Here is a 471,579-nt window from a genome sequence, read left to right on the forward strand (position 1 = left end):
AACCTGTTTCAGCAATGGTTCTTGATCATTTGGATATTCTCATATAATAATAATAATAATAACCTCACACCATAGGCAAAAATCAGTTCCAGGTGGATTGTCTACTTAAAAGTGAAAAGAATAGGAGAAGATGGCAGCATAGGAGGATGCTGGGCTCACCTTGTCCTGCCGATCACTTAGATTCTACCCACACCTGCCTAAATAACCCAGAAAACCGCCAGAAGCCTAGCAGAACGGACTCTCCGGAGCCAAGTGTAGACAAGAGGCCCACAGAAGAGGGTAGGAAGGGTGGAGAGGCGGTGCACGCGATACGGACTGGCGGGAGGGAGCCAGGGCAGTGGAGGGGCAGCCCACCCAGCAAGGCAGAATCCCCGAGTCTGACTTGCAAAAGCAGAGGGGCCAGACTGCGTGAGTTCTGACAGCCAGTGAGACTTAACATCTGGAATGTTAAAACTCAACAGCTCTGCTCGGAGAGCAGGAGGGCAAGAGGACACCGGGAGGGAGAGGTGTTGAGCCCCAGAAGACAGAGCTCAGATCGGCGCGGGGAACAAAGGCACTGGCAATGCCATCTCCCCCTCCCATCCCCCAGCCGAAATCCCAAAGGGAACCAGTTCCTGTCACCTAACCTGCTTGCACCGGGCAAACGCCCAACTCTGTGCTTCTGTGGATCCATCCCTCCAACGGGACTGCCTCCCTCCTGGTGCTGCAGGGCCCCTCCCGCAGGGGACCACCTATGGCAAAGCAAGCTAAGCCTGCCCCTCCCACCCGTGTGCACCTTGCAGATCCACCCCAGCTAATAGTGAGTCCTGCCCCTGGGAGAGGGGAAGATAAGGTACACACTAGTCTGACTGTGGCCCCAGTGGTGAGCTGGGGGCAGACATCGGGTCTGACTGCTGCCCCGCCCACCAACTCAAGTTACTCCAGACAGGACAGGGGATATGCCCCAAAGTTCCTCACCACTCCAGGGACTATCCAATGAAAAAATGGAAGAATTCTCCTCAAAAGAATTTCCAGGAAGTAGCGACAGCTAATGAATTAATCAAAACCGATTTAAGCAATATAACAGAGCAAGAATTTAGAATAATAGTCATAAAATTAATTGCTTGGCTTGAAAAAAGCATAGAGGACAGCACAGAATCTATTGCTACAGAGATCAAGGAACTAAGGAACAGCCATGAGGAGCTAAAAAATGCTATAAATGAGGTGCAAAATAAAATGGCCAAAGCACGGATTGAAGAGGCAGAGGAGAGAATAGGTGAATTAGAAGATAAAATTATGGAAAAAGAGGAAGCTGAGAAAAAGAGAGATAAAAAAATCCAGGAGTAGGAGGGGAGAATTAGAGAACTCAGTGATGCAATCAAAGAGAAAAATATCTGTATCATAGGAATTCCAGAAGAAGAAGAGAGAGAGAAAGGGGCTGAGGTGTAGGTGAACAAATCATAGCAGAGAACTTCCTTGATCTGGAGAAGGAAACAGGCATTGAAATCCATAGGCACAGAGAACTCCCTTCAGATGTAACTTGAATGGATCTTCTGCATGACATACCATAGTGAAACTGGCAAAATGCAGAGATAAAGAGAAAACTCTGAAAGCAGCAAGGGATAAATAGGCTCTAACTTACAAAGGTAGATACATAAGAGTAGTGGTGGACCTATCTACTGAAACTTGGCAGGCCAGAAAGGAATGGCAGGAAATCTTCAATGTGACAAACAGAAAAATTATGCAGCCAAGAATCCTTTATCCAGCAAGTCTGTCACTCAGAATAGAAGGAGAGATAAAGGTTTTCCCAAACAAACAAAAACTGAAAGGACTTCATCACCATTAAACCAGCCCTACAAGAGATCCTAAGGGGGATTCTCTGAGTGAAATGTTGCAAGGACCACAAAGTACCAGACACATCACTACAAGCATAAAACCTACAGACATCACAATGACTCTAAACCCATATCTTTCAATAATAACACTGAATGTAAATGGACTAAATGCTCCAACCAAAAGACATGGGGTATCAGAATGGATAAAAACACAAGACCCATCTATTTGCTGTCTATAAGAGACTCATTTTAGACCTGAGGACACCTTCAGATTGAAAGTGAGGGGATGGAGAACTATCTATCATGCTCCTGGAAGTCAAAAGAAAGCTGGAGTAGCCATACTTATATCAGACAAACTAGACTTTAAATTAAAGGCTGTAACAGGAGATGAAGAAGGGCATTATATAATACTGAGACAGTCTATCCATCAGGAAGAGCTAACAGTTATAAATGTGTATGCGCTGAGTACGGGAGCCCCCAAATATATAAAACAATTACTCACAAACATACGCAACCTTATTGACAAGAATGTGGTAATTGCAGGGGACTTTAATACCCCACTTACAACAATTGATAGATCATCTAGACACAGAATTAATAAAGAAACAAGGGCCCTGAATGATACATTGGATCAGATGGACATGACAGATATATTTAGAACTCTGCATCCCAAAGCAACAGAATATACTTTCTTCTCGAGTGCACATGGAACATTCTCCAAGACAGATCACATACTGGGTCACAAAAGAGCCCTTCATAAGTATAAAAGAATTGAGATCATACCATGCATACTTTCAGACCACAATGCTATAAAGCTTGAAATCAACCACAGGAAAAAGTCTGGAAAACCTCCAAAAGCATGGAGGTTAAAGAAAGGTTAAAGAACACCCTTCTAAAGAATGAATGGGTCAACCAGGCAATTAGAGAAGAAATTAAAAAATACATGGAAACAAATGAAGATGAAAATACAACAATCCAAACGCTTTGGGATGCAGCGAAGGCAGTCCTGAGAGGAAAATACAGGCAATCAAGGCCTATCTCAAGAAACAAGAAAAATCCCAAATACAAAATGTAACAGCACACCTAAAGGAAATAGAAGCAGAGCAGCAAAGACACCCCAAACCCAGCAGAAGAAGAGATATAATAAAGATCAGAGCAGAAATAAACAATATAGAATCTAAAAAAACGGTAGAGCAGATCAATGAAACCAAGAGTTGGTTTTTTGAAAAAACAAACAAAATTGATAAACCTCTACCCAGGCTTCTCAAAAAGAAAAGGGAGATGACCCAAATAGATAAAATCATGAATGAAAATGGAATTATTACAACCAATCCCTCAGAGATACAAGCAATTATCAGGGAATACTATGAAAAATTATATCCCAACAAACTGGACAACCTGGAAGAAATGGACAAATTCCTAAACACCCACATGCTTCCAAAACTCAGGAGGAAATAGAAAGCTTGAACAGACCCATAACCAGCGAAGAAATTGAATCGGTTATCAAAAAATCTCCCAACAAATAAGAGTCCAGGACCAGATGGCTTCCCTGGGGAATTCTACCAGACATTTAAAGCAGAGATGATCCCATCCTTCTCAAGCTATTCCAAAAAATAGAAAGGGAAGGAAAACTTCCAGACTCATTCTATGAAGCCAGTATTACTTTGATTCCTAAACCAGACAGAGACCCAGTAAAAAAAGAGAACTACAGGCCAATATCCCTGATGAATATGGATGCAAAAATTCTCAACAAGACACTAGCAAATCGAATTCAACAGCATATAAAAAGAATTATTCACCATGATCAAGTGGGATTCATTCCTGAGCTGCAGGGCTGGTTCAATATTCACAAATCAATCACTGTGATACATCACATTAATAAAAGAAAAGATAAGAACCACATGATCCTGTCAATTGATGCAGAAAAAGCATTTGACAAAATTCAGCATCCTTTCTTAATAAAAACGCTCGAGAAAGTTGGGGTAGAAGGAAAATACTTAAACATCATAAAAGCCACTTATGAAAAGCCCACAGCTAATATCATCCTCAATGGGAAAAAACTGAGAGCTCTCCGCCTGAGATCAGGAACACGAAAGGGATGTCCACTCTCACTGCTGTTGTTTAACATAGTGTTGGAAGTGCTAGCATCAGCAATCAGACAACAAAAGGAAATCAAAGGCATCAAAATTGGCAAAGATGAAGTTAAGCTTTCACTTTTTGCAGATGACATGATATTATACATGGAAAATCCGATAGACTCCACCAGAAGTCTGCTAGAACTGATACATGAATTTAGCAAAGTTGCAGGATACAAAATCAATGTACAGAAATCAGTTGCATTCTTTTTTTTTTCAATATATGAAATTTATTGTCAAATTGGTTTCCATACAACACCCAGTGCTCATCCCAAAAGGTGCCCTCCTCAATACCCATCACCCACCCTCCCCTCCCTCCCACCCCCCATCAACCCTCAGTGTGTTCTCAGTTTTTAACAGTCTCCTATGCTTAGTTGCATTCTTATACACTAATAATGAAGCAACAGAAAGACAAATAAAGAAACTGATCCCATTCACAATTGCACCAAGAAGCATAAAATACCTAGGGATAAATCTAACCAAAGATGTACAAGATCTGTATGCTGAAAACTATAGAAAGCTTATGAAGGTAATTGAAGAAGATATAAAGAAATGGAAAGACATTCCCTGCTCATGGATTGGAAGAATAAATATTGTCAAAATGTCAATACTACCCAAAGCTATCTACACTTCAATGCAGTCCCAATCAAAATTGCACCAGCATTCTTCTTGAAGCTAGAACAAGCAGTCCTAAAATTCATATGGAACCACAAAAGGCCCCAAATAACCAAAGTAATTTTGAAGAAGACCAAAGTAATTTTGAAGAAGACCAAAGCAGGAGGCATCACAATCCCAGACTTTAGCCTCTGCTATAAAGCTGTCATCATCAAGACAGCATGGTATTGGCACAAAAACAGACACATAGACCAATGGAATAGAATAGAAACCCCAGAACTAGACCCACAAACGTATGGCCAACTCATCTTTGACAAAGCAGGAAAGAATATCCAATGGAAAAAAGACAGTCTCTTTAACAAATGGTGCTGGGAGAACTGGACAGCAACATGCAGAAGGTTGAAACTAGACCTCTTTCTCACATCATACACAAAAATAAACTCAAAATGGATAAAGGACCTGAATGTGAGACAGGAAACCATCAAAACCCTAGAGGAGAAAGCAGGAAAAGACCTCTCTGACCTCAGTCGTAGCAATTTCTTACTTGACACATCCCTAAAGGCAAGGGAATTAAAAGCAAAAATGAACTACTGGGACCTCATGAAGATAAAAAGCTTCTGCACAGTAAAGGAAACAACCAACGAAACTAAAAGGCAACCAACGGAATGGGAAAAGATATTTGCAAATGACATATTGGACAAAGGGCTAGTATCCAAAATCTATAAAGAGCTCACCAAACTCCACACCCAAAAAACAAATAACCTGGTGAAGAAATGGGCAGAAAACATGAATAGACACTTCTCTAAAGAAGACATCCGGATGGCCAACAGGCACATGAAAAGATGTTCAACGTCGCTCCTCATCAGGGAAATACAAATCAAAACCACACTCAGATATCACCTCACGCCAGTCAGAGTGGCCAAAATGAACAAATCAGGAGACTATAGATGCTGGAGAGGATGTGGAGAAAGGGAACCCTCTTGCACTGTTGGTGGGAATGCAAACTGGGGCAGCCACTCTGGAAAACAGTGTGGAGGTTCCTCAAAAATCTAAAAATAGACCTACCCTATGACCCAGCAATAGCACTGCTAGGAATTTACCCAAGGGATACAGGAGTACTGATGCATAGGGGCACTTGTACCCCAATGTTTATAGCAGCACTCTCAACAATAGCCAAATTATGGAAAGAGCCTAAATGTCCATCAACTGATGAATGGATAAAGAAATTGTGGTTTATATACACAATGGAATACTACGTGGCAATGAGAAAGAATGAAATATAGCCCTTTGTAGCAACGTGGATGGAACTGGAGAGTGTTATGGTAAGTGAAATAAGTCACACAGAGAAAGACAGATACCATATGTTTTCACTCATATGTGATCCTGAGAAATTTAACAGAAGACCATGGGGGAGGGGAAGGAAAAAAAAAAAGAGAGGGAGAGAGCCAAACCATAAGAGAGTCTTAAACACTGAGAATAAACTGAGGGTTGATGGGGGATGGGAGGGAGGGGAGGGTGAGTGATGGGCATTGAGGAGGGCACCTGTTGGGATGAGCATTGGATGTTGTATGGAAACCAATTTGATAATAAATTTCATATTAAAAAAATAAAATAAAGTATATTTTAAAAAATCCTACAAATCAATTAGGAGACAGATAATCCAATTAAAAATGGACACAAAAAGTAAACAGCCACATTACAAGAGGATTTCCAAGTAAACAACAAACAAACGGTAAATTATGCACCATCATCAGTCATAAAGGAAATGCAACTTAACACCACAATGAGATACTATGCCACATATCCACGAGTATGGCTACATTTATAAAAACTGACACGTACTGCTGGTGGGAGAATAAATTGGGATCAACATTTAGGAAAACCATATGGCAGCATCTCCTGGAGCTGAACATCGGCATACTCTATGACGCAGCAGTTCATTTCCTAGATATATACTCAACACAACCGCATGCATGTGTTCATTAGAAGACATGCACAAGGATGTTTAAAGTAGACACAAGCTGAGAACAACTCAGAAGTCCATCAACAGCAGAATGAATAAAGAATACACTGTGGTCTACTTATGCAAGAGAATACCACACAGTAACAAGAATGAACACATTTAACACACACACAGAAGAATCTCATAAGCAAATTGTTGTGTGAAAGAAGTCAGCCAGAAGAAAGCACATACTATATGACTCCATTCTATAAAGTTCAAAAACAGACACAACTAATCTATGCGGTTAGAAGTTACAATAGTGGTTACCCTCAGAGAGCAAAAGAAGGCATGAGGGAGATTTCCGGGTACTATAATGTTCTGTTCTTTTTTTTTAATGTTTATTTATTTTTGAGACAGAGAGAGACAGAGCGTGAACGGGGGAGGGTCAGAAAGAGAGGGAGACACAGAATCTGAAGCAGGCTCCAGGCTCTGAGCTGTCAGCACAGAGCCCGACGCGGGGCTCGAACTCACGGACCATGAGATCATGACCTGAGCCAAAGTTGGACGCTCAACCGACTGAGCCACCCAGGCGCTCCTATAATGTTCTGTTCTTAATAGATGTTTTTCACTTTGTAAAAATCATCAATAAGTACATGTATGGCCTATATACTTTTCCTTAACTTTGTTATATCTCACAATAAAGTTATTAAATTTATACAAACGATAAAATAATTCAGGATTTGCAGGGGCAGGATTTGGAGCTAGGATGGCTCAAAACTAATCCCAGAGAGTCCTGAGAAGGCAGTCTACAAAGTCATGAAGATGGTTGTGATCGTGGTGGTGCGTATAGGGGCTGAGGGCATCCATCATCTAAACAATGTAAGAGTCTTCCAGGCTAAGAGGCCAGGCAAATAAAGCAGAAGAAAAAAATCCAATAAATTCCAGTATCAACAATAATTTCATCTTATGCTGTGTGTATGGATGTCATGTGATTGTTGTAGCTGATTTTCCTGTCTTCTAAACAAACAGGTATAAATGACTAATAAGGCTGAGTAGGTTAACTTTCCCGGGAAGGTTGCAACTTTATTTCCTGTTTGACTTTCATCAATGAATTTTACGTCTAGTTGTAGAACTCAAGCATCTGAGAAGCAGGTGTGGGAAGCATTTTGAGGACGGTATAGTGCCCAGGACACTGGAAATTATACCATGTAGCCATCACCTATGTGAAAAAGAGTTTGGAGGATTCCGAAGAATCATTACGGGGTCTTAGAGCAGAACAGAATCTTTAAGACGACCAAAGTTGTCTTTAAACACGTAAATGGCTTTTGTATGGAATGACCAGAGGATCTGGCATGGCAGGTGAGGATGTAATGAGAGAGATTTCAACTCACAGGAAGAAAGAACAAGGGGCTCTGCTAGGACCTATTGAGTTCCCTGGATGATTTCAAGCATGGTCTAGACAAACATCGGTGGGGATGCTGTGGTGGGCATTCAAGCACTGCATGTGTGATTGGCTATTATCATCTTAGAACAGTTGCTTCCAAGTGGGGGCAATTTTGCCCCTCAGGAGTTTCAGCAATGTCTGAAGATATTTTTGGTGGTTATAACTTGGGGTGGCAGGGGCTCCTGGCATCTAGTGGGTAGGGGCCAGGATGCTGCTACACAAATTGCAAGGCACAAGACAGCCCCCATGCAGAACAAAGAATTATCTGACTTAAAATGTAAAGGGTGCTGAGGCTGAGACAGGAGGGAAAGGTACGATTTACTTGATAATATCTAGAATTTGTTTTGCCACACAAAGCTACACTTCGGATCAATAAGCACTAAATTTTTTGTATGTGTCACAGCTCTCAGGGAAGCCAGTTATGTGAAATTATCCCATGTTGAGCCACAAATGCATGATAGATACTCAAGGGGGTCTTTGGTTACTGTTAACTTGCTTTTGTTGCCTTCAATTTCAAGTATTATTTAACATCTTAGGTGTCACAAAGGTTTTCCTTATTATAAATACCCATTGTGCTGTGAAGATCCAATGCTGTCTGCACACTAGAACGAAATATGTTGCTGAGTTCTATACAATATGTTCTAAGTTCATTTAAGTAAGTGTGTAACATAGTCAACAGGCACATATCAACCCAGGTTTACATTGTGAAATAAAAATAACCAAGCCATCAACCTTGTCTATGAACAATACCTCAATAGTCAGAAAAAGCAGGTCTCCTTGTAATAGGCAGAAGAAGCCATTATTCTATGACATAAGGATGTTGCTTCCATAGGATATGATCTGGATATGTAAAAACAAAGTGTATTCTTTCTTATTAGAGTTAAAATAGTCTCTAATTATGCACAGTTTGATATCAATGACATAAACGCAATTAGGGTGCAATCAAGTAAAATGGCATTGTTGGCAGGTTCCACTTATCATTCCTAAATTACCATACCGGCAAAAGTCAAGCATTTATTAGTGCTGCCGCCAAGCCAATCAAATAGTCTATTCACCCGGTCCCCTTTGGTGTTTCTCAAAGGTGTTTCTCACACCTGGGGAGCATGATTAATTCACGGTGCTATTTTTCAGTTTGCCCTCCCCCAAGAACTGCCCCCTCAGGACTGGGGTTTATCTTTCTAAAGTTTAATAGGACCCAAATTCACTTTTGTTGAGCCCCAGTCTTTATTAACTTCTTTACTAATCCAAATTTTCAATTTCTTGCATATTCTTCACTTATCAGGCTGACTGGGAAATGATACCATTGTGAAAATGCCATTGAGTAAAATGTTCAGACAATGGTCTGTTCCAATAAATTCGATTTCCCAGTTAACAGAGTAAACCAGCAATATACCTAAAAGAATTCAGTTTCTTGAAAGTCTTTCTAAAATATATTACTTACTTAGATTTAATAATTATACTAATATAGTACTTACAATGGGCCAGTCACCATGCTTTATATATATTAACTCATTTAATCTTCATTGCAACTAGGAAAAAGCCAGTATTTTTCTCCTCACTTTACTGAGAAAATGATTAACTTATGATTGATTATTGAATAATACTTGAATAATTGATTTACAAAGGGGAATAAATGCTAAGTTCAAGAGGAGAACCCAGAACTCTGGCCCCACTCATTTAGCCCCTATGGTATGTGTATGGCCAGGGTAGAGTTTATATTTATGTGCAATAGCTCCTTCATGATCTGGTATCTTATATCAGGTCGAGAGTACCATGATGAACATGAATTCTCAATGAGGAACATGTAAATAAAGTAAATGTGAGAAATCGGGTAAAGAGTGGGTGCTGGGGAAGGAGAGAAAGTGGTTAAGAACCTGAGCTCAGTTAATATGGGGGCTTTAAAACTGCTGCAATTTTCCCTCTGATAATAATATCAATACATATTGAGAGAAATAGAAAAGTATACAAAGGAAACAAAAAATATATCAGTTATTCCATTAGTACATTTTAAAGAATGTTTTACCAGTCTTTTTCTGTATCTTACAGGTGTATTAAAAAAATTAAAGGCAGTTTATAACAGAGTTGTTACGTGGATTCTCAAATAGAGACAGACCTCTAAACCTCCTATCTCCAGGCTGCAGCTTCCTCATCTGCAAAATGGGCACAAGATTAGAACTTACACCCACTAAAGCACAAGGACATCTTTGATGTATAATGCTAAGTATGATCATCTCCACAAAAGTTAGATATTGCTATATTATCAGCTATAATAGCATTTTTATTTGCCTTCCTACTCAAGTCTAGACTGTGTTTCCCACTTTTCTTAACTATTCTTCAAAAACAGTTTGTAATGGTGCATTTGAGACTAACTTTGTTTCATTTTGCAGTCTTCTAATTGTTTTCTTTAGGATAAAATTCCACAAGTGAAATGGCTGTTTCCAAGGATAGAAACAGGAGTACTTTGAGACTTTTATTGCCTACTTCCAGATTATGGAAAGTAGGAAAGATTATGGAAATCCTGCCAATTTTTCTACATCTTTCCATATTTGCAAATTGATATCCTGAAAGAGCATGCCATTTACACTGTCATCTGGGGTATGAGAATATGTAGATCTGCGGGATTAAAGTATTAGGATTATTTCTAGTATTTGCCATCTTAATTAGTTAAAAATGGTGACATCTTGATTAGACTGATTTTATTTTAATGAGACTGGATTCTTTATATGTATGTTGCCCATTTGTATTCCTTTTGTGAATTCCCCATTCATGTCCTTTGCATCTCCAGGGCTTCGGTGTCTTAATGTTTCAGAAGGATGCTTTCACTTTTCACTTACTGATCATGTGTTCAACAAATATTTATTATTGGCACCTTCTCTAGCCCAGTTTTAAAACTTTTGTTACCCAGCCTATGAATATTTTGTTTTAATTTGCTTTTCATATTTTGTATGTAATAATTATGATATACAGATATTTTTAATTCTTAGGTAACTAAATCTATCAATGCTCTCCTCTGGTTTCTGACTTTGGCTTTAAAAGGCTTTACTTAGGGCTGTATTACATACTCATTTATATCTTTATAATCTTTTATGGTAAGTTATGAAGTAGGAATCTAATGCAATCATTTTTCTTTCTAAATAGCCAGTAATTTAGTACATTTTCTCTATAAGCTTTTTTTAATGCCTGAATATGTATAGATTTTTTAAATATCCTTGAAAGTCAAAATACTTTCCAGCATATGTCTAGGTGTTTATCTTGTTTAATTTTACCAGAATTTATTGACCCCTTTTAATCTGAAGACACTTAGTATTTGATTTGTTCAACTCCAGAAAATTTCCTAACCTCTTTATTTCCTGATTACTTCTTTTTCTACATCCACTCTGTTCTCTTTTTCTAGAATTTCTATCATAGGTATATTAGATCTCCTTAACTCAGTCCTTCATTACTTATCTTTTAAATTTTTTTCATATTGTTTTTCATTTCCTTATTCCTTGCCTCTGAAACTTGGATGAATTCCAGGAGTTTTCACTTACTTCATTGACTGAATGTTCTGCAACAGCAAATCTCTTCATTTAGGTTTTTCTTCTATACTCTCTTTTCTGAACTCCCATTGTTCTTCATGACCTCCTTGCTTATTTCTTTTTTTACAGCTTATTTGTTTATTTATTTATTCTCAGTAATCTCTACACCCAATGTGAGGCTCAAACTTACCATCCAGAGATCAAGAATCACATGCTCCACCTAGTGAGCCAGGCATCCCCCACCCCAATCTTGCTTATTTCTATAGACTTGACAAGTTCCACTCTACCATGTTAAAATCACAGATTAAAAACTTGAAAACATCCCCTCTATTTTGAACAGTAACTACAGTTCATAAGAAGACATCAGCTCTAGTTCTTTAGCACAGCCCCCTCTTTTTAAACAGCAATATCTTTTCAAACAACTAATGGATTTTGCCTGTTTGCTTATCCTTAATGTGGCATCTGCTCTTGTTCAACTCTGGGAATTGAGATGGATTTTGTCAAAGATTATTTGGATGTCTATCCAAATCTTTCAGATCCAGATAAAAAGTGAAGTGAGAGTTTTGGATTTAATGTAATTTTCCATTCAGAGCATAAACACTGAACAGCCTGGGTCACTAAGGCCAGAGGTGGTCACGGCAGGAAGACTGTGTTTGTTGGGCAGCCAGAAATTAGCTGCAACGATGCCTCGATTTCTTTGTTTGGCATGGTCATCTTCTTGAGGAGCCGGATGAGGCTCTGTGTCTGGGACAGACGTCTGTGTTTAGTACAGGCCAGGAACAAAACCAGACCTGGCCCCACTGAGTGTGACATGCCACACTCAGGGACATGCCCTTATCTCACTGCCCTGTGCCAGCCCATCACACCACAAACCCTCCTAAATGAGGGATTGGGAGGAAGAGCTACCAAGAACTCTCCCCCCTTGACTTCCCAGTCTGCAAGTGGAGAGCCCTGATTCAAATTAGTCTATCCTTCACTTGAGAGTCACTGACAAACTGTCTGGTAAACTGCAGCCACCCTTTCATACTTTCCACTATGAGTTTCTAATATTTCTTTTTGAATATTTTTTACTCAATTAAGTGGAAATCTAGGGAAGTGGCAAACTTCTTGTATGGGCTCCATTAGCTTCTTATCCAGGAATGCCTTGATTCCATTCCAGCCTGCGCTTAGGGAAGTGTTAATGGGAATGGGGAGAAAGCCACATCAATTTTCTCTAAGAACAGAGGGGAAAGTCCCTTCTTTACTTATGGAAACTAATCACAGAATTTTTCTACTTTTAGTATGGAGATCTTCACAAGCTGTTTTTTCTTTCTTTCTCTTTTCTTAATTGAGAGAAATAATGCAGAGAAAATCAGATGAAGGATGGGGCGCCTGGGTGGCGCAGTCGGTTGGGCATCCGACTTCAGCTCAGGTCACAATCTCACGTCTGTGAGTTCGAGCCCCGCGTCGGGCTCTGGGCTGATGGCTCAGAGCCTGGAGCCTGCTTCCGATTCTGTGTCTCCCTCTCTCTCTGCCCCTCCCCCATTCATGCTCTGTCTCTCTCTGTCTCAAAAATAAATAAACGTTAAAAAAAAAAAATCAGATTAAGGGTGTAGTGGGAATTTCATGGACCTTTCTAATTTACTTGCCAGAGACTGAAAAGTAGTCCATTCTTTCAGCTTCAGCAAGTAGAATATATTTCGTCTGGCAGAGAGAAAAGGTTACCACCAGGTACTGAAAATACACAAATCCTCTGATTTTTGACCCAATGATAGAATTCAGGCTGAATTTTTTTACAAATTATGAAAGTGGTCCAAGTATAAAATTATCAAAGAAATGAGAAGGATTAAGGCGCCACATACACAAATGTATTTGGCATTTTTTAAAATTAAAACTTGTAAGAAGACAATTACTTGCTTTCTTGGTTGCGCCTTTTCAGGTTTAACTGTTTTAATAAAAAATTGTGTGGGCTAAATAAAAAAGGAAAACTCACGATTGTGTTCTGAATCTCTCAAGCAAAGCCTGTACTTTGGAATTCATACCAGGGAACCAGAGGAAATTCTCAGTAGAGTGCCAGCAGTAGATGTGGCCATAGAGTCATAGTGGGAAGGAGGCATGGTGGGTGGGTCCTCTGGAACAGAAGGATGGTGTCATGGCTCTCACTCAGACTTCCCTTTGACTTTGCTATCACCCACTCAGGGGATTCTGCATCCTCCCCTCCAACTCCCTTATCAACTCTCAGCTCATGACGTAATAGCTCTGGATTGGTAGGGACAGTGAAGAGAAGGTTTTCAAATGAGTCTTGATAAGCAAACTGTTTTAGTTAGTTCACTATCTGCTCTTCTGGGAATAAGTATTTCTTGAAGCAAGCAGCTAAGTTTTTTAGGGCTGGTCCCAGTATTGTTTAACAAAGGGACTCCTTTCCTTGAGTCCTGCCCCCCTCCAACCCACCACACAGCCAGTAGCCAAAGTACTCCTTTCAGAGAACAAATCTATTCATATTACTCTCCCGTTTCGTTTTTGTTTTTTGTTTTACTACTCTCATAAATGGAGAAGTGGGAAATCCAGACTCTAAAATGTCTCATATTCAAGTGTTTTATGAATTGGCTCCAACCTCATCACTCCTAGGGGGACTTTCGTGTGCCCTACTGATACATGCTAACTACTCTGCTCCTTCACAGTGTTACTTCTTTCCTCTGTCACAGACCCAGCATGCCCCCAGGTGGGTCATGCTGGGATTTAACCCAGTTATCAGCCTGGTAGCCAGCAGAGGAAGTGGGTATCTTGAGGGAAGCACTTGCAGCCATACTGGAGGGGACTCCAACAGTGTCCCCCTGCATGAGGAAGCACCAACTCCCAATAGGGAGATGTGCTGCCCTGCAGCTCTGAGATTTCAGGGGAGATCAGAGTGCCAAATAACTCAGGAATATCCACCCAGATGTCCTTAGTCCTGATCCTTTTTTCAGAGCCCCAGGTTTTCCTAGACAGGGGAAGTTGATTTAACAGATCTGCTGTGGCTGGTGATCTCCATGTTTTTAAGGATCTGGATTATAATCATCAAGCCTTCCAACTATCTGCCCTTCAGCTGAGCTGCTTTCACTGAAAGAGCTTAGAGCCTGCTACATAGGAGGTACCAATTATAAATAAATGCATAAGTGAATGGCATGGAACAAGCAGTGATTTGGAAAATGATGGAGGTCATTAAAACACTTAGTTTTTGGACCTAGAGGGTATTACACACTAAGTGAAATAAATCAGACAGAGAAGCACAAACACTATGTGATTGCACTTATATGTAGAATCTAAGAAACAAAACAAATGAATAAACACACTGAAAGCAGAAACAGGGGTGCCTGACTGGCTCAGTTGGAGGAGCATGCAACTGTAGATCTTGAGGTTATGAATTCGAGCCGCACGTTGGGTGTAGAGATTACTAGAAATAACTAAATAGCTAAGTAACTAAATAACTAAATAACTAAATAAATAAATAAACAAACTAACTAACTAAAAACAAAACAGAAACAGACCCATAAATACAGAGAACAAATATGGTTGCCAAAGGGGAGGGACTGAGCAAAATGGGTAGAGTGGGAGATACAAGCTTGCAGTTATAGAATGAGTACTGTATGGAGATAAAATGTACAGCATAGAGAATATAGTCAATGGTATTGTAATAAAGTTGTATGGTGACAGATGGTAGCTACATCTGTGGTGAGCACAGCATAACGTATAGAGTTGTCAAAACACTATGTTGTGCACCTAAAACTGATAAAACATTGTGTCAACTGTACTTCAATTAAATAAAAAAACAACTTAGTTTTGTAGCATTTCTAAATAAGGCAGAGAATGTAGATGAGAAAATCAGGATCAATGTTTCCAGAAAAGATTCTTTTGCCTTTTATTTTCTCTTGTTATCTGATAAATCATAACCATAGGTTATTAAACAGAATATATTTCTTATATTGTTTCTTTTATCTTTTACTAAATAAGAAACTGCGAATAGGATGTATAGATTATTATGTTAAAATTATTTTACAGAAAATAATGGGGAAATTCAAGGTTACATTGGTTGGGACTAATTATAAATTGCTTTCTTTATATAATGAGCAGAAAGTTGAATATGCCCAAATTTAAATTTGTCATTTATTAGAAATCAAAACCTTGATATATTTTAAAGATACTTTAGTAAGAAAATTGGAATAGCAGAATAAATCAACAGGGAAGCATAGTTTGGGGTTATGGAAAACAATAGGAAGGAGTGACATTTAATATGCTTATAATGATATTTGAGTACAACATCTTGTTTGGTAAATGAGCTACCATTTCACCCTCAGAGTGTTAGCCTTTAGAAATGTGCCAGGCATCACTGTCACAAAGTAAATCAGAACCAAACACTTGAACAAATCTCAAAATCTGAAACTAAGACATTGCATAAAAACCCTTCCGAACCAGAACAGCTAAAAGTAAAAAGGACAAGTGAAAAACACCTCAAGTGAAGAAAAATGACCCTGAAAAACCTCTTAAATGTTCTACATAATCAGATTATTTGCAAATAATAAGATCTTCACCTCTTCATTTCTGATACTAAAAGCAAAGGTAATAAATACACCTCCATACCTTTCTAATTTTGCTACAATTTCCTATTATCTATGCCCTTGAAATTACATCTGCCGTGCCGCTATGGTGGAAATGCTACATAATGTTGTGGTAGTGCACATCTCTACCCAGCTCTGAGTTTAGTAACACTAGTAGCTTGAAATCGGCCACAGTGGGAGAATGTGCACTACAGAAATTGGCAAACACTAAAAATCAGGCTTTTTCTTTGTTCAGAGATCTGGTTGTTAAACATTTACCAGAACACCCTGGCAACACCCTTCCTGGCCCTAAAAATTTGAGAAAGGTCCCAGTCCTCCCTGACCAGGGACTGAAATACTAAATATTTTAGAATCCACACCAGCTGACAGGTGGTCTGAGTTCCAACTAGCAGAGTTTGATGTGCCCTCTTCCATGATTCCTAGAGCCAAGCACTGCCCGGTGCCATTACTGTAAGAGTAAAAATTGTGATCCAGCAATTCCACTTCTGGGTATTTATCTGAAGGAAATGAAAATTACTATCTTGAGAAGGCATCTGCACCCACATGTTCACTGCAGAATTATTTACAATGGTCAAGACACAGAAACAACCTACATTCCATCAACAGATGAATGGATAAAGAAAATGTGATATCACACTCGGAATGCAATGGAATATCATTTAACCATAAAAAAGGAACTTGGGGCACCTGGGTGGCTCAGTCGGTTAAGCGTCCAACTTCAACTCAGGTCATGATCTCATGATTCATGGGTTCAAGCCCTGCATTGGGCTCTGTGGTAACAGCTCAGAGCCTGGAGCCTGCTCTGGATTCAGTGTCTCCTTCTCTTTCTGCCCCTCACCAACTCTCACACTCAAAAATAAATAAACATTTAAAAATATTTTTTAAAAAAAGAAGAACTCCTGTAATTTGCAACAACATAGATAGACCCTCAGGGCATTATGCTAAATGAAATAAATCAGACAGAGAAATACAAATACTGTATGATATCACTTATATGTAGAATCTTAATTTAAAAAAAAAAAAAGCTGAGGACACCTGGGTGACTCAGTCACTCAAACGACCAACTCTTGATTTCGGCCCAGGTCATGATCTCATGGTTCATGAGACTGAGGGAGACCTGTGCTTGGGATTCTCTCTCTCCTTCTCTTTCTGTCCCTCCCCTACTCGTGCATGCACACGCTCTCTCTCTCAAAAGAAATAAACTTAAAAAAAAAAAAGCCGAACTCACAGATATAGAGACAGATTGGTCATTGCCAGAGATGGGGGTGGAGTTGCGGGTGGACAAAATGAGTGAACGTGGTCAAAATGTACAAACTGTCAGTTATAAAATAAATAAGTTCTGGGAATGTAATGTACAGCGTGGAGACTGTCGTTAATAATACTGTATTGTACATTTGAAAGTTGCCAAGAGATAAGATCTTAAAAGTTCTTATCACAAGAAAAAAAAAGGCAACTGTATGTGGTGATGGTTGTTAACTACACGTATTGTGGTGATCATTTTGTAATATATACATATATCAAATCATTATATTGTATACCAGAAACTAAAACAATGTTATATGTCAATTATATCGCAGTTAAAAAAAAAAAAGAGTGGTAATTTTGTTCTGATCATAAGAACCAACTTGGCTCCTCATCCCATACCTGTTATCATTAGGTCTTCTTTTTTTGTGTCTACTCAGAGACTACAATATCATCGTGGTGCACGACAAGAGGCAGAAAGATGGAAAAAGATGTCTTTCATCTCGGGATGGTTAGTCATCTATGAAAGGGCAGAGAAAGGATGAGAACAGGATGCTTCAACCACTGTTACATCCTCTTCAGCAGTAATTGCTGGGGCCGAGTTTTACCTGAAAACACCCAAAGGTAACACCACAGCGAGAACTTTCTCCTTGTGAAGTCCAATTTAGCCTACGTGAAAAACATCCTGATGTCTTTATTTAAGATTGCTTATTTTGTCTGTTTATTTTACAACCTGCCAAACAATAACCATGGCCTTATCAGGCTAAAGAACGCGCAGCTCTTTCCTGATCTGTGCTTTATGTATTTGTCATAATAAAATTCCCCACACTAAATAACAATGTTTGTTTGAAAGCTGCCTTGCCATCCATCTAGGTCTTAGATAAATAACATGATGCTCACAGAGTTTCTCTCTAAACACAAGCTACTTCCAAAATAAAACTGATATTTTATTAATATATTTCAGTTCTTCCCACCAGCAAGATAAATCCTCAGCCTAATGTTAAATTAACATTGGTTAAGAGTTTTGGAGGGATGGTTCAGGCTGAGGAGGGCGGTCAGAGGAACATAAATTGCACTAAATTCCTTGTCAAGCAGACAAGAGTCTAAAATTAATAATTTATTCTAACTCTTATTTTATTTTATTTTATTTTATTTTATTTTATTTTATTTTATTTTATTTTATTTTACAATGTTTATTTATTTTTGAGAGGCAGAGAAAGAAAAAGAGTGTGTACAAGCTGGGGAAGGGCAGAAAGAGAGAAGGAGACACGGAATCCAAAGCAGGCTCCAAGCTCTGAGCTGTCAACACAGAGCCCAACGCGGGGCTCAAACCCACGACTCTGAGATCATGACCTGTGCTGAAGTCAGACACTTAAGTGACTGAGCGGCCCAGGGGCCCCTCTAATTGTAATTTTGGATGTGTTAATTAGGTTCTTTCAGGTAGCATGAGGAGGGAAATGATTATGTTGACTCAAATATTGAGAATTGATTTGTGATGTAGGAGGACCAAAGTATACACACAAGTTCCACAAGAGATGCAAGTAATTACAGATAATGCAGACCCTGCTCTTAAAAGAAGTTATGAATGGCCCAGATGTATTCCAAAGAGAGTTGTTGGTTTTTCTTCTGAAGACATCAGAGAAACTTTTGGAACATAAGTGCCCTCATGTATGAAGAGACAAGACACAGACTGACAGATATTGGGATTCTAATTATCTAAGCATTTATCACTTGATATCATTCAAGTGATAAATAAGAACCCTAGAGACACAACAAAAGTGAATCACATTCCTTAGTTATACATACTCAGTCAAGAAATTGTTATTTCTGGTTAAACAATTTTAGATTGATGAGAATTCATCCAATAGTAGACTTTTTCTTAAAAAAAAAGGAATCAGCACATTTGATATTCACAGAAACATAATTGACTATAGAATTGTATACTAGACTAAATGGAACTTCAGAGCTTATACAATTTTCTACTTTATCATTATTGAACAACAAGATGATTACATTACTAAAATAGATTGTCTATTTTCACATTAACACTAGTATCATATGCAATGGCGAAAGATTAAAGACCTTCCTCTTAAAATTGGAAGGAAGAGAAGCCAGTGGATCCTACAATTCAAAACCAATTTTGATACTAGGTTCCCAGAGACAGCACCCAGACTCAGTCCCACAAGACTGCCCTCACTTGATATGCCAATGGCAAGTCCAGGCTATTGTCTGGACAAACTGGCTATAGTAGGATATTCAAATGATTCCCTCCTTGGGTTCAAATAGTTGGCTCTCAGAGAAATATTTTACTCAGTTGATTACCATTTATTATAAAAGGAGACAACTCAGCAACAGACAGATGGAAGAGTTTCATAGAGCAAAGTAGAGAGAAATGGCCCAGAGTTTCCTTGCCCTCCCCCCGCTCACAAGTCTCTGAAATCTCCACAGTGTTCACCAACCTGGAAGCTCTCCAAACCCCATCCTTGTGGGTTTTTACAGATGCCTCATTACATAGGTGCTTGATTAAATCTTTGGTCATTGGTGATTGAACTCAAATTCCAGGCCCTCTCTTCTCCCAGAAGATAGGGCAGGGGGACAATTGAAACTTAAAAAAAATTTTTTTAATGTTTATTTATTTTTGAGAGAGAGAGAAAAAACATGAGTGGGTTAGGGGCAGAGAGAGAGGGAGATACAGAATCCAAAGCAGGCTCCAGGCTGTCAGCACATAGCCCAACGCTGAGCTTGAATACACAGACCTTGAGATCATGATCTGAGCTGAAGTCAGATGCTCAACCGACTGAGCCACCCAGGTATCCCTGCAACGGACCCTTTTAACCTCTAATCACACAGTTGGTTCCTCTGGCAACCAGCCCCCATCCTTAGCTGCTTTCTAAAAGTCACCACATTAACATAAACCCAGGTGTGGTGGAAGGGGGCTTCTTATGAATATCAAGACACCCATTTGCCCTTCAAGGCTCGGAAGTGATTTCAGAAACCGAAGACAAGAGACCAAATATTATGAAAAAAGATGTTCCCATTGCTCTTATCACTGAGGAAATTTCAAGGGTTTTGGGAAGCTGTGAGCCAGGAACCAGAGGGCTAAGACCAAATACTATGAGAAATACATATTTGGTCACTGAATGGCCAAGCTACTTACACAAGTTATTTTATTTTTTAATGTGGCCTTATGAGAAGGGTATGGTCTTTTGGATTTAGATAGATCTGAATTGAAAACTTGGATTCAAATTTTTTAATTCAAAACTACACTTAGTAGCAAAATACAGTTCAGCTAATAGCTAATATATAAAACATCATCTAGCTGATAAAAACCTTTCAAGATATCTCACTCAAGAATTCTTTCACAATGTGTATACATACCAAATTATCACATTATATGCTTTAAAAAAATTTTTTTAGTGTTTATTTATTGAGAGAAACAGAGAGAGAGAGAGAGAGAGAGAGAGAGCATGAGTGGGGGAAGGGCAGAGAGAGAGGGAGACACAGAAACTGAAGCAGGTTCCAGGCTCTGAGCTGTCAGCACAGAACCTGAAGCGGGGCTCGAACCCATGAACTCACATTGTACACTTTAAATATATTCCAATTTTATTTGTCAGTTATACCTCAGTACAGCTGAATAAAAAGTAAACTTTAAAAGTTTACTACTTTTTTTTTAAAGTTATCCTACTATAGCCAGAAAAGTTAAAATAGATAGATAGATAGATAGATAGATGTATATCTATCTATATCTATATCTATATCTATATCTATATCTATATCTATATCTATATCTACATCTATATCCCAGGAGAAGAATCGGCTACTGTTAAATAATAATTTCTGTTGAAATTTCCTGGGTCACCTTGCATAGCTAGAACTCTAGCTAGTGACCCCATCAAAACTGAATACCAATCTGTATGCTAGCATGGGACTTAATAATTAAATTCTGACCCATGTTAGGTAGTCATAGTTACAAATTGGTCACTTTATTCTTGGAGATGAAAAGGGATGGTCCGCTCAAAAAGCTGGTTTCATGTCATTGGTTAGAAAAGAAGAAGAGGCTACAGTTTCAAAGCTTGTCTTTAAAAGCCTGATAAAAACATACATATTTTGTGGTTGTTAAAATGAGTACTTTGCAGAAAGTATCCTCTTTTTTATTCTATTTTTGCACGTGTATAACACGTGTTGAAAGAAAACTTGCCTCAGAGATAAAGAGAATGATCACACCACATGGAGCTGACAGGACTTGAATATATATTTTCATTCAGAGCATCTAACTCAGTAAATCATTCTGCACAGAAAGAAATACTTAATAATCATCTGTTGGTCCACTTCTAACATCTTGCTTTACCTACTAAACCCCTGAATAAAAAATCTGCAGCCAATAGAGAAGCAGCAAACATTTTCCTCAGAGTATTTTAGGGCAGGGCTTGCTTTCTGTTCACTGATATGTTTATTGAATACCTACTGTGTGTTAAACTCTGTGTTAGGAACTGGGGATAGAGCTGGAAGACTTTTATGGCCTCTCTCCTTAAAAATTTAAAATGTTCCAGAAAAACAGACCTTGAAACAATCATTATAATGGTGATGAGGGCTACACAGAAGTACAGAGTTCTACTGGAGTGTTACAATAAAGGATAACCTATTCCAGAGGCTCCAATCCAAGAAAGGAAGTTTAAATTGAGTCTTGACGATAACCAGGAGTGAACAGGCTCTGTGAGCATAGAACACCCATGCAGAAGGAAATATCAAAGAGAGGAGAAAGCAGTGCAAGCTAAGTTTCCGCTTTGCTCATTTTCAGATTTCCTGGGCAGTTTGATCTAAACTTACTGTATTTCAACTGATTTATGGAACATCCTGGACTTGATTTCCATCTAAACTCACAGCATCTACTAAATCAATACTAGTCAAATCATGGTCCACTTCCTAGCAGCAACAGCTTATAGGAAATGCACGTTCTTGGTCCACCCCTGTACTGGTTTCCTAGGGTAACTATAACAATTTACCATAAACTAAACGACTTAAATCAACAAAAATCTATTCTCTCACAGTTCTGGGAGCCAGAAGCTAGAAATCAAGGTGTCAGTAGGACTGTGGTTCCTTGGAAGTCTCTAGGGAAGGAAGAATCATTCTTTGCCTCTTCCAGCTTCTAACAGACCCAGGTGTTCCTTAGCTTATGGCTACAAAACTCCAATTTCTGCCTTCACATGGCTATCTCCCCTGTGTGTCTTTTCTTCTTCAGTATATCTTATAAGGATACTTGTTATTGGATTTAGGGCCTAACCCAGTAATCAAGGGTAATCTTATCCGGAGATCCTTAATTATACCTGAAAAGACCCTTTTTCCAAATAAGGTCTCATTCACAGTTTCCAGGAGATAGAATGTGACCATATCTATATCTATGTGAATGGAGGCCACCATTCAATCAACTATACCACCCATTAAATCAAAATCCCTGGGTATGGAGATTTTGTTAAACCGGAGATCTGTGATTGAACAAATTTTTCAGGTGATTCTTGAGAGAATGAGAAATGAGAATCTCATTTCTCATGAAACCAGAGAGAATGAACAATGAGAAAGTTTGAGAATCACTGGACCAACTCCTTCCCTGCTCAGCTGGAGTCTATTATTAGCTTCTCCTAGTCAACTCTTTGTTACTGCTGGTCTCAAAAAAATATCTTTACAGAAACTGTGAAATGTTCATACTACATTATTAAATGATGACATATTTAAATAGTTACTTTTGAAAGAACCAAAGAATTAACCTTTTCATTTTCTCATAAATAAAAGAACATTTTGTTATGGCTTGATGACAATGTCATATATTAAGGCAGACCATTTTGTACATAGGGCAATCTTTATGTACCAAAGTATATGGAAATCAAATGATGAGAACTACTAAGAAAAACAGAATTAAACTTCATCATTTACTACGTCAAGGACATTAAATTTTTGAACATTAGAAACATAAAATTTTCTGCTTTTAGAAAACCATTACCTATCATTCCCGGCAGTAATAATAAAAATAGTAAAAACTACAAATGTGAGGTTTTACTTTTTATTTATTTATTTTTTTAAAAAGAGAGAGAGCATGAGTAGGGGAGAGGGGCAGAGGGAGAAAGATAAAGAGAGAGAATCTTAAGCAGGTTCTACACCCTGCACAGAGCCCAACACGGGCTCGATCCTATGACCCTGGAATCATGACCCAAGCCAAAATCAAGAGTCGGACACTCAATCGACTGTGCCATCCAGGTGCCCCCAAATGTGAGATTTTAAGGGTTTTTTTGTTTAAAAAGAAAAAAATGAAAAGAATGAAAGTATATTATGTCCTAATCCAAGTATCCATAGAGATTTTGCTCTTATTCCAAGGTCAGGTCTATTACCCATTTTAAAGATGAGCCAGGTTTAAAGGTTAATTGTATTCTAAAAACCTACAGTAGTCTTGAACTGTCAAATGAAAATCTTTCTAAAATTTCTTCATCTTTACAAGCTCTTAAAGATCCTTAAAGCATTAGTTTTGGCTTTTCAATGTAGTTAAATTTTATTTACATTTTTCACAAAGAAATACTTAGCTTGCATATGATAGATAGATAGATAGATAGATAGATAAATTCAAAACAATCAGATAAGACTGAAAACTCTAGTTGAAGTATTTTGCAAACATTCAGAAACACACACTAGAAAAAGACACACACAGAGTTTCACACAAATGTACACACTGTTGGAAAACACAACCAGTAGTCTATAAAAATATACTTTTATAGCTCAGGATTTGTTTGTCTTTGCAGACCATGAATTTCGGTTCCCTTTCTATTATAAATGTAAGTGTGCATGTGAGTATAAGTGTGTTCTGTTTCCTTCACTCTAATGAAAAACTGCACTCCTGAAACTTACCATTTATAACCACCTACTCTTCCATTCACCCCACTACCCTATGGGTAGAACCTGCTTTAATACTCCCAGCTACCTCCCTAGAGCTCCACCCCAATTTATTCATTCAACAACTATTCATTTGGCATTTATTGTGTGCCAGACACTATGGATACATAAGTGAATAAGGAAGAAGTTCTGCCCACATAGAACGTTCTTTCATGCTGGGGGTGGGGAGCTGTGGAGGGGAGATGTCATGGGGGATAAGAATGAAGGAGAGCACTGGAGATCAAGAATATGATACCGTGTGATCATATTTCAGACATTATGTGCCAAAAGTATTAAAACCTCACAACAACCCTCTGAAGTTGAATATTATCATATGTCTTCCAATGAGGAAAATCAGATTCAGTAGAATAAAATACTTTGCCCCAAAATACAAAACTGGTATTTGATGAAGCCAGGATTCAAACCAGGGTTGCTTGTTACAGATGATCTACTCTTGACTACATCATCCAGACTGCCCCATATGAGATTGAAACTTCAATACATTCCTCAGCTTTCTCCACCCTCATACCCTCAAACCCTGATATCTTAACATGAACCAGGCTGAGCCACACAGGTACAAATTAAATGGAGTGTAGAAAATTTGTTTCTCAAGTCTGCCTAATGGGAGGCAACTTAAAACAAGTAGTGCCCAAATTTTCTAAGTCCAGCAGAGATTATTCCTTCCACCAATTCCAACTTGTAGTCAAATCACTATGAGCTTAAATCTTAGTGAACTGAATGTTCTAGCTTCCATGACTGTCTCTAGGGTAGTATCTGAGTGTTAGGAAAGTATATGGGAGCATTTCCTCATTGGTAAGCTGTATGTCACTTCTCTGAGGTCATGTCTCTGCTGGTGTCTACTGGGAATGTAACTTGTCTTTCCTCTTGGTTCAAGGTATTCAATGCTTCCTCAAGTAGAGCTTTTGACCACCAGCTCCTCCTCTGTTCTCTGGTGCTGACAGTTGTCTGGGTTCAGCTGCACTCCTTTTCATCCCTGGCAGGAAGTACAAGCAGCATTCTTTTGGTGAAGGTCCTTTCAACAATGCTAGATGACCTCCTCGCAAGTAACTTATCAGCTCTCTCTCTTAGCTAACCTATGTGTCCCCATGCTAGGACCCCAGCAATAACTGGATCTCAGAATCCATGGGCAAAATGTTTTTGAAATTGATTGATTGATTGATTGATTGGTGGGAGGTGTCTCTGGCCCAGTCTTTTCCATCTATACCATTCTGCCATTTTGCTAAGCTAGCATGCAGCAGGGAGTTTCTCTTGGAGGCTCACAGTTGTTCCAGATTTTGCCTGAGATTTTCCTCTCTTGGATCCTGAGATGAAAGGTAGATCTGAGAGGGTGGAGACACATACATGGATGGGGTACAAAGAGTAAAGTCACTACACTTGCTTCTAATTTCCTTTGTCTTCTCTCCAAACTCTTTCCTTTCCTCTAGCTTGGATGTCATTTACTAAGTTTAAAGATTGGGGGTAGAAATATAAACATGTTATTTCAGTTCCTCAAATCAATTTCTAGTCTCTCCTATCCCGTATCCAATTCAAACTTAGAATCAAAGACTAAGTCAAATTTGTTCTGGCTGTGAATTATTCCTACATCAACAGGAGCTTTCTGCCCACTGGAAAGATGGGCAGCTATAGAGGTGAACTGGACATAGTGCAGTAATTAAGGATTTGAAATACTATCCCATACTACTAACAACAGCTATTTAACAGAATTATAACTTTTAACTATTTCATCATTCTAGTCAGTGTACATAGGTAGACAAAACTATAAAAAGCGAAGTTATGTGCTAGGTATCTGCATAGACTCCATATTTTCTTAAATAACAACATAGATGTTGGATTAACAGCAAGAGGTAGACCAGTAACAGAAGCCAAGAGAACACTCATATAGTGATTTTGATACACCGTTAAAGAAAACCAGATTGGTGGTGTTTGAAAGCATTTAGAATCTTTCAGAGTTGAACTGGGGATTTTCATGATTCTTTTTAAATATCTATCCTCACCTCTAAAAAAGCAATAAGAAAAGAGATACAAAAAAAAAGTGGAGGGAATGACACTGTAATTGTCAGATAATTATTTGAATGCCTCGCTTTGTTCAAAAACAAATAATGATCTTAACAAAGGTGGTGACTTTAACAGAGTTTAAAAGGCAAATAATTTGAAATAAAAAACACAGGGGTGTTTAATATGTGGAGTTGCTTAGAAAGTGGTTTAAATGCAGATTAGCTGGATCAGTGTTTCCCTAGCAGAGAAGCAATTACATTTAAGAAAATTTTTAAAGGTGGTTACTAAGCAACTATATTCAGCCTACATGCATTGTTCATCATCTCTGGTAAATTATAGAAAATGACAGCCTGTCATTATGGAACAGAGACGTACAAAATTAGGGCATTGTTATTCTACGTTCCTCCTACAGGAGAAAGATCAATTATATCTTTGGCAAGATGATTAGGTCAAATAATTACAATAAGGATTAAATGTTAGTGTGTCATGGTGAAAATGTGTAAAAAGCCCAGGGATTTTTCAAAGAATGACCCCTGTCAGCAGGTACAACCCTACTTTGACCTAACTTCACATCATATCTTTTCTGTCACAGCAAGAAGAGCTCAAACACTCTACTTTATTGGGAGAATTTTAAGTGAATCTTTGGTAGAACAGCTCTATAAGAAAGAGACATATATTAGTATTATTCACAACTTAGAATTATTTATTCTTTCTAATAAATTAATGATATGCTTGGAGTTAGTGCTGTTTTGATAGTGGTACCTTAGTGACTACCTAACTATTCCTTTAGATGAGAAGATGGATGTAGCAGATGAAATCCAAATGACCCTATTTAACAGTACCAGGAAAACCCTCCATTTCGTGGGTAACAAAATTATTTCTTTTAAAAGAGTATGTCACTGAATTTACTAAACATATGACCAATATACCAGATAAGGTTAAGTGTTCTAGAATTTCAGGGAAAACTGTTGAATGAATGTATTTGGAAGTTTTGTTCATTCTCTAGTTACAAAAACAATTCCTATGGTTGGATAAAACCAGATCTCTAAGTTTCCCATTTCCATTTCAAAATGCATTATAAAACAACACATCTTTAGAAATAATAACGTCTTTCCTTTGGACCATTTCCCATATATCTTCTTAGCAGATAATGATCAAGTTCAGGGAGCAATAATGAACACAGAGTGGCTGTTTCTTACCACTCAGCAACAACCATTTTAAACAGTTATTTCTCTCTAACAGTAGCTCTCACTATCACATCAGTAAACATTATGAGGAAGGAAGAAACTTGCTTCCCAGCCCCATTCATTTCACCACATCTTATTGCCATGGAGGACACTGTTATTGACTGTTACCTAGAAAACTGAATGAGAAAGCGAAGACCAATGTCAAAACTAAAGAATGAACAGAAACTGCTGGGCAGGAAGCCATTCCAGAGCCCCTCCCTGCCTTGTCATGGTCCCTCTCCAGGACTACAGGAATCTTCTTTTTATTCCTTTTTTCCTTCTCTCTTCATTGTCTCTACTTAATAGATGTTCTCTTTTCTCCTAGTTTCTGCTTCTTCATAACCTTGGTTTACCCATGGCCTTGTCCATACAGCATGGTATTCCTTCATCTCTATTTCTCACTTCTAACTAGGTAATTCCTTTGCATCACTTAGTTACATTTTGGATAAAGGGAAAATAATTAACCCAGTTTATCATTTTGAGCCAGATAATGTTACAGACCACTACCTAGCCTATGAAATGGAGTATCCAAAATTCTTGGACACTCTGCCTACCCAGAGATGGAGGTCTAGGCCTTCTCCCATTCAATGTGAGTTATGTGAACACAGTAGAAACAACACTATCCCAGGTCCAGGACCTGGCCTTAAGAAACTAGCAGCTTATTTTTCTTATTTTATTTGAAGGGAAGGAAAAATAAGATAAAAACAGAGAGGGAGGTAAACCATAAAAGACTCTTTTTAAAAATGTTTTAATGTTTATTTATTTTTGAGAGAGAGAGAGCGGGGGAGAGGCAGAGAGAGAGTGAGACACAGAATCCAAAGCAGGCTCCAGGCTCTGAACTGTCAGCACAGAGACTGACTGGGGGCTTGAACTCAAGAACCGCAAGATCATGACCTGAGTTGAAGTCAGACACTTAACCAAATGAGCCACCCAGGTGCCTCATGAGAGACTCATAAATACAGAGAACAAACTAAGGGTTGCTAGAGGGGTGTTGGGTGGGGAGATGAGCTAAATAGAGGATGGGCATTAGGAGGGCACTTGTTGGATGAGCAATGGTTGTTACATGTAAGTGATAAATCACTAAATTCTACCCTTGAAACCACTATTACACTATATGTTAACTAACTTGGATTTAAATAAAATTAAAGGAAAGAAAGAAAGAGAAAGAAAGAAAGAAAGAAAGAAAGAAAGAAAGAAGAAAAGAAAGTAGCAGCTTGCTCTTGGAATCCAGCCATGACGCTGTGAAGAAGTTCCAGGCCACATAGGAGGCCAGGTAGGTATTGTGGCTGACAACTCCAGCTGAGGTCCTAGTCAACAGCCAGCATCAACCACCAGGCATATGTGAGTAAAGCTGCCACCACATGATACCAGTCCCCAGCCATTGAAACAATCCCAGCTTTTGAAGTCATTTTGGTTGATGCATCAGATATCATGGAACAGTGACAAGCCATTTTTACTGTGCCCAGTCTGAATTCTTGATCCACAGCACCTATGAGCACAATAAAATGCTTGCTTTGTACCAATGAGTTTGGGGATAGTTTGTTATGTAGCAATAGATAATTTGGAAAGATTTGATACTGTAAATCAATTATCTATGGCGGTGTCAGTTAATAATACATGTTAGTGGCCTAAAGTAACAACAATCATTTTCATTTATCTCCTGTTTCTAGGGGTCAAGAATTTGAGAGCCTTCAGCTGGAGGGTTATAGCTCAGGCACTTCTGTGCAGTTGCAATCAGAGGAAGGCTGGAGCTAGTAGACCAGCAGGGCTAAATCTACTGGGAATTGGCCAGGCTCCTCTGCTAGTTCTGAACTTTCAAGGGCTCCCTGTGTGGTCTCTCCAGGGGGCTAGTTTGGGCTTCATGTCAGCATGGTAGCCTTGCAGTGATAAAATTCTTTCATGTTAGTTCAAGGCTCCAGTGTGACTATTCCAGTGAACCAGGTAAAAAATATATTGCCTTTTTGACCTAACTTTCTAAGTCACACAGCATCATTTCCACCATACTCTCATTAACTGGCCACTAAGTTCAGCTTAGATGCAAAGAGTAGTGTGTGTGTTGGGGCAGGGGGGTGATTTGGGCTTTGTCTTTCAAAAAGAGTGTAAAATAATTTGCCTCTTAAACCACCATAGTTTAGTTCTGGATCAAAACTTATTTATATTTTAAGGAGCTATGCCCAGGGTTGGTGGGATCATAGGTGCATCCACAGCCACTCTTTTGTTAGGGGCTACAGTCAGGGATGTCTCCCTACACCCCTACACTGGCTGACTCAGACTACTACACCCTTTCCTTCCTGGACCCAGGATCCTTCTTCTTCTTTATGCCCTATGCTTTGCATTCTGTTGATCCCATCTCTTGGACATTTCTTGAAGTTCCCTTCACTGGCATTTAATACTCTTTATACCAAATTTACAAGGAAGAGAAAATATCCTTCTTCCCACATATTCAGTTCTAGAGATGCCATTTCCAACATGGTCTAACTGACATGTTTACAAGTACAAATATGCTAATCTTCTGATAATAGGACAGCAATCCAAAGTCATGACCAGTTATAACATCCGGAAAAACTGTCAAAGAATTGCTTTAAAAGCTACTTGCTTGCCTGGGTGCCTGGTGGCTCAGTCATTAAGCATCTGATTTCGGCTCAGGTCATAATCGTACAGTATGTGACTCAGAGCCCCATATCAGGTGAGCACAAGCCCCATTTCAGATGAGTCCCACTTCTCTCTTTCCCTCTTTCCCTCTCACTCACCTGCACCCTCTCTCTCTCTCAAAAAAAAAAAAAAAAAAAAAAAAAAGCTACTTGCTGGTCTCAAAGTCCAGAGTTGTCAGTGATATATAGCCTTTTTCTAGTCTGTTCTCCTTTTGTCCTGCTCCCATCCAGATGTTATTTCTTTTCTTTTTTAAATTTTTTTTAACATTTTTTATTTATTTTTGACAGACAAGGAAAGATGGAGCACAAGTGGGGTAGGGGCAGAGAGAGAGGAAGACACAGAATCTGAAGCAGCATCCAGGCTTTGAACTGTCAGCACAGAGCCCTTTGTGGGGCTCAAACCCATGAGCCATGAGATCATGACCTGAGCGGAAGTTGACACTTAACCGACTGAGCCACCCAGACACCCTCAGATGTTATTTCTTACCCTTTCATTGACAAACTGACCAATGGTAAACATTAAAGCATTCTAACTACAATGAAGGAAAAGTAAGTAATATTTATGATAACAATTTATATTTGAATAGAAGCAAAATAAAGAACCATTTGTTAATCCTGAAATTCTAGATTTATATATTCATGATCAAGTAATATTTATAAATTTTTATATTCTGCATTTTCCTTTTAGTATTGTAAACTTTTTGTTATTACCATAACCTCATAAGTCATGCATTCCCTTCTTATATTCTATGACAAAAATTAGTCACATGAAGAAAAAAACTAAAGCAATAACTTAAGGAATTCACTATTTCTATTTTTCCTCATTACCTTACTATTAATAACAAACATTTTACTTTTAAGTTGAATTAGCTAATAAACTAATTTGCATAATTATAACTGTTAACGATTTCTTTTTATATCAAGGGTTTTTTCCCCTTAATTTAAACACAATACACATAAATTCATGGGTAAACTTGGTGGATTGAATATAATTGGGTTTTTTTTTCACTGTTACCTCCTGAATTCCAACTAAAATGAGAGGAAAAGGAGTTAAAAACTAGATACACTCCCACAAACCAGGAGCTAATTATAGCATATGAGAGATGTCAACAACTTCTGGAAAGTGAAAACAATAAATGAGAAGTAGCCTAATTGACCAGAGAATGATGAAACCTGAATCTGTAATTGGAAATCCAATAAGAAGTAAGCTAATTATGTGCCAAAAACTTGATAAGTTATAGAACTGTGGGAATCCGCAAGAATTAGATAAACCAGGTATCACTGAGTCCACAGTTCAGGTTCAGCCAAAAGCAAGATAATTTTTTGAAAATCTCTATAAGGAGTCAATAGGACACCTTTGCCCAAAGTACTCCACCAGTCCCTTCAGACAAGGCAGGAAGATGACTAGAAGACCAGAAATCAGATCAGAAAAGTGATCAAGAGACTCTGGCCTGAGCAACACCAGTCATAACTGAATGTAGAGATGGGGTGATTTATTGGAAAAGATAACAATACAAACTAAACCCTAATCCACACAGTTGCCAGTCCTATATCACCCAAGACAGGAAGGGGGAGGTTCCTCTCTGAAGAAACTGGCCTAAGAAGAAAAACCTATAAATATTGATATTTAAGGCTCCTCTTAGAAGATGGCCTAGATTCCGAACCAAATCATACAACTTAAGAGTATTCAATTCAATAAGCACCTAGAACTTCCATTTAACAACATAGAATTTCTATTAAGTACTTTAAGACCTCATTCTTAAATATGAATGGGCCATCATTAATTACCAGATATCTGAGGAAAACCCAAACATGAAACACAGAGACCAATAAAATGGGTCACAAACAAAAGGAACTCTGGTGAAAGAGAAAAAGCAGAGAGAAAAAACAAATAAAATAAAGAAATATCTTGTAAATAAAATATCAGTCAGATAACTGAAAACACAACATCCATAAAATAAGAAGTCTATAAAAGAAAAAAGGAAAAAAATCAAAGCAAAAACTTGCTTAATTAAAAAAATTAAAAACTTCATATCAAAGTACACAATTAACAAAGTGAAAAGAAGTGGGAGAAAATCATTGCAAATCATGTATCTGGTAAAGGATTAATATCCAGAGTATATAAAGAATTCCTTAAAATTCAACAGAGGGGCGCCTGGGTGGCTCAGTCGGTTAAGCATCTGACTTGGGCTCAGGTCATGATCTCCTGGTTCATGGGTTCAAGCTCTGCGTCCTGCTCTGTGATGACAGCTCAGAGCCCAGAGCCTGCTTCAGATTCTGTGTCTCTCCCTCTCTCTGCACCTCCACTGCTCATGTTCTGTCTCTGTCTCTGTCTCTCTCTCGAAAATAAATAAACATTTAAAAAAAAATTTTTTAATTCAACAACAGAAAACAAATAACTTGATATAAAAATAGGAAAAGGTCTTCTTTATCCAAAGAAGATACACAAAAAGATGCTCAATATCACTAATCATTGGGGAAATGTGAATCAACATCATAAGGAGATATCACCTCACATCCATTATGATGGCTTCTATAAAAAACAATAATAACAACAATAGAAAGTAACAAGTGTTGGTAAGGATGTGGAGAAATTAAGCTCTGGGTACACAGTTGGTATGAATATAAAATGATATAGCCACTATGAAAAACAGTATGGTGTTTCCTCAAAAAACTAAAGAAAGAAATACCATATAAGCCAGCAATTCCACTTCTAGATATATATTCAAAAGAATTGAAAGCAGGGTCCCAAGGAGCTATATGTGTACCCTTGTTCATAGTGGTATTATTTACAATAGCCAAAAAGTGAAAGCAACCAAATGAATATTGACAGGTGAATATCCAAAATATGATACATGCATACAATGGAATATTATTTAACCTTAAAAAGGAAGGAACATACTACATACTACTGATACATACTACAACATGGATGAACCCTGAGGACATTATGCTGAGACAAATACACAATTTCACTTACACGAGGTATCGACAATAGTCAAACCCACAGAAACAGAAAGTAGAATGATGGTTGACAGTGGCTGGAGAGAGAGGAAATTGGGAAGTTTTCAGGTTTGAAAAAGGTCTGGAAATGGTTGTACAACAATGTAAACACACTTAATACCACTGAACTTTATACTTAAAAGTAAGATGATAAATTTTATGTTATGTGTATTTAATTGCAAATTTAAAAAATTAATGGAAATGTAATCATAATGCATTATGTGGCTCAGCTATGGACAATGTGTACATACATATTCACAATAATGTAGCATCCACTATTTATTTAGACAAAAATCGTGATATATTTTCAAGATAGAAGTTTAGAGTAAGGGAGGATGGAAGTAGTTCAAGAAAACAAAATTTCAAAGATTATCAACAGATAATGTCTAAAATTGAACAATCAGTAGAGTAGGGGCAACCTGGGTGGCTCAGTCAGTTGAGCATCTGACTTCGGCTCAGGTCACGATCTCACAGCGTATGTTCGAGCCCCTCGTCGGGTTCTGTGCTGACAGCTCAGAGCCTGGAGCCTGATTCACATCCTGTGTCTCCCTCTCTCTCTCCCCCTAACCCACTTGCATTCTGTCTCTGTCTCTCTCAAAAATAAATAAACATTAAAAAAATTTTTTTAAATAAAAAAAAAAAGAAAAATCCGTAGGGTAGCATAAACATATTATTCAGAAATAAAAGACTAACCCCACGCTGGTCTTAGGGTGTTTGCTCTCAGCTTTACATTTAATCCTTCACCTGCTCTGTTCTATCTAATAAGGGAGGTATCTAATCTCTGCAGTCTGCATTCTTGAAGCTGCGATGTCTGTTGGAGACAGCTGATTTGTCCAATGGGTGGCACTGTCAAGAAACCAAATGGCAAGGGGAAGCGAAATTGTTTTTTCCCTCCTTGTGCACCACAGGTGCCACCTCAAGCGATGTCTGGGTTTCTTCAGTGGTTCCAGCTCCTACCAGATAAACCCTTTGAGGTTCTAGGTGCTGCTTAGGTAATATAACTACCGGGACAAGGAGAACTTCCTCCCTTCCTCTCCCAGCCAAGCCTTCTTCATGTTGCAAATCTTTTGTTGCTCACCATTCCCTATTTGGCTTCTCAGCTTTTCTATTACTAGTTCCTGTTTAAAGAGAGTTTTGTTTCTACCTATCATGCAGCTGGAAAGTTATCATTCCCACCCCATGTACAAGAGAAAAATGAATGAAGTACAAATTCATAATTTTTCTTTAACCCATCAGAGGACTGAGATCAGAGGGCAGTCAAGTAAACAGAAAGCCAAGGAAAGACAGGAGTCTCCAAGAAGCTGGAAGCACTAGCTCGCCTGTGACAGAATATAGGAGAAAAAGGCACTGAGGACCATACAAGTGGGCAAGAAGAATTCAACTATAATTCTTAACAAGTTGCTAAACACCCTATGTGGACTAGTGTAGCTATCACAGAACCCCCGGGGAGCTTCAGAAACAAGGGGAGCTCATGCCCACTTGCAGTTCTTCTCCATAGACCTCTAAAGGTGCTCATGAGAAAGATCTGGGTAGACTGGGAAAGGCATGAAGCCTACCTAGACTCTTCTCTGCTGTGGAACAAAAACCTTAAGTTACTGGGGGGAAAGCTATAAACCCTGTCATCCACAGTAGAAAGTGATAAGCAAAGGATGGACACTGTAAACTTGAAAACAACCTCTAAAAATAAATAAACTAAATAAAGCTAATAAGTCAATAGTAAAAATAAATGAAATCTTAAAAAATACTCAATTGACCCCAAAAAAGAGGAAAAAAGAAACAATGAAGAGAAATATGAAAAACAGGTGACAAAATAGTAGTTTTTAATTCAACCATACCAATAATCACACTAAACATAAATAATCTGAACATTCTAATTAAAAAAAAAGATTATCAGAGTGGATTAAAAGAAATCCACAAATAAGTCAAAAGCAAGGTATAGAATAAGATATACCACACAAACAATAACCATTAGGAACCTGGAGCGGCTATACTAATATGAAACAAAATAGAATTCAGAACAAGAAATATTACTAGAGATAAGGAAGCAAATTTCATAAAGATAAAGGGATCAATTCATCAAGATGACATAATAATCCTAGATTTGTATTTGATATTACCATTTATAAGAAATAATTATTTGGACATTCAGATGACCAAAATATATTTTTCATACATTTTTGGTCTTAGTCTATGGTTCCTGGCTCACAACTCCCAAAACCTTGGAATTTCCTGAGTGTTAAGAGCAATGGAAGGATCTTTTGTTATATTTGGTCTCTTGCCCTCAATTCCTGAAATCACTTCAGAGCCATAAAGGTGAAATGGGTGTCTTATCATTCATAACAAGCCCTTTTCCACCACAACTGGGTTTATGTTAATGAGGTGACGTTTGGAAAGCTGGCTGCCAGGGAACCAATCATGAATAGAAGGTTGGAAATTTCAATCCCTGATTTCCAGGTATGGGAGAAGGGTTGCTGGTTCAATCAGTCACCAATGACCAATTATTTAATCAGTCATGACTATGTAATGAAGCCTCCATTAAAAGATGTCTTGAGATATCTTCAGGCAAAAAAGTGGTTTTATTAAAGTATGGGGACAGGACATGTGAGCAGAAAGAGCTGCACTGGGGTTGTGAGGAGTGACTGATTGTAAACCTGGGAGCTGTGGGGGGGGGGGGGAGGGTGGGGGGGAGGTGGGTGGTAAAGGCAAAGGGGAAGCTCCCAAAAGGACTTTCACATTTTGAAGAAGACTGACAAGATACTGGAGGCTTTGCTATTGTTAGGCTATTGATAAGATTGCCTTTGTCTTGTAAATCACTAAGACATTTGTAAACTGACTTACACTCCTGTCCTGCATAACTGTGGTCTTTATTAGTTAACTATTTGTTTCTTCCTTCTCTTAGCTTTAGGGCAGCCAGGAATGCCTGGGGAATGTCACACCTATCCTACCCAAGGGGGGAAAGGGGTTTGTGGGGTATTAGCTTGCCTTATGCTCCTTCATCTATAGTACCAGGCCCCAAACTCCATGGGAACAGAAGCTTCTTTGTTTGGGACCTCACTCTATGTACATCTTTACTGGTTGTTGATTTGTATCCTTTAATACCCTTTGTAATAAACTGGTAATCTAGTAAGTAAACAGGTTTCCTGAGTTCTGTGAGCCACACTCGCAAGTTAATCAAACCCAAGGAGGGAGTTAAAAGAACCTCTGATTTATAATGTAAGGAAGTAATATAATTTTCCCTCTACCCTTCTTGAATCTTGACTGAGACCTCCCCCCAATAATAAAAGATAGATTTACAAGAAAAAAGCAAACAGAAGTTTAACAACATATATGCTTCCTATATATACATAGGAGATAGCAGAAAACCAAGTAACTTCGGAAATGGCTCAAAGCATCACCTTAAATACCATCTTAAGCTAAAAACAAAAGAAAGTTGTTGGAGGTTAGGGGCTGGGGGGGGGAAGGCCAGTAATGGGAGGCTACCAGGAAAAGCACAGTAAACATGGGTATGGTTGTTAGCCAACTTAAGTCATGGCCTTCTCCATTGATAAAAGTTTTAGAAATTCAGTCATCCTCTTCCTTGTACAAAGAAGGAAACATCCTTACATATGGTGATATCCTTATAAACGTAAATTTCTCTTACAAAAGGGTAACTTGACTCAGTTTTCAGAGCTCCTGTGTCTGTTTCTTAAAAAGAACCAGTCCAAAATAATCCTTGTGCCAAAGAAACATATTTCAGGGTGGTAAATTCTGTTTCCCTTCAATAGCCAGTTAGTCAGAAGCACAGTTAACAACTCAGACCTGCAATTGGCATCCTGAATTGAAGGGGGTCATTGGAACCTCCAATCTGTAGCTGATTAGTCAGAAGCACAGGTAACAGCCTGGACTTATAATTGGGAGTTGTGGGGGGCGGGGGGGAGGTGTTAATTTTGTGAAACTGAATCCTTAATCTGTAATCTGATGCTATTTCCAGGTAGACAGTATGAGAATTGAGTTGAATTATAGTACACCCAGCTATTGTAGTCTAGAGAATTGTTGGATGTGGGCGGGGGTGGGGGGGTGGGGGGGGGCGGGGAATCAACTACTACACACATTGGAAATTGGGTCCCAGAAAAGTTATTTAGTGTTTGTACCCTGTAAGAGAGATTCAAAATGCCTGAAGAAAAGGCTGAAAAAACTGAAAGGAAAAAGAGACAAATACACAAATACAAAAAGTGGAGAATTCAATGGTTTTCTTTCAGTAATTGATAAAGCAAGTATACAAAATAATCAGTATAGATGAAGACCTGAAAAACACAACCACCTAACTTGACCTAACCTGTAAATATAGAATACACTACCCAGAAAAAGAATAAACATTCTTTTCAAACACATTCAGTCCACTAAAACAGACCATTTTCTGGGCCCTAATTTAAAAAGATTGAAATCATATAGAGTATTTCTCTGGCACAGGTAATTACATTAAATTAATATTTAATAATTAATATTAAAGCAATAACAGAAAAATATAGGGAAGATTCCTAAATATTTGGAAATAAAACAACATACTTCTTAATAACACATAGGTCAAAGGAGGAGTCACAAAGAAAATTAGATAATATTTCAAACCAAATGGTAATATAATATATCAAAACCTGTGGGATAAGGTTAAAGCAGAGCTTAGAGGGAAATTTATAGCTTAAAGTGCTTATATTAGAGAAGACCTAAATGTAAAAGAAAAAATTATAAAACTTCTAGAAGAAAAACATAGAAGAAAATCTTTACACTCTTGATACAAGCAGAAATCTTTAAGTAGGACATAAAAATCATGAAGCACAAAAAAAAAACGGACTTTTATCAAAATAAAAACTTCTGTTTTTCTAAAGACACCATTAAGAAAACGAAATGACAAACCAGGACTGGAAGAAAATATTTGCAATACATATATGATCATTAATTTTACGTGTCACATCAATAGGGCTAAGGGATGCTGGGATACCTAATAAAACATTCTTTCTGGGTATGTCTGTGAGGCTTTCTCCAGAAAATATTAGCATATGAAATAGTGAACTCTGTAAAGTAGATGACCCATCCCCAAAGTGGATGGGCACCATTCAATCCTTTTAGATCCCAAATAAAACAAAAGACAAAGGAAGAATTAATCTGCTTTCTCTCTGTTTGAGTTGAGACCTCCATCTTCTCTTGGAAACAGTGCTCCTGGTTTTCAGGACTTCAGACTCAGATAGTGACTTAAACCATCAGTCCCAATCCTTACCCCTTTCAGATGTGGATTTATACTACCAGCTTTCCTGGTTCTCAAACTTGCATACTGGAGATCCAGGGACTTCTTGACTTCCAAACTAATCCTGTAATAAATCTCCTGTTATATACGTTCTATTGGTTCTGTTTTTCTGGAGAACCCTAATACAATGCACAGCTGACAAAGCATTTGTATCCAGGATACATAAAGAACTCTTAAACTCAATTACAAGAAGACAAACAACACAAGTAAAAATTGGCAGATAAGCACATGGAAAACATATGTCTCAACATCATTAGTCATAAAGGAAATGTAAACTAAAACTACATTGAGATTGACTATACTCCCACTAGAATAGTTAAAATTAAAGATAATGACAATACCAAATATTGGAGAGAATGTAAAGCAACTAAAATTTCATTCATTGCTGGTAGGAATGCAAAATCATACGCTTCAGAAAACAATATGACAGTTTCCTATGAGGTTAAACCTACCTTCCTGTAAGACCCAGAAATTCCACTCCTAGGTATTTACTCAATACTTCATCCACACAAATCATTGTACATGAATGTACACAGAAGCTCCATTCATACTAGCTGAAAACTGGAAACAATCTAAATGTCAATAGGTAAATGGATAAACAAGTCAATCTACTCCTGCCCCAGAGACACTGTGTTGTAAAACTATATATTCTAATACTTTGCCCAGCAAATCTTCACTCCTTACTACCTTTCCAGAATTTTTTTGGTGAATTCTCACGTTTTTTTTCCAAATTAACTATAGAATATTCTTTTCAAGTCCCCACCCCTTAAACTCCTGTAAGTCTTAATTTAAGTAAAATAAATTTTGTCCAAGATTGAATCTACCTAGCCCAGAATAAGGTACCGTCTTCATGTATTCAGGTGCACCTCAGGAAATGGAATCATTCCTACTGGTGACCGGCTAACCGAAACCAAAACCTCACTCCCAATATCTCACCTGGGACCCTTTCACTTTTCTCCTAACAGACTTGTATTCCAGAATTTGTAGCTGTGGAGATTAAGGGATTTGCTGCAATCACCACAGATCATCTCGTATTCAGTGCCAGTTCTTCACAGACATGGTCAGAATTAGAAAGCAGGATGTCTATTACCTTAATTTAATTCAGCTTAACTTAATTCAGTAATCATATATTGTGCACCTGCTATGTGTTAGACAACGTGCTAATTTCTGTGAGGAGTCAAAGATCAACAAGTCACGGGCCCTATTGTCTAGGATCTTTCTCTCTATGATGGTGGCAACCACAAACAGCTTCATGGAAGGCAAAATGTCCTAAAGATGCAGAGGGGCTGGGTAGGCACAGGGGAGAAACTTCCTATTTAGGTAAGGAAAAAGGTATCACAATAAAGTTCAAAACTTTAACATTCTCTATAAAAACAGTGATTGAACTTTTTGTATCATCTTTCTAAAAAACCCTGAGGCCTGGAAACTTGGTGAACTTGATGCTTGGGTGACTGAGTCCAATTTGCTTCATTGCTCTTCCAACTGCAAGGTTTAGAACATCCTGAGCTTGTATTTTATTTCACAAATCATATTCCTCACATTACCTGCTTAGGTGGTAATTCTTTTTTAGATAAAAATAGAACTTGCAAAAGAAATTTAACAGAGAAATTAACACAGGAACGAAAGGTGGGGCAATTCTCCATTCAACATTTTTTATTGTTAATTATAAATTTCCTGCATAATTTCAGTTCCTAAGGAAACTTAAATTTTGTTCTAATTATAAGAGACAAGTGGTGTGTATCAGAAGCAGCTGCTCCAGAGAGAATTTTTGCTAACAGTCATTTCCAAATTACATACCCACAAATGCACTCAGCTTTGTTTCTTTGCCTTTCAACCGTGATATGTGTGGGTTTGTAATTTCTTCACATACAACATAAAGAAAAAAATCAGTTAATCTCTCAAGATTTTATCATGCACATTCACTTCATTTTCTCAATTCTATGAGCACTGTGCAGGATAACCCAGCTAAAATCACTTTTTAAAAAATAGGGATGGAAAGAAGGAGGGAGGGAGGGAAAAGAGGGACAGAGGATTTGAGGGAAGGAGAGAAGGAAAGGAAAAGATGGGAGAAAGGAAACAGGAAAAGGATTAAAAAGATGAATGGGAAAAAGTTCAGAGAGAGGGCAGGCTGCTTCTGGAAGAGGACAGAATGAAGAGAAAAATATGACTCCCTGCGTGGTCTATGCATTAGAATAACACATATTGACCTAATAGTGAAGCATAACCTAAAATTATTGCCCTGCAATCATTTCTAAGATCCTATCCCCTACTAACTGAAGCTGTGGACAAATTATTTTCTAAGTCTTTGATTGCCCATCAATAAAAGGGAGTTAATAACAGTATCTGCCACAAAAAGTTGACATCAGAGAAAGGAAAATAAGAACTGTAATGTGATACCATATCACACCCATCAGATAAGCAAAAATATTCATCTCCAATAACAAGTGTTGAGGAGGTCAGGAAATAAAATTCTCATGCACAGTTGATGGGAATATAAAGTGAAAAGCAACTTAACAATTGAAAAAGTTAGGAATGCATATACATCAACTCAGCTATTCCTCTCCTAGGTATGTCCCTTAGAAAAACTCTTGTACATGTGACCAAAGAGACACACACAAGAATGTTTACCACTGTATTATTTGTAATTGAATGGAAAAATTCAAATGTCCTTCAACATAAAAATGAAAAAAATTCATAAATTATAGCATATTCGTATAGTAGTGAAAGGAATGATTTCGAGTCATATGTGTCAATATAGATGACTCTTCTATACATACAGTAAGAAAAAAGAATCATTTCAGACTTCAGAATGTTGAGGCAGAATCATAACGGAACTAAAAGAGTAATGGATTTCACCCAGAAAGCCTGAACTTGAAGCTGGATACAATAATTAATGTGTTCTTGGTTGTATATAAGACAGATTTTCTTATATCTATGTGAGGTTTTTAAAAATCTGAATACATTAATCCATTTCCACAGCTCCTCTGAGGGAAATACTGGGCTCTGTTGTCTCTGGCCTGAGAGAGGGGACACAGGGGTATGGAAAGAATCTTCTACTCTGGGCTCGAACTAGCACATTCTTTCTCAAAGCATCTAAAACATTAAACACATTTTGTCACCATAAGGATTAATTTTCACCCTCAAACCCACATGCTAAATCCATAGCATAACTCTGATGTTATTTTACACCAAAAAATATCATAGCCTTATTATGATGAGAATACTTGACCCTTCTTATTACAAGAGAAGGCATCCTACATTAACTGATGATAAATTTTGTCATGCCCAAATTGCCTCTAATTACATGATTTCCCTCTGAACTGGGAAGTAGATTTGTTTAATTTGCCCCACTGCACATGTTAATGGCAATCTGACTGGCCATGACTTTTTGTTGGGCCATTATAAATGTCAAATTTGGTAAAACAGTAAAGACACTCCTGGAAAGCTCCCATGTAAATGGAACGTTCACATTTTTATCATGAGTTATCATTTAAGAAATCATTTGAATAGGCTGACATCTCACCTCCAGTATTTTCGAATTTGCCAGTGAAGAGCTGGTGTTCTCTGCCATTTTATATGACATCCTAAGTGTCCTATTTCCCTGTCGCCAAGTAGATCTCTATACCTTCAGTTGAATGATTCCACAATTATAATCTTCCTGCCCATTGCATGATTGTTTGCCCTGACTTCCAGATCAGGGAACTTTGGCACACAGCTGCTGACTACACTGTCATCACATTTTTTGAACAACAGCGTTGTCTTGGTCAAGAGATGCTGTGGTCAAGATATAGGAAAGAATAGGCAGGCTGAGATTTTTAGAGTGCATTCAGTGCATCATTTTGGTGACAGCTGTTACTGTAAGGGTTTATCACACTGTTCAAAAAGTTCCCCTATAACCCAACTACCTTATGAGTGTATGATTTTTACACATAAAAAATACCAGTGTAATGGTGTCTGTTATATTAAATTAGAAAAGGACTCTATAATGAGAGTTTTGAAATAGTATATCACCTTTGATTCTGTGAAATGTAAATCTGATGAAGGGAAGTTAAGTCTTAGTCCTAAAAGAAGCAGGCACATTCTATCAATATGATTTCAGACCACTGATGTTGACCCTGATCATCTAGCTGAAGTAGTGTTTTTCAGGTTTCTCCACTGTAAAGTTACTCTTCTCTGCTATTCTCCCCCTCCCCTTTCCCTACTGTGCTCTTTGGAAGGAAGTCACTATGCAGAGTGAACACCAAAGAAGGAGTAAGGAGTGGGGCACCTGGGTAGCTCAGTCGTTTAAGTGTCAGATTCTTGATCTGGGCTCAAGTCAGTCTCCTTTTTCTTTGACATTGAGCCCCACCTTGGGCTCCGTGCAGACAGCCTGAAGCCTGCTCAGGATTTTCTCTCTCCCTCTCTCTGCCCCTCCCCCAACTCATGTTTGTTCTCTCTCAAAAATAAATAAACAAACAAACTTTTTGTTTTTATGTTCCCCCCTCATTTAGCACAAAGTACCTACACAAATCATTTGAAATTCTTCTGCATGGGAGATACTTAATTATTCTAGTATATATGTACAGTAGTATCAGAACTGTACCCCCATGTACATACCTTTACCAAGTAGGGTACAGTTTCTTTTGCCTTTAGTTTTACAGATTCCTTGTCTCCAAATTACTTAACCCTACTCAATTGAGTAAGATTGTTTAAAACAACTGTAATACATTTGGATTCTCTCATCACAGTCTGCATTCCATGCATGAATCCCCTGATCTCCTAGATAATTTTTTATAATTCTCATACATTAAGGTTCACTCTTTGTTCTGTAAAGCTCTTTTGGTTTAGACAAATGCATAACGTCATGCATCCACTATTCCAGTATCATACAAACTAGTTTCAGCACCTTAAAATCTCCTAAACTTCTCCTATTCATCCCTCACTCTCCCCTTGAATCCCTGGCAACCACTGATCTTGCTACTATCTATATAGTTTCGCCTTTCCAAAATGTCATACGGTTCTAATCCTACAATATATAGCCTTTTCAGATTTGCTTCTTTCATTTAGCAATATACATTTAAGTTTCCTTCATGTCTTTTTATGGCTTAATAGCTCATTTCTTTTCATCATTGAATTATATTGCATTGTATGAATATACCGCAGTTTGTTTATCCATTCACTTATCAAAGGATATCTTAGTTGCACGCAGCTTTTGTAAATCATGAATAAAGCTGTTATAAACATTTATGTGCAGGATTCTGTGTAGACATAAGTTTTCAACTCATTTGTGTAAATACCTAATAGTGATATTTCTGGGTCATATGGGTAAAACTATGTTTAGCTTTGTAAGAAACTGCCAAACTGTCTTCCAAAGTGGCTGTACTATTTTGCACTCCTACCAGCAAAAAACGAGAGTTCCTCCAATAACAAGTTTATTTCATGGCAAGAACAAGCAAGCCTTCAGCTATACAGAATTCCATTGCTATAGAAGAGCTCTGTCATGGGGATTAGGCAGATGTTCAGTTTCCATGGTTCATGCCTTATTAGAGGTGAACCATGAAATTCAATAATTGTGGAGAGACAGTACTTATGCTTGGGGGAAGAGAAAAGTATAATTCTTTTCCTTCTCTGCATAGAAAAAAAATCTGGTCATAGCAGCATGCCAACTTCTAACTTCAAAAGGCTACTGGGGAAACTAAGCAAAGAAACCCAGACTTAATCCCATATATACTGACATTTTATCAGTGAGGGAGCAGGTATAACATTTACATCACCTTTTTAAATATAAGGAATTTCAGGAACTAAAACGACTAGGCAATTATCTCTGAGAGATAAATGCAAGACAAGCAGAGGAGTGTTATAATTATGGGTCCTTTACCTGAGCCCTCCTGGGTTCAAAACCTGCCTTTGCTACATACTAGCCATGTACCACCTAACTTCATTAGGCCCTGATTTCCAGATGTTAAGTGGTAGGAACAATAACACTCTTCTCATAGGGTGTCACTGGAATCAACCAGCATACAATGACTGTCAATGCCTGGCTCCCTTGCCTGAATTCAGAACATCTCTGAAGGGTCATCCTAGCTTCTGAGCTCCAGGAAGAATCAGCAGAATTAACTACTGCAATGCATCTTATGGTAACTTTTTCCTCTGCCCAATCCTGCTTCCCTTACTCCCTTGCAAGTATTATTCTCAACAGCTCTTCCTAAGAAACTTCTTACACATAAACCTCCATCTGGAGAAATATGACCTAAGACAGCTACCATTACCATCATCACCACTATTATTATTGTTGTTTATTCCAAGGCCCCCGGTCTATGGCTGTATGTGTGATGCAGCAAAACATCCTTCAGTCCTTCATTTGAAGGATCACTTCTTCTCTGTGGACAGAGTGGGGTCCTCACACTCCCCAATGTGTTGACCCACCTGAATTGTTCAAGCTACTCTTCACTATTGGTCATCTCCTTAGCATAGCTAGTAATGGTGGAAGAGGATGGACAAGGATGAGCAAAGGGGAGGAAAGAAACTTTCAGCCAATGAAAGTTCCCCAGTGTAGCCTAGACCAAATCAATAAAATAGAAGAAAAAGTGAGTTTTGAAGGAAGTTTAATGACAAATGGCAACTTATCAGAAACAGTCCCCTTACCAGCAAAGCAGAGATGACAGAAAGTTAGTTATACAAATAGGGGTTTAATAATGAACTCCAGGGGCGCCTGGGTGGTGCAGTCGGTTAAGCGTCCGACTTCAGTCAGGTCACGATCTCGCGGTCCGTGAGTTCGAGCCCCGCGTCAGGCTCTGGGCTGATGGCTCGGAGCCTGTTTCCGATTCTGTGTCTCCCTCTCTCTCTGACCCCACCCCCCCTCCCCCCCGTTCATGCTCTGTCTCTCTCTGTCCCAAAAATAAATAAAAAACGTTGAAAAAAAATTAAAAAAAAAAAATAATGAACTCCAGAAGGGTGGGATTTTCAGAGCTGTGTTAATTTTCACACAGCCAAAAGCCCACAGAACAATCCCAGAGGATAGGATCCATGCCTTGGAATGACAGCAACCTGGAGCAGGAAATAAAATTATACCTAATGGTATTGGGATCCAACCAGACCCTATAGAAATGTATTATTTCTGTATGTTATTAAATCAGAGTTAAGTGCTTCTCTTGGTGAAAAAAGTAAGCTGCTTCCATTTAGCAATTTACTGAATATACAAATAGTTTGCATATATGAACATGTGGAACAGGTGATAATTTCTTTAAAAACCTTCAGAGATATTTCTAATATACTTCCTCATGGCCATTTTGATTTGTGCATTTCCCCCAGAATTTTGTGTGTTCACTCTTCCTGCCAACCTCAAATGTGGGTCTTTAAGAACAGTAATAAAGAGGGCCTCAACACCTATCAGTTGACCTGTCAACAAATTTTTCCTTTTAAAACTGGTATTTCAGCTTCTCCTTTCCATAGACAGCTTTTGTTACCTGAGCACTACAGTTCTCAGGATTACTCTAAACAGCTTTTTGGAATAGTAGTTAAGAGGGTACAGATAGTATGCATGGGGAAAAACTATCCAACACAATGAGTACTTTTGATGACCTCTAGGAGTAAACCACTTGCAGTAAATCAATTCCAAATTTATAAAGCATGCTCACATTTCAGATTTCCATCTCATAGCTCATTACAAAAGAAACTCATGTTTAAACTACTTATAAACAAAACAATTGCATGAAATATAAAAACAGATGAGAGATTTAGTTAAGCTAGCTCTGCTACCCTTGCATTTACCAATGCATGAAAACTGCTCCCTCTCAGCCAGACCTTATGCAGAAGGCCTACCTCATAAATTGTCATTCCTACTAATGAACAAAATCTACTTTTGCCAAGCTCAAGTCCCAAGAAGAGAGCATGGCTTAGGGCAATCAAAGATCCAAAGAGTTTGTTCACTGTGCTCCTGGGGACCTAGGAGAGGTAATGAATGTCCCATTACCTCAAATGTCAATGACGATAGTGACACAAAGATGCAAAGTTGAGTTCAAGATCATCCAGAGGCATAAGCAAGACAGTGGGCACCTTAGGTGAAAACCAAACTGTAATCTGATGTGACCTGAAGTTGAGAGGGAAGTGCTAAAGACAGAGCAGCACACAAAGAATATTTGATATCCAACATGCAAAAACTACCCAACAGAGAGAATAAATATTAAAGAATTTGTTTATAACTTTAAAAGAAAAACACCTAACAATCTTTTTTTATTTCTATAACACCTCTTTCTCTGATGAGTTCTGAACAATTAATGAGTCTTCACAGTTGGAGATTTCTCATAATTGAGATGATTTTAAAGGGGTGTTATTCATGATTCATAGAAGAGACTCTTAAGGAATATTTTTTAAAAGGAAAGAAACATTTATAAATTGAATCAGGTCATTTTGGTCTACAGCCTGGTGGAAGAAATATAGTCTTAGAGTTGTCATGAGTGTTCTCAGGCCCGGCACACCCTTAGGACTAGGATGGAAAACTTCCTGAACCATGTCTCTCATTTGGCAGTAGTCATTGGGAGCTGTGTATTGAGAGGTGTTCAGAGACCCAATACCAGCTTAGTAAATAAGAACACCACGATGGACTTCTGTCTTACATGGAGAGAGAAGCATAACAAATACTTGACAGCAAGCTTACCCTATAATGTTCTGCTAGAGAAGACTGTCCCCAAAGTGATTACTTCTCCATATTGACAACCTGCCAACTAGAGCAGATGAGTCTGTAATGGCACATTTATCTGCCTCATAGAGATTGGGCCAGAACTGTTAACATATAGCAGGGGGGCACCTGGGTGGCTCAGTTGAGCACCAGACTTGAGCTCAAGTCATGATCTAGCGGTTCATGAGTTTTGAGACTCTCGTCAGGCTCTGTGCTGACAGCTCAGAGTCTGGACCTGCTTCGGATTCTCTGTATCCCTCTCTCTTTGCCCCTCCCCCACTCACGCTCTGTCTCTCTCTCTCTCTCAAAATAAAAACAAAAACATTAAAAAAAATTAAAAATATATAGCAGAGAGGCATGGGATGACAGGTGTCCAGCTCATATCATAGCAGGATAGAGTTTTCAGTCCCCTTCTTCTGTATCATTCCTTCCCAAGTAGTTGCAAGTCTTTAAGTCATTGTTAAGCCATGAAGTTTAATCTTTATTGACAAGAGAAAGATTTGTTGGTGTTTTAGGTGCTTCTGTTGCAACAGAGGACCTGAGAGGGCTACTGACTCCAAGAGTCCACTATGGCCTGTTCAGGATAAGACCAATGGATTCACTCCCTTTAGCCCTATAACAAATCACCACAAATTGGTGGTTCAAAGCAACATACATTTATTCTCATATAGCTTATAGTTCTGGAGGTCATAAATCTGAAATCAATTTCACTGGGCTGACATCAACATGTCAGAGGGCACTCTCCCTCCAGAGGGTCTAGGGCAGAAGCTCTTCCTTGCCTTCTCCAGCTTCTAGAGCTTATGCTTTGCATTTCTTGACTCATGGGTCCTTCTTCCATCTTCAAACACAGCAGAGTAGCATCTTGCTTTAGTCTTCACAGTGCCTTCTTCTGTAGTCAAATCTCTCTCTGTGTCCCTTTTATGACACTTGTGATTACGTTTAGAGCCCACTGGATAATCTGAGAAAATCTCCCCTTCTCAAAATCCTTAACTTAATCTGCAAAGTACCTTTTGTCATATAAGGCAACATTCATGAATTCCAGAGATTAGGAGCTGGATTTCTTCTCAAGCCATTATTCAGCTACCATAGCTAAGAATACGACAACCCCAGCCTTAACCACCCTAGCAAAATAAAGCTGGGCATGTGGGGAAAGGGAGAGCATAGGAAAGAGGGAAGGGGATCAGGACAGGCAGGTAGTCAGATTGTCCTCTTTCTATAATGTAGGCCCTCTATACATAACAATGTTCACCAAGGAGGTTTGAGCCCATTTTTCTTAGACTTACATATATTTAATTTATATATATATATATGTATAAATTATAAATATAATAATATACATATATTTATATTATATGTATAATCTTATATGTATTAGTTTTTCCTAATTATAATATTAATACCTATTCATAGCAGAATTTTGAGAACTACAGAAAATTAAGATCATCTATGATACCTCCACTATAAACAGTTTGGTATATTCCCGAGCCATATGAGCCCATCTTTCCTGAATTAAGCCCTTTGAATATTTCAAGTTCAGCCCCGTCAAGAAATTCTTACTCAGAAAGTTAGAGACAGCCTTTAAATTTGCGTTTTATTGATGAAAAGACCACAATATCAAAAAGGTGAAATGCTTCATCCAGAATCACTTAGTAGAATCAACAGTAAATAGTGAAACATTGGCCTCTTCCTTTTCATCATTGTCTTCTAGTCATCATTAATGACTTCTTGGCATTCCACATCCAAGTAAACACATCTGAATTCCTAGCCAGAAACTCAATAATTCATTTGTTGTATCTGTTGATGGCACATCAATCTTTTGACCTTTTTTTTGTAAGCCATAAAGTAATATCTTCCTTTCCTTAGTCAGAAGCTACATTGCCATTATAAATCATAAACTGGAATACAAATAGATCAATTATTTAGACTGTCAAATCCCTGGAGAAAAGAGGAGCAAGGATAAGCCCAATGCAATTGTTCTGTTGTTGCTGTTGTTGAGCACACTTTTAAAAAAAATTTTTAATGTTTATTTTTGAGAGACACAGACAGAGCACGAATTGGGAGGGGTAGAGAGAGAGGAAAACATAGAATCTGAAGCAGGTTCCAGGCTCTGAGCTGTCAGAAGAGCAGGACTTGAACTCACAGACCATGAGATCAGGACCTGAGCTGAAGTCTGACGCTCAACCGACTGAGCCACCCAGGCGCCCCTCAGCACACTTTTGATGGTGAGAAAACATCAGGTGTTATTCTTCACTGTCGGTCAGTTTGAATCTCACCCACAAATAAATAAAACCAGCTTTAAGACAGTGAACATATTCATCACCTCAAAAAGTTTCCACATGTCCCTTTTTAATCTCTCTCCCACAACCAAACTGCCTACGCTACACCCTCCACACCATCAGGGAACCTCTATTTTGCTTTCTGTCACAATAGATTAATTTACATTTTTCTAAAATCTATATAAATGCAATTGTATATACTCTTTTCTGTCTGGTTTATTTCACCAAGCATTAGTAATTGGAGATTAATCCATGTTGCCCCACAATTCACTAGTTCATTTCTTTTTAATTGCTGAGTACTGTTTCATTGCATGGATAATTTGTTTATTCATTCACCTGCTGATAACCATTTAGGATGCTTCTAGCTCTCACCTATTATAAATAAAACTTCTATGAACATTTGTTTTCAAGTCCTTGTATGCAAAAATGTTTTCACTACATTTGGGTAAATATCTAGGAATGGAACGATTAGATCACATGGTGGGAATATGTTTAATTTTTTCAGAAACTGCCAAACCATTTTTCAAAGTGGTTGTTCCACGATGCAATCCCACCAGTAGTGTATGAGACTTCTAATTCCTTCATATCCCCATCAATACTTGGTATGGTCAGTCTTTTTCATTTTAGCCATTCTACAAGGTATAATACATGTTGTATCTCCTTGTGGATTTAAGTTCTCTTTCCCTAATGAGGTTGAGCATAGTTTCATGTACTTACTTGCCATCTGTTGGTCTTTGGTGAAATGTCTGTTCAAAGTTTTTGCTCATTTTAAAAATTTTAAAGTTAGTTCTCTAAGACCTAGTGTTCTTTATATGTTCTAGATACAGTTTATTTATCAGATATATGATTTGTAAAATGTTTCTTGCTATATGTGATTCACTTTTTCATTTTCTTAACAGTGTCCTTCAGAAGCAGAAGGTTTTAAGGATGAATTCCAACTTACCAATATTTTAACTTATGAATCATGTTTTGGTGTCATATCTAAGAAATCTTTGCTCAACTCAATAACACATGCTTTCTTTCAAAAGTTTTACAAAAGTTTTACATATAGGCCTATGATCTATTTTGAGTTAACTTTTTATGTGGTATAGGTATGGATTGAAGTTCACTTTTTTATATATGAATATCTAATTATTTCAGCATCTATTTTTCAAAAGGTTATAATTTCTTCACTGAATAGCCTTTGTGCCATTGTCACAAAAATCAGGTGTCAACACAAATGTGCATCTATTACTGAACTTACTATTTGGTTCCATTGATATTATTATCTGTATGTCAATATCACACTGTCTTGATTACTATAGATTCATAATGCCTTGAATATAGTATTAGCTCTCCAAATTTATTCTTGTTTCTCAGAGATCTCTGGGCTATTCTAGGGTGGTTTTTTTTTTCACATTTTCATGTAAAGTTTAATGGCATTATTAAACTCACAACTTAAATACCATAAAATCTATTCATTCTAAGTGTATAATTCTAAGGGTTTTAACATATTTACAGATTTGTGCAGCTGTCACAATTAGAATCTAATTGTAGATTTTTCTCACCTGAAATTTAAACCTCATACTCATTAGCAGTCACTCTCCAAACCCTTGCACAAACCGCCAATTTGCCCTCTCTATAGATTCTCCTATTCTAGACATTTCATATAAACAAAATCACATAAAACGTGGTCTTTTGTATCTGACTTATTTAATTTAGCATAATATTTTTTATTTATTCTATGATTATCTTGTATCAGTATTGCATTTCTTTTAACTGCCAAATAGCAGTCCATTATACAGATGTACCATCTTTTGTCTATCCATCAATTGGTGAATATGTGGGTTGAATTGTTTCACCTTTTTGGCCATTCTGAATAATGAGAATGTAAAGTGGTAAACACCCTTTGGAAAACAGTTTGACAGTTTCTTATAATGTTGAACACTTAACATATAACCCAGCAAAAGCATTCCTGGCATTTATCCTAGAAAAAAGAAGATTTATATTCACAAATAATCTGTATGTGAATGTTTATAGTAGTGTTATTTGTAATAGACAAAACCTGGAAACAAGCCAAATGTCCTACATGGAGTGGATGGATGAACAAACTGTGGTATATCCTTCTAATGGAATATTACTCAGAGAAGGAATGAACTTTTGTTACAATCAAAATTTGGATGGATCTCAAGGACATTATGTTATATGAAAAAAAGGCAATCGCGAAGGGCAACATATTCTATTATTTCATTTACATAACATTCTCAAATTGGAAAACTTATAGTGATGGAGAACAGGGGAGTAGTTGTTAAGGGGCTGAAGGTGTGTGACTCTTCAGGAGTAACACAAAGGAGTTTCTTTGTGGTGACAGGACGGTCCTGTATCCCTGTTGTGGTAATGGTTACTCAAATCTAGACATGCAATAAAATATCATAGAACTATACACCAAAAAGAAAAAAAAAAGTGCATATAAAACTGGTGAAATTCAAATATGGTCTATACCTGAGTTAATGGTATTGTACCAGCATCAATCTCCTGGTTATGATATACTATATTCATGTAAGATATTATCATTTGGGGAAGCTATTTAAAGGGAATACAGGATCTATGTTACTATTTCTGTAGCTTCTTTGGAGTCATAAACTAGTTGAAATAAAGAGCTATTTTTCCAAAGCTATAGCCTAACCTCTACTATACTTTGGATAACTTAGGGGAAAGGTCTGTCCTGCTCATGGAATCAAATAGATAAGAGATTGTGAATTCAGTACAATTTGGCTAACCCAACCACTGTGTGTGTGTGTGTGTGTGTGTGTGTGTGTGTGTGTGTGTGTGTGTGTATATATATATATATATATATATATATATATATATACATTCCTCAGACTCAATGGCAAACAAATATGACCATTTGAGAAAGCCTGGGCAAAATTACATAAGTAATCGTCTGCTAGTGCCAACTCTTCCTCATCTACCTTGATCCTGCCTGGACTGTGGACATGATCTGAGGATGAAAGCAGCCATTTTCAACCATGAGGATAAAAATCACAGGCTAAGAATGGTGGCACAAAAGGAGTCAAGGCTATATACCTCCAAATTTGTCTTGTGACAAAAATAGATCTGTATCCATTAAAGCCACTACAGCGTGGTTAAAACTGAATGTCATCTCTACAAGGAGAAAAAATGGATCTCTTCTCCTGAAGCAGTGGGGGTCAGCTGTGCTCTGCAAAGCACAAGGGCCATCAGCCAGAGAGGCACCACTGTGAAGGTGTGCCAGGGAAAACGGAGGGCAGGAGGGTGAGGAAGTAGGGCTCACCACGTAGAAGGAAGCACCTCAGGACCTCTCTGATATATCTAAGTATACCTGGGGGGGGGGGGGCGGATAAATAAAGTCAGCGGGCCTTGGGTCATCATAATCTGGGTTAGGTTTGGGTAATCTCAGGATCATCACTGGTGGAAAGGGCAGGTGAGACCAAGTAGGGACTACTCACTTCACACCAAGCTAAGTCCAGCTCAGTGGTTCATTCCAATCTAGGTAACTAAGGGAACAAGGTACTTTCTCCTGGGGGTGTGACATTAAGACCAGTCTGAGTCTGAGCTGCAGTAAATGCTCTTTAGTCCCTACTTACCATCCGTATCCTCTGAATTATTCTCCCTCTTGCCTTGAGAGGAGAGAGGCTGCTCTATTAGATCTTAGTCTTTTCTCGTCTCTTTCTACCAGCTTTGAAATTTTTATGACATTATTTCAGATTTTATCTAAGTATGGGTTTTATTTATTTGCCATGTTTAATATATGATTTCTTCATGTTTTTTGTAATATAGAGTTTTTAAATGTTTATTTATTTATTTTGAGAGAGAGAGAGAGAGAGAGTGGGGAAAGGACAGAGAGAGAGGGACAGAATCCCAAGCACAGAGCCCAATGTGGGGTTCGATCTCATGAGACCATGATCTGAGCCAAAATCAAGAGTCAGACACTTCACCAACCGAGCCACCCAGGCGCCCCTGTAACATTCTCTTATAAATGTTCCTATATTTCCTAGCAATCATGCTTGAACTCTCAATGACATCCTGGAGCAATGCTTCCTATGTCTGTCACATCTAGCATATAGGCCAGGGGTCGGCAAACTCTACCCCTCCTGCCCTCCTGTTGTGATAAGCAGTTTTATTGGTACACTGCCACACCACTGTTTACTCGTTGCCTATGGTTGCTTTTGTACTATAATGGCAGAGTTGAATAGTTCCAACAGAAGCCCAGTGGCCCCACAAAGCCTAAAATATTTTCTATTGGCCTCGTACAGAAAAAGTCTGTCAACCCCTGACATAAGCCACCATGTATTCTGAGTTAATATAAAATACCAGCATATTCCAACAACAAACTGTATTGCTCATATATACTAGCCAGTTGAGGAAAACTTAATCTACATGTTTGGTGATTGCTTTTTGCCATATTTTCTATAAAAGAACATTTGTTCTCTTACTCAGTCTGCTCAATTGCTACATAATATTGTGAATTAAGAACCTGATATTAAAATAAAGTTAACTGCTTGCAATACATGGTATTGCTTTCATGCATAAAGCCTAAGATAAATGTGAAATACCATTCGTGGATTTGCTGTAATATTCTTTTCTGAATTTTTGCTCTTAATATTGGCTTATTTTTAAAGGCACTTTTTGTTTTGGCAAGAGGAATCTTCCTAAATTATTTATATAAAATGTATTATCACTCTTTTGTTGGATCAGTGAACTAGATGACAGCTCAATTTGAGGCATTAAAAAAACCTTTAGCAGAATCATTTGTGGTTTGGGCAAAAAATAACATATTGCCTTTCAGAACAGAGATCATGGGATACTGAGTGAGAAAACTGTAAGATAATAAATAATTGTATGGCAATAAAATGCCTGCTCACTAAAATGAGATTTATTTTTAAATAAGCCAGCAATCGGGGCGCCTGGGTGGCTCAGTCGGTTAAGCGGCTGACTTCAGCTCAGGTCATGATCTCACGGTCTGTGAGTTTGAGCCCCGCGTCGGGTTCTGTGCTGACAGCTCAGAGCCTGGAGCCTGTTTCAGATTCTGTGTCTCCCTCTCTCTGACCCTCCCCCGTTCATGCTCTGTCTCCCTCTGTCTCAAAAATAAATAGATGTTAAAAAAATTAAAAAAAAAAATAAGCCAGCAATAGAAGAAAATAAAAAGGGGATCAAAATACATTTTCAATCAATTCAAAAGAAAAGTGTAGACTTTAGGAAGACTGAAAACAATGCTCCCCAAATTTAATTGCTTCCTTATCAGGAAGCAATAAGTAGAAATTGGAGCAATTTCTAAAAAGCAATTTAGAAGATATATATTATTATATATCCTGAAATCTTACTGCTCATATGTAAAAGAAACTTAAGAGAAATTTTCCAAAATTCAAGAAGAACCCGAATTATTACATGACATTACCAATGAGTAGTGAAACTAAAACTTTTCTATTTTGATCAGTTATGATAAAAGAAAGATGAAATTCTCTTTCTACTCCCTCTATAGAAAATAGTACAAAACCATTATCATGTAAAGTGCATGATCAAAGATTATACAGCATCTCCCACCAAAACAAAATAAAACAAAACAGTAGGAATTAAGTACTAGAGAGATATGTCAAGCAATTTGTGTTTTAATTAATATTTTGTTACTTTTCTCGATTTTTATGATACTTGTATATTTGTCAGCTTTTTGAATTTATAACTTATTTTGATTACCTTCTCTAATTCTAAATGAATTTTCACATCTGTACCTATTTTGCATTATTTTCTTAATGAAGGTCTAAAAATTTGATTAATCTTCAGGCCCTACAAAACCTAAACCAACCCATGAGAGCCATCCTTTGAAAATAATCTTTTTAAAATATGTAAAATAGTATTATTACTACATTAAAAGTCTACAATGGCTCTCTGGTAGAGAGCATTCTTTTAATTCTTTTAAATTCTTTCTTTAAAAAAAAATTCCTAATGCTTATTTATTTTTGATAGAGAAAATGTGAGCCAGAGAGAGGCAGAGAGAGGAGACATAGAATCCGAAGCAGGCTCCAGGTTCGGAGCTGTCAGCACAGAGTCTGATGGGAATTCAAACTCACAGACTGCGAGATCATGACCTGAGCCTAAGTCGGACACTTAACCAACTGAGCCACCCAGGAGCCCCATAGAGTGCCTTTCAAGACAGAAATCCTTGCAGTGAGAAAAATCCTGTGTTCCCAGGGGATGGCTATGCAGGAAAATAACACAACATTTTCTCAAATATTAGTCCATGCTACTGCAGTCAGTACTGGCAATACAACTATTAATATGTCTGTTTTAACATTATGTATAAATTTATTTTATTCTTCAACCATATCTTATGGTCAAAGCATTGTGCAGATCAGTGCTATTTAACAATTAAGTGCTGGTATATATCCTTGATAAACTTTTATTATTCCAATTTCCTTTGCCCCTTTCTCGTTTCTATCAGATTTACAATCTCCAACTCATGCACATTAAATAGAACAACAAACATATGCCAAGAATGTCACCAGGTAAAATGCAAAAAATAAAAAAAGCTTAAGTATTCCCCAGTGACTATTCTCACAAAAAGACAATAGCTACTTTCATTCTTGTTGGGAGGATCCTAAGCTTCAGCTCATAATTTGTGTATGAATTATGGGTGAATATTTTTAGAATTTTGGATTGAAAGTCCTTCCAAACATGACTCAGAACCCAGAAGCAATCCAAACTTAAAATGTGCATCTGGATAACCATAGTAAATAAAATTTTTAAAAAAGGCAAACTGTGAAAAAAAATCTGGAATATTTATGATATAGCACTAATCTCTTTCATATCATCGATAACAAAATTAACTCAATGTAATAACAACTCAATATAAATTTAATAATTCCTGTGTCCATCCTGTCTATACACATGATAAACTGATTAACAATGTATTGTCACCAATTCATACCACGTATTACCAATCTGATAGCCAAATCATATAATATGCCCCCAAAGAGAAAAGCTTTCCAAAAACCTTAGAACCTCATTATGGTCCATAAAGCATCAGATCACCTGGGAGCTTGCTAGAAATGCAGAATATGAGGCCCCGCCTCTGCTCTCCTCAGTCAGAATCTGAATTTTAACAAAATCCCAGCTGATTAGTATGTACCTTAAAGCTTCAGAAGCCCTGCTTAAAGTATCATCTGACAATTTCTGTTTCAGAAGCAAAATTCTTTTTCTTAAATGTTCATTTATTTTTTTGAGAGAGAGAGAGAGAGATCAGGGGAGGGGCAGTGAGAGAGTGGGACAGGGGATCCCAAGTAGGCTCTGTGCTGACAGCAGTGAGCCCAAAGTGGGGGCAAACTCACAAAATGTGAGATCATGATCTGAGTCAAAGTTGGACACTCAACCAACTGAGCTGCCCAGGTGCCCCAGAAGCAAAATTCTTATCTAACAGTGTTCAGGATCTTCTGATCTAAGTTTGTTATCTTGGAATTAATTCCCATATATAAAAGACCGTAAAAAAAACATCATATGTGAAGTTACTCTGAATAACCTACCAAATGTGAATTATCCTCCAATGTATTGGACCAAAATTTTATCTTTCTCATATTTTATTTTGATTATAAAATGACTTCATATTGCAGAAACATTCTAGATTTTTTTATGTTAGTAGAATTTTTCTTAAAGTACCAATCCCACCTACTCTAGTATAACTATCACCACTCTGAACCATTACTCACAACATCACAGTTATTGGACACAGTTGCTTCTGACCACAGAACGGAATATTAGATAAGTTTAAGGAATCTATCAGAACCGTCAGCTGTCATGCTTCACTACCTTCAAGTAAATGGTCAAGCTGAACCATAAGAATGATGCTGACATCTATGGAAGATGCTCAGGTGCAGACCACATGAGTAGATTCCCCTATAAAGAATGCCACGTTTCTCCGCACTTAAATGCCACTCCATGTTCATTGATATGAGTCGTTCCTACTAACATACTAAAAGGGTAGTTTGAGCTATACTTCCCTAGATGAAATCCTTCCATCTTGAAGACTTAAAAGATTATTTTGTATGCTATCCTGTCTTTATCAACCCTTCATTCAATTCCTTCAATAACATTTTTTCAAGTTAAAAATAAAAGACAACACATTTAGACAAAAATTAGCTTTGTTAAAGAAGAATGCTAGAGGGAGAAAAATCACATTTTGCCTACTTTGAGCCCCAGAATTTTGACATGAATACATAGGTAGGCTATATTCAGTTTAGGTATATATGACACTACACCTACACGGATCATGTAGCCTGAACTTCACAGAGGCAACAAAAACTTTATTGGAACAACTGAGCCTAAATTCTATAATTTAATGGTTTCTAAATGCTGATCCATAGAACAGTACTGGGCTGGCTCATAAGAATTATTTGGGAGGGGTGCCTGGGTGGCTCAGTCGGTTGAGCGTCCGACTTCAGCTCAGATCATGATCTCACAGTCTGTGAGTTCAAGCCCCGCATCAGGCTCTGTGCTGACAGCTCAGAGCCTGGAGCCTGCTTCAGATTCTGTGTCTCCCTCTCTCTCTGCCCCCACCCCCCAACTCATGCTCTATGTCTCAGAAATAAACATTTTTTAAAAAAATTTTTAAAAAAAGAATTATCTGGGAAACATTTTTAAAATACAGACTCTAAGGTCTTATCACCTGGATTCAGATTACTTAGATCTGGGGTGAGATCAGGAATAGGCATTTTTTTTTTCAAATTCCACCAGATGACCTTGATACGTATGTAGGGTTTGGTACATAGTCAAGAACTCAAAAGACCATTTATTGGGTTCTGAAAGCCAGTTCTCATGGCTCCACACATTAACTAATAATACATTATTTCCATACTGTTCAACAGGACATACTTCCCTTGAGATGCTAATAATAAATATCCAAATGAGCAAACAAAAATAAGGTTCTATATTCAAAAAGGTTTAAGAAACACTGGGTTTAAATAAAGTTAGAATATTTTCTTTACTTCATACAACTAACACATATTACATATTGTCAACTGGGAGGATACGGTAGGTAGCATTTCCCTAATTTATCTGCCATGGAATCCTCTTCTTGGTGTGTCCTATCTCAATGTTTCATAGAACTGGTGTTCTGTAGAGCACAGTTCAGGAAGCTATCTTAACCAGAGTGACTAGGAAGCAGTATCTAGGATACTGAATCCCATTGTCCTTGTCCCTCTTCCTTCTTTTTCCATGGTGCCATGATGTCTTCTTTCCTCAAAGTCCCTCATGTCTGGTCACAGACAGCCATCACTCTTGGTCCATGCACTTGTTCATGCATAGTCACTGAGGATTAAATCATCAACAGCGATTAGCATGAAAGGTTTTGCTTCCCTCTGGTCAGCTCTGCAGTATTAATGTGGCTATGATGGTTAGAGCTTCCTCTCTCTCTCTCTCTCTCTCTGTCTCTGTCTCTCCCTCTCCTTCCCCCCTCTGTGTCCATAGCACAGGTTCTTTCTGCATGCTGAAAGGGCAGCCAAAAGGTTTTCTCCATTTGAGCTTCTCCAATGCCTGCTTATCACCATTAAACACCCTCAGATAAACCCAGGATATTATAGCTTTTGTTCTTCTTGCCAAATATTGTATGGCTAAAACCAAAAAGTGTTACAGATGCAAGAACCTATTCTCCATCAGCAACAATCTCTGAAGTCCTGGGAAGACTGGGTGGGTGCTAGGAGGAGACCTTCGTCTTCTATTTATTTTTTTCATTTTTTTAATGTTTCATTTATGAGAGAGACAGACTGTGAATGGGGGAGGGGCAGAGAGAGAGGGAGACACAGAATCTGAAGCAGGCTCCAGGCTCTGAGCTGTCAGCACAGAGCCCGACACGGGGCTTGAACCCAAGAACCACAAGATCATGACCTGAGACGAAGTCAGATGCTTAACCAACTGAGCCACCCAGGTGCCCCGAGGAGACCTTTTTCAATAGATAGTATCTTTCACATAATAGGGATTAGTCAATGACCAGGTCAAATAAATGTTCACATGGATTTTATAAGCTTCAAATATCACAATTCTAGTTCTTTCCTAATTCTCTCCCCTTCCTATCACCATGGCAATCCATAAAACAAGAGAGAAATCAAGAGAGGTTTTTTAAAAACACATAGTGTGGGGGCACCTGGGTGGCTCAGTCGGTTAAGCGGCCGACTTCGGCTCAGGTCATGATCTCACGGTCCGTGGGTTCGAGCCCCGCATCGGGCTCTGTGCTGACAGCTCAGAGCCTGGAGCCCGTTTCAGATTCTGTGTCTCCCTCTCTCTCTGACCCTCCCCTGCTCATGCTCTGTCTCTCTCTGTCTCAAAAATAAATAAACGTTAAAAAAAAAACTTAAAAAAAAAACACATAGTGTGTGCAAGGTAATGTAGGCATTTATATATGTATGCATGTATTTTTAGTTTTTGTTTAGTTTTGTTTCCTTGTGAGCCCCTTCACTCATTTCTCTAATCAGTGGTATTTTAATATTAAGCCTTCATATGATTGGTATTAGTGCTCTACATGACTGACTTATAATTACATATCTCCAAAAGAGACTACAGAGCTAGGCCTAATATCAAGTTCTGTGAAGTCTGGGTCATGCAAGAGTGCAAACTGACCCATGTGGCATCACCATTGTGATCATACTCAAAACTATTATTCCAAGGGTAACTTCACAGTGGAGAGTAGCAGAACCATTAACAAAATTCTTCTCAAGACAAATAGAACTGATGGTTCAGTTAGAACTACTGGGGACCAATGAATCCCTAAGGAGAAGACAGGAACTGGTCTTCTCTGGCCTTTCTGAGGGCTAAGATACTATTTCCTGTGTCTCCATACTTCTCCAAAGAGGAACTCTGCCAGATAACAGTTATCAGCTACTGGACAAGCTTTCATAGATAAATGTTTCTATATTCTGTCCCTTTGAATTCCCATTGTTTGTTATAAAATTAAAAGCGTTTAACACAGATAGCTTTTACAACAATGAAAGTCTGTTAGCTATGGGGCGCTTGGGTGGCTAAGTCAGTTAACCAACCAACTCTTGATTTCGGCTCATGTCATGATCTCACAGTTTGTGAGTTCAAGCCCCAACTCGGGCTCTGTGCTGACAGTGCCATAGCCTGCTTGGGACTCTCTGTCTCTCTCTGTCTCTGTCTCTCTCTGCCCCTCCCCTCCTCTCTCTCTCTCACAAAATAAATAAATAAACTTAAAAAAAAAAGTATGTTTGTTAAAGGCCTGCCTTTATTCCTCATTAGCTTTTTACTGTTTCCTAACCCAACACTGGAATAACCAAGAACTAATCTGTCAATTGCAGGTAGTAAACGGACTGGTGGTCACAAAGAAGGGAGATCCATGTTGTCTGCACTAGGCAAGGAAGTGATGGTAACTAGCTGTTAGGCCAGAAAACTTAGTGGCATTAATAGAATAAGTTGAGCCTTTGTCAAAGAAAATACACCCATGAATTATAAACTGGAAATCAGAGAGTGTAAGCTATGCCCCCAGTGCTATGTAGAATGACCTGCTAGACAAATTAGAAAGTGATACCACAGATTATGCTCCTCCAGATATTTGTGTGTGGTGGCCATGAGAATGGACGACTCAGATCTCCTGCTGGCAGGAATAGAGTGGACCAAAAGCCCCGGCTGCATCCCTCTGGATCCATCATCATGTCTGCACCAAGGCCATGCTTCCTCTGGACTGTTCCAAGACTTGACTGTGCATGGCAGGGGTACTGGTGCCATCCATCTTGTGGATGTGAGACTCCTGTAACAGTTGACTTGGGCTAGAGAACTCTCCACTGATAAGGCTGATACATTCTTAGAAGTGCATTGCAGTTTGAGATGCTCTGACAAATCCTCCTTCCTTCCCCCTCTCCTTCACAGGTATCAAATTTGCTTCACAGGCTGCAGCTCTCCTGCCTCCTTCTGTTCTCCCTCTCCTTTATCCTTCAGAGGCATTTTCCTCAACAAATTTCCTGCATGCGTAAGCCCATCTTGGTTGACTGTTGACCAGAGAATCCACCTGATGCAGAGAGTGTGTGTGAAATAGCCAACATGTGAATACCAACTTTAACTCTTCCAAAGTCTTTTCCTGTACATAATCTTATTTGGTTCCCAGAACTATTAGTAAGGTTTCCTTCAGATCTTTCATCAACAAAGAAATCCTTCCTTTTTAAATTAATAACAATACTCTGCAAGTATCTGTGGCCACACACAGCTATGAAGGATAAGCAGTATTGTTTATTCATCTATCCAACAAATATTGAGTCACTTCTATGCACCCAATGACAAAGATTCTTGACCAAACATGAGTCAGGTTCCTGAACCTTCTCCTACACCCCATCTGTGTACTTCCTTGTAAAATCCAGTCTTAGCAAGAATTCTGCTGAGTCAATTTAACTAGAACCTCCCACTCTTGATATCTGATCAACCTCCACCATCTCCCAGGCAGTGTCCCATCACCCTGGCCCATCTTCAGTAAGAATGCTGTTAGCTTTGGTTAGCCAAAATGTCCCTGATCCCTGATGTCTCCTCTAAGTAATTTTCCATCCCCTGACTCCCACACTATTCCTTGGCTATAAATTTCCACTTGCCTGTGGGGTATTTGAAGTTGAATCCAATCTCTCTTCCCCACTGCAAAATCCTACCCAAGTGGTCCCTACTGCATTGGTACTGAATAAAGCCTACCTTACCATCTTTAACAAGGGTTATGAATATTTTTTCTTTAACACCACTTCCGTGCTAGACTCTCTTGGGGATATAGCAGTGATTAAGTCAGCCGGTCCCTTCCCTTATGGGATTTAAATCAGTTTTAAAATCATAATTGTGATAAGAGATACACAGGAAAAGATCAAGGTGTTATGGGGATAGGGGACATTCTAGGGAACCTAACTTTGGTCATCTTTGGTAAGTTTCCCTAAGACCTATCACTGAAGCTTGGTTCAGAAGGAGGAAGTGGACATCATTTGGTTAAGGGTGGTTGAGCTAGTACTGGGGGCAGATTGGTGCCACTGAGTAGATAGGGAAGAGGGAAAAGTTCCCAAGCAAGAAGCAAGTGGGAGCATTTAGAGAACTGAATAAGGACCAGAATATGTCAGAAGTAGAGAGAAAAATGAGCGAGAAGCATCAGATAAGGCTAGAGAAGCAGACAGAATCGTTTCCCAAGCTCCCGCTTATGCATTCCTGTAAAATAATTTGGGAAACTATGTACCCAGTCACACACAACATGCTAATTCACATCTAAATCATTTTAAATTTAAACAGTTTCAAAGGATTTGATTTCTGGCATATTGTAAATATTGACATCTTAAAATAAAGGAATAATGTAATTCAAAGAAAATACCAAAGCTATTGATACCCAATACCATCCATTGGAAAAAATAGATAGATAGATAGATAGATAGGTAGATAGATAGATAAACAAGTTGATCTTCAACACTTAGAAACTTTATACCATTCTTTTTTCTCTCTGAAATCATATTTCCATTCCACCTTCCCCACAAAATATCTTCACATAAAATACCTTCATCCTTGAAATTTTTTACTGATGTCATTTCATCCTTCAAGGTAAAATTTTTCCTTCTGGATTAAGTTGTTACTACAAGTATTATTAGTATATACTTTACCAAAAGCAACATAAATGTATTGCAAATTTTAAATAAATTTTTAAAATTAGAAATGATTTTGTTAATTGAATGGATGAGGATTTTTCATTTCATTTCATGTTTTGGTGGGTAATTATTTATTGCTATAATGAGATTGGGTTTGGTACCAATTCTAATATGTTTTTTGGGAACTCTGGGAATCTTTATTCATATATATAAATAGACAGTATTGGAGCATAATTTTCTATAAAATGTCACTCAACTCTTTGAACTTCTTCCACTTTACATGCCAAAACCACACAGTAGCATATCTCCAAGTACTATTTCTGTGATCCATCAGCTGACAACTCAATTAGATCTTCTCCAATTCTGTTGAAAGCAAAGAAATGGAAATCATCCTGAATTGTGAAGAGATTTGTTACCCATCATTAGAAATACCAATTTCTCAATTTCTGGGAATATATCAAAAAAGCTCTGCCAGTGGGGTGCCTTGGTGGCTCAGTCAGTTAAACAACTGATTTCAGCTCAGGTCATGATCCCAGGGTCCTGGTATTGAGCCCCACATGGGGTTCCATGCTGAGCATGGAGACTGCTTGAGATTCTCTCTCTCTCTCCCTCTGTCCCTCTCCCCCCACTCACACTGCTTGCTCTCTCTCTCTAAAAAAAAAAAAAAAAAAAAAAAAAAAGGCTTTGCCCAAACTGATCAAATACCTATGAGTTATACCTCATACTCTTGCATTAAGAGGCATCTTCTTTAGCATAATATACTCTTACCATGTTGGGAAAACTAAGATATTGTTAATTATATTCAATAATGTTAACATACTTCCAATAAATTGAGGTAAATCTATAGCTTGTAGGTTTTTTAAAAAGGTATTAATAGAGACACCTGGGTTGGCTCAGTCAGTTAAGCATCAGATCATAAACTCATGGTTCTGTGGAATCAAGCCCCGCATAGGGCTCTGCGCTGACAGCACAGAGCCTGCTTGTGATTCTCTCTCTCTCCCTCTCTTTCTGTCCCTCCCCCACTCTCTTTCTCTTTCAAAATAAGTAAACATTAAAAAATAATAATAAAAAGGTATTAACAAAAGTATATTGAAAAAACACATCAATAACCTAATCAGCAACATTATCCCTCGTTGTCAAATCAATAACCAGACAGAATTCTGACTCCATTTTTCATTTCAAATAACCCTGCCATGTGAATTCCCATTGTAAATATTTAGACAGATAAGGCATAGAGTCCTGCCTGAGTCTGTCATCTGGATATGAGAGACACATAGACAGCATCTACTCCAGGAGCCAATATGGCTTTTGGTGTGATTCTTATTAATCTGAAAATGAATTATATTCATTGTACTATGCAAGTGTATGACATTTATTGAAAACTTGTAGAAATAGTCATTTGCAATAAAACATTTACATAATTGTTATTGACATCTGTTTATATTCAATTAGAATTGTTTAATGATTCAGCTGATGGCATAGCTACAGAATATGATCAAATAGAAAATCTTAGATCCAGTCTTTTTATGGTGGGAAAGGAAAATGGATGAGAGTCAGCTGGAGCAACCATTCTCAGCTACATGCAAAATGCTGCAGTGGATCCTTGAGGATCAAGAGCAGGATAATTTTTCGTTACCTCAATCCAATTTAATTCACTCACAAAATACAGCTGGTTTTCACAGTATGGTGTCAGTATCATGTGCAAAATAAGCCATGGTCTATGTCCTAGGAAAACTTATATTTTTACTGATGAAATAATGCATATTCTTACCCATATGACATATAAAAGCTAAAAAAAAAAAAGGTACAGAATACATTCCTTCAAAACACAAAAGGGGAAACTGTGAACTGGTGTAGTCAGAACATGTTTCAAGGATCTTGCATGGAAGGATAGCACAGATGGAAAGCCAACATTCCAGATACAGGGAAGAGTATAAGGAAAGACTCAGAGGTGATTCAAGGATCAGAAAAGAAGCCAACCAGAGTAGCATGGTGGCTTTGAACTGGGGAACAATGTAAGAAAAAACTCGGACTGTAAAGAGCCTGAAAGGAACCCATAAAGACTGAGGCTGGATTTTATAGGTAATGGAGAGGCTGTTGCACAAAGGAAAGAACACAAAATAGCTTATGGATATGGGGGAGTAAAAGAGGAGAGAGGAAAGACTACTAAGAACGTACTGCAATAAGGCAGGTATCAGGTGGTAACAGTGATGGTAGGGGTAATGGTACTAAAGGGCACTAAACTCTAACTTGACTTCTAGTCCCAGCTCTTCACTAACTGGCTTAATGCTCTTGGATAAGACACTTGCCTTTGTAGCTTTGTTTCTTCCACTCTAAGGATCCCTTGGGATTAAATAAAGCATCTCTGAAGGCAACAGCACTCCAGTAAGTACGGACCAAATAGACAGAGAACTATGACCCTCCCTTCCATTCTGGCTTCAATCAAACCAGATATAATAGCAGTAGTAGTCGTTGTCGTTGCCGTTGTAGTAGTCGTAGCAGCAGGAGTAATATGAGGGCTTCTAGGTATCATTTGCAGAGAAGTTTATGCTACTTTGAAAGTTTTCAAAAAACTGAATTACAGGAGCCTCCTTCAAATTCATAAAATTCCGAGATGCTATGGAGGAGAGCAGCTTTATGAGAGAAGAGTTAGTGGGACTTGCTAACAGCACAGAGAAGTAAAGAGTGAGGAATTTCAAAGAAGACAGAATGGCTAGAAAACATGAAACAATAATGAGCGTAGGAGCAGGAATTGGTTCTTAGGAGGAAATGTTGAGTTTTCCCTAGAGTTTGAAGGAATAAACTAGTATGAAAGTTTGTGTTTTCTCTTCATTGTTTTCTGAGCCTTTCAAAAATAGGTCTGCAACATCCCAAAAGAGAATAATTGCACTCAAACATAATTTGACATATGATATATGATACCTTTATCATTAATTAGAAATCGTATCCATAAAATCTCCAATTAAAGATAACTTTAAAAAAATTTTTTGTTAATTTTTCAAAAGGCAAAATGTTTTTGTTCAGTGATATAGGCATTTGCAGCAAACCTTTAGGGCTTAAATTATTGGCTTGAATTTTCTGTTTCCCATATGTATACCAAGCCACAAACTCAAGAGGTATTTTTCTCCTAAGGTATTTCTCTTAACATAAAAGGAATATTAATTTGATATATCATCTTTCAAAATGGTATCTTCGCCCTGGGTTGTCCATACGAGATTCTTGATGGTATATTTGAGAATGCTTTGAACGAGTGAAACTATAATCCTTCCATATGTAAAGTCAGCATGTACTTTAAATTTTCTCTCACAATTACAGTATCACATGCAACTGGGAACAAAAGCTACAGGGAACAGAGTGTAATGGATCGTGATGACTGTTTTAGAACAGCTTGAACCTCCTTATAGCCTACGAGAAGGCTATGTGAGCTGAATTCAGAAGAAGTGCTGAAAATGGCTTTTACTGCACACTGCACTGTTTCAGGGGCAAATTTGCTTTTTTTATGCCTTAGAACCATAGGACTCTCAAGTAAAAGTTCTTGTGCCAATGAAAAGAAGGCTATCCCCCATGTCCTTCCATTATGAGTATTTCTTCTTACTACAAAGCACACAGATAATCACACACGGAATGATTTCCAGACTACCAATACATTTTGTTCCAATTGCTTTTGCCACTAATGCAACCAATTGCCTCCTTCTCTCATTTTAATGTGTTATGGTTCTTGTCTCTGGTGAATGGAAGCAGCACTACCACAGCAAACCCGCTGGATTTTCACGTTTTGAGGCAAAAGACAGGTCAATGAGAGAGTTTTTAACTAATTGTCTCCATCTTCTCAATTTAACATACTTCTGTTTGAAGTAATTGTAACAAGAACAGAAATGAGGGAAGGAGAGAAATGTACCACACTTCCATTATATTCTAGCTTTTAATATCCTCAAGGAGTAATGCCTCTGTCCTATCTCCCTGGAAGAAACTCTCATCGAGTACAGGGCCACTTTTGCGGAGATTAAATTTTTCAAGCTGTGCTCAGCTTCAGCAGATTCTTAGTGAACAGAAGCCTCTCACAGCCTGGAAAATCATGTCCCTCCAGCGGGGCTGGGATGATATCCTTCCATCCCCTACTGACAGACTACAAGTAAATGTATTTGGGGAAGACTGATGACCAAGGAGACTTGCCATTTTGTAATGTTCTGCCACTGAGGTGATCTCCCCATCCCTAACCTCCGACTGGAACCAGACATGCTTCGGTGGAACCTTTCATTAGGAGAGAATGCTATTATTGATATGGCACCTTAGTTGCTTGAGAATCATGACATAGAGAAATATAGCTACCCATCAAGCAAATGAGTCCATTATGTGGTCCCTAGGAAAACCCCAGAAAACTCTCCTTGTTACTCCCATTTCTCTTCATTCAAATCCTCCCAGGCAGAACCCTCACACTCCCATTTTCTTTCCCCTGTGTTGTGACTCTCCCAACCATTTCTGATAGAAAGACTCAAGCAGACATTTACTGGTGCAGAACGAGCAGGCCAGCCCTCTCTGCAGTGCACCTCACTGCATTGGGAGTGCGCTCCCCATGACTCAGAATGAATCAGACAGAGAGTGAAAAAACAACAGACCCAAAAGGCAGCTTCAGAACTACATGGCGGCCTGTGATCTGGAGAAGGAAGGCTGCACTGCTGATCACAGTTACCCCAGAACCAGCTGTCCCGCCTGCTGCATTCTTCAAAGAACAGGAAGAACATGGTGCAGACTTGTCTTCCCAAGGAAATCAAAACATTCTCTTGTTTAAACACACTGTGGCGGAATACAACATTTCTCTCTGATCTCCCAAGCTATGTTGTATCAAAATCAGAGCTACAGGTCAAAATCTTCTTTGCATGCTCATTTTTTAACTGCCTCAATTTTCTGCCCTTTGTATGAAAACTTTATATATGCTTAAATAAAGAATATAAGATAAGTGTTTGTATTTCAAAATATTGGGTTTGGGGTTGTGCCTGCTTTCTTTTTCATTATTTCTAACTGAAATACAGGAAGCCCCTCAGTAGAACTAGCTGGCAAATTTGCTTAGATGTAGCAGCAGCCAATTTATGCTGACCTAGACCTATTCTTTCTACTTGCTACTGGAACTTTCCTTTGTCCCATCCTCCCCTCTTCCTTCCTCACGTTGTTCCCACTGCTGCCTGGACCCTCACCCACCTTCTCATTCCCACCATGCCTCATTTCATGCCTCACTTTTGACCTTACTCCACACCTACAGAGTTATGAATGTTGTAACAGGAGGACAAGCTGTCAAGGCAAGACCAGGGAGCTCAGGGCAAGCAAAACTTCTCTGAACACTCCTTGATTTTACCACATCCCAGTGCAATCTCAGAGAGAAAAGAGAAAACCCCAACCTTTGCAGCTCCTCCTCGCCTAGCCCCTTGGACCCTTGCCTCAAAGCTGGCTGGAATAAGATGGCTTCCCACCCCCAGAGGCCCCACCCTGTGCACCCTGGCACAATGTAAACCCCTTGGAAAAGGACAGGAGTAACACCAGTTAAATTGAGATTAAGGTCTTGCCATCTGGCAGAATGAAGCCTCAAAATACAAATTTACTTCAATTAGTTTTCTCACACACCTGAGTTTATGGCCTGAGAATCATACCTGGTGCACTAGAAAGAGAAGAATGTTAAATTAAAAAAAAATTTTTTTTTAATGTTTTATTTATTTTTGAGACAGAGAGAAACAGAGCATGATCAGGAGAGGGGCAGAGAGAGAAGGAGACACAGAATCTGAAGCAGGCTCCAGGCTCTAAGCTGTCAGTACAGAGCCCGACGTGGGGCTCGAACTCACGGGCAGTGAGATCATGACCTGAGCCGAAGTCAGCCGCTCAACCGACTGAGGCACCCAGGTGCCCCAAGAATGCTTTCTTAACATAAGAGGAATTACTCTAATAGCCAACAAAATAACTTACAGCAAGAAAATAGAGGCATTCTCATTCAAAATAAAGCTCAAAACGAGAAAATATACTATCATTCTTCTGTTGAACTCAATTTGAAAAGGAAAGAAATTGGGGCACCTGGGTGGTTCAGTCAGTTTAAGCGTCCAACTTTGGCTCAGGTCATGATCTGGTGGTCTGTGAGTTCGACCCTGCATTGGGCTCTATGCTGACAGCTCAGAGCCTGGAGCCTGTGTCGGATACTGTGTCTCCCTCTCTCTCTGCCCCTTCCCCCTCATGCTCTGTCTCTCTGTCTCTCTCAAGAATAAATAAACATTAAAAAAAAAATTTTAAGGAAAGAAATTGAGAGCAAAAATAGCAATTTAACTACTGGAAATAAGGACACAAGACCATCATTACTTGTAGCCCATATGAGAATCAACTGAAAAGCTCTTACATTTTTTCTTTTTGGCAAATAATCAGATAAATTTAAATAAGATAAATAAACACTTTCAAAGTCTTGCCTACACAGCATCAATACCAAAAAGATATAATGGGAAACAAACCAAGTCTATGCAAAACAACAGTATAAACTATAAAATACCTAAGAATAAAACTAACCAAAAAGAGTGTGATTGATATGAAAAAAAATTAGAATTTTGTTGAAAGATATAAAAGATTTACATAAAAGGAGAGACATTTTACATATAAGAACGGAAACATCAAATACTACTAATGGTAATAAATGGTATCATTTATTAAAAGGCATAGAATAATGGGAGTTAGTAATTCTTAGTTATTTTAATTAACGAGCACCTACTAACATGTCAAGGACCATTCAAGGTGTTTTACATTCTGTTTTCACTTCATTTCATCTTTCCAAACTATGTGTCAAGTATCACTATTCCCATGTTACAGATAATGTATGTCATATTACAAAATATGTACTTTAGGGGCGCCTGGGTGGCTCAGTCAGTTGGGCATCTGACTTTGACTCAGGTCATGATCTCACAGCTTGTGGGTTTGAGCCCCACGTTGGGCTCTGTGCTGACAGCTCAGAGCCTGGAGCCTGCTTCGGATTCTGTGTCTCCCTCTCTTTCTCTGCCCCTCCCCCTCTCATGCTATGTCCCTCTCTCTCTCTCTCTCTCTCTCTCTCTCTCTCAAAAAATAAACATTAAAAAATTTTTTTCAAAAATATGTACTTTAACCACTTTAAAAAAATGTTAACGTTTATTTTTGAGAGGGAGAGAGAGAGAGAGAGAGAGAGAGAGAGAGCATGAGCAGGGGAGGGGCAGAGAAAGAGGGAGACACAGAATCTGAAGCAGGATCCAGGTTCTGAGCTGTCAGTACAGAGCCCGATGCGGGGCTTGAACTCACAAACTGTGAGATCATGACCTGAGCCAAAGTTGAACGCTTAACCCAGGTGCCCCTAACCATTTAATATATTATAGCTATTACAATTTAGCTTTAATGAAATGCCTACATAAATTCCCTGGAATTTTTTTAACATGATAAATTACTCTGAATTTTTTTTGAAGAAAGGTGTGAAGGAAAAGCCAAAAATTTCAAAGAGTAACGCCAAAGAAGAGTGAAGAGAGAAATTTTCAAAGAAACAGACCCTACAAGTTTTTAATATTTGGTCAAGAAAGCATCACAAACCAGTGGAAAAATCAATGGTTGTATTTTAAATGACACTAAGAATACTGACTAGTCCAGGGGGAAGAAAAAGATCCCTTGCTTCGTGTCACACATCACACTAAGTTCCACAAGTTTTAAAGAATTAATTTAAAAATACACACACATCAACATCATAAACTAGAAGAAACTATACAGGGATAGACTGAGCATAAAAGCAAAAGAAATTATAATGAAAAAGTTCAACAAATTTAACTGTATAATATAAATTTCTATACTTTATGAATAAAACATGAAAGTAAAAACACTGGGGGAAATATTTGCAATGAATATGACAAAGGGTTAATGTATTAGCATTTAAAGAAATTCTTTTGGTTGATTTTTTTTAAAGACAAAAATCTCAATAGAAATATGAGCAAAGAGTATAAATAGGCAATTTGCAAACGAATTATTCAGATTTTCTATTTCTACTTATGTTAGACACAGATGTCAGTTTGGTATATTGTGTTTACTATGAATTATATTATTTCATTTATTTTTTAATTCATGGGAATGAATTTTTACAATATTCTCTTATATTCTTTTTATGTCTATAGGATCCAAAGTGACGTCCCATTTTTAATTCCTGATATTGGTAATTTGTAGCTTCTCTCTTTTTCTTGGTCAATCTTTCTGGCACAGACCAACTTTCATTTACGTTGATCTTTTCTACTGTATGTTTGTTCTATTCCATTAATTTCTGCCTTTAACTTTATTATATCTTTCTTTTTCCTTTGTTTGGGTTTACTTTGCTGTCCTTCTTCCAACTTCCTGAGGTAGATGTTTAGATCATTGATTTTCACCTTTTCTTGTCTTCTAACATATGCATTACGGATTATAATTTCCTTCTAACCAAGGCTGCATTCCTAAACATATAAAGTAATTATAGTGATTTGCCTAAATATGAAGCTAAACTCAGTTAACTAAGTGAATTAATTTTTTAAAAGCAATGATAATGGGAAGATGGTGGCAAAGGACATAACACATTTGGTTGAAGACAAAAATGGCAAGAGTACAGACTGGCCATAAAAGAGCCATGATTTCAGGAAAACAAAATAAGAAGATAATGAGAAAATTTCTCCTAAATGTGTCTTTATTTCTCCATTAAGGAAAGTGGTCTCACAGCAGATGCTCCATCCTCTTTTACCTGAACGCATGTTCATTTCTCCCAAAGCAGTGAGGTTACCATACACAATCCTTGAGGTAGCAGGCATTAGAAGAATAGGTTGTAAAATCATTGACCAGAGTTCAATAACTGAGGAAAAGAGAGGAGCATTCCTACTGATATACTGAAAATTTTTACTGTAATTAATAAAGTACAGAGGAATAGAGAAAGACCATAATAACTGAAAGAGGTTCAAATCTACCAGTAAAACTATCTATTCGTTGGAACAGAACTCTACCAAGCCACACACACACACACACACACACACACACACACACACCACATGCACACACGCATACACACATGCACACAAGCATACACACCACAAAGTTTTCAATAAAAGGGAAACACTAAGCTTGAAACTATAATGTCAGAGTTCTCTCTACTTTCTCAAGCTGTCTGATAATAGAGTACCCCAAGGCTCCTTCCTGCCTCTGCTTCTCTTCTTGATTTATATTCCTGCCCTAGATGAGCTTATCCAGTCTCCTGGCTTTAAATTCATTTCCTGAATGTATATCTCATTCAGAATTCTCTCTCAAACTCCAGACTTGTATACATAAGTGTATAAAATAGATATCTCCAATTTAGGATATCCACAACTGAATTCATCTCCTCTAAAATCTGCTCTATATGCAGCCTTTTTCATCCCAGCTAATGGAAATGCTATCGTTTTTCTTTTCATTTAAAGTAATTTTAGGCTCAAAGAGAATTTGCAAAAATAGTATAGAGTTCCTGAGAACCCTTTCCCAGCTTGCCCCCAAAATAACATCTTACATAACCATAGTATAATTACAACAACCAGGGAATTACGATCAGTGTGATACTATTAAATACAAGTAAGTACAGACTTAGTTGTATTTCACCAGTTTTAACACGCATGCTTCTTCCTCTTTGGTACATTGTTCTGTGAGATGTTATCACATGTTTAGATTTTTGTAACCAGCAGTAGATACAATCAGTATTTACAGCTGTTCCATTACCCCAAAGAAATTCCCTCATGCTACCCATTTATAGCCATGCCCTCCTCATTCCATCCCTAACCCCTGGCAACCATGGATTCCTTCCCCTTGCTATAATTTTATCATATCAAGAATATTATATAAATGGAATCATATCGTGTGTAACCTTTTGAGATTGGCTGTCTCACTTAGCATAATAGAACACCCTTGACATCATCCCTCAAGTTGTCACATGCATTTTCCTCTTTTTCTTTTTTCTGCAAAGCAACACTCACTTATATAGAAATGCTACAGCTTGTTTACTCATTCACTTATTGAAGGACAAGATATTTGGCTTATTTGCCATTTTTATGGGAGTATCTGTTCACATCTTTTTCTCATTTTCAAACTTGTTTTCCTATTGTTAACTTTAAATTGTGTGTGTGTGTGTGTGTGTATACACATAAATATATATCCCATGGGCTATGTAATCTACAAATAATTTTCCCATACTGTCACTTTATTTTTATTCTCTAGATGGTGTCTTTCACAGAGCAAAATTTTTAATTTTGATGAAGTCCAATATATTTAAATTTTATATTACGAATCATGTCTTTGGTGTCATGAACTCTCTGCCTACCCATAGGTCATGAAGATTTTCTCCTATGTTTTCTTCTAAAAGTTTATCATTTTATACTTAGATCTATGGTAAATTTTGAGTTAATTTCCACATATGAGATACATTATCTTTACAGGTACTCAGACCAAACATTTGGAAGTTCCCTTTGACTTCTCTCTCTGACACTCCATATCAGAACCAAGTTCTGTGGATTCCCTCTTCTCGCCAGTTCCACATCTGGCCCAACCGTCTGTTATCTTTCATCAGATTACTGCACAAGTCTCTTAATTAATTTCCATTTTCTTTCCTTGTCCTGTATAGTCTATCCTCAATACAGCAATAAAAATGACCTTTTTAAAGCATAAGAGAAGTCAAGTCCCTCTTCTGCTAAAACTCCTCCAGCAGTTACTATTTCTCTACATGATCTGTTCCCTCCCTTCCTTCTCTGACCACATATCCCAAAACTTCACCATTCGATACCTCCACTCCTTTCTCATTGGCTTCCTTATGCTATTTTGACCGTGTCACGCATACTCCCGTATTTCTACGGCTGTTCCCTTGTTTGAAATGCTCCTTTATTAGCTAGCCACAAGCTTGCTTGGGATTCTCTCTCCCCTCTCTCTCTGCCCCTCCTCTGTGCTCTTTCTCTCTCAAAATAAATAAATAAACATTAAAAAAAGAAGAAGATGTGGTATGTACATACAATGGAATAATATTCAGCCATAAAAAAGAATGGAATCTTGCCATTTGCAATGACATGGATGGAGCTAAAGAATATTAAGCTAAGTGAAGCAAGTCAGCCAGAGAAAGACAAATACCATATTATTTCACTCTTTGTGGAATTTAAGAAACAAATGAGCAAAGGGCGAGGTGGGGGGGGGAAGGGAGAGAAAAAGACACCAACCAAGAAAAAGACTCTTAACTACAGGGAACAAACTGATGGTTACCAGAGGGGAGATGGGTGGGGGATGGGTGAAATAGGTAAAGGGAATTAAGGAGTGCACTCGTAATGTACACTGAGTGATATAGGATTGCTGAATCACTATATTGTACACCTGAAACCAATATATCACTGTATGTTAACTATATTGGGATTCAAATTTAAAAATAAAAAAAAACTTTATCAATATCACCTTTGCAATGAGGTCTATCCTGATCAGTCTAAAATTTCCACCTGCTACTGGACACTTCGAGCATTCCCAATCGCCCTTACCTTGCTGTACTTCCGTACATTTCCACAGCACTTATCATCTCCTAATGTATCTCCTAACTTACCTATTTATAATATCTATTGTCTGATTGTCTATCACTACCCTGCTAGAAAACATCCTCTGTGCAGACAGAGCTCCTTGTTTTGTTCACAGACACACCCCATACACTTAGAACTGCCTAGCAATAATATGCACTCAAGAAGGCTTTTTTTTTTTTAAGTGATAGAATAATAGCATTTCTTAAATCAGTGATTCTCAAAGTATGGTCTGCTATCCCTTGGCAGTTCCCAATTCCTTTCAAGGAATCCACAAGGTCAAATTATTTTCATAATAATATTAAGATGATAAGTGCATTTTCCACTGGATTGACCTTTGTGTTGATGGCACAAAAGCAATGTGGGTAAAACTGCTGGCACCTTAGCACCAATCAAAGCAGTGGCATCAAACTATTCTTTTAGTCATTGAATTCTTCACTGCCATGTGCTTGCAGTTAAAAAATAAGCCAGTGTCACATAAAGAACACCCTGATAAAGCACTAAAAATTGTTAGTTCTCAACTCCTGAGTACACTCCTTTTTAGTGTACTTTTTAACGTTTTTAACATTTATTCATTTTTGAGAGAGAGAGCGTGTGAGTGAGTGGGGGAGGGGCAGAGAAAGGGAAACACACAATCTGAAGCAGACTCCAGGCTCTGAGCTGTCAGCAGAGAGATTGACATGGGACTCGAACTCACGGACCGTGAGATCATGACCTGAGCCGAAGTCAGGCGCTCAACTGACTGAGGAACCCAGGCGCCCCTGGACTAGACACTTTTCTGATAGAACACCATGCTGTCTTAAAAAAAACACTGGCAAAATACGGTTATTCATATTTGGGTATTAATGGACATCGTCACTTCACATTCTAGTTACTTTAGGAAAAGAACACAGTAATTGTTGCCAATTACAAACTCTAACCTTTCAATATAAATTAGAATATTGGAAACTCATAACCTGCACCATGTGCATGTAAGCATCCCAATACTTAGATTTTCCTGATCTAACTTCTAATATGGTGAATGTAAAGAGATATAACCCAAATAAACAAAAGCTTTTTTAATTTTTTAATAATTTTTAAGAGTTTAAGTGGTCCTGAAAACAAATTTTGAGAAGAGATGATTTGTCTCAATCACTGTGTGACCCTCCTTGCTTTTCACAACCCTAGCTGCTTCCATGAATATGTTACATGGCAGAACTCACACAGCTCTGAACTTCTGAATGAAGAAGCCTCATAATAATTATAAATTATTCATTTTTGCTGTACAGCTATGGGTCGCTTTTTTGGTAAGTCACCTATAGCTAAGATCATTGCTTGGTGGCAATGAGAAATCTTGGTGACTAGGAGAGAACAAGGATTTGCCACAAGACTCACCATCCCATAATGAACCTTTGAGGTTTCCAAGGCCAGACATCAACTGAAATTTCATAGTTTTCCTACAAATTCTCAAAGGAATTACAAGTACTATTTGATTTACTGGATAGTGTAAATATTGCACATGAAGAAATGCTTTTTGTGTTTGGGATTCACTTCACAATATAATCCCCTAACCCTGGACATAAAGTTGGACATAGGAACTGAATTATAAAAGAATAGATATATTTACTCACCAGCTTTCACAAACTTATTGGAACTAGGTGCTAGGAGAACAAAATATTCAGGAGAAATTTTCTCTTCTGCAAGTAAACATAAATATTAGCAATTTTTTTTCCTGAGGGGTGTTGTAATCCAAGAGCCATTGAAAACTTCTGTCATAATTTCACACAAATTCTGGTTTCAAAAAACATTTTGCTAATTGATATTAAATCGTTTGTATTGTATTTTAGGAGATTTTCCATCATCAAGCTAATTTCTCAAAAATTTTTCCTGATGCATTTTCTCATTTTCATTTTCTTGCCAGTTCTGAGTGTTTTAGTCAGAACTCCTTCTATAGCAGGTGCTAGAAACCTATGTCAAACTAAACTGAAGAGGAAGAGAGAGAAGAGGAAAAGGAATTAGCTCACAGAAAAACAGAAGGCCCAGAGTTAAGATAGCTGAGAAGAAGGGGGATCCTGGGCTTTCCTCATCTCTCAAACACAGCTGTACTGAGGTCAGATTACTTGGAACCCACAGAAAATAGATCTATGGAGAGACAAGGATCTCCACAGATGGAGGGAGATAGCTTGGCAGGTGGGAAGTGCACGGATGTGAATTGGGGGAGAGAAAAATGGCCAAGCCACAGAGGGGAAGGGAATCCTTCCAGTGGAGAGACAACAGGGAGAGAAAGAGAAGAGCTGAGAAGGTGCAGCATCAAGTTAGCACAAGAGGAAAACCTCTCTGGACCACAGATTGGGGCATGAGAAGTACTGAATGTCCCAGTTATTTTTTGCAAACAGCTTCTGGAGCTCAAACTCTGAGGTTTTGGAAGTGTGTGACTTTCTCTGGAGTGGAGTTGTTGCCTATGCTCCTGGGGAGAAGAGAGCTGGCCCAGAGTGCAGAGCATGATGTAGAGATCTCCAGGGTGCACTGGTCCCCTTCCTGGAATACTTTTGGGAGAGTGCTTATTGCCTCCCCAGGGACAAAAGACGCTGCAGGTACCAGTCAAAGGCCTTTCATCACCAGGGTAGAGAGGCTCTACTCCAGAAGAGGGGAGCAGATCTGTGCCATGCAGCGTCCTTTAATACTTTGCGTTTTGAATCCCAGCTGTGTGCGCAAGATGGTTGTGGTGCAGGATAAGCTGACTGCCCTCACTATACCGTGAGGGCTGCTTGTGAATAACGGGGATTGGGATCCCCAGCCAGGACAAGAGATTGGAGTGGCGCCATTTTCCCCCCAACACCAACAAGGTGGGACTTCATAGAGCAACACAGAAACCCCCAGTGGAGGCGGGACCCACTTAGACCAATTCCCACCACTCTGTACCCAGCAACTGCTTATTTACTGAGGCAAGAATGAGTCAGTGCCAATGCAGCTGGCCTTTCTCCAGACTAGCATAGCCACTACCCACCAAGCAACCAACAGACAACTTTTTTTTCCTGCTTCTTCTTTTTTAATTTCGAAATGAGGCTCATAATTTCTGATTTGTTTTTTGCCATTTCCATATATACATATATATATATATATGCATATATACACCTATATAGATACATACATATGCATTTTATTTTCTTTTTCCTTCTTTTCTCTTTTCTTCTGCTTTTTTTATCCTTTTTCTTTTCTTTTTCTTTGGAATCGGCCTTATAGTTTTTTTGATTCTCTGTGTGTTTGCTTTTTGTTCCCTTTCCTTTTCTGTTTTTATAGGATCAGGCTTCCTCCACCCCCACTTTTTTTTTTTTCTCAGAGTTACTTCAACAAACAAATCAAAGCATACCTAGTTAAAGGTCCAAACATTCCACCACTGTAAGCAAGGGGAAGCTCTGCAGAGGACTGACAAATGGGAAAGAGCAACCAAAACGCAACAGCAGAGTGCACACAGCACACCCCAGAAATAATTCCTGGAGTCCCAGGCCCTGGACAGTGTATGACCCCTTTTTAATATAGTAGTACTCTCAGGCGCAGGACACATAACAAGCTTTTAAAACACACAAAAGACAGAAACTTAGCCAAAAAAGACATGATGGAGGAATTCTCTCCAAAGGAAAGGTCAAGAAGAAATTACAGCCAGGGATTATACCTGCTCAAAACAGATATAAGCAATATATCTGAAAAAGAATTTAGAACAACAGTCATAAGATTACTAGCTGGAATTGAAGAAAGCATAGAAGACACTAGAGAAACCCTTGTTGCAGGGATTAAAGACCTAAGAACCAGTCAGAATGAATTTAAAAATGCTACCATTGAGATGCAAAATAAACTAGATACAGTGACAATGAGGACTGAAGAAGCAGAGCAGAGAATAGGTGAAATAGAAGATAAAATCATGGAGAATAATGAAGCTGAAAAAGAGAGGGAAAGGAAGTTACTAGATCACGAAGGGAGACTTAGAGAACTAAGCGATTCCATGAAACGAAACAATACCCATATCATAGGAGTCCCAGAAGAAGAGCAAGAAAAATGGGTGGAAGGTTTATTTGAACCAATTATAGCTAAGAACTTCCCTAATCTGAGGGAGGAAACAGACATCCAAGTCCAAGAGGCACAGGGAACTCTCTTCAAAATCAACAAAAACAGGTCAACACCATGACATATCACAGTGAAACTTGCGAAATACAAAGATAAAGAGAGAATTCTGAAAGCAACTAGACCAGAGGTCCTTAACCTACAACGGTAGACACATATGGGTAGTAGCAGACCTGTCCACTGAAACTTGGCAGGCCAGAAGGGAGTGGCAGGAAATATTCAATGTGTTGAAAAGGAAAAATATGCAGCCAAGAATCCTTTATCCAGCAAGGCTGCCATTCAGAATAGAAGGAGAGCTAAGGACTTTCCCAGACAAACAAAAACTATAGGAGTTTGTGACCACTAAACCAGCCCTGCAAAAAATTTTAAGGGGGACTCTCTGAGTGGAGGGGAAAAAAAAAAAAAAAGAAGACCAAAGACTTCAAAGACTACAAAGGACCAGAAAACATCACCATAAACACCAAATCTACAACTAACACAATGGCAGTAAAGTCATATCTTTTGATAATTGCTCTGAATGTAAATAGACTAAATGCCCCAAGCAAAGGACATAGGATATCAGAATGGATTAAAAAAAAAACAACAAAAAACAAGATTCATCTATAGGCTGCCTACAAGAGACTCATTTTAGGCCTCAGGACACCTGCAGATTGAAAGTGAGGGGATGGAGAACCATCTATCATGCTAACGAAGGTCAAAAGAAAGAGAGAGTACCATACTTACATTAAACAAACTAGATTTTAAAATAAAGAGAGTAATAAGAGATAAAGAAGGGCATTATATCCTATCCACTAAGAAGATCTAACAGTTGTAAATATTTATGCACCCAACTTGAAAGAACTCAAATATACAAAGCAATTGATCACAAACATAAAGAAACTCATTGATAATAATACCATAATAGTAGGAGACTTTAGTACTCCACTTACAACAATGGACACATCATCTAAACATAAAATCAACAAGGAAACAATGGCTTTGAGTGAAACATTGGACCATATAGACTTAACAGCTATATTTAGAACACTTCATCTTAAAACAGCAGAATACACATTCTCCTCAAGTGCACATGAAACGTTCTCCAGAATAGATCACATACTGGGTCACAAATCAGCCTTCAACAGGTCAAGATCATACCATGCATATATTCAGATCACAATACTATAAAACTTGAAATCAACCACCAGAAAAAATTTGGAAAGCCTTCAAATACATGTAAGTTAAATAACATCCTACTAAAGAATGAATGGGTTAGCCAGAAAATTAAGGAAGAAATTAAAAAATACATGAAAGTAAATGAATAGAAAACACAACAGTCCAAACCCTTTGGGATGCAACAGAAAATCCCAAGAGGAAAGTACATTGCAATTCAGGCCTATCTCAAGAAGCAAGAAAGGCCCTAATACACAACCTAAACTTACTGCTAAGAGAGTGAAAAAAGGAGAAGCAAATAAAGCCTAAAACCAAGCAAAAGAAGAGAAATAATAAAGATTAGAGCAGAAATACACAATATAGAAAAAAACAGTGGAAAAGATCAATGAAACTAAAAGCTACTTTTTGAGAGAATAAAAAAAATTGACAAATACCTAACCAGACTTCTCAAAAAGACAAGAGAGAGGACCCAAATAGATAAAATCAGGAATGAAAGAGGAGAGATCACAATCAACACCACAGAAATACAATTACTAGAGAATACTATGAAAAATTATATGCCAACAAATTGGACAATCTAGAAGAAATGGACAAATTCCTAGATACTCACACACTATCAAAACTCAAACAGGAAGAAATAGAAAATTTGAACAGACCCATAACCAGCAAAGAAATTGAATCAGTTATCAAAAATCTCCCAATGAATAAGAATCCTGAGCCAATTGGCTTCCCAGGGGAATTATACCAGACACTTAAAGAACAGTTAATACCTATTCTTCTCAAATGGTTCCAAAAAACAGAAGCGGAAGGAAAGCTTCCAAACTCATTCTATGAAGCCAGCATTACCTTGATTCCAAAATCAGACAAATATCCCACCAGAAAAGAGAATTACAGGCCAATATCCTTGATGAAACTGGATGCAAAAATTCTCAACAAAACACTAGCAAATCGAATTCAACAGGACATTGAAAGAATTATTCACCATGATCAAGTGGGATTTACTCCTGGGCTGCAGAGTTGGTTCAATATTCACAAATCAGTCAATATGATACACCACATTAATAAAATAAAGGATAAGAACCATATGATCCTTTCAATATACACAGAAAAGCATTTGACAAAATACAGCATCCTTTCTTGATAAAAACCCTCAAGAAAGTAGGGATGAGAAAGAACATATCTCAACATCATAAAAGTCATATATGAAAGGCCCACAGCTGATATCATCCTCAATGGGGAAAAACTGAGAGCTATCCCCGTTAAGGTCAGTAACACAACAGAGATGTGCATTCTCACCACTGTTGTTCAACATAGTGTTGGAAGTCCTAGCTCAGAAATCAAACAACAAAACAAAATAAAACCCATCCAAATTGGCAAAGAAGTCAAACTTTCACTCTTTGCAGATGACATGATACTCAACATGGAAAACCTGAAAGACTCCACCAAAAAACTGCTAGAACTGATACGTGAATTCAGCAAAGTCATGGGATATAAAATCACTATACAGAAATCGGTTGCATTTCTATACAGCAATAATGAAGCAACAGAAAGAGAAATCAAGGAATCGATCCCACTTATAATTGCACCAAAACCCATAAAATATCTAGGAATAAACCTAACCAAAAAGGTAAAAGATCTCTATGCTGAAAACTATGGAAAGCTTATGAAAGAAATTGAAGAAGACACAAAGAGATGGAAAAACATTCCATGCTCATTGATTGGAAGAACGAATATTATTAAAATGTTGATACAACCCAAAGCAATTTACGTATTCCATGCAATCCCTAAGAAAACAACACCAGCATTCCTCACAGAGCTAGAACAAACAATCCTAAAATTTGTATGGAACCAGAAAAGACCTTGAATAACCAAAGTAATTTTGAAAAAAGAAAACCAAAGCTGAAGGCATCATAATTCCAGACTTCAAGCTGCATTACAAAGCATAATCATTGAGACAATCTGGTACTAACAGAAAAACAGACACATAGATCAATGAAATAGAATAGCAAACCCAGAAATGGACCCACAAACGTATGGCCAACTGATCTTCAACAAACCAGGAAAGAGTATCCAATGGAAAAAAGATAGTCTTTTCAGCAAATGGTGCTGGGGAAACTGAACAGCAACATGCAAAAAAATGAACCTGGATCACTTTCTCACACCATGCACAAAAATAAATTCAAAATGGATAAAAGACTTAAATGTGGGACAGGAAACCATCAAAATCCTAGAGGAGAACACAGGCAACAACCTCTTTAACCTTGCAGCAGCAAGTTTCTTATTAAGCAGTTAATAAGCAGTTTCTTATTAAACATGTCTCAGAAGGCAAGGGAAACAAAAGCAAAAATGAACTATTGGGGCATCATCAAAATAAAAAGCTTTTGCACGGCAAAGGAAACAACCAACAAAACTAAAAGGCAACTATCAGAATGGGAAAAGATATTTGCAAATGACATATCGGATAAAGGTTTAGTATCCAAAATCTATAAAGAACTTCTCAAACTCAACACTGAAAAAACAAATAATCCAGTGAAGAAATGGGCAAAAGACATGACTACGCTTTTCCAAAGAAGACATCCAGATGGTTAACAGACACATGAAAAGATGCTTAGCATCACTCATCATCAGGGAAATACAAATCAAAACCACAATGAGATATTACCTCACACCCGTCAGAATGGCTAAGATTAACAACACAAGAAACTACAGATGTTGAGGAAGATGTAGAGAAAGGGGAACCCTACTGCACTGTTGATGGGAATGTAAACTGGTGCAGCCACTCCTCAAAAAGTTAAAAACAGAACTACCCCATAACCCAGCAATTGTACTACTAGGTATTTACTCCAAGGATACAAAAGTGCTAATTTGAAGGGGCACATGCACTCCAATGTTTGCAGCAGCCCTATTGACAATAGCCAAAGTATGGAAAGAGCCCAAATGTCCATCGGCTGATGAATGAAAAAATAAGATGTGCTATATATATATATAATGGAATACTACTTAGTGATTAAAAAAATCATGAAATTTTGCCATTTACAATAACATGGATGGAGCTAGAGTGTATGATGATAAGTGAAATAATTTGCCAGAGAAATAATTTGTAAGAGATAATAAAACAATTTGTCAGAAAAAGACAAATATCATAGGATTTCACCCATATGTGGAATTTAAGAAACACAACAGATGAACATAGGGGAAGGGAAGGAAAAATAAGAGAAAAACAGACAGGGAGGCAAACCCTAAGAGACTCTTAAATATACAGAACAAACTGAGGGTGGCTGGAGGGAAAGTGGATGGAAGGATGGGCTAAATGGGCAATGGGCATTAAGGACGGCACTTGTTGGATTGAGCACTGGGTGTTATATGTTAAGTGAAGAATAACTGGGTTCTACTCCTGAAGCCAAGACTACACTGTATGTTAACTAACGTGAATTAAAATAAATAAATAAAAAAAACCCACAAGGCCCTGATGTTGAGCTCAAGAACAGCCAGATGTAGGGACTAAAGTCTCCAGAACTTTTTGTCTCCACTACTTGCCTCTACTTGGCTGCATTCTGCATGGAATCTCTACCTAAGGGAGCCAAGATACTGATTTACAACCATGCATAGTCTCATGCTGTCAGATTAGCAAATGAGGCAGAAAGAGAATTTCATTCTCCCAGCATCCATAATATCTATGTCCCCACACAACACATACATAGGCTGGCCATGACTGGATCATGTTTCCACTCTGTGTGCTCAATCAAATACTGTACTAAGATTGGCCCAGCCCTAGCCACATGCTGCCTCAGTCAGGGTTCTCCAGAGAAAGAGAACCACTAGAATATGACATATATTATGTAATATATATGTGGAGATTCACTTTGAAGAATTACTTCACATGTCTACAGAGGCTGAGAAGTCCCATGACTTACTGTCTACAAGATGGACACCCAAGAAAGCTGTTGGTGTTGTTCTAGCCTCAGCTCACAGACCTAAGAACCATGGGAGTTGATTTCTCATCCAGAAATACCCTCAGAGACATACCTAGAAGTAGTGTTTAATCTGCGCACCTCTTGGCTCAGTCAAGTAGACACATGACATCAACACATATGCCAACCCTGTAAGGGTATGTGGATGTGTGAGACCCCATTACAGACACACCCCCAGGGCCAAATGGAGGTGGAGATAAATGGATCCACACACAAAAATGATACTGGCCAATAAAAAGAACTCTCTGCTACAACATACAGAATCCCTATTTATTTGTACTCACTGCTCCCACAGCTGAGCATCTTACAAAGACAGTATAAAGTTTTCATAAATAAGCAGTGCTTGACATAATATTTTCCAGAATCATCACTCTGTAATTTTAAAACCTGTCTGATTTGAGGAAGTGGAGTAAACTGACACTAGAAAATCAATCACCTCTCAGTCATCTCACTACAGCTGACTGTTCAAGACAGAAGAAATTCAAATTGGCAGTAGTTAGATAATTATAAAAGTAGGGGGCTGAGTTAGACAATTTGCTGGGTAACTTATTCAGGAAATCAAGCAGAAAAGACAGGCAGTGTGGACCTACTTAATAGGAATTGAGTTTTTCTTCCAGAAACATTATAGATCAATGTCTCCAGATACTAGTATGGTTAAAGGAAACTCACAACTATCTTTTAGTTTTGTGAAAAGACTTCAACCTAAGATGGAACCACAGGAAGTGAAACAGAGACTCTCATGTATGTGTCTTTGGAAAAATGAAACTTGAAGAACTGAGAGACTGATTTCCCATAAATGCCTAATTTATACAAGACTGAAATGTATCTTATAAGCAATGAATATCCATCAAGAATCTCCCTGTCTTCAGGCTAGTGAGCTTACTGGCCAGACTCCTCTTTCCGTGCACACCTTGCCCCTGCAAATCCTCAAGGGACTCACCTGTAGCTTGCTACAAGTGTGTGCTTCTCAAATTGCTCAGTTTCTGGTCATTTGATATTCCCTTAGTTTACCTCTTTATTTAGGTTGCTAATTTGTTCTCAAAATGCAAGTCTACAAATCATGGGGGTCATTCTCATGTCAACGTCTCCAGCTACAGTGGACACTACTGATGCCACACCTGTAGCCCCCCAGCCCCCTCCATGGTCACTTTAGGGCAAGCAGCCTGTTAAATTAATTAAACAAGGGGGCCATGAGATTGAGGTGGCTTCAATGCTGTGGTGGCCTTCCTAAGCAAACCTAAATCTAAGTCTGTAAATGCCCGAAGGTGACAAAATGGAAACCTAAGGACAACCAATCACAAACAGCCAACTGGGCTTGAAGCTATAGCCCATAAACAGTTTCCTTACCTTGCTCCCGCCTTTTCTCTATAAAAATCTCTCCCCGGCTCCTGACTACTTGTGGATTGGCACTGCCCAATTCCTATTGATTTATGCTCAAATGAACTCTTAAACTGTCCAGTGTGTGTCAGTTTATCTTTTACCATGCCTCACGTCCATCTCAACCGAACCTGTGTCTCTTCACCTGAGGGCCCTCTTTGGTGTCAGACACATCCCTGCCCATGCCTGCTGCGCTGGGCATGGACACATGCAGGACGACGACACGTGAACACCCTTTGTGGAATGGCTGGATGCGGAGGGTGGGCTCAGTGACTGCGCAGCGCGCCCTCTGCTGTCTGCCCAGTGCACAGTCCGTGAAACTCCAGTTGCCCACAGGGGTACCTGGCTGCATCATACACTCTTTGTGCTGCCTTCACTGCCGTCTCTCAAACCCCTACCACCCGTGTTTCCTTCACCCGTCAAATGAACTAGTCTTACTTGAATCTGTGTCCCAAGACCTGCTTCTAAGGAAAGACACAAACAGAAAAAAATTTAAAAAGCTATGTCTGGGTGGGCCATCCATGCTTTTCTTACACTTTAAAAGTACACAGGACTTGGATGGCACTTGGGTTAAGCGTCCAACTTGGGCTCAGGGCGTATCTCATGGTTCGTGACTTGGAGCCCCTAATCAGGCTCTGTGCTGACAGCTCAGAGCCTGGAGCCTGCTTCAGATTCTGCGTCTCCCTCTCTCTGTCCCTCCCCCACTTGTTCTCTATCTCTCTGTCTCTTAAACATTTAAAAACATTTTTTTTAAATAAATAAAGTACACAGGACTTTCCACACTCCCAGCAGCTCTACTGAGATATAATTGACAGAGAAGAATTGTATATATTTGATGTGTACAACGTGATGATTTAATATATGTATACATTGTGAAATGATTACCACAATCAAAATGGTTATATATCCATCACCTCACATAGTTACCATGTGTGTGTGGGGGGGGGGGCAGATTGACTCTTGTAGCAAATTTCAAATATATAAAACAGTAGAATTAACTATAGTCACCATGCTGTGCATTAGATCCCCAGAACATATTAGATCCCCAGAAGCTTGTAACTGAAAGCTTGTAAAGTGCACAAACCTTAGTCCAGTCATGTGTCACGTCTCCAGCACTCACTCTTTGGCTAACTTCACTGAACAGGAAGGCCTGTGGCGTGAAAATGAGAGGAAAAGGCCTATGAACATATGCACTTGACACCTGCATGAAAGCACTGAGAGTCACCCTTGGGTCCCCTCTAAAACAACAATGTAAAAGAATATAAAATAAAGTTCGTGCAAGAATAACCAAGGTGATCTGGTTCCCTCAATCTTCCTGAGTTTCAATGAATAGATTGGAAGCCAATGAATATGGGGGAGGGGAACAGGAAGAGAGAGGAGGCACATTTAACAGATGGCCCCATCATTTACTATATGGCCCTAGACTGCTGTGCTGCTTTAGTTTCTGATCCCCTCCTTTGGTCTAAGCACTTAAATAAACCTCAAGGGCAACACCCCATAGTGAACTAACATGCATAAGTATCATCTGTAGAAGGGGTAGACTACATTATATTTGTTCTGCTTAAGATGGGAGGAAATCAAGCCATGTATTTTGAAAGAATATTATTTAATTGGTTAAAAGAAAAAAAGACAGCTCTTGAAGGTATAAGTTTTAGGTGTTCAGAAAAATTACTCTAAAAGATAATTCCCCACAAAGTCATATAAGCTATTTATATTGTGCTCCTAGATGCTTTCCCCTTCATTTCTTAATTAAATATTTTAAAGCTAAGTCATAAAGCACTTGAGTTTCACATCTAATAAGTATTCATTCAAGTGATGTGTGGCAAGCACTATACAAATGAGCAATTTAAAAACAGAAGGTATTTTACTCACAGTTGGTCATAGATATTCAGTATAAATACAAATATACAAACAAAAGCCTACAAGTATTGTACTCCTGTCACAAATAATCACAGACTTTAAAATAGCGATTTTCTTTAATAGTCCAAGCAGCTCATAAAAATTCATTGTCAGGGAGGAACCAATATGAGTCAAGAGAACAATGTGTTCTTTGTGTTTTACCTCAATTATCTTTACATAATTTCTAATTTTGTGATGAGACATTCTGGAATATTGATTGCTTTCTTAAAAATCTACTGATTGCCTTCAGTACATGCCAAAGATTCAGTCAGGTGTTTAAGAAGTATGCAGGAAAGAGAAGTTGCAGTGAATTCACTATAAATCTTAACTTGCAAATAAAATTATTTACTATGGAATGAGTAACTTTTACTTTTGGGGAACCTGACAGATACCAAAGCAGTAACACTCACAAGCCACTTCACACTTATGAAAGAGGACACTGAATGGGGCGCCTGGGTGGCTCAGTTGGTTAAGTGACCGACTTCAGCTCACGTCATGATATTGCAGTTTGTGGGTTCGAGCCCCACATCAGACTCTGTGCTGACATCTCAGAGCCTGGGGCCTGCTTCAGATTCTGTGTCCCCTTCTCTCTCTCTGCCTCTCCCCTGCTTGCACTCTCTCTCTCAAAAATAAACATTTAAAACTTTTTTAAAAAACAAGAAAGAAAGAGGATATTTGATCCAGAGTCAATATCTGTAAGTCCATGGATTCCGAGTGACTGTACCTTCTCTGAGCCCACCTTCAGATGCAGGGGTACACTGGCTAGACTGCCACAGCTGAAAAGGATCTGCCTCATGATGACAGGTCAAATTATACCAATGGCCTCCCAAAAATGTACGGTTTCTCTCTAGGGAATCTCTGATGGTCTTTCCATCAGAAGATCATCAATTTATGGATTAGTTGCCTAAGAATGTATAGGCACATAGGGTACATATATGTCCCTCAAAAACAGAGATTGGGAAGAATAGAGAGCAAGTTTACTTAATTATAAAGTTGGAGACTTGTGGCCTCTGAATTTCCACATTACTTTCATTGCTATGGCCCTATTATGCATTTTTTATGCCTTTCTTCCCATGGTGGTGGATGATTCCATCTGGCTTGTATGTATTCTGGTTCCAATGACCATTGCTTAGGATTAAGGGACTATTGCTATGATGGCTTCAACACAGGTAAAGAGCCAAAGGGTTAATTTTGCCTCAACCATCCAGAAAAGGACCAAATGTTTACCTCTTTGAAAGGTAGTTGCTGTAACTTCCCTTGGCCTTATGAATACACAGACAAAAGCCCTAAAAAAAGTCAGCAAATTAAATCCAACAATATGTAAAAACAGTTAATGTACAGCAGCAAATACAGTCTTCGGTATTTACCAAAGAGAATGAAAATATATGCCCATAAAAATGCATATAGGAATGTCAATAACAGCCCAAACTGGAAACAGCCCAAATGTCTACCCACGGTTGAATAAACACATCATTCGACATTTATATGATGGAACAGCACTTAGCAATAAAAAGGAACAAGTTATACTGATAATCACAATAATATGGATGAATTTCACAAACATTACACTGGGTAAGAGTGGCCAGGGGGAAGGTGCATATTCTATGATTCCACTTACTTGACCTTCAAGAATAAGTCAAAATTCATCTCCAATGATTTAAAAAAAATCAGACCTGTGTTTCATTGAGGTGAGGTGAGGGCTGGGGGAATGTTTAGTCCATTAGGGCTACTATAACAAAAACACAATAGACTGGTGACTTCAACAGTAAACATTTATTTTTCACACGTCTGGAGGCTGGAAGTCCAAGATCAAGGTGCCAGCAGATTCAGTATCTGGTAAGAGCCTGGTTCCTGGTTCATAAATTTGAGGATAAGTTGTAAAAATGTTATCATGTTATAACCTGCTGCTCCACTCTTGTCAATAATTATTTCTTATTCTCTCAAGGGTTCCCAAGAATAAAGAGAGATTCTGTAACTAGAAGGGAAACAGGGTTCTAACCAGACAAAAACAACAGTTTTCTATTCAGCTTTTCTAAAGACTTTGCTAAATGACTCTTTGATATCAAACTTGTTTTCTGGTATGAAATTCAAATTCCTAGTTCTGAACATTAAAATTACTCTCCCTTATTTATAGAAAGCATGCCACTTATAGATATAAATATTAAAATGATTTTATTTTTATTCATTTGCAGTTGCTTTAACTCATTTATTGGCTCTTTAATCAGGTCCAGATTACAAGTATTATATTGTATTCTTTCTTCCTTTCTTGTTTTCATTTAAAAAAAAAATCCCTAGATTCATAACACGATACAATCTGTACAAGTTATCCCAAAATGTATGTCTAAAAAACAAGGAGTATGTCCTCCCATTCCTTGTTTCTATCAGAGTTTAAGTGGCAAACAACAAAATCTACCTTGGCTGGCTTAAGTGGAAAAAGAATTAATTAAAGGCTAATAAGTAGTTCACAGAAGCTGAGAGGGCTTGAGACCAGGCTTGGATGTTGAGCAGCAGGAACAATGTCCAATGCTCTGCAGGAGCCACTATAGCTCAAACACCCCTGCTGTCACTGGTTGGCCCCTCCACTGGTCGCTTGCATGGACGCCGCCCAGCTCATGCTGCGTGATGCTCAGGAGTGGATGCCAGAAACTCTGGCAGCAACGCCCCTAAAGAGCCCAACACGTTTGTCGCTGTGCTTGCCAAATAACAAAATCTGCACGCCTCCTTTCTCCCCTTGCTCACTTCCCAATCAAAGTCACATGCAAGTGCATCTGATTGATGGAATCCAGGCCTCACACCTGTACCCTTGCTGCAAGGGAATCTGGGAAAGCCAGTTTTCAGCTTCAACCTGGAGAAGGGGGGGGGACTCATAAGACAGGATGTTTTGCAAACACTGGAAGAGTGTTCAAAGGGTGCTGGGCAATCAGAAGTGCCCACAATGACAAATGTCCACGAAAAGCCCTAAAGGATAGATTTCTCTCTATTAGTAAGTGCTTTCCCTATCTTACAGTTCCAATAAGTACTCAGCAACTGAAATGTGGACGTGATGATACAAGTACCACACAGTGTGCTACTTCATAGAGGAGTATGGTACTGATACCAGAATAATGCAAGTGTCCCTTGTTTCACCATATGTCAAATTCAGTGGGACTTCACTGAAATCCCAACTTTGAGGCAATAATGATATTTATATGCATGGAAATGAAATTGCACAAATCATTCACTTGCTCCCAAATTCAACCATTTTGTAACTCCCAAAATACTGTACATTGAGAATCAGATTAACCTCTTAATTGATAGGTAAGATGTTCTGACCATTTGAATTCCAAATAATAATTGTGACTTTTGTAGCTAGTCTCATCTTTACAAAAGAGTACAACAACATGAACTTTAACATGATCACTACTAGGGGTGCCTGGCTGGCTCAGTCTGTTAAGTGTCTGACTCTTGGTCTCAGCTCAGGTCATGATCTCACAGTTTGTGAGTTTGAGCCCCGAATCATGCTCTTCACTGACAGTGGGGAGCCTGCTGGGGGTGGGGGGTGGAATCTCTCTCTCTCTCTTTCTCTCTGTCCCTCCCTCCCACTCACTCTCTTTGTCTCTCTCTCTCTCTCTCTCTCAAAATAAATAAATAAACTTAAAAAAATTTTTTAATATGATCACTTCTAGTCCTTTATATAAATGCAAAGATCAACTCTTGTCTGCCCAGATACGTATCTATTTCTGTGTTTGTGTTGACAGCAGAAATAATAAAACTATTTTTTACTTTTCCCTGTTAGCAGGAGTAATATAAATCATTCCAGTCTTGGGATGCCTGATTAAGCTACAGAAAATTAAGTTCATTTATCCTTTTTGTGCTAAACTATTTTCCAAATGTTTTCTTTGCAGAATCACTGCGTTGTTTTTCCTCGCTAACCTGCCTTGATGGCCATGCAGACGTGTGTCACACTGCCCCCTGGTGTGGCTGAAACAAACTTCCTTCCATTCTGTAGAAGCTACCAGAGCCGGGAATGCACACAGACCCTGTATTGCTGAGTCATGCCGCAGGCTGAGCTTTGTTCTGGAGGGATTTTGTAGGCCTTCGAAAGTGAGCAAAGAGGTTTGGATCATCAGCAGACACAAATTATTGTATAAAGGACTGGGAAAACCAGAAATACTTAACATTTTTAATTCAGCAAATGTTTATTTAGGGCCCGCTGCATATAGGTCTGTGCTTGGTCCCACAGGTGACACTGAAAGGAAAAAGGCACAATCCCTGTCCCAGAGGACCTAGCCATATGCAGCATACACATAGCACAATACAATGTGAGTTAAGCATATACAGTGTATGAGGTGAGAAGAGATCACAAGAAATAATATTAAAACAAAAAACAAAACCAGGCTTCTTAGGAGGAAGACTATTTGAGATAGGCCTTGAATAAGATTTGGGATTTTATGGGCAGCAGTGGGGAACTGAGGAGGAAGGGGAAAAATACATGCCAAAAAGAATAAAATAATAAATTAAAGACTCTAATTTCAAAAAGAGTCTTACTTTATTTTTATCTTATTATTTTTCATCAGCAAATTTACAAGAGAAAGTTTACAGTTTCCACAGTCACCTATGAGTAGAATTTTATTATTAGAAGGGTAAAAGATACTTAATTAGCAATACAATTAAATTTATTTTCCTTGAAAAATAATTTCTAAAGATAGTGTCAGAGAGCAATGGTTCCATTAAGTTTCTTCAAATCCCTTTTGTCTCAAAAACAACAACAACAACAACAACAACAACAAAACACTCCCATATAGATTTTCTATAATTTTATTAAGGTAGGATTATTTATAATTTAAAATAATTTAGACTACATATTTATATTATCATGTTCATATTATATTAATATATATTATATATTCACTAGCCATAAGTGAATTAACATCTGTTCACTTTTAAAGCTCTTTTTAAAGAAATGTGAGTAATCTATGTGACTTGATTCTTAGAATTCAGCAAATCAACTACATCCTCTCATTGATTCTCATGGTAAACTTAGTGCTCTTATGCTATGCATGTGACTGTCAACATCTTCAATTGTAATTTCAATTATTTGAATTGTAGGCAATTGAGGGTTATCATGGTATTTTGTGAGCTTATTTTAAATTTAGATTTTACAAAAGAGCATGTTTTGGCATATGTTTTTCTTAGAATTCTGGGTGTTTACATACATTTGCTAAGTGTACAATGTAATAGAAAATAAACCAATGCCTTTTAAATTTTTATTAAAATGGTTTCAAATATATGCCCACTCATCTTGGGAATATAATGATCCATGTAAGTTGAATGATAACCAACACAACATTCTTTTTAAATATAAAATTGTATCAACCCATAACTTTAAAAAGGACCTTTCATTTTTTCATATTAACAGAATCGATATATATTTTACAAGGTATACGATAGAGCTTGCTTCACATAGTATCAGGATTATGTATCTTCTATATCTTAGTGGGTAAAGATGACACTCAAAATCTCCCTTTTTAAAGTCATTCCCTTCTGGTGTTTCTAGAATATAAATAACTTTTAGTTGACCCAGTTTTATATATTTGCCTTTTTCTTATTAATAAAAACTCTAAAATTCTAAAAGATAACTCTAACACTATGGAGGTAAATATATAATACAGTATTGTATTTATAATAATGGTTAATATTATATCAAAATTTCCCATATATTACCCAGGTAGAATTTATTGTAAATGTATTTCTGGTCTCCTGATTTAATTATGTAGATTTCCATAATAACTAATAGCAAAATATACGTGAAAAGGCCTAGGATGTTGCTTGATCATCAAGTACTTTTGTACTCAAGTACTCAAGTACTTTTGGAGTTGAGCTCCTCAAAATGTAAGGATATGCCCTTTCTCCCAGACTGCAAATCACTTCTGTTATTAATATGGCATTTTACTATTTTGTAGGAAGAAGCTCAGCTCAAATTTAAATTGTTTACCCAAAAGTCACCCATCTATGACTAGACGGGCTGTGAGGTACACTATCAACAGTGTAACAGTGATGTGTACTTTAGGCAGTGTAGATGTGTACTCTATCTACATCTTATGACTCATTGAATCCTCACAGGAACTTCTGGAGGGAAGTAATATTATTGTCCCATTTTGCAGTTAAGACAATTGATACACACAGAGGCTAAGTAACTTGCCCAACCTTCCATAGCTCATGAGGGGCAGAGGTGAGGTTAAAACTCAGGAAACCTGTCTTTGGGCGTCTGTGAACTTAACCACTACTCTATAATAATGAGACTCTGTTTCTAAAAAGGTCTTTTTTTTTTAAGTTTTTTTTTTTTTTTTTTTTTGAGAGAGAGAGTGTGTACAAGTGGGGGAAAGGGGGCAGATGCAGGGGTCAGACAGAAAGGGAGAGAATCCCAAGAATGCTGTCAGCATAGAGCCAGACATGGGGCTTGAATTCATGAGCCATGACATCATGACCTAAGCTGAAACCAAGAGTTGGACACTTGACTGACTGAGCCATCCAGGTGCCCCACTAGAAAGGTCTTTAAAGGAGTATTAAGGGTGGCACAAAAACAGACACTCAGAGCAATGGAACAGAATAGAGAACCCAGAAATGGACCCACAAACATATGGCCAACTAATCTTTGACAAAGCAGGAAAGAGTATCCAATGGAATAAAGACAGTCTCTTCAGCAAGTGGTGCTGGGAAAACTGGACAGCGACATGCAGAAGAATGAACCTGGACCACTTTCTTACACCATACACAAAAATAAACTCAAAATGGATGAAAGACCTAAATGTAAGACAGGAAGCCATCAAAATCCTCAAGCAGAAAGCAGGCAAAAACCTCTTTGACCTTGGCCCCAGCAACTTCTTACTCAATACGTCTCCAGATGCAAGGGAAACAAAAGCAAAAATGAACTATTGGGACCTCATCGAAATAAAAAGCTTCTGCACAGCAAAGGAAGCAATCAGCAAAACTAAAAGGCAACCGACAGAATGGGAGAAGATATTTGCAAACGACATATCAGATGAAGGGTTAGTATCCAAAATCTATAAAGAACTTATCAAACCCAACACCCAAAAAACAAATAATCCAGTGAAGAAATGGGCAAAAGACATGAATAGACGCTTCTCCAAAGAAGACATCCAGATGGCCAACCGACACATGAAAAAATGCTCAATATCACTCATCATCAGGGGAATACAAATCAAAACCACAATGAGGTATCACCTCACACCTGTCAGAATGGCTAACATTAACAACTCAGGCAACAACAGATGTTGGCAAGGATGCAGAGAAAGAGGATCCCTTTTGCGTTGTTGGTGGGAATGCAAGCTGGTGCAGTCACTCTAGAAAACAGTACACAGGTTCCTGAAAAAATTAAAAATAGAACTACCCTATGACCCAGCAACTGCACTATTAGGTATTTATCCAAGGGACACAGGTATGCTGTTTCGAAGGGGCACGTGCACCCCCATGTTTATAGCAGCACTATCAACAACAGCCAAAGTATGGAAGGAGCCCAAATGTCCATCAGCGGATGAATGGATAAAGAATATGTGGTATATCGATGGAGTATTACTCGGCAAGCAAAAAGAATGAGATGTTGTCATTTGCAACTACGTGGATGGAACTGGAGGGTATTATGCTAAGCTAAATTAGTCAGAGAAAGACAAATATCATATGACTTCACTCATATGAGGACTTTAAGACACAGAACAGATGAACACAAGGGAAAGGAAACAAAAATAATAAAAAAACAGGGAGGGGGACAAAACATAAGAGACTCTTTTTTTTTTCAATATATGAAGTTTATTGTCAAATTGGTTTCCATACAACACCCAGTGCTCATCCCAAAAGGTGCCCTCCTCAATACCCATCACCCACCCTCCCCTCCCTCCCACCCCCCATCAACCCTCAGTTTGTTCTCAGTTTTTAACAGTCTCTTATGCTTTGGCTCCATAAGAGACTCTTAAATATGGAAAACAAACAGAGGGTTACTGGAGGGGTTGTGAGAGGGGGGATGAGCTAAATGGGTAAGGGGCACTAAGGAATCTACTGAAATCATTGTTGCACCATATGCTAACTAATTTGGATGTAAATTTAAAAAAATAAATAAATAAAGGAGTATTAAGGGAGTCCAGGTACAGAAAGACTTGCCAACAACAAAGGGCCAATGTGAAAAGAGAAAAGGGATTTTGAGTGTTGCTTCTACTGCACTCTGTGTGTGACCTGAAACAAGGTTCCAGGACAAGGAACCTTAAATGAGAACAAATTTAAAAAGATGTGAATTAATTAGGGTAACGTTAAGATGCTGTACAAATAAACCTCAAACTTTTAGTAACTAAGAATAGTAGATGTATTTTTTTAGTTGCGGTAGATTATACTTAAGAGTTGAATTATTTTTAAGTGAGCAGAAAATGTTATTTTTTTGCTTATAGAACAAACAGTCCACGTTGTCCTGGTTCCTTCCATCCTATATGTGGATGTTCCCTGAGGTCTTAGAGCCAGCTGAAGGGAAAAGAAAGGAAAAAGGAGGTACATCTACTTCCTTTTTTTTTTTTTTAAGTTCATTTATTATTGAGAGACAGAGAGACACAGAGTGTGAGCAGGGGAGGGGTAGAGAGAGGGAGACACAGAATCTGAAGAAGGCTCCAGGATCTGAGCTGTCAGCACAGAGCCTGATGCAGGGCTCAAACTCACAAACTGCGAAATCATGACCTGAGCTGAAGTCGGTCGCCCAACCAACCGAGCCACCCAGGCGCCCCTAGGTACTTCTACTTCTTAAACTCCTTGGTCTGGAAATGATACATATCAACTCTGTGAAATTGTGAATGTGAAATTGTAGTGAACTAGTCCCATAAGTCCACTGAATGCAAAGGGTGCAGGTGGGGTGAGGGAGGGTGGGCTCAGAAATTTTTTTAACTGCTTGGGCAGATACTTCTTGGTACTAATACTACATTTTAGAATTCTGGTAAACAGCTGGCCATCTTTGCCAAAGGCTCTATCACTAGATTGTCTCTAGTCACTGGTAACACCAGGAGCACTACTTTGGAACCCAAGAAAAAACACATACAATAAAGGCAAAAGGATCCTTCCCACACTAGAAAAGAACCTACTGGTGCCATGAAGTCTTGATCAGATTAGGACCACTATCAGGGTCTGTATCAACAGGACAGAACATTAGCAACCTTGCCAACAACAGGTGCCTGTGTCAGTAGAAACATTAAGCATACTTGACAGAGCAGGATGGCCAGCTATAGTGCCTCTGGCAGATGACTGAGAGAGCAGAGCCACCTTTGGTGGCTGTGGGAGATGAAGGCACCTTAGGCAGGCACCAACGAAGTCTCTGGGGGTATGAGGTCCCAGCGGCAGGTGACTTGGGGAAGGAAGACATTCCTGGGTGATAGAGGAAGAAAATGGCAAGCACATCATGGTACCTGAGAAGATCCTCTTTGCGATTGTGTGTGAGCTGGCCCCTCACAATGATTTCTAAAACCAACCAAGAGGAAGTCTTTGTTGTAAGACAGGTTGTTGGTAGGGACCAAACAAAAGAAATGTTATAGAGACTTTGGCTTTATTCCAAGGCTACTGTGGGCTTGAAACTGCAATTCTGAAAAATCATCACAATTTCCTGTGTATTATCAAACCAGATTTTATTATGAATGTAGCCCTGGTCCCATGGCTTAATTATCTAGAATTTTGTAACAACTAATAGCAAACTATGTTTCCCTAGGAGAAAGGTCAACATCCGAGTTAGTACCTGGGAAGAATCCAAACTCACAGATCAGGTGGCCAAAGCTTTGGGAATGGATCCCAGGAAGCCACTTTGAGTTTTGAGGTGGGGAACAGAATTCTGCTAAAAGCTATTGGATGCGACACAAATTGGCTTTCAGGATCAGACACCCACGGCAAAGACGATGAATGAGGACCTGGTGCTACTCAGGGGAGGAGGGGAAAAGCTGAGCTTCAGGGAGTGGATCTGCGGGGGGGTGGGGGGTCGGGGTGGGGAATTATGTTGCAGGCAACTGAAAAGAACAGAGGGAAATTGGGTGAAGAGAGAAGGAGACTGCCAAGCCCCAGAACCCCAGAGGTCCCCAAGGTGGACAGCTGTCAGAACGAGTTTTCATAGTCTTTAGTCTTGAAAAGTATCTTTGGGGCTTAGGAAGAAAATGGACTTCAATCTCCAGAGCACCAGATAGGAGCTTGGAGTGTCCTGGGAAGAGCCCTAGAGATGTCTGATTGTGACAGGGTAGAGAAGGCTAAAGCTTAGAGCCAGAGTCACTGCTCACAATCAGGAGGAGGACCCGGATTGACACAGGGTGAAGTGTGGCCCCAGGACCAGAGCATCAATATCACCTGGGAACTTGCTTGCAACATAAATTCTGGGGCCCCACCCCAAGTGTCCTTAATCAGAAACCTTAAGGGTGGAGCCCAGAAACCTGTGTTTCAGTAAACCATTCAGGTTGATTTTGATGCAGGCTAGGGGGGCCCAGAAGACTCGAAGGATTGGATGAGGCAGTATATAATGGGGATTAATATTTGACTGAAGTTAGACCCCAAGTAGTAAGCAACACGATGGAGGCTATGATCTGCGCATCCCAATCTCCTTTTATCTATCTTCCAACAGATTTGGAAATGGGAGCTCCATTAAGACACAGACATAAAGTGAGACCAACGTTTCAACTCACAGGGGAAACTTGTGTGAGATCGGCAGGCACAGATGCTCACAAGGGGCTGATATCTTAGAATAATAAACAGAGATGTGTTTCACACTAACCTTGCGTATCTACTCATCTCCTGCCATCACCCCATCACTTCCCCGGGCATTCAGTACACCTCTGTGCGCACAGCATTACTCTCCTCCCATAAGCATGTTACCCTTTGTCTTTTTCATCAGCAATCAAGATATAAACACACAATAAATTTTTTCTATTCACTGTTATTTCTCCTCTTTACCAAATCCACTAATGTTGCAACAGTATTATTTTCTACTTTATTTTTATTGCTTTTATTTCAACCCCAGTATAGAATCACAACTGAGCTGACCTTGGGGTTACAACATTTTCATTTTTCTGTAGAAAAATGCATTTCCACAATACATTTACAAGTGAACTTTGGAACGTGTTCATAGATGGGAGGCAGATTGATCGGCATGACTCCTCATACACAAACTGGAACAGAAAAAAAATCTAAACAAATAGTGCTACCAAAGAGAAGAAACAAGTTCTACCACAACATTCCACATCTGCCTTCAAATGATGGATTTAGCTTCTCTGGCCTTCCCTCCACTAAAAAAAGAGGGAAGAAAAAAAGAAAGGAAAGAAGGAATGGTGGGAGGGGAGAGCAATAATTTAGAAATGCGTAAGTTCTTTTTCTCTCTGATACATGGATAAACTTTTATTTTACCTACCAAAGGGAAAAATAATATTCACTAAAAGCTTTCTAACCTATATTTCCAATTGTGAAGGTGTTTAATTTACTATCTATCTTTAAAAGGCTTCAAATAAAATATAGCTAGGAAAGTACATAAAGAATTCACATTATAAAATTCTCCACGTAATTAATGTTCATAATAATGTTAGGACTATAGCTAAAAAAAGTAATTTTCCGTTCCGTAGTTTAGTTGGAAGTACAGATAATCAGCACCAAATGTATACATTAGGTTGTAATAGGCAATTGTAAGCAAACAGTATCAAACTGTATAACTTTTTTTTTTTTAAGTTTACTTATTTTGAGAGCGAGCATGAGCAGGGGCAGGGTAGAACAAGAGGGAGAGAGAGAATCCAAAGCAGGCTCTGCGCTGACAGTGCAGAGCCCAATGCGGGGCTCAATCTCACAGACCGTGAGATCATGACCTCAGCTGAAATCGAGTCAAACACCTAACAAACTAAGCACCCAGGTGCCCCTAAACTGTATAACTTTTAAAAAATATTTTTTTAATGTTTATTTATTTTTGAGAGAGAGAGAGAGTGTGTGTGTGTGAGTGTGCGTGGGGGAAGAGCAGAGAGAAAGGGAGACACAGAATCCGAAGCAGGCTCCAGGCTCTGAGCTGTCAGCACAGAGCCGGATGCAGGGCTCAAACTCAGGAAATGCGAGATCATGACCCGAGCCAAAGTTGGATGCTTAACCAACTGAGCCACCCAGGGGCCCCTAAACTGTATAGCTAACTGTAAAGTAACTGTAAACTAATTAAAATAACTGTAAATTAACCAGAAGTTGTTACAAACTGTATAAAAATTGATATTATTTTCCCAGTTCTCCCAAAAGCTCTACAAAATCAGTGATGTACTATTCCGTGTTGTCTTTTATTTGTTGTCTGATCACATTTCCTCTAAATCCAATGAAAAACATTAGCAGGACAATAGGCTTCCATGTCTGTGGCTCCATCTCTAATCATGACTATTTTCTTAAAACGAAATTTTTCCTTTAAAAGTTTAGTAACTTTTCCTTTCCCGCCCCCCCCCACCCCAGATTGGGCTGTTGGTTGCATCTCATCAAAACCTGCACATTCACCATTAAACTAGAATTTCAGCCTATTAGCAAATACAATGGTTAATGGGATATTGAGCCTCGAAGCAACATGGTCTACAATGCTCCTAAAGCTACCATATATTAAGAAAAGCTGAACATTTCACTCTTGCGGGTGACTTACTAGCTCCTTTATGTCAGGGGCCAGGTGTGGGGGGTGCTCTACCATGAGCCTTTGCACCTGTTCCCTGGAGGGCTGGATCAGAGCTAAGCACTCTGTGAGGTCAGCCTTGAAAGGCACTGCCCCACCCACAGCTCCCCAGATCATTTCTGACACAGCATCCTCACCTCCACAGAAATCTGGCTAGCTCATCAATTGCTTCTTCTCTGATGACTGTGCCATCAACATCAAAGCATAACGCATCAGCTGAACAGAAAAGCTTCCTCAACTCTGAATGGGAGACCCTCCTTGGAAGAATTTTCCTCATTTCTCCAGATTCCTAGGAAATGACACTCTTCTCTTCCTGCTTCTTTCCTGAATAAAAATGCAGCATGAAGTTCTGACTACTAACTTCTTTATGAGAGATTTCATGAGTTTTGCAAGATCAAGAGCCCGCTCTCTGCTGCTCCTTCCTGGGCCGCCATCCCCATCTCCTGGGCGTCTGCAATTGTATCCTCCTGACTGTAGGTGGGGGAGTGGGGGGGTGCTGGCTCTGGTGGAGTTTGGAGGGGCGTGACCTGTACAGACCCACAGAGCTTTTACCGAACAATCATATGAAACCTGCTGATAAATGCGGTGGCTTCTGGTAGTTTTTGCATGTGCTTTCTTAAACTTGAATTGCATAGGTTTTTATCCCTGGGCGGAATTATCCTAATGTGCAAACCCATATCAGGCACTCTGAAGACCCAAAAATACAGCATCTGTATAGTACTCAAAACATCAGTGGGACTCAGTAACGTTGTTCTCTGAAAAACTAATTAATCTTGCCTCTCGCAGCTAGACCTAGATAGTTTTATCCAGAGAAAGAAATGCTAAGGGTAAGGAAATTTTTACATGGCTAGAGGATGCTAATGGAGAGGGTCCATGATGAGTCTTTATAATTAGGAAGAACAGAAGGCTGATGAAGTGAGGAAATGAACTCCTTCTGCCAATAAAAGGACAAATCTAACTGTGGAATCTGGGGAATCAAAATATCCTGAACAAGCTCTTACTCCACAGCAAAAACTTGTCTCTGCACAGTAATGGCATGGTGCCATACCTGTAGACTACAGTGCCCAGGATGCTCCTCACCACTGTGCGTCCTCGCTTAGTGACAGTCTTTCTCCCTCTGTTATGCCTCAGTTAAATGTGTTCTAAGAGTCCATGTTTTTGGCTCTCAGTGTGTGGAGAAACTCTACATAGACTTTGTGGTCCAGCTACAGAAGTTCTATTTGAGGACATGCACGCTGAGCCACTTGCCCAAAATCTGCCATGTTCTGTGCACACCTTCCTGCAGAAATTCACATTCCACCATCAAGTCATTTTTCTGATTTAGAAAAACCAGAACATTGTTTCCGGAAGGCTGGTGTTCATACCTCACAGGGAGAGGAGCACTCTGGAGGCTCGTGCCTCTCTCACTGCGGAGATTCAATTATTATGTCAGCCCCTTGTGACCAGGAGAAACAAAGTCCAGCCTTAGGGGCTATGGCAAAGGCAGGTACACTTGAAATGAGAAGGAGATGGGATGAAAAGGATGGGAAGACAATCTGTGAGCCTGGCAGTCTGGTGGAAAAACAGCCATGGGATGAGCCATAATGAAGCAAGTCCTTTGGGGGATCATGGCAGCCTCTTCACGGATAGAGGCCCTGGCAAGGGCTCTGACTCTGAAATCTCCCCATCTGCACCCCTATTCCTTTCCTTTCCTCTGGACTTGCCTTTCTTTCTCTCGTTCTCTCGCTCACTCTTGCTCTCTCCAGATTTGCAACTCAAGAAAAGTAAATCTATCTCTCTCTAGATGTAATTTATTCCTCCATAATATCAAAGTGATGGACTAACTTCTGGTTTCTCTTCTATGACAAAGTCATCACTGCTAAAGATTCCCAGGTTGAGGAATCTTCCCTGAAAGTCCCAGCTAAACAAGTAATAGGGTGAGGAGACAGAAGGCTCTTCAGATGAGTCAGGGATGACCTGAAAAAGAAACAGGTTTCAGATCAGTCCCCTAACCCAGGACTAGCAAAAATAACATGGTTGTCAACTCTTGCCACCAATAATAGTAATTGTTCCCAACAGGTACCAAGAGCCTTGTTAGCTTCATGCCTACTTCTTGGAAAAGCTTAAGCACCAGATCTTATGAATCCAAACCCTATGTTCATTTTCTTTGCTTTTAAAAAATTTCAAAATACTTCCACACACATTGCCTTCCAAAAACATCATATACACATCTGTACACACCCTGAAGTGATATTAGAGTGATGGCTGCAACAGATTGACCCCAAATATACAATGACTTAAAGGGAAGGAACAATTTGTGGTTTTTGGTTTTGTTTTTTTGTTTTTTGTTTTATATGTTACAGAACTGGCAAAGGAGTTCTATTCCACTTCATCATTCAACACAGTGGGGAAGAAGAAGGCTTGGAAAAAAACACACCTACAGTCTTAAATCCCAGTTCAGGGAGTGGTACATTTCACTTCCACACGTATTCTCTTGCCTCATTTAACTGCAAAGTAGACCGGGACGTGTAATCTAACTAGGCAGGCATCTCCCCAGTTTTAGGAAGGAATAGATTTTCATACGTAGATAGACAGGTTGATTTAGGTTCAGGTTCAGGTTCAGATTTAAATTTAAATTTGGTAGGTTCTATTATTTTCTCAACTTTAAAAAGATGAGGCTTAGGGGCTCCTGGGTGGTTCAGTCGGTTAAATGTCCTGCTTCAGCTCGGGTCATGATTCACAGTTTGTGGGTTCAAGCCCCCCATCAGGCTCTGTGAGGACAGCTCAGTATCTGGAGCCTGCTTTGGATTCTGTGTCTCCCTCTCTCTCTGTCCCTCCCTAACTAGCACTCTGTGTCTCTCTCTCTCTCTCTCAAAATTAAATAAACAGTAAAAAAAAATTAAAAAACAATAAATAAATATTAAATTTTTTTTAAAAGATGAGGCTTAAGCTCAGAAAAGAGAACACAGCTTCCCTAAAAGTGGTACACCTAGTACAAGGAAAATATAATAAATCCAGCCTAGATCTTCTGGGTTTAGGAGGGCTTTGAATGCCATGTACCACCAAGGAAGGTGTTTGAGGAAGAAGTTAAGCAATGCAATGTTATTTTAAGAATAATTTATCAGCAATGCGAAGGGTGGAACTTCAGAAAGAAGAAATGAAGACACAGGACTATGGAAACAATACAAGCCAAATTCAACAACTGCCTAATCTAAAACAGCGGTGATTAAAGAAGATGAAAGATTATTAGAGCAGAGGTTCAGAATTTAGAGCCTGTGGAAAGGCCTCCATATTGTCAGACTCTACTTCCCTGGCATTTCACTGAGGCCTCTCCAGTTCTCCTCCTACTTCTCAGGCCCATCCTTCTCAGTCTTGGCTGCTCCTCCACCAACGCCCAATCCCTAAACATTCTCAACCCATCTTACTCCCTGCTTCAATTTTTAAATTTTTTTTTAAGTTTATTTATTTATTTGGAGAGAGACTGAGAGTGTGTGTGTTCACACATGCACGTGAGTAGCGGAGGGGCAGACAGAGAGCGAAAGAGAGATAATCCCAAGCAGGCTCCACACTCTCAGTGCAGAACCCGATGCGGGGCTCAAACCCACACACTGTGAGATCATGACCTGAGCCTAAGTCAAGAGTCAGACACTTAACCGATCAAGCCACCCAGGTGTCTCAAGGACTGCTACAATTTGAACACCAATTCTGTTCTTATTAGCTGTGTGATCCTAGGCAAGCTACATAAACCCTCTGAGCTTCAGTTTTCATACCTGTAAAGTGAGGATGGTTGTATAGCATCTACATCACTGAGATAATCTGAGAATTTAATGAGTTAATGAGTACAGCGCCCAGAATATAGTAAGCACTACATGTGTGTTTATTAGATAAAATAAATTCTTTACTGTGCATACTCAGATCTTAGCTGAGATGTACTTTCTCAGACAGGCATTTCCTAATTTCCCCTCACTTCAAACATAAGCCACACTTTTTTATTCGCATGTGTGGGATTTTTGTTGCTGTTTGATGTCTGCTTTTTCCAACTGAACTCTAAGTTCCATGAGAGCAGGTTGTGTCTATTTTGTTCACCACTCTATTCCTAGCATGAACAGAATGTTTTGCATATGATGAATATTAGATAAATATTTACGAATGAGTAATTATGAAGGGTTAGAGATGGCAATTTCATTATCATGAGTTTGCAAGTGCTTTATTCTCTATCTCTTCCCCTCTCCCCTTCTCTAGGAATCTTGTAAGAATAAGTTTTAAATTCATAACATCCAGATTATGTTTGGCCTCTTTCTTTCTGCAGCTTCACAGAAGAATGGAGATGTCTTACCCAATTGTTTTCTATGAAAATCTACCCCTCAAAAGAGAGAAAACCAAGAAGAGCAACATGGACCCAGGTGGCAGGAGGGCAAAGGGACAGCGCAGCGGTTACAATTACAGTGTATGGGGTCACTAGGTGGCAATTCAATTCAAAAACAGATACCTGAACCACGTATGAATTCATACGCATTAGTAGGAACTTGTTGTTTATAACAGCCATGGGAAAGGGGAGTTTGGGGGGAGGGACACAAGCATAGCTTGTGCCAAAGAAGCTGCTGGCTCTTCTTCCTTCATTGTATAAGTAGAAGTCTGGCTCTGCCAACAGGTAGGTAGATGAAACCCAGCTTATGCCATTTCTATCTACAGAAGAACAAAAACAACCTTCATACCTCATCCTCCCAGTAACAAAAGGAATCTGAAAACACCCAGACCTCATTACTCGGTCTCCAAATTGGGGTGCTCCCTTTGCAACCTGGATCCTAATGCACCTTTAAACATACGTGTTGCCAATACAAATCAAAAGACTAGCATTTTTGACGTTATGTGATAGGTATTTTAGATATATTAACTCATTTAATCTCCCTACAACCCTATTATGTGGGTAGCATTATCCAAGCGGACAGTAAATAGGTGAAAGAACCAGGGTATAATTATTCTAAGGTTCATAGTCATTTCACCAGAAGGGCATGACTTGCAGTCTGACACCTTTGAAGTCATTAGTAAAACCTAGTCCAGCAGTTTCTTAAAGCGAAGCCCGCTGGCCCCTCCGTCAGAATCATTGGTGGTCTTTGTTGAAAATTCAGATTCCCTGGCTCTGCCCAACACTGAAGGAATCAAGTAGAGGGTTGTCAGGAAACTGAACTTTTAAAAAGCACCTCCAAGTGGCTCTGCTGGAGGGCACTATGGACGCAGATGATTCTTATGCATTAGGACCACACGCACAGACTTTGGGCATTATCGAAAGATGGCAACATACCGCCCTGGCTGACTTCAGCCCTGCTCAGCATCCTCTAACCAAATCCGGTCCCTGAACCGCCTCAGGATGCAGCCGCACAACGAAACTAAGCACGCGCAGTACTTACTTCCCAAGCTGGGCGGGGCTCGCTAAGACCCCGCCCCCTCGGTACCGGCCGGAATCAGGGGCCGGGCTCTCCCTAAGTAACCTAATTCCGGCTTCTCCCGGCAGCGGCCCAGAGCTCCGCCCCCGGCTCTTCGACCAATCATATGGCAGGTTGCTGAAGCTCCGGGCCAATGCACAGGGCCGTCCTTTATTCTTCTGTGCAGTTTGAAACTGTCAGGCTGCTGCCAAGGTAGCGGCGGTACCGCTGTTATTTTAGCGGCGACGCGGCGAGGAGACGCGGAGGGAGGTGTCCGGGTTTGTGAAGAGCCGCAACGGTGAGTAGCGGCGCCCCGGCGAGTTCCGCGCCCCGGGCGGAGGCAGTGGAGTGGGGTTTAAAGTGTCTTAGCTCGAGTTTCCGCCCCGGGGGCTCCTATACCACGCCCCGAGGCGTGGGCTGTGTGCTGTTCTGCGGGGCAACGAGGTACTGAAGTTTTCCTTCCAAGGCGTCCGGGAAGAGAGGGCAGGAGTGGGGGGTACTTGAAGTATAACGATTACTTTCGCCGTGGGTTCTGATCATTTAAAACGAGAAAGTAACCATGTCTAACGTGTTTTTTGTTGTTGTTTGTTTTTAAGAGTTCGATTCAAACAAGGGTGGGTAAGAAGGTGAATGAAGAGAACCTCTACCCTTTGCTTACTCACAACTGCTGTCCCCCTAGGCTGCTAGTCCCTTATGAGGGGAGGAGCTGGCGCGCCCCTTCTCCTTTCCTGCAGCTAGGATGGGTGAACAGCACAGGGACGTCACCCTGCTGCCAGCTCGCACATTAATTCCCTCTTCCTCTGTCTCTTGGGGTTGCATTTGAATTCCCGGACCCCTTTTTCCTTATCAGCCAGGTATTTACCAAGAGGTAATTTGATTTCTTTGGCTATCACGAAGCACCCAGAACTTATCTCTTGGTTTCTGGTATCTTGGGTTAGAGAGTACTGGTAATTTAGTGAACTGATTCACATCCGCCACCCATTAAAGCAAGCTTCATTTTTCTTCTTTGTTTCTGAACCTAGAAACAGTAAGAAAATGCGAGTGTGGTAGGGTTTCAAAGAAATTGTCCTACCTTGCTGGCCTCGTAGCAGCGCTGATGGCAGATTTATAGCATATTTTCCAAAAATACAGTAGTTGCTTTATGGCTGCAGTATCTCTATTCAGAAACTCTTTTTGAAGTCTGACCTTACTTTTCAGCTTACTTGTTTTTTGAATAGTCAGCACCAGCCCACCTCCGCTCCTATTATCTACGCAGTATGCAAATACAGCCTAAAAGAAGAAGTAAATGAAAACAGAAATGAACCAGGTTACCACAGTGGTGGATTTGAAGTCCCTGAAGCAGTCCTTCCTTGCTGGGGATGTGTGTGCTTATTTTATCCTCCCTAATTGGCTTAACTAAAGACAGTCATGCTGAGATTTAGTTTACTTATCATGTGTATAGCCAGTAATACTCATCGAATAAAGCTAAGTTTCCATCAACAAGTCCCAGCCTATGTTTCCATTCTAATATTGTACTTTTCTCTGTGTCGGCCCTGTCTACTTCAATTTCCTTATTTCTCATTTATTTTTCAGGCCAGTGTGACTGAGACCTGTTGCACCTTCCACTGAAATTGTTTAGGTAAATGTCAGCAACTTCCTTACTGCCATGTTCAAGAGACCCCAACTTTCGTCTTTCTTTGGCATCTGACTCTACACTCTGTTCCTCAAGTTTTTATGATGCTTTTTCCCTGATAGTTCTCCCATTCTGACTTTTCTGTTTTTTGCTCGCTCTTCTCTTCCCCTTTAAACGTTAGTGTTTCCACTTTTAACCCTCTTCTCACTACAGTAGCAGGCCTTTAACTTTATTAGAGGTATAGTCCCCTCTGAACACATATTAGAAGCTAGGGATCCTCTTACTAGAAAAATACACGTGTATTTACACTAAAAATATTGCCTATAATTTGGGTGTATGGACCTCAGAGTAAGAACTCTTTCTAACACTTGTTTTCATAGGTCATCTTACCCTCTCCCTTTTTCAGCATTTCCCATTATGCTGATGATTCCTCAAACTGTCTCTAGCCTGTACCTCCAGTGCTCATTGCTTAACTCCAGGAAGCACCATTTTCATTGTAGCCATTGTGAACGGCAATCCTTGGTGTGCAGTATAATGGATGTAGCCATATCCTGCATACATGCAGCTTCACTACAGTGCCTCATAGGTACCTCACACCCAACTCATCTGATATTGAACCCACTCTCCTTCTTCCCGACCTGCTTACCTTCCTACATTTCTTGTCTTGGTTAGTGGCACTATATTATCCATCTAATTATCCAACTCAGAAATTGGAAAGCCATCAACATTCCAAGACCAGCCTGATCATGTTATCACTTGTTTAAATATTATAATAATATATCTAGAATAAAGACTACATTTTTTTTGACATAACATAATCACGATCTTCCATGTTCTGGCTGCTTCCTACCTTGCCTGTTCCATCCTTAGCCAAGACTTGCTTTGCACCCTTTGCTTCAGTCTTAAGAACTACTTACATTCCTGGCATACATGCCCATGCCTCTGTGTCTTTGCTTCTGCTCTGATGCCTAGCATAGCCTTACATCTTTTATCTGCCTTTGTCTTTCAGGTCTCAATACCAGTTTATCTTCTCAGTTAACACGTACTCTGGCTCCTTTCCCACTTTGTCACTCTCATGATCCCACCCCATGAAAAATAGCTACTCCTGGCCTCCCTGCTTTGTACCTCTTTTGTTTTAGGGCCTACTAGCATATATACATCTGGCTGTCTCTATAGATTGTAAAGTCCATAAGGACCAGGACTTCGTCATCTTACGTTCCTCGCCACTGTTTTCCATGCAACTGGTGTTCAGATACTTTGAATAGTCCCTACTTGTCCTTTAAATAACTTACTTACTTGTTACTAAAAGTACTTTTATTTTTTGGGACAAGACTTTTGACAGGTTTTCTATGGTATATGAGAATCACTTGTTCTGTATAGGCTTGGTTTTATTAAAATAATATTCCCAAAACGTATGTTTCTTGGGCAAAGAATGTGCACAAATTGTTTATTCTCTCTTGGCTCAGTAAAATGCACAGCACGCAGGTTGCCACCCATTGTTGAAGAACAGTCATCACACTCTATTAATCTCAACATCTCCATTGTGGATTTGTCCAAGGAGCTTCCATTTCTCTTTAACCTTTCATACATTTGTGTCATCTCCTTGACTACATGAAAAACTCACTAATGTTGCGAACTGAGCCTCCTGCTATTCTTTTCTTGCCTAGTTATTTTATCTGTGGGTGCTCATTGTGTTGAATATTTAAACATACCACATGATTATTGTTTACAGGTTAGGATGTATATACATAGAAAACATGTTATGTTAGTTTAACTATCACCGGAAGAAAACTAAAGTTAGTTTCCATTGTTTGTAGTATTTGTACAGAATGTCATCAGATGAGGATAAATGCTCACTGCCAGTTATGAAGAATGACTCTGACCGAGGCAGTTCTGTCTCTTCAGATCTTCAGGTAGGAAGACATGCCTAAATTTGTTGTGACTTTTATTTTAAACAAGTGACAATATGAGGGAAAACTAGGAATACATTTTTCATGTATTCATGCCATTTACATTTATAATTATGTATATGGTGTATGATGTATATACATACTGTATATATATATTTATGTATATTAATGTATATATATTTATGTGTATATGTATATGGTGTATAATGTATATCAAATCATAATAATATGATTGACCATTGAGAATTATTTCACAGACTTTGGGACATACCTTACATTGTTTGAACCTTTCAGAAAATAATCATGAACTCTTCAAACCCTCTTTATGCAAAGGCTTCAAACAGCACAATGAGAGAAGCTGGAAATCTCAAGAAACATTTTTTTCTTGAGATTTTCTCAACTGTCTCTTCTGAATGCTGCTTTCACTTTAATGCAAATTAATACACTATCAAACCATCCACAGTTCTGGGACCTTAGATGCCCTGGTGTTCTACTCCAGGTTCTAGTCCCTGTTGCTACAACGTTCAACACATTCTGCTGCCCAGGATCTGGACAGTGACAGATAAATTAACTACAGAAGGTGTGGTTTTTACATGAACTGTTTTAAATTTCTTTTATTTGTAAAAAATTTTTTTAATGTTTATTTATTTTTGAGTGACACAGAGACAGAGCACAAGCAGGGGAAGGGCAGAGAGAGAGGGAAACATAGAATCCGAACCAGGCTCCTGGCTCTGAGCCGTCTGCACAGAGCCCGACGTGGGGCTCAAACTCAGAGACTGTGAGATCATGACCTGAGTTAAAGTTGGACACTTAACCAACTGAGCCACCCAGGCACCCCTGTTTTATTTCTAAATGTTTTGTTATCAGAAATATGGACTCTGACTTCTGGAGTAGATTTTATTTTTTATATATTTATTTATTTATTTTAATGTTTGTTTATTTCTGAGACAGAGCATGAGCGGGGGAGGGGCAGAGAGAGAGGGAGACACAGAATCCGAAGCAGGCTCCAGGCTCTGATTTGTCAGCACGGAGCCCGACGCGGGGCTCGAACTCACAAATTGTGAGATCATGACCTGAGTGAAAGTCGGTCGCTCAACCAACTGAGCCACCCAGGCACCCCAAGAGTAGATTTTAAATGAGAGATCACTGACACGGTACATCTTGAGTCTTATAGTCCTCTTAAGTATCACTTAAGAGGGGGAAAAGCTGGACATTATGTTTATGCCTAAATAGAGTTAAGTTGTTATTGACACTGTGTAATATGAGAAAAGTTTTAGGAAGATATTTTATGAAACATATATGATTCTTTAGCTGAAATTACTGATTTAGAAGTTGGAAAGCTATTGGAAAAATATCTGTGAATATTTGCTAGGATAAAAGTAGTCTGGAGTTGTGACATTGATATTTCATCCTTGTCTTCCCTTTGGATGTACTTTTACCTAGTGCTGTCTTTTAAGGTGACAGTGCTTTCCTGCACTCTTTATCCCTGCCTTTTTCAGACTTCCTTCAGGAGAGTGCTGATTAACTCATTTATACTTGTGATATTGTGATTTATAATAAGAAATATATTTTGGTCTTTATCCCGTGTTTTGCACATTTTCAGAAAACTTTGAAATTTCCTAAATGATAGTGATAAATGTGTTTGTTATGCTAATGAGGTGACTTTTGGACCCCTCTTAAGGATTGGGGCTGGTTGCTGGGAGCTGACCACATGCTTACAGATTTGGAACTTTTAGTAGTGCCACCCACCGTGAACTCCAGGAAGCGGGGAGAGGCTGCAGGTTGAGTTCGGTCACCAGTGGCCATTGATTTCATCAATCATACCTGTGTGATGAATCCTCCATAAAAACCCAATGGGAGAGGGTTCAGAGAACTTCCAGCTCGGTGAATGTGTGGAGGCTCTGGATGACTGCCATTCTAGGGAGGTGCGGAAGCTTTGCCCCCCTTCCCCATGCCTTGTGCTTTGTCTCTTCCATCTGGCTGTTTCTGAGTTCTGTCCTTCTATAATAAACTGATAATCTAATGAGTAAAACTGTGAGCTGCTCCAGCAAATTAATCAAACCTGGGGAGGGGAATCTTTGGAACCTCCTGTCTGTGTCGCTGGTTGGCCATAAGCTCAGGTGGTAACCAGGACTTACTACTGGTGTCTGAGGTTTGGTTGGGGGAGGTGAAGTCTTACAGGACTGAGCCCTTAACCTATGCAGTCTGATTACTATCTCCAGTGGATAGTGTCCAAACTGAGTTGAATTATAGGGCACTCAGCTAGTCAGTGAGAATTTCTTGTTGCTGGTGGGAAAAATCCCTACACATTGTAATTGTTGGATCCAGAACTTTTAATACAAAAATGTTAACCACCTTGTAAGATCTCAGGGTGTCATTTTGTCAGGACACAAAGCTTTACATCAAAAGAATAAATCTCTAGAGTAGAATTTGAGAGAGGGAGGAAGAAGACTCTTCCAGACCCAAAAATAATTTTGTGTTATTGGTTTACCTGCTTAGAATGTCAGCCCAACTGAGGCTCTTTTTGTTAGTAGTTCTTGATGACAGTTGAAAACCTGCCTACATTCCGTTACTGGAAACTTTTCAAAATATAAATACCAGAAAGGATGTTAAAAATGAAATAACATAAAATAACTACATACTTTTCCATCTATAGCAAATATGTAAAAGTCAACATTTAATACAAAAGCCCCTTATAAATAATTATTTCTTCTAAGGGAGTTCTCATTACTGTGTCAATTATGTGAAGGATTAATAAAGCTGTCATTGATAAATGCTGAGGGATGGGCAGCATCCGTGTGCTTACTGACTGATAACTTCCTCTAAGCACAACTTGACACTATGAGCAAATTGCCCTGGCCTTACGTGGTACATATGGATTCATCTGTATTTCAGGGTCACACCAGTCCAACTGTTGTTGGGGAGAGGGGAGCAAAATTACAAGTTTGGATTGTTACTTTAGGGTCCTTGTTTACCTTCAGACAAGTTATCTTTGACAATTAAGAAGGACAATATTACTTATTTTGATCCTTAACTAAACAATAGCCCATTTGGCCGGTCTCTGTATATATGAAACTAAAATAGGTGTTTAAATAACTGATATGTAATTTTTTCTTAAGATAAGTTAACATAATATCTACCTTGTTTACCTCCACTTTAAGTCATAGTGATTGTTGTGGGAGCTTTGAAATATATGTTGTGTTGTTCTCCTGATCCAGAACAGAGGTCAGACTAGGGGAGCTCAAAGTTAAAGCCACTGACTTCCATTTCCCCTCCCTTTTTAGGCTGGAAGCTATCATAAACTAACTCTGATTGAAGAGAGATAATTTGGTTCAATTTACTTATAGTTGCCACCAATTAAGAAGTTAATTGACCTCCATGTGATTTGGTTGAGCATCTGACTCTTGATTTCTACTGAGGTCATGATCCCAGAGTTGTGAGATTGAGATTGAGCCCTGCTTGGGATTCTCTCTCCTTCTGCTTCTCTCCCCTGTCCTGTCTCTCTCACTCCCTACAATAAAAAAAAATTTTTTTTAAGTTAATTGACCTCAAAATATAAATATAAGATACCCACTGTATTAGTTTGCTTGGGCTGTCATAACAAAATACAATAGTCTGGATGGCTTAAACAACAGAAATTTATTCATTTGTTTCAAATTTTTATTTAAATTATAGTTAACATACAGTGTAATGGTTTCGGGAGTAGAATTTAGTGATTCATCACTTAGGTATAACACCCAGTGCTCATCATAACAAGTGCCTTGCTTTTTTTTTTTTTTTCCTTAGAGAGAGAAAAAGAGAGTGTGTGCTTGGGAGAGGGGCACAGGGAGAGAAAATCTTAAGCAGGCTCCATGCTCAGGGTGGAGCCAGACTTGGGGCTCAATCTCATAACCATGAAATCATGATCTGAGCCAAAATCAAGAGTTGGACGCTCAATCAACTGAGCCACCCAGGCACCATAACAGGTGCCCTCCTTAATACCCATCACCCATTTAGCCCATCTCCCACTTACCTCCCTCCATCAACCCTCAGTTTGTTCTCTATAGTTAATAGTCTTGGGACACCTGGGACACTCAGTCGGTTAAGTATCTGACTTCGGCTCAGGTCATGATCTCACAGTTCGTGAGTTTGAGCCCTATGTCGGGCTCTGTGCTGACAGCTCAGAGTCTGGAGCCTGCTTTGGATTCTGTGTCTCCCTCTCTCTCTCTCGGTCTCTCTCAAAAATAGATAAACGTTAAAAAAAAAAAAAGTCTCTTATAGTTTGCTTCCCTCTCTTTTTTTCCCTTCCCATATGTTCCTCTGTTTTGTTTCTTAAATTCCACATATGAATGAAATCCAATGGTATTTGTCTTTCTCTGACTGACTTTGCTTAGCATAATACATTCTAGTTCCATCCACATCATTCCAAATGGCAAGATTTCATTCTTTTTCATCTCTGAATAATATTCCATTTATGCATATACCACATCTTTTTTATCCATTCATTAGTGGATGGACATTTGGGCTCTTTTCCTTAGTTTGGCTATTGTTGATAGTGCTGCTGTAAACATTGGGGTGCATGTGCCCCTTTGGATGAAAAGACAAATTTATTTTCTCATAGTTCTGAATGCTGAAACTACCAAAGCAAGGTCTGGCAGGGTCTGTTTCTGATGAGATCTCTCTTCTTGGCTTATTAGACAGCTGCCTTCTCACTGCATCCTCAGCATGGCTTTTCCTGAGTGCACGCTCATGGGGGGAGAGAGGACACTCTCTCCTCTCTTTTTATGAGGACGTAAATCAAGACAGGGCAGCGCCCCACCCTTTTGACTTAATGTCACCTTAATTACTTCTGTAGAGGCCCCATCTCCAAATATCGTTGCTCTGGGGATTAGTGTTTCAGTATATCAATTTTGGGAGGACAGACATTCATTCTGTAACAGCCACATTTTTATATGTTTTTAAAATCAAAAGCCTCGTTTGGCTATTTGGGAAGTATATTAGGGTGTTATTTTTGCTGCTTTAACAGGAACCAAATAAGAGTCGTTTAAGTGAATGGCTTGAAAGTCTGAGCTGATACAGTTTCTTGCAAGTCTGAGCTAACAGAGAGTCCTGAGGTCGTCTGAGGATCCTGTCTCTTCTCTCTTGTTGCTCTGCCAGGCCCTCAAGTGATGACCTCATTTGCATCATCAGGTGCTAGCTCAGTGCCACCTCTAACCCACGGGAAGAGCTGAGCAGGAAGCAAGCAGCTTCCTTTTTAATGACATGACCTCAAGTTGTACACATCATTTCCATCCAAATCCCACAGGCCAGGTATCTGTCTCTGCTAGGAGGGAGGCTGAGAAATGCTGGGTGGCCAGGTCTGAACTAGGTCAGATCCTGGGGTTTTAGTAATTAAAGGAATAAAGGGAAAATGGATGCCACTGGACTGGTAGCCTTCTCTCTCACAGGGAGTTGCACTTGACATTTTATATATTTTGTTAGGACTGACTCATACATTCAAATTTGTAGAAACCAGTAAATTTGTAGAAACCAGTATGGCTTCAATTTATCAAATTATTTGGGTATTTCCTTTCATTGTAATAAGTGGAAACTGATGTGATTCAGGAAGTATATTTTTAAATTTTAAGGATATTTAAATCTATTTAAAGAATTATAGTTATTTTTATCAACCTAAAAATTAAATGTATCTGTAATATTCTAAATTACTTTTTTCTGTAATAAGAGCCTCCTGCCTCAGTGATAACCATCATGTGAAATACTGACTTTTATTTTCTGTCAGGAAATGTAAGTTTAAATCTCAGACATGTGTTGTTGTTTTGTTTTGGTTTTGTTTTTAATGTTTATTATTTACTTTTTGAGAGAGAGAGAGACAGAGCATAAGTGGGGAAGGGGCAGGGAGAAAGGGAGACACAGAATCCAAAGCAGGCTCCAGGCTCTGAGCTGTCAGCACAGAGCCTGCTTCAGTTCTCAAATTCACGAACTGCAGGATCATGACCTGAGCTGAAGTCGGATGCTGAACTGACTGAGCCACCCAGGCACCCCAAAAACTAGACGTGTTTATTGTCATGAAGGGGACATCTCCAACAAAGGAGTTGACTATAGCAACATGAAGATCATTCTGATGATTGAGATTTCTTTGTCATGATTCTCTCTTTGGAGTGTCTCTGTTTCTCTTCTGCCATTAGCCTTAACATGTAAAAATCTGTATTTGCTGTAACTAACATTTACTGCATATAGGTAATCCATGTTAACTATGCATAACAAGGCTGAAACTGACACCAACTCACTTCTTTACATTTAATTACCCTAAAGACTTATAATTTTCAAACATCTACCAGCATAAACCCTTTTTTTCAAACAATTTTACTTCAAATTCCAATATAAAAAGGTTAAAGTAGAATTGCATAGATTTATGTTATAAATTCAAATCTGTGACGTTTCCATCTCACAAAGTCAGCAAAAAATGAAGCTGCCTTAAATGTACATTTGACATTGGTGGATAATAGAAGACCTAGCGTAGTTTGATAAGCCTAAGTGACCATTTTGCTTCTATATTTTATTTGGGCTATAAAATATCAAGAAAATTCTGATTCTTAACATAAGTAGTTGAGAATGATGCCTTGTTTGTTTTAATATAGTTGACACACACTGTAAACATTAGTTTCAGGTGTACAGCATAGTGATTCAACTTCTCTATGCATTATGAAAAAATGGTAGCTGTTTAAAAGCCTATCTCATCTGCAAGTAAACTGACCCAAAACATAAAAAAAGGATTGATAGAAAAGTTTTGATTCATTGTTGAATCACCAACAAAATCTGTCACTTCTTCAAACTTTTTATAATCTACAAATCACCCAAGAAGCACCCAGAAGACTCAAATTTGGAATATGTGCTAAAACCCTTTGTATTATGATAAGCATGTAACAAAGGTATGAAGTCATTTGCTACCCTGCACAGCTCATCACTCTCCTGAGGAGGTACTGGCGCCAGCAGATGTGCTTGAGTTTGAGTTTGTAATTGATGGGCCTACATGTGTTAGAGTTGTGTGTTCACCTGCACAGGTGTCATTCCTAAAACAAAAATCAAACCTGTGCAGAGCCACAACCTGACATGTTTACAGCAGCTTGACATGTACATCGATGGCAGGAACAGCTTTATTCCAACCAACAAAAAAAAAAAATTGAGAATTTATAGTTTGGGGCCAGTTAAAATTTAGCACATGTGGTATATGTGATAGTGCTTGCTCCTTTTACTACTGTTTGTAAAAGAGTTAAATAGCTTAAAAAATGAAATTTGAATAAAACAGCGTGGATCCCCTGAAACACCTTCTTGGAAACCAGCTAGAAATGCAGCGATATTGACTACCGACACAGGATACAAGGTAGTTCTGACTACAAAAGTCTGAGGGCAATTACGTCTGTTCCCTTGGAAAGCACCAAGGTACTTATTTCGGTCATCTGTGATATAACGATGGCTGGAAACTTGGGTGTGGTGGGCAGTTAAATATTCTTACTCAAAGAAAACCATAGGGAAAGAGTAAGGATTGCTGATTTTCACATACCTACTGAAGATCGTTCTTTCTTTGATTTAGACAGAATTTTTCTGAATTCACTTGAGCACATACTGTGCCACTTCACAGAGGCAGTTTCAAGCATCAGTTATCTTCATACTGAAGATGAATCCAAACAACAAGACAGTTATGACTAATGAAATGATGACAGTTCTATATTGGAACTAAACTACTTATGGGGAAAAATTAACACAAAAGAATCCTTTAGAATAATATTTAATGTTCCTGAAAACCTTCCTCCCAGTTTTTTTAATGCAAAGACATTCTCTGGGTCCATGAATATGACTCTTAGAAATTACTCTTTTTTTTTTTTTAATGTTTTTATTTATTTTTGAGAGACAGCAGGGGAGGGGCAAAGAGAGAGGGAAACAGTAGATTCACAGCAGGCTCTGTGTTGACAGCAGAGAGCCCAAGGTGGGACACAAACTCATAAACCTTGAGATCATAGACTGAGCTGAAGTCAGATGGTTAACTGAGGCATCAGGTATCCCATGAAATGACTTCTTGTAGGACTATTTGGTACATCATGACCAATCGCTTGTGAATGTCAACTAAATTCCAGTATATTTTTTTACTTCGCAGATACCATTTTTTGATATGGCTAAAGAAATAACTATCTATGTGAGGAAATTCCAATTTTGTTTTAAACTTGAGGAATATTACTGTAAGGTCTACACTTTGTGACCTGTATTTTTTATCGCTTCTCAGGTGCCTTGCAGTTGCCACTAGGTAGAACAGAACAAACAGGCTGCATTTGTGTTCTCTTTTTATCGTCAGTGTTTCTTTTTCTCTTCTAATATTTCCCTTACGCTCTTTCCATGCTATGAAAAGACACTCCAGGTTGTTGCTGCGTTGGATGGTAGCTGTCAGTAAAAAGAGCCAAAACCACTTTTCATCTCTAGACCACCCATTTGTGGAGTCTTTGGAAGCAACACCTTCAAACTAAATTTCAGAAAAGCAGAGAAATGTCTCTGTCTCTGCCCACCTGCAGGGAGGGCGTTTCTGCTTTGTAGATGTTAACTGGTCTCAGGCAACTACACTAGGTAATCTTTGTGTCACGATTGCTAAATTGGCATCTGAAGGAATCTATCTGGCTAGAAGAAATTTGGGTAGGTCTGTTTGTTGGGTTTCTGTTTTTAAGAAAGTACACCTTCCTTACTACATCGAAGTACTGTTTTGAGAACTGAAGTATAGAGTAGCTTCGACTATGCCTTTATCGTTCTTTGCCTGAATGTCCATTGTGACCGTTTATGATACATTATTTGTTTTTGGCTTCTCATAGGAAGAGTATGAAGAACTGCTTCGTTATGCTATTGTGACTCCAAACATTGAGTCAAGAGCTTCACAGCCGTGTCATTCTAAAGGAGAAGTGGTGCCAGATGTTAGGATTCCTACTGTAGTAGATGATATTCTTCATAACCAAGGTTATGTATATTTTGAAAGATATTTCTTAATTTGTTATTGAGCTTATTAATGCCATTGACTTAGAGTTCCAGAAATGTTTCTCCAGTGATTCTTCTCAATCACTCATGTGTATCACTATCATCTGGGAAGTGTTTTCCATTTTAATATGGTACTCTTGGCTCTTATGCAACAGCTGGATATTTATATGAACTTTGTTTAAACTATTACATGAAAAATAAAATGAAAGCAAAAAAAATAAAATAAAATAAAAAGAAAGCAACACTATAGCCATAGCATGCCTGTCAGTGGAGTAAATTGCATCTAATTGTTCTAGTAATTATATACCAGGATTATCTTGGAAACTAAATGGCCCAAGGCCCCAAATTATAGATGCTCCATAGGTAGCCCTCAGAACCACTTAAGTTTGTGAACCATGTCCTAGGACTTTGTTGGCAGCATTTCTGTTAACGTGGAAGACTGTTTAAATTATCACCACAGGGGCGCCTGGGTGGCTCAGTCGGTTAAGTGTCCGACTTCAGCTCAGGTCACAATCTCGCAGTCCGGGAGTTCGAGCCCCGCGTCGGGCTCTGGGCTGATGGCTCAGAGTCTGGAGCTTGCTTCCGATTCTGTGTCTCCCTCTCTCTCTGCCCCTCCCCCGTTCATGCTGTGTCTCTCTCTGTCTCAAAAATAAATAAACGTTAAAAAAAAAAAAATTAAAAAAAAAAAATTATCACCACAAAGGCGAACCCATTTTGGACTACGTCATTGACAGAATTGACAGTTAATATAAGCCAGGATGTATGTTGATAGGTGAATGGAAAGGTGGAGAAAGGAAGATAAACCTCCTTTCACCTATCCATTCCTTATTCGGTAAAGTACAGGATCCCAAACAACTTGCTGTAAAAAAGTATTCCTTCAAAGGGCACAGAAAACCCTCCAAAGATAGGCCTGGTGATGGGTAGTTATCAACAGTAGGCATAACTCTAGGGATGTCTCCTTGAAGGCACATGAAACAGCCTACTCAGAATCAACAGGCTCCTGGGGTTCCGATAAGTTACAGCCCTAGTATTTTGTTCCTGTCTCTTGGTAGACATGGACTATCCACTGCTAGACTTCAGCATACTGCACTTGATCATCAGATAGGGCCAGAACCGTAAAATGCATATATTTACTTTACCACCACAATATTTTACCCCGAAACATTTTCTGCCCAAATTTTAATTGATATTCAAGAGGCAGGGCCCCGGGGTTCATTCATTGTACACCAGTGATCTTGACCATGTCTTGATTACCCTGGGTACCTGAGCCTGTAGTTCCTGTTGAACACACCCAAAGGGCTGCATACTCTCTTACAAAATATGTAACTAGTCAATCCGTGTGTTCACCCTGTATGCCCCTCCCTTAAGGGGGTCACCAGACACTTGCTTCCTTGCTGTGCTGTTGTTCCCAGTGACACAACATTGGAGTCCTCTCCTTGCCGTGGCTCTCCAACCTTTCAAGGTCATCACTTGGGATTTAAGACCCCTGTTCTTCTCTAGCATGGAAGATAGTATTTATTTGTTTATACTCTGCCTTTTTGAAAAAGGATTTGCGATCTAAGCATACAACATGCAGTGAATTTAGATATCTCGATTCACACGAAGATTGATAAGAATATGTAAGTTCATCATCCCATTCTTTCCTCTTGGTATTGCTGTTGCTTGATGTAAGTGAGGTATGTTGAAGTTGCCAAAGTGTATATAAGCCTTCCACACAGCCATTCTTGTGAGGTTTTCCCCCATTTTATTTCCACCGTGTATTGACCAGTGGTTCCTGAGCTGCAAGTGAGGGAACCAGTGTCACTTTACCTTGATGGCAGCAGGCCCCTGGAAATATCCAATGTAAGATTGCATAGCTTCTAAGTTCTAATGTCATTCATCCACTCAGTCTCTTAGTGTGAACTGAATGCTACAGTAGGCTGAATTCTCTTCCATCTATATTTGGTGGGTAAAATTGAGCTTATTAATGATATAGTTAAGACTTTGTTCTCTCAGTTTTGTCCTTCTCTTTGTTCTTTGGCTTAGTGTTCCTCTATCCCCAGCATGTTGTATTTTGCTGTTCTAAAATCCTATGTACTGCTACCCTCTTAAATTAAGTATGTGTGATTAGGCATTTGATATAAGAGTGGTTTGGTTTAATAAAAAAATTATTTTATTTTCAGCAGGAAATAGCCCTGTAGTAAAAGAAACAAGGATGGAAGTTGGAAAAGGATGTGATTTGAATATTTCAAGTCATTCAAAGACAGATGGTATGACTTTTCCTCAGTTTGTTTTTATTAACATACAACATTTTGTGGTTTGATGAATTTTATTTGTGTAGTAAGAGGAATCATTTCAGCATATTACTCATTGGCATGATTTTAAAATGCTGCTGTTGCTGATTTATTAACTAATACTATTTAAAATAATTTCCCAAAATTCTAAAATAGTACAATTAAGACAGGTTAATGTATTACAGTGTGTGGCATCCTTTCTTAAAACTGCTAGATTAGAGGGCAGTACTTTAAAAGATTTCATGGGAGTCAGCTAATTTGGCCAATTTCAATGTTTTCATGAACCAGTGCATTCTTTCCCAACATTCAGGCATTTGTGTACCAACTTAGTGATTTTTGTCCTATCTTTATACCCCTTGTTCTGTCATTTTTTCTTTAGATATATTCATTTTTAGCTTAAACTCATTAGAAGAAAAATTTGTGTCATTACTGATTATAGAATAAAACTAATATACCCTTTATAAATAGAAATCAATGGTAAAAATGAATGCAACTAACAATTAGTAAGTTTTGATTGAAGACTGCTGGTGATGTGTTCAGCCTGAAATCTGCTTTTCCTTGGTTGAAAGGAGAGATGAGCAAGTGTTACAGAGGTTATAAAAGCACACTAGCACCAGATTGAAGTGATTAAATAATTAAAATAGAACAGTCTTCTTGCTCTGTGATATAATGTTATTTAATGTATGGGCCGTGTAAGCCACCCTACAAGAAATGCCTCTAACCTTTGGTTTGCTCACTTGTACAAAAAAGGCTTGGGTGGTATAATACTTGGGGACCTTTCAAGTTCTTCAGTTATATGATTCTCTTTTTCAAAAGGTGGATATATGTTTAAAAAATTAAAAATCAGAGGAGTGCCTGGGTGGCTTAGTCGGTTAAGTGTCCAACTTTGGCTCAGGTCATGATCTCACGGTTCATGAGTTCGAGCCCCATGTCGCACTCTGTGCTGACAGCTCAGAGCCTTGAGCCTGCTTTGGATTCTGTGTCTCCCTCTCCCTCTCTGCCCCTCCCCTGCTCACATTCTGTCTGTCTCAAAAATAAATAAATATTAAAACAATTTTTTTAAAATAAGTAAAAATGAAAAATCAGAGTCTATTGCTTTTCCTGTGGGTGCAGATATTGTTGGTGAAATCTAGTGAAAGAGAACATTCACATACTTTGTCACTCTGCTTTATTCTCTGGGTTTATTCTTCACAGTATGGAGGCGGTGTTTCATAGTTGACTAGCCTGAACCATTTACTGAATAAATTTTTTATGTAAAACATATATATTAGAGCGTGATTTTCCCTTTTGCAAAGAGTTCTTGATTTACTTTCAAGTAACAAGTTCTACAGTAGATTTATCTGTTTGACTCATCTCATTGTCCAAGGAAAAGAAGAAGGCCTTTCAGTCTTGGTTATTAGGACCCTTGTAATAAAAGTGAGATATGTGAGAAATGATAAACCGTCTCTAATTCCAGCATACATGTGTGATAAAATAGTAATCTTTTCTGTTTTGTGCTTTTGAAAGGTAGATGCCTGTTCTGGCACTGGCTTTCACCCCTACATCTATCCTCCACCCCAGCCCACTACCCTCTACCATGTATATGGGCAGAGGATGGAAATTATATACATATATGTGTATACATATATAGACGTGTATGTTTTCACCTGTGTGTTGAAGGCTAACAATGTGCCTTACAACTGAGTATCTGTTAAAACTAAACTACTCTTTGTGCTTACAGTGTTGAATTTTGCTGGTGTTAAAACCCTCACCAGTGTGTTATATAAAGTAATAATGACCTATAGACAACCACTGGGACCTTGGTCCATTACTTAACCCTTTCTTTCTCTCTCTCTCTCTCTCTCTCTCTCTCTCTCTCTCTCTCTGTCTCTCTATCTCTCTATCTCTCTCTTTTCTGAGAGAGAAAGAGAAGGGGATGGGTTGGAGAGGGGCAAAGGGAGAGAGAGAGAATCCCAAAAGGCTCCATGCTCAGTGCAGAGCCTAACATGGGACTTGATCCCACACCTCAGGATCATGACCTGAGCCAAAATCAAAAGTCAGGTGCTCAACTTATAAAGTTGACAAGAGTCATGTGCTCTCTTTCTCTCAAAATAAATAAATAAACGCTAAAAAAAAAAAGAGTAAGTAAACTGAAAGGTTATTTCTCTGCATTTTCCTCTACTTCTGAAGGTCACTGACGTCTTACCTTCCACTGGAATTTCTTACCATTTGGGTTATTCTCAATCTGGCCTGACCACAACAACTTTCCTCTATTCCAGGGTCATCACCAGTGTTGTCACCGAGGAAGCCTTCTCACCCAGTCATGGACTTTTTCAGTTCTAACCTCTTAGGTGACTCTTCCTCACCAGCATCTGTTTCTAGTCATGCAGATGCCCATGAAATTGTTGTGAGTGATTTTCTTATTTCTGATGAAAACCTTCAGAAGATGGAAAATGTACTTGATCTTTGGAGTTCAGGACTTAAGGTATTACAGTTGTTCAGTTACAGTTGTTTCATATGTAGTATAACAGTTTTGCTCTTGATTCCACTATTTCCTGTTCTTTTCTTTGAATCAAAAGATTTTGTGAAAAAAATCTTTAGTTTCCTTAGAAGATTAGTCCAGTGTTTTAAGTCTGTCCTTCTCAGTCTTTAATATCTGTACGCATCATCTGGGAATCCTGTTAAACCAGCTTGTCAGTTGGTCTTGATCAGGGCCCAAGATTATGCATTTCTAACAAGCTCCCAGGTGATGCTACTAGATCAGAAACCATGTTTTGAATTAGCAAGGTTTTCAGTAGTTGCTGAATAGCTCTGTAGGTTCTACTGAACTTCTCTGGTGTTTTTAAAGACTCAGCCTACGTGTGACAAAGATACCTATTGAATCCTTACCATCTCATAGCTGTGACGAATGAAGATGTCTCCTTTTATATGTAACACAGCATCCAGTTTTAGCAACGTATATTCATTTTGTAGCTGCTTATAGCAACCACCTTGTGTAACTGGTAAGTCTATAAAAGCTGACTATTTTAGTGGTGGTATTGGCCTCTAAATAAAATAAGGTATTACAGAAATGGCAAATTTTTTTCTATTTAAAATATAATGGAAGGGTGCCGGGTTGGCTCAGTGTTAAGCCTCTGACTCTTGGTTTTGGCTCAGGTCATGATCTTGTGTTTTGTGAGTTCAAACCCCGCATTGGGCTCTGCGCTGATAGTGTGGAGCCTGCCTTGGATTCTCTCTCTCTCTCTCTCTCTCTCTCCCTCCCTCCCTCCCTCCCTCCCTCCCTCTCTTTCGCTCTCCCTCTCTTTCGCTCTCCCTCTCTCTCTGCCCCTCCCCTGCTCGTGGTCTCTCTCTCTCTCTCAAAAGAAATAAACTTTAAAAAATATATATACATATATATAATGGAGAAAATGACAGTTTTTCTGAAACATAGTTTGAGAAAACTGAATATTCACATATATGGTGAAATTAAAGTCCTGAGGGTTTTATGGCATTTTTATTTCTCTATTATTGGGAACCATAAATTCTAGAAATAATCTTTTAGTATAGTTTTTACAATTTTCCCCCTTGGAACAGGTTTTCATATCTGTGTCATGGTGTAAGTGCTACCGCTAATCACGTAATGTGTTCTCTGTTCAGTTAAGCATATTGTTAGGCAGTTGTTTTGATAACATGATTATTTGGTATTTTTACTTATGCCATTCAGTAGGGGGAAAAGGGATCAGACTTAGCAATTTGTGGTAAGATGGCCTCTGTGAGAAATGATTTGGGGAAAGAAAGCGTCAACCCCCCTGGTTTCCGTTATCTACCTCTATCTAAATAACTTCCCAGTCCCGTGGCTGAGCCAAGGCCATACTCTGACTTTCTGCCCTCCTTGATCTATCTTAATATGGACATTAAAGTCCTTGAATAAACCACGGAAGGACCAGAAATGTTTTCAAAGGACAGCAAGGTTTCATACAAAGTGACTTAAAGTAGGAAAAAAAAATCCATTTCCTTAGTATGGTGAATGTGACCTGAGAAGAGCCACAACTGTTGAACTTGCAAACGTTTTCATTAGTGGTTTTTATAAATAGCTCTTATGTTGATTGCTTGTACCGATTAGTTTTAATGTTTCTTAATTTCAGTGTAATTTCAAGAAGCAGTACTAAACACACTGCTTAATTGCTGGCATATTTATTTTTCAGACAAACATCATATCTGAACTAAGTAAATGGAGACTTAATTTTATTGACTGGCACCGAATGGAAATGAAAAAAGAGAAAGAAAAACACGAAGCACATTTGAAACAACTGTGCAACCAGATCAACAGTTTGAAGGAGCTGCAAAAAGCCTATGAAATCTCTATTGGGAGAAAAGATGAGGTCTTCACTTTTGTATTTCTTTTTAAGTGAGATGCGGTAAAAATCTTGCTAGGCAATAAATGCCAGGAACTGATTATTTAGGTCATACAAGATACAAAGGGAAGATTGCTTCAGAAACTAAAAAAATAGATACATAGGAATAAGATATATTCTTCCTTTTAAACATGCCAGCGTCTTGTCATTTAATCTTTGTCATCAGCTTTAGTGTGCTCGAAGTTTTAGAAGTGTGTGCTGAATGTGGGAACACTAATTTCTTTTCCCCGGTCTTTTTTTCCTAACTGCTCTTAAGAGAACATTGGGGAACCAGCATTACCCACATTTTAAACCATCTTTTTAGGGGTCATTTTAAGTATCTCACATTTTATCGATGCTATGTCTTTCTTCATTGATGATGTCTTTTTCTTTTTATTGATAGACATGGAGAACACTTTTTTTAAAGCTTTTTTTTTGATCTGTGATTTTGTTTTTAATTATCTTAAGCCTTATCACATAATTTACAAATTGGTGCTGATATTTCTCCTCTACTTTAACCCTTCTAACAAGTTGGCAAAAGCACCAATCATACATATATGGTAATTCCACAGTTGTATTTTTGAATAGCTGTTTAGAAGACATTCCTGAATTATAACTTAGTAAAGAATTCACAAGCCAAATCTGCTACTATACCTTATCACACTCAATTTTAAAAGCATCTGACCTTACAGCTCATCTATAAGACATGAGAACTGTTAATATTCTTTATTTAATACTATACATAAACCACACTAAAATGCCTTTCATTAAGCCAAAGGCAACATTTTAAATGGAGGGAATTTTAATTAAATCGGCATAGTTAAGACTAAAAAGATAAAGTGGACATTGCCAGCTTATCGTCAGCCCTTGCCTTTAACAGGCTAATAAACACAACTTGAATCACAGCTGAGTCTTGCTGTTCTGATACAGCGAAGGGATTTCCTCAGTATTTAAATATATTGATATAATCAGCCATATAAATCTAAATAAGTTTAAGTTTAGAGATGTAAGTTTAAAGATGGCATTTACCATCTCTGTGAAAAGCTGAACATGTAATCAATTCCAATCATTTTTGAAAGGGGAAAACAATGACAGCACTTGCTGAACCAGAATTACTATCAAAGTTCAAAAAGCGAATCATACTCATTTAACCACAAGCTAATCTTACTTAATTTTTTTTTTTTTTACTGTTTATTTTTGAGAGAGACAGAGACATAATGAGAGTGGTTAGGGGCAGAGGGAGAGGGAGACACAGAATCCAAAGCAGGCTCCAGGCTCCGAGTTGTCAGCGCAGAGCCTGACGCAGGGCTCGAACTCACAAGCTGTGAGATCATAACCTGAGCCGAAGTCGGACGCTCAGCTGACTGAGCCACCCAGGCGCCCCACAAGCTAATCTTATTTAAATCAGGACGGTCCAAAAGAAATATTCTATCAGCCATTCATGATCTGAATTCTGGTGTATACGATTTATTTAAATACGGGACACATAAAAAAAGTCATGAGACATTTTTGTTTTGTAATAAACAAGGCAACGGCCAACTATTGTTCCTTAGTAGCTTTTTAGAGATAAGCTATCAAGTCTGCTCTTTCCCCTGCCTTCTTAATGCCAGCGAAAGTCATTTTTGTTCCAGGGATGTACTTCCTGGGATTCTCCAAATAGTCCATCAGTGTCTCCTCTCCCCAGGTGATGCCTTTGTTCTTGTTGGCATCCCTATAAGAAAATCCAGGGGCTTGACCTTTCCCCCAAATAAACCATGGCGATTTGGCCCAGTCTTGTGCTTGCCTCCCTTTTCCATGGTATGGCACTGGGTGCACTTCTGAACAAAATCTCCTTGCTCTTCTCAGTATCACCCATTTTTAAATCGCTCTTAGGTCGCACGTGAAATGAAGGTACCCACTCACAAGCCGGATGTCCAACTCTCTCTAAAGCTTATTTATTTATTTTGAGAGGGGAGGGGCGGGCAGAGAGAGAATCCCAAGCCGTCTCCATGCTGTCAGTGCGGAGCCCTGCTCTGGGTTTGAACTCATGAACTGTGAGATCATGACCTGAGCAGAAACTTAAGAGTCAGACACTTAACTGACTGAGCCACCCAAGTGCCCTGAGAATACTTTTTATTTCACTTTCCATTAGCCTCTTAAGAACGAGAGAGTAAGGTTCACGTCTGTGCTAATTCCACACAGCAGACTGTGAAGTAAATCCATGGCTCCCCCCAGGAGGATGTTAGCTTTCAGAGGCGACAGCTCAGCTCCTGGTCTGCAGATGCAGCACTGTTTTAATGAACTAGATAAAGACTGTATATTTTTTTATTTTTTATTTTATTTTTAAAAAAAAAATTTTTTTTTCAACGTTTTTTATTTATTTTTGGGACAGAGAGAGACAGAGCATGAACGGGGGAGGGGCAGAGAGAGAGGGAGACACAGAATCGGAAGCAGGCTCCAGGCTCGGAGCCATCAGCCCAGAGCCTGATGCGGGGCTCGAACTCACAGACCGCGAGATCGTGACCTGGCTGAAGTCGGACGCTTAACCGACTGCGCCACCCAGGTGCCCCTGTATATTTTTTTAAATATACATTTCTTTTGATGTTCAGGGTATGATATAAAATCAAACATTTTATATAGTTTACTTTTTTGAAACCCTAGATACTAATGTCACTCATTTTCTCTCTTGGCCTCAAAACTCTATCCTGAGGTTTTAAAATATTTGAAACTTTTTTTTTTTTTATTTCAAAGTATCACACATAAAAGAGTATACATATGTGTCCAGTTTTTGAAAATGAATAAGATGAACAGTCTGTGCCTTTTAACAGAAATGTATGCCCTTTTCCACTTTTGAAAATTATTTAAAGAAGAACCAGAATAAATGTCTCTCAATAAATATGCCTAATTTACTAAATCTCACTTTAATGTGGCCAATTTAAAATATATATTTCAATCACTCATTTCTTTATAAGAAAGAATATTATCTTAGGTTTTAAAAACATTCGTAGATTTATTTAAAAAAGAACGAGAATAGCATCACTGAAGAAGTACGTTATGGTATAACTCTTGTTTGCTTTTATGAGTTTGTTGAATCCAGAAAATCCTTAAACAGTTAGTGAGCAACTTCTAACCCAAGGTTATTAAAGGTACTTAAGGGACCAGAAAGATGTTTAAAACCTGGTCCCTACCCTCAAATGTAGTGCACAAAGCCTTTCTGTGTATGTGGCAAAATTTTCAAATGTGTAGTCATCTTTCTTGAATTAAATGTCAATGAGTATTAATTTTATATACATAAACTTTTTTTGTGATTATCAAGATACAAATAATGAAGGCTTTTCTTTCTTTCCTCTTTTGCTCTCCTTCATTCATTGATATGTAGTGCATTCAGGTGGACAAGCTTTTTGGTGTTTTTAAAGATAATAATGAGGTTAATTAGATGAATGTAGTAGTGCTCCACAGGTATTCTTTTGAGCACTTTTTGATATATGTGAAAGTCACTTTACCAATTATTGTGACATTACAATAATTGTGTTAATTGCTATTTACAGGTGATTTCTAGCTTGTCTCATGCCATAGGCAAGCAAAAGGAAAGGATAGAGCTGATGAGAACATTCTTCCACTGGCGAATTGGCCATGTTAAATCCAGACAGGATGTAAGTATAAAAACAAAACAATAACTGACAGATACTAGACTTCTGAACTCAAAAGGGTGTAGGATCACATTTTGGAGCTCCTGTTAAAGTCAAAGAAAGATTTGTTTTCTAATAAATCAAAATGAATTTACAATTTAATGTTGCCTAGATTTTAAAGGAATTTGATTTTGGTGTATTTTGGAAAAAAATACCTCATATTTTATAGACCTATTGATCTATCATCCCCTACTTCATAGTAAGGATCATAACTGACTTACAAATGCCCTTGTCACGGAACCCTTTTAACAAATTTAAATTCAGATGTGATTGTGTGGAGAAGGAATTGATAATGTCTAACATATCATATGCTTCTTATATTGTTTCTGCTTCACACATGCCTGAATGTATCCATATAGTCTCTTCATAAAGAGGCACTACTGTATTGATACATTATAAAACTGATCCTTTGTTTTGTAGACTTGACTTAGAGTGAGAATCAAAGAAAGCCATGTCTGTGTAGCTTTTTAAAAATTATCTTTAGTTTATAATTTAACTGTGATTGTCTTTATTTTAGTTAAGTAAGAGTTGAATCAGTATAGCAGAGTAAATATAAACTGAGAGCGAGTAATAAATTATTGTATCAGAAGTGGAAAAGATGAGAGGATATGTATATCCCACAAGAAGACAGTATAGAGACTCAAGAGTATAGGGGATAGATGCATTGTGTGTGTGTGTGTGTGTGTGTGTGTGTGTATTTGATGTTTATGTGAGCCATGGAATGATCTCTCTGCATTTAGTTCTGAATACTTAAAGAAAAGGCTATTATTATTGTGGAACAGGATTTCTCCTTGAAGAATAATTCCTAGTGCTTTCATTTTTTTTATGAATCCCAATAGATTGAATCTACATTATCATAGAGAAAAGAGCTATTTAATGAGTATGCCGTATTTTGAAAGTTATTTACCAACTGACATAATCAGAATATATTATGTTTAAATGTTAGTGGACATAGTGGAGGCTGCCGTCAGTTTTTTTTTTTTTTTAATATATGACATTTATTGTCAAATTGGTTTCCATACAACACCCAGTGCTCATCCCAAAAGATGCCCTCTTCAATACCCATCACCTACCCTCCCCTCCCTCCCACCCCCCATCAATCCTCAGTTTGTTCTCAGTTTTTAAGAGTCTCCTATGCTTTGGCTCTCTCCCACTCTAATCTCTTTTTTTTTTTTTTTCCTTCCCCTCCACCATGGGTTTCTGTTAAGTTTCTCAGGATCCACATAAGAGTGAACACATATGGTATCTGTCTTTCTCTGTATGGCTTATTTCACTTAGCATCACACTCTCCAGTTCCATCCACGTTGCTACAAAGGGCCATATTTCATTCTTTTTCATTGCCACGTAGTACTCCATTATGTATGTAAACCACAATTTCTTTATCCATTCGTCAGTTGATGGACATTTAGGTTCTTTCCATAATTTGGCTATTGTTGAGAGTGCTGCTATAAACATTGGGGTACAAGTGCCCCTATGCCTCAGTACTCCTGTATCCCTTGGGTAAATTCCTAGTAGTGCTACTCTGCTGGGTCATAGAGTAGGTCTATTTTTAATTTTTGAGGAACCTCCACACTTTTCCAGAGCAGCTGCACCAGTTTGCATTCCCACCAACAGTGCAAGAGGGTTCCTGTTTCTCCACATCCTCTCCAGCATCTGTAGTCTCCTGATTTGTTCATTTTGGCCACTCTGACTGGCGTGAGGTGATATCTGAGTGTGGTTTTGATTTGTATTTCCCTGATGAGGAGCGAGGTTGAGCGTCTTTTCATGTGCCTGTTGGCCATCCGGATGTCTTCTTTAGAGAAGTGTCTCTTCATGTTTTCTGCCCATTTCTTCACTGGGTTATTTGTTTTTCGGGTGTGGAGTTTGGCGAGCTCTTTATAGATTTTGGATACTAGCCCTTTGTCCGATATGTCATTTACAAATATCTTTTCCCATTCCGTTTGTTGCCTTTTAGTTTTGTTGATTGTTTCCTTGGCTGTGCAGAAGCTTTTTATCTTCATGAGGTCTCAATAATTCATTTTTGCTTTTAATTCCCTTGCCTTTGGGGATGTGTCAAGTAAGAAATTGCTGCGGCCGAGGTCAGAGAGGTCTTTCCCTGCTTTCTCCTCTAGGGTTTTGATGGTTTCGTGTCTCACATTCAGGTCCTTTATCCATTTTGAGTTTATTTTTGTGAATGGTGTAAGAAAGTGGTCTAGTTTCATTCTTCTGCATGTTGCTGTCCAGTTCTCCCAGCACCATTTGTTAAAGAGACTGTCTTTTTTCCATTGATATTCTTTCCTGCTTTGTGAAAGATTAGTCGGCCCTACTTTTGTGGGTCTAATTCTGGGGTTTCTATTCTATTCCATTGGTCTTTGTGTCTGTTTTTGTGCCAATACCATGCTGTCTTGATGATGACAGCTTTGTAGTAGAGGCTAAAGTCTGGGATTGTGATGCCTCCTGCTTGGTCTTCTTCTTCAAAGTTACTTTGGCTATTCGGGGCCTTTTGTGGTTCCATATGAATTTTAGGATTGCTTGTTCTAGCTTCGAGAAGAATGCTGGTGCAATTTTGATTGGGATTGCATTGAATGTGTAGGTAGCTTTGGGTAGTATTGACATTTTGACAATATTCATTCTTCCAGTCCATGAGCAGGGAATGTCTTTCCATTTCTTTATATCTTCTTCAATTACCTTCATAAGGTTTCTATAGTTTTCAGCATACAGATCTTTTACATCTTTGGTTAGACTTATTCCTAGGTATTTTATGCTTCTTGGTGCAATTGTGAATGGGATCAGTTTCTTTATTTGTCTTTCTGTTGCTTCATTATTAGTATATAAGAATGCACCTGATTTCTGTATATTGATTTTGTATCCTGCAACTTTGCTGAATTCATGTATCAGTTCTAGCAGACTTTTGGTGGAGTCTGTCGGATTTTCCATGTATAATATCATGTCATCTGCAAAAAGTGAAAGCTTGACTTCATCTTTGCCAATTTTGATGCCTTTGATTTCCTTTTGTTGTCTGATTGCTGATGCTGATTCCAACACTGTGTTAAACAACAGCGGTGAGAGCGGACATCCCCGTCGTGTTCCTGATCTCAGGGGGAAAGCTCTCAGTTTTTTCCCATTGAGGATGATATTAGCTATGGGCTTTTCATAAATGGCTTTTATGATGTTTAAGTATGTTCCTTCTATCTCGACTTTCTCGAGGGTTTTTACTAAGAAAGGATGCTGAATTTTGTCAAATGCTTTTTCTGCATCGATTGACAGGATCATGTGGTTCTTATCTTTTCTTTTATTAATGTGATGTATCACGTTGATTGATTTGCGAATGTTGAACCAGCCCCGCATCCCAGGAATGAATCCCACTTGATCATGGTGAATAATTCTTTTTATAAGCTGTTGAATTCGATTTACTAGTATCTTATTGAGAATTTTTGCATCCATATTCATCAGGGATATTGGCCAGTAGTTCTCTTTTTTTACTGGGTCTCTGTCTGGTTTAGGAATCAAAGTAATACTGGCTTCATAGAATGAATCTGGAAGTTTTCCTTCCCTTTCTATTTCTTGGAATAGCTTGAGAAGGATAGGTATGATCTCTGCTTTAAACGTCTGGTAGAACTCCCCTGGGAAGCCATCTGGTCCTGGACTCTTATTTGTTGGGAGATTTTTGATAACCGATTCAATTTCTTCGCTGGTTATGGGTCTGTTCAAGCTTTCTATTTCCTCCTGATTGAGTTTTGGAAGAGTGTGGGTGTTTAGGAATTTGTCCATTTCTTCCAGGTTGTCCAGTTTGTTGGCATACAATTTCTCATAGTATTCCCTGATAATTGCTTGTATTTCTGAGAGATTGGTTGTAATAATTCCATTTTCATTCATGATTTTATCTATTTGGGTCATCTCCCTTTTCTTTTTGAGAAGCCTGGCTAGAGGTTTGTCAATTTTGTTTATTTTTTCAAAAAACCAACTCTTGGTTTCGTTGATCTGCTCTACCGTTTTTTTAGATTCTATATTGTTTATTTCTGCTCTGATCTTTATTATTTCTCTTCTTCTGCTGGGTTTGGGGTGTCTTTGCTGCTCTGCTTCTATTTCCTTTAGGTGTGCTGTTAGATTTTGTATTTGGGATTTTTCTTATTTCTTGAGATAGGCCTGGATTGCCATGTATTTTCCTCTCAGGACTGCCTTCGCTGCATCCCAAAGTGTTTGGATTATTGTATTTTCACTATCGTTTGTTTCCATATATTTTCTGCCATCAGTTTTTGAGTAGCTTTTTCAATTTAAAAAAATTGAAAATTGGAACTATTTCTTCAAAAGAATTTAAATTAGTTGATACAGGAAGAATGGTATATGTTTCTATTTAGATCTGCTTGGCCCTGTGTATGATGGCAAAGGGTGTAAATTAAATTAGTCTTGCTTCAGGTGGTGGCCACCAGGCTGAAGAGAGAGCAGTGGCACCTGAAATCACAGCCACTACCCTTTCTGTCTTGCACCCACTCTCTGTTCTTCTCTTAGGCCTACATTCAGCTAAATGGTCCTACAGATTCATAACTCTAATAACGGCACATTATTCCTTTTCTTTCATTTGCGCTTTATTTATTTATTTTTTTCCTCCTAACTTGAGTAGTTGCATAAAGCATTGATACAAGGATTGGAGGTTAGGTTCTGAAACGAGGCGAGGCTGGTTTTTCCCTTTCTATGAAAGCTGTGTGACATGGGCCGGTTCCTTAACCTCTCTCAGCCTGTTCTCCTGTCTGCACATGAGAAAAATATGATTACACAGGATTAAATGATAACATGTACACTGCTTACCACTGTGTTACATTATGTTTTTTAATATCATCGCCTATATATTTACCAGCCTACCGTGTTTTTGAGGTTGTATATTACTTTCATTTAGGTCTATGAAGGCAAACTAGCTGACCAGTACTTCCAGAGAACTTTACTGAAGAAAGTCTGGAAAGGCTGGCGATCCATAGTACAGAAGCAATGGAAAGATGTGGTGGAACGAGCTTGTCAAGCAAGAGCAGAAGAAGTTTGTGTCCAGATTTCCAACGATTATGAAACCAAAGTTGCTGCGGTAAACTTTTTTGTGTATACCTTCACTTTCTTTCAGTAAAAATAAAAAGGTGGATAGCATCACTCACTATTCGTTTATAGTTAGCCAGAGTGACCCGTTTCTCCAGTTCCATTTAATGTCACGTAGGTTCAAATGAGACTCCTGGGAAAGAACAACACTATTAAGTCAGACCTACAGACTTATTTACTCTGATCTAGGAACTCGTGTTTGATCTCGTGTATGTACATTTCCCTTGGAAACATAAATCACCCATAGACCCTTACATTTCTAAGAACGCGTACTCTTAGGCTTCTTCATTTGGCCTTTTTGAGCTGAAAATAAAGACTCAAAAGAAAAATGTTTATCCTTGTGCTAATTTAAGCAAATTGTGTTCCTATAAGGTTGATACAAAGCTGTTGTATATAAACTGAAGTTATTTTCCCATTGACTTTTATTTATAAAATAAACATCGTTTCCAAGGGAAAATATTTGAGACCCAAAATGAAGTTAATCCCTAGTGAAGAATGCGGTAGGCCTCTTGAAATCACATAGTCACAGAAAAACCTTTTTTCGTCATCATAGTACTAAGTTCTTAATGTTAAAAATAAGTTTCGTTGTACCAATAATTTTCTGCAATTCAAAATAACATACAAAAAAAAAATGCAGTCCCTTCAGATTTGGTCGATGGGAAAGAGTGTTTTACCTAATGTCACTTTGCACTTTAAGTTCTCTAAATGACATTTAGAGAAAGGAAGGAAGGGAGGAAATTCTGTTAATATTGCATTTAGGTATTTTTTTCTGAAGAGGTGAGAGTTTGTGGCTCTTCATGTATTTTGGGTGTTATTCTGCATGAATGTTTTATGGTAAGAAATGACATATCTTTATAAGTAAAACACATCAGCACCCTTTGGTGGGACTGGTATGAAATTTTCCTTGTTTGAACCTCCATCTTACAGTTAGGAATGAGGTAAGATGCACCTTTTAAAATAAATTGAGATGCATAGTGGAAGAGGTGTGCGGTAAAGTGTTTTTAGTGTTTGACACAAAAGTGACTTCACAGCTCAACAAGATGGCCACACCGGCAGTGCCAGCCCCAGCCCCCGCCCCCACCCCTGCCCCAGCCCCACAGCCTCAGCGCCGCTTCTGGCTCCAACACCAGCTCCAGCCTCCTCCTCATACCCGGCAGCTGCATTGGCTAGGACCATGGGCTGGGTCAGACCCCAGCACAGACCCAGTGCGGTCACTGCCTGGTCCTGCCCTGTCAGGCCCCCACCCCAGCAGCCGTGCGGTCGGGCTCCACCTGGTCATTTGGCCTCTGTTGCGGACAGCCACAAGACACTCAGTGAAGGTGCTGCCCAAGTTATTGGGACCCTGCTGGGACCTGTTGACTAGCATTCAGTGGAAGTCACAAACTGCCTTTTAGTGCTGCACAGTGAGTCAGAAGATGAGGTGGCTGTTGACATGGCATTCACTAAGCACATGTGTGAATTACCAAGAAAGTCTCTCCAGATGAGCTCATCCTGGGCTGGTACGCCACAGGCCGTGACTTCATAAAGCATTCTGTGCCGATTCAGGAATACTACAGCCCTGAAGCTCCCAACCCCATTCACCTCAGGAATGGCTACCTATGTCGGCACTTTAATGGGTGTCCCTGGGGGGATGTCCACACCTCTGACAGTGAACTATGCATATTCTGACACTGAACACATCGCAGTTGACCAGATCACGAAGACCTGTTTTAGCCCCAACCCAGTGATCAGACTCTCAAGCAACTTGCAGCAAGTAGGAGGGGCATCGGCTGGCATCTAGGATGCCCTGAGCACAGTGTTGTGGTATGCAGAGGACGTGCTGTGTGGAAAGCCGTCAGCTGACGATACTGTGGGCCGCTTCTTAATGAATCTGGTTAACCAAGTACCCAAGATAGTTCCTGATAACTTTGAGACCATGCTCAACAGCAACATCTGCAACCTGCTAATGGTGACCTGCCTGGCCAATCTCACACAGTCACAGATTGCCGTGAGAAACCTTTAAACCTGTCAGCGGGCCCCAAGCAGCACTCCTGCCAGTCTGGGCCCCCCTAGGACTCAGAATGGAATGAAGTAGAATGGTTTCCTTATAGTCTGAGTCATACGGAGTCCGTCAACTGCTTGTGACTTTAAATAAACATAGCTTACTCTTTTGTAAAAAAAAAACAAAAAACAAAAAACACTTCACAGTATAAGGCTGATTTTTGAACAGTAAATAATATCCTTCCTTGTATCTCAAATCTTTTTCTTCTTTTTAAAAATTCCCCTTATTTAGTTATCTGGAGCTTTGGAAAATGCAAAAGCTGAGATCCAAAGAATGCAGCATGAAAAAGAGCATTTTGAAGATTCCATGAAGAAAGCTTTCATGAGGGGGGTGTGTGCATTAAATCTCGAAGCTATGACTATATTTCAAAACAAAGGCGATACAGGTTAGTATTTAAGGTTCTCTGTCTACTTTGAAAAGGATTTGAGGATATTTCAGTGATTGGTGTGGTCTGTAATACTAATTTTCTGCAAAGAATAGGCCTTGACCAGGTACTGGTATTTTTTTTAATTGTTTTTATTTTTTTAGATTTTTTAAATAAATTTTTTAAAGTTTATTTATTTTGAGAGAGAGAGAGAGAGAGAGAGAGTGAGCATGAGTGGGGTAGGGGCAGAGAGAGAGAGAGAGAGAGAGAGCATGAGTGGGGTAGGGGCAGAGAGAGAGAGAGAGAGAGAGAGAGAATCCCAAGCAGGCTCTGCACTGTCAGCGTCGAAATCACGAACTTTGACATTATGACCTGAGCCGAAATCAAGAGTCGGACACTTAACCGACTGAGCCACCCAGGTGCCCCCAGGTATGGGTAGTTTTAACTTCATGGTATCATAATCTGCCATAAAAATCACTTAGTCTTGGTTACTTATGGTATCTTAGATATGATCAAGTAAACAGTCAACTCTTAAGTGTTTAGGGTCAATGTTAAAATGATGTTTTGAATGTATAACATTATTTTAAGGCTCTTTTAACTAATAATTGCAGTACCTTTAAGTACAAAATTTGTATTTGTTGATCAAATAGCCAAATTCTTTGGACTATTTTGTTGATGAAATATTTATCTAGTCATGGTGTCCCATTTTAAATATTGCTTGTCTTTGGGGTGCCTGAGTGGCTTAGGAGGTTGAGTGTCTGACTTCAGCTCAGGTCACGATCTCATGGCTTGTGAGTTCGAGCCCCCATCGGACTTTGTGCTGACTTCTCAGAGCCTGGAGCCTGCTTTGGATTCTGTGTCTCTGTCTCTGCCCCTTCCCTGCTCATGCTCATGCTCCTGCTCTGTCTCTGTCTGTCTGTCTGTCTGTCTCTCAAAAATAAACATTAAAAAAATTTTTTTTAAATTGCTTGTCTTCAATTTAAGAGATGCCTCAACTGAAACTGAAATATAAATATAGGCCTATCTACAGAAGTCAAATAAAATAATTTTATTTTAAGAAAAGTCCATGTGTTGGCTGGAATCTGTGTGGATTGTGTCATTGTTTTTTCAGCATGGCTTAGAAAAGCAAATCACACGAATCCTTTGTCACCAATTTGCACCGAGGCCTATTTTCCTTATTGGGTTTTAGTTTTCTTCTCTGAACAAAGAAGATAATATAAATCTTCCCTACCTGTTCACAAAGGATTCTTGAGGAAATGCAGTGAAATATAATTGAAAGCTCTTTAAAAGACAAAAAATACTTTGACATGTAAGATGATAAGTAATGGCATAATTATTGTAGTCTGAAGTCAGCCTGTTTTATGTAAGTACATGAACATTTTTTGCAGCATTTCTTCACATTAAATCCTATTTGAGACTCACACTTTATGAGACAGTTTCATTTTGTAACACCATTAATATTCCAGTCCAGGGAATAACTTTTCTGTGGTTGTCATAACCTTAATTTTCAGGCATCATCAAACATTTATTATGCAAATTGTTCATGTTGTGGATGCTAGGAAGTTAAGGCAGATAACTTTTTTCTGAAGCAGTCATGGTGTGTGGCCCACATGCAGGTTCAAAACTTAGAATCCCAGAATCTCAAGGCTGACTAGTTTATCTTGCTAATATCCAAAGGAATTGATTTTTCCAGTATGGTCTTTCAATTCAGTGTCAACACTAAAAACAAACTCACCACCACCACGAGTTGTCATTATTAGTAAGTTGTATGTATTAAATTGAAGAATTTAATTACCTACTTATAACAGATCCTAGGTTTCACAAGTGACAAAGTTTATCATTAGAACTTCCTATATTCAGGGGCACCTGGGTGGCTCAGTCGGTGAAGCGTCCAACTTCAGCGCGTGTCATGATCTCGCGGTTTATGAGTTCAAGCCCCACATCAGGCTCTGTGCTGACAGCCCAGAGCCTGGAGCCCACTTCGGATTCTGTGTCTCCTTCTCTCTCTGCCCCTCCCCCACTCATGCTCTGTCTCTCTTTGTCTCTGAAAATAATAAACATTTTTAAAAAATGAAAAAAAAAATAAGAACTTCCTACATTCAATTATAAGAGACCTCTTTCTCATAACCTATGTAAGCAGGTTATGAATTGACTGCTTTTTACCACCTTTAATAAATTTACCATCTTAAATTTTAAATTCAAATACAGCTTTGTCTCCTACAGGCAAATATCCACAACAGGATTTGGAGAAAATGTATTCTGATAATTACACAACATGATTTGTTTTGCCCCTGTTGCTTTTAAATCTCCTTTTATCCACAACTAATGCCAAGTTCTGGGATCTCAACTGTTTTGAGTGGCCTGGTGCTTTGTCGATCATCACAATGGGGGATAAAATTGACAGGAATAGTGAGATACACACTAGCAATAGTGTTGGTGGAGCTCCCAAAGGCAGAAGTTCAGTGTAACCTCATGCTGGATTTGCTCTGTGATGTGTAATTTTCTGGCATTCTATTAACAGGTTTAAAAAATTTTTAATTCTCACTAGGGAAAAAAATACTTTTGGCCCCATTTCTCCCCCTAAAACAACTGTTGTTTATAATGCACTGTTCCTGAGGCATCTGGGTCGCTCAGTCAGTTGAGTATACAACTCTTGATTTCAGCTGAGGTCATGATCCCACGGGCCTGGGATCGATTCCCGCATCAGCTCCACGCTGAGCATGGAGCCTGCTTGGGATCCTTTCTCTTCCCCACTCTCTCTGCCCCTACCCCGCCCGTGTGCACCCTCTGTCTCTCAAAATAAGTAAACATTAAAGAAAATAATGCAGTATTCCTGACGTACCTATCTTGTCATAGCAAAATACTGGTTTTTTTTTTATGTCTCCCGACTCTGCTGTCCATGATCTAAGTGCATCTCATGCTGTGCAGTATCCTATATCTTAAAGGTTGGAAATTAGAAGTTTTATGAAGAAGGCAAAATATGACCGCAAAAATGACCCTTTAAAATGATACCGGCCAAATATTAAAGCAATTTTGGGAACAGTAGAAAAATCCTTTACAGATGAAAAAACTTATCCCATTTAAAGCGAGAATAATTATTAAACTTACAGCGATTGACCAAAATGGAACTGCATAAATCAGCTCACATTAACAAGTTAGTCAGCTACCTCTATTCCAGGGAATATCATTGTGAGACCTGATGTTTGTACAGGTTCCGCAGATGAGAAGTCTTCCACCCACCTAAAAAGACACAGTCTGAATTACTTACTGTCAAAAACATGTTAAAACTATGTTTTTAAAACAAAATGGTGCTTTTACACTGAGTTAGTCCCTCTCATCAGAGGATTTCAAAGGACATGTCCCTTAGAATCCTAATTAAACTTCATTAATGAGGTGCTATTACTCTGTTTTATATAAAGATAGCCTAAGAGAAGGACTTACACAGAGAAGTCTCTGGGTGGAAAGTGGACATCGAAAACCATTTAAACATAGGGGTCTAGAGGTTTAGAGTCTGAGTGGCTCATTCTGAGTGGCTCAGACGCCTGAGTGGCTAGGCATCCGACTTCAGCTCGGGTTGTGGTCTCACAGTTCGTGAGTTGGAACCCCACATCGGGCGCTTGGGTGGCTCAGTCAGTTAAACATCTGACTTTTGATTTTGGCTCATGTCATGATTTCATGGTTCGTGGGTTTAAGCCCTGTGTAGGGCTCTGTGCTGACAGTGCAGAGCCTCCTCGGGATTCTCTCTCCCTCTCTCTGTCCCTCCCTGACTCTCTCTCTCTTACAAAAAAAAAAAAAAAAAAAAAAGGCGGGGCACCTTGATGGCTCAGTCAGTTGAATGTACAGATTTAGCTCAGGTCATGATCTCATGGTTCCTGGGTTCAAGCCCCACGTCTGACTCTGTGGTGACAGCTCAGAGCCTGGAGCCTGCTTCTGATTCTGTCTCCTTCTCTCTCTCTCCCCTCCCCGGCTCAAGCTCTGTCTCTCTCTCTCTAAAACATTAAAAAACAAACAAACAAACAAAAAACACATGGGCGTCTATAATGCCCTGTGTTCACACATTCTCAATTGTCTCAGTGAATGAATTTCCAAACCCTCAACCCTGGTGTTAGATGCCACATACATACAATCTTTACTGGAAATGTTAACTAATTCTCATATTGGGGAGAAAAATATAAAATTTGAAGAAACCCTTTGCCCTAGCTTCTGGAAGCTGATGTTACTCACTCCTTTGATATAAGGGTAAGGTTCATTTTTGAGAAATCATTATGTAGAATATCAGTAAAATTAGTTAAGTGTACAAATATATTTTTAATTCATGATTTATATAAATCTCTTTGGAAGAATCAATTTTGTCTACAATGTTAAAAGTAAAAATTTTAGTGTTACTTATTGATTTATTATTTTTTGCTGAAAAATCAAATTTAAAACATTGAATTTTAGGGTACCTGGGTAGCTCTGGTTGAGCGACTGACTCTTGATTTCGGCTCAGGTCATGATCTCACAGTCTGTGAGTTTGAGCCCCACATGGGGCTCCACGCTGACCGTGCAGAGCCTGCTTGGGATTCTCTCTCTCAAAATAAATAAATAAACTTAAAAAAAAAAATACATTGATTTTGTTTGGATAGTAGCAATAAATGGAAATAAAAGGGTATAGTGTTATCAGAAAACAATTCTGAAGATCTAAATACGAGGCCATTTATCAGGACAGTTGTATGAAATAATGCAGAAGGACATAAATAATATGGTCACATATTATTATGATGGCTGTTTTGGCAATATACTTTACTCAGCTGACATCATAGCAGAGTACATATTTTTATCTTTGACATAAGAGCAAATCTTCAGCTTTCACATATTGAAGGAAATGGTCTGAAGTCTTTAGTGGTTAATGCTGACACGAAACAGTTAATAATGATAAACTGTGTTAGTTAAGCATTGTATGCAATACATGACAAATTTCTACATCTTCTTTAGAACTAAATTTTAGCTACTATGTATTTTCGTTGTTGGGGGCATAAAGGTCATCTTAACTTGTAAGAAGTTTAATGGAATTAATTTGTGATTGATAGGGACAGACTTCACAAATAAAAAAGAAGAGTATGGTCCTGGTGTTCAAGGAAAAGAACATTCTGCTCATTTGGATCCTTTGGCCCCTCCGATGCCCTCACTGATTGTGCCGCCACCATCCCCACCAGCAGCCGCCATGGGAGCAGCCTGTGCTGCCACATTTCCCTCTGCTGCTTCCATCACTTCTGCCGGGGCTGCTTCTGCTTCCTCTGCTCACCTTCCTGTTACCTCAACTCTGGGTGCTGGATCTGCAGCCACTGCTGGACCAGAAGAAATGGTTAGTACAGTTAATGCAGGTGCCCGAGTGGGAAAACAGCTGAAAACCCGACTGTATATTGGATATTTTTAACTTAGAACATGTTTTCCCATGGAGGAAAAGTCTGTATGGTATTTAGGCCAAGCCATAGAAAATATTTAATATACAAAGTGGCTAAAACAATTTATAATGAAGGGGCCCCTGGGTGGCTCAGTTAGTTGAGCATCCAACTTCGGCTCAGGTCATGATCTCACAGTTCATGAGTTTGAACCCCTCGTTGGTCTCTGTGCTGACAGCCCAGAGCCTGGAGGCTGCCTCCGATTCTGTGTCTCCCTCTCTCTCTGTCCCTCCTCCACTCGCATTCTGTCTCTCTCTTTCTCTCAAAAATAAACATTAAAAAAATTTTGTTAAACAATTTATAATGAAAATAATAGCTGAAACTTCTATTATAGTAGTGATAATTAAAAATAACTTTGTCATTTCACGTTTTTTCAAGAACTATTCAGGAAAAATAGATTTGAAAAAGAGAAGATGACAGGCTTTTTAATCTATTTTGAAGGGAACTCTCCTGGGTATTTTTCAAGGGCTTAGAAGATTACTGGCTCTTTTGTATATTTTGTATTCAGCTATACCTTTCCCTTTTCCTCGATGCATATATATCATTAACACTACTCTGTAGTTACTCCATCTTGATTGGATTAGGTTCTCATTTTTAATTCATAATTGGAATAAAGATAGGAATAATTTCTCCTAGAGTCACTTAGCTACTTTTAAGAGAAGTACATACAGTGTGGAACTACTGAATGGGGATGGAATATTTGTGTGAGAACTTGCCTGAAGGGGAATTGATCAAGCTAATTAATATAGAAGAGTTAACACAAAGTACATCAGGGTTCTGACTCCTCACCTTCTTCTTATTAAACCTGTGTTATTCAAAGAGTGATTCTCCATAGTGAGGGGAGTAGGGATACAACTGGACTTTTTTTTTTTTTTTTTTTTTTAACGTTTATTTTTGAGACAGAGACAGAGCATGAACGGGGGAGGGTCACAGAGAGAGAGAGACACAGAATCCGAAACAGGCTCCAGGCTCTGAGCTGTCAGCACAGAGCCCGACGTGGGGCTCGAACCCACGGACCGTGAGATCATGACCTGAGCCGAAGTCGGACGCTCAACCGACCGAGCCACCCAGGCGCCCCATGGACTTACTTCTATAGGGCTTTTTAAAAACACTGTGTCCTTCTTCCGTACTCTGGCTTGGCTTAGGCACAAAGGCATGTCTAGTATGATAAAGTTCCTGAGAGGATTCTGATTTGCTTGTGTCCTCCTCCTCCCTGGCCCTTACCATTTTCCTGAGAGTACAGAAGATCGCAGAATAGGTTTTATGTTGTATAGTTCCCCATCCAAAGGTGCCATTACCCTGGACAGCGCTCTGTAGGCATTCATTCAGCCAGCCAATTGGTCATCTTGAATATTCCAGCTGACTTGAATTTCTGCCTTGTGGAAGCTACTGACTGTGGGGAAAAATATGTTGAGATCTGCTATTATGTCTGCTCTTGATTCAAAGAGGTGAAAAAAATATAGCTGTTAAGAAAATTTTGAATGTGTGAGGGAGTTTTGACTTAGAAATAAGACACTAAAATTCAACTCTGACTTATGTTCAGCTGTGTTTATTTTTCATGATTACACATTTTGAAGTGTGATCCTATACAGATGATCTCATTTAAGTAAACACAGTGAGTGTCTATTTAAATTTCTGGTTTGTCATTCATGTTGCATATTCAGATAACCCACAGAGCTAGATTTTTCAAAATTCCCTTCAAATATGACTACACCATTTGTACATTTGCATTTATATATAAACCTGGATATATATGGGAAGAACTGAATGAATGAGTATGCTTACCACCTTTTTTGTTACTTTGTGAAACAGTGTGGTCACCTGAGATAATTTTGAAGTCTTTGCAACCTGAAAACACAATATAGTGTAGACAGCCCTTCCAACTACATCCTCCTTGATAAACAGATACACATTCAATTTTGTTCGCATAAATATAGCCTTTAGGGTTGGAGGAGAGGAAAATCAGAAGCAAATCAGTCTGTAAGTATACTGCTGGTTTTCTTCCTTGCTTATGTAATTATAATACTCAGATTCAGATTCCCCTCAAATGTGTCCTCTTGTTTTTGAAAAGAACCATAATAACAAAACTAGGAACAAGTATATTAGTTGGGTAACTTCTCTAATGCGAACCCATCATTGTTGGGACTGGGAAAGGAGAGACCTATGATCCAGGCCTGGTTATCTTTCTTTTCATTTTAATCACAGAGGCTTCCTATGAACATTCAAAACTTTTTCCCAATCTTCTTGGTATTTCCAGTAGCTAAAAGGAGGTGTATAACAGAGAACAAACTGCAGAGAACTGGGAAAACAGACAACTGGAAAAAGAAAGATTATCATCCTACTAAAATAACACCTTCATCTGTAAAATTCTTTCCTTTCTGCAGACATCCTCAGTATGTTAAATAAAATACCAGAATTTCCTGGTGGTAAGCACTTGTCAAGAAATAACAATTAGGCAGTTATTGCAGTTCACCAGTTTGAACAATAGGTGACCCTTTTTTCTTTTTCTGACTCACCGTTGGAATAGTTGAGGGGTTTTAGTTGGATTTTTAAACTCTTTAGTAAAGGTTCTCTCTTAACTTTCCTCTTCATCTGAATGGAAAGTGAAAGGATATCATTAGGCACTTGTCACTGCCCTCCTCATTCTATAAATGAGGAAACTGAGGTTTGGAGAGTGAGTGAGTTGCCTGTGGACACAATCAGTGACAGAATTCAGACTTTGACCGTTTGGCCACAGAGCCTTGTTTCTTAACCAACCATTGTCTCCATGTCAAATATTAAGATACAAACATTAAGTTTTAAAAATAGGTCATTTCCCTTTTCTTTCTTAATCCTTTTGATTTTGTTGCTTTTATTGATAGGGCATAAAATGCTAGCATTTCCATTTTTATAGCATTTTTTAAGTCAACTAAGCTCTTAGATAGATTTAATGAGATCCATCCTGACTGGGACCAGTAAGTTTGGTCATGGAGTCAAAAAGTCAGTTAAAAAAAGGTGTGTGTCGTGGGTGGGGGGAGACATCTGGGTGGCTCAGTCAGTTGAGCGTCTGACTTTGGCCTCAGGTCATCATGATTTAGTGGTTTGTGAATTCAGGCCCCACATTGTGCTCACTGCTGTCAGACTGTCAGCGCAGAGCCCGCTTTGGATCCTCTGTGCCCCTCCCCAGCTTGCGCTGTCCCCCAAATAAATAAATATATATATATTTTAAAGTCAGTTGGGGCGCCTGGGTGGCTCAGTCGGATAAGCATATGACTTTTGGTTTTAGCTCAGATCATGATCTCACGGTTTGTGGGTTCAAGCCCCATGTTGGGCTCTGCTGACAGTGTGAGGGGCCTTCCTGGGATTCTTTCTCTCTCTCCCTCTCTCTCTGCCCCTCCCCTACTCGTGCACACATTCTGGCTCTCAAAATAAATAAACATTAAAAAAATTATTTTAATTAAAAAGAAAAGTCATTTAAAGCAGGAAATTTTGAAAAGTTATATATACATATCTTAGGTGTTATTTTATGCTAAAACGTGTGTATTAATTTGCTAATTTTTAACATGGGACCAAACTGACTATGGGTTCCTAGACTGTAATTAAGCCATCTCTTTTATATAAGCTACATTCAGTGGATTATTTTTTATGTAATTTCCAATTTCAGTTTTTGTAAAGTAAAGCAAGAATCTATCAAAACTTGTAAGGCAATCTGATTACAGAACAAACCATTTGAAAACAAAAAGCTAAAAAATAAAACCAAAAGCTGACTTGGTAAACATGCAAGTCAGTTAAGACAATTATTAATTTAAGTAAATGCACACAAGTTTCTTTTTAAAGTCTTTATTTCCTTACTGGAGTATATGTTTTCATCTTACTGAAGATATTTTAAAACAGTTCTCAACTGGTTGGGTGAAGGTTATCAGCTGTGGGCATTCTTCCAACTACTGTAGTTTTCTCATTCCAAACGTCTCCCAGTCAAAACGTGTCCAGTTTCTTTTACATTCCTTCCGCCTCCGAGTGGGAACAGCTGTTATGGATGGGAGTGCTTACACCCTTCAAATGTGACTAGGCACAAATAAGGTTACCAGCTCAATTGTACTTCAGGTTGCAATTTTTCATAAAGTATGTTCTTACCAGCAATTAAATTTATATTTTACATTTTAAAATAGTTTTTAATATTAAGATACAGCACTTTATAGAATATATTTTATACCTTATTTTAATAAGAAATAGGATGAGGTTTCCTTAAGGTCAGAAGCATGAATTTAGTCCACAAAAACATGACTATAAATATTTTAGTATCTGAGTTTTAGTTTCTTAAATTCATAAGACCCGTAAAAGTTTAGATTAAATAGCCAAATAGTTTCTACAAGTATTATAGTGAGAAACAGTCCTCTAAATACCTCTCCCTAAATTCTATTAGCTCTTTCTCCTACTTACCTTTTAATTTCCTGACTAGTATGCTCATATCTTTATTTCCACATGCATCAATTATCCAGTATTACCTGTTGACTGATTATTATGGATGAAAGAATTGGCCTTTTTAAATACTATCCTAACCCTGTCCTTTTTCTGTATTTAAATGTAGATATTCCAAACTTTGCATTAAGTTAATATTTATGATGACTATTTAAATATAGCTAAGCTACGAATGTATACTATGCCTACATTTCCTTTCTGGTACAATTTTTTGTTCCTGGAATGTATTCCTTTGTTTTTCCCTTTGCTTGGTTTTCTGTGCAAGTGTAATTAAGTCTTTCCAAACTCTCCAAAGACTCTCCAAACCTCACTGAATGCTATTTTCCTAGAGTTCTCCCGACACATCAATATTCTACCATTTTAATTTTCCCAGAGACATTTCTCATGGAACCCACTATCATCTGTTTCAGTATACAGCCGTGACCATCTGCAGCTAGATGCAGATAATATGAAGAACTCAATGAACGATACCTCAGATGGACTATAACAGTGAGGAAAGATCACTATTTAGTAATATGGTGTGGGGAAAAATGGTTAGAGGGAAAATTAGATTAATAATTCACACTGAAATTTCAAATGTTTTAATAAGTTAAACCAAAATAAGTAAATGTTAGAAGAGTATAATGACCTCAGCTGCCTAAAGAAGGTTTGTTGATTACCTTATGGAAGAAATTAACAACAAAATTAGCTATAATTTTTTAAATTTATGTGCACTGAAAAATAAAACTGAGGGATGCCTGGGTGGCTCAGTCGGTTAAGCATCCGACTTTGGTTCAGGTCATGATCTCACAGTTTGTGGGTATGAGCCCTGCATCGGGCTCTGTGCTGACAGTTCAGAGCCTGGAGCCTGCTTGGGATTCTGTGTCTCCCTGTCTCTCTCTGCCCCTCCCCTGCTCACACTGTGTGTGTGTGTGTGTGTGTGTGTCTCAAAAATAAACATTAAAAAAAATTTTTTTAAAAGAAAAAGCTAAGTGAGATAACATTAAGTGGGTAAAATATTTATTAGATAAGTATCTGTAATTATTAGATGAGCTTAATATTCATCAGGATTAATTAAACATTTTTGAGAGAAATACCCATTCCTGGCAAGTAATTAAAGAATTTGGGTAGTTGACAAAATGAATTGCAAATATGAAACATTAATAAGGAACCACAAATTGAATCAAATACTAGGTTTCACCTCAGACTTAAAGGAGCAGCTAATATAATTAATTGATAATGAAAAACAGTGAGTACATGTGTATGTTATTCGTGTTACAAATAAGAATCTTTCTGGAGTATCATCAGCAGTAAGTAACAAAAGCTGTAAAAGCTGACATTACCTTTTGATATGATCATCCCATTTTCTGCAGAAAAAAGGAAGAACACAAAAGCATATGTGTAGTGAAAAGCGTATCTGTAATATTAATTATGCATAAGGATCAAAAGCGTTCATAAAACAGAATAATGGTTGACAAGGGTTAGGGCAGTTGAGGAAGGGAAATGGATAGGACTCTAAAAGTGTCACAGGAGGGAGACTGCTGTGGTGCTAGAATGGTTTTGTGTCTTGACTGCAGTGATAGTTACAGAAATGGAGACATGTAATAAAATGACACGGATCTCTACCAAGGCATTATACCCATGTTACCTTCCTGGCTTTGACATCATAATTATACTATATTTATGTAAGATGTAATCATTGCAGGAAATGGTGTGGAATACACAGGACCTCTCTATTACTATCTCTGCAATTTCCTATGAGTCTATAATTGTTTCAGAATAAAGAGTTTTTTTAAAGTTTACAAAAGTTTATAAAATGGTTGGTACACCAGAGTCATAAAGAGATGTTTTGGGGTGCATGGTTCTGTATCTTGCCTTTTGTCTCATTGTTTTATTTTTTCCATGTTAAAGTTGGTTAAATATACAGTTATTTTTTAAGTGCCTTTGTATTTTCTTCATCAGTTAAACAAGCAAAAAGTACTATATATTTTGCCATGATTTTGTACCACCTGGATGTTTCTTTGTTTTTTTAGTATGTGCCCAGAATTGTGACATCTGCACAACAGAAAGCTGGAAAAACAATTACAGCCCGGATCACAGGGAGATGTGATTTTGCCTCAAAAAACCGAATTAGTAGCAGCTTAGCTATAATGGGAGTTTCTCCTCCCATGAGCTCAGTTGTTGTGGAAAAGCATCATCCAGTCACAGTGGTGAGTACACATATTTGATGATCTTAATCAAAAAATCTTTTTTCCTGAGAGTTTATAGACTAATCAACACTTAAATTACGTGTTGAGAAGATCAGAATTCATGATGACTGTTACTTGTTCTACCTCTTATTATTACAGTCTTTATGTACTTAGAATCATCAAACCTGGTCTAAATCTGCCTTTCCTCTTTTAGGAAATTAATTTCAGAAACATTGTTTCTTCTCAACAGTGTAAAAATTATCAATACAAAAAATAATCCACTGTGTTGGTGGCCAAAAGAAATATATAAATGATTTCTCGTTAATTTAAAACAAGAGACAAAAACTATTTACTTACTCATTACCTCCTGTTCATGTAGCAGGTATTTGATTATAAGAAACACTTCCATTTTTATAGTCTTTAATTTTTGTTCCTTTTTTTTTTTTTTTAAGTCTTCTTCCCTTTTTCAGTACAACTGTCAGCATATTTGTAGTGTGGAAAAAAATTCAGATTGCACTAGATTCATGTAATATAAAGGAAAATGCCTAGAATTTAAACAAAAATAAACAAAAAGCCTGAATTAGTGCCTCACTTTTGCTACCTACTGCCTTTGTGATCATACACAAATCAAGTAAAATATTTGAGCCTCCACTTCCTCTTGTGTAAAGTGGGAGTGTTAAGGGTACGTAGCTCCTAAAGTTATTTTCTGGTTTCAGGATTAACTGAGACAATGTGAAAATTGAATGAGATATATAAAGGCACTTTATAAACTGTAAAACCAAAAGCGAATTTAACTTAATAAAAATTACTAGAGAAAGGTACATGGGATACATATAAATCGACAATTGTTGCAAAAAATTTAAATTTTGAGAGTTAAAAGTTCACATCCTTAAATAGGAACAATTGATTTTAAAAGAGAAAGTCACCTAACATAAATTTTCAGTGTTAGACAACACTGTCTACTTAATGTATCAAAGTTTTAGCGAAAATATATACGGAATGATGTTACATCCTTTATTTTCCAGGCAGTAGATGGCTGCCAGATGATTAAATCAAGGGAAGCTTGATCCATTAAATTTAGCCTCGGGTAGAGAATGATGGTAATGAAGTGGAAGACTGAGGCAGAGGCATTAAGTCCAAATAAGGATATGGAGGGTGGATAGGGGTCTTAGCCTTCACAGGCTGCAAAGACTCTGAAAGTCCTTAGGCGACCTCCCAATATAGTTTTGAATATATGAGGATCAGTTATCAGAAACGAAAAGAGAAAACTCATTTCTGTTTTTCTCAGCACATATGTGCATAGAGAGGGAGAGGGACTGTTCATTTGTATGGTAAAGAAGGTGTAAAGAAATCACATATATGCTTACTTTTAATTTAGGCAGCCTTTTGTTTTTGTACTGACAGGAATTCATATTCTACAGGAAAAAAAAAAAAAAAAAAAACAGAACAAGGAAATAGTCTTAAAACCCGTTTCTGAGATTTACCTCCCCAGCTGCCCTTTGCTGATTCACTATGTATAGTACTTCTCCAGTAATTGCTCATGAAGGAAACAGCCATAAACTGCTTCCATTATTACCTAAGTAGGATTATGTAATAGACCTGTGGTAGTCCTCTGTACTATTTTTCCTTTTATCCCCCAATCAAGACCTGTAACTACTAGAAACAGTTATTACTAATAAACAACTAGTCAGATTTCTGACACTTTAGCCCCACCTGCTGGATAATTGCTTGTTCCTAGTGCTACTTCATTTTCTGCCATTTTTATAGATCATGAAACCAGTGGTAAGGTGAATCTGTTTCTACATTCCCTTTTTCCCATCCTCCCCAAGGAAAAATTGTTCTTTTAACAGGGTCAGATTAGGTGGTTAGCAACTAAATTTTCATACTAGTTGGAAGAATCTCCCCCATCTGTAATGACTACCCACTTAAGTACAAAGAAACATTTATATAAAATACCTTTAAGATGGGAAATTTCTCTAGAGGAGCTCTTAGAATCTGTCATGAAGACCTTTAAGAGTTTTCACTCATTTTCTTTTTAAGTAAAAGCTGCATCATAGGGTTTTTAAAATACATAATGAATGTTTTGATCAAATGTATATAATTTTACTTCGAGGATTTTAAGATGACTTTTCTAAGTAGAAGACCCTACTAGGAATCTCCATGTACTGTTCAGTGATGTGGACCAAGAACCGGGTAACAAGTCTACTGAGAAGCTGTATCCAGTATAATATAGAAAATCCTTGTACATTTTACACATGTGTATACACGTAATGTGTACTTACATACATATTATGTACCTGTACGTATTCTATGCTTAGATGAAGTCAGTTGTGCACTGACTCTGTTACGTCAGTGCTTAGGTCCAAGATGTTTCCTTGAGTTCTGAGATAGTATGGGTATCCTCTCAATGTGTGTCTTCAGCATCTAGTTATTTCTTTGTATAGAAAGTTATCCACATTAAGGAGCACCAGGCCTCTGGAAAGAGCTCCTCTTGTATGATCATAAAGGTTTAGTCAGCTCCCAGGTGAACCGGGTTGAAATAGGAGAGATCTGCTTTACTGTGATTTGAAACAAGGACCAGACAGGATTCCTCAGAGCTTTCCCATGTTCCCTGATTGAACTCCACATGTTAACAGGTACAGGAAGGAGAACACTGCTTGGAATAAAAGGAGGGCTTGGGGCTGCCTCTTCTTCCAAACACCATAAAGTCCCTTTCTACAGTTGGCCTCTGTACACATTGTAAGATTCCACTTGAGTCCTCTTTGAGGAATGACTCCCATGGCTCCTGTGTGATCCTATGGAATACAAGCTGATCAGAGGGTATTGAGCACATCAGTGTAACTTATGGATTAAGGACCACTGTTTGGTCCTTAATTGTTTGTTTTAATGGCTGCTTCACCAGCTTATTGTATGTATCTACCGGGTGCTTAACAAATGTTTGTTTGGTTAAATTATATATAATGCAATGGTATTTAATGTGTGTCATTTTGTGGGATTGTTAAAGCAGGTTTTTACCTTTTCAGCAAACCATTCCTCAAGCTGCTGCTGCAAAATATCCCCGGACGATTCATCCTGAAAGTAGTACCTCAGCTTCTAGATCCCTCGGAACCAGGTCAACTCACACCCAGTCTCTCACAAGCATTCATTCCATAAAAGTGGTTGACTAAAATGAATATGCACATATTGAGACCTTTTAATTCATCTGGTTATACCAAGGATTAGAAGTCTCTAGTTTTTAAAATTTCATCTTCTTAGAACATCATGGATACATCCTGTTCATCTTTTCAGAACTCCAAGAGGCTTTTTCAAAGCCACACCATCCTTTGTAACTATATGTAGGATTATTTTAATGTTATTTTTTTAATTTAAACAATTAAGTAAAAATTTTTTAACTTAAAAATGACTTGATTTTTTAATAGGTTCAGCCTGTCACTGATTACATCATAAAAGTATATAAATCTTGTTTTATTAATGTTATTTACCAAAGACTAAATCATTTCTAGTGTTACCAAGTAAACTTTGAGAACTTTACTAAAAAATTGTTAAGGAGCATATGGGTGGCTCAGTCGGTTTAGTGTCTGACTTAGGTTAGGTTGTGATCTTGCAGTTCGTGAGTTCAAGCTCCATGTTCATGGGCCTGTGCTGACAGCTCGGAGCCTGGAGCCTGCTTCGGATGCTGTGTCTCCCTCTCTCTCTCCGCCCTCCCCCACTCACATTCTGTCTCTCTCTCAAAAGTAAACATAAAAATAATTTTATTTTTAAAAGTAATAGAAACTAAGGTATTTTTATTTTAAAATTAAAGAGCTAAAGACCAAGATTAATAATACTTTATCACAAAGTGTTTTTTTGTGATTTTAATGTATTAGTCTTCATTTTCTTAAGACTCTGACAATTAAAAATGGGAAATGATGAGACCTATCAATAATTTTTAATGATAAAAGGAAAGATTTTTTTTTACTAGTACAGAAAGAGAGTCATCAAAAAGAAATTTCCTATTAGAATGGTCCTATTTCTGATGGTCTTTCTTGTGTTTTGAAACTCTGCAGTGTTGAACCTTTTTTCTCTCTGAACATCCAAACATCACCCTGTGAGGGTAATAGCACTGGGCAACTCAGCAAACCTTCTAGGCCTGGGGAAAGACTTTTCACTAGCTGCCAGTGCAAAGAATCTGGGTGAAAATGATCAAGCAAAACAAGACCAGGTTCCATTGGTGTTATTGCTGGCTGACTGGGTGATCTTGGGCTGGATATTTAATTTCATGAATCTTAGGATCCCATCTGTGAAACAGTGAGATCTACCTATCACACCTCTTTCACAAAGTACTTTGGGTTACACAAAAACACGTATAAATCCTAAAGAATTGGTCCAGAGCCTCAATTTTCGTATCTTTAACAGAAGTGGATGGACTTAATTAGAAGCCTCTTTCACTCTGAACATGATCTAGCTCTATGCTCTAATGTTACTACGGGAAATAGCTTTTCTTATTGCTTTACATTGTAATAGGACATGAGAACAAATGTGAGATAGGCCAATATCCCATTTTCTAAAGGGCACAACCAGGCTTTTCTGAACTACAGAATTAAAGAATTTGAGTATTGTGTCTTAGAGTGTTAGATTGTTCTTATGTAACAGTGTCCTGAGTTCTGGCCCGGCTAGCACTGTGGCAAACAGCTCCTCGTGGGTTTCAACAAACACAAACCAACAGCACCTCATCTTTTGCTACCTGTACCATGGCCATGCTTTTCTCTGGGCTTCCCCAGGCACTCTGAGAGGATCACAAGTGACCACAGGCTCCACTTGAAGGCTACTCCTATGTGGCCCAGAATTAACACCCCATTGTGTTAACAGATCAGTTCTTTCTTTCTCCCCCGTACAAACTGTCGTGAGGTGTACTAGTCCAGCCCATCTCTCAGAAGAGAGTGCCCTGAAAGTCAGATAAGCAGTTAATGCTTGATACCAGGTGGTGGCCAGTTTGGTATTTCACCCTGGTCTGGGCTCTCCTTCCTTCCCCATCTCACTCCTCTTTTCCCTCATTGTTGCTTCCTTGGATTTCCACTCCTAAAAAAAGCAGCGACTCATAAACTTTGGTCTCAGGGTCTGCTTTCTGAGGAACCTAGATGACAACTAGGAATGGTTTTCAGTATCCAAGCCATAACCATGTGGACTAACTAAAGTGAATGTTATGAATATTGTAACTGAGAATATCATAAGCATCTTTTTAAAAAGTGTTTAAGCTCTAGAAAGTGTATATTGTCCAAAGCAGAACCAAATAGTGTTACTCTACGTTAATTAACTTAAATTTAACAGTTAAGACACTTATAGAATAAGAGTATGTATTCTCTTTGTTTACTTCTGCATAAAGAGGTTACCCAGATTTTGGAAGGGGGAGTAAGTAGCATGGTCATTGGAAACCAGCCATGTTGAAGAACAGATGGGGACAAGACTTTCCACTGAATCCCTTTTTAAAAAACTTTTTGGACTCCTGTGAACATGTTCCCTATTTTAAACATTTATAGAAGTAAGTGGGCCATTTACAATCAGGAGGAGACCAAAATGTAAAACTATCAATTCAGGATAATTGGGCTGATATTACCCATGATTTTATCTCTGGTGCCTTATGGAATTAGAGTCAGAGTTTGAGAATGGAGAGCCTTAAATTATGATGAATAGGTGCATGTAAACTGATATGAGTTGATACTTGATTTTATATTTATTTCTCTCAGATTATAAAAATAATGCATGCTTATTGCCAAAAAAAAAAAAAATTGGAAAGTACCAAAAAGTACAAAGAAAATAAAAACCACCTGTAATTACACTACCAAGAGATTTAAAAAAATACATTGGTATACATACTTCCGGTCTTTTCTAAGCACTATTATTACACATATGTGTTATTTAAAGCCAAAAGTAACTATAAATTTTCAAAGCTAGTTTCTCTCACTGAAGAGAAATAACTCACAGGGGATGATTTCAATACTGTGGGCATGAGATTAGGGATTTCACAGGCATTCAACCTTCATCTTCAATACTGTGGCAGAGAGAGACATTCCCCCATTTTATGGAGAAGGAAACTGAAGATCTGAGATCTTGGATATTTAGTATGCCCAAAGGTTCACAGTTAATAAGTAGTAAAACCAGGATTAAAACCATGTCTGTCTATTCTAAATCCCTATACCAGGATGCTATTCCTACCATCATTTTTTTTAAAAAACATGATGAACAAAAACCTAGATTATGCTATCACATATGTTGCATCATATGTCAGAAATGCAAAAATCATATACAATTTTCTTTAAGCAAAAACCAAAAAAAATTTTGACCTTTCATTTCAGTAGGTGGAAAGTACTAATACCATTTTTTCATCTGTCACCACCATCTTCATAGTTGAAAGGACAGTCAATACTGCTAGAATTTTATGGCATTAAAGAACTGAATGTAAAGGCAATGCTGAGTGGAAAACCAATTAAATACAATTTCTGTAGGCATTTACAAAACTGCACATTTCTTGGACCTCACATCAGTTTCATTTTTGAATTGACGGATCTTTTCTGTAAAAAAAAGGATAACATTCATTATTAATAGCTAACATTTATTAAGCACTTGCTATGTGCCAGGCACTATGACTCACTTAATCCCACAACAACCCTTTGACATTAGAACTTTTCTAGTTAGTAAAGGAGAACACCGGCACAGTGAGGCTATAGAACATGTTTAAGATCACACAACCTGTTCGCACTGGAGTTCAGATACAGGCCCACAGGGTCCTGCTCCTGAGCACATGCCCTGCACTGCTTCAGTGGACTGCCTCTTAGTCTCCCCCGAGAATTCTTATGGCTACTCTTTTCTAGAAACAAATAAATTTAAAGTTGAGTGAACAGTCCCAGTGCTGTGAGGATAATGTCACGGGAGGAGACATCATCCACGCATGATTCCTTTACCTACCACTGCTTGAAACTTAATATTAGCTGAGTGGTGTGATTCACGCACTCATGCTCTCAGCTTCAGGTAATACTGCATGGGTGAAAGTAATGGCAGATGTGCCTACATTTTGCTTGAATGGTTATTACATGAGAGTTTAACACCGCCTCATTATTGGTAAGTTTTGAAACCATCTTCCCTGACAATTATAGTCTTTGGGCAAGTGATTTTTAGCAATAACCTCAGTTGCCAAAGTAAAAGGCTGTCCGCTCTTTTCTTTTAACCTAGAAATAACACTTTTGAATCCACCAACTTGTAAATTTCCCCAACAGGGGCAAGATGGCATTTTGAGCAAGACAGTGCTTAGTTATGGAAATGATACTAGAATCTCCTAAGATGGTTTAGCATTCCTGCCTTCTCCCAGCTCCCCCGCACCCCACACACCTCCATACCCTGCTGCATATACACATCAACAGAAATACTCCTCCACTTCTTCAAATGCCCAGTAGGGGGTACGCTGAGAACCGCCAGGCTAAACCAGTATCAGTCAGTGCTGACTGAGTCAATCACCAGAGGAGCTGCATATTTATGAGCCACAGCTCTCCCCAAACTGAGACTGCTGCTGTTTATGGACAGTATTGTTTTGGGGGACTGTCCCCCACCATTTTAAGGGAGAAGGAGCTTCTATCTCGAAAACTCACCAGCTAGTTCTGGGAAACCTGCGCGTACCAGCTCTTCATACAGATGCTTGACTGGAGTGGCCTGTGTCATCAGGGTCCCGTGCAGCCAGATGAGCAAAGCCCTGTGGCCGTGTTCACGGAAACTTCCCTTTCCTGTGCCAAGCACATAGAGTCAGAGGCGAAACACCACGTGCCGAGGTCTCTTTTTGTTGTGATCTCCATTCTAACTGAATTTTCTGTGGTTCAACTCATTCTTCTGATGGCTGCTAGAGAAGCAGCCCAGTGGATGAAAGCCCTTCCAGTTCCCCTCGCTGGAATTCCCGTAGGGTGACCAGAGTGTGGATTCACTCTAGCACTTGTCGTGCACCTAATGTGCTTGACACAGACCAAAGGAGCAGATACGAGATTCAACAGCTGAGTCCCTGCCCAACGGTAAGGGACAACCTTCCTGAGATGTGGAGCTCTCCCACATTCAGAGAGCTGCTATGCACCCCCATTTCTCCGACTCAAAGTGCATATTTCCCCTGGGGATCCTGTTACAACGGAGAGTCTCATTCAGTCGGTCTGGGGTTAGGATCTGCATTTCTAATAAGCTCCCAGCTGCTGCCGTTGCTGTCCATTAACCATACTCGAAGCAGCAGGCGTGCGCCATCATGCCACTCCAGTGTCTGATGGAAGTGTGCGTGCCCTGGGCCAGGATTACTCACTGGGCAAATACGCACTGGATACCTAACCCCCCGAGAGATGTTAGGGAAAGAGCTGAGACCCGTGTCTCCAAGGAGGTCGCGGTTACAAACACAGGACAGGCAGGCTCCTGGTTCTAGCAGAGTGTGTGTGGGAGCAAGCAGATGCCACAAGAGGAGGGCCTGAGCTCTGGGGAGGAAGCATGCCAGAAAAATGTCAGAGAAGCAGGGAGGGCCAACTGTACGCATGAACAATGTACTCCTGGGCGAATCCTGTTCGTTTCTTCATCTTGCAATTTGCCAAACTAATTCTTAAATACCACTGTCAACATGTTGCTCCTTTGCCTAAAAGCCCACAAACTCCTTAGTGGCAGTAGCATTACCCTGGATTGTATTTGGATTGTGTATGTTGCTGTTGTCACGCCAACTAGATTATAAATCCCACCAAACATGCACCCTGGCTTACGTGAAGAGCTGATGCAGCCCTCACCTGGTCGAACTGAACACATTCTACGCACTCCGTACTGTTCCACTAAAACACGTTAAGTCCCCTCCCCTTTATCCTGCTGGCAGGTACTCTGAAGATACACTGTATTTTCAAATCATTTCTTTAGGTCAAAAAGAGATTTCGAGAAGGCAACTAAATTTTCCTAAAAACTTCAAAGAATGCTATATGCCTAATTAGTGACAAAGGAGAAATATTAATAGTAAAAAAGGAACCTTTTCAGAAACGATAATCAATATTCAACATTTTCAATGCATTATCTTCCATTTTTTACATGACAGTGTAGCCTTAGAATTAGTAATATAAAGTACCATAATTTACTTATAGGTGGTGTAAGAAGCATGTATTCAGGGGCTGTGGTTTTGCCATCTACGATCCCAGCAATCAGTAATGCAGATCGACTCCTGAGCATGGGACTTGTTCACATTTCATAATATCCATGTACAGAAAGTGCTCTGAATAGAATGTTTTGTCAAGAAAAGTATCTGCTTTCTTGTTTTTAAAGCTACTTAGCTGATTAATGCCAAACAAACTTTCTGTTTCCTAGGTTTTGGTCAAATCATTAAAAAAGCAAAGCTAATGACTCCAACTGACCTGACCTCACTAATTCTGATAGCTGGAGTCTGGCTGAATTGATTCCATGGCTTGGAATCTTCTACTCAAGGAGAGGCCTGAGTCTGTATCCCAAGTTTCCCATAGGGCAGCTCGTCTCATCCAAGGCCTCGTCGTATAAGAACTCTGTACCCCAGGGGCACCTGGGTGGCTCAGTCAGTTAAGCGTCCAACTTCGGCTCAGGTCATGATCTTGTGGCTCATGAGTTTGAGCCCCGTGTCAGCCCCTGTGCTGACAGCTCAGAGCCTGGAGCCTGCTTTGGATTCTGTCTCCCTCTCACTCTGCTCTCCCCCACACACTCTCTCTCAAAAATAAACAAACATTAAAAAAAAATTAAAAAAAAAAAAAAAAAGAAAAGAACTCTGTACCCCAGACTTGGCTTAAGGGATTCCTCCTGGAGTGGAAGCCCTAAACAGTGAGCCTTTTGTTAGGGAATGAACCTTTTACCCCAAGACAATCCCAAGGAATACTAGAAACAGGTTGGTTTCCCAGGGATAAGCCCACCATTAAATCCTTGCTTCCTTAGTGCATATTCAGTTGGGAACCTTAACTGCCTTAAAGGCTAAATAACACCTTTTCAATATGGCTCAGTAAAAGTAATTATCCTTTGCAAACTTCAGTTTACTGCAGACTGTTCATGGTTTGCAAAGTTGCAGATCTTTGTGGTCCTACGGTGAATGTCACCATTCCTGAGCCCTTGTAGTCTGCTGCTTGTTGTGAGCACCAACTACTTACTTGGAAGATCTCCCACCAGGAAGGACTGCTGTTCCTATCTCCCCTCGCAACATCTGGGTCATGCTCACCTGACCACTGCTCCTCAATGGCTCTGATCTGGTCATCTGTAAAGTTCCAGGAACGGGCAAGCTTCTGCCACTCATTGGCCTTTAGCTGATGGTAAGCCAGGTTCCAGAGGAGACTGCGAATATGCCTGGTCTCCAGACTGTGATCTTGCTTGAATGTCAAAGTAAAGCTGGTTGATGAGTCCTTGATGCTCTCACCATGCTCCTAAATTAAAGGTAACTGCATCAGATGATTTCAGACATTTTGTGCTTATTGCCTTATTTCATGGGATGCAGACAGTTTGTCAGATAGAACTGGTAAGATGGTAACCGAGACTTATGTTTTCAATATTACCTGTAACTGGATCACTTTTTGTCATCCAAGATGGAAACAAATGTCTGAAGTAAAAAGCTTGAGTACTAACACAGGAAATGTGAGGGGGTTTGCTGTGTTGTATCCCATGCTTCTATCCCAATTTGCTGACTGATACTTATTCACCCCAAAAGAAAACAGAGGGGATGTCTTGGCTTAGGAAATGTCACAACAAAGGCATCTTTGAAGGCCTTACTTTCAACGAGTATCTCTCTTTCTTCTTTTGCATGTTTGATTGTCTCATATCAAAGTTTCAATGAGGCCTGGATTGGATATACTCTCTTAACAGGGCCCCAGAGCTGGTCCCTCCATTCATCCTACTCTGGTGCGAGGAGAGTAAAGTAGAAGCCTAACTTGGGGGGCCAAAGGAGTGGAGAGCACAGGGGTCGATATCATTTTGTGTTAAGCCACCGCAGCCAGGCTTAATCCACATGTTCTCTGTCTGGTTTTCTGGGTTTTCAAAGGTTCCTTTTGTCCCTTCTACAGAACCCAACGAAAGAAACTGGAGAAAAATCTCCAAGTGAAAGCAGGTGTCATGGTTTCATAGAGCTGCACCTGTCATGCATATGCCATCAGAGCTCCAGATAATCCTCCTTCCGGAGGCTGCAGAACAGTTAAGGACATGCAGAACACACAGCCCTAGAGGTTTGGGACTTCCTATTCTCCTTGTGTACATATGGCAGCTCCTATTTTTGTCTTTCACTTAAATAAAAGTGAATCTAAATGAAAGATAATCTGAACAGCAAGACAGGAGTCAAGGCTGGGGCAGGATATCGACTAAAAGGATATGGGCACCTGGTTCTCAAAACCAGGGTGGAGCTTGTGCCTCAGCCCCCATCACAGATCAGCCTGTGCCTTTCACAGCATCTGCAGTCTCCTCTGGGAGGTCTACAAAGCCCTGGGAAGCATGCCCAAGGAGATGAGCTGGTCTTTTCTCTAGTAACTGGACCTTGTGAACAGAAGGTGGAATAGGAATGTCAAGTATGAATTACCCATAATTGCTTCAGAGATTGTAAAATGCAGGGTCCTCTCTACCCCAACCCTAGCTTTACTCTTACACTGCCTAACTCCTGGGGAATCCTGAAAAAGGAAAGGTTGAGGGTGGGGCATCCAACAAACTTGGGAGCTGAGGGCACTTCACTTTTTCCTTTACTCTTCATTCCCTCTCCTGAAACAATGAGGAATCCAACAAGATCAAAACCCAAAACATCACAAGGTAGAGGGAAGAACTTGCAAAATGCATTAACCTTTGTATCACAGCATTTTTATTTCTTTTAGAAGTACACATGCTCTGTGCATTCTGGAATTGGGCTGGGTAGTCCTTCAAGTTTCTGTAGGAAAGGGTCAGGGATTTGGAAAGCCTAGCTCTTTTTCTTTTTCTTTTTAGTTTATTTCTTTGAGAGAGAGAGCACAACGAGGGAGGAGCAGAGACACAGAGAGAGGAAGAGAGAGAATCCCAAGCAGGTTCCGCGCTGTCAGTACAGAGCCTGACGCCGGGCTTGATCCCACGAACTGTGAGATCCAGACGTGAGATGAAACCAAGAGTCAGACACTCAACCAACTGAGCCACCCAGGTGCTCCGCCACAGGTCTCTTTAAACAGTCCTTGGAAGCAATAATAGTTTGTCTGCCAAAGCATTGAACTATTTGTAGAGTATCACATGCTTAAACTGGTGGAAATTAAAATAGCATGAGCCAGATTTTAGGAAGCTCCCATCTGCCTCTGAACCACTGGATTTAATGATTTATATTAGGCCACGATTTATATTAGGCCAGTATATAAATCTGTTTAATAAAGAGAATTTAAAATAATAATAAATGGATTTGGTAAAAAAAAAAATAATAAGCATATATTTGTTTAATGAACAAAGTGAATTTAAAATAAATAATAAATACATTTGGTTAAAAAAGATTTTAAGGATACATATTAAAAAACAAGCCTTCCTCCTACTCTAGATCTTCGTCCCCAGTTGTCACCAAGGTGAACAACTCTTACATTTCAGAGGGTCTCCTTCATACATTTGTGCATTGTATATGACTCTCAAAGTTCACCTGATTCTCACATCTTAAAGATTTGTTAGGAAGAAGGGCTTATTCACTTGGTAGAAGAGTAATTTATTCTCATCTAGGAAGAAGAATCTAAAAATGCTAGCAGGCATTAAAAATAGAACTAATGAATATGTCTAATTTTAAAGAAAATGTGAAAACAATCATTTAAAAGCAAGAGAAAAGGCAAAAGTTGAGGAAGTTACTGTCACTCAAATACAGTGATGATCTAAGAAAGAATGAAGCTAAGGCAAAGAGGAAGAGAACAAAGGAGCAGGAGGAATAGAAATCAAGGGTACCTGGGTGGCTCAGCTGGTTAAGCCTCTGACTCTTGATTTCAGCTCAGGTCATGATCTCACAATTCGTGAGTTCGAGCCCCACATTGGGCACTGTGCTGAGAGTGCAGAGCCTGCTTGAGATTTCTTTCTCTTTCTCTGCCCCTTCCCCGGTCATGCTCTCCCCCTCTCAAAATAAATAAACATTTGGGGAAAAAAGAGAAAATGACTAGGAGGGGGAGAGAGATAAAACAATTCTAATGGTTACGAAAAAGTATTTTGCTTTACGGGCAAGTGAGAAAGGTTTGAGTAGAATAATGTGGCCTTTAAATGATACATATGTCATACCATCCAGATAATATATCAGGACCACTGAGCCCATTAAACAGGATTGTGAGAAGAAGAGGCAAATCAATGCATTTTGCCTTAAGGATTTAAGGAAAATTTCTCAGGATTAGCAACTAGACAGCAAATCAGGGCTGATGCTCCTCAGGGGTAAACACCTGAAGGGTAGGAGCTGAATTCTGGTACCAACCTACTGGACCAGGGCGGGGCATTCAGCCTAGCATGGTAACAACACAAAGTACAAATTGAGGGTGGTGCCTGGTAACTAATTCCTGCCTGAAGGTATAGACTCCAATCTTGGAGAGAAAGGCATTCTGTTGAGAAGCTGTGGGAGTGGCAGCTAGCAGAGGACGTAATAATGAAAGAAGGCAGAGAGAATGTCTTGGAGACAAGTGTTTTGTGTTCTCAAGATGAATAAGGTTTTTGTGACTATCACAGGATACTTGAGTGCTAGAGAGCCAGCACCAGCTTGTGTTAAAAGCTGCAGAGCGGTGAATGTCAACTTCTTTATCGCTCATTAGAATGTAGGTTTCCAGAAGTTACCACAGCCCAAGACTCTGTGGCAGAGGGCCAACCATGTGGGGCAAGCATGCTAAGTCTGTTCGAGCCGACATGGATGGGGCCACTTAGCCCTATGAGCTCTGACTACTGATGCTGGCAAAGTAAAGAGAGGGAGAGGCAGCTGTTCATTTCCTGAATGGGGCAGCACAGGCCAAAGGGACCGTTATAACTGCACTGACCAGGACCCTGCCCATGAGAGCAGAAGAAAGAATGACATTGACCCCACACTGCCCCATCAGAAGACAGGGTTGCAGAAGAGCTGGTTGTGAAGCTGGAATCCTGTTCCTTACCTCTCTCCAGGCGTAGTATCTCTCTGCTTTAATGATCATGTCCACTACAAGGCTGTGGTTGCTTCTGGAGGCCATGGCCAGGGCAGTCTTCCCTTGCTAAAATTAAAAATGAAAGTGTCAGGCAGGATGGCCTAGTATTTAAGAGCTCCAGCTTTGGAACAGGGAGGGAGGGGCTTGAGTTCAAATCCTGATCTTGCTGCCTCCCTGCAGGGTGAACTTGGGTCAGTCCTTAGCTTCTCTAGGGCTCAAAGGCTACCCCATGGTATAGTGGTGAGGGGTAAATGCGGTAGTACATATCAAGCCCTTAGGACTGTGCATGACACATGGTAACTTATTCAAGAGATGCTAGATATTGATGGTGTCAGGTGCTGTATCCACAGGGCAGGGGAAAAGATTTAGACTTAGGGACTGACCATCAACAGATGATGTTTTACACATCCTCTATCGATGAGAACCCAAACATCTCTCCGAGACCTCCAGAGGTCTCCCTGGCTCACTGTACTGGGAAGTCCTCAGCAAATAAGTAATATGAGGACTGACTCCATCTGTGGTTGAGACTTTAGTCAGTGTGCCACACCTCCTTCACCCAATAGCCTTTTCCTTTTGCTATAAAAAGAGACCTCCTGATTTTAGCGGGGCACCTGACCACCCCAAACATTTCCCAGCCTCCCTTGCACTTAGATATGTGACCTAAGTTCTGTTATATAAATGGAAGTGGCACATGCAACTTCTAGAAAGTATTTCTAAAGACAGGAAGGATGCCATTCTCTTTCTCCTTCCTCCTGACTAGAATGCTTGCATGATGGCAAGAGCCTGAACAGCCCTCTTAGACCAAGAAGTTGAAGCCATGTGTTAATGAGGGCGAAAAGTGCTGGATCTTATCAAGAATAATAGTATCCTTGGAGCGCCAAGAGTATGCACCTCTTGATTTCAGGGTCGTGAGTTTGAACCCCACGTTGGGTGTAGAAATTAAATAAATAAAACTTAAAAAAAAAAAAAGAAGAAGAGTAGCATCCATGACAAAACTACTAATTCATAGTATAGAATTCAGCCCGCAGGACTCCTATCTAGAATTTTTTTCTATTCTACGCTTCCAACCAAGGGGTTAGGGATTGGAAACTTAACCAAATGGAATATGCAATAAGGGATATTCTGGACATAATTTGGGGCATGAGTGGCCTGGGAACGCATATGGTATCTTGTCCAAATAACAAAAGGTGTCCCCTAGATTTTAGGCCATGCACAATCCACACACATCTATACATTTTCCTGAGAAAAAGATGGTGGTTTTTATTTATTTTTAAAATGGCACAGGAAAAATTTGCTTAGGAATCCTGAAGATAATCAAAACAATGGTCAGAAATAATCCCAGAAGAAGAAGTTCCAATTTTAGGAACCCATGTTTCCATGCTTAGGGATCCAGCAATTTATCCCAATAATTCTCTCACATGGCTGAGCATTTGCAACAAGTGCAACTCCCACCAACCCACATGATCCGGCTGTGAGTGGAGGTGCCGGCCACCTGAGACCCAGGTGGGCCGGAAGATTAGGACTGACGGTAATCAGTTTCTCATCAAGAGAGGACAGTAATGAAATTAGGAAGAATAGCACTTTGCAGGCAGTTAGCAAGTCTTCCATTGCATGCTGCCTAGATTCTGGCTCGTGAGACCATTTGAATCCAGATGATCAGCCTGCTGTGGGAAGGCAGCATTCTGAGAGCCAGCGTTCTCAAGTTCGCAGGAAAACCTTCCCAGGGAGTGCCCCCTGGAGTGGAAATACAGCACTCCTGCCACTGAGGGTGGGAAGCCCTCCAGGAGCTTTGTGACACCTCTGACCGAGGGAGCAGGTTTCTGGGAAAGTCCTATTTACACCAAACCCTGGCTCCTTTTTTCCATCCACACTTTCATTTACTCTTAGAGTCACTTATCCTTGGTAAATACTGTGGGAGTGAGTGGAAAATGTGGTTTTTATTAATGAAATAGGTGTTGGGTGCCAACTATGTGCCCAGAGAAAAAAGAGGAAGAGGAGAAGGGAATATGGGAAAATCAAACTGTGAGTCAAATTATAGCACTGAGGCTACTATTTCCCAGGACATCCAGTCCATAGGCACTGGGGGCAGAGCATGAATTCCCTTCCCAGTGCTATGGAATCTCCACCTACAAGACTGTCCCATAGGTGTTAAGTGTTAATGAAAAAGTGGAATACAGTATGAAAGGAAAGCATGGAAAATACGATGCGACATGTGACTACTAATGCTAAATGTTAAGGGAAGGTAATGAGCACAGGAGTGCAAGTGGGGCACTTCCACCCAAGTGACAGAGTTATGGGTGGATGCTTTTTTCTTCCTTATGCCTTTCTGTGTTTTCCAGATTGTTCACAGTGGGTTTGTGTTGCCTTTTTGTTAAGTAGGCTCACACCCAATGTGGAGCCCAAGCAGGGCTAAAACTAACGACCCCGATGAGATCAAGACCTGAGCCGAGATCAAGAGTCAGGCTTTTAACTGACTGAGCCACCCGGGTGCCCCAAGGCTTATATGACTTTTTATGATAATTTTAAAAACTGACATATACAGAAAAGCAAAATAACACATCATTTCTTCAAGTCCCACAGATGTAAAATGTGTGATTCTGCAATAGTAAGTAGGGTGAACTCAGCTAGTGCTGGGAATTAGGGATGTGCTGAGCTGATGAACAGTGTGGGTAAAGACAAGGAAGGAAAAGACAGCGAGTTGCAGAAGCAGTCACCTCTGCTCACAGCTGTGGAAAAGCACTACACAATCAAGCAGCTTTGGCTTTGAAGCCTGGCTCTGTGTCTTACTGTGTGTGTGACGTTGACATCGCTGAAATCTCTTGAAAACGGATAATTTTGTCCACCTCACAGAGGAGATGTGAGGATTGAAATAAGGTACATGTGTTGTGAGCACCTAACAGGGCTGCCACACCTCGGTCTTCCTGCGTTTACACTTTTCAGTAAGCTAGAACCTAACGCACGGATGCCCCACAACCCTCCTGTGACTGAGTCTGCTTTACTGCATCAATATACAAAGTTGTCTTTCTTTACAAACACGTCTACACAATGACCAAAAGGTAGAAGCAACCCAAATCTCCATCCACAGATGAAAGGATAAACAAAATGTGGTATGGACATACTATGGAGTATCATTCAGCCTTAAAAAGGAAGGAAATTCTGACATGTGCTACAACATGGATAAACCTTCAGTGCATTATGCTAAATGAAATAAGCCAGTGACAAAGTGACCAACGCTGTATGATTCTATTTATATGAGGTACCCAGAATAGCCAAATTCATAGAAACAGAAAATAAGAGTGGTGGTCGCCAGGGGCTGGGGAAGGACGAGGAAATGCGTAGTTGTTGTTCATAGAGTTTCAGTTTTGCAAGATGAAAAAGTTCTGGAGACTGGTTACATAATAGTGTGAATCGACTTAACACTACTGAACTGTCCACTTAAAAATAGGTAAGATGATGGGGCACCTGGGTGGCTTGGTTGGTTGAGCATCCGACTTTGGCCCAGGTCATGATCTCACAGTTTGTGGGTTTGAGCCCCGTGTCGGGCTCTGTGCTGACAGCTCAGAGCCTGGAGCCTGCTTCAGATTCTGTGTCTCCCTCTCTCTGCCTCTCCCCTACTCATACTCTGTCTCTCTCTGTCTCAAAAATAAACATTAAAAAAATTTTTTTTAATGGTTAAGATGATAAATTTTGTTGTATTTATTTTACAATTTAAAATTTTTTTTTAATTTTAAGTAAAAAAATTTTAGACATGTATGTTTATTCACTGCATCTCTGTTTATAAAAGCTAAAGCTTAGGAACAATTTAAATGCCCATCAGCTGATAACTAAACAAATTATGATATGTCCATACCACAGCTACCTAAAAAAGAATGGAGAAACTCTCCTTGTACTAATATGGAACAGCTTCTACTCTATATTTTTAAAGGAAAAAAGCTAAATGCAGGACAATATGTACAAGTATATCACCACTGTGTAAAAAGGAGAGAGGAATGTAGTAAGAGTATTATATATTTATGTTTGCTTGTTTATGCATAAAAAGAAACTGGAAAAAACAGAAATTTATGATAATAGATCCACTAGCAAGGGTAGTATGGGAACCAGACAAACGGGGTCAAGGGCGGGTGGGACACTTTTATTGTAAAACCCTTACTGATTATATTTTTAAATTTTTGGACCACCTGAATCTTTAATCTTTTCCAAAGACTAATACACAATTTTATTTTTTTATTAAAAAAATTTTTTTAATGTTTGTTTATTTTTCAGAGACAGATCATGAGCACGGGAGGGGCAGAGACAGAGGGAGACACAGAATCCAAAGCAGGCTCCAGGCTCCAAGCTGTCAGCACAGAGCGTGACACGGGGCTCAAACCCACGAACCATGAGATCATGACCTGAGCCAAAGTCAGATGCTTAACCGACTGAGCCACCCAGGCGCCCCTAATACATAATTTTAATTTAAAAAATATATGCTTTAGGGACGCCTGGATGGCTGAGTTGGTAGAGCATGCGACTCTCAATCTTGGGGTTGTAAATTCAAGACCCACATTGGGTGTAGAGATTACTTATAAAAAAAAAAAAAAAAAAACTTAAAAAAATACAGATTTTATTATTCAGAGTAAAATTTCTTACCTACATATCTCAATCACAATCAGGATGTTTTGCTGACGACCACGTTACAATGTTTGTGTAAGGTTTATCCAGTCTTTTCACAAAGGGTATGCTATGGTTGCTGTCAAGGCTTACAGCCTGCAGACAGCTCTTCACAACCACCTTGGCTGAACAGGGTGAAGTCCATGAGCTTACCTTATCAACGACCTTCAGGTCACAGCCTGCCTTCAGCAAAGTGTCCACCAGTTCCACATGGCCAAGATCAGCAGCTAGGTGCAAAGGAGTCTGCTGCCTCTGCCATGAGAAATTTCAAAAATGTAATCTAAACACATTAAGGAGGGGGAAAAAACTTGCATAATGAAAAGACAAAGGGAAAGTAGAGGTGCCCTATATAGGCATATGGGAAAATAGATTAAGATCACATTTTTAAATAGGTACAGGGGACATTCACTGTAGGATTGTTGGTAACAGTGAAAAACTGAAAGAAAGTTACATGTTTGACAAAGAGACTTGCTGGGTAAATTGAGGTATATCCACATGTCGGATTAGCAGGCAACCATTAAAAATGATTTCTGAAGCATTACTTCATTATGACAGACTAGAATAGTCAAGTTCATAGAGACAGAAAGCAGAGTGGTGGTTGCCAGGAACTTCGGGGAGGGAAGAATGGGGAGTTAGAGTCATGAGCAGAGTTTCAGTTTGGGAACATGGAAGGAGTTGTGGAACTGGGTGGTCGGGGTGGAGGCAGAGCAACGTGACTGTGCTTCAGGTCACTGAAGTGTACCTTCAACAACGGTTAAAATCGTAAATGTTACGTTATGTGTACTTAACTACAAATTAAACAGTGGTTTCCAAGATTAATTCTTAAAATGGAAAAAGTACTCATTTAACACTGACAGACTTTGGACACAACACTGTATCTAGAGAAGGAAACACATCAACAATATTAACGATAATGTCTAGATGGCAGGATTAGGGAGTTATTTTTATTGCCTTATTGATGCTTTTCTCTATCTTGTAAATTTCTTAGTTATAATGTATAAGAGAGTACAAGACTTCTAATTTCTCTCTGGGGTAATCGTTTTCTTACCAAGAGGGTAACAGTGTTTCCAAGAAATACGAAATCACAAGAAAATAACACACTTTAACCTCTCACTTCATTATGACAGACTAGAAGAGTCAAGTTCATAGAGACAGAAAGCAGAGTGGTGGCTGCCAGGAACTGAGGGGAGGGAAGAATGGGGAGTTAGAGTCATGAGCATCATGCTGATGTGCAGACAGACATTTCTAAAATATTAGTACTGAAAGGAACGTTGTTTATGGTCTAGCCCAACCCTTAAACCAGAGACAGGAAGCAACTTCCCCAGGGTCACAGAGCTGGACAATAGCATCTAGCTCAGTACTCTGCCAACCTGAGCACAGGATCAACCTGCTTGGAGCGTTAACATAATTAGTATTAGAAAGCATTTATTAAAGACTCACTTTTGGGTGGCAATCAGCCCCTCTGGGGGCTCATCCAAAACATCACACTTACACCAGCAAACTATCAAAGGTCTCTATCAACATGGAACAGAGACACAGGGTCATACCTCAAACACCAATATCATCTCAATTTGACGATACTGCTGTAAGTCTAGAGGACAGGAAATGAACCAATACGTTAACAAGAGTTCTCTTTATTGGGGGGGGGATGATAATTATAAATTTTTATCTTATTTATATTTTCTTATTGTTATACATTGAGTATATTCCCAATCTAACAGAGAATTGAAATGGTCAAGTCTAGTTCTATACCTGGCGGGCAGACTAACAAACCCTCCTTTCTAGAGTGAATCTGGCCAATTCTGGTGAAACCAAAATCACACACAAGTTCTGTGTATAGTGCAAAAATTCTGCACGTAAGCAAATATTTGGGGCATTAACATACTTGGACACCTAAGTATGTATAATAACATTCCTTCCCTCCCTACAAACATTTGGGATGGTAAAACACAGGGAGGAGCAAGGTCCCTGGAGGAAGGAAGGGATGGAAGGGTAGGTAAGTCTCTATTCCCATGTGGCACAAAGGAACTCCTAGGTTGGAGATGGAGGAGACTGGAGAGATCTGTGGCACTGCTCTGGTTCCAAAGACATGGAAACAGGGGCTCCCAGTGTGGGGGGCGGGGGGTGGTTAGGACAGGTATGTCCACCATAGGGAGGCTGCTCCCTCCCCTCAGGGTCCAGCTGAGGCTCCTCTAGGTAGAGGCAGTCAGAAAGCCAAGAGGAGTCCAGAGTTCTCACCTGTCTCCAGGGCTCCAAAAGAGCTCCTCTTCCAAGAGTTTCTCTTCCTACTTCCCACAGCTCTTGGGAGAGGCAGCTCAGCCCCGGAGGAGGCCCTGATTCAGACAGTACCCACCCCCGTTAATCTTCCAACTCAGCATTTCCACAACCAGCTAGTGATGGATTCCTTTTATGGAGCATTTGACTCTGCTCCAGTAGATTTAATTTATGGTGATCTTTTTTATTCCAAGAGGTCTCTTTTGCCTTTGGGTAAAAGACACATTTACAGTCTCTAATATAGAAACAAAGCTTCCTCCTTGTGGCAAAGGGCTACTGGCCAATTATATTTCATAATGAAGGAGTGGGCTTTGATTTAAAGAGCATCTGGCAATTTAACTCTGAGCTACTGTTTATCTACCAGAAGTGCTGGGCCTGTTAAATGTGAGCACTAACTGAACCCCGGTTGTGTGTTTGAAAAAGTATGTGTGTGCAAGTGGGAGTGGGGGTTACAGCAGAAAATGGATAAAAAGAATATGTATATTCCTCCTGGGAAATTTTTAGGGCAACTTGAACTTGCTCAAAATTACCCGTAGTCACACACTACCTTGAATCATAAGAAAACAGACTCTCTGGGTTCGGACTGCTGGCTTACCTGATTTAAGATGTCAATGTCATGCTGTGCACTTAATAAGCTCTTTACAACTGTGATATGGTTGTGGATAACAGCTAAATGAAGAGGGGACTCCTTCGGCTGCAGAAAGAAAGAAATTTTCAAATCCAAGAGGTTTTGGCTTCATCATTCACACCAAAAAGCAATTCATTTCGACAGACGTTTCCTAATAATCTCTGAGTACTGGAATTGCCTTGCACGGCGGCGGCAGGCCAATAGCGAGTGTTCAGCATCATTTCCACCCCAAGGCTGTGCAGCAAACCAGCTTACCAGCAATCAGCTCTGCCCCCTCATTCATTCCAGGACTAGACACTGAGCACCTACTATGGGAGGCTAGGGATTCAGTGGCAAACCTGGCATTCTCAGGATTCTTCCAATCCAGTGGGGCAAGAATATATTGTTGTTGTTGTTATTGTTTTAATCACAAAATAAATGCACAAATTGTGATAAATGCTTTGGACGAAAAGTAGCAAGTGGTATAAGAGCATATATGGGATGGCCAGAGGGCTGACCTTTCTGGAGATGAGAAAAAGCTTTCCTGAAGAACTGAAATTTGTGCTTTGAAAAGAAGGATAAGAAATATGAAACAGGCTTAATGCAGGACTTCTCAGAGCCTTCAAAAAGCTAAAGTATGGGGGGAATAACTACAAGGAGGAAAAAGCATGCACATTCAGCATTTCCTGAAATGATCTGATCTAGAGTTCTTTCTCCCTAGATCATTCCATGGGACTAATGACCCATTCACCCAGGGGCACCATGCTCATGTTTAGCCTTCTCCTGTATATATACAGCCCCAGTATGTTTACCAAACCTCTCCAGCATGCTCCCCTGTCCTCATTTGCAGTTAAATGAAGGTGCAGCCATCCTGTAGCCACACCTTCACCTGAAGTGTCCCAGCCCCTCTCAGCCATCTCCACAGGTGGGCTTCTTCGCCAGCCCTGCCAGGCTGTCATGTCATGATCAGCTCTAGAATCACACACTTAGCTCCTGTTGCCTCACTGACACACAGGTGCCACTGGCCCATGATGACAAGAGAGAAATGTCTCCAGGAGTAGAGAAGGTAGCCGCAAAGAAAAAAAGGTGGGGAAAAAGAGGGAAGGCGTGAGAGACAGCTCAGGGGCAGTCAGGGTGGAGGGAAGGTCCTAGGAGGTTAGAGGCAGGGAGGAGGGGGACGGGTACAGGTATAAAAAGCAGGTGCAGGCAGAAGATCCAGCAAGGCTGTGAACAATAGTAGAGCCGAGAGCCAAGACAGCCGACAGGCAACACAGGTGTGTGCGAGGGTGCATGATAAGGATAGAGCACAGTGTTACTCAAGAAAAAGAGATATTAATAATAAGCATCAGTAAGGTACATTTAACATCTTATAATGCTACTTACTGTACACTCACTTCCCCCATAGTTTATATTCTAAACTCTGGGCTAATAGTTTTGATTTACAATAATCCTAGCAGTTACATCTATTCCCCACTGTATTTATTTTTTAAACTTTTTAATGTTTGTTTGTTTGTTTGTTTATTTATTTATTTTGAGAGAGAGAAAGAGAGAGAGAGAGACAGAGACAGAGCATGAGCGAGGAATGGGCAGAGAGAGGGAGACTCAGAACCTGAAGCAGGCTCCAGGTTCCACGCTGTCAGCACACAGCCCAATCAGGGCTTGAACCCACAAACCGTGAGATCATGATCTGAGCTGAAGTCAAACTAATTGAGCCACCCAGGCTCTCCTATTCCCCACTTTATATATAAGGAACAGAGCAGTTAAATAATTCCCCAAGGCCTTGGCGGCAAGAAATGGATTTGACAGGATTTGAATCCCTGATCTGCCTGACTCCAATACTGGCACCAGGCTCCTTCCCAGGAAACCTACTATGAAAGAAACCTATGAAAAAGAGATGTACAGAGTTGACAAGAGCATCACCAGCCCACAGAGGAAGAGGAGAGAAGGGGGGCAGGTAGGACACCATGGCTGCAGAAGTCAGACTGCCATGGGGGTGAGCAAGGAAATGGAGATGATCGGGCAGGTCAGGGCAGTGTGGGAGGGAGGCTTTCCATGCAGGCCTCTTCTTCTCTGGAAGGATGTTCTTTCTTGAGGCACCAAGCATGAAAAAAGAGAAAGCATCCCTCAGGCCAGGGAAGTAGGCAGTGTCCTTCCAGCCAGGGCTACCAGCCTTGCTGGGACCCAGCCCTTCCTGAGAAATGGGAAGCATCCCTGGACAGACCCGGGGCGTTCAGAGCCAATTCCTCTAATGTTAGAGGAATTTGACCAGACATGGTCAAATCACATCCCTTCTCTCTAGTTAATATAATAAATAATAATAGTTAATATATAATAATAGTTAATATAATAAATTTGACCAGACATGGTCAAATCACGCCCCTCCTCTCTAGTTAATATAATAAATAGTAATTGCTAACCAAGATCAGAGGAAATAATATTCTCACAGGAGAAGTGAAAAACAGAGGAATGCTTCCCATCTACTGCTGGCACAGAGGGCCTTCCTCAATCCTACCAAAGCCAACTCAAACTTCAGAAAACCTCAATCAGTATAAAGGATGGACTTGCAAAAGAAAAACAAGATCACTCAGTGAAGGGGGGGAAAAAGATCATCCTCCTTCCCATTTATAGCAGTGTCCTTTTTTCCACAGACTGATAAATTTAATACAAGAATAATGGCATCTCTGGACACCTGAGAACGTTTTATTGCAGCAAGTATCAATATTTAAAGCACAAAGATTTCATTTTGTTCAGGAACTTCAAAGACTTTATAAAATTCATCCCTTGCATTTTATTTCTCAAGATTAAGACTCAGCCTCCAAAAGGAGTCAGTCTGCTTCCCCAGAAAGAATTCCTCCTTTGTGAACATCTCGTTCCCCTCCTCCCCACCCCCCAAGTATCTGCAAGGAGCATCTCTGCACACAGCCAGCCTCACAGCACCAGGATCAAAGCCCATGTTATTGAAACAGACTCACTTCCACTTTCTGGTACAGGTCAACATGCTTACTGAGAAGACAGCTCACAAGGGATGTGTGGCCGTTCTGGGTTGCTATCTGCAAAGCACTGATGTTGAGCTGCAAAACACAGGTGGAAAAGGCAGGGAAGATCCCCATTAGAATCCAGCCTGCTTTCTGATATTCATCACATGGTAATTAATTAATACAAAGAAATATACAACTATTTAAAAAAGAAAATCCAATGTGTTTTTGATTATTTTGAGGGCCTCTTTGTTATTTCTAAGTGTTTCCTATAAAAAGAGAGTCTGAGGTGACACATGCCTCAAGCAAATATGAGTTAAATCCCTGTTTCCCCTCTCTAAGTACAAAGTGGACTAGGGCTGAGTCTTCTCTCCATACACTCTGCAAACACCCTCCTTGAGCTAAAAAGGCTGACTTGGTGTTGGTCCCAGGAAATGCCTCAATACCTGCTGCAACCCTGACTGCTTACCTGCAGCTCTCCTTTCTGCCAGGTCTGGCTTCAAAGCTCGGCATGATTGCTACCCATGTGCAGTGTTCCCTCATGGCCCCTTATTCATCTCCTTCATCAATGCCTCTCCTTCCCTGGTACCAGCTGCCTCCTACCTTCCCTGTGCTCAAGTGACTTCACTTACTGTGAACACTAGATGAGAAAATTGTTCTTGATTTATCCTGCTATCCTCCAAAAAGTCTTAGTATGGTGCTTTGCAACAGTATAAGGACAATGGATAGTTGTTGATGGATTAATTTTAAGACTGCTACAAAGTATTTCTAGGCCCACCAACCAAATAAGGTTCTACAGGATGTTATGTTTTCCAAAAAGTGGCTACATAAGTAAGTACCATCTCACATGCGGGCCTGAGACTGCCCACTGCCTCATCAAGAGGTCTCCCCTTGAATCTGAGTGGACCCTATAACTGCTTGGACCAATCAGCAGAGTATGGCAGAAATGACAGTGTGCCAGACCCAGGTGCAGCCGCTACCCAGCTTGGCAGCTTCACCTCCCTGCCTATTAAAAACCAGCTGCCATGCTGTGAAGAAGAGAGACCACACGTCCATGCCATTCAAGAGCCCCAGCTGAGCTCCCAGCTGACAGATGGCACCAACTGCCAGTCATGTGAGTGAGTCAGCTCACTTAAGCTTTCAAATAACCTAAGTCCTGGCTGACATCTGACTACAACCACATAACAGACCCAAAGTAAGAATTTCTCAGTCCAAGAGCCATGAAAGATAATAAGGTGTTGTTGGTTTAAGCCATTGCACTCTGGGTTGGTTTGTTATGAAGCCAATAGATAAGATGATACTAAAAAGAACAATACACATGCTGACCAACTGGACTCTAGCTTGAGCTCCTACTATATGACCTTGAATAAGTGGCCTCTCAAGTACGGGCCTCTTTGTCTTCATCTGTAAAAAAGAACCTAACTATTAGTTTTTATCACTGCTAATAACCAATTGCCACAAACTCAGTGGCTTAAAAAATACGAATGTACTGTTACAATTCTGGAGGTCTGAAGTCTGAAATGGGTCTCACTGGGCTAAATTACAGGCCTTTCTGGAGGCCCTTGGGAAGATCCACGTCTTTGACTTTGCCAGTTTGTGGACATTGCTGCCCACATCCTGTGGCTCATGGCCTCTCTCTCCATCTTCAGGCGCACCAGCAATGGTCCGCCAAGTCTTCACCCTCTATCATTTTGGCCTCCTCATTTGCCTTCCTCTTCTACTTTAAAAGACCTGTGTGATTACATTGGGCCCAACCTGGATAAATGAGGATAATCTCATTTTAAGGTCAGCTGATTAGCAACCTTAATTCCATGTGCAACCTGAATCCCACTTTGCCTTGTAATATAACATATTCACAGGTTCCGAGGATTAGGATATGGAAAACATTGGGCGGGGGCGGGGGAGCATTATTTTGTGTACCTATCACACCATCCTACCTCTTTGTCTCAAACCATAGTAATATTGAGAGGATAAATGAGCTAGTAAATATGTACAGTAATCATAACCATCATCATATTCATTCCACAAAGAAATAATTGAGCGTTTATTATCTGCCAGGCACCATGTTGGATAGTGGGGAGATATGACGGTTAACAAGATGCCCATTATCACATTCCAGTAGAGGTGGACAATCAACTGATCTATAGATTGGCAGACTGGTAGATCAGTGAATCCGTAGATGGGAGAATAAATCCATTTACTAAATCTAGATGTTATTAGAATAATATCAGCTAATAATAAGTGCAACAAAATGAAGTAAAACAGCAGGGCTGGATGGCTACTTTCTGGTGAGTGATCAAGAAAATCCTCCCAGGTGGGGTGAAATTTGGACTGAGATCAAAATGGTAAGAAGTGCCCGAATGAAAAGATCTAAATCAGAAACAAGTTTGTGAAGAACCTGAAGCCAGAACGTAGTAGGAAGAGCTGTGGCACTCCAGCACTTTACCCCAGAGGCACTATAGGCACTGTGTATAGGGCCTACAGACTTTTTAGGAGCCAAAGAAATGTTTAAAATCTTTAGCAAAAAAATTATTGATTCCAAGATACCAAAAGAAAACCAGGAACTTGAAGTGAATAAATATTTAATTGACATATTCATACCTCATTGATTGTTAAATGTAACAGTCATAAAATATTCATTACATTTGTTAACAATTTGTAGGTTAAATTTTTTCACCTCCTCTAATTCCCAAGTACGTAGAGAGTTCTAAGAAACCAGCGTCAGTCATAAATTAGGGTAGTTTATCACAGCCAATAAGAAAGTCTTAGAAAATAATTTACAGCAAAAAAAATTAATGTGGAATGTTGGGGCATTTAAATATGTTCGATAGGATATGAGGGTGGGGTCTCCAGAAATGAGTTGTTAAGGTCTACAAAAGTCTTCACTGGACCAGAGGCATTTAGTATGACCCTGAAGAGCATCTATTGACCAAACTCTGGGCAGTATTACATCCAGCACAAATGAAGGAAGTCTCTGCTCATAGCTAAATCAATTCTCTCCAATCACCTTCTCAGAAATGACCCAGGGGCACCTGGGTGGCTTAGTTGGTTAAGCATTCAACTTCGATTCAGGTCATGATCTCACGGTTCATGAGTTTGAACCCCACATCAGGCTGTCTGCTATCCGTGTGGAGCCTGCTTCAGATCCTCTCTCTCCCCCTCTCTCTGCCCCTCCCCCATTTGTACATTCTCTGTTTCTCTCTCTCTCTCCCCCCTCCCCCCTCAAAAATAAATAAAGAGGAAGGAAGGAAGGAAGGAAGGAAGGAAGGAAGGAAGGAAGGAAGGAAGGAACAGACGGATGGATGGACAGACCTTGCTCCTGGAGGGCAAGACTAATCACTGTCAACAGGTGACGCATTTCCAAGATCAAACACAGTAATCACCTACAGATGGAAGAGCAAAATAGTCTAACTTGTCCCCATAGTAATGTGTCCATGCTGCATGCTTCCTGGTGCACACAGCTTATTCCCCCAGGGTCTTTGCTGGGTTAGGCTGTTCATCTAGGAAGTTTGCTAATGAACTCAGGGGAAAACTCAAAATGTAAAAGCTCAAAAATGGACTCAGAACAATTTCTGGGGTGCCTTGATGAGGCCAAGACTATAAGGATATGGACAATGTGGGGCCTGTAAGTCCTAGGCGAGGTCGGGGCAGGGGGTGGGAGGGAGAATGTGAGCATGTGAAAACCATTACAAAGCAAAACCTCTCTGGGGGCCAAACAAAATTAAGTACAGAAGGGAGGGAGGGTACAGAATGATGGAGTCAGCCAAAACGAATGAGCTCAAAGGACCCTGATAATGAGGGAGGCCTTCCCAGGGACTCCAGGGTGGCTGTAGATAGTAGGGGGGGTAGGCAGGGAAGCACTTGGGAATGCCTGAACAACAGCACAGCTCTCTACATTCTCAGGATTTCATGGGCCCCATGAATTATTAATGTGAGGTTCATTTACTGCATAGATAAGCCTGCAACATCAGTGGGAATCAACTCATAGTATCTTCATTTTCCATTCTCTCCCGCAATCTTGTCCATGGAAATGTAAATTTAAGACAGTGAAAATTTATGTATAAACACATATTGTTTTTCTATTAGGGTTCTATCATAAACATTTTTCAATATTGCAATATATTTAGTGGGGGAGAGATAGAGAATAAGACACAGAATCCAAAGCAGGCCCCAGGCTCTGAGCTGTCAGCACAGAGCCGGACGTGGGGCTCAAACCCGATCACTGTTGGAGCTGAAGTCGGATGCTTAACTGATTGAGCCACCCAGGTACCCCAATCATTAATATTTTTTAATAGTAACATGGTATTCCAAGAAAAAGGTGCAGCAAACTTTTATGTGGCTTTCCTACAGACTTCATTGCATATATAGGTTGTATCTAATTCTCAGCCACTGGAAGTAACTTTATTATCTATCTTAATGCATGTAGCTTTTTCCAAGGTTATTCCCTTAACAGAATTTCTCAAGCCTGGGTGAAAGGAAAGTGACAGAATGCTTTTTTCCAAAAGCATTGTACAAAAGTATACTTCCACCCGCAGAATACAAGAATATAAAACATTACTGGTTTGGGACTTAATTCTTGATTCTAGTGTTTAACTTTGTACCATTTGAAAAGGAATTGTCTCTATAGGCATACCTTCAGTGGAGGAGGTAACTTCCATCAGCAAAAAGATTATGACTCACTGAAAATGTAGAGGATAGTTATTAGCATTCTTTAGCAATAAAGTATTTTTTTTAAATTTTTTTTTTTTTTTTTTTTTTTTGAGAGACAGAGAGCAGGGGAAAGGGTAGAGAGAGAGGGAGAGAGAGAGAGGGAATCCCAACCAGGCTCCATGCAGTCAGGGCAGAGCCCGATGTGGGGCTCCATTTCATGAACCGTGAGATCATGACCTGAATCAAAATCAAGAGTCAGATGCCTAACCGACTGAGCCACCCAGGCACCCCAGCAATAAAGCAGTTTGTAATAAAGGTGTGTGCACTGTTTTGGGGGGTCATAATGCTATTGCACACTTAACAGACTATAGTGTAATGTGAACCTAACTCTTACATGAACTGGGAAACCAATAAATTCATTTCACTCACTCTATTATGATACGCAGTGGCCTGGAACCAAACCTGCAATATCTTTAAGGTGTGCCTATACACTGCTCTGCTATGGAGAGAGCTCCAACATTTATTGGCACTTAAAAAATAAACAAGGTGCAGAGCAGCAGATACATGCAGTGTGCTATCATCTATGTGGTGCCAGTACTTACACACGTGTACATTTTCCATGTAAATGCACGGAAAATTCCTGCAAGATAAGCTATGAATTACATTAATTCTAGGGAGGAGAAATTGAGATGTATAGTTGTAATATGACACTTTTCATCATGTACCCTTTGGTACTTCTGATTTTTTGTTATTTTCATTGCAATTTAAAATTATTTAGAAAAATAGAATAAGAAAGTAAAACCATCTGGAAGGCAAGGCCATCAACCTGGTTAGAATCCTCCCCACTGCCACCAACTGGTCAGATAATCCTGAATGAGTTCCTTAACTTTTCTAAATTCTAATTTCCTCACCAAAAAAAGAAGATAGGTGATAAAGGATCTTAACACCATGAATACAAAAGCATTCTGTATTTACAAGAAGGCTCTATCCTACCCTCTTCAGGCTCCAGACGGACCACGTGGGTTTCCACACAATAATATTTTTTTTTGTACTTACTGTGTATAAGCCAGGCATGTATAGTTGTTAGGGAGAAATCAAGGTACAGTGAGAATGTCTCTGTACTTGAGAACAACAACTATCTGTTCCGCTTGCCCCTGTTTTCCAAAATTAAAAATATTAATTCTACAAAGGCCTAGTGAGTGGATCAATGCAGGACCAGATTACTCAAAGAACATTTTGAGTCCCCCTCCAATGAGTGAGCGAACATGGCATGGAGCACATACCTTATTTGGAATGTTGATATCACTTCCTGCTGTCAGGAGCACTTTGCTGCATTCTTCATGACCTCCTTTAACAGCCAGAAAGAATGGTGTTTCTCCATTCTTAAAAAAAATAAATAAATAAAAGGAAAAAAGTTAAAATTAATTGCCCCTTGACATGAAATAAAATTACTTGAGGAACAGCATGCTTTCTCTATACCTTTTGTGCATTACTCTTAACGGATAGCATTTACTGAGCATCTATATGACAACTTATATTGCCAAGACTATATGCCTTGGCAGAGTTAAATGCACAACCCTGCGAGGTCAGGATTAATATCCCCATTTTACAGATAAAGAAATTAAGCCTTAGCTGAAAAGTGACAAAGCTAGACTGCAAATCCGGATGTTTGGCTCCAAAGCCTGCACCCATACGGATCCTGTTATTCTGCCTCCTTACAGGGTTTTCATCCACCATTATACTCTTAATCTTTACTATTTTATCTCCAAAACATTTATTGGACACTTACTGCCTGTTGGGCAAAGGCTTTGGGATTGAAATGACAAACACACACAAATCCTGCCCACAAGAAGGTAACAGCTTATTAAGCAAGATAATCATGGAAATATGAATTATAATGCAGTGTGAAACACACACAAACAGAAGCACATTTGTACCAAGTATAGCTTTAACGTTTAAAACTGATTTAAACTATTGTGTGTCATTTAAAAAAACAACAACACAGTAATACTCTTTCTCAGTAATTAAGTTTCCTGAAACTCATTATGATAAATGCTAGTAGGGTAAAGTGAGAGCTTAGTTTAGGCCAAAACACAGAAAAAAAGGAAAGAACTGGTATCACACAAAAGCCACTTGGATATTACCCCTTTCTCATGCAGATTCTTTCCTGAAAATTTTGGGAAAATGCAGAATCCCTTCTCACTCCCTAAACATTCCCCCCATGGGCATTATTCTGCTTAAAAATGCATTAGGATAAATTCAAATGGTTTTACTTATAGCTAATTAGATATGAACAATCATGTCAAGAGGGATGCAGGGGCATGGAACCAATGTTCCCATCCCAATGAGATGGAAAAACTATATCCAGCTTGCTTTACATGAGTGTCTGGGACAGCCATCTGTTACAGAGGAATTTCTCCTCATAATATGCCTTCTCATTTTCCTGGAAAAGAGATGCCAAATGGCAAACCACAGTGGGAAAAGCATTAGTGAAAAATGTGAAGGAAAGAATTCACACATCATTTAAAAATTTTTTTTAAATTTTTATTTGAGAGAGAGATCATGTGTGCACACACTCCAAGAGGAGCAGAGGGGAAGAGAGAGAGACAGACAGAAACAGAGAGACAGAAAAAGACAATCCCAAGCAGGCTCTGTGCTGCCAGCACTGAGCCAGATGCAGGACTCTATCCCATGAACCTGGGATCATGACCTGAGCTGAAATCAAGAATCCAATGCTCAACCGAATGAGCCACCTAGGCGCCCCAAGAATTCACATCTTTAATATATCAGGAGCCTAATAAACATTTGTATCTGTGACCCAACAATCCTCCCTTTAAGAATATACCTAAAGGAAATAGTGAGGAATTCAGACTATGGTTTTTATACAAAGAGGCTCATGACAGCCTAATTTTTAAGAAAAGAAAAAAGGATATAAATAAAATGTCCAAGACTCTTAAAAACTGAGAACAAACTTAGGGCTGATGGGGGGCGGGAGGGAGGGGAGGGTGGGTGATGGGTATTGAGGAAGGCACCTGCTGTGATAAACAATGGGTGTTGTATGGAAACCAATTTGACAATAAATTTCATATATTTAAAAAAATAAATAAAATAAAATAAAATAAAATAAAATAAAATAAAATAAAATAAAATAAAATAAAATAAAATAAAATAAAATAAAATGTCCAAGACCTAAAGAATAGTCATATGAACTCTGGACAACCAATAAGAATATATATACACAGGAACACAAAAGAAATGGAAGGAAAATATATCTGGTATCTCTAAAATAATCATTTCAGTGTGGAGAAAATACAAAACTACTATTTATTTTTATCTTAAATTTTTAAAATGTATATTTCTGGCATATATTTTATAATGTATTACTTTAATTATAAATGTGCATATGACAGATGCATGCCCATATTTCCTTACTGATAGGAGAGTTTGCTTCCAAGACTATTTAGAGACAGCCCCACTAGAGTATATTCATATGGATCACTCCAACTGGTCTGGCTACAGCTTACATTAGGAAATGCAGGCAGCCCATGACTGTATAAAGATTATGGGCCTTATTCAAAGGGCTGATATTATCACTAGACACTTCATTCTCTGCAGATGAAACCTATCATAATCTGCAATTACAGTGTGTTGGACTTTATGAGCTCTCTCTAATGTGCCCTAACTCAAAAATAGCTAAATGGTGGATAAAATCCAAGTGCACACATTCCAGTGGTAAAGTATTAAAACACAGCTGGGCAAGCATGACCAAGACTTTAAATTAAATCCTGTGGCTATAGGACTTGATCTCTATATTGATTTGTGAAGGCTAATCACACCTAAGATTTATTCTAGGTGATTCACATTTTTTTTTTCCTCACATTTCTCACACATCATTCGTAACTTGTATTTAAGAAGACCAAATTCCTGAGATCTTTAAATAAGTTAAACCAATTAAACCTGATCATTATTATGCCAGATGGTCAGAAAAGACTGAACGCACACTAAAGTAAACAAATGAAAGCTCTATTTTTGTCCATGATCCTCAAGTGAAAGCTTGGCTTGGGCGCCTGGGTGGCTCAGTCAGTTAAGTGTCTGACTCTTGATTTTGGCTCAGGTCATGATGTCATGGTTCATGGGATGGAGCTTTCAGTGCAGAGCTTGCTTGGGATTCTCTCTCTCCCTCCTCTCTCGCCCCTCCCCTGTGTGCACTCATGCTCTCTCTCTCTCTTTCTCTCTCTCTCTCAATAAATAAATCAACTTATGAAAATACAAAAAAAGAAAGCTTGGCTTAAATTCTCCCAAGAACTTGAAAAGAAAAAATGAGGATAATAATATACCACTGATACAAATGATAACCATGAGGCTGCCTGTATGGTTCATCAGTTAAGTGTCCGACTTCAGCTCAGGTCATGATCTCACGGTTCGTGAGTTTGAGCCCCACATTGTGTTCTGTGCTGGCAGCATACAGCCTGCTTGGGATTCTCTCTCTCTCTCTCTCTGTCTCTGCCCCTCCCCTGACTGTGTTCTCTCTCTCCCTCTCTATCTCTCAAAATAAACAAACTTAAAAAACAACAACAACAAATGATAACTATGACCCCATTTATTGCACCAAGATAACACCAGTGATAACAGATGCCACTTATTACATGCCTACTGTGTGCCAGGCACTACTCCAGGTGCTAATTGTGTGCCACAGCCTTCCCATTTAAACTTCACTATGGCCCTATGAGGTTATTTGACAGATGAGTAAACTGAGGCTAAGACGGGCTATGTGCTGAGCCCAAGATCACTTACCTAGAAGAGCGACGGAGCCAGGACCTGACCCACACAGTCAGAGCCCTGCTTTCAATCTCTGGGTGCCCAGATCCAGGGATGCATGGGACTAGCCTGGTGGGCTTCTCTGGTCCAAAGGGAATACAGACTTGGCCCAGGCATCACATATACGCCCTTTCATAGCCTTCCCTTTCCATTAGGTTACCCACGGTTGCTAGTTTTATGGTCAAAAGCCACCAATACTAAGTCCCATCTTGTTTTATCTGAGATCAGGATGCATCTCACAATCTTAGTCAACCAGGTAGTATATGTGATGCTGTCACTGCTTGTCATGTGTATGAAATCAGAATGGGTGTTGGCTTAAATCTCAGAAACCATATAGGGTAACCTTAAAGAAATGTTGCATTGCAAGCACCTTTGAAGGCACAGAGGACCGTATTTTGTTTGAAAAAGCCAGGACATCAAGACTGAGTAAGAATCAAGCTCAGTGTGAAGTTTACTAACCAACTTATTTATTTGTTCCTTTATATGTGTATAATAAAAAATCTAAGGTAAACATCTAAGAAACTCTTTCCATAAGTATAAACTATTCTAAAGGACAAAAAAGCTGCTTGTTTGTGTCACTGTTTAATTGGCAGCATTATTTTTTCTTAGCGTTACATAAAATAATGATACACCTCACAGTCATCGATGTCTTCAATGATTATATTACCTCTTAGAGTATTGCTCAGAGAGGTATTAAGTTTAGAATTTATCAGAACGTTAAACTATGAAGTCCAAGAGGAATCCATTCACCTGAGTTTCCAAAGAGCCAGTCCAAAAATCATTGACTCAAAGGTTTAAAGTGACCACCTAGAGCAGATCTGTCTCCCTGGCACAACTTCTCCACTTAAGCCTTATGCCCAGTTTCTATCTCCCTACCCTCCACTGAACCCCAGATAGTTTCTATCTCCCCACTGCTCCCCACCTGAATGTCTGCCCCCCTCCCAGGTGCCTCATCACAAACCCATTCAAAACCCTTGTTACTGATCTCACCCACATACTCTGCCCTGTGCTCACAGCTTAGGGGGGGCACCCCACCCTCCCAGTAGTCCAAACCAGTGAGTCAGGTATCAGAAAGTCTTCTCTCTCCCTAATTCTGGTCACAAATCCTGTGGCCTCTGCCTCCTCCTATTGCTTCATCCCATTTGCTCCTTGTAAGTGCCCTGGTGACAGGTTTTCCATAGTTCTTGCTTCAGCAATTTCCACTGTCACCTGACTGGGGTCCTCACCTCCAGCCTCTGCAGGCACCAAGCCCCCACTTCAAACCACTGGGACGGTCACAGACCTGTAACCAACACAGAGCTCATTCCTCTCTGCTGCTTAACACCCTTCAAGGTCTCCACTATCTTCAAGTCAAAGCCAAGGTCTCCTGGTGAGCACAGCCTTTCTGTATCTCTATGCCTTGGCCCTCTCAGCTCCCACCTTTTTGAATGCCTTTCTTGCCCTTAGACTTCTAGAATAAGAATACATACTCTCTCCAGAATAGAGTACATATTCAACAAATATTTTTTGAGTCAATGGGTAAATAAATGAATGGACTAACAAATGACTTGCTGGGATACTTTAGAGAAAAAAGAAGGAATCTTGTAACATCACATTTTACACTCTGTGGCACTAACATCTTTGTTTTCCTCCCATGAAAGCCATTCCTCCCACCCTTCCACTTTTGAGTCTTGTGCCCACCCCTAACGAGCACCTTCACATACCTCATTGATCTCATTTATTTCTTGCTGCTGGGTTAGCAGCACATGGACCGCAGGACTGTGACCATGCTTTGCTGCAAGGTGCAGGGCAGTATTTCCCTCCTGCAACAGAGACAAACTCACCATAGAGTCCGCTGCACTGAGCAACATGACCCTCCAATGGTCAGGCCTGTAATGAGGTTTCTGAGGGGTTTCATTTCGGTTAAAGCTGTGGTCCAGAGTGTGGGCCACATTATCCACAGTTTCAAGTGAAATTTATAATTTTTTACAGTTTCAAATGAAAAGACATAGTTGATCCAACAAGTGGGAAAACACCATCCATGCCCCTCATTCTACCTTTGCTGCTAATTTGCTAGCAAAAGGTGAAACAATAAAAGCAATTCCCATAACCTATGTGAAGATAAACTGGTGAAAAATTTCTGGGAGATAGTTTTAGCAATGTATACCAAACAATTTAATGTGTAGAACTTATGAGCCCACAATTCTATGTATACATATGAATTTCTCCTAAGAAAATAATCAAAGCTGTGAATATAGATATGGGTGTCTATCAGGGTTTCCCTCCCCAGTCAGGTAAGAAAGACTCTTCAGCAGACCTCAAGGGACAAAGAGCACTGGAATTGACAGTGGAAAAAATCCACATAACCTACTGAGTTCACAAACATTTATTGGGTGAAAACTGGCAATCTGGATGATCCACTGCCAAAGTGGGTTCATTTCATCTGGATATTCCATTATTCTGACTGTAGTAACAAGTGAACAAGTCTATTCCTGACCAAAATGCCATCACCAAATCTATATACCAGCTGTCACCCCCCCCCTTCTCTCATTCTCAGCAAAGAAATAAAAGTCCAACTCACCTTGTCTTTTTCTGAAGTATGTAGATTAAGGAAGATAAGTTTTTCTATCATTTCAATGTGGCCCCTCTCAGCTGCCCAAAGAAATGGTTTTCTTCCTTTCTGAAAATAAATCACAAACCTCCAGTGTTTATTATACATTTATTAATAAGCAAGACAACAGAGAGAGGCAGAGCACAAGCAGGGAAGAGGGAGAGAGGGAGACACAGAATCCGAAGCAGGCTCCAGGCTCTGAGCCGTCAGCACAGAGCTCGACATAAGGCTTGAACCCATGAATCATGAGACCATGACCTGAGCTGAAGTTGGACGCTTAACCAACTGAGCCACCCATCAGATGGTGCCCTATCTAACTCCAGATATTTTAAAGGAGGAAGAAAAGATAGTTGGGGGGGGGGGGGCGCGGAGAGGGGAATGGAGGCAGAAGTATTTTCTTCATTTAAAGAAAACACTCATGAGGGTGCCTGGGTAGTTCAGTCGGTTAAGTAACCTACTCTTGATTTCCACTCAGATCATGATCTCATGGTTCATGGGATCAAGTCCCATATCAGGCTCTGTGCTGACAGCACAAAGCCTGTTTGGGATTCTCTCTCTTTCCCTCTCTCTCTGCCCCTCCCCTGGTCACACGTGTTCCTTTCTCTCAAAACAAATAAATAAACTTTAAAAAAATAAAGAATACACAAATTGGCGTGTGTGTTATTAACCAAAGGCTTAGAAAAATGTCTGAAATGTGAAAAACAAGATACAAGCCTCTTTATAAGAAGGTTCCTGAATCTGAATCTGAGATTTGTTATCTGATCTGCTAATGCAGGGTAATCAAAAGATCATGGAGACTGTTAACATGAGATAACAGCACATGATTCCCCCATAACTGGGAAAAAAAGAAAAATGTTGAAATAATAAATGGCAAAACAAAATGTCCACGAGGATCAGCCCTATGGAGCTCTCCATTCACACATATATGGAAGTTGGAGAAACAAAATGGTGCCAAAAATTCACCTAATTCATTATTCTTGAGCCAGACCTGTTTGCCAGTGAGGCCTACATCCCCAAGCTTCTATGCTGGAAGGCCTGACTCTCATTGTCATTCTCATAAAGTCACTAAGGAAGGGCAAAGAGAAGGAACAGAGACTGCTTCGGCCCCCAGTCTTCTGTTAGCAAGTTAGACCCCTAATTGAAGAGAATTTAGTCTTGAGCCATGAACAAAATTTTGGAAATGATAGACCAAAAATTATTGAATCTAGGTTATTCAAATATATGCAAATGGAGACAAAAGAGAAAGGTTCATATAAAAAAATGACAAAAAGAGATGTGAGAGACATGATTATACACTACATGAAAACATTTAGTCACATACCTTTATAAATTATTCATTAATTTATTCCACAATTACTGAGCATCTATGAATATGCCAGATATTGTGCTCAGCCATAGAGTGGCCGGGATGAAAGATACACTGCCCCATCCTCAAGAAGCTCAGAGTGCAACAGGGAAAATGGACACATGAAAAGCAATGATAATGAAATATAGGAATTGAACCCTGGTGACACGCAGGAGTACTTAACTCAGCATGAATGCGTGCTTGTGGGTGGGGAGACAGGTGACAAGAAATGAAGAAGGCAGCCTTTTAAGTTCATGAATGCACTGGGATAGGAGAGAAGAGCACTGGTGATGTTTCCTGCCCGTCATCTTTTCCTCTAGAGGGCCTGTGGCCTATTTTTGTGGAGCTGTTAATTACAGGCTCCTGCCTCTTCCACAATATATCCCTTGGTCACACTGTTTGGTTCAGGTATGGTCACATGCCACGCCAGGCCAATCAGGGTCAACCGTGGGATTATTTTTCTGCGCATTCTATTTGTAGTCTAGAATCAGCAGCAGCTAAGCCATCAGCAGTCCTCCCTGTTACCTGATGAGGACAATTTGCCTAAGAATAAAGCCAGCACAGTGGAGAGCAGAGCTGGAAACGGAAAAAGAGACAAGAGCCCTGTTGACATCATTTGCGCTGCTGGATTCAGACATAACTAAAATTGCCTGTGCCTAAAGTGTCTAACTGAATGAGTCAATAAATTCCTTTTTTTTTTTTTTTCCCTTTAAGTAGTTGGAGTTGAGCTGCTGTCACCCCTCACTAGCAGGGCTTCCTTAAAGCAACTGCCCTATCTCAAAGATTTATGAGAATGACTTCAATGCCCACCAGAGGGTCTTTTTGGCTTCAATTAAAGATTTCAGAATAACGGAATTATCACTGGCCACATCTGACACCACTTTACTCTGAAGATATAGGGCACAAACCACAGCTGGCCAAGGTCAGCCGTTCCCCTTCATACCATGTCCCTACAGAGTTGTCCAGGAGCTGCTGTCTTTGGCCCCCCAGGTGATAGCTCAGTTGCAAGGTGACAGATCTACAGTGGACAGGCATTGGAGCCACCCTGTCTAGAAGGATGGTGCCCCAATGGAATAAATACCCCAAGCATAGCTTCCAGATCCCCACAAGGGATGTGCTCCATTAGTTATAAGTCATTACAGTCAGGGAAGCCCAAACCCAAAATATGGCTTCCCCCTGGTGATGATAGTGCATCTGTAGTTCCTCCAAGTCCAGATGCAATTTGCCAATTAGGGGTTATTTTTATCATAAACAACGCTAATCTTGTTTGCAGTGACACAGAGCTAGAAAGTTAACTAACGTTTAAATTCTCAGGCAGAAGGGGCGCCTGGGTGGCTCAGTAGGTTAAGCGGCTGACTTCGGCTCAGGTCATGATCTCGCGGTCCCTGAGTTTGAGCCCTGCGTCGGGCTCTGTGCCGACCGCCTGGAGCCTGTTTCAGATTTTGTGTCTCCCTCTCTCTGACCCTCCCCCATTCATGCTCTGTCTCTCTCTGTCTCAAAAATAAATAAACGTTAAAAAAAAATTTAATTCTTAGGCAGAAGCAAAAGGGGTCTTATTAGCCCTTTACCCACAGAAACCGTAAATGATACATGAGGGTGTTGTGTCCCAGAGTAGACATTTACTGCTTTTATGTCTATGTTTCTTCTAGTAACAGCAGGTTCATTTTCCTTTTGAGAACTTCCCCACTTATACAGACACCATTTATCCATTTAGTGCTGTCAACTGCCAGGTTTCACCCGCCACATGAAGTGATCACTTTAACCCACGCTGGTCACAGTGATTGGTCCAGGATTAGGCAGATGATTCAAGCAGGGCCGAAGAGAGTTGTTTCTGAGATTTATATATGCACATTTATTTTTTTCCTAAAGTTTATTTATTTTGAGAGAGTGTGTACACATGCATGCACAAGCAGGAAAGGGGCAAAGAGAGAGAGGGAATGAGAGAATTCCAAGCAGGCTTTGTGCTGTCAGCACTGAGCTTCACATGGGCCTTAAACTCACTAACTGTGAGATCATGACTTGAGCTGAAATCAAGAGTAGGATGCTTAAATGACTGAGCCATCCAGGCACCCTATATATGATCATCTAATGAGAGAAATTTTCTTTCTTATGAATAAAAATCCATAAGAATATCCCTAAGAATATCTTGAAACTGCTAGCAGCCATCTTTCCCACCTTGTGGAGAGTACCAATAATGCCAACAGAGACAATCGAGAGTTGGAGAGGGAGAAAAAAAAAAAGGGGCTGGATCCAGCCGTGCCTGAAGCCATTCAGATACACCCTCCAACTTTTTAGTTAGGAATAAATAAATTACCACTATTGCTTAATCTAGATTAAACTGGATTTTTATCACTCATCGCAGAAAGAAGTCTCACAGATACATATTTAGTAGTATGGGAACGAATACTACTAGAAGTACCAGGGGTCCGTTGAACTTTAAAAAGGCCTTACTCTTACCCTTGGCTAATACAAAGGCTTGCATTTCTGCATGGCTAAACAAAGTGACAGAGGACCCACCCACAAAGAAAGCCTAGTCTGGGAAGAAATGGGAGGTTATCAGAGTTGAAACATTTTTCTTCACCAAGAAAACAGCTATTACTTTCAACTTTGGATGCCCTTTAAAAATGTGATTATCAAGGGGAAAAAAATGTGAACGTGAAATTACACAAAATAAGGGCATTTAAAGTAATCTATATTTTAGAAATGTATCAAAAGGGAGCATAAATAAGGAAGAAGTGACAGTAAAATGAGATATAAATCTTTTCTCTCATCTTAGTTATTAGGAAAAATAAGAACTTTAAAAATACTTGTTTTTTTCCTGTTTAAATTCTGTTTCTTACCATGTCTCATTTCATTTTTTACCCATCCAATCCTTTTAAAATGATGTTCAAGTCGACCTCTATGCAGTGCAGCCTCACAGGACTCCTGCCCACTTGCAAGGCAGGGAGATTTTTCAGTCAGGGCAATGGAATAGTGGTGTCAGAGCCCCAAGCTGCAGACAAATCACAATGTCTCCCCAGCTCAGGATGCTGATTGCCTTCCTTAATTAATGAGCATAAGAAGGGGCTAGAATTCCTTTTTCCTTTATTAACACAATGTATATTTAACCTAACATGTTTTAATTCAATGCATTTAAATTATTTGCATGTGAACAAATCTAAGGGGTTAAAATTGTTAATTTGAAATTATTTTGGGGGCACCTGGGTGGCTGTCAGTTAAGCTTCCGACTTGGGCTCAGGTCATGATCTCATGGTCCATGAGTTCAAGCCCCGCGTCAGGCTCTGCACTAACAGCTCAGAGCCTGGAGCCTGCTTTGGATTTCGTGGCTCCCTCTCTCTCTCCAACCCCCACCCCCACCTTCTCATGCTCTGTCTCTCTCTTTCTCAAAAAATAAATAAACATTAAAAATTTTTTTTGAAATTATTTTTCATTTTGAAGTTTACTACCAGGATTATCAAATTTGACAAGTTACCAAATTAAACAAAGATTTCATAAACAGCCATTCAATAGGCACCTGAAGTCCAAACTGACTCTTCTTGCCCATAGAGATCTCAGAGGTGGTGCCCTGGAGAGCCTCTGAGAGGAGGCCAGGGAGGACCCAGCACAAAGTCCTCCAGTGCCTTGTGTGTAGGTCTACACCCCATGGCAACTCTCCTTATCCTGGGACCCTCACAACAGAACCCCAACATAAGGAAAACACCAGGAGATTCCCTAATAACTAGAGATTTGAGAGGGAAAAATAAGTTGCCATGAAGTAAAAACTACTGAAGGAGCAGTGTGTTAAATACGCAGTCATGGACCTAGGGTGGGTAGGATGAGCTCTCCCCTTGCACACTGGAACCCTTAAATATTGGCCTCAGGTCCATACAAGAAAATCTATCTTTTCAAATCCTCTCATGCTCATTATTCCCAACACTCCAAAATGGGACGCTTCTTTGCATTTTGACCTCTAAAGACTTCCTATATTCATTTGAACCAATGGAAGTTCCCATTAAGTATGCAGCTGAAACCAACCTTACATTGTACCACCAAACTCTTAGATTCAACAACTATGCATATACTCTAAAGCCATTCCTTTCTGTGTCCCTGCTCCACTCCAAACATTTTGAGTGCTTATTTTTGACCACTAGATGGAAGTTTACACGTAGATTCAGAACATCTACACTACTTCACCCAAAACTTCTCCTGGCTGCTCTACTCTCTCTCCCCTGGAGAGGACACATGATTTCCCAAGCTATGGACCTGAAAGAAACCTCAAAGTATTTTCCATGTCTTCCATCTCTCCCATCCCCACCCACACTCTCCTGGGCCTAGTGACACCCCTTTTATTAATAAAGACCGCCTCCCTATAAGGCTTTCCTTGTTAGCTTTTGGAGTTCCCTCTGGGCTAGAGAAAACAATCTTACTAATACTGGTCAGTAAACAGGCTCTCAATCACATTCAGCGGATAAGAAAGTAGGCAAGAGGGCCAGCTATGAGAGTGAAGCAGTTTTTTTCTATCAAATGCATTCAATGAGTTCCACAATACTTTTAAGTAAACACAGATGGAAAATCCAAAGATGAATTAATAGATCCTGAGCTCCTGATCCCAGTTCATACTGGATTTTGCCAACATTCTTGAACCCCATTCACAGATCTCAGAAAAAGAGTAGACTTTGTCTTTTGCATTGATCCACTTAGGTTTCTTTAAAACTAAAATTGGATTCAGAGATTCCTTTCTCCCAAATGAGCCAGTATTTATTTGTTCATTCCTCATATGTCTCTGAATCCATCTTAATTTTAAGATCTCTCAGTTGGGGGGGGGGCACCTAGATGGCTCAGTCAATTGAGTGTCAGACTTCAGCTCAGGTCATGATCTTGCAGCTCGTGGGTTCTGTGCTGACAGCTTAGAGCCTGGAGCCTGATATGGATTCTGTCTCCGTCTCTCTCTACCCCATCCCCACTCACACTCTTTCTCTCTCTCAAAAATAAATAAACATTTAAAATTTTTTAAAAAAGATCTCTCAGTTGGACATGTGGTTCTGCACAGTCTGCTGCCAGGGCTCCCCAGTCTTTTTCCCACCAGACAGAGGAGGAGGAAGAGGGGTGGGACAGGACAACCCCAGAGCCAGCTACAGAGACGGTGGGCAAGAGGGCTGCTGGCCAGCAGAAGTTCCAGATGTGAAGGCTCCCCACAAACCTGCTTTGGTCTTTGAGTCCCTTCAGCCTATTGATCCTCCCATACACAGCTGTCTCCTGTCAAAGCAGCTGGAGCCCACTGAAAAGGAAGACAGTCATGTGTCTCACAGATACCAAATATCTGCTGAATGGAATTGAGTGGAATTCATTCACAGGTCACATCCCTACCTAGCATCAATCAAACCAGAATGATCTAATGTCCACACTGTGACACTAGATGCTATCTATGATTATGATTTTGAGGAAATCAGACAATGCATTTTGCCCTATGATTACTGTTATAACAACTACATTTAGTGAGCACTTACCAGGTACCAGACTCTTTGCTAAGTGTTTTATAGTCATTAACTCATTTAAACATCTCAACAGTGGCTGTTCCAATACTGCTACATAAGAATGGCTTAGGGGTGGTATCTGATTAGAAAAGGGTGGTAGAATGGCTTACAGTGAAGTTCAATGGCATAGGCATTTTTTACATAAAATTGAGGAAATGTCAATACTCTACATCAAACCATAAAGGTATTGCCTCCCCAATTATCCCTTGTAGATACCGAGGCTTTCAGCAGTCAGAGAACTTGCTTAAAACCGTGTAACTAATACATGCCCAGACCACAGCCCATGTCTGTCTGCCTCCAAGCTGTAAATGTACAGATGCTCAGTCATACTCAGAGGAAGTAAAAGAAACTTACAGACTTCATTTGAAGAAATTACTGTTGTTGTTGTTGTTGTTGTTTTTAAGACTGGAGTCAGACAAGAATGTGAACGTTTTTTTACAAGAGGTGAAATGAGGTATTACTGATTAATTTATGGAGAGACTTTTATGGAGACTATTGTAGGCACAGTGAAAAAGAGGTCACATTTGAAATCAAAACTTCAATCTCACAGGGTATACTCCCTTATGAAAAAGGCCTAGAAGAAGATATTCCAGGGAAAAGACAGTTCATGACACAGGAGGAATGTCCACAGTCATCTGAGAAGAGAGACAGGACAGCATGGTGACTGAGGTCAGCGAGACCTGAATTCAAATTCTGACTCTCACTGTCCAACTCTGGGATATGGATGAGGTACTCAGCCTTTCTGAGCCTCAAATTTATCACCTTTAAAAATAAGCAAAATTCTTGGCACCAGGCTCGCTCAGTTGGTTAAGCATCTGACTTTGGCTCAGGTCATGATCTCAGAGTTTGTGAGTTCAAGCTCCACATACAGCTTTGTGCTGACAGCTCAGAGTCTTGAGCCAGTTTCAGATTCTGTGTCTCCCTCTCTCTGTCCCTGCCCCCCCCCCCCGTCTCTCTCTCCTGCAAAAATAAACAAACATTAAAAAAAAAAAAAAAAAAGCAAAATCCAGAGCACCTGGGCAGCTCAGCCAGTTAAGTGTCCGACTTCAGCTCAAGTCATCATCTCACAGTTTGTGAGTTTAAGCCCCATGTCAAGTTCTGTGCTAACAGCACGGAGGCTGGAGCCTGCTTCAGATTCTGTGTCTCCCTCTCTCTCTGCCCCTCGCCCATTTGCATTCTCTCTCAAAAATAAATAAACATTAAAAAAATTAAAAATAAGCAAAATCCTGCTGTATAGGATTATTATGGGAATTAACAGGAGAATTCATTCATTTAGCAAAGATTTGTTAAACCATATACACCAGGCCCTAAACCTCTCAATGAAATAATGTAAGTAAATAGCTTTCCTTTGTACCTAGCACACCAATAAATACTCAACAGGTGGTAGCTGTTATTATTATATATCTACACCTGAAAAGAAAAGGAATGTAGACAAGTACAGTAAAATTGCATTATATTCCATGGCTCATTACTACATACACTTGGGCCAAATACACTCCAAAAAGGCCAAGCATAATGTAGTAAAATGAAAGCATACATTCTAAATACAAAATAGGGTGGATACTGTCTACACCCAACCAGGATGAGAGAGTAAAGGGGGAAAAAAGAACTTAGCGGCTTCCTCAATACTCCTCATCCTCCCCATGTGCAGATGCCAGGGTCACCACCAACACCAACACTTCTCATCTGTTCTGCCATCTGCCAGAGTGACGGAGGAGCTGGGTACAGGGCCAGGTCTGTCTGTGCTGGCTGCTTTGGCAGCTCTAGGAGGAGTAGGAAGAAAGAGGAAGGTAGGTGGAGGTGTACACAGGACCTATCCTACCAGAGCAAACATACCTCATCGGGCTGGTTCAGGTCCTTCAAGTGCAGATCTTGAATGAGGTACTCCACAATGCGTACATTATTGTTCTGAGCTGCAAAGTGGAGGGCATTCATTCCATCCTGAAGAGAGCCAAGGTAAGGGACATAATTACACAACGATCTTAAGACTTCCCCAACCCACATTGGTACAGTGAGGACTATTTTCAGGAGTGACCCACATACCCACCTGATTCTTGGCTCTCTGGTCTGCTCCAGCTCTAACCAGCATGAGCATGATCTCAAGACTTCCAGACCAGGCTGCAAGGTGAATTACTGTCAAGCCGTGCTTCCCCAAGAAGAGAAAAGACAAGTATCACTTGGATGAGCCACAACACATTATTTCAGTCAACAAAGACCAAGTTAATACTGAAATGTTGAAAATGAAGAAATAGGGAGAAAATTTAATATTCAGTAAATGTAATATTTCAATTCTATGGGGGAGAGGAATACATTTTAAATGGTGCAAGGACAAGTGGTTCTCCATAGGGAAGAAAATAAAATCAAATCCTGTATCATATTATACACGTAAAAAAGCACACAAAAAGTACATATATTACAAGAAATTCTAGACTGTAAGACACAGTGTCTTGATCTACAAGTTACAAAAGGAAAGACTGATGATGAAGTCAATAAATAGATTTTTCAAAATGTATCTTAATAAACATAAGTGGTTACTTTCTCTAATACATGAAGCCTCTTACAAATCAACAAGAAGAAGGCAATTAAACCAATTGAAAAAGTGTACCCCCAAAAAGGTGCTCTCTTAAGGTATTAGTGGAAATGAACCACTTTGGTTTCAGCAATTTGGCAACATCTACCGAAATTTTAAATTCAACAAGGAATTCCACTACTGGGAATCTATCCCTTGAAAATGAGTTTTAGGACCTAATGTTATATAAACAAGGATATTAACTGTAACCCTTAAAAATGTGAGCAAAGGTAAATGTCCATTAATAATAGGAATGCTGAACACATTAGGGAACAGTGACACCACATCAAGCAGCCATAAAAAAATGAGTTGGAGGGGCACCGGGGTGGCTCAGTGGGTTAAGCATTTGACTCTCAATTTCAGCTCAGGTCATGATCTCAGGTTCATGAGACTGAGCCCCACATTGGGCTCTGTGTTGACAGTGTGGAGGCTGCTTGGTATTCTCTCCCTCCCTCTATCCCTCTCTCTCTCTCTCTGTCTCTCTCTCTCTCCCTCCCTCCCTCCTCTTTCTCTCAAAAATAAATAAATAAACATTTTAAAAAGGTGGGTACATAGGTAGATAGATACTCAATACGTAGATGGATATGGTTATGAGTATGAGGAAAGGTACAGATATAAACACACATACTCTGCATTGTTAAATGTAGTCACTGGAGAAGGAGTATGTACACAAAAAAGAAAAAACAGAGAAGACTGAAGTTATAAAAAGAATCCCAATATATATACCTTATTTGAAATATTTTCTCCATATAAAATAATATAGGTGCATATGTGCATGAAACAGACTATCAAAGACTTTATCAGGAAACTTTAGGGATGCTATAGGCAGTTAGACTCATATACTGAATGCGTAGGAGAAAAGTGTGAAAGGAAATAGCTAACAGTTAACATTGGCTATCTCAGTCGGATAAAGGGTTAGTATCCAAAATCTATAAAGAACTTATCAAACTCAACACCCGAAAACCAAATAATCCAGTAAGAAATCGGCAAAAGGCATGAACAGACATTTTTCCAAAGAAGACATCCAGATGGCTAAGAGACACATGAAAAGATGCTCAACATCCCTCATCATCAGGGAAATATAAATCAAAACCACAGTGAGATACCACCTCATACCTCTCAGAATGCTAAAATTAACTCAGAAACAACAGATGTTGGCGAGGATGTGGAAAAAAAGAGGAACACTTTTGCACTGCTGGTGGGAATTAAACTGGTACAGCCACTCTGGAAAACAGTATGAAGTTTCCTCAAAAAATTAAAAACAGAACTACCCTATGACCCAACAATTGTACTACTAGGTATTTATCCAAAGGATACAAAAATGCTGATTCAAAGGGCACACACATCCCAATGTTTATAGCAGCACTATCAACAATATCCAAATTATGGAAAGAGCCCAAATGTCCATCAAATGATGAATGTATAAGGAAGATGTGGTCTCTGTGCATGTCTGTGTGTATGAATGTGTATATATATACACACCATGCATGTATATCTATACACACATGCACACACACACACACACACATACACACACACACACACACACACGGAATATTACACAGCAAGCAAAAAGAATGAAATCTTGCCATGTGCAACAAAGTGGATGGAACTAGAATCTATTATGCTAAGCAAAATAAGTCAGAAAAAGAGAAATAGCCTATGATTTCACTCATATGTGGAATTTAAAAAACACAATTGTAAGCTAAGGATAAGATGCATGGCCCCGATGCTAAGAGCTCCAGGTTCAAAGTGGGTGGCATCCCCGAATCTTCGGAACAGGCACACTAGATGAATGGAGGATCTAGATGTAAACAAAGAATCCCAGGTGGAGGTGGTATTTTGGGGATAATGATAGGCATCAGCTCTCCGAGCTTCTTTTTTTTTTTAAATTTTTTTTTCAACGTTTTTAATTTATTTTTGGGACAGAGAGAGACAGAGCATGAACGGGGGAGGGGCAGAGAGAGAGGGAGACACAGAATCGGAAACAGGCTCCAGGCTCCGAGCCATCAGCCCAGAGCCCGACGCGGGGCTCGAACTCACGGACTGCGAGATCGTGACCCGGCTGAAGTCGGAAGCTTAACCGACTGCGCCATCCAGGCGCCCCTCCGAGCTTCTTATCGATGGGAAGCTCTTCCTGGGCAAATATTCCCCAGGGGAAGTTATTGACCTTCTTGCTTACGACCAGACTGGTGCTAAGGCCAGACTGTCACTGACTCTGGGCCTTTTACACTTTACAGAGCATTCTGTGCAACTGTGAGTGTAATCCATGACACATGCTCACAAACTGCCCTAGGCATGTCAGTTTCGTGTCACAAGACATAGTATTATGAACTTTTCTATGGGGAAATTTACATCTGTGAGCAGTGATTCTTTGCCTGTGAGGAATGATGACTCCACTTGGAATTTATGGCTTCAGAAGTTCCTGTTGTTGGCAGTTTGAATTCCTGACTCCTGGATTTTATGATTAGAGCTTGAAATCTCTGAGTGTTGCCTGCTTTGAAATTAAGCATGACCTCTTAGGAAAAAAAGAGCTCCTATCAAAATGTGATTCATCTCCTATAAAAAATATTTCTGACCTCTTTTTTGGTCATATAGAAAATGGATTTAGTATTAATGAATATAGAGCATTCATGTGTAGAGAAAGGCAATTGAGGAGTGAATTGTATTCAGGGCACATTTTTTGAAGAACCTCAACTAGTTATTGTACATCATTGTTCCTTGGGAAAAAGAGTGCAGAAATTAGTAAGCATTTTTTTCATACTGGAATTACAAATATTTAAATAGACTAATTCACTGGGTAGTGTGACAGGTGAAATGTAAATTTTATAAAGTACGTACATTTAAAACAAGGCTTATCAACAGTGGCACTATGACATTTTGGCCAGGTGATTTTTTGTTGTGGGAGGCTGTCTGGGATTATAGGATGTTTTGCAGTTATCTCTGGCTTCTACCCATTAAATGCCAATATCTCCCCTCAGCCACGGCAATTAAAAGTATCTCCAAACATCTCCAAGTATTTCCTGGGAACAAAATTGACAACACCCCCCCTTCAAGTTGAGAACCGCTAATTTAGAGTTACACTTCAATAATATGGGACTTCCTTTTTCATTTCTCCACACTTGTACTTTCCTAAGAAGAGAATACATTAACGTAATTTCTGGGGCAGCCAAAATAAATGCCAAAAGGCTTATGCTCTTTACAAATGGAGGTGCCCCTGCAGACCCTCATCCTTGTTTATTTACTCATATTATATACATCTAGCAAACTGGTTTCCTAGGTTACAAACACAGTTGATTACAAGATCCAAATAAGATGTGTGAGAAGAATTAGTTTTATTTATTTATTTCTTTAATTTTTTTTTTACATTGATTTATTTTTGAGAAACAGAGTGAGACAAAGTGTGAGCGGGGAAGGGGCAGAGAGAGGAGACACAGAATCTGAAGCAGGCTCCAGGCTCTGAGCAAGCGGTCAGCACAGAGCCTGATGCAGGGCTCGAACTCACAAACTGTGAGATCATGACCTGAGCCGAAGTCGGACGCTCAACCGACTGAGCCACCCAGGCACCCCATGAGAAGACTTAGTTTTAGAAGGCACTTTAACAGAGTAATAGATGATTTTTTGCCAGGGATAAAAGGAAACAGAAAAGCAGACATATTACTTATAGATAAGGAACCTGAAAGTGAGCATTAACTAGATCACAGCACTTGAAAGTACCAGAACCAGAATTGGAGGTCAGTTTCTTCTGATTTTACATATCATACTCATAACGTTTGCTCTATATTACTTGTCTAACTTGGGGCCTAGAATGCAGGTCCCAGTTTTCCTAGTTCAGCACCCTCCATTCCACCTTCCTGAGACAGCCAATTTTTAATTTAGTTTTTTAAAAAAAATTGTTAATATCTATTTATTTTTGAGAGAGAGAGAGACAGAGCATGAGTGGGGGAGGGGCAGAGAGAGGGAGACACAGAATCCAAAGCAGGCTGCAGGCTCTGAGCTGTTAGCACAGAGCTGGATGCAGGGCTCAAACCCACAAACCATGAGATCATGACCTGAGCCGAAGTTGGATGCTTAACCAACTGAGCCACCGGGATGCCCCTATTTTTTTGGTTTTAAATGGAACTTTTATTTTTATTTTTCCCCATGTATTTATTTATTTTTAATTTTTAATTTTTTAAACTTTATTTAAATCCAAGTTAGTTAACAGTCAAAAGACTGTACACCCTTCAAAGCAGGGACTGTATGTCTTGCCAATGTTTCCTGAAACAATTACCTGGGAATCGTGTTAAATCACAGATTCTGATTCAGGAGGTCAGGGGTGGGTCTGATTCTGCATTTCAAGCTCCCAGGAAATACAAGTGTTTCCGTCCCAGGACTACACTTAGGAGTAATAAGAACTTAAATGGTGTTGAATTCCCAGCAGTTGGCATTGAGACTTACCCACAGCAGGCAATGAATAAATACTGATGGGGAAGGGGTTTGATTTTTGGCTCTTTGCAAACAGGTGTTAGAGCTTAGAAGACACAGCTGCCAAATCAAACTCAGGGGTCATCACCCAAATAAAGAGACGGCCAGGTTTGACCAAACACAGCACTGCTTGAATTATAAAAGAATTTTATTGGTTATGTACTAATGCCACTGTGAATAATTAAGTTAGTTACAGAAATATTAAACTTAGTGAAACTTTCAAGGTGGACTACAGAGGTACATCAGAAATACATACACACACACTCTCACAAGGCCAAGTTACAAAAAGCTGATGTTAGCTTCCAAATGTACATTTGGAAAAGCCTCAAAGAGAATAGCTTGGTAAAACATCTCTTCAACATTTCAGGAACAAGTGACTTATACTCTGACAGAAACCAGCAGTGTATTTAATATATTAGAAACACGGCAATCCTCAGACATGCTTTTTAAAGGAAAAGATGCTGTCAACCTGGGCAGTGGATGCATAAATGTTTATTGTACAATTCTTTCCCCTTTTATAGTACATTAAAGATTTGGGGTTATGGTCCTGTGTAGAATGGAGTAAGTATACTGCTCCTGGTCTCTCTCACCAAATGTGACCAAAATCTCCAGAAAGAGTGCATGGCACAGCTATTTGAGGACTCTGGGAAGCAAATAATAGCAAGTAGATTGGGGAAGTAAACCAAAACTCAAAATATAAACAATGAGGGTTTTCGGATTTGTTTTGTTTTTGTTTTCCTTCCATACCTTCCAGGTTGAACTCAAGGCAGTGCAAGTCACAGAAACGTGTCCTGGGCACAGACACAAAGAGCTAAAAAAAAAAAAAAAACAAAAAAAAACAAAACCCTCTTTCTGGTCTATGGAGCAGAAGGGGGATCCTGCAAGAAAGAGAAAGTAGGGGAAATACTGTTTCTTTTTTCTGTTCTGGCTCTGCTGTACACAAGCCTCCTTCCCAAAGCTGGAACCCTGTGGTAGAAGAGGTAGCAGTAGCAGGGACTGGGAAAGCACCTAAAACTGACCGAGAAACTGTGGTCAGAAGAGCAGGTAGGGTGGTGACTCAAGTTGCTTGTTTTCCTCCCTTAGTTGCAGAGGCAGACCTAATTGTGGGAAGCACATAGCAGAGCTGAGAGACTACATACACCCTCAACTTTCTAGTCAGCACACCAAGAAAAGGGGGAGAGGGGCCCTGGAGCTGGGAAAAGTGGGGGTGATGATTCCAGAGAGGGGGAAGCTCAAGAAAGTGAGCCCATAAAGATGTGTGTGTGGCCGCACCCTGACCCTTACATGGACCTGACTCTAAACAGCATGCCAAAGGCCTGGAATGGTGAACTATGAGGCAGACCACTGCACAGGTCTCAGAATGGGCCCTGGATGGTACATATGCAGGAAAGGTCCAAAGTACTGAAAACTGAAGTGACACTGGCATCAAGTGATGAGGAAATGGGTCCTCCATATGCAAGAAAAAAACAAGAATCTTGACCTATTCCTCATACCTTATAATTAACTCAAAATGGACAATAGATCAATTTTGTTTTTAGTTTTTTAATTTTTATTTTTTTAAAGATTTTATTCCTAAGTCATCTCTTCACCCAGTGTGGAGCTCAAACTCACAAACCCAAGATCAAGAGTCCAATGCTCCACCAACTGAACCAGCCAGGTGCCCAAAAATGGACAACAGATCTAAATGTAAAACACACAGCTATAAAAATTTTAGAAGAAAAAATATGAGAAAATCATCATGACCTTAAGTTAGGCAAGTCATTCTTGGTGGTTTTTTAATTATAGGTAAACTGTACTTCATCAAAATTAAAAACTTTTGCTCTGTAAAAAATGTGGGAAAATATTTGTAGATCACATATCAAACAAAGGACTTGTATCCAGAATATATAAATAACTCTCAAAACTGAACAAGAAAGCAAAAAACCCAATTTAAAAAATATATTCAAAATATTTGAATAGACACATAATCAAAGAAAGTATACAAATAGTAAATAACACAAGAAAGATGCTCACTATCATTAGTCATTAAAACCACAATGTGATGCCAATACATATTTATTAGAAAGGCTAATTAAGAAGGGGCGCTTAGGTGCTCAGTCGGTTAAGCGTCTGACTCTATTTTGGCTCAGGTCTTGATCTCACGGTTCTTTAGATGGAGGCCTGCAGTGAGCTCTGTGCTGACAGTGCAGAGTCTGCTTGATATTCTCTCTCTCCCTCTCTCTCTTCCCCTTCCCTGCATGCTATCTCTCTCTCTCAAATATAAATAAATAAACATAAAAAAAGGAATTCTAACATTAAGGGGAAAAAAAAGAAAATGCCAAGTGCTGATGAGGTTGTGGAACAAATGGAATTCTGCTACAATGCTGGTGGGACTGAAAGGTACAGACACTATAAAACAGTCTGGCAGCTTCTTGTACACAGCTTACTATACGACCCAGTAACCTCACTCCCAGAGATTTATAATGGATAAATGAATACTTTTGCCTACATAAAACCTGCACACGAATGTTGCTAGCAGTTTTATTCGTTTTGTTGTTGTTGTTTGTGAAAACATTTATATTTAGATTCAGCCAGTTGGACTCAATTTAGATGATTCCAATTTTGTTGGCAACATCCAAAGCATCATAGTTAGAAGCCAGTCGAACATATGCCCTCTTCTCTCCATCAGGCCTGATCAGCGTGTTGATCTCGGCCATGACAATGTCGTACTTTCTTCATGTCCTGTTTGATCTGGTGCTTGTTGGCCTTGAATCCACAATGAACACAAGTGCGTTGTTGTCTTCTGTTTTCTTCATGGCTGACTCAGTCAGGGGGAACTTGATGGCACAACGGTCAAACTTGTTTCTCCTGGGGACAGTGTTTCAAGGATATTTGTGGGGCCTTCAGAGACGCAGTGTCTTGGGCCGTCAGAAGGTAGGTGACGTGTGGAAATTCTTTTTTGTGTGTGACTGTGGATGCCTTTCCGCATCACATTTTTTTGGTTTTCAAAGCCTTTGCTTCGGCTGCAGCTTTGGGAAGGGCAAGAGCTTCCTTCTTTGCCTTTGGTGCCATCTTCATGAAACCAATAGCAGCTTTATTTGTAATAGTCAAAAACTGATAACAACTTCTTCAATGGGTGAATGCATGAATAAACTGTGGTACATCCATACACTGGAATACTAGTCAGAATAAAAAAGGAGGAACTATTGATATATACAACATGAATGAATCACAGAAACATTTTGCTGAGTGAAAGAAGCCAGTGTCAGAATGTTATATACTACATGATATAATTTATATGACATTCTCAAAAAGGCAAAATTATAGAGATGGAGAAAACATCAGTGGTTGCCAGGGTAAGGGAGGGTTTGACTACAAAGAGGCAGCATGAGAAATTTTCTGGGTGAGGCAACTGTTCTGTATGTTGATTATGGTAGTGATTACATGAATCTATACATGCATTAAAATTCATAGAACTTTACACAAAAAAGAAAGTAACTGTATAGTCAATTTAAAAATCAAAATAAAAATTTATTGTATCAAGGTTTCAATGTCAAAATAAGAATAGACGCTTGGCAATTAGGTCTATTACCAAATAATCTTTTGCAGGCTAACTAACACTACAAAATAATCAACAATTTCCAGATCCTAACAACACGTTCCTCAAGTACCATAACCATAATCTAACTTACTACCCTCACATAATTGGAGTGCTTTCAGTGCCAATTTTTAGTAAGAGGTACTTCTTCACTGTGATTCTGTTACATATCAATCAACTTGCCTACCAATATCAGACTAATAAAATAGAGAAGGATGTGCCTCACTGGTAAAACAAACAAACTTTTATCATTATCAAGTCTAGGCCATGTCTATGCCAACAAAACCAACGAGATGATGTGACTTCATTCATTCATCTTCCAAAGATTTACCAAGCTCATACTAAACCCAGGCCCTGTGAGAATAAAAGTAAGTGAGTGCTGAGTCTACCCTCCAAGGAGTCAATCAACACAGAAAATAGAATGGCTCTATGAAAACCTTCTCAACAGTTGAAGAACCACAGAGCATTTGATTAACTAAGAACCAAGAACTATGATCCATTGGATTCTAATAACCAAGGCTATCATCTTTCTCTGCAACTGGAGATGATAAACATGATGTTGGGTATATCCAGCCCAGGTGGTTTTCCTCGTGCCATGGTAAAGTATTAAGTGAAGTTGGGAAAAGTAGGTGGAAATCCTCAGGGTGGATTTTGATATCTAGGCAGACAAATAGTTAAGCTGATTTGTGGCTAACATCATGGTCTCTGGAACCAAGTAAACCAAGTTCAAATCCTGCCTCTACACCTTCTTAGATGTTAATTCTTTGGGCAAGATATTTAACCTGTGTCTTACGCTCTTCATATGAAAACTGTGTATTATAGTAACACTTTTTCACAAGGTTGGAGGCACTAAATATCAAAGTCCTAAGATGGGTGCCTAGCATATAGTACCTATTTAATAAGCTTTGCTTATCAGAGTTCACAGAGCACAGTCAAGATTTAAAGTCTCTGAGGCTAGTTAGCTTCTGTCTTCTACATCCCAAATTATACTCTGGTCAACTTATCTTATTCTTAAAAATGCATATTACTGGCCATAAGGTCAATATGGGAAAATAAGTATGTGGAGAAACAGGAACCCTCTTGCACTGTTGGTGGGAATGCAATTTGGTGCAGCCGCTCTGGAAAGCAGTGTGGAGGTTCCTCAGAAAATTAAAAATAGACCTACCCTATGACCCAGCAATAGCACTGCTAGGAATTTATCCAAGGGATACAGGAGTACTGATGCATAGGGGCACCTGTACCCCAATGTTTATAGCGGCACTCTCAACAATAGCCAAATTATGGAAAGAGCCTAAATGTCCATCAACTGATGAATGGATAAAGAAATTGTGGTTTATATACACAATGGAATACTACGTGGCAATGAGAAAAAATGAAATATGGCCTTTTGTAGCAACATGGATGGAACTGGAGAGTGTGATGCTAAGTGAAATAAGCCATACAGAGAAAGACAGATACCATATGGTTTCACTCTTATGTGGATCCTGAGAAACATAACAGAAACCCATGGGGGAGGGGAAGGAAAAAAAAAAAAAAAAAAAAAAAAAAGAGGTTAGAGTGGGAGAGAGCCAAAGCATAAGAGACTGTTAAAAACTGAGAACAAACTGAGGGTTGATGGGGGGTGGGAGGGAGGGCAGGGTGGGTGATGGGTATTGAGGAGGGCACCTTTTGGGATGAGCACTGGGTGTTGTATGGAAACCAATTTGACAGTAAATTTCATATATTAAAAAATAAAAAAATAAAAAAAAATATGGGAAAATAAGTAAAACCTAAGTCCTACAGGTAATGGGTAAGCAATTTAGTTACCAAATACAAAGAGTACACAATGTGTATATTCTCTACAGAGATCTTTCCAAAGTGAAAACTGCATTTGGAAATATTCTGGACGTATGTGAAGACAAGATAACTGAAGTGACCAGATTTTCCCCATACACTGGTCATGCTCCAATCCATTCTACCAAAGGAAGATGAACTTACCTTATCAGCAACATCCACCCTGGCCTTGCGATTAAGCAAGAAATCCACCGAGGATAAATGATTCGCCCCCACCGCAAAATGCAGGGCTGTGCGGTTCATCTGAGGAAACGTAATTTGTGTTTTCAGTCATTTGATTGTTATTTGTCCTCTTTATGATTCCTGTTTTTCAAACAGCCATAATTTTGTATCTTATGTTTATATTTGCATTGCATAACTCATCATTGATTTTAATAGTATAATGGATTTCAATAAAAAAGTAAAACTTGTGGGGGGCCTGAGTGGCTCAGTTGGTTGAGCACTGGTTAAGGTCATGATCTCACCGTCTGTGAGTTCGAGACCCACATTGGGCTCTCTGCTGTCAGCACAGGGCCTGCCTCAGATCCTCTGTCCCCCTCTCTCTCTGTCCCTCCCCTACTCTCAAAAATAATAAACATTTTTTTTAAAAAAGCAAAAGTATTTTTCCCTGTATTCAATTATTAAAAAAATTTTTTTTAATGTTTATTTATTTTTGACAGAGAGACAGAACATGAGCAGGGGAGGGGTAGAGAGAGAGGGAGACACAGAATCCGAAGCAGGCTCCAGTCTCTGAGCTGCCAGCACAGAGCCTGACGCAGGGCTTGAACTCACATTCATGAGATCATGACCTGAGCTGAAGTCAGATGCTCAACTGACTGTGCCACCCAGTCATTGCATTGATAATGCAAAAGAAAAATTTTCCTAGGTGTTCAATCGTATATGCTCTTTCTTCTGAAATTTTTTGATCTATAAATTTTACTGAAACAAACTGCTTCAGAATAAAAGAAAGAAGAGAATGAATCAATGAATCAATGAATCAATGAAAGATGCAGACACAGAAAAAGAAAGCTATAACTATCTTTTGTTTCAAAGGAAAGCCAAGAAGGCACTCCTGGGATTTTCATAGTTGATTGTGTTTCAGACAATGGATGTTTAGCATGCATGTAAAACACAGATCTTATTTCCTATACTCTAGGCACTGTTTTTGCATCCAAAGGAGGTGCCTGCGCATGGATTTACTCCTTTGTTTCAAATAAATAATTTATTGCAAAAATTAAGTATCTGATATCCTTGGTAGCTAAGCTGATGATAAATTAAGTTTGACAAAACATGAGTTATCGTGACACTGTCTGCAATCTAGAGCTGTGTTCTAGTATGTCAAGCCAAAACAGCATCCAAGATAATTCAATAAAACCACTTACATGTATTTCTTCATCTCTATCGTCACAGATTTTAAGCAACTCTACAAACAACCATATCAACAATTTGCTATAAATGGGACTAAAAGAGATGTCATTAGAAAGTATAATACAGGGCACCTGGGTGGCTCAGTTGGTTAAGTGTCCGACTCTTGGTTTTGGCTAAAGTCATGATCTCACAGTTGGTGAGATTGAGCCCCGCGTCAGACTCTGTGCTGATAGTGCGGAGTCTGCTTGGGATTTTCTCACTCATTCTCTCTCTGCCTCTCCCCTGCTTGTGCACATGCGCAGGTATATACTCTCTCACTCTCAAAATAAATAAATAAACTTAAAAAAAAGTAATACAATTCATCAAGGGGTCATGACAATTTGCTATGCTGACTGTCAGTTAAGGTGCTCTAGGTTGTGCCCTAAATGATGCTTCATTTAGCATTAAATCTCTCTAAATACTTTAATATAAAAATATGGTTTAAAATATCATAAAGTCTTATGTGAAAAAAATTTTAATTATTATGAAAGTACATTAAAGAATCTATTCCCTGCTACTTGGAAAAATGATTATTGCTTTACTTACTCAACAATTTATGTAGATATTAGTTTCAAAGGCCCTTGCTTTTCTTTTCACTCCCTTCCCTTCTTTCCTGATTCCTTTCTTTTTTTTTTTTTTTTTTTTTTTGGTTTTTGTTTTTGTTTGGTTCCTAAAATTGTTACGCTGCAAAACTCTATTTTTCTACTCTTTCTAGGATGTCTATGGACAATAAATACTAATTACAACCATAACACATCAGACACACACATGCACACAGTATATACACAGACATATGAATTTCCACATACAAGCAAACATATACCTCTCACATACACACATGCACAACTGGTAAACATCCTTCCACTGCGTATGATGCGTGACTTCAATTCTTATGATCTCACTGCCTGGGACAGATCCAGGTTTTGTGGAACCTAAACTCTACACTCTTCAGGGAGCCGTCTTTAAAGCCAGTCAGAGAGCTGAATTGATGGCAGTTAAAGTTTCTTACTTTTTCAGATTAAAAAAAAAAAACCCATATAACCATGAAAACACATTGCCAGAGCCCTCCCCAGTACCTTGGAAGGGGTCTGTACAAGAAGGGACCCTAAAGCTTATGCTTTATTTAGCATTAAATCCACCTCTGCTATCCCCTTGAACCACTTGCACTAATTGTCCTAAGTAATTAACACAGCCCCCACTTTGATAAACCTTGCCTTGAAAAGCTGTCAGGAAATCTCTACAAAACCAAGCAGTAGGAAATCCAGTATTTCTGGCAGTGGACTTTTCTCCTAAACCCAAGTACTTGAAGAACAATTAAGAGCCAGGTTTTAGAAAAGGCTCCAGTGCCCAGCATGCAAATGCACTGTACTTCTAAAGCAATAAAATACAAAGCCAAGCTCTCCCTTAGATTTTAAATTTGCAGGACTGAACAACAAAGGGAATCTCTGGAGAGAAACCAATGATGAACTGTGTAGCAAAAGATGTTCTGCCTTTCCAGAATGTATGAGGCCAGTGATCCACAGGCTACAATCCAGGACCAAGTCCAGGCCCATAACCCTGACAACTGGCTTTACTGCCCACCCACAGATTTTGCACAGATGCACACAAAGACTCTGTATATTTCCCCTCTGATAAGATATATTAAAAGACTCAGAACCTATCCCACGGCTTGATTCCACCTTTAGCTTAAACATTCTGGAATTACCACTGAAGGAGCTAGCCCACACCTCATCCGCCACAATCATTTCAATTGTTATTATTATTTAAATTGCACTGTATAAATCCAAGCCACCCTTAGAGTAGTCACTTGTCACATCTGTGACTTGTACTCACATTGTTCACAGCATTAATGTTAACCTTCTTTTCAAACAGCTTCTCCATAAGATCCAAATTATTGCTTTTTGCAGCATTCTGAAAGCTTCTCTCATTTGGCAGTACTGAAAGCAAGCAAGCAAAGCATGACTGAAGAATTTAAGGGGGACGAAGGAAAAAAGCAAACCTCACACGCAAACCTGGTAACTTTAAATAAAAACAGCCTTCACCCTTTCACATTCTACTATTCTGGACATGAGAACTTTGTATCAATATTTTGCAAAGCTGTATTATCAAGACTCCACTTTGTGCTCACAATGCAAGTATTTTCACACCCTTAAAAATATTTCCTGGTCCCAAACAAAACATCATTCCCAAGGACCACCCTGAAGTCAGCAATGTGGTCTCTGCCTCTAGGAGGTCGGAGTGTGGCCACAGACTTTGTTTTGTTTTGTTTTGTTTTCTTTTGTTTTAATAAAATGTTTGTAAAAGATGAGACAGGCAGGAGCCCAAATGCTCCATACAAGCTTACAGAGATAAAATTGTCTGCAGAAGCCTGTGCAGATGCCAGGCCAGCAGAAAAAAATCCTTAAAATGTAGCACATCACATAAATATACACAAAGTCTAAAAGGGATGAACATGTTTCATTTATATAAAAAGAGATTCACACCTACTATAAACACTACATATCACACACATAATACACATTCAGGTGGCAGGTTTTATTAACTAGCCTAGGGAAGATTTCAGAATTTATTAAGTTTTTTTTTTTTATGCTCTCTCATTGTTTCTTTTTTTTTTTTTATGTTTATTTTTGAAAGAGAGAGATGGGGACAGAGGATCCAAAGCGGGCTCTGCGCTGATGGAAGTGAGCCCTATGTAGGGCTCAAACTTACAAACCGCAAGACTTACAAAAATTTACAAACTTACAAAAAACTTACAAACCTGAGAGGAAGTCAGAGGCTCAATCGACTGAGCCACCCAGGCACCCCAGTTTTTTTAATGTAGGGGAACTTGAGGGCTCTCAGGGGACAACCCCAATACTGGGGGATAAAGTCACAATTAATAATATGAAAAATGATATCAAGAATGAATGATAAGAAATCAGCAATAGACCATCTCTAAAAAAAAAAGAACTCTGGAGGAGGTTTTGTGGATGTGTTGCCAAGTAGTTTCATAATAATAATAACAACAACAACAACACAATTTGACAAAGACTTAAAAAAATTTTTTTTTAATATTATTTATTTTTGAGAGACAGAGACAGAGAGAAAGTGGGAGAAGGGCAGAGAGAGAGGGAGACAAAGAATCTGAAGCAGGCTCCAGGCTCCGAGCTGTCAACACAGAGCCCAATGCAGGACTCAAACCCATGAACCACAAGCTCATGATCTGAGCCGAAGTTGGATGCTCAACCAACTGAGGTACCCAGGCACCCCTGTCAAAGACTCTTTAGAGTACTACCAAATCTAATCAAAGACTAGGAGTATCTTCACGGGAGAAACACACATTCATTTTATCACCTGGATCCCCCTCTTCCTTTCTACTCTTCCTGTTGTCCCCACTCTAAGTAACTTCAACACCCACACAGATGACAAATCTGACCCTGACTCTTTCACTTACAATAATCTTTCCATCCACCTGATCTCAGTCACCCATTTTTCAGGGCCATACTCTTGACATCATCATCAGAAACCACATTACCTCTGACATCTTCAAGAAACTCATTATCTGACCACCACCTCATCCATCCACCTCACCTGCTCTACTTCTTCCAGTCCCCAAATTCTGCAACCTCATCAAGTCCTCCCATCCACTGTTCTCACCAGCTTTTCATATTATTCATCCCTTATGCCCCTACTCTGCTCTTTACTCAGTTTACATCTTCTAGTCCATCGCTGAAGTCACTTCTATACAAACACCTTTACTTCCCTTGCCACTCTCTTTTCTCATCAGACTAGCTGACAGAATCCTAATTCTGACATTAAACTCAACTGCTACCTGTTCCACCTCTGCACCTGAGCAGCTGAATAGTACTGAAGAGAAACACACCACCATGGTGCAGGAGACGTGACTAGTGCTCATCACTATCTAGTTCTCCTCTCCTTTCTGAACACATGGGTAAGTACACATCCTGGCCTGGGTGCAGTTAAGGTGAGGTCTGTCCCCTGGACTGGAAGAAGAGGGGATACTTGGGTAGGTTACTTGGGGCTGAGCAAGTTAAAAGCTTCTGTGACACCCTCCAGGTGCTCTCTTCCCATTTTATCAACCCTAAAAGCCATGTGTTTAAACGCTGCAGTGTTGTAGCTGAACTGTATTCCCTCAAAATTTATCTACTGAAGTTCTAACACCCAGTACCTCAAAATGTGACTATATAGGGTCCTTTTTTTTTTTTTAACATTTGTTTACTTATTTTGAGAGAGAGAGAGAGAGAGGATGAGCAAAGGAGTGGCAGAGAGAGAGGGAGAGAGACAGAACCCCAAGCAGGTCCTCCACTGTCAGCACAGAGCCAGATGTGGGGCTTGATCCCATGAACTGTGAGATCATGACCTGAGCTGAAACCAAGAGTTGGACGTTTACCCAACTGAGCCACCCAGGCACCCCTGGTGATAGAATCATTAAAGAGGTAATTAAAATGAGGTCACTCGGGTAGGCCCTAATCCAATATGACTGGTGTCCTTCTAACAGAGGAAATTTGGAACAGACATGACACAGGAAAGATCATAGGGAGACAGTGGGAGGAGATGGCTATCTACAAGCTGAGGAGAGAGGCCTCAGGGAAAATTAAGTCTGCTGACACCTTGATCTAGGATTTTTAGACTCAAAAACTCTGAGACAAATTGTTGTTGTTTAAGCCACCCTACCTGTGGCACTTTGTTACAGCATCCCTAGCAAACTAATACAAGGGGTCATAAGATGGCAGTGCCTCAATTAGTTTGGCACTGGGAGACAATTCTCCACAGGTCTCTTATGTTTCTCTATATCTGATAAGCAGAAGCACTGACTGTTTTTGCTCTAGACCATCTTTTCCAGAATGTGTGCACAGTGAACTACACCAGAAAAGATAGATAAAAATGCATCTCTGGAGCATGGGGCTGGATTGCTTATGGCTTGCCTTAAAAGACAGAGAGAGAGAGTAAGGCATGCTTCCTGCCCATTAGAAAAGATTTGGATTCCCTAAGTGCAGGATTCTTCTGTAACACAACCCAAGGGGCTTTGCATCTCCTTGGAGTTGGGGCTTGCAGAAATGACACAAACGCTGACACGCTGGCTACTGCTCCTACTGTGAGCACTACAATCCTCTGTGTCTGATCGGAAGTGTCTTCTGCTAACATCCATGATGCCATGGTAGGCTAACTTGTTAGCTTGCAAGTAGAGTAAAATCATGGCCTCTTCACAGTTCTTGACACATAGGTTCCTGAGAAACTAGGTAGAGCATAAACCCTTCTGTTGGACATGTTGTCTGAGCAAGAGTAGATCTTTACTATATTCAGTCACTCAGACTTAGGGGTGATTTGTTGCTGCAGGAAAATCTGGTTTATCCTGACTACATATGCTAACATACTACCCATAAATAACATACTCCTAAATTCTTACCCATTAATCTCATGTAGGATCTTATCACAGCAATCCTACTTCATTTCCCTAGGCTTCCATTTTTCAATTCCATGACTTTTTCTTTCTTTTCAAATATTTTAATCTACTAATTTGCCTACTTTAGTATCCATGATCACCAATATGCATAGAGAAAACATAAGCAATTAGATAATAATTTCCATATTTTCTCACCCCTGAGTCTACCAACCTAGCTACCTACTTTTACACCCACACTTTCTGCTTTTACTACTCTTACACTCAATGAAGCAGCCCTATGGCTACCCAAGGCCAACCGCTCCATTGGGCTCTGGATCCCACCCTTCTCATCTTTTCAATTATTTCATGTATCAATCTCACGGAAATTACCCCATTCTCCTCTGCATTCTCCAGTGGACCATTCCCCTCAACATATACAGAGCTGCTATAAAACCTCCAGTGAAAAAAACATTCTCTTCACTTCACATCCTTTCCGACTGCCACTCCATTTCTTAATCTCCCATTGCTCCCCAAATTCTTATGTGTTCTATAACCACTCTCCTCCTCCTCACCTGTTTCATCTCACCTCCATGCTAATCAGATCTCATTCCTATCACTTCACTGAATCTGTGCTTATTAGGGTCACTCGATATTGCCCAAAGCCAGTCATCACTTTCTTTGTGTGCATTAAACTCGTGACAGATTTGACCAAGGGCCATACCATCCTTTTAACATTCTTCTCCTTGCCTCTGATAGACTACCTCCTGTTTTCCAGTCTCTTTTACTGGCTCTTCCTCCTTTGCTTGATCTCTAAATGTTGGAGCACTCTGGAGTTTTTACGAAATTAAGAACATGATGGAGTAGACATTATCACTGCCATCTTCCAGATGAGGAAAATGAGACTTAGAAAAGTTAAAACACTCGCTCATGTCTTAAAGACAATAAATGATAGAACTATTCCAGGTAGTCTGAATCCAAACACCAAGCTTTCAGTCACTGCGGAGGTCCAGGGTGTCCGTATGAAACCGTATTACTGAAGTGGAGATTCAAACTGCTTACTCTATCAGATGCTTTAGCTAATGTATTCTGTCAGTTAAACCAGACTTTTCTCAACTCTGTCCTTGATCCCACATGGCCCTGACACTAGCTCCTTGCCCCTATGTATTAATCCAATGGGAGTGCAGTTCTAGTTCTGGGTCTTTTCCCTCTTGGGTACATCCCAGGGCAAATCAAGACCTTGTAGTGTCCTGAAATATGGCACACACATTCTACTCTGTCCATGAAGTCAAATACCTTGTCCCTTTTCTCCTACATCTATAAGAAAAATTAATTTTGAGGCAACTTCTAAGACCAATTTGAAGCACCATACAAGATTCTTAATCCATTAAATCAATGGTTCTTAACTCAGGCTTCACAATAAAATAAACAGGATCCCTTTAAACTTTTTTTTTTTTAACGTTTCATTTATTTTTTTTTTTAATTTTTTTTTTTTAACGTTTTATTTATTTTTGAGACAGAGAGAGACAGAGCATGAACGGGGGAGGGGCAGAGAGAGAGGGAGACACAGAATCGGAAGCAGGCTCCAGGCTCTGAGCCATCAGCCCAGAGCCCGACGCAGGGCTCGAACTCACGGACCGTGAGATCATGACCTGAGCCGAAGTCGGACGTTTAACCGACTGAGCCACCCAGGCGCCCCACGTTTCATTTATTTTTGAGAGAGAGAGACACAGAGCATGAGTGGGGCAGGGGCAGAGAGAGAGAGGGAGACAAAGAATCCAAAGCAGGCTGTCAGCACAGAGCCCGATGTGGGGATTGAACCCACAAACCATGAGATCATGACCTGAACTGAAGTTGGATGCTTAACCAACTGTGCCACCCAGGTGCCCCTAAACAGGATCCCTTAAAAAAAAAAAAAAAACCAAAAAAAAAAAACCCATGCCAGATTCTTAAACCCAAGCCAACTACATGGGAATTTCTAGGGCTCAAAATTTTTGCTGACTTGCCCACAATTTACTAATTAAGCAACCTTGTAACAATTCTGAATTTTTACATTCAAATATAAAATGGATATTATAAAACCTACCTTTAGCAGTATGAAGAAGCCAGTTTGTACAGACTAATAAACTGGCTGTATCCCTTCCCAATGAAAAAACTGTAGCTTTAAATCAGTTATGGTGAAAGTATTACACAAAGGAAAGTGGAAAATACTTCAAATCAGAACTAGTCCCCCCAGAGAGCTGGTAATTAAACATTTACCAACACACCATTGTCTACCTTCCAGCTAGTAAGTGACAGAGTTGAAAAAATGATCGATACAAATCATAAACCTACCAATTTTCAGCTTTGCTAAGTAATATTTAGAGTACTGTGCTATATATGTCTTTTTTTATTTTTTTGGAAATGGATAAGATCAAGGAAATGTTAAATGTTCAGCACCAAGCAACACATTACACAGAGCTGTATCATTCACTTAAACTTTTAGGGGTCAAAAACTCCAATGTTTGGGTAAGTATGAAGCAAGAGGGCCACAACAGGAGTAGATAATGCTGAGGTAGAAAAACAAGCCTCCTGCATTTCATTCAGGTCTGTGCTCAAATGGCACCACTTCTGAAAAATCATGTCTGACCATCCAAACCCCTTTCTCCCGTCATTCTCTGCCCCTGTGCCCTACTTCATTTTTTCTTCATATCACTTGATACTACTCGACATTAATATTACATTTGTTTACTTTCTCAGTATCTGTTTCCTTCACCAGAATACAATATCCACGAGGAAGCTGAAAGAACTCCAGTACCTAGTGCTAATAGGTGTTCAATAAATATTTGCTAGATGGGTGGATGGGAGGATTGGGAAGCCACCATCTACCTCCAGAACAATATTACCAAGAAGGGTAGTATGCTCAGTATTAACAAAACTTCCAATTTCTCATACATACATATAAACCACATATGAAAGAGGAAAACCCAAGAGAAATTAGAAAATATTTTGAACTGAATAAAAATAAAAATAAAATATATCAAAATGTGTGGGAGGCAGCTAAAGCAGTGCTAAGAGGGAAATTCATAGCATTATAAGAGGGAACTTCATAGCATTAAGTTATTAGAAAAGAAGGTTGCAAATCAGTAATGTAAATTCCTACCTTAAGAAAGTAAAAACCTAAAAGCAAAAAACACCTAAGTCAAGCAGACAGAAGAAAAATTGCAAAGGTAAGAGCAATAATCAATAAAATTGCAAAAAGATAAACAATAGAGAAAATCAATGAAAACAAAAGCTGCTTCTCTGAATACATCAATAAAATCGATACACCTCTAGCAGCACTGACCAAAAAGAGAGAAAGAGAGAGAACACACATTACCAATGTAAGGAATGAAAGAGAGCACAGCACTACCGTTCCCACACACATGAAAGGAATAAGGGAATTTTATGAACAATTCCATTCACATAAATTCAACAACTTAGATGAAATGAAATAATTTCTCAAAAATCACAAACTACCCAAATTCATTCAAGATTATATAGATAACCTGACACAAGAAGAGGAAAAACTTCCCAACTCATCTTATGAGATCAGCATTTCCTTGATTCTACAACCAAAGACATTATGAGAATAAAAAACTACAAGCCAATATCCCTCATCAACATCGATGCAAAACTCTCTGAACAAGCATTATCAAAACACATCCCGTGATACATAGAAAGTTTAACACACCACGTAAGGTTTATCCTGAGAATGTAAAATTCGTTCATTATTTGGAAATCAAACAATGTATATACAGGTAGTCTAAAGAAGAAAAAATATATGGTTAATTGATGCAGAAAAAGCATTTTAAAAAAATCATCATCCATTTATGATTAAAAACAAAAACCAAAAAACCCTCTCAGCAAACTGGGAATAGAAGGGAACTTCTTCAACCTGATAAAGAGCATTTACAAAAAACTGACAGCTAACATTCTACTTACTCATAAAAATGTCAATGCTTTCTTTACCCAGGAACAAACAGAAATGTCCAGTCTAACTCTTAAACACAGTGCTGGAAGTGTTAGCCAGGACAATAGAGCAGTAGAAGTGTATTAAAACGCATACTGATTGGCAAGAAATCGAAATGTCTCTAGTCTAGTTGCAAACAATTTTATTATCTGCATATAAAATCCAAAAGAATGTATAAAGCAGCTCTAGAACTAATAAGTGAGTTTAGCAAAGTTGTAGGATACAAGGTCAACACATAAATATCAACCACCTTTCTATATACTGGCATAAACAAATGGAAACCAAAATTTAAAAATAATACCATTTTAAAAATTATAATTAAAATGATCAAAAATCAAAATACTTAAAAGTATATAAATCCAACAAAAGTTCCAGTTTCTCTAATACCAAAAAAACACAACATACTGATGAGAAAAATTAAAGAATACCTAAATAAATGAAAAGATACATGATGTCATGAATTGGAAGATGTAATAAAGATGTCAATTATATGAAATTGACCCATAGATTTAATGCAATTCAATCAAATGCCAAAGGATATTTTGTAGCTACAGACAAGATGATTCTAAAACCTATATGGACAGGCAAAAGAACTAGAATAACCAAAACAATTTTGAAAAAGAATAACATTGGAGGAGTCACAATACTTATTATAAATCTACAATAATCAATACAGCATGGTATTGGCAGAGAAACACATAGATGGATTGAACAAAATACAGAGTCGAGAAATAAACTCTCACAAATACAGCCAGTTGATTTTTGACAAAGGTGTAAAGTCTGTGACAGCAGCGAAAGGATAATCATTTCAACAAATGGTATTTGAACAACTGGATGTCCAAAATGAAACAAAACAAAACAAATGAGCCTTGATGTTAAACTTCATTCTTTACACAAAAATTAACTCGAAATAGATCATAGAGGAAAACGTAAAACATAAAACTATAAAACTTTTAGAAGAAGACACAGGAGAAAAACTTCCTAAAATGGGGTTAGGCTATGTGGCCTCCGGAGTAATGATCACTGCTTTAAAATAACTTCTTAGTCTGTTACTAATTTTTTCGTCTATCAACCCTCCACCAAAACCAGAAGGGCTGTCATGCTCCGCTTCATACTCATCTAAAATATGTCCAGTAAGTAGTAAGCTCTTGAAAATATTTCTAGAATGAATGAATGGACAGATGGACGAACTAAATAAACATTATTAAGGAACTGGTGCTCTGTTAACAGTCTGGAAATCATTCTCAACTTTTAAAGATTCTTGAACAATGTGCCTCAGTTTATGCTATAAATTTAATCTCAAGGCACAAAAGACCCATCCCATGCTTTCAAACACCTAAGCACAGAAAGATTAAGTGATTTAAAGTCACACAATAAATCACTGCATGAGTCAGGATATAGGAGATAACAGCATATAAAACTCTTTCCGTATTTGCAATAGGGCGTAATTATTAAAAAAACAAACAAACAAAAAAAAAACACAAAAAAAACCCCAAAACCAAACACTCTTCCTTAAATTGAAAGAGCAACTCTTTCCTTCCATCCACAGTAGAGGCTTCACCTGAAATAAAACAGTCTGAGCCAAAACTTGGGTGGGCAAACTAGCCCACAGGGGCTGCGGGGACGGAGGGTGGGCGCCCAGCCCCCAGTCCTGAAACGCCCACCAGGCGCCGCCACCGCCACGTTTGCACGCCGCGTCCTGGAACTCACGGATCTCGTGTCCCGCCGCCGCCTCCTCTCGGGGCCCCTCATGCTTCGGGATCCAGGGTCGGACCACCGCGCCCCTCAGATCTTCCCGAAGGCCCTTCGCGGCCGCGGCCGCGCCTCGCAGTAGCTCTCGCGCCGCCGCCTGGCGACCCGGGCTGCTTCGGGCGGGATCCATGTGCGTCCCCGGGGGGGGGGGGGGGGGGGCGCAGCGCGCGGGCGGGAAGGCTCGGTCGGGCCGCTCTGTGGCTCTCGGTTCCGGGCGGTCTCGGGGCCGCTTGCCCCGCGTTTTCCTGCGCAGCCCAGAGCGGCCGCCTGGGCGGGTCTGCCTGCGGGTGCGGCTTGCGCCGTCTCAGCATTTGTTTCACCTGAGGTGAAGCGCTCTGCGAAGACGCCCAACTCACACTTGAGTGCTTCGTACAACTTTGAGAAACGTCGAGGCTGGATTTGTAACCAACACTTAGAACTTCAGTATTGAATCACTCCTAAATGGTCTTCCAGAATTTTCCTTGGAATAAAGTAAGTCTCTCAGTTTCTTCTCCCAAACCTTGGTATCCCATTTTAATGCAGTCGTGAGCTGTTGGACTCCCCGTCTTGGGTATTATTTCTTAGCGGTTTATAAAATTGATCAAATAGAGTAATCTATTCAGGACAACCGTGTGCCTAGCTCAAATTCTAGTAATAGTGAAGAAAAACGGAGTATTGGAGGACAACCGGGACTTCTGCCCTGAATCCACAGCACCTGAGCACAGTGGGTTCAACGGGTTACAAAATCAAACCAAACAAAACAATGGCACATCTCACATTAGCAGATTTTAGGAGTGAAAAAAACAAACCCAAAAACCTAAGTCCTCATAAAACAGAACTAGATTTGACCCCAGAACTGACCCACCTTTTTACACGCATGCGCGTGCGCAAGCTCGCGCACACGCACACACGTTTAAGAGACCATTGTCTATAAAAATGCACAAGATGATTTAAAGAGAAATGAGCTAATGAAAAAAATATAAAGAAGTGGACATTTTCAAGGGGTCTTACAAGGGTAGACAGATTTCAATAGACAAGGGTTTGGTAGAGGTTGTGTGTGTGTGCACACATATCTAAGGTATGTATATCTATGTATATGAATGTTTTAGGAGTTTGAAATCATAATAAAAAGAGATGGGTTAGAAGTAAAGCGTCAACACTATTTGCCTCTGAATTATCTTCAGTCTCACTGAGCAACAATTAGAAATTACATCACATTTGTAAGAACAGTTCAATATTATGGTTTGCTTAACAAATGGAATGTTTCCATTACTCACCATAATAGCATTTGAGTTTTTCTTGAACAACTGTTAATCCAACTGTTTTGCTCTGCATTACAAAGCAAAAGTGATTATCCCTGAATTATACAACAAAAGAACAGTTTTTGCTCCAGGGAAATAAACTCCATTGCTCTGTGAAGTTCACTAAAATCCTACCAGCACCAGGTATGTTCAAATCTATTACCACTTTTCAAAATGGAATATTACTTAAAAAAAAAAAAAAATCAGCACTAGGCACCAAGTATGGTTTTCAAAATGGAATATTTCCTCAAAAACCATTTTTTTAAGCCTAAGGTTAATAGTAATATTTGGAGCCTTCTTCCAAATACTTCCAAGCCACCCAAAAGAGGCCACACACAGTAATAAAACATTTATAATGCAAGCCAATGTCCAATAAAGGAAAAGAAATATAATTCCTTCTTTCTGGAAGGCCCATCCCTTAGAGCCCAGCTTGAGTGCAGCCACTTACATCAGCCACCACCTGTCTTCCCAGAGAAAAACAGTAAGATAGTAATAGACACCACTCTTTGGTTACATATTATTCATTTATAGGTCATCAAATGATAGTAGCACTAAGCGCCACGCCATTCACTTCACACCTAGAATTTGGAGATCAGCGAAGACAGCCTAGGATCTCTAGCAACCTGCAATCTAGTGGGACAAGACCACAGCAAAGCCATAGTGAGGAATGTTTCAGTGTCCTCATAGAGAAATGGAAGCACAAAGGAATGACTGATCAGCTTTTCCAGAGGGCAGAGCCCTCTCCTGAAAGCAGTCCCTGGACTGAGTTGAAAGATGAGTAGTTGTGAATGGTGGGAGACAGCAAAAACACATTCAGGAAGCACATTCAGGACAGAGGGAGCAAGCTTCATACCAGAGGGGAGAAATAGCTTGGTCTCTTCAGGAAACTATAAGCTGTGCAGTCGGACTTGAATGGCTTTGAATGCCAAGCCTATGTTTGGAGTGTATCATGGAGAATGATATGTAGCAGCTAGCTTGTACTGGCTTGCAGGATCAGATTGTTAAATTTTCAGGAACTTTGTGAATTGTTTTTTTATTATGATTTTGGGTCACATATGAACAAGTGTGTATAAAATATGTATGTACAGCTTAAGGAATTTCTTTAATGTTTACTTATTTGAGAGAGAGAGTGTGTGTGCAAGTGAGCAGGGGAAGGGGCAGACAGAGAGGAGAGAGAATCCCAAGCAGGCTCTATGCTGTCAGCACAGAGCCTGATGTGGGGCTCGACCCCACAAACTATGAAATCATGATCTGAGTCAAAATCAAGAGTGGGACGCTCAACCTACTGAGCCACCCAGGTGCCCCTAAAGAATATTTTTAAAGGCAACCTCCATGCAATCAACCACCCGAGAAATGGAACACTGATTGTATCCCAGCAGCTCTATGTACCATTCCCCAATCACATTTCACTATCTCCCTAGAGAAGAAACCTTTATTCTAACTTTCAGGAAAGTAACATACTTGCTTTTCTTAGTAATCTGATCTCATATGGATAAATCCTTAACACAACAGTTTTAACTATTTTGCACTGCTTACAAATGTATTCATGCTGATGGCATGCCATGACTTGCCATCTATGACTTACTTCTTTTACTCTAGATTGTTTGTGATATTCATCTACTGTTGGCTTACTGCCTTCATTTTTGCCACTGTATAGAATTGAATTGTTTGAATAGACATGAATATACAATGGTAGAATTAAATTAATATCTGGTTTATTTTCCATTTTTGGCTATTAAAGTGCTGCTAGTTTAGCAGGATTCTTACACAGAGTCATGATACCGAGGCTTTTCTTTCCAGGAGGCAACTTTCTTCATGCTGGCATTGCTCAGTTGGGTTTGTACCTGAAGAACTGAGCCCCGAACGTCACGTGGCATAGTTCTTTACATATTTTTTACTTCTTTGATTAAGTGGTTTCATGTCACAAGGTTGTGAGGGATGTTGTCATGTATGCTTATAGCCAGGTTGCATTGAGGTTGTTTTTTTATTTTCCGTAGGGAGGGGACCCTAGGAGCATTCTTGTACATACTTCCTAAGGAACATGTTCAATATTTTCCCCAAGACATTGTATCAGTTAGGGCTCTGAGCAGGAAAAACGTTTGTATTGTGAGATGAATTTAAGGACCATTTACAAAGGTGTGGGGGAACCACAAAAGATACCGCAGCACCCCAAAACTAATAAGAGCAAGGCTCTGTTGCCACTCCCAGGCTGATGGGGTGAGGGAAGGAAAGGATTATCAGAAACTGAAGAGAGCAGAGAACACAGTATAAAGAAATTGTGACTAGGGGCACCTGGGTGGCTCAGTCAGTTAAGCATCTGACTTCAGCTCAGGTCGTGATCTCAAGGTTCGTGAGTTTGTTGGGCTCTGCACACTCAGTCTCAGTGCAGAACCTGCTTTGGAACATCTGTCTCTTTGTCTCTGTCTCTCTCTCTGCCCCTCCCTCACTTATGCTCTCTCTCAAAAATAAACATTAAAACAAAAAACACAAAAAAACAGTTGTGACCTTCGGTCAAGGGACCTAACCTGCTCAAGATGATCATACCAAACTTACATGTGGGAATAAATACCCAACTTCATCTGCTTTCCTCCCTGAAATCTCCTGTAGTTGTTTCCCCGTTGCCATGGCCCCTTACTAGACAAAAACATGGTCAAGGGCCAATAATTTGGCCAGTAATTTGGAGAGCAAATGGAAGAAAACCAACAAAGGTGTTTATTTAGGAGTGCAGTTGCTAGGTTAAGTGTACACATCTTCAAATTTACTGAAGAAGGGCAAACTGTTTTCCAAAGTGATTGTTTTCAAAAGTAGAGTTTACATTGCTCCACAACATCACCACAATTTAATATCATTGGATCTTTTCATTTTTGTGAATCTGGTAGGGATGTAGTGATACTTCTTTGTGGTTTTATTTTTTATTTCCCTATTTCTAAAATGGCTGAGAATTTTTCATATTTCGTGGCCATTTGGACTTCTTTTTATGTAAAGTGACATTTAAAGTCTTTTGTCCAAATTTCTATTGGCTATCTGTCTCTTTCTTACTAATACAGAGGAGTCATTTTTACCTTCTGGATTATATATTCTGGATACTAGTTTGGGCCAGTCAAATGTGTTGCAAATATGTTCTCTCAGGTGGTTCCCTATGTTCTGACCCTCTAAGTAGATAAGATCATAAGTGGTTATTCTTTGTAGTTTTGCTGTATTTCCTAAAAATACCTCAAAGCAAAATCATAATGAGAAGTAAAATGAGATGGATACATTAAATAGAAGAGAATGTGGAGAGAATTCGGGGCGGAGAGAATTCGGGGCAAAGAGAATCAAAGACAAAGAATCAGAGGTGAGAAAAGAGTAGAAAAGTAAGAAAACCATTTTTATTGGCTAAAAGATCAATGAAACACTTCCAATTTTATTTTAAATTATTATTAAATATTACTAAATGATAACATTCAATTACATGAATCACATAGCTGAAAATAATTTCATATTTAAAGTTGAAAATACAGTAAAAATAAATCTGAGGCAAGATGGAAAAAACAAAATATGATACTATTAACTTTTCAAGACATTAAATCAGTGCTTTACTAAACTTAATTTTGTACAGAATTGAGATATATAAATCACATAAGAACTCTGAACTTGCCATAGCATAGGATAATAATTAGGCCTGAGACTGGCATAATAAATATAATAATACAATAATTTAAAGTCAGTGACCACTTTGGCCAAAAGTTGTATGAGATTCTAATTTAACCTATTCCTAAAATATTATTTCTTTATAAATTCAGATAATGAGCTATAACATGAAAAGTAGGAAAAGAGACAACAAAAATATAAGAGGCAAAAGATTCAGTTCTTTAAAGGAGTAACAGAAAATGGCTTCCATTTCATGTTTCAATTAAATAATTGTTTTTTGAAAACAATTCTATTAATAGCACAAAAGTATTTGCAGTAACTACGATGATCACTATTAAGCTATCTTCTTTCATTAATATTAACAAAAATGTGATAGAAATATAAGATGAATGAGATGCTTTAATACACATTAATCTTTTGAATTACTTCTTTCTAAAGGGTTACAATAAAAATAAAGTGAGCGTACAATTTATCCTTTTTTATAGATCTGTGTAAAGTATAAACATAACTGTTAAGAAATGAAATACCACCACTTAAAAGTCCTATACAGAAATTAACACCTTGAATCTTACACTAAATATTGTTAAAGTGAGCCACATGCTTATTCATAAAGGAATTCTAAATAAAGAAATCAAAGGGATAATCAAATTTTAAAGAATTCTTTTAACACAGAAGATAATACTGTGATATTATTTTCCTGAAGATAACGAAACCTTCATGCTTGTTCTGCCCAGCTAATATTCTTCATAGAACTTAGAATAAATTTTAATTACGAAGGCTCACAAGGTATTTGAATATCCCAGGAGGTAAACTACGAATATATGAAGTTGTAGAAGTTACCAAAATCAAATATAGCAGTCCAATGCCAACAAAGTGGTTAAGTGCTGAAATATTATTATGCTAACATAGGTTTGTGAGAACCTCTGAGAGCCCTTACAAATATATTTTTATATTTATTATAAAATGTAATTACAAAAAAAATCATTTTCTGATTCCATTCCTAATTTCTCATTTTAAAATGATCTGTAACAGGACTGATTTCTGATTGATGTATAATAGAAGTGAAATTCTCTTGGTTATCCAAAATGTGTAAAGAAGTAAACTAGTCTATATTCCAAATTCATATGAAGGAAATGTCATTTGGGAAGGAATTATTGCACTTGTCTTTCACTAAATGAATTTGTAAACTTAATGAAGAACAAGAGATTTGTTGACTATAAAGTAACAAGTTTCAAGTAAGAATAAAATGTTCAATGGTAAAATGTTCAATATTCATTTAAAAAATGTATCAAGAGTGTGTCTGGGACTGTTTGGTTTTACTTTCTTTGACGATGAGTACATTCCTGGCCTGGAATGAAAAAGAACAGCAATTAAAATGCAAGAAGATATTTTTTAACTGTTTTGCAAATCACTGATTTTTAAAATTGTACTTGATTTATAAGAGCAGATTTTAACATTCCCTAAAAATTAGACCTCAAAATATAACAATTTTATAGCCAGCTTTGTTAAAACTCAAATTAGCCATACCTTTTTGTTTTTGTTGCAGTCTTTTGTGCTTGGCCTGAGGTATCTTTAGAGGAAAGAAAAGTCAAGAAATTCCATAATGAACAACATGAAATAATTATAAAGCCGTATAAAAATCTAAAGAGGTAAAGCTGAGTGATTAAAGATAATAAAAACTTCCTTAGTACTACATAATTTATATGTAGACATACCAGAAACTAACTTTATAGCATTATTTCTTTGTAATTTACTTATTTTATCAGTATACACTTAATTTTATTTTTGAAGTTGAGTTAGACTCAGACTACCAAAAAACAACTTAAAGAGGCTTTCTGGTTGTGTGATTATAGTTAATTTACCACTGTGCCTTGGCAAAAGTTTTCTTAACGAATTTTTTTTCTTCTTTTTTTAAATTGAAGTATAATTGACACACAGTGTTCTATTAGTTTCAGGTATACAACACAGTGATTCAACAAATGATATGCTGTGCTCACCACAAATGGAGCTATCATCTGTCACCATACAGTACTATTATAGTCCCATTGACTATATTCTCTATGCTGTACCTTTTATCCCTGTGACTTATTCCTTCCACAGGAATCTCATTTTCTATGAGATCACTTAGCTCCCTGAATTTATGAGTTCGTTCTGTGCTAAATCAAGCCCCAAATGGAGTTTTCCCAAAATGTAAAATCTAATGGCTTCGGTTAATTCTAACCTATGCTAATAAGGTAAATAACATTTTCCTAAATGGCAGCATACACAAACTATCCCTTTAATTGTATATGCTTCATATTTAACAACAATCTCAATTTTAATAAAACATTCCTATATAATCAAGTCCTTTAAAATGACTACAGGGAGCGCCTGGGTGGCTCAGTCGGTTGAGCGTCCGACTTCAGCTCAGGTCATGATCTCATGGTCCGTGAGTTCGAGCCCCGCATGGGGCTCTGGGCTGAAGGCTCAGAGCCTGGAGCCTGCTTCCGATTCTGTGTCTCCCTCTCTCTCTGCCCCTTCCCCATTCATGCTCTGTCTCTCTCTGTCTCAAAAATAAATAAATGTTAAAAAATAAAATAAAATAAAATAAAATGACTACAAACTCACCAGTACTTTTGGTGCTTTCTCTGGGTTGATTAGTTAGATTATCCTTTCTCAGTTCCTGGATAATGCCTTTATTTAAGCATATATCCACATGCATATTGAACAGGTTAAGATCTGAAGTCTTTTGTTCCAGGTTACAAATAGGACAAACTAGAGCTTGGGTTATTATCACTTCGGGTAAATAAGGCTGGGGGGATTCTTGCTGACTTGACCCCATATCTTCCAGTGAAACAGGGGAGAAAGAATTCTGATAATGTTGCTCAGTATTAAACGATTTCCTTGGAAAAACAGCACATTCCTCTTTGCTGTGCTTATCACTTAAAGCACCTACACTTTCTGCTTTAGGTGGGTTACCTTTAGTCTCTACTAGCTCTGCACAATCTACTGAATTGATTCCTGAATGCTTCTGATGGGTTTCATAATCCTGCTTCTCATGGAGTGAAAAAGAATGATGTACATTTTCTTTCCTGTTAACTTCTGTAGAGGAAGCATGTGAGCATGAGAACATTTTACGGTCTTCATTAATTGAAGGTCCATCAAGACAGGCATCTACATGTTTATTAAAGGCTTCCAGACTGATGCTTCCTTGCTCCCTAAAGCAAATGGGACAGGTAAATATCTGAGACTTATTTGAATTCTCTGATGTTTCTAAATTCTCGTTCATCTTCTTTAAAACTTGGAATGAATCTGATGTCTGTAAACTTTGTGTATCCACAGCTTCACACTTAAATGTGTCTTGTTGGCTCCATTTCCTTTCTGATCGCTTTTTATCAAAGAAGCTCTTCTTTTGAGACATTTCTAGAGGTTTTAGAAACTGATCTTTGTCAGTTTTCTCTAGCATGTGCCCAGTAGCTGACAGAGCTTGGTTTCCAGCCTGTAAAAAGCCAATAATGCTCCTTTGTTGCTGTTTCTTGTCTTCTTCATTGGGAAAACTAGATAACCGTACACCTAAATTAAACCAACCACAATTAATTGCTTAACAAAGCCAATTCACTCATAATGCATAAAAATATTTTGCATAATATTGTTGTGACATATATACAAAAGGCTGTTTAGAGAAAAATAATAAGCAATACCGCATATTTTCTGAATTAAAGGATGAGTTTTCAAAACAGGTACTTTGCATGAAATTTACATTCCTTTATAAAACTGGGTGTCACTAAATAGTATCTGTTGGGAGTTCGCATGATTATATAAGTCTTTCAATTAACATCTGACATAAGTTACCATTAAAGATCAACTAACTGAGGCACCTGGGTGGCTAGTTGGTTAAACATCTGACTTCTGCTCAGGTCATGATCTCACAGTGTGGGTTCAAGCCCTGCATCAGGCTCTGTGCTGACAGCTTAGAGCCTGGAGCCTGCTTCAGATTCTGTGTCTTCCTCTCTCTGCCCCTCTCCCACTTGCACTCTGTCTCTCAAAAAATGAATAAACATTAACAAATAAAAAAAAAAAAAACAACTAATTGGAGTCAATTTCAAAAACTCTTTAGCTCTTTTTTAGGTTCACAGCAATAGTGAGCAGAAAGTGCAGTTCCTACATATCCTCTGCCCGCACCACGCACAGCCTCCTCCAACTGACATATTGCACCAGAGTGGTACATTTGTTACAAATGATGAACGTATAGTGACACAACATTAACACTCAAAGCTCATAGTTTACATTAGGTTCACTCCTGGTGTTGTACATCCTATGGATTTTGACAAGTGTTTAATGATTTGTATCCACCATTATATAATCATACACAATAGTTTCACTGCCCTGGAAGTCCTCTGTGCTAAGTCTATTTATCCCTTCCTCACCCCTAACCCTTGACATACACTGATCTTTTCACTGTCTCCACAGTTTTGTCTCTTCCAGATTTCATAAGTTTGAATCAGACAGTATTTAACCTTTCAAACTGGCTTCTTTCTTTTAATAATAATAAATGTAATATAATAATATAATTTACATTTAAGGTGCCTCCATGTCTTTTTATGTGCATTTTTATTGTTTCCAATTTTGGCAATTATGAATGATGCTGTCATTAACATCTGCTCTTTAGATTTGGGGTCTTGTTTTTAGTTTATTTATTTATTTTGAGAGAGAGCGCAAGAGAGAGAGACAGCACAGAAGGGGCAGAGGGAGGGAAAGAGAGAATCCCAAGCAGGTTCTGCACTGTCAGCGTGGAAGCCCAGGCAGGGGCTCGAATTTCGGAACCATGAGATTGTGACCTGAGCCAAAGTTGGAAGCTTAACGGACTGAGCCACCCAGGTGCCCTGGCACTTTAGCTCTTTTATTTAACAAACTTTATTCAATCAATTTCAAGTGTGTGCTGTCTTTCATACATGAAAGCATGGCTAATAATCCACTCTTAGCAGTAAAGTTGGCATTTGGAGTGATTGTCCATATACCTCCTCTCACCCAATTCTCTTTAACCTAGTGTGATATTTTCTTGTTTGCTACAAAAGTATTAATGTGTTTATCATAAGGTGGTGCCTCAGATACCAAAACAGTATTACAAAACATAGTGAGTATATGCACTAAATTCACTTTCATAAAATCTGAAAAGTTTAAAATTCTGAAACATACCTAGCCCGAAGGATTTCACTAAGTAGTAAGGAAAAGAACAACTTTATCTGGTTCTTATGGGGATTAAATTAATGAGCATTGTTCCACCTACATCAGGTTCTAAGAATTAAGAAAAATGGCAGCATAGGTACAAACTCCTCAACAGGTTTAAGAGATAAAACGAAGGAGAGACTATTTCCCAAGTTAATTTATTTGGGAAGGTCTAGCAGATTTAAGGAAAAACAAGTCATACCCATAAGTCTTAATCTCAAGGGATGTGGAAAATCAGCATCGATTTCTGTTCTTAGCAAGTCTTTAGCAATAGCAAATATTTCTTCTGCAGTAGAAACAACAGATGAAACTGTACATGCACGAGTTTTTACTTCAAAATTTACATTCTTCAGTTTAATGGTAACAGTTCTACCCTGCAACAAACAGAATACATTGTTACATATGGCTTTCTAACTTCTAGAAAAAAGTTAATTTGTAGGTTACAAAAATTTAGAAAGATCTCTTAAATACACATAATATAGAAGTATAATCAATTATTTATAAAACATGGTAATGAAATCTGCTAAAAAGAATAACTGAAATATCTAAAAATCCCATTTTAGCCAATAATTATTACTCCCCTCACACTTACTGTGTGTCTACTGTATGCTAGATACTATGCTAAACCATTTGCACATAAGAACTCCCTTTACAGTTACTGTTTAATGGGTACAGGGTTTCAGTGTGGGATAATGAAAAAACTCTGGAGATTAATAGTGGTGATGGTTGCACAATATGAATGAACTCAATATGACAGAAATGTAACTTAAAAATGGTTAAAATGATAAATTCTATGTTATGTGTATTTTATTACCCCCTGGAGGTTCTGAGTGTGGGTTGACTTATTAACTCACTTCCAAAGAATAGAGTATGAAAGGGAAAAATAGTAACTTCACAGTGGAGAAGCCTAGCAAACACTAACTTAACCAGGTGACAACGGTTAGTATCATTTATGATACCTTGTAGTTATCATATACCCTGATAGGATGTAATGAGGACAGTTCACTTCTGGTACTCTTTCTAAAAATTCATAACCTGGTCTAATCATTAGAAAAACATCACCCAAACCTGGATGGAAAGACATCTTGCAGGATACCCGGCCAATACTCCTTAAGACTGTTAAGGTCATGAAAAACAAGGAAATACTGATAAACTTTCACAGATTAGAGGAGATTGGGAGACACGACAACTAAACACAGCGTGGTTCCCTGGACTGAATCCTGGAACAGAAAGAGGACTTTAATGGAAAAAGAGTAAAATCCAAATAATGTCTGGAGGTTAGCCAATAGAAATGTGCTAATGTCAGTTTATTAGCTTCGACAAATGTACTGTAATAATATAGCTATGATAATACAGGGTATATCAGAACTCTCTATATTATCTTTGCTACTTTTCTTATAAATCTGAGATGATTCCCAAATTACAGGTTTATTAAAACAATTTTTTTTAAAAATCTTCACACTCAGGTATGATAGAAAAGGATTATACGATATATAATGTACTTATATAGATATCCCATTCTTTGTAATAACCTTTGTTGTTTTGGGGGGTTTTTTGGTAATAACTTTTGAATACCTTTGTGCTACACTTTGTAAAAACGCCACCTCTGGTTTGAGAGTTTGGAAAAATACTACATATAGATTGTTGTGAGTGAAGGTTATAAAATAGAAATTCAGGGTCTTCAAGGTTTTGTTCTCAGTATGTTAAACAATCTGGAATTCGAGAATTGAAACAAAATGCCTATTTTAGAAAATTGTTGTCTACCTGAGGAAAACATTAAAAGATGGTTGGAAAGACATTTATAATAAGTAAATACAGTTCTAGGGAAATCATTACCTTTGCTTTATTCTCTAATGCCATTATAAGTCTGATTCTGAACTTATTCAAATGTACTCCTCAAGTAGTATAAACTCTGGAATTATACTGGAGCCAGCCCACCCTCCTAAGTTGTTTCTTCATCGACTGATCTCAGTATAGGCCTCAATTATGGGTCAGAATTGAATTTGTCTCTCTTGGGGATACTCTATATTTCTCAATTTATTGAGAAACTGAATCTATCTCTATTGGGGATTACTCTTTATTTATTGGGGATACTCAATATTTCTCAATTTGTACTCAGATGCAAAATCTAACTCTTCCTTTAAGGTAGTATTTTATTATTAAAAAATGTTAAATCTAAGAACACTACATCTAAATAAAGTACCTTTAATCCTTCTTTCTGCAGATCTTGAGCAAGTTCACTGCAAAGTTCCTGGCACAAGCTATACTGTTCTTCTGCTTTACTCATTTCACTGAATGTCCTAAAAAGACAAGAATGATTTTGGTGCACAAAGTAAACTATAATTCAGGATAATTTAGGAATGAGATAGTATGTTTTAATGGCCTGTCATTAAGTTATATTTTTCTGCAGTACAAAACAAAATTTTCAGATGAACTAAGATATAATTAAGAAAAAACATCTAAGATCTACATGAATAATGGGAGATCATTTATAGTTAAACTGATTTCACCTATAGTAGTTTTTTTAAAAGGAAGTTAAAGTCTGATATATCTCAACAATAAGAGAAGGAATAAAAACTGTATGATCATTTCAGTATCTGCAGAAAAAGCATTTGACAAAGTATGACATCTACTCATGATAAAAAAAAAAAAATAACTCAACAAAGTAGGTTTTAGAGGGGTGCCTGGGTGGCTCAGTCAGTTTAGTGACCAACTTTGGCTCAGGTCATGATCTCACAGTTCGTGGGATCAAGCCCTGCGTTGGGCTCTGTGCTGACAGCTCAGAGCCTGGAGCCTGCTTCTGATTCTGTGTGTGTGTGTGTGTGTGTGTGTGTGTGTGTGTGTGTGTGTGTGTGTCTGCCTGCCCCTCCCCCATTTGCTGTCTCTTTCCCTCTCAAAAATAAATTAAACATTAAAAAAATGTTAAGTATGTTTAGAGGAAACATATCTCAACATAAAAATGCCTTATATGAAAAACCCATAGCTAACATCATATTCAATGGGGAAGAACTGAGAGCCTTTCCTCTGAGGTCAGGTACAATACAAGGATGTCCACTTTTACCACTTTTATTCAACAAAATACTAGAAGTCCTAGCCACAGCTATCAGACAACAAAAAGAAATAAAAGGCATCCAAATTGGTAAGAAGTAAATGTTTTCAGGGGCGCCTGGGTGGCGCAGTCGGTTAAGCGTCCGACTTCAGCCAGGTCACGATCTCGCGGTCCGTGAGTTCGAGCCCCGCGTCGGGCTCTGGGCTGATGGCTCAGAGCCTGGAGCCTGTTTCCGATTCTGTGTCTCCCTCTCTCTGCCCCTCCCCCGTTCATGCTCTGTCTGTCTCTCTCTGTCCCAAAAATAAATAAAAAACGTTGAAAAAAAAAATTTAAAAAAAATAAAATAAAAAATAATTAAAAAAAAAAAAAAAGAAGTAAATCTTTTCACTATTTGTAGAAGACATGATACTATATATAAAAACCTTGAAAGATTCCACTAAAGAGCTACTAGAACTAATAATGAATTCAGTAAGGTTGCAGGATACAAAATCAATGTACATAAATCCACTGCATTTCTATACACTAATTATGAAGCTATGGAAAAAGGAATTAAGAAAACAATCCCATTTACAATGTACTGAAAATAATAAATACCTAAGAATAAACTAAATCAAAGAGGTGAAAGACCTGTACTCTGAAAACTATAAAACACTGGTAAAAGAAATTGAAGACAACACAAAGAAATGGAAAGACATTCCATGTGCATGGATGGGAAGAACAAATATTGTTAAAATGTCTATACTACCCAAAGCAATCATAGATTAAATGTGATCTCTGTCAAAATACCAACAGCATTTTTCACAGAACTAGAACAATCCTAAAATTTGTATGGAGCCCCAAAAGACCCTGAACAGCCACAGCAATCTTCAAAAAGCAAAGCAAAGCTGGAGATAACACAATTCCAGATTTCAAGTTATACTACAAAGCTGTAGTAATCAAAACAGTATGGTACTGGAACAAAAACAGACACATAGATGAATGGAACAAAATAGAAATCCCAGAAATAAACTCGACAAAGGAGGCAAGACTATGCAATGGGAAAAAGACAGTCTCTTTAAGAAATTATGTTGAGAAAACTGGACAGCTACATGCAAAAGAATGAAACTGGACCACTTTGTCACAGCATACACAAAAATAAACTCAAAATGGATTAAGGACCTAAATGTGAGACCTGAAACCATAAAAATCCTAGAATAGAGATAGAGAACAAGCAGTAATTTCTCTGTCATTGGCCATAACAATATCTTTCTAGATACGTCTCCTGAGGCAAGGGAAACAAAAGCAAAAATAAACTATTGGGACAACATCAAAATAAAAAGCCTATGCACAGCAAAGGAAACAACCAACAAAAACAAAAGACAACCTACTGAATAGGAGAAGATATTTGCAAAATGACATATCTGATAAAGGGTTAGTACCCAAAACATATCAAGAACTGATACAACTAAATACCACCCCCCCCAATAATACAATTAAAAAATGGGCAGAAGCCACATTTCTCCAAAGAAGGCATCCAGATGGCCAACAGAGACACATGAAAAGATGCTCAACATCATTCATTGTCAGGGAAATACAAATCAAAACTAAATGAAATATAACCTAGGGGTGCCTGGGTGGCTCATTCGGTTGGTCATCCAATTCGACTCAGGTCATGATCTCACAGTCTATGAGTTTGAGCCCCGCATCGGGCTCTGTGCTGACAATTCAGAGCCCTGGAGCCTGCTTCGGATTCTGTGTCTCCCTCTCTCTCTGCCCCTTCCCTGTTAATGCTCTGTCTCTCTGTCTCAAAAAGAAATAAAACATTAAAAATAAATAAATAAATAAATGAGATATAACCTCATACCTGTCAGAATGGCTAAAATAAAAAACTCAAGAAACAACAAATGTTAGCAAGGGTGTGGAAAAAGGGGAACCCTCTTGCACTGTTGGTGGGAATGCAAACTGGTACAGCCACTGTGGAAACAGTATGGAGGTTCCTCAAAAATTTTAAAATAGAACTACCTATAATCTAGTAATCACACTACTGGGTATTTACCCAAAGAATTTGAAAACACTAATTTGAAGGGACATGTGCACGCTTACGTTTACTGCAGCATTATTTATAATAGCCAAATCATGGGAGCAACCCAACTGTCCATTGATAGATGAATGGATAAAGAAGATGTGGTATATATGTATGCATGTGTACACATATATATATGTATACACACACACACACACACACACACACACACACACAGCAATGGAACATTACTGAGCCATAAAAAAGAATGAAATCTTGCCATTTGCAATGATGCAAATGGATCTAGAGCATATAATGCTAAGCAAATAAGCCAGGCAGAGAAAGACAAATACCATATGATTTCACTCATATATGGAATTTAAGAAGCAAAACAAACAAAGGAGAAAAAAAGAGACAAACAAACAAAAAACCAGACTTGTAACTCTAGAGAACAAACAGATGGTTACCAGAGGGGAGGTGGTTAGGGGGATGGATGAAATAGGTGAACGGGATTAAGAGTACTTATCTTGATGAGCACTGAACAATATATGGAACTGTTGAATTACTACACTGTACACCTGAAGCTAATATAACATATTAACTACATATACTGGGATTTTTAAAAAGTTGATTACAGTCACTAACAGATTATGATAATGCCCTCAGAACTTATAACACATTATTATATACATGTACATAGACTGCTACAGAGGGTTATCTTAAGAAAGTATATATGAGAACATTATTCCAATTACTGTTCATCTACTTTTTGGAATAGAAGTATTTTCAAGTAGACTTAAGGGGGTTGTTCCTGGCACCTAGGTAGAGTTAGTCTAACAGACAACTGGAAATGGAGGGCTGGTGATATTAAATGTAGAAATTTGAATTCATCTGCACCCAAGTATTGAAAGTAGGCAAGGGATCATCTTAACATAAAAGAGGAAGATGCTAAAAAGAGACCAGGGTAATGAGTTAAAAATCCTGAGCAGAGGACTATTCAGTAAAGAATACCCAGTTCTCCTCCAACCAATATTTCCAGCTTCCCAATCATTTAAATTTCTCCAGAATATTTTATGTATAAGCAAACAAATAAACATTTTCTCTTAATTTTTTATATAAACTGTAGAATATTAGACACACTGTTCAGCATCTTTTCAATTCATCCTGGTTGAGATTTCCTTATGAATAAATAATTCCCTCATTTTTACATGGCAGCCTAATATTTTAATTTAAAGATGTAAGATCATTGAACCAATTCTCTAGATATTTAAGTTACTTTCTATCTTTTACTATCACAAAAAAACATAATGAATAATCTTGTATACATGTAAAATGACATGTGATTACATGTGTAAAATGAATTCCTAGAAAAAGAACTATGGGATCAAAGTACATGTGTATCTGTGATTTTAAGAGCCATTGCCAAAATGCTTCACCCCTGGGGTAGGCAAAATAATAGTCCCCAAAGATGTCCAAATCCTAATCTCTTGGAACCCAGTACATTACATGATAAAGGGTACATTGCAGATATGATTAAGTTAATATAGGGAGAGTATCCTAAATGGTCCAGGTGGGTCCAATGTAATCTCAAGGGTTCCCTTAAGAAGAAAGCAGGAGGGTGAGTCGGATAAAGATGAGATGCTAGGTCTGAAGATGATGAGTCAAAGAATGCAAGCAGCCTCTAGAAGCTTTTGGCAAGGAAATGGATCCTCCCCTGGATCTTTAGAAAGCATGCAACCCTGCTAATACCTTAATTTTAGGACTCCTGACCTTCAGAACTGTAAAAGAATAAATTTGTGTTCTTTTAAGCCACTAGATCTGTGGTCATTTGTTATAGGACCAGTAAGAAACCAGTACACTCCCTCCAGAGTTTATAGCTATTTTACTCCCACAGTCTTATCAATAGGGTATCTTTGCCAACCCATTGGTGAAAAGGCTTTCTCAGAGAACCTTCAATCTGTATTTCTTAAACTATAAAGATTGGGAATATTTCCAATGTTTTAACAGGCATCTGTACTTGCTTCTCTGTTGAGTAGCTCTTTCTTCATTTTTTCCTATTGGCTTGCTGGCCCTTTCTCCCACCTCACCTCCCCGACTATGTAGCTTCTTTCTTTTTTTTTTTTTTTTTTTTTTTTAAGTTTTTATTTAAATGCCAGTTAGTTAGCAAACAGTTTAATATTAGTTTCAAGTGTAAAATACAGTGATTCAACACTTCCATACATCTGATGTTCATCACAACATGTGAACTCCTTAATTCCCATCACCTATTTCACCCATACACACACCCACCTCCCTTCTGGTAACTTCAGTTTGTTCTCTATAGTTAAGAGTATTCAGGGGCACCTGGGTGGCTCAGTCAGTTAAGCGATCTACTTGGGTTCAGGTCATGATCTCATCGTTTGTGTGTTTGAGCCCTGCATCAGGCTCTGTGCTAACAGCCGCCTGCTTCTGATTCTGTGTCTCCCTCTCTCTCCACCCCTCCACCGCTCATGCTCTGTGTCTCAAAACTGAATAAAAAATTTTTAAAAAAAATTTAAATTGTTTCTTGGTTGCCCCTTTTCCCCCTATGCTTGTTTTTGTTTCTTAAATTCCACATATGAGTGAAATCATATGGTATTTGTCTTTCTTTCTCTGACTGGCTTAATTTTGCTTAGGATTATACTCTCTAGCTCCATCCATGTTGTTGCAAATAGCAAGATTTCATTCTTTTTTTGTGGCTGCATAATATTCCATTGTGTATATATACCACATCTTCTTTATCCATTCATCTGTTGATGGATCTTTCCATAAATTGTCTACTACAGATAATACTACTATGAACATCAGGGTGCATGTATCCCTCTGAATTAGTATTTTTGTATTCTTTGGTTAAATACCCAGTAGTGCAATTGCTGGATTGCTTCCAACAGTATGAGGAACTTCCATACTGTTTCCACTTCCAAACTGCATCAGTTTGCATTCCTACCAACAGTATAACAAAGTTCCCCTTTCTCCAAATCCTTGCCAACATGTGTTGTTTCTTGTGTTGCTGACTTTAGCCATTCTGACAGAGGTAGTGTGAGGTAATATCTCATTGTAATTTTGATTTGTATTTCCCTGATGATGAGTGATGTTGAGCATCTTTTCATGTGTCTGTTGGCCATCTGGATTTCCTCTTTGGAAAAATGTCTGTCCATGTGTTCTTTCCATTTTTAACAGGATTATTAATTTTTTGGGTGTTGAATTTTGTAAGTTCTTTATATATTTTGTATACTAACCCTTTATTGGATATGTCATTTGCAAATATCCTTTCCCATTCTGCTGGCCCTTTCCTAACAAATGTTAATATTAGCTAATATTAATATTCTTGGGTAGTAAGTAATATTCTCAATAACAAAAGAGAAAATGGAAGAAAAAATTCATTAAATAGGACAGTACTATCTCAATTTTGGATGCGCCCCCCCCCCCCCACCACTTCTTTTCCTTTGATTGCTTTTATGTAAATCACAGCCTAAAACAGAAATTTTTATCAAACTCATTTATTGAATATGTTGTCTTGTAAAAGTCATTCAGCTTTTCTGATAAAAAATAGTATATGTGAGGGGTGCCCAGCTGGCTCAGTTGGAAGAGTGTGGGACTCTTGATGTTGGGATCATGAATTTGAGCTCCACATTGGGTATAGAGATTACTAAAAATAAATAAGTGAACTTAAATATAATATATGTGAAAAATGAACACAACCTTGTACTAGACCAGTGGTTCTTAAACATTTCAGTGGAACGCTGGTGTTTGGAGGAGAGATAATTGAGGGACTTTTCAATGACATATTTCCCAAAACAATAAACTCCCCTCAGGATTTCATTTGACTGCCAGACAAGATTACAAACCACTTGAACTAGGTCCCCTCTAAGCTCTCTTTCATCAAGCTTACTATTTGATGCTTATGTACATTCACCAATATTTGGAAAGTTTCAGGAGTAATTTCCATGGTGCCTTCTTAAATCTCCCAAATAACTACCCAGTATAATTTTTCTTATCAACAAGGCTAAAAATTAAGATTTAGAATCCTAAAATGCTTGGTTTTCACTGAAGAGAAGCAAAACTAACACTAAAAAAATTAACTGCAGTTAAATTTTTTCCCACTGAGAGAATGGCAAGCAAAGGTAATAAAGCACTGTACTGGGATATTTACTTTAGTAGTGTCAATTACTGAAAAATGTCATTTGGTTTGCAAACAGATTTTTCTGTTTCAGTGATATTTTACTAAAAATTAAAAATCAGTTAAAAAGAACATGAATTATGAACAATTAATAATAACAAAACATTACCTCTCAACGCTCATGCTTTTCCTATCTCCATCCCTTGAAATGAAAAAAAAGAAAAAAAGTTTTCTTTGCATTCTCAAAGAAGGCTCGGTTCCATTTAGTCAACTAAGAGGATTTAATATATCAATTACCATTTAAAAATCTCAGTAATGTTTTTTGTTACAATTTATACACCGTGAGAAACTGAGTTTTTTAAATCTCAAAATAAAACTATCAACAAAGAATATAGATAAGATGCTAATATGATTATGTGTGTAAAGGATCCAGTCTATCTCTATCAAAGAGAATAAATATGAAAATAGGTTGATATTATAAATTGCTTCTGTTAAAAGCCTGAATATCAAAACCATGACTTACAGAAACCAATAGGAGTAAGAAGCATAATCATTTGCAGTTATACAATATATGTAATTAAATATCAATTACCTAGTTTTTGGCCATGTATATTAACTTCACTCTCTTATAGTTACTTATTACTCATTTTTACTATATATAAACTTCAGTTAGAATTTGGACACAGTAGTAGGATGATTGGGAATCTAATCCATCTAGTTTGGTTGGATTCTAGCTGTCCTGATAGGAGTAATTGAAACCAAAAAGCTGAAATGATATGTAGATTATTCGTTTTTCACATACTGAATGAACCTATTAGGAATAAGGCACTGTTCTAGGCATTGGGCATATAGTTATGACCAAAACAGAGCAAGTTCCTATCCTTAAGAAACATATCTTAGTGGAGGGAGACAAGTAAACAAATACAGAAGTAAATATGGAATATGTTAGCAGTTGAGAATAACTACAGATTAAAAAATAAAGCAGGATAGGGGAATAGAGAATGTACATAGAAGAGAAGGGAGGTTTGATATATTATAAATTACCTATGCGTTTCACTTCAGCATTACCTACATCTTTAAATACCACAGTTTAATATATGCTATGTTATATCAAGAACCATATTATTTTCAAGCACTATGGAAATAAAAAGAGGATAATTCTTAGATTAAAGAAGAAAGTCTTATTTCCCATTACCTTCAAATATTAGACTATGCATAGTAATGTGATTTCCTTCTCTGATCTTTCATTATATCCACTTAAGATCAAAGTCAGCTCACTATGAGCTTAAGAATGAGGAACATGGAGATACTGCACAACCTGCAATGTCTACAAGATTTAGCAGGTTTAATTATTTTATCAAACTTCTTTCATATGTCTCCTCAGTAATCTTCCTGCTTTCCTTTAGTTTAAGAATCAGAATACCAAGGAGTTATTTTGAGGGCAGGCTGACAGGATGATAACAAAATTATAAAAATAGTGCCCATTGTTAATTCCCATTCTTTTTTAAAATTCCTTCTTTTCACCCACTCCCAACCGTGTACGCTTTAGCTCTAAGATACTTCTTTTTAAGACTGAGATCAAAGAGTGGCAGGGAAAAATCCTAGGGCCTCTCCTCTAGCTGTTTCCTCTTCTCCTACATCTTTGTATGGCTGGCCACTTCAGGTCCCTGCCTCTGGGGGGGACATAATCGTTTGCAGTTATACATGTAATTAAATATCAATTACCTAGTTTTTGGCCATGTATATTAACTTTGCTCTCCTATACTTACTACTCATTTTTACTACTCAACAGAACTTCAATTAGATTATGGATCATGCCTCTGGATCATGGCTGCAACCCCCTACTCTTAAGGCCCAAGTCATTTTCCCGTCCCTTACTCTGCCTTACTTTCTTCATTTGTTTATTTGGTTACTTCCTGTTTCCCACACTATTATGTAAACTCCATGAAGGCAGGAGTTTGTCTTGTTTCCTAGTATTCTTCCCAGTGCCTAGAACAGTACCTAACAACGTAATTAGTCAGTACTGAGTGAATCTGTCAATTATTTACAAATCTGGAAAAGAAAAGAAATATAGTTGTTAGTTCAGAAAGCCTTTCAAAGAATTAAAGAGATTAAATCAAAGAGATTAAATCTCTTTGCTTAAGGGGTAAATTCTGGAATATGAGCCACTTTCCTTCCTCAGCAATCACAACACCATTGTCGTTATGTTCTAAATGAAAAATAAGACAGGTACAGAAAAGAAAGAACTCATCATGCCTCTTGTCTATCTACCCAATTGCTGTGGCCAACAGCCAAAAAGTGATTCTTTGTTCCTCTTTTCCTTTCCTCCCACCTCCAATCTTTTGACTTTAATTCAAAAATTATATTCTGGAATGAACTAGCCTAAAAAAATTTTTAAACATATTATCCTTAGAGCCTCCATGTCAATGGTTAATATTGCTATTTCAGCAAATGATAAAGAAAAAACAAAATGACTATACACATAGATACCTTGCCAGGAGTGTTGAACCTAGACCCAGGGAAATATGAAGGAAATGATGCCAAGATGTTTCAGAGAAAAGAAGAGAAAGTAATGCCCTCTGTTGGTAGAGTTCTGTACAAGTAATAATTCCAAGGGCCTTTAACATTTTCTCTGTAACTTTTCCTATCCCAGACACCTAGAAAAGAGTCAATATTTATCATTAATAAAGTTTTACATTAAGGCAAGAACAGATATTTAACCTCATTATACCTTTTATAACCAATAAAAGGTACGAATAATGTAACTATCTTCACAAGTCATGCAAGAAAACTGCTTTAATTATTTTTGGGCACATCTAAACAAGTGCTATAAGGAATTAAAATTTTTAAATTTCAGGTAATTTGAAAAAGTATTAAGAAAAGAATTCTATTATAGAAACTTAGAAAATGGAATAAACAAATTAAAAATAAACAGCAAAACTTATGAATCTTTAGTATACTATTATCTGTTGTGACCCACTAAAGCTGTTATGTTCCAAAGTTCTCTGACCCCAGAACTTTTTTTTTAATGGAACATCTACTCATACCTTGAAAACCACACTGGAAAATGCTGCTTTATAGTTACATGTTATATATTCTAAACTATTCAGTGATCATACATTATATTCTTTGAACTGCTTCTTAGCCTTTTGGCTAAGATCAAGTGTAGTACATTATATTCTTTGATTACAGCCTTTGTTCTGAGCATTGAGAGATTTTTATTTAAATCTACTCCTATACATTATGTTGAGCAAGAAAATTAAGCCCCCAGAACATCAAATAGTGTCTAGTGTAATTATTGTTTTTTAAAAAAGCATATATATGCAGAAAAATCTACAAGCTGTAAAAAATAGTAAAACACACCCTTTCTCTTACCCTGAGGGATCATTTTGCCATTTTAAAGATAATATTTTTTTTGGTTAAAACAAATTTCTAAATCTCTGAAGTCTCATACCTATTGATCTGGTGGCACCTAGACTTTAGAACTAAAATAGTATATTAAGTTATAGCTGAAAGGACTCTTCCAAGTATTCTTTTTATTTCTGTTCTTCTTAGTAGCAGTACACTTAAAAATCTTTCATCTATTACTTTCTTAAAAATTTTCAGCAAACAAGCTTCTTAAACCTCAGTTTAGGGTTTCATACAAAGATTTCTTCAAGCCCAAACTCAATCATCCATTTTACTTCTTGCTTGTTACCTATACCTCTAGAACTTTTCAGCAAAGAATGATTATTACCATCCTAAATAGTGTCTCTTCCGAGTATATTTATATGAATACATATATGTTTATTTATATAAATAAAATTTATATAAATTCTATATAAAATCTCACCTTTCTAATGGGTAAGTCCTTGATGAAATCCATCACAGCTTCTCTATTGGGGAGAATTTGGTATTGTCCATTTGGTTTATTCTTATCACTGCATACTTTTGCTAACATTGTATTTGGGGCAATGCCTTAAAAGAAGAACACCCTGATGACTCAAAGAAGTTGACATATATGATTTTAAAATATATGATGACAATACTGAAAAAAAATGGTGAGTACAAAACATCTGAAATGATGTGGAATGGTACTTTAAAAATAACATTTGATAACTTCCTATCTCCTCAGGGCTCGATATGATTTTAGGAAAAGGAAATGTAGTAGTTACTGTGACAGCAAAAATAAGGAACATTTAATCTCTCCATGGTATCTTATTTTATTTTTAAAAATTTTTAATGTTTATTTATACTTTTGGGAGAGACAGAGTGACACAGCATGAGCGGGGGAGGGGCAGAGAGCGAGGGACACACAGAATCTAAATCAGGCTCCATACTCTGAGCTGTCAGCACAGTTCAAACTCACTAACTGTGAGATCATGACCTGAGCCGGGGTCAGATGCTTAACTGACTGAACCACCCAGGCACCCCTCTCTCCATGGTATTTTAAAGTCTACGAGTAATTTATGACTTTAAGTAATATTATTAGTTTATGTACCATTTTTAGTAGCAATACAGGGCTGACTTATAGAAAAGATCCAGAATATAACTTAGGATGGATGTTCACTCTTTGAAAAGGTCTTCTGTATAGATTATCCACATAAAAAAAATCAGGGCGCCTGGGTGGCTCAGTCAGTCAAGCATACAACTTTGGCTCAGGTCATGATCTTGCAGTTTGTGGGTTTGAGCCTCACGTTAGGCTTTATGCTGACAATTCAGAGCCTGGAACAAGCTTCGGATTCTGTGTCTCCCTCTCTCTCTGCCCCTCCCCTGCTTATGCTCTGTTTCTCTCTGTCTCTTAAAAATAAGTAAATGCTGTAGAAATAAAATAAAAAATAAATTTAAAAAAATCAAATATTCTAGGTTGCATTATACTTAAAACAATGATAATAAAATACATGCATTCTTTTCATGTTATACACAAAGCAAATTAATACTTTTCAGGAAGGTGTTTTAAAATCTCTAGGAGTCTCAATGAGTAAGATAACTTAAAATACTCAGATAGAGTCATTAAGTGATTCATTTCTATTTTTATACACATCCTACTAAAATTTGTTACTTATTCTCACACTTTGGCATAGAAAGGAAAGATTAATGTAATCATAATATGGCTTTTATAAGATAATGTTAAGACACAATGATACCCTCATGGGTTACTGACAGTTGTGAAGCTCTTTTTCCCTTCACTAGCTGGCCCTAGATTGCTATGTAGCTAGTTGGGGTTTTTTCTATCTTCTACTTTGTGGTCAGCTGGGGTCTTTCCTGAACTGTAATCCTGGACAGGGCTGAAGTCTTCAAAGGGAAAACCAATAAAGCTAAACCAATTAAAATATTGAATGCTTAAAAAAAGGATAGCTACATTAGATTTATGAAAGTTTTTTCTTTGGGCTCATGGGCCTTTCTGCTGAATTCCAATTTACCTGTAGGTTCACAGTATTCTGAATAGGTAAAGTCATTAGAAACTGAAATCATAAAGGGTAAGTAAAATGTCACTATATACTTCATAACCAGAAACTACTAATATTACACTTATATTAGCCAGTCTGAAATTTTTAACTATGGGGTAGTCATCAAATCCCTTTTAAGTACCTGCACTGGCTGTCAATGTTGTTTTTTGCTCAATTCTGAAACGAATTTCCTTTACGGCTTCCTCGGCTGATGTTCCAAAAACAATCGCATTTTGGAGTATTTGAGGATTATTTTGATCTTCAGAGTTTGCTTGGAAAGGATTTCCTTGGGGGTGCAAATCAGGAGGAATGTCATTAAAGAGTAGTGGAGGGATGGATCGCTCCTGCTCACTCACTTTATTCACTTCTTCTCCGGGTTTATCTAAATTATAAACAGGAACAGTAATTATCTTCATAAATACAAAAGTACATACTTCATAAATTACGTTTCCCTACATTCTTTTTAAAGACAAAGCAAATCTAGTTTAGTTTTGTTTCTCTTTTTTTTTTTTTAGTTTTGTTTCTAAGAACCAAGATGACAAATGTTATTTATATTTTGTAACTGTTTAACAAAGAAAATACTGATTCTAAGTTTTTCTTAAAAGGAATATTATCTATTTCCATGATATACACTTTAAGAAGAAACATCCTATGTAAAACTCACTAATTTGTGTACCATACCTAAATTAACTAAAATCTAGAAATGGGCCTAGTCACATTACTTCTTTTTTTTTTTTAAAAAAAGCTTTTTTTCCCTTACTCATTAAATTAGAATTTAGGATTGAGGAAAAATGCATTAGCAATCAAGAATAATTATGCTGAGAAATAAAGTTTTTTTAGAGAGAAAAAAACCTTCCATTTTCTTCACGGAAGAAACTTTTCAGACATTAAATACTCTCAATTTCCTTCTTTCAAATGCTGATTTTAATTTTGACTTGCTTACTTATAAAGTACCACTTTTACTAAGGGCACACTTGAAATAAATAGTAATTACTGTTGGAAGTTACGCTTCTTTAAATATACAAATTCTTAAGGTCTGATCAGATTAACTCTGGTCCAAGTTTAAGGGAAAGAAGCCTTTATTATTACCAGTAGGCTATAACCTTGAAAGTAAAATAAAAATAGTAATCTAGTTATTGCCTCATTTTAGTTGCATTTTTCACAATTGGACTGTAAAATATACTCAAATTTATGCCAATATCAAAAATGTCCTCATTAAATCCATTAAATCCATTAAAGACTACTTTCAGGGCTTAATGGAAAAGAAATGCAGTTTAAATGTATTTATAAAAATTAAGATTAACAACAGAAATTTCTGATCTCTTCATAATTTTATTACATATAAATGTTTTCTATATTAAGATAAATGCAGAAGCAAAAATTAAATTTCTGGTTTCAAGACACATATAAATGCATATTACTTAAAAAACGAACAACTAGGACTTTTAAGGAAGGTTTTTTAAAGATAATACAAATAGTATGACAAACCACCAGATTAGTTTCAAATTTTAAAGCATCTAATTTGAATTAAGTTACAGAAAGATGTTTTCTAAATCTGAATTCCTAGGAAATCTGAATTCCTAGGCCATATACAAAATAAGTCTTATTTATAAACTTAACATTAGCAGTTATTTATGTGCCTCAGCTGCTTTCATTTTCCAAATTCTATTTTTAAAATGATGAACATTTCAGGCACACCTGGATGGCTCAGTAAGTAAAGCATCTGACTTTGGCTCAGGTCATGATTTCACAGTTCATGAGTTCAAGCCCCACATTGGGCTCTAAACTAATAGCGCAGACCCTGCTTGGGGCTCTCTCTCTCTCTCTCTCTCTCTCTCTCTCTCTCCTCTCTCTCTCTCTCTCTCTTTCCCTGTTCCTCTCTCTCTCTCTCTCCAAGTGGGTAAATTAACTTAAAAAAAAAACTTTAAAATAAGTAAATAAATAAATAAATAAATAAAATGTTAAACATTTCATAAGGCATTATGACTGTGGCAAAGTTGAAAGGTCCGCTTTTCCCCATCTGTATGCGTAAAAGTCAAGGTAAAGAGAGCTGCAGAAAAACGGCAAACCAGTTCATAAGCCCCTTATACAGAGTTCCTTATGCCATGTTTTGTACCTCATGAGTCCATCACAGTACTCTTAGGTGGGTCACTGATAGAACACCATAATAGGAAGCAAATCATACTGCCTTTAGGTTCATTGTTAGAACATCTGCTGAATGTTGCAGTCTCCTATTATTCCATCTGTCTAGTTCTCTATTAGGCCTGCCTCTACAACTACTGCTACAGTAGTTTCTTATTAGCTTTTTGAAAAAAAATCTTTATAATCCCATAACTGAAGTGATCTGAATACAAAACTAAGATTTCTTATAATCTGAAACACTAGGATGAAAGCATCCCATCTGGATGGCAAGTGCTAAAAGTATATGGTATTTCAGTTTCTTGTATTGCCTCACGTTCACCATCCAGATTTATATGGCAGAATAAACATAAAATAATAATTATTGAGGCACCTAGGTGGCTCAGTCGGTTAAGCATCCCACTCTTGATTTCGGCTCAGGTCATGATGTTAGGGTTCTTAAGATCAAGCTCTGTGTTGAGCTCTGCACTGACAGCATGGAGCCTACTTGGGATTCTCTGTTTCCCCCTCTCTGTCTGTCCCCCCACCCTGCACTTGTGCACACATCCATGCATGCAGTCTCTCTCTCAAAATAAATAAATATTTTTTAAAATATTAATTATTTTATTTGCACATAGACAAAGTAGTTAGCAATACTTTTCCAAAGACTGCACCTTTCAGAAAAGAGGCAAACAGCAGAAAAATGTCTTAGACTTCAGAGGAAGATGTATCAGTCACCTGCCATGGCTCCAACTTACTACTGACCACTTCCCATGGCATAATGTGAAATCAGGTATGCTGAAAAGTCCAGCGCACAGGGATTTATATATGAGGGAAAAAAGCTAAAACTATTTAAATAGTTTAAAAATGTAAAATACAAAAAAGTACATAAATAACTATATTAAAAATTCACACGCTCAAAGTGAGTTTGAATGTAGTATAATAAATGAAAAGAACGGTAGTAGAGAATGAAAACATTTACCTTAGTCTCAATGTAATTTTTTAAAATATATTGTGAAAATAATTGTTATAGGAGACCCTCATGGAGATGCTCTGATACAACCTTTGAATGGTTCCCCCACCTTCTCTTGTGAAAAGTAAGGAAATAAATTAAGATATAAAGCAAACATGACATCAGGTTTGTGCTGCTTCCCCCAAACAATAAAGTTATACTACAGAAAATCTTTTGCTCTAAGCCTCTGTGTCCAGGAATCATGCTTATCGTTTAATGTTTGTATTAAAGAGAGAGACCTATTCCTTAGAGTTCTAAATAAGATGGTGAAGGTGTGATCTGATGTCCCCATTAAACTTGCTCTAAAGATGTGACCTGTAAACAATATGAGAGAATTTTATGTCACTGAAGAAAACCCACCATTTTTATGCCATCAAAGATCCACCATTGTTGACTCACGGAAAGTTACAACAGGTTTCGCTACCGCTGTCTGTTCCCCCCCACCCCCCCAGAAGAAGTCAATGAGTTGTGCACAGGAAATACAGTTGTGGGTTGTGAACAAACTCTCTGTTTCTACCTTTTCATCCAGGTGAATTTTGCTCAGGGGTCCAGGACAGCTAAGATATCTGAAGTAATCATACCTCTGACAGAGGGCTGAAAGTAGTATGCATAATATCTACATGTTCCTTGACAGGGTTCTGGATAGGCAACAAAGAGACCTTGAAAAAACCCTTAGGGTCATGAAACTTCTATTTCATTGTATACAAAGGAATCAAAATAAGGTCTAAACCAAAGAAGAGAGTTGGGAGTCATGACTTTTGGCAAGGCTGAAAACAGTCATAATCACTGTATAACCAGATTATAGATAATTTGGAAAACAAGAGGGAAAAAACTCACCCAATGTTTTCATATGTTTCAGGTCAATTTTTAAAAACTCTATTATCTGTTAACAACTACAACAAAAGACAACCTCCTCAGATTCAATACAACCCAACATTTTCTTAATTAGATCTTGAGAAAAGAACTGCTATGAAATTACTTTGTTTAGGGATTCTGCACAGTCTTTTTTTTGTTTCTATATATATAATTTATTGTCAAATTGGCTAACATACAGTGTATACAATGTGCTCTTGGTTTTGGGGTAGATTCCCATGATTCATTGCTTACATACAACACACAGTGATCATCCCAACAAATGCCCTCCTCAATGTCCCTCACCCATTTTTCCCTTTCCCCCAAACCCCCATCAACCCTCAGTTTGTTCTCCGTATTTAAGACTCTCTTATGGTTTGCCTCCCTTCCTCTCTGTTTGTAACTACTTTTTTTCCCTTCCCTTCCCCCATTGTCTTCTGTTAAGTTTCTCAAGTTCCACATATGAGTGAAAACATATGATATCTGTCTTTCTCTGACTTATTTCACTTAGCATAATACCCTAGGAAACAATCAACAAAACTAAAAGGCAACCGACAGAATGGGAAAAGATATTTGCAAATGACATATCGAATAAAGGGTTAGTATCCAAAATCTATAAAGAACTGACCAAACGCAATACCCAAAAAACAAATAATCCAGTGAAGAAATGAGCAGAAGACATAAATAGACACTTTCCAAAGAAGACATCCAGATGGCCAAGAGACACATGAAAAGATGCTCAACATCACTCATCATAGGGGAAATACAAATCAAAACCATACTGAGATACCACCTCACACCGGTCAGAGTGGATAAAATAAACAACTCAGGAAACAACAGATGGTGGCAAGGATGTGGAGAAACGGGAACCCTCTTGTACTGTTGGTGGGAATGCAAACTAGTGCACACTCTTAAACTCAAGAAATTTAACAATCTCATTTGGTTTAAAAGTGACATTCTACAAATTTAACTTAGAAATTCCACTAGTACATTTTAAGTTTCTGATTTTTCATTTTTAATATTTTTTCATAATAAAGGTTTAACTAGTCCTACCATCTATGCATGCTAATGCATTAACTGGGTTAATTCAAAGGGCTTTTTGTTTCTTTTTTAGTTTGATCATTCTAATTAATTGCTTACCATTTTCTAGAGAGTTCCCTGTTTTGATGAAATACTTCCTTTTGTCCTCAGGCCAATTTTGTCTTTCCTGTAAGTGCTTTGTTATATTCAAGTAGGCTTCATCAAGACTCATGGCCATAAAATTGGGATCATAATCAGCAAGTATTTCCTTAACCTTCAAAAGGAACAAAATGGTTTAAATTCTGCTGCCACAGCAAAACCTGTCATAGAACAGCTGATAAGAAACATTAATATTCTTACTTTGAAATATAGCAAAAATCCTACAATCAATAGCTCATAGATTTAGGGAATAAATAATTTATTGCTAGGGCAAGTTTGTTCAAATTCTCTTTTGCATTAAAATAGATCATGAAGGCAGAAGACCATGAAACAGCTTCATTTGATACAATCTCTATTCAGCCATCTTTATCTAGATATAACAAGTGACTCAAATAAATCTCAGACATCCTTCTGCTGGCACAGAAAGAACAGTTAAGTAACATAATTTTAAATAACTGGTCAAGAGTAGAAGTGGTAACAATAGGACCCTGCTCCCTCTCACCTTTTATGATGGTTTTTGTTCATTTTATTTATTTCTTTATAATTTTTTTTAAGTTTATTTATTTTGAAAGAGACAAGAGAGAGTGAGAGGGGCAGAAAGAGAGAGGGAGAGAGAGAGAATCCTAAGCAGGCTCCATACTGTTAGTACAGAGCCCGATGTAGGGCTCAAACTCATGAACCATGAGATCATAACTTGAGGGAAGATCTAGAGTCAGACACATCCACCCAGGGGCCCCAATGGTTTCTGTTCCTTTTAGAAAGCAATAATGTTGGGGCACCTGAGTGGCTCAGTAGGTTAAGCATCTGACTCTTGACCTTGGCGCAGGTCATGACCTCAGGATTCATGAGATGAAGCCCCATGTCGGGCTCTGCACTGACAAACCAGAGACTGCTTGGGATTTTTTCTTTCTCCCTGACTCTCCCCCTCCCCCACTTGCCCTCTTGAGTGTGTGTGCTCTCTCAAAACAATTAAACATTTTAAAAAAATAAAAAGGAATAATCTTACATAAAGGTACTATGATGCTTTAGAAAGTAGTTCTATTTTAATTAATTATAATATGTACATAAAACTCCACTCAAAACATACATTAATGCATGTATCCATTCAGAAAATAAAGCTCAATTATCGTGATTTGGAACAGGAAAGAGGACAACTCTACAGTGAAAGTCTGTGACTATATTAAATTATGAGGAAAAGTCTGGAGCTGCATCTTGAGATAAAAGAAATGAAGAGATCAGAATTTCTGTATGATTCCAGAAATGACTTTTATATAAGACAGTTTTATTATGTGAAACTATGAATTTTACCACTGAAGTATTACCTGAAATTAGAGGAAGTAGTTGCCAAAATAATACATATATTTGAAAAAAGTATTTATTGAATTATGTTATACTTCCATCTAGTATTTAAAATCTGTCTGCTGTATAATGAGAACTTTTTTGAAGTTTTATAAAAAGAAAGCTTTTTAGCTTATTTTAATTATGAACAGCTGTGTCAAAGGTAATTTTAGAAAATGGCGATATAAAACTTGGCCATGCTTTACTCAGAGTACCTTAATTAGCTTTGTTCTTGTAGAAGAAACCAGTTTTATAATGTACTCAAATGGAATCTTTCTAGTGAAAATGAAACTCTGGAAAGTCTGTAGTTGGCAGCCAACTATGATTATTCTGAATGAGAAGTACTCCCTAGAGACACGGAGTACTCACTAACTTCCTTTTCATAGGATACTGCTTCAAGAACAAAAATAGACATGTTCCAGTAAAATTCAAGCACTCTGCCTTCCAGAACAGTTAAAGCTGTTCCATTCTTTTGGATAAAATAAAAATGGCTTTTCCTTAAACTTTTAAACCAAGCCACACATATTAACACCCTTATAGTCAGGGAATTTGTGCTGTAGTTCATTTACACACAAGAACTCACTCGTTATCTGCAAAAAAACTAGCTAGATCCTGCTCAAATTTGAAAGATTTCTTCAATATATGTAAGACTGCAGGAAACTAAAAATAATTTAGGTCTCATCATATCATCTGAAGTTTTAATGAGTTAAATAAAGTAGGACACAAAAAAATCCTTTCTTACAAGGTTTTTGAAGGATTTTCAAACTTACTGAAAGCCTACAATATTTACGGGTAGCATTTCTACCCTTTTACATTAGGAATACAGTAAAAGACATAAGCAGTAACCACCTGTGAACGTGCTTCCCCCTTCACCACCACCTTTTCAGAGAGAGACAAAAAGCACTTGCTGCCACAGACTGTTTTTGAAAGAATGAAAAAAAGAATTTGCTTTTTTATTTGGGGTAGAGCACCTTTTTAATTTCGGTAGGAGTCATTTCTAGAGTACATGAGGTGGAAAACAAATAAGAGGAGCAAATCTAAAGATTCTTCACATGACTAAATGGTAATAAGTGCTAGCTCAAAGTTTCTTAAGGGTTTCAATTCAGACAGTCGTCTTTAACACTGTATTGTACTATAGTAGGCTAAAAGTGTTTCATGTAGTATTCTAAAATTTTAATTTATGACTTAAGTTTTAGCACTAGCATGATAGTCCAGTTATCAAAAATAGAGAAAAATAGCAGCTTTTCCTATAAGACAGTTTAGGCAATTTTACTGAATTAAATCTTTATATTTCAAAGACCCTTTTCAAATCAAGATTATTCCGTTTTTTCTTCCATTATCAGTCTCTTGGACATTAAATGCTCATAAGCATCTTCACTAGACTATGAGGCAAGGAAAACAGTTAATCAAAATACAGGAATTTTATTATTGTTTAAAAACATTTGATAAAAAAATTTATTCGCAAAAGAGTTTGAAATTAATAACTTGAGTAGATTATATAAATTATAAATATAAGGTGATTCTAGAAAGATATATTTTGTACATTAAGAAAAAAACAGCTGAAGTTAATGTAGGTTAAAATTAAGGCAATCCAAAGTTTTCTGGGGAAATAAGAGCTTCTAAACAGAAGAAAAAAATATATGGAAAAGCAAATATCTGGGAAATAGAAGGGTGTACTCTGCATACTCAGTTCAGTTTTCTTTTTTTTTTTTTTTTTGTTAATTTTTCTAAATGTTTCTTTGTTTTTGAGACAGAGAGAGACAGAGCATGAGCAGGGGAGGGGCAGAAAGAGAGGGAGACACAGAATGTGAAGCAGGCTCCAGGCTCTGAGCTGTCAGCACAGAACCCGATGTGGGGCTTGAACTCGTCAACTGCGAGATCATGACCTGAGCTGAAGTCAGATGCTTAACCAACTGAGCCACCCAGGCTCCCCTCAGCTCGGTTTTCAATAAATAAGCTGGACAAGTGATAGAGAGGTAAGATTTAAAGGGATAAGCTAAGACCAAATTATGAGGTGCTAAGGCATCTGGACTTGATTCTGTAAGTGAAAAGAAATCAGTCAAAGTCTGTAATAGGAGTTCATCAGACTTACCTCTCTACTCACAGCTTGGTATTTGTCAAAGTTTGGGGGCACTATAGTGAGTTGTGGGCAGAGTCTTTTAGCAATAAATCCTGGCATAGCTGCACGAACACCAAACCTCCTTGCGTAGTAATTCGAGGTAGACTGAAAGAAAACAGACCACATAGGAAAAAATATACAAACCTAAATGGACACTTGATCCATACATTCATAAGAAACACATTACTGATGTGTATTTTCAAGTCAAGGACATTTCTTTTATAGGCCACTGCTTAGAATTGAGCTTTGACTTTATCCTATCATAGTATTATACCATGACCCTCTCTCTCACTGCTGTCTCCATATTTATAACATGATACCAGGAAATAAACAAGACTAATAAAAAGGTTCTCTTATATTTCCAATAACTAAACTTCACTTGCTCTTTTTTTTTTTTTTTTAAGTGCCATGAGGCTAGATGGTTTTAAGTTTATTTTTTTGGAGAAATAACACACACGAGCGAGTGCATGAGCAGGGGAGGGGCAAGGAGAGAGAGAGAGAGACAGAGAGAATTCCAAGCAGGCTCCACACTGTCGGCACAGAGCCCGATGCAGAGCTCGAAGTGGGGCTCGACGCAGGGCTCGATCTCACAAACCAAGAAATCATGACCTGAGCCAAAATCAAGAGTTGGACGCTTAACCGACTGAGCCACCAGGGGTCCCTAAACTTTACTGGTTCTAAGGCATACCTAATATAGTATACAGCAAAGTTTGGATGATGGTGGGTGATGCTACATGGAACTAATAGTTATAAAGTAATGTTATAGTACAAATAGATGTTACATGAAAGTAATAGTATAGAAAGTAATAGTATAGTATACTAGTATAGATTTGAAATTTGCTATACTTGGGGTTTGGGAAATTTTTCATTTACAACAAAAGTCAAAGGTTCTAATATATTGTCAGCCAAATTATATGTCAAAAATATAAGTGAATAAAGCTTAAAAGAACTTTGAAAATTACATTTTATTTTTTCAGGCTTGAATATCCTTTTTGGTGAAACACTTTTGGTGAAAAAATTATGAAAGTCAGAAGGAGAACATTACTTTTAAATCTTGTGGATGATGATACCACACACAGTACCATTTCCAAAAAAAATTTTATCACAAGTGACATCTTTGAAATCTCAAGTGAAAATTCAAAGGAATGTAAAACAGAATCTACCATATGAAAGGGATTACTTCAGAATAACATCAATTTGCCATTAATGGTTTTCAAATGGCATTTAATAAAAATCTTGATAGTACTCCAAACTATGCTAATCTTTGGTCAGTATTCTGGAACAGCAAATGCAGATAGCACTAGAAAAATAAATCAATATGTTAAATATAAATAAACCTAATGGAATTGATATGAAAGCTAGATCTGTAGTAGAGCTGAAACAAAATTTATAATACAACTGCCTTTAACTTTCAGGTTTGTGGTAGGTAGACTACATGTAAATCACAGCCACAGTATTTTACAGTTCCTCCTATCCAAGGGTGGGCTCCAGTGTCTCATGCCAAGTGACTAGCACTGAGACTTGCTTTGATCAAAAAGATGTGAAAGAGTGACATTATGTGAGTCTTGAAGCCTAGGCATTATGAAGTCTGCAACTTTAGCCTTTGCTTTTTTGGGAAGCCAGCAACTGTGTAAAGATCTTGGGTTAAACTGCTAAATGATGATGATGTACCATATGGACAGAGGAAAGCTCAATGGCTGGAAACCATTCCAGCCACCTTGGCTGAAGGGCCAAGCATGTTAGTGAAGCCATTTTGGATCCTCCAGCCCCTGCTAAATAGCTCTAGACAACCTCAGGTAGAGTGGAGTTATCCCCGTTGTACTCTGCTTAAATTAGAGAATCATGAACAAATAAATGGTGTCCACTAAGTACTTGGAGGGGTTTGTTATGCAGCAATAAATAACTGCCATGAGGTCTAACTATGAATCCCAACTTAGAACATTTCAAGGATCTACCCAATTCATCAAAAAAGAATTTTTTTAAATTTTTTTTAATGTTTATTTTTGAGAGAGAGAGAGAGAGAGAGAGAGAGAGAGAGCGCTAGTGGGGGAGGGGCAGAGAGAGAGAGAGGAAGACACAGAATCTGAAGTAGGCTCCAGGCTCTGAGCTGTCAGCACAGAGCCTGATGCGGGGCTCGGACTCACAGACTGTGAGATCATGACCCAAGCTGAAGTCAGACGCTTAACCGACTGAGCCACCCAGGCGCCCCAAAAAAGAATTCTAACTGTAACAGACTGGAATAATCAAACATGTGCTATCACTACCATTAATTTCTAAATATACTTTTATGAGTTTAATAGAACAATAGCAATTATACTTCAAATCTCATTAGAAGGGAAGTCTATTAGCTGAGCACACAAAAGCAGTAATCTTTGTTTAAATATGGCAAATAATCATTTTGAATTTGGAAATAATAACCCATTTTTAGGAGGACAGAATTTATAGGAAAGAAAATATTTTGCAGATCTAGCAATGGATTTAGCTTTAACATGGCTACAGTATGCGTGCGTGTATGTATATATACACACACATAGATAATTTCACATAGATTATATGTTCTTAAAAATAAATGCATTTTTTCAAATATAGGCTGATTATTTATAGGAAAAGGAGAGTAGTCTTTCAATAAACACTGTTTTGAAACTTCCATTGTTAGTTGTCTGCATACTTATGGGAGCACAGATAATGAACAAACAGATTATAGTTTTATAATAAAACAGTAACTCAGTAGGAAGCAGATTTATAGCTAAGGCATTTGAAAGAGTTAGAAACAGGGTAGAACTCTCTTTGTTTCTCTTATAGATATGTTTTTTTATACCAAAATCCATCTACTCCAGGTGTCATTTCTAATTCCCCACACAGTTTTAGCCACATATAGCAATCCTGCCCATCTTTACCTTCTATGGTTAGGGTGGCAATGAGGGAGAGCAACATGGCAATCACAAAAGTTAAGATTCTAAGCCATGGGAAAAACTAATTACAGTCCTATTTTAATGAAGTATGTTACTCTAGAACTCAGGTTGGGAAACCTTTTCTGTAAAAGTCTGGATAGTAATTACTTTAAACTTTGCAGATCATAGGGTCTCTGTTGCAGCTACTCAACTCTGCTCTTTTAGTATTATTATTTTTTAATCTGAGAGAGAGATAGAGAAAGCATGCACATACAAGCAGGCAAGAGGGGCAGAGGAAGAGAATTTTAAGCAGGCTTCATGCTCAGCATGGAGCCTGGCGTAGGATTCAATCTCACAACTGTGAGATAATGACCTGAGACGAAATTAAGAGTTGGCCACTCAACTGACTGAGACACCCAGGAGCCCCTCAACTCTGCTCTTTCAATGCAACAACAAATGAATGGCACGTGACAGAGTTCCAATAAAATTTTATTTACAAAAAAAAGGACTAGATTTGGCCTGCAAGCCACTGTGTGCAAGCCTGCTTTAGAATAACATTTCCTTTTCTTTCTTCTCCAGTTCTCTTTAACTAGAATAGTTACTTTAAAAAATACAATTTGCAACAGAAAGATACAATGTCACTCTACCATTCACCAGGTTTGTAATTTTGGGGAAGTTTTTAAACACCCCTCTGAGTTAGTTTCCTTGTCTGTCAAATGGAAATAAAAATTTCCTCAAGTGATGTTGAAAGGATTCCATAATTGAGCACATATAAAACACACAGAAAAACGCCCAGCAAACTGGTAAAGCTTACCAAAGTCTTCCCCTTCCCCCTTCATGAACCAGTAAGCTTTACTTGAATATGTTATGAAATTTCCTTTTTTGTCTTTGATCTTTACCTACTTACCAACATCATCATTGATCCTACAGCAATGGGTTTATCCTTCAGTTCTGGATTGTCCCTCATTTCTACAGCTGCATAGAAAGCATCCATGTCAATGTGCACTATAGTATTGTTCAGATCCCGGCTCTGTTCTAATTCCATTGCAAATCTGTCAACCTTAATTTTTTAAAAAGTTAACATATTTTTAGTCAACATGATATCAAAACACCATCAATCATAACATCAATCTCTCGTTTAGTAGGTATCTATCTCTGTCCATCTACCCATCCATCCTTCCACCCACCCACTGACCCACCTATCTATGTATACATTTTTTTGTTGAAGTTTCTTTTTTATTTATTTAACCTTTTTTTATTTAATTAGTCTCTACACCCAACATAAGGCTCAAACTCACAACCTCAAAGTCAAAAGTCAAAGTCATATGTTCCACCGACTGAGCCAGCCAGGTACCCCTATCTACTTACACTTTATTGTTGTTTATTAAGGCTGATAATTGCTTCTATTTTCATGAAGATAGGGAGTTGATTCTCAAATATCTTACCCTACCAAGTCTTCCATCTCTCACTCACTACAATCACATAATAGGAACTTAATAAATATTTCTTGAATGAATGAAATATTGTAAGTGCTTGTATCAAATGATTCTTCTGCTTTATAAATTTGGACATCAACTAATGGTAAATAAAAGCTTAGGTAAAATAAACAATTCTCACTGACTCATAACATTAACATTTTAAAGTAGCAACAAAGGAAATCTACAACGAAAGATTATATACTTCTTTGGCATATTACCTTTACGCTGAAGAGTACTGTATAAGTGAATGTACAAATCATAATGTAAACATTCACTCTGTAGAACTGTTTTTATAAGTCTAAAATTTGGTAACCGTTAGTCAATACAAATCAAAATTGAAAATTTAAGCTATAATTTATTCTTTCATGAAATCAATATATATGTCAAATATAATAGCCAAGAAACTTATCTTTAAAGCATTTTTATTTCTCTAGAGAGAAAGAATTGGATTGATAAGAAGAAAGGGAAATGAAAGGAGGTAAAAATAACCAAAGTATGGCAGGCAGTAAGAAAAAGGTTTATGTAACAGACAGACCCATTTCCAAGTGTTCCTTTTTTGTGGCCTCTACTATAGAGGCTGAAGAGAAAAGAAGCTAAATATGCTTCCCAGCTTTCCCCGTAGCCGAGGGTGGTGGTGTGACCATTTTGATCTATGATCACTTTGAATAAGATGGAATACATAAGGAGCAAGGAATAGTGGCTAGCAAATGGGACAAGTTTAATGAATGTAATCTCTTACTAAAGGATCAAAGGATAGCTGCACAGCAAAGGAATAAAAAACTGAGGGGAAAATAGATATAAGCAATAGGGGTAAGCTCTGGAATGAAAGCAATTTCCACCATGTGGAGATCTCTATAGCAGGTTTTCTCAAAAGTGGAAAGTTGCAGGGGTATAATTCAGTATTTCCTCCTCATTAGACTTCAACTCTGCTTCCATTCTGGATAATTTTTTTCATGGTCTTCCTTCTTAGCATTATAGTGACACTAGTTTCCCCACTAGCTGCAGACTAAGACTGCAACTTCTCTTTTAGAAATAATCCCGAGGAGCACCTGGTGGCTCAGTTGGTTAAGCGTCCGACTTCGGCTCAGGTCATGATCTCACAGTTCATGATTTCGAGGCCCACGTCGGGCTCTGTGCTGACAGCTTGGAGCCTGGAGCCTGGAGCCTGCTTCGGATTCTGCGTCTCCCTCACCCTCTGCCCCTCCCTGGCTTGCACTCTGTCTCTCTCTCTCTCTCAAAATTAGAAATATTAAAAGAAATAATCCCCTGAACCATATTTGTTTCCAGTTGGTTCCAGTGAACCTCTAGAGGGTCTGCTTCTGTTTAGGCTACAACTCACTGAGATGCTCTGTGCCTTTTTCAGGCTGTTCCTCTGTCTAGGATGATCTTCCTCATTCTGTCATAAAGCCTTGAAGGGTCAGCTCAGATACCTCTCTGTGGCTTAATTAGCTCTCTGTCCTCCATGCCACAGAATTTAATGTTCCCTTAGTTGTTTTCCTGCCCCTATGGTGCACTTACTATATTAGATACTAAATCATGAGTTCTATCAAGATAAAGACTTGATTTGCCTTTAAATTCTTTTCTTATAAGAGAGAAAGAGGTGAGACTTATAGGAGAAAATACATAAATTTTACACTGATAAATATATATATTTTTCTGGTTTAAAAAGAGGAAGTAGAATGTGCAGAAAAATTTTGCAGAAGGCTGATCTCATGCAGTGAGAAACCTAATAAGTGGAACTTTCACATGACTCCAATCTATCATCCAGATTTAAAACAACTATTTTTTCCAGTACTTCGATTTTAAATTAGAGAATAGCATCCTGACATAAAAAAAAAAAAAAAAAAAAAAAGATGTAGACAAATCATGGAGGCTAATAAAAATAAGGGGGGGTTAAAAACTACTCTATTTCAATCCAGAAAATATACCTATGATAGGAATCGACTGAGAATATGGGAGCAGCATTTGAAGTATCTTAACCCATAAATATTGGAAAGGAAAAAGATAATAAATGGAAAGCAAACCAGGTGGAAAAAAGCTTTCCTTAGCCTCATATGTTAATTTTATGACAGTTCCTTCAGCAATCTATTATCTTTTCTGTGCTTCAAGCAAAAGTACAGTTGGCAAAAGGAAACCTCCCCACTGAGTGACTCACACATTCCGCTTTCCTCTACTCTCATTACTCACCCTTGTCTAAACACTTTTCTCTCTGCAACTACCAAATGCACACCACCCTGCTTTTCTCAAATTTCTTCTAATGAAATCCTCATTCATGTTTTCCATTCTTCTATTTTCCCTTACAAATAACTTCCATGTTCTGATCTGAGCCTCTCACGTGTATGTTATCCCTTTTGCCACAGTTCAAAACTAGTGTGTGTGACCATGGTTAAGAATAAGAGCTTCTTCTGGGTCTTCAGTTACATGATGGGGGCAAGTTAACTCCCCTCATTCTTCCTTTTTTTGAAAAGTGGGACTAAACCAATCCCCAACGATTGGAAGAATTAAAAGAGCTACTCATGTAATGTACTCATCCAGGGATATGGAAAGGGCTTCATGATATTACCTATAATTTTAAAAACAGAAGTGACATTTATTGAGTATATCAAATGTGTCCTATAGCCACGGTGGCTAAGTGTACAGATTAGAATCAACACTTCTATGTTAACTCATTTAGTGATAAAAATAATTCTGAGATGGTAATTATTATTCCCATCTTGTAGATGAGGAAACTAAACTTCAGTAAGAGGAAGTAATCTGCCCTAAGTCATACAGCTGGTAAATGTTAGCACTAGACCTATGAACCAAGTTACTCTAAAGGCTGTGCTCTTTCCATTATTTTATAATGCTTCCCTAAAATGTATCTTAAAAAGTCTTTAATATTGAAATAACTTCAAACCAAACTCAAATAGTGTATTTTATATCAACATTATGCTTTATTTACTTTTTTAAAAAATCCCCTTTTTTGATTACATTCAGGAAACTGTTTCAGAAATATTGTTTTTCATTTTCCTGACTTACTACTACCCTAAATTGGTAAATAAACCCAGGTCCATAAAATCAGTTGTTAAAATGGTCAAAATGCACAGATTTGCTGTGTAGTTTCCATTTAATATAACATGGATGTTTGTCTATTCTTTTTTTTTTTTTTTTAGTTTATTTATTTATTTGAGAGAGAGAAAGAGAGAGGGAGACCGTGAACAGGACAGGGGCAGAAAGAGAAGGAGAGAGAGAGAGAATCCCAAGCAGGCTCCACAATGGCAACATGGAGCCCGATGTGGGGCTCGATCTTACAAACTGTGAGATCATGACCTGAACCAGAATCAAGAGTTGGACACTTAACCAACTGTGCCACCCAGGCACCTCAGATGTTTGTCTATCTAATTTATGAATCCATGTTATAACAAGATGTTTTGGCAGCTACAAAAATGATTGTGCCTTTAAGAAGTCTAAAGAGGGCAGGATGGAGTGGGGAACACTTAGGTTCTGAATAAATACTCCGGCAGACTATAGAGGTTAGTTACCTCAGCTTGACTAACAATAATAGTTCCTACCATCATAGCATCCATACAAAAATCTATTATTTGGAAAATTCATGACACTGGAATAGAAACACATTTCCCATAGAAAACCTCTCTTACTCTCAGATCTTCTAGATTCCTTAGGATTTCCTCAATCCCCTCCCATTTACACAATTTCTTTTAAAGGAAGCTCAACAAGTGAAACAATTTAACAATCAACATAAAACAGATTTCCTGCCACTCCCCTTTCAAAAGATGTCAGAGAGTCTCTCATGAAATAGTCAACAAAAACTGTAACAAAATCTGAAGCTCTGTTACACAATATAAAGTATTTTCTAATACTTCAGATTATTAGCATATTTAAGGATTATGAGCTTTAAAAAGAGTCATGAACAGCAAAAAGTTCTTATATTGCATGACTCATATGCATCATATCTTTAAAGCTTTATAAGAGATATTTGTATAGATGATTAAAACTTACCAAAAAAAGGTTCTGAAAATAAATTGCCTAAGGATTAATATCAATTAAAAATACTGTTATTATACACAGAATGGATTTGCTTTAACTCGATGAAACAATGCTTAAATTTATGCGAAAGAAACAATGCATGAGAAAAAAATTTATAGAATCGTAGTGAAGGAACATATTAAACATATTATTATTATTGAATAACTAAAATTGCATGGTATGATAGAGGAAAAGATTCAACTGAGTAGAAGAGAGAATCCAGAAACAAATTTAAGTACAATGAGAATTTAGTATAGGAAGAAAGAAAGGGCCTGGGTGGCTCAGTCTGTTAAGTGACCGACTTCAGATCACGTCATGATCTTGCAGTTCATGAGTTTGAGCCCTGCGTGGGGCTCTGTGCTAACAGCTTGGAGCCTGGAGCCTGCTTTGGATTCTGTGTCTCCCTCTCCCTCTGTCCCTCCCCTGCTCGCACTCTGTCTCTCAAAAATGAATAAACGTTAAAAAAAATTAAAAGGAGAAAGCACGTGAGCTGACGTAATGTGTGCAATTTCTCTTTGACTTGTTGAATAGCAAATTACTTGCCTTTGATTTTTTTTCCTCATTCTTTCTTCCTTACTGGGGTCTAGAATATAGACTGGAGGTAATCCCATTTTGTAAACCAGGTAAGGATAACACTTAGGGGATGACAGAACAACACGATGTAGAACCTGGGTCCCTAAATTACTACAGTGAGCAGAACCACCCAATCAGTAGGGACTACTTATCTATTTTTTTAAATGTTTATTTATTTATGAGAGAGAGAGACAGAGCATGAGTGGGGCAGGAGCAGAGAGAGAGGGAGACACAGAATCCAAAGCTGGGTCCAGGCTCCAAGTTGTCAGCAAGAGCCCACATGGGGCTTGAACCCATGGAACTGCAAGATCATGACCTGAGCCGAAGTTGGACGCTTAACCGACTGAGCCACCCAGGTACCCCAGGAATACTTATCTATTATGTGAGAAAGAAATAAACTCTTAACTGATCTGAACCACTGTATTTTGGGATCTTGTGCCAGCTACTTAGCCTATATACTAACAATAAAAAAGGAATTCCCATAGGAATGAAATGTTAATGGCTAATACAAGGGAAGACATTCTTTTTCTGTCATAATCAAAGAAGGCGCAAATTAAAATAACCCTGAAATAATATTTAGACACTACCAGCAAAAACTAAAGGATTGATAAAATTAATAAAATTTAATTTGAAACAAGTATGTGAGGAAACTAGCACTCTTGTGTTGAAAATGTGAAACTGTACAATCTTTGGTGAAAATAACAGGACAAGAGTACAAAGATATGTAAATAAGAACAATCATCGCAAGGTTATATATAAAAACAAAAAACTGAAACCCATGTGGGATAAGGCAAATAAATTATGGTACCTCCATACAGTAGAATGCTATGCAGCATTAAAAATGCTAATTTTGGGGGTCGCCTGGGTGGCTCAGTCAGTTAAGCGTCTGACTTCGGCTCAGATCATGATATCGCAGTTTGTGAGTTTGAGCCCCGCATAGAGCTCTGTGCTTCAGCACAGAGCCTGGAGCCTGCTTTGGATCTGTGTCTCCCTCTCTCTCTGCCCCTCCCCTGCTCGTGCTCTTTCTCTGTCCCTCAAAAAATGAATAAATGTTAAAAAAAATTTTTTTAAATGATAATTTGCGAAGGCAAAGGCAAGTGATCTTTCTTTATGAGAGGAGACCACTTATCACATAAGATAAAAAACTAGCTTGTGCTCTAGGAAAGCATATATGAAGAAAATGACACATTACAATTTGGCAAAGAAAAAAACATAAAGTTTGGCATCTCTGAACTCTATCACGAGAAGAAATGTGTGGCCTAGATCAATATGATTTTATCATCATGTTACAGCCTAAACTGCTTTGTTAAATTGAATCAGATTTTGATAGAGGATAAAAACTGTCTTTAAAAGTAAATTTTATTAAAAATTTTTTTTTAAATGTATAAAAGTAAACCTTAGGTTTACCAGCAAAACCTTGACTATTTTGAGTTTTCAATCTACTACATGATGCCCTGCAGTGTTGCTCTACTCACTCTTCTCCTGGAATAGCTTTTAAATACCAGAGGAAACTCTTTGGAGTATTTATTCCCTGAAGATACTGGAGAAGCCAAAAGCCTCCAAATTTTTAGAAGTCTGGTGTTTTATCTTAAAAATTCATGCACATTTGGCATTCTACCTTAGTTTTAGTACAACACAATTATGTTTTAAATTGCTTTAAAATTTAATTAGTGAACATGTTCCCTAAATCTGTTTTGCAAAATCAGCATTGAAGAAAACATGCCACATTTATCTTGTGGCCTTTTGTAGCTGCAAAGTATGTATATAACAAAAACAACATAAGCTTTGGATTAAATCCTAGCTCTGAAGCTAGGCAAGTTATTTACCCTAATTAAGGCTCCATTAACTCTTCTGTATAATGGAGGTGACAATGCCTAGGTATGGGGTCTTTATGTAAAAGAGTAGACCAATATTTAACAAAGTATGCATATTTGTTAAATTTTATGCTTTACAATATAATGAACATTTACATTTTACCTTGTTTTCAGTTGTGACTTGACCATGATGCATTTTAACTATCAATTACTATTCTACCAGCTTTCACTTTCTTTAGCAATTAAATTAATACCTGTAATTGTGCTTTCCTTAGCTGTTGGCTGGTAATTTGAGCTTTTTGTTGCATCATATTTTCAATTCGTTGGTTGACTTGTTTTTCTTTCTTGAGCTCATTTCCATAAAATTTGGACCCCTTTGTAAGAAAACAAAACAAAGCATAAGAAAGTGTCAGAAGGAAAGCATCGCCGTAGTATGTATAACCATGGTACCTAAGTGTATAGACTAGAATCACAATTACTGAATTCAAAACTTAGCTCACTCCTTGCTAGCTGGGTGACCCTAAAACTACTAATCTTTCTATGCCTCAATTTCCTTACCTGCAAAATGAATTTACAGTTACCTACATCATAGGCTTGTTGAGACAGTAATTATACGCTGCAAACTCTGAGATGAGTACAGATCGGCACTCAGAAAATAACAATGTGTCCTAGACAGGATCCATGGGCATATCCAAGCCCTCAGTCATTTGGGTTATCAGTTATTTCCTTCACTTTTATGTAAAAAGCATTTATAAAATTTTGGGGCACCTGGGTGGCTCAGTCGGTTAACTGAGCGTCCGACTTCGGCTCAGGTCATGATCTCATGGCTCATGAGTTCAAGCCCGACATCAGGCTCTGTGCTAACAGCTCAGAACCTGAAGCCTGCTTTGGATTCTGTGTCTCCCTCTTTCTCTGCCCCACCCCCACTTGCACTCTCTCAAAAATTTTTTAAAAAAGCTTTTACAAAATTTTAATGTTAGTCATTAAAGAAAATGTAGAAAATCACTTTTAGAAAATCACCTATCATCCCATCACTGAACATAATATCTATTCATTCATCAGGTTGATAAATTTTGTTTAATGTTAATGTGTTTATTTTGAGAGAGAGAGAGAGAGAGAGAGAGAGAGAGAGAGAGAACAAGAGCAACTGAGTAGGGGAGGGGCAAAGAGAAAGAGAAAGAGAAAGAGAAAGAGAGAGAGAGAGAGAGAGAGAGAGAGAGAGAGAGAGAGAATCCCAAGTAGGCTCTGCACAGTTAGCAAAGAGCCTGACCAGGGGCTTAATCCATGAAACCCTGAGATCATGACCTGAGCCAAAACCAAGAGTTGGCCACTTAACCAACTGAGCCACCCAGGTGCCCTAGGTTGATGGACATTTAGATTATTTTTACTTTTTGGCTTTTATGAGAAATGCTGCAATGAACATTCATATAGACATTTTTGCATGGACATATGTTTTCACTTTCCTTAGGTACCCAGGAGTGGAATCTCTGAGTCATATGGTAACTCCATTCTAAACCTTTTGAGAAACTGCCAGACTGTTTTCCAAAGTGGCTGAACCATTTTATAATCCCACCAGCAAAGTATGAGGGTTCTATTTTTCTATTTTTATATCTTTAGTGAAAAGTCTATTTATATTTTTTGCCCATTTTTAACCAGGTTGTCTTACTAACAATTTATAAAAATTCTCTTTATATTCTGGATGGAAGTCCTTTATCAGATAAGTATTTTGCAAATATTTTATATTACTATGTTGCTTATCATTTCATTTTTTAATTGTGTCTTTTGAAGTGCAGATGTTTTCAAATGTGATGAGTCTAACTTGTCAACTTTTTCTTTTACTGACTGTGCTTTTATTGTTATATCTAAGAAATGCTTGTCTAACCAAAAGTCTCAAAGACTTTCTCATATCTTCATTAAGTTTTACTGCTTTGGCTCTTACATTTAACTTGATTTTGAGTTAAATTTGTATATGGTGTGAAGTGAGGGTTTAGGTTCATCTTTTTTTTGCATGTGGATATCCAGTTGTCCCAGCATCATGTGCTGCACAGATGATCCTTCTGCCTTGGTACTTTCGTCAAAAACCAATAAAGTATAAATGCAAAGATTTACTTCTGGACTCTTAATTCTACCCCATTGTTCAATATGTCTAGCCTTATGACAGTAACACACTATCTTGATAACTGCAACTTTATAGCACATTCTTAAACAGGAAAGCCAAAGACCTTATTGTTTGTTCCTTTTCAAAATTGTTTTCACTATTTTAGGTGTTTCACATTTCCATATAAATTTTAGGGTCTGTTTATCAATTTCGGCAGGAAAAAAAGCCCCTTGAATTTGGATGAAGAATTACACTGAATCCATAGATCAGTTTGGGGAGAACTACCCTCTTAACAATGTTGAGTCTTCTCATTGTTGAACATAGGATGCTTTCATTTTTAGATCTTTACTTTCCCTCAACACACTTTTGTTATTTTCAGGGTACAACTGTTGCACTCCTTTTGAAATCTGTAAGAGTTTCTATCAATAAACATCATGTTATTTGTGAAGAGATAGTTTTATTTCTTCCTTTCCAATCTAGATGTCTTTTATTTCTTTCTATTGCCTGACTACACTGGCTAGAACTTTCAGGACTATGTTGAAGAGAAGACATGAGAGTGAACTTCCTTGCCTTGTTCCTGATTTTAGGAGAAAAGTGCATTCCTGGAATAAATCCCACTTGGTCATGGAACATAATCTTCTTTTTATAGTGCTGGATTCAGTTTGCTAACATTTTGTTGAGGGCTTTTATATTTACAATGATCTATAATATTCTGCCTGTTTGGCTATTGTATCAAGGTGATACTGGTCTTAGAGAATGAGTTGGTAAATACTACATATTTCTTCATTTTCTGGAAGAACTTGTGGAATACTGGTATTATTTCTTCTTTTTTAAATGTTTACTTATTTATTATTTTTTTTCTAATGTTTATTTATTTTTGAAAGAGAGAGAGAGAGAGAGAGAGAGAGAGAGAGAGAGAGAATGAGCGGGGGAGGGGCTGAGAGAGGGAGACACAGAATCTGTAACAGGCTCCAGGCTCTGAGCTGTCGGCACAGAGCCCAGTGCTGAGCTCGAACTCATGAACTGCGAAATCATGACCTGAGCTGAAGTCAGATGGTTAACCAACTGAGCCACACAGGTACCCCAGTATTATTTCTTCTTAAGTGTCAGATAAAATTCACCACTGAAGCCATCTTGACTTGTTTTTTGTTTTTTTTGGGGGGGAGGGGGAGGGAATAGAGATTTTTAATTATTGATTTAATTTCTTTCCTTATTAAAGGTCTATTTAGATTTTCATATTTTCTTGAGTCAGTTTTGGAAAACTTTAAATTTCTAGAAATTTATCCAATTTATTGGGGTTTGTTTTAAAATACTCCATCTTCTACCTCCAAAATTCAGTAGGGAGGGGTGAGATAGATGAAACAATATTTGCAAATAAGGTGATGTCTGATGATGCTGGGTGATGATTACCCAGGAATTCACTTTAGTATCTCATTTTCTGTATGTTTATAATTTCTGATAGGGGCATCTGGGTGGCTTAGTTGGTTGTGTGTCTGACTCTTGATTTCAGCTTAGGTCATGATCCCAGGGTCGTGGGATCAAGCCCCATCAGGCTTTGTACTGAGCATGGAGTCTGCTTAAAATTCTCTCCCTCTCTCCATCTGCCTGTCTTCCTGATTCACACTCTCTCTAAAAAAAATAAATAAATAACAACAAAAAATGTTTCTGATAAAAATTTTAAAGAAGTTGCATTTCTGTGAAGCAGTAACAATTAGAAAATTTCAATTCAAAAAAGATATTTATGATGAACTCCCCAACCCCCCACACTAGAGGAATATATATTATATAAAATATATAAATATTTTAATATATATTGGTATATAAAATATGTATAAAGTATATATTTTATATGATAGATACATATCAATCAGATGATATGTATATATAGTTCTATGTATGTATATACAGCTGACCTTTGAACATCATGGATTTGTACTGCAGTAGGCCAACTCATACATGGACTTGTTTCAATAAAAACAGTACAATACAGGGGCGCCTGGGTAGCTCAGTTGGTTAAGCATCTGACTTCAGCTCAGGTCATGGTTTCATGGTTCGTGAGTTCGAGCCCCTCACTGGGCTCTGTGCTGGCAGCTTAGGGCCTGGATGGAGCCTGCTTTGGATTCTGTGTCTCCCTCCCTTTCTGCTCCTCCCCCGCTCACGTTCTGTCTCTCAAAATAAATAAACATTAAAAAAAAATCTTAAAAAAAAAATAGTACAGTACTGTAAATATATTTTTCTCTTGCTTACAATTTGTTTAACGTTTTCTTTTCTCCATCTTACTTTATTATAAGAATACAGTATGTAATACACATAATATACAAAATTTGTGTTAATCGACTGTTTATGTTACTGGTAAGGCTTCCGGTCAATTGTAGGCTATTAGCAGTTCATTTTCGAGGAGTCAAAAGTTGTACATGGATTTTCAATTGTGTGTGGGGGGCGGGGGGCAGTGCTCCTAACCTTCGCACTGTTCAATGGTCAACTGTATATCACATAAAACTTATATGAAAGAGCAAATGCTCTTTTTAAGATATTCTTGAAAAAGAATAAAGAGCAAAAAAAGAACTTGTTCTAGCAGTTGTCTAGACTTACAATACTGGAATGCAGGTCATGTTGTAATGATATAATAACAAACAATCCAGTGGAACAGAAGAAAGCACTGCAGATCAGTAAGAAATGATGATCTAGATGAAACTATTTAATAAGTGTTACTGGGACACAGAGAAGAGAGAGGAAAGATAAAATCTGGGATGACTTAAATATTCTATTTCTTAACCTGAAAACTAGGATCATAGGTTTTAATTGTTTTTTTAAGTTTTAAGATGAAAATTTCAAAACAATCTGAGAGAATACAGATTAGTACAATAAACACTATATAAAACTATCACTGAGATTTAACAACATTTTGTCTTATTTCCTTCACTGATTTTTTTAAGTAAACTGTTTTAAAGTAAATTACAGATATAATGATATTTAGCTATTCTATACAGTGTTTTAGTATGCATTTTTAAAAATGACGTCCTTTTCCTAGGTAATTATAATAGCATTTTCAAAGCTAATAAAATTAACAATAGTTCCTTAATACAATCTAGTACCCTGTCCATATTCAAATTCCCTTAACTGTTCCAAATATATTTGTTCAAACCAAGATCCAACCAGGGTCCATATATTATGTTTGCTTACTTCATCTCAATTTTTTTACTTTTAAAATTTTATCTATATTTTATACACTTAAAAAATTATTTTTCCCTCAAGGTTTTATTTTGGATTTCTAAATCTTCCAACATTTGAAGGAATAGTACAAAGAACACCCCTATGTCCTCACCTAGATTCACCAGCTATTAATATCCTGATACATTTAGTTTCTCCCACAATTTCTAGGAATACACGATACACACACCCCCACTCCAACATATGCACTTGCACAAGCATGCATGCATACACACACACTCCTCCCCCTCTTTTTGGTTAAACCATTTAAAAGTAAGTTGCTGTAGATACCAGCATGCATTTCTTTAAAATAAGTATATTCTCTTAAATTTTACACCTTTCTGAAGGGATATTTATTTCATAATATATAAATAAAACAAAAAATATTAGAAGAAAATATTTATGACCTTGGAGAAAGCCATACGCAGTTGACTAATTCAAGTACATATGAAAAATCAAACAAGGTGGCTTTGTCAGTTAAGTGTCCAGCTTTTGCTCTTGGCTCAGGTCATAATCTCACTGTTCACTCCATGCTAACAGCACAGACCTCCTTGGTATTTTCTCCCTCCCTCTCTTTGTGTCCCTCCTGTGCTCATACATCTCTCTCTCTCTCTCTCAAAATAAATAAATTTTAAAAAAAGGCAAACAGAAAACTTCTGCACAGGATTAAGTATCATAAGCAAAATCAAAAGATATACAATAATCTAATGGAAAATTGTGCAAATGACGAGAAGAGACAGTTTGTAAAAAGGGAAAGTACAAGTCGCTTGTTAAACATGTGAAAAGATGCACCATCTCACTTTTCATAGGAGAAATGCAAATTAAGCCTACACTACATTACTATAGATAGGAAAATCCAAAAGCTTAGTAACACACTGGGCAGGCATGGTTGCACACATATTAGCAGTGAAAATTTAAATTGATACATAAACTATGTAGGGCAACTTGAGCAATTCATAAAAATTCCATATGTGGGCCACCTGGGTGGCAGAGTCAGTTAAGCATCTGACTCTTGATTTGGGCTCAGGTCATGACCTCGTGGTTAGGGAGTTCAAGCCCCGGGTTGGGGTCTGCGCTGTCAGCAGAGCTTGAGATTCTTTGTCCTTGCTCTGTTCCTCCCTCGCTTGCGCTCTTTCCAAATAAATAAACAAACATTTAAAAAAATTCCACATGAATATATCCTTTTTTGTTATCTGTATTTGGTGGAATAATTCTACTTCTACGATCTCTTATAATTTTACCTGCACATATGTAAAGTTGTGAAAGTTGTAAAGGTTATTCACTGTCATATTGTTTGTAAAAACAAAAGACTAGAAATGATGTATAGGTTCATAAATGAACATTCCGCCTGGTTCAATAAATTATATCTACACATGCAGGCATGAAAACTGAAGATCTTTATGGAAAGATCTTTATGGAAAGACCTCCAAGTTACATTACTGAAACACATGCATATAATGTGTACATGAAGCAGGAAAACTGGACGGCAAGAGGAAGAGCAACAGAACAGAAGGGAGATTATTCCATACCCACTTGTTGTAACAACAAGATACATTAAAATATTAAAAATCACAATAAAAAATATTTCCAACTTACTGATTTTCTTTTAAACAGAAAGCTAAAAAGCTACTAAATTAATGATATCAAAAGAAACAAGAAACATACCCTTGTGGCTTCCATTATAATCTTATTAATCTTCTCTTTATCTAATCCTTCCATTCCAGCTTTATTATCATTAAGTCCCATCCTAAGCAGAAGGTCATCTTTGCAGTTGTCATTCTTCTCCTTGGTGCTATGCATGGTATAAACTTAAAGGTTTTTTTATTACCTAAAAAAACATACAAAATAAACACTGCTTTTCAAAGCATTCATGGTGAGGAGGTGGACACTTAAAAGTTAAGATGATAATAAGCAAAACAAGAAAAACATTTAAGAATATAAGAATTGTTAGCCATTGAGATATTGTTATTTTTTAAATATTTATTTACTTATTTGGAGATTGAGTGTGAGTGGGGGAGGGGCAGAGAGAGAAGAGAGAGAATCCCAAGCAGGTTCTGCACTATTAGCACAGAGCCTGACTCAGGGCTCGAACTCACGAACTATGAGATCAGGACGTCAGCCGAATTAATCAAACCTCAAACAACTGAGCCACCCAGGAGCCCTGAGAAATTATTATTCAGAGTTTAAAATTACTATCCCAAGATTATTGTACTCTCAGAAGGAAAAAAATGAACATTTCCTGCAAGTTTTGTGCCAGCCACTCACTATGCTAGGCACTTTACGCTTGAATCTCACACAGTAGCCCTACCCTGAAAGGTAAATTTTATTACCCCCAAAATAAAGAGAGAAGAAATCTGAGTCTTAGAACATATCTACTGACATAAATATGCTAATAAGTGACAATATCTGTATTGAAACCCAGACTTGAGTCCAAAGTTCATGTTTTTCAGATATTATAGGAAACAAATATGAAATAACACTTCATCTACTAAACATGTTAAGTTCAGTGGCATTTATTACACTCTGTATACAGAGCTCAATTTCTTTTTTTTTTAATGTTTATTTATTTATTTTGAGAGAGTTTGAGAGAGAGAGAGGGAGCAGTGGAGGGCAAGAGAGAGAGAAGAGAAAGAATCCTAAGTAGGCTCTGTGCCATCAGCACAGAGCCCAACGTGGGGCTGAACTCACAAACCATGATATCATGACCTAAACTGAAACCAAGAGTCAGACGCCCAACTGACTGAGCCTCCCAGGCACCCCCAGAACTCTATTTCTTAAGGCAGTGAAAAAAATACAGACGAAATAATAATCTATTCACTTCTGGGAGATTAATACATTTTATAATGTTATGTCACATCTAAGATTAAGAAAAATCCTCTCAAATAATAACTCTTTTTATTTTTAAGTAAGCTCTACACCCAACATGGGCTTGAACTCATGACCCTGAGACCAAGAATCATGTGCTTTACCAGCTAGAGCCAGCCAGGCACCCCAAATAATTCTTTAATATCTTTAAATATTAATTTATAATTTACTTTCATATTTATTAGTTTTTATTTTTTTTTCATATTTATTAGTTTTTAAAAATATAATAACCATGCAACACAGATCTGCTTATTCTCATAGGAAAGATAGAAATTGGAATTCAGGAAGGTTAAGTGAATTGGCCATCATAAGTCTGCTAATAAGCAAAAGAACTGGGATGTGAATCCAAGTCTTCTTCAAGTCTAGTACAGCTGCCATAACATCACAGCTGCTTCCAATTTGGAGTGCATGTATGCTATAAAGAAATGACCAGGTAAACAGCTGTCATGAACCTATAACAAATTAGGCCAGTGATTTCTTATTTGCATGATTTAGAGAGGGTTCATTTATTCTACGCTGTTGAGGGCCTTTTCTTTTCCTTTTTTTTTTTTTTTAACTTGACATCCATCACCACACATACTTACACAATTTCTTTTCTTGTGATGAGAGCTTCTAAGATCTAATCTCTTAGCGACTTCCCAATATACAATACGATATTAACTACAGTCACCATTCTGTACATTATACCCCCATGACGTACTCATTTTATAACTGGAAATTTGTACCTTTTGACCACCTTTACCCATTTCGCCTACTCCTACCCCACCTCTAGCAACCACCAATCTGTTCTCTGCATCAATGAGTTCAGGTTGTTTTTTTGTTTGTTTTGATTCCATGTGACATAAATTCCAAGGTCTGAGAGTAGGAACCAGATATCAGTATTTTTTTTTTTTTAACGTTTATTTATTTTTGAGACAGAGAGAGACAGAGCATGAACGGGGGAGGGTCAGAGAGAGAGGGAGACACAGAATCTGAAACAGGCTCCAGGCTCTGAGCTGTCAGCACAGAGCCCGACGCGGGGCTTGAACTCACGGACCGCGAGATCATGACCTGAGCTGAAGTTGGACGCTTAACTGACTGAGCCACCCAGGCGCCCCAGATATCAGTATTTTTAAGGCATGCCAAAGTTATTCCAATGTGCCCCAAGTATGGGAACCACTGGTGCTATTGTTTCCCAGTACCCAAGAGAATATAGGCTAGTTTTCTGTTTTTATCGTTTGATTTTTCTCTTCAACTATCACATTCAACTTAATATCACCCTATATTTTGTCTCATGCTTTAGTAATAAAACTGGTGAATGTAATTCATTCATATTTTCCCAAACCACCACCACTGAAGCTTGAAGATGTTGAATGCACAAATCTTACATGTAAGCTGTCTTCTCCTTTAAAAACTGAAATGTATAAAAAGAACAGAAACATTTATGAATGCCTACTATTTCACAAAGAATATATTATTTAGCCCAAAAACTCTAGGAAGAATTGCTTTTGGTCCCTAATTGGGTCAGAAGAACTGGGTTATTATTAGCAACACTGGCACCAGGCAAAGTTGTGAGATAGGTAAAATTAGTTTTCAGCTACCTTCCTGTCTTGCTGATGCTCAATTACCAAGCCTAGTTTCATGAGGATAGTTTACTATCCTCTATATGTTAAGAAGTTCCAAGTTTATAGCTGCAGTCCAAATGCCCGTCTGGTATCCTAAATTTAACATGTCCAAAACTGATCTTCTCATCTGCCTCCATCACTCAAACCAGTTCCACTTGCATGCAGCCTTCCTCATCTCAGTTCAGGGCAACCCTCCAATCACTTCCAATTCCTCATGCAAAGAATCTTGTAGTCATACTTAACCTCACTCTTTCTCATATACCACACATCCAAATTGTTGGCAAACACTATGGACTCTGCTTTCAAAACATACTCTGAATTTAACCACTTCTCAATGCTGTCATTTCTTTCACTCCAGTCTGAACCACCATTATCTCTTGCCTGGATTAATGTAATAGCCTCTTAAATAGTATGTTTCTGCCCTCCATGCAATCAATTATCAACACAGTAGCTGAAACGATTCTTCTAAATCACAAGGTAAGTCACAATCACTCCTTTGCTGAAAACTGTACAATGGCATCCCATCTTACTCCAGAATAAAAGCAAAGTCCCAACAGAATCTGGATCCCAATTACCTGTCGACCCTCATACCTGTCTAATACTCTCCCCGTTGCTCACTACTCTCCAGCCACACTGATCTCTTTGCTATTCCTCAAATCTGGTCAATATATTCTGACCTTGAAACTTTTTGCCCTGACTATTCCCTTCCCCTTTAGGATTCTTCAGCTAGATACCCTATTAACTAAACTCTTTCAAGTCTTGCTTAAATGTTACCTTCTCAGTGAGGGGCTACCCTGACCTCCTTATTTAAATTTCAACCTGATTAGTACCTCCCACCCCTTCTTCCCAATGGCCCATGTTTTTCATAACTCTTATCATTTCCTAACATAATAAACATAAATTTACATACTTATTATGCTTTTTATCCATCTCTCCTGTGAATATGGACGCTCCAAGAGGACAGGGTACTTTGATTTTTGTTTTTGCTTTACCTGATATATCCCAAATGCATCAAACAGTGCTTGACACAGAGCAGGGGCTCAAAAAATAATCTGTGGAATGACTGAACTCAGTCATTTTTTTATATCATTTTCTCATTTTATATCATTTTATATCATTTTTATATCATTTTCTCATCCTTTTATTCACATAGCAAGGTTACATAGTTATATTAAAAGACTGTGAGAAAAACTACTTTTCTGGAGTTAGTAAGTTTATAATTTCTTTTTTAATGTTTATTTATTTGCTTCTTTATTTTGAGAAAGAGAGAGAGAGAACGTGTGAGCAGGGGAAAGGCAGAAAGAAAGAGGGAGGGAGAATCCCAAGCAAGCTCCACACTGTCAGTACAGACCCTGATGTGGGGCTCAAACTCATGAAACTGTGAGATCATGACCTGAGCTGAAATCAAGAGTCAGACACTCAGCCAGCTGAACCACCCAGGCTCCCCTTTTTCAGAGAGAGGAGGGGCAGAGAGAGAGGAAGACAGAGAATCCCAAGCAGGCTGATGCACAATCTGACACAGGGTTCAAACCCACTTACTACAAGATCATAACCTGAGCCAAAACCAAGAGTCATACACTTAACCAAGTAAGCCATGCAGTCACCCTTAAGGCACCCATAAAATTCTTGTAATTTTTCCTTATTTCAATATTAAATATGTAAGGACAGCTATATGAGTTAAACAACCTTCCATTTTATAAGCCTTATTTTCCTAAGGTATTTGATAGTTACATTAATTTATTAAAACTTTGGGGACGTGTATTACAATATAAGAATATTCTGAATTTAGGGGTGCCTAGGTAGCTCAGATGGTTAAGTGTCTGATTTCAGCTAAGGTCATGATCTCACGGTTCATGAGTTTGAGCCCCGCGCCGGGCTCTGAGATGACAGCTCAGAGCCTGCAGCCTGCTTTGGATTCTGTGTCTCCTTCTCTCTCTGCCCCTCCCCTGCTTGTACTCTCTGTCTCTTTCTGAAATAAATAAATATTAAAAAAATTTTTTAAACAATATTTTGAATTTACATGTTTGAGTTTACTTGCTATGTTCCATTAATATTCAAAAGATTCTAGTTTATATTTATTCTTTGGGAAATTAAGTTGCCTTGTTAAATTTAATTTCTGTGATTACTTTCCAGTTATATCTAAATGTACAAAAAATTATTGGAGAGAGTTAATAAAACATACTAAGTTTCAGTATATTTTAATTCCTATGAGTTCCTTTTAGCACTATCATTTATGTCTCTGTGGTGAGCCTACTTTTGTTTTTATTGCTTAGTATTTGTTATTCTCAAATTTCTAGAATCTCTCATTAGTCCTGGTTATCTCTATTCTCCCCATTAGTTCTTACTTTAGAAATCCATAAATTGAAAGAGAGAGCTAGCTCCCAGCAGAGATGATCACATGATATTCACAAGAGATGCACAAAAATTATATCACAAAGTATTTTCCATATTTTTGTGGAAGTGAAATTTAATACTAATTTAAATGGCTCTCTGGGACACGTAGGTGGCTCAGTTGCTTATGTGTTCAACTCTTGATTTCAGCTCAGGTCATGATTTTGCAGTTTGTGCGATGGAGCCCTGGGTCAGGCTCTGTGTTCACAGTGTGGAGCCTGCTTGGGATTCTCTCTCCCTCCTCTTTCTCTCTCTCTCTCTGTCCCTCCCCAGCTTGCAATCTTTCTCTCTCAAAATAAATAAGTAAACATTAAAAAAAAAAAAAAAAAAGAAATGATATGTTACATCCTACATTATAGGAAGGAAAATATTTAATAACAGAAAAAGGTGTACAAAGTATTATTTTCCTATCCTGGAAAAATTATCCTTTCACTTACCCCCTGCCACATTGTTCCAGTGTTTTCTTTTTAAAAAATTTTTTTTCTTAACGTTTATTTATTTTTGAGACAGAGAGAGACAGAGCATGAATGGGGAGGGTCAGAGAGAGGGAGACACAGAATCTGAAACAGGACCCGGGCTCTGAGCTGTCAGCACAGAGCCCAACGCGGGGTTCGAACTCACAGACTGTGAGATCATGACCCGAGCTGAAGTCGGACGCTCAACCGACTGAGCCACCCAGGCACCCCATGTTCCAGTGTTTTCTTGATATATTCTCCATATTATTTCTTGATCCATTGCTACTGATTGTTTCAGTTTCCTATAGCTCTAACTAGTCTACCGCAGGTATTTAAAACATTGTAGCAACATAATATTCTTCAAATGATATCTTAAGTAAAACCTCAGATTTTTCCTTAAATCTTTGTTCTATGGATGCTGTGCAGCTCTCCTAGAATTTCATCATATATATTCTATCACTAATGTAAAAGAATAAACAGGCAGCTTACAGAAAAGGGAAAGTTAATAGTGATCTCCGCTTTTTTGATTCAAACTACCTAGAAGCATCTGAGTGAACACTGATATGTATTGAAATTGCTATCAACTCCAAGACTGCACTAGCAGTGTTCAGATAACAATTGCTATGTTTCTTTTTATTTTATTGTAATTGTAAAAATAAACATATAACAAAATTTACCATCTTAAGCATTTTGTAAGTTTACAGTTCAGTAGTGTTAAGTACATTCACAGTGTTGTGCAAATAGTTGTTTACTACTGATGAATTTTATTTTTATTTTTTTTAAATTTTTTTTTTAACGTTTATTTATTTTTGAGAAAGAGAGAAACAGAGCATGAACGGGGGAGGGTCAGAGAGAGGGAGACACAGAATCTGAAACAGGCTCCAGGCTCTGAGCTGTCAGCACAGAGCCCGACGCGGGGCTCGAACTCACCGACCGCGAGATCATGACCTGAGCCGAAGTCGGCTGCTTAACCCACTGAGCCACCCAGGCGCCCCACTACTGATGAATTTTAAAAGGTGGTTTCCGTATGAAGCCAGGCTCTGAAAATCATTCTTATTATGTTTTCTGCCTGATCTTATATATTCCTGAAAACCGTAAACAAAAAACTAAACATCCAGAAAATACTATTCCAAGATTTGCCAAACATGAGGAAATAATATCAGCAAGAAGTTGTGATTTTGGAGTAATTAACCCAAAATGATTTAAAACACACTTTCCCCTAACCCTAATAAATCAAAAACTCCATATAACCTGACTTCTGTTAGATCATATTGTTAAAAGGACTTTCATTTTAAAACAGTAACAATCCATTTGTTAATGACTATTAACAAATGTTATAACAAATGTTATAAAAATACATTTAAACAGATAGGATATATAAAGAATATCTGATACCAAACAACAGTATCTGGAATTTATATCCAAATCAGCAAAAATAATTATTCTTAATTGATGAGATGATTTCTCATCCCTTCCCAGAGTTATATGCTGTAACTGGAGGGGAAGGAGAAATAATGATTTGTTTTTAGTGATAATTGTTTTGAAGGTTCAAATAACATTAAAAAGTAAGGTCTATGAAAGGGAGTATAGGTTAGAAAAAGTTGCAAAACATTGACATAGAATAATTTATTACACTATCATCTGTTACATATGAGTGATTTATTGTAGCTAACGAGAGCTACTAACTCTTGTTAATAAAGGGAAAAAGCAGTCCAGATTAACTGTTACCTATTTTTTTCTTAATGAGATCTAAATATACTGCTTATTTTAATGTACAGTACTTAATGAAAAGAGTTCAGTGCTGAGACATTTTGATATAGTGCAAAAAGTATATGCTTTGAAGCCAGATAGACCTGGACTGAAATGTCAACTCTAAAACTTAACTAGTTGTGTCTTCCCAGGAAATTTATATGATTTCAAAGTGTATGAATCTTGGTATCCTGTTCTGTGAAACTTACTTCCAGGGGTTGTTGATGATTAAGTGTGTGATATGTAAGGGTCCCTAGCAAAGTAAACACATACTAAGTAAGCATGCAATAAATGTGGTTTCTCTCTTCTCACTTTCATTCTTATTTATTTCTCTACAATGTGATCAATGTGGCTGCAAATACGGGCATGTAATTGATTGAGAAATCATAGAAAAAAAAAAAACAAAAAAAATGTTCATGACTAAATAAATGACAAGTGAAAAAAAAATCACACACACACACACACACACACACACACACACGCAGCCACCCGAGTTTAGGGAACTCAAAAGAACAAATGGCACCCACCGCTTGGATCTTGTGATATTTAGCGAACCAACAAGAGAATATTCTTCATGATTTTTAAGGCTTTACCACTGACATGATCCTAATATTCAAATCAAGGTACTAGGAGTTACATTTCAGTTTACTTCAAGTCAATGAAGACAATATTAAGATAAGCAAGTCTAGACACATATGAAATTTCAACATTAATGCCTAATACTTAGTATCATACTTAACTATATGAATAAACTCTCATCATATGTTTGGCATGACTGATAAAAATCACATATAGACTATCTACATATGCACAGAAATGCTTCCTATTAATGAAGGTTGACAAATAATTTTTAATGTAAAAAATTACATTAATAAACTTCTAAGAATAAATCAAGTTTCACAATAAAATTTTACTTTTTTTTACCTCTAAAAATTTTTTTATATTTATTTATTTTGGGGAGAGCACAAGCAGAGGAGAAAGATAGAGGGGGAGATAGAGGGGTAAAGAAGTTCCACAGTAAGGTCTGCACTGACAGGCTGACAGCAGTGAGTCCAAGGTGGGGCTTGAACTCATGAACCGCTGGTTCATGACTTGAGTTGAAGTTGGGCACTCAACCAAGTCACCCAGGTGCCCCTTCAGAGTAAAATTATAAATTAAATCCCAGAATATTCCCAAAATAATCTTTAGAACTCTACTTTAGAACATGCACATTTTGGGGGCGCCTGGGTGGCTCAGTCGGTTGAATGTCTCACTTCGGCTCAGGTCATGATCTCGCAGTCCATGAGTTCGAGCCCCGTGTCGGGCTCTGTGCTGACAGCTCGGAGCCTAGAGCCTGCTTTCAATTCTGTGTCTCCCTCTCTCTCTGCCCCTCCCCCACTCATGCTCTGTCTCTCTCTCTCTCTCTCTGTCAAAAATAAAAACATTTAAAAATTAAAAAAAAAAGAACATGCACATTTAAAAAAATATAAATATATGCTAAATGTTTATATAATCAGATTTTAATCCCTTAATCTAATTCCTCAATCTAAAAATTCACTTGTATTATATAACCTTCACAGGTAAGCAAGATACATCAGCCTCTGGAGGACACCATAATTTTACTTAGAAAAGGGAAATGAATTCCATGCTTTGGTTTCCTTGTGGACATTTTTTTTTTTTTTAATTTTTAATCTAGTATTTATTGGAAATGCTTTTTTCTTCCTGACCAGGCCTCAAACGTGTGGGAGTCAAAGTAGACTCTGAAATTCACTTATTGAATTAGAGATTAGAACCATATAGCCTTTACTGAAAGGCTTGAAGCTAATAATAATAGCAACCTAGTTTTGGGACTTAAAATCTGGATTCTCACTATGTGACTACCATTTTTAAAAGGTTAAAATAAAGTATTCATCACTATTAAAGTTAAGAACTTAAATTTCTGAGATTTCAAAACTTTAAACCATAATAGCTTTAGCATATTTGTAAAACCTTGTCAGTTAATATTTTTGCCAAAACCACATTCCCAATGCCAATAAGTTATTATAGTTAATTCTGATCCTCTTATTAAATCTGCCTATACTATACAGCATTATGAAAACTGGTCATATGTTGACAGTAGCTTCTAGCATATGAATTATTCATTTCTATAATGCCAAATATACTAAGAAGCAAAATTTAATCTCCAAATGAAATATACATTTTTTGATGCTACTAACTTACCTTTAAAAATACTTCATAGATGCTAGGAAAATAAAGAAAAAGGTACAACAAATAAATACCATAATATGTAATTAAATGACTCACTTCTTAACAAATAGAACACAGCAAAAGGGATGGGATATCATATACAAAAATGGGTTATAAAAAAAATGTGACTTCCATCTTGAATGCTCTCATTCTCGACCTGGATTACCCACTCTGGGGAAGTCAGCTGCTTTCTGAGGCAGCTCTGACAGGTCATGTAAGTGAGCTTGGAAGTGGAACCTTTTCCAGTTGTCTTCAGATAAGACTGCAGCCCTAGACAACAGCTTGACTGCAACCTCATGATCCAGAGACATCCAGTTAAAGCCATGTTGGGATCCTTGATCCACCAAAACTGTGAGATAATAAATTTATAGTTGACTCTCAAATTCTGTAATTATCTCATTATGGATTAGCACTGGTACATAGATCAAAGTATGAGTAACACTGCTACGAAAAAGTTTTATCTTAAAGATTAGTAATGTTTCATTTGAATAAAAGTGAATAATCTAAATATACTAATAAATGGATCAACTGAATAACTTCTATGCCAAATACCTTTTTCTCCTGGAATTTGTGCAAGAATAAGACAGTGTTTCTTTGCAGCACTTAGTACAATCAAAATATAAATTTCAAGAGGGCAAAACCTGGTATAGTGGTAGGCCACTGAGCCTGTTACTTAATAACTATATGTTGAATGAATGAATGATGGGCAGGTTAATATACAGAATATGCTAACCACTCAGTTAAGTCTTTTTAAATGCAGTAATATAAAAAGTAATATTTGGATCTTACAGTGTTTTACATGTATAATCCTATTTAAGAGATGAGGAAACTAAGGTGTAGACTCACATGTACCTTAGATAATGTCAAACAGTTAATAATTGGTAGATTTGAGACTATATTTCAGGTCTAGCATCAAAACATTCACACTTAGCCATTACATTATAAATACAAAGAAGGTAAAACAAAATTATTGAAATCTTATCAAAAAGAAGGAACACAGAGGTGCCTGGGTGGCTTAGCTGGTTATGCATCCAACTTCGGCTCAGATCATGATCTCGCGGTTCGTGAGTTCAGTCCCCATGTAGGGCTCTGTGCTGACAGCTCAGAGCCTGGAGCCTGCTTTGGCTTCTGTGTCTCCCTCTCCCTCTGCCCCTCCCCTGCTCCTCTCTCTCTCTCTCTCAAAAATAAATAAACATTCAAAAAATTAAAAAAAAAAAAAAAAAAGGAACAAGGGCGCTTGGGTGGCTCAGTCGGTTGAGCGTCCACCTCTTGATTTTGGCTCAGGTCATGATCCCAGAGTCACGGGATCAAGCCCTGGGTCAGGGTCCATGCTTAGCATGGAGCCTGCTTAAGATTCTCCCTGCCTCTGCTCCTCTCCCCTGCTCACTTTCCTTCCCTCTAAAATTGAAAAAAAAAGGGGGGGGGGGACAGGTTTTTTATAGATTTCATGGAAGTAATGTGAAAGTGGCATAAATAATAGATAAAATATCATTTATTACTGTAATAGAAAACACAATTTATGGTCTAAACTTATTTTTAAACGACATCATTATTTTGAATACTCTCTAAAAGCCTAAGAAATCTTCAAATGAAGAATATGAAACAAGGAAAATGAAATTATAAAAATATGATGTCCATTCATACTTTACTAAAATACATTTGGAGATCAACTGCAGATCTTCTTAGTGATCCAAAGTGTAATATCTTCAATAATCATGGCATCTAAAACAAAGAGTTCATTTCTACCAGGGATTGCCTTATGTAATAATTTCCGTAAAAATCAATGATCAAAAACACCCTATATTTCTACCTATGCATTGTTATGCAGAAAATAAAGGGAAAGCATTATTTATAAGAATTTTCTCTGAAAATGAGAGCTTCCTAAATCTTGTCTTTGTACAAGTCAAAGTAGCAGCAAAAGTGATTTCTCATTTTCAATATTGTTAATGGTTTCTTCCTTTTTCAAGATGTAGCCAACTTCTCTAAAGCTGGGGTGAGGGGAGGGATAAAAATAGCGTAAAATTCCATAAAGGTTGGCTACACTAGCTAAAAATACATATGAATAAATGATAACTAACACTTTCTAACAACTTAACATATGTCAAGCAGGTACTAAGGGCTTAAAAAGCATTCTCTCATTTATTTTTCTCAATTACTTACTAATTTAGGTATTATCCCAATAAAGTATATATGTTAGTAAAATACATAAGGAGACTGAACTTTAGAGAATTTATGTAATTCATCCATGACCACCAGAGGCGTCCAAGCTGAAATTCAAATCCAAGATTCTGTCTCCAGAGCCTACAATTTTAAAAATGTTTTATTTATTTTGAGAGCAAGTGAGCAGGAGAGGGGCAGAAAGGGGGGGGGGGGGAGAGAATCCCAAGAAGGCTCCTCACCATCAGTACAGAGCCTGATGCAGGGCTCAGTCTCATGTACGGTGAGATCATGACCTGAGCCAAGATTAAGAGTTGGATACTCAGCCTCAGGCGCTCCTCCAGAGCCTACATTCCTAATCAGTATGCCAGCAGACTTATTTTATCTTTATTCTTGAAAGGTATTTCCATCAGGTATAGAACTGACAAGCTTTTTTTCTTTCAGTACTTTAAAGATGTAGCTTCACAGTTTTTCAGCCTCCATTATTTGTTAAGATCATGATAGTTCAAATTGTTGTTCTTTCTATGTAATGTGCCTTTTCTGACTGCGTTCAAGTTTTTCTCCTAATTTTTGGTTTTCATCAGTTTGGCCATGATGTGTCCAGGTACATCCCTTCCTTCAAAGGACAGAGCTAGACCAGGTTCCTGTATTTTCTGTGAACACTTTCCCTTACGCCTGCTTCTTCATGTTCCCTTTTATTTTTTATTTATTTTTAAAAAACATTTATTTATTCTTGAGGGAGAGAGAAGGAGACACAGAATCCAAAGCAGAATCCAAGCTCCCGGCAGTCAGCACAGAACCCGACGCGGGGCTTGAACTCACGAGCCGTAAGATCATGACCTGAGCCGAAGTCAGACACTCAACCGACTGAGCCACCCAGGTGCCCCTTCATCTGCCGTTTTAAATATCTGAAAGATTTTCTCTGTCCCTTGATAAACAGCAGCACTGCCTTCCTCATCCTCTTCCACCCCTATACTGCATATATTTACATTTTTTTCCCTAAAATACCCCGTTAATGAGGAAGGAAAAAAATACTTTCCATGGCTTAAAAAATTCCCAACCCTTTTTTCAAGAATATCACTAACAAAATGTTTAAATTACACACCTATTTAACTTCTGTCTACAGTATCATACACTAATGTTAATCACAAAATAGTTTGGGTTCTTATTCCATAAAAAAAACTAGCAATAATCAGTAGAAAGAAACAGGGATATTTTTGGAAAAGGCCTTCATCTCTGGAATTTACTAGCATTTCTTCACACATCTTTTCACATGTCTGCTTCAGGGCAAAAGTAAATATTACTACATGGAGGGCACTGATCCTCTTGACTTCACTTTGGTTTTTGATAATTCTCTCAGATCATGATTTATAAAGTGTGGTTCTATCATTAAATGCTTGTTATGGTGGGATGCCATAATAGCCATGCTTTTCTTATGTATAAAAATTAACTATTCTCAATGGGAAAATATTATAAACTTTATAAATGATTTTATATATCAACTTTTATACTTTATACATCTATTTTTTAATGCAAAAAATTCACTGGATTGGATAAAGATAAATGAACTAATTTAACAATCTGTACTTTGATTTTTAAGATGAATGCCTCATTTGGTCAAATTATTATTATTTTGGAATTACAATGGTTAACACTTTCACTTGAGATAGGAAAAAGAAATACAAACTAGTTTGTGTTCAGTTATAATGTAAATTAAGGAACAAAGTTATATTAACCTCTAGTATACAAGGATCTGTTAGACCCAGCTTCAGTTTTTGAATTTCTTCTTTGAAATTTATTATCAGCACTGGTATTTCCTATCTTCCAAAGAAAAAGAACTTAGAAACCTTCCGAAGAACAAAATATTCATTTTTTAACACAATAAAGTTCACTTGATGCTTTTATAAACTGAAGATACATTATAGTGATCCCTTTAGAAATGGAAAATGCATTATGTTATTTTAGGGATCTTATTTTCCTGTATCTTGAGTATTTTGCTATTTCATTATCCTAGGAATTATTTAATCATTATTCACAACTTATGCTAAAAGATAAAATCATAAGAAAATGAAATAATGGAATCACCTAGAAATGACCTGGTAGTGAAATAAATCATCATTATAACAGCATACTTCAGTTTTCTAATTGTGTTGCCCACTATATTATATCTTTGAAAGAAAGCGTAAGAGAAGTACAGAGACACCATTTTTGCAAGAGGGAGCGGGAGGTAGAAACTTTCACTGATGAAAGCCTTTTTTTTTTTTTTCTAAACGTTTATTCATTTGAGAGACAGAGAGAGACAGAGCATGAATGGGGGAAGGTCAGAATGAGAGGGAGACACAGAATCCAAAACAGGCTCCAGGCTCTGAGCTGTCAGCACAGAGCCCGACGCGGGGCTCGAACTCACGGACGGCGAGATCATGACCTGAGCGGAAGTTGGTCACCCAACCGACTGAGCCACCCAGGCGCCCCTCACTGATGAAAGCTTTTAATAAAAGCTAAACATAGTTGAAAGTTCTGAATTTTACATTTTCTGCCCATACTGAGCACAATTATTAGACAAATCAAAAGATGAATGCAAAGAAACTAACAGCACTCTAGACTATGATGATGCTGAAATTGCTCATTATTTTGCTTGACTGATGCAAGCAAAATTTCAGATCATGAATTTTCAGATGACTCAAATAGATATTTTCTCAAACTTAAGAATCAATGAGTAAACAACTTTTTTAATTTTTATTTTCTTTAAATTTTTTTAGTTCTTAATCTTTGAGTTTAATTATTAATTATTGCTACAATTGATCCAACAATTAATAATACATTTCTTGCTTCTGTGTAGGTTTAACTTTTTTTTTTAATATAATTTATTGTCAAATTGGCCTACATACAGCGTGTAAAGTGTGCTCTCGTTTTTTGGGGTGATTCCCGTGGTTCATCACTTACATGCAACACCCAGTGCTCATCCCAACAAGTGCCCTTCTCAATGCCCATCATCCATTTTCCCCCTCCTCCACCTCCTCTGATCCACCCTCAGTTTGTTCTCTGTATTTAAGAGTCTCTTATGGTTTGCCTCCCTCTCTCTCTGTTTGTAACTATTTTTCCCCCTCCCTTCTCCCATGGTCTTCTGTTAAGTTTCTCAAGATCCACATATGAGTGAAACCATGGTATCTGTCCTTCTCTGACTGACTTATTTCACTCAGCATAATACCTTCCAGTTTCATCCATGTTGCTATAAATGGCATGATTTCATTACTTCTCATTGCCAAATAGTATTCCATTGTGTATATAAACCACATCTTCTTTATTCATTCATCAGTTGATGGACATTTAGGCTCTTTCCATAATTTGGCTATTTTTGAAAGTGATGCTATAAACATTGGGGTACATGTGCCCCTATGAATCAGCACTCCTGTATCCCTTGGATAAATTCCTAATAGTGCTATTGCTGGATGGTAGGGTAGTTTTATTTTTAATTTTTTGAGGAATCTTCACACTGTTTTCCAGAGCAGCTGCACCAGTTTGCAAAAAAAAAAAAAAAAAAGTATTGTTTATTTTTGAGAGCGACACACATAGTGTGAGCATGGGAGGGGCAGAGAGAGAGGGAGACACAGAATCTGAAGCAGGCTCCAGGCTCTGAGCTATCAGCACAGAGCCTGATGCGGGGCTCGAACCCATGTAACTGAGAGATCATGACCTGAGCAGAAGTTGGACACTTAACCAAGTGAGCCACCCAGGTGCCCCAGCAATGAATTTTTAAGAAAAGCAAATATGGCATTCCTATCCAGTTAGTCATCCAACGGGAAGGTCTTCATCACACAGTATTATGCAACAAGAATTTGGAATATCCCAACTTGCTAATAGGACCATGGCAGTGTTCTTTCATCCTTTATGGTATTTGTGCACTAAAAGTTATTTAACACAGTTTGTAAGTCAACAAATGACTAAGGTAGATGTGTATGCAAAGTCAGGAAGGAAATAGATGAAGGAAATAAATATAGAAATGAAAATCTTATTTGACTTGTACTTCTAAGTAGTGTTTATAAATATAAAAATGAAAATATTTTACAATTATGGAGGAAAGAATATGGATGACTTCTGTCTAAAAAGATTATGAGATGTCAGTTTTCAACAGTTATTGAAAAAGTTTCAAATGTTACTACATTTTGATATATAAGCCCACGACAAAGAACTAAACATAATGATAAGCTAGAATCAATTTAAAGATGCATATAATATCTGGAATCTTTATTTATAGGATGCATAGTTCCCAGGATTGTGTATAGACATTGATGAGCAGCTACTTGCTTTCAAAGGACATTCATTACTCATTTCAGGAAAATATAGAATAAAAATTTGTTTACTAGGTCTCAATATTTATTACAATTCCTAATAAAGTTACTGTCCACTATCCCTTGTTTGTTACTTCTCAAAATTACTCAAAAATATAAAAAAATATGATGACACCCATGACTATTTTTCCTGATATACTAAGAGTTAAAGCAATATATAATTCCTTTATCAACATTAGACAAAAGAATGATTGTAAATTAGATCACTTAAATTATTTATGGATAATTAAGACACAGACCTGCTGGGGCACCTGTGTGGCTCAGTCAGCTGAGATTCAGACTTTGGCTCAGGTCAATCTCACGGTTCACAGGATCGAGCCCTGCATCCGGCTCTTCGCTGACAACATACAGCCTGTCCACCTCCCTCTCTCTGTCGCTCCCTGGCTCTCTCTCTCAAAAATAAACAAACATTAAAAAAAAAAAAAACAAAAAACTTAAAACAGACTTGCTAGCATACCTCTTTAGTCATGATAGAAAAAAAATTGAAAAGTGCCTACATAATACACCATTGCAGCTTAAAAATGTGTGTGGATGAATTTTCTTCAAAAGAAAAATTTCAAACTAAAGAAAAACTATGCAACAAACTAGGATGTAATTGGGCTCTAATAGATACTCAAATGTTTAATCATTTCAGGATAATAGTTGTCTTTGTTTTTGGTTTTTTTTTAGTCTAAAATCAATTTTATATATATTGAAAGTATATTATAAGTCTCTGAGTTTAAAAGTCTGAGCTAGACTATTAATTACCTTGACTTTGGTCAACTTATTTAACTTCTATGAACATTAATTTCTTTATATGTAAAAGAAGAACGTGTACTTTGCAAGATTTTTGTGAATACTAGATGTAATAGATGTAAAACAATGTCTAACATTGAGTAGGTTCTTAACAAATGATACTTGTTCCTTACAAAAAGCTATGATGGAATTTGGTTCTTTAGTCTCTCATTAATTTTAACCTGTTAGTTACTTTTCTTCTCAGCCTTGTTAATTGTGGTTCCTACAGCTTCCCTTTAATCATCAACCACCTAAACTTACTTCATTCATCTTTAAATATTTAGTGAACATTATGTGATAAGCAATTTAAATCTTTACTTGCTCTTTAATAATATGGTCACTATTAAAACCAAATCAATATCTTTATACACTTAAGTATTGCCTGTATTCCTAGACAGTAAAATGCTAGAAAACAATGAATCCATGGAATATGTGGTATATATCTCTTATTTTTAAAGCATCCCAATCAGGATCATCATAGAGCAGGTCTTAATACCTTAAATGAGGATGAAGATAAGCTGTATGTTCATAAACTGTACCACCATAACAACATGTATAGTTATATAACAGTATTTTTCAGCTTACTTGACTAAGGAGAAGAGGATCTGAAATTACAGTAAAAGTGAAACAATGAAAGGGCTGGGGAGAAAAACAGGAAGCAAAACACATTTACAAAATAACTATCATGAGGATCCTACCAATATTTAAAAATACCATACTGCTTAAATAGTCTGACTTTAACAAAAGAATTTCTCAATGTAACAGGAAAAGAGGTTAAAAGTTAGAGACTCAAAAGCTTGAGGGTAAAAAACAAAATGTGTAGATGGAGAGAGTGGATATTAATAGCACTGTTCATCCATAATAGATGCATAGTGTACTTTTTAGACTAAAGGATTTTTTACTGTTATAGTGAAACCCATGAAATACCAAATACCCCTGACAAGTTTTTATCCCACAAAACCAAACAGATGTAAAATAAAGGATAAAGGAATACAATTTCAATTTTATTCAACAGTAAGAATGAATATTTCTGCTTGGAACATGCCTGGCTTGGCTCTCCTCTGTACAACAGGAAATGAGATAAAAGGGTAGCCCTACATGCCCTTTGAAATTCTGTTTCTGAAATCCCTGTCTTATTGCCAAGTATTAGAACTTTCTATGGGATATGACATATTCCTAAGTAAGTGCATGCAATGCATTAAGGTTATCAGTGAGTACACCCCCACCCTATACAGTTGTCCTTGAGTTAAAGATCAATATACAAGGGAGTCCAAGACATATTTACAAAGTCACCTTAGGGATCAGAGTAACAGAATAAGACCTAGCTGTATACGTATAATATAATAATAACTGATGTTAATAAAAGTCTTTTGACCCAAACAGAGTGTGGGTTAAGCAAGAAAAGTAAGCATTGACAGTGCCTGTGCTCTGTATCAGGGATAACTTAACTTACTGCTACTAGTCATTTAGAATCATAATTATTCCCCTTGGAGGAAAACAAAAATATGAGATTAAGATGTAGGAAGAAAACATCAAGCCTCTTATTTGAGACCAGGATACAAAGAGCAATCACAAGGCCGGAAAAAATGTGAGAGGATTAGGGGCTCTTGGGATACTGGGGCAGGAAACAAGAGTGAAGTAAAAATTAAGAGTAGGTATAACATAAGCTTCCTTTCCTTCTTCCTATGAGTCAATTAAAAGAGGATGGAAGGTTCCATTACAGATTTTTTCTCCTAGCTTCTCACTCTTTCTCACCTATTCCTTCCTCTGCTTTTCCCATCACTGCTGCCAATGACTGCTATGGTAGAGAAGTAATACAAGAGGGAAAATATTAACAGACAGTAGTAAAACACAACACATATAAACAATGGTAATGCAAGGGAAGGGGAGAAATAAGGAGAAAGAAAATAGTATCAGCATATGCAGCAAGAAGAGAGAAATTCTGCAGCTGGCTGGCTGTGAGGACCCTTCATATGGAAAGAGTGCACATAATCTGGTCAGATTAATTACAAGTTTTTTATTCAACTAGATTTTATGGTCAATTTTTGGTCTTTTTCTTTCACCAAGTGCAAAAATTTGTTCTACTATTCAAAAAATCTGGTAGATCTTGTGAAAATGTGTTAAGGAAGCATAATTCAAACTTGGGATTCATGAAGCCATGAAGGGAAGACTAACACCCACATACCACTTGTGGAAGCTTGCATAGTCCACCAGGAAGATTTCCCCTTTGTCCAGCAAGATGCCCTCTTCAAAAAATCACCCAAGCATTCTGTCCACACTGCTCCTGGGCACTTTAAATTATCTAAAGGACTGAGGTCTTCTAAACGGGCTGTACTCAGCTACCCACCCATCTCATGAACACAAATATATCTTGGTAATGATTTGCAGGTTTTCCCACTGGTTTGAAGCCCTTCCATGTAGACAAGCTACTGCTTCTTCAGTAGCTAATATCCTATTGGGAAAAAATCATCCCTATTTGGGGAACCCTACCTGAGCTCCACAGTGACTGGGAAACCCATTATGCTGGTCAAATATTACAGCAAGTCTATGCTGTTTGGCCAGTTCTACAGCATTTTCACTGCTATCATCCTCATTGTTCAGAACCAGTCACACCAACCAACTGCATCATCAAAACTCAACAGGCGAAATTTATGGAAACCCTCCAACTAACTACCGTGGCCAAAAGTAGCACTGATGGTCTTTCTAACGCTCAGATCCATTCCCTTTGGAACTCATAAGCTCTCACCCTTTGAGGTAATTACTGGATGCTCTATACCCCTAGCTTCCATCTCTTTTGACCTGCACCTAATAAAAGGAGCTATACTTAATGTTGCAAAGGCCTAATTACATCCCTCAAAAATAATCATGCTCTAGTTGAACAGTCTTTTCACATCACATTCTTGGGAGATGAAAACTTCAAACACCACACAATGCAACCTGAGGATTTCATTTCTTGGAATAGACATCTCCAAAAGGACTCTCTTCAACCACACTGAAAAGGTCCTTATCAAGTGTTATGAACCAATCCTTGTACCACTTAACTACAAGGAACTGACTCCTGAATTTATAAGTCTCATCTAAACATAGCCCAAACGCTGACTGGAATTGCCATCCACTGCTGACCTCAAATTAAAGACTTCCAGGAATATGGGGCAGCTGGGCAGTTCAGTTGGTTGAGCGTCCAACTCTGGCTTTCACCTCAGGTCAAATACCTAGGGTTTGGGGATGGAGCCCTACGGGGGGCTCCATGCTGACAGCACAGAGCCTGCTTGAGATTCTGTCTCTCTGTCCCTCTGCCCCTCTCCCCTGCTCGCTCTGTTTCTCAAAATAAACTTAAAAAAAAATTTAAAGATTTCTAGGAAATGAAACACAGGATACTGAAGCAGACAGCTTCCCCAAGATGACAGGATCGGGCCTGTATATTCTCTCCTTTCTGCTTTTTCTCATTTCATTTTCTCCTTTATCTATCCTGATGAGACGATGCCCTCATTCATATTTCCCAATCCCTCAAAAAAAGGGGAAACCTTTCTGACTGTTGGACCTGTCCATGAGACTTGCAACCCTTTAGTCTTCCTCAGAGCAAACTTTTCCTTCATCTCCGGTGTGACCACTAACTATACCCACATCCCTCTAGATATTACAGGGTCAAACTTCTACAACCAGGTTTTCCTGTGCTTTGCTTTGAGCTGTCTGCTATCCTAACTCTCAATGCAACTAATCACATGGTTCCCTGTTCTTTCTACTACTACAGGTCGACTCACTATAACAAAACAACCCCCCTCTGCACACCCTTCAAGAATAAAGTCCATAGGGGCATCTGGGTGGTTCAGTCAGTTAAGCACCTGACTTCGGCTCAGGTCATGATCTCACAGTTCGTGAGTTCGATCCTCATGTCGGGCTCTGGGCTGACAGCTCAGAGCCTGAAGCCTGCTTTGGCTTCTGTGTCTCCCTCTCTCTCTGCCCCTCCCCTGCTCTCTCTCTCTCTCTGAAATAAATAAACATTAAAAAAAAAAAAAAAAAGAATAAAGTTCACCGAAAAGGACAGTTTCTCCCTAATTGTTCCCCAACCACCACTGACCCTTGGTTCAAAGGTCCAATTGAATAATCCCAACTAACGGCATTAATTAATAATCAAACCCTAGCAACAGTCTTATGTGCGCCACCTGGTTTTATCTGTCTGTGGCAAGTGGACCACTCAACGGGCCAAAATACATAGTTGGCAGATTGGAGGCTTACTAACTAGCCCACAGACATCCACAATAAAAATGAAGCCTTCCATTGGTCCTCCTACTGGTCTTCCCCATCAAACCTTCATTGTTGCCTTACATGGGAACTCCCAGGAGGTATACATTATTCTGGATTTGCCTCCATCATAAGGGCACTTATCCCATTGGTGGCTGTTCATGCCAATGAATAAATGATTAAGAATCTCTCTCTGTAACTGGGAAAAGAGTGATGCTGGTTCCGCATTTCAAGACGATCTCCAACAGATACAACCTAATAAGATACAGACTTTAAATGGGAAATGCCTGAGAGTTCTCCCTCCTACCTCTAGTCACTCAAAAGTGGCCTCAAAGGTTTCCAATCTGCAGACATGACACCCAGAAAAGGTCCTTCCTGGCAGTGATGGACAAAAATGACTCTAATAAGGAAGAAATGGCCCAACTCTTGATCAGCAATGCTTTTAAAGAAAATTCTTTACCAAATGGGGGAAATGTGAAAATACATTAAGGAAACCTAAAGTAAAATTGGAGTTGGGAAGTCATGGAGAGAGGACTCTCACAAACTCATCACTCATCATAGCTTGCACAGTCCAGCAGGAAGACAGAAGATGGCCTTTTGCTGTCAAAAGTAAGCTGCCTTCCCCTGCAGCCAATGAGAAGCCACCACCACTTCAAACTCTCATTTGCCCCAATGAACTTTTGTAGAAAATAACCCCTCCCAACTTCCTCCTTTCCTTTATAAATGGAAGCTCTTCTCTGTTCTCTGGACTTGCCTATGGTTCCCCATGGTTTGTCACAAACTGCAATTTCTCTGCTATTCTTGAATAAACTCAATTTTGCTGGCTGAATTACTTACCTTTTTCTTTTAGAAAATTGACAGTCCTTTAAAGTTCATTCATAGACTAGTATACTTGGGTTGCTTACACTAGATACCAATGTACCTGTTATGATTTGGGTCTAACTGGAAAACTGTTAATTTGGAAGATATGCACGCCAGATGTTGATTATAGATAGGTAAAATACAATCTTTTTTTGCACCAACAGAAGAGATTAAGATACAAAGGGGAGCAACCACTTCAGCATTCCTATATTCACTTTACACACTTAGTATATCCACTTTTGTGAATACGCCTGCAAGGATATTTTACAATAATTCTGTACAATATCACAAAAGATGAAAACATGCAAATTTCTTGTAGCCCTTTACATTTCTGAATGTGTTTACTTGTGCAAATGCAAATTTCTTGTAGCCCTTTACATTTCTAGTGTTTACTTGTTCAGAAACGGACATAGAGAGGCGCCTGGGTGGCTCAGTGGGTTAAGTATCGGACTCTTGATTTTGGCTCAGGTCACGATTTCATGTTCATGGGTTCAAGCCCTGCAATGGTCTCTGTGCTGTCAGCATGGAGCCTGCTTGGGATTTTCTTCCCCCCACCACCTCCGGCCTCTCCCCCACTTGCTCTCTCAAAAAAAAAAAAGCGGGGGCGCCTGGGTGGCTCAGTCGGTCAAGTGTCCAACTTTGACTCAGGTCATGATCTCGTGGTCTGTGAGTTCGAGCCCCGCGTCAGGCTCTGTGCTGGCAGCTCAGAGCCTGGAGCTTGTTTCAGATTCTGTGTCTCCCCCTCTCTCTGACCCTCCCCCGTTCATGCTCTGTCTCTCTCTGTTTCAAAAATAAATAAACGTTAAAAAAAATTTTTTTATATAAAAAAAAAAAGGACATAGACGCATTTACTACCATACAAATGAATATCCATTTTGATAAACATGCAAATATCCATTTACAAATGTATTTAACAGCATAATAGTTGGGAATATATATAGTAATAAACAGCAACTAGTTAAACTAATGTCATTTATTAAGTTAGTATAAATATGCATCCAAAATCATGATTATTAAGGATGGCCAACTAGGATTCACACTCAGGAACTGTCTGCTTGCTCACCCTGAACTAGCATGAATCACCATAGTGGCACAAACTACATGGTTCTTGAACAGTCCTGACAGGAACATTGAGAAGCTAATATGATCAATTAGTATTCAAAACATGAAAAAAAAAAATGCATTTAAAGGAACAACCAGTTATGGTTAAATTGGAAAGGCAAAGAGACTTGAAGAGTAGCTTTATTTCTAAACTTGCATTTAGGGGACATGCTGAATGTCACAAACACAGTAACAAGTCATAAAAGATCTATCAATTTATATTATTTTATTTATTTATTTTTAAAAAGTTTATTTTGCGAGAGTGAGAGCGAGACAGAGGCAGAGAGAGGGAGAGAGGGAGGTGGGGGGAGGGAGGGGGAGGGGGAGGGAGGGAGAGGGAGAGAGAGAGAGAGAGAGAGAGAGAGAGAGAGAGAATCCCACGCAGGCTCTGAGCTGTCAGCACAGAGTCCAAAGTGGGGTTTGATCTCACCAACTGTGTGTTGTGTTCATGACCTGAGCGGCAACCAAGAGGCCAGAGGCTTAACAGCTTAACCCACGGAGCCACCCAGGTGCTACTATATTATTTTAAATGTGACAAGATTCATTACATAGCTTACATGATAACTTCCTATAAGGAGATCAGCAAATAAGGACAATCCTTTTTTCTTTAAAATTCCAAATAGCTATTGTTTTAACTAAAAAGACCTGGGGCAAGTGGCCTACAGAGATGCAGGATTAGAAAACAGGATTAAAGAAGAGAGTTTGTCATTGCCAGTCTGTCATTTACCTTCTCTTAAATAGTATTCAGCTATTAAAGTTACATGTGTACCTTTCTTACCTTGTTTTCTGTTATAATCTCCTTAAAGGAAAAGCCCCCATGCCCCTCTTTTTTAACTTTTTACTATTTTAAAATCACCCAGTCATAGTATCCTGCACATTGTATGTTTGTTAAATTAAATCATTAACTGGAAGATGGGATATAATACCTGAATTATATGGAATGAATGCCTTATATATGCTGAGCACTATTTTAGGGACTAAGGATAGAAAATAGTTATGAAAAAAAATGGATGAAAAAAAATTTTAATTCCTGTCCCCACAGAACTCACCTTCTAGTGGAACAAAATAATATATTCAGTCTAATACATCCATTTAAACATTTATCATGTGCTATGCCCTTGAATAGAAATAATATGTTTGGTGTTCAACAATGGGATTTTCATACATGTTAAATGATTTCTCAGAATGCCCCTTCTCCCACTCCTATAGTTACAAACAGACTACTACAGTGAAACAACTTCCTACTGAATAAAGTGGGAACCTCAGAGATGTAAGTGATTATGGTTACAACCACACAAAACTTAGAAATGCTAAAATATGATAAAAAGTTCAATTTCAATATAAACATATTCTATGCTCTCATGATTCTAAGTTGCATTATGAAGTAGATTTCTCAAATTCACAATCATTCCCTTAAGACTAATGTCCTTTTAAAATTCAGAGCTTAAGGGGCCTCTGGGTGGCTCAGTTGGTAGAGCAACCGATTCTTAATTTCAGCTCAGGTCATGATCCCAAGGCTGTGGGGTCCGGCTGAGCACTGAGTGTGGAGCCTGCTTGGGATTCTCTCTCTCTCTCTCTCTCTCTCTCTCTCTCTCTCTCTTCCCCACTTCCCCCCTAGCTCGCCCTCCCTCTCTCTAAAATAAAAATAAAATGAAAATAAAACCTAGAGCTTTAAAGAATCAAATATTACATCTAACCATATGTATTAGGTAATCAAAAGGGAAAACAAAACTTAATTGCTACAGTATTCAAAATTCTAAAGACATAATTTAGTAATTCAATAAAGAGGAAAATATGCTACATGGGTTTTTTTCTCTTTTGAATGACAACCTTGGGATTTTGTGTTAATTAACAGGTTGCCAAAGTATTTTCTAAAGCGTTATCTCAAGGTTTTATTCATCTGAATGGCTGTTAATAATGATTATTTGATTTTACAATGGAAAAACAATCTGTAACCTATTTACAACAGACTCAGCATCTATAAGCATCAGGCAAATGAAAAGATACCACAGGTCCTTCTCAGACAATTCCTATCATTCTGGTTTTCCCCAAAGATCCCAGTTAGTTGGCCTCTATCCTACCAGAGTTATTTCTGGCCACTGTGCCTTTTCCCCTAGACTCAAAATTTCACTCCCATCCTCAGTCCCTGAAGGGCGCAGGTACTCTAAGGTTTAGTAACGAATTTTGTTGTTGGCAATCATTAGGAAATTGACCAGACGTAAAGAACTGAAGCTACAAAATTAAAGATCTCACAATAAAAATTATCCTTATAATTTATGTAAAAACAGACCAAGATCTACTATATCTTCTTTTGGTCTTCCTAATTCTAGCCTTAGGAAAAAAAAATTTTTTTTTTTAATTTTAGAGAGAGAACGCGTGAACAGAGGAAAGGGGCGGGGGGGGGGGGGAGGGAGAGAGGGAGAGAGAGAGGGAGAGAATGAATCTTGAGTAGGCTCCACCCTCAGTACCAGCCCAACCGGGGAGGAGGGGTGGGTGGCTGGATCCCATAAGCCTGGGATCAATCAGTACCTGAGCCAAAAGCATGAGGCGGACACTCAACAGACTGAGCCACCCAGGCACCCCTTCAATTCTAGTCCTATTTTGTCTAATCTCTTATTATTCAACAAGACTACTGCATTTTGGTTTTTCTCGTAAAATTTCTACTCTACAACCTTCCCTACGTCCCAGACAGAGATAGGTCCGTAGAGATGGTTAACCTAGCTTTCAGGAAGATACTTATTTAAAACTTAAACTCCAGGCTATCATTTCACATTCTCATTTTACTTTTAAAATTCCACAAACGTCATTTATTCTTTGATATCTTCAACTTACTTTCCACAAAAAGGACACTCTGTAAATCTAATAATGCGAAGTACTTGGTCACGTTAGAAGTGACTGAAAATTCTTCCTCTCAAAGGCGGGAAACGTCAAGCGCTAAGTTTAACTTCTCAAGAGCGAGATGAAAGACCGTCAAAATTTGCAGGGGGGGGGGGGTGGGGTTGGCAGAATGAAACCTCTTTCTCACTAGAAAGGTGGCAAACCCCTGGCCCGTGGCTGAAGCAGAAGAGCCCCGTACATCCCCACCCAGGAAAGCGGCTCGATACTCCCCGGCTTCCAGGAAACCGCCATGGAAGGCAGGCCCGGCATCCTCAGCGGAGAGTTATCTCACGTCCGGGCCTGCAAGCTCAGCAGGTTCGTCATAAACACTCTAGACAGAGATAGAATCGTGGCCGAGGAGGTGGGTCACACAACTGTCAAACGAAGCCCTACCACCACTCCACCGGTCCCTAAGGATACGAGCCTTGCTGGCGCGGAACACTCACCCGTTACCTCAGGATCGTGACTACAACTCCCAGGCGACTGAACGGCCCAAGGAGCAGCGTCTTTCCCAGAATGCAACAGAACGGAGACCCCACCCCTTCTCCTTTCTCCGCTCCTCCCACTTTTCTACCCGGCGTCACTCGGGAGAACCGGAGGTAGGGTGCGGGAGGGGACCTCCAGCCCTCGGCGTGATTCGTCAGACGTTGGGAGGGGGACGGGGCGGGGAGCAGGGGGAGAATGGGAGGACGAAGGGGAGGGGAAAGGGGAGGGGAGGGTAAATAGTGGGCCAGGCAGGAAGATGGCGGCGGTAGCGGAGGTGTGAGTGGACCCGTGTCTCTGCAACTGGATTTTCTTTCCCCTTCTTTCCTTTTCCTTCTACGAGATTGGCATTGAGGGTGCTGAGTTCGGGTGGTGGCGCTGGGCGCAGCGCTGGGGTCACGGCGACGGCGGCTGCTGACGGCTGGAAGGGCAGGCTTCCTTCGCCGCTTGTCCTCCTTCCCCGGTCCGCTCGGTGTCAGGCGCGGCGGCGGCGGCGCAGCGGCCGGACTTCGTGCTTCCTCCAGCTCCCCCCGGCGCCGGAGCGGGCACTCTTCCCTTCGCCATCTCCCGACCCTTCACCCCGGCTACTGGGCGCCTCCTCCGGCGCAGCTCAGGGAGCGGGGGCCGGTCTCCCGCTCGGCTGTCGCGCCTCCATGTCGGATAACCAGAGCTGGAACTCGTCGGGCTCGGAGGAGGATCCAGAGACGGAGTCCGGGCCGCCTGTGGAGCGCTGCGGAGTCCTCAGCAAGGTGAGCAGCCCGCGCGTCCGAGGGCCTCCTGCTCAGACTTCACCTGCTGTGAGGCAAGCCGCTGAGGGGATGGGGTGGGGTTGGGCGGGAGTGGTGGACTGTCCCGGGGCGGGGGCTGCGGAATGTGCCTGGGTGCGGGGCTGAGTACTGCTGCAGGAGTGCCCGAGCCGGGGTGAGGGTGGGGGTGGGAGGGAGAAGGGGACTGTCCTGCTCTCCTACCCTGGGGCTCGGCGGCGGTGGCCAAAGACCGGAGAAAACGCGTCCCAGCCCCGAATTCAGTTTGGGAGCGGCATGCGTATCGTGACTTGGGACTCAGAGCGGCATCTGTCCTGGCCATAGGAGCCCGGGTTGGGCAACAGCAGTGTTCGAATGCCTGGGTTTGGGAGCAGTGCAGATCGGACCTCGCAAACGAGGTTAGTTCGGAGATGGAGAGCAGGGTTGGAGGATTCGCTGAACGCGGCTGTGTAGACAGTTGCCGGAGCAACTGGATATGGTGCGGAAAACTGAGGCGGTAAACTATGCCAAGTTAGATACAGTGAGAGATCTCAGGGAAGGTGACTTTTGTACTTTTCCCCTCATCCTATTCCCCAGTTCAGAAAAGAGCTGTCGACTCGGCACGTGATAGGTACAAGAACTAGTCCAAGTAACTTGGAACAAGTCAGAATAGAGGCCAACCTTTATTTAGTCCAGGAAGAACACTGTTAATAATAAAATATTATTGCAGTCAAAGGGCCAGAGTAAGGAAAACACATCTTACCTTTCCTGAAAATTTTAAATACCGTCTTTCAAAATTTTAGCAAAGCATATAGTTGTAGGACTGTAAGGCCAGTTAATTAAATTCGATCAGGCCCTTTTTGAGATGTTTGATTTTTTTCTTTTGGTAATATATGGGTGTTTGCTTGTTTATTCGTTCAAAGTTTGCTTAATAAGATACATATTGCCTTTATTACTTCCTTCTCTCTTCCTGTTAAAGTTTTAGAAATGGCCAGTCCCTCAGCAAGCTGGTCATAAGATACAAGATCATGTGCAGCCTACTGGCTATTAAGAAACCATGCTGCTTCCAGTATACATACTTTGGCTAAGCATTTGGACATTTCTGTGGACTTGTTTCATATTAGGTTTTTCTGTTGTCTTTAGAAGGCTGATGAGAAAGGCCTTAGGTAAGACAGGAGTCTGTCAGAACTAAGACTTGCCAAGTGTTAACTTTTATTTACATAGAAAAATCATGATGTGTGTTGATATTGTGATCATTGGAATTTCAGTGAAAGGCTTTCATTGAAGTGAACCTCCCTAGGGTTTCTTTACATTAAATGTATCTCGTAATTTAGGAATCTCTTGAACACATTGTGTAGTAGATACACATTTTCAGGTGGAATTTCAGAAGGAATTTGCTTCTCAATTCTGGTAGATTCATCACTTTTCCCATTAAATGAGAAGCAGACTTCCAAATTAGTACCCTAGTAGTGGTATTTTATAAAACAGGCTGAACTTTTGACCTATTTGATACCACTGTTTTGGGGGGCGGGAGTAGTGACTGGTGAAAAGAGTCCCCAATACTCTTGAGTATTCACTATATACAGAGCAGTATAGTACACATACCTTATGACAAAAAATGGAAGAGTATCTCTTTGATACTTAAATATGGACAAATGTATTTTTTTTTATCACTTCTCTGGTACGTAAATAACTTTGGTATTGCTGTATATGTAGAATTAGCAGGAATATAGTTTTTGGTATTTTTGTTAACAGCTATGAAGGAAATTTCCCTGAAATTTAGTATATGGTTGTATAAAATGATTTCTGGAAGCTTTTTAATCAGGAGTATTTTATATTGAATACATGTTTTAAAATGTAAAGTACTTCTATATTTTGATCCGTTTGTATTCACTTGGTAATTTACACAAGAGTTAGAACTCAGCAACTGTTCTTTTCCTTCAATTGAATAATGTAGGTAAGTCTCTAATTTGTATCGTTTCTTCCCTTCCAAAATTGAGTGGATTTGGAATGGACAGAGGGGATAAACTTAAATTAGGAATATACCGGCCCTGGGGCGCCTGGGTGGCTCCGTCATTTGAGCCTCCGACATCTGCTCAGGTCTGATCTCATGGTTTGTGAGTTCGAGCCCCACGTCAGGCTCTGTGCTGACAGCTCAGAGCCTGGAGCCTCTTCGAATTCTGTGTCTTTCTCTCTCTCTCTCTGCCCCCCCCCCCACTTGTGCTCTCTCTCTGTCTCTCAAAAATAAATAAATAAATGTAAAAAAAATTTTTTTTAAAGCAATATACCGGTCCTGGGGTGCCTGAGTGGTTCAGTCGGTTTAGTGTCTGACTTGGGCTTAGGTCATGATCTCATAGTCTGTGGGTTTAAGCCCCATGTCAGGCTCTGTGCTGACAGCTCAGAGCCTGGAGCCTGCTTCAGATTCTGTGTCACCCTCTCTCTCTGCTCTTCCCCCACTCATGCTCTGTCTCTCTGTGTCTCTCAAAAATAAATAAATGTTTTAAAAATTAAAAAAAAAAGATATATACCAGTCCAAAGTTTTATTTTGTATATGGTAATTTAAAATACATGGAAATACCTATGAAGCATATTTTCTGTAGAATCACTTCTTAAGCACATAGGTTCCAAAAATACTGGATAGACAATAATTCTAGGTGGTTATAACAATATCAGGGTGGATCATTGATGAGAAAAGATTCATGCCTTAGTGGGAATTGAGAGCAACTAAGCCTGGATAAAATAAATCTCATCTAACTTATTATGAATTCTCTCAATCCTTCAAGGTTTACCTTATCTTCTGTTTCCCCACATACCAAACTGTTGGCTGAAATTCTATCCACCTTTAGAGTTTATCTCAAAAACTATTTTTACCATGAAGCCTTTCTTTATTTTGCCAACCATTTCAGATCTCCTTTCCTTGGGTTCCCATAGTTATTTTATTTGTAACTTGTTCTGACTCTTACTGTAAATGATTTTTTTTTCCTCTTGAAATTGTGCTTGCTGAACTCTTGGGAACAGAAATCTTTGATTCTTCTGCTGTGTCTAGCATATTGCTTTGTCTTTGTTAGTTGGGGAAGAGTGAGGAGACGTTATGAGAAACCAAAAATCTACCTTCTAGTTGTGATAGTAGGAGCTAACATTTAGGGCCTGAAGCTTATGTAATTTAATGGGTCCTCTATAAAAAAGTATAAAATTATGATACACAATTGTTGGGGCCCATTCTGTCACTCTGGAAGAGGTCTGTTCTAGTGAACTGCACTGAAGCTTAAGCTTCATTAGCTCTGCATAACTCTGTCTCCAACTGAGAAAATACTTTGTGCCTGGCAGTATTCTAAGTCTATTCTTGTTTAATCTTGACAACTTTAAGAGGTAAAGTTTGACAAAGAAACAGTAAGCAATTTGACCACAGTCACACCGTTACCAGCCCTCTGAGGGGCGGTAAGTGGAATGAGGCAGCGTTAAGGTATGCCAGTCTAAATAATTTGTATTACAGACAATGGGGAGTTGTCCACATAAGTTTTGGAGCGAGAGGTTCATTGAGATTAATATGTGAGATAAGTAAGCCTATGTGCTTAATAAGTAAAATTATGTAAGTTATGAAATAAATTGCAGAAGATATTAGAGGTAAGGTTCTTAAGCCTTCCTAAGAGCCTAGTAACCTGATAATCATTGTATTAATTGAAAATAGAGAAGAAGAGCCAAATGTAAGGGTTTTATATGAAGGAAAGATGAATAGGAGTTGATGACAGGCTATAGACATTGACAAGGAACAATATCTGTTAAAACTGTAGTAGAGGCATTCATGATTTTTTTCAGCCATTCAAATAATAGGGAAAGGAACTAAAGCACAGAAAAGTTAAATAACTTGTCAAAACTCATCACACAACTAATAGAATCTATCTGATTTTGTATATTCTGTTCTGTCCACATAGTACAGGAGCACTGAGCCAGGTTTGAATATGAATCAGGCTGCGCAAATACCAGTGTAGCCAAGGAAATAGAAACATAAGGAGGAAAATGCACCTTATAAGAGGAGATGAATTCAATTTTACATGTAACCATCATTATTTCAACTCATTGTGTAATTTAATGGTAAGTCACAGGGAATTAGAAATAAGGAAATGGTGATTAGAGAGCTCAGAGGAGAGAATGTATTAAATTGCCAACATAGATAAGCTCTTAGGGAGGGGTTGTAATGATGAACCTTAGAAGATTTAAGAGCTGAAATGTCTCAAACATACTGAGTAGGAAATAGAAAAGTAAAGATTTCTCAATGGGTAAAGAGCCTGAGCCAATGCAATATATTTTTAACAATCCATTTTGAATTAGTTTTTGGCAGATAGTTTTGGAATTAGATAGTTTTTGGAATTGTCTTTACATACATAAAACCCCCAGAGCATTAAAATATGCAAAATCAAGAATTCCCATAGAGGTTACATTTCCGCCTTTACAAGATTATTGATTGTGATCTGTACTGTGCGTCAAGACTTTAGCAACACAGAAACCATTGGTAGGTACTAGAAACTGATAATCCAAGTATGTTTTTGAAAACTAGTTTTTTTAATACACAATATATTATTACTCTTGAATTTAAAAAGTAGATATTCAGAGAAACTTGGAAAATGAATGAACTTTTAAATATGTAGCATTGAGTTCTGTGGGGGAAACAGTAGAGTTGATACAGACGTTTAAAGATTAATGATCTTGTATTTTTACTTTGATGTGGTCATAAATATCATATATGTTTATATATTAGTAACTTACAACCAAAGTAGAATTTGGCCATGATTAGCTTCATACTTCTGTTGATTTACAAAGCTTCATGCAGTACTTGGTGTAAGAGAATGAGAGGCTATATAACCAGACTTTTCTGTTGAATATGTTAATTATGGCAGGGACAAAACAATCCAAGTCTCATGAAGTTGGTGAGGAGGGGAGGATGAAGCACACAAATGAAGAGCAGAATTTTTAACTGAAACAGTTTTATTCCTCAAATATTAAATGGAAGAGAATACAATATTTATTTGTAATTTTGTAAAAATTACTGAAAATCACATCTAGAAAATCTCAACTTTTCACTTTCTACAATTATTTTTTTAAACGTTTATTCTTTTTGAGAGACAGAGCATAAGAGGGGGAGGGGTAGAGAGAGAGAGAGAGAGAGAGAGAGAGACACACACACACACACACACACACACACAGAATCTGAAACAGGCTCTAGGTTCTGAGCTGTCAGCACAGAATATCCTGTTTTATAAAGTGCCAGTTCCAGTCTTTTGGCAATTTTTTAAAAGTTTAGTTGAGAAAGAGAGCACGTGAGTGGGGAAGGGGCAGAGAGAGAGAGAGAGAGAGAGAGAGAGAGAGAGAGAGAGAAAGAGAGAGAATCCCAAGCAGGCTCTGCAGAGAACCCAACACAGGGCTTGAACTCACGGATCGGAGATCATGACCTGAGCTGAGGTCTGACACTTAACTGACTGAGCCACCCAGGTGCCCCTATAATCATTTTGTTTATAATTAAGTTAGAGCTTTTCACATTTTGGTTTTAAATTAGATTGGTTGTTTCAGAAAGTTTGGATTTCTAAAATACTGACTTTTATATTTTGTTTTTCTTTTCCCTCACACCCCATCCCCTTACCTCTAGTGGACAAACTACATTCATGGGTGGCAGGATCGTTGGGTAGTTTTGAAAAATAATACTCTGAGTTACTACAAATCTGAAGATGAGACAGAGTACGGCTGCAGAGGATCCATCTGTCTTAGCAAGGCTGTCATCACAGTAAGTTCCTATTCTTCATTCAACAAGTATTTATTGAGCATCAGCTATACACTAGGAACTTGTTTAGGTCCTAGGGATATATCTGTGAACAAAACAAGTAAAGATCTTTGCCTCTGTGGAGCACAAAGGCTAATACTTCTTTCCATAAAGTTATTTTACAGTGTTTATTACTAGATAATACTACTTTATAAAGACGGGTACTGTATATCTAGTTGTTACAGCAAGCCCTTAAACAAGGGATGCAGAAAAAAAAACATTTGAAGACTTCATATCTGATGAGATAATGACAGTTACATGGTAGGTTATTGAAAAAGGTAAAGCAGAAAACTAAAAAAAAATGTATCTTAACATTTTAAAATTTTAACTTAAAATATGCAAATTTATATTCATTTGCCAGCTTTTTGATGTAATGCTAACACCATCTCTTCAAATGTGAAATTGAGAGAAGTACTTGTAAATATATCCATAATGCATGATTTGCAATTTCCAGTTTTGATTTCTCTAAAGTGAGATAAATGCTTAAAGATAGTTTAAGCATTTAAACTATGCTTAATAGATCCTATACTTAGGTATAGGATCTTCTGACTTTTTTATGTTTTCCTTAATATTTTACAGATGTCTCACCTTTGTCTAATTCAATACCTTTTTAAAGAATGACTCACCTTTATTGAGTCATTCTACTTAGTTTGCATTCAACTTAGTTTACATAGAAACAACCCTCTTTTTGCACTTGTATTCCATAGACTTACCTAATATTAATTAAGTTATGCAAGGATCACAAGTAAACTGGCATAAACAGGTTTGGGAACAACCAACTGATTTGTTAAACATAACTCAACCTGTGAGATCAGAAGTGCTTAAATATATTAAAAATCGCCTACAAGTTGATAGTAGTCAGTATGCCATGGCATTATTTAATAAAAGTAAAAAAAAAAGTGTTGGCTAAAAGGACTGTTAAATGGAGGTCAGTTAAGGGAACTGTTGTCTTAAAATCCAGAAATGGGTATGTTAAAACTTAATGATAGATTATACTGATACTTTCAAAGAGAATTCACATTATGATAAAATTTATATTGCTTGTAAAAATAAAAAGTATACTTTGAATCTGTGTCGATTTCTAAATCTGACTCAGGTATGTATATGTTACACATTTAAGAGAAATCTTACAGTTTTTTTCTGGTTTTTTTTGGTACATTCTGCCCCTCATATATGTTCAAAGTTTGAAAACAAACTTAGTTGAGTGTTGAGTGGGAAAAACCTATAGAGGAATTGTTTGTAAGTATTAAGAATGAAACTACTACTCTCCATTTTTAGGGACAATTTTAAAGAAATATTTTGAACATATAAAAGCTCAGTATTTATTTTGACTTGTATGTTGTACATTATGGTGTATTTTGAAGTTGTTTCTAGTTTTGTATTTTGGGGTTTTATTTCCCTTGAGATAGATTATTGTATATGCTAGAGGACAGAACAGTGGATAGAAACGTGTTTTACAATCTTGAAATGTCCTTCCTCCAGTCTTCCTATCCTTCCTTTTGTATCTTGTCAGATGCTTATTAGCTACTACACTTTGGAAATAAGCTGTTGGTTGATGTGAAAATGGGGATGAATGAAACTTTATCTTTATTGTTTACTAAATAGTAGTATTCCTAGAGTACTATGCTTGTTTCTGCAGAGTTAAATATAGTTTTGAGTTATGAACTATGGTAATAGTGCATGGCTTATTGAAGGAAAAAAATTTTTAGTAAATAATTACATTGCATCTACTCAGAAAAAAAAAAAAAAACCTGTTCTTTGTAGTTTTGTTGTTGTTTTTGTTATACCTATATTTGCCTACAGATCTTTCATTGTGGTATAGGGTCAAAGAAATGGGTGGGAAAAAATGTAGTTTTGTTGTTGTTTTTGTTATACCTATATTTGCCTACAGATCTTTCATTGTGGTATAGGGTCAAAGAAATGGGTGGGAAACAATTTGAAAGAGATGAGGAAGGAATCTAGTGGTGTTCACTAAGCTAAATAGTGGTAGGGAAGGTTAAAAAGATGAACGAGGCAGCAAATTCTGAGTGGTAGTCTTAGAGACTGTGAAACAAGTGGTAAGGAGAAACACAAGCATTTATATTCCTGAACTCCTTCAACTTTCAGTCTTTTCCTTGACTGTGGGTTCACAGGTTCACTGTTCCATATATCAAGGAAGTTATAAAATACAACTGAATTCTATGAGTTTCTGACAATGAGGTTTACAAATAGAACATGCACTTGAGTTAAATAACAAAAATGTAATACTAATTATCTCTGTTAAATAGGTAGCCTTTGCTTTTCTTAAATATGGGCTATGATATATATCACTTCACCTCTGAAGACAAAAAATAAATGGCAGTGTTGAATTTGCTCACATGGCATCTTATAAAATAGATAGTATTCATATGTGGAGAAATCTGGACTTGAATCGTGACTTTGCTGTAACCTTAACATACTACTTATTGGTGAACCTACTATCTGAGCCCACCTTTTCTGATAGAACCTAATTTATTGTTAAATTCGCTCTTATTTTAGTTTAACAATGAAGTCATTCTTAATTATTTTAATCATGTTCTTTAGCTTTGTGATAATGAATTGAGTGAAATACTTTCAAGGAACAAAATATTTCCTGGGAGAATTTGTTACTTGGAAATAATTAATGTGAAGGGATTGAAAGCAGTGGGTAAGAAGAAAAGCAATACTTTTTTCACTTTATGAAAAATGAACTATCTGTTTGTAGAGTAAATGATTATAGAAAGATAAAGTTGAATTTCAGAATTATAATAGTTTATTTATAATTTATTTGCTTAAGATCCAGTCTGTGCTACAAAACTAGCCATGGGAGGTGTTCAATATACGTTAATTGTATTTCTTCAATCAAAAACAATGTTTATGGAATATTTAAACTGTTCTTTATTTTTAAAGTTCTGTTTTTAAATAAAACACTCCTGATAAAAAGATGTAATCTGTGGCATGAAAAAGTGAATGTTTCTCTTTGCTCTTAGTCCTGCACTCAAGGAATAAAGTTACATTTCTGGTGTTTTCTTCCAATAATTTGTATGCCCATACAAGCGTTTGTATGTTTATGTCCTTCATTTTTATTTACACAAATAGTATCATACTAAATCTATTGTTCTTTACCTTATTTTCTTTTAGTATGACTTGGACGTGTTTACTACATTCTCTTGAATTGTATGGATGTACCATATCTTGTTTATATGCCTCCTCCCTTTTTTTGGACATTTAGAACATATCTGATTTTTTACTGAATGACTACTGTAGGAACAAACTTATTTTAAAATTTCTTTATAGTTACTGTCAAATGGCTCTTTCAAAAGAGTACCACTTTTCACTCTTACCAATAATGTATGAGTGTCTCTATTTCCCCATACCCTGAAGTATTGAGGAAGTTAGGTTTTGGCAAATGTTAAAATATTTGTCAATCTACTAGATAAAAATAGTACCTTAATATTTTAAATTGCATTTTCTATTTATGAGATTGAGTACTTTGTTTATAGCTCATTTATATTTCTTTTTCCTCTTCCAATCATTTATTCATCTCTTGTTCTCTTTTTCCTTATTGATTTATAGAAGCTCTTGATAACATGATAATTGGCCATTTATCATATTTGTTGCAAATATTTTCCCCAATTTGTCATTTGTTTATTCTTACCTTGTTTTATAGTCTTCTATAGCCTTACAGAAATTATAATTTTTTACATACTCTTACTGACCTTTCCTTTATGGCTTCTGCATTTAGTTATGTTTAGATAGGTATTTCCTACTTCAGAGACTATATACAATATAATATGTAATTATATTTTCATGTAAAATTTATATTTGAGTTTTATTCCTGTGGGAGTTATTTTAAGCCTAAAGAGTGATAGGGGAATTTAGCTTTTTTATTTTTCGTCAAATGACTATGTATTCTAATGCCATTAATTGAATAATTCACCTTTTCTCCACTGGATTGAAATGTCACCTTCACTATAAATTCCCATGTGTATTTGCAGTTGTTTCTACACTCTCTTCTGTTCACTTGATTTGTGTATTCCTTCTCTTTGTACCATGTTTAAAATTATAATACTAATAGTTTGTCAACCAACAATTCATGATCCTTTCATGAAGATAAAAGAAGTGGTTTGTTTGTATTTACTGAGATAAGATATTTTGGGAATTAGGTAGGTAGAGATATTTGGTATAACGGAAATAGTAATGTCTTTAGAATTGGTTTGCCTAGGGTCTGTAGTCCCAGGTCTCACCTTAGGTATTTGCCTTTGTGTACCTGAAACTTTGTAGAACTTCTTTAATTACCAAATGAATGAAATTCCTATTACTCTTAGAGGTTGGTTATACGTAAGTTTATCCACCAATTTTATGGTTTAATATTTTCAGAAGGAAAACTGAAAGATAGTGAAAATGTTTATGGTTAGATTTTTAAAAATTAAAGCCAAATAGTTCTTAGGTACGTAGGGTTGGAAGAAAGTTGAAAGATTCTGGCAGAATTAAAGAAGCCAATAGAGATGTAAAAGCAAGGGAAGGAAGTGTTCAAAATTGAAGAAAACTATAAAACTAAACAAAAAATTTTAAGTGTTAAAGAGTAATTAGATCTAAAAAGTTTTTTTTTTAATGTTTACTTATTTTGAGAGAGAGAAAGAGAATATGCATGTACCAGTGGAGGAGGGGCAGAGAGAGAGGGAGAAAGAGAATCCCAAGCAGGCTCCATGCTCCACGCAGAGCCCAGTACGGGCCTCGATCTCATGACAGCAAGATCGCAACCTGAGCCAGCATCAAGAGTCGGACGCTTAACTGACTGAGCCACCCAGACTCCCTAAAAATTTTAAAATAAGAAATTATGATACAGAATAATGTTCAGCAAATTAGATATCACCAAAGATGAGTAGTGCCATAAACAATCATTCATTGTACAAGGAACTCCAGATTAGTGAGAAATTAAGAAGTTGGCCTTTTATCAACTGTGTAATTTTGCTACATTGAACTGGTGGAAAGAGGAGGGTGTACGCAAGTATAAGCACGGGATAAAATATTAGTTGATAATTCTCATTCTAAGAACACTCACGTCTGAATTTCTAAAAGAAATTAGAATCTTAGATTATTAAGATAATAATAAGATATAAGATAATAATATAAGATAATAATAAGCTATTCAGTTCATTTGGAAATACTATCTTCTATCTTTAGATAACGAGTGTAACTCCTATAATGTAACTCAAATAATTCAAATATAATAGGAAATATTTAAAATGTTTGGTAAAAGGTTTTTGTAAGAAAAATATAAAAAAGTATATCTATTGAAATGTAGGCCCCAAAATGTCAAAATAATTTGCTCAGAATTATGTAATTACAGAATGTAATTTGTTTGCTAGGGTTACCATAACAGAGTACCACAAACTGTGTGGCTTAAACAACAGATTTATTGTTTGACAGTTCTGGAGACTAGAAGTTGGATCAAGGTGTTATCAGGGTGGGTTCCTTCTGTTGCTTTTGCTTGTTTGTTGGCTATCTGGCATTCTGTTTCTTGTAGATGCAATTCTCCCATGTTTGCTTTTATGTTCACATAGTGTTCTCTCTGTGGGCTTATTCATGTCCAAATTTCCCCTTTTTATAAGGACACCAGTCATAATGAATTAGGGGCCTAGTCTACTCCAGTGTGACATCATCCTAACTAATTACATCTCTGCTACCCTGTTTCTAAGTAAAGTTAGTTTCTAAGGTACGCAGGCCTCAGCATACATATCAAGCACACAATTCAACCCATAATACAAAATAATCTGAATTAAGACTGTAACACAAGTCTCCTGATTCCCATCTGGTGTTATTGTATCCCATGTCATGACATAGGAAAAAACGTATATGTGATGCATTTTATTTTGTGTAAGACTTGCAGGAACATGCCTGTTAAATATTGAAAAAGTAGCTCTTTAAATTTGTGACTTAGTATTAATGCCTTCTCTTAAATTTCTATAATAAATATAGTCTGTATTTTAGCCTTGAAGTTTCCATAAAGCAAGAAATATACAAAATTTTCTAGATTTCCGTGCTTAAAACAGCAAGGGGCTTGTTTTCCTAATTTTCCTGAAGGTCTTTTAAGCTTCACATACACCAGTTTTTATTTAGTATTTTTATTTACCATTATATCTTTTTATTTTTAATGTTTATTTTATTTTTGAGAGAGAGCGCAAGCTGGGGAGGGGCAGAGAGAGAGAGAGAGAGAGAGAGAGACAGATAAAGCAGGCTCCAGGCTCCGACCTGGCAGCACAGAGCCTGACATGGGGCTTGAATTCACAAACTGCGAGATCATGACCTGAGCCAAAGTCAGACGCTTAGCCAACTGAGCCACCCAGGTGCCTATTTAGCATTATATCTTAATTTCCAAAGTGCTTAACATACCGTTCATGGTCTCTGAAGTCACACCAGGGTTTACATTTGGCTCTTCTTACCACCAAAGTTACCTTTGGGTAGGTTACTGAATTGCTCTGAGTTTGACCTTCCTTACCTGATTAAAGATGAAGGGGGATAAGATCTAACTATGGGATGATTATGTGTATTAAACAAAATAACATAAAGGTGCTTGTCCAGTCTTGGCATAAAGAAGGCACCCAGATTTCTTTAAGTTTACTTTGTGAGATACTTATATTTAAAAGAAAGTCTGCAGTTTAAAAAAAAAAAAAAAAAAGGAAAAGGAGAATCTGGCAAAGCCTTTATTAAGGGAGAAAAAGATGCAGGTGACTTATTTGAGTCAAGATATGTTTCACCTCCTATTTCAACATATTCTCATGCATTTCCTATGACCACTTTTCTTCCACCTACTGGCTCTTTCTTTCTCTGTCTCTTCCTTTCTGTCTTTCTATAATACGTATATATAAACACGTTAAGTTTTTATATGCTTTCTGCATGTTCCTGATAGACTTTTTTCCCCTTGTTCTATTTATTATTGTTTTTTTAAGTCATGTCATGCCTTCTTAAAACTCAGATTTATTGAGGTATAATTTACATCCAGTAAAATTCACCCCTTTTACGTATACAGTTATAGCTTTCATCAATGTATACAGTCATGTAATCACTATTACAATCAGGATATAGACAGTTTCCATCACCTCAGAAAGTTCTCTCCTACCCCTTTGTAGTCCATAGACTCCCCATCCCCACCCTCTGGAAATCACTGCTCTTGTAGTTTGGCCTTTCCCAGAATATTATATAAATGGGATCATACAGTAAGTATAAAGCTTTTGGTGTTTGTTTTTTTTACCATAATGCTATTGAGAGTCATCCATGCTGTTGCATGTATCTCTAACTTGTTCCTTTGTATTATTGAGTACTATTCCACTATGTAGATGCACACAGTTAATTATCCATTCACCACTGAGGGATATGTGTTTGTATCCAGATTTGGACTGCTATAAGCAGGCTGCTGTAAATATTCACTATTCACTATGCAGCTGTTTGTGTAAATATTTGCTTTTATTTCTCTTGGGTAGAAAACTGAGAATGGGATTGCTGGGTCATATGGTAAGTGTATGTTTAATTCTAAAAGAAACTGCCAAACTGTTTTTCAAAGTGGCAGTACCAGTTTATATTCCTTCCGAGAATGCATGTGAATTCCAGTTGCTGAACATTTTTGCTGGCACTTATTTTTTACTTTTTGTTTTTTTATTTTAACCATTCTAGTAGCTATGTAGTGATACCTCATTGTGGTTTCAACTTGCATTTTCATAATAACTGATGTTTTACATCTTTTCATCTGCTTGTTACTTGTATCTCTTTGGTGGTATGTACATTCAGTCTTTTGTTTCTGTTTGTCTCCTTTTCAATTACTTGTTTATTTATTTATTTAGAGAGGGAGAGAGAGAATGAGTGGGGGAGGGGCAGAAAGAAAGGGAGAGAGAGAGAATCCCAAGCAGGCTCCACACTATCAGTGCAGACCCCCACGTGGGACTCAAACTCATGAACCATGAAATCATGACCTGAGCTGAAATCAAGAATGAGACAATTAACTGACTGAACTACCCAGGTGCCCTCTGTTTGTCTTCTTAATACTAAGTTTTGAAAGTTCTTTAAGTTTACCAGATACCATAACTTTTATCAGACATAGGGTTTTTTTTTTTCAGACATGTACTTGGCAAATATCTTCTCCTAGCCTAACAGACTGATTTTTGTCACTATCATCAGAAAATAAATCACATTTAAAATATATTTAAATGTAGGATGCCTGGGTGGCTCAGTCACTTCAGCATCCAATTCTTATATATTTTTTTGATGTTTATTGTTTACTTTTTAGAGAGAGAGGCAGAATGCGACCAGGCAATGGGCAGAGAGAGAGGGAGACACAGAATCTGAAATAGGTTCCAGACTCTGAGCTGTCAGCACAGAACCCAATGTGGGGCTCAAACTCATAAACCACGAGATTGTGACCTGAGCCAAAATCAGATGCTTAACTGAGTGAGCCACCCAGGTGCCCCAAGCGTCCAGCTCTTGATTTCATCTCAGGTCACGATCCCAGGATCGTGGGATTGAGCCCCACATTGAGCTCTGTGCTGAGTGTAGAGCCTGCTCAAGATTGTCTCTGTCTCCCTCTGCCCTTCTCCCCTGCTCTCCCTCTTGCTCTATTTCTAAAATAATCATATTTGAATGTATATTTTGCTGACTTTTTTTTTTAATGTTTATTTATATTTGAGAGAGAGACTGAGAGTGAACAGGAGAGGGGCAGAGAAAGAGGGAGACACAGAACTCGAATGGGTTCCAGGCTCTGCACCGTCAGCACAGAGCCTGGTATGGGACTCAAACTCACAAACCATGAGATCATGACCTGAGCCGAAGTCGGACACTTAACCAACTGAGCCACCCAGGCGCCCCTATTTTGCTGACTTTTTGCTCTGATTCCTTAGGAGCCCTTGAAGGCTATCTATTTCCCAGTATAATTTACAAAGATGCTGGCCCTATTATTAGATATTAAATACATTATTTGTACAGAGGTGATATTTCTCATTTTTTTTTTAATTTTTATTTTTTAGTTTGGGTGTACAGGGGCGCACTGTTGCTTAATTAAATTGAGAAAACTTTAGGGGTGCCTGGGTGGCTCAGTCAGTTGAGCGTCCGACTTCAGCTCAGGTCACGATCTCACGGTTCGTGAGTTCGAGCCCCGCGTCGGGCTCTGGGCTGATGGCTCAGAGCCTGGAGCCTGCTTCGGATTCTGTGTCTCCCTCTCTCTCTGCCCCTCCCCCATTCATGCTCTGTCTCTCTCTGTCTCAAAAATAAATAAACATTAAAAAAAAATTTTTTTTTTTTAATTGAGAAAGCTTTAGTTTTCAAATTACCTGCTTACACCTCATCATGTAGTGAATTCACTGGTACTGCCGTTGAGCTGCTTCTTTGGAGTGAGTACTGTGTAGGCTTGACTTTTGTTGTTTCTTCACTGAAGGAAGAAGACCATGGCTGATAAAGAATGAGATGTTCTCTTGGTCACCACATTACAGAATATATATTATCCAAAAATTATTTCTTTTAAAAATATACTTGATCACTTAAAAAAGAAAAAGTCACTTACAAATTGATCGTAAGGAACCAAGAGACCCAAGAGACTGTGATGAATTGAAGCTCATCCAGAAATTAAGGTGGTCTCTGAAATGATAATGTATTGAGAGCAAGGGACAGGGTTGGGTAATGATTTCTGAAACTTACACATAAACCCAGTTTCATGAAGTGAAGTTTTCTCCTGTTATGAAAGATGTCAAGGAGTTGCATTTGGCTTTTTAAAAATTAGGAAATTCAGGGCCTCCTGGGTGGCTCAGTTGGTTGGGTGTCCAACTTCGGCTCAGGTCATGATCTCACGGTTCGTGAGTTCGAGCCCCGCGTCAGGCTCTGTGCTGACGCTCAGAGCCTGGAGCCTGCTTCGGATTCTGTGTCTCCCTCTCTCTCTGCCCCTCCTCTGCTCATGTTCTGTCTCTCTCTGACTCAAAAATAAATAAAACATTAAAAAAAATTAAAAATTAGGAAATTCATCACCTCCACTTTATCTCCTTGCCCATAGTAAATGAATTAAAAAATATTTAACCTGAAAAGGGAGAACAGGAGAGGAGACAATAGAAGAGAGCCTTTTAGAAGCTGAAAAACTGATGGACTGCACAGTAAATTAGTAGATCCTAGAAATCCAAATCCTAAGTTATCATTTGAAAAAGCTAGGAACTAGATTTACATTCACAATAATGTAATACTTTAGCAGTACCAGATACCTCTTGAAACAAGAATTCGGAGGTGGAATTTGATTAAAAAAAAAAAATACAGAGGATACATTGATTATCAGTTTAAGAAACACTCGTATCCCCAGATTTTTCTCTCCCAACTGTGCGGTTGGGTGATTGACTTATCCCTGTACCAACCTGACAAAGAGGAGAGGTTTATTCTATAGAGAGAAAAAAATAGTGCTCTCTAGGCTGAAGAGTGGGGAAATAGGCAATAGAAACTATTGAAATCAAGGAATGATACTAAATAGAGGTGATTAAGGGAAATGTGCAAAGTGGGTGCTGAGACCTTAACTTTACCCCATTCCCCACTTGGCTACCCATACACTAGGTGACAGATATTCTCATTGAGGGCAGTAAATTGCTGGGGACTCCTAGAGAATCTGACCAGCCCAAGAGGAAAGACCTAAAGATAACATCAGAACTTCCCCAACAAAGTAGCCTAACTGGATTATCCAGCAGTGAAGCTCATCTTTGATAAACTAACCATGCATAACTTTACAGATTCCAGTCAGCTTTATAGATCCCCAACTCTTAAAAATGAACGGTTAAGATCACCAGGCATATGAAGTTTCCAGTATGAAAGAGATCAAGAGAGTAAATACAAGACTAGCCAACAAACTATTCTAATATTCCACAAAAATAAAGAAGAAAGTTTGTTTTCTCTGTATTCTCAGAGATGAGAGCATTTGGAATCATGAAACAAAAATGTACACTATAAAAAAGAAAAAGAATAAAACAGACCTATTGTAAATTATAAATATGGTAGCAGTGATTTAAAAAAATCAGAAGGGTTAGAAGATAGAATTATAAACATTTCCCAGAAAATCGAGAAGATAAAGATAGCGAATAGGAGAAAAGATAAAATTGAAGGAATGATCCAAGACTTTAACATTTGAAGAGTAGAAACTTCAGGAAGAGAGAACAGAGAAGAAAGGAAACATCAATAAAAGAATACAAGAGGGGCGCCTGGGTGGCTCAGTCATTTGAGTGTCCGACTTTGGCTCAGATCATGATCTCACAGTTCGTGAGTTCGAGTCACGCGTCGGGCTCTGTGCTGACAGCTCGGAGCCAGGAGCCTGCTTCCGATTCTGTGTCTCCCATTCTCTCTGCCCCTCCCCCGCTCATGCTCTGTCTCTCTTTCTGTCTCTCTTTCTCTCTCAAAAATAAATAAACATTAAAAAAATAAAAATAAATAAATAAAAGAATACAAGAAAAATCCATAGAAGTAAATTTACTTGGACGTGAGTTTACACATTGAACGGGTCAAAGGACGTGAGTTTACACATTGAAAGGCCAGCATAATAGATGAAAAAGGACCCATTATTAAGGACATGTCATTGTAGTGAGTCAGATCACTGGGAAGAACGAAGATCGTGGATGCTTCCAGAGGGGAAAAACAGGTCACAACAAAGGATAAGGATTCAAAATTACTGTGGACTTCTCAAAAACAACACTGATAGCTAGAATGCAATGTGCCATGCCTTCATTCTTCTGAAGAATTATTTTCAACACTGAACTCTTTATCCAGCCAGACTATTAAACAAATGCCAAAAGGGCAGATAAAAACATTTTGAAATGTCTCAAAACATTTACTTGTTGCAGCATTTAAAATGTCTTATTTTAGAGATACATGCTCACATATCTACAGATGAAATGATAAGTTTAGAATTTACTTCAAAATAACCCATCTGGAAAGGCTTGAATTGGTGGAGGGTATAGATGAAATAAGAATGGCCAGAAATGTTAATTGTTAAAGCTGAATAGTGGTGTGTGGGGTTTATTATCCTATTCTTTATTTTTGCATAGGTTTGGAAATTCTCATAATAAAAAGTAAACTTACAAATATACATACTACTACAAAGCTTTCTTTTGGAAAATGTGCTCCATGAAAACAAGGAAGTATTAAATAAAAAGGAAGATAGGACACAGAACATTGTTCTCAGAGTATGATCTCCAGGCCAGTAGCATCAAAGCCAACTGTGAACTTGACAGAAGTGCAGATTCCCAGGCCCAACCTCCGATCTAATGAATCAGGAACTCTGGCTATGAGGTTTGGTATTCTGTCTCAATGATTCTGATATATACGGAAGTTTGAGAGCCACACTTAAAAAATAGCTGTGCTCAAGTAAAGAATGGATATCTCATTTCTCTTAACAGCTTGTTCTCTGGACTTTGATATTTGATCTGACATTTTTTTTTTATTTAAAAAAAATTTTTTTTTAACGTTTATTTATTTTTGAGATAGAGAGAGACAGAGCATGAATGGGGGGGGTGGGGTCAGAGAGAGGGAGACACAGAATCCGAAACAGGCTCCAGGCTCTGAGCTGTCAGCACAGAGCCTGACGCGGGGCTCGAATTCATGGACGGCGAGATCATGACCTGAGCCGTAGTCGGCCGCCCAACCAACTGAGCCACCTAGGTGCCCCTTGATCTGACATTTAATTGAATGGAGTCATTATACATAAAGGCAGAAGAATTCCTATTAGTTGTGCTATTGGTGCTAGCAATCTGAATGGACAATGGATGTGAAAGGTTCAGACTTTGGTAAATTGTTAAGTCAGGTAATTGTCTCAGAAACGGACTAGTTATGAGTTGAACAGATGAACATCTACCATATGTCAATCTGACTGCTGGTCCAAATGGCATCTTGACATTTTCTGCTAGCATTGTTCATTGAATTTTCCATGATCTAAAATGTCTTTTTCCCTCCTCCACTATCAAAAGCCTGTTTTTTCTCTGGGCCCAACCTAAGCCACAACTTTTCAACAAACCATTGCTCATCTTTTTTACTTAACTGTAAGATTTTGTAAAAAGAAAACATGGACTCTGGTGCGCCTGGGTGGTTCAGTCAGTTAAGCGTGTGACTCGATTTCAGCTCAGGTCATGATCTCGCAGTTCATGAGATCAAGCCCCCGCGTCAGGTTCTGCACTGGATTATCCAGTAGTGAAGCTCCAGAGCCTGCTTAGGATTTCTCTCCCCACCTCTCTCTGCCCCTTCCCCATTCTCTCTCTGTCTCAAAATAAATATATAGACTTAAAAACAAAATAAAACATGGACTAAGCAACTGTTACGTGCTAAGCATTATGCTAGGTGTTTTACGTGTTACCTCCTTTAGTCATCATAATAATCTCCTTATAACCTAACTAAATATTAACATATATTTAGCCTTTTCATATACGTGCTTTTCTCTTGGTTTGTGCCTTCGATTTTTATTTCAAGAAGAATGGCAATTGACCACTTCTATTTCATAGTACAAGGATTTCTATTAGCCCATTGGTTCCCAAACGTCATTGTGCATCTAGAAGGCTTGTTGAAACAGATTCCAGTTATATTTGTAAGTTTTATGTAAAAGTGAAATTTTTTTGAAAGACATGAATATTTTCAAATTACTGAATTGTTTTTGATACTTAGAAGGCTTGGAAAGAATTAGTTTTAGAAGCCAAGTTAAGGTCATTAAGATATGCCTTGATCATAAAGTAATTATAATCAGGGGCGCCTTGGTGTCTCAGTCAGTTAGGTGTGTGACTTCAGCTCAGGTCGTGATTTCATGGTTTGTGAGTTTGAGCCCCACCTTGGGCTCTGTGCTGACAGCTCAGAGCTGGGAACTGCTTCAGATTCTGTGTCTCCCTCTCTCTCTACCCCTCCCCAGCTCACACTCTGTCTGTCTGTCTCACTCTCAAAAATAAAGATTAAAAAAAAATTTTTTTTTTTTAATTTTTTTTTTAACATTTATTTATTTTTGAGACAGAGAGAGACAGAGCATGAACGGGGGAGGGTCAGAGAGAGGGAGACACAGAATCTGAAACAGGCTCCAGGCTCTGAGCTGTCAGCACAGAGCCCGACTCGGGGCTTGAACTCATGGACCGCAAGATCGTGACCTGAGCTGAAGTCGGCCGCTTAACCGACTGAGCCACCCAGGCGCCCCTAAAAAAAAATTTTTTTTAACAAAAAAATTATTACAATCAAATAACTTCTGGCAAAGTTTTGGAACATTCCAGTAATGTTATCATTATGTAAATGCATCTTCATGGTTCTACTATCAAATTATTTGAATAAAAGTTCCTTACTGGGTGGTTTTTCCCAGTTCCTAGCACAGTACCTGTGTGAAAACCTGTCAATTGACCTATAGCAAATCTTTATATATATATTTTTTAGGTTTTTATTTATTCAGAGAGAGAGAGAGAGAGAAAGAGAGAGAGAGAGAGAGAGAGAGAGAGAGAGAGAGAATTCCAAGCAGGCTTCGCACTGTCAGCACAGAGCCCGATGCAGGGCTTGATCCCATGAACCATGAGATCATGACCTAGCCAAAAATCAGGAGTTGAATGTTAGCCCACTGAGTCACCTATGCACCCCAGTGTTTATATTTCTGATCTGGGTTTGATTTTCAGAAGTCACCAGAAATTATTCAGAATTATTAAATCAGATAATTGAAGCTAAATAAAGGTATTTGAGCCAAATTATATTTTAGAGCACAGCATAAAGAAGATATTTACTTATATTAATTTGCTTTCTAACACTTCTTCCTTTTAGTCTAAAATAGTACAGTTTTAACATAATAGAAAATGTGCTTAGATGTAGAAGTTTGCTTTTTATGATTCTTGGGACAGGTGGGTGATCCTCTTTTTAATGGCAAACCATTACCAGTAAAATTCCATTACACCAAATCTACAAGCGATTTTCAAACATCATGGGAAAAGATTACAACTTTATTTTTACTAACTTTTAGCTGAAATTTAGCATTTTCTTTATTAATGTAGTCAAAAATTACAGTACAGTACATTATCAGTATTTGTGACTTTTTCACCAACAGAAATTATAAATACTGTCCCATGGCATTATTGGCATACTGCTACTAGATAGTAATTTGTTAAAATAAAATAACACATACAGGGCGCCTGGGTGGCTCAGTCATTTAACTGCCTGACTTCAGCTCAGGTCAGATCTTGCAGTTCATGAGTTCAAGCCCTGCATCAGGCTCTGTGCTGACAGCTCAGAGCCTGGATCCTTCTTTGGATTCTTTGTCTCCTCTCTCTCTGCCCCTCCCCTGCTCACACGCTGTCTCTCTTTCAGACATTAATATTTATTAAATATTAATAAAAACTAAAACAATAACACGTATGTATATTAGTATACCTTAACTTAAATTTTTTTGTTATGTAATTGGTTTCCTTTAGAATTATATGTATTTTGCTTCATACTTTGAAAACATGTTCTCAGGATTTTGAAAGTTTCATCAGATTTGCATAGGAGTGCATGAAACTTTGCATTACACAGGGCTGCACAGAACATTTTTGTAGCATTAGAATTTTGTTTTGAGTCTGTTGATGTCTTCAAGTAATTTAAGATGAAAGAATTAATACCTAAATTTCTAATTTTTTTTAATGTTTATTTTTGAGAGAGAGAGAGGCAGTGTGTAAGCAGGGGAAGGGCAGAGAGAGAGGAAGACACAAAACTTGAAGCAGGCTCCAGGCTCTGTGCTGTCAGCACAGAGCCTGACCGCGAGATAATGACCTGAGCCAAAGTTGGACGCTTAACCGACTGAGCCACCCAGGCGCCCCAGTATCTAAATTTCTAAAGTGAAATGAAGTATTTCAGGCCCAGGGAAGAAAAGAAAATGCATTACACTATCCTTTCTCTGCTGGGCTTCAGGCTATCTTGGATTTTGAGGTTTTGCATGGTCTACCTTTTTCTTAAACTTCATTTCTTACCAGACTCCCTCCAGTCATGCTACGCTTTTAGTGTCTTATCTAAGCCTGCTCTTTCCTGCCCATAAGTATTTATATGTGCTTTTCTTGCTGTCTGGAATGTTCTTTCTTTCTTCCTTTGTCCATTCCATTACTTTCTTGGAAACCTTGGCCTACCTGATTAGATTACTTTTTTTTTTTAATTTTTTTTAATATTTATTTATTATTGAGAGACAGAGAGAGACAGAGCATGAGCATGGGAGAGGCAGAGAGAGGGGAGACACAGAATCTGAAGCAGGCTGCAGGCTCTGAGCTGTCAGCACAGAGCCCCGACGCGGGGCTGGAACCCACAAACCACAAGATCATGACCTGAGCCGAAGTCGGATGCTCAACTGACTGAGCCACCCAGGTGCCCCTGATTAGATTACTTGTAATATAGGCTTTCTCAACATAATGTACCGTTCTTATTTATGGCTTTTACAGTTGAAGTTTTACATTTCTTGTGTGATTGATTTGGTTAACGTGAGTTCTGCAAAGTTAAGAACCATGCCTGTTTATCCTCGGCATTGTATCCCCAGTGCCTTGAATAGTACTTGGTAAATCATAGATGTTCATAAATATTTCATTGGTTGGTTGGGTTACATGGATAAATAAATAAACATGAAAGGTTTAAATCATGGTTGTCCAATAAAAATATGTTAGTTACATATACAAGCCATATAAGTAATAGAAAATTTTCTAGTAGCCACATCAAAAAAGGAAAAACAAGTGAGATTGATTAATTATATTTTATTTAACTTAATATATCCAAAATATTGTCATCCTAATATACAGTCATAAGAAATTATTACTAAGATATTTTACATTTTGTTTTTTACCAAGTCTTCAAAATCCAGTGTGTATTATACACTTACAGCTCATTTTAGTTCAGACTAGCCATACATGACTAATGACTACTATATTGGACAGCACAGGTTTCAATGTCAAAGCATATTAAAAATTAAGAAATTGGGGGCTGCCTGCATCATGGTCCAGCCTTTATTTCAGGGTAAATTTTGAAAGCAGGATTTTGTTTGTTCAGAAATTCCCAAAATTGAGATATATCAAATCAGTGTGTTAAATGAAAAAAATTGAAATGAATACTTAATACTTACAGTTTGCTTACCTATATATTTTCTTTAAGATTTGCAAGTTACAAAGGGAAAATACAGTCTTGGAAAAGACATCACGCATTTGAGGGCAGTGAGATTATTCAAACTGACCTTGTCTAAGAATCTTTTGTTAGGTTCTGCTCTCTTGAAGTAACATTTTTATTAAGTGGCTTTAATTATTTTAGCATTTTTTATTGTAGGATGAGTCTGGGAAGGTTCTTCTGGCAAAATATTACTGTATTTTAATGAGTCTGATGCCACCAAATTTAAGATGCACTGTTATTTTATATGTCACATTGCCATTTTAAGTTGATACCATTTGTAAGACATCCTTATTTCAGAGACAAAATTTGTATGTGTGGCAGGGAATTTTATAATAGGTGAAATGAGGTATTTGAGTAGAAATCTCAAAGAGGAAAATGAATGTGGTAAGAGGTGACATGGTAGGAAGCAGCAGTTGTCAAGTTCCTCCATGGCTAGTTGAAGGAACTGTAAGGAGTCCTGTGTGACTGGAGGCCTGGATGGTCTGTAGACAAGGGGAAAGTAGTAGGAAAAGAAGGCAGAGAGGTATGCTCCTGATTCTATAGAGCCTTGTGGGTCCTTGTGAGGACTTCAACTTTGTATGCGAAATGAAAAGGGAAGTTATGGAAGTCTGAGCAGTGGAGTGATTTGATCCTTGTAACAAGATCACTTTTGGCTGCTTTGTTATGAATAGTTTGTAGGAGGAGGATGGAAGCAGGAAACCAGAATTAGGCAGCCCTAAGAAATTATACACATAATCCAGGTGAGATATAGCAGTGGTTTGGATCCAGCTAGTATTGTTTATTAGAAGTGAATGGATTCCAGATTTATTTTGGAGGTCCAGCTGACAAGGTTTGCAGATTTGCTGATGAATGCCTTATATGATTCAGTGAAATGAGTCGGATGATTTCAGGTCTAAGCAACTGTTGGTTACCATTTATGGAAATGTAGAAGCCTAGAGTTTGGTGAAGCAAATCACATGACCAGGTTTTGATGTGTTGAGATTCCTCTTAAATAGTCAGGAGAAGACACAAAAGAGGCAATTAAGTAAGAGTTTGGAGGTTAGGGAAAGAGGACCTGTCTGAAGTTATAAATTGTGTGTGTTTGTGGACACGTGAATGTACATGTGTCAAGTGGTATGTGTGCAAATTTATCTTTTGATCCTCATATCATTGACTGTTTCTTCAGAATTCCCTCCCCCGCCAACCCAGTATGTTTAATTTTTGATTTTAATGTTAGTGGTTTTGTAAAATGTTAGATGATATTTGCTAAACATTTGTCAAATGTGTGGCTCTTGGTTAACAGTGGGATAGAAAGAGAAAGGTTGTAAGGAAAGAGACTTTTGTATCATTTTTAACTTTTTACTTTGAAATAATTTTATATAAAAAATTGTAAGACTAGGGGCGCCTGGGTGGCTCAGTCGGTTAAGCGTCCGACTTCAGCTCAGGTCACGATCTCACGGTCCGTGAGTTCGAGCCCCGCGTCGGGCTCTGGGCTGATGGCTCAGAGCCTGGAGCCTGCTTCCAATTCTGTGTCTCCCTCTCTCTCTGCCCCTCCCCCGTTCATGCTCTGTCTCTCTCTGTCTCAAAAATAAATAAACGTTAAAAAAAAAAAAAATTGTAAGACTAATGTGATAACTCTTGTGGACACTTAGATTCACCAATATTTTAATGTTTCTTTTATCTTGTTCTCTAGACACATGTACACATGCCTTATATCTTTCCCTGAGTCATTTGAGAGTAGGTTTCATATATCACACTTCTTTTCCTCTTAATACTTCAGTGTATAATTTCCAAGAGCAAAGATATTCTCTTTGCAGGTATAACCATAATATAGCTGGCAAATTCAGGACATTTCATGTAGTAATATCTTTTTTTCTAATTTAAAGTCTGTATTCCAGTTTTGTCCATTGTTCAGCAGTATCCTTTGTAGCATATTTTTTCCCTTCAGTACAAAATCCAGTCTACAGCGTGTATTGCATTTAGTTGTCATGTTTCTTTTAGTTTCTTTTAATCTAGACCAATTAGCTCCTTAGCCTTTCTTTGTCTAGTGTAACATATTTTTGAAGACTCTGGGCAAGTTATTTTCTAGAATGTTTTTCATTTAGGACTTGATGTTTCTTTGTGATTTGATTCAGGTTATGCATCCTTGGCAAAATACACTAAAATGATGTGGTGTCCTTCTCAGGGTATATCTCACTAGAGGCACAGATATCTGTCTGCTTTTTTTTATATGTAAATGTTATGGTTAAGATTTGAAGGGTGGGGAGGTGGACGAGGGTTCTATGACTTAAAAAGAAAGTTGGAAAAAACATTGAATTAAGCTTGGTTCATTATTCGCCACTAAAAATCTTCCAACTTGATTCTCCTCATTTTGATTCTCTGCTTAAACTTTCAGATTATCATGATTTTTCTGGGTGGAATTCTTACAAGGAATGCATTTACCAGAAAATGGAAATGTCTGCTTACCATAGCATTTATTCCTCCCTGTAAATCATATGATATTTTCCTTGATACCTATGTTCATTGATAGTTTCTACATTTACATAGCACTATTTTCATTCCTTACACTGGGGACTTTCCCAAGATCATACCATCTATGTTAGATTCTGAATATAGCCAGCTGGCCTGCTTTAATGCCTCTGTCATTGGCCTGTACAAGTGATGATAATCTTATGTGGTTCACTTTGAACATTTTGTTGAATATCTTTTTCTTTTCACTTTAAAAAAACTTTAAATTTGAAATAATTGTACTTATACAGAAACTTGCAGAATGGAACCAGAGGTTTTATTTATCCTTCATCCAGTTTCCCTGCATCGTAAGATCTTACATAGCTGTAGTACAGTTCAAAACCCAGAAGTTGATATTGGTACAACCCACAGACCGTATTCACATTTTACCAGGTTTACGTGTACTCATTTGTGTGTATGTCTGTGTGCATGCATGCACATGTGTATGTAGTTGTATGCAGTTTTATCACTTGCAAAGATTCTTGTAACCACCATTACAGTAAAAATAGAGAACTGTTTCATCACCACAAAGATCCCTCATTCTACCCATTTATAGGCTCTTCTGTCTCTCTCTTCTCTCCTTCCAGCCTTCTCTCTCATTCCTAACCCCTACAACCACTCATCTTTTCGTCAGTTCTGTACTTTTATCCTTTTGAAAATTTTATATAAATGGAATCACACAGTATATTACCTTGTGAGATTGGCTTTTTTCCTCAGTATGAGTAAGATGCACCAGGCTATTGAATATGTCAATAATATGTTCCTTTTATTGCTAAGTAGTATATGTACCATAGTTTGTGTAACATGAACTAATCAAAGGACATTTGGTTTGCTTGCAATTGAGGGGCTGTTACTAATAAAGGTCTCATGAACAATTATGTGCATGATTTTGTGTGGACCTTAGTTTTCTGAATTTTGGTCTCCGCGTTCAGTATATAAATATTTGTTCAATGTCAGTCACTGTCCTAGGGCCTGAATTATACTGGTGTACCTATTAGGGACTCTTGTACACAGTCTCTAATCACATATGTTTAATCACATATGTATGTAATCACACATGCCTGAACAGTATGTTTGGGCTCACATTTTATGTGTGCTTTTGTAACCTCTTTGTATCTTCCCACATATTAAGTTGTTCACTTTCCAGACTTTGGAAATACTGTTTTTGAATGGATATCTTCTACTCCGTTAGGAAATGAACATTTGCCATTTTTGGACTGCTATTGTATCATTCAGATGTCCACTCATGGAATCAGAAATCGCTGGAGATTTTTCAGCAGAAAGTGTTTAGAAGTAAACAAAAGAAACACTTTGTGGGTAGTGCATAGGTAGTAACTGCAGGAACCAGCTTTTATTCCTTGGGTCAGAGGAACGAAGGGACGAGGTTGGGGTTATCTGAACTTAGAAGTTGGAGGGAGAGCCCTGCCGAGTTGGGAGTTGGACTTATGAAGAGAAAGGTTTGGCCACTGGTGCTGGTACCAGTATCCCAGGAGCCTTTTGGGACTGAGGCTTAAACCTCTGAGTTGAAAGGACTGCCTGGTTAGTACTTTCAGAAGCTGAGACTCAGGCATCTGGAGATGGGAACACTGTTCATCTGCTATCTCAGAAGCTTAGAGGAAATGCACTGTGACATCTAGAAGAAGGATTATACCCAGTGTAGTTGGTATTAATATCTTCGTAGTTTGAAGGGGAATGCTGTAGAGCTCCACTTCACGTATCTAGTAAGTGGCCCTTGCACAGTTGATGCTGGTACATCTGAGGTGGCCAGCTAGTTCAGGGAGTTCTAAAAGAGGCTGGAGCCCGGAACTGATTACCATTTCCAGGACTAAGGACCTTTGCTAGACAAATGTTGATGGAAACGGTATGTAACAAAAAACACAGGCTTTTTCTGCCTTCCTCCTGGCTTCCAGTCTCTGGCTAGAATGGTGCCCATACTGAACCAACAAAGAAGACTAATAGAGGGGAAATGTATTTTGCCGTATCCCAGTCCCAGTAGCATAAAATAATATAGAAGGGTGGATTTAAGAGAGCCGATATGGTTAATAAGAAGTGGCAAGCTCATTATCAAATGAGCTTTTAAAGAATTCCCTGCTATGAGTCTGAATAGGTCTTCTCAATGAATCTGCAAAAACCAGAGTCTCATTTTCCCCTCTCACCCTAGCATCCCTCCAGCCCATCAACTCCCCTTGTTACATGATTATACATATTATGTTATATATTATTACATATAATATGTTATTGTTATGTATATTATGCATTATACATTATTAATGAATTATTATGTACATTATATGTTTTATATGTTATATATTATGTATATTATGTTATTACATATTATACATATTACATGTGAATTAGGCCTAGGTAATCAGGCTGCTGATACATACCCTCCCCCACCTCTACTGCCCCTTGTCTCCCCCAGCCCTACCTTGATTGTGAAGCAGGATCTTAAAGAGAAGCAATGACAGAAAGGTTTTCTTATGATAATATTGGCAACTGCAGCATCCAGTTTCTAGGAGCAGCAGTGCCAGTAGTGGCTTCCAGGGTCCAGAAGAGGAAGCGGCCTGTCTGTACAGTTGACACCGTGGGGTGCAATCTCAGAGTTCTCTCTCTTACCTAGTCTCCCCTGGCTCCTTTCCATTTTCTGACCTCGTTTATTTATATTTCTTAGCAATATGAGCTGCCTGATACTTTCAAAAGAAACTTCTTCAGTGAGCAAGCATCAGTTTCTCTTACTTGTAATTTAGAGCAATGTTTGATGTATTTTATTTGAATCTGGTAGGCTTTATTTATTTTCTGGCTGAACAAAGATATTTTAATATTTTGCATTTGTTTGTAAAAAAAATTAGATGCTCAGCTTAGATAATTTTGTCTTTAACCTCAGTGAGCATTGGACAGGATATTTGGCAATGAGTAGAATAAGGGTGAAATCTCGATTGTGGTGGTACTAGGTGGCTAAAACTAAATAGAAAAACCAGCCAGGCACCTTCCTGACCAACAGAACCTGACAAAGGTTGTGGTACAACCAGGGCTGATGGAAAATGAGTAGGGAACCACAGAGGAGAAACCAGAGAAGGGCAACTCAAAGTTGTGTAAAAAGTCTACCCAAGTCTCTAGTTGACTCCTAAACAATGTATGTGGGAGACAGATAGAAAGTAGTCTTAAAATGTGATCTGAGTCACTGCCACCATGGGAGAGATGTGGGGGAGCTAAAGCTGCTTTCAAGAACATTTGCCATTTTTTTAACTGTAGGTACCAAGAGAAGGAATGTAGTTAGTGAGGAGATAATCCAGAAAAAAAGAGCCAGAGAAAGGGAACCCCAAATGTAAAACTCGGTCCAAATTTGTACCTGACCTTTCATTTGTGTGTGCACAGGCCAGACTGAAAGTACTCTAAACTGAGACCCTAGCTGCTGCCCATTGAACACATGACAGAATTAGCAATTTGGGTCTGAGCATGTTAATTGCCTGCTGAAACAAAAACAGAATTTTTCAGAGTAAAACAGAATCCAGGGTTCACAACCTAACATTCACAGTTTTCAGGGTCAACTCAAAATTACTCAAGATACAAAAAGCCAGGAAATTACAGCACATTCTCAAGGGAAAAGACATGAACCAAGGCCAAATTCAAGATGAGCAAGATGAATTATCTGATAGGGATTTTAAAGCAGGTTGTATGTTTGTGTGAGGTAAAAGAAAATAGGCTTGTAATGAATGAAAAGGTAGACCATTTCAGCAGAGAAAAAGAAAACATAGAACCGATGGGAATTTTAGAACCATGAAGAATGATATCTGAAATAAAAACCATTCACTGTCTGGAATTTATAGTAGAGATGACAGAAAATAATTAGGATTTTGAATATACATCAAAAGAAGTCATTTTTTTTAATGTTTATTCATTTTCGAGAGGCAGGGGAAGGACAAAGAGAGGGGAAGACACCGAGTCCAAAGCAGGCTCCAGGCTCCGAGCTATCAGTACAGAGCCTGATGTGGGGCTTAAATTCACAAGCCATGAGATCATGACCTGAGCCAAAGTCAAATGCTTAATTCACTGAGCCACTTAGGCACCCCCAAGTAGTCATTCTTAACCCAATTTTTATTTTGTTTTGTTTTGTTTTATTTTAAATGAGCAGAATTAAATGGGTTTTAGGAGTCTTCAGAGAGAAAAGAAAGTGAAAAAATATTTGAAGAAATTATAGTAAAACTTTCCAAATTTGGTGAAGAATGTAAATTTATATATTTGAGAAGCTCAACCGACAATAGGACAAATTGAAACCGGATACATCATAGTCAAACTGTTGAAAACTAAAGATAAAAAATCCTGAACTTAGCTATAGAAAAATGACACATAAATGGGGACATTCAAACTACTGTATACTTCTCCTTAGAGATCATGGAGGCTAGAAGACATCTTATAATGGATTCAGTGAAGATACTCTTCAAAAAGGAAGTGAAATAAAGATATTTTTAGATAAAGGAAAACTAAGAGAACTTGTGGGCAGACGACCTGTGCTACAAGAGATGCTAAGGGAACTTTTTCAAGCTGGAGAGAAATACACCAGAGGTAAACAGGTCTTTAGGAACTAATGAAGAACATCAGAAAAAGTGAATATGTGTTGGTAATTATAGGATTATTTTTCCCTTTTAATGCTTTTAAGATACAGAAAATCTGAATAAGCCAGATCTAAAAACCTGAACTTAATATCTCCCTACCAAGAAAACCTGTCCACATGATTTCCCTGGTATGTTGTTTAATACATCCAAAGAAATAGTTCCAATCTTATACAAACTCTTTCCTACACTTTCCTACACAGCGTAGGTGTGAAACCTAAACCTGATGAAGACATCACAAGAATATTAGAGCTCTATGGTAGACATAGATACCATATTCTTTTATAAAATACTAGCAAATCAATAGTAGAAGAATTATGTATAACTTCTCAGCCTTTTGGCTAAGATTATGTGTAGTATCTATTCTTATCAGTTTAATATTTGATACATCCTCTATCCACGGACAATATAGTAGATGGATTTTTGGAGCAGGGAGATGGAATAGGAGGTTCTTCCATCCACTCCACACATCGACCTTGTATTGCAGTTCCTCCAGGCATGTTGCACTGCCTGCACCCTCAGGACAAAAACAAAAAAGTGGATTATATATAATGAACAAACAAATGTACTTTATCTTAGGAATTAGAGGTTAATTTAATGTAGCAAATCAATCATTATAATTCACCAGTTTTTTAATTTTATTTAAAGCCAAGTTGGTTAACATATACTGTAATAATGGTTTCAGTAGAATCTAGTGATTCATCACTTACATATAACACCCACTGCTCATCCCAACAAGTGCCCTCCTTAATGCCCATCACCCATTTAGCCCACCCTCACCTAATACCCCTCCAGCAACCCTGTTTGTTCTCTGTATTTAAGAGTCTCTTGTGGTTTGCTTGCCTCTTTTTATATTACTTTTCCTTCCCTTCCCTGTGTTCATCTGTTTTGTTTCTTAAATTCTACATATGAGTGAAATCATACAATATTTATCTTTCACTGACTGTCTTGTTTTGCTTAGCATAATAAATTCTAGTTCCACCCATGTTGTTGCAAATGGCAAGATTACATTTTTTTATTCCGTTGTATAGTAAAACCTTGGATTGTGAGTAACTTGTTCTGCAAGTGTTCCACAAGAGAGGCAAACATTTTTAATAAATTTTAACTTGATAAATGAACAATGTCTTGCAATACAAGTAGTACATGACTGACATCACATGATCACATATGAGCCAGTGGTTCTTCTTTCTCTCTCTCTCCCTCTCTCTCTCCCTCTCTCTCTCTCTGTCTCTCTCTCTCTCTCTCTCTCTCTCTCGCTGTTGAATTGTGGGTGATGGTCTCCCATGCTTGGATACTCCATCTCAGGCCACGGTGTTTGACAGAAATCAGTGATTTTCCAGTACGTTGGAAGACGCCCACAAATGGCACTAGTGTAGTTTTTGTCACTTCAAAGCACCTGTGGACAGTCCTTTGCTTTTCTATACAAGACTAAGCTTAGAAATGCTTTACTTCATTTTAGTCAGGCTGCCTGCAGATATAGACCCTTTCCTCTGCTGCTTTATTGCCAATTACTCTAAATACGGTATTTGACGAGAGTATATTAATACTGTAGTGTAGTCAACATCTGTGCAAGCATATACAATGACCCCCAGGAAGAAAAAGATTCCATTGAGCCAACAAATAGCAGTGATTCTGTTAGCGATAGTGAAAGTTGTCCTCCTCTCTCTTGTCTCCCTCACACCAGCCATGAAGGTTTTCAAAGGTAAGTGCAGGTTAATTTGTCTATTTTTCTCTATATTTTGTATCATATTACAATATTGTCATCATTTTTTATGGGTATTTTGGGGTTGTAGAACGAATCATCTGAGTTTCCATTATTTCTTGTGGGGAAATTCACTTTGATATGCAAGTGCTTTGGATTACAAGCATGTTTCCTGAACAAATTATGCTCACAAACTAAGGTTTTATACCACATCTTTATCCATTCATCAGTCAGTGGACATTTGGGCTCTTTCCATAATTTGGCTTTTGTTGATAGCACTGCTATAAACATTGGGGTGCATGTGCCCCTTCGGATAATACCTGATAGTGCAAATGCTGGGTCATAGGGTAGCTCTATTTAAACATTTTTTTTGTTTTGTTTTTTCAGAGAGAGAGAAAACATGAGCAGGAAAGGGATAGAGAGAGGGGAGAGAGAATCCCAAGCAGGCTGTATGCCATCATTGTGGAACCCAGTGCAGGGCTTGATCTCACAAACCATGAGAGCATGTCCTGAGCCCAAATCCAGTTGGATGCTTAACCAACTGAGCCTCCCAGGTGCTCCTATTTTTAATTATTTGAGGAACTTCCATACTTTTTTCCAGAGTAGCTGCATCAGTTTTCATTCCCACCAGCAGTGCAAAAGTGTTCTCCTTTCTCCCTATCCTCGCCAACATCTATTGTTTCTTGAGTTGTTAATTTTAGTCATTCTGACAGGTTTGAGGTGGTATCTCATTGTTTCCTGATTTGTATTTCCCTGATGTAATTCACCATTTTAACAAACTAAAGACAAAAATTCGTAACAAATTTCAATAGATCAAAAAGGTTTTGACAAAATCCCAATATTCATTTAAATTGAAAAAAAAAATTCTTAGGGAACTAGAAGTAGAAAGGAATATCAGCCTAATGAAGCGCATCTACAAAAACACATAGTTTAACATCATGCTCAATGGTGAAATATTTTATGCTTTTCTCCTAAGATTAGGGTCAGGGCAAGAATGTATGTGGCCTTATCACTTCAGTTTTAACATTGTATTTGGTCATCCTAGTCATTTCAGTATGGCAAGAAAAAAGATCTAAAAGGGCATAAAGATCAGAAAGAAAAACTTTGCAGTAGCATCAAGGTTTTGTAGATATTTTTAGGTGTAAAATAGGTGTTATAGGTGTTGGAAGTACTAAGTGAATTTTGCAAAATCATAGAATATACAGTTAATATACAATTATGAGATCTATTATATACCATAAGCAGTGAAATTTTAAAAACAATTCCATGTACAGTAACATAACAAGACTTAGGAATCAGTCCTGCATTATGGATTGGACATGTATAATACAGGCTACGTGAGATTATTGAGAGAAATTAAAGAAGACATGAATAACTGGAGAAATGCCCATGGATTAGAAGGCTCAGTATTGTTAAGAGGTCACACCTTTCCATATTAATCTATAGAAAAATCTATGGAATTCCTGCAACCTGGTACTAAATGTTCTTGGAAATACAATGTGAAATGCAAACTACCTAGATTAGCCCAAATAGGTTTTAAAAGGGGAGTAGAGTTTGAAGACATACACTACATGATTTCAAGACTGATTATTGGGCAGCAATAATTTGGTGTTAGGAGTAAGAATAGACTTCTTTTTTTTTTTTTTTAAGGATTTTATTTTTAAGTAATCTCTACACCCAGCGCGGGGCTCAAACTTACAACCCCCAGATCAAGAGTTGCATGCTGTACTGACTAAGCCAGCCAGGTGCCCCAAGAGTAGACATATAGGTCAATGGAACAGAACAGAGGCCAGAAGTAAACCCAAGCAAGGATGAGGAGTAACTGGACTTTGATAGGCTGCTGGTGAGAATGTAAAATGATACAACTAATTTTTGGCAGTTCCTTAAATATATAGTCACTTTATAAGCCAGGCATTCCACTCTAGGTCAGGAGAAGTGAAAATGTATGTCCCTACAAAGATATGAATTTTCACAACAAATTTATTCAAAATAACCAAGAAGTGAAAGCAGTTGTCCATCAACAAGTAAATAAATAAGCAATATGAAGTTCACTAAAATTTTAGTTGACTTTGAGTTTGTTTCTATGTCTTCTCACACTCTGTCCACTGAGTTTAACCTTTCAGAGAGTCTTTCATTCTACTTGTGCCAACACCAGAGAAATCTCTTCTAAAGTATCCTGTGGTACTGTTCTAGACTTTTGGGTCTTTTCTATAATGCTGCTTCTGGAATTTTCCTTATTGTCTTCTTGGGAAGTCCCTTTGCTTCTTCTTTTCATGGATCTCAAATACTTCTTGCTTCTCTTTGTTACTCCCTCATTTTACTGATGCATATCTCCCAGGTTTGAAAGATAAATTTTTATTTATCTTCATGGTTTAGAACTTTCATACCAATTAAGTGCCTGGGTGTGAAACCCTTAAATATCATTACTATATGCCTTTTTTCTTGGACTAAATTTTCTCATGGAAGAATCTTCCTATAGACAGAAGAGGATGGAAGGAGAGAGTGTGAGTGCTAGGTTTCTGGGAGTCAAGTAGGGGAAAGATCTTTAGTATAAATACTTTCTGATTTGCTTTTTTTTTTCCCTTTCCCTACACCCCACACCCACTGCTGTGTAAGACTGTCCCTACTTCTTACACCTGTCTGATACCATCTCTCTGAGGGCTAAGGGTGGGGCTTCTAACACTGTACAGTGGTAGGTGAGTAGTCACCAATGCTTGGGATTCCAGGAATCTAGTTGTACCTTTTAATGACTCTTGGTCAGTTTTGTTTTCAGCTCCACCCTTGCCTTTACCTTTATGGCTACCTGATGCTTCCAGTTCCCTTGCTTTTCCATAATTGCATACAAACTGGCTTGATTCTTTTGCCTTCTTTTTTCTTGTAGATGTTTAATTTTCAGTTTTTTTCAAGCCTGCTGTCAGTTACCACATTCTACTTTTAAATTTTGTTGAAAACTTTTCTTTTTTTTTTTTTCTTTGTGGATTTATGCCTCTTGTTCCTATAAGGTTATTTTGGCAGATAATGGATGCTTTGGGCTGAATGTTTGTGTCCTCCCCAACCTCATGTGTTGAAGCCTTAATTCTCATTGTGATAGTAATCAGAGGTGGGGCAGGGCCTTTGGGAGATAATTGGGTTTAGATGAGGTCGTGACACCGAAGTCTACATGATGACATTGGTATCCTTATGAGGAGATGAAGAGACCAGAGAGCTCTCCTTCTTCTCCACATGAGGACACAGCTGGAAGGCAACCATCTGCAAACCAGAAAGAGGGCCCTGACAAACACCCCACCATGCTGGCACTGATCTGGACTTGTAGCCTCCAGAACTGTGAGAAATTTCTATTTAAGCTACCCACTTTATGGTTTTTGTGTTATAGAATCCCAAAGAACTAAGACAAACCAAGACAGGTATAAGTGCCATTTTACTTTTTGGTATATTTTCTGTCCTTAACAATGAATGTTGACATGGTAAAGTATGAGGTCCACCTACATTTTCCTTGATGTTTTCCTTTCTGATGTTGGCTTTCTTCTATTGCGTGCATTCTCAGTGGGGGCACAGCTTGGTTTTGGGGAGAGTGAGATAAACTCACTTGTGTTAATTGCAATTGTGTTTGAATGAAACAATTATTGATTATATGTTGGGAGGGTTGTATGTGTGTTGACACAATATATAAGCTCGATTGCTTAGACTTCAATTTATTCTCTTTTGGGGGGGTATTGCCACATTTAAAAAAAATTTTTTTTAATGTTTATTTATTTTTGAGAGAGAGAGAGAGAGAGAGTGTGTGTCTGCGGGGGAAGAGCAGAGAAGGAGACACAGAATCTGAAACAGGCTCCAGGCTCTGCGCTGTCAGTACAGAGCCTGATACAGGGCTCGAACTTGCAAACCACGAGATCATGACCTGAGCTGAAAATTTGATGGAGCCCCCAGGCACCTCTAGACTTCAATTTATTCTCTTAAACACATTCTCTTAAGAAGTTCGTAATTTTCTTTACCCTATAGATCTAGCTTCCCTCACTTTTTCGCATTTTGGGAATTCTGTGTTCACAGACTATGTATTATCTGACAATTGGTGCGTCCCTCTTTTCTGCCACCTGCCTGTCAGATTGCTGATGGTAGAACTGGCTAACTGTACATTTTCTGTCAACTACCACCTCTGTGTATAGGTATCAAGATACTGCATCTCATAGTAAGTTTTCAAATTCTTTAATTCCACCTTCTAGATTATCATTTTATTCCATTTCTCTGTAACTCTATTAAAAGCTTGACATTTTTCTGCATTTCTAAACTTTGAAAGAGGGAGACGAGATCATAATTGGTATACTTTGGCAGATTTAGGAATTTGGCAAATCTTAAACACTGACTTCAGATTTTACTAAGTCACTCATATCCAAAGGAAGGCTAGCAGTGAGTTTCTCTTTTCAGGAATATTTTAATTGTGGCATTGTACTCATTGGAAGATTGTAAGGAAGTTTTGAAGATGTCAAAGAGGGAGGAAAAGCATTTGATGGAGAAACTAGTGAATTTTGAGCTAATAGGATCTTATTTTCTAAAGCTTTAAGGATGTTAAGCCCAATACAAACTGTAAAACATTTTGAGGAATGGTAGCTGGAAATAGAATGATTGTGAAGTGAAAGTTTAAAAACTTCTGGCCTATTTAGAACAGTAGACCTAATCAGTTAAATTATTTACTTGGTTCTTCAGATAGTGTGTATTCTTCCCTTCCTCCAAGAAACTTTTTTTAGGAACTGAATTCCATTCTTAAGACTTGAATGTTTGGCATTTCATTAAATTTCTAGTAATCATTGTATTTGTGATTGTTAAGTATTGGTTTGGTTTTTTTTTTTTTATGTGTTTCTGTATTCTTAATTACTGAAGCAGGGTATGCATTGTCTTGTTTTTTCTTTTTCTTCTTTCTAGTATATTCTACCTCCCACCACAGTCTGAACTATGATGTCTAGCATATAGTGATTCAGAAAATACTTAATTTATATTCTTTAGCTAGTCAGAACCATGATTTGTTGTATTAATCTTAAAAGAGAAACTGTTTCATAATCTAAAAGACATTGTAGAGTCCAAATGTTTTTCCTAAACAAACACATAAGGTGATAAAAGATTGATACTGTTAAAGGGAGGAAAGAATAAACAAACCTTAGAAATACAATATGTAGATTCTGTTTATCAAATAAGTTAATTATTACATTAGGCAGGGAGAACTTTTTCCCCTCTATAGATAAAATTGTTCACAGGAGAAGAAATTGATTGACTCTCAATACTCTGGTAAAAGAAGAGGTGGTATATGTGATAGGGTCCTGTCATATTTGAATTCATTTACTGGACAAAAGTCAAGGATATAAAATATTCATTTTAAAGAATGTGAAAGACTGAACCAAATAATTGATATTTTTATGAGATGTTTACATTTTGATATAGACAATCTCCTCTATCTAATAGAGGTCTGATGTAATATTTATTTTATTTTTCTTTTCATTCAAAACTCTCCTGGCTGTTACTGTCAAAGATATTTAAAAAGCTAGAAGTTAATTTGAAATACTTGAGGGCAAATGTTAACATTATTTTGTCACAGAATGTGAAAATATTTTATCACATTGAATGAAATACAACTATTCATGATGAGCATTTACTTTTGAATGATAGAGGCAGGGGAAAAAGTAGTAAATATCATCCCTAAAACTTGGCCTATTTTGTGTGTGTGCTTTTGGTGGCATTCCCACTAGTTAAGCTAATTGAAAGCAGTTGATGAAAATATTAGCTCTGTTCTTTTTTTAAATATATTTACGTATCAACTCATTTATAAGAATAATGAATGACACTTAGTTTTTGGTAACTATGCTCTTGTTGTGCTCTTTATGTGAGACGTCTTCAAAAAAAGTTATTTGAGTAGAAACAAAAGAATAACAGGCATCTTGCAACAGCCAGAATGTATATGTTCGTTTTTGCTATAGGGTGTAACACTTCTAAGATATAATTAGCTTTTCGTTTTCTACTGTTTTCTCCACAGCCTCATGATTTTGATGAATGTCGATTTGATATTAGTGTAAATGATAGCGTTTGGTATCTTCGTGCTCAGGATCCAGATCACAGACAACAATGGATAGATGCCATCGAACAGCACAAGGTAGGGTCTCCAATGTTTATCCATCCATGAAGGATTAAGCAAGAGACTGGTAGTAACTCTTTTAAAAAGTTTTTAAATGTAACGTGTTATTGAAAAGTTGAACAATATTTGAGTGGTAAAGATTAAAGCAGTACAGGTGTAAATTTTTTTTAATTTTTTAATGTTTATTTTTGAGAGAGAGAGAGAGAGTGTGTGAGCAGGAGAGGGTCAGAGAGAGACGAAGACACAGAATCTGAAGCAGGCTCCAGGCTCCGAGCTGCCAGCACAGAGCCTGATGCCGGACTCGAACTCACAAACCATGAGATCATGACCTGAGCCGAAGTCAGACACTTACAGGCGTCCCTATAAATTTTTGAACTAATTTTATTTCTAACACTTGAGTTGTTCTGAAGCAATTTGCTACAACAAATATTTTTATTTATTTTTTGAAGATCTAATTGACTTTGTTAAACAATACATGAGTCGGGTAGCACCCCATCTAGCAAGTTGAGAGGCACCCCAACAAATGTGTTTAATTATTAATTAAAAAAAATATGCCTTTTTAAAAATAAAACATATTCTTGATTTTTATACTTAGGATTTGCTTCATAGTTAATGCCTCTTTTATGATCTGGATAAAAGGACTTTTGAAATAATATTGGGTATAAAACCCTAATATTTAGAAACTTACATGTTAATTTTTGCAGTCCTCTATAGCTATTTGGGTAAATTCATAGTGTAAATATTTGTACATCACTTAATTTTTGTAAATAAGAAGCCATCTAATAATAAACCTTTAGAAAGTCTATCTTATGTAAATGTATAAGCCACATTGTAATTTAAAGCTGTGAATAATAATTGGTAAGTAGACTAAGTAGATATTAATAAATCTGTAGCATTAGTGAATTCAGTATATTATGATAAAACAAGGAATAGGGAAAGGTATAAATTCATGATGCTATTTCTGAGTGTGACTTAAGAAAACTTTGTGCTTTGCATACTTGTCTGTACTTGTTTACTTGGGTTTCACAGAGTTGTAGTTGAAACACCTGTTTTGGTCACTTAACAGATGCAAAACATGCACACATACAACATGCACACACACATAAACAAGAAGAACCTGTCTGATTTGAGGTACGACAGGCATTCTTTTTGGTATGAATCATGCATTAACTTTTATTTCTTGATTATTGATTATAAATTTTTCCTGGCATGAAGAAAATTGGCTGTAATGCCCATTTCTTTCCTCTCTGTTTTAGCTTTAGTTGAAAACTGGTTTAAAATTTTGTGTGTTGGGGTGCCTGGCTGGGGCAGTCCAAAGAATCTGCTACTCTTGATCTCGAAGTTGTGAGTGTAAGCCCCAAATTACGTGTAGAAATCATTTCAAAATAAAATCTTAGGGGCACCTGGGTGGCTCAGTCAGTTGGGCATCCGACTTCTGCTGAGGTCATGATCTCACCATTTGTGAATTCGAGCCCCGTGTCAGGCTCTGTGCTGACAGCTCAGAGCCTGGAACCTGCTTCGGATTCTATGTCTCTTTCTCTCTCTCTGCCCCTCCCTGCCTCCTACTCTGTCTCTCTCTGTCTCTCTCTGTCTCTCAAAAATAAATAAATGTAAAAAAATAAAATAAAATCTTAAAATCGTGTGAATGTTGGTTATTATATTATTCAGAAAAGAGTCTAAAAATTGAAAAAATGGCTAATAGTTTTCTATTATATAAAAAAGAGGTGAGCTAAAATCCCAGAATCTGAATGCTTTGAATCCAGGCTGACCTCGATTCAAACACTACATCCTGTGCTGTGTATGACATATGTGACTTTTGGCATGATAATTTACCTCTTCTTGGTGTGTATAAGTAATACATGAGATAATATATGTAAGATTACTTACCAGAGTGGCTGATATATTTTCTCATTTATGACAGTAAAAAAGAAAGGGCTTTATAGAGTGACAACTAAATTTACTAAATTATACCTGTTGTTTTTGACTGAAGTATTCTACATTCAGTGAGAGTTGCTAAATGTGTATGCACATAAAGAGAGTAGCGTAGTTTGTGTATTTAATCAGGGCCAACCCTTTTACTAACAATTAAAGATATCATTTAGTAGAACTAATTTCTATATTTTTAACTGAGATGACTTTCAAAAGCTTAATCAGTTGATTAACTGATTAGTTGATTATAGGGATTTTTGTTTTCTGTTTTAAGCATATCTTATTTTGCTTGTTTTTCTTAGTAAAGCTGAACCTGAATTCTTTGCAGGTTCCCATTTTGTATTTTCTCCACAAGTGAAGGATGCCTAAAGCATATATTTCTTCTATCATTGATATCTTTGCATCATTGAACAATGGATAGGTTTAATCTGAGTTTTATTAGTGCAGTGTGACTTAAGCTGAGATAACAGATTTTTGGTGAACTTTAAGTTTTTAGAAAAAAGATTCAGCAGCAAGATTTCAGATACATTATGCAGACTTTTTCTTCCTGATTTCTAAAAATAGTTTATTCATAGACAAGGAGAAATCATTGTTAATTATAACTTTTATTAATAATTATTTAAGTGTAGGGGAGCCTGATGGCTCAGTCGATTAAGCATCATCCTACCCTTGATTTCAGCTCAGGTCCTGACCTCAGTCAGGGTTGTGAGATCAAGACCCTGTCTGGCTCCACACTGGGTGTGGTGCCTGCTTAAGATCCTTTCTCTCCCTCTCCCTTTGCCCCTCCCATGCTCATGCTCTTTCTCTAAAAAATAAATAAATAAATATATATATATATATATATATATAATTTTTTAATATAAAATATGTGATATATGCCAACTAAGCAACATATCAATGAAAATTTAAATTGAATATGAATTCCAAAAATAAATTGTAATAGGAGGGAAAAAATTCAAGTGGTATCTCCAAACATAACAGCAAAGTTTTTTTGGTTTCTTGTTGTTTTTTTCTGTAGACCAGAAACAGGGAGGCAGTGAGGATATATTTCCTAATTCATTCTTCACTATTACTAAAGAATATTACATATCAGAACCTAAATTTAGTAATTTTACTATTTTAGCATGCATTGTTATATTGATACTCAAAATTAATATCAAATTGTTAAAGCATGTTGATGATGATAGGAGCTACTACTTATTGAGGATCACCCGAGTATTAATGATTGCATTATGTACTCATGTGCTTTATATTCTCTCTGCTCGTCTGATAGGTGAGGGAAGTGTTGTGTTACAGTAGAGAAGATGGAGGTTTAGATTAAATTTAAGTAACTTGCATGAGACTCTACTACCTTTCAGTTCTTGGATGCTTAGGATTCAATTTTATGTTGATTCTGCTTTCGCTCAGTTCCATTGATAGACTGAGTATTTGGAAATCATTCCCATAAGCTCACCTCCTGCAGATTAGATCCGTTTATCATTTGAGTTCTACTGCCATATATATGCAAGACAAATACGAATTCATCTTTCTGCCCATGGGCTCTCAAAAAGAGCATTGTATTATTTGGTTACTGTTTGAGCAGTGGATTCTGGGGTCTGACAGATATGGGATTGAATCTTGGCACTACTGCTTATACTACATAATAACTGTGTGGCCTTGACAAGTTACTTAGTGGAGGAAAGATGACAGTATGCTGTATATATCCCCTCCCCCTCACATCACCCTCCCCACCTGCACAAAAACAAAACAAAATGATCAAGCAAGCAAAGTAGCCTAGTCATGATAAACCAAGAGTACTTCAGAATTGATAAATTCCCATCATTCCAGCTCATTCAGTTCAATTTACAGTTAATTCCTCATTTCACCACCTGCCCTTGTGAGGACACAGAACACTTGGAAGAGTGGGCCTTTTTCTCTTCTGATGTCATCAGATGGCCCTTCATTGCCTTTTCTTGCTATTGGGCCTCTGTTAGGGCTTTCCTGACAGGCTTTAGTAGTTTTTAATATCTGGAAGATATTAAAGGTTTCTGTTCCTTCCTTCCCAGGTAGCTCTTTTACTCTTTATAATAACTGTGTATCAATCCATTTCACACACGTGCACACACACACACACACACACACACACATACACACGCTCACATACACCAGAAATTCTTACAGGACTTCTTCAGCAATGTGGTGGTGATAGCTAACAGTTTTGAGGATTAATGTGTGTCAGATATGGTGATAAACATTATACACTTTATCTCATTTTACTCTCATAGTCTTGTAAGATTCTTATCCTACTTTTATAGATTAAGAAATTGAAACAAATTAAGTAACTTGTCCAAGGTCAAATTGCTAATCAGTGAAGGAGCCACAGCATTCAGGTCCAGGTCTATCTGACCTGAGCACCAGTTTTTTAGCCAACAAGCACATCTGCCATCCTATAAGTATGTATTTATGTAGAATATATTTTGTTGACTTAAATCATTGGGCTTCTTGAATCACAGTATTCCCATAGTTTTTATATGTTCTTCATATCTCTTGTGTGTATTTTAGACCATAAGCTCCCCTAAAGACTCAGATACACAACTTTATAGGAATCAACAAAGCATTGAGCACATAAATTTTCCAGTTGAAACAATTTACAGTATTGTAAAACAAATTTTGTGGGGGAAATTTGGAATTTTTGAAGTTGTTTTTCTTTCATTCTTCATGATTGATCTTAAAATAGAAATCCATTACATTCTATATTCTCTGCTACTGTTTTGTTCTCCTTGGTATTCATTTCAGAATAACTTGCTTACTAGAAGAAAAGTTTAAGAAAGATGATTCTGTGATTTAAATGCTCTCATTATATTGGAAGTTAGTTGCATAATTCGGTGTGACATTAGACAGTAGCCCCTGTGGAAGAAAGATATTCCTGAGTTCATTCTTATATTCGAAGAATCTGTTTTGGTTTAAAGTATACCAAGGGGCATATGTATACCAGACCAGTAATTTTATTTTGCAATAGTGTGGAGTATTATGCAATAGTGTGCAATATTGTGTGGAGTCCATTCATATTCTGCATTTCTTCCTAAGATTGAGACACTACTAAATAAAATGACTTTTAAAGACAAAGTTTTTTTGTAATTTTTTAATCTCTTGGCCATCTCTCATATTGTCTTGAGGTCAAGTGAGATGGTGTTCATGAAAATTATTTGAAGACTAAAAGCTATATGAAGGTAAAGATAAGGTGTTATTTTTATTTGGATTAAACATTTTTCTAATACGGATGGTCTATTATCAAAGGGCCTCTGAACATTTTCTGCATAATTAGCTTCTCAAAGAAATGTGATAAGCTGTCTGTTGATGGTATTATCTAAAAGAGTCATAGGATTATTCCTAGGATCTTCTACAATTGCAATAAATATGATTTTAACTAAACAGTTTCTTAGTATGAAATGAGTATACTGCCCCACCGTACCACCCCACACCTCAAAAAAACTAGTAGGAAGGCTCCCCTGGCACTAGCAGATTTAAGAATCATATTGAAAAAGTTATGCTTTTTGGCTCAGATAGAGTTTGTTTGTGGTAGTCATGACATTCCTTTATTTCCATAAGGGAAAACCTTAGTAGATCTGAGAAATGTTGGTGATCAGGGGCCACACAGACTTTTCCCACATTTTGGAAATTATCCAAAACATGAGGAGTCATAGGAAGATACATAGTTAAGCAGGAAGAATCCAAATGGTAATGATTATACAGATGTTCATTTTCTGTAGTGGGAATCTGCATGTAGGCAGTTCCATAATTTAATGTTTGCTGATTTATTCCTATGCTTTTGTGAAGGCCCACTAATTCACATCTGAAGTTCTGTTGAATACTTTCAGAAGAAAGGCTTATTCTTAGTCTGCGAAGTTTAGGGATTTCCGAGGAAATTAGATGGAAGACAATTTTTGAAAAGAACTTACACATTTTACTTGAAATGAGATGGAGTATGAAAAAAGTTTCTTACCAAAATATGCTCATGGTTGAGCCACCTATATGATACCCAAGACTCCCTTTGAAGATCTCTTAGAAACTGTGTTGCTATTTGGCATAATTAAATAATTTTTCATGTACGGTCTCAGGGTCAGCTTGATTTTGGTGCTTTTTCTCTATCTTTAGGAGCAGTTTCCTGCTTATTTGAAATTTTACTTTCTTTTGTCTTAAGTTTGACATACGCTTATTAGGAAACTATTTAAAAATAGCTAGATGACAGAATACACCTGTTCTTAGTACTTCTGAAATACCAAGGTCATGTAAAGTCATACTATCTCTGCCATATTTAATGAACTATAATAGTGGAAAAAGTTCTTAACAGATACTGGAGATTCTATACTTGTCTGCTTTATAAATGATTATCATATAAACCTAGCTTTGCATTTTGAATCAGATCTACTTGGCAAAGGCTTAAGAGTGCAAATGTAACTTTTTAACGACTATTTTTTGTTTTGTTTTGTTTTTATTTATTTAAGTAATCTCTACACCCAACATGGGGCTTGAACTCATGACCCCAAGGTCAAGAGTTGGACACTTTTCTGATTGAGCCAGTCACACACCCCTGGTGTATTCTGTATATAAGTAATTTCATGAGATTGGTGGATTACTAGTTCTCCATTTACCTATTTGCATCATACCATAGTGATGGAGAGAATAAGATGGAATCAAATTTTACTTTTCTCTTAACATTCAAAAGTTTTAATTTTTGAGAGAAGTGCAAATTTAGCAGCTGCTGAAGTAGTCAAAGGTCTGTCATTTTCTCGTATAAGCTGTAGAAAAACCCAAGTGGTTGGGAACACAACTGAACTACAAAGAACTAGCAGAGGAAGTTCCTTATGTCGGGGCGCCTGGATGGCTCAGTCAGTTAAGTGTTGGCTCTTGACTTTGGCTCAGGTCATGATCTCACAGTTTGTGAGTTCAAGCCCCACGTCGGTCTCTGTGCTGGCTGTGCACAAAGTCTGCTTGGGGATTCTCTCTCCCTCTCTCTGCCCTTCCCCCACTCATGAGCTCTGTTCTCTGTCAAAATGAATAAACTTAAAAAATTTTTTAAAAACAGTTCCTTATGTCTCTGGATTAAGATCAAGACTTTGGTCAGTTCCTACCAGTGAGTTAATTGCTAAATTGCTTGCAGTGATAATCCATACATGGTTAATAATTTTTTTAACACCTAAATGTAGATACTACCAGCCAGCACTTTTGAGGTTTGAGGTGAAATCAAGGAAAACAAAATACCAACCCTCTTAAATATTCTTAGTGTTCTGGAATAAAAAATAACTTAATTGCCAAGGGCTTTCAAAATAACTTTGTAAGGTTTTGTTATCTAGAATTTTTGAAAACTGAATTCACCTGAGCTGACATCGGCAGTTTGCATTTCCATATGACGGAATTCTAACTATTGATTTCTAAATATTCAGTAAAGTATATCATACAGAAAAGAGGGAATGTCATTAGCTTAGAATTTTCAGCCATGCTCTTTTAATTGTGGAAGGTGTTTATATTTTACCTAGATGGTAAAAGAGGAATCAGAGGATTTTACATCAGGGAAAAAAGAAGATATTTAGGCAGCTAATCACATTAACTGTGTAGCTAGTTGAGATCTAGCTTGACAACATTTATGTCAAAAAGACAGGGAGAGCCCTGCAAATCAGTAAGAAAAGTTTACAGTTCAATTTAACAAAAATAGTTGGGGCGCCTGGGTGGCTCAGTCAGTGAAGCATCTGACTCTTGATTTCAGCTCAGGTCCTGATCTCAACAATTCATAGATTCAACCCTGCATTGGTTTCTGTGCAGAACCTGCTTGAGCTTTTCTCTCTCTGCCCCTTCCCTGCTTGTGTTCTCTCTCTCTCTCTCTCTGTCTCTCTCTCTCTCTCTCTCTCTCTCTCTGTCTCTCTCTCTCTTTCTCTCTCAAAATAAGTAAACTTAAAAAATAATATCCAAAAGACTGGAACTGGCATTTCATAAAACAGGATATTCAAATGGATAATAAACATGTGAAAAGGTCCTCTACGCCATTAGTTATCAGGGAAATGCACATCCGTCAGGCAGGGTGACCTTAAACAACAACAATAATAATAATAAATAAATAAAAAGAAAAAAGGACTTAATACTAAGTGTTGGTGAGGATGTAGAGTAACAGGTGTAAATTGGTGCAGACACTTTGGGAGACTTTTGTAGCATCTGCTAAAGCTGAACATAGTTGTCCAGATCAGATAAATATTGAAAATTTGAAAAGATCCCATAGGTATTGACCATAGGTCCATTCATTGTAATTAAGCTTTTTAAGTTACAGGAAATAAGGTCAACTCATGTTAACCTTGAGAAATGAGAATATTGCCATGAACCAAGAAAAATTAGAATGCCCTGCCTACAAAGAAAATTGGATCTATATACTTAACTCTGAGTGCTCTTATTCACAAAACTGTTACTGTCCCATCACCTGTTCCCCACCTATAGTTAATGTAGCTTAGTTTTAGTCTGTTCTTCTCCCTCTTTCATAGTTCCTGTTTATTCATAACTTTTGTTCTCCCGTCCTACTCTTAGTTTCTTTTTGTTGGTTTGTCATGACCTTTTCCTGTTTGGCTTCTCTTTGTCTTCAGCTCCTACTCCTAACTGCCCGAATCTCTTGACATTCCTCAAAGTAAATATCTTAAATAAATCTGATTGCCTCTTCACTCTAGGTTTCTAGGAACTGGCCACTCTTGGTCCATTTATAATTAATTGCATATTTACATGTGCTTTGGGTAGGGTGGGATTGATTGGCAGTTATACACACATAATATTCTGAAACTGTAATCTGTAATTTTGTATGGCGTTTACCAAATTTGCAAGTTTTTATAATGCTTGCCGCATACTTACTACTAACAATTTACATAAATACTATTAACTTTTCAGCTTTTTCTTCTATCCTTTATTAGTCTGTAATTTGCTTTGAAAATGTTTCTTTAGATAAGAAAGATTAAAGGACTCAGTTAATATAGAGTTCAGTAACTTCTATATCATTACTGTAGAAAATATTAAAATGAGACTTTATGCTACAAAAGTTATTTTTTACAGTGTTTCAGTATTATATTTGAATTTTTATTTAATCAGGAGGGAAGATTTCTGACAGTTACCAAGACAGATTGGATTCTGTTCTTTCTGTGTTTGATGTAGAAAAGTAATAGTGGGTGGCATGGCTCACGCATATTGACATCAGTGAAAACTTCTCTGATTTTATTTGCTGAATATATTGGACATTATCTGGGAGAAAATATTTCTTAAAAAATCAAAGAACCCAAAACTGCTCTTTTCATTAAATAAATCCTTTTAGCTAATAGCCTAAAAAAGATTTGCTTATGTTGTCGTCTTTATTGTCTGGTAAATATTCTGGGTTGGTTCGGAATTGAAGGATGAAGTATGGCTTTGGGTTAGAAACAATAAGAATAGGTAGCAAAGTAAATGAATATCCTAGCTGAAAACATTTTTGTCAGTGTTTAGTCACAGAACGTCCATGTCCTTGACAGACCAGGTATGATCATTGGTAGGAATGCTTTTATCACTGTTCATTTTCTAGTCCCTTTTTCTTTTCAGAAGCATCCCTTTGGTCTGTAGAGGGATAAAGGAGTAATTATGTACTGTCATCATTTAATTCAAGTCTTTAAAAATCATTCCTGAGAATAGTTGTTGATTAGATTTTATTGTCCCACTCTGGTTTTTAAAAGTAATACTTAATCATTATAAGGAAAAAAATACAAAACTACCTTCTATGTTTACATCCCATGCCCTCACCAAAGCCTTATGGAGATAAAGTTTCTATCCTGTTTTCCTTTCCATCTAGTACAATTTTCTTCTTACAATATAGCTTTGTTAGTGTTTTAATGTACTGTAATTTTAGTATATATTTCATACTATTAGGCCTCTAGATTTTTTTGGTTTTTGCATTTAGTATTTACTGCCTTCCTACATAAAGCATTTTTCTGCAGGTTAGTTGTGTTTTTATAATAGTTTCTGAGAGGTAGAATTGCTAGGTTTAAGGATATGAGCACTTTTGATATCTGTTGTCAAAAGTGCTTTCAGAAAGGATTGCACTAATGTACATTCCATGTGTAGAATTTGTGGGTATTCATTTCACTGCAACTTTACCAGTATTATTAGTTTTTTGACCCTTTTTAAATGAGATAGATTAAAAATGTGTTCTGTGACTTTATTTTTTGTGTTTATTTTTGTAGAAGTGATACTTGATTACTATAAATACTTCAAACAATATGGACAATACTGAAAACTACAAAAAAGAAAATGAATATTTAGGCCATTTAGAAATGACCACTATTCATTCTTCAGATACTTCCTTTGCATGTACAGACTTATATTTGTACTTAAATGATAATATACTGTTTTGTTGCTTTTCCTCCACCCAGGAATAAGTTATGTGTATTTTTTCGTGTTTGATATAGATCTAGATTTCTCCCCTAATCCCTCAGAAAGGAATGCATACCTTCTTTAGAAAATTTAGGTTTGAGGCCAAAGTTTCAGAATAATAAAGAACATTCATTTGCTTACCATTGTTTTATGTGCATGTATTTCTTTCAGGATCTTTGCAGAGAATTTATGGTTCAGTTTCCTTGGCTAACTGTACTCTTACATTTCAGTAAACCTGTAAATACTTACTAAACATTGAAAATCTGCCTTTTTCTCTTACTGGGACATTTAAGGGACCTTCAAAAAGTTGTTTTGCCACTGTCATCTCTTTGCACTTAGAGAAAAAAAAATAGAATTATGACTTCTATATCCTGTGCCTGTGGAACTTCCTTCTGAAAGAAGATATGCAATGACCCTTTTTTCTAAGGCAAACTATAAAATAAGAAAGTTAAAGAGTAGTATTGATAAGTTTGTTACATCTGCTGCTAGCTTCTTTTTTTATTTATTATATTTATTCTCCCCTGTTAAGTGTTTTTGGAGTAGATATATAAAGGAATATCCTTCCTGTGTGAGGGGGGTGAAGAAGAAATATATTAGTTAACATTTATCAAGCACTTATGATATAATATAAATACTATAAAGTATTATTAAAGATTTTTTCATTGTGAAGCACACTTATTTCCTTGGCTATTAATTCAGGTTCCACTATTTCAAAACGGGTGATATCTCCTTACGACAAAGATATGCTAGAACAAAAGGCTCCGTTACAGCAATTGTGATATAACACATTTTAAATAATGGCTAGTAAATGCTTATGGATACTGATAGTAGTTTAGAGTAATTCTATTTCTCCCTCTAACATTGCCTTATAGGCAATGTATGGACTTGATCTTATGGAAATAGGAATCCAAATAGGATTTAGAACAGGAAGTAAAGAATCAGATATCTATTTTTAAAGGACTACTCTGGTTATACTAGAAAGGATTTTAAGAGGAACAAGACTTGAAAGTAGTTAGAAAGCTGGAGAATTTATCCAAATGAGTCACTCATTGACCAGAACTAGGGAATAGCAATAGGAAAATAGAAAAAGGGATACATTTGAAAGAAGTAGAAGCAAAGTCTCTGGATATTGAGGCAATATAGCATATAATAAGTAACATCATGGGCTCTTGAACCTGGAATTAAATCCTGGCTCCCATTTGTGTGACTCTGAAGACAATAAATAAAATCACCTGCAAAATGAGTATACTAATAATACCTATTTCACATAGGCTGTGGAAAGAATTAAATGAGATAATGCACTTAAAGTGTTAGCATCATGCCTGGTACAAAGTAAGTATCTTAAATATTAGCTTTTACTGTTGTTGTTACAATTTATCCAAGGTGGCTCTCTGGAATTAATATCTAAAACATCCATTTTTTAGAAAGTTACTCAACTCTCATCAGCCCTCCTCTGAAAGAAAAACAAAAAAAATCTCTCTATCCCTTGGTACTTGTTTTCTAAAACTAGAGTGGAAAAATTATTTAACAGACTTCATTTATACAGCTTCATTTGATAGCTATCTAGTTATTTCTCACCTCCATTTTAATGTCACTGAGAAAAAAAGACAGGTGGACCTCCAGATTCCCTTAAAGGAAGGAGAAAAAAATTTTTTTAAGATAAGTCTGAATTTCAGAGTGTCACAATTGTTTAGAATCATCTTTTGCATCACTGATTGTGTCAACAGCTTTTGCTACAGAGGAAGTACTTTGTACCTTACTAATTTCCCCTTTAGCTATAAGGATGTGTTATGGAATCTAAAGCCTGAAATTCTAAGTGCAAGAAAGGAAGTTCTAAAGTCAATAAGAGAGTGTTGTTACCCTCTCTTTCTATAGTACCAATATTGTATTTGGGCATTTTGGGGGATTGTAATAGGCAGTGTCTTATTTTCTTCTGTTCCTCTAACATTCTTTTTAACACTTAACTAGGGTATGTGATAAGGCCCTGGTTAACTCCTCCAGTCTGATTTCAGTACAGCCCTTTGCATGTTTAGATATTTCTGTAAACGAAAGCTCATCTCCCGTTCCAGCAGAAGAAAATGCAAAATAAATAACCAAGTTCCATAAATGACCTTCAAATCATTTACTTGATACTGATTTTTATTTTTTTGAGTTCATTTATTTATTTTTGAGGGAGAGAGAACATGAGCAGGGGAGGGAGGGAGGGAGGGAGGGAGGGAGAGAGAGAGAGAGAGAGAGAGAGAGAGAGAGAGAGAGAGAGAGAGAATCCCAAGCAGGTTCCACACTGCCAGTGCAGAGCCTGATGCAGGGCTTGAACTCACTAACCACTCACTACCCGTGAAATCATGACCTGAGCTGAAACCAAGATTCAGACGCTTAACTGACTGAGCCACCCAGGCGCCCTTGATATTGGTTTTTAAATTATGATACAAGAATGACTAGGATCTGAAAAGAAAAAGGTCTATAGGACTAATCTGAGCACATGTTCTATTTTCCAGTATTATTTGAGAAAAATATCTTGAGAGTAAGCAAATAATATTTAGTGGAGGGCTGCTAGGATTTAGGCAGCCAGAATATGTTAAAAATCCTCTGTGGTATCATTTTCTTAATATATTTTAAAATTTCTTTGATTCATGAAGTGCTACAATTCCTGGAAATCAGGGTGGGTTGAACCTCTCTTTATCTGGTACATTAAATTGATGAATTGTGTTACATCTTTCCATCTGGTTCAACAAAAAGGAATTACAGTTGGCCTTACATTTGGCCTCCATTGCATATGTACATTTTTAGCCTAAGTTTTGGTATTTAGGTTTGGCACAGAGAATTATGATCCTAGACTACTCATATCATTTTAAACATTAGAAAATTAAGCCCAAGAAGGTAGTAACTGATTGTGTAGTTGTCTAGTGGTTACAGTGATGCTAGAGCCTTGTCTTCTCTTATCCTGTGTTCTTGTTACTCTGGAGGCCACTGCTGTTTCAGGGGGGTCCATCAGTGTTTGAAAGTCTAAATGGATGAGATTTTAATATTTATGGACATGAAATTGTTCTGCCAAATTTTCTTAACTCAAATAATATGTTTATGTTGACTTAGACAAGAATAAAACTGTTTCCACTGCAACTTGAATGATATTTTAAATCACAGTCCTTTTGGTTAAATAGTGTCTTGCTTCTCGTGGTTTGCTTTAAAATAGTATTGAAGGTAGATGTGTGGATGTTTATAGCATAGCAAGCTTACTTGGTTTTACTATGGGTTTCAGAATTTTAATTTCTAGAAAATGCTCCATTGTTTTTATATTAATCTTGTATATTCTCTCCGTAATTAAAATGGCAAGAGACAGTGTTGTTGGAGTTAGGGGGAACTTTGACACTAATAACTAGATGGTTTTTTATACCATGAGGAAGTTACTTAATTTGTCTAAATTTCTTTGCTGTGTTTCTTGTTGGAGAGTGTTACTAGGAAAAAGAATGAGCTTTTCAAAAGGCAGGTGCTATTAAAATAAGGCAGCCTTTTTGCTATGATTTTTAACCACGGCCTTTGGAATCTAGATGGGATGATGAACAGATTGTACAAAATGAGAATATATAAGTTTATCTCCCACATGATTAAGCCAAACCATAAAATTTGTATCTTTGAGGGAGTTTTCTTTTCAAATCAGTTTCTAGGCATTTCTGATGTTTTATTAAATTCATAACTTTGAACTATATGATTTAATTTATTATGCTTTTAAGTTTTTTCAAAAAGTGAAAATACAGAAGGTAAAGGTACACATAAAGGAATTAGTCTAAACGTTACTATCGTACTTTGACCAGTAGTAACCTCAGTTTTCCAAGTGTACTGCTACTTGGAAAATGCTACTGATCCCATCTAGTGGCCAAAAGAGTGTGTTTTGTTTTTGTTTTGGGACTTTTGTGTGTGTGTGTGGTGTTAATAAAAAGGAATATTATAATAAAGGTGTGATCTCATTGTAGTATTTAAGCAGATATATTGAAAGGAAAATATTCCTATAGTAACTATATATGAATTCTGCATTATTAATTTTAGATAGAATTTAGTGTTTTCAAAATATTATATATTGGTGATTAGAGGTTTTAATTAAGCTCAACTTTATATTTCTTGTGGAAAAGTAAGTGACATTAAGAAAAAGCCAGCATGCCTCTGAAGTTTCCCAATCATACCAATGAGATTTTAAAAGCATGTTACAGTTTTTAAGAACATTTAACAGAATATCAGTTGTGACAATAAAGTAATTTTTCCCCCTGTTTCCATCCTTCTTCCCTCACCCCACGTCACCTTCAAATAACATACCTTATAAATTCAGGATGAGTATTGCTGCCTTTAAACTGAATATCTTGGGAAGACAAAGGAGATGCCAGGAACGTTGTCCCTTTTCAGAATAGTTTTATAACTTTTTTTTAATTTTTTTAATGTTTATTCATTTTTGAAAGACAGAAAGAGTCAGAGCACAAGCATGGGTGGGGTGGAGAAAGAGGGGGACACAGAATCTGAAATAGGCTCCAGGCTCTGAGCTGTCAGCACAGAGCCCGATGCAGGGCTCCAACTCATGTACCACGAAATCATGACCTGAGCTGAAATCGGATGCTCAACCAACTGAACCACCCAGGCGCCCCTATAACTTTTCTTTTAGAAATATTTTTAGCACTTATGACCAAATGCTTTTAAAATATTGATATCTTTGGTGATAGATTAGATGTTTTTAGAGAACTCTAAAACTAAATCAGAGCCACATCACATGAATAAGAAAGGCAGGCTTAATTATACAGTTTGAAGCTATCCCTTTTTTTTTTCTTTTCACTTTTCATGTATCTAAGAAAGAGAGAACACGAGTCGGGTAAGAGGGGCCGAGGGAGAGAGACAGAATCCCAAGCAGGCTCCCAGCTGACAGCTCAGAGCCTGACCTAAGGCTTGATCCCATGACCCTGGAATCCTGACCTGAGTCAAAATGAAGAGGTGGATGCTCAACCAACTGAGCCACCCAAGCATCCCTTGAATCTATTCTTTTAAAGTAATGATAGTGTTCTCTAATTTTTATTCTGTGATTCCCAAAGATGATTTGATCCATTTTGTGGCTGTCATAAATTACTCTAAATGTTGTGGTGTATACCATTAAGAATGTTTTATGCAATGTCAATATCATTGTACAATTACAAACATTTCCAGAATGACTAGATTTTAAACAGTGAGGATTCATTTGTGTGTGAGTGTGTGTGTATTTGTATGTATATTTGTTAAACATTTATTTATATTTAAATTTATCTTAGCGCAGTTATTAACTGAAATAGAGTGACATATGAATCTCCATTGTTTAAATTGAATAACCACACAATTGCTTAGTGTATTTCTTTTTCATTGGGATGATTTTACATAATTCGTAATGGAATTTATTTAAGTGAAACTTTATTAGAGGTAGAAGTACAGTTACACTAAACTCGCAGCCTCCACATTCATTTACTATCCATTACTTAAAATGTACAACACTATCAATATTGCTACAGTGGAGTCTCTGTTCTATCACGTCTTAGTTGTGAGGAGATATTACTTGTTTTGAAATAGTGGAACCTGAAAAAATAGACAAGAAGATAAAAGGTATGTTTTATGGTGAAGGTACTTTTAGAAAAACTTTGTTGTATTTCTATTTTGTTTCAAGATCTTAAAAGAAAAGATCTTTTAAAAATAAGCAGTTTTTACTTCCTCTAAGACCCGTTGATAAAATGCAACTGGATGGAGAGGGTAGATTTATTTAAATTTCAAATTGTTTGGTTTTGAATATTTTACAAATAAACATCCAAAATCTATTTTAATATTATAAAAATTTTTTGTAAGTCAAAAGAGGGTTTTGTATTTAAACAGGCAATTCAGATTAATTTCTCTTTACAAATGAATAACACATAGTTGTCTGAGATAAGTGACTTATGGAGTACCTTATATTTTTAGTCTTATAGAGGTTCCTTTTACTTTTAATTCTAGCCTTCTATATTTATTTATTTGTTTATAAAATGTTTATTTTATTTTTGAGAGAGAGCACAAGGGGAGGGGCAGAGAGAGGAGACTACACAGAATCCAAAGCAGGCTCCAGGCTCTGAGCTGTCAGCGCAGAGCCCAAAGTGTGAGGTCCCACAAATTGTGAGATCATGACCTGAGCCAAAGTCAGACACTTAACTGACAGAGCCACCAAGCGCCCCCAGTCTTCTGTATTGAAATTGAATGAAAAACTTTACCAAACCAATACAATTGAAGTGTAGAAACACCACCCTTAGAAAGTTAACATTATTATCAAAAGACAGGAGAAGAAGCTAGAGCCATTTTAGGTAAAGAACCTAGCTTAGGATATTATTTCAAAAGTCTTATTTTTTGTAAACTATATGATTGTTAGAATTCTCTTTTGGTAGGATTCTGTGATATTGAAACAAGCTTACCTTCTTTTATTTTATTAAGGTACAAATTACATTCTTCAAACCTCTCCTTTTTTTTTTTTTTTAACTTTTGAGAGAGCACACTGAGCTAGCTCGTGGTGTCACAACTGTGTAGATCATGACCTGAGCCGATATCAAGAGTTGAAAGCTTAATTGACTAAGCCACCCAGGTGCCTCAAAATGTATCCATTTTAAATGGACAGTTGAGTTTGGACAATTATAACCTGTACCCCCAAATTTTCTTGTGCCTTTTTGTAACCATTTCCCCCCATTCCCTGGCCTATTTTCTTTTGTCATAGATTAGTTTTATCTTCTAAAAAAAATACCAATTTTCTTGAGGTACAATTTTACATAAAGTGTATGTTTTACCCTTTCATGAATAGTTTTCCTGGCACAAAAATACATATTTTGCTTCATCACTAAAATATTGTTTTGCTTTGAGGTATGGAATTGTGTTAGGATGACATATGTAAGTAAGTCTTAGAGAAGAGCTTTGATTCCATGCAGTCTTAAGTTTATATGTAATTTCTTAGTAACTTCATAGTTAAGAACATATTGCAGTATCTTTCACAGAGTGTTTTATTAATGACCATTATTGAAGTATGATAATTTCACTTTGTGTGGCAACCAGTATATACTGGAAGCTTGAATTTTAAGAGGTTTTCACATGGATAAGTTCCTAGTCTCTTTGCCTAAGGTACTTTTCTCTTTTCCATGAGCTGTTTTACTCTTTTGATTTTGGATTCCTCTTCCTCCTTTCTCATTCTTCCTCCTTTTCCATCTTCTTCCTAGAATAATGAACTTAGGTTAAATGAAGTGATACTGAACTGGAAAATGTTTTGAACTAGTATTAGTATCATTTACATAAAGACAATAACACAAACATTTAATTTAGTAATTAAATCAGTATAAAAACTTAATGTTCTTATACCTAAAAGAATGTTTTTCAGTTAGAAGAATGTCTTGGGTAAACCAATAGGTGTATAGGAAATGTACTGGATTTTCAGGAGCTAGAGCACAGAGGATGTAAAAATGCCAGTAGAAATGGTTTCTGTAATACATCGTGCTTAATTTTAGTGATTCCTAGTCTTAATCTTGAAAATCAAGTAATCTAAAAACCTTCTAAATGTTGCTACTAGGCATGATACCAGAAATGATTAGATATTTTTTTACCTTAAGTTTTGTGACTAAGACTAAAATTATCCGTAGTACTTTTTAAAAATAACAATAGAAAGTAATCAGAAATCCAAAATAGTTGAGCAGGTTTCAGGTACTTGGAAGTATTTTTTTCAAATGTTCATTTCCTTTGTCTATATTATTATTACTGCTTTTGTTATAAGACGAGTGAAAATTGGTGCTCTGAGGAATGCCAACCCCAAGTAGTACTACAGTACGGAGTCTAACTGTACCCAAATATCCAGGAGTTCAATTAATTATCTTCCATGGTATGATTACTTAACAGACTGACTAAATTGGAAACTTTCTTTCTGTTATGAACTATTGAAGTTACTATAAAATTTTTTAAAGATACAATCTTCTTCTAGAAGTTCCAACTCCAGTCGTAATTACAAAGTGTAAAACTATTTTAATTGAGTGCCGTAATCATGCTCTAGAATGGTTGAGAATACAGAGACGCACTGCCTGGTGTAATAAGAAAGGCTTCACTGAGACAGTTGTATTTGAGCTATGTCGGGATAAGTGATTCGCCTAGAAAGAAATAGTACTGAAAGTTTTCCTATTATCATCTTTTTATCCTTGTTCTGTCCAATTTTTATTGGTAAAATGCATGTAACAATTGGTCATTTTAGCCATGTTTAAGTGTACAGTTTTGTGACAGTAAGTACATCCATCTCGAACATCACCATCCATCTCCAGAACTTTTTCCTTTTCTGCAACAAAAACTCTGCCTGTAAAATTCCAACTCCTCATTTCCCCCTTCCTCTAGTCCCTGGTAACCACTATTCTACTTTGTCTCTGAATTTGACTACTCAAGGTAGTTTTCCTGTTATTTAACCCTCCTAGCCCACTAGCCCAACATGAAGTTGTTGTTCAGTAAATTTCCCAATTAAATGGCAACTAGGAATTGAAAAGCATTACTTATGCCATTGGGTTACCTGTATTTCTTGAGTGGACTCAAATTGCTAATTATTGTTACAATCACCTTATTTATTTATGGGAAACTTTTGTTTGCTCTTAAGTGTTTTTTCCAGTTTTATTGATAGATAATTGACATGTGACATTGTATTAAAGTGTACAACGTAATGATTTGATATATATGTATTGTGAAGTGAATATTGCGATGTTTAGTTAACACCCATTACCTCACAGTTACAACTTTTTTTTCTTGTGATAATGAAGTATTTTTTATTTAACTTTTTTTTCACTTAGTTTACTTTCCTTTTTAGACCGAATCTGGATATGGATCTGAATCCAGCTTGCGTCGACATGGCTCTATGGTGTCACTGGTGTCTGGAGCAAGTGGCTATTCTGCAACATCCACCTCTTCATTCAAGGTTTGTTGTTATGCTATAGGGCAGCATAAATTGAGTACTGAGTATTGTGAAAAGAACTTGATAGGTTTTTGAAAGAAATATTCCACAATGTAACTTTTTTCATATTGTTATGGTTTTTAAGGTGCAAAATCATGATTCTTACAAATATAAAATGAGCATATCAGATTTTATTTCATTCATTAATGAGTTAAGATGTAAAAAAAATTGGCTCAAAGCAGAATGTAAAGAACAGTGAAATGATTTTGTTAATATATGCAAATATATTCTGTTCAGAGATTAGTAACCAAGTGTGTTCACTGGACAAAATTAATTTGCACCTCTGTGGACTTTACATTGCTCTCAGTTTTCTACTACTTAAAGAGTTGTAAAATAGCTCCAGTGCAACGAAATTAAATTCTATATGATCAAACAACACGCTCTCTTAAGAGTTCTGTAAATGACACTCACCATTCCTTTGAAAGGTCACCGAGTAATACGTTTGCCCAAAGTCTTTAACAATTTTTCCTCACAGTGTTTAATTTGAAAATACTAAATGTTATATTAGCACATTGTCAGAGTTAACTGTTCTCTACTTCCTTCAGGCTTATCACTGTCAAGCCACTAATTAGTCATGTTCAAGTCTATTCCTGGGAGTGTTACATTGAACTTGACAACTCTCCCTACCCCATCCCCTCAGTAATAAGATGTAGACTTTAAAAGGTGATGAAACATCATAGGAGTATATAAATTCCAGTTTTGTTAACTTGGATTACCTCGCCACTTTGTGTGTTTTGCAGAAAGGCCACAGTTTACGTGAAAAACTGGCTGAAATGGAAACCTTTAGAGATATCCTGTGTAGACAAGTTGATACTTTACAGAAGTACTTTGATGCCTGTGCTGATGCTGTCTCCAAGGATGAACTTCAAAGGGATAAAGGTTAATTAGGCTATTACCACTATTTTTACTTGGAGAATGAATGGATTTAAAGCTTCTTGATCTTAAAGGGTAATGTCTTTAAGTGATAAAGGTAATTATAGTCACTTGCTGAAAACCCCCAGTGTAACAGATTTCAGTATTATAACTTGTATACTATATTAACATATCCTGATTAATCTGATCACCCAAACCAGATGCCATTGAAGACTTTTACATGATTTTTAAACTCTTTATTCCATTAAAAAATATATCTATCATCTCGGTAGTATGGGGTATTTCACATGATCACGTCTAATAAATTTACCCTGTGGGGCACCTGGCTGGCTCAGTTGGTAGAGCATGCAACTCTTGATCTCAGGTCATGAGTTCAAGCTCCACGTTAGGCCTAGAGCTTAACTTTAAGAAAAAAAAAAAAAAAAAAAAAAAAATTACCCCCTGATGAGTCTTACAGAGAAGCATGTTTATGTTAAATCCTCTAAATCTGAAATCATTTGATCTCTGTTGATCTCTGTATTCCTCTGTCTTCCTCCTCCTCTTCTCCCTTCCTTTTTCTCTTCACTTCTCTCTCTCCCCCTCCCTTCCTCTGGCTTTTTTCTCATAGAAGAAGAAATCAATAATGGAGCTACATAGACGTTTAAAAATAATCTTTAGTGAATTTTTTTATTTAAGAGACATGATCTTAAGTTAACTCGTGTAAGTTTTTAAAGTTACTCTTTCTTTGTTACTGCTAAAGATATTACTGATGTTGTTAACATCTGCTCTTCATTTGTTCCTTTCCTTTGCTGTGAAGACAAAAATGCCTTCAGTATTCCTAAATAGCACCATGTTCATTCCCAGTATAACTAGGTTGCTTGACAAGGTTTCATTTCTTGGTCTTATTAAATGTGTTTGATCTGAGTTGATACTTTTTGTTCTCTCTATTCTTTTCCCTCCCTTCTGCCTTCTTTTGGATTGAGTATTTAGTAAATAATTTTGTTACCTCCTTTGGCTTTTTAGCTATTACTCTTCGTTATTTTAGTGGCTACTTTATGGTTCATAGTATGTACATTTAACTACCTTCAAGTAACATGCCACTTCCAAGCATAGTATAAGAACCTTACAGTTATGTATTTTAATTTCTCCCCACTACTGAGGCAAGAGTTTTCAGTGTTCTTTAACCAGTACACTGTGAATTATGAGGTTTTCCAGTCCGTGATTTGGAAACAGGCACTTTTCCCTGTACCGTGTAGGTTTTGGATACTTTTCCCTGGAATTTTTTCATACAGTTCTTTCCCTGGCCTCTATAGTTCCCTCACTTGTATGTGCTAACAGTACTCTACTGAATGTTCAAAGGGACCTTCTGCTGATCTTCAGAATTCTTTCTCTGTACGGGCCTCTCCTCTGCAGTCATCTGCCTTGTGAATTCCAGTTGCCTTTGTTTCTCTGTACTGTCAGTTCCTTCTCACCTTAGAGTCTGCCAGACTCCTGGTTTCCTCCTTACTCTAGAGCTTGGAAACTCTCCCAAGACAGTAACCTGGAGCAGTCATAGGGCTCATGTTATTTGTTCCCTGACTCTCAGGAATCATTGTCCTTTGTGGCCTAATATCCAATGTCTTGAAAACCATTGTTTCATGTAGTTTTTCCAGTTTTTTAGTTTCATTCTAGAGGGTAGCCTGTTTCTTCTATGTTGGTCAGAAGCAGAAACCCATATTCCTTATAAAGTACTTAATTTAGGTACTTAATTTTATCTAAATTAAGTAGCCTTAATGTTCTTTATATTTCATAGACTTTAAGTTTTAGGTTCTTTAACATTTGATATTTATTTCTCTAAAAAGAAAGGCCCTTCAACTTGTGTTTCTCCTTAAGAAAAATGTGTGTATATCTTTTCTTATCAAACTAAACATTACACATCATCTTTCATTTGCTTGCAAATAGCCCTTTCAACAAAAAGAGAATACATACAGAATTGATTTATTTATTTTTAAATGATCTTATCAGTAGTAGAGAACATTTCGAGGACAAAAGTGATAATGGAAGGCTTAGAAGTTGGGATACAGTGATAACCAGGTTGTATAGAATCTTTGAAAAATAATTTTAAATGCTATTCATGTTTGAATAAATAGCAACAGTGGTAGACTAATATATTAATTTGTTAGGGCTGCTATCACAAAGTACTATAGACTAGGACAGCGAGGAGCTGATGGGGCGGCAGTGCTGCCATCTGGCTCAGCAGCCCCTCTGGAGTCTGCCCAGGTGGCTTAAACAAGAGAAATGTATTTTCTCACAGTTCTGGAGGCTAGAAGTCCGAGATGAGTTGTTACCAACATTGGTTTCTTCTGAGGGCCATGAGGGAAGGATCTATTTTAGGTCTCTCTCCTGAGCTTATAGATGGGTTGTCTCTTCCCTTTGTCTTCACATCATCTTCCTTCTGTAAGTGCCTGTGTTTAAATTTCCTTCGTTTATGAGGACACTGGTCATCTTGGATTAGGGGCCACCCTAGTGACTTCATTTTAACCTGATTACCTCTGTGAACACCCCATCTCAAGATACAGTCACATTCTGAGGTACGGAAGGTTAGGACTTCTAACATATGAATGTTGCAGGGACATAATTCAACCCATAACAACTGATTTCCCTATAAATGCTATTATAAAAAATATTGATATTTTTAAGAACTCATGCTGGGTAAAGGTGAAATAAGGACATGGACCATAGTTTCCTACTTTGTAGATCAGAGTTGCTGAACTGAATCTAAGGATCTTTCATTAAATTATCAATACCTTGGGGGTGCCTGGGTGGCTCAGTTGATTAAGCATCCAGCTCTTGATTTCGGCCCAGGTCATGATGTCACAGTTTGTGAGTTCGAGCCCCACATCAGGCTCCACACTGACAGTGTGGAGTCTGCTTGGGATTCTCTCTGTCCCTCTCTCTCTGCCCTGTTCATGTTCTCTCTTATCTTTCTCTAAATAAATAGATAAAAATTATCAAAATATGACAACAGTGGATTGTAGGTAGTGGATTGCCCTAATACTTTGTCATGTAGCCTTCATGCTAGCTTTATATGTTATTAATCTACTACCTTTACTCTGTTTACCTTTCCAATGAGAATTTATTCTTTCATATATTTTCTTGTTTCTAATTAACTCACTTACTTTTCAGCCTAAAGAAGTCTCCTTAACATTTCCTGTAAGGCCAGTTTAGTGGTGACAAACTCCTTTAGCTTTTGCTTGTGTGGCAAACTCTTTCTCTCTCCTTGAATTCTGAATGATAACTTTGCCGGGTAGAGTATTCTTGGTTTGAAGTGTTTTTATGGCTTAAAGAATTTTAAGAATCACTGTGCTTTTTTAAGTGTGTCATTGAAATGATAACAGCAAATTCTCATTTATTTTAGGTGTTCAGTGTTTTTATATAAAATAATTAATCAGAATTGTTAGTTAGGCAGTCTTAGCCAGACCACCCACATTTCCACACATACTTCAGTAGGATTTAACTAACCTTTAAAGTCGTGTGTGTGTGTGTGTGTGTGTGTGTGTGTGTGTGTGTGTATGGTTTTCAAAAGTAGAAAACATTATCTCTACCCTAAACATAGTGTTTGATTTTAAAAGAAGATAGATGTATCACATCAAAGGAAAGTTTCTATTAATCTTGCTTTTATTCATTGTTAGTTTGTTGACTTGAAGTAGATTACTTAACATTTTTTCACATCTGTTGTCTCAGCTATAAAGTGAATATTATATCCAGCACATATGATTGTGAGAATTAAGTGAGAATATACATACATTAGAACTGTGCATAACAGCAAAAATTCAATAAATAATAGCTGCTGTTTTTAATGTGGTTCGTTTAGATTATTGCAGGGATAGGGAAAGCAGGAATGTGCAAGATCCAAAGATACAATTTAACATAATAGATTTGAATGTTAGTAAGGAAAACCAGTCTGATTGGGATGGGGGATTTATATTAGGACATTGGCTTTAAATCCTGTCAGACATCCCTTAAAGGTAGCTCAAGGATGGACAAGGAGTGCTTGGTTGGGAAGGAAAAGAGGAACGCCACTCTTTTAGCCAGAACAGCTCTTATTTTCATCAATTTTATATTGAGTGTTGCGCTAGAAAAATAAAGTTGAAAATCCCTGTTTGGTGGTACTAGGCTATTAGATGGTTAGAGATACAAAACCCAAAATAGATCCTAGTGAGATAAGTGAAGCACAAACCTTTCAGTAGTATTTAAGAACAGTTGATCAAAGTAGTATTGAGTCAAGGTCAGGATCTTGTTTGATGTTAAGTACTGATTTAAAAACAGCAGTATGCTGTGTTAATGAACTTCTTAGAATTGACCATATTTGCAAATGATTGACAAGAAGATGAAGATCCACACAATCTGGGAATCTGATGAATCTTGGGACTAAGATGCCTGCAGAGGCTTCAATATGAATATTGACGTCTATAGGAATGATGGACATAGAAAAGAAAAATGTTAGTCAGGTATTGATATCACTTTGCTAGGTAGAAATGAGTAGTAGGTATTAGTAGATAATAGCTTATGATTTGAAAAAGTTGTTATAGATGAGTAGCAAAATTTTTAAGTGATGAAAAAATGAAATAGCCTAATAACTAGAAAATGCCAGTACAGAACAAAAGTATTTTTCATGGTGATTATTACCATTTAGGGGAGGAATAAGAAACAGGGGTGGACTCTACATCCATTGGAGAGAGAGAGCTAAAGTAGATGAAATGTTTATTGTAGGATGAAGTTACTCCTGATGTGAAGAGATACAGACAAGAAGTAAAACATTAATTTAGAATGAAGACTTCTTACATAGAAAGGGAGTACCTAAAAAGAAAAGAAAGAAGCCATTAAAAAACGTGATAGCAGAGAATAAGGTTTATAAATTTGCATTAGGATTGGAATACATAATACAGTGAATTAAAGTATGTTAGAAAAAGGGATAGAACATAGAACAAAAAGGTATGCAGAAAGAGAACATAGGGGATTCTGTTTTTTTCTGGAACTGAGTAAGTTAAAAGGAATGTCCAGGCACAGACACATAAGGATGAATGCAAATTGATATCACACCTGTAAGTCATTTTGTTGTCATGACCTGTAAGTCATCCCCTACACATGCAGAAATAGTAAACTTAAGAACTCCCAGAGGCAAATTAAGGTATCTTTTGCATGTAACTTACTCTCTTACAGTTCTGCTCAGCCCTTGCAGGCCTCTGGTAGACTTATGAAATCACCCCAAGCTGGGTAGGAAGGGATAGGATGACTAAAGGACAAAATAATTCATATCTCAATGTTATCCCTTACACAAATGAGAATGGGTACAATTTTTCTAATGTATTTCAAGACATTGCACAGCATGTTTATTGGGCATACCTTGACAACCTTGGGCATACCTTGACAACAGAATCTAGAATATATTGACTTCATTCGAACATAAGAAAAAATTGGTTTTCTATTTCCTTTAATCCTAATATCCTGAAATATATTTTCTTTAGTGGTAGAAGATGATGAAGATGACTTTCCTACAACACGTTCCGATGGAGACTTCTTGCATAATACTAATGGCAATAAGGAAAAGTGTAAGTAGTATATTTTTTCCGGTTGGCTGGATTAAGTGTACTTTCTAAAGTTATATAATAACTAAGTATATAGCAAGAATAATTATCTAATTGAGTAGTTCTTAAAAAGCAGTGTAATTACTGGAAAGTGAAAGTTTCTTCCAGGAAAAGACATATGAGTAAAATACACATTGTGACATTAAATAATAATGGCAGCTCATGATCTAACAAAGACTCATTCTAAATTCCAGACATTGACCTGCTTATTTCAGCGGTTATAAAATCAGTTTCTAGCACTCAAAGTTTATTTCTTGGAGGGGAAGCATTATAATATAACTTGAATGTTTATTTAGAGTATATTCTCTCTGTTGAACGTACTTTTCTGTCTCCACTTAATAAACTGGTATTAAAAAGTATATAATCAGTGTTATTAAATGTAAGTTATTAAAAATAGCTCTGATTTCGCCACGTGTTTGTTTATAGACACAGGAGCAAGGTGGTTTATTTCATATACCCATTTATTTTGCTGTATTTATAATGGCTAACTTATTAGATAGAATTCTGAATTGTTCATTAGAAACCTACAATTTGCACCAACATGGATGAAGCTCGAGGGCCTAATGTAAGAGAAATAAGCCAAAGACAAATACTGCATGGTATCATTTACATGAGGAATCTTAAGCCTGAAAAAACAAAAAAACAAATCCAGAAACCTGTGATCCATAGTCAGTACTCTTCTTTTGAAATATCCTACAAAAAAGCTGGATTAGATTTGTAAAAAATTTTTTAAGTTACAAAAATAAGACATTGTGAAAAAATAAGTTAATCTAATTAAGCTTATTTTTGCTAATGTTGTGAAAGAATGTGAGGTATAATTTGTGGCCTGTTTTCAAATAATTTTCCAAACTGTCGTATGCATGGAATTAATTTTCTTTTTTGTAGATCACAGTGGAATATTCTTTTATTGATACTAAAATCTGATACTTCTGTCCCCCTACTTTTTCCTTTTTGGCTCTTCCCGTTCCTTAGTTTCATCATAGCTTTCTTCCTGCTTATGACCTGCCCTCCCCTCAGTCTTGTGAAATACTAGCTTCTTACTACAGGGTTATCTATCCTTGGGACTTGGGACTTGGGACTTGGGACTTGGGACTTGGGACTGAAATGTTGAACCTTACTGAGCCATCTAGATTTATCTTTATTAAATTAGAGGGTTATTTGGGGAAGATTATTTCAAGTTATATTTTAATTTCACAATAAATAATCTGCTGTAATGGAAAAAAGATTTTGTTTGGACATTGAGAAAATTGTTAAATTGTAAAACTCGCAAGTCCAATCTTCTAGCCCAGTCAGTTCCCCGACCTACACTCCCCAGAATAGAATAGAAATTTATTTTCTATAGAAATTGAAATGGACGGTTCTAGATTCTGGAATACCTGGCACAGCAAAAGATACGTGTATTGGCCTATCATCAATAAAGTGATTATGCAGAAATTTACAAACTGAGTATTAAAATTTAGCAACCTCATCGTTCTTTTTATCTCCAAGAACTCTGATGATCAGGCACGAAATGAAAGTCTGTGTACTGAAGCTCCCTTCTTTTACCCTGTTTCCAGAATACCCATCAACCAGATGTATATTTTCTGATACAAAAATAGAACATAACTCTAGATGCTGAATGACCACAAGGAAGGGACCTATAGAGATTTTCTACATCTACCATGAAGAAGCTGTCTCACTACCAGATCACCCTTAAATGAAGTCCACTGGGTTTAAAACCCTGCTGATGCTTACACAGCTTCTAGTAACTTACTCTTAAATGTGAACAGATAGCCAGATTTCCAGACATTTGAGGAAAGCCTCCAATCTCTTTTTCTGGAGACTTGAAACCAAGCAACAGAAGGCAAAGTTATTAGAACCATTTAGAGAAATACCCTACAAGATGTTTACATAATTTTTTAAATCATGAGTCATGTTTGAAGTACACTTGTGGAATGCACTGTTATTAAAATAATTCCTTTCAGGGTGCCTGGGTGGCTCAGTTGATTAAGTGTCCAACTTTGGCTCAGGTCATGATCTCGCGGTTCATGAGTTTGAGCCCCACGTCGGGCTCTGTGCTGACAGCTCTGAGCCTGGAGCCTGCTTCAGATTCTGTGTCTTCCTCTCTACCGGTCCCCCATTTATTTATTCATTCATTCTCTCTCTCTCTCTCTCTCTCTCTCTCTCTCTCTCTCGTATTTTAAAATAAATAAAAATTTATTCTCTCTCTCATTTTTAAATAAATTAAAAGAACATTAAAATAAAATAAGATAATTGCTTTCTTGGGGCACTGGGTGGCTTAGTCGGTTAAGCAACTGACTCTTGATTTCACCTCAGTCCAGATCTCATGGTTCATGGGTTCAAGCCCCACATTGCCACATTGGGCTCCGTGCTAACAGTGTGGAGGTTGCTTGGGATTCTCTGTCCCCCACCCTGCTCTCTCCTTCTCTCTCTGCCCCTCTCCCACTTGTATTCATGCTCTCTTCACTCTCTCCACCCCCCAAGAAAATAAATAAGTAAAAACTTTAAAAATAAACGGAATAATTCCTTCTTACTGTTGATGCAAAGTAACTCTTGTTAATTACCATAGATGGAAAGTAACTTTCTGTTAGAGTTAGAAATGAGTTAGAAGTTTTCTATATAATCTGGTAAAGTGAATAGAACATGTAGTCTTTAAATCTGGTACTGCTTGATCATAGCATGGGATTAGGGTGTCAGTCATCTCTCAAAAAAGACAGGCTCTTAGTGTTAGATGCAGCCAACATCAGAAAAGGGAGAAATGATACTTGATTCTTGGGAGTGGTCATTGTAACAAATTTTACCGTTAGAGCCATCATTAAAGCTTTGGTCTAGGGGCACCTGGGGGCTCAGTCAATTAAGGGTCCCAACTCTTGATTTTGGCCCAGATCATGATCTCACAGCCATGGGATCAAGCCCCACATCCGGCTCTGCACTGTCAGTATGGAGCCTGCTTAGGATTCTCTCTCCCTCTCTCTCTGCCTCTTCCCCACTCATGCGCATGCACGCTCTCTTTTTAAAACATAAGTAAACTTTAAAAAAGATTTGGTCAAGATTACCTATTGTGATTAGTGAATATGTTAAGATTTTTAAAAATTTAGAACTAGTATACCGACCTGATAATAAATTGTATGTATTCCAAGAATAGGATTGGGGGTGAGATGTGAAGATTAGAATAAAACTTCCACAGGTTCTAAGATGATAATAAAGACACTTAAAGGTAATTTGAATATTAGACTAGAGGAGGAATTTTTGGATATGAAAACACCTTCCTGGGGCGCTTGGGTAGCTTAGTCGGTTAAGCATCCAACTTCAACTCAGGTCATGATCTCACGGTTCTAAATCATGATGTAAAGACTGTTTCCTCAACCTTTTGTGAACAATACTTACCTCTAATGTAAGTTTTCTTGTTATGTTCTGTGCATCCTTTTCTTAGTTTATATTTCTAGAGTCAAAAGAGGAGACTTTATGATAATAGTGTCAATTCATCAAAAAGGCATAACAATTATACATGTAGTTGTATATAATAACAGAATACATGGAGCAAAAACTGAATAAATTGAAGAGGAAAAAAAAGACAATTGAATTGTAATAGTTTGAGACTTGACTCTCCAGCTCTCAATAATGGATACAACAAGTAGGAAGAACACCAAGGAAATAAAATACTTATAAAAACAAACAGACCTGGTAGACATCTATGGAACTCTCCACTTAACAATAGGAAAATATATATTCTTAACAATATCCTTAACAATAGGAGAATAGTATATGTAACATTCTTCAGGAGAGACCATAAACAAGCGTCAATTAATTTAAAAGGATTGAAGTCATACAAAGTACATCCTCTAACCACAATGGAATAAAATGAAAAATCAGTGACAGAAATTTAGGGTATTCACAAATACGTAGACATTAACACCCTCACATATAACCAGTGGATTAAAGACAAAATCAGAAAGGAAATTAGAAAATACTATGAGATGAATGAAAGCAAAAATACAATGTACCAAAACTGATGGACTGCAACTAAAGCTGTGCTTAGAGGGAAATTTATAGCTGAAACACCTTTATTATAAAAGAAGAGACTCAAAATACAATACAATCCAACTATAAATTGGTTCTTTGAAAAGATATCAAAGTTGATAAATCTGTCTTAGCAAATTTACAGTGTTATTAACTATAGTCCTCTTGCCATACATTAGACCTTTACACTTATTCATTCTGCGTAACTACAACTTTCATTCTTTTAACGGTACTTTCAAGAGCAGAAATTTTAAATTTTGATGAAGTTCATTTTATTACTTCTTTTGTGGATTATACCTTTGCTAAGTCATATCTATATAGGAGTTTTTAAAGTTGAAAGTATCATTATTTCTCTTAAGGAGTTCTCTTGGAGTGGTTTCTTATTAGTTAATGGTATAAGATATTATGCTCTCTTGCTTGCATCTTATGAGTTGTAAGAGTTTTCATTTAATTCAAAGACTAACTCTGAGTTAAAATTATAAAATATAAACATAAGAGCCATTTAACATGTGCATTGGTCTCAGACTTAATTTTGGACATTTATTTTAATTTTACATACCTTATTCAATTCTGTATGGTTTATCTTTAGGTATTTTTTAAATTTTAGGTCTCTCAAAATGTAAGGTAGTTCTTGCCATAGTTTCGTCCCACTTTAAGATGTCAGAGTATTATTGTTAAAGTATTCCTCCTACCACTTTGTTCACTGGGTGTAGTACAGCAAATAGATTTCATGAAACAACATCCAGAAAAAAAGTTATGAAAGTACATACGCTGCCACAAGCTTCTTTGCTTATAGAGTATGGATGGAAATTTTTAAATGTTGGCCATCAAGAGGAGGATTAGAATCCAAGAGCCTGCTCTGACTTACTGGGTTTTTAAACATTTTTTAGTTTTACATTTTGATGAAGACTTATTTCTTCATTACAAAGATGTTCAGTGAATAGCTTTTTTTTCCCCCAGTATTTCCACATGTAACACCAAGAGGAATTAATGGTATAGACTTTAAAGGGGAGGCGATAACTTTTAAAGCAACTACTGCTGGAATCCTTGCTACACTTTCTCACTGTATTGAACTGATGGTAAAACGTGAGGACAGCTGGCAAAAAAGACTGGATAAGGTAAGTGTTGTTTTTCTTCTTTTTAAAAAATGATCCAATTTGATTCAGCTTTATAGTAATTTCTTAGGGAAAAATCTATTGGGATTGATAGAAGTAGCAGGGGGTACTACTCTTCTGAAATTTTGTGGGCATCTTAAACTCATTTTCCTAATGAGATTCACCAGTTATGTATTTAGTTACATACAACATAAATTCTTGGTAGGATTTTAATATAAAAAATTTTGTAGTAATAGAAATGCCTTGGAATAGAAGTGATAAGCCATTTAACATTACCTAGCTTAATTGCGAAATACGTGCAGCTGTATTTAAGTTCTTAAACACCAGTTTATGAAGTTAAACACTAGCTTACTGTGTTCATAGCTGTGTATACTTCCAGGGTCATTGTGCTATTATTTAACATATATTACGTTGTTCATTGAACATTTGCCTCATATTCACCTGTTTCCACCTTTGCTTAAACTTTAGCATTCAATATTACAATATGAGTCTTTAGTTCCTAATGTCACCTTTGGTTCAGTGAATTTGTTTACTAGGAAAACTTCTATTTAGAATTCAACATCAGTAAAACAATAAAATGTTATAACCGTAACATATCTTAGAAGATTTAGTTCTAGTCTAATGCCATCATTTAAAGAAGGAACTGAGGTACAGAGACTGGTCCAGAAATGCTAAGTAGCAGTTGGAAGAATTTTACTCTATGTTATATTTCAGCTCTGAATACTAGGCCAGACAGTAGTCAAAATCTGACTTTGTGCAGAAATCTCTGTCCCCACCCCCCGCCCCGTTCTCTCCCACTCTCTCTCTCAAAAATAAATAAACATTACAGCTTTGTAGTACAGCTTGAAGGCCGGGATTGTGATGCCTCCTGCTTTGGTTTTCTTTCTCAAGATCACTTTGGCTATTCAGTGTCTTTTCTGGTTTCAGACAAATTTTAGGATTATTTGTTCTAGCTCTGTGAAGAATGCTGGTGTTATTTTGATAGGGATTGCATTGAATATGTAGATTGCTTTGGGTAGTATTGACATTTTAACAGTATTCTTCCTATCCAGGAGCATGGAATCTTTTTCCATTTTTTTGTGTCTTCTTCCATTTCTTTCATAAGCTTTCTATAGTTTTCAGTGTATAGATTTTTCACCTCTTTGGTTAGATTTATTCCTAGGTATTTTATGGTTTTTCGTGTAATTGTTAATGGGATTGATGCCTTGATTTCTCTTTCTTTTGCTTCATTGTTGATATATAGGAATGCAACCGATTTCTGTGTATTGATTTTATATCCTGAAACTTTGCTGAATTCATGGATCAGTTCTAGCAGTTTTTTGGTGGAATCTTTTGGGTTTTCTGTATAGAGTATCATGTCATCTGTGAGGAGTGAAAGTTTGACCTCCTCCTGGCCGATTTGGATGCCTTTTATTTCTTTGTGTTGTCTGATTGCAGAGGCTAAGACTTCCAATACTATGTTGAGTAACAGTGGCGAGAGTGGACATCACTGTCTCGTTCCTTACCTTAAGGGGAAAGCTCTGTTTTTCTCCATTGAGGATGATATTAGCATTGGGTCTTTTGTATATGGTTTTAATGATCTTGAGGTATGCTCCTTCTATCCCTACTTTCTTGAGGGTTTTTATCAAGAAACAATGCTGTATTTTGTCCAATGCTTTCTCTGCATCTGTTGAGAGGATCATATGGTTCTTGTCCTTTCTTTTATTGATGTAATGAATCACATTGATTATTTTGCAGATATTGAACCAGGCCTGCATCCCAGGTATAAATCCCACTTGGTTGTGGTGAATAATTTTTTTAATGTATTGTTGGAATCGGTTGGCTAATATCTTGTTGAGGATTTTTGCATCCATGTTCATCAGGAAAATTGGTCTATAGTTCTTGTAGGGTCTCTGTCTGGTTTTGGCATTAAGGTAATGCTGGCTTCATAGAAAGAGCTTGGGAGTTTTCCTTCCATTTCTATTTTTTGGAACAACTTCAAGAGAATAGGTGTTAACTCTTCCTTAAATGTTTGGTAGAATTCCCCTGGAAAGCCATATGGCCCTGGATTCTTGTTTCTTGGGAGATTTTTGATTACTAATTCAATTTCTTTACTGGTTATGTGTCTGTTCAAATTTTCTATTTCTTCCTATTTTTTTTTTTTAAACGTTTATTTATTTTTGAGACAGAGAGAGACAGAGCATGAACGGGCGAGGGGCAGAGAGAGAGGGAGACACAGAATCGGGAACAGGCTCCAGGCTCTGAGCCATCAGCCCAGAGCCTGACGCGGGGCTCGAACTCACGGACTGCGAGATCGTGACCTGAGCCGAAGTCGGACGTTTAACCGACTGAGCCACCCAGGCGCCCCTCTTCCTGTTTCAGTTTTGACAGTTTATATATTTCTAGGAATTTGTCCATTTCTTCCAGATTTCCCATTTTATTGGCATATAATTGCTCATAATATTCTCTTATTGTTTTTATTTCTGCTGTGTTGTTTGTGATCTCTCCTCTTTCATTCTTGATTTTATTTATTTGGGTCCTTTCCTTTTTCTTTTTGGATCTCAGTTACATTTTATGTGAAATGTAAGAATGTGGGTGTGATACACAGTATGTATGTGTGTGTATACCTGTCGATATAGATAGATATAAGTATGTATATAGATACGTGTATATGTGTAGTGTACATACGTGTGTATATATGCATATAAGTACATATGTATATATGTATAAGACACATTCTATAAGAAATAGAGAGTTCTTGAGTGGAGAGACTAGTTTATCAACAAATAGGTCTTTTAAGTAATTCGTATAATTGGGAAGGAAAGTACAGTGGTAATTTAATATGATTTAAGTGAAATTTCTGTTTCCTTCAAAAAGTATTTGTACGCTTCCAATGTGCTAGCTCTAAGCTAGAAATGGGGAAACAGCAATGAGCAGGAAATTGCCCCTCAAAGAGCTTAATCTATTGAGAGCAATTAAATAGGTAATAGGTGATATAATAACAGGTATTTGATAGCAGTATTGTTTATACTGTTTCTAATGTCAGTTCTATTATTTTTTCAGCTGAGTAATAGAAAATTAATATTTCGTGGTTATTTTTCTTGGTTACCTATAATAATCCCTTCTATTACAGAAGACATATACTGAATTGTTAGCTAGTCATGTCTAAGAAGACCAGAAATTATAAGATTAAACAATTTTACTTATTAACAGTATTAGTAAGAGAAAATCAATTCACTGAAGATGTTTGCTTACGTTAATAGGCTCTCATATGTAATTTCATGTGGTTTTTCATTTTCCCTTAAGTCCTTTGAATATTATTATTGTGCTGTATGTTTTTGTTGTGTTCAGTTTTTAAAATTTAGGTATAGCATAAGTATGGTAAGGTGTGCCAGTCTTAGGTGTCCTGTGTGACGATTTTTATGCATATGTATACACCTCTATAACTGCCACTCAGATTAAGATAAAGAATTTTTATAGTACCCCAGAAGGTTCCTGCATGCCTTTTCCTGGTCCATACCATACCACCATCTCAAGAGGTGACCATATACGTATACACTCTTGTGTCTGGCTGTTTTTTCCCTCAACATTGACCATGAGATTTATTTGTATTGTTACATTTAGTGGTAGTTTATTCTTTTTTATTGTTGTATTTCATTGTATGACTTCAGTTTGCTTATCAGTTTTTCCTTTGGTTTTTATATTTTAGCTATTGTGAATAAAGCTGCTATGAGCTTTCTTGTACATAGCTTTTGGAGGATATTCACTCATTTCTCTTGGGCATATACCTAGGAGTAGAATCGTTGGTTCATGGGGTATATGCTAGCTGTGGTGGGTATTGGCAAACAGTTTTCCAAAGTGGTCATGTCACTTTATACTTCTATCAGCAATAGATGAGAATTCACTTGCTCTTTACTCTTAGTAACACTTGTTATTGTCAAGTTATTGTGGGAATTTGTTTGTTTTTAAATTTTAGCCATTCTGGTGGGTCTATAGACCTGCTTTCTCTTGAGTATGCAAAAATTAGTCTTTAAGTCCAATGAACAATTAACTGATTTGTACAAGCTTTAATGCAGATAGGATATTTGGAAGTAGTTAGCTTTGTGTGTGTTCCTGTGGACTTTAATTTAGCCCTTAAGGATTTGAGGGAAGGGAATAAAGAGAATAAATGTATGTTCCTTATAAGCTTGTTAGACTTAAGTTATCAGATTTGACCAGGGCAGTACATTTCGTGTTGTAGAAAGAAGTTTGAGATTGGTAGTGCCAGGGCCAGCCCTTTTTTAAAAATAGTTATTTATTTATTTTTTTATTTTTATTTTTATTTTTATTTATTTATTTATTTTTTTTTTGAGAGAGAGAGTGCTAACAGGAGAGCTGCAGAGAGAGGAGAGAAAATCCCAAGCAGGCCCAACACTGTCAGCTCTGAGCTGGGGGAGCCCATGGCGAGGCTAGATCTCAGATCTGGATCTTAGGAAGCTGAGATCGTGACCTGAGCTGAAATCGTTACTCTCACTCTTTTGACTGAGCCACCCAGGCGCCCCAGGGCCAGCCTTTTTTTTTATGTGTTGACTTTGGGTCTTTTAACCCCGTAAGGCTATAGATTAAAGGTGAGGATCAAAGTAGAAATCTAAGCTCTTTTTCAGCTCTAAAATAGTTTTAACCAACAGTGAGAAAAGTACTAGACATTCATCTTTCTTAGAATATATTTTAGCATTCATTGATTTCGCCTATTGATTATTTTCTTCACATCCATTGCTTTCTTTCTTTAAAGCAAAATAAATACACCTTTACTGGGGGGAAACAAACACATAAATACATTGTAGGCATTTCTAGTGTTAATTTTATCTTTTTTCTTTTTTTTTTTAAGCATAGGCACTTTGACAGTTACTTAATACACCTAAATATATAGCCCACCTATAAGGTAATTCTTAGTGGTGATTTAAATGGTGGTTTGTGTGTAAAGTATATCTCAGAGAAAAGTGTTTTCTTGGACAGAACAATGCTCATTTTTCACAGGAGTGGACTGTTTCTTTTTATTACTGTTGTTGTTTAGCCAAATTATAAAATTTCACTGAAATGCAGAGAAAATTCCACTTCAGATGTAATTTTTCACTTGCTTTTTTTTTTTTTTAGGAAACTGAGAAGAGAAGAAGAATAGAAGAAGCATACAAAAATGCCATGACAGAACTTAAGAAAAAATCCCACTTTGGAGGACCAGATTATGAGGTATGAAGTTACATTTTGATTTTAGAAGGAGGAAAACATAGGCCATATCTATCATAATGTTGCAGGATTTTTTACCACAATACCCGGGGTTCATTGTCGCACTGCTTTGAAGAATGAAGACTTGGACACAAAATGAGAAGTAGGCAAAAGTTTATTAGAGTATAAGATTAGAAAAGAATAGTAGGAAAGTTCTCTTTACAGAGAAGGGACATTTGGAAGTGAATGTAAGGACCATAGAGAAGGGTCCTTGTTTTGTAAAGTTCTGGTCAGCTTTCCCTCATCCCTTCCCCCTTGTTCCTTCTCAGGTTCTACCCTTATGGGCTTGATCACTCTAGGTTCTGGGTTATTCTGTAGGTGTTGGCTCCTTTTCATTGAATTGAGTGGTCTATGGCCATACTTAGGTCTTTTGTCAAATTTCTGAGGAAAACCTGAAAGGGAGTAGGTGGGGTCTGTTACATTCTAAAGAGGAACCTTACTCCTGAGGGGGTTTGTTGTGGTCAGACACTCCCAGCATTGTTCCAAAATATGTGTTTTTCTCCACCCAGGGACCTCAGGCCCTAATCTTTTCCTCTCAACCTACTGAATCTTATCTTCTTCTATCATAATAAAAGTGATTTTTTTTTTTATTTTTATTTTTGAGAGACTGAGACAGAGTGCGAGTAAGGGAGGGGCAGAGAGAGAGACAGACACAGAATCTGAAGCAGGCTCCAGGCTCCAAACTTTCAGCACAGAGCCCAATGCGGGGCTTGAACTCACAGACTGCGAGATCATGGCCTGAGCTGCAGTCGGGTGCTTAACCGACTGAGCCACCCAGGCATCCCCAGAAATTACGTTATAATCTTAAATTCATTCCTTAAGATATACTATGTATGCAAGACACTGTACTAGGCATGGATATACAGGATCCTGCCCAAGTACCTAATGGGAAAACAGGCTAGTTAACAGGTGAGTTTGAAGCACTGTTAGCACTGAGAGGTTTTTGAGTCAGGGATGGCTTCCCAGCATCTTAGCTGAAATCTTAACAGTGAGACGGAACTAGGGGCACCTGGGTGGCTCAGTCGGTTGAGCATCCAAATTCCACTCAGGTCATGATCTCACAGCTCATGGGTTCATGCCCCACGTCAGGCTCTGTGCTGACAGTTCAGAGCCTGGAGCCTGCTTCACATTCTGTGTCTCCCTCTCTCTCTGGCCCTCCACTGCTCGTGTTCTGTCTCTCTGTCTTTCAACAATAAATAAACATTAAAAAAAAAAAAAAAGAATGAGACGGAACTGGAGGGTATTATGCTAAGTGAAATAAGTCATTCAGAGAAAGACAGATCTCATATGTTTTCACTCATATGTGGAACTTGAGAAACTTAACAGAAGACGATGGGGGAAGGGAAGGGGAAAAAATAGATACAAACAGAGAGGGAGGGAGGCAAACCATAAGAGATTCTTAAATACAGAGAACAAACTGAGGGTTGATGGGGGTGTGGGGAAGAGGGGAAAATGGGTGATGGGCACTGAGGAGAGCACTTGTTGGGATGAGCACTGGATGTTGTATGTAAACGATGAATCACGAGAATCTACCCCCAAAACCAAGAGCACACCGTACACCCTATATGTTAACCAATTTGACAGTATATTTAAAAAAAAAATGAATGAGTAGGCTGAGTAGATACTAACCAGGTGAATAGCAAGAATGTTTACTTGTAGGGGCTGAAAAGGAAAACTTAAAAAAAAAAAAAAAACAAAAGCATTTTGCCCACGGGGAAACTGAAAGACCTTATCGGAGGGTGGAGCCTATTGAGTGGAGGGAGTAGTAAGCCAGGCTTGCAAGGTCTACAGGAATCCTTATATATCCTCAGGCAATGGGTTTTAAGCAAGTGAAAGTTTTCAGATATACCATTTAGAAAAATCATTCTTGCTCCCTGCTGTGAGAGTAGTGGATTGTAGTTGACAGCCTTCGACTGGCAGCTTCCATGACTTCAGGCTCGCAGGTGAGAATTGAAGATAACCTAGATTAAGATACAGTGATAGGAACAGACACCAGCGATAAATTTACATATTTAAAAGTAGGATTAAAGAGTGTGGTGATTGAATGAAGGGAACTGGAGGTGCATAGGAATTTTGAGACATTAACCGGAGGAGGTTTTAGGTATTATTAGATACAAAGATCTAACGCTTAGGTGAGAAATGGATAGATAGGCTGTGGATTTCAGGAATCATCACATGACTGAGGCCAATGCTGTGGGGAGAGCAAGGGTAGAACCCTGAGGAACACCCACATTTAAGGGAGTCCAAAGAGGAGTCTTGGATAGAGAGGAGTTGGGAAATTAGGAATCCAAGGAGAGAGAACTCTTCCAAGATCATCATTAACATGAGAAATGCTGCTAATGGAGCAAGTAAGCTAAAGAGTGGTGTTTCCCACAGATTTAGCAATAAATAGCTATTTTCCTTGGTAAACATGATGAGTTAAAATGTTTTTTTTAAGTTGTTTTTTAAATAAAGTAAATTTTATTCCAGTTACTGTAGTTATCCCTTACATGTGCCATCAAAGGAAAGATGTACCTGTCTTATTTGCCCATTTCACTTATCAAAGTAGAATTTTTGAATGCTATAGTTCCCAATTAGTAGACTCCTGAGACTGAAGTGATTGCATAGATTGAATGAGCATTAAAATTTTTCAAGTGTAGATGTGGTTATGATCAATAGAGGTTTTAAAAGCATTAGGAAATATGTTTGAGTTCAGAGTAGATTTTGGCTATTTCGTATTTTTCTTACATCAAGCAAAGTTACACTGCTGTTACTTGAATGTCGGAAACATTTGGACTTATAAAGGGAATCCTGTAGGAGAGAGGCCTCTGGAGTGTTGTTACTATTCTTGTTGGCGATCCAGCTGGTCATTTGATGGCTGTGTTCACTTAATGATAATTCATTGAAATTTACACTTTTTGTATATTGTAGCTGAATAAAAAGTTGTGTGTGTGTGTGTGCGTGTGTTTAACGTGGTTATGAGGGAGCCTCATAGCTCTAAAAGAACTAGTGCATTAAATCGGGGCGCCTGGGTGGCTTGGTCGGTTGAGCGTCTGGCTTCGGCTCAGGTCGTGATCTCGCAGTTTGTGAGTTCGAGCCCCGCGTCAGGCTCTGTGCTGACAGCTTGGAGCCTGCTTTGGATTCTGTATCTCCTCCTCTCTCTGCCTTTCCCCTGCTCATGCTCTCTCTCTGTCTGTCCATAATAGATAAACGTTACAAAAATTTAGAAAAAACAAAACAAAAAACTAGTGCATTAAATCAAGATGTCTCATATGCCTGTGACAAGGGACAAGAGCATTACACCGTAGTTCCTCCCACCCTTTTTGCCTTGGCCCCAGGTGGTGTCACGTTGCTAGGTTAGGTACTTTCTAATGGGATAGTGATGGCCTAGGGTAATCATTCTAACTGGAAAAACTCCAGACAGACCAGCAATTATTCATGTGTCTTACTTTGGATATTTAAAAAGTTAGGGAACCTTAAACCCAGCCTACCTTTTCAGCCTCAGCTTTTCCCCTAACATGAAGCTATTGTTCCACTTACAGTCCACTCACTTGTTTCGTGTCAGCAGGAACATACTGTGCTTATTTGTTTTCTATTATTCTTTGTACATTTGATACAGCTGAGGTTCCAGTTGCATGAGAATCGGTTGGAGAACTTATTAAACATACATATTCCTGGCTTCACCCAAGATCCACTGAAAAGTAATTTCTGCGCATGGGGACTAAGAATTTTCCATTTAACAAGTTCCCAAGGCAGTTTCCTAGCTGATTGAGAACCACTGCTTTGCCATCTAACCAAGCTTTCAAGCATCAGTTCAGTTTTTCTTTCTTCATGAAATAATAGTCTTTGTTTAGGAAGATGCCCCTCAGAAAACTCCTGTCTGTGCTTGTTATCGGCTATCAATAGATCTTATGTAACTTTGTACTTACTTTTCTGTGATTTTATATGCTTTCTCTTATCAGGTATTCATTCACAAGTACTCACCTCTGCCACTGTAGCATGAAAGGAGGCATAGACAATTCCTAAATGAATGAGCATGATTATATTCCAACAAAACATTATTTTAATTCCATATTATAATTCTGACATCATGAAATGTTGCTATTTTTTCTTCTCCAGCCACTTAAAAATGAAATTCTCAGCTCAGAGGCCATGCACAAGTAGGCAGTGAACTAAATTTAACTCCAGGGCATAGTTCAGCAACACCCCTGTTCTAAACTATCACCCTAACACAGTGTTGGTCAGTATACAGTGGGTATATGAATATTGAGTACATGAATTAATTGTGACACTCATGATTTTGCACAGAGCATATGTTACTTGTCTTTTGATAATACTTTATATATTAACTGGTTTATAAATATTTGTCAAGTCACATTTCAACTTTCCTCTAGAGTTAATGCTAGGATTATGAAGGTTTTATATTGTCTTTAATCAGCTGGGTTTTTTTTTTCCTCTCATGTGTTTGAATAGGAAGGTCCAAACAGTCTGATTAATGAAGAAGAGTTCTTTGATGCTGTTGAAGCTGCTCTTGACAGACAAGATAAAATAGAAGAACAGGTATATCCGGTTTTAAAAATTCTAACACACACACACACACACACACACACACACACACACAAATTCTAACACTAGGCATTCTTGATGTGTGTTATTTCATATAAGTAAAATTTGAAAATTGTGAACCTAATAACCCAGAAAATGAACTGTCTTCACTGAGTCACAGATGTAGAAGAATCTTTACAAGTCACTTCCTTCATTGATTCATTTCTAAACAATGGAAAGGAGACCACTGATTGTTTACAGGAAGCATGAATAATTTACATGAAATTAAATGGAAATATTCCACCTGTTCCCCTTGAAGTATCCAACTTTTATTATCTTTCTATTTAGAATAAGTATATATTTAATCTGAATAAAACAGTCTCTGTGAATTTCTCTTTACCACAAAGTACTGACCATATGAATTCACAAGGAAGAAGACCAAGAATGTATTTTTTTTCTTCTAAATTACTGCCATTCCATTTTTATTATTAACTCCTTTAAAGCTTTAACTACCTTCACCTTCAATTGCTTCCTCACTTTTGACTTTGCTCAGTATTTCACTGTTATTAAATTCGCAACAGACATACCCAGCTCTTTTTGGAAAGTGAAGGAAAACATTTCTTAAATCCTTTAACTCTAGTCTCAGGATTAGTATGATCCTTTGCCTTCTTTTAGTTGTGCAGTAGTGAAGTTACCATATATTACCACTAGATGGTACTTAAGGGTGAATTTTAGTCACTCTTCACAGGGCTTTAAGCATCTTGCAAATAAATTCGTAAATGTATCAGTTGTACTACAAATTAACTTGTGTAGATAAGTTGGCTTGTCATTCTTTGTCATTGCTAGGGTAGTTATGACCGTTATGCCCATTTACTGGTTTGTCTCCCTGAGGGTAAATCACCTCCAAGAGTGACATTTTCTTTTCATGTTTATTTTTCATTATTTTTTTTCTAAATCAGTGATAAAAAGGTGTTGTTACATTAATTTATAAAGTATATCACTCATTCAAAAGAGATTATGCAGCATTCAATAAGACTGGAAACTTTCAGGTCCTAAATGAGCTCCATATTTGTACGCCTAAAGTGTAACCTGAAGGAGTATCATTGTGTTTGGCTTTACTTCATTGTGGTGTTTTTTTATTTTGATTTTATTTTAAACTAAGTTGTGCTATTTTGGGGAGAGTCGTGTGCTATTCTGGGAGAGTAGGTCGAGACAACTTCAGTCTGAGTTTTGTAAATGACTAACTATGTAGCTGTAAACTTATCATTTAAATTCTCTGGGCCTTGGTCTTCTAATACGTAAAACAAAGAGTTATACATGATGATTCAAATTCTGTCTTCTGGCTCCAAAATGCTACTCTACTGGATACTAATGCAGTGCTTGAGTTGGAGTTTAAAAGGATCGATGAACACTTTTGTAAATTTTAAAAGAAAAATATTCATGGGACTATTTAACTTCAGTCTGTTCTTGACACTGTGGTAGATACGCTACAAAATAGGTCATTAAACAGACCATGATTTTCCTTGCCTAATAGACATGTTGATATCGCAAAGATAATTATAGTGTGGTAATGCTCTAGAGTAGTAAACTTCAGTAATTCATGAAGTGAGTTCCAAAGATTCAGATCATTAGATATTGCACAGGGCTCTCCACAGCACAGCCACTACTTAGGTATTCTTCAGTGACATTTTTGAGTTTACATTGTTCTATGTTATTTGCCAATATAAGGAAAGATATTTTTAATAAAGTGGTGAATAAGAAATGAGATCTTAGTTCTGTTCAGATAGTGCTGAATAGAAATTACTGCTTGTCTTCTGCATAGTTAGAAGATGAGTACACACACAACACAGCACAGGCTCTGGTACATTATATTTAGTAAATATTGACTAAGTGAGAAGAAACTAGGCAAGCTCAGGAGGAGGAAGGAGGTTAAGTGACAGCTTAACAGGTGTGATACCTTAATGGAAAGGAGATAAGATATCCATGACCTGGTCTTTGGAACAAAACTGAAGCAAACGATGACACTGGTTCAGATGATATAGCTCTGCACATCCCTGATGAAGTAGAATGATTGGAATAATTTGGCCAGAGTTTGGATATAGAAAATTACTTTAACAGCAGTGTTAATTAAGATTCATGGTAAATAATGCCATGCTGGTATTGGAGAGTCTGACCAGGGGCAGAATCAAAGAACCCATCCCTGGTCAAAGGTGGTACCTATGGAGTCTGAAAGAAGAGACTGATTTAGAATACATGAAGTAAGTGTCGGGATTTGGCAAGGCTTGTATCTTTTGAGTATTTTTGTGATTCAAGTACTTATAAGTACTAAAGTGTTCAGTAATTAAATGTTGATAGTTCCAGGTTATATTATCCATTCTCAAGCTACAAAGTACACTTTAAAACCTTCCCACCTAACATTACATGTTTTCTTAGTCACAGAGTGAAAAGGTCAGATTACATTGGCCTACATCCATGCCATCTGGAGATGCCTTTTCTTCTGTGGGGACTCATAGGTTTGTCCAAAAGGTAAGCTAATGTCACAGCTCACTGAAATTATATATTGTATTGTTCTTCAGTGTGGATGGAACTATCTTGTTGTATAAGGTTTCACTCTTCTTGAATTTAGGTAATGAGACTTTTGGGTATTTTATGTTTTCTTCCAAACATACATTTTTGTATGTTTTTCCTCCAAAATAGTTAGAAATCATCTTCTGAATATAATGTTCTTTCTTTTTTCTTTAAGGGGAAAGGGGGGGATGGGGGTGGATAGGAGTGGCTAATCTGATAGTTAACCAGAAGCATAACTAGTTACATTAAATCACTTTTTTTCTTTGGGGTTAAGTGGTATTATGTTGTATTACTGGAAGCACTGCATTCTTTTTAGAAAGATTTTGGAGCATAAACCATAATAGGTGCATGAAGTCAGCACTTGCTGCTGAGCCTGTTTCATATGGTGCTTTGTTCTCTCTTTCTTTATCTTGTGTTTGGAAGTTGGTACTGAATGCTCTGTTGTGCCTTTGTTCTGATTACTTGGTTTTTTCTTTGTCTGTCTCTGGTAGCCCTATAGTCGCTCTTCCTCCATGTCTTCCATTGATCTCGTCAGTGCCTCTGACGATGTTCACAGATTCAGCTCCCAGGTACTGTATGAATGTATAGAGCGGACTTGAGTCTTTCCGTGCTATATTTCAGCCTGCTTTCCCAGTTCCTAGATATCTTTCTGTTAGGCCACTTGTTTGGTTTTGAATTTTAAATGGTAACAATAAGCATTTAAAAGGCCTTCCTTATCTACTAAATAGTTCCTCTATCAGGCTTGCATGTGCCCTTTGTATCCTGTACTGTGAATAGCTTGGAATTTTGCCATGGAGGAGGCACTCCTGAAAGATTTCAAATTGAATTGAAACAAGTAGGAGATACCTGGTTTTTAAATACCATGTAGTTTCTTTAGATAGGATTCAACAACTTTGATGAACATGGTTTACAGAGTATGTTATAGCATAAAAGTAGGTTTTAATAGTCTCCCTTTTAATCTCGAGTATCTCATATTTCAACAGGGAAATGTCTTTTTAAATAATATTTGTCTCATTACTATTATTATACTAAGCTCCATTGAACAGATTGTATTTTTGTTATGCAAATTACCCTTGGATATTATAAATTAATGTTCCTTTTCATATACATCATTAAGGATTTAGGAATTTAAGACTGGAAACTACATGCTTGCTGTCTCTACCCTCATAATAATGTCCAAGTATTATCAGAGGAATATTTTTTAGTATCAGCATTCGTTTTTTAAAGTTTTTTTAATCCTTGTATCTTTGCCATTGAGCTGTGTATCTTTATGGTGATTGTGTTTTATTGGATTGCATTATGTTATCTTATGTTAAGAAACTGCGCTTTCCAGTCAGAATGACCAAGTGTAAATACTGGTTAGTTGCATGATCTTGGACAATTTTTCTAACTCTTCTGTGCTTCACTTCTGTGATCTAGCTAGGACTGTGATCTGGCTAGAGCCTGGCATGTAGTAAATGCTAAATAAGTGTGAGCTTTTATTAGTTATTATATAGCTATTTATTAGCTATTGTTACTATAATAATAACAATTTCTTTGAACTAGTCAAAATTTTCTACATTATTTTTTTTTTGCTATCAGAGTACAGTTGACCCTTGAACAACGTTGAGATTGGGGCACTGACCCCCCTCGGTCAAAAATCCACATATAGGGGCGCCTGGGTGGCTCAGTCGGTTAAGCGTCCGACTTCAGCTCAGGTCACGATCTCGTGGTCCGTGAGTTCGAGCCCCGCGTCAGGCTCTGGGCTGATGGCTCGGAGCCTGGAGCCTGTTTCCGATTCTGTGTCTCCCTCTCTCTCTCTGCCCCTCCCCCGTTCATGCTCTGTCTCTCTCTGTCCCAAAAATAAATAAAAAACGTTGAAAAAAAAATTTTTTTTTTAAAAAAAATCCACATATAACTTTTGACTCCCCAAAAACTTAACTACTCACAGCCTACTGTAGTTAATCAGAAGCTTTAAGGAGAACATAAATAGCTGATTAAAATATACTTTTATGTTACATATATACTGTATTTGTTACTAAGAAAATTGTAGGGAAGAGAAAATACATTTGCAGTCCTGCACTTTATTTATTGAAACAAATTTGCATTCAAGTGGGCCTGCGCAATTCAAACCTGTGATGTTCCAGGGTCAATTGCATTCCAGTAAAAGTTTTTTAAAAGTCCTAATTTAAAACAGATTTCTTAGTTTATACATATGAATAAAATTGACATTTGTTTTTAACTCTGCAGGAAAGAGGAAAATTAAGTTTAAGACTCAAAATGTATTCTTTGACTTTTGCAGCCTTTTTCTCCTTGAACATGTTTGAGAGAGAGATGTATCAGTTCTGCTTCAGAAATCGCCTAGAACCAAACTTATTCTAATATTTCTTAATCATGTTCATCCATTTGTGCAAGCTTTTTAAAGGCATATCATATTTGCAATAAATCCGTGACAAAACTAGATAATACTGGGAGGCTTTGGTTTATTCTGCTAAGCTCCACCTTGCGTTAAAGTAATAGAGTAAGAGACTAAAGCTCATCAGTACCAGTCACCATTTTTCCTTAAAATATAGGAATACACAAGCTATGAATGAAAACATAATGAGAGCGATAAATGAGTGTTAAGCTACTGATAAGTGCCTAAGAGTTAAGGCCTCAGAATGCAGACCTCCGACCCAAGCTGTAGGGCTATAAAACAGCTGAAATTCTTCACCTACAGAAGAATATATTACTGAGACGCAGGTGCCCATGTTTTTACAAGACTTTGCCACATTGTAGCATACTTCTTTATATTTTGTGTAACTCATGTATGTAAGTTGAGAAAGATCTTCTGGTGGAATTTTTTTAATAGGTGATGCTTGTGATTATTTATAATCTTTTTTTAGCTTTTGATTATTGTACCATTTTACTTATTTATGTATTTAGAAAGAAAGAAAGAAAGAAAGAAAGAAAGAAAGAAAGAAAGAAAGAAAGAAAGAAAGAAAGAAAGCGAGCACATGCGCCCATACACAAAGAGGGTAGGGGCAGAGAGAAAAGGAGAGAAAGAATCTTAACCAGGCCCCACGCCCAGCACAGAGCCCAATGTGGGGCTTGATCTCAGGACTGTGAGATCAGGACCTGAGCAGAAATCGAGAGCTGGATGCTTAACTGACTGAGACACCCAGGTCCCCCTTATCACACCACCGTTCTATATGCCAAAAGAGGCAAAATTGAAGAATAATGACTTTGAGGTCTTCAAGTATTTATGGTCCTTGCTAAAGTATCTGTTGTCATTAGCAGATTTGGGCTCTGGACCTTAACTATGAATTTGGCTTTGCCGTGTGTGTACAAATCTAGGCTTATGACTACTTTGTTCTTGATGAAGTTATATTGATGCTCCTGATTGAGTAGAATAATTAAACATAGAACTGAGAGATGTCCTGAAAATAACTTCAAATAAAATATGTGAATCTCTTAGGAAATTAGTAGCAACACATGAGTCTATCTAATTGGCAGATTTGGAGAAAGAAGTAGCTCTTACACTGTACAGAAAGTAGAAAGAACTTGAATTTATAAGTTGATCTTTTGGATCACATTTATTTGCATATCACAGCAACTATTGATGTCACCTCAAAAATTAAAAAGCAAAAATTAAAAAAATCTTTCTCTGTTCGGAAAAAAATATATCAAAAGGTGGGCAATACATCAGGTTAATCATTAGTGGACATTATTGCAACCACGGTTCTGTATAAAGCTCTTTCCCCCCTTTATGTCCACAGCGACACTTTATTATTGTGGTAATTAATTATTTAACCCCCTCCCTGTTTATTGTACAATAATACATGTTAATTTTAGCAGAACTAGAAAATAGAGTAAATAAAATTAAAATATTAGATCACTGTTAATATTCTCATGCATATCCTTTTTCTATGTATATAGAAAATCAGTCACATATTGATTAAGTACACAGACTTTAATAATTGTCTTCCTACCAAAGTAAGTAATTCAGTGTATACTATTTTGTGACCAGTGTTTTTTTTTTTAAACATATAATTAAGCCCATCTTCTCACTGGTAAATATGGATCTTTATCTCCTTTTCTGTTGTACAGATGTGCATACTGGATTTACCTACTCATCTAATATTGAACATTGAGCCTGTTTTCAGTTTGGCTGTATTGTAAATAGTGTTACAGGAGCATCCTGTTAAATACACCATCCTTGTGTGTGTGTGTGTGTGTGTGTGTGTGTGTGTGTGTGTGTGTGTGTGTATCTTTGTACACTTATCCAGTTATTTCCTTAGGATACATTCCTAGAAGTAGAATTGTTAGGACAAAAGCCATACATGTGTCTAAGTTTTTGTTGTTTTTTTTTTTTAATTTTTATTGCCAAACTGTTCATTAAACCAAGTGGAACCAGTGACACTCCCAGGTCAATTTTCTTTTGTTATGTTGACACTGAATATTATAATTCAGTTACTTTTTGCCAGTCTGATAGACTAAAAGTTTTGTTTCTTGGCCTTTTGCATTTCTTCATTGAACTGACAATTTATATCCTTGTCCATTTTTCCTTTGCGTTAATAGTGCACTGTTAATTTGTTATTAATAAATCATTCTATCCAACAAATCCCTCTATGATTGTAACAATAAGCATAGTTGTATTCCTTCCACATGGGTAAGAGAAAGAGATTGGAGCAGTCTTTGAGCCCTTCTAGAGTCTTGTTCATTAGAGTTTTGATCATTACATCAAAGAGCAGTTTTTGTTTTGTCATCAAAAGGCAGTTTTCTTTTAAAATTTCTGTATTGATAATGTTAGAAAAATCCATTTAGTCTCCTCAAATAGCATACAGAGTGTCTCAAATGGGAAGTGAAAGAAAAGGCTAGAATTGGAGTGCCATCATCTCTTATTTAAAATGTGTTTCATCTCCATTTTTCATAGTTCATTTGCTATGAAGATATTTTGTATGTCATCTCATCATTTTCAACTCTAGGTCCAAAAAAAATCAAGGGCATGATTCCTGAAATTATACTATCTAATTAAAACTAGCGAATGCTATTAGAGCAGATGAAACCTGCTTCAATGATTTTGATCCAGTCTTTTAAAGTGATGGCAGATGCTACTAGTAATATTATTTCCTAGTAGGGGCGCCTGGGTGGCTCAGTCGGTTAAGCGGCCGACTTCGGCTCAGGTCACGATCTCGCGGTCCGTGAGTTTGAGCCCCGCATCGGGCTCTGTGCTGACAGCTCAGAGCCCGGAGCCTGTTTCAGATTCTGTGTCTCCCTCTCTCTCTGCCCCTCGCCCGTTCATGCTCTGTCTCTCTCTGTCTCAAAAATAAATAAACATTAAAAAAAAATCTTTTTTAAATATTATTTCCTAGTATATCGAATTTTGAGCCTAATAAAATGGTAAATTTTGCTTGTATTTATCCTTGTCCTCCCAACTTAATGTTTTCCAATCACTTTGGATGTGCAGTCATAACTGAAAACAGTAAACAGATCATTAGGTTAGATTGGAACTGTCAGTGTGGACACAAATGCATGAGTCACTGCCCCAGTAGTAACATTTACTACTTCATATTTCATTACAGTGAACATGAAATTCTTTATAGTGAGATTTTACCTGTATCACCTCTCTTGTTAATCTCAGTGTTGTTACCTCAAGGAAGATGCCATATGGATAAAGATTCCATGATAAAAGCTTTGCAGAGATGGTTACTACAATAGTTGGGTACTTCAATTTCTTTCATCTCCTAGAAGCACAGCACTAAATTCATCTTGTTTATTTCTTGCCCTCTTAAATCTAGGAAGTGTATAAGAACAAAAGACTGAACACTTTTCCATAGATGCAGTGGTAACTAGGATAGGAATACCATTTTTTCATCTATCTAGAAAGACAATGTTAAATGTGCTTACTGTACATTGTTTTAACTTATGTTACCAGCTGTCAATTTATATTTGTGGAATCTAGTTTTGGGGGGACCAAAACACAAAAATATCTTCTCATTATTCCAACATTTGAAGTAATTTGTCAGAATTATCGCCCAAACAAAAACACAGTTACCTGTGTACTTTCCAACAAAAGCTTACATGCTACTAATTTTTTTTTTTTAAGTAGAACTCTTTTTTAACAGAGTAAAATCCTTTCATTCTTCTTTCCTAAGTGGTCTATTTGAAGTAGGTCTTATTTCTGGGAAGAAATTTTTTTCTGCCTTTAATCTCATAATAAATATAGGTCTTCTCAACTCTTAGTGTCCCACCTACAAAGTACATATTTCATATCTAAAGATTTTTAATATCTTTGGATCTAAAAAGGGTAAGAATTTTTCCCAATCACGATGTTATACAGACAAATGAATCGATCCAGTGCTATGGTGGTTGTTTATTTATGCCTACTAATTGGAACTTTCTTTGTTCCTTTCTCTTTGGGAATTCAGTTACATTTTGTATGTCCTCATAATTTGGAATCCTGCATTAGTCCTCGTTACTGTCTCAGAGCAGATTTCACATTTTTGGAGGCACATAAATTTTTCCATGCAGCCCCTGGAGTTATGTTTTCTAATGAAACCTTTTTAAAACTATAGAATATACTATTAGTTACATTTTTTCAATTTCTTTCAAGTCTGTAGCCCAGTGCCATTCACATTGTTTGGAAGATAATATGTAAAGATATAAAATGTTAAAAAAAATTTTTTTAAGACATAAATGTTATGTTCGTGTTCATTTAGTACAAAAATAGATTATAGAACCTGAGTATAAAATCTTTATCAAAAACTTTTATGATTATTACCAATGACACTTAAAAGTCATACCTACTTTTAGTAGCAAAAATGCATTCTGAAATCGAGAAAACTTTATGTAGTAAAAGTATATGTCACTGTAACATATTGGTAACATCTTTCTGTGTAGAAAAATTATACCTTCAGAGTTAATAATTTTAGGAATTTTTGCCCCCAAATCATTAATATATTTATTTCAAAAAATAAACCTGGTTCTTGTCTGTATCCCTAATGAGCACAGTAGACTTCATGTAAAATAAGTAGTTAAACTTAGGAATAAATTAAGTGGAAGTATAATATATATATTTCCAACTCTTTTCATGCCTTCTCTAATGTACTTAACTATATAAAACAAAATTATGAGTAAAAGGTTAGAAAATGGAGCTTAGAGAAACCATCTCTGTGTAGATGGATAAAGCAGCTCCTTCAGAAACCATCTTTTTATCACTTCACTTCTATTTCAAAACATGTTTCAAACTAGGAGAGTTTGCAAGTAGCACTCACATGAAATCTTACCAATAAATGATTGTGGATTCTGGGAGTGTGAAATACTCAGTTTTATTTAAAGTTTATGTAAGATGTGGAGGAGTAACTGGTGATAGTTAAAAGCAGAGGCTTTATTTAAATTTCAGGAAAAAGACAGTAATTTAAAAGAAGACACTAAAAATTGATTATTTGTAAATGTCTGCATATGTGATTATTAGCATTTTCCCTAAAAGAATGTGAAACAATGAAATTGGAGTCAAGTAAGTAGGGGATTGGTTATTTTTCATTCATAGTAAAAGTGAAGTGAAGTTTATCAGTGAAGTAATAAAAGTTTTTTTTTTTTTTTAATCATTTTGTAGCGAAATCTTGCCATATAACGAACTGTTATCTGTGTAGTCTTAAACATAAAAGCACTGGACTAGATTGTCTCTTCGTGCCCCTTTTACCCTTAGTGTCCCATGATTTTATGTGTTAAATAATTATTTCTGTAAGGAAACGTTTTCTAGTGAAGGAAGGAACTTTTTTTTTCCAGAAAATGCTTATTTTTGCTGACTTGCTGCACATTAGGCCAATATATGTTATATGAGTGAAACATCTTTCTTCTCTGCATTTCTCCCTCCTGTCATTAACCTGGATATGATATCTGGAATGTGGACTAAACTCTTCAACACTGTATAAAATCTACTAACCTTTGTGCATTTGGTTGCTCAGCTTTCTAAAAACATCATTCTAAACTGAAATAAACTGAATACCGTTCTCTTTTAGAGATGATGACATGGCTATTCATTGGATAGGGATTGTTATGATTTTATTTTTCTTTCCAAGGTTGAAGAGATGGTGCAAAACCACATGACTTACTCATTACAGGATGTAGGTGGAGATGCTAATTGGCAGTTGGTTGTAGAAGAAGGAGAAATGAAGGTAATTCCCAGTAAAATGTTAGATTGCTAAATACAGCTGTGTGACAGTCATAGTATCATTACTGCCCAGTGATGTGAAAGAGGATAGCATTGTAAAATTCCTTTTAAACAGATTGTTACATATGATCAAAGAAATGTGCAACCCATTCTGTTTTACCTGGGCCATGGAGAAAATAAATTTGGGGTTTTAGATATGAGCAAATCATAAGTAGCTGATGGCTCTCTATTTGGATATTTCTCTTAATTTATTTTTTAATATATTAAATGATGTACCCAGATCACTTTGTTCCCCTTTTTGGTATATACTTCTAGTCCTTTCCCTCACTGCATCTTCTTTCAGTATTCGGAGATGGGTCTGCTAATCTTGTTCATATCCTTAAACACCAGAGACAGAGAATAGAGCAAGAACAAGATTTAGAGATGGATTCTAAATAGCAGCTGCATTGAATTCTGGATTACCTCGTGCCCAAGGCCATGCTAAAGATAAAGAGATGTTTAATAAGACTTTTCCAACCTGAAACTTTCATTAGGGAAGGAGGATATTGACTTTTAAAGATACTGTTACTTGTCTTTTTCTGATAATGTATTGAAGAAGAGCACAGATGAGTAGTGAAGAAAATTGGAAAAGAAAGAGTTCTCTGATTTGAAACAGCTAGATTGTTTTACACTGAGGAGAAGCATTTGAACTATGTCTAGAAATGGAAGCAAAGTTGTGACAAAGATGAGGCAAGGGTCTTTTAGACAAAAAATACGGGGCGCCTGGGTGGCTCAGTCGGTTGGGCGGCCGACTTCGGCTCAGGTCATGATCTCGTGGTCCGTGAGTTCGAGCCCCGCGTCGGGCTCTGTGCTGACAGCTCAGAGCCTGGAGCCTGTTTCAGATTCTGTGTCTCCCTCTCTCTGACCCTCCCCTGTTCATGCTCTGTCTCTCTCTGTCTCAAAAATAAAAAAAAAAAAATTTAAAAAAAATACAACACAAGCAAAATCTTGAAGGCAAACTTCTTATTCAGGAGTTTTGAATAGACTGTATTGACCAGAATTATTCTAGCAATAGAGATACAATATTAAATGTATTGGAATTTCTTTTCCTCCTGAATAGAGCACAAATTAAGAAGAAAAAAAGAAGAGACAAGCAATTGAGATAACAAAATGTTAGCTATAAATCTAATAAGCTGAGGGGTACCTGGGTGGTTCAGTCTGTTGAGTGTCCGACTTTGGCTCCGGTCATGATCTCGTGGTTTGTTGGTTTGAACCCCGTGTAGGGCTCCGTGCTGATAGCTCGGAGCCTGGAGCCTGCTTTGGATTCTGTGTGTGTCTCTCTCTGCCCCTTGGATTTGCACTCTGTCTCTCTCAAAAATAAACATTAAAAAAAAATAATCTGTTACCCCAGACTTAAGCATAATGTTTCTGACATAACTAGATAATCACAGGCCTTCCCCCAAGAGTAAGCCCCAAAAGAAAACCAGGATACATATTCTCTGTAGAGGAAGGGGTGAGCCAAGCCTACCAGTCCTTATTCTGTACTCGACATTCACTTAGGACATTCTTTCCCCCCTTGGGAGGAGAAAGTGAAGGGGTTCAGAGAAACCAGAACCTGATAGTCTAGATGAAGTCCCTCCATGCAGAACGAAGAATAGAGAATAAGTGTTCCTACAGCCCACATTAGAAAGAGAGTGATTGCATTGTGGATAGTGTGAAATAGCCCGCTCGAGAGAGTAGTCTATTGTCTGTAGCAGTAGGTTAGCCACTGTATACAAAGTAACATTTTTTTTTATTTTTTTTTTAACATTTATTTATTTTTGAGACAGAGAGAGACAGAGCATGAACAGGGGAGGGGCAGAGAGAGAGGGAGACACAGAATCTGAAACAGGCTCCAGGCCCTGAGCCGTCAGCACAGAGCCCGATGCGGGGCTCAAACTCACGGACCGTGAGATCATGACCTGAGCCGAAGTCGGACGCTCAACTGACTGAGCCACCCAGGCGCCCCTACAAAGTAACATTTTAGGAAGATTAAGCTCGTAAGGAAGAAACCAGAGACCAAGTATACCACTTGAGAGGGTCAGGTACATAGTGATGAAAGCCAGCTAAAAGAAGTAACCAATAGTAGAAAAGTCAAGCTGTTGAATAGTAGAAGAGTCAAGAATCTCCTACACGATGAGTAATGAGCTTAATAGCTATGTGAAATGTGAGGGGAGGAGTTAAAAGTCTAAACTTTCCAGTTCAGGTGACTGGAAAATAGCAGTCCCAATAACATGAATAAATGAGCATATAGGAAAAAGTAGTTTGGTGAAGGACATTTTAAAAAAGAAATGCCTAACAGTGTCTGGACCCATAAAGTACTCCATAAATTGAGAGCTAGTTCTTATAATAATATGATTATTCATTTCATGTTGATGAAATTAACTTCTTGTAAAACTTTCTGAAGTAACCTATAACTTTGAAATAATTAATTTTACTTAGCAGTTTAGGTACACAACTTCAGTATTTAAAGCAAGATAGCATAGATCTTCGTGTCATTTTAGCTTTCAGTCATTGATTCAACAAATAATTGAGAGCCTACTGTGTTTCAGATACTATTTTAGATGCTGGGTCTGAGGCATTGAACAAAACTGCTGTACATCGGTATCCTTAAGGAGGTGATGTTCTAAACCAGGCTTAGTTTAACAACTCCTGTAATTAGGTGTTCATTGCGTGTGCATGTTTTTCATAATTGAAGTTTACCTCAGATTTGTAGTTTTAAGTGTTTTTTATGTGTTGTCTGTGTTAATAATTTGAAATGTAAGATTTTCTTTTAGCAGAATATTTATATTCCATATATAGATTTTCATAAATAAAATTCTAAAAAGCAGCTAAATTTAAAAACCTGCTTTCAGGTTTGTACTTTAGGGGTTTAATTCTTATTTTTTAAACAGGTTTTTAAATATATCCTCTTTAGGTATATAGAAGGGAAGTAGAAGAAAATGGGATTGTTTTGGATCCTTTGAAAGCTACCCATGCAGTGAAAGGCGTTACAGGACACGAAGTCTGCAATTACTTCTGGAATGTTGATGTTCGCAATGACTGGGAAAGTAAGCTGCCATTATTAATATATCTTAATATAATTATTTCAAATTTAATATCAAATCCAACCTAGTTTTTTGCATCTCATATACAGTTTACAAAGTCATTGTAGAAAATACCTGGAGAATCTGACAATAGCTTGCATTTACTTTTTTTTTTAAGTTGCATCTAAATGGAGCATTTTGCTGTACAGAATGCTTCTTGCTATATTGTAGCATTTGATCCAGTATTTCAATAGTCCTCCATGATAGGTAGGTTAAAAAAAAAAAAAAAAAATAGGTTAAGTGACTTGTCAGAAGCTACAGAGGCTAGTTAGTGGAAAGACTGGGACTAAAATTAAAGGTTTCTGTTTTATCATCTGCTTTCCCAGATTGTTTTGTGTCCCTTGTAAACCCTGGATAAATCCTGCTCTGGTTTGTTGAGAGTTATTCTTGGAGTGTGTGTGTGTGTGTGTGCATGCATGTGTGCGCGTGCGCCTCTTAGTCACCAAATTTCATAAATAGAGATAGTTTTGAACATCATAAGATGTTTATCTATGACAGTTTGACATTCTTTTTTCACAAATATAACCAACTAAGCTTAGGACAGTTTCTTCAGCTTCAATAAATTAGAAATGATAGGAAAGTGTCATAGTATTAGATAGGAATTTGCATCTGAGTAATTAATACATGTGAGTAGAATTGCTTTTTTGATGTGGAAGCTAGAGATTGAGCCAAAGAAAATGAGATTTCCTTATGATCAGGTGTCATGGCCCCTGTAGCCCTAATATTAAGTCTTAACCACCTTCCATTTAGACAGCCTACATAGGGCAGAATCCTGCTCATGATACCACAATGTCCATCAGTATAAATGAGTTAATCACATTCTAGAAAGAGGCAATGTATCTTTTTGGCTACTAATATTTTCTCTTCATTTCAGCAACTATAGAAAACTTTCATGTGGTGGAAACATTAGCTGATAATGCAATCATCATTTATCAAACTCACAAGGTAAAGATCTCTTCATCCCAAAAGGATTTCATCCTAATTCAAACTGAGACATAGAAATTCTCTCAAGTAAAATTTGGCAGGAAATTAAATGCCATAAAATATCCACAGACTTTATTAACGATGCATGAATGTCACATATTTGAAAGGATATCAGCTCCTTTAAAGCAGAGCCCGAGACAACCTGAGAAATAACCCAGGAACAGTGTGTTTGATAAAGACCTCCAGTTAGTTATGTGCATTTAAAGTTTAGAAAAGAAAATACTGAAACCGAAGTAAATATTTTTCTAGCATCTAGTCTTTATAGGAGAGAAGTCATAGTTACCACCAACAAAAGAGAATCATAGGAGTGCCTGGGTGGCTCAGTTGGTTAATAAGCTTCTGAGTCTTGATTTCGGCTCAGGTCATGTTCTCACAGTTTGTGGGTTCAAGCCCCATGTCAGGCTTCACACTGGCGGCACAGAACCTGCTTGGGATTCTGTCTCTGCCCCTCCCCTGCTGATGCACACACACACTCTCTCTAAATAAATAAATCTTTCTCTCTAAATAAATGAGTAAACATTTAAAACAGTGAATCATAGTTTCCTCTGGCAACAATGTTAAGTGGAATGGAAATTATGTTATTAATGTATGTTAAGATTGATAAAGTCATGTAAGTAGATCATCTAAAAGCAAGGGAAAATTGCCATGCATAACTATTAAGAAGTTGGTCATATACCAGAGCACACAGAAACATTGTCCTAAATTGGTTCACTTTCATATTGCTTTCATTTTACATTCATTTCATTTCTTCCTGTGCTATCCTAGATATTTAAATTTGAAGAATTAGGGGCTCCTGGGTGGCTCTGTCATGTCAGTTAAGCATCCAACTTTGGTTTCAGCTCAGGTCATGATCACACAGTACATGAGATGTAGCCTCACATCAGGTTCTGTGCTAACAGTGTGGAGCCTGCTTGGGTTTCTCTCTTGCTCCCCTCTCTGTTTCTGCCCCTCCCCTGCTTATTCTCCTTCCCTCTCTTTCTTTCTCAAACTTTAAAAAAATTAAAGAATATTTCCCTTACCTGATTCTACTCTGTTCCCTGAAAATTGCCAAATAATATACTGTATAAAGGATAATGAAAGGGGTTGGGAGGATGGGCAAAATAAATGAAGGCAATTAAGAGGAACAAACTTCCAGTTATAAAAAAAGTAAGTCAGCATGGGGAATGTAGCTAATAATATTGTAATAGCGTCATGGTAACAGATGGTGACTACACGTATTGTGGTGAGCCCTGGATACCGTATAAAATTGTCAGACCAGTGTGTTGTACACCTGAGACTCATGTTCATTTTAAAGAAAGGAAAATAAAGGAATTATAATTTTGGAAAGATCCATCAAATGTGATATTGTATGTTATATAAGAAATACAATAATTCAACAGGTACTTTATTTTTCTTTACTTTAAATGACTTTTTAATTTGAGCTGAATATATGAAAATATTTTAGGTTTGTTATGTATTTCTTAAACTCAGTTTTGTCATATGAGGCATCTTCTATGTAATGAGAGTGAGCTAGGCTTGATTTTACATGGCACCTGCTCAAGAAATGTATAATAAGTACATTATATGTCAGCTTTGCTTCAATTAAAAAAGAAGTGTAACAATGAAGATTCTGCTTTAATATACAGATTTGGGGAGTCTAAGTGACACCTAAAACTTAGCAGATGTTTAAAAAATCAATTAATGGTCAATAATTTGGAATGAAGAGAAATGACCAGTAATTTAGAATCAGAGGAATCTTGTAATCTGAAGGTAATTGATCCTCGAAAACAGTCTTCTGAAAGTATTTCACTTGGTAAATCATAGATGGAGTGAAGAATTTATATAGGTTATATTAAGGTCACTTGAAAAATAAAACTAAAAACTATTAAAATAATACCTCTTAAATTTAACACAATTTAAATTACAGTTATAATTGAATAAACAGATTGTTCTAGCATAATTTTTTTAAATAAAATTCAATAATGCTCTGCAACATCTTGCCCTTTACATTTGCCTTCTTTTATAATCTGGTTTCTTAAAGAGGGCTACTTATCTCCTGGTATTTAAGTCATTCTCACTCTGTAAATTTTTATCTTCTCATCATCCTTGTGGATTTGCATTCATTCGTTCTAACATGGCCCAATTTTCCTTTATTATTGGCTTTGCTCAACACTACTTTCATCAATTTCATAAAATGGAGCATCTTTAAAAGATAACCATTTCACTTTCCAATGAAACTCAATGCTTAAGAAAGTCAGTGCACAGATTTTCTCTTATTTAAAAGTACATAGTCTCAGTTTCCAGAGACCTCATTTCCATATCATTCCAACGTGTTTTATGTTTCCTGGCATACTATAAAGTTGAAACATTCAGTCTGATTTAGTATTCTTCAAATGTGCTTATATCAAAGAAGCATTCTTCTTACACTAAAATCTTAGCTTTTAAGTCTCTCAACACTTTAAACAGAGGTTTAATACTAAAAAGCAGAACATTACCAAGGACTAGGGAAGGAATTAATTGCTTACTGAGTGTAGAGTTTCTGTTCAGGGTGATAAAAAATTTTGGACATTGTGCTGATGTATACATAATATTGTGAATGTAATGTCATTGAATTGTACACTTAAAAATGCTTTAAATGGCAAAATTTTTGTTATATATATCCACAATTTTAAAAGTATTACTTTGATGATATTCTACAAAGCAGTTAATTCACTGTTCATAATTAATCCTTTGCTGGGTATTTTCAGATGCTTTCCATTTATTTATTTTTTTTTTTAATCTTTTTTTTTTTTAACATTTTATTTATTTTTGAGACACGGAGAGACAGAGAATGAACGGGGGAGGGTCAGAGAGAGAGGGAGACACAGAATCTGAAACAGGCTCCAGGCTCTGAGCTGTCAACACAGAGCCCGATGTGGGGCTCGAACTCACGGACCGCGAGATCATGACCTGAGCTGAAGTCGGCCGCTTAACCAACTGAGCCACCCAGGCGCCCCAAGATGCTTTCCATTTAAAATTTGACAGATTTTACCTTCACCTAAGATATTTATTTTTGTTTTATTTATTTTTCTTTTACATTTGTGTCTCTGTTAGTTCCGTATTACATATGAATTTAAAAGTAATTCGGCTTTTCAAAAGACATTTACTTCTTCCACAGAGGGTGTGGCCTGCTTCTCAGCGAGATGTATTATATCTCTCTGCCATTAGAAAGATACCGGCCTTGACTGAAAATGACCCCGAAACTTGGATAGTGTGTAATTTTTCTGTGGATCACGACAGTGCTCCGGTAAGTGCACTTGTATAAATGTGTATAGTTGTATAGTATAAAGCTAAATATACAGTGTGGGACAAAAGTGACAAACACATATGATACACACTGGTACTTGATTTGATAACATTTCTTAGATTTTGTTTTATATTGGATTGGCTCCTTGGAACACTATAGCCCTTGTGTTACTTGAGGGCAGCAGTCATGGCTGTCAACATGCAGCAGGGGCTGTTTTCCTTTCCCCCTGACGTTATAACGCAGAGACAGAGCTGAATGGGTACATAAGGGAAGCTACTTTGTACAGTTCCCTCTCAAGCCATGATCAGCTACTGGCAAAACCCCTGTGGTTTCTATCTCAGTTGAGTTCCATCTACTACTGAAGAGGAGGGAAAATCATTCCTGATGTCATGCAGCTTGGCATGTGTTATTTAGTGGTGCTAATAAGATTTTGTTGGACATTTTGATGAGCTATGGTTTTGGATAACCTAATGTGCTATTAGAACAGTAGGGATTATAAAATACAAGGCATCTATTACACTAGTGTTTTGTTTTTATTTTTTGTTTTGTCAGCTAAACAATCGATGCGTCCGTGCCAAAATAAATATTGCTATGATTTGTCAAACCTTGGTAAGCCCACCAGAGGGAAACCAGGAGATCAGCAGGGACAACATTCTATGCAAGATTACGTATGTAGCTAATGGTATGTGTTTTGAGGTTTCTTTTGCTACTTTGGTAATGTAGATTTTCTTTTTTTTTTTAAGTTTATTATTTTTAGTAATTTCTACACCCAGTGTGGGGCTTGAACTCACAACCCCAAGATCAAAAGTCGCACGTTCTTCTGACTGCACCAGCCAGACACCCCTAGATTTCTTATTATGATCTCCATGCCTTTTTAGTTTTTCTCCTTTAGATTAACGATTTTTAATTTGGAGTGATGTGTACCAAAATTATCAGGAAACTTTGAAAATATCCACATCTGAATTTCATCCCAGAACTACTGTATCAGAATTTAAACTTCATCTCTAGATCACTATCACATATGCTTGGTTTAAAAATCCATCTATTATATATTTGCCTAATAGAATATATGTATGATTAGAAATAAAAGCAATAATGGTAAAGAAAATTAATAGTTCTTTTTCTTATTGTCAGGCTTTTTTGTTTTCTGAATTATTGCCTGCTTTGGATTCTTAACTACACCCATTTCCTACTTGCAGTAGTCACTGGAATCCCTCCCATCAAATCCTCAAATCTTCTTTGTACAGGGCTGTAACTGCTACTGTGTTTGAAGAGACAGTTATGTCCGAGTGAGATATTGTTTGATTATAGTAGAGTTTGACAAATTTATCTTACATAACCTGAAATGTTGCTATATTAATATTTGCATTTAATTTAGGGAGCCAAGAACCTGTTAAATAGGTAATAAATGCTCTCTTGTTTGCTATGTGTCCTTGTCTGGTGGTTAGCATTAAGGAATTAGCAGTCAGGACTTTAAGAGATGTTAACTATTCCAACACGAGAAAATTTTGAAAGCAAAGGAAGTAAATGAGTGCTTCCCATACATTTGGAGAATTGTATCTTAACGGGCTTTATTTTAATTTTCCTTTATCTTGCAGTGAACCCTGGAGGATGGGCACCAGCCTCAGTGTTAAGGGCAGTGGCAAAGCGAGAGTATCCAAAGTTTCTAAAACGCTTTACTTCTTATGTCCAAGAAAAAACTGCAGGAAAACCTATTTTGTTCTAGTATTAACAGGTACTGGAAGATATATATTACCCTTTTTTTAAAACTTTGATTAATATGACTCTGCAGATATTAAAATTTAGTTAATTGTTGAAAGTAATTTTAATGTGTTTTACAATGTTCCCAAAGTTGTAATTTTTAAAGCCTTTAAAACTTGTTTTCTTCTGCTTATATGAGGCAATGTTTGCTTATGCAAAGACATTTTAACATTATGGAGCTATAAAATTCTAGAAGTACAAATTCCCTGTATTCTTCCCTTCACAGAAAGTACTTGAGGTTCATTGTTTATTCTTCCATACTTTTGTATGTATGTAGTGAATGATGTGTATTCTTGATTATTTGTTAATAATACTTGTTTATTCTATACTTCTTGTTTTGCAGCTTGCTTTTTCTGTTTAACAATATATCTTGACTAGTACTGCATATAAAGACATGAGATATATAAAACTCATTCCATTAACAACTGTTACATGAATGTTGCAGAATTTATTAACCAGTCCCATCATAATGTTGGTTCCATATTTTGACTGTCAGATAATGCTGTGTTGAACATCTTTCCATAAAGTGCTGGAATCTTTAATTCTTTTTCAAGAAATGATATGTTAACGTGGTTCAAAAGTCAGGTGTGAAAAGATGAACAGTGAAATTTATCCCTTGCCCCTGCTCACCCAGTTTTGCCTTTCCCCCACCCCCAAACTGAAAGAGTATAACTGCTATTAGTTTGTGTATCTTTTCCAGAGAATTTTTTTTTTAATTTTTTTTTCACGTTTATTTATTTTTGAGACAGAGAGAGACAGAGCATGAACAGGGGAGGGGCAGAGAGAGAGGGAGACACAGAATCGGAAGCAGGCACCAGGCTCTGAGCTGTCACCACAGAGCCCGACGCGGGGCTCGAACTCACGGGCCACGAGATCATGACCTGAGCTATAGTCGGACACTTAACCAACTGAGCCACCCAGGCGCCCCTCCAGAGAATTTTTTATGCCTGAGCAAGCAAATACAAGTGTATGTCTCCCACACATACACCTTTTTGTTGTTGTTGAAGAAAATACATTGTTCTGCATCTTGTCTTTGTACTTACTTTACTTTGAAGGTCTTTGCATATCAGTATGGACCTTCCTCATTATATTTTTGTGGCTATACAGTATCCCATTGCATGGATATACATAATTTTCTAACCAGTCCTCCCTTGCTAGATACTCAAGTTGTTTCCAATTTTTGCTGGAATGGTGTTACAAGTATATCCACTTACAAGTTTATATGTGGGATAAATTGCTAGATATGACACTGCCAGCACTTCTGGGGGTGGGGGGTTGTGCGTTTTTATTTTAGATACTGCCCCTAAAGAAGTTGTATTAATTTATCATCTCACCAGCAATAATGTATTGGAGTGCCTATTTCCCTTTACCCTCTCACACAGTGTATGAAATAAAACTTGGATTATTCCCACCTTGATAGGAAAGAAATACTTTCTCTTTAGTTTTTATTGTCTTTCTCTTACTATGAATAGTTAGAACATTTCTTGGTCCATTTGAGAGAAATTTGTATAATTCTGTTTCTGTGAACTCTCAGTATGTGTTAACATTTAAATTTTTAATAGATATTACCAAAGTATAATTCATAAACTGCAGTATTTATGAATGTTCTCTTATTCTCACCTATGTTAGATATTAAATCATTGGCTGAGAAGTTTATATTATTGAGTAACTTAGATTATTGTATTCTTGAGTCTTTAGATTAAATTAGTATGTTCAATAGTGTTATATAATGACTCATATTTTTAACTAATTCTGGTTTCTGATGTTGTTTATAGTATGCCTCTCTTAAAAAAAAAAAAAAAGGCTAAATTTATTGTCAGATGCTAACACCAGAGTTGTTGCATTGATGTCCCAGATATTTAGCCTTTCCTAAGAAAAAGCTTACCTGAAAATGTTAAACAGATTCTGATCTTACCTGAGTGGTTAGTGTTTTGGGATATAGCTTGACCTTTGAGAGATTCTGTCTTCAAGTGCAAGTGCGTTGCATAAGTGTACTGGCTTTTGGAATATCTTATACTTTAGGATTGTTATGGCTAGATCTGGACACAAATTTGCTGATTTTATCTTTGCCCTGTTACCTCAAATTAACCAGAAACGTGATGCTGTGTCATGGCAGCAGGCCATGTCACCTGACTTAGCTGGTTGTCTCTCCCCACAGCCTTAAGATTTCTAAAGAATGCTATTTGCTCTAATCAAGACCAAGTGTGCAGCTATAATCTGCTTTCTCTCTTCATCTCTACCCCCAGCCTTGCTAAAATAAGCAGGGCAGAAAACATAACCATCTATTAAGCAAAAGAAATCAGAATGCAGTTATGTATAGAACTTGCTCTCACCTATGTTTGAAAAGAAGAATTTTCTTAAGCATTTGTAAAATACATGCTAACATTATTAACAGCATTTTGCCTCAGAACTGTTGGATTTAGGGCATTGTTTATTGACTGTGTGCATGTGTCTGTGTGTGCACACAGTACCTAGCGGGGAGGGGGTTGAAATCCATCTCAGAGGAAGGAGGTAGCATTGTTTGTGGATGTATGTGTATGTATGCAAAGACAGAACTATGAAGATTCAGTGGCCACAACTTAGCTCTGGCCTTGAGTCCAGGTTGAGCTTCTTTCTGACAAAGCACCAAATTCAAACCTTAACACCATAGTGAAAATCTTTGTTTACCTAAAGTAATATTTGTTTCATAATAAGTTTGGAAAGATGTATGTATGAAGTGGATTCTAGCATTGAAATTTTAGGAAAGCTATCCTAATTTTAGTGATGAAGAAATTATAACTTCCAATAATGTTTATGATCTTTAGTGAAATTTCATAAGGAATTAGTGAGGTCCAAAGATAGTTAAAACTCATAGTCAATTCTTGATAACTGGTATTTTATAGCATAATTTTTATTGAAGACTAAGAAGAAGGAAATGCTGGTTTTGGGCGTGTAAACCCAGAGAATTCTGGTTGATTCCCTCTTTGCTTATCTATGGTATATTTCCCTTCTTTTTTGAGTTTTCAAAACGTTCCTTCTGTTCCTTGCTGATCAGTTTCAAATATGTAAGGTTTACAATTTTAACATTTTTAACGGTGAAAATCTATAAAGAATAAATATTTAATAGAGATCTGTGTATTCCCTGAATTCACAGGGTAGGAGGAATCTGTTCTGGTAGTCTTGCCACTCTCAGTAATAATGTATTTCTTAATTGTTTACTTATTTTCTTTCCTGCAGTGACTGAAGCAAGGCTGTGTGACATTCCATGTTGGAGGAAAAAAATAAAAAACAAAATTGAATGCTCTAAGCTGGAACGTAGGATCTATAGCCTTGTCTGTGGCCCAACACCCTGGCCTTGTGTACAAAAATGAAGAAATATTGCAATAGCAAAGGTGAACATCTAACACTAGCTGTCTCCTGCTAGATCTCCTCGCTCAGCATATAACTATAAATACATGTAAAATTACATGTATATGGCTATATTTTTATTTGCTTGCTCCTAGAAGAGAAAAAAAAAAAATCAACTTTGAATCACAACTAGGAATTGATGCTTTAATTTTTGGAAACTTTTTCAGAATTTTTAATTTACTATGGTCCGGCCTAAGATCCTCATTTGTATCAGGTTTTGTGCACAAAAGAAAAGCACAAAAGTTGAATGCACATGGGGCATGTGCTTTCTGTGCACCAAATAATCTGGATGGGGTTCTTTTTTCAGGCCTATGGTTAAATCTGTGTTCAGAATTTTTTGACTTTTTTGCTTTGTATAATCATAGAATTCATTGCTGCTGATTTCTATAATGATTCATGTTACGTAAAGTGTCTCTTAATAACTGAGGGCTGTCAAATAACCTGTGATTTCACCTTTTCTATAGTCTTACTCCTATGAAGAACCTTGGTTCTGATGGAGAAAGAGTGAAAAGCTTTATTTTTTCCCCCAGGTATCTTTATATTTCTATTGTATTTTTAGTTGTGTAATGTGTGCTACAGATTTTTTTCAGTTTGTTTACAAACACAATTTGGTAATTCCTAAATTGGTTCTGTCTGCCACCAAACGGAAACAGAAATCTTGTGGGTATAAACTACTTTTTGGTACAGTGGTAAGGATAAAATGAGCTCATATTTTCTCAAAATTTGTAAGAGCATATATGGTATTTCTTGTTAAGGTAAATCAGGCTGTTGGGGTTTGACATTTGATTCAGTATTTCTGGTGTTCGTAACAGGCATGTTTGTCAGTTCTTCTAATTTGGCTCAGTTTAAAAGATATGTTGCAGGATATGCATATAAAATGTGAGCAGTGCTCCGGTTTGCCTCTTGATCAGAATTTGCAGCAGAGCAGTAAAGGATTCCATGTGATTCAAACTGAAATTCTTTCCTTACTTGCTGTAAGAGCTTAAATGTAAAATACCTTCTTTAGTTTTAGGCCTCTGTGAAAAACCTTGAAGCATGGAGTTGAGGCAAGGAATGGTACTCACTGAAGTAGAAATGACTGCCCACTTCAAAATCTTCATTGTGTTTATACACAAATTTGCTTACATATGTCAGAGGCATTTTGTAGATGCTATGCTGACTTGTTCATCTCTGTAGAAACACAGAAATCAGACCCATTTTGTAAAGCAGAAAGTCATGTCACTTGGAACATGTCCTGTATATATTTCATACATGGTAATGGAGTCTTAATGATAAATGCAAGGTGATAATTTAATGATGGGATTAGTCTGATCACTTAATATGCACAATCCTGGAAGTGAATTACTTGCATCAGATATAGTGGTATTTATTATTCTGTACAGAGAGAAAAATACATATAAAACATATGCTTATATTACATGCACGCAGATTTCATGTTCCATAAATCTTTTCTATTTTTTAATTTACCTTTCTCTAATGATGTGCATGGAATATGCCTTATACAGAAAAATGCTGTTCATAATTTGACTATGTGGAAAAGTGCCTATATGGTGGTAATGCTAGTAAGGCAAATAAGACAAATTATCATATGAGTTTACTACATCACCAGTTAACATTTTATATTGTGATGTTTAAAAAAGAAAAGTTTATACCTCAAATGTGTATTTTATTTTACAATCAGCTGTGGGGTTGGGATGGGAATATGGGAGGGTTGGGGAGGGAAGGTTTATTAACCTTAGCCGCTGATGGGAATCTTCAAAAAAAATTCTCTATGCCCACTATAAATGTTCTTCTGTTCGCCATTTTTGGTAACTATCATAAACATGGACAAGTAACTCTTTCATAACTAAATTGAATAGCTTCATTTTACAAAGGTATGGAAAACTTAACAAAGCAATGTCTAAATCTAATTATCATTAGTTGCATTTGCACTAACTGTTAGATACACTTTTGCAATTCTGTAAATGAAATGATTACACTAAAAATATTTGTATAAAAAAAAGAAGATACATTTTACCTTTAGATAACTGTACAGGTACTTCACTAGAGTTAATCCCATCCGGTCAGATTTAGAAATGAGTTGGGGAATGCGAAAAGAGTTTTAAAGAGCTCACAATTTGGAGAGGTACTAGCCATTTTAAACAATATTCAGACCCTCTAGAATTATTTCTGTATGGCTAATTCTTTAATCAGTATCTGAATATACATGATGTTTTCCCAAACACAGTAATTTCTTCTGTCTCCCAAACAAAAACAAAAAACAAAAAAAATGATCCTTTTACTACTCTTCTTTTCAACTAGTTCAACACTCTTTTGTACTGTGATAGAAATTTGGAAAATACTGGTAATGATGGGTTTTGTCCCTGACTGCCCGCTGTACAGGACAGGAGAGCACAGTGTTTCACTTGGAACTCAGGACTCCTGATTTTGAGGTGGAGGGTGATCACAGCAGCTCTTGGTTTGGGAACACCACAAAGGCTATCGAGGTAGACCGAGGAGGGGATGGCTGGGAGGGAGGTATAAGAACACAAAATAAGGAAAAGGAAGAATGGGTTTCCCGTTTGTTGAGTTTCATCGGCTAACTTGTACACCTATACAACATCAGTGTCAACTGCTATTGAGAACATTTTAGTTGGGCTGAGCTGGTTCTCTTGTGAAATTGTGCTGGTTAATTAAGCTTATCAATTGTTTGTTCAATTAAACACTTTCACCAGTATTTAGTCCGAGTTGTACAGACAATGTATTTGGATTACTGTCATTGTTCACCTACAAACTCAAAACATAATCATTTTAAAGTACCTTGGGAGTGTGTAGAGTGTAACTATTCTATAATAGCTTTATGATCCTGATGTTTTTAAAAAATAATAAAGTTGGATCTTCCATGTTACAATCACAAAATTAAAACCAGTATTTAAAAGTGGAAAAGTATTAAAATATTATGGACAAATGTACTTGCTTGCTTGTTTTCCTTAACCCCTAGATACTGCCTGCATAATTCTAAATTTTTTTTAATGTTTTTATTTATTTTTGAGACAGAGAGACAGAGTATGAGCAGGGGAGGGGCAAAGAGAGAGAGAGAGACACAGAATCCGACGCAGGTTCCAGACTCTGAGCTGTCAGCACAGAGCCTGATGAGGGGCTTGAACCCACAAACTGCAAGATCATGACCCAAGCTGAAGTCGGACACTTAACCGACTGAGCCACCTAGGCACCCTTGCCTGCATAATTCTAAATAGTTAAGAGCTTGAAATAACTCCAGTTTAATATTTTTTAAACTAGAGGTTGTAACCCAGTTAGGGATCAAGAAAGCCACGTAAATATTTTTTAACAAAATAGAACAGAATGGAATAAATCAAGTACATAGCATGTGAATATATATATATTTTTTAATACTTATTTTGAGAGAGAGAGAGAGAGAGACATAGCATGAACACAGAGGGTTAGAGAGAGGTGCTGACACAGAATCTGAAGCAAGCTCCAGGCTCTGAGCTGTCAGCACAGAACCCAGTGTGGGCTGGAATTCATGAGCTGCGAGATCGTGACCTGAGCCAAAGTCGGGCATTCAAATGACTGAGGCACCCAGGCGCCGCGTGAATATTTAAATATTTTGTGAATCTTTTTTCATATGTATATGTGTGTGTGTGTGTGTGTAGTGGATTATAGTGTGAAATGAATTTCTTACTTATGAAAGCTGATGCAAAGTTTTTTCAGATTGCTAGAAAGTAAGGCCATATATAGTTGGGTATTTCTTTTTTTTTTTTTTTAATTTTTTTTTTTTTCAACGTTTTTTATTTATTTTTGGGACAGAGAGAGACACAGGATGAGCGGGGGAGGGGCAGAGAGAGAGGGAGACACAGAATCGGAAACAGGCTCCAGGCTCTGAGCCATCAGCCCAGAGCCTGACGCGGGGCTCGAACTCACGGACTCACGGACCGCAAGATCGTGACCTGGCTGAAGTCGGACGCTTAACCGACTGCGCCACCCAGGCGCCCCAATATAGTTGGGTATTTCTAAAATGAAAGCACAGTGCCAGTCATGCACACTTAAAATTCAACTACATGTAGCGGTAATTAAATCCTGTCTCGTTTATTTAAATTACATGGACAGCTCCACCTGTTACACTTAGGGAATCTATGCTCTAGGACAACCATGAGAAGGGAAGTGTGGATTTGCAGTTCAGTCAGTGGGTTCCTCCATGGTTATATTAAAAGACACTGAGCATATTTCTCTCATGTTCAAAGATATATACCATCTAAAAAAACATGACCTCTAAAAACAGGCCAACTACTTAACCTGGTGGGGTGCTGGAGAGAAAATCTGGCTGTTGTATTGGATTTTATTTTAATGTGTTGGATTTGTTGACAGAAATAGTTTGTGGTCCTTGTGGCACACTTGTAAGAAGTTTTTCAAGAGTGACTCTAACTATATGCAGTTTTTGCCTTGGGCTTGACCTGAAATGTAACCTGCAAATAAGGCGTAGTTCTAACTATTTCAAATTGGGTTGACTTTATGGCATGTTCCAAATTTTGCCATTGTGTAAACTAGATTACAACAGGACTCATATTGTTAGTATTTGCATTATTTACCCATTGAAACAAACTTTCTGTGAGCCTTCCAGGTCTGTATACTTTGGATAGCATTCAACAAATACCGTAAAGGTAAACTTTTTGGCCTCTTAAACTCTCTTCCACAGAATTCGAGTTTAGTACTAGAACAAATGTTAACTGACTTTAAAGCTACAAAAGGAGATCCAACCAGGATTTTACCCAGGTTTTATGATTGTTGAGGTGCTGAATGATGATGTCTCTCTCATTAAGTGTCTGGAATATGAGAAACTAACTGCCTTTTATCTACCTTCTTCCAGCATTGCCGCCCCTGCTGGTTGGTGGTGGTATCGCCCCTATTTTACAGTAAGGTGTCAGGCCAGGCTGGGTTCCAGGCCTACTTGAATGATTCCAAAGTCTTTTCTTTCCATTAGATTCTGCTGATTTTTAACGCTTTAGGTATTTAATACCTATTAGTGTTTGATGGACTAGAATTGACATGCATGAAGACTAGCACTTTTGAGGCATGGGTATTAACACCACACACTTCATTATTGGCTTTACAAAAATTCCAAATACCTGTATGTCATAAAATCCTACGGGATGTACAAGTTTTATCTTAAGATTAAATTTGACCATCATTTGATGCCTTGACTGCCTTCCTGTCCTCCAGCTTAGAGGGGTAAGACAAGGAACTCTTTATCATTAAAAAAAAAAAAAAAAGCCACAAGCCCAAGGAAGTTCATTTATTGGGTTTTTTAATCCAGACAACCTCCAGCATAGCTACCACTGTTTTGTGAAACACCCATGTTTATAAAATAGCAAAACGACCCCTGAGGTAGCAAGTAAAGCAAGCTGTAGATCCCCTTCCAGTCATTTCACTCTGGTACTTTCATGTTACTCTTCCTTAGAATTGGGAAGCCAAAGTGGGAACTGGGTCCAGCAGCAGGGGGATCCATGTGCAACAGCTACATGAGGATAGTCCCCCGTCCATGCAATTTTAGCCTTGTGTACAGATAGCATTAATTCTCCACACTCAAAACAATTCCAAGAGCAAGTATTTATTGAGCACCTACTCCATGCCATGCGGTGTTACATGATCAGGGATACAACAATGAACGGAACATCTGGCCTATGTTGTTTTTGTCATAACCAAGCTTTTTAGGAATGTATATAAACTAAGAGGAAATAGGCTTTGCAATCAGGAACATTTGAATAAGGTGCATTGAATGATATACTTAGCTACCTTCAAGATATGCAAGTGTTTTGTTTTTTGATTCTTGGTTCTCAGTTGTGTTCTGAAAAAGTAAGAAATGGGTTGTTGCTGTGTTTTAACAAGTTACCAACTTCTGTCAATATTGATAGCACCAAATTGGTAAATTGTCTAATTGTTCACTTTATTTTAAAACTGCTGTTTAATTTGTGGTTTGTGAATTTTCACTTTTCATTACTAACATCCAGTAAAGTTTGTTATTTCTAAGTGAATTTTTCACCATGTTCCTGGGAATCCTGTGTTTAACATACCAGAAAGGAACGAATGGCTTAGAAGACAGAAGATGAGAAGACAGAGACGAAATTTTTGGGCTCTCACTTGAACAGTTTTGATCTTGCCAAGTCATTTCAATGTCTGCATCTGTTTTTCTTTTCTGTAAAGTAATAATCATCTACATCACAGGGTTGTTTGGGGAAGAGTGAGACAACATATTTAGAATTTCTTGAAAACTTTTAAAGCACTCTGCAAATGTTAGGGATTATTTAGTCAACCACATGCATGCTGCATATTGTCTTTTGAGTTTAAAGACAAGAAGGATGTAAACATTTTTGGGCTTTGGGCCAAACTGTAAGTTACTTGCCTTGTCTGTCTGCGGTTTTGCCTGCAGGTGTATGTCTAGTGAGGGAGAAAACTAGAGAGATAAAGCCACTTCATGGAACCCAGAAGGCTCTGTGAAGTAGTTTGATTCATTCTACCAGCACTGAAGGTCTGTTTTGAACATTATTGTTTAACACATCTAAAAAAAAACTCAATGGGGTTTGATGCCTGGTTTTGTTAGGATGTGGAATAAGTCTTGCTAATGTCATTTTTACTTGTACATAATTCTCATTACAATGCCAGAAATGGGGAGGGGAAATAATGAGTTTTTAAAACTTGAGAAATGGAAGCAATAGCATTGTGTCTCAAACTAGAGCTGCCTGGCTGTCTGTCCCGTGTTTATAAAATAGCAGCTGAATGGGAAAGAGTTCTGAGCTGGAGAATCCGTGTAGAGAGTCTCCTAAGTGATGTCTTTGCCTTTCTATTTATCATCAGTTCTCCCTCCTGCCACTATGAAATTGTACTGTAATACATAATGCCTCTTGCTTAAATGTTTTACCAGTGCTCTCTAGAACGGAGTCCACACTGCTTGACTTCAGTCTAATGTCAAAAGTTATCTTGTAAGAGTTTAGCCTTAGTCTGTCTGCCTTACCAGCCCGACTCACCTTAGTCCCTCTACAAATGAATCATCCCTGTCGGGTGGATTTACTCCATGTCTGTCACTCAGCAATCAGAAGCAAGTTACCTTCTCAGGCACTCCTCTCTCCTCCCTTCAGTCAACATTCAGAACTTACTTGAGGGTCCCAATTTCTGACCTTAATTATACCAGCCCTTCAACTCTTCCTCTTCAGTTCCATTGTGCTTTTCCCCCTTCAGAGTTGGATTATATCAGTATGACATTGTTGTATTAACTAATAAGCTAGACTCTAGCTTTTCAGCCCCACTGACATAAACCTCAGAACATAGCTCCCTCTCCACCTAAAATCAGCAGTTTCAATAGAATGTTTAAGGCAGTAAAGAGGGAAAAAATGGATAGGCTGTGAAATACAGTAAATGGAGCAGAGAGGGCAGAGGGTTTTAACTTCAATGAAAGGTGCAGATTTGAAAACCGAAGAGAGAAAGGGAGGAGAGGTTGTCCAAGAAGGATATGTTACATACAAAAGGAGAAGATCTAGCAAGAGGGACACAATTATCTTCTCTTCCCTTAGGATGTAAGCCCTTAGAAAGAGATCCCAATCTCCCAGCCAAGGATAGTAGCAGATGTGCAAGGAATTGTAAAGCACTGTCACAGCCCACATGGGTCTAGGCTGCAAAGACAAGTAGACTTAGCTGAGCAGCTGATGAAACATGACAAAATGGGAGACCATTGGCTAAGCGACCTCTGCCCAGAGCCCCTGTGGTGCCATGCATTAGGTAACTAAGCTGTTCCCTAAACTGGACAGACGTGAGATCCATACCACAGCCACTAAAAAGATACCTCATTTCCATCTTTGGATAATAGAATGAGTCTGTGTGTGTGTGTGTGTGTATATATATATATATATATATATATATATATATATATACAGCATTTCATAGAACATAGAGAGGTACTTAAGGCCTTAGAAGCCACTAATCCGGCAATCTCCTCTGACAAGGGAACCAAGGAAAAGAGATTAAGGTCTCACAGCCAATGAGTGGCAAAGCCACGGCTGGAATGGAGGTCTCTGGATTCCCAACTCAACACTGCTGTGCTCCTCCTGTTGTAAATGACTATTATTTTCTCTTTGGAGTAAGTCCTAATTATACTCATTTTGTGGGCTATTTAACAACATTGAGGACCTTTAAGATGCTGTACTAAGTTGACAAGAAAAGGCATGGTCCCTTCACTGTCTTCATTAGACTTCTGTCCAGTCTGGAGGAAAATGTGGGCAAGATTTACCATTAAAATACAAGAAAAAAAAGATCTTCAGTTTTATTTCTATACATATATATATATATTTTTTTATCATTCAAGTCTTTTATTTGACGATATACATAATTCAATATAATTTATCAAGAAATACACATTTATTGGAGATGTATGCCCAACATTTTTTTCCTGGTGGTGTTCAAGGTTTGTTTTCTACTGGCTGAAGTAGGCACTGTCCTAAACAAGTTAAAAGATGAGCATTTCCCCAAGAGCTTTCCATGTAAAATTACAATTATCCAGGCTATACCAGCAAGCCAACTTTAAGCTTTTGCTATTTACCAAGGGTTGTACAATGTGGGCGAGAGCATCCAGATGGCCAGAGGTGAATGGGCTACTCCATACACACTGACTCTATCTTGCTCTTAAGAGCAATAAAGTTTAAGAATGAGGTAGATCTCTCACAGGTTATATATACCCTAGATCAGAAAAGACTAAGGCAGGCAGTGCATTAAAACTGGATGGTTTTACTTTAAGAGCCCTTTGAGGCTAGAGCCCAAGTCCAGACAGTGAAATGGGCAGGGAGGAAGAGACTCCTCTGATCTCTTTTGTGAGCTTCAAGGGGTACGAGAGAGCTGGCAAGTGAGGTTCTTCTGTCCCATATCATTTAGGGCGATCAATACTCGATTTGCTTTATTGTGTCCGACGTTCCTAACATGCAATCCCAGATGGTTTTAGGATGGAGACTGAGACAGAATTGCTCCATTGGCCCCCACCCCCACCTCATCTACTAAGCCCTGTTGACCATTTCAAATTTCAAGTGACAGGAAAGCAAAGGAGTTCCATAATCAACATCGGCTAGATGACTACAGCCCTTCTATTGTGGATTACTTCCTTATGCTGAGAGTTTCCTCAACAAAACACACAAGGTGCTGCTCTGTGTTAGCAGCTGGCACAAGGTCCTTCTTCCTTTAAATGCTCCCTGCCATCTGGCTTCAGAATTAACCAAATGGAATGGTCTGTTGAGTCAGTTTCTTGACTCAACAGTCAAGAGTAATCCTGCTCCAGGCTTGAAATCCCCAGAAGTTAAACTACAAGAGTCAAACTTGGGGGGTTACAAGGAGGGTGAGGTGAGGCTTCAAACTTTGGGGCTACAAGGTAGGTGAGTGAGGCCAGTGAGTGGATAGTGGTAGATTTAAACCTCTTTAAAAGTAGGTTTGCCTTTTTTTTGTCCCCCCTACTCTTATGTGGGACCTTTGGGAGAGAGAGTAGGGACCAAGGGGAATAGTGAGGACAGTGAGGGGAATAGGCTGCTAAAACTACAGATGTGGAGACTTTAATGTTGGGGGATAGGTTGTCACAGGGTAGGTGGGAGGGGAGACACCAAAGCCACATAACCCATTCTAGTTGGTTGGTTGTTCTATTAACTAATTAATCTCTAGGATTAATTCTAATTAAGTCTTACTGACTGGCACTTGGTCTCTCCATAGGTGTTTTCCAACCGTGTGCTTCTGAATAAACAATATGCTAATACTCTCACGTTCACAGGAATACCAGGTACCTCATACTGAAATCCAAGACTGGTAGAGCAGCAGCAGCTGCAAGGTAACTGTCATGTTCTGGCCCCACCCCAGACCAAGGGGATCAGAAACTCCGGGGGTGGGGCCCGGCACTCTGTACGGACAAGTCCTCCAGGTGAGTGGACCTGCACACTCAAGTTGGAGAAGCACTGGATGAGAACACTCTCATGCTCTACCTCCTAAATCCAGCCGTTACCCAGGGCTCTTCTATTGGCCTTAGGGAGCAGCTGCTTGAGAACTGTTCACGTGTTCTGTGACAATCCGGTACCCATGCCTCCCACCAAACTTGCTCAGGAAGGAAAGGAAAACAAGGGGGTGGAGTGTTCCATGTACATCACAATGAAAAGGTAATCTGTTCAAACGTAATTGTAAACTAAATCATTTGCCATGCTCTCTCGACTTCCAGTGTAGAGGTTATCCATTCATTATTTTTGCTGACTGGGCAAAGTTCATTATCAATAAATTCAAGTCTTATCCGTAACAGATAGTTTTTGAAAAATATTAGTCTTCAAAACAATTCTATAATGACTTTGCCACCCTTATTTCAACCTTCTGCACACAGTGGATTTGTATTTGATGTGTTTTGCTGTTCTGTGTCCTCTTAGGATGTTCCTTTGAATTTAATTCTCTATCCTAAGATGAGGAAAAAATCCTGTCCTGCCACATGCAGCTCACTGCTCATCCATCACCCAGTAGATAAGGGCATTGAAAACTCTCCAGGGTCACCTGTCCAGCCTGCTTCACTCTGGTGGGCTTTGACCCTACAAGTGATCACATGTCATTTTCAGGAAAAAAAATTCAAACTGATTTTCTAGCATCTGGGCCTTGGTACTTAAGTGATTCGTACTCCCCTTTCACCTCCAACTATAGCAGAAGGGCAATCAACAATTCCAAGTAAATAGCAATCAGCCTTGAAAGAGGCCAACTTCAGCTTTGCTAAACTCTACTCCCCCAGTCAGCTGATACAGCTGAAATGTACAATGGCCATTTGGTTTTGGCTGCCTAATCTTTATGCCCCATTCCTCTCAACTAACCCTCACATTCCCAATATCCAAAAATGGTCCAGCTAGGAGATCAATCCGAACTAATCAAACTCTCTTAAGTATAAAGAAAGTAGTGTAATGCACATACAACACTGGCCTGCCATTAGTGCTGTAGGAATTGGAGCATATGACGAAGAATAATAAATGGTCATGGGACACCCAGTGGGAGTATTTAGGTTACCACTCTGGCCTGACTTTCAAGCTTTCAGGCCTCAGGCCAACGGTCAGTCCAAACAAAAAAAGGTTACTGCTTACATTAATCAATATTAACCTCCTTTTCATAATTTACTGGAACTGGGAAAAAAGTATAACAAAATGTATACAATTTAGTAATTATACAAAACATTCATTTAGCAAGACAATATTGGTTACAGTCACCAGAATGAAGACTCACACTTTTCACTGCCACTTCCATGAAAAGTTCGGATAAATAAGAAGTCACTGGCTGCAAGTCACAACGGAAGCAATTTAAACTTTACATACAACAGCAAAGGTCAATCTTCCACAACAGTAATGCAGACACAATCACTCAGAGGCTCTCCATGCTGCCACGGCATTACTGGAATGTTCTTCAGAATCCATCTTCTCTCTCCAAGACCAACACTTGAAACATTAGATGTAATATAAAATAAGGAGTTCTTTATTATTTATACAAAACTTGTACATTAAAAAAACGTTAAGATTCAACAACTCTGCTGACCCCCTGAGGAAGCAAAGAGCCTTTATGGGTCTATCCAAAGAGCCTTGTGTGAATGTTTTGGTCACCAACCTCCTGGCCACAGGAACAAAGTACGCTCCTCCAGGGCCATTCATGTGGCACCTTCACTGGCTCTGAAAGCTGACTTTCCCTTTCACTGGGCTTGAAAGGAAAGCCAGGGTTTCCTGGACAACATTAAACAACTCTGTTTTCTGGCCCAAGCTTAGAGTGTCTTATCAGTATACAAGTTGATTTTTATTTATTTCTTGAACACTTTCAATAAACTCCTAGCATAAGAAGTTTTATTACAACATATACAGATTTGATACAGTTCTTTACAAAAAAAACCACCTAGATTTTTCAGCTAAATAAATTGAAGTCTTTTAAGAAATTAAAGTTGGCTTAGAGAAACGGCATTTTTTTCAAGCCTGTGTTTTCCAACCTCTGAGCTCTGAGAGGTCAGACTTGTACGTTCTTGATAAAGAGAGTCCCCTTTGTCTAAGCAATATTAAGAGCTCTTGTATATTTAAAGAGTGCAAAACTCTTGTTTCTTTAAAGCCTTACGCTACAAGAAATGTTCTAGCAATCTAGACAGACATTTATATTTAGACAAGAGGCCTCTCTGAACAAACAGCCTACAGAGATGAATGCAGTGATTTGTTTTCTTGACAGAGAACTATTAGCACTGCTTAGCACATTATTCAGTAGTTTGGGAATAAGAGTAATTCTTCCCTTGAAGAAAGTAGGCCCCCTTCTGAAGAATCACAATGGCTACCCAAAAAGAAATCAAAATAGACCAGCACCAAATGAATTATTAGTTTACAAAAAATAAACTTAGCTCTTATTTAAGTTCTATAACCCAGACTCAATAAATTAATTATGAAATCAGTTTGTCAGCTACAGTATAATTTAAAACTCCATTTTCAACCAGGAGGGAGGGGAGGATGGAGAGAAGGGTCAATCTCACACTGATCACCACGAACTCCATGGATCTCATCAAAAGAAAACACTTGTTTCCATCTTGTATTCTCTTTCAGAAGTGAGCTGTAGGTTACAATCTGTGATGTTCAGAGCATGATATCCATGTTAAGATCTTTCCTTCCAGAGAGCACAGCACATAAAGCAATATACTATTTTCAGATCCGAGAAATGTGCATGGAAAGAAGGATCCCTGAAAGAGCCAAACACCAAGCAGTCACCTCACAGATCATGTCTATTCATCCTCAACATAACACCGCACTGAGCTTTTTAATTCACAGATTTTATGTTAGTCCTTTAGAACCCAATGCCTGTGTTTCAGTTCAGATCTGTCAGACTATTCAAGCAGCGTTTTTAGTGCCAGTTCCTTGGAGGTCTTGTAAATTTATCTTTGACCTATGGCAGAAAAAGACAAAGCAGGAATATATAAAATATCACGAATGCAGAATTTTAAGACTATTGTCTGTGAGTAGTAGGTTTTTTGTACTGCATTTTTAAGTACAGGAAAACATGTTAAGCAAATCTGTAAGTCTTACCTGTTGTGAATCATGTGACTTTTGACAAGATGTCCGGCTGCCAACGCTGCCATCAGTGACAATTCCCCGGCCATTACTGTACCGCACACGATCCTGGCAAGCTGCCGGGCATTTTCCCCAGGGTTGTCTTTGCATGCTCCTTGAACACCTAGCATCTGCAGCCAGGGAGAGACACAGCGGGACTCGCCCTTAAACTCATGGCAACAACTTCCTCCTCTATGAGCTAAAATAAGGGCAACTACAATGGCATCAGAATAGAACGGATTCCAGAAGTATACAATCTCCAAGATTTGACAGCCAGTACTCACAATAACATGCACCATAGTTAACATAACATCCACAGCCTGGTCTGCAGGGCACTTAATCAGAATAGATGAACATTCATTTACTCTCTTAATCTAACTTCTCATTTTACTAAGCACATGTCTCAACATGCTTGCTTCGACACAATGGGTTAGGCTGGTGAGAAGCAGAAGAATGACAAGACCAGCTAAAATACAGCTGAGTGACATGGGGTGTCAGGCAGAAACAGAGAATCCCAGCGAGTCAGAACTGGCCTGAGGTCACCAGGCTTTGGGGCTGAGGCGTCATACCTGCAAACAAGCTTGCTGAGGGAGCAGGTTGGTCCCACCGCCCACAGTTCCTATTTCTATAGACGGCATGGTGCAGCTGATATACAGATCTTCATTCGTGGGGCCGCTTGCTTCCATCAAAGTAATACAGTTTGAACTACCAACATTCTGTGCTGCATCCTGAAAAAATAAAAAGAAGTATAAAACTTCTCTCAACTTAGAACAACCCAAGACAAGAGAAGGAGAGGCTGGAGCCCTCACCTGTCCACAGGCAATGTAGATGGCGGTTACGATGTTCGCCGCATGGGCGTTGTAACCTCCAATGCTCCCGGCCATGGCAGAGCCCACCAGATTCTTATTAATGTTGACCTCAATCATAGCTTCCGTAGTCGTCTTTAATACCTAGCAAACAGAGTTGTGCACATTTTACATGTTCTCCCAGAAGACTCAGGGCATGTTACCCAGCTCTATCTTTCTGTCCTCCGGAAACCAACAGAGTTTAGATACGGCCCCACTGAGGCCTTGTCCTCAGTGAAGAGTATCAGTAAAGCTTGTTCCTGTGAATACCATACACAGGTGGGCAAGATGTGATCCCACAGTCATCTTTAACATAACACGTACATCCATATGTTAAATTTCACTTAGAATGTTAATATTCCTTTCCCAATTTTTAAACCAATTTACAAAATAAAATGATCATCCAATCACTCACTTCTCTGACAACCTTGGCTGGAATGACAGCTTCACAAACCACAGACTTCCCTCTTCCCTCTATCCAATTTATAGCAGCAGGTTTCTTGTCAGTACAATAGTTACCGCTGACTGCTAGAATCTGCATTTCAGGGAAATACTCATGAAGTTTCGAAAGTGCCTTCTCTGTGCCCTGTCAACAACACAACAAAATTAAAATGTACAAAGTTATTGATAGATCAGAGGCTTTATCTGTATCTAGTAATACTAATACTTATAAACCAATCACTACAATATTTCTAAATATAATATACTTCAAAGGAAGTGAGCATAAAATAATAGTTTCGTTAACCATCACAGTGACTAACTTCTCAGTCAGAAATAGACTCCTATGGGGGCGCCTGGGTGGCTCAGTGGATTAAGTGTCTGACTGTGGCTCAGGTCACGATCTACCGCTTGTAAGTTTGAGCCCTGCGTCAGGCTCTGTACTGACAGCTCAGAGCCTGGGGCCTGCTTCAGATTCTGTGTCTCCCTCTCTCTCGGCTCTTCCCCTGCTTACACTATGTGTGTCTCTCTCTCTCAAAAATAAATAAACATTAAAAGAAAAGAAATAAGACTCCTATGTTTCCTTCTAAGAATGAAAACAAAGTTCTTCATAGTCACGGGTAAACAGGATGTAGATGAGAAATAATGAGAATAGTAAAATTAAAAAATGAATTAAAAAATATTCAGTGAGAATATAATACTCATCATCATGTCACTGGTAGTGAGTAACTCAACCCATGATCAACAAGTAATAAATTCTCTCTTCTAGTTATTAAACTGTTACCTAAAAACCCAAGTTAGCAAGTCTGCAAAGAGAAGTCAGACATAAAAGTAAATCCTGTCGTTAAGGGAAAGTCATTGGGATTTACCTTACAAAACTGTAAACAAGACTTCCAATTTAAGTGAAATTAATTCAGTTAACGCGTATCTCAGTAGCCCAACATACTAACTGGCAATTAAAAAAACTGTTTCAACTGTGGTAAAATACATATAACATAGAAGTTACCATCTTAACTATTTTCAAGTGTACAGTTCATCAGGGTTAAGTCCATTCACACTGTCGGTACAGCCAATCTCCAGAAATCTTTTGTCTTGCAAAATTGAAACTCCAAACCCATTAAATAACTCCCCATTTCCCTTTCTCCTCAGCCCCTGGCAACTACCCTTCCCCTTTCTGTCTCTATGAATTTAATCTAGGTACTTCGCAAGTGTGAATTCGCATAGTATTTGTCTTTTTTGTTAGCCGGATTATTTAACTTAGCAAGTGAACCTCAAGGTTCATTTAGCATGTCAAAATTTCCTATTTTGTTAGGGTTTAATAATATCTCATTATATGTACACACAACATTTTATTCATCCATTCATCTGTCCATGAACACTTGGGTTGTTTCTACCTCTCCGCTACTGTGAATGCTGCTGCTATGAACAGAGGGGCACAAATAAGTCTCTGAAACCTAGTTTTCAACTCTTTTGGGTAAATACCCAGAAGTGGAATTGCTGGATCATAATTCTATTTTTAATTTTTTGAGGAACCACTATACTATTTATCGGCAACTTTCAAAACTTAAGTTTTTAGTCATTATTCCCCCCTCTTCTCTCTCTGGTTAAACTACAAAATAAATCTTGCTAACCTAATTGACTTTAACATTTTACATTTGTGAATATTTGTAAATAAAAAATAGTATCTGTAAATAAGAAAACATCAGTAGAATAAAATGTAAACCATACACAATATTCTTATAAGGAGATAAATGGACTACATACAAGAACTTGGCCTCTTAAATACAAGTCTTGAGGTCTCTAAAAGAGGTATGCTTTCAAAGTTTATAGGACAAAGCCAAGGAGCAGTAACCCCAAGAATCCTCCCACCCCTTCTGAGTAGGCCCAGAACATGCATAATACTCCATCTAAATTAAACATATCAAATACAAAAATATATCAGAGCCAATAAGTGCCCGATAAGTTACATGAATCAAGATTTAGCTTTCAATAAAAATCTTCCCATCAATGAACCCTTTGAATAAGTAGTATGTGTACACGGCACCAAATTCAAAAATACAGGAGGACATATATAGTGAGTCTACTCCCCACTCTTACCTCCCTGATACCCAGTTCCCCTCCCCTGGGGCATTCAGTCTTACAAACTCTATTATAGTCTATTAGGCTCACCTTTGAAATCATGTTCATCCCCATGGCATCACCTGACCTGGACTGGAAACGGATATAAAGGTTGCGACCAGCCATACTCATATGAAGTTTCTGTAAACGTGCAAATCTATAAACAAAAGTGAATGTTTTTTATTTTGTTAAGAAGATACAAGTTATCTTAAAAATCTACTTTAGCTGATTTTACACATAAGAGCATACTCATGGAGATTACTAATTCAACTGTTTCATTCTTTTTCTTTTCTAATGTTTATTATTTGTTTTGAGAAAGAGAGAGACAGTGCATGTGCACACGAGTCGGGGAGAGGCAGAGAGAGAGGGAGAGAGAGTCCCAAGCAGACTCCAGCTATTTGGCACAGAGCCTGACTCGGGCTCAATCTCACAAGCCATGAGATCATGACCTGAGCCAAAATCCAGAGTTGACACTTAACTGACTGAGCCACCCAGGAATCCCTAGAGATTCTTCATGAAGAACAAACTGAGGGCTGATGGAGAGAAGTGGGTGGGGGGGGTGGGCATTAAGGAGGGCACTTCTGATGAGCCTTGGGTATTATAAGTGATGAATTCTACTTCTGAAACCAGTATTACAACTATATGTTAACTTACTAACATTTAAATAAAAACTGAAACAAACAAAAAAACCAAAATAGGGGTACCTGGGTGGCTCAATCCATTAAGCGTCCAACTTCAGCTCAGGTCATGATCTCATGGCTAGTGAATTTGAGCCCCGCATCAGGCCCTGTGCTTACAGGTCAGAGTCTGGAGCCTGCTTTGGATTCTGTGTCTCCCTCTCTTTCTGCCCCTCCCCTGCTCATCCTCTGTCTCTCTCTCTCTCTCTGTCAAAAATGACTCACCCTCTGTCTCTCTCTCAAAAATGAATACACATCAAAAAACAAAACAAAAAACTAAATAAACCAAAAACCCAAAAAACAAAAACACCCTGAGTCTTATAAAACCAACACACAAACTTACTAGCTCATACTATTTTTCCCTATTTACTCTTCTGGAGGTATTCATTTGGACCAACATTCTGCCCCAAGGATAAATATTACTCATTTTGAATAAATGGACTTAAAGTTCAGATTTTGGTACGTCACTTGAAGCAGGCAGTATGTCAACAGTTATGTTTAGCGATCACAGAAGATGACACCGGCTCTGAAATAAACATAAATGCGTATACAAACCCCACACATACCTGCTAGTACTGTCAAAAGCCTCCTTTATCACTGTGAACCCTTCAGGTGTCTCCAGCCAGGCCTTCACCTCTGCGGAGTCACAAGCACGGGGGAGACGCACCACTGGGCCACGGGTCATCCCATCTGCAAGGATTCGGCTGCTGGCACCTCCACCAAGCTATGCAGAGGACGTTACGGAAGCACATGTTAATCCTGAAAACACTTCTGCTTGGCCCCAGTTCTCTTCTCATTGCCTGGCCTAGTGCATATCTTAAAACAGGCAAATACAGAAATGCCTACTTACACCTATTGCTCTGCAGCCTCTGTTAGTGCTGGCCACAAGACAACCTTCTGTTGTCGCCATCGGCACCTGGTATTCTTTTCCATCCAAGCACAGAGGTCCTGCCACCCCAACAGGGATGGGCATATATCCAATAACATTCTCACAACAAGTTCCCATCACCTAAAAGGGAAAGTCAGGTACTGAGTGAAAACTGCTATCACAAATACACAGCCCTTCTCATCCATAACTGTTTTCAAACATAACCCTTTATTTTTCAACATTTTTATCTACTCCTTGTAAGTATTTAAAAGTACAAAAGTCATTGACAATGACTATAAACAACAGGAAAAATATTTTGAATTTCTAGGACCTATAATCATAAGCAGAATACAAAATTACAGTGAAGTGATTAAACAAATGTTTTATAAAATTATGTACATACAAAAGACTAGTCAAGAAAAAGACTAGGGGCGCCTGGGTGGCTCAGTTGGTTAAGCGTCCGACTTCGGCTCAGGTCATGATCTCACGGTTTGTGAGTTCGAGCCTTGCGTCAGGCTCTGTGCTGACAGCCCAGAGCCTGGAGCCCGTTTCCAATTCTGTCTCCCTCTCTCTCTGCCCCTCCCCTGTTTGTGCTCTCTCTCCCTCTCTCAGAAATAAACATTAAAAAAAAATTAAAAAACAAAAAAAGAAAAGACTAAAAAGCTGAAGACTAAAGCTACAAGACTAAAAAGCTACAAAAGCAAACTTTCTCAAATCAAGAAAACATACCAAGGAGTAATTATAGTTCCTGTAAGGTAGATACTGGAGAGAAGAAGGCTCTGGAAGTTTTCTGGACAGTAACTGTCGGCGAATAGATACACCTCGTTCATGGGTTTCCATCAGAGTTTCCAACTTGTAAGCTGGGATATGCTTAGCATTAACTAATTGGATGATCTCAGCATCACTAAGGAATTTTGCACCTTTCTAAAGAAATGAAAAAAAAAAATGGGAAGGAGTTGTGGGAGGGGGACGACAAAAAATCTGAAGTGCACTTCGTATTCTTCATAACAAATACACCATTTAATACAAACAATGCTCAGTAGAGGAGAACCCAAAGAACTTTGGAGTTCTAAAGATGATTTGAATGGAAATAAGAATATCAAAATGAAAGCAAATTCTCTATAAAAATGTGACCCTAAACAAATGTAAAACCAAAACACCAAATTTTGCAAGGGAAGTTCATAGAAAAAAAAAACAAAAACAAAACCACAATTAAGATTCTGATGGCCACCCTCTAAGTTTTGGTAACTCTGTATACAGCAAAACAGTTCAAAAATTGGCACACATGTTAATAGGAATGAGGGAAAGTGAAAGAAAAACAAACATGATGCTACTCTCACTCATGTGCACATAAATTAGGAATGATTAAGCAGATACGGATGGAACACAAAGTCACACTAAAGCATGAATTAACTCCTACGGCCGTGTAGGCAGAATACCCCCTCAGATGTCAGAAAGGAAAACAAGCGTCTGGTGAGCATGAAGCTTATTAAAAAGCAAACCAAAAAGAAAACAAAACAAAAAACTTTTCTTCTGTCTTTGAAGCTTGTTTTTGAATGAAACCTTTTCTAGGCCCCAACACACATGAGAATAAAGTAGTGGCTCATCTCTCTGGCAAACGGTAGTAAAGGGTAAAGAGCACTGTCTCTTGAGTCAGTAAATCTTGGACTCTTGATCTCTGCTTTTCCATTTCCTAAATAATGTATTACTTTGGGAAATACGCCTCCTGGAGCCTCAGCTTTCTCTTTCTCATCTGAAAAATGGAGGTAATTCCAACTATCTCACAAAGTTGTGGGGAATAAAAAAGACCACTACCTGGCAAACCACATAACACAGTGCCCAGAACTTAAGTACTCAGTAGCGAGAACTTCCTTCCTTCCTTTCTTAAAAAAAGCAAAAAGATACAAAGCTTGAATTAACTTTATTTTCCTCACCTCTGCATTCCCAAGTATCTGTAGACATTCTTCATTAGGCCGAGGCTCGATGGGAAGTTCAATGTCAGGTTCCTGTGCCTCTAGTTCCAGTGAAGTATCAAGTAAGGAAGAGTTACCAACCACAAATGTAGCTCTGCTGGAGGTGTCAGTTTCTGCCACTAAGGGTTTTATGACCTCAACTGTTCAAGAAACCAAACGAAATCTCACAACAGTGAACATACGTTTTAAAACGAACTCAGCTTCTGAACAAATCAGTATTGGAAAAATGGAAAATAAAGAGAACAAGAAATCACCTTTTCTTTCTCTGTTTATCCTGGTCTCTTCCTCCACTGCATGGAATTTCTGGCTATTTCTGACCAGTATAGGTTCACGTCTACAACAATCATCTGGGACTTTTTTGGGGGTCACTACAGGAGACGTGATAGGGTTTTTTAATGAGAGTGTAGATTCTGTCTCAGCTTGTTCAAAGAAGATGTACTTGACAGCCAGAAGGAGAGCTAAACTAAGGGTAATAACTTGTTCAATATCCATGCTGATCATTCTAAATAAAAGAAAGGAAATTAAAAAGTTATTACTCAGAAATTAAAATGGTACAACCTAAACTTTTAGTAACATAGACTACTATGATTAATACACAACAAAGCAGGTCTCAGGTAACTTACTTAGAGAGATAAAACTGCCAGAGGGAAACACTTGGTTCAATTCTCTTGGACACACTTTCATCCAATCCTAAAGAAACCTTAGAATTTTCTGCCGTACTGTTTTGAGGCGAAGGATCAGCTATCCAGCGACTGTGCGCATGAACAAGAACCAAGCCTAGAGACTGAAATAAAATGTTATAAATTATATATCCTCTGCATATCAATGCCACTTAAACTTCTCATCCTTAGCAACTGGATAGCCAGACACCATCTTTCATGGTCTCCCCCCAGCATGAAAAGAAAGCCCTGCACTTGCTCTGGGACTAAAGTAGTGGCCTACTAAACTACTGAAAACGTTGCAAAAAAACAGGTTTGCAAAGAGAAGTAAAGCAAAGGAATTTGAAACATCTGTTTACGGGAGAAACACCAGGAGCCTCAAAGAAATGAGAGACAAGGAAAAAAAAGAAAGAGGAACATCAATGAAAGGGACAAAAAATGTAGAAAGATAACAGGAAGGAGAAAAAAAATCAAAAAGCAGAACATATGAACAGAACATATGGAACAGTGGAACTGAAAATACAGAAGGGAAAAGAAAACTATGAAATTACCATAATCATCTTAACTCTCTGAGTAACAGGATTTGGCTTATTTTCTTCTTCTTCTAAAACTCGAGCAAAATGGCTCAGCTGCCAAATCGGACGACCCTCACGGCTTTCCCGAGAAAGCTACAAAGTAAACCAGTGTTACATTAGAAGGTACTGATTCTATTTAAGTGAACAGATTTGATGAGAAACATTACTCTTCTACTAATGCCGTAAGAACAGCTCTTACCTCTAAAACCAAGGAAACGCAAGCTGGGAAGAAAGTCATGAACACAAAGTAGTTGGCAAGAACTGACATGCAGCCAAAGCAGCACATAATCTCAAGTTGACGCACCCCTGGTTAGAGAAAAATTAAATGTATAATTAGTAAAGTACCTATATTTTTGATGCTACATACATCACAGGGACCTTTCCTCTAGGTAGACAAATACAAGAAAACATTAGTATATTAAACTCTTTCCTATCTACTGGAAAAAGAAATGAGGAACTCCAAGGTGATACCAAGCATTAGAACAGGAATAACTCCCTCTTGGGAAAAGAACTTGTCTCCTCCCAGGTCTCCAACATCACAATGCCAGGCACAGTCATTGTATTTAATTTACATATGATAATCCCCTTTTATCAAAGGGTAGCAATCAGTTTTGAAATAGGGATTAACAAGGCCAGGCTACTCTGATGAGTCAACCTCCCACAGTCTGGATCCAATTCCACTCTTTGCCAGAAAAGCAATTCACCTGTGGATTTACTTTTGATTTACTTTTGATTAAAGTAAAACATACTGCCAGTTATGCCATTCCCGATTCAGTATCATAATAAATACTTTATGTGCACTAAATGAACTCTAATTTCAGTACAACCTCTATCATGGCAATTGCTGTTCTTATAATTTTGATGAATTTCACGGATCTGTTTGAAAAATTAAATAATGCAAAAAGGCAACTCAAGATACAAAATTAACAAATGTTCCATTACAAAATGTTTAAGGTATCACGTGGTATATGTCCCAAACAGAAGGTTAGCAGAATTATAGAGCCGAAAAATACCTTTGATTACCAAATCCTATTCCCTCAACTTTACAAATAAACTTGAATATAAAACATATTTCTGATGTCACTCATATGAAATATAAAAATGTTTTGAAATGTAAATAAAAAAATCATTCCCTCTTCCTATAAAACTGCTAACTAGAATAACAAAAAACTCAACAGTCTATTTTATTTTTGAATTCTAAACAGATCATATGACTAAATAATAGACCAAAAACACATATTGTATTTTTAAGTACTTTTGTTTTATTTAAAAAAATGTTTTTATTGTTTATTTATTTTAGAGGAGACAGAGTGTGAGCAGAGGAGGAGCAGAGAGATGGAGACACAGAATCCAAAGAAGGCTCCCGGCTCTGAGCTGTCAGCACAGAGCCCAACGCAGGGCCTAAACCCACAAGGTGCAAGATCATGACCTGAGCCAGAGTCGGATGTTGATCTCGTGGCTTGTGGGTTCAGGCCCCGCATCAGGCTCTGTGCTGACAGCTCAGAACCTGAAGCCCGCTTCGGGTTCTGTGTCTCCCTCTCTCTCTCTGCCTCTCCCCCACTCGCACTCTGTCTCTCTCAAAAATAAAAATAAACATTAAAAACATTTTTTTAAACAAATAAATAAAAAATATTTTTTAAAAATACTTCCTTGCTAAATGTTGAATGACAGATTAAAAAACAATAAATAATAAATTTACTCTCAGAAAGAAGAAACATGTATTTAACATACTACCAAGTGACAAGCCCTGGACTAAAAAAGTAACGACAACCAACTGCTTTCATAAAAGCTAGATAATTTACCTGTGAAGAATGAAGCCCCTTATCCAGGGCACTCAGGCACCAAGAAATAGGCTTCAACTGTCATTACTAAGGGTAGCTCCCTGAGGAAGCCATAAAGTCTAGTTTTAATGATTAGGAAATCTTCACAACAACAGCATGATATATTCACTCTGGCAAATTTCCAGGCCAGGCCAGGCCACAACTTCCATCCTGTGTTTGATATTTAACATCTAATTCTCTACTATCTAATTAAGGATTAAGAAACTGTTGAGATCAATGCTAGGTACTCGCTAAGATGTACTGCATACCATCTGATTAAATCTTGCCAACCAGCCTATTAGGTGGACCTAACTTACATCTGGCCCACTTCTGACGCTTGCACTGTCTCCTACAGGACAATAAAAACACAAAGAACCAAAAAAACAAAAAACCAACAAAAACAAAACCCACAAGGAACCAAATCACTAACTTAGTCTGGGCAGGTGCACTGGAAGGTGCCCCAGATGAGCCTTAGAATACAATCTTGGTTATTGCTTCTCGGCCTTTTGGCTAAGATGAAGCATAGAATACAATCTTGGTTAAAAACTAAGCAAAAAAATAAACACCACAAAATCAGCAAAAGGGTGGAGTACAGAAACAGAAGGTAGCAATCGTGAAAACTAAGTATCACTAACCTGCTACTAAGTTTTCACAAAAGCAGTCAGACATTAAGGTCAGATAAATCCACATATTCATTCAGTTAAAACCTTTTAAGAATAATGTCACACTTTTAAAAGTCAGAACTTAAGAATAACCAATGCAGGGATACCTGGCTGGCTCAGTCAGTTAAGTTCCGACTCTTGGATTCAGCTCAGGTCATGATCTCATGGTTCATGGGATCGAGCACCAAGTTGAGCTCTGCACTGACAACTCAGAGCCTGCTTGGGATTCTCTCTCCCTTCTCCTCTCTCTAACCCTCCGCCACTTGCATGCACACACTTTCTCTCTCTCTCTCTCTCTCTCAAAATAAACAACAAAAAAAATCTTTTTAAGAAAAAAGAATAACCAATGTAATCTCAGACGTTCTTTTTTCCCTTCATCTACAAACTTAGTTTAAAAAACATTAAAAATCTCTTACAAACCTGACATGGTTCCAACTCCAATCACAAGACATTCTACAAGGGCATCAAGGGTGAACGTGGGACCTAAAATTGCCATTCCACGAGCGATATTTTCCCGCACTTCATCCTAAAACACAGACCGTACATATCAATGAGGGTAAGATTCAAAGTAACTTTGGAAAAAGTCAGAGAGCATCCTAAGGCCTCTGTTAAAAGCGAATGTGCTATACAAAGAGTAAAATAAACAATATAATACCACTAACAGGCATTGCAGGTGCAAAGGATTAAAAAAAGTCAAATCCAGGGCCCTGCTTTCCCTTTCCACTAGGTGAGATACTTCTTGGGAGGAGTCCTTTGAGGTGGTGCGTCAATCCTGCCATCTAAATACCACATAATGAAACACTACAACATTTTATATTGGCTACAATTGACAGTTCTTAATTGCAAATTTTTTAAGACCTTAATACTATGAAACCTAAATCATACTCTCGTCAACATGTTCAAGTATTCGAGACAGTTATCAAATACATAATCAAGGTAGAATGGCAAGCTACTTTATACTCAGATACTCTGATGCAAGATTACTGAAAATGTTAGGTTCTTTACAGTGACTAATGAACACCAAGATAAAACTTTAGATGGAAAAAAATGCAAGTGGTAATGCCAAAATTTTAGAAATCAATCTACCCTCAGACTCTCTTCTATTACATCCTGTCCTATTCTCTGATAGGTTTCACCGGGGAACACTCTTACTTATCCAAAAGTCATATTACCTTAATTTCTGAAATCTTCAAATAGGAAAATGGAGATCCCAAATTCCAGAAGCTATGCAATTACAACTGAGTTATTAGGTACCCAAAAAGACCAGTCTTAAGACCTGACAATTAAAACTGTGGGCAATTCCTGAATCTTCAACTGTGAAGAAGCTATTAATCTTTCCTAATAATGTAAACAAACTGAAAAAAAGAACAATATTGACATTTGTGTCTTAAAAATAATACTTACCTGTGAGTTGGAACTGAGGGCAAACTTTGCTAGTGCACTTGCTCTGGAAAGGTCAATCAAAAGTAGGAAAAAGGGCAAAGCTTCACTGCAAAAAAATCAAGATGATCAGGTACATTCATCAGATGAAAAAATGTAGCTTAAAAATGCTTTCTAAGACAAAAAAAAATTTTTCTAAGACAAAACCCCTGTCCCATACACTGTATGATTCTTTAGTATAGGTCCTTTTTGTAGTCCATAAGGTATACCTTATACTCACTCCCCTGTGACATCCTCAAAGCTAAACATACTCAGTGCTCAAAAATATTTGTTAAAACTATTTGTAACGTTGAGAACGTTGAGGTGCCTGGGTAGCTCATTCGGTTAAGCATCCAAGTCTTGCTTTCTGCTCAGGTCATGATCTCTCAGTTTGTGGGATCAAACCCCACATCAGGCTCTGTGCTGACAGCACAAAGCCTGCTTGGGATTCTCCCTCCTTCTCTCTCTGTCTCCCCGCCCCCCATCTCTCTCAAAATAAATAAACAAACAAAATTAAAAACTATTTGTAAAGTTAAAAATGTCAATATATTTTCATAGAAACACCTTTTGATAATTTTATACCAAAATAACATCCTAAGTAAAAAATGTTTCCTTGAATTCGCATGGGGAAAAGAAGTGAAATGTATGTAATTTCTTTTACTTGGTCACTACTTGTGGGAGGATAAACTTAACAAGCTTTCTGGAGAGAAAGTTGGCAGTAACAGCACTCAAAAGCCCTAAAAATTTACACAGCCACTGTCTCACACCTAGGAATAAATTCTGAGAATAAATATGAACACAAATTTATCCACAAAGACATTCACCATAGTGTTATTAATAGAGGAAATTAAATAAACTAAGAATCGAATCATAGAGGGTTTAGTAAATGACCTACAATATATTCACATAGGGGGATACGAGAAACTCCTCAGAAATAATTTAGTTTAGCACTAAGGGCAAGCAAAGATGTTGATAAACTATCGTTAGGCATAAAGAAGTTACAAAGCAATATATACAGTGTGATCTCAGAATTTTTGTTTAAGTGTAAAAACAGGTACGAAAGGATAAATACCAAAAGGTGTTATCATTAGCTAAATGACTACATGAAAAATTTCCCCATATTTTCTATAAATTTTTGAAAATGTACATAATACTTTATAACTTGGAGAAGAAAAATTGTTAACATTGTTTCTTGGAAAAAAAGTATATTCATGCTTTAAAGACTTACTTCAAGCCTGTCAATTCTTTATCCAAGAAATGAATGACAACCGTACTGAATACGAAACTTGAGAAAATCGTGAAGAGGCCAGCAATACCTAAAATGACAAAACTCAAACTGAGAAAAAAATCATCCTTTATTATAAAAATAACATAATCCCATACAATATTCTGAAAGAAATATTATATTCTCCAGTTTATTAAGATCTCAACTATCAGAATATTTACTCCTAATAAGGAAACCACTGAATTTATGCGGCAGCACTTTAAGCAATACACAGGTTTCCATATACAGGATTTGAACAAAAATATGTATTTCTATAGCAAAACAAAAATTTGATAGCACAAAGAAGTTAAATGTATAAAATGATTACCCAAAATATATTTTGATCCAAGTTGACGTAAATTCTGGAACTGGAAGTAAATATACAGGATCGCTATGCATCGTGTTATTGTCAGAATTATGATGTCACTGCTTAAAACATCCTGTTGGAAGACACAAGAAAAAAAAATCCCAACAGTTTTACTTTTTAAAACAAGCAATGATATGTAAGAACTTTTATTTTGTATGCATCATTAGTTTATATATTTGTCACAATAATATAAATACAGGCACAATACAAGTCAAATAAAAAATATTAAATATGTATATCAAGAATTAAATACAGTTTTTCAACAATCCACTGTTTAAAGCCCATCATTTTCCTCCGTTAATCACTTTAAGCTATTATTTTCTCAAGTAAAGTCAATTACACTCATTTTATGCAGAAAAGGCATGAAGAAAGGTATTTCCAGTGTGTTTCCAAACACTGTAAGTAAATGGAAATTTGAGATAAGTTCATGAACACTAAGATAAAAATTTTACTTGGAACTTTTTTGATTATATGATCTCTTAAGAGGAAAGGCTCTTTAGAAACTGAAAGTGTAATTTAGTCAGTATCAAATTAATTTCACAAACCTCTTCAAACTTGGGACACTCATAATTCCAACCACAGATCTTATCGTTACCAGTAAACATGTTCATGGACATCATACAGATGGTCAGTGTCACCGTCCCCACTATGACTTCCCAGGGATGGGAGGCCACAAAAAGGCCATGCATTCGGAAAAGTCTTGACAACATTGTAGCTACAGAATCCTTGGATCCTGGAAGGAATATCGAGTGTGAACACTTAGTACACATTTCACTGTATTTTTAGGAAAAGAAGATTCTGCATTGTAAACTCTGCTTTTGTAGGCACACTGTCTTATACATATGAGTAATACTATTTGATAGTGTTCCTTATTAGTGCTGGAAAATAATTATAAAATTAAAATGAGGACTTTGATATTACTTTTTTACTCATAACACTTAAATATTCTTCTATTAGCAACCAACTTAAAAACAGCTATTTCTTACAATTTGTAGAATTCAAGCTTTTATGAGGAAACCAAATAAATATCTCGGGCCACAATATTATCTGAGCTAAGGAGGAGAGCAATGAGACAGAAAAAAAAAGTAAAAAACAACTGTTCACATTTGTTTTCTAATTTCCCTGACATAAAATGCGCATTAGCACCCTCTTCATTCTCCGTATTCCAATTACACAAAAGGCAAATACCAATCTACTTGTTGCCTGTCCTCGAAGGCAGAGAACCATTACAGTCTTCCATTCCATTCAAAACATGGCATACTGTTAGTGGCAAAATGATGTTTAATAAAACTTCCTACTGTTGCTGTCACCAGAAAAAGTCTTTTTCCATTTTTACAGCTAATAAAATGCTAGAACAGTAACAGAAGAAGAGGATGGCTGGCCAAAGTAGATGTCTGTAACATTCAAAAATTCCCGATAGAACATACAGGTAATTCTGATCTAACGAATACCATGACTAAACTTCCCCATGCTTGCTGGCCAACTCTGTTCATTCCGATACTGTGATTTTTAAAAAATCTGATAGTCACTGGTCTCCAATACGGGAACTTGTAAAACGTCTTAGACTAAAATTAATGCTTACAATAAAGCGTATTTCATTACCCATAAAAATCTATTTCAAATTAAGATTTTTAAAGTAAGGCTACTGGTTGACACACTAGCAAGAATTCAAAGGAATCTCATGTTTACAGTAACAGCTAAGAAAATGACTCATTTATTAAAGACAGTAAGTTAAATGGCAACAAATGAAGAAGAAAGTTAAATACGCTACCTTAAGGACTAAGGGACAGAAAATAAGAGTAGTTTTCAGGAACCAAAGTAATTACTGAATGTCATCTCCCACTGTGTCACTCTATATTCTCTCCATTTCAGCTGCTCCAGCCACCAGCTGGGCAGCTGGCTTTCTGACTGCAGGCAACCATCTTTCATTGGATCAATTAAATCATGAAATCAGTTTTGCGAGTCAGAACAAACATTTTTTAATAAAATAGAAAAAACAGCTGTAGGTAAACATGTAGCATGGGTTAGGTATCATCTCTTAAAAGTTTAGGGTTCATGGAACCATACATATAGGAGTGTGTGTAGTGGCTTCCAACATAACATGTCTTCCTGGGGGGGGGGGGGGGGTCTCAATTTTAACAGGTTGGCAGTCACTAAGATCTACAAATGCGGCATTCATCTGCCTGCGTTTATTCATGCTTTTTCAAACTTCCTCCCTGAGTCTTGTTCCGCATTTTATCCTCCAGCACCTTGCATCCACATACAGCGGTTGCTCAACAAATACCTGCTTAATTGAAAATAAACTCATAGGGGCGCCTGGGTGGCTCAGTCGGTTAAGCGGCCGACTTCGGCTCAGGTCATGATCTTGCGGTCTGTGGGTTCGAGCCCCGCGTCGGGCTCTGTGCTGACAGCTCAGAGCCTGGAGCCTGTTTCAGATTCTGTGTCTCCCTCTCTCTCTGCCCCTCCCCTGTTCATGCTCTGTCTCTCTCTGTCTCAAAAATAAATAAACGTTAAAAAAAAAAAAAAGAAAAAAAAAAAAAGAAAAAAAAGAAAATAAACTCATAAACTACAGTAGCATGCATTTTATTGACACATCTTGAAATAGACCTAAAAATGAATATAAGTCAACAAGGTACAGATATAACTGCCCACCTGCTAGCCCTCCCCCTCCCACCCCACCACCCCAGTTAAGGGCTGAAGCAGAGAATTCTGGGAACATACGAAAGCGGAATGGAGTAGGGAAGACAGGCTATAGTCCATACACTGCTTTTGAAAATGAACAATAACAAAAAGAGTTTCTATTAAATGAGCAGGCACTTGGACCTAAAGCACTGGAGAGTAATAATCATAGATTTGCATCCTACTTCATTACACCAAAAGCCTTCTAAGAGCCTAGATTTTCAGGACAGTTTTCTATCACATAACATCCTTGTAGCAAAAAACAAAAACTCTGCAAGCTGGTCTAAAGGATCAACAAGCATCAATGTTCCAGAAAATGAATCAAGTAAAAATACATTTCAACACTACGTCAAAATGATTTCCAACATTCTCTCCCCACCAAAACACTCTCCACTTAGATTATTCCGTATTAAGTCAATGTATCCTTCACTATTAAAAAGTTAATTCTGTTGAATTAAAATCTGAGCTGCTAGCAGAAAGCCACCCCAATTCGATCACAAATTGGTTTAGCATCATTAACCCACAATTATATATTAGGTACATCATGTTGTCCCTTAAAAAGATTTCATGGTAGCATTTTCAATACTGGGACATTTCTTTCCTAGGTAAAGTCATCTTTGCAACATTCAGGGAAAAAAATTACACATGATCCTGTGAACCAGCCCCAAACACAGAGAATCTCACCTATTTGGAAATACAAACTCAGTAATCAAATGTACAAGGTGTGTCAAAAGTAACCATATAATTATATACCATCTCATTTCTCACGGGCATCCTCCCCATTTCCTGGTGATTATGCAAAGTAGTTAAATGCCACCTTCATCAGCAGTTGCAAGTGTCATAAGTAGGCTACAGGACAGCCCATGAGAATTCAATGGACACTATATAGGCCATGCAGCAACAAAAGTAAGTTTTACTTAAAAAAAAAAAAAACAGTTAAATAGGCAATGTATACCTTGCCTATGCACAATGAAGTATTCCCCAAAAATTTCACAGATTCCTCAAAAGAAGAGATCATTTAAATTCAATGGAATCATCAAACTCCAATCCAATGCACCACAGAAACCACCTACCACGGCCAACTGCAGAAAAGGATGCTTTGGCCTCTGACTCTAATTCTTTCCTCCCACCCTGCACTCCTCCTGTGCCACACATCCCAGCATCTGATTATACACCATCTTACACGGCTCTTAAAGTAACTGCTGTGTACATTCCGACTCTTTGAAGGCAAGAACCATGTCTTATACTGAGTCATTTTTAGTTCCAAAAGGATTTAGCATTCTGCGGCTCAAACTAGTATTCTAGTAAATAAATAAGTATATACGTACATATACATATATGTGTGTGTGCGTGTGTGTGTGTGTGTGTGTGTGTGTATATATATATATATATATATATATATATATATATATATATATATTTAGTACTGGAAATCAAGAAACCAGGATTCTACATTCAACTCTCTTACATGCTTTTATGAGTCACATCTCTATTCACTTACTAAGCTAGAGCTCCAAAGTTGTTTAACAAACACAAGTATTATGTGGAGCCATCTGAAACTGCTACTTGTGTAGGTTTAAAAAAAAGTCAAATTTCAAATATCTGCAATTTTATATGGGTCAAACCTAAATAGATACTGATACACATGTAGTTATCCATCCATGGTTTAAAAAGGAGATCATACAAGAACAAAAGGAGGGTGTGCACACACATACACACTTCATCATGAAATGCTCATGCCACACCCAAGTTTTCATATATTAATGATTAATCTTTGCACAGTTTCTTAACCTTCATGTTACTAAATTCCATTTGTACTTACTGCCAAGTTCATCACAAATCCTAGAAAAACACAACAAAGCGGGACCTCAAAAACCAGTCGATCCCAAAGTACACTACAGGCTTTTGCTAGATTACCTCTAAATCAGAAAACGACTTTCATTGCATGAAGAGTAAAATATACTCACACGCAAAAAATACATCCTCCATATTGAGATGCTGAAATTATGCATGATTATTTAGTACGGCCCAGAAAAAAATGTTTCCTATAACTTTTCACGACGAAGTCTAAGGTGGCATGTCCTCAAACAAGCCATGAAATATTTCAAATGACCATTTAAGATGGAGTACATCAGCCGTCTCTCACCGCAGAAATTGCCTATTCTATATTGAAACCTATATTCCTAATCCAAACCAAATAATTCCAGAAAATCTACAAGGTTTGGACTCAATTATATGAGCACCAAGGAGACTCAAGCCCCTTACGAAAAAGAAAAATGAGGAGGGAGAAGAGGGGAGAAAGGTGAATAGAAAAAGAAGAATCCTTGGGGCGCCTGGGTGGCTGAGTCGGTTAAGCTTCCAACTCTTGGTTTCCACTCAGGTCATGATCTCACGGTTCGTTAATTCCAGACCCACATCGTGCTCTGCGCTGACAGGGCAGACAGAGACTGGGATTCTCTCTCCCCGCTCTCTCTCTCCCTCTGCCCCTACCCCACTCGCACTCTCTCTCCTTCAAAATAAACTTTAAAAAGAAGGAGGAGGAATCCTTTAAGTCCTTGGGCAAGTCCCTACATTGGGCTCCGTATTCTCTCAACTAGTGGCTCCTGTAAATGACCAGACACATCTCTACAGATGCACGGTTCTTCCATGGCTCTGTGTTAGTCAGCAGCATTTACGGAAATCTTTCCCAGCACTTTAAAGAAAGGTGCTGACGAACAGCAGCGCCTGGGCGTGAACGCCTGCACCAGATAGTCCTTCTCGAGGCCTCTCCGCGAGCCTGCCGGCGGGACACATCACACACACTCCCAGCATTTCTTGGATCGAGGGGCTTCCGGGGTCACCCGACCTGGCACCCTTTCCGCCCGGATGATAGTGACTGCGTAGCCCACACCGACTACTTCGGACTAGGCTGGCAAACGCGGCTACGCCCCGCCAGACCACCGATGGTGACGGCAGCCACGAAGAAGCCAGCCCGCCGCCCAACCCTCAGGCCCAGCCGGGCCCCAGGCCCCCCTGGCATCGGTGCGGCCGCCGCTCAGCCGCGCCTCAAGGGCGTCTCCTTACACCTCCCAGGGACCAGGCCCCCCACACCCGCAAAGGCACCACTGCAGCTCCCGCCAGGTCCGCAGGGGCTGCTGGTTGCCCCTTTCCAGGGCCAGGCGGAGCCCGAGAACGGCCATCAACACAGCCCTAATCCCGCTTCCCCGCCGCCCCCGCCCCACTTCGGGGCCACAGCCCGCCTCACCTCCCGATCTCACTAGAGGCCACCGAACCGGGGCGACGGCGCTCCGTCTGTCTCCAGTCAAAGGAGACGCGAAGCGGAAGGAACCTTCGGCTTACGCACACTCGGGGCCGGCTGAGCCTGCGACCAATGAGAGAGGATCGTCCGATCGTCTAGCCAATCATCTGGGGGCTGCTGGGCCTCACGGCGCTACGTCACGAACGGCCGCCTTAACAACCTCCCACAGCTCTCACTGCTGCGGACAACAGGCACCGCACCATCTCTCACCATGGCTCGGCCAACCAATAGCTAGTCGAGTCCCAGAACTAGGGCCTGCCTATTGGCCCAAGAGCCCTGGGGGCGCAAGCATGGTAGGTGCTCAGGCGAAGGCGATAGGGGATCTGGCGGGTGGAGTGTCCTACGGGCCCGGACCTGACCTGTTGCCATCCCGGCTATGAGAGTACTATAGGAAACACCAGTGAGAAGCAGAATTGGAGGGTGACAATAAACGAAGGGTCAGGTTGAGGATAGAAAGCCCAATTACTTAGTGGATAGAGAGATGGAAGGAAGTGGAGATGAGGCTGGAAAAAGAGAAGGTGGCAGCGAGATGCAGCCCAAACCTCAAGATGACCCATATTGGAAATCTAAAAAAAGCACCTTCCTGCGATTTACCCATCTGTGTAAATAGCTCCAGTCACTGGGGTCCCTCCCTGCCCCTGCACAGTGCTTCTGTGTGGAGCGCTGGTCACACACCACTGTCAGTTCTGAAATATGGCTCAACTGTGTCTTCTGCATTCTCTCTGCCCTCCTCTCGCTGCAGGCCTTTATTATCTCTTAGATGAAATAGTGTAACTCCACTCTTAGGCACCTTACGATCCTGTTATTCCATAGGACTGCCCCTCTGGAGTTGCTCATTGTCTACTGGATTAAAGAACCTGACACCACAAATACGGTCCCACCCCACATTTCTTGTATATCTCTCCCCACTTACCTGTATCAACCCTACGTTTCAGTCAAGAGTAACTGGCCTTTTTTCGGTCACACTCGGTTTCTTTATACCTCTCTGCTTATGTTCTCTTTATTTAATCTGGATATACCTACCCATTTTAATTGTTGAAATCCTATCGTTTAAGGACCATTTCATATGCCACCTCCTTTCCTGATACCTTCAAGCACATGTCATTTCTCCCTACTTTGAACACTCATATTTCCATAATATTCTGTGACTTGTCTTATTATGTGGAAATTTCTTAGAAACAGGAATTATAATCCACTGAATTTTTAAAGTCCTATATTTAAAACACAGTCCCTGGAACATACTAAACACTCAGTAGGAGTTTTAATAAACTATCATCTTGCTAAGTTTCCATAATCCTTGTAAAATAGGTATTATCTCCATTTACAAAAAAAAAAAAAAAAAAGTTAAGCAACTTACTGTAGACCACAGATAATAATTAGGAAAAATGGGATTGGAGCCCACATCTAAAGTTTATGCTTGTTCTTCTACACTCCACTGCTTCAGTATATGACCTTTATTCACATCTCTTTACCAAATATTTTTGGGTGGCCCATTATATGCAACATGCCATAGTTGGCATCTGAATCACAGTGACAAACATGATGGACATGGAGATTGCCTTTATGAACCTTATATCCCTTCACAGAATAGATGGTTATTAAATATTTATTGAATTAATTATAGTGGAAGGAAACAGTTTTCACAGTGAAGAAGACTGTAGTGAACAAAACAAAGATTGAAATATTCTAAGTCTTATCAAAAGGAAGGAGAAGGAGAAAAGAAGAAAAAGAGGAAGGAGTGGAAGAGGAAGAAGAAAAAGCAGGAGGAGGAGAAGTGAAGGAAGGAAGGTAAGAAGGAAGGAAGGAAAGGAGGGAGGGAGGAAAATCTGTAAGTACTGATAGCTGAGAAACTCACACTTTCAATGTCCCTAGAAGCCTAAAAGGTCAGATATTTCAGAATTAAAAGTTACAGATAATAGAAATACTTACTAATATAAAATCAAGGGAAGATTATGAAGCTGTTTTCACAAAAGGCTTTAGATCAAGATTTGGAAAGTTTTGTTCCCAAATTCTGCTTAATTGAGAATTCCAATGAATATATGGGTTCAAAAGCAAACAAAAAGCTAATTGTCTGGTTTTATGTACTTAAAACAACTTCTATATGGGTTCCAAAATGTATTTCAAAAGAATCTTTTATTGCACTTAACTCGTTATTTGTACTTAATGATAAATCACAAAATTTGGCATGGACACAAGAGAGAAGGCGAAAGTGGGAGATGGGGTCAAGGGAATCTATGTGCCTTCTTTTCTTGTGGGTATACTCTCAGAGCGAGGAGTTTATTAAAGTATAACTTTGGGGCACCTGGGTGGCTCAGTCAGTTAAGCGTCCAACTCCTGATCTTTGCTCAGGTCTTGATCTCAAGATCATGAGCTCAACCCCACGTTGGGCTCCATGTTGGGCATGAAGCCTACTTAAAAAAAAAAAAAAAAAATTAAAAACTAAAGTATAATTTTAAGAGCCTCTTTTAAAGTAATGGATGGCCCATATTGCGATCTTGAACTCAAGACCCTGAGATCCAGACCTGAAACTGAGATTGAGAGTCAGACACTTAACCGACTGAGCCACCCAGGTGCCCTGGTACAAATTACCATCTCAATCCATATTACCCTTAGCATTTATCTATGTAACTGTGTTAGACCTCCAAGCTTCACTTTTCCCTCTTTTTATTGTCATGGGTCATGCATTAAGTCAGAGAATTATAACAACAACAAAAATAAGAAGAATAAGTACTTAAATAACTCTTTCTATGTACCAGACACTTTTCTAAGTGCTTTATTGATATTAACTCCTTTAATTCTCATAACAGTCCTATGAGAAAGATGTGTAGAATCTGCGTTTCACAAGGGATGAAGCTACAGAAACAGAAAGATTAAGCACCTGGCCTAAGTTCATGCAGCTTGGAAGTGGTGGAATTAGAATACGAAGTTTGAAATCTGGCTCCCAAGTGGATGCTCTAAACAACTCCACGATGCTAGCTTTATGCACCAACATAATATGTACTGCTTTGTATTAGCACATGTTGTGATTGCCTAAGCTTCTGACACTCCATTGCAAAAAATATTTCATAATCTCAACGAAAAATCATTTTTATTTACTTATTTATTTCCCATTCACTGTTCTCAGCTGCTTTCAAAGTTATATCTTCAAACCTCAGGCAGTTTTCTCTCTCTTACATACTTTTTTTTTTTTTTTTTTAATTTTAGGGATAGTGTTTTAACTAGTACCTTGCAAGTGATAATTGGCCACTTAACTTTGACAGATAATATGATTGATTATCTCTCCTGTCCAAGATCAAGAAATACTCAACACAAGGGTCTCTATGCTAGGCAAAGGGGTAGGCATCCAAGGTACAGAGTTCAATAAGAAAACAGACACAAACTGAACCTTTCCAGAAAATAGAGTCAGTGTTCTGAGTGAAATATGCAGAGGGTCCAGTGAGAAAGAGGTAGGGCATGGAGTTTGGATGCAGTACATTCTGAACAAGGGAAGGAAATGGTTTGAAGAAAGGCTATTTCAGCTAAGTGAGAATAAGAATGGAGGTTGACATGGATCAGGAGCAGAAAGTTTAATTAAGCAGAGATTTTTTTTTTAATGTTTATTTATATTTGAGAGAGAGAGAGAGCACGAGCAGGCAAGAGGCAGAGAGAGAGGGAGACACAGAATCCGAAGCAGGCTCCGGGCTCCAAGTTGTCAGCACAGAGCCCCATGGAGGACTCGAACTCTTGAACCACAAAATCATGACCTGAGCTGCAGTCAGATGCTTAACTGACTGAGCCACCCAGGTGCCCCTACTTAAGCAGAAACATTAAAGTACTGTGGAATATAAGAGATTTAAAAGGTGGGGCAGTCATGAGCAGGTTGGCAGAAAATCCCAAGTTTCTGTCACCCAAGGTGACATCTCACAGGGGCTAAAAGTCTCAGCTACTTCTCTTCTTTTGCTACTTTTGTTCAGCAGCAAAACTTAAAATTCTGCTTCTTGTTCATGCCTAAAACTTCCTAGAGCTGCACCCCACAGCAGGAGCCTCTCTTGCAGTCCCGAAAAAGATCTCCACAGGAAAGGGTGCACACAATTCAACATGTCTTCTGCCCACCGAGCCTGTTTTCACTGTTTAACTGTGTTTTTGTTTGTTTTCTTCTTCACAGTTCCCCCATTCCTCTTCTTAGGCTTTCCCCCCACCCCCACCCCCAGCTTTGCAGAATCTGTTGGGAGTAGATATGAACTGTATTGGAATAATTTTTTTTTCTTTTAAAGGAATTTACTCTCCTCAGGAAAAAAGAATCCTCACACAATGTAGAAACAACCTATCTATAATCAGAGTGAGCGTCGTGTATCCCTGAGATTCTTAGGGATTCTTGGCCAAGGTGGCTGGTTCACAAGCCAATGAAAGACCAAGAAAGGAGGTGAAATGAAGGAGGGAAGGAAGAACGAATTTTGACTGAAATATGAGCACTATTTTTTCTCCCTCATTAACAAACCTGGTACTGGTCTCAGTTGATAAGAGTGGAGTGTGCTGTTGATGACAAAGGCTGTATCCAATTCACTTGTCATGTCCCAACAACTTTCTCCTGTTTACCATCATCTTTCCAATGCCATCTTCTCCTTCCAGCTTTGTATGGCTCCCAGTTGAGAGACAGCAGAAGATTGTAAGAGTGAGGGGGAAAGAGGAAGAGCTTGCAAGGATGTAGATAAGATCACACGAGGCAAGTGTGAAACAAAACAAAGAAGGATAATGGCCCAAAGAGGCCCACCTCAGCTTTTCTGAGCAACCCCATAAATTGCCAAAGAGCAAAGTGCCCAGGGCTACACACCTGTAATAAATTTGGTTACAAGTAACAGAGAACTTAAACTAAAATATTTAACAAATATTTTTAAATATCGGTTTAAACAAAATAAGCATCCCTCTCTTTTTTGGGTAAAGGAAACTGAAGATAAGTAGTCTAGGATTAGCATGGCAGCCCAGGATGCTTCCAAGGACCCTTCTATCTGTCTGCTCCACCACCCTTAGCCTGTCTTCCACCCTCACAGTCACTTTGAAGTCCAAGAAGGCAGCTGGAGCTCCAGCCTTCATATCTGCATTTTCATCCTTCTGGAAGGAGCAGAATAAAAAACAAGAGGGCAAAAAAGAGCCCTTCCCAACTGAGTCAGCTCTCTTTTCAGTTTTTATCTCAATGACCAGAAGGCCTTATCTAGCAACAAAGGAGTTGGGGAATATAATCATTTTCACCAGCATTGTGCCCAGATCAAACCTGAAGAAAGGCTCCCACTTCTCTGTCTTTCTTGTTGTCCCCATACAGGGTGAGCGCACAATGAGGGTCCGATACAGTTACTGACCACTTAACTCAAAAACAGGAAACAATTTTTACTATCAAGAATATGGGGGCAAAGGAAAGGACATAAACCTAAAATCAAAGATGTTTTATAAACATGAGCTTAAAATGTCGATGGAACTCTCGTTAACACATAGAGTTGACTTTTAGCTAAATCCACCAGAAAGGAATACTGCTACAAATGGTCCAGTGTAAAGAAGCAATCCGGTAAACTAGCCAAGTGGGCTCTCTTTTTAAATCAAAGGGCCTCGGACACTTAGGTGGCTCAGTCAGTTAAGCATTGGACTCGTGATCTCTGCTGGGGCCATGATCTCACAGTTCCTGGGGTGAGGCCGGTGCTCCCTCAGGCTCAACAGCGGCGCCTGCTTGGGATTCTCTCTCTCTGCCCCTCCCCTGCTCGCGTACACGTGCTCTCATGCTCTCTTGCGCGCATGCTCCCTCTGTCTCTCTCTCTCAAAATAACTAAACAAAAAGGTAAAAAAAGAATAAAGGGTCTCAATGGTCTTATTCATTGCTCTCTCTTCAGCACCTGTGACACCTAAATGAATGAATGCGATACAGCATTTTTCTAAACAGTTGTCTTGATTTTCTCACTATCCAGACCCCCTGCTTTTTCCTGTGCATTTTTAAATACCTAGCAGGTTCTCTATGCTATTTTAACTCTGTACGACAATAGCTGTCTCCCCCCTTGGAAATTTCTTCTGCCTGTGAATCCTGCCTCCCTGAGGTTTCCAGCACTTTCTGCATGTCTCCCCTGGACTGAACTAAAGCTACAGTTAGTAACGCTTCCAAAACTCATGACTTCAAGGTCCAGTGAACACTGATAAATCTTGCAGTCTTGGCTCATACCTAAAATCTTACTTTTTTCTTCCCATTTTGCACTTTCTAGGCTTTGGGTAATTTGTGCTACTTCAGTGACAGCATGTTATGAGACATTCTTGGTAAAATCTCTCTAGCTGGGTCTGACATGTTGAAAGCTAATTTTTTCCTTCTCATGGAAAGTGAATAGGATTACTACTGCCCACCATTCTCAAGACAGACACTGCCAAGGCCTCTGTGCTTCTTTCAGAAAAATAGGCCACTCATCTTCCCCAAGGGAAAACGTAATACACCTGCAAATATTCTCTTCAGTGCCTCTTTTAGAACTACTGCTTTCTTGTTCTTTTGAAATATATGTCACTATAAATAACTCTAGGAAGAAATCTGACCCATGAACACCAATAAAAGTTATTGAAAGAAAATTATAATTGATGTCACTATGGGTTATAATTTTGCCCTCAGGAAGGTAATGAAGGCAGTCAGGACAACCTTTTTCCTTCCCTGGCCCTTTATGGAGAGAGTTTTTCTGGAAACTCTACAGGTGCTTGGCTTCCAATGGTGGACAAAGCCCTATGTCTCTATCTCATTCCTCCCCAAGGGAAACATCTTTCTTTTGGAATCTAGTACTGGTTGGACCACCAGATAATCCCAATTGTATTAAAGAGTTCAAAGCACTGGTGGCCATACCTGGCCATTGCATGACATTGTGTTTCATGGAGAATAAAGTGATAATGAAGCTGTTCAACTGGTCTCTGTCTTTAGGCGACCTTCTCTCTCCAACAAAAAGAAAAAGAGGGAAGAATGTTGTGGTACTGAGAAAGAAGGCCTCCTGATTCCAGCAGGCCTTAGGTGAAGTGAAGTGCTCCTCCCCGCTTTTCCACTTCCTCCCGATCTGTTTTCTCAAGCAGGCCCAGTGGAGTCTGAAACTTCAACCTGCCTCTTCGTTGATCCTGTTCCTTTTTTTTACCAGAGAAAAGTAGTAGGACTTTCTTGCTTTGGGTTCCTAAAGGCAAAGACTGAGTCAAAAACTGGGGTGCAACAGCTTATTTGGGGATGATCCCAGAAAGTCAGAACAAAAATGCACAGTATAGTGGGAAAGAAGGAAAAGCCAATATCCAGCTAGTTGCCGTTGTGGAAAAGTAGGGCTCAACCCTGCTGGGGAACCTCTGAAGAGCCCTGTAAAATGCACTTCTGAAGGATAGTGGGATGCAGTGGGACCATTCATTCACCAACTCCAGTCCTTCTTTGGTTTAGAAATGCCCTCTGGAGCATACTTCCAGCTGTATGTGTACAAGGAGTGATGTACTGAAACTTTGGAAAAACCTTGAGACAGAAAAGTTGAAAGACTTGACAGTGAGCTCTTGAAGAGAGAAGCTCTTAGCCTGCCAGGAATTGTCTCCCACACTTGCAGTCGAAGGTGGTACATGGCAGGAAGGAGATACGGCAAGGAGTAACATGTCCTCTAGAAGGACTGCATTATGGGTTACCATGCCAGTCTTTCTGGTATTTTCATTCCTTTACCTTCCCATTGGGCCTCTTTTGATTGTTTCCCTAAGCTATTATAGAAGATGGCCTGAAATTATTATAATTTCCTTCTCATGGTTAGGCAATAGTATTCCATTCATCAATCACATTCTAAAGGTGTCTTATTTTCTTATTCTGGTTATCCTTGGACTTTGAGTAGGTCTGGCGTAGTTGTTGATGATTCTAACAGTGAAGCTCTGACTCTAATAAACACTGTTAAGCAGGAACTTGTATAGTCGTATGAAATCAACAAACATTTCTTGCAGTAAGTATTTCAAAGAAAGGACGAGAGAGCCGATGGGTAGTTAAATAGAAGTTCATGGAGCTTTTATACACAGATGCAATTACTCTGTTTCCAGTATCTAAAATCTCATCTTTGCCAGACAGAGGAGTCATATTATCTGTGGGGGTTAGGTTCTAAAATCAGTGTAAAAATGGAATTCCAATAGGATGTTGGGACTTTTTTTTTTTAAACAGTATGGGGAGGGAAAATTTCAGAGTTAAAAATATTCTTGAAATCTCTTTATATTTCATAGGATATAGTGTACATGTTTTGTTTTTATAGATTTGACAGAAATTCCTATGCACATGAGGTTTGAAACCTCTGACAATTGGTAGAGTCTATCTAAATATAGTTAATCATTTCCTACCTTTCTGCCCTTAAGACTGCACTATTAAATCCTAAAATGAATGGGAGCTAGGTAGTGAATGCTACTATGTTCCTGCTTGCCCACAGGGTTTCCCTAATTGGTGTCACCCCACTATATGCTATTAGATTTGAGATGTGTTTGTTGTCATGAATATTTATCCATTATTGGTGATATTTTCTTCCAGTTGGTCATGTGTCATGCCTTTTGCATGGCAAAAAGGTCTTTAAATGTTTTTGAATTTTATTTATTTATTTTTTTTTTTGAGAGAGAGAGAGACTCTGAACAGGGAGGGCAGAGAGAGGGGAACAGAGGATCCTAATTGGACCCTGGGCTGACAGCAGTGAGCCCAATGCAGGGCTCAAACTCACAAACTGTGAGCTGAAGTCAGACACTAAACTGGCTGAGAAACCCTAAAAAAAATTTTTTTTTAATATATAATTTATTGTCAAGTTAGCTAACATACAGTGCATACAGTATGCTCTTGGCTTCGGGAGTAGATTCCTGTGATTCATCACTTACATACAACAGACAATGCGCATCCTGACAAGTGCCCCCCTCAAGGCCCATCACCCATTTCCCTGGCCCCCACCCCCCACTCCCCCACTCCCTTCCACCTTCAGTTTGTTCTCTGTATTTAAAAGTCTCTTATGGTTTCCCTCCCTCTCTGTAACTATTTTTTTTTTCTTTCTCTTCCCCCAGGTCTTCTCTTAAGTTTCTCAATTTCAACATATGAGTGAAAACATATATCTGTCTTTCCCTGACTGAATTATTTCACTTAGCATAATGCATTCTAGTTTCATCCTCGTCATTGCAAATGACAAGATTTCATTCTTTCTGATGGCCGAGTAATATTCCACTGTATGTATACACTACACCATTGCTATTTAACATAGTATTGGAAGTCCTAGTTTCAGCAATCAGACACAAAAAGAAATGAGAGGCATCCAAATTGGCAAGGAGGAAGTCAAACTTACACTATTCACAGATGACATGATACTGTATGTAGAAAACCTCAAAGACTCCACCAAAATAATTGCTAGAACTGATACACGAATTCAGCAAAGTTGCAGGATATAAAATCAATGTACAGAAATCTGTTGCATTTCTATAGACCAATAATGAAGAAGCAGAAAGAGAAATCATAGAATCGATCCCATTTACAATTGCACCAAAAAACATAAGATACCTAGGAATAAACCTAACCAAAGAGGTAAAAGATCTATACTCTGAAAACTGTAGAACACTTATGAAAGAAATTGAAGAGGATAGAAAGAAATGGAAAAATATTCCATGCTTATGGGTTGGAAGAATTGGAAGAACAAAATTGTTAAAATGTCCATACTACCCAAAGCAATCTACACATTAATGTAATCCCTATCAAAATACCACAAGCATTTTTCACAGAGCTAGAACAAACAATCCTAAAATTTGTATGGAACCACAAAAGACCCCGAATAGCCAAAGCAATTTTGAAAAAGAAAAACAAAGCTGGAGGCATCACGATTTCAGATGTCAAGCTTTGTTCCATTTACAAAGCTGTAATCATCAAGACAGTATGGTACTGGCACAAAAATAGATACATAGTTCAATGGAACAGAATAGAAACCCAGAAATGGACCTACAACTATATGGTTCTATAGGCGATAATCTTCAATAAAGCAGGAAAGAATATCCAATGGAAAAAAAAAACAGTCTCTTCAACATAAATGCTATTGCAAAAACTAGACAGCGACCTGCAAAAGAATGAAACTGGACCACTTTCTTACACTATACACAAATATAAATTCAAAATGGATGAAAAACCTAAATGTGAGGGGCGCCTGGGTGGCTCAGTTGGTTAAGCATCGACTTCGGCTCAGGTCATGATCTCATAGTTCATGGGTTTGAGCCCCGCATCGGGCTCTGTGCTGTCAGCTCGGAGCCTGGAGCCTGCTTTGGATTCTGTGTCTCCCTCTCTCTCGGCCTTCCCTCCCCCCCCCCACTCTGTCTCTCTCTGTCTCAAAAATAAATAAAAAACATTAATTAAAAAAAATTTAAAAAAAAAAAAAAAAACCTAAATGTGAGACAGGAAACCATCAAAATCCTAAAGGAGAATGTAGTCGGCAACCTCTTTGACCTCAACCATAGCAACTTCTTAACTAGACACATCTCTGGAGCCAAGGGAAACAAAAGCAAAATGAACTATTGTGACCTCATCAAGATAAAACTCTTGTGGACAGCAAAGGAAACAATCAAGAAAACTAAAAGCAGGCTATGGAAGGTAAGAAGATATTTGCAAATAACGTATGTGATAATGGGTTAGTATCCAAAATCTATAAGGAACTTATAAGACTCAACACCCCCCACCAAAATAAATAAATAAACAATCCAGTGAAGAAATGGGCAGAAGAAACGAATAGACATTTTTTTCCAAGGGACATCCAGACGACCAACAGACACATAAAAAGATGCTCAACATCACTCATAATTAGAGAAATACAAATCAAAACTACAATGAGATACCACCTCACATCTGTCAAAATAGCTGAAATTAACAGCTCAGAAACAACAGATGTTGGCAAGGATGTGTAAGGGGAACCGTCTCACACGATTAGTGGGAATGTAAACTGGTGCAGCCACTCTGGAAAACAGTACAAAAGTTCTTCAAAAAGTTAAAAGTAGAACTACCCTATGATCCAGTAATTGCACTACGAGGTATTTACCCAAAGGATGCAAAAATGCTGATTCGAAGGAGCACAAGCACCCTGATGTTTATAGCAGCACTATCAGCAATAGCCAAACTATGGAAAGAGCACAAATGTCCATTTACTGATGAATGGACAAACTATTAGAATTAATATATAAATTAATCAAGATCACTGACACAAGGATAATACTCTAAAAATCAATTATATTTTTATGTTCAAGCTTCAAATAAATAAAAATTGGACTTAAAAACACAGTGTTGGAGTGCCTGGGTGTCTCAGTCGGTTTAAGTGTCTGACTTCGGCTCAGATCGTGAACTTACGGTTTGTGGGTTCAAGCCCTGCATCAGTCTCTGTGCTGACAGTTCAGAGCCTGGAGCCTGCTTTGGACTTTGTGTCTCCCTCTCTCTCTGCCCCTCCACTGCTCATGCTCTGTCTTTTTCTGTCTCAAAAATAAATGAACATTAAAAAAAAAAAAACAGTATTATTTATAATAGCATCAAACCCATAAAATAACCACCAATAAATCTAGTAAAAGATATACAAAAGCTCTAGATGAAACTATAAAACATTATTGAGTTAAATTAAAGAAAACCTAGATAAATGGAGGGTTACATCATGTTCACAGATTATAAATAAATATTTTAAAGATATCAACTCTATTTGCACTCATGAGTTCAGCGCAATTCTAATCTTTTTTTTTAAAAAGTCACATTTTTTGTGGAAATTCACAAGCTCACTCTAAAATTTGTATGAAAATGGGGCGCCTGGTTGGCTCAGTCAGTGAAGTGGCCAACTTCAGCTCAAGACATGATCTCACCATCTGTGAGTTCAAACCCATGTCGGGTGTCGGGCTCTGTGCTGACAGCTCAGAGCCTGGAGCCTGCTTTGGATTCTGTGTCTCCCTCTCTCTCTGTCCCTCCCCTGCTCACCCTCGGTCTCCCTCTGTCTCTTAAAAATGAATAAATGTTAAAAAAAATTTTAATTTATATGAAAATATATGAGGTAATCATGAAGAACAAATTTGTGGTAGTTACATACCTAGGCATATTTATAATAGATAAAATCTACTACAAAGCTACAGTAATTACAACATTATTATACTCACACTAGGAAAGACATACAGACAACTGTAATAAAATATAATTCAGAGACAGACTTACATATAAATGGTGACCTGGTTTTTGACAGAGCTGATACTTCGGTGCAGTACAGAAAGACTGGTCTTTTCAATGAATTATTCTAGGTCATTTCACAATCCATATAGAATATAAATATATAGAGATATATATATATAATATATGTATATATATATATATAATATATGTATATATATATATACATATATTATATATATATATATTAAAAGTAAGAACTTCTGTTCATTAAAAGACACCACTGAGAGAATGAAAAGGCAATCCACAGAGTAGAAGATAACTGTAATACATTTCGCAAAGGATTCTCATCAAAGGTATATAAAGGACTCTTGCAAGTCAATAGGAAAAGACAGAAAATACAATGAAAAAATAGGCAAAATTACTGAACAGATATTTCACGACAAGCAACATTGTGATGGCCAATAAACATTAAGAAAAGGTACTCAGTGTCGTTAGTTATCAGAGAAATGCAAACACCCACATATCCACAAAAATGGTTAAAATAGAAAAAGACTAACACTAACAACTGTTAGTAAAGAAGTAGAACAACTGGAACTCTCACATACTACTGGTGGGAGCATAAACTGATCCAACCATTTTGAAAAACTCTTTGGCAGCATCTACCAAAGCTCAATGTATACATATTCTATGACCAAGCAAACACAACCCTAGATATATATCCAGCCCAAGTGTGGATCTCCATTCAACAAATAAAAGTATGAGAATATTTTTAATGGCTCTAAATTGGAAACCACCTAATTTCCATAAACAGTAGGATAGACAATCAATTTGTGATTTATTTCCACAATGAAATACTGCATATATAGCAATGAGGACAAATGAGCTGAAACTATATGCAACAATATGGAGAAATTTCACAAACATCATTTTAAGCAAAAAAAGCCAACACAAAATAGTAAATACTATGTGACTCAATTTACATAAAGTTTTGAAAAAGGCAAAACAAATCTGTGCTGTTAGAAGTCAATGCAGTGATTATATGTGGATGGGAGGAGGAGTTCCGTTTCTTAAATTGGTTCTGCAGATGTTCTTTTGTGAAACTCTCTACACCTGTGATCTGTTCACTTGTCTTTACTGAAAAGAGAATTTTTAAAATGACACTGAGATACTATCGTTTATTGTTTATTAGATTGGTAAAAATCTAAAAGTTCGACAAAATCGTGTAATACCAAAGCAATGGGGACACAGGCACTGTAGCGAAGTATAAATTTACATCGTTGTAATTGTTATAACTCATATGAAGAGCTGCTGGATAATATCTGTCAAAACTGCACATGTGTATACCCTTTTACCCAGAAGTTACAGCTCTGGTTATCTACTGAGGGTTATACCTGCGTATGGAATGATGTGTGTATAAGGTTATGCATTGCATAATTTTTTGAAATAGAAACTTGTTGGCAATGACCCATATATATGTCCATATGTTACATCCGCACAAAGGAATACTATGTGAGTGCAAAAGAAAAAAGAAAGAACAAAGAGCTCTCTATTCACTAAACAATATTGTCAGTCAGTTTGGAATAGTGATTTAGCGCCTGAATTCTGGAGTCAGACTGCCTGGTTTCACATCCTGGCTCCACTACTTACATTTCTTTTCTTTTTTCTTTTTTTCTTCTTTTTTTAGTTTATTTATTTTGAGAGAGACAGAGACAACACGAGTTGGGGAGGGGCAGAGACAGAGGGAGAGGGAAAATCCCAAGCAGGCTTCATGCTGTCAGCACTGAGCCCTGCTCAGGGCTTGAACTCACAAAACCAGATCATGACTTGAGCCAAAACCAGGAGTCAATCACTTAACCGATTGAGCCACCCAGGTGCCCCCTACTTACTTTTCTGTATCTGTATTTCCTCATCTTTAAAACACTACCTATCAGCAGAATTGTTGTGATGGTTAAATAAATAGTTAATTTATGTAAAGCATTCGGAAACAGTGCCCGACACAAAGTAAGCACTATGTAAGTGTATTCTTTTGTTATTGTTACTGATATAGCAAGATTTTCAATATATGTTAATTTAAAGAAAGTTTGCAACACCGTGTGTTATATCCATTCTTTTGTGTAAAAAAGGGAATATGGAAAACGACATATTCTGGAGATATACCCAAGAAACCCCCCATGGGGAGGAGGGTGCTGGGAACAGAGCAGATGAGAGACATTGTTAACCTTTTTATGTATTGTGAGTTTCGAACCATGTGATTGCGTGACCTTTTTGAATAATTTACAGGAAGAGAATGCACGCAGAAAATGAATGGCTATTGATTCACAAAATTTATGTGTCATCCCAGTTCCACCATACAACAGTATTCCATTTCAAGAGTTCTTAAACTTTTCTGAGGCTCAAGTTCAAAGAGTTGCTAAGAATCAGTGATTATTGTGAAAGTGCATTTGTAAAGCATGTATCTGCTGGGACTCTTTGGGTGGTTAAGTGACAGGAAATCCAACGTGAACTAGCTTGCCAAGAAAGGGGAATTTATTGGCTCACGTTACTAAAAAGTCCAGGAGGTAGCTCTGACTTCTACATAGCTAGATTCAGGCCTCCAGTTATGACCAGGCTTTATTTCTACTTCTCTGCTCTGCCTTTGGCTCTAAGCGCAGCCACAGCAACTTGAGTCTCTCCCCTAATGGTGGCAAGTTTGTTGTGGGTCCTCTAGCCTCAAAAGCTCTCAAGTTCAAAGTCTAGCAAGAACAGTAAGAGTAGTTTCTGGTCATTTCCATCAAAATCTTGATAGGCGTCTGGGTGGCTCATTCAGTTAAGTGTCTGAGTGTTGGTTTTGGCTCAGGTCATGATCTCACAGTTCATGAGTTCAAGTCCCACATCGGGTTTTGAGCTGACAGTGCAGAGTCTGCTTGAGAGTCTCTCTCCCTCTCTGTCTGCCCCTCTCTTGCTCATTCTCTCTATTGCTCTCTAAAAATAAATGAAAAAAAAAAAAAAACTTGAAAAAAAGTAAAAAAAAAAAAAAAAATCCTGAGATTCACTCTAATTGGCCCAGTTCAAGTCATGCTTCTATGGTGGATGCAGGACTCTGAATGACTGGGCTTGAAACTGAAGGTGACATGGGATGCTCTGTAAGAAAATAATCTCATCAACAACACGTATTGGATAGACTGGAGTCAAAACTTGAGTGGGGAGGTAATTGGAATTGTACAAGTGAAAGACAGTGCATTGTGCTAATTCTGAAGTGGGAATAAGTTTAAAACATGGTGGTAAAACATGGTCTGACTTCAAAAAGTAAAGCTCATTTGAACAAATAATAAAGGAGGAGAGATCATTCTAGATTAAAAGATCCTGAAGAGATAAATAAATACAGTACAAAAGTCCCTCTTTATTTGTGGCTTCGCTTTACACAGTTTAATTTACCTGCAGTTCACAGCACTCCAGAAGCGGATGAGCCTCCCTCTGACTGATCATAAGGTCAACAGTAGCCTAAAGCTCTGTCACAGTGCCTAGTCATTCACCCCACCTCATCACATCACGTAGGCATTTTATTGTCTCACATCCTAAGAAGGGTGAGTGCAGTGTAGTAAGATTCTTTGAGAGAAAGAAAGACCATTTCACGACACTCTCATTACAGTCTATTGTTATACTTGCTCTATTTTATTATTAGTTATTGTTTATCTGTGACTGTGCCTGGTGAATAAACTAAACTTTACCATAGGTATGTATGTATAGGAAAAAACCCCAGCCTGTGTAGAGTTCAGTACTATCTGCAATGTCAGGCATCCACTGGGGGTCTTGGAATATATTCCCTAAAGATAAGGGGAGACTATTGTATGCCAATATGTGACTGAATCTTAGTTCAAAAGAAAGCAACAAATGCCTTCTTGGGATAATGGGGGAAATTTGAATAGGGACTGGATACTAGATGATATTGTGAAACTATTCTTAATGATTTAAGGGCAGGGGTGGCTGAGTGGCTCAGTTGGTTAAGCTTCCATGTCTTGATTTAGACACAGGTCATTATCTCACGGTTCATGAGATGAAGCCACCATCGGGCTCTGGGCTAATGACGCAGGGGATGGGGATTCTCGCTCTCTGCCTTTCCCCCTCCTAAATACATAAATAAACATTGAAAAATAAAAATTTTAGGGCAGTAATGGTGTGGTCATTATCTAAAAAATGTCTTATTCTTAGAAGATGCTTGCTGAAGTGTTTAGAGATAAAGTGCCATGAGGTCTGCCTCCTTACATTCAAATAATTCAGAAGAGAAAAGGTATGTGTAGATCATAGAGATAAAATAAAATTGTAGTATGTTAAAAATTATTGAACTTAGGTGATAGGCATTCAGGATTTAATTTTATTTCAACTTTCTTGTGTGTGTTTGAAAATGTTTATAATTTCAAAAATTGGGGAGGAAATGGTCTGAAAAAGAGGGGACTGTTGTGCATATTCCAGAACTCAATTTCCTTTTCAAGTTCTTGGATCTTTTAGTCTGGTGGTTTGGGTAGGTTGAGAATTCTCCGACTGTGAAGGCATATAGGGAAAGACAACTGGGTGGATAAAATGAGAGGTCACAAAAAGAAGCAAAAAAGACTAAAAGAAACAGTCAAAATGTGGTCAGTGACTCTCTGTGGGTAGGTAGATTAACACTGGTTTCACCCTGCTTTTTGGTAATTTTATGTAATTTCCAAATTTTCTACAGTGATTGCTGATTATTTTTATAATGAAACAAAAGAAGAGAAATTTAATTAAATAGAACAGGAGTGAGGAAAAACTAGTAAGAAAAAATATTAAAGTTGGTTGGAGTTTGGAAAAAACCTATCCTTTGGGTCATGAATGGGAGCTGGCTAATATCTTCTTCCTTTCTTCGAAGTAGAAAATACATTTATTTATTTATTTTTATTTATTTTGAGAGAGAGAGCGAGCACGTGCATGCATGAGCAGGGTAGGGCAAAGAGAGAGGGAGAGAGAAAATCCTAAGCAGGCTCTGCACTGTCAGTGCAGAACCTGACATGGGTCTTGAACTCAAGAACTGTGAGATCATGGCCTGAGCTGAAATCGAGAATCAGACACTTAACTGACTAAGCCACCCAGGTGCCCCAGAAAATACAACATTTACAGGGAATGGTGTTTTGTCCAGAAGAGAAAAACATTATAATTTCAGGAAAACTGAAGAGTGTGGGACATCAGGTATGAGTAGAGAAAAAGTGCATTTTGAGGTTGGGTAAGAAAGGAGAGTTTCCTTTTTCTTAAGATTTACCTTTGATTTTGGGGAGGTTAAGGCTTCTGAAGGTTGGTTCTAGTCTCAAGGGACGGGAAGGTTTCCTTCTAAAATACCCAATCTAAGTTGTAAAAAAAGGCAGGGGTTTAGAGTACACTTTGGAAGTAAATATGAATGTTAAGAGGCACCCAAGTTGTGAAAAATGAAGGGCAGTCTTGAGATGAGAATTGTTTTTAGAGATTTTATACCTCGATTCTCACAATAGAAGGTCTGGAGAGGTTAAATGATTTACCCAAGATCAGCCAGACTAATGAAGGAAGCCAGCTTGAAAAAATGTCCCATTAGGATGCAGCTAGGATATAACTATTGGATATATTATAAAAGTGAGCATGGTATATAATCTGTGACTTCTCTGAAATACTTGAGGCCTCTACAATTGTCTAGTGAAGTAACTTATATGAATCTATACATCACTGAGGATATTAACCGTTGTATAACTGATGGGAGCTAGGAGTCATGGTAGCAGTCTGGACTGATTCGTAACTATAAGTGAAGCTGAACATAATTATATAAGTTTAATATGTTCCAGTTTAACCTTGTAAAAATTAGATCATGAAACTGGGGTTGTAAAGGTTAATAAACTTGAAAAGAAAAACAAGCATAAATGAAACCTGCAAACAATGCACATGAAGCTTCCAAAAAACTCCGGTCCTCATATACCAACTTTGGACTTTTTTTTACACAAATTTTAATCAACAAAACCTCATAGAGCCTTCACCATCACCATGTAGCCCATTATTGGGAAAACTTGGATGTCCCTGGAAAAGTGGAGAGACGTGTTTTCACCATTCCAGGCTACAAGATACTGGGGTTTAGCCTCAGCCCTGTCCTAACAATTGTTTAGGTCTTAAACAAATCACTTCACCTTTAGAGGCCCTCAGTTTACTTATATGCTTTATCTCAGGGGATTTATATACTTTAATCTCAGGGGATTGTACTTTCCTATTTAAAAATCTCATTCTTGTCACTTATTTATGACAGGGAACATTTGCAAGTAGTCTATCGTGAACCAATGTAAGCCCATTTGTTCAACACTTGTCAGGTTAAAATCAGGTCATTAGATGTCGGATGATTAAAGGTGGAGCATCCATGGGCCTCTCTCACACAACCAGGCTTCCAGGTGATACGTTAAAATAAAAGCAAACCTTAAGTTCTGCCAAACTACTTTTGTAAGCAAGCAAACACAAAAGCAGTCATGTAGCTGGTTGTTACAAACTTAGGTCAGACCACAATTTCTGGCTTCAGGCACTCTGAATGCAACAGAAGTTCACTGTGAGCGGGCTCAGGAGCTACACAGTTAATCCTCTAGTTATTAGGAAACAAAATCTTTCACGAGGAGATAGTGGCCAGATAAAACAAAGCCCTAGACCTCAGGCACTAAATCAAAGGTAAAAACCTGTGGCCCTCCTGGATTCTTACACCTTGTTGAAAGGCCATGATGTATACACAGCCTATCTTGAACACCACTCACTTACTTGACCAATAAAAAATTGTATCTAAAAAAAATCGTTTCTCATATTCCTCAACTAATTAATAAACCCTTGTGTATATTTCAGTAAGATATTTGGAATTCTTGTGTAGCTATCTAGGGAGTGTGGAGGGACTTTAAACATTAAAACCTCTATATTGAGATTAAAGTTAATTTATACACCTACGCCAGTCTTATGTTGATTGACACTGTACTATCAACATCCAACAACTGGGGCATGGTTGAGTAGAGTGATATATCAAAACAATGGAAGTTCATAAAAATATCTACTATATGGATACCTCACTGGAAATCCATGTACATAAGAATGCTAAACAGAAAAAAACACAATATGGAAGATGATATGTTAAGATATTCATTGAACTAAGATTATATAAATTGTTGATACGTACTGAAAGATATCAAAAGGTAAAAAGTTTCTTTTCCCTTCTCTTATTTTTCAAGTACGAAATAGGGGAAAATACCATGATGTTATGATCGTATTATCAGTCTACTTGGAAACGTCCCTAATGTTCAGGTTCTAAATCACAACTATGCATTCGTTCAACATATAATTATTAAGCATTTACTATGTATCCGGCGCTGAGGATATAAAGATGAAAAAGACCAAATCCTTGGCTTCAAGGAGCTAATAATCCGGTATTTTGAAACAAGTTAATTACTTATTATAATACAGCAGGTACTACAAGAGAGTAGTAGCACCTGCTGAAAAATCCTGAAAAATGCTTCCGAAGGTCCCAAACTTCAGGCCAGAGTTATCCACAGCCCACAGGACATATCTATGGAGATATACTATAAGCCCCTCTAATGAAACATGACCAAGACCTAACTTGTGACTACCCCTCCCTCTCCCTTCCCCAACCCATTCTTCCTTCTGTAGTGTAGTAGCAGGTAGAGTAAGCCATAGCCTGTGACTATGTCCACAGGCCTCTTCTATGTTGGTGATGGTGAGCCCCTTCCCCCAAAGATCTTGCTGACTGTAGAAGTCCTAGGTGTTTCCCTTATCCAAAGGTTGCCTCAGCCGATTGGACGAAGAGCGAACACCTGCCTGGAGGCAGCCATTCCAGAAACCGATCAGCTGCCTATTAAGTGCCCTGATAGGAAAACTCAATTATAATAGGGACAATGTTTGGTTAGAGCAATTCTCTTCCTAGGACATTTAAACTGTAGGTCTGAGGAAAGAGCCAAGCAGATGGTAGCAGGAACAGAATTCAAAGACACTCAGAATACAGTACACGGAAGCCGTGAGTAAACAGAAACTATGAATAAGTAGTAGACCTGAGGCAGAGGGTGCGATAGTTGGTAGTAATAACACAGAAACAGAGAGAAGCCGTTACCATAAATGCAAGAGCCCATCAAGCTGCTGCAAGAACAAGGACACCTGGCTTACCTACTTTACTGTTCCCAAACTATGCCCCAGCCTATGTAGCCCAGAAATTCTGGTATCCTTATTTTTACTCATAAACACGCAATAAACTGCTAACCGAGTAACTCTATTCTTTTCCACAAAAAATTTGTGTAATTCTATTTCTACAGAGTCAAGGCTGAAGTCTGGAAGTCATCCTCCTACTCCCTTACCCCAAATCACTGAGTCCTGCACTTTCTACCTTCTGATTTTCTCTTAATCCATCCTCTCCATTCAACCCTTATCAATCTGCGTCAGTTCCTGATCACCATAATTTCATTCTTTTTGTTAAATTTTTTAAAAATTTGCTTTGAGAGGGAGGGAGAGAGAGGGACAGCAAGCAAGTGCAAGTGGGGGAGGAGCAGAGAGAGAGAGAATCCCAAACAGGCTCTGCACTGACAGTGCGGAGCCCAATGCAGAGCTGGAACTCATGAACCGTGAGATCATGACCTGAGCTGAAATCAAGAACCAGAGGCTTCATTGGCTGAGCCACCCAGGTGCCCCCTGATCACCATAATTTCTTATCTGATTTCCATGCCTTCACTTCTCCTTTCCCATCTTTCATGCTGCCTCCACAGTGATTGGTTTGAAAACAACTTAATGAAAAGAGTCTAAATAGTCATTATTTGAAAATGATTTTGTTTACATAGAAGCTCAAAAAGAATCCATGGGAAAACTTCTAGAAATAACAGGACTTGGGGTGCCTGGGTGGCTCAGTCGGTTAAACATCTAACTCTTGATTTCAGCTCAGGTCATGACCTAAAGGTTCCTGAGATACAGCCCCACTTTGGGCTGTACCTGACAGTGTGGAGCCTGCTTGGGATTCTCTCTCCCTCTCTCTCTGCCCACCCCCCTCAAAAATAAATAAATAAACTAAAAAGAAAGAAAGAAAGAAAGAAAGAAAGAAAGAAAGAAAGAAAGAAAGAAAGAGAAAGAAAGAAAGAAAAAAAGAGGACTGGTAAAGTGGCTGAATAAAATAAAAGCTTAAAAAATACCTTTCCTCTATAAGGAAATATAAAGGAAAAGTAATCCTATTCATGATAGCAACCAAAATATCTAAAATATCATAGATAAGTTAAAAAAAAAAAAAAGAATGTGCCATGAGGAAGAAAACAGCAAACTTCAGAAATATATACAGAATATAAACAAATGTCTCCATTACTTCTTATGATAAACCCCTAATTTTCTAAGATAATGCGAATAAATCTTTGCTTCTTATTAAAAAAAAAAAAAAATCAGATCCTGAAAAGACTGAAGAGTAGAAACATGTCAATTCAGCCCACATTAACATGTGGATTTAATGTAACCCTTATTCAGTTCCCCACAAAACTGTTTGGGGAGGAGAGTGCCTTGACAAAACAATCCTACAATTCATGTGAAAGAACTGGTAAGAATGGCAAGGAAAATGTTATAAAGAAGAACATTTAGGGGGACTAGGCCTCCCAGATATCAAAACATGATAAAACTGTGCTAATTAAAAGTTTAGACACAGCATAAGAATGCAAAAATGAATGGAACTGAACAGGAAACTCCCATTTGTGTAAACAAACATTATAATATGTAACAGTAATTTAACATACCTTATAATTCCATCAGGAAGAAATGGATCAGTCAATCAATGATTAGGGAGCAAAGTTCAGATATTTAGAAAAAAATCCATCCATCATTTAAGACTTTGATGCTCTCTCTCTCTTTCTCTCTAATCATCTTTCCTGGACCATAAAAACTGAAAGCATTCCTTAATACTTCTCATCCCAGGCACCAGACCCCAGTTTGAGTGAAGTGCCTCCCATTTAACACACTGTATTGCAATAAGTGGTTTACTGGTTTGTCGTCAAACTCAGACCGAGACAAAGAACTGGGAACTCAAAAGAACTATGATCTGTACCATCCCTGTCACGTTCATATTCAATGCTCAATAAATGTAGCGTTAATAACAGAGGAGAGGAAACAGTAAATGCCCAGGATGCCAAGGACCCATTGAATAGCTTTTATTACTCAACTAAAAATTCGTTGTTGTATTACTCAAGATTTACTTCTACTTGTACAAGTCTAAACAATAGCAATTTCAAAACCAAAATATTAAGGTGACACACACACATACTTTTTTGAGATCAAAAAAAGAATAAAGTAGTAAAATGAATATAAAAAATAATCCTCAAGGCAATAGATAGCGTTCAGCTAAATCCAATCTGCCTCTCCTTTGTTCTGCATAGAATAATACCTTTTCTTTTTATGTCATTTTAAATTCTACCCAGGTGTATTTTCTCATCTACAGATTTTAAGAGGAAACTATAAGACTCCTTGCCATCCATAAAAGTTATTACTTTTCCTGCTTTGTTGGGGGGCACAGATACAATGTATTCCAAAGAACCATGCATCCCAGTCATGGTACAACAGAGCAGCCATTCATAATTGTGTAGGGTAGAGGTAAGGGCACATGATGTTATAGCAGATTTCCAAACTATAGCACCAACGGCGAGGTTTGCATTTGTGGTAATAGTGGTGGTAGAGTGTTTTTATTTTTTTTAACTTAAATATATATTTGTTTTGACAAGATCTTTTTATGAAATCTGACAGGTGGACTGTTTCTTGATGACTTTGCTATTATTACATAGAAGAAAATGTTTTTTATATTAAGTAATCAAGGCACCAAAGGTAATTCAGAAAGAAAAAAAAAAGAAAACCAATGTTACAGAACTTTTTTTTTTTTTTTAACCTATATAATCCCTCATTGTCTTCTAAAGGAAGGCAGTTGGTCTACGGCTTGTTTTTCTCCTCAATAATGAATGGCAACCCTTCTCAAACTGAAGACAGTGCCAGTATTCATCACGAAGTGGAATATGCAGACGAGGGAGAGAAATTGAATAAGAGAGAGGGAGGGCTGATAACTGATAGTGGGAGGGAGGGGGGGAGAGATTAGGGAGGAGTCTAACAAAGAATTTTCTAGAAAAGTCTGTGAGCTATGCAATATAAATACCTTCATCTATCTCCTCTAGGAAATAATCTGTAAAATTTACATTGCTAACTATTGCTGTGGTGAGCAGATTGTTTTCTTTATGAAAACATGAAGACAGCTTAATATGTAGCATCTGAACAATTATACTCTAGATTTTGCCCCTACCCACTTTTCTGAAACTGTTTTCATTAAAATAGCCAATGATCTGATGATTACTACGGCCAAAATCTAGAGGAGGAACTGACGGATAACAATTAAGGAGAAAAAGAGAGACTCATTAGGTATTAGGTATTGGTGAAAAGAATCTTGAACAAAACGTGTCTAAAGGGTGTTTTACAAGTTCAACATTGGACAGGGCAACGCAAACTTCATTTTTTATTACTTCTCTTTAAAATTTTCAGGGAAAATATTGCACACTATGGTGCCACTTTGCACCCATAAAAATGTCTAGAATTAAAATGAACAAATGTTGGTATGGAGCAACATGACTCCCACGTATCGCTGCTGGTAGCATAAAAAGGTAAAACTACTTTGGAAATCAGTTTGGCAGTTTCTTACAAATTAAATAATACATCTGTATTTTCCATTCCTAGGACCCAGTATTTCCATTCGTAGGTGATTTTTCAAGAAAAACAAAAACTTGATGTCCACAAAAAAACTTATACAAGAATGTTCATAACAGTTTTATTCATGGTAGTCCCAAACAAGAAACAACCCAAATGTCCACTTATAGGAGAATTGATAAACACATTATGGTGTCTTATGAAATGAAATACTACTCAGCAATAAAAAGGAATCACAAAAATTTCTTGATGAAGGAAACCACATATAAAAGTACAAACTGTGATTTATATTTATATAAAGCTCAAGAATATGGTGATAGAAATCAGAAGAATGGTTGCCTTTGGGGGTGGGGACCAAATGGAAGGAAGCCCAAGAAAACTTTCTGAGAAGACAGAAATATTCTATATCTTGATCAGGGTGATGGTTACACAGATGTGTTGACTTCTACATTAGGCACAGTAGGTACAGTGCCTAGGACTCAGAGGATTTTTACGGGCCATGAAAATATTTTCATTTTAATTTCTTTTAAAGTTAGAAACATAAAATGAATATAGCAATAATGCGTGTAGCTTGGATTGTATTTGTTGTTCTACCAACATGATCGTAAAATATAATTCTTAACATTTTGTATAAAGAAAGAAGCCCATGAATCCAAAAGTACCTAGGGCCCAGGAAAGTCATAATGCAGCCTGGTTTATGCATTTAAGAACATCCATCAAATTATACATTTAAGATACCTGCATTTCACCCTATTCAAATTTTACCTCAATAACGAAAATGTTAAAAAAATTTTTTTTTAATGTTTTTATTTTTTTTTTGAGACAGAGAGAGAGCATGAGCAGGGGAGGGGAAGAGAGAGAGGGAGACACAGAATATGAAGCAGACTCCAGGCTCTGAGCTGTCAGCACAGAGCCTGACACAGGGCTCACACTCACGGAGTGTAAGATCGTGACCTGAGCTAAAGTCAGATGCTTAACCGACTGAGCCACCCAGGGACCCCACAAAAATGTTTTTAAAAAGTACATTGCTTTCAAATTCTTTGGTAAAAGTGAATTCTTTGTGACGAAAATGAAGACATAGTAAAACTTTCCTCAAGGGATTAAAAGAAAGAGACTTACTACAAAAAAAAAAAAAAAATGAGCATACTGTGAAGGAAGAAAATACAGTCTAAAACAGGAAGCCAGAAGATAGAGTTATAAAAATAAAAGGAAAATCTAGGACTTCTGCCATTGTATCAGTTGCTGGGCGGCATATCAGAGGACCCATTTAAGAGAGAGCACATTATTTTTTTGTGTGTGTATTTTTAAAGATATATATTGAGATCCTGAAATACTCCAGAAACTTGAACTAAATACAAGGTCTGGTCCCTAACCTCAAAGCACTTACAGATAACCTGTCTGTGAAGTTCTAGCTTCAAAACATGTTTGCATGTGTGTATTCTCACATTATTAAACTACAACAAAGTTTTTTCAGTTTCATATTCTGCTTCAAAAATACTAAGATAAAATCTAAAATGTTATGGCACTTTGGGGTGCCTGGATGGCTCAGTCAGTTAAGTGTCTGACTTCAGTTCAGGTCATGATCTCACAGTTCATGGGTTCAAGCCCTGCATCGGACTCTGTGTTGACAGCTCTGAGCTTTGGATTCTTAGTCTCCCTTTCTCTCTGCCCCTCCCCTGCTCACACTCTGTTTATTTCTCTCTCTCAAAAATAAATAAACATTAAAAAAAAATTTTTTTTTTTTTAAAGAAGGGTGCTTTGGAGCTGAGAGAGAATAACTTAATAACTAGCACAGTCACATAGCTTCATACATCAGATCTGCAAAAGTCAACAAAAATGAAGTTATTTTAAAAGTGAGTTAGTAACTTACAGGAAAGCTCAGGCTTCGAGACTTAGACACGGTATCCCTATTTTTTTGTTTATTAGTTTTAGTTTATCCTCAGGCACAAACTTTCTCCCTGACTGAAAGACATGATGTACACACTTACCCATAATGGAAGCAGGGAAAGGTGTCAGTTTTGTTTCCAATGATAAAAATTATTAACATTTCATTGATAGCATGTAGCTAAGGATAACTTCCTTTTCTTTAGTTCAGTTTTCTTTCTCTTTTCTGCTTCCTTTCCCATCAAAACAAATAAAACAGTCCAAAAAAAAAAAAAAGAAGAAGAAGAATTCTTACTTGTTGAGAAAGAAAACAGGGGCATTGGCGAGAGGGAAAATAAAAATTATTCAGAACAAGGCCTGAAGAAAGTGTTTGGAAATTAAGTGTGTGAGAAGTTCTGGAACTTTCTCAGGATGCAAGTAGTTGCAGAGTGGAGGAAGTTAAGAGTCCATGTGGGTTATACATTGCATCCTGTTAATGTTCCTCAGCATTTGGAGTAAAGAATGCAATCTTTTATTAATTATTTTTGGCTGAAACAATTATGTTTGGCTACTTTGTGGGACCCAAGGAATTTAACAAAAATCCCCTACCCCTGGACAAGCAGAGCAAGACTAACTCCATTTTGTGCTACACCCACCATCTCATGTATAACCCCCACATGACCTACTTATTGCTTAAGACACTCTCCCACCCTAGTCAAGCCGCTGAGCACACCCTTACTGGAAACCGGCTCATTTAGGAATGCAGAACCTCTAACAGCCAAAGAATGTAAACCCCGCCTTTTGCCCGCCAAACTTTCGCACCAATTCTTAAGCCCCGCCTTTTGCCCACCAAACTTACGCACCAATTCCGACCAGAGTGATAGGCTAGTTCAAACAGTTACTATAGGGTAAATTGTAATTCAGTTGGCCACCTGCGTGTGGACTGACATGACTATGCAACTTTCTGTGTGTGTTACAATCTCATTGGCCACTGACCCCTATAAAACTGCTACGCCTCTTAACCTAGGGGTCCAAGTCCCTGCTCCGCTGTGTCGGGTATACTTGGGCCCAAGCTCGAGCTTGCAAATAAACCCTCAAGCTTTTGCATCGGTATCGGCTCCTTGGTGGTCTCTCGGATTTGAAATCGGGGGCATTACAACTTCAGAGGGCTTCTTTAAATATGACCCTGTATTTACAGATGGTATATGCCACTGGATTCGTTAGAGTTGCACAACTTTCCTTTGTTCACAGATTCATTAACTCTAAGCTAAGTTCTCGTTTAGGCTGTTTACACCTTGTCTGTATTTCTCCAGGACAGATGATTGCATCTTTGCCTGGTTTCATATAATTTATACACCTCTTTGGAAATTAACAAAAGTGCTTTTGCAAATAGTGTCTTAGGTGAGGTAGGCAGGGCAGATGTTAGCTACTCTGAGGAAGCCAGTGCCACATTGTGACCTGTGCTTCAGATTCATTCACAGTGCTGCAATCAAGGTGCAGGCATTTCAAGGCTTGGCTGGGAAGAATCCCTTTCAAGCTCACTGTCATGGTTGTTGGCAGGATTTCGTTCCTCTCTGATTGTTGGACTGAGGCCTTGATTCCTCCTTAGCTGCTGGCTGAAGGCTTCTCTTGGCTCACTGTCTTTGGGTTTCTCCATAGAACATTGCAGAGTATGGCACTGGTGTCAACAGAATAAGCACACAAGACGGCAAGGGAAAGTGCCAGCAAGAGAGGTACCTGCTGGCAAGATTGAAGTCTAATTGTGAAAGTGACATGACTTCCCTTTTGGTATTTTATCCATTAGGAACAAGTTACCAGCCCACACTTGCGGGGAGAGGATTCAGAAGGATGTGAATGCCAGAAGTTGGAGATCCTTGAGGGCCTCTTAAAAGTTCACCTCCCACAGTAGAGAAAGGAGAAAGGGCACAGAAGCTGAGGCAGTTGTGGGAGTAAAGAACCTGAGTCGAGGGAATTCTAGTAGTTAATGATGCTCTTTGCTTTGTCTCCATGATAATAAAGAACTATTGTTACCACAGTAGATGATAACAACCGACAGAGTAAGAAGAGATAAAACTAAAAATCAGATTTAACCTCATAAAAATATAGTGATTGTGGGGAATAAGCTTAGAAATTCCCTGGGCTTGCACCAATGGGTTAACAAGGCGTAAAGAGTTACAAAGCCATATGATGCTCACACCCAAGCTTGGGTAAACAAGATTAGGCCCCCAAAATAAAGTAGGGAGGGGCAAAGGCTCCCAGAATAGAGAGGGAGAGACAAGACCCCTAACACAAAGGTATATGAGGTAAACAAGATTAGGTATTCAGGGCCAAAGTTCCCCCCCAATTTAGTACTATAGCAGAAAGCTGGTTTCACAGGAAGAAAGGACCAAATTAGGTAAACAGGTAAATAGGGCTATAGAGCACTGGGCTGTGGGGGAAGTTGCCCAGAGCTGAGCTGATTAGCAAAAGAAAAAGTGCCTTGTTAAGCCTGAGGTCACGTGTCCTATCTGTGTCATCCCCTAGGCTAGCTAAGACAAACAGAGGTGGTGCCTCATGTTTGCTGTGAACAACCTTCCAACTTACCTGGTGCCAGGATTTTGTTTTGTATTTACCCAGAGTCCTAACCCTGAATATCTTCAAGACCCCATTTCTCTCAAGTCCATGAGTTGATGTTCACAGCACGTCCATCACCATGTTTGTAAGCCTTCTGATCCTAATAAAAATGGGGCAAGGACCCTTATTCGGGGCTTTTGTCTTAGCCATCTCTCGCTTTTAATCCTGCATCTGCTCTCTTGCTGGCCAAGAGAGAACTTTAGACTTAGAGTCTAGGACAGTGATCACTAGAACTTATGTGAATTACTCACATTTATGCCTAATTATGACAAAGCATGCCCAATAATGATAATGGTTATAATTAAGATGTGACAAATACTTTACTGTGTCATTTTATTTCAAACACATCCTTTATGTAATATAGTTGCAAATAATGAGGCTGTTTTTGCAATTGTAACAGAGGCTCTGTTTCACTAATTTGGTGTGTAAAATGAAGCCACATCTCTTTAACATTCAAATAGTTCCCTTTCTTAGAGTCCTTCATTCCACAATGCCCAATAATAACCTATCCAAATAAATAAATAAAATAATAGAATAATCGCAGGTAGTTTACCCTGTCTTAATTACCATTCCCTCATAAGGGAAAATTAGAAATTTAGATTACTGTGTTTTGGCTTCCACTTTTCTTTAATACTCCTTCGTATTTTTATTCCATATTCTAACACCTTTATAATTAATATGTGTGTGGGGGGGGGAATGATAAGATCAATTGGTTGAGATGGTGAAGGAAATGCTTTTTTTCTGTTTCTGATGTGCCCTTCCATATAAAGATATCTTTATTTGTATGACACTAGGGGTCCTTTCTGTCCCTTGTTTTGATTTTCCTGAGGAGAAAAAAAGGGATGAGCAAATAGATTGGTAGGATTGGTAAGTGTAAACTGGCCATGTTCATCTAAACAATACCTTCTTCCTCTTCGGAGAAAGCCACCCACTAGAACCATAAATTGTCCTTTTCCTCCACTCCATGTGTTTACTGGGAGGGGAGGAAGGGGGAACATGGAGGGGTGCTGTAGTATTCCAGTCCTGGGTGGGTAAGTCCTTTTAATTCTTGGGTTCTATATTTGGAATTCTATTTACTTGCAAATATAAGCCATTCTTTCAATATTAGCTTTATCACTAATAAAAGTGGTATTGTGGTTCTCTATGTGACAGATTATTTCGTTTTATTCTTTATTCATAACATGACTAAGGAAAACAGGGATACCTTTAATTGGGCTCCCTCAAGTCACAATGTAAAATTTATCTCCTTTTAATTCTCACACCCATTTTGTGAGGTAGCCAGGGATGCGTTTTCACACCTAATTTATAGATGAGGAAACTGAGACCCAAAGGAGTAAAGTCCATGGTTTAATACAACACTTTACACTTTTTCCCTTAGAACCAGAGTGGGAGTAGGCAGCCATAGAGGCAAATATCGGCCTGAATAAATGCCAAAGAACCTTACTCTGGAGATCTAGGACAGGAAGTACCCTGTTTGACAGCATGATTATTTGTGTTATAATTTTCTCCTTTTGTTGTCTATTACTTTACTAAATAACACACTTTAAAGAAGTCAACAGAAAAAACTACTAGGATTGGACAGATGCCCGAGGTGACTTTTGATCCTACCTAAAACAGTTCATATTACAGGCTTTGAGATGCTATGCTGTACTGCTAACTATCTCTCAAGTCTAAAATCAAATCTAAAAACACATCAGGAGACTTGGACAAGTAATATCAGAGCTTCATTTATGTTTAAAACAATTTTGTAAACTGGAGTTTGCAAAACAATGATCTGAGAAGTAAACAATGATTGTGTCTTTTCCACTGCCCTGTTACTTCCTGAGGCCACCCATTTCTAGCAGGAGCAATGGAGACTTTGGGCTCCCAAAGCAGCCCTTTACTCTCCGAAGCTTTGACCTGCTCAGTATTCTCTTTGACTCTTGGAATTCAGGTGAAAGATAATCTATCTCAGAAACTCTGTTAGTTCTTTGTTTCTTAGGTCATTTTTGTTTGAGTTTGGAGTTTGGAGCAAAGGAGCAGGTACTTGGTCCTTAGTAGTTTCAACTCCATGCTTATTTGTGTTATGACTTTCTTTCTCTTACTTTTTGTTGTTTCACGTTCATTAGAGGAAGTCTTTTCTCCTCTTTTCTGAGACATTTCAGCCTGATGCATGATATTTTTCCCCCAAGACAGTGCTTTTTTTTTTTTTTTTCCTGCTTATTTATTTTTCAGAGAGAGAGAGAGAGAGAGAATGTGTGTGTGAGTAGGAGAGGGGCAGGGATATTGGGGGACAGAGGATCCTAAGCAGGCTCTGTGCTGACAGCAGAGAGCCTGATGGGGGTCTTGAATTCACAAACTGTGAGATCATGACCTGAGCCAAAGTTGGATGCTTAACCAACTGAGCCACCCAGGCACCCCCCTGACCTCCCAAGAGGCTTTTGTTCTGGGTTCCCACCTCCTTGATAACCCTGGTGTCTCATGTTGAACGTGGAGGAAAATATGGCCCAGCTATTTTGCCTCTTTCCTTTGAGCATATTGTCAACTCCAAGCACCCAGATCCCTCCTGTCCATTAACCTTCATCCTAGTCATTTAATCTCCATCAACCATATTATTTCAACAGTGAACTACACATCATGTGTCATAAAATTTTCTTAATGATAAAAATGACAAAAAATATGGTGTATGAGATTTTTTTCCCTCCATAATATAAAGGCAGTAAAAGAAAGAAAATCTAATCAGTTTAATTGATCAATGAATACCTCAGTTACCACCTCAGTGGTAGTCTTTGATCAATTTTGAGCAGGTCATAGTAATCCTACTGTTAAATGTTGTTATTAATATTGCCTTAGCCTAGTGGGTTTCAGGATCTTTCAGTTCATTCTTCTCTGACAAGTATACGTATATACAAGAAATTTCCATTCAACCATGTTTCTAGCCGCACCCCCTCCCTCCCCCACACCTTTCCTTGGACTTCCATATGCCCTGGGCATTGTTGAGGGTTCAGGAACAGAGAGGTTGCCCACTTACTGTGTTATCAGAGACCATTGGAACAATTCCTTAAATTGGACTTGGGACATATGTCTTCACATATGATGATTATTGTTCTCTGTTTTTTTTTTTTTTTTTTTTTTTTGAGGTGTGACCAACATGTATGATGCTGTACATATTTAATGCATACAATGTGATGAGTTTAAAGATAAGTATATGCCCATGAAACCATTCAACTTATGCATTAAACATAACCATCACCTCTAAGTTTCCTTCTGTTCTCTTTATTATTATTATTATTATTATTTTAATTAATTATTTTTTTGACAAGAACAGCTAACATAAGATCTACCCTCTTAACAGATTTTAATGAAGATTGTTCTTAAGAAGGGCATGACAGGTGGCCCTTGTAAACAAAACCATATATCTATACCATTGGAGCATCCTACCCCACTTTGCTACTTTTCCTTGTTAGACTTAAGGAAATCCTTCCCCTTTTCTTTTCATTTCCCTCAGGTTCTGTCTTTCAAATTGTTGCCTCTTTCTAGGTAGTCCCTGAAACCCAGAACCCTGATCATCAGCAACTAAAAAATGAATCTGTCTTTCCTTGAGAACTGGGAAAGTAAGTATGGCTGGTGGCCTAATTCTCAAATCTTCACAGGATGTTTGAATTCACATTTGAATTCCATTTGTCTTATGCAGAAAGGGGAGAATGTAAAAATTACATTTTCACATTTAAAGGAGTCTACACATTCATTCTGATGAGAGAAGAACTCTCTAAAGGCCTGACTATAAGAGTGGCCATCTTAGAATTTTTTCTAGGTCAGCATGAATGTACCTAAAGTTTGTTTAAACCAAAGCCTGATATTTGGCCCACCAAGCTTGTAAACGAGTGGCCTAAAGGAAAACCATCTTGTCCTTGAGATATGGATGCTACTTCCTGAGTTCCTTGACATTAAAACTCATGATTCCTACCTATAAGTGAATCTATAATTTTTTGAGATTTTACAATGTGTAAAAAAGTATATAACCTATAAAAACTGTTCATTCTCTAGAGCACTTTCTTCCCTGTGAAGATTGTGTTTCCTAGAAAGTTGTCCTAACTTGGGCTCAAATAAAACTGTCTTTCTTTCAGGGCGCCTGGGTGGCTTGGTCGGTTAAGTGTCCGACTTCAGCTCAGGTCATGATCTCACAGTCTGTGAGTTCGAGCCCCGCGTCGGGTTCTGTGTTGACAGCTCAGAGCCTGGAGCCTGTTTCAGATTCTGTGTCTCCCTCTCTCTCTACTCCTCCCCTGTTCATGCTCTGTCTCTCTCTCAAAAATAAATAAACATTAAAAAAAAAACAACCTGTCTTTCTTTCATTTAGAGATTCCAAAAGGTTTGTTCATTTTTGCATCATCAATATACTGTAAGGGAGTAAACAAAATTTCCCCCTCTACCCTCCTAGTCTCTTAATGAGGCCCTTAATTAGACCGTTAAAAGACAGATGATCGATCAAGAGAAAAACAAACAGAAGTTTATTAACATTGTGTATAAATGTGGAAGAACTCAGTGATGGGAAGTTCAGAGGGTGGTTAGACCTTGAGTTTACATAGCATCTTAACAAGAGAACTATAAAGTTTTAGAGAAATGATAAGACAAAAAAAAAAAATTTTGAGTTTCTAGGATGGCACACTGTGGGAAGGTAGATATTGGGGGAGCCAATGGAAGATAAGACCTAGCTAGTAAAATTTGTTATGTAGATTCCTGTGCAGACTCAGGGCTGATAAAGGTCTAGAGTTGTCTCTGATAATTAACTTGTATCATTCCTGGTAGACAAAAATGATAATGTGATATAATCAGAAATATATACTTTGGTCTTTAATCGCCAATCTCACAGCTTCCCATATCCTTATAATTTCCTACATTATTAGAGCAACAGGAATATCTTTTGTCATATTTGGCCTTTTGTCCTCAACAAGTTCCAGAGTAAGGTAAAAATGTCTTTTGTAACTCATAGCAAGCCTCTTCAACTATGCCTGAGTTTATGTCAATAAGGTGACTTTTGGAAATCCCCTAGGTGAGAATTGGATGAGGGCTGATTGACCATGGGAACCAACCTTGTGACTACAGGGCTGGAACTTTCAGCCCCCTCTCCTGACCTGCAGGGAGGAGAGGAGAGAGGGGCTGGTGGTTGAATCAACTACAAATGACCAATGATTTACTCAGTGATGCCGGTGTAATGAAGCCTCCATAAAAATCCTCATTGATGAGATTCAGAGAACTTCCAGGTTGGTAAATACGTGGAGGTGCTGGAAGGGTGGCCTGCCTGGACAGGGCAAGAAAGCTCAACCACTTTAACCTCAGTGTTGCTCTGGAACATCTGAAATGTAAGCAGGGGAAGTGTTGAAGGCCAAAGACATGCCTTCTGTAGTTGGGGGATCTGTGCGGTCAACACCTGCACCCCAAGGAGGCCTCAGAAACCTGGAGTGGAACCACACAGTGGCAGGCAATGTCAAGTAATGGCCTAGGATCCTTCAGGCAACAGCACAGGCAGATAGAGTAGTGAGGCACCCCAGATGACTCTCTGTTTTATTTATAAAAGGGATTTGAACTGAGGCAGGAGTGTCATTCACCCAGTTTACTCCGGACTACTTAGCAGAGGGCTCCTGTTTGAAATTATTTTAGTGCTGTTCTTAGCTGGAGCGACGTGGGTAAGGTGGGTTTCATCATCAGCTGGCACTAGATAAATATACAAATACAAACAACCCTATCAGAGCCATTATACAATAAATTTGACCTACAAATGTCACGAACTGTACAAGTGAAGGGTGCAGTGGCAGCTTGAACACCTGACTTCACTTTGACCTGAATGATTGTTGAAATCTAAAAACTATATATTGCTTATTCTCTTCAGCAATTTTCCGTTTAGTCTAGAGTTTCCTATAAAATTTTATGGGATGCTTACTAAAAATATAAATTATTGAGCCCTTCTCCTGGGTGATTAGACCTTATTAGTTGACATATGAAAACAAATTACACATTTTCAGTGCTTTACTAAAAAACTAACACGTATGTCATAACTGAGGGAGTTCATACAAGCTGCATTAATACAAGGCACCAGGAATGCAATTAAAGGACTTCAGAAAAATACCATCATCCACCTTCATCCTCTGCTCAAAGATTCAAAATTACATTCAGTCATCTGACGTCTTAACATGGGAACAGGGGGAGAGAGAATGTCTCTTACCACTCTTTGTCCCAGGATAGAATGGCTCATTGTTCTCTGCATCTTTTCTTAATTGATGTATGAAAAAGCTACTTGGCATTTCTGCATTGGTTCAGTAAGCCTCTATTTAGTCCAGAGTTGGGGCACTTGATGATCACAGGACCCTTCACTAAAAAGGCCAAATAGAGGGGCATATGTTATTGTGTCTCCAAGTAGATCTAAGCCAGAACAAGTAGAAACTCAGCTTCCATTGTTATCAGGATCTATTGCTTGAAACCAAAAGGCTCCTAATGTGTTCAGCTTGCCCAAGATTTATTTTAAATCTATAGTACCCCCAAACTAGGGTTAGGACACCAGAAAATAACACCGCCTCACTTCTTCCTACCTGCACCACAGAAACATCCTTGTCCTGTACCTTTTTATTTAAGTTCATTTATTTATTTTGAAGATGAGGGAGGGGCAGAGAGAGAGGAGAGAGAGATCCCAAACAGGATCCTCCCTGTCCTCTTCTACTGTAAAGATCAAAATGCAAATTATTTTTAGGAACGTGTCACCAGCCAGCTTTCTAGGGAGAGAGATGGTTTGTTTTCTTTTGTTTTAAAAAAAATTTTAATGTTTATTTATTTTTGAGAGAGAGAAAGAGAGAGAGAAAGAGACAGAGCACTAGTGGGGGAGGGGCAGAGAGAGAGGGAGACATAGAATCAGAAGCAGGCTCCAGGCTCTGAGCTGTCAGCACAGAGCCCGACGTGGGGCTTGAACTCATGAATCATTAGATCATGACCTGAGCTGAAGTTGGACACTTAACCAACTGAGCCACCCAGGCGCTCCAAGAGCTGTTTTCGATAGGACTGAAGTTTTGGTAAGGACCAGAGGGGTTGCGACCATGCTTTCTTTATCTACATCTGAAGACTGAAGTTGGGAGTTTTTTTCCCCTCATTCATCAGCTATCTAGGTCACCCATGACACATCTAGGTCCAGAACTTTTAATGAAAGTGAGGTGGGAGAGGTAATGCAGCAAGTCAAAGGTTACCCTTTCTTTGGAGGAAGCAAGCACCTCAAACAGGCTTATGGGGTTAAGAGAAACCTACCTTTTGATTAAGAGAACAATGCCTACCTTGCAAGTATCTTGATTCTGTAATCCTTTCAGCTTCCATGATCTTCCTTTACTCTTTCTGTTTTTCCTGTGCTCCTCCCTATTGCTTCCCTCCTATTCACTCTTCTTACTCTTTGGTTATATTTCTGGAAACTTCCATTCCTTATAAATGCCATCCTCCACAAGTTCATCCTTTTTTTTGACACGTCCCTGGTGTAATTGATGCATTGATGATAATGCTCATTATATAATGCAGTAACAAATGTTAAGTTCACAGCAGGCTAGACGAGGAGATGGCAGCTGTTTTATCATAAGTGCTTGCATGCACACCCATGTATCTATTATTTAATCACAGAAGAGCTTATTTCGTCTTGAGGACTTAAGACTTATTTTGCTAAGTCAGATTTGCCATCAAAACTGTTGCTCTTTATGTAGGAAAATGTTTATCTTGTCCTATTTTTAAATACCCACTAGATGTTGCTAAAGAGCTGTGGAAGAAGGAATCTTCATTTTCATCCAAGCCTTCAGAGTTACTGAATTAGAGCTCAAAGGAACCACAGAGCTGTCAGAAATAGTAAGGAAAGAAGCCTAAACACAGAAACGGGAAGTATATCCTCAAAAGATAGGCCTGACTAAGGAGGACTGAATATTTAAAGGCAAAGTTTGCATTGTTGAAATTTGTGCATTAGCATTGTGTCATTGTAATATTGTGACATCAAAAAAATTACTTTTTTATTATAAACGTATTATATTACCATTTAAGCAATTAGTAAAATGTAGAAAATTATAATGGGGAAAATAATTACATAGAATAATTACATTACTCTATCACTCAGGGTGACTATCTGTTAGCATTTTAGCATGTTTCATTCCCTTCTGTTTTTCCCTATACTTTCTGGTTTAACTATAAAATATTGTATATATAGTATATATACACTATAATTCTTATTTAATTATACATGAAAATATATATATAACTTTTATGTTTTATTATAAAATATTGCATACATATATTTTATGTATATATATAATTTTGTTTTATTTTATATATGTGTGTATCTATCTATCTATCTATCTCATGGAAGCTATGAAACATAGAAACAATAGACACCTGTGATGAACTACACAACTCAAGACATAGGGCATTACCGATTCATTTGCGTTTCCTGTGAACTCTTCCCCATACCATTCATATGCCTCCTCAGAGACGTAATCACTACCCTGAATTTTCTCTTTTTTAAAAATGTTTATTTTTTTTGAGAAAGAGAGACAGCATACAAGTGGGGGAGGAGCAGAGAGAGAGAGGGAGGAAGAAAACCCCAAGCAGGCTCCACGCTAAGTGGGGCTTGATCCCTTGACTGGGAGATCATGACCCGAGCTGAAATCAAGAGTTGGATGTTTAACTGACTGAGCCACCCAAGCATCCCTCTGAATTTTCTTTTTTAAATTATCCCTTAGAGTTTGTTTATATTTTGGGTTATTAGGAGTAATGTACATTTGTCTTGATACTGATGTGCAGAAATCTCTCTAGAAGTAGAATCACCAGATTGTAGGACACTTGTTCTATGATTATCCCAAATTATGTTTTTGTGTATGTAATGATGTAGGGGGCAAGTTTGATTATTTTCTCCCGTATGAATATCCAGTTGTTCTAGCACCTTGTGTTAAAAAGTTTACCCTTTCTTTGTTTAATTGACCTGGTGCTTCCATTTATTAAAACAGTCATGGCTTGTTCCCTGATATGTCAGAGTTAAAGACAGATAAAGCATAATTAGACTGTAGAGTGTGGGTTTCTTCTCCTATCATCTGTATTATGAAAAAATGTGAATGTGTGTCCATTAGTTTAAAATAACACACTGTAGACAATTACAGAAGAAGGGGGTGGCTCAGTAGAGGAAAGCATTAAATGAGATGAAGGAAGATTAAGCAGCTTTCCAGACAAAGCAAAGGGAGAAAGGACAGTCCAGGTAGAAAGACTGAATGCACAGGCACAAAATGCCATAAAGCTGGAATCGGATTTTCAGTTGGGAGTGTGTCCTAACAGAGAAAAGTACCATGACTTCTCTGTGGCAGTGAAAGTTGACATCTAGTTCATCATTTTCCAAGCCAATTACATCATTAAAAAAGTAGTAGTCAACCAGTGTTGGCAAGCACTGACTGAGGAAGGTTATGCCCAGGCGATGCAACCACAATGAACATAAGCCCGAGTAGAGTGGTCATTGTTTTGTTTTGTCACCTTTCTCCTTCAACAATCATTTAACTTTCTGTTTTCTTTCTTGCCTGCCTCCCTTCCATCCTCCAGCTTTTACATGGTCTTCCTACTAAAATACCTACATTGTTGAATGAAGGACTAATTCACTTCCCCCAAGCAGGACTTTCTGAGAACTGAGACTTCCAAAACCGATTTCAGGGATGATTCTTTCTTTCCTAGTTCGCCCCTCAGCTAACTGTAAGATCTGGCCCCTCTGGCACTGGAGTGTGGGCAAGACAGGGATGACTCCACTAGGGTGGAGTCAAAGAAGGACTGGAGGCAGCTTCTACTAGTTTGCAAGAGCTAATTGTTAAATTTTCAGGAATTTGTAAGTTATTAAATATAGTCACTATCAAAAATTAAAGTATATAAACTTCTAATTGAATAAAACATCTTAAAAATAAAGGCAATAAACACCAAAAACTCATCACTTCCTCATTATTCTGTTAAATTTTACTACGGGGCCAGAGTCTATGATTAAGTGGAGGAGGAAAACGAGGAAAACAAGCAATAATGCAAGGAATACCTTTTGGAGTATTTACACCACAGAAACCTGCCAATTCTACCACTCCCCGCTAGAGGGCAGGTTGTTAAACATTTACCAGCATCGCATTGAGTGGATCTTGTTCTAAGGCAGCTTTTCACTCTTCTGGCGCCAGTATTTATTTAAAGCTGACACTATCATAAGTGATTTTGTAATGTTTTTGGAGACCTTCCCACCATTGGTGATCCCTCTCTTGCAGTTCCTTCGATCTGGGAGTCTATATCCTATTTTGATGACCCTTTATCTGTCCTTAGAATTCAGAATGCAGAAGTCCACTTCCATCTTCTCTGCGGACTGTTCTCTTTCCAGATTACCCTTTTGACAGGACATAAATAGGCTGATTCTTTCTTGAGCATACCCCCTATTGGGCTTGCAAGAGACACTGTTTTCCCGAACACATATTGGTGGTGCACACTGATCAGTCCCTAAGTTCTACTCTCAGAACCAGTCACAGCTTCTTACCTATTAGGTTTCTCAGGTTCCTCTGCCCATTTAGTGGACTTCAATAAGATAATACACCTTTTTGTCATTTAACAGAATAATCGAAGCTATTATTCTCCAAAAGTTTTCATCACAAAATATTTCACAAAATATCTATTAGGTTATTATCTTAAATTTCATGGTACTTCTAACTTTTTGAAGTATTTTCATATCTATTTTATGCTATTTTAAAGATGAGCTTCTGGGGCACATCGGTGGTTCAGTCGGTTAAGCATCTGACTCTTGATTTTGGCTCAGAACATGACTCTCAGTTCATGAGTTCGAGCCCCACATCTGGCTCTGTGCTGACAGTATAGAGCCTGCTTGGGATTCTCTTTCTCCCTCTCTCTCTACCCCTCCCCCACTCACATGGGCTGTCTGTCTCTCACTCTCTCTCAAAAATAAATAAACGAAAAAAAAATTTTTTAATTTAAAGTTGAGCTTCTATCTTAAATTCTGCATGAAGAAAGGACATACCTACAGGACTTGTGGTTAGTAAACCGCTATAAGAGTGAATCAACTATAGTGACCACTAAAAAAACATGTAGGTACTGAACCAACATCTAATCCTGTGTAAGCCTGCCTTTGTGTGCTCCCACATTTTACAGTTTTTTTTTAAGTTTTTTTTTTTTTTAATGTTTATTTATTTTTGAGAAAGAGAGACAGAGTGTGAGCAGGGGAGGGACAGAGAGATGCGCGCACACACACACACACAAACACACACACGTAATCTGAAGCAGGCTCCAGGCTCTGAGCTGTCAGCACAGAGCCCAACTCAGGCCTTGAACCCATGAACCATGAGATCATGATATGAGTCAAAGTCTGATGCTTAACCAACTGAGCCCTCCAGGCGCCCACCACGTTTTGCAGTTTTTGAGAAACAGTCTCAGGTATCCTGATTTTTCTGGTTGTGTATATATATCTCATTCATAAAACAGTTTTAATTTGTGCTGAATGCCATGTGAATTTCTTGGGTCAATGGACAGCAACACTTACCTAAAATATGTTTAAATCTTTGAGTAAATGAAGATCCTTACGGAAACTGTATTTTAAAATTCTTATAAAGTACTTGGTGAAACACTTCATGTAGCTTTATTTTGGGGTGGGGAGAATATTACTTAGGAAAAAATAGCTGCTGGGTTTACTCTTTTAGAGATTCCTGGTGTGTTGTAGTTATGATAAATCAAGTCTTCTATGAAAGTCTCAGCTTTCACAGTTCTATGATATAAAGCAATCTGGATAGAATGTAAATGATACGCAGCTATAGGCAGAAATGATTTTAATTATAAAAGCAAATATATTGTATAAGCACAAAATAATGAGACTTTTTATTCAAAATCCACACTTTCAAAAAAATCTCATTACCTTAACCTCACACATACTCTACTTGCTTAGTGCTTGGGCCTCATTGCATCCCACACTTCCCTTACTCAAGGGCTGCAGGCACACGTGCCTCCCTTCTGTTCTAGATTGCCTCAGAACCTCTGCAATTATGTTCATGTTTTAGGTCTTAGGTCAAAGGTCACCTCCTCAGAGAGGCCATCTCTGATCACATTCTCTGTGTCAGCAACCTATTCATTTCTTTCAGGCATGCATCACTCTCTGGATTATTTTAGTCATTCATGTACTTGTTTAGTGTCTGCTTTATCCATAAGAAGGCAAGGCCAGTAAGGGAAGGGCCCTTATTCTCAGTCCTCTTTCAGGGCGCTGAGCCTCATAGTATTTGTGGGTTAGCGTACATGCAATTGGGTATGATTTTGGAATTTTCCTTCCTAATGAAAGGAAGGAAGTGATAGAACTGACTTCCTCCTTTTAATTCATCTTTAAAACAAGTAAAGAATTCCCAAATAGGACTTTTTCTTTCCTCCTCCTCTTCTTCCCCTTCTTCCTCCTCCTCCTCCTTTTTCTTCTAAAAAAACAGTATGTGAGCAGGGGAAAAGGGCAAAGGGAGAGAGAGAGAATCCTAAACCGGCTCCACACTCAGCATGGAGCCCGATGCAGGGTTCGATCCTACGACCCTGGGATCATGACCTGAGCTGAAGTCAAGAGTCGGATGCTCAACGTACTGAGCCATCCAGGTACCCCAGGACTTTTTCTTTAAAGACTTATAATCTAAATAGAATCAAGCAACAAATTTAATTATAGTTCTTAAGGATTACTTGGTTTCATTTTATGAATTTAGTACATAATACCATTTGTCAATGATTCAAATTTCTCTATAATCAAATTTAATTTTATTCTACCTTGTATTGTTTAATTGTTCACAAATATTCGTTGGTTTAAAAAGGGTTTTTTTTTTGCTAATTCACTCTCTTTATTAGTATTTATATTAGCAATCAATCTATTCTCCTTTTTAACTACTTGATTTTTTTCCCTTTTTCGTAGGATCTTTTAAATGTAGAAGAGTTTTGGGGCGCCTGGGTGGCGCAGTTGGTTGGGCGTCCGACTTCAGCCAGGTCACGATCTCGCGATCCGTGAGTTCGAGCCCCGCGTCAGGCTCTGGGCTGATGGCTCAGAGCTTGGAGCCTGTTTCCGATTCTGTGTCTCCCTCTCTCTCTGCCCCTCCCCCGTTCATGCTCTGTCTCTCTCTGTCCCAAAAATAAATAAATGTTGAAAAAAAAATTAAAAAAAAAAAATCTAGAAGAGTTTTCATTCCCTTTTAAAAAATTTAATGATATTTAATTTATATTAATAATAATTAATAAATTAATATTAAATACAATTATAATATTATAAATATAACAAATAATTATTTATTAATAAATAAATTGTTAAATAAATAATTAATAAATAATTATTAATAAATTAATAAATATTAATTTAGTGATATTTAATTATTGAAAGAAACCAGGTCATTTGTCCTATAGAATTTCCCACATCCTGGGCTTAGTTAATTTCATCTCATGGTGTTAACATATTCCTCTGTCCCCCCTCCATGAATATAAATAACTGATAGATCTAGAGGCTTGGTGAGGTTTTGGGGAGTGCCTAGAATACCTCGTCAGGAAGTGCCATTTATTTTTGTGGTACTGTGCCAGGAGGTACATAATATTTGGTTATCTCATTTCTAGTGATGTAAAGATTATCATTGGACTTACGGGTTGTCAGCCTAATCCATCCATTATAAAATTCTCCATTAGCCTTTTACCCAGGAACTTATGACTCATTGAAACATGGAGGATGTAGGTGGACAGGTGTGAAAAAACAGAGGTCTAGTTTTCTGTTTTTTTGTTTTGTTTTGTTTGCTTGTTTTGTTTTACTGTTCTGCATAACCATTGCATCTATTGATGAGCATTGCCTACATCCATTGTTTCATGGGTTGCAAAATGGTGATTTTCTAATTATATTATACCGCTCATATTTGTTAGCTGTGATTTTTCTATCAAGAAATTTTGCCCCAATAAACTCTTGGTCATCCTGAAAAACTGATGGTGTAGAAACATCAGGATAAATGCTTTATTTTCTCCTTTTAGTTTTAGAATAATAAAATGGTGCCTATCAACCTTCTAAAGTACCAATTATTATTATTATTTTAAAATTTTTTATGTTTATTTTTGAGAGAGAAAGAGACAGAGCATGAGTGGAGAGAGTCAGAGAGAGAGGGAGACATAGAATCTGAAGCAGGGTCCATGCTCCGAACTGAGCTGTCAGTACAGAGCCCTACGTAGGGCTTCTACCCACGGACCGAGAGATCATGACCTGACCTGAAATCGGACGTTTAACTGACTGAGCCATGCAGGTGCCCCAATACCAATTATTATTTTTAAATGGAAGTTCTGGATTTTTATACATTTGACGTGTTTCAATTTATTTGAATGTTTAACTCAAACTAACCAATTCAAAAGGAAGCTGAGTTAAATTTCCTTTCAACATTGTTTGGATATCTGGATCATAACACACCTGAAATGCCTGGGTACTTATGGATGGTTCAGTTACAGGATCCAACCCACCCTTTTTATCTGCTTAAATCAGTTTGAATTGTATCTTTTCTTGTCATGTGCAGCCTGGATTTCTAACACAGATCAGTCATTCTTCTATCCCTGTCCTGC

At 38.0% G+C, this 471,579-nt stretch overlaps 5 protein-coding genes, 2 long non-coding RNA genes, 1 other non-coding gene and 3 pseudogenes across 19 annotated transcripts; 4 read left to right on the forward strand and 7 right to left on the reverse strand.

Moving 5' to 3' along the window:
* Positions 1-8,647: 8,647 nt before the first annotated feature.
* On the reverse strand, positions 8,648-86,189 carry LOC128778298 (uncharacterized). Of its 2 annotated transcripts, none has more exons than XR_008423823.1 (3): positions 86,156-86,189; positions 76,084-76,149; positions 8,648-8,790 (listed from the first exon to the last, which is right to left on the reverse strand). It is a non-coding gene; the product is annotated as an uncharacterized LOC128778298 (long non-coding RNA). The 2 variants fall into 2 exon arrangements; XR_008423824.1 differs by lacking the exon at positions 8,648-8,790 and adding an exon at positions 63,044-63,278.
* A 12,761-nt stretch (positions 86,190-98,950) lies between these two features.
* Positions 98,951-100,012, reverse strand: LOC128778295 (phosphoserine phosphatase-like; annotated as a pseudogene).
* Positions 100,013-101,420: 1,408 nt separating this feature from the next.
* Positions 101,421-105,021, reverse strand: LOC128778297 (uncharacterized). Its single transcript, XR_008423822.1, has 2 exons — positions 104,928-105,021; positions 101,421-101,602 (listed from the first exon to the last, which is right to left on the reverse strand). It is a non-coding gene; the product is annotated as an uncharacterized LOC128778297 (long non-coding RNA).
* A 183-nt stretch (positions 105,022-105,204) lies between these two features.
* On the forward strand, positions 105,205-150,560 carry POC5 (POC5 centriolar protein). 4 transcript variants are annotated; one of them, XM_019462982.2, is made up of 13 exons: positions 105,205-105,346; positions 106,621-106,666; positions 108,478-108,573; positions 117,402-117,543; positions 119,724-119,810; positions 122,093-122,298; positions 123,998-124,174; positions 127,714-127,818; positions 132,728-132,907; positions 135,188-135,341; positions 140,390-140,664; positions 147,232-147,408; positions 150,411-150,560. In XM_019462982.2, the coding sequence occupies exons 3-13, from the start codon at positions 108,490-108,492 to the stop codon at positions 150,552-150,554; spliced, it is 1,731 nt and encodes a 576-aa protein (XP_019318527.2). In that variant the 5' UTR covers positions 105,205-105,346; positions 106,621-106,666; positions 108,478-108,489; the 3' UTR covers positions 150,555-150,560. The 4 variants fall into 4 exon arrangements, with proteins under 4 accessions (XP_019318527.2, XP_019318526.2, XP_019318528.2 ...); XM_019462981.2 differs by lacking the exon at positions 106,621-106,666; XM_019462983.2 differs by lacking the exon at positions 106,621-106,666 and having other exon boundaries at positions 119,727-119,810.
* On the reverse strand, positions 125,587-126,041 carry LOC128778296 (cytochrome c-like; annotated as a pseudogene).
* LOC109274983 (eukaryotic translation initiation factor 3 subunit F-like) lies at positions 132,914-135,172 on the forward strand (annotated as a pseudogene).
* Positions 150,561-150,910: 350 nt separating the features above from the next.
* ANKDD1B (ankyrin repeat and death domain containing 1B) lies at positions 150,911-216,162 on the reverse strand. Its single transcript, XM_019462986.2, has 15 exons — positions 215,819-216,162; positions 206,571-206,674; positions 203,496-203,594; positions 192,953-193,051; positions 192,742-192,846; positions 184,018-184,116; positions 183,161-183,259; positions 177,923-178,021; positions 171,987-172,085; positions 169,003-169,101; positions 166,287-166,385; positions 161,454-161,549; positions 157,589-157,790; positions 155,007-155,138; positions 150,911-153,935 (listed from the first exon to the last, which is right to left on the reverse strand). Exons 1-15 carry the CDS (start codon positions 215,988-215,990, stop codon positions 153,874-153,876), a joined length of 1,665 nt encoding a protein of 554 aa, XP_019318531.2. The 5' UTR covers positions 215,991-216,162; the 3' UTR covers positions 150,911-153,873.
* Positions 216,163-220,486: 4,324 nt separating this feature from the next.
* On the reverse strand, positions 220,487-293,509 carry POLK (DNA polymerase kappa). 6 transcript variants are annotated; one of them, XM_019462991.2, is made up of 15 exons: positions 293,399-293,507; positions 266,967-267,129; positions 260,248-260,367; positions 253,010-253,162; positions 249,185-249,316; positions 245,716-245,869; positions 240,736-240,879; positions 238,997-239,121; positions 237,655-237,821; positions 235,334-235,366; positions 228,179-228,275; positions 226,178-226,349; positions 223,378-224,322; positions 222,298-222,340; positions 220,487-222,118 (listed from the first exon to the last, which is right to left on the reverse strand). In XM_019462991.2, the coding sequence occupies exons 2-15, from the start codon at positions 267,099-267,101 to the stop codon at positions 222,043-222,045; spliced, it is 2,496 nt and encodes an 831-aa protein (XP_019318536.2). In that variant the 5' UTR covers positions 267,102-267,129; positions 293,399-293,507; the 3' UTR covers positions 220,487-222,042. The 6 variants fall into 6 exon arrangements, with proteins under 6 accessions (XP_019318536.2, XP_019318532.2, XP_019318534.2 ...); XM_019462987.2 differs by having other exon boundaries at positions 240,736-240,975; positions 293,399-293,506; XM_019462989.2 differs by lacking the exon at positions 293,399-293,507 and adding an exon at positions 288,421-288,512 and having other exon boundaries at positions 240,736-240,975.
* CERT1 (ceramide transporter 1) lies at positions 293,469-398,882 on the forward strand. Of its 3 annotated transcripts, XM_019462997.2 has the most exons (19): positions 293,469-293,551; positions 293,779-294,184; positions 299,820-299,954; positions 331,933-332,049; positions 351,206-351,313; positions 352,090-352,228; positions 357,709-357,792; positions 362,809-362,966; positions 368,076-368,168; positions 372,657-372,743; positions 375,162-375,254; positions 375,788-375,865; positions 383,339-383,434; positions 386,366-386,498; positions 387,409-387,479; positions 390,655-390,783; positions 391,336-391,465; positions 392,382-392,518; positions 395,761-398,882. In XM_019462997.2, the coding sequence occupies exons 1-18, from the start codon at positions 293,469-293,471 to the stop codon at positions 392,507-392,509; spliced, it is 2,268 nt and encodes a 755-aa protein (XP_019318542.1). In that variant the 3' UTR covers positions 392,510-392,518; positions 395,761-398,882. The 3 variants fall into 3 exon arrangements, with proteins under 3 accessions (XP_019318542.1, XP_019318541.1, XP_019318540.1); XM_019462996.2 differs by lacking the exon at positions 293,469-293,551 and having other exon boundaries at positions 293,713-294,184; XM_019462995.2 differs by lacking the exons at positions 293,469-293,551; positions 375,788-375,865 and having other exon boundaries at positions 293,974-294,184.
* LOC128778488 (U2 spliceosomal RNA) lies at positions 324,533-324,723 on the forward strand. Its single transcript, XR_008424074.1, has one exon. It is a non-coding gene; the product is annotated as a U2 spliceosomal RNA (small nuclear RNA).
* An 8,174-nt stretch (positions 398,883-407,056) lies between the features above and the next one.
* On the reverse strand, positions 407,057-428,766 carry HMGCR (3-hydroxy-3-methylglutaryl-CoA reductase). The gene is made up of 20 exons (XM_019462998.2): positions 428,640-428,766; positions 423,262-423,449; positions 422,678-422,789; positions 422,314-422,401; positions 421,071-421,155; positions 420,087-420,192; positions 417,384-417,490; positions 417,161-417,277; positions 416,574-416,734; positions 416,205-416,452; positions 415,912-416,090; positions 414,707-414,901; positions 413,960-414,118; positions 413,676-413,833; positions 412,484-412,589; positions 410,292-410,462; positions 409,841-409,981; positions 409,601-409,759; positions 409,008-409,162; positions 407,057-408,867 (listed from the first exon to the last, which is right to left on the reverse strand). Exons 2-20 carry the CDS (start codon positions 423,424-423,426, stop codon positions 408,813-408,815), a joined length of 2,667 nt encoding a protein of 888 aa, XP_019318543.1. The 5' UTR covers positions 423,427-423,449; positions 428,640-428,766; the 3' UTR covers positions 407,057-408,812.
* Between the last annotated feature and the right edge of the window lie 42,813 nt (positions 428,767-471,579).

The sequence above is a fragment of the Panthera pardus genome, unplaced genomic scaffold, assembly GCF_024362965.1.
Source record: "Panthera pardus isolate Hobbes unplaced genomic scaffold, ASM2436296v1 HiC_scaffold_2, whole genome shotgun sequence".
Classification (NCBI taxonomy): Eukaryota; Metazoa; Chordata; class Mammalia; order Carnivora; family Felidae; genus Panthera; species Panthera pardus.

Bases quoted from the DNA above. Each gene is read 5' to 3' on its own strand.
- POC5 (XM_019462982.2), top strand. From the start codon at position 108,490: ATGTCATCAGATGAGGATAAATGCTCACTGCCAGTTATGAAGAATGAC. The intron at 119,811-122,092 runs GTATGACTTTTC...CCTCTATTCCAG, and splicing joins AAGTCATTCAAAGACAGATG to GGTCATCACCAGTGTTGTCA. The intron at 132,908-135,187 runs GTAAACTTTTTT...CCCCTTATTTAG, and splicing joins ATGAAACCAAAGTTGCTGCG to TTATCTGGAGCTTTGGAAAA.
- HMGCR (XM_019462998.2), bottom strand. From the start codon at position 423,426: ATGTTGTCAAGACTTTTCCGAATGCATGGCCTTTTTGTGGCCTCCCAT. The intron at 416,735-417,160 runs GTAATTTCATAG...ATTTTATTTCAG, and splicing joins AGAGAGTTAAGATGATTATG to TCTCTAGGCTTGGTTCTTGT. The intron at 409,760-409,840 runs GTGAGGGCTCCA...TTATTTTTTCAG, and splicing joins TCTACATTGCCTGTGGACAG to GATGCAGCACAGAATGTTGG.
- CERT1 (XM_019462997.2), top strand. From the start codon at position 293,469: ATGCAACAGAACGGAGACCCCACCCCTTCTCCTTTCTCCGCTCCTCCC. The intron at 332,050-351,205 runs GTAGGGTCTCCA...TTTCCTTTTTAG, and splicing joins ATGCCATCGAACAGCACAAG to ACCGAATCTGGATATGGATC. The intron at 375,866-383,338 runs GTACTGTATGAA...TTTCTTTCCAAG, and splicing joins TTCACAGATTCAGCTCCCAG to GTTGAAGAGATGGTGCAAAA.
- ANKDD1B (XM_019462986.2), bottom strand. From the start codon at position 215,990: ATGGATCCCGCCCGAAGCAGCCCGGGTCGCCAGGCGGCGGCGCGAGAG. The intron at 206,675-215,818 runs GTGAGTTCCAGG...GCTTGCTTTCAG, and splicing joins GGCGGCGGGACACGAGATCC to TACTGCCAAATGAGAGAAGC. The intron at 157,791-161,453 runs GTAAGGAACAGG...CCTTTAATTTAG, and splicing joins GATACTACGCCTGGAGAGAG to GAGCATGGTGAGAGCATCAA.
- POLK (XM_019462987.2), bottom strand. From the start codon at position 267,101: ATGCATAGCACCAAGGAGAAGAATGACAACTGCAAAGATGACCTTCTG. The intron at 260,368-266,966 runs GTATGTTTCTTG...TTTCTTACAAAG, and splicing joins TTATAATGGAAGCCACAAGG to GGGTCCAAATTTTATGGAAA. The intron at 226,350-228,178 runs GTACTTTATTTA...TGTTTGTTGCAG, and splicing joins TGCAGAAAGAAGGATTAAAG to GGTAGAACTGTTACCATTAA.